A 569,189-nucleotide genomic window follows, 5' to 3' on the forward strand; every position below is an offset into this window, starting at 1 on the left:
TGGAAAATCTTAGAAGGGTTGCCTGGCCAGGAATGCACTTTGTTAAGATACTATCTTATAAAAGGGGCTGCTATCTCAAGTTTCAATCTGGTCTCCAGAATATTTCAGCTAAGGACTCCCAGGTCCAGAATATTATCTACAGCAGTGATTCTCAGAGTATGCTCCCTAACCAGCAGCATCAGCATCTCCAAGGAACTTACTAGAAACACAAATTCTTGAGCCCACCCTAGACCTATAGAATCAGAAATTCTAGGGGTGGGGTCCAGCAACCTGTTTTTTTAACAAGCCCTCCTGGTGATTCTGATGCAAACTAGAGTTTAAGAGTCACAGATCTCGACTCCCCTGGTGGTGCAGTGGTTAAGAATCCGCCTGCCAATGCAGGAGACACGGGTTCGAGCCCTGGTCCGGGAAGATCCCACATGCAGGGGAGCAACTAAGCCCGTGCACCACAACTGCTGAGCCTGCGCTCTAGAGCCCGCAAGCCACAACTACTGAAGCCCCATGCTCCGCAACAAGAGAAGCCATTGCAATGAAAAGCCCACGCACCGCAACAAAGAGTAGCCCCCACTCACTGCAACTAGAGAAAAGACCGCGTGCGGCACCGAAGACCCAACGCAGCCAAAAATAAATAAATAAATAAGAATCACAGATCTACAATAATGAAATTTGGTTTGTTTTTAACTTTATTCTTTCAAAAAGAGGAATGTTTTGAGAATAAGTGAACTGGTCTTTGAAGTGAACTAAACACAGAATTGTTGAATTAGTAATGTAAACAAACATATATACACACCCATAGGTGACAAGTGTGACCCAAGTTTCAGAAGCCGCATAGGGTTGAGCAGGTATTCGTCTCACATTTAATCAGAGTCCGTAGCAAAAGCCTTCCATCTGTTTCAATGGCCCTGTTATTTCATGACAACCCACCAAGCAGAAAAGCGTTCCCAAGACTGAACTTGTGGCTCCTTATGACATGGTTCTTTCTTTTCTTTCCTTTGCACCATGGCTTCCTCTTCCCAGGCAGGTGTGCCGTCCCTGGAGGAGCTGGCAGCTAAGGTAGTTAAGACCAGCTGCCCCTAGAACACTGCTTCCTTGGGACAGTCTCAAGTCCTGATGCTCAGTCCAGCTGGCTCTACTAGAAGGTCCTACTTTCTCTCCTTCTAGTCCTTTCTTCTAGGGTCACAGTCCATAGGTACAATTTCTACATGTCTGAACTGCAACTCTACTGGGTTCCACTTCTTTCCCACAGGGTTTCTAGACCGCATGTGAAATGAGGGGTATGTTTGGGTATTTATGTTAATTCATATCCCTGAGTGTGGCAAAATGGTTTAAAAGCTCTCAGAATATTCTCTAATACTCAGGAGACTGACTTGTCTAAACCTCATAGAGGTCTTGTACAGGATAGTGTTGCCTCAACTAACCTTACCTAAATGACCTGTCAGACATATCCATCTATCTGTCATCTGTCCATTTGTCCATCCATCCAAAAACACACATAGGCACATGCATATCCAGGTGCTTTAAGTCCTTTCTAGAAAAAGGCAAAATATTTTTTAATACCCATATCTCTAAGTGTGTCTAAGAATGAAAAACACATAAATACTATAAAATATGACTTTGAAAAAATATGATTTTTATATATAGAACATGACTACTCATCACTAAGGAACAGATGAAACCTTAGTTAGGTGAAGCTAATGTAAATATTTCTTCTTTCTTGGTCCAGTATGAACCCTCCACCCCATTTTTAAAAAATAAATTTGTTTATTTTTGGCTGCGTTGGGTCTTCGTTTGTGCACGGGCTTTCTCTAGTTGAGGCGAGCAGGGGCTGCTCATCGTTGCAGTGCGCAGGCTTCTCATCGTGGTGGCTTCTCTTGTCATGGAGCACGGGCTCTAGGCACACAGGCTTCAGTAGTTGTGGCACACCGGCTCAGTAGTTGTGGCTCATGGGCTTAGTTGTTCCACAGCATGTGGGATCTTCCCAGGCCAGGGCTCGAACCCGTGTCCCCTGCATTGGCAGGCGGATTCTTAACCACTGTGCCACCAGGGAAGTCCCACCACCCTATTTTCTGGCAACTAAATCTATATTTTTTGCTAATACTCTTCAGTGGCTACATCATTCTGTTTTGAAGACTTTTTTAAAAAAAATCTTTTTGGTCGTGCAGCACGTGGGATCTTAGTTCCCTGACCAGTGATCGAACCCGCAGCCCCTGCAGTGGAATCGCAGGGTCTTAACCAGTGGACCACCAGGGAAGTCCCCATTCTTTTTTGGAAGGAACAATGCGAGACTTTTATGCTCACCACTGAATATTTGGTCTCTCCGCAATAGTCTAAATGTTAGACCAAGAACAGAATTGAATGTACCTTCACAGCCCTCACTATTTTGTTATTATTTATCAGGAGCTTCCTTCACTTTCAAGGTGCTTTCTGGAATGTGTCAGCTGCAGCTGGCCCTCTCTTAAAAGGACTTCACTCTCTGTATGATTTTCGCTCTGCTTTTATATTATGGGGGTCATGGAGACTGACTTTTGGTAGGAAGAGAACAAATTCAAGGTAGTTCAAGCAACACAACACCTGGAAAATCTCCCCCAGTGTGCAGGAGACGTTGACCTCATTGTTTTTTTCTGGGTGACACCATCCAACTCCCCTTGGCAGTAGCTGCTCAACATTTTCCGTTCAATTTCAGGCCCACTATGTGTGAGCTTCACTTGGCTTAGGGATAGAAGAATATCTGTGTGCAAGTCTTGATGAATGAGCTGATTGGAGATGGACAGTTACCCATTTAGGAAGGCCTGACAATATTCCACTATTATAAAGTAAATGTCCCACAACTTTTATTTTGTAGATCAGCCACCCTGGTTTTTTATTTCTGCTATTAAAGTAGTATCGGGCAAAGAGCCTGGGGTGAAATTGTGATGTAGAACAAGCTTGACCTTAATAGCTCCTCTCATACCCTTATTATCCAGTTTCCCTGCTTCTAGAACCTACCAAGGGGATATTGTATTATCAATCTATTCAATTTACACTGCTACAGCAGGGATGCCAAAGAGGCTTCAGCTCATCTGCCACCTTTGATTAGCCTGGATAGGCTGCCAGGAGCACTGTGTTGAGGATTTAACTCCAGACTCCTTGAGAAAGCGTGCATGTCTGCCATAGACCGGAGTGTGCCAGGAGATTTGCCTAGAATTTGCCATCCCTGTGTTAAGAATTTAATATATTACCTTTCTATGGGATATTTGCACATTAAAAGAAGAATGTGAAAGAGAGAGCAGTTTATTACGATGGATAAGTGGATGTTCAGGCATTTGTAGAAGGTCAGTGGGGTATATATTTTGGGGAGTCCTTAGAAAGAGTGCTGAAGAAAGTGAAAGGAAGATCTGTCCCAAAAGAGAATCAGTTTGAAAGGGTGCAGAGAAGTTGCTAATCCTAGCCTTAAAAACTACGATTTTATGGACCTAACATTAACTCTAAATTTTGGTTAAGTGTATAAAATGTGTCCAAGGTGCTTTGATTTACTTTGCTGCTAATGTGATTTCTATTTAACAACAACTTTCTAAGATTCACATTACACCCCTTGGTCTGTTGCTTATTTTATTCTCTGTCTGTGATATGAGCCAAGGAGCCTGAGAAGGTGGCTTATAGAAGGCACAGACTGTACCATGCGTCATTTTACCGGACTGAGCACATGCTTGATTCTCAACACATAATAAACCACCCAAGTGCTGCCACCTACTTAGAGACCAACTTTTTTCCCAACAGGGTCTAAGTAAGAAACTCCTCACTCAGCAGCACTGAAAACACCAAATGCTGGGAATTCCCTGGCGGTCCAATGGTTGGTTAGGACTCTGCACTTCCATTGCAGGGGGTACGGGTTCGATCCCTGGGCAGGGATCCTGCAAGCCACGTGGTGCGGCCATAAAAAAAAAAAAGAACAAGAAAACACCAAATGCTTTTGGAGCCTTAGTTTTTTAGGTTCAGAATTGGAAAACAGTAGCCACCAAATCCACTGCAGAGAGAAGCAAAAGTGGTCTGGTGATAGGATTTCCTTAACAGAGAGAGATTTTCAGAGCACAGTGATTTAAAAAAAAAAAAAAAGAATCCCAGATTTAGAGTCAAAAGATCTGCTGTGCCCTTTGATTGACCATGACACTTAACCTGTTTCAGATTTTCTCCTAAACCATAGAATAGAAACACAACAACGCCCAACTTTCAACCAGATCATTCCTGGTTGACAATCAAAAGAGAAGCCATCATGAATTTACCCTGAATTCCTATAAGCACAATGCTGTTTCCTATCACAAAAATTATAAAATTGATCACAAAAATAGAACAAAAAGAACCCCTCCAAATATATGTGCCTTTATTAAATATGTAAAGCCACACAGCCTTCAAAACTAGGTAGTAGATGCTTCTTTTGTGAGATTCTTCTGCATAGCTTAGACTTGTTGCAACTTATCAAAATATATGGTTTAGGAGGACAAGTTTCCCTAATAAATCACCCTATGGCAAACAAAGGATTTCTTCACTCCTCCAAAGATGAACATACGACATTGCAAGTTAGGGTCATCTGTCTCACAAATATTCATTGTCGATTCCATGCGCATGGATGCCTCTGAAAGTCTTTGAGTGGCAGATGCTTCTACAGTGCCATCTTGCCCTTCCTTTTCAGAAAGGAATTCATTCCTGAGCTCCCTAACCCAGATTCTAACACTTCCATTCTGCCCACATCACACCGTTTACCCTGCAGCTTGGTCCGTGTTTCCAGGCTAATGTGATGTCCTTGGCACTTGGTTCCCAGCTTTTCATTGGTTTTTTGGTATTAGCTTTGGTCAGTATGATGGAGTCTATTTCCAATAATAAAGTTCACTAAAAAGTGGGTGTCAAAAGTCAAAGCATTTCAAATAGTGGGTGATAAACATACATGAAAGTGGTTTATAAAGTAGGAAAGACTTTGGAAACTGTAAATAGCCAAGCTAATATTGGATATTACGGATTTTCTGAATTAATGGATATGGTTACCAGGGCAGAAGTTTTAGTCAGCATGGAAGACGTTGAACCAAAGAGGGACAGGAGGCAGAAAACCTAGAGAAGAAAGGTTGGAAGCTTCTTCATAAACCTGCCCACCGCGGAAGAGCAGTCTTCTCTAAGGCCTGTCGGGCCAGAGCTTTTTGCTCAAGTCACCTAATCTTGCACCCTCCTCCTCTGGCAGCTTTTCAAATTCCACCCTTTCCAGCCACAAACTGAGAGCATTTGCCTGACCCCTACTCCAGAGGGTAAAACTGTTTATTTGTCAGCATTTCACCTAGGTCCTTGACCCCGCATGAGCTCCAACTGGACCATTCATTCGGTGTTATTCATAGAAACAGTGTCTTCAAAGAATCAAAGCAGGAGTCTTTAAAAGCAGTTTGCAAGTGAAATGTGACTCTCCCAGGCCAGTGGCCATGCACTAGAGACACATGACTGAGTTGGTTTCAGGCTGAGCTGCATGATTTGCCGGCAAGTGCCAGTTCCCAGGGAGCCGCTGCCCCCTTGTGGCTCAGCACTGGCCAGGAATTATTCCGTGACGGGGAGAACACTTGGCAAAAGTCTGTAAAAGATTATTGGAGGGGGCTTCCCTGGTGGCGCAGTGGTTGAGAGTCCGCCTGCCGATGCAGGGGTGCCCCGGTCCGGGAAGACCCCACATGCCGCGGAGGGGCTAGGCCCGTGAGCCATGGCCGCTGAGCCTGCGCGTCCGGAGCCTGTGTCCGCAACGGGAGAGGCCACAGCAGTGAGAGGCCCGCGTACCGCAAGAAAAAAAAAAAAAAAAGATTATTGGTGGGCTCTTTCTGGCCCTTAGATTTGTTGGTTCAAATAAAATTTCCTTTCATCTCATGGCTTTTTAAATTAAAATCTTTCTTCTTTCTTTAAAAAAACCAAATTTTAAAAGGAATATTTTATTACAATTATCAAAGTAGTGTATACTCCTTGAAGAAAAATTTGTGTAAAATTATTTAATTTTGTTAATGTTTTGATGTATTTCTTCCCTGACTTTTTAAATCTTTTTCCATATAAGGAAACCTAATTTTACTTCGGGACAGAAAAAAAGCCACAGAACTATGAAATCTAATTGTATCATAAATGTTATGTAAACATGACCTCTTCTCCACAGTAAGAAAATAGGCTTTTGAATATGATAGAGTACTATGAAACAGAATTGACTTTTTTTCCTACAAAATTTTAAATGTAAAGGATAGCATTTTAGATCATAGAATTTCATAAAGTTTGCTTGTAATTTCAATTCTATGGATTAAGAATACTGTAGTGAATGCAACTATTAGACACATTAAATTAAATATTATCTCATTTTCAAGACAGAAAAATAAAACTCCTTGCTCTAAAGATGGACTGTGGGAGTTATGGTAATTTAGCAGTGTAAATGATCCAGTCACTGACAAATGCTTCAGATGTTGGTCATATTTCTAAATACTGTATAGATATGTTGCTTCCCCCCAACTATGGAGAATGTAGAAACAAAGGCATTATAAGAAGAGCTGAGGGGCTTCCCTGGTGGCACAGTGGTTAAGAATCCGTCTGCCAATGCAGGGGGCACGGGTTCGAGCCCTGGTCCGGGAAGATCCCATATGCGGTGGAGCAACTAAGCCCGTGCACCACAACTATTGAGCCTGCACTCTAGAGCCATCGAGCCACAACTACTGAAGCCCGCGCCTCGAGCCCGTGCCCTGCAACAAGAGAAGCTACTGCAAAGAGAAGCTTGCATACCGCAGCTAGAGAAAGCCCGCGTGCAGCAACAAAGAACCAACGCGGCCAAAAATAAATAAATTAAAAAAAAAAAAGAGCTGAGAATGAGTCATTTGTGTCTCCAAGTACCTTTCCTTCTATATCTCGTTTGCTGTATGTGTCATCTAGATGTGTATATAACACAATATAAATATGGGTGATGGTGTCAAAGGGAGTCTGTGGACAAGTCCTAGAATGGGCTGGGAGGAAATTGACCATATCTTTAGCTGCTTTATCTGATCCTTTATTTTCTCAAGAGTTCTCAATCTTTTTGATCCGCAGATCATTTTAATTCTACAGGAAAAATGTCCACAGTCCACCTACTTCTTGTGTATCGCTTTTATAAAAACGTATATGAACATTTTATCACTTTCAACATAGAAAAATGAAACTTCCTAAAAAAAAAAAACTTCCTTCTGTAAAGAAAGCCAATGGGAATTATGTAATTTGGTCATTTAAATGACCCAGTTATTGGCGACTGCAAATGGCTATTACTATGCATACATACAAAATAATGCTGTATAAGTTTAAACAATTTTACCAAAAAGTCTATTGAATATTAAGCTATTAATTATAATACCTCAAAGTCTCTTATTGTTATTACACATTTCTACATGTTAACATCCTTGTAATCCATGCCCTATTTTTGGTGCTCTTCTTTTTATTTATTTATATTAATTTATTATTTATTTTTGGCTGCATTGGGTCTTTGTTTCTTCACCCCTTGGAGGGAGGGGGGCTGGGGGGACTACTTTACATTGCGGTTGCGCGGGCTTCTCATTGCGGTGGCTTCTCTTGTTGCAGAGCACGGGCTCTAGGCGCGCAAGCTTCAGTAGTTGTGGCTCCCGGGCTCTAGAGTACAGGCTCAGTAGTTGTGGCTCACGGGCTTAGTTGCTCCACCGCATGTGGGATCTTCCCGGACCAGGGCTTGAACCCGTGTCCCCTGCACTGGCAGGCGGATTCTTAACCACTGCGCCACCAGGGAAGCCCTTATTTATTTATTTATTTATTTATTTTTTCTACCTAATTTGACTTATAATGAGGCCAAAAAATGATACAATGGAGAGTTAACAAGAGAGTGAGGAAATGGGCACTCTTGCTCACGTTCAAGGTCACAAAGCTGGGAAGAGGGCAAAACAAAATCAAAGCCAAAGTCTTATCAGAGTCCCAAACAAAAAGATGTGTTCTCTCTCCACCAGTACTCACTGCCTCCTGGGCTTGGAATCCTGTCTCTTGAGTAGAACCAAGGATGATGTTATTCACCTTCAGATTGTAGGGGAATTAATTAATGTAACCTCCAGTGAGTGTCAATCGATGTCCTTCCTGGTGAACACACTGCTGTAGCCTCTTCTTATCCTCTGAAACTTCACAAAGTAGCTTGAATAAAGCGTTTTCAATGGGCGATGACTGGATTAGACCAATGTCATGTGGATCGTGCAGGGTCTGGCCGTGTGATCCGGTTGTTTTTATTCTCACTCCAACTGCTGGTCCAGCAGCAGAGCCTTCAGCTCGGCACTTTTGTGGTCGCGCTGACTTTCTGAGGCTCAGCTGGCATCACATGCAGATTCCCCAAGTCACGTGCATCTCTGATATTAACCTAAGCTCCAAGCTTCTCTTCTCTCTTCGGGGGAGGCTTCGGAAGTCTGTATGTAAAGCAACTCCTCCCGCAAGACTGGCCAGGGCCGGCTCACTTCCAAGCTTCTAGAGGATGCTCCGCCCCCTCCCTCTGATGGGGAAAGCAGGAGGTCCTTCCCTCCTTTAGAAGGAGGACAATCTCCAAGTTGAACGAAATACAGTTAAAGGAAAGAAATGTTCATTTTAAAGAACTTTAACATGTAATGGAAACATATGTCTGTTCAATTTTCTTTTAAACCCCGAAGGGTGGTGCTCTTCTTTTTTAAAAAAAAAATTATTTATTTTTGGCTGCGTTGGGTCTTCTTTACTGTGCGTGGGCTTTCTCTAGTTGCGGTGAGCAGGGGCTACTCTTCGTTGTGGTGCGTGGGCTCCTTCTCATTGCTGTGGCTTCTCGTTGCAGAGCACCGGCTCTAGGCATGCACGCGGGCTCAGTAGTTGTGGTGCACAGGCTTAGTTGCTCTGCGGCATGTGGGATCTTCCCGGACCAGGGCTCGAACCCATGTCCCCTGCATTGGCAAGTGGATGCCACCAGGGAAACCCTGGTGCTCTTCTTTTTTTGTTGTTTTTTTTTGCAGTACGCGGGCCTCTCACTGTTGTGGCCTCTCCCGTTGCGGAGCACAGGCTCCGGACGCGCAGGCTCAGCAGCCATGGCTCACAGGCCCAGCCGCTCCGCGGCATGTGGGATCTTCCCAGACCGGGGCACGAACCCGTGTCCCCTGCATCGGCAGGCGGACTCACAACCACTGCACCACCAGGGAAGCCCCGGTGCTCTTCTTTTTAAATTCATTTTTATTCTTTGAAATATATGAGCTTCAAATCTAGATCAAGATGGTGGAAAATATATATCCCGCATATTTTAGTGGGATTTGCATTTTAGACTACTCTAAGGAGATAATCTGAAGGGTCCAGAGAGATCTGCTTGACCAGCACTGGTGGAGTAGAGTGCTCTACTCTAGGGCATGCGAGGGCAGAGTAAAAGATGGGGCACACACTTCTCGAGATGCATGTATGGTCAGGCCACTCAAGATGGCTCTTCTATTCCTCTGTGCATCCCCTGCTCGACCGGTCCCTGCTTCACTCACAGGACTATCCAATCCTCTTAATTACAGGACTTAATCAGTAACTAATTGTGCGCTTGCCCCTGCGGCAACCGCTGGTTTCCCTGGTAACTGACGAGCCAAACCGACGTCACTTCCCCCTATTAATGGTAGCCTCCTTCTCCCGCCATGTCCCGCCTGCAGTCAGCCGTCCACCGTAGGGTGTCACTCCAGGACCCTTTTGCTTCTGACACGTAAGCTCCCCTGTCTGATAAACGGGATAAACGGTTGATGGCTCTGTCACTGTCTCCCGGGTCTTTATTCAGTCTCGAGGCTGGGCAACTACAAGGGTGCAGGCCTGCGGGGTGCAGCCCAGCAACGCAGCTCATCAGAGCTGAGGATACAGAAAGCCAACCAAGGCCACAAGTAACTGTATCAGGTTCATGGCTCTAATCCTAATCTAATCTAATTCTGTCTTGTGGTTTCTCTTGCCGTCTCAGTTGAGCGTTTCACTCTGATAGAGACTATTAGAAAGAATCCCTCATGCCCCAAGGAATTTTGCAATTGTACTTCCCAACTATCATCTCTAGCTCTCTGCTATCCTTGCCTGCTCCTAAAGCGGGGGAAGGGGAAATTACAAAACTGAAAGCTAATGCCAAGCCAGTGATTAGCGGTAATTACCAACTTGATGTCTACTGATCAGATCCAGAGAGACAATGCCATTTTGGGCAACTCTCAACCCAGTTGCTCCTCGGTTTACTCATCTGTAAATGACATTGGTCCAGTTATACTTCAGTCTGTACTAATTCAAACTCTAGGAATATGTATTTAATACTTGGGCTTCACAGGCAGAAAGTGTTTGGTTTAGCCAAGAAACAACAAGTGTGTCAAAATAACTTTATATTGGCCACCCCAATACCTTAAAAACCCAAATGAAACCAAGTACTGGGCTTCCCTGGTGGTGCAGTGGTTGAGAGTCCGCCTGCCGATGCAGGGGACAAGGGTTCGTGCCCCGGTCCGGGAAAATCCCACATGCCGCGGAGCGGCTGGGCCCCTGAGCCATGGCCGCTGAGCCTGCGCGTCTGGAGCCTGTGCTCCGCAACGGGAGAGGCCACAACAGTGAGAGGCCCGTGTACCACAAAAAAAAAAAAAAACAAAAAAAACAAGTACTTACTTAAAAATAAATATTGTTGATCGAATATTCCAATAAACTAGGACGTAGATCACTTATGTCAAGGCTCATGGCCTTGGTGCACGTCCTGCACCTGGTGAGGAAGTGGCTGTCCCTGGAGGTTGAATATGAGTGATTTCTTTCTGACTGTTGCAACCTGCTTTACTGCCTGATTTTCAGACTCTCCTGCTGTTCAAAATACTCTTACCTTCCTAAATCTGGCCATAGAATATTGAAGCCAACAGAATGGAACTGACTTAAGGTAGCCAGCCCACAAATAGGTATTAAACACCTACTGTACGTCAAGCTAGGAATATAGTAGAGAAGATGACAGGTAAGTGTTCTAGCCTCATGGAATTTATAGTTTATAGCAGACATCGGGTTTTTAGTTTCCAGAAGTGAGAGTTGTTTGCTTTTCAGAGGAACTTAAGAATGTGATCCTATAGGCTCTGCATGAACAGGGCTACATTTCGTTCATCACTGTAGACCCAGTGCTCGGTACATGATATCCACAAATGTTCATGGCATAATTAAGGGAATAATCAGATATAAACTGGATACTTAACAAAAGACCTAAACCAAGTTTGAGGTACACTCCAAGAATCGTTCAAGATCACCTGGACATTCAGTCCCTTTTTCAGAATAATGAAGGAAAAAATTGCAATTCACTGTTGGCCAAGAGTCAAAACCTTGTTTCCTTTGTGGTGTGTGGGTTGTATATTTGCCTGTTTTCAAGGAAGAAGGGAATTCAGGGAGGTTAGTGGTTTTGTTGTCATTATTTTGTGAAGCCTCCTGGGCTATTTTTTTCTTCCTTTAATCAACAAATATGCACTGTGCTAGGCATTGTCCCAGGCACTGAAGATACCATGATGAGCAGGACTGGCGAGAACTCTGTCCTCTAGGAGCTTCTATTTCAGAACTCTCCATGGACTGGTGGGCTATTCTTTTCTCCACTTACTTTGGATGACTCTAATGATTACATATCACTTTCATAATGAGAACCTTTTTAAGAGGGTAAAAAAAGAGACTTCTTCAACAAAGGATGGATACAAATCTGAGTTTTCAGTACAACTCTGAGTGAGCATATTTGGGCAGCACTGCTTCCATTGCACAAAAAGAAAAGAAGACCAGGCACTAGTTTACCACAGAGAATATGTAAATAGGCACAACCTTTTCAGAAAGAAATTTTGAAACTTTAAACTTTCTTTAAACTTTGAAACTTTCTTTAAAAAGAAACATTTTAAATTTATTTGTCTTCCAACCAAGTGATTCCAGTCTTACGAATTTATCCTACACATTGCTTGCAAAAATAAAGAAGGATATATGTGAAACATTATTTGTGATGGTGGAAAATGAAAAATAACCTAACTGTCCATCACAGGGGAACTGCATAAATAGATCATTGTATGTCTGTATAATAGAATACAATAACGTTCTTCTTAAAATGAAGTAGTAACATATACACACTAGTATATATAAAATAGATAACCAACAAGGACTTACGTTATAGCACAGGGAACTATACTCAACCAAGAGAATTCTCATAAACAATTCAAATACAGAACAGAGACTGAATAAATTATGACACAATAATATAATGGAACACTATGTAGCTTTTACAAAGAGGAAACTGTACATTAATATGAAAACCTAATATAAGGGAGAAAAGCAAGTTTACAGGATGTATATGTATAGGTGTTTTATAATAATAGAAGGTTGTACAGAAAAGCACAGAAGTATTGATAGTTCAGTGTCATAAAAACAATACTGCAGGGACTTCCTTGGTGGTACAGTGGATAAGACTGTGCTCCCAATGCAGGGGGCCCTGGTTCAATCCCTGGTCAGGGAACTAGATCCCACATGAATGCCACAACTATGAGTTTGCATGCCACAACTAAGGAGCCCTGGAGCTGCAACTAAGGAGCACACGTGCTGCAACTAAGGAGCCTGCCTGCCACAAAGAAGACCCCATGCAACCTAATAAATAAATAAATATTTTAAAAAAACACTGCAACAAAATCCTTATAACACATGTTTACACATTTGAGTTTCTTTTTGAAATACCATTATTATCAGTTTTTTTCCTGAATATAAAAGTCTTCCATGCTCACTGTAGTGGGCAATAATTGTTTTATCACCTCACACACTTAAGAATTGCTTGAATTTATTAGTAGATGAGTTTCTTTTAACAACCCAACTCAAACTGCTACAAGCAAACAAGAAGAAGGAGAGGAGGAGGACGAAGAGGACAAAGTGGAAGAAGAAGGAGAAGAAAAATAAAAAGGAAGGTGTGGGGGGGATCCTGAATGGGCAGCGGGCCAGCTCACAGATTCAAAGGAAAAGTTGACCAACTAAGAATGAGCCATGGCAAGGTAGAAAACAAGGGTGCTCCAGGAACCCTAATGCCTGGAACCAGACTTTTTAAAATTTTATTGAAGTGTACTTGATTTACAGTGTTGTGTTAATTTCTGCTGTACAGCAAAGTTATTCAGTTATACATATATGTATATATATTCTTTTTCATCCTCTTTTCCATTATGGTTTATCACAGGATATTAAATACAGTTCCCTGTGCTATACAGTAGGTCCTTGTTGGTTATCCATCCTATATATAATAATTTGCATCTGCTAATCCCAAACTCCCAATCCTTCCCTCCCCACTTCCCCTTCCCCTTGGCAACCACAAGTCTGTTCTCTATGTCTGAGTCTGTTTCTGTTTCATAGATATATTCATTTGTGTTGTATTTCAGATGCCACATATAAGTGTTATCCTATGGTATTTGTATTTCTCTTTCTGACTTACTTCACTTGATATGATAATCTCTAGGTCCATCCATGTTGCTGCAAATGGCATCGTTTCATTCTTTTTTATGGCTGAGTAATATTCCATTCTATATATGTGCCACGTCTTCTTTATCCATTCATCTGTTGATGGACATTTAGGTTGTTTCCATGTCTTGGCTATTGTGAATAGTGCTGCTATGAATATAATGGTGCATGTAACTTTTTGAATTAGAGTTTTGTCTGGTTATATGCCCAGGAGTGGGATTGCTGGATCACATGGCAACTCTATTGTTAGTTTTCTGAGGAACCTCCATACTGTTCTCCATAGTGGCTGCACCAATTTACATTCCCACCAACAGTGTAAGAGGATTCCCTTTTTTTCACACCCTCTCCAGCATTTATTATTTGAAGACTTTTTAAATATTTATTTATTATATTATTTATTTTTGGCTGCATTGGGTCTTTGTTGCTGCACGTGGACTTTCCCTAGTTGCGGCGAGTGGGGGCTACTCTTCATTGCAGAGTGTGGGCTTCTCATTGTGGTGGCTTCTCTTGTCGTGGAGCACGGGCTCTAGGTGTGTGGGCTTCAGTAGTTGTGGCACGTGGGCTCAGTAGTTGTGGCTCCCAGGCTCTAGAGCACAGGCTCAGTAGTTGTGGTGTATGGGCTTAGCTGCTCCACATCATGTGGGATCTTCCTGGACCAGGGATCGAACCCATGTCCCCTGCATTGGTAGGTGGATTCTTAACCACTGTGCCACCAGGGAAATCCGTTTGCTGACTGTTTAATGATGGACATTCTGATTGGTGTGAGGTGGTACCTCATTGTAGTTTTGATTTGCGTTTCTCTAATAATTAGCAATGATGAGCATCTTTTCATGTGCCTCTTGGCCATCTGTATGTCTTCTTTGGAGAAAAGTCTATTTAGGATTTCTGCTCATTTTTCGATTGGGTTGTTTGGTTTTTGTTATTGAATTGTATGTGCTGTTTGTATATTTTGGAAATTAAGCCCTTGTTGGTTGCATTATTCGCAAATATTGTCTTCCAGTCCATAGTTTGGCTTTTCATTTTGTTTATGGTTTCCTTTGCTGTGCAAAAGCTTATAAGTTTGATTAGGTCCCATTTGCTTATTTTTGCTTTTATTTCTATTGCCTTGGGAGACTGACCAAAGAAAACATTGATACAATTTATGTCATCGAATATTTTGCCTATGTTCTCTTCTAGGAGTTTTACAGTGTCATGTCTTATATTTAAGTGTTTAATCCATTTTGAGTTTATGTTTGTGTATGGTGTGAGGGTATGTTCTAACTTTATTGATTTACATGTGGCTGTCCAGCTTTCCCAGCACCATTTGCTGAAGAGACCATCTTTTCCCCATCATATATTCTTGCATCCTTTGTCAAAGATTAACCGACCCTAAGTTTGTGGATTTATTTCTGGGATCTCTATTCTGTTCCATTGATCCATATGTCTCTTTTCGAGCTGATACCATGATGTTTTGATTACTTTAGCTTTGTAGTATTGTCTGAAGCCTAGGAGGGTTATGCCTCCTGCTTTGTTCTTTTTCCTCAGTATTAGTTTGGCAATTCTGAGTCTTTTATGTTGGAACCAGAATGTTGAGCTCCACCAAGACTCTCTGGGTCTCGGGTCTCTGCTCTCCATGGCATGTTGGCCTCATGCTGTCCTACCGCAGTCTTTCTCTGTAGTGAGGGATCATGGCTTCCAGCAGCTTTCACTGACAAAGACTCTCAATCCCACCACCTAAAAGGAAAAGGGCTCTTCTCTGAGGAAGGACTCTGAATGGTCAGAAACCCACTGCAGACCAACCTCTGTGACCAGGGTAGGGGGAATTATTACTGGTCATGACTGGTCTAATTTGGACCAGGTGCTCACCCTTCAGCCTATCACCAGGGTCAGGGATACAGGATCTTGTAAGAAGGCGGCAGCTCCATTCGGCCAGAAGTCTGGAGTGGAGTGGAGAAGGAGAGTGGGAAGCAGAAACAGTGCTTTTTTGGAGCAGAAGAAGGAAGAGCTGCTGGGCAAAACAGGTGATTAGTGTATGCTACATGAGCATAATTTTATTCTAAATATTTTTAAGTTATTTTCATCATGTGTATATATACATATATACATTCAAGTGCCAAGAATGTATTTATAAGGATATTCTCTGAAACAGTTTTATAATCATTAAAAACTGTAAGCAGCCTATAGTTAACATCTACTGATATTTTGTCTTCTTGAATTTTTCCCTCTGGGAACATTGCACCCAAGTGCTCATCTCAGCTGAACCAATCACATATCACCGTACTTCCTGTGACTACAGCAATTGGCCTGAAGGGTGGGTGTGTGATCCAGCATGAACCGATTTGTCTTGGCCCAGAAAAGGGTCATTTTCTTTTCAGGTAGTGAGGCGGTGGGGCTGTGACTCAGGCAGACTTTTTCACCTGGAGCTGTTACAAAAGAGTCATCTCCTGTCAGGTCAGGAAGCTGCTGGGATACGATCTGGAGCCGCCAATTCTGCCTCCCACACAGGGGGTAAAGCTAGTCTATAAAGGAAGCTGTTTATGCTGAAATAAACAGAGATGAGACACGAAGAGACAGGGAATCCTGATGGGTTAGAGGCCCTGGTCCCAGGCACCCTCTGAGGCTAACGCGCCCCCGCCCCATCCCCCCACTCTTCTGCAAATATGACTAAATGGGCCAATTTCCTCCTTACCTAAGGCTAGTTTGAATTGGGATTCTTCCAGTTTCAGCCACGAGACTCCTAATATCTGACTACAGATCAATAGAGCTGGGTAACTTATGGCACAATAAAATACTTTTAAGTGTAGCTTTTAAAAAGAACAAACTACATATATTGACGTAAAAAACAAATATAAGGAGAGAAGCAAGTTTATAGGGCAGGGGTGTGTTTCTGTGTGTGATTTTATATACACCACATACTTACGGAGACTGTGTTCCGAAAGGTTAATATTGGTTACCTCTGGAGGCTAGTATGGGAAAGACTTTCAATTTTTAAATATATTTCTGTGGGTTTTTTTAAATAAATTTATTTATTTATTTTTGGCTGCGTTGGGTCTTCCGTTGCTGCACGTGGGCTTTCTCTGGTTGAGGCGAGTGGGGGCTATTCTTCATTGCAGTGTGCTGGCTTCTCATTGCGGTGGCTTTTCTTGTTGCGGAGCACGGGCTCTAGACTCACAGGTTTCAATAGCTGTGGCACGCTGGCTTAGCTGCTCCACAGCATGTGGGATCTTCCCAGACCAGGGCTCGAACCCGTGTCCCCTGCATTGGCAGGCGGAGTCTTAACCACTCTACCACCAGGGAAGCCCTCTGTGTACTTTTTTAACTTTCTGAAAATCATACATCACTTTTATAAAACTTTTAAGCCAAAAATAACTACAGGACATAATGTAATTGTGGCACATTTATGTTATACAACTTCCCACTTCATTGCCTCTATTTCTTTTAAGAACAGAGGTCTGGGAATTCAGAGACCAGGCTTCTAGTCCAGACTGTTTTGCATGTATTCTATAACCTTGGACAAGTTGGTTTGCCTCTGCAGGCCTCAGTTTCTTCCTCCCTAAGAGGGGTACTTAAGTAACAGTGCCTATTTCAGTGGTTTCCATGTGCCAAGTGCTGTGCTGAGCAGTTTCCTCACAGCAGCTCCATGGGTTGAGCATTATCCCCCTTTTCCAGATAAGAAAACAGAAGCTCAAGTAAGTGTTGGAATCAGAATTCAAATTCACGTTTAGCCCACCCCCCAAAGCCATGTTCTGTTCACTACACACTCTCCCAGCCACCTCTTGCCTCACGGTCTCACAGTTTCCTGGCCCTGGAATGCACTTAAACCCAGGACTTGACTCAAAATCCTCTATCTGGAAAACACTATCTTTCTAAATTAACCTTTGGTCACTTTTGTTATTACTATGTCTGTTCTTTATGTTGCATCAAACTCTAAGACAGGATGTCTCAACCTCAGCACTACTGACATTTTGGACTGAAAATTTCCTGGTTGTTGGGAGCTGGATGTCTTTGGCAGCATCCCTGGCTTCTACCCGCTATATGTCAGGAGCACCCACCCTTCAAGTTGTGACACCAAAAATGCTTCCAGATATAGTCGCAAATGTCCCCTGGGGGATAATCGCCCAGGCTTGAGAATCAGTGTCCTAAAAAAAGGGAAAAGGCAAATTCCTGCATTAACCCTGAAGGAACACTGTTTTGAAAGGAGTTATGGAATCTTATAAGTATTTTTACCTGCATGATTCTTAGACTCTACCAGCTCAGAGTAAAGTCTCATCTCACATTATTTGCTCTGTGCAGAACACTGTACCAGTTACACATACATTACCTATCCAAGATTTAGGGAAATGGGGAAGGAGAATAAACTTTGCCCTCTAAAAAAATGACTCCACTTCTCCCTTAGTGAAATTCACTTTTGCCTCAGAGGGAAAGAGCCACATGAGGCTGCTGAGTGAGAATGGATATTCAACAGGGAATAGTGGTAATTGAATATGATGCTGATTTTATTCCAGCTAAATAAAGCAGCACGTAAGTCATCTGGGCAATAATCTTAACTCAAGGGGCAAAAGCCAAGAAACAAGTATTTTTGTTTGTTTGTTTTAATTATTAGCCACAGTCCATGGCTCTCTTCCATACCTCATCTCAGAAAATGTGGGTTAACGTATTTCACGCAAAGTAACATAGGAAAAGAGAAAAAGGGAAGATGAAATGCATTTAGTGTGCAGTTAAAGGTGGTTTCTCCAATTTCTCTTCTGTGAACTGTTCCATTAGCATGGTCCACTTTGGATTATTTTAATATCATGACCATCTTCCCTGCAAAATGAACAACCATAAAAACACATTTATTACCTACCATATTGAAACTGTCCGCCTCTTTGTATTAAAAAGAGCCATGTCATTATACATTAGATTCTTTCCAGGGTGACACTTAATTAGTCATTTTTAAAGCTAAATCTAGGAAATTATGAGGGCGAAAGCCCAACTCTGCCATTTTTTTCCTAACCCAGTGGCACAAGGAACTATCCCCAAAGAATCACTCTGAGAAGACCTAGTAATTTCCTGAAGACTGAGTTCAGAGAATGGACCCCTGAAATACAAAGCAGCATACCTGGAGGGGGAGTCATGATCACCTGAGCTGGTCAGGTATGTTACATGAAGGGCATCAGGTATAATATCAATACACTTATTACTGAGCATTCTAACAGATCTGTTTTCTGACCAGTAGTGCAGGCTGTGTAGGTCGCCTGTACATGCCCTCTGAATTTCATAGAACATTTACTACTCCACAGAGTTTGACTACTACATATATTCTTAATTTTGGGAAACTACCCATCCCTGGATAGTAACATCACTTCATTATTTGGTCTATAATTGATTAATCACTCACCTCGTTCTCTAACCTTGACTTAGAAAATGTACTGAAGGAGTCTGTGTCTTTTTAAATGTCAGTCTTAAAATAGAACTACTTATGTCTCATTTGATTCTTATCTCCAAGAGTCACAACTTCCTAAGTAATAAAAATGCAAGATAAGAACTAAAGAAAACTTGGCTAGTTTATACTGTAAAATTGTTACCTGATTTTCATGCACAGAGTACACTCATTGGGATACGTGGACATGTCGCTTCCACACACGGGGTTAAAGTCCCTGGGACATCCTGGTAATTTATACTGATCGCAGTTTGGCTAGAAAAGGGAAGGGAAGACAGAAATTGGAGAATAACTTGAGACGTTCTCATCACAAAATAGCTGAGGGGAGGACAAAGTCCCAAGTTTCCCTAGATTTCCTAGAAACGGCCTACAGAAAGATTTCTATTTTCCACACACAAAAAAAGTTTTTCTAATGCAAAAATCAGATGCAGTATTGAAGCAATGGGTCAAAACCTGCTATGTAAGAAAAGGACCTCAGAGGAAGGTTCTGTCTGGCTGATTTTTAAATGAAAGTCCAAGACATGTCACCAAACCTACTTTACTATCCTCCAGCTTCATAATTTGCTCTTCACTACCACCTCCATGAGAATGTCCTGTTACATTCCACCTAGTCCCTGGGCATAATGCCCAGACACACTTGGGAATCCTGTCTGGACTTTTAAGATACTGGCATTTAAGCAACAGCATTAAAGAAAGCAGTACGTTCAGAATCAGATCTCAGGGGTGGTTATAGGTTTAATTGTGTCCACCCAGAAAGATAGGTTAAAGTCCTAACCCCCAGTACCTCAGAATGTGACCATATATGGAAATAGGGTCTTTATATAGGTAATCAACTTAAGGTGAGTAGAATTGGCCTTAATCCAGTATGACTGGTGTCCCTATAAAAAGGGAAAATTTGGACACAGAGTCACACACAGAGGGAAGATTGTGTGAAGACATGGAGAGAATGTCATTTACAAGCCAAGGAATGCCTGAGGCTACCAGATACTAGGCGAGAGGAAGAGAACTTCCTCTCTCGGAAGGAAGCAACCCTGCCAACACCTTGAGTTTGGACTTCTAGCCTTGAGAACTGTGAGACAATCCATTTCTGTTGTGTAAGATACTCGGTTTGTGGCTTTATTATGGCAGCCCTAAGAAACCGATATGGGGTCATGGAACTCAACCCTCAGATTTCATGGAATTGAGGCCAGATAGGTAACATGTCTTGTGCACAGCCACTAGTCTCTAGCAGGGCCAGGACTAGAAATGGTCACAATGGTCACACCATGGTGTGCAGAGTCCCACTTTAATAACAGGTTAAATATATGGCCTGCTGTATTTCTGTTTTGTGTGTGCGTGTATGTTTTAGTAAATAGTGATTACCTTTCCTCACTTCAGAGTAAGTCACACTGTTTAGCACTCTTAATAAATGAATTACACACTTCTACTGACATTATCTGGATTTATAAGGTGCTAAGCAGGGCTGGCCTTGGGCCAAACTCGGAAGTAAAGAAATTTTTTGACCCTTTCCATCCTCTGTTCAGCCCTCTATCTCCATTTTGGAGCCTGATGTGTTTCTTGCAGCTCCAGGCTCACTAAGATGATGCCTTCCAGGGCTTCCACAGGAGAGTAGATGCCCTCTTATCCAATGAGATTGGGACAAGTGGTTCTTGGTCATTTAACTGAAAAAGTCAATTAAAGCACATAAACAGTAACAAAAAATATAACATACCCTAAATATTTTATCTTAAAACATATAAATGAAAATAAAATTGCCACTCTTTTGATGTAAGGCAAAGACAGGGCACATGGCCAGCTGTAATGCTACCTACACTAAGATAACCTCCCTTGCAGCTAGGTATGACCACATGATCAAGGTCAGGCTGATGGGATACCAGTGGAATTATTGTGTAGTAGTGTCTGGGAACCTCCTTTAAAAGAAAGTTGGTACCTGTCCTCTGCTTCTGCCAACTTTTATTCTCCTTTGTCCATTCCTCCATCCTGCTCCTGGGTGCATGGAGCTCTACTTTTTATCTTACAGACCAGGAAGACAAAAGCCACATCCTAAGATGGCAGCTCTGTGAGCTGTTATTTTGAGTCGTTGTTTCTTGCAGCTGAATCTAATCCTACCTGACACAAGACATAAGACTTTTCCTATGAATGTTTCAACTAGAGTTTTGTGTAGTAAGACTGCAAAAATCATACCCACAATAAATCACCTATGATTTCTTGTTTTGATTTCTTTAAAATGGAATTTCTCAACCCCATTCATATTTTGGACCAGATAATTCTTTGCTGTGTGAGGCTGTGCGCTGTAGGATATTTAGTAGCATCTCTGTTCTCTATCCACTAGATGCCAGTGACAACTCCCTGGTCATGACAATCAAAATGTCTGCTGGGGGGTAAAACTGCCCCTTTTTAAATATGGTGAGACTTTATAGACACTGGCACAGCAAGGCAATATACAATTTTAAAAATTAATTCCCCAATTATTTTCAGTTGTTTTACCTACACCTAATTCAATTTTTTAGCATTTTGTCTTTCAGCAAGTCTTTCAAAATCATTTGACTCATTTCTCATATAAACAGCTTTATTTCTCTACACTCATGTTTATGCTGTCTTTACACTTTTAATTAAAATAGGACTGGCAACTGGCATAATAGGCTTGTGAACACACACACCTGAGTCTTGGTCAGCACATAACACCACTGATGGAAAATAAGCTTTACTGGAATACAGGAGAGTAGTTAAGCAAGAAGGTAACCTGTCTATAACCAGTGAGTAATCGATCTGCTGTGGGAATCGTTCAGAGAGAAAGGAGAGGGTCATATGTGAGTCTGCTTAAATGCAGGATGCCTGATTGAGTTTCTACTGTTATTATCCCCCATTTTCTGAAAGAAAATGAAACCCAAGAAAACTGAGTCATCTGAGCAAAAGTAATATTGGGCACCCATTAAGTGCTGAAGACTGGGTATCAAATAACAAATAAGACATCATCCATGACCACAGGAGTATACCGCCTACTAGGGGAAGACAGGCTATTACAATTCAGTGCTATGATGGGCTAGTGAAGAGCACCAATCTGGAGTCAGAATGCCTGGGTTGGACCCATAGTTGCACCATTTCCATGTGACCTTGCAAGGGGATAATAATGGTACCTACTTCATAGTGCTGTGAAAAGTTAAATGAGGGAATTCCCTGGTTGTCCAGTGGTTAGGACTCCACACTTTCAGTTCCAAGGGCCTGGGTTCAATCCCTGGTTGGGGAACTAAGATCCCATAAGCCTTGCTGCGTGGCCAAAAAAAAAAAAAATGACTTATTCTATATAAAGAATTTAGAACAGTGCTTGGCACATAGTAAATGGTATCTAAACATTTAGTGTTGAAGAAAATCAGAATGTCACCCCCAAAATATGGCTCTATGACATAAAAATTACTTTGAGCTAAAGGCAGTTAATATGCAGCTCTCTCTCTCTTCCCCTTTTCTGCCTAAAGGCAGGATATAAATTCTCCTTTAGTGGAGATGACTCTGGACTCTTATCAGCCCAGAAATGGCACCTGAGGAATCTGCAAACAAACCTTACTTCATTAGTTCCCTCCCACTATTTTTCTTCCCACTGTTTGCCACCCTTGGAAGCCTAAAACCATTTTCCTTTGTCCTGTCATTTATCTACAAACTTATTGCTCTCTGGTAAAGATGCTATATAAGGCAGATTTCAAAGCCACCTCTTTGAGTTACTCATCTCTTGAGTGCTCCCATGTGTATGCACAATGCACTTGTTAATAAACGTTTGTTTATTTTTCTCTTGTTAACCTGTCCTTTGTTATAGGTGCCCCAGCTGAGAACTTAGAAGGGTAGAGGAAAGATTTTTTTCCTCCCTACACTAGCATGGTGATGATGATGATGCAGTATAGTTTGAATGGAAGCATGGAGAAAGTGCATTTATATCTGCTTTGGAGGAAAAAAAACAGAGTGGGAAGATTTCCTGGGAAAGGTCTACACTGAATTGAATACTCAAAGTTACCTAACCCACGGAGGTCAATATCCCCATATGTAAAATAATAATATCTATCTATCTTACAAGGTCATTGTGAGAACTGAGAGACTGCATATACAAATGGACAGTGTCAGACCACATATTAAAATAGAACTCTGACCCATAACCTGTAGCAACTTGCCTAGGAAACCAACCCATTACTTAGAATAACCAACCCAAGAAGCCAACCTGCTATAAATTAGACTCGTCAGAAGTCAGATGGTTATCTCTAGTGACAGTCCAATAAGCCAAAGAGTAAGCTCTGTAACGATTGGCCAAAATGGCCAGGCCTTGATTAATAACTGATAGTTTCCCTAAATTTTTGTTCCTGCTTCCAACTTAGGACCAATCAGAGAAAGCCAATATGCCCTCCTAACCAATCACATAGGATTCCTGCCTTTAGTTACCCACCTACAGCCTCCCCATGCCAACAGCCTTGATCAGGGCACACCTGATGCCTTCCCTTTTTCCCACTTTAAAGCTTTCCCACTCCTCTGCCTTTGAGTCTCTGCCAAAATGCAGGTGATATGCCTGATTCACTTGCTTCAACAAGCTCTGAATAACTAGCTTTTGCTTCTTCTCATTTGCTCGACCTTCGCTTGCTTACACAGAATTTAATTTGATAATATACATTAAATGTCTAGTACAAGGTGTAACTATTAGGGAAACAAAGCCCTGAGGCCTTCAAGGCCTGAGCTATTGTCAACCAAATTTTACATCGTGATCCGTCAAAAAGCCTGCCTGAGAATCTGGTTTCTAAAGAAGCAGTCCACTGTTTCGAAAGTGGCAGGTCAGACCTGAAAACCAGCCCCCAACCCAAACTCTTGAGGGCTTCGCTGTATCAGTAGAAACAATACAAGTGGTTTCCTACTTACTGTTCTGTATTCTGAAGGGTGAGCAAACTGAGTGTTCAAAGAGGCTGCAAGAAGGAAACAGACACTTTAAAGCATGGGGTTAATAAAGGTCAATTCTTGTTCATAAGGGTTTTTTAAAATTCACCTTGTGATTTATACGGGCCATGTGTCTCCCTTTCCCTCCGATGCCTAGCTTCTTTGAACCCCCCCTAAGAAGTATGTTCAGCTGTGTTCTGGCACCTCTCCTAGCAGGCACACAGAGAACATTTGGTACTGGTTCCATAACTGACCACGCTAATAGAATTGCTTGAGAAACTTTGGAGCTACCGAATAAAAGTTAGAGAAGAAACTCAATAATTCACGATGTTCTTTTCCTCTGTGGCTCAAGGTAATAAATGCAAAATTTGACATTAGGTGTTACCACTTTAACTCCATTTTTTTTGTTTTCTGGTATGCGGGCCTCTCACTGTTGTGGCCTCTCTCATTGCGGAGCACAGGCTCCGGACGTGCAGGCTCAGCGGCCATGGCTCACGGGCCCAGCCGCTCTGCGGCATGTGGGATCTTCCCGGACCAGGGCACGAACCCGTGTCCCCTGCATCGGCAGGCGGACTCTCAACCACTGCGCCACCAGGGAAGCCCTTAACTACATTTTAAATGGGCATCATGTCTGGCTGGACTAAGTAAGGCCCCTTTCTCATGAGCCCCAGAGTGCCCGGTGCCCTTGGCGTTCACAATTCCTGATTCCTGTACATCTCCCGCTGAGGCTCTGTAGGGCCCCTGGTACATAAAAACCCAACTCCCGATCTTGGGCTCCAGGAAATCTGCTTTAAAAGAGAAAGAGCAGACAGCAGGGTCACTAAGAAGATGCTGGGACTAAAGAGGGTTGCTGGCTTCACAACGCCAGCCCCGCACACCCCCAAGTTCGTGTCCCTAGGCAACCGCGGGGCGGGCCTGGAACCGCCAGTAACGGCTGCGCGGAGGGACGCCAAGGCCGCCCGGACCCGGGCAGGGGCAGTTGCCAGCGAGACCCCCTCTCGGTCACTCCTCGGCCGGTCCTCCGCGGGGCAGGCCCACAGGTGAGCGTTACCTGCCGAGTCCCAGCAGACCAGGAGCAACAGCCCCAAGCGCAGTGCCTCGAGCGCCATCCTCCCTCCGCGGCCCGCGGTCGGGTCCCTGCGCTCCAGCGCCCGTGCCCTCGGGTCAGACACGCGACAGGGTGGGGTGAAGGAGAGGCGGGTAAGAGGAGGAAGAACAGAGCAGGTAGGAGGAGGGGGGAGGGGAAGGAGGAGGGGGGAGGGGAAGGCAGAGGAGGGGTGGTGGCTAGCCCCCCATCTCCTCACCCCGCTGAGGGTGAGAGTAAGCAGTTAGAGGGCCACCTCTCCCTGCAGCAAACCAGAACCTTGTAAGAGCCCTGGATAAGCTTGTGGGCTCTCAGTCAACCTCAGTTTCTTCAGCATCTGCTCTGTACCAAGCAGTGTTTGTGGCTGAACTTAAAAGCGTCCCTGCTGTCTGGAAGCTTTCCAGTGTAGGTGTTGGGGGAGAGGTAACAGAGGGAACTCCAAAACAAGTGAATACAATAATTTCGAAAATTAAGTGCTAGAGAGTTGAGAGTGGGGAGACGACTTTCCATTGGGAGGTCAGGAAAGGCCTTTCAGAGGTAGTTGAGCTGAAAGCTGAAGGATGAGAAAGAAGCCTGGTGAAGACCCTGGGGACAAGTATTCCAGGCTCAAGGAAAAGCGAGTGTGGAAAACTAGAGGCAGGAACCAACTCAGTGTGTTCAGCTGGAGCCCTAGGTGAGGGAGGGGGAACGGGGAGGGAGATGGAACCACAAGGTCATGAACATGTGTGGTCATGTAGGCCATGATAAGGGGTTTGGATTTGTTCCTGTTGCAGTGGGAAGCCAGTGGAGGCTTTTAAGCAGGGGCATGGCCCTGGTACTTACGTCTTAAGAGATTGGATGAAGAATGGAGGAGATAGGTAAGAGTGGAGGTGGGGTGGGGGAGAAATTCGGTGGCTTTTACAGTAATCCAGGCAAGGGATGGTGGCAGCTTGAACTGGTGGCTAACAGGGAACTGGTGAGATGTGGTCAGATTCAGGATGTCTTTTGGAGGCAGAACCAATTGGAGTGAAGAGAAGAATCAAGGATGCTTCCTGGGATTTTGTCCTGAACAGATGGGTGTGTGGTGATGCCATTTCTGATGATGAAGAACGTTTGGAGAGGGTGCCTATTAGACCTCCAAGTGGACATGTAGACAAGGCAGTTGGAATTACAAATTTGGAGCTAGAGATATAAATGCAGAAGTCATCAGCATATCAATGGTATGCTGACCCAAAGCCCAGGGGAAGAGTACCGCGTGGGTCAGAGGTCAGAGCCCTGGGGCACTACTATGTGCAGAACTCTGACAGATATGGAGAACAAGGAACAAGCCAGTGAAGGAGGAAGAAAACCAAACTAGAGTCTGGGGTTGCTGAACTGTGGAGCAGCAGTGCAACCATGTGGGTTGCCGCTGCAAGGTTGGGAATTAGGAGGACTGAGCATCATCATGAGCTTTGGCGAGATTGTAGTCACTGACGACCCTGATAAGATCTTTTTAAGAGAAGTGATGGGTTCCAGAGCCCAAATGGCCTGGTTGAAGGGATGAGGTGAGAAAGTGGTGACAGAGAGTGTAGACAGTCCTTGTGAATTTTGCTATGAAAGGGGAGCCAGAGGTGGGCAGTGAGTAGCCTATGAAACTTCCGAGTCTTCTGGGGATCATGTCAAAAACCCTCAAGTATCTTCCCACCTCCGTTGTCTTAGGAGGAAACCAAAGTTCTTACTATAGCCGCCAAGGCCTCTGCTGGTCTCTTACTGCTCTCCCCTGACTCACTCTTCCCCAGCCCCACCCTGTTCCCACCCTAGTGCCTTTGCACTTGCCTTTCCCTCTGCTTACATATCTATGGAGCTCCCTCCTTCCCTTCCTTCTGTTGCAGCTCACATGTCCCCATATCATAAGTGCCTTCCCTGACCATTCTATAAAACCATAGTGCCCCACCTTTCTATTCTCCTTAGCCTGCCTTATTTTCCCTCCCCCATAGGGTTTATCTCAACTTGACTTTAAAAATAATTTTATTTATGACATCCTCATGTCAGTTCCTAAAGGGGAGTGATTCTTTTTTGGTTCATGGCATATTTCCAGCACCTAGAAGAGTACTGCTCAACAAATATTTGTTAAATGAATAAATGGATTCCTACCGAGTCGGGACCTTAGCTTACCTAAAAGTATGGTCCACAGAAAAAAAAAAAACAACAAACCACCAGCATGCATAAACAAAATGGCTCTTTGGTTAAGAAGGAATTAAACCTTGATTTCTGGTTTTGCATGCATTCATTTCTTAGTATAACATGGCTATAAAGAGTTTTGCAGTCAGATACTTGCTCTGCAAGTTACTTTACAAGCTCTTAATCTCAGAGCTTCCACTTTTGCCTTCCCCCTACAAAGTGGGTATTATAATAATAGAATCTTGGGAGTATTAAATGAGAACATGTACATAAAGAACTTAGGACACAGTGGACTCAATAAATTTTTGTCTCTTGCCATCTTCTCCATGATGGCATCTGTAACAAAGACAGTTATTCAGTTTGTAAGTGATTATGCACCTGCCCTGAACTCACATAACATTGGCCACTGTGTTGTTACAGAGCTGGACATCACGAGCCTATAGGCAGTGACATTTTCTATTTCTCTTACTTCTCTAACCTAGTGACTAGCACTGTGCCTGACACAAGCTCAAAAAATATTTGGTGAATAAGTAAATCTTTGAAATATTAAACTGACATCACAACGGGAAAGTAGACCAAAAAGAGGAAGACATAGGACCCAGGAAACAGGAATTCCAACCCAAGAGAGAAGCAAAGGAATTAGTAGGCAGCAGTATAGCAGTCCTAGAGTTCAGCCAATCCAGAATGGAACAAGCAAGAGGCCCCTGGAGGCAGGTTCTAGAGGAGGAAGTAGATAGAATAAGAAATGCGTCTTACAGTAATTGAGATGAGATTGACATCAAAGGGGTAAAGTTTAGGGATTGATGTGCAACAAGTACATAGAAAACTAAGCAAATAAAAAAGACAGTAATTGGCTTCAGGAAAAACAAAGTTGTTCAAAGTTGTTCAGTCATTGATTTATCCAAAAGTATGATTCACTATTTTGGGAGAATGGGAGGCGAAGAAGTGTGTATGTGGGTAATGCGAGTGATGGGAGGTATGACAGAGTTACGTCTTTCATGGTAAAAATCAAGGGATGAAATCTAAACCTGAAAAACCAAGAAGAAGCATTATATACATATTATTTAGAGATGGGAAGTTAACTGCTCAAATAATTAGTTAAAAGAGTACAAATTGGAGGGGCTTCCCTGGTGGCGCAGTGGTTGAGAGTCCGCCTGCTGATGCAGGGGACGCGGGTTCGTGCCCCGGTCCAGGAGGATCCCACATGTGGCGGAGTGGCTGGGCCCGTGAGCCATGGCCGCTGAGCCTGCGCGTCCGGGGCCTGTGCTCCGCAACAGGAGAGGCCACGGCAGTGAGAGGCCCGCATACCGCAAAAAAAAAAAAAAAAAAAGAGTACAAATTGGTTTCTTCCAGGAATTGGAAAATGAGGCAGGAGGGATGGAGTACAAGCAGCCCACTGCTACTTTCTTAACAAACAGTGCATGTGTCATGAGCTGAACTGGGTCTCTGCCCCAAAGTTACATTGAAGTCCTAACACCAAGTACCTCAGAATGTGACCATATTTGGGGATTTAATTAAGTTAAAATGGGGTCATTAGAGTGGACCCTAATCCAATATGACTGGTGCCCTTATAAAAAGATATTAGGACACAGACAACACAGAAGGATGAGCATGTGAGGACACAGAGAGAAGATGGCCATCTGAAAGACAAGGACGGAGGCATCGGAAGGAAACAAACCTTGATCTTTGACATCTAGCCTCCAGAACTGTAAGATAATACATTTTTGTTGTTTAAGCTACCTGGTCTGTGATATTTTGCTAGGACAGCCCTAGCAAACTAATACAACATGTACAGTGTTTAAAAAATTAAAAGTATCATTTTGTATTACAAGAATAATATTTTAAGAAATTAGCAAAAAAAAGAAAGGTTATTCTGAGACTCATTCATCAATGACCTCTAAAAGTAACTAGTATAGTATGAGAACATTTATTTACTGATTATTTTTTTTTCCCTTGAGAAACTCCCTTTGACATATTGACTGATTCTACAATACATACAAATTTTTGTGGCTATTCAGCAAACCTTAATGAGAGGTTTAGAGATGAGAAATAATTTGCCCAAAGAGGTACAACAAGTTAGTACATTGGCAGATCTGTTTCTTTTCTGCCTCCTATATCTGTGTGTCAGTGTTGATCTGTGACATACTCCCTGGTTCAGTCCAGGTCTAGTCTGGAAAATACAGTCTACATCAAACAAAAAGATTCCTAAGCCCAAGCAGGTAGTTCACTCATTTGAAATAACATATGCCCTTCATCCACATTTCCGCATAATCACGGAAGTGGGACTAGGCCAAGTAAGTAACTCTATGAAAACTATCCTGTATTTCCTCCCTCAGCTCTTTGTTTAGTTGGGCTCAGCTCTATTTTGTGATGTCTAGTGCCATCTAGTGGAAATGAATTGACATTTTAACTAGTGCCTCATTTTTAGGGTACTTTAGTTTTCGAAGAGCTCTCATTTTATCTTCACAATAACCTATGAAGTAGACATTGTTATTCCATTTTGCTTTACCTTTTTAGAAACACTTAATATTATTGAGCTTATTGTGCTTCAGACACTATACATGAATGATCTTATTTATTCCCCGTATCAATTTTTTTTTAATTTATTTATTTTAGGTTGCATTGGGTCTTCCTCGCTGTGCGCAGGCTTTCTTTAGTTGCAGCGAGCGGGGGCTACTCTTCGTTGTGGTGTGCGGGCTTCTCATTGCAGTGGCTTCTCTTGTTGCGGAGCACAGGCTCTAGGTGTGCGAGCTTCAGTAGTTGTGGCACGCGGGCTCAGTTGTTGTGGCTCACAGGCTCTAGAGCGCAGGCTCAGTAGTTGTGGCGCAAGGGATTAGTTGCTCTGTGGCATGTGGGATCTTCCCGGACCAGGGCTCGGACCCGTGTCCCCTGCATTGGCAGGTGGATTCTTAACCACTGCGCCACCAGGGAACCCACCCCCCTTATCAATTTTGTGTGATCTGTGCATATTGCCTATGTTGTTATCCCATTTACAGATGAGCAATCTAAGGCTTAGAGAATTTAAGCCTTAGATTTAAACCTCAGTAGGAATCAGGATTCAAACCCAGGAGAGGCACACATCACTAATACAAACCTTCTCCCCCTCCTTCTCCTTCTCCTCTTCCCTTTCCTCCTCCTCCATTTTCTTCTCCTCTCTCCTTCCCCTTCTTCATCTTCATCTTCATTATTGCAAACATTGTGATTATGTGCCAGGCATTTTCCTAAGTCCTGTACAGGTATTATATAACTTAATCCTCACAACAACTCTTATGAATTAAGTATAATTATTATTCCCATTTCATAGATGAGGAAATCAAGGCACAGAGCAGTTAAGCAAGTTAACTGAGGTCACCAGCTAGTGGAAGCGTAGCCAGAATTGGAACCCAGAGAATTTTGGGTTTTATTTTTATTTATTTATTTATTTATTTTTGGCCACGCCGGCACAGCTTGTGAGATCTTAGTTCCCCGACCAGGGATTTAACCTGGGCTCTGGCAGTGAAAGTACCAAGTCCTAACCACTGGACCACCAGGGAATTCCCTGTTTTAATATTTTGTTTTCTAGCTTTATTGAGCTATCACTGACATATAAATTGTGCAAGTTTAAGTATACAGTGTGATGATTTGATACACATAATATATGTGAAATGATTACCACAAAATAGTTAACACATCCATCACCTCACATAATCACAAATTGCGTGTGTGTGTGTGTGAGATGAGAACATTTAAAATCTATAATCTCAGCAATTTTCAAGTATATGATACAGTATTGTTAATCGTAGTCACCATGCTGTACGTTAGATCCCCAGAGCTTTCTCATCTTATAACTGGAAGTTTGTACCCTTTGACCAACATCTCCCCATTTCCCCACCCATACAGCCCCTGGCAACCACCATTCTTATTCTCTATTTCTATGAGTTTGGGTTTCTTTTATATTCCATGTGTAAGTGAGGTCATATGGTGTTTGTCTTTCTCTGTCTGAATTGCTTCACTCACAACACCACAGGGCCCTCAGGGGAACCCCAGGGAGCATTATATTATTCCAGACCCCATGCTCTCAACAGTAAGCAGTTTCAGAAATAAAGTTAATTTGTCTCCTCATTACAAAATTAATACATATTTAGAAAACCAGAAAGAAAAAAATCACTCAAAATTCTGTCTCCCGGGACTTCCCTGGTGGTCCAATGGTTGAGACTCTGTGCTCGTTCCCAATGCAGGGGGCCCGGGTTCGATCCCTGGTCAGGGAACTAGATCCCACATGCGTGCTGCAACAAAGATCCCGCATGCCGCAACTAAGACCCGGCACAGTCAAATAAACAAATATTTAAAAAATAGGGCTTCCCTTGGTGGCGCAGTGGTTGAGAGTCCACCTGCCGATGCAGGGGACACAGGTTCGTGCCCCAGTCTGGGAAGATCCCATGTGCCGCAGAGCGGCTGGGCCCGTGAGCCATGGCCGCTAAGCCTGCACGTCTGGAGCCTGTGCTCCGCAACGGGAGAGGCCACAACAGTGAGAGGCCCACGTACCGCAAAAAATAAATAAATAAATAAATAAATAAAATAAAAAATTCTGTCTCCCAAACACAATCAAAATTAATATTTGGTGTCTTACTCCTAGCCATAATTCTAAGCTACTTTGATTTTAATATAGCTGTGATGGTACTATAAAAACCATTTTGGGCTGTTTCTTTTATTTAACGTTTTAACTTAGGCATTTCCAATATCCCCAAACTCTTCATAATTGTTACTGTGAATAGGTCCTTTATTAAGATTATAACTTGTGTAATGCCTTCTATGGGTCAGGTACTGGTGTAAGGAATTTCTATGTATTTATTCCTTTAATCTTCACAACAAACCCCTTAAGATAGAGAGTATTTTTAGCCCTATTTAGATGGGGAACCTGAGACACAGCTGGTAAGTGACGCAGCTTGGATATGAACCGCCACAGTCTATGCCATCATCTAACTGAGGAAGCAAGGATTTAAATTGTTTATATTTTGAATCAGTTACTAAAAAGCACATGGAGAAGCACTAACAGTTTTACCATTAAATTGTAAGAAACATTTATGCAAAAAATAATGATGGTGATTAATGTGTCGCTTATTAAAGAGGCAAAATTTGCATATAATTAGATAAAGCCCAGAAAATAGAGGAGAGTATTAATAGTCACCATTTATCAAGTAATAGCTATGTACTTTTACATATGTTATCCCTAATCTTCACTGTGACCCTGTGAAATAGTTAATATTATTTCCTGTTCATATGATGAGGAAAGGAAACCAGAGAGGAGTAATTTGCTCAAAATCACAAAGCTAATACGTGCTGAAGCTGGGTTCACTCACAGATTTTTTTACTTTAACCTTAAGTTCCCATCTGCAAGCTAAACTCTAGAGCTGCATTTTCTAATACTGTAGGAATTAGCCATGTGGCTGTTGAACACTTGAAATGTGGCTGGTGTGAAGTGAGATGTGGTGTAAGGTTAAAATACACACTGAATTTAAAAAACTTAACAGAAAAAGGAGTGTAAAATATTTCAATGATTTTATATGGATTACACGTTGAAATTATAACCGTTTGTATTTACTGAGTTCAATAAACTATGATGACAATTAATTTCACATGTTTCTTTTCATTTTTAAATGTGGCTGCTAGAAATTTCAGATTACACACGTGGCACACATATTGCTATTGCTTAGTGCTGCCATAGACCAGCCCCTCTTAAACTTTAATGTGCAGATGAATCACTTGGGGATCTGAATTAAAAGACAGATTCTGGGCTTCCCTGGTGGCGCAGTGGTTAAGAATCCACCTGCCAATGCAGGGGACACGGGTTCGAGCCCTGGTCCGAGAAGATCCCACATGCCGCGGAGCATCTAAGCCCGTGTGCCACAACTACTGAAGCCCGCATGTCTAGAGCCCATGCTCTGCAGCAAGAGAAGCCCGCGCATGGCAATGAAGCGTAGCCCGGGCTCACTGCAACTAGAAAAAGCCCGTGTGCAGCAACTGAAGACCCAAAGCAGCCAAAAAAATAAAAAACAATAAATCAATAAATTAAAAAATAAATAAAATAAAATACAGATTCTGATGCAGGAAGTCCAGGGTAGGACCTAAGATTCTGCGTTTCTAACGCACTCTCAATGAAACCAGTGCTGCTGGTCCAGGTGGAACACATTGAGGAGCAAGGCTCTAGATGGGAGGGAGGCGGGGGAGATCAGCATTAGAACCCTTAGCAACACCTGTGTTTGGGGGACTAAAGGGAGGCTCCGACGCGGGGAAGGGGAGAGGTGGCCTGAGAAGGTCCTTGCAGAGCCAGGACGGTGTGTTGTTGGGGAGGCCAGGGTGGCAGCATGTCAAGGCGAAATAATCAACAGCAACGCCTGTGGAGAGACTAATCGGGGCCTTGCTGGTTTGTCGACGAAGAGGCCACTGATGAATGCAGCGAGGACAGTTTCCGTGAGTAATGAAAACGGGAAGCAGATGTCAGAATGTTGGGAAATAGGACAAGTGGACCTGGTCGCTCTCTTTTTTCCTAGAATGACAGGGAAAAAACAGTAGCTAAGGCTGATGTCAGGGGTAAGTGAGAGAAAGTGGGATGAGGAGTGTAATGGATTATGGGGACACTTGTTTGGTTTGATTTTGCAGGGGGGAGACCTGAGTCTATGACTTATGCAGAAAGGGAAGGGTGTGAGGGAGAAGTTGGCCCAGAGAACATGGGCAACTTCTCTCCTAAGTAAAGGAACGGCCTCTCTGAATGTCAGCTGTGAGGCCGTGCCGGGAATAAATATGACACAGCCTCTAGCTTCGAGGATCTCACAGTCTTGAGTACTAAGAGACCTGTGTGCCCCTTCCGTGAAGCCCTGAGAAGGCAGTAAAGCTGGCATGGATTAGTGATGAGCTGTTTTCTAAATGAAGCCCAATTCAAAAAAAAATATGGTCCCCAATTTTCCTCACAGTTACATTTAAGCATTCTATATTTCTTGTATGGTCAGGCCACCCAAGATGGCTGTTCTCTTGCTCTCTGTACATCCCCTGCTGACCAGTACCTGCTTCACCTATACCCTACTCACCTGACCGACCTTCATAGGTTCTTGCCGGGGCCCCAGCTGGTGATTGTTCTTATCAAAGGGGCAGTGAGGGGTGGGCCTCTCTGCTGGTTTCCCTGCTGATGAGCCAGCCTGACTTAATTCCCCCTGTAACTGGTAACCTCCCTTCCCCCTCCCCACGCAGTCTGTCACCGCGTCCTGCCCGCCATAGGACACACAAGGTGGGGGGGGGGGTCACTCCAGGACCTTGCTTCAGATGCATAAGCTCCCCCCATCCATTAAATCATTGATGTCTGTCGCTGACTCCGGGCTTTTTCTTTGGTCTAGAAGCTGGGCAAGTACAGGCCTTGTAGACCTGAGGGGTACAGCCCAACATTCTCCATCACATCAAAATGAAGGGTTTTATGTTTTAGGCTAAAATTTCACAAACAACTTCACTAGTAACACCCACTGCAGTGACCTTGGTGACAATGAAACTGTGCACCTCAGATTGGGACTTGAACCCATGTGGCCGGTACTCGAACCCAGCCAAAACCCACGGTCTTCCAAGTGAGATCACACACCTGTTTTCAGGACTTAATGAAGCTCAGATTCCTGATGTCTCATCACAGAAAGAATTCAGTGAAAGACAAAGTGATAGGTAAGAGGTGGATTTATTTAGAGAGAAACACACTCCACAGATGGAGTGTGGGCCATCTCAGAAGGTGAGAAAGGCATGGGGAGAAACACACTCCATAGACAGATGTGAGCCATCTCAGAAGGTGAGAAAAATACCAGGGTATGGGGTTGTCAGTTTTTAGAGGGGTGGGTAATTTCATAGGCTAATGAGTGGGAGGAGTATTCCAGCTATTTCGGGAAGGAGTGGGGATTTCCAGGAATTGGGCCACCGCCCACTTTTTGATCCTTATGGTCGGTCTTGGAACTGTCATGGCGCCTGTGGTGTGTCATTTAGCTTGCTGATGTGTTACAGTGAACATATACTGAGGCTCAAGGCCTATTGGAAGTCAACTTGTCCGCCATCTTGGACCCATTTGGTTCTAATCAGTTTGTCTTGTCCTCCCGCTATGTCATTCTTTCAAAGGTTGTGCCCTGCCCCCTTCCCTCCTGTTTCAACAACACCAAGTCTTTGAAGAAATGTTGAGTGAGGTGACACCACGTGGGGTTGGTGAGGTTATGACATAGAGGCAGGGAAGAGATTTGGCGTCAGGATACCGTCACAGACCAGGAACGACCAAAAACCTCTGGCCCCTCGGAAAAGGCTACTTTTGGTGGCAACTGGAGGAGGCGGGGGTCTTGTCCTTTTAGTGGGAGCACATGGCGGGTATGGAGTGAAGTGGCAGTGTGCCAGGCCAGAGTGAGGGGGAGGGGATGCTGGTGCAGGCGCAAAAGAGAGATTTCTCCCTCCCTTATCTCCTTGTCAGCCACCTAAAAACAGTTAAAAGAGAAATCCATATCAGGCCCCACCCAGCCCATCTTCTGAATAAGCTCTGCAGTCCATTCAGTTGCTGTAGAGATTCCTAGAAGGGTTAAAGGTCAATCCTCCAATTCTGTCCGGAAACCAGCCCACCTGGTGGTTTGTGTAACTATTGTCCCATTGTGTCACATTCTTATGCAAATATTCTGAAGCACAGCAATCAAAGAACCAGCCACAGGGAGTAAACAAACTTTAAACACACAATGAAGATGCTCATCCCTCTTCAGGATTTTGTTTTTTTAAATTTTTATCGGAGTATAGTTGCTTTACAATGTTGTGTTAGTTTCTACTGTACAGCAAAGTAAATCAGCTATACGTATACATATATGCCCTCTTTTTTGGATTTCCTTCCCATTTAGGTCACCACAGAGCACTGAGTAGAGTTCCCTGTGCTATACAGTGGCTTCTCATTAGTTATCTATTTTATACATAGTATCAATAGTGTTTATATGTCAATCCCAATCTTTCAATTCATCCCACTGCCCCTTCCCCCTTGGTATCCATAAATTTGTTCTCTACATCTGTCTCTATTTCTGCTTAGTAAATAAGATCGTCTATACCAATTTTTTCAGATTCCACATATATGCATTAATATACGATATTTGTTTTTCTGACAAGAGCACAGAATCATGGAGCTCTTTGGAGATTCACCTCCAGCATCTTGGCTTCCTGGGGGCTCAACTGCCTCCTAGCCCTGGGCCAACCCTTCTCTGCCAGCTCTCTGGGTCCTTCTTCCTCCCTGAGACAGTCTGAGCCTTTTTTTTTTTTTTTTTTTTCCGGTACACAGGCCTCTCACTGCTGTGGCCTCTCCCATTGCAGAGCACAGGCTCCGGACGCGCAGGCTCAGCAGACATGGCTCACGGGCCCAGCCGCCCCGCGGCATGTGGGATCTTCCCAGACCGGGGCACGAACCCGCGTCCCCTGCATCCGCAGGCGGACTCTCAACCACTGCGCCACCAGGGAAGCCCCAGTCTGAGCCATTTTAAAGCAGCCTGGCTCAAATAAAGGAAGAGCCATTCCTGTTCTTTCCCTCAAGGATGAGTGTTTACACAGGCAGACATGGAGCGTTTAGAAGTGGTTCTTTTAACATGTCTGTGGAGAATGACCTACTTCTGTAATGACCTGTCCAACACACCAAAGAAGCCCAGCCACTTATGCACCTTCAACAGTTTTCTGACACCTTAATAATTAAGGCCCATGCACCTCACCAAGGTGGTTTTAAAAAACCTTTGTTTCCTTGAAACTTTCCTGCTTAAAGCCACTGTCTCACCCTGGTTAAGCTTCCTCCCCTCAGCCTCCTCCCCAGCCTCCTAAGTGCACCTTCATCTCCAAAAACCAGGCTCCAGTTTGCCAGCGTGTAAAAGCCCTGCCAAGCCCTGGCCCTTCCCTGAAGCGTGTCTGAAATTTCAACATTCTCCAAAAGGCACACCTAGCCCTCATGAATGACTTCTTTCTCTTCACTCCTATGGTTATTTTGTAAAACGTCCACACTCACAGTGGCTAATTCAGAAAATATTTATGAAGGCTTACTGCATGCTTGGAGATTTTTACGGTGCACGAACAATTCCAAGATGTATAAAGTGGTCAGTCCTATTCCCACAGAGCTTGAAGATCACTGAGGGAAAATGACATGTAAACATATTACTGTATGGTAGGTGCTATGTTTGGGATATTCCCCAAGTACCATGAAAATCCATCCCAGCCTTGAGGGCCCTAAAAAGGCTTTCTGGAAAGGGAATGGGGAAGGGCATCCCAGGCAGGAAGTAGACAGGCAAAGGCCTAGAGAGGGGTCTTAGCCTAGTTAAGAACACCATTGGGTCAGCTAGGCTGGAGGGCAAGGGGAGGGTGGGATGAGGCTGGAGTGGAACTCAGGGTCCAAAGGGTGAAGGATCTTTTCAGCCACGTTCAGGAGTTTGGTCTTGATCCCTCAGGCATGTGGGCCATTTAAGAAAATTCCTCTGTGGTGGGCTGAATGCATTGGTTGGGGTGAGGGGACTGCAAGAATGAAGGTGCATCACATGGGATCTGACACAAATAGGAACCAGGCGAGTATTTCTTCCACGAGGAGACAGCTAGAAGCCTTTGAGGTTACCCAGATGAGAGATGACTGAGGCCTAAGCTCAACAGATCTGTCTTCAGAGTATTTGTTTCTTCACTTGAGTATGCGTGTGTGTATGTTTCTCCTTCATTGGAATGGAAGCCCTGAGATGGCATTTCTGTCTTGTTTACTGCTTATTATAAGCCCAGGACTTACAGTGGCGCCTTGACCCTAAGAGGCACTCAATAAATAGGTGAATGAAGGAATGAGAGCAGCTGACAGTTGATTTGACAGGTGACTGATTGGGGTGGGGGGAGAGGTAGAGGGAGGCAGGACTGCCTGCGGTCCCTGCCCCAATGCCATGACCCCTGAAATGAGGCCCCCTCAGCGTTGGTGACTTTTAGTTTCCTATTGCTACTGTAACAAATGACCACATGCTTAAAACAACACACATTTGTTCTCTTCCACTTCTGGAAGTCAAATGTCCAAAATCAATTTGACTGAGCCAACACAAGGTATTAGCAGGTCTGGCTCTTTCTAGGGATGTAGGGGAGAATCTAACTTTTCTAATTTCTGGAGGCTGCCTGCATTCCTTGACTCCTGGCTCCCTCCTCAAATCGATCCAACCCCTTGTTTCCATCCTCAGGTCTCCTACTTGCTATTTTGTACTCAAATCCTCTTCTGCCCGCCTCTTGTAGGGACACCTGACTATGTTCAGACCCATCTGGATAATGCAGGATAGTGTCTGCCTTTCAAAGTCTTCTATTTAGTCACATCTGCAAAGTCCCTTTTGCCATATAAGGTGACATTCACAGGTTCTGGACATTAGGACGGGGATATCATTGGGGGCCATTATATCAGCCTATGACAGTGACCAGCACGTGAGGTGGTTACTGGGTGCTTGAGTTGAGCCCCCGTTGAGGTTGGTAGGACTGAACCTCTTCACCTGAGAGTGTTTAGGAGCACAGCCTGGAGCCAGACTGCCCAGATTCAAAGCTCTGCTATTCATTAGCTGTGTGACCTTGGGTAAGTTACTTAACCTCTCTGTGCCTCACTTTCCTCATCTGTAAAATAGAGACTAGCTGCCACACAAGGTTGCCGGGATGAGTTAATACAAAAAAAAGGCATGCAGGTAGACTAATGCTAGTCACACAGTAAGCCCTCAGGAAGTGTTGGCTACTTGGGATAGACCAAGGGAAAACCTGCGGATGCCCTGATCCCACTTCTCAGCGTGAGGTGTGTCAGCAACTGAACCCTGAAGAAGCAAACTACCCTGGGCATCTGAAGCCTCTCCTATGCTGGGGAGATTGAATGACTTGGAGGTGGTGAAGCAGGACATTGCTACTCAGAACTCCTCCATTGAATCTCCCCATTTCAGATAATCTTTCTATAATAAAAGTCAACACAAATGTATGCCACGTGCTAACTTAAGTACTTTTAATATTTTGAATCCATGTAATTCTCACAACAACCATATGTTATAGGAACTGTGATTATGTCCATTTTACAGTTAGGAAGATTGAGGACCAGAGACCAAGATTCACTGCGGGAACAGTCTGGCCAAAAAGCTGCCTTTAGCTCCCTCTACTGTGGGATACTCAGAGCAGCCACTGTGAAGAATCATTTCTCAACGATCGATCCCTACATCTTTAGGTCACTAAATCCCAGGCTGTTTCTGAATAGGCTGAGCCCACACGTGCCCATATTCTCGAGGAACTGAGGGCAGGTCATGTCTGGCTCTTTTCCATAGCCTTAATGGAGGCTGAGCCACGCCTTCAACCAAAGCTCAGATAATTGGTGAATTGCCCCTGGATTAGTTCCCTTTTCTGTGTAACAAATTACCCTAAATCATAGCAAGTCAAAACAACAAAACAAACATCATTTCAGCTTCTGTGGGTCAGGAACCTGGATCCGGTGTCGTTGGGTCTTTTGGCTCAGGATCTCTCACAAGGAAGCAACTATATTGTCAGGAATATAGTCATCTCAAGTCTTGACTAGGTGAGGATCCACTTCTAAGCTCACTCGTGGCTGTTGTTAGGCTTCTGGTCTTTGCTGACTGTCAGCCAAGTCAATAGTTCCTTGTCATGCAAGTGTTTCCATAGAGCTGCTTACACCATGGCAGCTGGCTTCCCCCAGAGTAAAGGCTGAGAGAGAGGAACGTGAACACCTCCTCAGTACAATATTTAGGAGGAGAGTAGGGAAGAGCAGACAGAAGGAATTAAGGTAGGAGGCGAGGACAACCCAAAGGACTGGTGAGATGGCTTGATCCTCAACATTTTTCTTTGTATAGTTTAGGCAGACTCAATATGAAAAAACGATATAACTTTAAAGGAAAAATAGCACAAAGTTCAGGAATCCACCATGTAGCAAGAAATGAACAGATTCTCAATATGAAAAACATGCAAGCATAATTTTTAAATGGATAAAACTGAAGAAGTCTAGGGGCTGCCGTGAAATACAAGACCATTGGAACAGATGGAAATCGTCAATGACATTATGCAGCAGGTGGAGAAAGGAAAGTTAACCCCTGGAAAATATGAGTCAGAATTTGAAGGCTGTAAGGCTGTGGTATACATTTTAATGGAGAAAAGTTGTACCTTCCTGTTTTGGTGTTAGGGTTCACAATTAAAGATACTCTCGGGAGTCATTTGTGTGTACCGAATTACATTCCATGTACCCTGAGTCCTGTGCACTAGTGGCTTTCAGACACTTTTGAAGTGGACAAAGAGTTAGAAATACATTTTACACAGCAACTGAGGTGCACACACTCACACATGTAACAGGGAAGAGCCAATCAGACTACATGTTGGATCTGTTTCTTTTACTTTAACCTTTGCTTTCTGTGCTTTTGTTCACTAAAAGGATACTGTCTCTACATAATGGCCTGCCTCGGGGAACCCTGCCCCTCTGCCTGAATGTTAAACCAAAGTGCCTTTGTGCAGGGAAACATCCAGACCCTGTCCACCTGTGGGTGGCTGCAAGAAAGAAGAAATTAACACATCCCCTCCCCGAGGCTGGCCATTCCAGGGCATAGTTGCAAAACTTAGTGCCTTTTTACTTTACTTCCTCACCTGTTCCCCCTCTCTGAGCTGTAAAAGAAACTGGCATCCAAACCCCGATAAGATGGTTATTTTGAGACATTAGTCTGCCATCTTCTCGGTCTGCTGGCTTTCCGAATAAAGTCGTATTCCTTGCCCCAGCACCTCGTCTCCGATTTCTTGGCCTGTTGTGTGGCGAGCAGAGTGAGCTTAGACTTGGTGACACACACACAACAGAAGTACAAGTTTTATGAAAACGATATTTACCCTTATTATGTGCTCAGATTTTTATATTCTATTTTAAAATTCTGGTCAAGATCCACTACACAGATTTCATGAACATTTAATAGATTGTAAACATGCAGGTTGAAGAATACTACTCTTGGGAGAATTTTAGCCAGTTTCATCCTGAATTATAGAGAATGGTCAGGATAAAGCCACAAAGCCCATTTACATTAACTGACTTCCCCATAGGGAAAAGGAAGAAAATCAGGTGTGAAATAAACATTTTATCTTAAAGATTATTTTTTCATTTTTATTCTCTTTTTTTTTTACCATTTTTAATTGAAATATGGTTACTTTACAATGTTATTTTAGCTTCAGGTGTACAGCAAAGTGATTCAATTATATATACATTATATATATTATATAATATATATATAATTCAGAGTCTTTTCCATTATAGGTTGTTACAAGACATTGAATATAGTTCCCTGTGCTATACAGTAGGTCCTTGTTGTTTATTTTATACATAATATTGTGTATATGTTAATCACAAACTCCTAATTTACTTCCCCCCCACCCCCTGCTATCTCCTCTGGTAACCATAAGTTTGTTTTCTACATCTGAATCTATTTCGGTTTTGTAAATAAGTTCATTTATATTATTTTTGTAGATTCCACATATAAGTGATATGCTATAATATTTGTCTTTGTCTGACTTACTTCACTTAATATGACAATCTCTAGGTACATCCACGTTGCTCCAAATGGAATTATTTCATTCTTTTTCATGACTGAGTAATATCTTTTAATAATGCATAAAGTTGAACCAAGTACTTAAAAATGTTTTTCTATATCTGTGCTTATTTCCCCATTCTAATTTTTTATTTTGTGTATCATTTTGTTTTCTTTTTTCTTTGGTTAGCAGTTTATTGCTTTTCAAAGAATTCAGTTCTTGGGTTTATTTATTAGTTCTATAATTTTTCAGTTCTCTAATATGTTAATATTTGTATTCATCCTTTATTTTTGCTTTCCTTAGGTTTATTCTGTTTTTCTGTTAAATTTGAAAAATTCAATGCCTAATTTATTTAATTTTTCTTGTGTGAGTTATCTATTGCTAATTATTGCTAATAAATTACCCTAAAACTTGGTGACTTAAAATAACATACATCTATTATCTCACAGTTTCTGTGGGTCAGAAATCCAGGTTTCACCTGCCCTCTGCTCCAGGGTCTATTGTGAGGCTGCAATAAAAGTGTCAGCCAAGGACACAGTCATCTCCAAGTTCAGCTGGGACAGAACTTCCAAGCTCACCCAGTGGTTGTTGGTAGGAATCAGTTCCTCTCCGGCTGTTGGTCCAATGTTGCCCTTAGTTCCTTGACAGGAAGCCTTCTCCATCAGGGTAGGCATGGGAGAAAAGCCAGGGACAAAAACACAGTAAGATGAAAGTCAGTCCTTTGTAATGAAGAAAGCAAGAATTTGTCATCCCAAAATATTGCCTCTTTGATATAAAAATCATTTTGAGCTCAAGGCAATTGAGAAGAAGCAAATACAGGAAAAGCTCTCTGCCCTTCCCTTATTTTCCTAAAAGCAGGACATAAATTTTCAAAGGTGTCCCTCTCCTCTCTCTACCAGGAAAGATAAAAATGATCAGAGACAGCTTTAGGCTCATATCAGCCTGGAGCTGGCACCAGAGGAATCTACATAACCAACTTTACTAACTAGCCTTTATCTGCCATTGGTTCCTCATATATTTACCTTTCCTTGGAAGTCTAAAGCAATTTTCCTTTGTCCTGTCATTTCTCTACAAATTTATTGTTCTTTGTTGAAGATGCTGTGTAAGCTAGATTTCTAAGCCACCTCTTGGAGTTACTCTTTCCCTGAGTCTCTCCCAGGTATATATGAGATATACATGTTAGTAACTTCAGTTTTTCTCTTGTTAATCTGTCTTTTGGTACAGAGGTCCCAGCTAGAATTTAGAAGGGTAGAAGGAAAAGATTTTTTTTCCTCCCCTACAGAAACCTAATGACAAAAGGAAGCTTCAATCCACCTCTGTCACCATGTTCTATTCATTAAAAGGGAATCATTATGTGCAGCCCACACTCCAGGGGAAAAGATTACACAAGGGTGTGAATTCCGGGAGCCAGGGACCACTAGGATTCATGTCAGAACTCCCTACTTCACTTATATACAATTGATCCTCAGGCACTTTTGCCTGAGGCTGTACAAGAAGGCTGTACATCATTCACAGACATGCAGAGCAGCAAAAAATTTGAGTCAGCTGATATGTTTGTTCCCAGATGGGGTTGAACAAGGTGAAACTCTGCCTTCTTGCTTTAGCTCTCATACTATAAAGTGTCCCTTCCACAGTCTATTTAGTGCCACATTTTTGTGTTTTTTGGTGGTGATTTCCATATTTATGCCCCCCCCCATGTTAAGTACTGAGCTATTGCCTAGTATTCCCAAGTACAAGAAACTTGTGATGAGCCTTAAGGAGAAAACACATGTGATAGATGAGCTCTACTCAGGCATGATTTATAGTGCTGTTGAACATGAGTTCAATGTTAATCAATCAAAAATGTATACGTGGGCTTCCCTGGTGGCGCAGTGGTTGGGAGTCCGCCTGCCGATGCGGGGGACGCGGGTTCGTGCCCCGGTCTGGGAGGATCCCACATGCCACGGAGCGGCTGGGCTCGTGAGCCATGGCCACTGAGCCTGTGCGTCCGGAGCCTGTGCTCCGCAACGGGAGAGGCCACGGCAGTGAGAGGCCCGCATACCGCAAAAAAGGAAGAAAAAAAAAATGTATACGTTAGGGGACTTCCTAGCCGTCCAGTGGTTAAGACTCCGAGCTTCCACTGCAGGGGGTGCAGGTTCGATCCCTGGTCAGGGAACTAAGATCCCACATGCTGCACAGCCCCACCCCCGCAAAAAAAGTGTATGTTAAAAAAGGTGTCTTTAAACATAAACACCCATAAAACTAGTTTATGTATTAATTGTTTGACAGAAATGTTGTGACCAGAGGCTCATAGGAAACTAACCCTGTATTTTCCCTAGAGCAATGGTTCAGTATTCACTAATGCAGCGTTTGTGGCCACTTTATAGAACATAACTACTATAAATAATGTGAATAGGCTCTATGAGTGTTTGTATTTAAGACTATGATTTTCTTCTGAGGTGGGCTTTTTATGCATCTCAGAATTCTGATATGTGGAGTGTGCCTGTTACTAAGCTTTTATCAAACCCAGAAAGAATTGCTTTCCAACTAGCTTGAATCCTATATGTTAGTGGTTTTGAAACCTCTGTGCTGGGCTTTGTGATGGCGGGACTAGAACTCTACAGCTTACATTCATTCTTTGTCAGCTGGCTGCTGTTAGGTTCTGCCAATAGGGGGCACTATAGGGAGACTTGAAGGCAGGAGGAGGAAGCAGGAACTTTGGTCCACAATGCTCCTTTACCCTGGCAGAAGCAGCAGCTAGTTTCAGCCTCCAGACATTTTTCCAGGCTCCCTGAACCACTGTAGCCCTCAGAGCCCTGAGTCTCAGCTCTGTGGAGCCCTTCCTAGAACATGGCAGATGCTACCTGCAGGCCTTACCTCAGAGTTACCTCAGTGTCCCTTTCCTTTTTTTCAGACCTTTAAGGTCTGTATAACTAATTTAATTTCCAAGTTAAATTCTCTCTGTTGAGCTACCTACTATGGTTTCAATTTTCTTGGAACTTAATTGATACATAGAGGTTTCTTTAACTTTTTACTTTAAAATAATTTTATACTTACAGAAAAGTTGCAGAATAGTACAGAAAAATTCTGTATACCCTTTATACCCTTTACTCAAATCCATCATTTTGTTTCATTGAGGTGAAACTCACATAATATAAAAGTAACCATTTTAAAGTGAACAAGTCAGTAGCAATCAGTACAATAAAATGAATCGATCAACTTTTATCATTTTTCCACGTTTGTTTTATAATTCACTATCTATCTCTATAAAGCACATATGTATGGATGCATAATTTTGCATAATATTATTTCTCCTGAAACATTCGTAAGTTGCATACATCACACTCCTTTATCTCTTACTACAATTACATGTACTTTTTTAGAATATATTTGTATATAACCATTGGTACATTACTTGAATCTATAATCCATATTACAATTTTGCAAAATATCCCAGCAATATCCTTTACAATATTATTTTTCCCCATTAGTTCAGGACACAGTCCAGGATGACACATTGAATTTAGTTGTTATGTCTCTTTTATTTTATTTATTTATTTATTTTGAAGGTTCATGTCTTTATTTAAGTACACATACACCTTTTGTAGGGTTGCAAAATTCAGTTTTTGATGCACGCAATTTTTGCTCCCTTTTTACCATTACTGCGGTTGTGATTTGTAACCCGTTATGTCCATTAATAACTGTGACTTTTTCTTTGATTTTTTTTAACATCTGTATTGGAGTATGATTGCTTTACAAATGGTGTGTTAGTTTCTGCTGTATAACAAAGTGATCAGCTATACATACACGTATGTTCTCATATCTCCTCCCTCTTGCGTCTCCCTCCCACCCTCCCCATCCCACCCCTCTAGGTGGTCACAAAGCACCGAGCTGATCTCCCTGTGCTATGCGGCTGCTTCCCACTAGCTATCTATTTTACGTTTGGTAGTGTATATATGTCCATGCAACTCTCTCACTTCATCCCAGCTTACCCTTCCCCCTCCCCGTATCCTCAAGTCCATACTCTATGTCTGTGTCCTTATTCCTGTCCTGCCCCTAGGTTCATCAGAATCAGTTTTCTTTTAGATTCCATATATATGTGTTAGCATACGGCATTTGTTTTTCTCTTTCTGACTTACTTCACTCTGTATGACAGACTCTAGGTCCATCCACCTCACTGCAGATGACTCAATTTCATTTCTTTTTATGGCTGAGTAATATTCCATTGTATATATGTGCCACATCTTCTTTATCCATTCATCTGTCAATGGACACTTAGGTTGCTTCCATGTCCTGGCTATTGTAAATAGAGCTTCAGTGAACATTGTGGTACATGACTCTTTTTGAATTATGGTTTTCTCAGTGTGCATGCCCAGTAGTGGGATTACTGGGTTCTATGGTAGTTCTATTTTTAGTTTTTTAAGGAACCTCCATACTGTTCTCCATAGTGGCTGTATCAATTTACACACCCATCAACAGTGCAAGAGGGTTCCCTTTTCTCCACACCCTCACCAGTGTTTATTGTTTGTAGATTTTCTGATGATGCCCATTCTAACTAGTGTGAGGTGATACCTCATTGTAGTTTTGATTTGCATTTCTCTAATGATTAGTGATGTTGAGCATCCTTTCATGTTTTGTTGGCAATCTGTATATCTTCTTTGGAGAAATGTCTATTTAGGTCTTCTGCCCATTTTTGGATTGGGTTGTTTGTTTTTTTGATATTGAGCTGCATGAGCTGCTTGTATATTTTGGAGGTCAATCCTTTGTCAGTTGCTTTGTTTGCAAATATTTTCTCCCATTCTGAGGGTTGTCTTTCTGTCTTGTTTATGGTTTCCTTTGCTGTGAAAAAGCTTTTAAGTTTCATTAGGTCCCATTTGTTTATTTTTGTTTTTATTTCCATTTCTCTAGGAGGTGGGTCAAAAGGATCTTGCTGTGATTTATGTCATAGAGTGTTCTGCTTATGTTTTCCTCTAAGAGTTTTATAGTGTCTGGCCTTACATTTAGGTCTTTAATCCATTTTGAGTTTGGTGTTAGGGAGGGTTCTAATTTCATTCTTTTACATGTAGCTGTCCAGTTTTCCCAGCACCACTTATTAAAGAGGCTGTCTTTTCTCCATTGTATACTATTGCCTCCTTTACAAAAGATAACATGACCATTTGTGTGTGGGTTTATCTCTGGGCTTTCTATCCTGTTCCATTGATCTATATTTCTGCTTTTGTGCCAGTACCATACTCTCTTGATTACTGTAGCTTTGTAGTATAGTCTGAAGTTTGGGAGCCTGATTCCTCCAGCTCCGTTTTTTGTTCTCAAGATTGCTTTGGCTATTCGGGGTCTTTTGTGTTTCCATACAAATTGTGAAATTTTTGTTCTAGTTCTGTGAAAAATGCCATTGGTAGTTAGATAGGGATTGCACTGAATCTGTAGATTGCTTTAGCTAGGTTTCACAATGTTGGTTCTTCCAATCCAAGAACATGGTATATCTCTCTATCTATTTGTATCATTTTAATTTCTTTCATCAGTGTCTTATAGTTTTCTACCTACAGGTCTTTTGTCTCCTTAGGTAAGTTTATTCCTAGGTATTTTATTTTTCTTGTTGCAATGGTAAATGAGAATGTTTCCTTAATTTCTCTTTCAGATTTTTCATCATTAGTGTATAGGAATGCACGAGATTTCTGTGCATTAATTTTCTATCCTGCTACTAAATTTACCAAATTCACTGATTAACTCTAGTAGTTTTCTGGTAACATCTTTAGGATTCTGTATGTATAGTATCATGTCACCTGTAAACAGTGACAGTGTTCCTTCTTTTCTGACTTGGATTCCTTTTATTTCTTCTTCTTCTCTAATTGCTGTGGCTACAACTTCCAAAACTATGTTGATTAGTAGTGGTGAGAGTGGGCAACCTTGTCTTGTTCCTGACCTTAGTGGAAATGGTTTCAGTTTTTCGCCATTGAGAACGATGTTGGCTGTGGGTTTGTCATATATGCCTTTATTATGTTGAGGTGAGTTCCCTCTATGCCTACTTTCTGGAAGGATTTTAACATAAATGGGTGTTGAATTTTGTCAAAACCTTTTTCTGCATCTATTGAGATGATCATATGGTTTATCGTATTGATTGGTCTGTGTATACGGAAGAATCTTTGCATTCCTGGGATAAACCCCACTTGATCATAGTATATGATCCTTTTAATGTGCTGTTGGATTCTGTTTGCTAGTATTTTGTTGAGGATTTTTTTTTTTATTATCATTTATTTTTGGATGTGTTGGGTCTTCCTTGTTGCCTGCAGGCTTTCTCTAGTTGTGGAGAGCAGGGACTACTTTTTGTTGGGGTGTGCGTGCTTCTCATTGTGGTGGCTTCTCTTGTTGTGGGGCATGGGCTCTAGACACGTGGGCTTCAGTAGTTGTGGCTTGTGGGCTCTAGAGCACAGAGTCAGTAGTTGTGGCACACGGGCTTAGTTGCTCCGTGGCATGTGGGATCTTCCCAGACCAGGGTTCGAACCCATGTCCCCTGCATTGGCAGGAAGATTCTTAACCACTCTGCCACCAGGGAAGCCCTTGTTGAGGATTTTTGCATCTATGTTCATCAGTGATATTGGCCTGTAGTTTTCTTTGTGACATCTTTGTCTTGTTTTGGTATCAGGGTAATGGTGGCCTCATAGAATGATTTTGGCCTCCCTCTGCTATATTTTGGAAGAGTTTGAGAAGGATAGGTGTTAGCTCTTTTCTGAATGTTTGATAGAATTTGCCTGTGAAGCCATGTGTTCCTGGGCTTTTGTTTGTTGGAAAATTTTTGATCACAGTTTCAGTTTCAGTGCTTGTGGTTGGCCTGTTTATATTTTCTATTTCTTCCTTGTTCAGTCTCGGAAGATTGTGCTTTTCTAAGAATTTGTCCATTTCTTCCAGGTTGTCCATTATATTGGCATATAGTTGCTTGTAGTCACCTCTCATGATCCTTTGTATTTCTGCAGTGTCAGTTGTTACTTCTTTTTCATTTCTAATTCTACTGATTTGAGTCTTCTCTGTTTTTTTTTTTTTTTTTGATGAGTCTGGATAATGGTTTATAAATTTTGTTTATCTTGTCAAAGAAACAGCTTTTAGTTTTATTGATCTTTGCTGTCTTTTCCTTCATTTCTTTTCCCTTTGTTTCTGATCTGATCTTTATGATTTCTTTACTTCTGCTACCTTTGGGGGTTTTTTTGTTCTTCTTTCTCTAATTGATTTAGGTGTAAGATTAGATTGCTTATTTGAGATGTTTCTTGTTTCTTGAGGTAGGATTGTATTGCTATAAACTTCCCCTCTTGGAACTGCTTTTGCTGCATCCCACAGGTTTTGGGTCGTCGTCTTTTCATTGTCATTTGTTTCTGGGTATTTTTTGATTTCCTCTTTGATTTCTTCAGTGATCTCTTGGCTATTTAGTAGAGTATTGTTTAGCCTCCATGAGTTTGTATTTTTTACGATTTTTTTCCTGTAAATGATATCTAGTCTCATAGCGTTGTGGTTGGAAAAGATACTTGATATGATTTCAATTTTCTTAAATTTACCGAGGCTTGATTTGTGACCCAAGATATGATCTATCCTGGAGAATGTTCCATGAGCACTTGAGAAAAATCTGTATTCTGTTGTTTTTGGATGGAATGTCCTATAAATATCAATTAAGTTCATCTTGTTTAATGTATCATTTAAAGCTTGTGTTTCCTTATTTATTTTCATTTTGGATGATCTGTCCATTGGTGAAAGTGGGGTGTTAAAGTCCCCTACTATGAATGTGTTACTGTCGATTTCCCCTTTTATGGCTGTTAGTATTTGCTCCTATGTTGGGTGCATAAATATTTACAATTGTTATATCTTCTTCTTGGATCAATCCCTTGATCATTAAGTAGTGTCCTTCTTTGTCTCTTGTAATAGTCTTTATTTTAAAGTCTGTTTTGTCTGATATGAGAATTGCTACTCTGGCTTTCTTTTGATTTCCATTTGCATGGAATATCTTTTTCCATCCCCTCGCTTTCAGTCTGTATGTGTCTCTAGGTCTGAAGTGGGTCTCTTGTAGACTGAATATATACAGGTCTTGTTTTTGTATCCATTCAGCCAGTCTATGTCTTTGGGTTGGAGCATTTAATCCATTTACATTTAAGGTAGCTATCAATATGTATGTTCCTATTACCATTTCCTTAATTGTTTTGGGTTTGTTATTGTAAGTCTTTTCCTTCTCTTGTGTTTCCTGCCTAGAGAAGTTCCTTTAGCAGTTGTTGTAAAGATGGTTTGGTGGTGCTGAATTCTCTTAGCTTTTGCTTGTCTGTAAAGGTTTTAATTTCTCCACTGAATCTGAATGAGATCTTTGCTGGATAGAGTAATCTTAGTTCTAGGTTTTCCCTTTCATCACTTTAAATATGTCCTGCCACTCCCTTCTGGCTTGCAGATTTTCTGCTGAAAGATCAGCTGTTAACCTTATGGGGATTCCCTTGTATGTTATTTGTTGCTTTTCCCTTGCTGCTTTTAATATTTTTTCTTTGTATTTAATTTTTGATAGTTTGATTAATATGTGTCTTGGCCTGGTTCTCCTTGAATTTATCCTGTATGGGACTCTCTGCACTTCCTGGACTTGGTTGACTATTTCCTTACCCATATTAGGGATGTTTTCAACTATAATCTCTTCAAATATTTTCTCAGTCCCTTTTTTTTCTCTTCTTCTTCTGGGACCCCTATAATTCGAATGCTGATGTGTTTAATGTTGTCCCAGAGATCTCTGTGATAGTCCTTAATTCCTTTCATTCTTTTTTCTTTATTCAGCTCTGTGGTAGTTATTTCCACTATTTTATCTTCCAGGTCACTTATCCATTCTTCTGCCTCAGTTATTCTGCTATTGATTCCTTCTAGAGAATTTTTAATTTCATTTATTTTGTTGTTCATCATTGTTTGTTTGCTCTTTGACATAGTTCTTCTAGGTCCTTGTTAAACGTTTCTTGTATTTTCTCCATTCTATTTCCAAGATTTTGGATCATCTTTACTGTCATTACTCTGAATTCTTTTTCAGGTAGACTTCCTATTTCCTCTTCATTTGTTTGGTCTGGTGGGTTTTTACCTTGCTCCTTCATCTGCTGTGTATTTCTCTGTCTTCTCATTTTGCTTAACTTACTGTCTTTGGGGTCTCCTTTCGCAGGCTGCAGGTTCATAGTTTCCATTGTTTTTGGTGTCTGCTCCCAGTGGGTAAGGTTAGTTCAGTGGGTTGTGTAGGCTTCCTGGTGGAGGGGACTGGTGCCTGTGTTCTGGTGGATGAGGCTGGATCTTGTCTTTCTGGTGGGCAGGACCATGTCCAGTGGTGTGTTTTGGTGTTTGTGAACTTAAGATTTTAGGCAGCCTCTCTGCTAATGGGTGGGTTGTGTTCCTTTCTTGCTAGTTGTTTGGCATAGGGTGTCCAGCACTGTAGCTTGCTGGTTGTAGAATGGAGCTGGGTCTTATCGTTGAGATGGAGACCTCTGGGAGAGCTTTCGCTGTTTGATATTACGTGGGGCCGGGAGATCTCTGGTGGACCAATGTCCTGAACTCGGCTCTCCCACCTCAGAGGCTCAGGCCTGACACCTGGCCAGAACACCAAGATCCTGTCAGCCACACGACTCAGAAGAAAAGGGAGGAAGAAAAAGAAAGAAAGAAAACAAATAAATAAAATAAAGTTATTAAATTTTTAAAATTATTAAAAATTAAAAAGTAATAAAAAAAAGAGAAAGAAAGAAGAGAGCAACCAAACCAAAAAACAAATCCACCAATGATAACAAGCAATAAAACCTATACTAAAAACAAAACAAGGCCGCACTGCTGGAGGGACCCAGCCTATCCCAAGTGCGCTGTTAGCCAGGGGTAGCCGGAAGAGACCGGGCAGTGGGGGAGAGCTGCAGAGGGTGGTGGAGTCCGCCCCGCACGCCCAGGGAGGGAAGGGGGAGAGAGGGAGGCAGAGTTAAGCAAGGAGCGCGAGTAAGTGAGCTTGGGTCCGACTTGAGCTCGGGCTCAAGACTGAGCCTGGTGGGCCAGGCCCCCAAGCCAGCGTCACACCCCATCTGAAGAAGACAGGCAGTCACATGGCTTCGCCATTCCTGCCTGCGGGAGCCACCGCGGGTGACAGCAGTGGAAAGCTGAGCTCGGGGGACGACTCTGGGGATATGGAATCCCTCCAAAGCCCGGAGACCGAGGCCTCCAAAAGCCTGACAGAGCTGTTTGAGAAGGCTGCCACGCACTTCCGAGGCCTGGTTCAAGGGGCCAGCAGGGAGCAGCTCTTGTACCTGTATGCCCGGTACAAGCAGGGAAGCATGGAAAGCACTTGGTGATTCAAGCCCCAGCCGAACAATGCAGGAGTATACTGCCGTAGTTAACAAATTAGATCCAAGTTGGAATCCTCAGCTTCTTGAAATGGAAACTTAAATTACTATGTTCTTTTGAGAATTAAAAATCACTCAAGGACTTCCCTGGTGGCGCAGTGGTTAAGAATCTGCCTGCCAATGCAGGGGACATGGGTTTGAGCCCTCATCTGAAAAGATCCCACATGCCTCAGAGCAACTAAGCCCGTGCGCCACAACTATTGAGCCCAAGCTCTAGAGCCCGTGAGCCGCAACTGATGAAGCCCGCGTGTCACAACTACTGAAGCTCGCACTCCTAGAGCCTGTGCTGTACAACAAGAGAAACCACCGCAATGAGAAGCCCACGCACCACAATGAGGAGTAGCCCCCACTTGCCACAATTAGAGAAAGCCCGCACGCAGCAACGAAGACCAAACACAGCCAAAAAAAAAAAAAAAAAAACTACTCAAGAAGAAACTTACTGAGGATAAATATCCAGATATATTCTTAGCTTTTACTGGATTCTGTGGCTTTTCACTTGAACAAAAAGGAGGAATTTGTTCTTGTTTCATCAAACAGGATGTTGATGAATAGAAAGAAAGGGCTCAAAATAAAAATTTCCTTGCCTATGTAAGGCTAATCTTATTTAAGTATAAGCTAAAAACAGACCGACAGACGGTTTATCTCAGGACTGCAATACATGGGGCATAGAAAGGTAAATAAAGTAACATTTCCCCAGGGAGTATATTTTAGACCCCCGACAATAATCAAAAGTATCTTAAGTAACTGTCTCTGACCCATGCAGATATTGCAGAATAACGTTAAGGAGGAATGAATAGGAATTGTTTCTTTCAGTTAACTGAGTAGTTCACTCCTTTACCAATTTAAAGTCCTTGTTCACTAAACTTGTCTTGCCTTATCAGTCTCTGCACCTCTTTTTCATGAAATCATCCATTTTATTAAGATAGTTGGTTGAATGGAGGCAAAAGTAATGGAAAAGAGAATGGAATGGAAACAGTTTAGCAATACTAATCTATTCATTTGTGTATTCCCATTCAGGGAAGCATGGAAAGCTTGGTCTCTTGCCAAGTAATGGTCTCTTGCCTCTTCGGCAGGTCCAGGTCAAAAATCATTCAGAGTTATTGGAATTCGGGCATGATGATAGTGGTTGTAGCATAGTTTTTGAATTTTCCCGAATCCTTAACAGAATAACTAGGATAGCGTAACCAAAAGCACTTGGGCAATATCTGTAACAAAACCTAGTTGATCAGAGAAACTAGGGACAAACTATCAACAGCTCCAAGATTTGTGTAGCATTGGCATCTCTGTGGGAGGAAGCAGAGGAAACAGTAGGGAGTCTAATTGACCTGAGAATGGCAGAAGCCTAAAATTGTCCACAGGTGAAGAGTACAGGGGGTTCATGGTAAGGTTTTCTAGAGCTGTCTGGAGCTCTAGAGTTCCAAAATTAAGCAGCCAAAACTTCCCTTCCAGTACACAGCCTCACACTGAGAGGAATCTGCAGGACAAGTCAAGCAGGACAAGGACAAGGAAGACAAAAGGAAAAAGAAACCAGATAAGCGTGGGAGAGGGGACCAGAGCCAAGTGATCTTGAAAGTATCCTAGGGGCCAGATTTTTAATTACTTCATGAAAATAACAGAAAAGGGACTTATATACCTAAAACTATATCCTGATTCACATTTCTATATTAAAAATTCAAAAACATTAATTTCACATAAAGATGATCAACAGAAAAAGAATTACGGTTGAAATCTGTACAAAGTTACTATAATTCAGAATTGTATCTTTTTTCTTATAATATCCAGAAGCTGTATTAATGGTTAAAATAATGAAAGTGTGCTAATATTTTTATGGGTCTTGGTAGGATTGCAATATTGCTTTCCAAAAGAGTAATACCATTCTACAAGAGCATTAGGGCCATTAACTTAGTATAGTGCCTGTTTCATTACAGTTTTACCAATTTGGATAATTTTGTTACCCTAATGGAATTAGTTTAAAATCTGTTGCTCGTTGTTGTTTTAATTTGCATTTTCTTAAATGATTATGGATGTTGAACTTTTTTCCAAGTAGTGATATAACATTATTGATATTTTTGTATGTACGTGAATAAAATCCTAAACCTCTGTGTCACTTCAAAAAAAAGGAAAGACAGAACCCTAGGACAAATGGCAAAAGCAAATCTATAGAGACAAAATCACACAAAGAAGCATACACATACACACTCACAAAAAGAGAAAAAGGAAAAAATATATATATATAAAAAGGAAGAGAGCAACCAAATCAATAAATACAAAGATAATAAGCTCTAAATAATAAACTAAGGTAAACATAAAACCAGAAACAAATCAGATGCAGAAAGCAAACCCCAAGTCTGCAGTTACTCTCAAAGTCCACCGTCTCAATTTTGGGATGATTCATTGTCTAGTCAGTTATTCCACAGATGCAGGGTACATCAAGTTGATTGTGGAGATTTGATCCGCTGCTCCTGAGGCTGCTGGGAGAGATTTCCCTTTCTCTTCTTTGTTCGCACAGCTCCAGGGGTTCAGCTTTGGATTTGGCCCCGCCTCTGCATGTAGGTCGCCTGAGGACGTCTGTTCCCCACCCAGACAGGCCGGGGTTAAAGTATCAGCTGATTAGGGGGCTCTGGCTCAGGCCGGGTGGAGGGAAGGGTACGGAATGCGGGGCGAGCCTGCGGCGGCAGAGGCCAGCTTGACGTTGCACCAGCCTGAGGCGAACCGTGTGTTCTCCCCGGGAAGTTGTCCCTGGATCACGGGACCCTGGCAGTGGTGCGATGCACAGTCTCCCGGGAGGGGAGGTGTGGATAGTGACCTGTGCTTGCACACAGGCTTCTTGGTGGCTTCAGCAGCCTTAGCATTTCATGCCTGTCTCTGGTGTCCGCGCTGATAGCCATAGCTCACACCTGTCTCTGGAGCTCGTTTAGGCCGTGCTCTGAATCCCCTCTCCTTGTGCACCCTGAAACAATGGTCTCTTGCCTCTTAGGCAGGTCCAGACTTTTTCCCGGACTCCCTCCCGGCTAGCTGTGGCGCACTAGTCCCCTCAGGCTGTGTTCACGCAGCCAACCCCAGTCTTCTCCCTGGGATCTGATCTCCAAAGCCTGAGCCTCAGCTCCCAGCCCCCACCCGTCCCGGTGGGTGAGCAGACAAGCCTCTCGGGCTGGTGAGTCCTGGTCGGCGCAGATCCTCTGTGTGGGAATCTCTCCGCTTTGTCCTCTGCACCCTGTTGCTGCGCTCTCCTCCGTGGCTCCGAAGCTTCTCCCCTGCCCATCCCCCCATCTCCGCCCGCGAAGGGGCTTCCTAGTGTGTGGAAACTTTTCCTCCTTCACAGCTCCCTCCAGGAGGTGCAGGTCCCATCTCTATTCTCTTGTCTCTGTTTTTCCTTTTTTCTTTTGCCCTACCCAGGTACGTGGGGAGTTTCTTGCCTTTTGGGAAGTCTGAGATCTTCTGCCAGCATACAGTAGGTGTTCTGTAGGATTTGTTCCACATGTAGATATATTTTTGATATATTTTCATTTTGTGGGGAGGAAGGTGATCTCCACATCTTACTCCTCCACCATCTTGAAGGCACCTCTAGTTTCTTTTAATGTGGAACAGTTGTTAGCTTTTCTTTGTCTTTCATAACTTTGAAATTTTTTAAAGAATACAAGTCACTTATTAGAAAATGTTCTTCAGTTTGGGTTGCCTCATGATTAGATTCTGGGTTTACATTCCCACAAGTGATTTGTGTCCTTTTCATGGTGTCACAATATGTCTGTCTGCCTCTCATTGGTAATTTTAATTTTGATCATTCAGTCAAGGTGTTGCTTAGTTTCACCACTTGATATTATACTTTTACTCCTTGGCAACAGATCAACAATCCATGCAACGTCACTTTGAGGCCATGTAAATATCTAGAAATTTTATATTTATGTTCTGTACATTTTTCAGTTTGGTGTTAGATTTCTCTTTGAATCAAAGTTGTTGTAAAGATAGCTTTAAAATGTCCAGGTGTTAGGGTAAAATGTATAACTCCACAATTCTTGCTTATTATTTCCTTAAAGGAAAATATAAATCATATTATTAAGGAAACTGTTGGTTATGCCTATTTTGTTATGTGTTAAAATTCTCAATAGTTTCAATTTTCACAAATCCTTTAAAATTGTTGACATAGGGACTTCCCTGGTGGTGCAGTGGTTACGAATACGCCTGCCAGTGCAGGGGACACGGGTTCAAGCCCTGGTCTGGGAAGATCCCATGTGCCGCGGAGCAATTAAGCCCGTGCACCACAACTACTGAGCCTGTGCTCTAGAGCCTGCAAGTCACAACTACGGAAGCCCGCATGCCTAGGGCCTGTGCTCTGCAACAAGAGAAGCCACCGCAATGAGAAACCCACACACCGCAACAAAGAGTAGCCCCAACTTGCCACAACTAGAGAAAGCCTGCAGCCAAGACCCAATGCAGCCAAAAATAAATAAATAAGTTGAAAATTGTTAATATAGTTGAAAACTCAAAAGATAAAAAGAGCATACACTGAGAAGTCTCCTCACCAGCTACTCAGTTCTCTGAAGTAACCAACATTGTAATTTTCTCTGTGTCCTTCTAGAGATAGTTTCTGCATATAAAGCAAAATCATATATATCCCCACCGCCACTACCCCATACAAGTTGACTTTTGTCTATACTTTCCACACTGTTCTGCATTTGGCTTTTTTCATTTAACTATATATCCTGGAGATCATTAATATCAGTACATTATATATTAGCTTCCTTATTCCAATGGCTGCTTATGATTCCATTGTATACATATACTGTGATTTATTAAGTTAGTCCTCTATAGATACTTAGGTTGTTTCCATTCTTTTGCCTTTATATAAACTATGGTGCAGAATAACCATGTACATATATCAGTACATGTGCAAGTATGTCTATAATATAAATTCCTGAATATGAAATTTGAGTCAAAAAGTTTGTAGTTTTGTATTATAACTTTGATAAATGTTTCCAGTGTATCCTTCATCAAGATTTCACAGAGACTGTACCAATTTACAGGGAATACATTTTAGCACAGTTGTTTCTTTTTTTTTTTTTAATTATTTATTTGCGCCAGGTCTTAGTGTCCTAGCTGAGAGAACTCAACTAAGTGTCTTAGTGTCTTAGTTGCGGCACGTGGGATCTTCGTTGAGGCATGTGGACTCTTAGTTGCGGCATGCTGGATCTAGTTTCCTGACCAGGGATGGAACCCAGGCCCCCTGCTTTGGGAGTGAGTACAGAGTCTTAACCACTGGACCACCAGGGAAGTCCCTAGCACAGCTGTTTCTTTATCTTTTTTTTACTCTACGTAATGGCTGTAAGAAAGGTAATTTGAACATAGTGTTAACACAAGTAGATTCAGAAGGTGTGGCTTTTCCAAAAATGATACCTTCAGTATTGCAAAATATAATTCTTAGGGTTCAAAAAACTTACCTTATAGTTGAGGTTGGAATTTTAGTTTAATTCTTATACTTGTAAAGTACAAGTATTTCCTTGTTTCTCTCACTCTGAAGTCTTGCTATTGGCTTAATTTTTAACTTTATGATGCATATTTCCAGGTCTGCTGTAAACAGCTGAGCAAAAACTCAGGAAGGTAACAAATAGTTCATCTGTTTTACAGACATGAACCCTGGCAGAGGGAAAGAGGAAAAAGGGCTCTCAGCTGGATTCTTCTGCAGACTTTTACTGTCCTTGAGGCATTTTCCCTGCCCAAATATGAAGGAAAATTGTTTTCCAGTCTTAAGTTGAATGCCAAAATTATTCTTGGAATTGCTCCCTTAATCTGTCAGTTTCTCTTTTTCCCATGGAGGTGTGATCAGGGCGGCCAAACCTTCCCAGTCAGAATCTGAGTTAGAACTTGATTGTCCCCACAGACAACTGGTTTGGAAAAACTCCCTGCAAGGTGATTTCAATTAGTGACCAGAAATATCAGAGAGCTGGTACTAGGATCTGAAGTTCTAACCTTACATGTGACTTCAGTCTTTCTACAGAGCTAGTGACTAACAGAGATACAAAGGAATTAATCACCTCCAGGGATTTCTTAGGAAAGAAAAGACTGAGGAATCAAATTCCAAAGCTCCTTAGTATTGGTCTCTAGCCCATTTCCCAAGTTCTTCATTTTCATTCTTTTTCCCACTCTGCTCTAGTCAAGAGTGTGGGCTTTGGTGGCGGATACACCTCAGCTCACATCCAAGCTTTGTCCTTTGCTGGCTTGGGACCACAGGTGAGCTAGTTAGCCTCCCAGAGACAAAGGGTCCTCACCGATAAAACTGGGATCACACTACCTTCCTTGCAGTGTTGATGTGAGGATTAAAGGAAGTCAAGTGTATGGGCACAGTGCCTAGCTCAGTCCTGAAAAATTAGCCTCAGTAAATGTTAGTTTTTTCCTAGTATCATCTTTCTTCCCCTCTCACCAATGGATTAAAACTCATTCTTCTGGAGCTCATAGTCTTAACCAGTATTAAATTATTAGAAAAGAAACATTATTGGGAACTCCACTTTGCTGTACAGTAGAAACTAACACAACATTGTAAAACAACTATATCCTAATAATAAAAAAAAAAAGAAAGAAAAGAAAAACGTTATGGTAAGACAATCTGAGTGAAAACTCCAGGCTTTATCTGGGTCTACCTTAGAATTTAGAAATTTTTTAGATATCCATTCTTTTCTAGGTGGTAAGTTTCAAACCCTCAGAAATGCGTTTTGCAGCATTGACAGCCACACTGTTAGAAAATCCACACCTTTGGGGGCAACTCTGGCAGGTTTTGTAATCAAGTCAAACTATAGTTTATATGTAAACATTTCACAATCTTGTAAAGCAATTTAGATACAAATGGAATTTTTACAAAAATCATATTCAAGTTTCTCTTTTCTTTCCTCTCCCCAGAGAATATAGAAGGCAGATCTTAAGAATAGGGAATGGTTTTATCATAGATGGAGACTTTGGAACTGCTCTGAAATAAATGGTTTCCAGATTTTATAAACACAAATATACAGTAGTGAATGATTTTACTCTGAACTATTTATTTATAGATATCTAACAGGGACCGACTTATTTAACCACAGTGGCAAAGATCAGCTAGCTGTTTACTAAACCCTCTTCCTTCTCCACCTAGATACACACCTGAACTATATTTCCAACGTCCCTTGCCCTTAGGTATGCCAAGTGGCATGTGGTCAAAAGTGATATGTAGCACCTCCAGGCCTGGCCCATTAAAACTTCCATGTGTTATCCTCTATGCCCTTGAACCCTCCCAGGTGATGGGAAGGGAGATGACTCCCAGGGCAACCTTGGGAACCACATTTTGGAATGTGGAAGGAGCCACATATGGAAGGAGACTGAGTCCCTGAATCGATACTTGGAGGAAAACTGCCCAACCAGGAACATCTGCATTAGACTATTTTGCGAGTGAGAAATAAGTTCTTTGTGCCAAGCTACTGAGATTTTGGGAGGTTTATCTCTTATAGCAGCTAGTATTACCGATACAGTCTGAAACACAAAATACCATCTCAAAATCCTCAAATGTCTTTATACCAGTCCCTTTTTTATGTAGTGTTGAGCTAGAGACCAACATTAAGGAGCTTTGGAATTTGATTCCTTCCACCTCTCCTTTCCTGCCTCCCTCCCTCCTTCCCATCCCACCCTCCCTTCCTTCCTCCCTTCCCTAGTACTAATTGAGCAACTAGTACATTCCTTCCAGGCACTATTCTAGGCACTGGGGATTTGGGTGAACAAAGCAGATAAACCTTTGCCCTTGAGAAGCTCACATTATAATGGGTGAAACAGGCAATAAATAAGTAAGTAATATGGTTTCAAGTGTTGAAAATTGCTTAGAAGAAAACTAAGAAAGAATTAAAAAAAAAAAAAAACGTGAGAGTGACAAGGAGGATCTTTTAGACAAGGTGGTTAGGAAAGGGCTTTCTGAGGAGGTAGCATTTGACCAGAGACCTAAATAATACAAAGAAACCAGTCATACAAAGATCTAAAAGGAGAAAGAACTGAATCATTTCTGTAAACTCAGTGACCTGTAGGAGAAAAACAAACATAATAATACAAAAGGAAAAACTGAAATGACATAACTTAGTCAAAGATGAGTCAAAGAGAGGTGAAACTCAAACTCCAGATTTATGTATTCCTAACCTAACTTTGCCTTGGGCCAAGAAACTTAGCAGTGTCAGTAAACTCTTTCATTCTTGGCTGACTAGTTCCATATCTCCCAGTCTTCAATATGATGTTTTCTCATGTATTCAGGGAACTCAAAAAATACAGTAAAATGTCAGGCTCCATCCTTAGATATTTATAAACACTGAGAACTCCAGCAGGTTATTTAACTTCTCCAGTTCTTAATTCCCTCCTCTTTAAAAATGGAAAGAGTCCTAGTAACTAAGTTACTTCATAGGTTTGTTCTGATGTTAGATGAGGTTGTACACATAAAATGCTAGCACAACATAGGTACTAAAGAAATGTTTTTATTAATTTTAACTTAACCTGTTGCATGTCTATCAAATACTTGATTCCATATTTTTAAAACACCGAGATATTTCTGCCTTCTTTAGGGTCACACTCCAATTCAATCCTGATCTAAAGGGAAAGGATAGTCTTCCCCAGAGCCTTGGTCAGTGGAGGCAGCCAACAGTTGGCTCTGCAGGAGCCAAATTAAAAAGAAAAAAGACAAATAGCCAGAAGAATACAAAAAAAATGTGTCGAACTCAATAAATTTTTACAGAATGGACACACCCGTGTAGCCAACTTGATGTGAAAAAACAGAATATTGCTAGCATTTCAGAAACCCTCTATGCTCTATGCAGGAACCTTTATCTTAGGGATGCTTATTCACAAGCAGCTGATCTGAGATACCCATCTGGCTGTCTGAGGCAAGATCACCACCAGCCACTGCCTTATACAACCCCATTGGGCACCATTCACATAGAATTGTGAGTTGTAATCTGTTTGTAGGTTGGGAAATCAATTTGTGGATCATGGCTGGCATCTTTTAAAGTGTTGTTGAAGTATAACCTAAAAGCAGAAAAGTGAACACATCAAAAAGTGTCGAATTCCATGCACCCCAATGTTCATTGCAGCACTATTTACAATAACCAGGTCATGGAAGCAACCTAAATGCCCATCGACAGACGAATGGATAAAGAAGTTGTGGTACATATATACAATGGAATATTACTCAACCATAAAAAGGAATGAAATTGGGTCATTTGTAGAGATTGGATGGATCTAGAGACTGTCATACAGAGTGAAGTAAGTCAGAAAGAGAGAAACAAATATCGTATATTAACACATATATGTGGAACCTAGAAAAATGGTACAGATGAACTGGTTTGCAGGGCAGAAATAGAGACACAGATGTAGAGAATAAATGTATGGACACCAAGGGCGGAAAGTGGTGGTGGGGGGTGGTGGTGTGATGAATTGGGAGATTGGGATTGACATGTATACACTGATGTGTATAAAATGGATAACTAGGGCTTCCCTGGTGGCGCAGTGGTTGAGAGTCCGCCTGCCGATGCAGAGGACACGAGTTCATGCCCGAGTCTGGGAGGATCCCACATGCCACAGAGTGGCTGGGCCTGTGAGCCATGGCCGCTGAGCCTGCGCGTCCGGAGCCTGTGCTCTGCGACGGTAGAGGCCACAACAGTGAGAGGCCCGCGTAATGCAAAAAACAAACGAACAAACAAACAAAACAAAAAATGGATAACTAATAAGAACCTTCTGTATAAAAAAATAAAATAAAATTCAAAAATTCAAAAAAAAATCCTATGATAAACCATAATGGAAAAGAATATGAAAAAGAATATATATATGTGTATAACTGAATCACTGCTCTACAGCAGAAATTAACACAACATTATAAGTCAACTATACGTCAATAAAAAAAAAAAGACAAATAGCCAGAAGAATACAAAAACAAAAAAGTGTCAAACTCAATAAATTTGTATAGAATGGACACACCCGTGTAGCCAACTGGACGTGAAAAAACAGAACATTGCTAGCATTTCAGAAACTCTCTTCACGTGCCCTGCCAGTCACTGCCTCCCTCCAAAGCTAACCACTGGGCTGATTTCTAGCACTAAACATATGTTTTGTCTTCTTGGAATTTCATATAAATAAAACCTTATGGTATATATTCTCTTTATTTGGCTACTTTTACTCAGCATTGTATTTGTGAAACTCATCCATGTTGTTGTGTGTATCAGTAGTTCTCATTGCCATAGTAGTCCATTATAAGAATATTGCAATAGTAGTCCATTATAAGAATATACTGCAACTATCTGTTCTACTATTAATGAACATTTGCGTTGTTTTCAGTTTGGGACCATTACAGATAGTGGTGTAAAAGAAGGACCATCTTATCATGTTTGCAGATTCTATGAATCAGGAGTTTGGAAAGGGCACTCTGAGGATGGTTTATCTCTGCTCCAGTGAGGTCTGGGGCCTTGGCTGTAAAGGCTCAATGGTTGGGGGTGAGTTGACGGTGGCACCAGCACACATCTGGCACCTGGGCTAAGAGGACTCTAAGACTGAGTACTGTCAACTGGGTCACCTATGTGTGGACTCTCCTCGTAGTTTGGCTCCACACAGCATGGTAGCCTCAGAGCAGCTGGACTTCTTACACAATGGCTCAGAATTCCAAGCATGACCATCCCCAGGAACAAGGAGGAAGCTGCGTGGCTTTTTCTAATGTAGGGGAGGAAAAACTGTTTTGCCTCTACCCATCTTAGGTTCATTGGCTGGAACCTTGTAAATTAGGTTAACAAAAAACAGATTAAGAGAGAAAAACAAAAGTTTTTTATCATGTGCATCGCACATACACATGAGAACACTCCGTGAAGAGCAACTTAAAGGGCAGTTGGAACTTGGGTTATATAGCGTCTTAACAAAAGAACAATAAATTTTTAGAGAAGTGACAAGAGAAATGAAAAGGACTTCAGGTTTTTAGGACAGCAAATTGTGGGAACGTAAATATATGGGGGAACTAATGGGAGATAAGGGCTGGACTGATAGGTCTACCATTGTCTCTGGTGATTATTAACTTCTGTTCTTCCTGGTAGAGAGGAGAGAGAGGACATCATTACAAATTTATGTCCTGGGCTTCCCTGGTGACACAGTGGTTAAGAATCAGCCTGCTAATGCAGGGGACACGGGTTCGAGCCCTGGTCCAGGAAGATCCCACATGCCACAGAGCAACCAAGCCTGTGCACCACAACTACTGAGCCTGTGCTCTAGAGCCCGCGAGCCACAGCTACTGAAGCCCGCACGCCTAGAGCCCGTGCTCTGCAGCAAGAGAAGCCACTGCAATGAGAAGCCAATGCACCACAACTAGAGAAAGCCCATGCGCAGCAACAAAGACCCAATTCAGCCAAAAATAAATAAATTTATAAAATAAACAAAAACAAAAACAAATTTGTGTCCTATGAAAGTAAAAGGCAGAGAGATTTTCTTATATTTGCTTTTTTCTCAATTACTTTCAGCTCAAAGAATCCTAATGTCCAGTGGCACATTGTTAGGTGGCATATTCTTCTACCCTCCATTCACTTAACTTTAGAAGTCACATGGTATCACCTACACACCACTCTATTGTTCCAGATGAGTCACAAGCCTGCCTAGGTTCAAAGGGAGGAGGCAGAGACCCTACCTCTCCTAGGGAAGAGTCTCCAGGTCACATATAGGAACGCATATGCAACAGGAGAGATTTTTACAGCCGTCTTCGGAAAATAAGATCTGCCTCAGCTGCTATGAGCATTCTGGGATATTTTTCTTAGCCCTATGTACACTTCTGTTGGGTATGTACCTCGGAGCTCAATTGCTGAGTCAAAGTGTGTATGTGTACTAAGCTTTAGTAGATAATGCTAGTTGTTTTTGGCTTGTGCCAATTTATACTCCCATAATGTATGAAAATTCCAGTTGCTCCATCTTTGCTAACAATTGGTATTGTTTTTGTTTTTTTAAATAAATTTATTTACTTATTTTTATTTTTGGTTGCATTGGGTCTTTGTTACTGTGCGCGGGCTTTCTCTAGTTGCGGAGAGCAGGGGCTACTCTTTGTTGTGGTGCGCGGGCTTCAGCAGTTGTGACACGTGGGCTCAGTAGTTGTGTCTCACGGGCTCTGGAGCGCAGGCTCAGTAGTTGTGGTGCACAGGCTTAGTTGCTCTGCAGCATGTGGAATCTTCCCGGACCAGGGCTAGAACCCGTGTCCCCTGCATTGGCAGATGGATTTTCAACCACTGCGCCACCAGGAAAGCCCAATTAGCATTGTTTTTCTCAGTTTAGCCATTTGGTTGGGTATACAGTGGTATTTTGCATTGTGGTTTAAATTTGCATTTCTCTGATAACTAATGAAGTTGAGGTACTTTTCATATGTTTATTGGCTATTTGAATATCTTCTTTTGCGAAATGCCTGTTCAGAGGTCCAGTATATTTTTTTAATAGAATAGAATAGAAAATATCAGAATATATCACACATAGCAAGAGTAGATATATTTTCCTGAAACATAGTTTTAGTTTCATATATCGTAGTAGATGCTGTAGTGTTCTCCCCAGATTTTTCCATCTGTGATTAAACACACACTCCCCAGTTCCCAGGAATGTTGTCTGCTGCTGACTCACTGCTTAGAATTGCGTCCTTCCCCAGAAATTTCCCTTGGTCTGAGGAAGCTGAGTTACCCAGGGTTAAGGTCCCTCCCCAAGGAAAGCCCACACCCAATGACTGGTCAATTTGGGAGGTAGGTACAGAGGTCCAGCCTTCTAGATGTATTCTGGCTTGCCTGGGGATTTTGAAACTGAAGGTCCTGTGTCCTGGGAGACCTCTCAATACTGGACAAACTAGAATGGTTGGTCACCCTACTCTTGCCACAATGTGGGACACCACTGACAAGCCAACTTCAGAACTCTGTGTAATCAACTGAAGCTTCACTTAGGTTGCAGGAGCATCACAGTTCAATTTCTCCCTCTGCCCAATCCTGTGTCCCTTGTTCTTTCACAGGTACTGCTTCTAGAGCACTCCCCAATAAACAAGCTGCATGCAATTCTCGATCCAGAATCTGCTTCCCAGGGAACCCAAAGTACTATATACATGTAGTGTTTCCTAATGATAAAATGCCTTTTCTTGCTGGCTCAAAAAGGTAATGGAAGCCACTGATAGAGTAGATATTACTGTTTTGCCCACCCAGTACTCCTCTCTTCCTTTTTTGACAGCATCCTGCTTCTTTGGGGGAAGTAGTACACCTCTCACTCAAGTCAGGGGTTCTTGTAGGCACATCCAATTTAAGTACCCCCATCCTCTGCCACCATCACAGGAGTGGGTCTGTGACTTAAGCCAGGCCAATCAGAATCCCTTCCCAGAATTTTTCTATTCAGCATTAGAGAAAAAGTCCTTTCCTGGGTCAGCCTCCGCACTACAATACTGAACCAGAGGCTGTGTAGACCACATAAAGAGAGAAGAGCAGGAGAAACATGGAGAAAGGGATTCCTGTGACATTACAGTTTGGTTCCAAGGCAGCCCTGAGACACATTTGCACCTCTACCCTTCCCTGATTCTCCTCCACTTTGGCTTGTGCCATTTGCAACCAAAAGCGTCCTGATTAGTGCACAGGCTTTTAAGAAGGGCAGATTATGATAATTCATCGGGCAAATAATCAATAGCTGTGCTGCTGCTTCTACCTAATGTTTTTTTCTGTCTTCTATTTATCTGTCTTCCTTATTTTGTCTTCTTTTCTCTACTTAAATCAAACCCCTCGTTCAAGATTTGTTTGAATGCCCCCTGCCCAATGAAGTCAAACTTTCCTGACACTCCCAATTTACATGAATGCAGCCCACAAACATTATTGAGCTCTTGCTACTCTTCTACCTTAAGCACCGTCATGCTAGCACTGAGGCCCAAAGACAGAACAGGGCATAGCTCAGGCCTCCAGATGCTTTAGTATCATAGTGGGGGAAGCTGACTCATAAACAGATAGTTACCATATGAGGTGGCAAGTGCAATGACAGTTATTAGAGAGTCCCTAGGAGGGGAAGTACGTGGCAGCTAGCCTCCAGGATGGTCCCCAATGATCCCTGCCTCCTCTTATTCATACTCTGTATAGTCCTCTCCCACACTGTATCAGGGTTTATCTCTGTAACCAGTAGAATACCATGGAAGTAATTGTGCATGACTTCCAAGACTAGGTCAAAAGTTGACAAACGTTTTTGTAAAGGTAGTAAATGTAGTAAATATTTTAAGCTTTACAAGCTATAGGGTTTCTATTGTAACTACTCACCTCTGTCACTTTAGCATGAAAGCAACCAATAAGTAAATGATGACTGCAGCTGTGATCCAATAAAACTTTATTTCCAAAAATGTAGCAGGGTGGCTTTATCCATCACTTGTCGTTTGCCAGCTCCTGGTCTAGGTCATAAAACACATTGCAGCTTTTGACTTGCTCTCTTGGATCACTTGCTCTGGGGGAAGTCAATTGCCATGTCATAAGGACGTTTGAGTAGGTGAGGAACCAGTGCATCTGCCAACAGCCAGTACCAAGTGGGCCACTCATATGAGTGGGCCATCTTCTAAGTGGATCCTCCAGCTCCATCAAGCCTTCAGATGAGATTGCAGCCCCAGCTGACATTTGACCACAACTTCATGAGAGACCCCAAGCCAAAAGCACCCAGGTAGAGCTCTCCCAAATTCCTGAAATTGTCTGAGCTAGTTTGTATTTATTGTTGTTTTAAGGCACTAAGTTTTGACTTTGTGCAGAAATAGAGAACTAATACCAAAGATTTGTCCTCCTACTGACTCCTGAGATAACCATTAAGAGACAGTAGGCTGGGCTTCCCTGGTGGCGCAGTGGTTAAGCATCTGCCTGCCAATGAAGGGGACATGGGTTCAAGCCCTGGTCTGGGAAGATCCCACATGCTGCGGAGCAAATAAACCCATGCGCCACAATTACTGAACCTGAGTTCTAGAGCCCGCGAGCCACAACTACTGAGCCCGTGTGCCTAGAGCCCGTGCTCCACAACAAAGAGAAGCCACTGCAATGAGAAGTCTGCGCACCACACAAAGAGTAGCCCCCACTCGCCGCAACTAGAGAAAGTCCGCGCTCAGCAACGAAGACCCAATGCAGCCAAAAAATAAGAATAAATTTATTAAAAAGAAAAAAAAAAAGAAACAGTAGGCTGTTGGCACAACATTGTAAATCAACTATACTTCAATGAAAAGAAAGGAAAAGGAACAGGCCGGCTGTAGCCTTTAGTTAAGTCATTTATTTGAATTACAAATACATAAATACACACTCATGGTAAAAGATTCAAATAATACAGAAGTACAGAGACCAAACAAGTAAAGCCTTCTGTATCAACTCCCAACTGTGAATGAAGAATTTCACTTGTCATATCAGTAAACAAAGGATGTTGGGGCCATCAAGCCATCAGCCACTTCAGCCATCCCCCCACTGTGGACCCTGAGGGAATTCAGGATGGAGAAAAGCAGGATCCAGGCCCTAGATAGCTAAGGTTCATATCAAAGGAATGATTTCAGTGAGCCCAGACTCTTGCATCCTCCCATACATAGAAAAGCACCATATTCATTAACTTGAGTTGTCAGGTTTTCTTTAATTAACAGTAATCTTTTGATGTTCCAACTACCTGGGGTTTTTTGTTTGGTTGGTCGGTTGGTTTTTGTTTTTTTTGCAGAAACTCCTATATATCCTGGCTTCTCCCTTACCTCTTCGGAACAGTCCCTCTGAGCTATATGACAGGCTGTCTCCTGGGCCTAAGTCCTCAGCAAATTTACCGAATAAAACATAATTCTCAACTTTTTGGTTGCGCATTTTTTTCATTTGACACTGCCCTCCTCAGCCCCACATCCGCTGCCCTTAGAGGATGTACTGGCATTTTTGTGTATAATCTTTCAGCCTGTTTTCTGTAGCATGGCTGCCTAATGGCTTATTCCCTTCTTATTTCCTCAGCACCTTGTGCATTTCTCAAGAGTTTATTTCATTCTATTTTGTCTTAATGATTTGTTGTTTTCTTCAGGGACAGCTTCATGGTTGTGTGACCGGTGCAATCACATGGGGCCCCGCAATTAGAAGAGCCTAAGCTTGATTTTATGCTCTGTTGTCACTAATTTGAAATTCTTAAAAATGTTGTAACAAGGGGCCGCACATTTTCCTTTCGTATGTGCCTGGTTTTCAGATTTATCTTCCCCAAGATTACAAAGACAGGGGCCCAGGGCAGCAATATTGTCATGGACATCTTTGAATTCCTCACAGCACCTTGAGAATACCCACAGTAAATATTTGTTAATATGAAGGGAAATTTTCTTATCTCTGAAGGGCTTTTTTTTTTTTTTTGCTTTTTGTTTTGTTTTGTGCAGCCATACACAGATATCTTTAATGATGATCAACAAGCACAGAAGAATCCAAAGTTCTTATTCTTGAGGTGGAGTCCCATTTTCTCTCTGATTTTTGCATGCTACTCTGAACTTCATTTGTTCCAGGCAAAGAACAAAGAAGAATGCTGTTCTCTGTTTCTCATTTAGAGAGATCTATAAACACATTCTCAAGAAGAAAGAACTTCAGCCCCTTGCAGCCTATAAGTTCCATGTTTCCACAATATCTGTACTCAAAGAAGGATTGTGAGTCAGGCATAATGAAGTTCATGTTTGCAGGCAAGCAGACAGCAGGAATGAGTGAATATGTAATGGAGCTTAGAACTAAGATGTTCAAATTTTTTCATCTGTCCATACATCAGTCGGTGATTCTTCTGGTCATTTCACGTGTTGGATGGTCCTTGAATTTCAGTCATTGGGAAGATTTACCATAATTTCCTGAAAAAAATAAAAGTTAGATTTCAGGTTGTTCTGGTTAACTTTTTAGAATAGCTTATATAAAATCAAATTCTCTACTTTTCCAAATATATATTTGGAGATCATTCGGGTCTTTCTCTAATCCATGTCCCCTACATGCGAAAATAATATTTTTCTCCAATTTTTATTACTCAAATATTTTATGCTTTTGAGAGTGTATTTTTTTTGGCTGCATTGGGTCTTCATTGCTGCACTTGGGCTTTCTCTAGCTGCGGCAAGCAGGGGCTACTCTTCATTGTGGTGCACGGGCTTTACATTGTGGTGGCTTCTCTTGTTGAGGAGCACAGGTTCTACGTGTGCAGGCTTCAGTAGTTGTAGAACGCAGGCTCAATAGTTGCAGCATGCAGGCCTTAGAGCACGTAGGCTTCAGTAGTTGTGGCGGGGAGGCTCAGTAGTTGTGGCACACGGGCTTAGTTGCTCCGAGGCATGTGGGATCTTCCTGGACCAGTGATCAAATCTGTGTCCCCTGCATTGGCAGGCAGATTCTTAACCACCATGCCATCAGGCAAGTCCCAAGAGTGTATCTTCTATATTATTTTATTTATTTTTTTGGCCACACAGCGTGGCCTGCAGGATCTTAGTTCCATGGCCAGGGATTGAACCCATGCCCCTGCAGTGGAAACGCAGAGTCCTAACCACTGGACGGCAGGGAATTCCCCTATTTTATTTAATTAATTAATTAATTAATTTTATTTTTTAATACATCTTTATTGGAGTATAATTGCTTCACAATACCGTGTTAGTTTCTGTTGCACAACAAAGTGAATCAGCCATATGCATACACATGTCTCCATATCCCCTCCCTATCCCACGCCTCTAGGTCATCACAGAGCACCAAGCCGATCTCCCTGTGCTATGCTGTTTCCCACCAGACAACTATTTTACATTCAGTAATGTATATATGTCGATGCTATTCTCATGTCGCCCTCCCACCCCGTGTCTTCAAGTCCATTCTCTATGCCTACCTCTTTATTCCTGTCCCGCAACTAGGTTCATCAGTACCTTTTTTTTTTTTTAGCTTCCATATATATGTGTTAGCATACAGTATTTGTTTTTCTCTTTCTGACTTACTTCACTCTGTATGACAGACTCTAGGTCCATCCACCTCACTACAAATAACTCAATTTTGTTTCTTTTTGTGGCCGAGTAATATTCCATTGTATATATGTGCCACATCTTCTTTATCCATTCATCTGCCGATGGACATTTAGGTTGCTTCCATGTCCTGGCTATTGTAAATAGTGCCACAATGAACATTGTGGTGCATGTCTCTTTTTGAATTATGGTTTTCTCAGGGTATATGCCCAGTAGTGGGATTGCTGGGTCAAATGGTAGTACTATTTTTAGTTTTTTAAGGAACCTCCATACTGTTTTCCATAGTGGTTGTATCAATTTACATTCCCACCAGCAATGTAGGAGGGTTCGCTTTTCACCACACCCTCTCTAGCATTTATTGTTTCCAGCTTTTTTGATAATGACAATTCTGACCAGTGTGAGGTGATATCTCATTGTAGTTTTTTTTTTTAATTAATTAATTTATTTTTTATTTTTATTTTTTTTGCGGTACACGGGCCTCTCACTGTTGTGGCCTCTCCCGTTGCGGAGCACAGGCTCCGGACGCGCAGGCTCAGCGGCCATGGCTCACGGGCCCAGCTGCTCCGTGGCATGTGGGATCTTCTCAGACCGGGGCATGAACCCGTGTCCCCTGCATCGGCAGGCAGACTCTCAACCACCGCGCCACCAGGGAAGCCCCTCATTGTAGTTTTGATTTGAATTTCTCTAACAATTAGTGATGTTGAGCATCTTTTCATGTGCCTCTTGGCCATGTGTATGTCTTCCTTTGTGAAATGTCTATTTAGGTCTTCCACCCATTTTTTAACTGGATAGTTGGTTTTTTTGATATTGAGCTCCATTAGCCGTTTGTATATTTTGGAGATTAATCCTTTGTCTTTTGTTTCATTTGCAAATATTTTCTCCCATTCTGAGGGTTGTCTTTTTGTCTTGTTTATGGTTTCCATTGCTGTGCAAAAGCTTTTAAGTTTAATTAAGTCCCATTTGTTTATTTTTGTTTTTATTTCCAGTTACTCAAGGTCAAAAAAGATCTTGCTGTGGTTTATGTCAAAGAGTGTTTTTCCTATAGAAGTTTTATAGTGTTTCGTCTTACATTTAAGTCTTTAATCCATTTGGAGTTTATTTTTGTGTATGGTGTTAGGTAGTGTTCTAATTTCCTTCTTTTACATGTAGCTGTCCAGTTTTCCCAGAACCACTCATGGAAGAGGGTGTCTTTTTTCCATTGTATGTTCCTGCCTCCTTTGTCATAAATTAGGTGCCCATATATGTGTGGTTTATCTCTGGGCATTCTAACCCGTACCATTGGTCTACATTTCTGTTTTTGTGCCAGTACCATACTGTCTTGATTACTGTAGCTTTGTGGTATAGTTTGAAGTTAGGGAGCCTGATTCCTCCAGATCCATTTTTCTTTCTCAAGATTGCTTTTGCTATTCGGAGTCTTTTGTGTTTCCATACGAATTGTAAGATTTTTTTCTTCTAATTCTGTGAAGATTGTCATTGGTAGTTTGATAGGGCTTGCACTGAATCTGTAGATTGCTTTGGGTAGTATAGTCATTTTCACAATATTGATTCCTCCAGTCCAAGAACATGGTATATTTCTCCATCTGTTTATGTCATCTTTGATTTCTTTCATCAGTGTTTTATAGTTTTCTGAGTAAAAGTCTTTCGCCTCCTTAGGCAGGTTTATTCCTAGGTATTTTATTCTTTTTGTTGCAGTGGTAAATGGGAGTGTTTCCTTAATTTCTGTTTCTGAATTTTCATTGTTAGTGTATAGGAATGCCAGAGATTTCTGTGCATTAATTTTGTATCCTGCAACTTTACCAAATTCATTGATTAGTTCTAGTAGTTTTCTGGTGGCATCTTTAGGATTTTCTATGTACAGTATCATGTCATTGGCAAATAGTGACAGTTTTACTTCTTCTTTCCCAATTTCTATTCTTTTTATTTCTTTTTCTTCTCTGACTGCTGTGGCTAGGACTTCCCAAACTATGCTGAATAAGAGTGGAGAGAGTGGATATACTTGTCTTGTTCCTGATCCTAGTGTAAATGCTTTCACTTTTTCACCACTGAGTATGATGCTTGCTGTGGGTTTGTCATATATAGCCTTTATTATGTTGAGGTAGTTTCCCTCTGTGCCCATTTTCTGGAGAGTTTTTCTCATAAATGGGTGTTGAATTTTGTCAAAAGCTTTTTCTGCATCTATTGAGATGATCACATGGTTTTTATTCCTTAATTTGTTAATGTGGTGTATCACATTGATTCATTTGCATATATTGAAGAATCCTTGCATCCCTGAGATAAATCCCACTTGATCATGGTGTATGATCCTTTTAATGTGCTGTTGGATTCTGTTTCCTAGTATTTTGTTGAGGATTTTTGCATCTATGTTCATCAGTGATATTGGTCTATAATTTTCTTTTTTTGTGATATCATTTTCTGGTTTTGGTATCAGGGTGATGGTGGCCTCGTAGAATGAATTTGAGATTGTTTCTCCCTCAGCAATATTTTGGAAGAGTTTGAGAAGGATTGGTGTTAGCTCTTCTCTAAATGTTTGATAGAATTCGCCTGTGAAGCCATCTGGTCCTGGACTTTTGTTTGTTGGAAAATTTTTAATTATGGTTTCAATTTCAGTGCTTTTGGTTGGTCTGTTTATATTTTCTAGTTCTTCCTGGTTCAGTCTTGGAAAATTGTACCTTTCCAAGAATTTGTCTATTTCTTTGTGGTGGTCCATTTTATTGGCATATAGTTGTTTGTAATAGTCTCTTATAATCCTTTGTATTTCTCCAGTGTCAGTTGTGATTTCTCCTTTTTAATTTCTAATTTTATTGATTTGATGAGTCTGGCTTTTTTCTTGATGAGTCTGGCTAAGGGTCTATCAATTTTGTTTATCTTCTCAAATAACAAGCTTTTAGTTTTATTGATCTTTGCTGTTCTTTTCTGCATTTCTCTTTCATTTATTTCTGCTCTGATCTTTATGATTTCTTTCCTTCTACTGACTTTGGGTTTTCTTTGTTCTTCTTTTTCTACTTGTTTTAAGTGTAGCGTTAGATTGTTTATTTGAGATTTTTCTTGTTTCTTGAAGTGAGATTGAATTCCTATAAACTTCCCTCTTAGAACTGCTTTTGCCTCATTCCATATGTTTTGGATTGTCTGTGTTTTCATTGTCATTTGTTTCTATGTATTTTTTAATTTCTTCTTTGATTTCTTCAGTGATCTCTTGGTTATTTAGTAGTGCACTCTTTAGCCTCCATGTATTTGTGATTTTTACAGGTTTTTTTTCTGTAATTGATTTCCAATCTCATAGCTTTGTGGTCAGAAAAAATGCTTGATATGATTTCAATTTTCTTAAATTTTCCAAGGCTTGATTTGTGACCCAAGATGTGATCTATCCTGAAGAATGTTCCATGTGCACTTGAGAAGAAAGTGTATTCTGCCACTTTTGGGTGGGATGTTCTATAAATATCAATTAGATCTATCTGCTCTATTGTGTAATTTAAAGCTTGTGTTTCTTTGTTTTCTGTTTGGATGATCTGTCCATTGGTGTAAGTGGGGTGTTAAAGTCCCCTGCTATTATTGTGTTACTGTCGATTTTCCCTTTCATGGTTGTTAACATTTGCCTTATGTATTGAGGTGCTCCTGTGTTGGGTGCATAAACATTTATAATTGTTATATCTTCTTCTTGGATTGATCCTTTGATCATTATGTAGTGTCCCTCCTTATCTCTTGTAACAGTCTTTATTTTAAAGTTTATTTTATCTGATACGAATATTGCTACTCCAGCTTTCTTTTGCTTTCCCTTTGCATGGAATATCTTTTTCCATTCCTTCACTTTCAGTCTATATGTGTCCCTAGGTCTGAAGTGGGTCTCTTGTAGACAGCATATATATGGGTCTTGTTTTTGTATCCATTCAGCCAGTCTGTGTCTTTTGGTTGGGGTATTTAATCTATTTACATTCAAGGTTATTATCGATATGTATGTTCCTATTACCATTTTCTTTTTTTTTTAAATAAATTTATTTATTTATTTATTTTTGGTGGTGTTTGTTCTTCATTGTTGAGTCTTCATTGCTGTGCATGGGCTTTCTCTAGTTGTGGTGAGCGGGGGTTTCTCTTCGTTGTGGTGCACGGGCTTCTCATTGCTGTAGCTTCTCTTGTTTCGGAGCTTGGGCTCCAGGCATGTGGGCTTCAGTAGTTGTGGCACATGGGCTCAGTAGTTGTGGCTCACAGGCTTAGTTGCTCTGTGCCATGTGGGATCTTCCCAGACCAGGGCTTGAACCTGTGTCCCATGCATTGGCAGGCAGATTCTTAACCACTGTGCCACCAGGGATGTCCCCATTTTCTTAATTGTTTTGGGTTTGTTTTTGTGTGTCTTTTTCTTCTCTTGTATTTCCCACTTAGAGAAGTTTCTTTAGCATTTGTTGTAAAGCTTGTTTGGTGGTGCTGCATTCTCTTTGCTTCTTTTTGTCTGAAAAGCTTTTGACTTCTCCACCGAATCTGAATGAAATCCTTGCTGGTTAGAGTAATCTTGGTTGCAGGTTTTTCTCTTTCATCACTTTAAGTATATCCTGCCACTCCCTTCTGGCCTGCAGAGTTTCCACTGACAAATCAGCTGATAACCTTATGGAGATTCCTTTGTATGTTATTTTTTGTTTTTCCCTTGCAGCTTTTAATATTTTTTCTTTGAATGTAATTTTTGTTAGTTTGATTAATATGTGTCTTGGTGTGTTTTTCCTAGAGTTTATCCTATTTGGGACTCTCTGTGCTTCCTGGACTTGGGTGACTATTTCCATTCCCATGTTAGGGAATTTTTCCCCCATAATCTCTTTGAATATTTTCTCAGACCCTTTCTTTTTCTCTTCTTCTTCTGGGACCCCTATAATTCGAATGTTGGTGTGTTTATTGTTGTCCCAGAGGTCTCTGAGGTCGTCTTCAATTCTTTTCATTCTTTTTTCTTTATTCTGCTCCTTGGCAATTATTTCCACCATTTTGTCCTCCAGCTCACTTATTCGTTCTTCTGCCTCAGTTATTCTGTTATTGATTCCTTCTAGTGTATTTTTCGTTTTGGTTACTGTGTTGTTCATCTCTGTTTGTACTTTAGTTCTTCTAGATGTTTGTTAAACATTTCTTGTATTTTCTCAATCCGTGCTTCCATTCTATTTCCAAGATTCTGGATCATCCTTACTCTGAATTCTTTTTCAGGTAGATTGCCTGTTTCCTCTTCATTTATTTGGTTTTGTAGGTTTTTACCTTGCTCCTTCATCTGTGATCTATTTTTTTGCTGTCTCATTTTTTGTTTTTTTATGAGTGGGATTGTGTTCCTGTCTTACTGGTTGTTTGGCCTGAGGCTTCCAACACTGGAGTTTTAGGCTGTTGGGTAGAGCTGGGTCTTGGTGCTGAGATCAGGAACTCTGTGAGACCTCACTCCAATGAATATTTTCTGGGGTCTGAGGTTCTCTGTTAGTCCAGTGGTTTGGACTCAGAGCTCCCATCGCAGGAGTTTCCACCCAGCCCCAGGCTCACAAATCAAGATCCCGCAGGCCGTACGGGGTGGCAAAAAAACAAACAAACAAAAACAATAACAAAGTAAAAAATAAAATTATACTAGGAAACTAACAGATATGTTAGAAAGAATGTAAAAATAAAAATGAATCAACAACTGGAAGGTACATCAGTACCAGAATAGTAAAAAAGAGGAGGAGGGAAAGGAAAAAAAAAGGGGGGGGGACTTGGCTGTGGAGAGCGGGGCCTAAGCATGGGCGAGGTTTGGACGGTGGGCAGGGCCAGTGCTCAGGACCCACAGGGCTGGAAAAGGCCCTGGGGCTCTGTGGGGTGGGGCTTAGGCTCAAGGATCAGACGGGGCCCAGGCGTGCCTCCACCCCAGGTCTCAGAGGGCAGGGGACCTCACCTGGTAGCCCAGCAGGTTTCCTGGGCTCGAGTGGGTGGGACAAACTCCCTCCTCTCCTCTCCTGCTCCTCTGGCCTGGGGTCTGGAAGGGCCCTCCCACTTGCCTCTCCGGATCTCCCCAGCCTCCCTCCTATGCCTCCAGGACCAATGTTGGTGGGGAAGGGGAAGGGGGAGCCTTGGAGGGCAGGGTACTGGCCTGGGAGCTCAGCAGGCTCCCCACGCCCAGGTGGGCGGGGCAATCGCCCTCCGCTCCTCTCCTGCTCCTCCCCGACGGCCCCTCCCACCTGCCTCTCCTGATCTCCCCCAGCCTCCCTCCTATGCCCCCAAGGACCCACGCAGTCTGGAGGGGGCTTGGAGGGCAGGAGATCGGCCTGGGAGCTCTGTAGGCTCCCTGGGCCCCTAGAGGGTGGGGCAATTGCCCTTCGCTCCTCCCCGAGGATCCCTCCAGCCTGCCTCTCCTGATCTCCCCAGCCTCCCTCTTATGCTCCCAGGGCCAACGCAGCCTGGGTGGGGCTTTGGATGGGGGGTACCGGCTTGGGAGCTCAGCAGGCTCCCCAGCCCGAGTGAGCCAGGTGATCGCCTGCCGCTCCTTTCCTGCTCTTCCCGGAGAGTCCCTCCCACCTGCCTCTCCTGATCCCCTGTCTGGCCTCCACTTCTCCTCCCTGCTCTGTCTCCCTACATCCTACCAGTTCACTCTGGGGTTCCTCCCATTTTCTTGAGGGTCAGAGTCCCACACTAGCGTCCAGCAGGTGCCCTAGTTGTGGGGAGAGCTAACTCTGCATCTCTGCACACCACTATCTTGACTCCTCCTTTATTTTTTTAATTTATTATTATTTTTTTGGCTGCGTTGGGTTTTTGTTGCTGTGCACGGGTTTTCTCTAGTTGCGGCAGAGTGGGGGTTACACTTACTTGTGGTGCACGGGCTTCTCGTTGCAGTGGCTGCTCTTGTTGAGGAGGACAGGCTCTAGGTGCGGGCTTCAGTAGTTGTGGCTCATGGGCTCTAGCGCATAGGCTCAGTAGTTGTGGTGCAGGGGCTTAGTTGCTCCGCGGCATGTAGTATCTTCCCGGACCAGGGATCGAACCTGTGTCCCCAGCATTGGCAGGTAGATTCTTAACCACTGTGCCACCAGGGAAGCCCCTCCCCTATGTTATTTATTTTTATTTATTATATATTTTTTGCATGGGTACATGGGCCTCTCACCGCTGTGGCCTCTCCCGTTGTGGAGCACAGGCTCCGGACGCGCAGGCTCAGCGGCCATGGCTCACGGGTCCAGCTGCTCCGCGGCATGCGGGATCCTCCCGGACCGGGGCACGAACCCGTGTCCCCTGCATCGGCAGGTGGACTCTCAACCACTGCGCCACCAGGGAAGCCCCCCTATGTTATTTTAAAATGGAGTAATCCACAAGTTCAGAAAAGTAAAATAATAAAAATTTAAATAAAGTAGTTATATCTTAACTTTTTTAAAATTAATTTTTATTAATTTTTATTGGAGTATAGTTGCTTTACAGTGTTGTGTATACCTTAACATTTAAAGTGAATTTTTTGTTATTCATTCAATCATTAATTTAACAAATATCTATGAAGTTCCTACTATTTGCCAGGCAGGGTTTCAGACCTGGGGAGCAACCGACAAGTTCTCTGCTTGCATTATGGTGAGAGAACATGACAGTCAAGAGAAATAGGGAGAGGATGGATAAGCAACATAATAGAATGTTTCATTTTAGCTAGTGATATGTAGGATGAAGAAAAAATACAAATTTGGATATTTATTGATTTGAAAAGATCTTTAGAGTATAGTTGACCCTTGAACAACACAGGTTTAAACAACACGTGTCCACTTAGGTGTGGATTTTTCAGTGAACATGTACTACAGTACTGCCCAATTCGTGGTTAGTTGAATCTATGGATATGGAACCGTAGATACAGAGAGCTGCCTTCAAGTTATGCACAGATTTTGACTGCACAGAGGGTCGGTATCACTAACCTGAGAAGTGTTCAAGGGTCAACTGTATACTGTTAAATGAAAAATGGGAGTTGCAAAATAATGAGGTTTTTGGGATCTCAGTTTTAGGGATCTCAGTTTTAGGCATATGTAGGTGTCTTACCAAAAAAAGTTGAGAAGTATATACACTAATATATAAGTATATAAGATACTGAAAAAAAAAAAAGAGAGACCATTTGAATTAGGGATCTATTTCCCAATATTAGGAACAAAGAAAATAGGAGGAGCTGAGTTCTCTGGGACCTTCAAAACATCTATCAGATTTTATGGCCACCTAGGGAGAAATTTTTCCTAATGGTCTGGAGCCATACTGACAAAAATTATTGACAGGGTGATAATTAATTTAAGATCTCTTGTTTGCATTAATGTGTTCCCCTGCCCACTTCTATGGTCAATTTTTTTTCTTTTTAGCAGTGCTGTGCAGCTTGTGGGATCTTAGTTCTCCCACCAGGGATTGAACCCGTGCCCCTGCAGTGGAAGCACAGAGCCCTAGCCACCGGACCACCAGGGAATTCCCTATGGTCAAATTTTCATATTACCTGAAGAAATGCTTTGCAGGTAGTAGGTGCTTCATAGCTATTTGCTGCAAATTGGCAGGAAGGAATGTATGAACTTACTATGGAATGAAAAACAGATGTCACTATTTTGGAAATGTAATCAAACAGCTTTTGAGGTACCAGGAAGGAGCATATTTGCAAATCAGGAAATACTCAACCCCAGGAAGCATGTGCTAGTATGCTTTTGGTCAAAACATCTTCATAGAAAGCCCTGGGTCACATTTTTACTTTGGTGACTATTAAAATTTTTAATCTGTCCAGGGAATTTATTTCCAAAATGACATTCTGAGTGACCCCTTCCATTCACAGCAAGCTGGGTTTCGTGATAATTGCCTTTGATGTCTGTTCTGTGGCCTTCCTCCCTCTCCTAAACTGTGTAGCTGTCAATTACGGTGGGATGCTGCGCATAACAGTGGAGACTATTGCCTCAGTAAAGGCGGTATCCATGGTGCCAGAGGCTGCAGGCACTGCTGAAGGCTATACTGAGCGCAAAGGGAACTTCCAAGTGTTTGCTTACACTGAAATATATGATTTTCCTTTCTAAAACCTATGCCCATCGTCACATGGTTTTGGGTAGCAGTTTCATCTCAACTCTTCACAAGCTGTGGGCAAAGTGATTCTTAATATTGCAAGGCTGCATCTGGAGAATTCAGAGGGCAGGTAGAGAAAAAAGATCATCCCTAGGGTGTTAACAGTGCCCCAGGGGCTGTTTTTCATAAACCATTTCCGCCTTCCACAACCAGCATCTTTCTTGAAGGATTAAGATGTTTTACCACTACCAGAGAAAGGAACTAATATTTACTGAGTAATGATTATGGGCTGTTGGCTGTATGGATCAGTTTTAATTCTACCTTATTTAAGAGGTATTATCAATCCACTTTACAAATGAGAAAAATGAGTCTCCTTTAGGGTGTATACTCAGATTTCTTGACTCTAAAAATCATGTTCATTCTACTTACAAGGAGCTTTGAGAGAGTAGGGGACGGGAGTCAAGATTACTGGGTTGTTTGGGGCAGTATGCTCAGTAAATGACACCAGGACAGTGCTTCACAAGGATGAGCATAAAGTAGTCTAATCCAACATATTAGTTTAATTATATTCGAATAAAACACTCACCTTGAATGCATCCTGATTTGGGGGAAATAACTGAAATTTTAAGACAATTGAAAGTGCCTCTTTATGAACTTTTAAACAGCTTAATAGGTGTCCTGATCCCCAGCCCATCACACCTCTACAATTAGTCAAGGATCAAGGACTCCCTTTTCAGATCCTAATGCTCCAGGTTTCCACTCTTGGCCATTTCCCAGTAAGATAAAGGAAGATGCCAGCCATACTGGGATAAAGTTGTACTTTGGGCTCCCGCTGACTTCCATAATTCATCACTTTTCAAATACGCCCATGTTGGTGTAAGCTACGCTCATCATCATGAACTTCTCAATGTCTTTCTGAGCCTACCACTAACATTATTTAAAATTGACAAAATGTTTCCTAGACATGAAATTAAAATGTACTCACGGGTTTCCCTGGTGGCACAGTGGTTAAGAATCCACCTGCCAATGCAGGGGACACGGGTTCGAGCCCTGGTCCGGGAAGGTCCCACATGCTGTGGAGCAGCTAAGCCTGTGCACCACAACTACAGAGTTTGCACTCTAGAGTTGTGATCCGCAACTACTGAGCCCCTGTGCCACAATTACTGAAGCCTGCGCGCCTAGAGCCTGTGCTCTGTAACAAGAGAAGCCACCGCAATGAGAAGCCCTCGCACTGCAACGAAGGGTAGCCCCTGCTTTCTGCAAATAGAGAAAGCCTGCGCACAGCAACGGAAGACCCAATTTAGCCAATAAATAAATAAATAAATAAAATCTATAAAAAAAGAAAAAAAAATGTACTTGCAAACCTGACAAATAGAGTTGCAGGTAGAAGTGGATACAAATAATTCCTTGAAACCCAGAAGTTCATAGAAAGGAAATTTAAAAGTTATCAAACTCTTGGGACTTCCCTGGTGGTCCAGTGGTTAAGACTCCCGCATTTCCACTGCAGGGGGCGCAGGTTCAATCCCTGGTCGGGGAACTAAGATCCCCATACTGCACAGCCAAAAAACCAAAACCAAACAAACAAAATTATCAAACTCTTGATTGTGTGGAATAGTATAAGAACAAATTGTCATAGAGAATGCTAGGTTGTCTACAAGCAGTGAAAGATGAGTTCTTTAGAAATAGAAAATGTTTTTAAAAGTAGATACCATTGATTCTGGAAGGAAAAAAAGAAGATATGGCAAGAGAAGCCATTTCAAATCTTCTACTTGAATCGTGTTCTTGGAGATGACTTTTTCCCAGGGCTGAGTCTAAAATAAAGAATGTGTCTTTTCCATTGTCATTATTTAAGTCCTACTTATCAATATGAAAGTCCAGCTCTCTGAAAAAAGTTGAATACTTTAAAAGGAGCTTCAGCTCTTTAGCAAGTCACTGGTATGAGTATATCACATGTCACAAATTCTATTTTGAACTTAAAATCTGATTTTGGAAAAATTTCAATGGTAGATTTAGTTTTAATTTGCCCTGCTTTAAGAGATTTTGCACAGAAAAATTCGCCTGAAGTTTTTCTAAGTTCCTTTTACCTCTTTTATAACAGTGCCTCTTAAATTTTAATGTGCATGGACAGCTTGTCAAAATGCAACTTCTGATTCAGTAGGTGTGGGTTGAGTTTCAGATTTCGCATTTTTAACAAGCTCTCAGGTGATAACAGTGTCGCTGGCCCATGAAATACATTCTGTGTGAGACTTTAGATCACAGAATTCTTAAAACTTGGTGGGACCAGTTCTCAAAAGCAGGGACTAAATGGAAGACTTTTTTTCATAAGGGGACATTTAAGAATGAAAAGAATATGAATAGAAACTATCTTAAACCAGGACTCAGTGAGGGCTTTACTGTGGAGAAACAATGATAGGTTTTAAACAAGGAGGAACTTGGTTAGATTGGTTTACTATCACTCCTTTCTTGCTAAGTAGGAGTCTACATTAACAACACACAAGCCCCCACTGGGGGAAGTAGCCAGAAAACTGCAAAAGGGCCCTAGCAAAGTTTTTCTTTCTCCCTCCCTCATGGCAGTTATATGCAAGTTGAGAAATTTCATCAAGCATAGGATAATAAACTTTGCTCAAGATACATATGATCTCAAAGTTACAAACTCCCAGGGCTTTACAGTTTTGTAAAATACAAGAAAAATTATTTAAGGAAGCTTTCTGGATTCCATAACAAACTGCAACATCTTTCCTCTGATTCTTTTTAAGCCTTGATATCTTTGCAGTATATTCTCATAGGGTCATCATGAGACAAAACCATATAGTCCTTGGGAATTCCCTGGTGGTCCAGTGGTTAGGACTCTGTGCTTCCACTTCAGGGGTCACAGGTTTGATCCCAGTTCAGAAAACTAAGATCCTGCAAGCCCAATGCCTGCTTTCATCATGACACTTAATACCTTGTATTTATAAATCTCTTTATATAAATCTCCTTACTTAAACTGTCTCCTTGGAAAAGATAATAATAAAGGTAACCTTTATTCATCACTTACTATGTGAAGGCATATTCTAAATACTTTTTATCATTACAACAGGCTAATGAAGTAGATGCTGTTATCCACGCCCACTTACAGATGAAGAAACTGAGACAGAGTTGTAGTAATTGCCAAAGTCATTGAGCTAGTTAGTGAAAGGGCTGAGATTTGAGCCCAGGCAGTCAGGGTCTAGAACCCACATTCCACTTCAGTAGAAGCTTCCTCAAGTATTGCTCTCAAGAATTCTATAACATAGCACAGTGTGGTGTGTACCAGGCATCTAATCTTGTTGGATTTCACTTTGATGAGATCATCAAGATCCTGCTAGGAACGTAATTATTGTTTGTAGAGTCTAAATCTCTTCCAGAAGTCTCAGGTACATCTGTAGTATAAGTTTTCTACTTGTACTGTCTCCACATCTTCAGCTTCCATTTACCCTTTAACCCATTCACATCCAGCCAGGCATCTGTCCTCATCACTCCACACTAAGCGACCTTTTTAAAGTCCTGGCTGTCTTCCTTGTTGCCATATCTAATATATGCGTTCTACTCCTTATCTGACACAGCCTCTCAGCAGCATTTGACCCAGCCCTCTATTTTCTCTGACACTAGACTGTTTTGTTTTCTGATGTCTCTGTTCCCTCTCCAGTCTCCTTTGCTACCTCTTCATCCTCTGTGGGTCTCTAAATATTGGAGTTCCAATTTGATATTGTATCACGTCAACTACTCTGTGTCAGTCTTTATTCCTTCTCTCATTCTTTTCCCCACTCCTTCATCCCTCTCTGTTTATCCTCATGACTGTAAATACCTTATTAAAAAAAATTATTAGTTTTATTTATTTATTTTTGGCTGCGTTGGGTCTTCATTGCTGTGCGCGGGCTTTCTCTAGTTGCGGTGAGCGGGGCTACTCTTCGTTGAGGTGCACGGGCTTCCATTGCAGTGGCTTCTCTTGTCACACAGCATGGGCTCTAGGTGCCCGGGTTTCAGGAGTTGTGGCTCCTGGGCTCTGGAACACAGGCTCAGTAGTTGTGGCACATGGGCTTAGTTGTTCCACAGCATGTAGGATCTCCCTGGAGCAGGGCTCGAACCCGTGTCCCCTGCATTGGCAGGTGGATTCTTAACCATCTGCACCACCAGGGAAACCCTGTAAATACCTTCTTGATGATGCAAATGACTCTCAAACTTACATTGTCAGCTCAGGCCTCTTCCCTGAACTCTAAGCTTAGAACTTCCTTAACATCTCCACTGGCGTGTTTCATGGGCATCTTAAACCTCGCATGTTCAAAACTAAACCTGATTGTATCGTATAAGCAGAAAAAATAAGCACCATAAGCTGTGGAGACTGGGCAAATCTTGTGCCAAAGAAAAGGTTTTTTCTCACATGACATTGACTACAAAGAGGAAACCAAGGGGTAAGGAAAATGATGTTTATTAGCTACTTGCCCAAATTTAAAATATGACTCCCAGAGGGGTGTGTGTGTGTGTGTGTGTGTGTGTGTGTGTGTGTGTGTGTGAGAGAGAGAGAGAGAGAGAGAGAGAGAGAGAGAGAGAGAAAGAGAGAGAGAGAGAGATTTGTTTAACTTATCAGCAAGGGAACTGGCAGACAATAAAGCTGTTTCAAAGACCATTTGAAGAATACAGATTTGTAAAGTCACCCAGGAAAGACATGCTAAATAAATTTGCTAGATGACAGACACAACTAGTTAATGTCCTACAGGGCACTAAAATTGTAGCCATTTGGAGGTATTGTTTCAGCTGGAGAGGAATCATTTGCCCCTCTATCAGGCAAAAGTCTTCACATTAACATGTAATTACCCAGAGCCTGGGCCTAATCAAAATGAAATAGCATGACAAAAATTGGCCATTTCCCTAGAGAATTAAATCATCCTTGGGTGGGCCTGTTAAGATAGACCTGAAGTGTGACATTGGAATCATACACAACCTTCTTTTTGCCTTATTTCCATGTTTTGGATAATTTTTCTTAACAAGTATCAGAATCTTTACACACTTTTTTCTTTTTTTTTTTTTTTTTGCGGTACGCGGGCCTCTCACTGTTGTGGCCTCTCCCGTCGCGGAGCACAGGCTCCGGACGCGCAGGCTCAGCGGCCATGGCTCACGGGCCCAGCCGCTCCGCGGCATGTGGGATCTTCCCGGACCGGGGCACGAACCCACGTCCCCTGCATCGGCAGGCGGACTCTCAACCACTGCGCCACCAGGGAAGCCCAACACACACTTTTTTCTTGAGCACACAGTTTATAATAAATGGACAGAACTGGGATTTTTATTCCAAAGCTCGTATTTCTTCTACCATATACCATTGACACATACCTTTTATTTAGGTTGCTTTATTTATCTTATGACAGGAGGTCCTGGTAAGGAATGCGGAACTAACAAGCTACCATCAACCAGGAGAATTTGGGAAAGGTCAAAAGGAGACAGGAGACGCCAGTCCATATGTCCTACCAACCTCCCAGAACCCTTCTGGCTGGAATCCATCTTGGCTGAGCGATATGCGCGCCACCAAGAAGGATCCTGAGTCAGAGTGATTGGCCAGAGACAACCGGGAAACTAACCCCAATACCATAAAACCCAAGACTGCGAGCCACGTGGCAGAGCAGTTCTCCTAGCTTCCCTTACTCTGCTGCTCTCCGCCCGGGTGCCCCTTCCCGATAAAGTCTCTTGCTTCGTCAGCACATGTGTCTCCTCGGACAATTCATTTCTGAGTATTAAACAATAACCCACTCCTGGGCCCTAGAAGGGGTCCCCCTTCCTGCAACAAAATGACAAAAATAATACAATTTAGTAATGAGTTCGATGAACTGTATTCAAGGGAAAACCATCCCTGGATTGGGGAGTACACTGCCTCACAGACAGTGGAGCACTTTTCCCAAGGAATTTTGGGCTACAGTGAGTTTTACAGAGCTTAGAAGAGGCAACAGGAAACAAAGCTAGATTGCCTAGGAGGTCAGCGATTTTTTTATAAGTCTAGAGGGTCCTATTTTCCAGGGTAAGGTGAGCAAGCTAAAGCTCAGCTAGAGGACTGTGATCTGTGTGTGTTAGGTTTCCTTGAGTGTGTGGCGTTTCCTGGAAGTGCAGGCTGACTCAGGTTTAGATTTGTGACCTGGGCCGGGCTGCTGGGGTGGCTTCCATTTTCTGGGTCCCCATACATGAATTATCTTTATCCATACTTTTTATACAGGGGATATCGTGAGAACAAAGTGAGTCTGTGTTGGTCCCACATTCCCTAATCACTGAACGTCATTTTTTCTTAACTGTTCCTTGACGTTGAGTAATCAATGTCACCACAGCTGTCTGCATAAACCACCAAGAGTGACCACATAGTTGTCTCTTTTTGAGTTATATTACATGTTAAAAATAAACTTGAAGAAGTTCCGGGTTTGTTTTATTTAAGCTGGGGACTGTTCCTCATTTAATAGCTTCTGAATATAGAAAGCAAAGATAGCAGTTTATATTCACTAAAACAATTATATGGAAGGTGAGTGAGTGGTGAGGTAATTCGATTGACTTTCAGTCTGAAACCTCTGGATCTTGGAGGGTGGTGGCTGACAGTTAAAGGAATTAGCTTTAGCTTTCAGTTTCTTTTCGGAAGAAGCTGGTGTGGCAGGTGTTCCTTAGGATTGTGATCAAGGAACTCTTCAAATAGCACCCTCTATTTTATCTTCTACCCTGTCTTTCTGCACCCTGTAGATTCCTTGGTACCCACAAAACATTCAGTTAGTCATCTCCTTATTTTCTCTCCTTTTACAAATTATTTTTTCATCCCAATCTTAGATTGGTGAGAGAAGATTCAAAAGAGTAAAACCTGACACACTGTAAGTACCGAATAATTGTTAAGTGAATGAGGCAATTTATAAGCAAATTTGAACCCTATAATTTGAATATAACATTATAAGCTGCATAATATAGAAATGCATATTGTTGAAAGTACCCTCCCATAAGCCCATTTCACAAAATAATCCTGGTTAATATTTTGACCACTAGTTTTACTAAAAACACTGAACTGAGCATTCTTATTTATCTCTTTGCACCGTAGGAGGTTATGTTGGGTGAAAAGGTTTCTCGCTCTGTGTGTGTGTGTGTGTGTGTGTGTGTGTGTGTGTGTGTGTGTGTGTGTATTCTGGTAGTGCCAACTTATTTGCCAAAAAGTTGTAACAATTTTGACTTCCCTAAACAAAGTGTTGTAAAATGTTCCATGATGAATTTATTTTACTTGAAAAATTCTTATTTTCTAAATTATAAAAGTACACACATCCTTTAGGAAGAGTTGAATAATTTGGGAGCATAGAAAGTAGAAAATTAAAGTATTTCCCACCCTCTATCCAATTTTTGAGATAATTTTACAATGAGATGACAATATGGTCAATGTAGTAACCTCCCAAAGTCAATTATAGTTTTTTTTTTCTTCTTTTTCCTCCAGCACATGTAAACAACTTATGTCACTCCTAAGGAATTCTGGGAAAGAGCAGCCTAGACCTCTGAGGTCTCAGGCACTCTTGCATTTTGAAAAGGAAAACCCTACCTTACATCCTACCAATCATCTTCAAATGCACCCACATCAAATATATATAATACAAAAGAGTAATAATTTAACATTTTTTCTCTGAAAATTACTTGACTATAAGTAACTTATTTATCAGCTATGATTTTTCAATAATTATTCAGCATACTCAGGGTTTTTTGGAAAGTAAGAAAATCTAGCCTATAAATTTTTTAAAAGATATAATGACATTTAATAAATGCTAAATTTATGCATTAAGTTGACATAATGTATTTATAGTCTTTTCATTCAACCATTGTCAATTTGTCTTAGAATTCATTTTTCTTTTTTTTCTTTTTTTTTTTTTTTTTGCGGTACGCGGGCCTCTCACTGTTGTGGCCTCTCCCGTTGCGGAGCACAGGCTCGGGACGCGCAGGCTCAGCGGCCATGGCTCACGGGCCCAGCTGCTCCGCGGCATGTGGGATCTTCCCGGACCAGGGCACGAACCCGTGTCCTCTGCATTGGCAGGCGGACTCTCAACCACTGCGCCACCAGGAAAGCCCTAGAATTCATTTTTCAAAGCTTGGAGCATAAACCTTTGTACTGTTGGTTGATCTGGCTTAGAATTGAAGAGAAATTTATTCTCTCACAGTTCTTGAGGCTGGAAGTCCAAAACCAAGGTGTCAGCAGAGCCATGCTGCCTCTGAATGGCCTCTAGGGGAGGATCCATTCCATGCCTCTCCTAAATTCTGGTGGTTGCCAGCTTCCTTGGCTTGTGGCCACATCACTCCAATTTCTGCTTCAGTCTTCACATTGCCTTCTCTGTTTTCCCCTCTGTGTGTGCTTTATAAAGACACCTGTCATTGGATTTAGGACACAACCAGATAATCCAGAATGATCTCCTCATTTCAAGATCCTTCATTTAAGTACACCTGCAAAGGCCTTAAGACAGCACTATGCAAGGCACGTGTGGCTGGAGCCCAGTGAGTGAGGGTAAGAAAAGGAAGAGATACAGTAAGAGACGTTAGGGGGAGAGTAGGAGGAGGAGATGCAAAAATGAGAATACTAGTTGTTAAATGACATCATTGTCGCTTGAAATCAAAGTATGGACGGTATCTGTTATTAGCTATTAAGTGACTTTGTGAGTATGGACTTAATGTCAGGAGAGATAATCTTCACATCTATTCTGAGCCAAAAAAACCAAGTGAACTTGAGCTTGTCCTAAACCTGGATGATGCACCTCTATCTGCCAGATTCAGTATCTCAATGCTCTGTGGACTGTGTTAGGTAAACAGTGCCAGTTTCCCCCCCTTTGTTTTCCTCTTTTCTAGGTTACATGCAGACTGGCTTCTTATGGAAACAGTCTATCTTCTGATAGAATCTATCTATCTTCCACAACACAGGAATTTAGATTTCATTTTTGTCCAAATCAGTATACTGAATTCGGATAAGGTTTCATGGTGTGACAACCACAGCTGTGATTGGACTGTAGTGGTCTGGTTTTGTTTTCCAAAGAGACTTCATCACTGCTTATTTAAGACTTCCTTGGAGCAAGCCAAGCCTATGCTTAAAATGGTATCTGTTCTAGACTGATGCCATACACTTTATCTTCAGTCCTGATTTGCTCCAACCCCAGGTGCTTTGCCATTCTGGTTTACTTGAGTTTCCTGCATCCCTTCTCCTGCCTCTTCATCTTTCAGCAGAGGACCAGGCTCCCCTCCTCTCGGATGACACATTAAGAATGACCTTAAGGGGACTTCCCTGGTGGCACAGTGGTTAAGAATCCGCCTGCCAGTGCAGGGGACATGGGTTCGAGCCCTGGTCTGGGAAGATCCCGCATGCCTCAGAGCAATGAAGCCTGTGCGCCACAACTACTGAGCCTGTGCTCTAAAGCCCGCGAGCCACAACTACTGAAGCCCACGAGCCACAACTACTGAAGCCCGCGCGCCTAGAGCCCATGCGCCGCAACAAGAGAAACCACCGCAATGAGAAGCCCGTGCACTGCAGCGAAGAGTAGCCCCCGCTTGCCGCAACTAGAGAAAGCCCGTGCACAGCAACAAAGACCCAATGCAGCCAAAAATAAATGTAAAAAATAAAAATTAATAAATTTATTTAAAAAAAAAGACCTTAAGGTAACGGATCTCTAGACTTTGGAGTTTTTGCTTATAAACTGCCCATGAGTTGCTTACTTTCCTGAAATAAATACTCCTCTGAAGCTTTGCCTAGCTAGAAGCCATTTCTCCTCCAAACTCTAAAAACTCTTACTGTTTGTGCTTTTACTAAAGCAGGGTATGTTTTATTTCCCAAACTAGATCATAAGTTTGGTGAAGGTCAAAACCTATTCTATACTTCTTTACTTGCCCTCCACCCCCATACCACTTTTTACCTTAAACAGAGAAGATGCTTTATAAATACCTGTTGAATAAAGCAACTTTAAGGATAAGTAACTTTATAGTATAAATTAGTAGAGACTCTATCAGGAGGAAAATCAACATCCTTGGATACAATATTTTGTGAAAAGATTTGGAACACTTACCAAAATAATGCAAATAACTAAAACACCCCAATAAATCAAGTCTCCATTGTTTATAGTTACATTTTTTCAAGTTAGGTTTATTGAGGTATAATTTGCATTTAGCAAAATTTACCCTTTTAAGTTATTCATGTCTATGAATTTTGAGTAATTTTTACAGTTAGGTATCCATTACTACAGCCAAGATATAGATCATTTACATCACCCCCCCAAATTGCCTCGTGCCTTTTTATAGTCAATCCATTTCCCTCACCACCAGCTCCTGGCAATTACTAATCTCATTTGTATCTCTAGAGCCTTTCCCAGAATGCTGTATAAATGAAATCATAAGGTAAGTAGCCTTTTGTATCTGGCTTCTTTCACTTAGCATAATGCTTTTGAGATTCATCTGTGTAGTTGCCTCTATTAATAGCTAGCTCCTTTTTATTGATATTTAAAGGGTCAGTAATACCCACTCACTGTGGCATATAAAAATTACTTTTAGCAGAAGGCATTTGAGTTCCTGAAATTACTTATCTTCCTAAAAACAGAACTAAGATGAACTCAAATCCCCTCCACTAGAGGCCATCCCTGGGATCCGCCAGGGATGATTGACTCTTATCAAGAGCCATGAGAAGTCTCCACACCACATGTAAACAGACATTGTCACAAAACTATCCTATCTCCCATCTGTTCTCCTGAGGCCCATTTATCTTTCCAGAAATTCATTTGTTTTCCCATGAGTTCCCTTTCTCCCTCCCTTTCGCTTATTGAGAACTCATTTGTTTGCCCATAATTGTCTTTCTCTCCCTCCCCTTCCCCTATTAAGATGGTATATAAGCCCCAAATTCTAACTACCCCTTGAGTCACCCTTTTCTCTGCACCCTCTACATACCTTAACAAAAATACGATGATTGAATGTTATCTTTTGCTAATCTGTCTTTTATCAGTTGAATTTGAAAGATCCCAATCACTAAAGAGAGTACAGGAAAAGTTTTAATTCCCTGAGACTTTATTCCATTGTGTGAGTGTATTAAAGTTGTTTTATCCATTCACCAGTTGGACTTTTGGGCTGTTCCCAGTTTTTGGACACTTCCCTACCAGGTCTTTGCATAGCATGAAATTTCAGTTCTGTTCTGAAATGGGATATCTAGATTATATGCTACATGTCTCTATAGGAAACTTCAAGACTGTTTTCCATAATGGTTGTATTGCAGGAAAGAGAGTAGGGCAAGAGAGGATAGTCATGTTCCAGGTTGCAGGCGAGTCCCTGGGATGGCCACCAAGTGTGGGTTCTTGGCTTTGTGCAGGAAAGAATTCAAGAGCGAGCCATAGTAAAGAGAAAGAAGGTTATTCAGGGAGATACACACTCCACAGACAGAGTGTTGGCCATCTCAGAAGGGGAGAGCGGTTGTCAGTTTTTACAGGAGTGGATAATCTCATAGGCTAATGAGTGGGAGGAGTTTCCAGCTATTTGGGGGAAGGGGTGGGGATTTCCAGGAATTGGACTTGTCTGCCATCTTGCACCTAGCTGGTTCTAACCAGTTTCTGTCGTGTTCTCAGGGTATGTCATTCTTTTAAAGGTTGTGCCCTGTCCCCTTCCTGTCTCATTTGTAACAGTTTGCATTGTCATCATTAATATATGAAGTTCCAGTTGCTTAGCATCCTCGTCAGCACTTTATATTGCCCGCTGTTTTACTTTCAGCCATTCTGGAAGGTTAAGTGATAATTTGAAGACAAATAAGGAAAACATACAGGTTCACTCATCAAAGAAACATTTATTGATAAAACCAGTTAACTTTGGCTGGGTTGCTACACTTTGTCAGATGTTTGATTTTCTTGACTGTCAGGAATAAGATCATGTGGAGAACGGATAACACAGTTCTTTATCTCAAGGTCCTCATGGTCATGTCAGAAAGACATGGGAAAGAAAGTATGTGCACAAGTACATTTCCCATGGCACTTTGGGAGCACATTTTGCCTGTTTCTCAATGTAAGAGAAAGGCTGAGAGAAGTTGTATTTTGAGTCAAGTCCCCTTTCCCCTAAACTGATGATGAGCTTTGTACATTAAAATGTCAATCCTGGCTCTTCAGTATTTTAAAAGCAATAGAAGACAATAAGGCCTCTCCTAGCCAGAAGATAATTAATTTTAACATAAAACTATACTTAAAAGTTAAGAAAATGTGGTCTGAAGAGACTTCTTACCTCAAATACCCTGTCTGTACAGCCATTGAACAAAGTAGCTCAACAGGCCCAGAGGAGTTTTCAGAAAGGAGTGCTGCTGGGGTCAGGAAAGAACAGAGGAAGCCTGGAGAGTTTGAGAGAGGTAGAAAGGTCAGCAGACTGGTTGGAAATCTGTGTCCCTGGATCCAAGTTCCAGCGGTGCTCTAACTAGTTGTGCAAACTTGGACAAGCCAAATGCTTGCAGGCCTGTTTCTTTTCATCTACAAAACAATTTGGACCTCTAAGGTCTCTTTCAGTTGTGACATTTTCTGGTCTGCATACCATATGGAGGGAGAATCCTAGGAAGAAGGATAATAGGGAAGGCAAGAGCAAATAGATGGAATGCAGGGGAGGGGCAGGGCTGTGCAGGGAGAGGGTTATGGCTTGTATTTAAACAGGGGCAAATGGAGGGACCCTGGAGGCCCAAACGGACTCTTAAATTTCACCAAGGATAATCCAAGGAAAGACTGGTGTGTGGAACTAGGAGTGTGCTAGGAATACAATATGCAGAAGAGCCGGAAGGGAGATTTTCGACAGGAAGGCAGCGCACAGGGACCGGTGATCTGAGAGCATTTATTTGTCCATTCAACAAACAGCTATTGAAAAGGGGATATTTTAGGGGCCATTCAAAGAAGCAGGCCAGCATTTAGCATGAGGGAAGTCTGTGATGGGCATTGAGCTGGGGGTACCAATGGGGATATGAGGGGCCCCATTTTGAGAGACTGTGACACCAAGCTAGGATCCTGTAAACTTAACGAACACATGTTGAGTAACTACCATGTTACAGGCACTGGAGATAAAGACTAATTTCTCTGCCCTTCTGCACCTTGGTTCTAGTAAGGAAAGATAAACAATAAAATGGTAAATAAAATGAATAAATAAAATACATGGCATGTTTGTTAGCGATAAATGCTAATAAGAAAAACAAAGCAGGGAAGGACAGTAGGATTGGGTGTAAAGGGAATGGGGCTGTAATTCTAAAGAGTGCGACCACTGAGAAGATAACATTGGACCCAGGAGGGGAGGGAGTGAGCGGGATGGACAGAGAGGTACTGGATAGTCTTTCAGAAAAAGAACAGCAAGTTGGGAGAGTAGCCAGGGTTCAACAAGGCCAGTGAGGTGAAGGGAAGAGGAACGAGGGGAGAGTAGTTCAAAATGTGGTCTGGGCTCCATGAGGAGGCAGGAAGGATCCCGGCTCATTCTGGAGCTCCCTTGCTCACCTCCTTCCCGTCCCTCAGCATTTAGGGAACACCTCTGTGGCTCAAGCTGCAGATACTGTCATGGATAAGACACTGTGTTCCAGTTACCAGAACCAGAACAGAAGGTCGAGGCCCAACTGGCAGCGAGGGGAGATGAAGCTGCCATCAACAGCACTAGATCAGGCTGTAAATCCCTGTCTTCAGACACCATCATTCTTGAAGCCAGTGTGGCTCAAGACCTACTGGTGGGTCTCCCCACAGAGGGCAAAAGAAGCTACAGAGAAGAAACTAGGGTATATTGAACTAAAATATATATATAATTTTTCTAGAAAACACCTGCAGGAGATTCAAAATTTAACAGAATAAAAAGCACCTCAGATTTCTAAGCTGCTGAGAATTTTAGTCATCACTAGTACAACCTCTTCATTTTTTGGACAAAACTCAAGAGATGTTCTTTCTTTTTTTTTTTTTAATTTTATAGAAGTATAGGTGATTTACAAAGTTGTGTTTAATTTCTGCTGTACAGCAAAGTGACTCATTTATACATATATTCTTTTTCATATTCTTTTCCATTATGATTTATCACAGGATATTGAATATAGTTGCCTGTGCTATACAGTAGGACCTTGTCATTTATCCATTCTAAGAGAAGTGATTTCTCAAAGCAACAGAGGAAAGGAGAAACAGTTCTCTAGCCTACATGGCCAGTACAGTGTCTAATTTATCACCACTTTTTAAACTTCACCAAAAGTTTCAGAATAAGGTTGTAGAGAGCACAAGCAATATTCTAAATTATGTTGTAAGTTCACTGTGACCTAAATGAGAAATAGAAATTGTGCTGACTCAGAGGACAAAAATTTCAGAGCCAGAGTTCAATTCCTATATGATCAGTTATATCAGGAGGAGATTCCTGGAGGGACAAGCATTGACAGGTACTATTGGAAATGTAGGGAAAATGGGAGAAAGGCACCATGCATAAGTCCCTAACAGACCAAAGCCAGCTCTGGCTGGTGACAGCAAGAATAGACCTGAAACCCAACAACATCAGGATGGAGATGTTGTACTCTTATTTTTAAATAGCACTAACTTTATGTAATATGTAACATTTAAAGCAGATTGTTGTAATTCAGTGTAACATTAACATAAGTTCAGTCAAGATAAGCTTTTTTCTAAAGGAAAAAATGAAACATGGTAAGGAATAAAAAGTACATGGAAGCTCAAAAACAATATTAAACCGAACTTATGAAATAAATCTCTAGAGAAAAATATTACTAAGAGCATATGATAATTAATTTTTTTGTGTGTGTGTGGTACGCGAGCCTCTCACTGTTGTGGCCTCTCCCGTTGCGGAGCACAGGCTCCGGACACGCAGGCTCAGCGGCCATGGCTCACAGGCCTAGCCGCTCCGCGGCATGTGGGGTCTTCCCGGACCGGGGCACGAACCTGTGTCACCTGCATCGGCAGGCGGACTCTCAACCACTGCGCCACCAGGGAAGCCCTAAATTTTTTTTAATGATGAATTAAATATATGGGAAAAAATCCATATTCTCAAAATAAGAAAACCAGAATTCATTGACATTTTAAAGTCTTTATTTTGAAGAAGATCTTAAATTTTGCTTGAAGCAAAGTAAAATACAACCTCTTGAAAAACAATTAAGAATTCAAGTTTATAACACTAGTTTCCCCCAAGGAGAGTTCCTATTGATTTGTAACTTGGCCTTGAATTTGACCTGTGGCCCCTTCATGTCAGGATAATTTGGGTCACTCTGAATATGCCATCTCTTGAACAAGGGCCTCTACTAATTTTAAATGAATGCAGCTGCCGATTTGCCATTCATTTATTTGCATCACAATATGTGGGAATAAATTTGCAATTAATAAAACATTTCCAGTAACAGTCAGACTGAGGAAATGAACATTTATCTAGTAAGTTTAAAAAGATGTTTCAAAAAAAAAAAAGATGTTACATTTTTGCCTTTCTGGACATGAAAAAAGGAAAGAAAGTATATATCTTTGAGGTATTGATTGAGGCCAGAATTGTTCCCTGGGCTACAGCATCTAAAAAAGCCATGCAACCTCAAATTAGATTTTAGTTTAAAAAAAAAAGAATACATTTTTTAAAAAAGAATAAATGTTGAAAATTTTGTACCAGTTCTACAAAAGTTTTTTTCTCCCTTTTTTCCCTCCTTCTTTCCTTGTTTCCTTCCTTCCTCTCTTTCATTTTTCTTTCTTTTTCTTTCTTTTTTCCTTCCTTTCTGCATTTCTTTTTCTCTTTGGTTCAATGAAAATGAATAGTTCTCAAGTTTGATTTATGGAGAGGGCTTGCATTTGATATTAAGAATCAAAACCTTTGGTAAACACATTGGGGCCTTCATTCCATCTTGCATCTGACACTGCAAAATTAATAATATATTGTCTAGATTTAGGGAAACAGTTCTACTGAGGAGTAGACCAGGGGAGTAAGGAGTTTGGAAGCTCTCGAAAAAGCCAGACAAATGAAGGAACTTGAAAAGAGAAGGAACTGGGGGAGCTCCAGAAAGAGTTAGGGAAGCCTCAGCGGATGGGTTTTGAGGCTTGCTGCTTTCACCGTGTGAAATGTTCCTTCCTCTATTTTCCACCTGTTGAAATTCTAATTCTCCAGGACCAGACTGGATAATCACCTACGGTGAGAAGTTTCTAGATCCTCTTGGTTAGAAACTATCTTCCTACTCTGAAGCCTCCTAGTACTTGCTGCTACCTTTACAGCATATTACTATGTACCAGGTAACATGCATGGTTACCCCACTTTATAAACGTGGAAGCAGGTTACTATGGGACACTTGCTCATGAAGCAGCCGCCATGTGTTTAACACCCTTTTTACCCTCTATAATCTGAGGGTAATTGCTACACTGAAATAGTGCTTCGAAGGTTCAGCAATGACCTGCTACTTTCTGTGTCTAGGGACTTGTCCCCTCTGTCCTCATTCGTGAATTTTGGGTCCACGATCTTCCCGAAACATTTTCTTCTTACAACTCACTGATTGAGGTTTTTTTTCTTACATATATACATATATATGCCTTCTAAATTTTAAACAGTAAGAAAAAAACCTGAATCAGTTCATATATATATATAATTTTTTTGTTTTTTTCTAAAGAAGCTTAAAACAAAGCTTAATTGGTTAAGGGTGGCTATGGATGGAGACTTGAAGAGATTCTGAAAGGTATTTTTGAGCGCTTTAGACTTGAAAGGGCGGGTGACAGTCCTTCTAAAGAGAATGGTCAAAGTCTGTAGATTTTTCTTTTAACAGCGCCTTTCTCCTGCATGCACTCCAGGGCTGGGGGATAACTTTTCTGTTGTTAGTTTATGAAGGAAATCAAGAATGGGAGCAGAGCGCTCTTCTCTTTAGACCTAAGGGTCAGAGTTGGGGGTCTGGGGAGATTACGGACCTCCACCTCTTGGCGCGCCCCCAGCACAGCCGGGGCCCAGAGCAACCTCTTTCGTCCAGGGGCGGGGCGCGCCAGGCGGCCACGCGCGGGGGCGGTGGAGGGGGCGTGTCCCGCGGGCGCGCGCGGGAGGCGGAGGGGGCGTGTCCCGGGAGTGGCGGCGGCGGCGGCGGCGCGGGCCGGGTGCGCGTTGCAGCCTTCTGTGTTGGAATGTGCGGCTCCCGAGAGCTCACGGCGCAGGAGCAGAGCAAGCGCCGCCGAGGCCCGGGGCCCCAGGCGGCGGCGGCGGCCGGGACGGCAGGGCGAGAGCCGGAGGCCTGAACACTCTCTGCAGCCCCTCTCCCGGGTCTTCGCGGGCCTCGACTGCCCCAGCGTCCAACTTTTCCGCCCTCTCCCTCCCCTCCCCCGAAACTCCAGCAACAAAGAAAAGTAGTCCGAGAAGGAGCGGCGACGCGGGTCTTCGCCCCTCCTCGCCCAGGAAGGACGGTAAGCGTGGCGCGGTCTGGGAGACGGTTGGGTGGGGGCGGCGGGCCGGCCGGGCGGTCGTGGCGGCGGTTGCCGCGGGAGGGGGAGGGCGCGGAAGGACGCGGAGCGAGGCGCTGTCCAGGGCTGATTTGCAGATACTGTGGCTCCGGCGGTGGCGGCCGCGTCGGGCGGGGACTGGCGGCTGAACGGGATCGGGTTACACCGTCGCGGTCCGGGGGCTGGGCCGGGGGCGTTGGTGGGGAGCGGCGCGGCGCCGGGACCCCCTCCCCAGTTGAGGCCGGGCCGCCGCCTCCGCGCGGGCCCGGGCGTCCCTGGGAGTCTTGTCCTGAGGCCAGGAGCGGAGCTGCTTGGGGCCCTAGTTCTGAAACTTCCTCTCGTGCTCCTGCTCCAGGTCCCGCCGCAGCTCCTTGCTTGCCGGCGGTCCTCCCGCCCCCTCCCTCTGCGGCCTCTCCCTTTCGCCGGAAGGCGCCGTTGAGTGCGGCCGGGAGGGTTGAGTCAGCCTGGGGCTCGGGTGGTTCTGCCAATGGGGCTGGACAGCGATTTCTGCGATCGGGCCGCCCCGCCGCCGGGGCCCTCTGCGTGGGGCCACCTAGCCGCCGCCGTCGGCGGGGCCGGGGCGCGCGTCCCGCGGGGCGCCGTGGGGGAGTGAACCCGCAAACTTCCGGGGCGCGGGGTGCCCCCTCCGGCGCTCGGGGCCCGGCGCCTCGGGAGGGCGCTCGCGGCGGCTCCTCGGCCCCCTGCGGAGGGCGAGGCTGGGGCCGGCGAGCAGCCGGGACGGCGGCGACGCGGTAACTTTCCTCCCTCTTCCCGGACTCCGGCGCGCGGGCCAGGAGGGGGCAGCCTGAACTGGGGAAGACTTGACCTGGCCCAGCGGCACCCCGAGTTTGCCCGTCTTGCAGTCTTTAGTGTTGGGGAGCCCAGGGAAAGGTTCAGGACGAGTGTGGCGGCAACTGGTGTGTCAGTGGTGCAGTGAGCGGGCCGAGCCGAGAGGAAGCGAGAGCTCCCGAGTTTGCAAAGAGCTGCTTTGTGTTTGGTACGTATTTTGAGAAAATGGCCGAATGCCTATTTGAGTTAGGAATGCCGCCGCCGAGGCAGGCTCTGGTGGCAGCAGCACGTAGGAATTCGCGTAGCACGTTGGGCTTTCGGACTGTGCTTGGACAGTCTTCCTGACCAACGTTAAAATCCCTTTGGGGATGGTAGTTAGGGTTTGGGAAGAATTAGAAATTACCGAGTAGTCTGGGCTGTTAAACCCGTGGACAGCGTTTGCTTTGTGTGATGGCATTTGATTCCAACTTTTGTTGGTACCTGTGACTCAACCGGTTTGTGTTTATGCACTTGGGTGAGACAGGATTACTTTTTGTATTTTGGGTTTAACATTTTTTTTTAGCCTTTGCCACCTATTTTGCAGGAGAACACCTAATTTGTGAATAACACCTTTTAGATTGGAAAGTAAAGTGTGAAGACGGTTTATAAAAAGCTCAATATGTTTTCAAGGTGATCTTGTAATGGCTCCGGTAGGCAAGTGAGCCAAGTCAAGCGCAATGCAAGAAAGTTGCTGATTGCGGAGATGACTTGATCGGCTGTTTTATATGGGGATTTGAAAGTTTCTTTACTTTGATTTGTGATCTCTTAAATACACCAAACTTCTCTTTTCACAGGAGGAAAGGTCCGTAATTTTTTTTTACTTTTTAATAGGTCGTCATCCCAAAAAAAATAAAGAGAAAGGGAAAGAAACTAAGTGGTACTTTTATAATATAGTTGATCCTTGAACAATACATGATTGAACTCTGAGGGTCCACTTATACGTGGCTTTTTTTCAAGAAATATATTGTAATTTTTTGGAGATTTGCAATATTTTGAAAAAATTAACAGATGAACCATGCACCCTATTAATATAAAAAATTAGGAAATAGATGTTATTAATATGTAAAATATATGTAGATACTAGTCTCTTATCATTTACTGCCATAAAATAACAAAAATCTAATAAAAGGTAAAATTTATCAAGACTTAATGCACACAAACTCATAACCAACCACACGAGTGCCATTCACAGAAATGCAAACATAAAGATTCATTATTAAATCATAATTGCTTAAAATTAACTGTAGTACATAGTGTACTAATGTAATAATTTTGTGGCCACCTCTTGTTAATTTTGGTGAGCTCAGGTGTTGCAAGTATCTGCTTAAAATGCCAGGTGAGGTAATCATCTCCACGTGAGCAGTCTCTCCAGTAAATTGTGTGGCAATAAAAAGTCACCACTCACGGTTCTCGCATATTTTTCATCCTGTTCAGTGCAATACCAGAAACCTTGAATAACATCATGGACCCCATAGTGCCACTTGTGATGCTGGAAGTGCTCCCCAGAAGCAGAGTAGAGTCAAGACTTTACAAGAAAAAGTTGAATTGTTTGATGTGTACTGGGGTAGATTGATATCCGCACTTGAGGTTGCCCACCATTTCAAGATAAATGAATTGACCCTAAGGACCAATGGTTAAAAAAGAAAAAAAAGGAAATTTGTGAGGTCATCACTGCATCTACGCCAGCAGGCCTGAAAACCTTGCATGTTTTGGGAAATACCTTTTTATCTCGAATTAAGAATTCAGTTTTTACGTTGGTGCAGGATTGCTATAATAAGTAAGGCATACCTATGGACTCTAAATATGATTTGAGAAAAAGCAAAGTCATTATATGATGACTTAAAGCAAAAGGAAGGTGAAAGATCTAAAGCTGGAGAATTTTATGCCAGCAAAGGTTGTTTTGATAATTTTAGGAAGAGATTTAGCTTAAAACATGTCAAGATAACAGAAGTAGTGTCTGCCAATCAAGACGCAGCAGACAAGTTCCCAATCCACTGGTGGCACAGTGGATAAGATCAGTGCATGGGGCCCAAGTTCGATCCCTGGTCAGGGAACTAGATCCCACATGAATGCTGCAACTAAGAGTTTGTATGCCACAACTAAGGAGCTGGAGAGCTGAAACTAAGACCTGGTGCAACCAAATAAATAAATATTAAAAGAAAGTCGTTGATCACAACATTGTAAATCAACTATACTTCAGTTAAAAAAAAAAAACCTGTTCAGGCTGCTATTCTTTTTCCTCAATGACTTTTTTTTAAATTGAAGTATAGTTGATTTACAATGTTGTATTAATTTCTGCTGTACAGCAAAGTGATTGTTATACATATATATAAATTCTTTTTTTAATATTCTTTTTTATGGTTTATCGTAGGATATTGAATGTAGTTCTTTGTGCTATACAGTAGGACTTTGTTTATCCATTCTATATATAATAGCTTACATCTGCTAACCCCAACTTCCTACTCTGTCCCTCTCCCAACCCCCCCCCTCCCCCTTGGCAACCACAAGTCTCAAGGTTTTTAATGCAGACAAAAGTGCCCTATTATGGAAAAAAATGAGAGGACATTTATTAGGAAGAGGAATGAGCACCAGGATTTAAGACAGGAGGGGTTAGGCTAACTCTTCTGTTTTGTGCAAATGCAGTGGGGTTTAGGATCAGGACTGCCCTTATAAAGCTGCTAACCCCCGAGCCTTGAGGGGAAAGCATAAACACCAGCCACCAGTCTTTTTTTTTTAAATTTATTTATTTTATATATATTTTGACTGCGTTGGGTCTTCGTTGCTGCGTGTGGGCTATCTCTAGTTACAGTGAGTGGGGGCTACTCTTCGTTGCGGTGTGCGGGCTCTAGGTCGCAGGCTCAGTAGTTGTGGCGCACGGGCTTAGTTGCTCTGCGGCATGTGGGATCTTCCCAGACCAGGGATCGAACCCGTGTCCCCTGTATTGGCAGGTGGATTCTTAACCACTGTGCCACCAGGGAAGTCCCCAGCTGCCAGTCTTTTGGTTGTACAACAAGAAGGCCTGGACAATGAGAACCCTTTTTCTGCATTGATTCCATTGATACTTTGTCTCTGAAGTCAGGAAATACATTGCCAGTAAGGGACTGCCTTTTAAAGTAGTTTTGATTTGGATAATACCCCTGGCCACCCAGAACCCCATGAGTTCAACATTAATGATGTTGAAGTGGTCTGCTTTCCCCCAGACAGAACTGTCTCTAATTCAGCCTCTAGATTAGGGAGTCTTTAAAGCTCATTACACATGGTAGTCTATGGAAAGATTGTTAGTGCTGTGGAAGGGGAACCCTGATAGAACATCATGAAAGTCTGGAAGGATTACATGATTGAAGTTGGCTGTTGTTATAGGAAAAGCTGTGAAGACTGTCAAGCCCCAAACAGTAAATTCCTGCTGGAGAAAACTGTGTCCAGATGTTGTGCATGACTTACAGGATTTACAACAGAGCCAATCAAGGAAATCATGAGATTCTGGATATGGCAAAAAGAAAAAGAAAAAAGGTGGAGGGTGAAGGGTGTCAAGATAGGGATCTTGGAGAAATTCAAGAGCTAATAAACACATCAGAGGCATTAAGATGACTTGATGGAGATGAGTGCTTTGGAACCAGCGCCAGGTGATGAGGAATAAGATGCAGAAGAAGCAGTGTCAGAAACAAATTGACAATCTGACCGAAGCGTTCTGATTATTCAAGACTGTTTTTGACTCCTTTCACAGCATGGACCTTCTGTGATACAGGCACTAAAACTAAAGCAAAGCGTGGAAGGATTGGTACCACATGGAAACATTTTAGGAGAAATAAAAAAGCAAAAAAGTCAGACAGAAAAATTAGGATGTATTTCCATCAAGTTACATGAGTGTGCCTGGCTCTCCTGCCTTACCCTTCATCTCCTTCACTTCTTCCACCCCTTAGACAGCAAGGCCAACCCCTCCTCTTCCTCCCCTCAACCTACTCAGTGTGAATGACAACTATTAGGATGAAGACCTTTGTGATGATCCACTTCCACTTAATGAATAGTAAATAATCATCAATCTGTACAGTTAATGAACTAATCTGTTGTGTGTGAGTGTCTTGTGAAAATCTAGTAACTTTATGGCAAGAACCCTGAGACGTTATTGTGTCATCATCTTTATCGCCTACAGGTTCATTGTGTAGAACATGGTGTGCAAAACCTGTATTGACGTGGATAGCCTATCCTTACATTGGTATGAGGTGACTGATATTTAATATAAAATTAATTATGTGTTAGTTTTCCTACTGTTTTGTAACTTTGCTTTCAAAAGTTATAGTACCATACAGTATGCCTTTCTCTCTCCTACTTGGTCAAATTATGTATCAGCCTGTCATCTCAGGTAAGTGGCTTTTTAAAAAAAATGTGACATTTCCAATGCTGTATGATGAATATAACTGTAATACTATATGCCATAAATTTTAATAAAGATTCATTTGCATGTACACTAGACTACCGGGATGCAATCGTGTTGATGGTATTAGGTTACCATAAAGCAATCATATTGCTGCTTCTTTGTTGTCAATGCATAAATGTTATACCTGTAAATAAGTATGAATTTCTTTTTCATATTTTTGATGTCTAGTGTTAGTAATATGTTTAACATCAACAGTATTTTGTATCGTATAATACAAGATGGATGTCTTATACACATGTTGTACACAAACTTATGGTATCAATAAATACAGTACTTTAAATATATTTTCACTTATGATTTTCTTTTTTTTAGTGCTGAAAAATTTTAATATTTCTGTCATTTCACAAAACATCTTTTTTTTTTTTCCAATTTATATTTTGGCCACGCTGCACAGCATGTGGGATCTCAGTTCCTCGAGCAGGGATTGAACCCATGCGCCTCCGCACCCCGCCATTGGAAGCGCGGAGTCCTAACCGCTGGACTGCCAGGGAAGTCCCCATTTCACAGAGCATCTTTTGTTGACATTCTACAAATGATACCATCCAATAATGTCCCAATACTTTCTTCCTGTGAAGATAGTTCATATATCTTTTTGACTTCTGTAATATGTGTTATTTCTGGGAGATTTTTCAGAGAAACTTTTGACCTTCTATCAGAGATATTAGGTCTTCTTGATTTATTTGTTTTTCCCCCTCTTCAGTGTAAGCAGTTAGAATTGATGTGTCATTTGCCGAGGTACCAAATTTTTTCAAGGCCTCTGAAGTATTGTTATTTGGGGAAAGATTGAAAATAATTTCAGTAGATAGAGTTCTTGTCTTCATTTTTCCCAGTCTGTAGAGGTGAACTGCTTTGTTTGCTGCCACAAGTATCTGAAATGGATCGACAGTCACTGTAGGGTTTATTAACGAGCCATCAATGTCGCCTTCCATGGCCTTTATTCTCAAGCATTTTTTACATCATTAAATAACAGAAGGGTCACCCTGTGTTTGGGAAATAGGTCCAGCTGATGTGTTAACTGCATTTCATAGATAAGCAGGATTCAGCGGGCCCAGAACCCCAGGACTAGCTCCCTATTCTGCAGGCTACTTTGTCACAACTTTGGTGAGTCAATAGGCTTATCAGGATGATGTATCGCTGCTATGCTGTCAGCCCTCAAAGGGAGAGACTGAGCTGATTATTGCCAGGCTGCATCCCAGGGCCAGGCCTCGGAAGGTGTTGGATAAATGAAGGCGTCAAGAATCACAGGCATCACCTGGAAAATCACGGTCATGGGTGCTGGGGTTGAGTCTCCTATTCCCGCTCAGCCCAGCCCGGCCCGGCCCCTCTTTTGATTTTCTTTCTTTTTTTTTTTTTTGCGGTACGCAGGCTTCTCACCATTGCGGCCCCTCCCGCCGCGGAGCACGGGCTCTGGACGTGCAGGCCCAGCGGCCATGGCTCATGGGCCCAGCCGCTCCGCGGCACGCGGGATCTTGCCGGACCGGGGCACGAACCCGCGTCCCCTGCATCGGCAGGCGGACTCTCAACCACTGTGCCACCAGGGAGGCCCCTGATTTTCTTAATAACATTTTCTTTTCTCAGCTCACTTAATTGTAAGAATACAGTACGTAAGAATACAGTATATATAATACATGTAACATGCACAGTATGTGTTAATCTACTCTTTATGTTATCGGTAGACTTCTGGTCAACAGTAGGCTGTTGATAGTTAAGTTTTTGTGGAGTCAAAAGTTATACTCAGATTTAAGACTACACCAGGGAGTTAGTGCCCCTAGCCCCTTGCTCAAGGGTCAACTGTAGTTTATTCTTTTGGAGGTAGTTGAGTTCATATGAGATTTAATCCACTGGCCAATTATTACAGGCTTCTACTTTCCAGACTATACTTAATAAGTGCACAGTTGGCTTTTGAATTTTTCCCCTTTCTGATTCAGACCAGTAAGCTGTTGAAGCAGGAGATGGGAGGACAGCATGTTTGGAATTTATGTATGGAATTCATGTATGGAATATAAAATATAATTTTAATTAACACTAAAAATGAAGGTTACTTATATTTTTCTACCAGAGAAATTAAAAGTGCTTGAGGGAAGGCACACTAGTGGTAAACCTAGTTGATGGATGAGTTGTGTCAAATGCTTGATAGAATTTTTTGTAGGGGGTCATAGAAATTTTTTTGATGACTGCAGTAAAGAGAATTTGGAATTACAAAAATATTGTAAAGGCTTATTTTCAGTAGTTAATGAGGCTGATTGAGTTTAAAGATTATATGGGAAAATGTATTTTTTTTAAATTACGAAGAATTACAGTGATGTTGTGGTTTTAGACCAGTAAAAGTTGTGTTTAAAGTGGTGCTTTCGTGTTATTTGTTTTGTTTTGAATGCAGAACACCGTTATGGCCACCCAGGTAATGGGGCAGTCTTCCGGAGGAGGAGGTCTGTTCACCGGCAGTGGCACCATGGGCATGGCCTTGCCTAACGACATGTATGACTTGCCTGATCTCTCCAGAGCTGAACTGGCTGCGCCTCAGCTCATCATGTTGGCAAATGTGGCCTTAACTGGGGAAGTAAACGGCGGCTGCTGTGATTACCTGGTTGGCGAAGAAAGACAGATGGCAGAATTGATGCCTGTTGGGGATAACAACTTTTCAGATAGTGACGGAGAAGGACTTGAGGAGTCTCCTGAGGTAAAAGGCGAGCCCAGTGGGCTGGAAAACATGGAACTGGAGAGTTTGGAACTCAGTGTTGTGCAACCGCGGCCTGTGTTTGAGGTGTCAGCTGCCTCAGAACCGTACAGCGCAAATAAAGATCTTCCTCGGGAAACACCTGTAGCAGAGGACAAATGCAAGAACTTGAAGACCAAGCCCTTTCGCTGTAAACCATGCCAGTATGAAGCAGAATCTGAAGAACAGTTTGTGCATCACATCCGAGTTCATAGTGCCAAGAAATTTTTTGTGGAGGAAAGTGCAGAGAAGCAAGCGAAAGCCAGGGAATGTGGCTCTTCCACCGGGGAAGAGGGAGATTTCTCCAAGGGCCCCATTCGCTGTGACCGCTGCGGCTACAATACCAATCGCTATGATCACTATACTGCTCACCTGAAACACCACACCCGAGCCGGGGACAATGAGCGAGTCTACAAGTGCATCATTTGCACGTACACCACAGTAAGCGAATATCACTGGAGGAAACACTTGAGAAACCATTTTCCAAGGAAAGTATACACATGTGGAAAATGCAACTATTTTTCAGACAGAAAAAACAATTATGTTCAGCATGTTCGAACTCATACAGGTAAGAGGACCTTTCTTGTTTATAAGTGTATGCTACCCCCCAAATAAAACACTTTAAAAATGAAAAATTTCAGGGCTTCCCTGATGTCATAGTGGTTGAGAGTCCGTCTGCCGATGCAGGGGTCACAGGTTCATGCCCCGGTCCGGAAAGATCCCACATGCTGTGGAGCGGCTGGGCCCGTGAGCCATGGCCGCTGAGCCTTCGCGTCCTGTGCTCCGCAACGGGAGAGGCCACAACAGTGAGAGGCCCGCGTACCGCAAAAAAAAAAAAAAAGAAAGAAAAATTTCAAACATCTCAGAAGTAAAGAGAATGCCCCACTGCACCCATGGGTCCCCATCACCTATACTCAAGGGTTATTAATATTCTGTCATATTTGGCAATTCAGTTTTTTAAATAACAGCTTTATTGAGATGTACTCCAATGTAATGTAATGTAAGATATTTTTAGATGTAAGATATTTTTAGATTCTAAAAATGTAAGACTTTTTAGAATTGTAAGACATTTTTAGAATTAAAAAAAAGGAAAATGGAGAGAACTGGAAAAATTTCGGTTTTGTTGTATATTTCCAATTTTTTATGTATACTTTATGTATAGTTTTTTTTTTTAAATAGGATCTCTACTTTTTGCCATTTAATGTTTTTTCTTATAGTGGTTTATTTTCACTTACTTACAGTCCAGGTGACTAATTTTAATAGCTGTATTTTATATACTTCATCATTCATTACTTTTTCTCCACATTAAAGTTGATATTTCCACAATAAGGTTATGACTTACATAGCTAACATTGGTTGTACATATCTCATTTCACATTTTAGTGTTAAACTTACTTGGACTTAATACATTTTTTTAAAAAATTATTTATTTATCTTATTTTTGGCTGTGTTGGGTCTTAGTTGCGGCATGTGGGATCTTTCGTTGCCATGCGTGGGCTTCTCTCTAGTTGTGGTGCAGGGGTCCAGAGCACGTGGGCTCTGCATTTGTGGTACACGGGCTCATTAGTTGGTGGAGCTCAGGCTCAGTTGCCCAGTGGTATGTGGGATCTTAGTTCCCGGACCAGGGATCGAACCCATGTCCCCTGCATTGGAAGGTGGATTCTTAACAACTGGACCACCAGGGAAGTCCCTGTCTTAATACTTTTTAAAAGCTTTTCCCCCCGGTATTACCTAATTTGTGGTTTTTTTAAAAGAAAAAAATTTCAAAACAAGTTGTTGGTGTATACACAGAAGGATAGTATTTTGATTATGTAAATTCTGAGAGTATCAGTGGTATTAAATGCATGGTTCTGAAGTTGTATTTATTGAAAAATTCAGCTAGTGCTGAAGAGCAGAGATAAGAAATGATCGTCAACAGGAATTGCTTGTTTCTTATTTCTTACTTAGGTAGCCTGCTTTTCAAGTTCACTTAGTGGGTCTCTTATGTTCCTGTATTGAGGGCTCAGTGTTAGGTGCTTTCTTCTACTCTCTGCTAATCTTCAGAACAATTTACTGAGGAAAACAGGGTAAGTGTTTACTGAAAGCCTAAAGTGATGTGCTCAGGGTCACATACAACTAAGATTCAAAGTTCCAAATCTCATTTCTATAGGTAGTTATCATGGTAGGGGGCTGAGGATTTTCATTTGAGTCTTCAGTCAAAAGATTTTTCAGTTTGTAGTCTCGATATTTAACCAGTTCACAAATTCTACTTTTTTTAAAATCAGTTTTTATTGGAGTACACAAATTCTACTTTAAAAGATGACATTAAAAAAAAAAAGACATTTTTGCCTATATGTATGACTGAAAAATTACTAGTGTTTCTAGAGTATTTATGCCTTTTTTGGTGAGTTGCACAGATAGAAGCAATCTATTTTGTTATGAAGAATTTTAAAGTAAATTGTCCTTAGTGGATTCTTCATGTTAATCTGTAAGGGTATTAAATTTTTCTTCCATTAACTTATTTATTTATTTACTGGCTGCATTGGGTCTTTGTTGCTGCATGTGGGCTTTCTCTAGTTGCGGTGAGTGGGGGCTACTCTGTTGCAGTGTGCAGGCTTCTCATTGCGGTGGCTTCTCTTCTGGAGCACGGTCTCTAGGCACCTGGGCTTCAGTAGTTGCAGCATGTGGGCTCAGTAGTTGTGGCATGCAGGCTCTAGGGTGCACGGGCTTCAGTAGTTGTGGCATGTGGGCTGTAGAGCGCAGGCTCAGTAATTGTGGTACAGGGGCGTAGTTAGTTGCTCTGCGGCACGTGAGATCTTCCTGGACCAGGGATTGAACCCGTGTCCCCTGCATTGGCAGGCGGATTCTTAACCACTGTGCCACCAGGGAAGTCCGTATGTATCTTCTTTACAGAAATACATTCAACAATTTTTAAGCTGTTTTAAAATTATTCTAGGTCAAAGTAGGCATTTTGTTGCTATAATGTATTTACAGCTAATCTATAGCTGCTGGCTAATAACAGCTGAATAGTTACTAGGAACACATTTCACAGTCATCAACACATTCTGTTTGTTTATTTATTTATGGTTGTATTGGTTCTTTGTTGCTGCTCGCTATCTTTCTCTAGTTGCAATGAATGGGGCTACTCTTCATTGCGGTGTGCAGGCTTCTCATTGCAGTGGCTTCTCTTATTGCGGAGCACGGGCTCTAGGCGCGCGAGCTTCAGTAGTTGTGGCTTGCGGGCTCTAGAGCACAGGCTCAGTAGTTGTGGCTCACGGGCTTCGTTGCTTCGCGGCATGTGGAATCTTCCCGGACCAGGGCTTGAACCCATGTCCCCTGCGTTGGCAGGCGGATTCTTAACCACTGCGCCACCAGGGAAGTCCCATCATCAACACATTCTCTTTTTTCTTTCTTTTTTTTTTTGTACTCGTCTTTTCCTTATCCCATTTTTTAGACACATCTATTACTGTAACTTACAGTGTAGACAAAATAATAACTGATGGTTATTGAGGGCTTTTATGTGCCAGGCACTACGTTAAATGCTCTGGATATATTATCTTGATTTAAATTCTCACAATTCTAGGAAGTGAAGGTACTATTACTTTTACAGATGAGGAAGCTTGCCTGAGGTCATAATTATTACCTTGTGGTTAAAGAATATACGAAAACAAATTAGCAAGCTGGTTTTTTGATATGTTTTGTGGTTGACACGTGTTTCCAAAAAATACACGTTTCCTGCCTTTGAGTCTTAAATTCTTTATTAAATCACTGGCCTCTCATCTTCAGTTGCTCTCAGTCCCTGTGGCCTTACGATTATAATTTGTTTTAACACTGAGCTGACTATTTTATAAAAGTTTTATCTACCACTTGAAATTTTTAGCTTACAACAACAGCTTCCCCACTCAAAAATGTTATTGCTTTAAGCTAACAATTTCAAATGGTAGATTTATCATTTATAAGGATCAAAAAAATTACCTGGGCTTCCCTGGTGGCGCAGTGTTTGGGAGTCCGCCTGCTGATGCAGGGGACATGGGTTTGTGCCCCGGTCCAGGAAGATCCCACATGCCGCGGAGCAGCTAGGCCCGTGAGCTATGGCCGCTGAGCCTGCGCTCCGCAACAGGAGAGGCCACAATAGTGAGAGGCCCGCGTACCGCAAAAAAAAAAAAAAAGTTACCTAAGTCATAGCATCAGAAAATTTGGGTAGTTTTTCTTTTTTAATTTTATTGAAGTATTGTTGATTTACAATGTTGTGGATTTTTTTAAAAGGATAATTCTAATTTTATACCTGATCTAAGATACTTTTTCAGTTCTTAATATTTAATGTAATAACATGTAGCATTACTGTGAAAATTAAAAGGGCTGTGAGAATTCAGAAAGCCAATGGTATTTTTTGTCAGCAAAGCTAAAATAATGTAGTTAGTTGTATTCTGAATAATCTTTCTAATACATGATAAAAATCGATCATTTTGCCAGGGACAGGAAAAAAGAAATCCTTGTTAAAAATGCTCAATACTGAATGATGTGTATATTGTTAGTGAGAATCGTAATTGCATTATTTTATCATATTTGAACATTAATCATTATATTTTTGTAGGAGAACGTCCGTATAAATGTGAACTTTGTCCTTACTCAAGTTCTCAGAAGACTCATTTAACCAGACATATGCGTACTCATTCAGGTTGGTAAGAAATGGGAACGTTTCTATCATTGGTAAACTACCATTATAAGAAAGTTCTTCTAGACTTGGAACTGGTTCCTTATTTATAGTTCATTTATAATATAATTTTGAAATTAGAGTTAAAAATTAGTGGTCTACTAGTGTGAAGCTGTATTTAAATGGAGATTCCTAACCAGGGAGTCTGTAGGTGGAATGTCCAAAACTAAATGTAAATGTATGTGTGTACTTTTTCTGGGAGGAGTGTCCTTAATTTTCATCAGACCTTCATCAAGTTCCATGATGTAATAAAAGTTGAACTGCTATCATAGACCAAGCCTGGTTTATCCTTTTTAGAGCAACCTCTGCCTTCTTATACTCCTTCCCGACTCTCCCTCCACATCCCCAACAAAGTATAACACCAAGTTTCATAGTGTGTGGTTGCCAGGTTCCAGGGGTTCCTTATTAGCTACCTGCTCAGGTCCTGAAATTTGGCTTTATTCTCTTGACAATTGATAGGGCATCTGAGGACTGATTTATAAAAGCCAAACTTTAAAGAATGATAAATAATCCAGGATCCCATTTTATTAACCTATAATAGATAAAATGCAGGGCTATAACAAGTGGGAGATTTATATCCTCTCTAGTGACTGAAATTATCATGATCACCACCAGAATTGGTCCCCGTTATCAAAATATGTAGGTAAATGGCAAAGTTAAAAAGTCGAAATATGTAGGTAGATGGCAAAGTTAAAAAGCATAGTGGTCTTGAATGGATAATTATTTCATTTTGGCCACACTGACCCTGGGTGAACAGTCACATCTGATCAGAGTACTCTCTTCCTAAATTTAGAATATATACCCCTGTGGGGGAGGTATGCTAAAATCTTGCTGTTTACCAAAGTGTATGTAGACCCAACTCCCTTAAGTTAACAATTACCAATTACCTTAACAGTTTGTGCTGTCTAATTGGATAGCCACTAGCCACATGTGAAATGTGGCCGGTTTGAATTGAGATGTATAAAATAACACACCTGAATTTAAACAGTATGAAGAAAATTATGTAAAATATCTATTTTTTAATATTACACGTTGGCATGATACTGAATATATTGGGTTAAATAAGTAGTAAAGTTAATGTTAACCTCTTTTTTACTTTTGTAATGTGACTGCTAGACAATTTAAAGTTACCTATGTTGCTTGCATTTTATTTCTATTGGGTATTGCTGTTTTAAGTCAGTGATTGAGTAAGACTTGATTATAGTATGAATTCTAATTTGAGCAGCTATGAGGGCTCACAGCATGCTTACTGGCTCAACTTGACCTTACATGCTTGTCAAGTTTTATACTTTGAATGTTCCTTCTCAATCTCCTAAACTATTGAGTCACTTAACCAGAAACCTGTTTTTAGTATTACTTTTGGGTGCTTCCTGGTTTCATTTTCTGTGGGTAATATGGTTGCTTTATTGAGGGTAGGCCATCATATCCTACTGATACTTGTGCTCTAACCCTTAAATAAAATATTTAAGAGCTTTTCATGAGTTGGATCATTTCCGTTTTCATAACTGTCTCATGATGAGTAAGTTCTGTTATTGTCCCCATTTTACAAATGGGGAAACTAAGGCCTTGGAGAAATATGGCCATTTTTCCTCTGGAATGTCCCCTCTTCTGGATTTGTGTTAATTTGCTTTCTCATGGTATCATTTAGTTTTTCCTCTGTCCCTGTGCCTTGTATAACTTGTACACTGGAAATTAAATCTAAATGCTTGAATTGTAGATAATAATGTGTCTCACTTGAAGTCATATCTGGTTGACCTAATATTAGTGTCACTGGATCAGAATGACAACACACTTGTATTTTTTTCATTGAATCGATAATACTTTTGTCACTGTATAAATTTTTATCTATGGTGTTTTACACCAGACAATAATGATTGCCTGAATGATTTTGCATTGGTTACTGTTATCTTTTGTCTGCTATATTTTAAAGGTGATTTTTAGTAGTTGCTGTTATAGTACAGCAAGTATTTAAAAAGTGTCATAATAATGAGTAGCAGTTACTATTTATTGTATGCATGCTGGGTACTGAAAAATTGGAATTTGTTATCTATAATCTTAGTACCTCTAGAATACTTAAATCCCAGTTTATAGATTAGGACACTGGCTTAGAGAAGATAAGTGTTTTATCTAAGGTTAATTGTCATTCTTCCAATTTAGAAGAGCTCGAGTTTGGCCTCGACTCCCCCACCCTCATTTTCAGTCATCAGCAGTGTTTAAAGAATATTATGGCTCAGAAAATGGCTCAAGAAACTACAGCATAGCACAGAGTATGGAGAGAGCAGAGCCATTGTCTTTTATCGTATGCCAATAATTTGTGAGTCACAAACAGGAAACAAACATGGTTAGTTTGTTTTGTGTATAAGTGTGCTGAATTATTTCGAGCCGGATCCTATGTTTTAGTACTTCTCTTAGAAGTTGCTGATAACACTTGCAAATTAAGTGAGGCTAAGTGTGGTCAAATTGGGTAGGTAGTCTTTCTGACTGGGTTGCATGGAGTGAATATCTTGGATGCTTTCTCTGTGGTCTTGAGTCTGAGCTTTATAGGTCATCTTGTGCATTCACTTCCTTGTTCATGTGAATGTATTTTAGGGAAGAGAAGTGTATGCTCAGTCTCTTATTTCTGGAAGAGACTAGGCTCTGCTGAGTTGGTACATTTTAGCTAAAATGACAAATTGGTTTATAAAGCAAAACCACATTGGTTATTTCCTTGGAGCACTTCCATTAGGGTAGGTCTTCTGAGGCTAAAGTAAGAAGGGATCAGAGTATTGGTTTGGTGAAATATACAGACACACTAACCTAATCTGGTGTTATTCTGCGTTTTATTGGTGTTTGTAACTAATGGTTTTCAAGTATCCTCACTTGGGTAGTCTAGAGATACTGACATAATCCACAGCTCTCCATTTCCTATTCTGAGTGGATATGCTACCATTTCATCCTGGAGGAAATACATCCAGTTTATGATGTTTTTGTAGATATGGCACTGGATAGTTCTCCCGTCCTGCCAGCATAGGAGTTCATTTTGATTATTTTCCCATTATGAGTATAATGGATGTTTGTTAAAGGAAACTAACAACTTGCCAAGTTCCACCTCCATCAACTACTCTTTAAGATGGAAAAATATTTTTTTCAGCAAAAATTATTTTCCTTTCACCAAGTATTTGAAACATGTTATGGTTTGAGGGTCTTTTTGTGAATTTTAGAATAATTTAAAAAATAGTATTAAGGTTTAATTAATACACATGAAAATGCACACATCTTAGGTATACAGGTCAGTGACCTTATGTATGTTTTCTCTTGTTTGACTACCATCTAGGTGAAGACATGAAATGTTTTACCACCTTCAGAAAAGTTCCCTCCTTACCCTTTCTAGTCAATACTCCCATAGTCTCCCCTCAACTGATACTCTGACTTAAATGTAACATCCTTCTGTAAAGTATTTTTGAGATTCATTCCATGCTGCATTATCAGAACTTTGTGTTTATTGCTGAGTAATATCCCCCTATTACTCTTTAATTAAAAGTTCCCTTGTTACTCTTTCTGGGCTCTTCTTGATAAGAATGTGTAAAGCTTGTAAAACTCCCTTTTTGAATTTCCCTTATCTCTGTAAATTAATTTAGGAAGAATAAAATAGACATCTGACACATTTATAAAGATCAAAAACAGGTAAATATTACTGTTGGTTCAAGGCAAAAGAATTTTCATTCAGCTAGGTATTAATAAACTAAACTTGATGAAAAGATCTTTCAATACAAGAAAGGTTAACGGCAACAAAGCAAAAATGTGGGTAGGGTGAATGAAGCAACTAAATGATGCCATCACTGTTTAAAGAGAGTCCTACGAACTCCCATTCCCTGACCATTTCACAGATGGAGGTTTGCACCTTGCTTGATGCTGGCTGTGTAAATACCCTCATTCATTAGGACTTAAAAATGACCATTTTCATTTTAATTACTTTATGAGCACAAATACTTTCCTAAAGAGATCAGCTCCATTCATCAGCTCTTTGTTTACTGAGAGGTAGGGTTTATATGGTAAGGCAGGATAAACACGTGAAATCTTCCCTTTTGTTTACCCATTCTAAAACTTACCAGCCATTCCAAAAGTGATGCATTACAGGTAATGTGTATTGACTGCTTGGCTATCTATCCTTTGCTAAGAGCTCTATGTGGATTAGATTATTTATAGTTCACAACACTTAAGAATATTTTACAGATGAGGAAATTGAGCCTTACAGAGTTTTCAGTACCTTGCTCAAGACTTCACAGTAATTTGCAGAGCCCATATTTGATCCCCCCAGGTATTCTTACTGTAGAATAAATTCCTAACTGTTATGTCACATATCTTTTCCCCATTCTGTGTCTATATATGTTAAGTAAATGTTTGTCTCCTTTGAAGTCATTCAATGGAGAGGACAAGATAGGGCCAGGTGTAGACTAATGCAGCATGTTGTTAGAAACCTCCATTTATGAATCTATTAGTGGACTAATGTGGAGAAGAGTTGTCCAGTTAGCTACGTTTACAATCTGACATACGTGGTTAAGTTTTTGTTTTTGTGATCGAGTATTCTATCATCAGACATTTTTTAATCATGTAAAGCTTACCATCTATATGGTTTTACTTCATGTCTGAGTAGTTTTGCTTTATGAAAAAAATTAAATAAGATTTGATGTTAATTTGAGAATGTTTGAGAGATGAATTTTCATAAATGTCAATTTCCATTTTTCTGCTATGCATTCCATTGGACCAGTGGGGTATGGATACCATTTGGTAATATTTGCTAGAGTGTGATCTAGATGGGTATGTATTCAGGTAGAATGAGTTAATCTTAATGCCTTTAATTTGGGGGTTGGGGGTGGGCTTCTGGTCTTGTATGTATCTGTGATTATGACTTTTTGTGCTTATTTTATATACCATATATATTTGTATGCCCCTTTTCGTTTACCTAGTTTCTTTGCCCATTCTTTAGAAGAAGGTGAGAGAAAATCAAGAAAAGATTTCTCACTTGTTTTATTTTTGCTGTGGAATAGCAACTCTGGCAGTGGAAAAGTTTGCTGAGTGAAACTTGACTCAGCTCTTGCCACGATGGACAAAAGGGTTAAATTTAAAGAAAAAGCCTTTTGTTCCCTGAGGCCAAGAATTGTTTTAAAACTTTCACATGGAAGGTCTGGGAGTGTAGCCTATAGTGTATAATATTTCTTTTGAAGTCTCAAGGTTTATCTGAAATGTATGGGAGTTTTATGTTCTACTCCATTATACATTTGTTTTATCTAAACATGAAAACTTTAAAATTACCTTCTTTTTTAGTGCCCTTGTCCCAAAATTAACATCAAGAGCGCAAGTCACTTTGCCAGTAATTGTTGTGTACTTCTTTTTTTTTTTTTTTTGTGGCCACGCCACTCAGCATGCAGGATCTTCCCCGACCAGGGATCGAACCCGTGCCCCCTGCATTGGGAGCGCAGAGTCTTAACCACTGGAATGGTAGGGAAGTCCTGTTGTGTACTTCTTGATGAATCTGTATTTGATGAACTTTTTAGAAGATGATGATTAACTGAGATAATTATTCCTCCATTTGATATGAGAATCTATGTCAAGGGATAGAGAAAAGATATACAAATAAATATGGTAAATATGAGTTGCATGATAAAGTCTTCAAGAAATAGTTTCTGTCAGTTTTTTTTGTTTTTTGTTTTTCAATATATATCCAATTCCTTTTAAGTATGCTTGAGTAAATCTTGAATTCATTTCTTAATGTATGCCTTCTGCAACATCTTTTGTTTACCTTCAGGTGAGAAGCCATTTAAGTGTGACCAGTGCAGTTATGTGGCCTCTAATCAACATGAAGTAACCCGTCACGCAAGACAGGTTCATAATGGGCCTAAACCTCTTAACTGCCCACACTGTGACTACAAAACAGCAGATAGAAGTAACTTCAAAAAACACGTGGAGCTACATGTTAATCCACGGCAGTTCAACTGCCCTGTATGCGAGTACGCAGCTTCCAAGAAGTGTAATCTGCAGTATCATTTCAAATCTAAGCATCCTACTTGTCCTAATAAGACCATGGATGTCTCAAAAGTGAAGCTAAAGAAAACCAAAAAGCGAGAGGCCGACTTGCCTGATAACAAAATCACCAATGAGAAAACAGAAACAGAGCAAACAAAAATGAAGGGGGATGTGACTGGGAAGAAAAACGAGAGGTCTGTAAAAGTGGAGAAAAAAGATAATGTTTCAAAAGAGAAAAAGCCTTGTAGTAATGCCTCAAGCCAAGTGACTACGAGAACTCGCAAATCGGCACTGGAAGCTAAAGAGATGGATGTGCACCCAGGAAATAATGCAGAAAAAAGCTGTAAAAGCAAGAAAAGCAAAAGGAAGACAGAAGCTGAAGCCCGTTCCTTACAAGAACGTGTGAATGATGAGGAACCTGTGACAAAAAAGAAAAAGAAGGCAGAAAGCAAATCCAGAAATAGTCAGGAAGTGCCGAAGGGTGACAGCAAAGTAGAGGAGAATAAAAAGCAAAGTAGTTGCATGAAAAACAGTGCAAAGAAGAAAACTCTGAGAAGTAAATCATGTAAAAAAAGCGGCAAGCCTGCTCAGAGGAGGCCCACTCAGATAGAGCCTCCTCCTACCATGGAGTCTGCTGAGGGGGGGCCTGTTCAGACGGAGCCTCCTCCCGCCGCCCCCCCATCTCCTCCTCCTCCCCTTGCCCCCGAGCGGCATGCTGAGGTCGAGGTTGTTCAGACGGAGCCGCCGCCTCCTCCTCCCCCTCCCCCCCCATCCCCTCCTCCACCTCTTCCCCCCGGGGGGCATGCTGAGGTCGAGGTTGTTCAGAAGGGGCCTGTTCATGCGGAGCCTCCTCCTCCCGTGGAGCCGATCCCCAAAAGGTCTCCTCACAAAGATAATGGCAAGGAAAAGACCAACATGCACAGTGAAATGGCGCAGAAGGAGCAAGTCCTTATTGAAGTTGGCTTAGTGCCTGTTAAAGACAGGCAGGTTCTAAAGGAAAGTGCCGGTGCACAGGATCTCTTACCACCATCACCACCTCTGCCAAAGGAAGACTTAAAAGAGGAAGAGTCAGTAGACCAAAAATTAGTCCCTGTAGGGGAAGGACATAAAGAAGCTCCTCTTCAAAAAGTGGAAGCAGAAGAGGCAGATAAGAGTCTAGCTGGTCTTGCTGCTGTTACCAAGGCATCTGCCAGTATTTCATCCTCTGAACAAAACTTGAATATGCCAGAGGGTGAAACTTCAGATGGTAAACGTCAGGCTGACGCTATGCTTTGTGAAATGAAGATGGACGCTGATGAGAAGAAAACAGAGAATCCCCCCGGCAGAGACTCGGCGGTTGAAGAACCAGCTTCACCACCACTTCTTCCTCTACCGCTAGAAAAATGTGAAGCAGTGTCCACAGCTACTGTGGCATCACCTCCTGTCACCGTGGCAGTAAATGAGTCTCAGGAAATGGATGAAGACGAAGGCATCCACAGTCATGATGGAAGTGACCTAAGTGACAACATGTCAGAGGATAGTGATGACTCTGGATTGAATGGGGCTCGGCCAGTTCCACAAGAGACTAGTAGAAAAAATGGAAAGGAAGCCTTGGCAGTCAAAGTGGCCGAGGGAGATTTTGTTTGTATCTTCTGTGATCGTTCTTTTAGAAAGGAAAAAGATTACAGCAAACACCTCAATCGCCATTTGGTTAATGTATACTTCCTTGAAGAGGCAGCTCAAGGGCAGGAGTAAATAAACTTTGGGCAAGGCTTCAGTTCTTAGTTTGTAAGGTCTGTGACATTTTGTATTCATTTGTAGTAGTAGACAGCCTTTTGTTTTTAAAAAATTGCTTTAATTAGTATCCAATCTTGATTTTTAAGTGGCATTCTTTTCCTTAGGAATCCATGTACCTAATGATGTACAAATTTTAGCAAATCCAAGGGAGTTAGTGTAATAAACCAGCTAAATCTATTAGCTTTTGCTTTTAATTGAACCAAGAGGGCCAAGGTGGTATTAGAGCATTCTGTCGATTTGTTCAACTATAACTATTGAGTTTTTTCCCCATGTCTACTCCTGTTTCACTTTAGTTTATTCTTAGTTCCTTGTTTAGTTCTGTAAAAATTGGCATACTTAAATAGCAAATTACTTGAAGAATTTGCCTGCTTTATATAAAGTTAGCACTTTAAAATTGTTTTAGAAATGAAAAGAGACATTTAAATTGAAGAGAAGTTCTGCCAACAATGGACAGTGTATCAGCCCAGGTATTTACTTCCTGAGTTTTGATCAATACATATTTCTTATTTGTGTATATGTTAATTGTCATAAAAACATTGATTTTGGTGTGTTTTTTTATTTCGGTGCTTTAATAGCTTAAGATGTTGCACATTGTTTTTTAATCTATGCAGTTACATTTTTTTCTAGAACTAGCATTTTTGTTGAACAGTAACACTTTATACATATATTTGCATTTTATTTTTTCCTCTTTGGAGGGATGCTTTTAATCTTGTTTGCAAAAGGGCAGTTTTCTTTTTTCCTTTGCTGCAATTGTCGTTTTTGCAGAATATTAATGTGTGCAAATTTCTGAGCAAATGAAACATGCAGGTTAAATTCATTGATTTTGATATTCATATCTATGCCAGAATCTGCATTTCATAAGTTATTTATTTTAAATGCGTATAATGAATTCATAGCTCTCAGTTTGAACTTTACAATAAATAAGCCACTAGGTCTATACTGAATGGATTTTTTTTTTTTCTGAATGGATTTTTATCTCAAATACCAACCATAAGTAAACTTTTGGCCTGTCTTAGTACATCTACTTCCTAAATGTACAGTGTTAAACCGTATTTTAGAGGGAAACCTCTTTCATAGATGGTTGGTGTTTTTATGTCTACTCCGCTGAATAAAGAACTGTAATTTTTATTTGGAAACTGCAAATCTGGAATTAGGAGGCATAATTTACTCCTTCAAGTTATACAGAATATCAGTTTGTGAGATTCCAAAGCCATAGCGATTTTACAGAAAACCTATGATGAGAAAGGTAGTATGAGTGCCGGTAGACCAGCTGCTACTTCCTGTGAATACAGTGAAAAAGGCTGGTGAAAGTTAAATTCAGTCCAGATTAAAAAAATCACACTTTCTCAGGGATCTCCACCAACTAGTGGGTGTCCTAGCTGTTCCTGTGACTGCCTTTTTCTACAGGCGAGGACTCAAATGAGCTGCAGCTATTCTCGTGTTCCTGTGGGGCACTTTGTATGGAAGAGTATGTACTTCCAAACTTTGTTGGTAGGTTCTTTGGCCAGTCACCAAAGAATATGAAAGAATCCAGTAAAGGATTTTTCTTGTTGACAGCAGTTATTCATTGTAGTCCAATAAAGTATGATCCCCATAGGGAACTCTGAACAATTCCAGTTCTCCCATGTTCTATTCTGAAATAACCACTTTATATTTCATTGATTTTCTTCTGTCTGATGACCTCTGAAGCAGGTTTCAGAGTTTGGCAATGCAACAGGAAAGATTAGGAAAAGTATTGAAGTATGGGTGGAAAACTTGTTAAAATTCTGAGAAGTCCAAGTTAAAAGACATTTGAACTTGGAATTGACTGGGAGGCCAAAGATTTAAAGAAGCGGAAGATTCTCTCAAGACATGAGGAGTAAGTTGTGTTACTGGTGTGTGTTTTGTGTGCACGTTGGGGATTTGTAAATGATGTTGAATTCTAAGCTCCGACAATCATTGTCAATGGAAGATTAAGCTGCAAATATTTATGTTTTAAAACTTAAATTATAAGGCTAGTTAAATCTTTCTAACAACTATTTTTTAATATTCATGGGTACATTTTATATAAGTTACCTTTTACAGTATACATGAAAAGATTCATGTTAAGTACAAATTACAGATTGGGAATCAGTTTTGGGAAGAGGTTTTGTGGATTCTTTTGATACTTCAAAAGAAAAAAATCTGACTTCTGGGGAATTGGACTAATTTTCTTGTCTAGATTTTAAGACTAGAATGCCAAAAACAAAAATGTGAAGGAAATTAAAACTCCTTATTATGAAAATGATCTGTGAAAACATTGTTACTGGAAATTGAATGAACTTGAGGCCTTTCTTCCAGAAAACAAGGACTTGATTGTCAGGCCTATATTAGGTTCTGAACCTTAATGCCATGTATTTGTTCTTATTAAAAATTGTTTCAATGAAAAGTGCATTAGTAATAAGAACTTCTGGTCTAGTTGGGAGTTCTTCCATTTGAAAAATGTGATATTTGCATGGAACTGTTTGAATCTTTTTATTTTCTCAGTATACCCTCCACTGGATAGGATTGAAGCTAGAATTTTCCCTTTTGATAAAGGAATGAAAAGTGAACATGTTATTTGTAGATTGATGTTTAGTACTAGAGCAAAAGTTGAAATATTAGAATATAAGCCTAATCCTTGGTAGTCTTATAAAAATATATCTTTTAACTATCTTCTGAACCTATATTCACATTGGTTTTCAAGGTATTTTAAGTTATATTTTCTTCCTCTTTTCAGAGCTGCTTCTATGGGGCTGCCTTTTTTTCTTTTTTAAAGTTAAATTGAGGTGTCATTCGCAAAGGGCTGCATTTTTTGTTAAGGTTTCTTATGACTATGGCTGGGTGTTTTACTCTGGTCTCCCAAGAAGGGCCATTTTATCTTTGTCATGACTTTAGATTCCCTCTAGAGTCACTTCTAAAGTCATGTGGTCTTTAACTTTGGGAACTATTTCTCATCTGAGTGCTAATTCAGATTTAAGCTTGAGTCATCGCCTATCACCCCATGAATGTTGACAGTGGAAGGAATACCTTTCCTGTAGTTTCAGTTCTAGACTGAAAACCTGGGGGAAGAAACTTCATTTTCTTTTTTGCACAAATCAGAAAAACAGCTACTGTGCAGTTTCCTTGTTGACCTCAGCAGATGAACTGGACTGGTAGTGTTAATTCAGATTTAAGAAATTATCTGAATCTTGATTTGAGTAAACTTGTGATCTACATGCAATATTAACTAGATTGGATTGCTTTTATATTTTCACACGTACACATAGGCTCTCCCCACCCTCATCAACATCCATTAGTTATCGAACTTTGTGAACTGGCATTGAAACATTACAACAATGTTTTGTTGCACCAATTTTATAAACTTTTACAGTGCAATACGTGTTATTTTTCAGAGACAAACCAAAGTTTAATTTCTCAAGGTTCATGCTGTTTGCTTTAGCAGCATTTGATGGTGGATCTTTTATATACATTTGTAATAGATGGAAAAATAAACCAGATTGCAAATGCTTTTTCTTTCTTTTTTAAAGCAAACCATGTACCAAGTTTTTTGGTCCAAATTGTGTAGGATAAGTTAAATTGCGTTCTAATAACCAATATGAGTGTATTTCTGTAAGTATAGTTATGTTGAAATAAAGTTTTAAAAAGCATTTTATGCCTTTGTTTATTATTGGTACATCAAGTATCAAGGAAGTCAATTTATTTGGCTGGAATTGCAAGTGTATTAATTTTCAAAATCTTTTACCCCAGATAACCCATGGTAGGTAGAAAGGTTGTGGCAGATGTTTTTGTTTGAGTTAACAATCCCAGTGGGTAGTAGTCTAAAGCCCATCTTTCTATAATTTGCTTTTTGGGAGGCAGAGGTGAAGGTTGGGAAAAAACAACCTGCAGACAGTTTATAGGAGATTTTACGTAGTAATTCCTTCCCAACTACAGGTCCCTTTAACAGTTTTAATGTACACATCCGTTCTCAGTTGCAGGCCTGGTATTAGTAAATTTTGACTCATAATTGGAAAAAGATGCACTGAAGAGAAAATAAAATGAGTTACATTGAATGTTCACAGAAAGCCCGGGCACTATTTTAAGGATTTTACTGTATTCAGTGGAAGTCTGAGAAGAATATGAAACCCATGAAAAAGTGATAAGCCACATTCTAGTAAGGTTCTCTTTCCTTTGTTAGTTCACATAAACAGTGGTGCTGTATGGTGAAGGCTTAGGTGTTTTTGTGGACTTTAGGGAAAAGGGAAAGCGATGCAAAGCATCAAAACAACTGGATTGCATCCTGTCCTGATGCAGCAAGTGACCTGGAAGCTGTCAGGAAAAGATAGATGTTTCTTGTTGAACCGATGAGTGTGATTCACTCTCTTCCCCCTCTTGCTTCCGCCTCTTGCAAGAGTCCTTATCGTGAACAAAGCAAAATGAGTTTCCAAGCATTTGTTTTATTGGCATGGTAGAATCAGTGATGAGGAGCTGTAAGTTTCTGCCTAATGCAAGGATATATGGGAAATTTATCATGAATATATAAATGTTACTGATGTGTGACTTGGTTTGTTATTTTAAGGAATGAAAGAATTGTTATTAGTGTGTTTCTCCAGTCCCTTGCTACTCCTTTCTCAGAGGCTCACCCTGTTATGATTTTTATATGTATCATCCGTTTACGCTTAACTTTTGGCCATCCTTTCTTTGTATTCTGCCCATGGTCTCAGTCAGGGCTTAACACTAGTTTGTAGGTAGAGTTAACGGTACAGTAGTATGATCTCTAGGGTACGTTACAGCTCTCATCCTCAGCTCCAAAAAGGCAGGTTGGTGAAGCTGCTAAAACAATGTGCTAATGTTTGGTAATCAGGGAAGGTTTGTGGTACGAAATTTCCTTTTTAAAGGATTTCGATGTTTGCTGTATGAGGTGCTCTGTGGCCCTTGCAATTAGAGCTGGGTTCACAATGGGCCTCTCTTCCTTACTACTGTAACTGGGCAAATCATTTTTAACTTTATTAAACCTCTTTCTTCATCTAGAAAATGGGGGCATATGGTACTTCTGTCCATAGAGTGGCTTTGAGTGTTAAATGCTTATTGAGCACTTAGCCTAGTGCTTGGCATGTAGTTTTAATATTAAGATATTTACCACTAGATAACAGAGTAAGTATCCTTAAATATATAGTGTGCTTCCTGTATTTGACATTATTAAATTGTATAATCCACCTGCTTGTCTTCATGTCTTGCAAAATAGTGGAGTTTTAATGTTATATGTGGGCTTTTGTGTCCGCTCCTTTACTCAACTATATTGTAATCTCCATTAACAGTCAGAATGCTTTTGTGTGCACTGCTTTCCTCAAGCACCTAAAACAGTATCTGGCCCGTGGAAAGGCAAATAGTTTTTAATTGCCCAGGCCAAGAATAATTATGTGTGTGGTGTCTTGGTGTGTGTGTGTTTCCTTGATTTCAACTAATAATACAATGGTAGTGGTAATTTTAAGATTTTGATAATGCAGAAATCTCTGTTCATAGAGTAGGATTTTTTTTTCTGGGTGCATTAACAAGTCAAGGAGAGTTCACCCAAGTAGCAGGAAATAGTAAGTTTTGAGAAAGAGACTTAGTGAAGAAACTTTATTTTGGGACTTCCCTGGTGGTCCAGTGGTTAAGACTCTGTGCTCCCAATGCAGGGGGCCCGGATTTGATCCCTGGTCAGGGCAGTAGATCCCACATGCTGCTATGAAGATCCCATGTGCTGCAGCTAAGACCCAGCGCAGCCAGATAAATAAGTTAAAAAAAGAAACTTTATTTTGAGAAAGGTTCAGACTTACAGAGAAGTTACAGAAATGGTACCCTGAATTCTTGTGTACCTCTTATTATTTTTTAAAATTTTAATTTAATTTTATTTATTTGGTAGTGCCAGGTCTTAGTTGCAGCATGTGTGCTCCTTAGTTGCGGCTCGCCGGCTCCTTAGTTGTGGCATGCCAACTCTTAGTTGCAGCATGCATGTGGGATCTAGTTCCCTGACCAGGGATCGAACCCGGGCCTCCTGCATTGGGAGCTTGGAGTCTTAACCACTGCATCACCAAGGAAGTCCCTTGTGTACCCCTTATTGTGATCCACTACTCACATTTGCTTTCTATTATGTACGTATTATGTGGTGGACCCCCAGAAATTAAGTTGCAAGCATACCTGTTCATCTCTGAATACTTCAGTTTATCTCTTAAGGATTAGGGCATTCTCTTACAATGGTGAAATTCAGGACTTTAAAGATGGGTGTAGTCTTTAATACACAGTCTATATTCAGAGTGTGCCAAATGTCTTAATATTAACCTTCAACAATCTCCCTGTTCCTAATCCCTCCTCGCATTTAGTTGTCACATCTCTTCAGTTTCCTTTAATTTGGAACAACTCTATGCTTTTGTCCTTTACAACATTAAGAGTTTGAAGAACGTATGCCAGCTGTTTAAAGAATGTTCCTTAATTTGGGTTATTCTAATTGTTTTCCTCATGCTTCATTTCAGGTTACGCATCTTCACAGGAATAGTAAGTACTGGTGCATTACATCAGAAGGCATATGATGCCATTATTGGTTGTGTTAACTTTTATTATTTGGTTAAGGTGTTGTCCACCACATTTCTCAACCGGAAAGTTTTTTTTTCCATTTATAATTAATATTCTGTAGGATGATATAGTGAAACGATCTTATTCTTCAACACAGCCATTGATTTTAGCATCTACTGATTTTTGTTTAATTCAATTATATATCTTCTATGGTAACTGGTATTCTCTATCAAAAACAGCTTTCTCTTTTCCCCATAGACCTAGGTTCTTGTTTCATGTGCTGAGTTATTCACTTTACCCCAGTTCGGGGGGGGGGGGGTGCCCTTTTAAGCTAAACGAGACTATTACAGTTTGAGTATCACACTGAACGACTGAAACTCAGAAATACTACATTACTCTGTGCTGAAGTCGTAACAGTCAATTAAAGTTATGAAAGCTTGATGGAATGCCTTAAGGAATAAACTGCAAGTAGAAATTTGCCAGTGGTAGAGATTCTACCACCAGAAGGCAATTTTACAGAATGATGTTTTAATTCTTTTATTGATTTTAAAATACCACACCTTTCATTTCTTTTTTGGTGTGCTCTAATTTTTAAAAGACATAATGCAAGTACAACTACATACTCAAAATTCAAGCAAGTTAAAATTCATCCCGACTAGCTCTCTTCCTACTAATCCTCTTACTTTCATTTGTTTCTCCTCTAGAATTAACTACTGTTAATGATCTGCTGTTAACTCTTAACCTCCATATGTGTATGCATATTGAAATGCTTGATTTCTATGCTTTTTACATAATTCAGGTTATTGATATTCTGCAGTGAGTAGAATTTGAGGATCTTTGTCCTAGTTAAGGACCTTCCTTATTCTTTACAACTGTTGCATAATATTTCATAGTATCATGGTTTAATCACTGATTATAGTGAAAATTGACCATCTGGAAGTATTTTGAGAGTGGACACCAAGTGGAGTGAGTGGTTCAGGGGATCCAAAGGATCTTACAACCTTGCAAGTTATGTTTTTTGTTTGTTTGTTTGTTTGTTTTTTGTGGTACGCGGGCCTCTCACTGTTGTGGCCTCTCCTGTTGCGGAGCCTGTGCTCCGGACGCGCAGGCTCAGCAGCCATGGCTCACGGGCCTAGCCGTTCCGCGGCATGTGGGATCTTCCCAGACCGGGGCATGAACCTGTGTCCCCTGCATCAGCAGGCGGACTCTCAACCACTGCGCCACCAGGGAAGCCCATAAGTTATGTTTATGCTTATGTTCTTAAAGTAGAACAACTTTTAGATTTGCTAATAGTAATCAAGTCTTGTACTCTATTTCAAGGTGGTTTTTTGGTTTTTTTTTTAAATACAGAAGATGGATGTTTAATTTAGTGTTGCTTAAAGTAACAGAATGATGAGTAACATTTTCATTTAACATTCACCTTTGATGTGATAGGGGAATAGCACCTTGGTACTCAGCTAATTTTACTGGGGGGAAATGAATTCTCCATATGATGGTATATTAAGGAATTGCAAGTTAATAAGACAGAGGTCCCTGCTTGAGCACGAGCTACAATGGTAGCTGGAATTTTGCCATGTCTAGTGGACCAGTGTGGGGATCCCGGCAGGAGTTTTATCTGCATGGCAGGACAAAGATTTTTTTTTCTTTTTTTCCCTTTCAATTCGTTTAAGACCAAAGATTTTTCTGATGATATACAGCACATCTTACAGATACTGAGAATAAGGTAGGCAAGTTTGCCTAGTAGCAAGCATGAGGCCTTGCAGTTAACAGTAGCAGAGGTAGCTGTAGTGATTGCAGTACCCAGGGACCAGAGAGAGGCAAGGGCAGGAATCTGCACTAGTGTGTCAGAAGTGCTGAGATAGCCTCTTTGGTAGGGACACTAATGAACATGATTTTTCTGTAGGTTAGTAGCAGCAGCAGTGGAGTGGTGAGACTTGAATGTTTCTGCTCTGTGTCCTGTGTGCACAAGTATGAATTTCCACTGAAGGGAGCTGTTGTTGGGGAGGAAGGAAATGGCTGACTTCACGTAAGAGCAGGCTGGCCTTATTCACGACCCACGGGAGCCAACCCTGGGGACACCGGAAATAATTGGGAAACATTTTGCACAGAACTGGAGATCCCACATTAGCATCTAGGAGTAGTCCTTTTCTAAGTACCAGGCACTCTTCTAAGCACATCCCATTAACTCTGAATCGTCTCAACATCCCTAAAAAGTAGATTGTTATTCCCACTTTGCTTCCTACAGACAAGCCAATTGCCTGAAGTCACACAAGTAGGAAGTGGCAGGTCTGTGTTACATTGCTTTTCTGATTAAGTGAAGAATTTTATGTGGGGAAATTAGGAGTGGTGGTGAAAAGGATTTCAGCCTGATCTGAATGTTCTCAATTTATGATAATGTATTAATTATATTAACATGATATAGAGGTCACTCTTTAAGCAGCCTTTCTCTATCATAACATCTAACCAATTTATATTTACTGACGATCATGAGTAGTTTACTAGCAGTAGTGAGATGAACTTCACCTTTTTGAGATGAAAGTGAAGTAGGGTAATACACTTGTTCCCTGATTCTACTTATGCCCGGTTCTGAGATAGCATAAGCTGGCATTTTTAGGTAAGCGACTATATTATGTGGGTAGTTATTTTTTAAAAAATAATTAGTATTTTAAAAATTTTTTATTGGAGTGTAGTTGATTTCCAATGTTGTGCTAGTTTCTGTTGTAGAGCAAAGTGAATCAATTATACATATTTCCACTCTTTTAGATTCTTTTCCCATATATGTCATTACAGAGTATTGAGTAGAGTTCCCTGTGCTATACAGTAGGTCCTTATTAGTTACCTATTTTATATAGTGTGTATATGTCAATCCCAATCTCACAATTTATCCCTTCCCCTCTTCCCTTTCCCCTTGGTAACCATAAGTTTTTCTACTGTGTGACTCTGTTTTGTAAATAAGTTCATTTGTATCATTTTTCAAGATTCCACATATAAGCGATATCATATGATATTTATCTTTCTCTGTCTGACTTACTTTACTTACTATGATAATCTCTAGGTCCATCCTTGTTGCTGCCAATGGCATTGTTTCATTCTTTTTTATGGCTGAGTAATAATTCCATTGTATATATATATACCACATTTTCTTTATCCATTCCTCTGTCGATGAACATTTAGGTTGCTTCCATGTCTTGGCTGTTGTAAATAGTGCTGCTGTGAACATTGGGGTGCATGTACCTTTTCGAATTAGAGTTTTCTCTGGGTATATGCCCAGCAGTGGTATTGCTGGATCATACGGTAGTTCTATATTTAGTTGTTTTTTTTTTTAAAGGAACCTCCACACTGTCCTCCATAGCGGCTGTACCAATTTACATTCCCACCAACAGTGTAGGAGGGTTCCCTTTTCTCCACGCCCTCTCCAGCATTTAATGTTTGTAGTTTTTTTTTAAATTAATTATTAATTATTTTTGGCTGTGTTGGGTCTTTGTTGCTGCGTGTGGGTTTTTCTCTAGCTGCGGTGAGTGGGGGCTACTCTTTGTGGTGCACGGGCTTCTCATTGCGGTGGCTTCTCTTGTTGCGGAGCACGGGCTCTAGGCGCGTGGGTGTTTCAGTAGTTGTGGCTCGCAGGCTCTAGAACGCAGGCTCCTGTAGTTGTGGTGCGCAGGCTTAGTTGCTCCATGGCATGTGGGATCTTCCTGGACAGGGCTTAAACCCATGTGCCCTGCATTGGCAGGCGGATTCTTAACCAGTGTGCCACCAGGGAAGTCCCGTTTGTGGAGTTTTCAACGATGGCCATTCTGACCGGTGTGAGGTGATATTTCATTGTAGTTTTGATTTGTGGGTAACTATTTGAAAACAGAAGAACATATAATTTAAAGAGAAGAGCGGCATTTATTTTTAAATGTCCTTGGTTCTTGGACCCTGTGAGCCTGCTATATTGTAGGCCCAGATATTTGTCCCATTTGATCCATTTATTAGAATATCACTTGAGTTGCAGGCACTTGGCATCAGGTGCCTGTCTCCTGGTCTCTCAGAATCCATAGGGAGTGGTGGAGACATACAGCAACAAATGTCTCCACGTGGGTTTCTGTCTCCTTGTTTGGCGTCAGAGATGGAGAAATGCTGGTAGGTGGCCAATGCTAAGAGCAGGATTCTGAAATCACTTTCAACCCCATGTCACTCTACTCCTCTCCCTGGTTGTAGAGCCAGGAAAAGAAAGGAAGAGTTTCTAGGGCCTCAGGATCCTAAGCTTGGATTCTGCCTAAAACCTCCTTTCTCCTTCTTGGAGAGTAATAGGGTACTACTTTGAGATACTAAGTTCCTTCATTTCTGTGTCCTCATTACCTCCCCTAACAGAGACTATGCAGATAGCTGACTTCCTGATTTAGCTTTCTGATAGTGTAAGTGCTCCATGAGGGTGGGTCAGGATGGGAGTAGAGATTGCCTAGGTTTGCACCTGAACGGATTTGTTTTTTCACTTTAAATTTATGAAAGTAATACATGCACAGTTAAAACACTATTCCTAAAAGATTCATGATGAAATCAAAATCCCACAGCCTTGTGTTCCTTCCTTTCCTCAGTCATGAGCTGTTCTATGTATCTGACTCCTGAGGTAAATTTAAGTCAGCATCAAATTCCTTATTTGATAAATTTACAGTGGATTTTCTTCACATAAGTCAGAATATATAGCATGTTATACTGCCTTTTCCTCAAGGGGATGAATATGCTGAAACCTTGTGGTGGATGAAAGTGGCTACAGATTCTTTGCAGCCCTTCCAGTCAGCTTGAGTCTGTCCTGCCATTGCGACTTGCTTTGACCAGTAGAATGCAGCAGAGTGACATTGCGTGATCTCTGAGCTTCAGAGGCATTGCAGCTTCTACTCTCATGCTTTTTCTGAACACGATGACCTTGTGAACAAACCTGAACTGGCCTACTTTGGGACGATATTCTAGGTAGAGAGAGGGACCCATGGAAGAATGCCCAGGTTTCCAAGTTATTACAGCCATCCCAGCTGAAGCTCCCGACATGGAGTGAGATCTGCAAATACATATCCCCACAGAGTGGGAGAACCATTGAGCTGAGCCCAGATTAAACTGCCAAACTAAAGAGCAAATAGAAGCTTGTTTGAAGTCACTAAGTTTTGGGGTGGTTAGTTATTCAGCAACAGATGTGGGTAGAAACCTAATTATGCCTTCAGTCTAGTTAAAAAAGAAGCATTTCCTATTGACAAATGAGCAAGTGTACCTAGAACTGATAGAAGCCAGGCTGAATGGGGGAGTTAGTGGGTAAGTGGGACTGTTAAGCATTGTTTTCTTTTGTTGAATAGTTTCATCCAAGTTCCCATGCTGTACATTTTCAGTACATTTCATGGAATTAACCTTTACATAATAGCTTTTTCATCCAGTGAAAAAGACATTTTCCTTAGCAAGTGTTTCAGTAAAATATATATCTAGTATTTAAGGGAAAGAGGTCACCATATCTAATTTTTCTTCCAGTTGAATATTTAACCATAAAGTTTAAAGTGAACAGTGGAAAATGAGAAATCTCTTTAGGCTACATGTTAAATGTTGAGAAAACTGGAGATAATAGAAAGCTTTTAGTTGAGCAACTAAGATCCCCTTTTAGTGAAAATCAGTTAAGATGTGAAAAGGAACAGGAAACAGGATGAATGCTCAAGCAGAAAGGCAAGGCCATTTAAACACGTTCAGAACCAAATTAATTTGGTTTTTGAAGGTATTTGATTTGCGAATAAATAGGGACTACTAGTTCTATGTCACTTATAGGATCAGGACTTTATATATATTTTTAACATTACATTAGTTTACTTAAAATACAACTACAGAAATTTTTAAAATTAATCATCTCCGTTTCATTGATAAGAAACTTAATGAACTTCCTTTTTTCTCCTTTACCATCAATGGTTTTTCTTTTTTTTTTTTTTTTTGGTAGGTTCTTATTAGTCATCAATTTTATACACATCAGTGTATACATGTCAATCTCAATCGCCCAATTCAGCACACCACCATCCCTACACCCCCGCGGCTTTCCCCCTTTGTTGTCTATACGTTTGTTCTCTACATCTGGGTCTCAACTTCTGCCCTGCAAACCGGTTCATCTGTACCATTTTTCCAGCTTCCACAAACATGCATTAATATACGATATTTGTTTTTCTCTTTCTGACTTACTTGACTCTGTATGACAGTCTCTAGATCCATCCACGTCTCAAGAAATGACTCAATTTCATTCCTTTTTATGGCTGGGTAATATTCCATTGTATATATGTACCACATGTTCTTTATCCATTCGTCTGTCGATGGGCATTTAGGTTGCTTCCATGACCTGGCTATTGTAAATAGTGCTGCAATGAACATTGGGGTTCATGCATCTTTTTGAATTACAGTTTTCTCTGGGTATATGCCCAGTAGTGGGATTGCTGGGTCATAGGGTAATTCTATTTTTAGTTTTTTAAGGAACCTCCATATTGTTCTTCATAGTGGCTGTATAAATTTACATACCCACCAACAGTGCAAGAAGGTTCCCTTTTCTCCACACCCTCTCCAGGATTTGTTGTTTGTAGATTTTCTGATGATGCCCATTCTAACTGGTGTGAGGTGATACCTCATTGTAGTTTTGATTTGCATTTCTCTAATAATTAGTGATGTTGAGCAGCTTTTCATGTGCCTCTTGGCCATCTGTATGCCTTCTTTGGAGAAATGTCTACTTAGGTCTTCTGCCCATTTTTGGATTGGGTTGTTTGTTTCTTTAATATTGAGCTGCATGGGCTGTTTATATATTTTGGAGATTACTCCTTTTCCGTTGATTCATTTGCAAATATTTTCTCCCATTCTGAGGGTTCTCTTTTGGTCTTGTTTATGGTTTCCTTTGCTGTGCAAAAGCTTTAAAGTTTCATTAGGTCCCATTTGTTTATTTTTGTTTTTATTTCCATTACTTCAGGAGGTAGATCAAAAAAGATCTTTTTGTGATTTATGTCAAAGAGTGTTCTTCCTATGTTTTCCTCTAAGAGTTTTATGGGGTCCGGTCTTACATTTAGGTCTCGAATCCATTTTGAGTTTATTTTTGTGTATGGTGTTAACGAGGGTTCTAATTTCATTCTTTTGCATGTTGCTGTCCAGTTTTCCCAGCACCACTTATTGAAGAGACTGCCTTTTCTCCATTGTATATCCTTGCCTCCTTTGTCATAGATTAGTTGACCATAAGTGCGTGGGTTTACCTCTGGGCTTTCTATCTTGTTCCATTGATCTATGTTTCTGTTTTTGTTCCAGTACCATATTGTCTTGATTACTGTAGCTTTGTAGTGTAGTCTGAAGTCAGGGAGTCTGATTCCTCCAGCTCCATCTTTTTCCCTCAAGACTGCTTTGGCTATTCGGGGTCTTTTGTGTCTCCATACAAATTTTACAATTTTTTGTTCTAGTTTCGTAAAAAATGCCATTGGTAATTTGATAGGGATTGCATTGAATCTGTAGATTGCTCTGGGTAGTATAGTCATTTTCACAGTATTGATTCTTCCAATCCAAGAACATGGTATATCTCTCCATCTGTTAGTATCATCTTTAATTTCTTTCATCAGTGCCTTATAGTTTTCTGCATACAGGTCTTTAGTATCCCTAGGTAGGTTTATTCCTAGGTATTTTATTCTTTTCGTTGCAGTGGTAAATGGGAGGGTTTCCTTAATTTCTCTTTCTGATCTTTCATTGTTATTGTATAGTAATGCAAGAGATTTCTGTGCATTAATTTTATATCCTGCAACTTTACCAAATTCATTGATTAGCTCTAGTAGTTTTCTGGTGGCATCTTTAGGATTCTCTATGTATAGTATCATGTCATCTGCAAACAGTGACAGTTTTACTTCTTCTTTTCCAATTTGTATTCCGTTTATTTCTTTTTCTTCTTTGATTGTTGTGGCTAGGACTTCCAAAACTATGTTGAATAATAGAGGTGAGAGTGGACATCCTTGTCTTGTCCCTGATCTTAGAGGAAATGCTTTCAGTTTTTCACCATTGAGAATGATGTTTGCTGTGGGTTTGTCGTATATGGCCTTTATTATGTTGAGGTAGGTTCCCTCTATGCCCACATTCTGGAGAGTTTTTATCATAAATCAGTGTTGAATTTTGTCAGAAGCTTTTTCTGCATCTATTGAGATGATCATATGGTTTTTATTCTTCAGTTTGTTAATATGGTGTATCACATTGATTTGCATATATTGAAGAATCCTTGCATCCCTGGGATAAATCCCACCTGATGATGGTGTATGATCCTTTTAATGTGTCGTTGGATTCTGTTTGCTAGTATTTTGTTGAGGAGTTTTGCATCTATATTCATCAGTGATATTGGTCTGTAATTTTCTTTTTTGGTAGTATCTTTGTCTGGTTTTGGTATCAGGGTGATGGTGGCCTCATAGAATGAGTTTGGGAGCGTTCCTTCCTCTGCAATTTTTTGGAAGAGTTTGAGAAGGATGGCTGTTAGCTCTTCTCTAAATGTTTGATAGAATTCACCTGTGAAGCCATCTGGTCCTGGACTTTTGTTTGTTGGAAGATTTTTAATCACAGTTTCAATTTCATTACTTGTGATTGGTCTGTTCATATTTTCTATTTCTTCCTGGTTCAGTCTTGGAAGGCTATACCTTTCTAAGAATTTGTCCATTTCTTCCAGGTTGTCCATTTTATTGGCACAGAGTTGCTTGTAGTAGTCTCTTAGGATGCTTTGTATTTCTGCGGTGTCTGTTGTAACTTCTTTTTCATTTCTAATTTTATTGATTCGAGTCCTCTCGCTCTTTTTCTTGATGAGTCTGGCTAATGGTTTGTCAATTTTGTTTATCTTCTCAAAGAACCAGCTTTTTAGTTTTATTGATCTTTGCTATTGTTTTCTTTGTTTCATTTATTTCTGCTCTGATCTTTATGATTTCTTTCCTTCTGCTAACTTTGGATTTGTTTGTTCTTCTTTCTCTAGTTCCTTTAGGTGTAAGGTTAGATTTTTTATTTGAGATTTTTCTTGTTTCTTGAGGTAGGCTTGTATAGCTATAAACTTCTCTCTTAGAACTGCTTTTGCTGCATCCCATAGTTTTGGATTGTTGTGTTTTCACTGTCATTTGTCTCTAGGTATTTTTTGATTTCCTGTTTGATTTCTTCAGTGACCTCTTGGTTATTTAGTACCGTATTGTTTAGCCTCCGTATGTTTGTGTTTTTTATGTTTTTTTCCCTGTAATTGATTTCTAATGTCATAGCGTTGTGGTCAGAAAAGATGCTTGATATGATTTCAATTTTCTTAAATTTACCGAGGCTTGATTTGTGACCCAAGATGTGATCTATCCTAGAGAATGTTCCATGCGCACTTGATAAGAAAGTGTAGTCAGCTGTTTTTGGATGGAATGTCCTATAAATATCAATTAAATCTATCTGGTCTATTGTGTCTATTTAAAGCTTGTGTTTCCATATTAATTTTCTGTTTGAATGATCTGTCCATTGGTGTAAGTGAGGTGTTAAAGTCCCCCACTATTACTGTGTTAGTGTCGATTTCCTCTTTTACAGCTGTTAGCTATAAATACAAAAAGCAGTTGCCTTTTGTATTGAGGTGCTCCTATGTTGGGTGCATATATATTTATATTTGTTATATCTTCTTCTTGGATTGATCCCTTGATCACTATGTCGTGTCTTTCTTTGTCTTTTGTAACATTCTTTATTTTAAAGTCTATTTTATCTGAGTATTGCTACTCCAGCTTTCTTTTGATTTCCATTTGCATGGAATATGTTTTTCCATCTCCTCACTTTCAGTCTGTATGTGTCCCTAGGTCTGAAGTGGGTCTCTTGTAGACAGCATATAGATGGGTCTTGCTTTTGTATCCATTCAGCAAGCCTGTGTCTTTTGGTTGGAGCATTTAGTCCATTTACTTTTAAGGTAATTATCAATATGTATGTTCCTGTTATCATTTTCTTAATTGTTTTGGGTTTGTTTTTGTAGGTCCTTTTCTTCTGTGTTTCCCACTTAGAGAAGTTCCTTTAGCCTTTGTCGTAGAGCTGGTTTGGTGGTGCTGAATTCTCTTAGCTTTTGCTTGTGTGTAAAGCTTTTGATTTCTCCATCGAATCTGAATGAGATCCTTGCCAGGTAGAGTAATCTTGGTTTTAGGTTCTTCCCTTTTATCACTTTAAGTATATCATGCCACTCCCTTCTGGCTTGTAGAGTTTCTGCTGAGAAATCAGCTGTTCACCGTATTGGAGTTCCCTTGTATGTTATTTGTCATTTTTCCCTTGCTGCTTTCAGTAATTTTTCTTTGTTTTTAATTTTTGCCAATTTGAGTACTATGTGTCTCGGCATGTTTCTCCTTGGGATTATCCTGTATGGGACTCGCTGCGCTTCCTGGACTGGGTGGCTATTTCCTTTCCCATGTTTGGGAAGTTTTCAGCTATTATCTCTTCCAATATTTTTTCTGGTCCTTTCTCTCTCTCTTCTCCTTCTGGGACCAGTGTAATGTGAATGTTGTTGCATTTAATGTTGTTCCAGAGGTCTCTTAGGCTGTCTTCATTTCTTTTCATTGTTTTTTTATTTATTCTGTTCCGCAGCAGTGAATTCCACCATTCTGTGTTCCAGGTCACTTATCCGTTCTTCTGTCTCAGTTATTCTGCTATTGATTCCTTCTAGTGTAGTTTTCATTTCAGTTATTGTATTGTTCATCTCTGTTTGTTCTTTAATTCTTCTAGGTGTTTGTTAAACATTTCTTGCATCTTCTCAATTTTTGCCACCATTCTTTTTCCGAGGTCCTGGATCATCTTCACTATCATTATTTTGAATTCTTTTTCGGGCAGGTTGCCTATCTCCACTTCATTTAGTTTTTGTGGGGTTTTATCTTGTTCCTTCATCTGGTACATAGCCCTCTGCCTTTTCATCTTGTCTATCTTTCTGTGAATGTGGTTTTTGTTCCACAGGCTGCAGGATTGTAGTTCTTCTTGTTTCTGCTGTCTGCCCTTTGGTGGATGAGGCTATCCAAGAGGCTTGTGTAGGTTTCCTGATGGGAGGGACTGGTGGTGGGTAGAGCTGCATCGATGGTTTTGTTCTCAGATCAAGTACAGACCTTCATGAGAAGTGGTAAATTCTGAGTAGAACATATTTTCCAGCACAGTTATAGGCACAAATGTAGAAGTCAAGCTGCTGCCTGCTGACCTCTCTTCTGGCTCTGTAACTGCAGATGACTCCACTTTTTAAAGCATCAGGATCAGGACTTTATATCAGTTTTTGTTTTTTAGGATACTTTACTGGTGTGTTTCTTTGGATGTTTGCATTCCAAATTTCCTGTATATGTAATTTCCTATTTTCTTCATCAGAATTGTGGGTCAGGATCTCCACTCATGCTGTGATCTGTCCGTGGTACTTGACAAAGCTCACTAGCAATGTGAAAAGATTCCCAGCCAGCCATGAAAGCACTTTCAATTTAAAACTACCTGAGATGGTAAGACAGCATGGAAATCACAGTGAGACACTTTAGGATTGGGCAGCAGTTGCTGAAGTCAGACAGCAAGGGTGCAGCACATCACACCCCCTAGCTCTGAGGAATGTTCTCAGGCTGGGGTTGTATATGGGAGGGTTCAAAGGAAGATAGAAAGAGAACTAAGTGGCAGTAACACAGGGTTTCCAAGGAAATTGTGTCATAACCTTTGAGGTCTTCAACGTGGGTTGCTTTTCTTTTCTAAGATAACACGTTTACCTCTTAAGGTTGAAAAGTTCTTGCCTTCTCGCCTTTAGCCTTGTAATGGGTTCTAGTATATAGAGGAAGTATTATGTGGTGGTTAAAACCTGGGTGCTGGTGGAACTGTTTTGTATCCTGATTATGGTGGTTGTTAATTAACTTGTACATATATTAAAACTCCATAGAACTGTACATCGAAAGGGGAAAAAAAAAGTCAGTTTTACTGTATAATTAAACAAACCCACAGGGTGCTGTGGCTAGGCTGCTGGGGTTTGTTTGAATCAGAGATCCATCACTCCTTCATTGTGTGACCCTGGGCTGGTTACATGTTCCCTAGCTTCCTCATCTCCAAATGCAGGTAATAACAGTACCACCTGCATGGGATTGTTGTAAGGATTCAGTTAATCATGTAAAGTGCTTAAAAGCGCCAGGCTCATTGTGCTTGCTTAAATAAGAGTTAGCTATTATTACTATTATAAGAATGTAAAGGAATAAAAAGAAGCTATATGGGCTATCATGATCATAGCAGCTGCGAAGTCTCACATACAACTGTCCTGAGGTACTGTCTTTAGGCAGTACAGGAAGAAACCCTAGAAAAATGTCAAGTTACTAAGCAAATTTAAGTCTGCTCTATTGCTATTTTTCAGGGAAGGCAAAAACCAGCTCCCAAAACAAAAAAGTCCCCTCTTCCTCCTAATTCATTCATTCATGCATTGAATGCTGGCTATTTTTGAGGGACTTACTGAAAAATTAGAAAGGATCTTGGCAGTCTCTCATGTCCAAAATCATCTGATGATGTGTTCTCTAGCATCTGTGTCTTCGTGTGTGTGTGTGTGTGTGTGTGGCCTCAGTTTTCTCAGATTTACCACAGTTACTGGCCAGAGGTACTGACTGACTGTGATTAAGCATCATACCTAGTGCACCTACCAGTGAGAATATTATGACCAAATTCTTCCACTAGGTTGATTAGCCAGAAGGTAAATTCTGACAATTGTTTGAGAAGCAAAAGGAAGCTTCTGCAAAACTGTTTTAAGGATGGTCTAGACTTAATAATCAGATCATGAAACTCCTGTATTAAATGAGAGAATATCGATGGTCTTTGACATGAAGGGGAAAAGTGAGGCATCATTCCTACATGATGTTAAAATGTTAATCTTTAGCCATTCCCACCCACTACAGGGCATCAGTGGGGCAGACAACATGACAGAGACATTAAGAGCAGGCAGAGGTGCTATCTATTGGATTCACGTGAGTCTGAAGTTTTGTTTTTATTGTTTAAGCACTACTCTTTGACTGTTGAGAGAAAACAATCCCCCGGGGAGGAGGAGAGCAGCCAAGAGAAAATGGAACATTCTGAGAAAGAATGGAAATGATTCTATTGCTCCACAAGACAGAGCCAAGCGGGAGGGATGCCAGGGTAAATGGTCAGAGGCCATCGACAAAACAGCTCGCCTCAGCTTCAGTGCTGGGTTCCTACTCAGTGATTAACAGCTCTGCCATGTCTGGCACAGGTGGAGCTCCAAGTTAGTCATCTGCAGGAAACTAGCCTTGATTTCCATTTTGCAAAAAGCGTCTGAGTGATCAAGAAACACAAGCACACAGGATTGCATCTGTGCTCCACTTTTCCTTGGTTGTCATGGGAATTGTTGCAAGTAACATAAACAAATTTAGACTCTGCGGAACTACACAGTAAAGACCTAATGATTAGTAGGGCTTGCTGTTTATGGTGATTAAAAATGCAAAATGTTTAAACTTCACTTTGTCTCAGTAAGTTTGAAGGAAATGCTCCTGTTTTAAAGAGGGGAAGAAAGATATGGAACTTTAAAAAATAAAAATGCATATTTAATATCACATTGAAGTCAAAAAACTCTTCGATGGCACATATTTTCTTCCTTTTAAGGTGTCATGAATACAAAAGGGGTGACATGCTGAACACAACAAGGCTGCAGAACCAACTGGTATAAAGTTACTAAATCATTTTCTAGCCCCTCAAAACAACTTCTGTTCTGTGGACATGGGGGGGCTGTACTGACACCTTGCCATTAATTTCTACTCTTTACTAATTCCTGCATGCTGTCATAGTGTAAATGATTAATGATGGGAGGGCACTCTTCACACTAAGATCGATGGATTAAGGAGTATCAGTAAGCTGACGTATGCTAAGAAAACAACACAGTAAGAGAACTTTCTTAAAGCAAAATCCATTGTGGGTCAGTTGGATAGAACAGCAGTGATCCTGGGCTGCATTAGGTTGGCAGAATGTGGTGTAAATTAATAGCAGATCCTAGCACCAGTTCTCAACTGTCTAGGCACAGTTGTCTGAGGTCTGAGGGCCTTTTCTGTCTGAGGTATTGTAAACACCGTTTCCTGGCTTTCCTGCCTGTTTTTGCTGAGAATCATAAAATGTTAGGACTGAAATATCTGCTGTCATTCCCCCCATTTTACAAATGAGAAAATGATGACCCAAAGAGACTAAATACAACCAGGGAGACTGAAACTTACTTAGTAAATTGCACTGTTTGAAATTGCTAGCAAAGTACCTTGGAACATTTTTAGATATGCCTCAGTCAAAACATAACCATTGAATTTTACAGGTAAGAAAAACCTGAGAATATAAGTTATGAACATTTAAAAATGGAATCTTTGCTGGTTGAGAGGTCTAAAAGCCTAGAGAGAAGATAAGGAGGGAGAAATATTCTGCTCTCTAAAATACATTATAAGTTTTCAGGGTGAATACAGTATCAGTTTTTGGATTCTGTATTTTTCCACAGATGCTAAGTTTACCATATTTTCTTCATTTTATCTAAAGATTCAGGCCTAGCTCCAAACTATAAACAGTAGATAGAAATATAATGGTCACAATTTTAACTTGTAAAATTAACTATTTCACTCTCTCCAAAATAAACTAGAAATCGACTACCAATCATTTTCTCAACTTGGGAAGCTACCGCCCTCTAGAGGGTGGGTCTGGAAACGTCAGGGGTACTTCTCAACTATCACAATGAGGGATGGGGCTGGGAAGTTGCTCCTGGCCTTTCATATCTGGGAATGAAGGATGCACATAAAGAACTACCTTTCCCAAGATGTCAATAGTATTCACTTTGAAACCCAATGAAAGTGAAATCTACAAAGTTTTGACAAGTTGCATTTTAAAACACTGACCGTTTATCCTTACTTAGTGAGAAGGGAGCTAGAGTGTACTCGTTGACAGAGAACATGGGACTATTAAGAAGTTCATGCTAGGGCTTCCCTGGTGTCTCAGTGGTTAAAAATACGCCTGCCAGTGCAGGGAACCCGGGTTCGAGCCCTGGTCCAGGAAGATCCCACATGCCACGGAGCAACTAAGCCCATGCACCACAACTACTGAGCCTGCGCTCTAGAGCCTGCGAGCTACAACTACTGAGCCCACGTGCCACAACTACTGAAGCCCGTGCGCCTAGAGCCCGTGCTCCGCAACAAGAGAAGCCACCGCAATGAGAAGCCTGTGCACCGCGATGAAGAGTAGCCCCCGCTCGCCCCAACTAGAGAAAGCCCACACGCAGCAACGAAGACCCAGTGCAGCCAAAGATAAATAAAATAAATTTATTTTTTAAAAAAGTTCATGCTAAACCTGAGTCTATAGGAAGCTCATGGATCTGCGTTTCAGGCCAGCTTACTCCACGAGCTTTTATCTCAACATTGGGATCTGGGACTTGACTGGCCAGTGCATTGTCCACAGCTCTAGTGCCACTTACTCATTTAGGAATACATAAAGGTAAAGACTTCTGAGTGATGTAATGTTATACAGTGTTTACAGGCAAATGTTGATAAAATGGTTAAAGTGCTCTGATCCTTGCAGAAGAAACTGAATGCCAGAAAAACATAACATGAATTCTTTTCTAAGATTTTCAGGCCCTTTTAGATTATGTAAGGGAAACTTCTACTTGTTTTCCAGTTTCTATTCTCCCCTTCTTCCCTTAAGTAATACAAGTCCGAAATCCCCATTTCCCTCTACATCCTCCAGCTTCCCCATGGGGGGTGTGGCCATGTAAGTGTTGACCAATGGGCGCTATGATGTGGGCAACTTCCAGCACTTCCCCCTTCTTTTCAGTAGGGGAGCTGCACGCTCTTCACTCTCTTCTCTTTTTGCCATTGCGAAAGGATGACAACTTGAGCAACCACCTTAGACCCAGAGATGGAAGCTGCGGCATGTTCCCCCGGTGGGGTCCCTGGATGACTCTGTGGAGCAAAGCCACTTACTCGCTTCTATCTCATTTCAGCCCATGTATTTTGGAGACATTGATTTTCTGCCATTTTTTCATATGCCAACTGCTAAGCTGCTCTCTCAACTAGACTCCAAATTAGAAATGCCATCTGGTTTCATTAAAAATATAGTGGGAGAAACCTGAATTCAACAGAACTCCTTTTTAGGTATATCTGAATCACAGATATACACATATATGTACCCAGCAAAAAATAACTTCTGTTTACAAGCTCAATTCATTAAAAACTGGCACGGTCCTTGGTAGCTTAAAAAGGGTGGCGGAAGGTTTTATTATAGCAATATTTAATGCAATGTAATGTATACAGTATGTTGTATATCGTTAATCTTCAATGTGAACAGGTCAGCTTCATATATTTATCTTTTTTTCTTTTTCTGCAGATTGTACACAAGGGCAGGAGGCTTTTTGGTTTTATAGGCCACGCTTCTCCGGATGCGCTCTCCTTTGATGTTAACTACATGTGGCAAGAGTGGGCGCCGGACCGTCAGGACTGTTCCTTGAGGTGTGTAGCCTCGGAGGTGCAGTTTGTCCTTAAACTGCGGCGTTACTGCTACCCAGCCTATGCAAGAACGTGGCAGAACACAGGTGGTGTTAGCAACTATCTTATTAAAAACACCAAACACAGCTCAAAATGGAAACCCAAGGGAGGCTACTGCTGTCTTTCACTCTATTTTTTAAAAGCATACAATGCATTTGTGAAAAGGTACAGATTTATTTTCAGAGTAGGTTACATCTTATGAATAATCTAGTATGTATTTCTTAAAATATTCAGCTTATGTCAGTTAAGGCACATCTGTATAAAAATATACTAAAGGTCAGTAAGGCTACTTTATTCACCTTTTAAAAAGTGCTTGGTGTAGGGACCTCCCTGGTGGTCCAGTCGATAAGACTCCGTGCTTCTATTACAGGGGGTGCGGGTTCGATCCCTGGTCAGGGAGCTAAGATCCCACATGCCGCGTGGTGCGGCCAAATTAAAAAAGAAAAAAAAAGTGCTTGGTGTAAAATTACCTGCAGAGGAGAACTTGATGTCAGCCACTGCTTCAGGTTCCCCAAGTCCTTCATCTAATGTGATGTCTTCAGCAACAAGAGGAGGAAATCCTGCCATTCTTTCTTCTCCACCCATTGGAACCTTCCATTGGAAGGAGATGAAGATATTTGGAGGTTCAAATTAAACCCCTTATAACTCTAATATTAAGTAAGGCACTGATAAGATAATACTGTACAGGTATCAAGAATAAAATCCTTTTAAACATTCAACTGTTGAAAAAACCTCAAATCACTTCTAGATCAAATGAAAAACCTGGGAGCTCTGTGATGGGATGAAGCCTATAGATCCCAGTGACAAGGGCCCCATGTGGGCATCCAACTGGTGGTAACCTCCAGACAGCAGAATCTTGCTTTATTAACTTACAGTTTTTACAGTCCTCCATAAAGCTTTAGACACAATAATTTTGGGCAATTAAAGCAACATCCTTCCAAATACCTTAGTTCTTACAGGCCTGGCTGGACACAGAGATTAATCCCTGCCTCATCACCTCTCAAGGGTACATGGATAACGGGTAAGATTCAGCTTCTATGTTTCCATGAATTGGAAGTAACTGGATAATAATTTACCTGTTTATTAACAGATCTCTCCGTGTTTAGCACTAAGGACACAAAGATAGCTATTACAATATGTTCTATATGGTCCCTACCCCCGAGGAGATCAGAAGGTGGAAACAGCAAGTAAATAAATTACAAGGTAAGAAACGTGATGAGAGGCATTTACTAAGTACTGTGATTGTGAAGGAAGTAATGAACGTGGTTTGGTCAAGGAAAACATTAATGAAGAGCAGAATTTGAAAAATAGATTAAAGTTATTCAGTGGGAAGGTATCCTGGGTTAGTATCATGTACACAGAAATTGGAAAAAGGATAATGAGTTCAGAGAACTGTAGTTTAACTGTGCAGAGTATGTTATGTGTGTCTGTGCATTACTGATGAGGCTATCAGTTTAGACTTCTCTCAGTAATGTGGAACTACCAAGGAATTATAAGCAGGAAAGAGAAAAGAATCAAAAAAGAATACTGTGGCCTGCTTTGTATTTTGGAAAAATCTGCGTAGTGCAGGGTTTCTCAACCTCAGCACTATTGACCTTTTGGGCCAAATAATTCTTTGTCTCGGGAGGCTGTCCTGTGCATTGCACAATTTTTAGCAGCCTCTACTCAGCATCCACCAAGTTGTGAAAACCAAAAATGCCTCCAGTCTTTGTCAAATGTTCCCTTGGGGTAAGAGTCAGCCCTGGTTGAGAACTACAGCTGTGATGGGGTGAGGGTGGGCAGAAGGCAGTAAAACTGGGAGCTGGGAAAATACCTCAAAACAGGATCTCAAAACAGCCTAAAGAAAGTAGATTACAGTTTGGACTATGAGGCTGGACTCAGTGATAATTAGGAGGCAGGATTGACTTTGACTTGGGAGGTGAGTAAGAAAACCAGAAGGCAAGGATGAGCCACAGAGCAGCCCAAGAAACCATTTGTATTACACCGGGAGAGAAGCCTCAGTGTTGTTTTGTGAATTATCAGTGAGTCCACTCTGAAGACTACACAGATGCATGGGGGTGGAGCCCTACCCTGAAAATCCCACATGTCTCTGGAATATTAACTTTAGGGCAGTTATTTCGATGGAGTTTTAATTTCACTCTGGCTTTCTTAGGAAATCCAGAGAGAAAGAAGCATTTACTTCCCAAGTCAGGTTGGTTTTATCCTTGTTGAAGGGCGGGTGTGTATTTTGTGTTTTGACTTATTTTCAGTTGTATGAGCATTAATTAATGGTAAATCACCTCTGCATTGGACGTACCTGCTATTTTTGCAGTAGGTATGTCCCATAATCTTCATCACCACAAATACTTACGTAGCAGTGACAACAGTCGCCTTGCACTTGATCTTCTCCACAACCTCGTGGTGTAGGTACAACAGAGAGAGGTAAAGGAAACTTACCTAAAGTCACACAGCTTTGTTAAGTGGTGGAGCAGAGCAGGATTTGGACCCAGCTTGGCTCCAGAGATCTTAACTATCATACACTACACACCAGCCAACAGTGTATACCCATGTCTGGTTAAAGATCTGTAAACAGGCCCCATTCAGTCTCTGGTGAACTTGGAACAATTTCAGTGGCATAGAAAGGGCACAACAGGGACTGCAGAGCATGGGACGTGAGGAGTAAGCTTGATTGTAAAGAGGTGGAACGAGTGGGACACTGAGTTTTGTTTTGTTTTTTAAAGGTCAGAGAAATTTTAACACACTCCTTAACAGGTGAAAGGAAGGAGCAGGTAAAGCAGGAGAGAAGAGGTACGATAACCTCTAAGTGCCTGGGATTAAGAACCTCGGAGGAGAGCTTTTCCACTCATAAAAGGGCTTCTCAACTCAGCACTACTCATATTTTGGACCAGATAATTCTGTGTTGTGAGGTACTGTCTTGTGCATTGCATTATGTTTAGCATCGTCTCTGGCTTCCACCCACTAGATGCCAGTAGCATCACCCAGTTGTGAGAAAATCTGTAACTTAGAGCTCTTCACTCACATTATCCAGTACAACTTTCTGCAATGATGTGACCGTTGGGCAGTTGAAAAGTGGCTAGTGCAAGGGAAGGACTAAATTTTAAAGTTTATTTCATTTTAATTAACTTATTTAAATAGGTGCATGGCGCTACAATATTGGACAGTGTCACCTAGAGAAAACCCAGCTCTGTCACTATTCTAGGATCAGTCCAATCCAACATCACTTTTCTATAAGAGCCCACCTCAATTTATAGCCAAAATCCTCAAGGTGAACAAGGTCGGGGAGAGCTAGCTGATGGTGTAACAAAGTTGGTTCTGTCCAACAAAGTCTTTTTTAGCAGGGTGTGTTAACCTAACTATACAACCATCAAAGCATGTTGCCTCACCTTGAGTAACGTATGACCCCCGTGCTTCTGATATACAGTGTCCACCTTGTCCAATGAAGTAATGTGAACGGGAAGGAAGTTGGAAGCCACAACTGTAAGCACCGTTCACTGATTTTCCTTAAGAAAGGAAGAAGTAACTTATTTTATACAATGAAAAACTACCAACCAGTATAAAACTGCTGTGTGTATAAGTCAACTAAAGTTCTCTACAGAGAAAAACAGCTTTTCAAAGTTAAATACTGGTTTCAAAGGAACAAATGAAGTATTTAGTTTTGCCTTCTATGGCAAACAGGGCCATAGAAGCACCCATTCTGCAGTTACCACAGACGTTTCTTAAAGCCACATATTTGACATTTGACATTCTTCTCAGCGAAGCCACACATCATATTGCATTAGTGAATTATTCAAATGTTAAATCTGTATAGTAATCTCATGAGTAAACTCAAGATATGAAGAGAAAGTGAGGGGTGAAGCTAGGTGTAGAAAGTGAAAGAAGGATTTTCCGGAGAAATATACAGAGAACTAAAGCTACGAGGGAAACCTCCAAGATAACAGAAACTACTTTGTCATCTGGTTCACATACAGTGCCTAGAAGAGGGACTGGTACATAGAAGTACTATAATTATTTATGTTGGAAAGTTACTACAACATATACTGAATTTCCAAGCACTAAACTGACACAGAAGAGAAATGTGACCAAAGTAGGTAGATAATTTTTAAAGTGAAGGCTCCAGCCAGTCCCTGGTGGACATTAATGAAAGATATAGGATTAGGTGCCTGAACCACGATCAGACTCCCAGCGTCTCAGAAAACGATGGGGACTGGCGCCCTAAGGCTCACCATCTGGTCTATAGCTTCGGCGCCCTTGGCGATGCAGTAATCGGACTCCAGAAGCGTGTAGAAGAGAGTGCACTTGCCAGCGTTGGTGGCGCCAACCACGTAGACGTCGCCGCGGTAGCGTCAGGAACGCTGGAGCGCGGAGATCAAACTCTTCGACTCCATAGCCAGTCTTGAAGCTGATGAGCCGCACGTCTCTGAGCACCGTGCGGGACCTGGGCGAAAGATTCGCATTCTCCCCGTCCCGTGGCCGGTCCCCGCTGGGGTGTTGTGGCCTTCGGTAGCCAGGGGGCGGCAGGAGCCCGGCGCGGGCACAGTCGTTCCACTGTCGCTCCTGGAGCCGCTGTCGGTAGCCGGGAGTATCCAGGGGCAGCAGGTTCACCTTGTTTCCCAGCAAGATCAGCTGCTTGGGGCCCACCGGCGCGGGCAGGTGCGGTAGCAGGGCGTCGGGCAGATCAAGCAGGTCCATCATGTACAGCACCAGGGCGAGCTTGGGCCTCCGCAGCGCGGCGGTCACCAGCTCCAGGTACTACTGCTCGCGGCTCACCTGCAGGTGCAGGGCGCGCCGGTGAAACACCAGCAGTCAGCAGCGCTGGCACACGGTCTGGGTGCATCTGCCGGGAGTTCCGTAGTTCCTGCTGCCACCGCTCCTCCCGCCGCTGCAGCACCGTCGCTCCTCCTCTTCCTGCCGCTGCTGCAGCTCCCGCAGCTGGTCCTGGAGGGTCACTGCGGGCTCCGAATCCGGGACGTACTCGGGGAACACAAAACTCTCCTCCATGTCAGCCCTTCCTTGGTTATCCCCAGTCGCTGTCGCGCCACGGGGAAGCCCACATCCCAGGCCGGATGGGTACAGGGAGGAGGAGTTGGCCGCACATCTCCTCTCGAGGAGCGTCTCCCGGAGGCCATGGCGCGCTATCGTGGGAGTGGATCCCCGCAGGAAGCTGCATAGCAGCCTATGAGTGAGGCCCGTGGGCAGCATGAGAAACGCGGGCGTGGGCAAAAGGGGCTGAGCCACCTTTTCTCACGTGCTCTGTGGCCCCAGATGTGCGCAAAACAGTAGAGACTACCTGAGAGCTGTCATTTGTCAGCGTCGCACTTCGGCTCCTCCTCTCGCGTCTAATCTCGTAAGTTCTCGCGAGGAAGGCTCTGTGGCCTGAGAGCCCAGTTGAAACCGAGATAAAGGCACCGGGGGCTTAAGACTACGGTTGAATAGGCTAGCGAGTGAGGGTTTGTTCACTTTCAGGCTTCTTCAACGCGCCGCCGCTGGCACCATCTGCTGGTAAGAAATCACATTTTTAAAATCTTCGTGTTTTTTTTGTCTTTGGAACTGGAAAAAAATAGAAAATCGAATGCCGCAGACATATGGCCACAATAAAAACTTTTTAAAACATCTTTATATTAGAGTATAATTGCTTTACAATGGTAAAAACCTTTTATTAATACATCTTCTTGGCTTTTTTTCCATGTGTCATTTGTGCAACAGCATTAAAAAGCAAAAACTTTCATTGGCTAGATCCAAAGCTTGAGAGTGTAGAAGCAGCCCCTGCTTCAACCGCTTGAAGCTTCAGCCCACAACTTGCGCATGTGCAGTTCAAGCCGTCAGCAAAGCTTAACCTACACTTTGCGCAGGCGCAGAATTAATATTGGGCTTTTTTTTTTTTTTTCCGCTCCCCCTGCCCCTCCCGCGCCGTGAGACGCAGAGTATTCTGGGAACGTCCGACACGGAAATGTTTTCTTTCGACGCTGCGTAGGTCTGTGGGCGCTTGGCTTTTCTCTCTGTGGTTTTGAGAGTTAGCTTCTCGTGAACCGTTTGTCAATATGTGTGACGCACACGAGGGTAGGTGACCACTCAGAACACTCCGCGGCGACCCATCTAAGGGGGGAAACGTGGGTAGCTGGACTAATTGAGGATTTGCGGCCTCCTCCCCGGCCCGCCGCACCATGGCCCCAGTCGTTTCCCCACACTCCCGAGGCCGGGAACGAATCCGGGATTTTGAGAGGTGGAGGGTGCAGGGAACGTAGCCTTTATCATCTCGGTCAGGGTGACTCTTGTTCTCTCCTCTGTCTGCCCCTGGGTGAGTCTGACACTCCCTTCCCGTGTTGAAAATAGTGCGCAGAACCATGCGACAGGTTCCGTTGTTCCGACTTTGAAGCAAAGGACTCCTTTCTTGATTTTCCTTAAGGCCAGAGTTAATGAATTTATGAATAGTTGAATTTTTGAGCGTCAGCCTGTGCCAGGCATTGTGCTAGGCTCTGGAAATACTCCGGGGACAAAGAGTATTGAGAGGAGGGGAGCAGGGATTAGTCTGTTTTGGCGTTCCTTCATGCTGTCACGTGCCTAAGTAAATTATCTTAAAAGATGACTTTTCCATTTCCTCTTTCCACAAGATGACACAGTTCTAGGTGGCGTGTGTTTCACTGAACAGGACCAATATATCTTTTTTTTTTCTTTCTATATGTAGAATTCTTAGTCATGTCTAGTGTATTTTCATTATGTATTTTTAAAGCTCCCAATTCCATTCTCTACAGCTTCTATTTCTACGTCGTTTTCTTCTAGCTCCTTATACCGTGTTCACCCCTCACATTTATCCTTATTTTCTCAGCTGCTTCGTGGAGAAAATAGAAGCAGAAGCTTAAACTCTACTGTTTAAACGTCTGTCACTTTTAATCTTGAGTCTATTAGCATCATTATTATATTCTCTCTTTTTTTTTTTACATTCTCTTAACTTCTGTGTTGGAAAAAGTGAAAGTTTTTTTAGCTTTATTTTTGAGTAGGTAATATATTCTCATGGCTCACAAGCCATGAAAATGTAAAGTGTAAGGTCTTATTCTTGTCCGCCATCTCTCCTGTGTGAGCCCTCTCCATCATAAGTAACCACTGTTCTTTAGAGTCATAAGTAACCACTGTTCTTAGATTCTTAGCTCTCCAGATGCTTTATTTATATTCAAGGAAATACAAGTATAGTATTCTTTTTTTTTTTTTTACAAGTTTATTTATTTATTTTTGGGTGCATTGCACATGCTTTGTCTAGTTGTGGCGAGCAGGGGCTACTCTTCGTTGAGGTGTGTGGGCTTCTCATTGCGTTGGCTTCTGTTGTTGAGGAGCACGAGCTCTAGGCGCACGGGCTTTGTTGCTCCACGGCATGTGGGATCTTCCCAGACCATGGATCGAACCCGTGTCTCCTGCATTGGCAGGTGGATTCTTAACCACTGTGCCACCATGGAAGTCCCTACGAATATAGTATTCTGTTTTCCCCCTTTTTACAGACAAAAAGTAACTTCACATTTTTCTGCACTTTTATTTTTTGCTTTATCTACTATATCCAGGAGATTTTCATATCAGTACATAGAGAACATTCTAATTTTTTTTCACAGCTACTTAGTTTGTCTGGATATACCATAACTAAAGTTGTGTCTTGATGGATAGTTGGGTTATTTCCAGTCTTTTTCTGCTTCAAACAATGCTGTAATGAGTAATCTTGTACGTATCATTTTGTCCAATACAAATATATCTGTAGGATAAATTTTTAGGTGTAGAATTGTCAGGTCAGATAATGTATACATGTTACACAAAATATTAACATTTTGCTAAATGGTGCCAAGTGACCACTGTAGTGATTATGCTAATTAGTATTCTCTTAACAATGTATAATAATCCTGTGGGGAAACAGTTAACGTTATCTCAGTTATCAAGTTTGCTCCAGCGTTGAGTCTCAATTCCAGTCCTGCTTGTGTCCTTTGATCATTATTTGATATGCCCTCATCAGTTTTTAGACACTCTTTCTTCAGCTGGCTTCTTTCTGTGTGAAATACTAGATCTCTCTTGTCCTCAAGAAAGCAAGTTGAATGGTTTATTTCCTTTTTCTTCCAATATTTTGAGAAAATGAGTGACTTCTCAATTGATAAATCAGATGGACATTTTTTAAACCTTATCTAAACCCTGTGGCAATCAACACTGTTGATGACTTTCTCATGGAAAGTCATTCCTTCTATCTGCAACATCACTCTCACTTAATTCTTCTTACCTTTGTGGCTTTTTTTCTCTTTCTCTTCTGCTATTCACATTATCCCTGGATGATTTCATCCCTTCTCCATGGCTTCAGTTTCCATACGTGGATGACTTCTGAGTACAGTCAGCCCTCCATATCAATAGGTTCTGCATCTGGGAATTTAACCTCAGATGGAAAATATTTGGGAATACAGTGCCAGGAAGGAAAACTTGAATTTTCCTTGAGCTGACAACTATTTATAGGTGTGCCTTGTTTTATTTTGCACCTCTTTTTGTGCTTCACATTACTGTTCTTTACAAATTTAGGTTTATGGCAACCCTGGATTGAGCAAGTCTGTTGATGCCATTTTTAAACAGCATTTGTTCACTTCATGTCTCTATATCAGATTTTGCTAATTCTTGCAATATTTAAGACTTTTTCATTATTATATTTGTTATGGTGACCTGTGATCAGTGATCTTTGATTTTACTACAGTGAGTCTCTGAAAGATCAGATGATGGTTAGCAATTTTTCACAAAAAGTATTTTTTAATCAAGGTATGTACATAATTTTTTAGACATAGTGCTATTGCATAATTAATAGACTATGGTGTAGTATAAACATAACTTTTATATGCCCAACAGGCTTTCTGTCTTGTTCAATTGATCTGTATTTGTTTTTGTGCCAGTACCATACTGTTTTGATTACTGTAGCTTTCTAGCATAGTCTGAAGTCAGGGAGCCTGACTCCTCCAGTGGCATTTTTCTTTCTGAGAATTCCTTTGGCTATTCGGGATCTTCGTTGTTACCATACAAATTTAAAAATATTTTGTTCTAATTTTGTGAAAAATGTGTAAAAATGTGTAATTTGATAGGGATTGCACTGAATCTGTAAATTTCCTTGGATAGTATACTCATTTTGACAATATTGATTCTTCCAATCCAAGAACAGGATATATCTTTACATCTGTTTGTGTCATCTTCCATTTCTTTCATTAGTGTCTTAAAGTTTTTGGAGTACAGATCTTTTGCTTCCTTAGGTAGGTTTATTCCTAGTTATTTTATTCTTTGGATGTGATGGTAAATGGGATTGTTTCCTTAGCTTTTCTTTCTGATCTTTCATTGTTAGTGTATAGAAATGCAAGAGATTTCTATGTATAAATTTTGTATTCTGCAACTTTAGCAGAATTCTTTTTTTAAATTTTTCAATTTTATTTTTATACAGCAGGTTCTTATTAGTTATTTGTTTTATACATATTAGTGTATATATGTCAGTCCAGTCTCCCAATTCATCAGACCACCACCACCTCCCCCCCACCACTTTTTCCCCTTGGTGTCCATACGTTTGTTCTCTACATCTGGGTCTCAACTTCTGCCCTGCAAACCGGTTCATCTGTAGCATTTTTCTAGGTTCTACATATATGCATTAATATACAATATTTGTTTTTCTCTTTTTGACTTACTTCACTCTGTATGACAGTCTCTAGATCCATCCACGTCTCTACAAATAACCCAATTTCATTCCTTTTTATGGTTGAGTAATATTCCATTGTATATATGCACCACATCTTCTTTATCCATTCATCTGTTGATGGGCATTTAGGTTGCTTACATGTCCTGGCTATTGTAAATAGTGCTACAGTGAACATTGGGGTGCATGTGTCTTTTTGAATTATGATTTTCTCTGGGTATAGGCCCAGTAGTGGGGTTGCTGGGTCATAGGGTAATTCTATTTTTAGTTTTTTAAGGAACCTCCATACTGTTCTCCATAGTGGCTGTATCAATTTACATTCCCACCAACAGTGCAAGAGGGTTCCTTTTCCTCCACACCCTCTTCAGCATTTCTTGTTTGTAGATTTTCTGATGATGCCCCATTCTAACTGATGTGAGGTGATATCTCATTGTAGTTTTGATTTGCATTTCTCTAATAATTAGTGATGTTGAGCAGCTTTTCATGTGCTTATTGGCCATCTGTATGTCTTCTTTGGAGAAATGTCTATTTAGGTCTTCTGCCCATTTTTGGATTGGGTTGTTTGGGTTTTTGTTTTTTTTTTTGGGTTGTTTTTTAATACTGAGCTGCATGAGCTGTTTATATATTTTGGAGATTACTCCTTTGTTGATTCGTTTGCAAATATTTTCTCCCATTCTGAGGGTTGTCTTTTCATCTTGTTTGTAGTTTCCTTTGCTGTGCAAAAGCTTTTAACTTTCATTAGATCCCATTTGTTTATTTTTGTTTTTATTTTCATTACTCTAGGAAGTGGATCAAAAAAGATCTTTGTGTGATTTATGTCAAAGAGTGTTCTTCCTGTGTTTTGCTCTAAGAGTTTTATAGTGTCCGGTCTTACATTTAGGTCTCTAATCCATTTTGAGTTTATTTTTGTGTATGGTGTTAGGGAGGGTTCTAATTTCATTCTTTTACATGTAGCTGTCCAGTTTTCCCAGCACCACTTATTGAAGAGACTGTCTTTTCTCCATTGTATAACCTTGCCTCCTTTGTCATAGATTAGTTGACCACAGGTGCATGGGTTTATGTCTGGACTTTCTATCCTGTTCCATTGATCTATATTTCTGTTTTTCTGCCAGTGCCATATTGTCTTGGTTACTATAGCTTTGTAGTATAGTTTGAAGTCAGGGAGTCCGATCCCTCCAGCTCCGTTTTCTTCCCTCAAGGCCTCATTGGCTATTCAGGGTCTTTTGTGTCTCCATACAAATTTTAAGATTTTTTGTTTTAGTTCTGTAAAAAATGTCATTGGTAATTTGATAGGGATTGCATTGACTCTGTAGATTGCTTTGGGTAGTATAGTCATTTTCACAGTATTGATTCTTCCAATCCAAGAACATGGTATATCTCTCCATCTGTTTGTATCATCTTTAATTTCTTTTATCAGTGTCTTATAGATTTCTGCCTACAGATCTTTTGTCTCCCTAGGTAGGTTTATTCCTAGGTATTTTATCCTTTTTGTTGCAATGGTAAATGGGAGTGTTTCCTTAATTTCTCTTTTAGATTTGTCATCATTAGTGTATAGGAATGCAAGAGATTTCTGTGCATTAATTTTATATCCTGTAACTTTACCAGATTCATTGATTAGCTCTAGTAGTTTTCTGGTGGCATCTTTAGGATTCTCTATGTATAGTATCATGTCATCTGCAAACAGTGACAGTTTTAGTTCTTCTTTTCCAATATGGATTCATTTTATTTCTTTTTCTACCCTGATTATGGTGGCTAGGACTTCCAAAACTATGTTGAATAAAAGTGGCGAGAGTGGACATCCTTGTCTTGTTCCTGATCTTAGAGGAAATGCTTTCAGGTTTTCACCATTGAGTGTGATGTTAGCTGTGGGTTTGTTATATATGGCTTTATTATTTTGAGGTAGGTTCCCTCTATGCCCACTTTCTGAAGGTTTTTGTCAAAAATGTGTGTTGAATTTTGTTAGAAGCTTTTTCTTCATCTATTGAGATGATTGTATGGTTTTTATTCTACAATTTGTAATGTGGCGTATCACACTGATTGATTTGTGGACATTGAAAAATCCTTACATCCCTGGGATAAATCCCACTTGATCATGGTGTATGATCCTTTTAATGTATTGTTGGATTCGGTTTGCTGAGATTTTTGCATCCATGTTCATCAGTGATATTGGCCTGTAAGTTTCTTTTTTTGTGATATCTTTGTCCAGTTTTGGTATCAGGTGATGGTGGTCTTATAGAAGGAGTTTGGGAGTGTTCCTTCCTCTGCAGTTTTTTGGAATAGTCTCAGAAGGATGGGTGTGATTGAGGTGCTCGTATGTTGGGTGCATATATATTTACAATTGCAATATCTCCTTCTTGTATTGATCCCTTGATCATTATGTAGTGTTCTTCTTTGTTTCTTCTAACAGTCTTTATTTTAAAGTCTGTTTTGTCTGATATGAGTATTGCTACTCCAGCTTTTTTTTTACTTTCCATTTGCATGGAATACCTTTTTCCATCCCCTCACTTTCAGTCTGTATGTGTCCTTAGATCTGAAGTGAGCCTCTTGTAGACAGCATATATGTAGGTCTCGTATTTGTATTCATTCAGCCAGTCGGTGTCTTTTGGTTGGAGCATTTAATCCAATTACATTTAAGGTAATTATTGATATGTATGTTCTTATTACCATTTTGTTAATTGTTTTGGATTTGTTTTTGTAGGTCTTTTTTCTTCCCATTTTCTTTTGTTCTTTTCTCTTGTGATTTGATGACTACGTGTTTTTTTTTAATATATAAATTTATTTATTTATGTATTTATTTTTGGCTGCATTGGGTCTTTGTTGGTGCACGCGGGCTTTGTCTAGTTGTGGCACACTGGGGCTGCTCTTCGTTGTGGTGCACAGGCTTCTCATTGCGGTGGCTTCTCTTGTGGTGGAGCACGGGCTGTAGGTGTGCAGGCTTCAGTAGTTGTGGCTTGCAGGCTCTGTAGTTGTGTCTTGTGGGCTCTAGAGCACAGGCTTAGTAGTTGTGGCGCATGGGCTTAGTTGCTCCACAGCATGTGGGATCTTCCCGGACCAGGGCTCAAACTCGTTTCCCCTGCACTGGCAGGCGGATTCTTAACCACTGCGCCACCAGGGAAGTCCCATGACTATGTTTAGAGTTGTGTTTTATAGCTTTTTCTTTTTTGTATGTGTATCTATTGTAGATTTTTGGTTTGTGGTTATCGTGAGGTTTTTATATAGCAGTCTCTCTCTATATTTTTATATGTGTGATTGCTTTAAGTTGCTGGTCTCTTAATTGCAAATGCATTTCCGATATCTTGCATTTGTACTCTTCTCTTCTCATGATTGCTGGTTTTGACTTCATATTTGTGTGTAGATGATTTCCTACCTTTACTGTTTATCTTTACTGGTGAGCTTTGTCATTGGTAATTTTCTTTTTTCTAGTTGTGGCCTTTTCTTTCCCATCTAGAGAAGTTCCTTTAGCATTTGTTGTAAAGTTGGTTTGGTGGTGCTGAATTCTCTTAGCTTTTGCTTGTCTGTAAAGCTTTTGACTGAACAAGAGCCTTGCTAGGTAGAGCATTCTTGGTTGTAGGTTTTCCCCTTTGATCACTTTAAATATATCATGGCACTCCGTTCTGGCCTGCAGAGTTTCTGGGGGAAAAAACAGCTGATAGCCTTATGGGGATTCCCTTGTATGTTATTTGTTGCTTTTCCCTTGTTGCTTTTAACATTTTCTCTTTGTTTTTAATTTTTATCAGTTTGATTAATATGTGTCTCAGAATGTTCCTCCTTGGGTTTATCCTGTATGGAACTCTCTGTACTTCCTGGACTTGAGTGATTGTTTCCTTTCCTGTGTTAGGGAAATTTTCAGCTATTATCTCTTCAAATATTTTCTCAGGCCCTTTTTCTCTCTCTTCTCCTTCTGGGACCCCTATAATGCGAATGTTGGTGCATTTAATGTGTCCCAGAGGTTTCTTAGATTGTCCTCATTTCTTTCCATTCTTCTTTCTTTATTCTGTTCCTCAACAGTGATTTCCACCATCCGTCTTCCAGTCTCGTTTATTCTGCAATTGATTCCTTCTGGTGTATTTTTAATTTCAGCTATTGTATTGTTCATCTCTATGTCTTTGTTTCTTAAATTTTCTAGCTCTTTTTTTTTTTTTTTTTTGCGGTACGCGGGCCTCTCACTGTTGTGGCCTCTCCCATTGTGGAGCACAGGCTCCGGACGCGCAGGCTCAGCGGCCATGGCTCACGGGCCCAGCTGCTCCGCGGCATGTGGGATCTTCCCGGACCAGGGCACGAACCCGTGTCCCCTGCATCAGCAGGCGGACTCTCAACCACTGCGCCACCAGGGAAGCCCTAAATCTTCCAGCTCTTTATTAAACATTTCTTGTATCCTCTCGGTCTGTGCCTCCATTCTTTTTCTGAGATTTTGGATCATCTTTACTATCATCACTCTGAAATCTTTTTCGGGTAGATTGACTATCTCCACTTCACTTAGTTCTTTTTGGGTTTTGTCTGGTTTCTTTGTCTGGAACATATTTCTCTGCCATCTCATTTTGTCTAACTTTCTGTGTTTGTGGTCTCTGTTCCTCAGGCTGCAGGATTGTAGTTCCTTTTGCTTCTGGCGTGTGCCCCCGGTGGGTGAGGTTGGTTCAGGGGCTTGTGCAGGCTTCCTGGTGGGAGGGACTGGTGCCTGCCCACTGGTGTGTGGAGCTGGGTCTTATCCTTCTGGTGGGCAGTGGTGTGTTTATAAGCAGCTGTTGGTTCAGGACAACTTCAGGCAGCCTGTCTGCTGATGGGTAGGGCTGTGTTCCCACCCTGTTGGTTGTTTGGCCTGAGACGTCCCAACACTGGAGCCTGCAGGCTTTCGGGTGGGGCAGGTCTTGGTGCCAAAGTGGCAACCTCAGGACCTCTGGGACCTCTACCACCAGTGGCCTTGCCCCTGGTGTGAGCCCCAGCTAACCCCCTCCTCCCCGGGAGACACCCCAAGACCTGCAGGTACATCTGGCCCAGACTCCTATGGAGTCACTGCTTTGCCCTGGGTCCCAGTGCATGTGAAAACTTGTGTGCTCCCTCCAAGAGTGGAGTCTGTATTTCCCCCAGTCCTCTGGAGCTCCTGTACTCAATCCCTGCTGACCTTCAAAGTCAAATGCTCTGGGGGCTCCTCCTCCTGTTGCCAGTCCCCCGCTGGGGAGCCTGACGTGGGGCTCAGAACTCTCACTCCTATGGGAGAACCTCTGTGATATAATTATTTTCCAGTTTGTGGGTTGCCCGCCTGGCAGGTATGGGATTGATTATATCGTGAAAGCGCCCCTCCTACCATCTCATTGTGGCTTCTTTTTCTTTGGATGTAGAATATCTTTTTTGGTAGGTTTCCATCTTTTTTGTTAGTGGTTGCTCAGTTAGTTGTGATTTTGGTGTTTTCATGAGAGGAGTTGAGCTCAAGTCCTTCTACTCCCCCATCTCGTCCTTATCTCCACAACACACTTATTCTTTTACATAAGAAGATGAGACTAATATTAGGACCAGTGCACACTAATTTTTACAATGCCCTGTTGTTTAAGTACCTATTATTGCATAACTACCCCAAAATGTGGCTGTGTAAAAATTAATTTAATATGCTCATGGATTCAGTGGGTCAGGAATTTGGACAGCATAGTAGGAATGGCTCGTCTGCTGCCTGATGTCAGTGGTTGAACTGAGAAGTCTCAAAGACTAAGTGTTGACAGCTGGGGGTTGGGTGATCCTAGAGTATTTACTCACATGTCTGGCATCCAGCCTAGGAAAACTCAAAGACTAGGATTGCTGACTAGAGCATCTGTAAGTGGCCTCTCCGTATGGTTTGGGCTTCCTCACCCAAGTATACCAGCCTTAGAGTAGTAGAACTTCTTAATGGCAGCTCAGGGCTCCAGAAGAAAGTGTCTCAGCAAACAAGGTGGAACCACATTGTCTTTCCTGACCTAGCATCTAAAGTTATGTAGCATTGTTTTAGCTGTATTCTCTTGGTTATACGAGAGTCAAAAATCCACTCACATTCAAGGGAAGAAAAGATAGACTCTCATATCTTCGTAGTAGGAGTGTCAGTACGACTTTTATTATTATAAAGGAGCATGTGAAATGGACGATATGGATGTGATCATCTTTGGAAAATACAGCCTGTTATCCCTGTCCATGTATGAAATGTTGCTGTAATAGACAGCCCACCTTAAGGTATTGCCTAGCTATTGGAGTCCTTTGCTGGCTGTACCCTCTTACCCAAATGTCTCCAAGGAGCCTGTTGGTCAGAGGACTATGACCTTGTTCCTAGTTATCAATAGTTAGCTATTAATGAGAATTACATGGACTTTCTGGAGAAGATGGAATACTTAAAATTCACACAGTTTACACTGAACCTTTGTCATGAAGCCTCTTAGTGTTTTGGGAGAATACCTGTGTGACACAGACATATGTATACATAGACCTATGAATATTATTTCATTACAATTTAGTTAATGTAGTTGAAATTTTAGAAAAGTGGGGTAAAAGGATTGTTTTTTACTTAGGAGATAGTTATGTGTTTCTGCTACATCATATCATAGGAGCAAGATGTTAACTGGTTGCATTTTACTGAAAGTGAGAATATTTTTGTTTTTTGTAGGTATGCAGTATGAGGAGGAGGAGGATGAAATCCCCCAGATTTGTGGCAAGAGGCATGCTAGATTGTAATCAGGTAACTTTTTAGACCAAACTGAATCAACTTGAAAAGCACTATAACCTATACAGGGATTTCCTGCTAATTCTGTTTTTGAAAATTAAATGTTCTATATGAATATGCTACATGAGAGCTGGTTTCTCATTTTATTTATTTATTTAAATATTTAACTTTAACTTTTGAAGTATTTCCGACCTACACAAAAGTTACACAAAGAAATCATGTTTGTACTTCACCCAGATTCCATAAATGTTAACCTTATATTACATTTTCTTTGTCTTTTCCTTTTTCTCTCGCTCTACGTATATTTTTTTTCTGAAACATTTGAGAGTAATTTGGTTACATAAGAACATTCTTTTACATACTCATAATAGAACTCATCAAAATCAGGAAATTAAATATGAATACAGTTATCTTATTTAATTTAGAAACCATATCCAAATTCTGCCAGTTGTCCTACTAACGTTGTTTATAACAAAATAAAAAAAATTTTTTTGATCCTGGATCCAACATAAGAGCACATAGTGCAGTTAGTTTCCATGCCTTATTTTTTTGTCTCCCATAATCTACAACAGTTTCTCACTCTTTTTCTGTTTTTCCTTACCTTGACATTTTTGAAGAATACAGACCAGTTACTTTTTAGAATGCCCCTCAGTTTGGGTTTCCTCATAATTGGATTCAGATGATTACTTTTGGAAACAGTGAATTTTCTGCTCTTAGTGCATTATATCAGGAGGCACATGATGCCTATTAGGTGCTGTTAATTTGATTCCTTTGTTTTCTCATTATTTTAAATGGATGAAGTTACAGTAGGTGGTAGTATTTCAACACAAATTCCCATTCAATTCTGAGTATAATTAACTGTAGTAAAAGTCAGTAAGAAGCCTTACGTATAGGTAAGAAGAGTAACTTTTAACTAAATAAAGTAACATCCTGCTACAGGATGTAAAATGTAAAAACTCTCCTCTCTTACCAAACTCACAGTTGCTTTGTATATAGTAACATTATGATGCCTCTTTGACCCTTGCCATCTCCAAGATGCACATCCTCTCAGTTGACCCTTTCTCCTTTTTCAAAGAACACATGCTTCTGACATTCTACTAGTTGTATTTGGAGGATAAGTGAACCTGTCTTGAACATTGTTTTGTTAAAAATCTATTGAGTTTTTGGTGTGTAAATACATATCTATTTTCCCTATTAAACATGACTATAAAAACTTCTTACTGAGATATTTTGTATTTTCTATGATGTTTGAGTATTAAACACCAAGAGACATTTTATTAGTAAATGCCTATATTCTGTAGGCTATGCCTAAATTCTGTAATCTCTAGGGAGAAAGAATATTTTGATCTTAGCCAAAAGAGAATTGTTTTCAATGTATGTGACAGGTTGCTCAAGGATAAAATACTCTATTTGACCAGTCATTGCATTTAACATTTGTTACAAAATAAATTATTAGATGCTTATACTTGAATTGATTATAGGTGCTTTGGCTATTGTGAGATGACATTTTGTTTTTTCACTATTTAACATCAAGTGATCTGTCCCAAGCATTGTGAATGTGATATTACTTAATATAACCAATGCTTTCAATAAGATGATTTCTTGTACAATTATGATGGTAGATGGCATAAATATGAACTATTCATAGAGTTTAGGTGTTTAAAGAATAGCATTTGAATGAAGTACTACTGTTCTAATGATTTGGGGGAAACTAACTATGGTTCAGCTCCGTGGGGGACTGAAACTTGTTCATAGTTTTGTAAAGATTTTTCATTGTAAATTGTCCATAAAAACCATTGCTATTTATCTTACGGACAGTGCCTTCTAGGTGCTTCTTACATATCAATGGCTAACCCAGATCATTGTGAGAAATTTTTCTTTCCTGTCAGCTCACAGTCTCTACTGAAGGAAATTGCCCCCACCATTCTCGAGGCCATACCTTGTACAGGGATGATTGTGTACAGGGATGATTGTGTACTGTGTTCTCTACCATAGCATCTGACTTCTAATAGTGGTGGCCATGGTGGATTGAATCAGGGTGGGACTTTGACCCAAAGCCAGCCAATCTGTAGGCTGGCCAGTAACCTGTGTGGTAATCTGATGATGTCAAAATGGGAGGCTGATGATTAGTTGGGCTACACATGTTGTTTCAGAAAATTAATCTGAGGATGGGGGAGTTAAGTTACTAAGGAGAGGAGGCTAGAAGCTGAGTCCAGCTATGCAGCTCTTCCTGTGTGGTGGTGAGGGGAGAGATTCCTCTTGCACTTATATCTACTTGTATCTTCATTGTATAGCTCCTTCCCCATCCCTGACATGAACAAGTGTCTATTCCTTATAAACAGTACATCTACTCTTTTAGATTCTTTGTTCTTCTTTAAGGCATCATTCTGTGATTTCTCTCTATCTACACTACTAATTCTGATCTCTCACTCTTGCTCCATTTGTTATCATCAGTCATTTGCTGAATATTTTCACTTCAGTGACTTATTCTCATCTTACCTTTAACATATTCAAAATAGAATAATTTTAACCTAAAGTTGAAATTCTTACCCATTCCATATTTTAGTCATTGATATCATCATCTTCACGGTCATTCAAATAGAGGGTTTTTCTGTTTTTTGTGTTTTTTTTTATAAGAAACGCTGTTTAACTTTTGAGGTGATAAAAAAGTAAAATAACAACGAAATATTTTGTTTTTACATGTCATGTTGAATCAGACAACAACTTAAACAAAATCGTTTGTTCTTAGAGTATATGGAAATGAGCAATCCTCCATACTCATAGCAGAAATATTAAGTGGCACAAATCTCTGAACAGCATTTGGGCAATTTAAATATTAAACGTTAATTCCAATGAATCATACATTTTCTGAAGAAAATAATTATATACATCAGCTTTTAAGAATTTGCAAAGGGTGTTTATCTCCAAGTTGTTTATGATAGAGGAAAAAAAAGGGAGGAAACAATCTAGCAACCTATATGTTTATCAAGAGGAAATTGTTATATTATGGTACAAACATTAAAGGAAAGCTAAAAGTCATTAAAATTATAGTGCAAATAATTATTTGTGGTCATGGAAGTTGACTATGGCATATTGTCAAATTAAGAAAGCAGTTTCAAGCAAGGTTTATAGCATGATTCCATTTTTGTTAAATCATGTGTATAAATATAGAGAAATTTGGGAGGAGATGCAAGAAATGTTAACAGAAGATCTGTCTGCATAATAGGATTATGTGTTGCCGTAATTTTTTCATTGTCCATAATTTTTTCATTGTCTAAAGAGATTTTAAATTTAGAAAATGTACAGTGAATATACATATAGTTCATACAAAAAAAACAAACAGATTTTCTCATTCTTTCATAGCTAAAGTATTGCCACGGAAATATTTTAATATTTCTTTTGTACTGGTAATATATGAAACAGAAGACTTGAATATATGGTTACAGGAAACAACAAAGCAGAGTAAAAAAAAATAAAACAACAACAACAAAACTATTTTTAGACACCTTTGGTATGAGAGAATCAGAATTTTAAAAGTAATTACTTAGGGCTTCCCTGGTGGCACAGTGGTTGAGAGTCCACCTGCCGATGCAGGGGACACGGGTTCGTGCCCTGGTCCGGGAAGATCCCACATACCGCAGAGCGGCTGGGCCCATGAGCCGTGGCCGCTGGGCCAGCATGTCGGAGCCTGTGCTCCGCAACGAGAGAGGCCACGACAGTGAGAGGCCCACATAACGCAAAAAAAAAAAAAAAAAAAAAAGTAATTACTTAAATAAATAACTCTTGCATCTATTTCCGAAGTGGATTTCAAACAGCACACAGTAAAAGTCAGTATAATAAAACCCTTTTTAAAAAGTATAGAGGAGCTGAGTAATATAGAGGAAAGGCAGAAGAGAATAAAAGATCTGGGAATGGGACTGAAATAAAAATCATGCTGGAAAGCAGCCTAAGTGATACAACTTCCATTTATCAGAAAATCAATTAGCGAACTTCTGATCAATCAAGGCTAAAAGTGAGCCTTCATAGGTTACATAGCTCTTAAGGTCTAATAAAGGAGACGTGGAGTTCATAAACTTTTACTGTTTTGAACCCTGAGACAATATCACTACATGTTACAACATATAACAGAGATTAGAAAACACAGTTGTTAAAGAGAATGTCTGTGTTTTCTATATATGACTTTTGTAATGTTGGTACCTGGTTCAAAACTTAAAGCATAATTTTATGCTGTATATGTATGAAGAGAATTAAGAGTAGGCCAACTTTTTTTTTTTAGCAGTACGCGGGCCTCTCACTGTTGTGGCCCCTCCCATCGCGGAGCACAGGCTCCGGGACGTGCAGGCCCAGCGGCCATGGCTCACGGGCCCAGCTGCTCTGCGGCATGTGGGATCCTCCCGGACCGGGGCACGAACCCGTGTCCCCTGCATCGGCAGGCAGACTCTCAACCACTGCGCCACCAGGGAAGCCCCTAGGCCAACTTTTTGACCTGAAATGATACAGGCTTATAACTTAAGAAATGTGGAAGTTAAGGTTTTACTATTCAAGTCACAATTTTGATAACCAGCAAGCACCTGGATTATGTCAACCAATGGAAAGAACAGTAAAATATCCTATAAAGCAGGTTTGTAGGCAACATTAAAAAACTCCATCATTAATTTCAGCCATCAGAAAAACACCATTTCAGGATATAAATTGAAAGGAAATTCAACTATTTCCTAGTATTTTAAACATTAATTCAAAATGAAATTAGATATTGAGTTTGTAGTAGCAATTTTTAAACTTTGGTTTCTTTAAAAAAAAATAGGTGAGAAATTAGAAGATTTCTGTTTGTAACAATAAATTACTTTGCAATCCTTGGGTATAAGAACTACTTTGGGCATATTTTCATGGAAGAAATTGAAGCTAGCAATATTATTAAAATAAGAAGAAGTATGCAATAAATGCAAATAATTACCACACTTCAGTTGGTTCAAAATGCAGTAAAAATATATCTAATTATACTTATTGCTATTAGCACTACATCAAAATCAGAAAAATATACCATATTATAATTAGATGGTGTGCCTCTATAAAAAGAACCGAGGTTCTAAGATTCACTTATTTTTCCTCCAAAGAAAAATAAATAGCTTTGTATACAAAACCTTCGATCCTAATGTTTACTAAACTAAGCACCCATCAGTTGGGATTTGAAATTTACTGAGGAGGATTCAGGCAGAGATCACTAACATCCCCCAAGCTGCTACAAACACTGGCTGGTGCATTAAGTTTTCCTCTCCTACAGCCTCTGGGCCAGGGCGATGTTGAGCGGCTTGGAGCCCAAGATGCGGCCATTCATCTCAGTCATTGCTTTAGTGGCCTCCTCAGGAGAGGAGAAGCAGATCAAGCCAAACCCTTTGTTTCGCCCTTCTTCCTGCATTACCTTAACTCTGCTAATTGATCCAAATGAAGAAAATTCCCTCCGTAGCTTTTCATCATCAGTGGTCTCATCCAGGTTCTTAATATAGAGTTTTGCCCCCCAGCACTGCCGAAATCTTTCCTGTTTCAGCTGTTCAGACATTTGCTTTAACTCAGCCTGTCACTCTGCTTTCTTTTGTGCCCGGCCTACAAAAAGCAGTTGTCCATTTATGTCCTTTCCATTCATTTCTTCAGCAGCCTTTTTGGCAGCCTCATGGCTATCAAAACTCACAAAGCCAAAAAGCCTTTGGATTTCCCACTGGAATCTGTCATCACCTTAACACTCAGGGTTTTCCCATATTTGCTGAAAACTTCCCTCAGTCTCTCATCATCCATGTCATCTCCGAAGTTTTTGATGTAAACATTGGTGAACTCACTGGCTTTGTTTTGGAGCTCAGCTTCCCGATCTTTGCGGCTTTTGAATCTGCCAACAAACAGCCTGCAGTCCTTAAGCAGTGCCCCATTCATCTCCTGGATGGCCCTGTCGGTGGCAATCTGGTTCTGAAAGTGTACGAACGCATAGCACCTGGAGCTGTGATCATCACTCATCATCTTGGAGGACAGGATCTTCCCAAAAGATGAAAAGTGTTCATAAAGGGTTTTGTTATCAATGGATTTGTCCAGATTCTTGATGAACACGTTCCCAATTCCAGATTTCCTCAAGTAGGCGTCACGCTGAGACCACATGAGACGGATGGATTTGGCCTTTATAGGGTCAAAGTTCGTGGTGTCCGGGGCCTTCTAGGCATCTGCCAGCTGCAGAAAGTTCACGTAGGCATAGCCCAGAGAGCGGCAGGTGACCAGGTCCCTGCAGATGCGGATAGACAGCACGGGCCTCACAGCGCTGAACTTCTTAAACAGCAGGTCCTCGGTGACATCCGCGTGGAGGTCACCCACATACAGGGAGGCCTGGCGGTACTTGGCACCTACATGCATCTCCTGGCTCCTCACCACCACAAGCCGGTCCCTAAGGAGCTCCTGTTGTGACTTCTGCAGGAGGGTGGCCCGGGCTCATGCGTGGTGGCCTCAGAGTCAGCGCTCTGAGGCCAGGCGATGCGGTTCATTCATGTACAGCTCCCCAGGCTCGGGCAGCACCCTCAGTCAAAAGCCCCTCAGCAACCAGTCCGGCCAACCCTGGAAGGGGGCGACAGAACCTTGAAATCTCAAAGAAGGATTCCTAGGTCAAGCCGGTCCTTCCCGGCCACTTGGTGAGGAATCTTCAAGTGGCGGGCTGGCCCTCCATCTCAGCGTTCTCCACAGCCATTCTCCGGTGGCTGGCTTCTGACTAAAAATAGGCCTCGCTCAGGCCGGTTTAAAGTTACAGCCGCCGGGGGAAAGAATTCCACAAGTGGCAAAGAATTCCACAAGTGGCGTCTGAGGCGGCGGCCGGGGACGCGGCGCGCGGCCGGCGGGCGCGGGGCGCCGGAGCCCCGAACCAACCGGGACCGGGTCGTGCAGGCGCCACCGGCCGCATGCGCCCTGACCAACCCCGGCCGCTCTCCTCCCTGCAGACCCCGCCTAGAGTTCTTATTTTATCTTTTTTTAATCCTTTTTAAAAATTATATAAGTTTCAGGAATACAGCATTATAGTTCAACATCTGTATATACAACAGAGTGATCACCACCGTAGTCTAGTTACCATCCATCATCGTACAGTTGATCCCATTCACCCATTTCAACTACCCCTCAACTCCCTTCCCCTCTGGTAACCATTAATCTGTCCTATATCTGTAAGTTTGTTTTTCTGTTCTTTTGTTTGTTGGTTGGTTTGGTTTGGGGTTTTTTTTTTGGATTCCACATATGAGTGAAATCATATGGTATTTGTCCTCCATCTGACTTAGCATAATTATCTAAAGGTCCATTCATGTTGTCATACTTGTTTTTATCTTTGTGCATTTTCTTTAGTTTTTATCTTCAGACGCATTTTTCAAGAAATGTTTCAAACATATTGGATGAAATTGATATATAAAGGACATTTGTAAATTAGGGCTTTCTTATAGTTCTTAAGTTCTGTTTGAATTATTTTACCAATATGTCTCTTTCCCCCAAATTTAACTAAGTTCTACAGAGAAAGCGTTCTTAGACTTATTCCTTTTTTGGATACCACATAGTATTTTTTGTAATGATTTATATAGAGTGGTTGGTATTTAATGATTAGTATTTACTGAATTTAATAATAATGGAAATGGGGAAATATGCTGGAAAACATCACTGAGTTGTAACTGATTATGAACTCAACTGTTTTTCCAGTTCCCATTTTGACAAGAAAGGCTTGGTCAGACAACAGCTGGATGCTTTTGATGAGTTTATTCAGATGTCTATTCAAAGAATTGTGGAAGATGCTCCACCTATAGACCTATAAGCGGAAACAGCATGCTAGTAGAGAAGTTGAAGAACCAGTAAAATGGTTATTCTAATAAAGTAACATAAATAAGAGTATTGATTTGAAATTTCAGTCCTTAACTCACCTGGCCTAACAGTTAAAAAAAAAAAAAGAAGAGGGTCTGTAGGTGTTTTTAGTAGTGTTCTTCTAGTATCATCAATCAGCTCCTGATTTATTCTTACTAATGAAGATATACATTTTTGCAAGTAATGTAAAACCCTAATCCTTATTCAGATAGTAAGTATTTAATAGCCAGTAAGACAGAACTCAGAGATATGATAGACTACTAAGAGAAGCAAGCCAGAAATAGTTATATTGCTTCTGAAAAACCTCACTTTTTTTCTTTTACAGTGTAAGGAATCATAAAAGAAAAAGTATGTGCAGGACTTTTTCCCTTGATTATTTGTTGCATGAAATACATTATCATAACAATAGAAGATATAATAAAGGAAAACCATGAATCATATTAGCTGTTTTAATTTTTCTAAGTTCATTGTAGTCTCTGTTTTCATATGCATGTTTTTTTAGCATTGTTAAAATCATAGCAAGGCTATAACTTTATTTAACTTATTTTTTATATAACTTTATTTATTTTTGGCTGCATTGGGTCTTTGTTGCTGCGCGGGGGCTTTCTCTAGTTGCAGTCAGCAGGGGCTACTCTTCGTTACGGTGCACGGGCTTCTCATTCAGGTGGTTTCTCTTGTTGCAGAGCACAGGCTCTAGGCATGCGGGCTTCTGTAGTTGTGGCACGTGGGCTCAGTAGTTGTGGCTCACAGGCTCTAGAGCACAGGCTCAGTAGTTGTGGCACATGGGCTTCGTTGCTCCACAGCATGTGGGATCTTCCCGGACCAGGGATCAAACCCATGTCCCCTGCATTGGCAGGCAGATTCTTAACCACTGCACCAACAGGGAAGTCCCAAGGCTATAATTTTAGAATCTAGTTTTACATGAATAATAATGACTGACCCTAGTTTTTGAGTAGAGAGGCAGCATGATGGGCCTTGAGGGACAGGGAAAACTGAAAAACAAGGGGAAGTAGGGAGAGCCCCAGAAATAGAATTAGACAGAAAGAGAGAATATTACTTCCGGCCAGTTCAGTCCCTCTTTTCTGTAGCTTATCTTGTAAGGGCTGATGTATTATTCTCATTCTGGCTGGAGGTGCTGCACAGACTTCTGCTGTTAAGAACAAAAATAATTGGCACTTCTGGCACTGTGTTGGAAAATGGGCATAAAATGCCTTTTTTATACTTAGAGCATTTTCTCTTCATGGTCTTTGCAAAACAAGAGAGACAACAATATTATAATGTAGCATTTTCAAAGTGCCAGTGTCATAAGTACTTATGGAGGAAGAGATGTCTCAAGCTGGTATATCAGAGCCTACAGGAAGAGATGGGAGGGACTTTAACTCTGAAGGGCAGGGTAGGACTTGTCTTAGTAGAGAAAAGATACTTAATCATTTCAGCAAATAAATACTTGGTATATCAATATTTGGCTTGGGGATAGATTTTAGGGTCTATAACAGTATATGATTTTTGGTTTGATTTGTTTTTGATAGATATTAGTAGAAGATAAGATGAAACCAGATTGTCACAGCCTTTGGATGTCATTGGATGTCAAGGGGAATTGTGGAAAGATTGTCAAAGAATGTGCATGAAGCATTATTTTAGAAAGGTTACTTTGGAGATCATGTTTACTTGGCGTGGAGAGGCTGGAGTCAGATTAAAATCTTGGTATAGCTTGGGTTTCAGATAATAATGTCCTATACTAGAGTGATAGTAGAAATGAGTAGTTGGATGGCTGGCTTCCATTTGACTCATTATCACCACCAGTTCTCTATGCTTTTTTCCTACTCCAGTTTGGGAAGCTTGGGTGTCAACAATTTACCTTTAATGGTCTGCTTACTCTCATCTTCTCCTCCTCTGAGAATTGATCTAGAGAGAAATACACTATCCATTTATAATTGGAAAGTTTTCGTGGGTCTTGTTTTATTGGGCAACAAATAGATATGTTACTGAAAACTTTTTTTTTCTGCTAAGGGCTGAGCTATAGTCAGCCAGGGCTAGAAGTATTCAGTCCTTTATGTAGAGTAGTAATTAGGATTTTCTTTATGTTTAATTGAAGAGTTAGGTTTAGTTTTTCTATGTTCTATTGATGAGATTAGAGTATAGTTCTAATTGTCCAAATTTATCTTTTCTTTTTTTCCTGGTAACTGTACTTCTGACCTGAATGAAGGAGAGGGCACATGAAACGGCTGTGTAGATCATTAGTGCAAATCCATTTTAATTGTTTCATATAAATTCAGAGCGTATGATACGTGTATAGTCTTACTTACTTGCGATATATTAACTCTTGATAAATGTTGCTTTTTGTCTTACACCTTAAGAAAGTGATGAAGTATAAAACTTTATGTCTGTGAAATATGGCTGTTGACTTTGGAGAGTACCCATATTAAAGTGGATTGATTTAGTCGGTTTATAGAGTTTTTTCTACTCAAAATGTTAATGGTGGTTTAAATGGAATCATCAAAAGTTTTATGGAAAAAAGTTATTCACCCTCTTCATGTTTTTTGGTTTCATTTTAGCCAAGATATTTGCTGAAGTTTGAACAGCTTTACCTCTCCAAGCCCATAAGAGATGGTGCTGCTTCACCAGTGTTGCCACGTGAAGCCAGATTAAGAAATCTCACGTAAGAAAGAGTTATTCCAGCAGCTGATATTGAAATACAGTTTAGAAAATGCAGTTTTAACCAGTTGAGGGTTTTAACAATTACCTTACTATTAACTTGTGATCTGCTTTTATTTTCTGCTCCACTTTATAACAGAAACAGTCATTGAAGAAGGTGAAGAACAACTTCAGATGCAGCATCAGAAAACCTTTATTGGTAAAGTTCCAGTTATGTTGCATTCAATTTACTGTCTACTAAATGGCTTAGCAGATCATGATCTTTGTGAGTTACATGGATGCCTCTTGGATCCTGATGGCTACTTCATTATTAATGGATCAGAAAAGGTATAGTAGCGTTATTTTTATAAATTTATTTTATTTGTTTATTATTTTTGGCTGTGTTGGGTCTTCGTTGCTGTGCACAGGCTTTCTCTAGGTGCGGCGAGCGGGGGCTACTCTTCGTTGCGGTGCGCGGGCTTCTCATTGCAGTGGCTTCTCTTATTGCGGAGCACAGGCTCTGAAGTGCGCGGGCTTCAGTAGATGTGGCGTGTGGGCTCATTAGTTGTGGCTCGTGGGCTCTAGAGTGCAGGGTCAGTAGTTGTGGCGCACGGGCTTAGTTGCTCCGCGGCATGTGGGATCTTCCCGGGCCAGGGCTCGATCCCATGTCCCCTGCATTGGCAGGTGGATTCTTAACCACTGCACCACCAGGAAAGCCCTAGTAGCATTATTTTTTTAAAATTACACACTTATCATTAAGATTTAAATTATGAAAGTTGAAATTAAAAAGTAAGCTTTTCTATAGAATAATCTGAAAGTGGTAGTTGAATTATTTAGGGGGGTGACAGCTGAATTTATATAAACCAAAGTTTTATTTAGCTGTATATAATACGCACTAGAAATTTGGTCAGTTGTTCAAACTTGTATGTTTCTGTGGAGCATTTTTGCAAAATGGAGTTTGTAAAGTTCAAGAATTGATGTTTCAGTGAGCCTGTATGATGAGATTAAATTAAGATGCAGATTTCACGCTTCTTTCTACTTCAAGGACCTTGTGGGTTTTATGGCTGTAACTTTTATTGTCCATGTAGGTTCTGATTGGTCAAGAGAAAATGGCAACAAACACAACCTTTGTGTTTGCCAAAAAGGATTCTAAATATGCCTACACAGGAGAGTGTAGATCATGTCTGGAGAATTCTTTTGACCCACTATCTGGGTTAGCATGCTGGCAAGAGGAGGACAGGTATGGACTATTACATGATATTGTTTGGGTTTATTCCTGTTGGTCTAGTTTTGTAAGTTACCAGACTGCATGTTTAGTCAAAAAGTTTTTCTGGAGCATATTATCAGTGTTATATGCTAGGTATTTTATTATTTACTTACTACTGTGTAATAAATCACTCCAGTAGCAACATTTATCATCTTACAGTTTCTGGATGTGGCTTAATTGGGTCCTTTAGCTAAGTATGTCTCACAAGGCTTCAGTCAAGTTATTTGTCTGGGCTGCAGTCATCATCTTAAGGCTCGTTTGCATGGTTGTTGGCAGGAATCAGTTCCTTGCCGCTTGGCTCCCCTCCATACAGCAACTGATAACATGGCAGCTCACTTTGGCAGAGAGAGTAATTAAGAAAATTTGTAGAGCATAAGGGCAGGATGGTAGTCACCTTTTTCTTGTTTTTCTTTTTTTTGGCTGCGCCTCGAGACTTGCAGGGTCTTAGTTCCCCAACCAAGGATTGAGCCCAGGCCCTGGCAGTGAAAGCGCCGAGTCCTAACCACTGGATTGCCAGGGAATTCCTAGAAATCACCATCTTTTTATACCTTAATCTTGGAAGCAACATCCTATCATTTTTACCAAGTTCTATTTATTAGATGCAAGTCAGCACATCCAGTCCATACTCAAGGGAGGGGATTATACAAGGCAGTAATAGTAGGCAGGGATCATCGAGCACTATCTTAGTAGCTGCCTACCCTGGGCATGTTGCTTATAATAATGTAATATAATAACAGCTAGCATTTCTTGAATATTTGCTATGTGCCAATTATGTTACTCAGTTTGCTTGATTTAATCTTTACAACTGTATTGGAAATTTGTTGTAATCAACTCTTATTTAATTTCATGTACATTTTTTATTAAATTGTTTTGAATAAGGCACATGTGCACATTAAAATAGTTCAAAAAATTACAAAAAAGGGTACACTATAAAAAGTAGTCTTCCTTTGATCCCCAGATTTCTTCCCCAGCGGTAGCTGTTTGTTTATTTATGGCTGCGTTGGGTCTTCGTTGCTGTGCGCAGGGTTTCTCTAGTTGCGGTGAACTGGGGCTACTCTTGGTTGCAATGCGTGGGCCTCTCATTGCTGTGGCTTCTTTTGTTGCAGAGCACAGGCTTCTAGGTGCGCAGGCTTAAGTAGTTGTGGCTTGCGAGCTTTAGACCACAGGCTCAGTAGCTGTGGCTCATGGGCTTAGTTGCTTTGCAGCATGTGGGATCTTCCCAGACCAGGGCTCGAACCCGTGTCCCCTGCATTGGCAGGCAGATTCTTAACCACTGCGCCACCAAGGAAGTCCTGTGGTAGCTGTTTTTGATAATTTCTCATGAATCCATCCAGAAATAGTCTTAACACAAAATTATAAATGGGAGCATAACATATGCACTGTTTGAAGGTTGCTGGTATCCTTTAAAAATATATTTAGATCAGCAGTTGATCATTGTTTTTGAGCTGTGATATTCCATGTGTAGATGTAGCATAATTTTTTGAACCATTTCTTTTTTGATAGACATTTAGGTTTCCAGTCTTGTGCTCTTACAAACAGTTCTGCAGAGTCTAATATCACTTTTATAAGTTTTATAAAGAAGGAGTCTTGAACATCAGAGATGTTTAAGTGCCTGAAGTTAAAATCCCGTGTAGAATAGGTGTTTTAAAGAATTAAAATGGTTTTTACTTGTGAATGGGGGTAGAACGGGGCCCAACCACAAGGGTTTGGAAAAGATCCCCAGGTGACTGTGATGTGCATTTTTTGTTGATAAGCATTGGCCTGGATTATGGAGGGCAAAAGTAAGAACCCAGTATGTTAGACAGATTATCATGGCAGCTATGGGCAAAATGAATTAATTAGTGGCAGAGAAAGGAAAATCATCCAGATATAGTGATAAATTTGATATAATATGAGAATGAGTCGATTAAGATTGTATGGTTCTTACTCTGAGGTCCTAGATAAAATAGAGAACTCCCAAGAATTGGTTTTTAGAGTGAACCTAGTGAGTTCATTTTTAGACAAAAGATTTTGGGTGGTGCATGATGTAGGCATTCTGCTTTAATGTTTTGCTTATTCAGAAAATTTTTTTTGATGAAACAAATAATAGACTGAATGGAATAATTGGTATCTAAGTCGAAAGAATGAAATAGCAATTGGAGACATGAGGGTTGACGGTACAGGAAAAAGATCAAGATGAAGATTTGCATATCCTTTATGTAAAGTTGTTACTGAACATCCGTGAGATGGGATAAGGTTTCTAAGGAAGAAGGCCTGAAGTAGGAGGAGGAAGACAACAGAAACTTTTATTAGATGGACCATGATAATGTAGGGTTATGAGGCCAAGAGAAGATAGAATTTGATATTGAAGGAAAGAAATTTGATTAAAACTGAGAAACCAGGTGTTGTGTAATGCAGTGTAAGCTAGTAACTTTTATTTCATTTCTGTCTGTGTTGCAATTAAAGGGGGAAAAATTGGAAAAGAGACGCTTATATGAGAGAGGCTGTTTGTTAATTTTGAAACATTGTTCGTATGTGGAGATACCTCACAGACCAAATAAGAGTTAATATTTATTTTTCATTTTGTGCTTAGCTTTTCCCACATTTGTCTATCCATATTCTCTCTTATTTTGCCCTCATTTCTTTCTTTCTTCCAAAGTTTTTAATTTTTTTGGTTGGGGGAAAGGACTGGGGGTCTGTGTTTTGCAGCCAAAGGTCATTTCCAAATCCAGCCTTGGGGAATTCTAGAGGATCTTGGCAGACAGAGAGAGTAGATAATGCAAGTTCTCTCAGGTCCAAATGACCAGTCTGTCCATCAAATGAGTAAACCTGTTCCATTGGTTTGAAAAGCAGCCATAGGACGTTCCTTAAAATATGAGAGGCATGCTTCTTTTGAAATACATATAATGAACATGTATATGAAATGGTTCTTATGATGTTTATATATGGCTACGATCTCTGTGTCCTCATATTCTAATGATGTTTTTTTTCCTAGGGTGCAAAAAGAGTGCTATTGGTCAGCACATTGTGGCAACCCTACCATATATTAACCCAGACATTTTCATCATTAATTTTTTTAGAGCGTTAGATTTTGTGTCTGACAGAGATATTTCAGAGCATATTATTTATGATTTTGAAGATCCAGAGATGATGGAAATGGTATTGCACAAGCAAAATGTATTCATAGTATTTTCATGAGATTTAAAGTTATTGACTGTTGCTAATCCTAAAACACAGTACAAAGCTGCTCTGAAGATCATTTTAGCTGTTGCAAACCCCATGCTGTTTACTGTGTAGTGCAAGCCTTCAGCCCTGCCTTGCCTTCTCTCCTGACAATTCTCTGTAAAATAGACATGAAACCTAGAGGCAGCCAGAGTTCATTGACATCAACAAGAAGAAAGAGTAGTAAGGAAAACCATAAAAGCATACTAGTCTGGCGCTATTTAGTATAAAGGGAAAAAGAGTAGTTGATACCGTTTTTTTTTTAAAACCTTTTACTTTGGAATCATTTCTAATTTGTAGGAAAGTTGCAGATAACCCTCCTATACTCTGCACCCAGAATCACCAGTTGTTACCTTTGCCTCATTTACTTTAGGATTCTATTATCTATATATACGTTTTATTTTTTTCTGGACCGCTTGAGAGTAAGTTTCAGGCATTCATGCCCCTTTAATCCTAAATACTTCAGTGTATATTTCCTAAGAACCAGGACATTCACTTACCCAGTTGTAGTATAATTATCCAAATCAGGACATTTAACTTTGATACAACACTGTTAGCTTTGCCATCTTATTCAGGTTTTTGCCTGTTGTGCTGATCATGTCCTTAATGGCATTTTTTTTTCTGGTTCAGAAATCTAGTCCACGATCATGTATTGCATGTTGTTTTTATGTCTCTTTAGTCTCTTTTTATCTTCCCTTGTCTTTATTTATTTATTTATTTTTGGCTGCTTTGGGTCTTTGTTGCTGCACGCGGGCTTTCTCTAGTTGCAGCGAGCGGGGGCTACTCTTCGTTACGGTGCCTGGGCTTCTTGTTGCGATGGCTTCTCTTGTTGCAGAGCACGGGCTCTAGGGGCGTGAGCTTCAGTAGTTGTGGCATGCAGCCTCAGTAGTTGTGGCTCACGGGCTCTAGAGTGCAGGCTCAGTAGTTGTGGTGCACGGGCTTAGTTGCTCCGCGGCATGTGGAATCTTCCCAGGCCAGGGCTCAAACCCGTGTCCCCTGCATTGGCAGGCAGATTCTTAACCACTGCGCCACCAGGTAAGTCCCTGTCTTCCCTTGTATTTATCCTCAGTGTTTCAGAACACTGAAATTTTTGAAAAGGATAGGCCATTTATGTTGTAGAATATCCTCAATTTGGGCTTTTCCGTATTTCCTTATGATTAGATTCAATTTATGCATTTTTTGGCAGGACAAATACAGAGATCATATTGTGTACTTCCCAGGGCATCACATCAGGAGTCACAGGGTGTCATTTTGTCCCATTATTGGTAATATTAACTTCACAGTGGCATCTGTTAGGTTCTTCCACTGTGAAGTTACTATTTTTGTGGAAAGGTTTGTTGAGTCTAGATAAATATGCATTTCCTTATCAATTTTTTCCATTGATGATCCTTGTCTCAGGAGTAATTGATATTCTTAAAGTTGTCCTGAATTGTCCAGAGTCTTTAAGACTGCAGAGAAGTAAGGTAATGTAGACCAAACACTAGTCACAGAGTTAGAAAGTGGAGTATATTTTAGTTATTAGAGTATTTATTGATATGGTTACATGACCCAAATGGATTCTTTAAATCCAACAGAGAATGAAACAAACAAATAAAATTCCCCACCCTTGTGGAACTAACATCCTAGTGCTTGGAGATAGACCATAAACAAAACATTTACGTGGTATGTTAGAACTATATGTCATGTATTTGCCATCCCTGCTATAGGGTCAGTTAAGTTACAGGGGTGAATAAGATTATCCAGGGCAGGATGGAGAAAGGAGGGATGGGGACAGTTGAACACTGAGTGGATTATATGTAAAAATATGACTTTGCTTCATTCTAGTATTTGCCAAAAACACGATAGTGTGAGTAACAGAAATGCCCAAACTTTAAAGATTTGCTATTGTTTTCTAGGTATTTAAACTGCCTGACTTTTGCATCTACTCTTTCTCACCTGTGTTGTTTAAATCCTTCCATTGGTAGAGATGGCAAGCTAGCAAAACCAAGACAGTTGCATAATACATTGTGGGGAATGGTGTGTCCTGCTGAGACTCCAGAGGTAATGCATTAGAATTTATGTTCAGGATAAAAAGTCTGACAGTAATTATGTAGGGTATAATTATTTTTAGAAGCAAATTTTTATTTAATTGTGTAGTGTAGTTTAGAACTAAGATATTATTTATAATTTTGTTCTTAAGAAGTAAGAGTACATCCTGAGGTCAAATTGAAGGAAAAATATTTTTGGAAAAGAATTTGGATAGGCATGTTAAATCAGTATGAGTAATACGTACTTTATTTATTCCAAGGGCCATGCTGTAGGACTTGTGAAGAATTTAGCTCTGATGGCTTATATTTCAGTTGGATCTCAACCATCTTCAATTCTGGTATTTTTAGAAGAATGGAGTATGGAAGTTTAGAAGAAATTTCTCCTGCAGCTGTTGCTGAGTGTGTATAGATGCAAAAAACTATTGTTAATCTTTAGTTATAGCTTATTATAGGGTTACTAAGTACAGAATGCTTTTGGTGTTGCATTTTAGTGCAACCAATATTTTTGTTAATGGCTGCTGGGTTGGAATACATAAAGATCCTGAACAACTTATGAACACTCTATGGAAATTGTGGCATCAGGTAGACATCACTGTGTCTGAAATAAGAGTCTTTAATTAACTAAGACCATGTGATCTGTGAGATTTCCAAATGAGGTATAAGACTAGTGAAAGTTATCTTTGCATTGGTATCTTTCTTGAACTGGTTTCCTTTGAATTGTAAAGTATATTGTCAAAATTATCGTTGATGTTTTGAGCTAAATTTAATTATAAGGTATTCCTTGCTTTAATGCCTTAGATATATACATCTATATGCATTGAGAATCTTTTTGTAAAGCTGACAACAGTACTTTTTTTTTTTTTTTTTGCCGTACACGGGCCTCTCACTGCTGTGGCCTCTCCCGTTGTGGAGCACAGGCTCCAGACGGGCAGGCTTAGCGGCCATGGCTCACGGGCCCAGCCGCTCTGTGGCATGTGGGATCTTCCCGGCCCCGGGCACGAACCCGTGTCCCCTGCATCGGCAGGAGGACTCTCAACCGCTGCGCCACCAGGGAAGCCCCTGACAACAGTACTTTTAAAAAGGGAATGAGCATCTCTGATTTCTCCTTTGTCTGATTCCAGAGATTCATTCATGAAATGTGATACACCTCTATTAGATCTTCTTATGTTTAGAGGCTGTTGAAGGACTCTGGGATTAGGACGAATTTTTTTTAATCATTAAAATAGAGTATGAGTTCTAATACTCCCTGAAAATAGGGCTTTTGCTTTTAGTGTACTGTATTGAGGGATAGGGCTCAGGCTTTTGATTCTCTCAGATATACACCTTGGGGTCTGTCTAGGTGAAAGTAGGTTTGGAGAGAAACTGTAACACACTTCACCCAGAGCTGGCCTCCTGTCTACGTAGCAAAGCAGAGAATCGAGGTTTGGCTGCTCCAAAGCAGGCAGACCCTGGGTTTTGATTCGGGTGTATTCCTACCTTGAAGTCAGGAACAGCATGCTTCACCTGAGGGCAGGCAGGGCTAAGAGAAAGCCTAAGAACCAACACTGGCTGTGTTTTTTATGATTGAGAACTCATTGTTAATGCCATGTGTTTCTGCTGAGAGCTGCCTTCAGCTTTTCTGTGTTCTCTAGGGTAAAATTGAGTTCTTTATGCTGTTTTAGGCCTCTTTGCCTTTCCATGGGCCCATTCCCTCAACCTGGAATGCCCTGTCACCCATGCCTCCTCAAAAATGGGTAATAGGGAAAAGGGTGCTTATTACTTTTTTCAGGTAAATCTCACTTATTCTGCAAAACTTATATTAACTCTCATCTCCTTCAGGATACCTTACCTGACCTCTCAATTTGATTTAGACCAGAGGTTGGCAAACATTTTCTGTGAAGGGTCAGATATTAAATATTTTAGTCTTTGTTTACCTTACCTGTTGTGTGTTGAACTCTGTTGTGTAGTGAAAAGCAGCCATAGACAATACGTAAACCAATAAAACTTTATTTACAAAAGCAGATGGCAGATGAGGGCAGATTTGGCCTGCAGGCTGTTCGCTGAGCCCCTGATTTAGATCTATCCTTGTGACTATATATGGCATATTTTCCTTAAATAACTTCTGACAGAATGTGTATACCAGATAGTAACTGTTGATTTATATGCCTGCCTCACTCACTACACTATTCAGTTTTCAGAGGCAGGGAACATGTCTTAATATGACTTTGTATTTTCAGCTCTGAGAATGGTGCCTGACATGCAGTGTCTGACACTGAGTGTGTGTTTGTTGAACCTATAAGTGGATCCTGTGTCCTTGGACTAGGCTCTTTAATCTTCTGTTGGGGAGTGTTGTTGGGATTTTATGAGTGGGAAAATTGTATTTTTCAGGAGTCTAGTAGTTTTCTTTTACTTCATATTTTCTGATAACCAGAGGTCCTCATTTTGCCTGTTTCTGGTAGGGTTTCCTGTCAGTAGTCCTCTCTAGACCTACTAAAGAACCCCTGTTTCCTTTGGAACACAAGATACTATTTGGCCTTTGAGGAGACACAGCTCAGTTTATGTCTTCCTGTTAAGACAATAGAGCTATATTCTATTAGCTATATTGTAATATAATATTCTATATTCTATTAGGAATTCTCTAAGGATTGAAGGCAAGCATTTGAAAATGTCACTCATGCTGTTTTTGCTCACAAACAGTGTTTCATCTTAGATTGTTTTCTAAGGACAGGAAGTGGGCTAAGAATGTGGGGCATTTTCTGTTTCTTGACTTCTGACTCTTTGGGAGAACTTGATGTTTCTGATCAACCTTTTATGATTTACTGTTGTTTTTAAACTGAGTAATAAGCCAAAGCTTTTCCTTTCTTAAATAAACCTGATCTTTTTAAAAATAGAAGTGTCCAGATGTGATTTTACTTTTTTAAAGTACTTTTGTGGAGAAATACCAATCTATTTTTCCATTTCCCAACTAACTGGCAATTCACTTCTTAGTTGACTTCCACGATTATACATTAGATATAGATAATTCACTGGAAATTCTTAATTTACTTTTTGACTTATACCTTTATATATAGGCACCTCAAAACCTGAAATGCTTTTAATAATTATTATGTCCTATATTGCATATTTTCCCAAAATATTTTTGATATTTTCACGGAATATATTTTCTAGTGCTATCCAGTAGAAATATAATGTGAATTACATATGCAGTTAAAAATTTTCTAGACACCATATTAAGGTAAAAAGGAAATAGATGGGACTTCCCTTGTGGTGCAGTTGTTAAGAATCCGCCTGCCAATGCAGGGGACACAGGTTCAATCCCTGGCCCAGGAAGATCCCACATGCCGCAGAGCAACTAAGCCCATGAGCCACAACTACTGAGCCTGCGCTCTAGAGCCCATGTGACACAACTGTTGAAGCCCGTGTGCCTAGAGCCTGTGGTCTGCAACAAGAGAAGCCACTGCAGTGGTAAGCCCTTGCACCACAACTAGAGAAAGCCTGCACGCAGCAACGAAAACCCAATGCAGCCAAAAATAAATAAATAAATTTATATTTAAAAAAAGGAAATAGATGAAAGTAATTTTAATAATATTTTTATTTGACCTGATACATCCAAAATGTTATTTCAACATATAATCAACGTAAAAATTATTAATGAGAATTTTATATTTTTGTGTGTGTGAGATATTGTCTTTGAAGTCCAGTGTGTAGTTTATACTAACAACATATCTCATTTCAGAATGGCCATATTTCAGGTGCTCAGTAGTGACATGTGGCTAGTTACTGCTGTATTAGACAGCTAGGCTAGAAGCCATTTGTCTGATAGGCAATTGTGAGAAGTCAGGCTTATAACTGGGAAAGCCTGATCAAGGCAGAGTGATATAGGACTGGATACTGAAAGGTTACAGAGTGAAGTATGTATAATTATCAGAGAGGCAAAATAAGAAATTATCAGATACAACTGACCCTTAAACAACACAGGTTTGAACTGCATAGTTCCACTTATATGTGGATTATTTTCAGTAAACATTTTGGAAAATTATTTGGAGATTTGCAACAATTTGAAAAATTCACAGACTAACCATGTAGCCTAGAAATATTGAAAAAAATAATAAAAAGATATGTCATGAATGTATAAAATATGTATAGATACTAGTCTAATTGATCATTTTCTACCATAAAATATACACAAATCTATTACCAAGAGTTAAAATTTATCAAAACTTGTGCAAAGACTTATAGATAGTACATGGCCCTTTTGCAGTTGAGAGAAATATAAACAAGCATAAATATGCAGTATTGAATCATAAACTGCATAAAATTAACTATAGTACATATTGTACTATTATAATAGTTAACCTCCTTTTAATATTGTGGTGAGCTCAAGTTTTGTGGGTATCCACTTAAAATCCCATGTGACACTAATCGTCTCCACGTGAGCACTTCATCTTTCCACTAAACTGCTTATCACAGTAAAAAGTGATGTCTTACAGTTCTTGCATATTTTTCTTCGTGTTTAGTGCAATACTGTAAACCTTGAATAACCCCATGGGACTCATTAGAAGTGCCACTAGTGTTGCTGGAAGTGCTCCCAGGAAGCAGAGAAAAGTCTTAACATTTCAAAAAAAAGCTGAATTGCTTGATGTATACTGTAGACTGAGATCTGTAGCTGCGGTTGCCAGACATTTCAGGATAAATGAATCCAGCATAAAGACCATTGTAAAAAAGAAAAGAAAAGGAAATACGTGAAAGCATCACTACACCTATGCCAGTATACATGAAAATGTACTTTTTGTGAAATAACTTTTTATTTTATATTGAAAATGTAGCTTTTTTGTAGGTATAGGATTGCTATAAGAAAGGCATACCTACTAATATGATTTGAGAAAAAGCAGTCATTATATGATGACTTCAAGCAAAAGGAAGGTGAAGGATCTAAAGCTGGAGAATTTAATGCCAGCAAAGGTTGGTTTGATAATTTTAGAAAGAGTTTTGGCTTTAAAACAAATGTCAAGGTAACAGGAGGATGACCAAGAGAGAGCAGACCAGTTCCTAGGCACAATTAAAAAAATCATTGAGGAGAAACAATAGCAGGCTGAACAGGTTTTTAATGTAGAAAAGAGTGCCCTATTCTGGAAAAAAAAAATGCCACCAAGGACATTTACTAGTAAGGAAGGGAAGCGAATACTAGGATTTAAGACAGAAAGGGATAGGCTAACTCTCCTGTTACGCACAAATGCAGCGGGGTTTAGGATCAGGACTGCCCTTGTCTATAAAGCTGCTAACCCCCGAGCCTTGAGGGGAAAGATAAACAGCAGATGCCAGTCTTTTGGTTGTACTACAGCAAGGAAGCCTGGACATTGAGAACCCTTTTTCTAGATTGGTTCCGTCCATGCTTTGTCCTTGAAGTCAGGAATTACATTGCCAGTAAAGGCCTGCCTTTTAAAATTTATTTGATTTGGACAGTACTTCCCTGGCCACCCAGAACCCCATGAGTTCAACACTGAAGGCACTGAAGTGGTCTTCTTGCCTCCAAACACATCTAATTCATTCTGTAGATCAGGGGATCTTAGGGACCTTGATGGCTCATTACACATGGTACTCCATGGAAAAAATTGTCAGTGCTATGGTAGAGAAAGATCATGGAAGTCTGGAAGGATTATACCACTGAAGATGCTGTGTTATTATAGGAAAAGCTGTGAAGACCATCAAGCCCCAAACAATAAATTGCTGCTGGAGAAAACTGTCCAGATGTGCGCGACTTCACAGGATTTAGGACAGAACCAATCAAGGAAGTCATGAAAGAGATTGCAGATATGGCAAAAAAGGTTGGCTGTGAAGGGTTTCAAGATAGGGATCTTAGAGAAATTCAAGAGCTAATAGACAGGACTTCCCTGGTGGTCCAGTGGTAAAGAATCCGCCTTACAATGCAGGGTTCAATCCCTGGTCAGGGAACTAAGATCCCACATGCAGCGGGGCAACTAAGCCCGCGTGCCACAACTAATGAGGTCACGTGCCTCAGCTAGAGCCCGCGTGCCACGAACTACTGAAGCCCATGCACCTGGATCTCGTGCTCCGCAACAAGAGAAGCCCACGCACTCTGGAACCCCCGCGACACAACTACAGAGCCCACGTGCCCTGGAGCCTGTGCGCCACAACTAGAGAAGAGAAAACCCGCACACCACAACTAGAGAGAAGCCCACACACCACAACAAAGAGCCCACGTGCCGCAATAAAGAGCCGGCATGCCACAACTAAGACCCAGTGCGGCCAAAAATAAATAAAATAAATAAATAATAAATAAATCTTAAAAAAAAAAAAAAAGAGCTAATAGACACCATACCAGAGGATTTAACAAGAGATGACTTGGACAGGAGTGCTTCTGAACCAGTGCCAGACAATGAGGAAAAAGACATGGGAGAAGTAGTGCCAGAAAACAGATTGACATTAGACACTCTGGCAGAAGGGTTCTGATAATTAAAAACTGCTTTTGACTTCTTTTACAACATGGACCATTCTATGATACTGGTGCTGAAACTAAAGCACACAGTGGCCGAAGGATTAATACTTTATAGAAACATTTTTAAAAAAATATAAAAGCAAAAAAGTCAGATAGAAATGAGGATGTAAGGACTTCCCTGGTGGCACAGTGGTTAAGAATCCGCCTGCCAATGCAGGGGACACGGGTTTCAGCCCTGGTCTGGGAAGATCCCACATGCCGCGGAGCAACTAAGCCTGTGTGCCACAACTACTGAGCCTGTGCTCTAGAGCCTGCAAGCCACAACTACTAAGCCCACGTGCCACAACTACTGAAGCCCATGCACCTGGATCTCGTGCTCCGCAACAAGAGAAGCCACTACAGTGAGAAGCCCACGCACCGCAACGGAGTAGCTCCTGCTCGCCGCAACTAGAGAAAGCCTGCGCACAGCAACGAAGACCCAACGCAGCCAAAAATAAATAAATAAAATAAATAAATAAATAGCTCCTCTATACTACATTAAAAAAAAAGAAATTAGGATGTATTTTTGCCAAGTTACACCCTGTGTGTGTACCTCTCCTGCCTCCCCTCCAACCTCCTCCACCTCTTCCACACCTGAGACAGCAAGACCAACCCTTCCTCTTTCTCTTCCTCCTCAGCCTACTCAATGTGAATCAAGACTACTAGGATGGGGCTTCCCTGGTGGCGCAGTGGTTGAGAGTCCGGCCTGCCGATGCAGGGGACGTGGGTTCGTACCCCGGTCTGGGAAGATCCCACATGCTGCGGAGCGGCTGGGCCCGTGAGCCATGCCTGCTGAGCCTGCGTGTCCGGAGCCTGTGCTCCGCAACGGGAGAGACCACAGCAGTGAGAGGCCCATGTACCGCAAAAAAAAAAAAAAAAAGCAAAAAGACTACTAGGATGAAGACCTTTGTGATGATCCACTTCTACTTAATGAATAGTAGGCAGTCATCATGTGCTACAGTTAATAAACTTATTTGTTATGTATGTGTGTGTCTTTCTATGAAAATCTAATAACTACTGCAAGAACCATGAGACATTGTGTCATCACCACCATCATCATCATTGCCTAAATGTCATCATGTAGAAAATCATGTTCAAGACTTGTATTGAAGTGGCTAGCCTACCTTATATAGGAATAAGGTGATACTTAATATAAAATTAATAATGTATTAGTTTTCCTACTGTTCTATAACTTTGCTTTCAAAGTTATATACATTACCATACAGTATGCCTCTGTCTTCCCTTCTAATTGGAGAAACTGCGTATCACGATGTCACCATAGGTAAGTGGATTTTTAAAAATGTAAGTGTTTCCAACACTGTATTATGAATATGACTGTATGCCATAACATTTTTATAAGGATTCATTCAGTGTATAAGCTAAGCTACTGTGAAGCAATTGTATCAATTACACTAAGCTTACCATGAAGTAATCATATTGCTGCTTCTGTATTATTATATTATATATGTATATAAATATATCTGTATATAAATATGAATTTGTTTTTACACATTATCTTTTCATTTGTGATGTCTAGAGTTAGTAATTCACATAGTATCTACAGTGTTTCATATCATATACAATAATATGGATGTTAGGTACTGACAGATAATCTCATAAACAGATGACATTAACTTGTATTGATACAGTCTCTAGTTTATTGTAAGAGTACAATAATATTATATATAGTATCATGTATTTTGTATAACGGTACTATTATCATATAGTAGTACTATTGTATAATAGTGTATGTGTAGCATATAATATTGATACAAGTAACATAAAATATGTGTTAATTGACTATATTATCGGTAAGGTGGTCAGCAGTAGGCTATTGGTTGTTAAGGTGCGGGGGAGTCAAAAATTATATATGGATGTTTGACTGCACTGGTGTTGGCACCCCTAACCCCCATGTTGTTCGAGGGCCACCTGTACAAGCATCCTTGAAAAGATAGCCTGGATCAAAGGCAGTCATTGCCTCTGCTTACAACATGTGCAAAACCATGAGCGATCCATGGAGAATTGTCTCCCAACGTTTAGTAGACATTTGTAACAAGTAATATGCATAAACTGAAAGAAAAATATTTTACTTTAAACAACTGCAGTCACTTGGTGATGGAATGTATATACCTATGGGGCACTGCACAACTCCTCAAACCTTGGAATCAGATTGGACACCACTACCCCATTCCCTGTTCCACACTGATTTTCTTAGAGGACTTGCTTTTTATCACAGCAACCACCAAAAACCTAGATTCAGAAATATCTCATGTCATCAAAAAGTAGTGCTATCTCATGTTGAAACTGAACTACCTCAAATTAGTAGTTTATGTGGTATATATCAGATGTTGAGGATTACTGTGTTTTTCTCAAAAATTTGACACATCCCATGGTGCTCTTGTGAGCTCACTGAGGCACTTTGGGACAACTTGGGAACTATAGCCCTAAGCAGTGGTGGAAGAAGCACTGATTCTGAATGACCTCACAGAGTAGCGCTGTTTCGGTAGCCTAGACTAAATGGTTGTTGTTATACCAGAGAGAAATAAACTTCTATCCTCTTCCAGTCAGATCTGTGGATGTTTTTGTTGCAGTAGCATAGTCTCTATCCTAACTAGTACAATCTCCTAATAAATTCGGCTGCGTCTCATAATGTAGTATTTGATGACATGTTCTTGTATTGTGAAAACAGTATTCACTATGTGTTTCTTTTGTCTTTCCAACTTCAGTCATCACCTCAGTCCACATTTATTGAGCCCCTGCTATGTCCTGGCAGTGGGTTAAATCAAATCCAAGTCCACTTCTATGTTCCTCAGTCCCCTCAGCTGCAGGCCAGCTGCTCTTGAGCATTTAGCCACGTCTAAGCAAATCCCCTCCCCATTTAGCAAGTAGGGTCTGGAAGTTGCATTGACGCTTTACTCCCAGGAGTAGCTGGTGTGCCTTTGTTGCTGACTGGGCTTGGACCTGGAACTCAGTAAGAAGAACTTGGGTGATTTGAACTGAAATGCGTGCATCAGTCCTTTTTGGCCAGTCTGGTTAGGACTAAGAACCTTCAGGCAAAAAGCCAATCTGACACATCCAGCAAGACACAGAGTGTGTTCAGAAAGAAGCAAGCACACAGGCAGCAAGATAGAAGGTACTTGTTGTCACTGCCAGTGCTGAGCTGGCTTAGACTACTGCTGGGGTGGTGAGCACTGTGTGTGTCTGTGCAAAAGGGAAGCAGGAAGGAGAACAGACTCTGGCCTGTCAGTGATTGAAGGAAGAGGAGAGACAAAGGATGGCTGGGCTGGCCTTGGGTAGTGTTGGGAGAAGCAGACCCTGTGTCCATTCACTATTTTGCAACCTGGGGCTCGCGCGCGCACAAACACACACAGCTAGGAATGGGCCCTGACACCTTCCAGTTCTTCAGCATGGAGAGAAGAGAATGCTGAAAGAGTTTCAGTCTTCCCACACCCAAAATGAGTGACATTTTAACGTACATTAATTGCTAGTAAACTTGACCCAATAAGAGTCCTAGAATCTGAACAATCCATGCCAACTTTCTTCTTGATGGCAGCACAGGGAAGAGGAGAAGGATGATGGAGGGGGCGCTTTGCTTCTCTTAAAGCATATTCTGTGTAATACTCATGGACTTCTTATAGCAGGAAGAGTTTATTTACCTAAGGATCTCAGAAGGGTTGAAATAAAGCAAGATTTTAGGTAAATTTTGAATAAATGAGAAAATTTGTCTTGATTTGAAACCAGGTTTCTGGTTTCAGAATCTATTGTTATATGTTATTTTTAACATGTAGGTTTGCTTAAAGTATTTTATTGACAGAGAAATATAGATGCAGTAAAAAAAATCAAGCAGTACAACTCTTAGCCAACGTGATGGGTGAAAAAGTGATACTTTGGTTTTATTTGCACTTCTTTAATGATGGATGAATTTGAGCATGTCTTCCCATGTTTAAAAGCTTTTTCTGTGAACTGCCTAATCATAGCCTTCATCCATTTTGTTTCTTTTTCTGTTGGTATTTTTCTTATCGTTTTGTAAGAGTTCTTATGTGAAGAAAATTAGCATTTTGTCTGTCACAATTGTTTTAAGTATTTTTCTAGGGTCTTTTAGTGTATTAAAGGTATTTTTCCATGTAGGAATTTTTAATCAGCTTGGTGTCTCATCCCAGGATCCCCATATATTCATGTGTGAGTGCTGGGAGCAACAACTAAAAGAGCTTTCAGTTAAAGAACACTCACTCAATTAAAACAAAAACCTCTGTCAGACAGTGAGAGAATATAAGCAACACTATTTGTATTCATTTCCTGAGGCTGCTGTAAAAAATTACCATTACTGGGTAGATGAACACGACAGAAATTTATTGTGGCACAATTCTGGAGTCCAGAAATCAGAAATCAAGATGTCAGCAGGACTGTACTCTCACTGGAGGCCCTAGGGAACAATCCATTCCTGCCTCTTCCATCTTCTGATGTGCCTTAGCATTTCTGGGCTTGTGGCCTCATCATTCCAAATCTCTCTTCATGTTACCTTCTCCTCTGTATGTCTGGCTCTTCTCTGTGTATTTATCTTATAAGGATACAGATGGTTGCATTTAGGGCCCACTAGGATAAGCACCTCCTCTCAAGACTGGTAATTTAATCACATTGGCAAAGACCTTAACAGATTCCAGGGATTTGACGTGGATATCTTTTGGGGGCTATTTTTTGGCTTACTACGTGACTCTTAAATACCCTAATAACAGTAAAATTTAAAATGGGGAATGAGGTGCTCTCCCCCTGCTTTGCCCTGCACCTCAGTAGTGCAGGGGGACAGTGCAGGATGCTGGCAGCAGAGTCCAGGGACATAACATTGTAACTCAGCTGATTTAATCCTAAGGACCCAAGAGAAGGTCCCTGTGGGCATCCAGAATTATTTAAAATGAGGAGTGGGGAGAACTTTGCAGGGGGCTGGGATCCTGCATTAGCAGGAGAGGCAAGAACACCCCAAGACTTTACTATTTGAACAGTTTGTAACAAGACCAGTACACAAAACCTGTGGCTGGCTTGGAGGAGGTCCAGAAGAGGCTCCCTGCACCCCCTAGTTTGCAGCTGTTAATCCGACAGGTCAGCCTGTTCCAAGGGACTCAACTCCTGGCCTCTAGGGCTGCAGTGTGCTCTGCCTCTGGGAGAATAGCCAGCTTGGTGCTTGTCAAGGCTTCACTGCCCAACCCCAGGCAGCTTGGTCCTTCAGGCTGATTCTGGGTCTGGATGGTGTGTTCCAGGCCCAGCCTGGGCCAGTTTCAAAGGTCACCCCTGTGCCATCTCAAACCACCTTGGGCTCTGGGAGATGTAAGATGGAAATGGCCAAAGATCCAGGGTGTACACCAGGCCAGAGGCAAAATGCTGGCAGTCTGTGGGCTTATGCAGTGGGAAAATACTCAGACATAGTGCAGTGGGGTCCTCCATACCCAGACCTTGCAGGCAGCACCAGCGTATCAAACAATCTGAGAGCTACGGGCAGCTAGGGTATGCTGGTAGGGCTGGATGGGCTTGACATTGTTAAACACTTTATTTATTTGGTTGCACTGGGTCTTAGTTGCAGCTTGCGGGCTCCTTAGTTGTGGCTTGCAGCCTCCTTAGTTGTGGCTCACCAGCTCCTTAATTGAAGCATGTGGGCTTCTTAGTTGAAGCAGGCAGCCTCCTTAGTTGAGGCAGGCGGGCTCCTTAGTTGTGGCTGGCGGGCTCCTTGGTTGTGGCATGCGAACTCTTACTTGCGGCATGCATGTGGGATCTAGTTTCCTGACCAGGGATCGAACCTTGGTCCCCTGCATTGGTAGTGCAGAGTCTTATCCACTGTGCCACCAGGGAAGTCCCTTTTGTTTTTCTTTTAAGAAAGTACAAGTACAAATTATGTTATTGTCTTTTTCCCGCTGGCCTGCCTACTGATCTGTTGCTTGAGAGAATCCAGTGCATCTCCCACAAATACTCAAGTAGCTGGGGAGTGTCCTGGCACCCAACCTTCTGTTCTGTCAAGGGGGAGGGACACAGGATGAAATCTGGCATCTCTGGAGCCTTGGGTTTGGCACTGAATTAGGAAAGACTGTTGCAGTGGAAAGCTTGGGATGGGGGTTCAAGGGCTAACTGCCAGGATTTGACTTTCAGTGATAAGATGTGGAGGTGGGTGAGTTTAGTGCAAAGAACTGGGTTTTACTTCCTGGGAGTCTGTTCATTCTGCTCTGGCTGAACCTAGGTGCTCTTTTTTTTTCTCCTATATGGTTGTTTGTTTTCGGCTTTAGCTTACTGCAGTATCAATTTTTGTCAGAGTTTGTTAAAAAGGCACTTTGAATAACCAAAGGCCAGGATGAAAGTAAAATAGGGAGACTTTAAAATGTTGTTTGTTTTTACATAACTTTAATTCCCACCCAGGGTTAAACAAAGTTCTGGTCAGTATAAAGAATGCCCATTGGCTTGGGCAAAGTTTTAGAGCTGGGGGAGAAGCAGTGATAGCCCTGGAGTTGGAGACCCACCCTGTGGTACTGGAGGTATTTGGTTGCACCTACGGGCTCCAAAACACCAAGAAAAAAAAAAAAAAAGAATTGTAACTTCTGTTATAAACTAGCTATATTCCTGAAAAGTTATATGAAAAATTTCTAAACCAATTCCTAGTCACAATGCAATAGGTAAGCTCTCCAAAGAAACTTCACCAGAAAGTTTCATAAAGCAAGGCCCTTGCAGGGCCAGGATTAGAGTGAGGCAAGTAAGTGGTGGCCAAAAAACTCAGCAATCAAGATGAATAATACGTTACTAATCTAACAAATCAGAATTAATGCAAAAAATTCATGATGAACAAATTATTAAAATTTTACATGAAGACAGGATCTTTGCATTTCTGAGGACAGGATCTTTTCCAGTCTGAGATTTCAAGCACCAGCAATTGCTTCAAGGGGGGGTAAGTCCACTTCTTCATGATGCAGGGATGGAGAGAAATTTGTAGGTAACAGGCCTCATATGCCCTTATTCACCACTTTGCTCAAAGTGATGCCATTTCTTTTGTCTGCACTATAGGTAAACACCTTAATCATGGCTTGTGTATTCAGTGACTGGGTGGGAGTGTTCACCACCTTTTCTTAAGATCTTTATCAGTGTTGCCTGGGTTAACTTGAAAGCTTCCCCGAGATAGACTTTCAGCTGAAATCTAAAATGGCCCTCACAATTAGACATATGGGCTGGGCAACGGTGATGATGATCAGTGGCACCCTAGTAGCCCCCAGAAATAGAATAGAATTGTTTTGTGAAACCTGCATGCACGACTACTATGTGATGAACAGTGCTGGGACCCAGGGGGGTTCAGAGGCAGAAAAGAAAATAGGTTAAATCCACTTTGACCGTATGTGGGAGCCTGGGTTGGCATTCTCAAGAGGTACCACTGGTACTTAATTTTTTCTTTGTTTCCTTTCGCCCAGTGGGTAGAAAGTCCCCTCCTTGGGCAGACACCAGTTGTGCAATGATGAATGAAAGGGTTGTGTGCTGGGTATTTTCCATTTTTTCCCACCAGATCCACTTTCTCAACAAGGATCCCTGGTGCTCTCTCTTTGAGTTGGGTTAGGAAAATGGGAGGCAACAGCAGAAGATAGAGGAGGGAGAAGAGAAGGGTTGGGGTATTTAGTGCCCTGGCTCCCTTCCAGCTGGGCTTCAGATTGGCTGCATTCCTCCACTGAAGGACCCAGCTGTTCAGTGCCTCTTCTCAGTTGTTGTCTCTGAGCTTTGTAACTACTCCCTCCCCCTGTCTCTTTAGACCTGGGGTAGGGGGTGTTCTAGCCCTGAGGGGTCTCAGCATTCCTCATTTGTTTCCTTAACCCTACCCACACCTTGTAAATAGCCTTATATTAAACCCTCTTCCTCCATGGACCTCTGTTGGTGTGGCATCTGTCTGTGGCAGGACCCTGACTGATGTCAGTCGTAGGTGCCTATCACCCAGCAAAGGTGGGGCACAGTCCCGGCCTCAGGACCCTTGACTCTGGCAGTTACCTTTCCCCTTAGAGAATAAAGCAGCCCTGCCTGGCATTTCCTGGCTATAGATCCTGTGCACAGTCAGGTGCACCTGTGAATGAGTGAGCTGCAGGAACTTTAAAGAATGGAGGATTCTCATTAGCATCATTTCTGCCCCTTTGGATTTAAAATATTCAAGAATGAGAAGCTTAGTTAGCTTAGATGCAAACTATTACATATAGAACGGATAAACAACAAGGTCCTACTGTACAGCACAGGGAACTATATTCAGTATCCTGAGGTAAATCATACTGGAAAAGAATATTTAAAAAAGTGTGTGTATGTGTGTGTGTGTGTGTGTGTATGTATGTAACTGAATCACTTTGCTGTACGGCAGAAATTAACAACATTGTAAATCAACTATACTTCAATTAAATAAAATAAAAAAAACAATGAGTGGAAAGCCCCTAGTTAGCTCAAATAAATACAGCCCCAGCAATTATGTTACTATTAAGCTTTCTTCCTTGTTCCAAAGTACTGGGAAGAGCAGACATTTCAGGCCCCAGACAAGATGCTCTGTATCTCTGCAGCTGTGAAGATGACAGGCGATATCAAAAGATCAAGGGACTTTGCTGCGCTCACTAAGGTACCATCTGCATCCTCCTGTACCTTTAACTTGGTGTCTCATACCTAATGGCTTCCAGGACATCCCCAACCCCCTTTTGTACCACCTCTGTCTCCAGGTATGCCTCAACAAGGAAGCACTGTAGCCCTGGTAACTTGGGCAGGTAACTTACAACTCTAAGGAAAATCGACCTTAGGTGAAGCTAAGGACAATGGAGTGGAGGAGTGGAAAGAGCCTGAGTTCTTGAGGACGTCATTGAGAAGCTGATCAACGCTGTTACTGGAGCCCATCCTAATTCTGGACTTATCCTACAGTGACACAGTGAGAGGAAGCTGTACAATCAGCCTTTTACACTGGTGCATTAAAAAAAAAAAAAAGCTGAGTGGTAAATTTAATGTGGCATAGACATAGTGGTCACCAGCCAGCAATGGAAAGCAGTGGAATCAAATACTGCATGTGAAAGCCTGGTGCGCAGGGCTTGGGCCATCAGAGCTGCTTCACTGTTCACTCAGCCTCACTGAAAGCAGGTCTTCCGTAGCAAGAAGACCTGATTCCTTTTAGAAAGAGTGCCACTGCTTAGGTTGATTTCTTTCTTGCTTTGAGAGTTCTCACAAGCAGCAATATTAATAGAGTTGTTTTCTTTTTCTTTCCCAAGCTAGCACTGAAAGTGCTGATGAATATAAATAAAAATGAACCAGTCAACAAAATCTAAGTGATAGCAGTTAGAATGATGAATACCTTCAGGTGGTAAAGAAGATGGGTGTGTGTGTGTGTGCGCGCGTGTATGTGTGTAAATTCAAGCTCTACACTAGATTTTGCATGTATAGATTGCATTTCAATTTCATTTTTAAAAATGAGTCATATGAGATAGGCTAGCTGATAAGTGATACTGTGTATAAAAAAACTTTCTTCCGGGCTTCCCTGGTGGCGCAGTGGTTGAGAGTTCGCCTGCCGATGCAGGGGACACAGGTTTGTGCCCCGGTCCGGGAAGATCCCACATGCCGTGGAGCGGCTGGACCTGTGAGCCATGGCCGCTGGGCCTGCGCGTCCGGAGCCCGTGCTCCACAATGGGAGAGGCCACAACTGTGAGAGGCCCGCGTACCGAAAAACAAAACAAAAAACTTTCTTCCTACTCCTAGCTCTGCCATGGATCTGTCTTCCATACTGCTGATCACAGCTTGAAACTCTAATATGTAACCCACTTGATAGAATTTTAAATAGATTCACAGAAAGTTGCAGCTAAGGCTAAAGAAGGCCTGGAATCTTCTGTGTTTGAACTTTTGGAAGCCCTGAGTCACCACATAAGTCAGGCTACCCTACTGAAGAGACCACATGGAGGGAGAGGTCATGTACCAACAGATGGAGATCCCAGTCTTCCCGTCATCTCTGCCAAGGCAGAGATGAATGATACCTTCTCGAAGGTCAAAAAATTCCAATTATATGTATATTAAGTATGTAAAGCAACACAGCCCTAAAAACTATGTAACACATGCTTCTTTTGTGATATTCTTCTCCATGGCCTAGATGTTGCAACTTATGATTTATTTTCCTAATAAATCAACCTTATGACAAACAAATGATTTCTTCACTCCTCCAAAGACTAACATATGACATTGCAAGTTAGGGTCATCTGTCTCACAACTATTCATTGTCAATTTCACGTGCATGGATGCCTGTGAAAGTCTTTGAGTGGCAAATGTTTCTACAGTGCCACCTTGCCCTTCCTTTTCAGAAAGGAATGCGTTCCTGAGCTCCATACCCCAGAATCTAACACTTCCATTCTGCCCACATCACACTGTTTACCCTGCAGCTTGGTCTGTGTTGCCAGGCCAATTCAATGTCCTTAGCACTTGGTCCCCAACCTTTCACTGGTTTTTTTATATTTGGTCAGTATATGGACTCTATTTCCAGTTAAAAAAAAAGTTAATTTGGGCTTCCCTGGTGGTGCAGTGGTTGAGAGTCCGCCTGCCGATGTAGGGGACATGGGTTCGTGCCCTGGTCCAGGAAGATCCCACATGCTGCGGAGTGGCTGGGCCCGTGAGCCGTGGCTGCTGAGCCTGCGCATCCGGAGCCTGTGCTCCGCAACGGGAGAGGCCACAACAGTGAGAGGCCCACGTACCGCAAAAAAAAAAAAAAAAGTTAATTTAAGTCAGGGTCAAAAGTCAAAGCATTTCAAATAGTGGGTGATAAACATACATGAAAGTGGTTTATAAAGTAGGAAAGACTTTGGAAACTGTAAATAGCCAAGCTAATATTGGATATTATGGATTTTCTGAATTAATGGATATGGTTACTAGGGCAGAAGTTTTTGTCAGCATGAAAGACGTTGAACCAGAGAGGGACAGGAGGCAGAAAACCTAGAGAAGAAAGGTTGGAAGCTTCTTCATAAACCTGCCCACCACGGAAGAACAGTCTTCTCTTAGGCCTGTCGGGTCAGAGCTTTTTGCTCAGGTCACCTAAGCTTGCACCATCCTCCTCTGGCAGCTTTTCAAATTCCACCCTTTCCAGCCACAATCTGAGAGCATTTGCCTGACCCCTACTCCAGAGGGTAAAACTGTTTGTCAGCATTTCACCTAGGTCCTTGACCCCGCATGAGCTCCAACTGGACCATTCATTCGGTGTTATTCATAGAAACAGTGTCTTCAAAGAATCAAAGCAGGAGTCTTTAAAAGCAGTTTGCAAGTGAAATGTGACTCTCCCAGGCCAGTGGCCATGCACTAGAGACACATGACTGAGCTGGTTTCAGGCTGAGCTGCATGATTTGCTGGCAAGTGCCAGTTCCCAGGGAGCCGCTGCCCCCTTGTGGCTCAGCACTGGCCAGGAATTATTCCGTGACGGGGAGAACACTTGGCAAAAGTCTGTAAAAGATTATTGGTGGACTCTTTCTGGCCCTTAGATTTGTTGGTTCAAATAAAATTTCCTTTCACCTCATGGCTTTTTAATATGTAATATTTCTTCCTTCTTTTAAGAAAACGAATTTTTAAAAGGCATATTTTATCATAATTATAAAAGTAGTGTATACTCCTTGAAGAAAAATTTGTGTAAAATTATTTAATTTTGTTAATTTTTGATGTATTTCCTCCTTAATTTTTTTATTTCTCCATATAAGGAAACCTGATTTTACTTGGAGACAGAAAAAAAAGCCACAGAACTATGGAATCTAATTTTATCATAAATGTATAAACATGATCTCTACAATAAGAAAATCAACTTTTGAATATGCTAGAGTACTAAGAAACAGTTGCCTTTTTTTTTCACAAAATTTAAAATGTAAAGGGTGGCATTTTAGATCATAGAACTTCATAAACTTTGCCTGTAATTTCAGTTCTATGGATTAAGATTACTATAGTGAATGCAATTATTAGACACATTAAATTGAATATTATCTCAATTTCAAGACAGAAGAATGAAACTCCTTGCTCTAAAGATAGCCTGTGAGAGTTATGGTAATTTAGCAGTGTAAATGATCCAGTCATTGGCAAATGCTTCAGATGTGATTTCAGATGTGCTTTCAGATGTGATTGGTCATATTTCTAAATGTCATGTAGATATGTTGCTTCCCCCAACTATGGAGAATGTAGAAACAAAGGCTTGGATCTGGGCATTATAGGAGGAGATAAGAATGAGTCGTTTGTGTCTCTAAATTACTTTCCTTCTATATCTTGTCTGTGTCATCTAGTTGTGTATACAATATAATATAAATATGGGGGATGGTGTCAGAGACAGTCTGTGGACAAGAACAGGAATGAGCTGGGAGGAAGTGAAACATATCTTTAGCTTCTTTATCTGATCCTTTATTTTCCTTTGAGACCCTGTGACTAAGAGAATATTTCAGTGTGGGTCAGGATCAATCCCGATTGGGGGTTTGGGGAGCAACAGGGGAAAGGAGCCCTGTAACAAGAGTTCTCAATCTTTTTGATCCACAGATCACTTTAACTTTTTTCTATAGGAAGAAATTCCACAGTCCACCTACTTCTTGTGTATCACTTTAAAAAAATGTATATTAACATATTACCACTTTCAACACAGAAAAAAACAGAACTTCCTTATGTAAAGACAGCCTTTACAGAATTATGGGGAATTATGTACTTTGGTCATTTAAATGATCCAGTTATTGGTGATTGCAAATGGCCATTACTATGCATACATACAAATTAATACTGTATAAACTTAATTTCACAAAAAAGTCTGCTGAATATTAAATAAGTATAATACTTCAAGGCCTCTGATCACTGTTATTATACATTTCTATATGTTAACATGATTAATCGGTGCCCTATTTTTGGTGCTCTACGTTTTAAATCTACTTTTATTCTTTGAAATATGTAATATTCAAATCTAATTCATGGTGGAAAATATTTATCCCATATATTTTAGTGGGATTTGCATTTTAGACTCATCTATGGAGATGATCTGAAGGGTCCAGAGAGATCTACTTCACCAGCTTTTTATAAAAGTAGTAACATAGGGTGCTCTACTCTAGGGCATGTGAAGGCAGAGCAAAAGATGGGGCCCACGTTTCTCAAGCTGCAGTTCATCAGAGCTGAGGATGCAGAAAGCCAACCAAGGCCACAAGTACCTGTGTCAGGTTCACAGCTCTAATCCTCCTGGCCTGTGGTTTCTCTTACCATCTCAGTTGAACACCTTCACTGTGATAGAGACTATTTGAAAGAATTCCTCATGCTCCAAGGAAATTTGTTAGTTTTACCTCTCATCTATCTACTCCAGCTTTCTGCCATCCTTGCCAATTTCTAAAGGGAGAAGAGGAAATTACAAAACTGAAAGCTAATGCCGAACCAGTGATTAGCGGTAATTACCAACTTGATGTCTACTGATCAGATCCAGAGAGACAATGCCATTTTGGGCAACTCTCAACCCAGTTGCTCCTCAGTTTACACATCTGTAAAGGACATTGGTCCAGTTATACTTCAGTCTGTACTAGTTCAAACTCTAGGAATATGTATTTCATACTTGGGCTTCACAGACAGAAAAAGTGTTTGGTTTAGCCAAGAAAAACAAAACAAAACCCAGTGTATCAAAATAACTTTATACCTTAAAAAAAAAGGTAAATAAATAGTGCTTTCTTAAAAATAAATACTGTTGATCAAATATTCCAATAAACTAGGATGTAGATCACTTAATGTCAAGACTCATGGCCAGGTGAGCCACGTCCCGCACCTGGTGAGGAAGTGGCTGTCCCTGGAGGTTGAATGAGAGTGATTTCTTTCTGACTGTTGCAACCTGCTTTACCGCCTGAATTTCAGACTCTCCTGCTGTTCAGAATACTCTTACCTTCCTAAATCTGGCCATAGAATACAGAAGCCAACAGAACTGACTTAAGCTAGCCAGCCCACAAATAGATATTAAACACCTGCTGTACGTCAAGCTAGGAATATAGTAGAGAAGATGACAGGTAAGTGTTCTAGCCTCATGGAATTTATAGTCTATAGCAGACATCAGGTTTTTAGTTTCCAGAAGTGAGAGTTGTTTGCTTTTCAGAGAAACTTAAGAGTATGATCCTATAGGCTCTGCATGAACAGGGCTATGTTTCATTCCTCACTGTAGACCCAGTGCTCAGTACATAATAGATATCCACAAATGTTCATGGCATAATTGAGGGAATAATCAGATATAAACTGGATACTTAACAAAAGACCTAAACCAAGTTTGAGATATGCTCCAAGAGTTTGTTCAAGATCATCTGGACATTCAGTCTCATTCGCTTTTTCAGAGTAATGAAGGAAAAAATTGCAGTTCACTGTTGGCCGAGAGTCAGAACCTTGTTTCCTTTGTGGTGTGTGGGTTGTGTATTTGTTTGCCAGTTTGCGGGGGAAGGAAGGATTTCAGGGAGGTTAGTGGTTTTGTTATTATTTTGTGAAGCCTCCTGGGCTATTTTTTTCTTCCTTTAATCAACAAATATGCACTGTGCTAGGCATTGTCCCAGGCACTGAAGAAACCATGATGAGCAGGACTGGCGAGAACTCTGTCCTCTGGGATCTTCTATTTCAGAACTCTCCATGGACTGGTGGGCTATTCTTTTCTCCACTTACTTTGGATGACTCTAATGATTACATACCACTTTTATAATGAGAACCTTTTTAAGAGGGTAAAAAAAGAGACTTCTTCAACAAAGGATGGATACAAATCTGAGTTTTCAGTACAACTCTGAGTGAGCATATTTGGGCAGCACGGCTTCCATTGCACAAAATGAAAAGACTAGGCACTAGTTCACCACAGGGAGTATGTAATTAGGCACAACCTTTTCAGAAAGAAATTTTGCAGTTTCTTTCAATATTTTAAATTTTTTTATCTTCTAACTAAGTGATTCCAGTCTTTTGAATTTATCCTACAGAGTGCTTGCACAAATAAAAAAGGATATATATATATATATATATATATATACACACACACATATATGTGCAACATTATCTGTGATGGTGGAAAATGAAAAGTAACTGAAATGTCCATCACTAGAGTATTGCATAATAGGTAATTGTATGTCCATATAATAGAATACAATACTGTTCTCTTTAAAATGAAGTACAGGGCCTCCCTGGTGGCGCAGTGGTTGAGAGTCTGCCTGCCGATGCAGGGTACACAGGTTCGTGTCCTGGTCCGGCAAGATCCCACATCCCGCAGAGCGGCTGGGCCCGTGAGCCATGGCCGCTGAGCCTGCGCATCCGGAGCCTGTGCTCCGCAACGGGAGAGGCCACAACAGTAAGAGGCCCGCGTACTGCAAATAAATAAATAAATAAATAAAAATAAAATGAAGTACAGACTTGGGAAAATATCATGATATATTGCTATAGGATCAGGGATAAAGCCAAAAAACAGCGGGGTTTTTTCTTAAAAGTATAGTTTTGTATAATATAGCCAACATTTCAGGTGTTCTGAGCTCCTTACATATATCTTATTTACATCTCACAACAACCCTATGAAATAACTACTATTATCATCCTCACTTTCCAGGTGAGGAAACTGGGTCAAATTGTAACTTGCTTAATGAACACAGATACCTGACTTTGAGCTCACGTACTTAGTCACTCTGCTATATCCAGGATCCAATTACACAATTCTCTCTTTAGCTTAGACTAGTTTCAGTTGGGATTTTCAACTTTCAACCAAGGGAGTTCTCATAAACAATCCAAATATAGATCAATAAAAACTAGATAAATTATGACACAATGATATAATGAAATGCTATGTAGCTCTTAAAAGGAGGAAGCTACATATATTAGCATGAAAACAAACAAGGGAGAACAAGTTTACAGAATATATATGTGTATATATATATATATTTTTTTTTACATCTTTATTGGAGTATAATTGCTTTACAATGGTGTGTGGGTTTCTGCTTTATAACAAAGTGAATCAGTTATACATATACATATGTTCCCATATCTCTTCTCTCTTGCGTCTCCCTCCCTCCCACCCTCCCTATCCCACCCCTCCAGGCGGTCACAAAGCACCGAGCTGATCTCCCTGTGCTATGCGGCTGCTTCCCACTAGCTATCTACCTTACATTTGGTAGTGTATTTATGTCCATGACTCTCTCTCGCTTTGTCACAGCTTACCCTTCCCCCTCCCCATATCCTCAAGTCCATTCTCTAGTAGGTCTGTGTCTTTATTCCTGTCTTACCCCAAGGTTCTTCATGACATTTTTTTTTCTTAAATTCCATATATATGTGTTAGCTTATGGTATTTGTCTTTCTCTTTCTGACTTACTTCACTCTGTATGACAGACTCTAGGTCTACCCACCTCATTACAAATAGCTCAATTTTGTTTCTTTTTATGGCTGAGTAATATTCCATTGTATATATGTGCCACATCTTCTTTATCCATTCATCCAATGATGGACACTTAGGTTGTTTCCATCTCCGGCTATTGTAAATACAGCTTCAATGAATATTTTGGTACATGACTCTTTTTGAATTATGGTTTTCTCAGGGTATAGGCCCAGTAGTGGGATTGCTGGCTCATATGGTAGTTCTATTTGTAGATTTTTAAGGAACCTCCATACTGTTCTCCATAGTGGCTGTACCAATTCACATTCCCACCAGCAGTGCAAGAGGGTTCCCTTTTCTCCACACCCTCTCCAGCATTTATTCTTTCTAGATTTTTTGATGATGGCCATTCTGACTGGTGTGAGATGATATCTCATTGTAGTTTTGATTTGCATTTCTCTAATGATTAATGATGTTGAGCATTCTTTCATATGTTTGTTGTCAGTCTGTATATCTTCTTTGGAGAAATGTCTATTTAGGTCTTCTGCCCATTTTTGGATTGGGTTGTTTGTTTCTTTGTTGTTGAGCTGTATGAGCTGCTTATAAATTTTGGAGATTAATCCTTTGTCAATTGCTTCATTTACAAATATTTTCTCCCATTCTGAGGGTTGTCTTTTGGTCTTGTTTATGGTTTCCTTTGCTGTGCAAAAGCTTTCAAGTTTCATTAGGTCCCATTTGTTTATTTTTGTTTTTATTTCCATTTCTCTAGGAGGTGGGTCAAAAAGGATCTTGCTGTGATTTATGTCATAGAGTGTTCTGCCTATGTTTTCCTCTAAGAGTTTGATAGTTTCTGGTCTTACATTTAGGTCTTTCATCCATTTTGAGCTTATTTTTGTGTATGGTATTAGGGAGTGATCTAATTTCATACTTTTACATGTACCTGTCCAGTTTTCCCAGCACCACTTATTGAAGAGGCTGTCCTTTCTCCCCTGTACACTCCTGCCTCCTTTATCAAAGATAAGGTGACCATATGTGCGTGGGTTAATCTCTGGGCTTTCTATCCTATTCCATTGATCTATATTTCTGTTTTTGTGCCAGTACCATACTGTCTTGATTACTGTAGCTTTGTAGTATAGTCTGAAGTCAGGGAGCCTGATTCCTCCAGCTCTGTTTTTTGTTCTGAAGATTGCTTTGGCTATTCAGGGTCTTTTGTGTTTCCATACAGATTGTGAAACTTTTTGTTCTAGTTCTGTGAAAAATGCCAGTGGTAGTTTGATAGGGATTGCATTGAATCTGTAGATTGTGTATATGTTTTATAATAGAAGTTTGTACAGAAAACACAGAAGTATTGATAGTTCAGTGTCATAAAAGCAGTACTGCAATAAAATCCTTATAATACAAGTTTACACAAATGAGTTTCTTTTTGAAATACCATTTTATCAGTTTTTTCCTGAGCATAAAAGTCTTCCAAGCTCACTGTAGTAGGCAATGATTGTTTACTTAGGAGAGGAGAATGGGACTAGAACAGGGAAACTTTTTCACCTCACACATTTCTGAATTGCTTGAATTTATTAGTAGCCGAGTTTATGTGATGAAAACCCAACTTAAACTGCTAAAAACAAACAAAAAATGTGTTGTGGGGAATATTGAATGGACAGCATGCCAGTTCACAGAATCAAAGGAAAAGCTGACCAACTAAGCATAAACCGTGGCAGGGTAGACAACTGGGGCGCCCCAGGGACCCTACGGCCTGGAACCGGAATGCTGAGCTCCACCAAGACTCTCTGGGTCTCGGGTTTCTGCTCCCCATGGCATATTGGCCTCATGCTCTCCTACTGCAGTCTTTCTTTGTAGTGAGGGATCATGGCTTCCAGCAGCTTTCAGTGACAAAGATTCTCAATCCCACCACCTAAAAGGAAAAGGGCTCTTCTCTGAGGGAGGACTCTGAATGGTCAGAAACCCACTGCAGACCAACCTCTGTGACCAGGGTAGGGGGAATTATTACTGGTCATGACTGGTCTAATTTGGACCAGGTGCTCACCCTTCAACCTATCACCAGGGTCAGGGATACAGGATCTTGTAAGAAGGCGGCAGCTCCATTCAGCCAGAAGTCTGGAGTGGAGTGGAGAAGGAGAGTGGGAAGCAGAAACAGTGCTTTTTTGGAGCAAAAGAAGGAAGAGCTGCTGGGCAAAACAGGTGATTAGTGTATGCTACATGAGCATAATTTTATTCTAAATATTTTTAAGTTATTTTCATCATGTGTATATATACATATATACATTCAAGTGCCAAGAATGTATTTATAAGGATATTCTCTGAAATAGTTTTATAATCATTAAAAACTGTAAGCAGCCTATAGTTAACATCTACTGATATTTTGTCTTCTTGAATTTTTCCCTCTGGGAACATTGCACCCAAGTGCTCATCTCAGCTGAACCAATCACATATCACCGTACTTCCTGTGACTACAGCAATTGGCCTGAAGGGTGGGTGTGTGATCCAGGTGAACCGATTTGTCTTGGCCCAGAAAAGGGTCATTTTCTTTTCAGGTAGTGAGGCGGTGGGGCTGTGACTCAGGCAGACTTTTTCACCTGGAGCTGTTACAAAAGAGTCATCTCCTGTCAGGTCAGGAAGCTGCTAAGATACGATCTGGAGCCGCCAATTCTGCCTCCCACACAGGGGGTAAAGCTAGTCTATAAAGGAAGCTGTTTATGCTGAAATAAACAGAGATGAGACACGAAGAGACAGGGAGTCCTGATGGGTTAGAGGCCCTGGTCCCAGGCACCCTCTGAGGCTAACGCGCCCCAGCCCCGTCCCCCCACTCTTCTGCAAATATGACTAAATGGGCCAATTTCCTCCTTACCTAAGGCTAGTTTGAATTGGGATTCTTCCAGTTTCAGCCACGAGACTCCTAATATCTGACTACAGATCAATAGAGCTGGGTAACTTATGGCACAATAAAATACTTTTAAGTGTAGCTTTTAAAAAGAACAAACTACATATATTGACGTAAAAAACAAATATAAGGAGAGAAGCAAGTTTATAGGGCAGGGGTGTGTTTCTGTGTGTGATTTTATATACACCACATACTTACGGAGACTGTGTTCCAAAAGGTTAATATTGGTTACCTCTGGAGGCTAGTATGGGAAAGACTTTCATTTTTTAAATATATTTCTGTATATATTTTTTAAAATAAATTTATTTATTTATTTTTGGCTGCGTTGGGTCTTCGTTGCTGCGCATGGGCTTTCTCTGGTTGAGGCGAGTGGGGGCTATTCTTCATTGCAGTGCACAGGCTTCTCATTGCGGTGGCTTTTCTTGTTGCGGAGCATGGGCTCTAGACTCGCAGGGTTGAGAAGCTGTGGCACGCGGGCTTAGCTGCTCCACAGTATGTGGGATCTTCCCAGACCAGGGCTCAAACCCGTGTCCCCTGCATTGGCAGGCGGAGTCTTAACCACTGCACCACCAGGGAAGCCCTCTGTGTAGTTTTTTTAACTTTCTGAAAATCATATACCACTTTTATAAAACTTTTAAGCCAAAAATAACTACAGGACATAATGTAATTGTGGCACATTTATGTTATACAACTTCCCACTTCATTGCCTCTATTCCATTTAAGAACAGAGGTCTGGGAATTTGGAGACCAGGCTTCTAGTCCAGACTCTTTTGCATGTATTCTATAACCTTGGGCAAGTTGGTTTGCCTCTGCAGGCCTCAGTTTCTTCCTCCTTAAGAGGGGTACTTAAGTAACAGTAGCTACTATTTCAGTGGTTTCCATGTGCCAAGTGCTGTGCTGAGCAGTTTCCTCACAGCAGCTCCATGGGTTGAGCATTATCCCCCTTTTCCAGATAAGAAAACAGAAGCTCAAGTAAGTCTTGGAATCAGAATTCAAATTCACATTTAGCCCATCCCCCAAAGCCATGTTCTTTTCACTACACACTCTCCCAGCCGCCTCTTGCCTCACGGTCTCACAGTTTCCTAGCCCTGGAATGCACTTAAATCCAGGACTTGACTCAAAATCCTCTATCTGGAAAACACTATCTTTCTAAATTAAACTTAGGTCACTTTTGTTATTGCTATGTCTGTTCTTTTTTTTTTTTAATATTTTATTTATTTATTTGGCTGAGCCAGGTCTTAGTTGTGGCATGCAGGATCTTTAGTTGCAGCATGCGGGATCTTTCAGTTGCAGCATGTGGGATCTCGTTCCCTGACCAGGAATCAAATCTGGGCCCCCTGCGTTGGGAGCACAGAGTCTTAGCCACTAGACCACTAGGGAAGTCCCTCTGTGTATTCTTTATGTTACATCAAATTCTAAGACAGAATGTCTCAACCTCAGCGCTACTGACATTTTGGACTGAAAATTTCTTGGTTGTTGGGAGCTGGATGTCTTTGGCAGCATCCCTGGCTTCTACCCGCTATATGTCAGGAGCACCCACCTTTCAACTTGTGACACCAAAGATGTTTCCAGACATAGTCGCAAATGTCCCCTGGGGGAAAATCACCCAGGGTTGAGAATCAGTGTTCTAAAAGAAGGGAAAAGGCAAATTTCTGCATTAACCCTGGAGTAAAATTGTATTGAAAAGAGACATGGAATCTTGTATTTTTACCTGCATGATTCTTGGACTCTACCAGCTCTGGCTAAAGTCAGCTCCAGTGTCTCACATTATTTGCTCTGTGCAGAACACTGTACCAGTTACACATACATTATATATCCAAGATTTAAGGAAATGGGGAAGGAGAATAAACCTTGCCCTCTCAAAAATAACTCTACTTCCTTAGTGAAATTCACATTTGCCTGAGAAGAAAAGAGCCACATGAGGCTGCTGAGTGAGAATGGATATTCGACAGGGAACAGTGGTAATTGAATACAATGCTGATTTTATTCCAACCAAATAAAGCAATACATAGGTCACCTGGGCAATAAGCTTAACTCAAGGGACAAAAGCCAAAAAACAAGGATTTTGTTGTTGTTTTATCAGTCATTGCCCACTTACACAACTCATCTCAGAAAATATGGGTTAAAAAATCTCATGCATAGAAACATAGGAAAAGAGGAAAAGGGAAAAATGAAGTTCATCTAGTGTGCAGTTGAAGGTGGTTTCTCCAATTTCCTTTCTGGTCCATCAGCATGGTCCACTTCGGATTACCTTAATATCATGACCATCGTCCCTGCAAATCGAACAACCATAAAAACATTTATTATTAAATTTCCCCCTGTACCCGTCTTGAGTTCTTGTGGCTGGACTAAAAATAAAATGGACACAAGGCAGATTAACAGGAGAAAAAGAAATTTTCATTCTTGTGCACGGAGTTCTCATAGAAATGGGACCTAATAAGTGACCAAAGTAGGCAGATTTTATACATTTTAGACAAAGAAACAATAAATTTGTGAGGAATTGACAAAGAAACTTAGGCTCTGGGAGCTTAATTAGTAAAGAATCTAAAGAGAGCTTTGGCTTGGGGTAGTAAATTAAAGAAGTAACAAGGTTTGTTTATACAGGCTTTTCAGCTCTGAATTCCCTATGTTTGGTGATAAGAGTGTCCTTCTACCTCAAGAAGCAGGGAATGCATCTTTCATATGATTTATTTCCTCCTCTCAGGGAGACAGAGAGAAGGGTCAAAGTGTAACTCTTGCATCAGCTCTTTCTTAAGTAAATTTAATTCAAAATAATTAATATGGCATTGAGGCATATTTTGGGGTGGCTTGCCCTGGGCCTCAACAGTTCCCTCTTCTAAAACTTCCTTGGCAATCTCACATATTAAAAGTCAAGCTGATAGAGTGTTCCATCCCACTAAACCAGTCTCTTAGACTTGACAGTAAGTCAGATGAGTTAAGCTCATTTCAGGTGATGCAGGTGGCATCCCAAAGTTAGGCCTATGCTGCAAGCAATCAGGCATTTAATAAGAGGCATGTCGGAACTTCCCTGGTGGTGCAGTAGTTAAGAATCTGCCTGCCAATGCAGGGGACACAGGTTCGAGCCCTGGTCTGGGAAGATTCCACATGCTGCAGAGCAACTGAGCCCATGCGCAACAACTACTGAGCCTGCACTCTGAAGCCCACAAGCCACAACTACTGAGCCCTCGTGCCACAACTACTGAAGCCTGTGCACCTAGAGACCATGATCCCCAACAAGAGAAGCCACTGCAGTGAGAAGCCCATGCACTGCAATGAAGAGTAGCCCCCGCTTGCTGCAACTAGAGAAAAGCCCCCAAATAAATAAATAAATAATTTAATTTAAAAAAATAAATAAGAGGCATGTCTATGGAAACAAAGGAAAAACAGAGGTTAATGATTGGAGCAGATTATAAACCAGTTTCTGAGCCCAGGGGTCAGTCAGTTATGATTTCTAGATGTCAGGGTCACAGCATCTTTTGCAATTTGAAATGTCTCTGATGATGTCATCAGGTGTTCAGGTAAACTTTCTGAGTTGCTTATACAGCAACAGGCACAAAGATTGTTTAAATATGAGCTTTTGAAGTTTATTTCAAATTGTCTAGCTTCAGTTTGTAGGGCTTCATAAAAAAAGGGCAGTTTTAGTTTTCAGTGATTTCAGATAAAAAAATAATAGGACAAATTTGGAAAGGATAGTTTGGAGAGTAATAGCCTGATATAGGAGGAAACTTGAAGAATTCAGGATATAGTCTAGTTTACAGGTGAATAACAAAACCCTCAAAGACAATGAACAGAACTAGAATTTGGTGTCTACAAGTGTGTATTATAGTTTCTGCTGAAACATAATTTTCTCTCTGCAATTACCCCCAGTTTTTACCAAAAATAGCCAAATTAGACTAATTTGTTTGCAGAATAAGTCTAGATTCAATAACCTTGGCCTGGTTGTTTACATAAGTACAGCAAGAATAGTGATTGAGCATATGGACTATTTTAAATCTGCTTTGCTGGAACTTTTTATGAGGAATCTCAGATTGAATTTTTTTTTTTTTAAAGATTTTTTTGATGTGGACAATTTTTAAAGTCTTTATTGAATTTGTTACAATATTGCTTCTGTTTTTGTTTTTTGTTTTTGGCCGTGCAGCATGTGGGATCTTAGCTCCCTGACCAGGGATCAAACCCACACCCCTTGCATTGGAAGGCAAAGCCTTAACCACTGGACCACCAAGGAAGTCCCTCAGATTGAATTTTTAATAGCCTCTCAAGGCTAAGAAGCCAAGCCAAACATTCGCCAACAGACTTTGCCTGCAATAGGTATAGATTTGGGTGAATTCCTTTCTTCACGAGGTCCTCAAAATAAACTATTTCCTGGGTCTGCCAGGAAATGACCCTTCCTATTCACCTGGTAAGACTGCTGGGAACCCTGAAAGTAAGGTACTAGGCTGTTTTTCCAAGAGGCTTTATTGGCTACATAAAGTCAACCTTAGTTTCTCAAAGCTGTCTGGTCATATCTGAGTCTATGCATGTCTCTCTCCAATATGACATTCCAGTCAAAGCGTTGATAATATTATATAATCAATGTTTCCAATTGTGTTTTGTTGTAAGAAAAACAGATTCTTACTGAACTTATGCAAATAACTATATTGCCAAGAAAATAAGAGTACTCACTGAGAGTTTCTGAATTCTGGAGGGATCCAATAGAGAGAAAAAGATAAATGTTCCAATGCTGCTTAGAAACCTATAATGGACCAAATTGTTCTAAGTCACAGCTTAAGAGAAAAGAGAAAAAAGTCTCCTTAAATCTGGAGAAACAAAAAAATTTTTAAATCATCGATGTTTCAAATTTTAATAAATCATAAAAAATTATAATTATCTTCCTCAGTTTATTTGGTCCCATAGTTAATTCTTGCTCCACTTGATCTTTTGTTAGAAATTTTTTGAAGCCATCAGTTTCTCCATTAGGGTTCTGTAAATTCTTACCCAGGTATGATTTGAAAGTCATCAGAAACTTATATTCTAGAATAGTTGTTAGATTGCTTTCCATGAATTCCCCTCAAGATAAAACACATTTGCAGAAAGCTTCTGTAAAAGCATGTGAGTAAAACAGTAACTGTGTGTAGATGATAAGACTTTAAAATGTCCATTATTGAAGATCTGATTCATTATAATGGAACTGATAAAGAAATTTAGTTATCTCTGAGACACATATTATTTTAAGATAACAACTAGAATTATGGCTAACATACTAGGACATATCCAAAGCTTAGGATTTTCAGTTATTTTCTAGAACATTTATGTTAATAACATTTACCCATACAATATGACCTAAGAAGGTTTATCATCATTTACTTGACAATGCTTCCTATGTAATTTAACATACAAAATAAGCCTAATTAATTTAGTATCTCTTTTATAAGGAGAGAAAATAAATTTTTGAGGTGTTCCAGGGGCCCTCTGGAAAACCCCAAAATTATTTCTAGTTCAATAAGACTTCATTTAGAATTTGTTTTTTTGTGCAGTTTGTCAAAAATATCAAATGTTTTTAAAACACTTGGTCAAATAGGATCATAGGTCACTGTGAAAGAATACTGAGCTGCCCATTTAATCAAAGTGACAAAGACATCCCTGGCATATACAGAAAGTTAAATAGTTGTAAAAAGCCTTAGTTCTTTTAATATTGAAAAGACTTAGATTTGTGTGTGTGTGTGTCTTCTAAGTGATCAAAAATCTGATAAAGACAAAACATAGAATCTGTTTTTCTAGACAGATTAAAGGTAAAGAAAACTTTTTCTTACAATTTCTTATTAAGACTAGACCAATAATCTGAGAAAACTTTGTCCTTTTAACAGAGATACATACCAAATTTTAATTTTGCACCAGTTTACTTTTGATATTAAAACTCATTTACTTAATTAAATTCATTTCAGTCTTAGCCAGTCCTGATCACACATAAAATTCCTAAAGATTCTTTTTTTCATAAACCTTTTATAATTTTCTATGTTCATTTTATTTGTCCCTTGTTTTCTTTCCCATTTAGAAATAGCCAGCTTTAGGAAAAAATCGCTTTCTCTTTCCTTAACAAAAGCACCTCTTTACCTTTTTTTTAGCCCAAAACACATAATACTTCTTTTTTTATTTCTGGTACCTTTAACTATGTATATTAATTAGAATTCTTAATCCTTTGAAATCTTAATTTCGGGGGGAAATAAAGAAGTAAATTGTGAACTGTATTAACATTTTGTGGCTTGGCAAACGTAAATACATTTCATAATTTCTAGAAATATATGCCACTTCATAGCACAGTATTTCAATAAAGCACAAGCTATATCTACTAACAGACCCAAACATAACACATCAAAAGTAGGTAAACTTAAACTTGTTTAGCAATTAATGTTTCAGTATTTTATCTTATTTGGAAATGATATAGACACCCAATGAATTCCCATCATTTAATTTAACTTAGCAAAACTCTAAGGTTGTAAATTAAATTACCAAAGAATTTAGAAAAATAGACACATAATAAAACAATTATCATTAAAAGCCTCAGCTAAAAATTCTTATCTAATCTACATCTATTTAATTCATTTGTTTTTAACAATCACACTTAGTTTACTTATGAAAATTTAATGAGTCATTAAAGCAGCTATTCATTAAGGTTTTCTTTCATTTTTTTCTGCTGGCAGAATTTGCAACAGAGACAACATAAGCCCATTTGACTAGCAAAACTAGGTAGAACAAAATTTTTTATATGCATTATATTCAATGCTTGTAACTCTGAAGCCATACCTATATTAATTAAACCAAAAAGCCTAAAATTAGCTTTTATTTATCAAAGATTATCCTAGAACTTGAAAAAATTTGGGGTTCTTATTATATTTTTGAGAATTTTAATGTAAGTGCTTGTTTGTTTAGGCCAATTAAGTGGAGCTCTTCTACAAATTAATTTTGGCAATACCATCTAGAGGTAGAAAAATATCTATAATGTACCCATATAGACATATACACAACCAGAGATCTCGTAGTTTTCATTTTAAAACTTTAGTCATGAGCAGGTACAATAGAAAAGTCACTAGTTTATAAATAAAGTTGAAATAAATTAAGTTTACTTGCTCAGATGGCTAACATCTTTTATTATTTGTGGAGAAGACTTAAGATCTGTATTTGCCCTTGACAAATAATTGCAGAAGGGATGTGATTTACTAGAGTTTGGGCAAGAGATCCTTTTAGCAGTTTGTGTTTTAAAAGGCCTCTTTCCCTTTTTTTTTTTGGTTTCAGGTTTTACCAATTCAGCTAATCCAGGCTCAGTCTCAGGCAATGTGGGCTGTGTTTACATTTCAAAGACATGATAAGATTTATAGCTTTTAGGGCCAAAGAAAATGTTAGGTTTTCTCCTAGGAGTTCTGGAGTATATTTATCTATTATTTTTATATATATATATATATATATATATATATATATATATATATTATAAGTCTTAGGGTAATTATTATTTTAAAATAATTTTTAAAGTACAGGACAGTTTTGCTCCAATATCCTGATCTTTTATAATATCTAGAAAGCATTTTGAGAGGAATAGGTAAGGACTGGGAATTGGTAAAGGCAAGTGGAACTTGACTTGTTTCTACAGTTGCATTTCTCATTTTGTAGAGTTTTGCAAGACAAAGAAAGTTGTTTCTATTAAACCCTTGAATATTGGCTTCCAGCTGATTTACTTCCTGATTATTTGCAGGAGGCACTGGGGAATTATAGAGGAGATGGGCAATTTTTTTTAGAAGGGGAATTTATGTTGCATCTTACTTTTAGGTCTAATTTCTGTTTTTTCATCTTTATAAGGGCCTACCTAAAGCTCACCATTATACTTTTTTTTCCTTTCAATTTGATCCTCCCATAAGTATCAATATAAGTTATTTATGATGAGAGCTTTCAAAATTTTTTTCCTCTTAAATATAGCCAACTTAAAGGATCCTTTTTCTGGCCATTGATGAGTAGGATCTTGTATTAATTTCAAATACAGACTCAAACCAATAAGCCTTTTTTATGGCTTAACCAAAGATGAAAGAAGTATCTCACAAGAGTATATAGCCCTCACATGATCAAGAAAGTTCACTCCCATAGTTAGTCTAAGAAAGTAAGGCAATGAAGGTTGAGACAACAGCCCATTAAGACAAACTCTCCTGAGAGCTGGTATGGCCAGAGTGCTGACTTTCTGTTTCAAAACCCAAGTCTATTCAACTGACCACCAGATGCACCTTCCAAATGGCCGGGACCAGAGAGAATATTCTCACTGGACACAAAACTGAGATCTCAGGACATAAAGCAAGGTGGAAGGACAAACTTTATCTGGGTTTATATGGAAGATCCACAGCAAAGTTTGTTTAAGTAGATGCAGGTCTGGTGAGAAACATTAACTCACCAGTCTATGAGGGTGGCTCAAACAGCAGGCTTATAGGAAGGACCTATGCCTGCATTCTGCCCTATGGTTCTTCCTCCTTATGGCAAACAATACAACAGACAGAGACGAAGAAAAACAGTGACCATCTCTGGGAAGAAAAGAATTCCCAAGAGTTGCTAAGTACAAGGAACTAGCTCAAAAATATTTTCTCCTGCTAATCTAAATTTAGAGAGGGAGTAAGGAACTCTCGCCACTTTCCCTTCCACCAGACCTTGCAGACAGAGATCCAGGAAGCTGAGGTGGTAAGAAATCTTACCTTCTGCTGGTCTTTATCAGATGTCTCAGGATCTCTCATCTGCAGTAGCCTCAGGGCGGGAAGCAGGTTCCAGCCAGGCTCCTGCCTGACTCACCAACTGTCAGGTTGAATAAATTTCCCCCTCTACCCTCTTGAGTTCTTGTGGCTGGACTAATAATAAAATGGGCACAAGACAGATTAACAGGAGAAAAAGAAAAACTTTTATTTATGTGCACAGAGGTCTCATAGAAATGGGACCTAATAAGTAACCAAAGCAGGCAGCTTTTATTCTTTTTAGACAAAGAAACAATACATTTGTGAGGAATTGACAAGACAAAGAAATTTAGACTTTGGGTAGTTAATTAGTGAAGAATCTATACAGAGTTTTGGCTTAGGGAAGTAAATTAAAGACGTAACAAGGTTTGTTTTTACAGGCTTTTCAGCTCTGAATTCCCTATCTCTGGCGAGTAAGGGTGTCCCTTCTACCTTTCAGATGAAGGGAGTGCATCTTTCATATGAGATTATTTTCCTGCTTTCAGGGAGACAGAGAGGAGGGTCAAAGTGTCTCTCTTGCTGGCTCTTTCTTAAGCAACTTTAATTCACAATAATTAACATGCCATTGAGGCACATTTTGGGGTGACCTGCCCTGGGCCGCCATATTGAAACACTACCTGCCGTATTGAAACTGCCCCACTATTTGTATTAAAAAGACCCATGTCATTATACATTAGATTCTTTACAGGGTGACAATTAATCATTTTTAAAGCTAAATCGAGGGTGAAAGCCCAACTCAGCTATTTTTTTTCCCTAACCCTAGGGCACAGGGAACTATCCCCAAAGAATCACTCTGAGAAGAAAGACCTAGGTAACTCACTTAAGACTGAGGTCAGAGAATGGACCCCTGAAATACAAAGCAGCATACCTGGAGTAGAAGTCATGGTCACATGAGCTGGTTAGGTGTTTTACACTAAGGGCATCAGGTGTAATACACTTATTACTGAGCATTCTACCAGATGGAGTTATTAAGACCTCTTTTCCAACTAATAGTGCAGGGTGCGTAGGTTACCTGAACGTGCCCTCTGACTTTAAAAGAACACTTAATATTCCACACTTAATATTCCACAGAGTTTAACTACTAAATATATTCTTTTTTGTTTAATTTTTATTTTATATTGGTGTATAGTTGATTTACAATGTTCTGTTAGTCTCAGGTGTACAGCAAAATGATTCAATTATACATTACATATATCCATTCTTTTTCAGATTCTTTTCCCATATAGTTTATTACAGAATATTGAATAGAGTTCCCTGTGCTATACAGTAGGTCCTTGTTGATTACCCATTTTATATATAGTAGTGCATATATGTTAATCCCAAACTCCTAATTTATCCCTCTCCCACCTTTCCCCTTTGGTAACCATAAGTTTGGGTTTTTTTTTTTTTTTTAATTTATTTATTTTTGGCTGTGTTGGGTCTTCGTTTCTGTGCGAGAGCTTTCTCTAGTTGTGGCAAGCGGGGGCCACTCTTCATCGCGGTGCGTGGGCCTCTCACTGTCGCAGCCTCTCTTGTTGCGGAGCACAGGCTCCAGATGCGCAGGCTCAGTAGTTGTGGCTCACGGGCCCAGTCGTTCCACGGCATGTGGGATCTTCCCAGACCAGGGCTCGAACCCGTATCCCCTGCATTGGCAGGCAGATTCTCAACCACTGCACCACCAGGGAAGCCCCATAAGTTTGTTTTTGAAGTCTGTGCGTCTGTTTCTGTTTTGTAAATAAGTTCACTTGTATCATTTGTTTTAGATTCCACATATAATATCATATGATATTTGTCTCTCTCTGTCTTACTTATTTCACTTAGTATGATAATCTCTAGGTCCATCCATGTTGCTGCAGATGGCATTATTTTGTTCTTTTCTATGGCTGAGTAATATTCCATTGTATATATGTACCACATCTTCTTTATCCATTCTTCTGTCGGTGGACACTTAGGTTGCTTCCATGTCTTGGCTATTATAAATAGTGCTCTAATGAACACTGGGGTGCATGTATCTTTTCAAATTATGGTTTTCTCCAGATATATGTCCAAGAGTGGGATTGCTGGATCATGTGGTAATTCTTTTTTTAAGGCATCTCCATACTGTTCTCCATATTAGTTGTACCAATTTACATTCCCACCAATAGTGTAGGAGGGTTCCCTTTTCTCCACACCCTCTCCAGCATTTTTTTTTTTTTTGCGGTACACGGGCCTCTCACTGCTGTGGCCTCTCCCATTGCGGAGCACAGGCTCTGGACGCACAGGCTCAGCGGCCATGGCTCACGGGCCCAGCCATTCCGCGGCATGTGGGATCCTCCCGGACCAGGGCACGAACCTGTGTCCCCTGCATCGGCAGGCAGACTCTCAACCACTGCGCCACCAGGGAAGCCCCCTCTCCAGCATTTATTGTTTATAGACTTTTTTAAAAAAAATTATTTATTTATTTATTTACTTGGCTGAGCCAGGTCTTAGCTGTGACACACGGGATCTTTGTTGTGACATGATGGATCTTTAGTTGAGACATGCGGGATCTAGTTCCCTGACCAAGGATAGAACCCAGGCCCCCTGCATTGGGAGCACAGAGTCTTAACCACTGGACCACCAGGGAAGTCCCTATAGATGTTTTGATGATGGCCATTCTAACTGGTGTGAGGTGATACCTCATTGAGGTTTTGATTTGCATTTCTCTTAATAATTAGTGATGTTGAGCACCTTTCCATGGGCTTTTTGGCCATCTGTATATCTTCTTTGGAGAAATGTCTATTTAGATATTCTGCCCATTTTGGATTGGGTTGTTTGTTTTTTTGATATTGAGCTGCATGATCTGTTTGTGTATTTTGGAGATTAATCCCCAGTTGGTCGCTTCGTTTGCAAATATTTTCTCCCATTCTGTGGGTTGTTTTTTTGTTTTGTTTATGGCTTCCTCTGCTGTGCAAAAGCTTTTAAGATTAATTAGGTCCCATTTTAAAATTTTAGTTTTTATTTTCATTACTCTAGGAGTTGGATCCAAAAAGATATTGTTGTATTTCATGTCAAAGAGTGTTCTGCCTATGTTTTCCTCTAAGAGTTTTATAGTATCCAGTCTTACATTTAGGTCTTTAATCCATTTTGAGGTTATTTTTGTTTATGGTGTTAGAGAATGTTCTAATTTCATTCTTTTTCATGTAACTGTCCAGTTTTCCCAGCACCATTATTGAAGAGACTGTCTTTTCTCCATTGTATATTCTTGCCTCCTCTGTCATAGATTAATTGACCATAGGTGCATGGGTTTATTTCTGGGCTTTCTATCCTGTTCTATTAGTCTATATTTCTATTTTTGTGCCAATACCATACTGTTTTAATTACTGTAACTTTGTAGTATAGTTTGAGGCCATGGAGCCTGATTTCTCCAGCTCCATTTTTCTTTCTCAGGATTGCTTTGGCTATTCGGGGTCTTTTGTGTTTCCATACAAATTGTAAAATTTTTTGCTCTAGTCCTGTGAAAAATGCCATTGGTAATTTGATAGGGAGTGCATTGAATCTGGAGATTGCCTTGGATAGCATAGTCATTTTGACAATACTGATTCTTCCAATTCAAGAACATGGTACATCCTTCCATCTGTTTGTGTTGCCTTCACTTTCTTTCATCAGCATCTTATAGCTTTCAGAGTACAGGTCTTTTGCCTCCTTAGGCAGGTTTATTCCTAGGTATTTTATTCTTTTGATGCAATGGTAAATGGGATTGTTTCCTTAATTTCTGTTTCTGATCCTTCGTTGTTAGTGTATAGAAATGCAAGAGATTTCTGTGTATTAACTTTGTATTCTGCAACTTTAGCGAATTCATTCATGAGCTCTAGTAGTTTTCTGGTAGCATCTTTTTTTTTTTCAAGACAGGAGTTGAAGTTTATTCTTGGGAAGAACAAAGTCCCCCCAACCCTCCACATCCAGGAAGGCTTCCCCAGGAGGCCCTGCCCCTCCAAATGGTCGTCTCTCTTTTCTGAACCCCTGCTTCCACCAACACCCATTATGATACTGCTACTTGGGTGAGAGGCTCCTTCAGGTACTGCACCAAGGCCTGGGCCTTGGCCTTGAGCATTCCGAAGCCAACAGTCTCCTTGGCATACATGCACAGTGGAAGGTTGGCCACTCGAGTGATGGCTACCCGGCCCTCCATGCAGTCCATGAGGATGAATTTGAGATTGTCTTCATTAAAGGCTTGGTTCCCATTCCGGTCGTAGGCCGCCCAGATGTTACTGGTGATGGCAGCGGTGACCCGGGCGTCTGTATCCCCGTAACCGGAGCAGGCCAACAGAGATCCCTTGTTATTCAGCAGCAGGGTGCTCTGGATGCCTCCAGTGTTGGCCTGGCTTAGCACCTGGGTCAAAGCCTTGGGACGCAGCATGCCTGCGGCTCCTATCCCTGGGCTTTTGCATCCAGATCCCCGAGTTTCCTACTGCTGCCCTCTGACTGCCGCTTCCCATAGTCCAGCTGCCCTGCTCCGGAACGCCCTTAGCATCTTTATGATCTTCTATGTATAGTATCATGTCATCTATAAAGAGTGACAGTTTTACTTCTTGTTTTCCAATTGGGATTCATTTTATTTCTTTTTATTCTCTGATTGCCATGGCTAGGACTTCCAAAACTATGTCGAATAAAAGTGATGAGAGTGGACACCTTGTCTTGTTCCTGATCTTAGAGGAAATGCTTTCAGCTTTTCACTATTGAGTATGATGTGAGCTGTGGGTTTAGCATATATGGCCTGTATTATGTTGAGATAGGTTCCCTCTATGCCCACTTTCTAGAGAGTTTTTATCATAAATGTGTGTTGAATTTTGTCAAAAGCTTTTTCTGTATCTATTGAGATGATCGTATGGTTTTTATTCTTCAATTTGTTAATGTGGTGTATCACACTGATTTGCAGATATTGAAAAATCCTTGCATTCCTGAGATAAATCCCACTTGATCATGGTGTATGATCCTTTTCGTTTTTTTTTTTTTTTTTTTTGGTGTATTATCCTTTTAATGTATTCTTGGATTTGGTTTTCTAGTATTTTGTTGAGAATTTGTGCTTCTATGTTCATCAGTGATATTGGCCTGTAATTTTCTTTTTTTGTGGTATTTTTCTCTGGGTTTGGTATCAGGGTGATGGTGGACTCATAGAATGAGTTTAGGAGTACTCCTTCCTCTTCAATTTTTTGGAATACAGTAAGTCCCCTACATATGAATGAGTTCTGTTCCAAGAGTGCATTCATAAGTCCAATTCATTCGTAAGTCCAACAAAGTTAGACTAGGTACCCAATTAACACAATTGGCTATATAGTACTGTACTGTAATAGGTTTATAATACTTTTCACACAAATAATGCATAAAAGACAAACAAACAAAAAATAAAGAATACATTTTTTTTTTGGCTGTGTTGAGTCTTTGTTGCTGCACGCAGGGTTTCTCTAGTTACGGTGAGTGGAGGCTGGTCTTCGTCGCAGTGCATGGGCTTCTCATTGCAGTGGCTTCTCTTGTTGCAGAGCACAGGCTCTAGGTGCGCAGGCTTCAGTGGTTGCAGCACATGGGCTCGGTAGTTGTGTCCCTCAGACCCTAGAGCGTGCGGGCTTCAGTAGTTGCGGAGCATGGGCTCAGTAGTTGTGGTGCGCAGGCTCAGTAGTTGTGGCGCACAGGCTTAGTTGCTCCATGGCATGTGGGTTCTTCCCAGACCAGGGATCAAATCCATGTCCCCTGCATTGGCAGGCATATTCTTAACCTCCGCAGTGGAAGGGAAGTCCCAAGAAAACAATTTTAATCTTACAGTACAGTACCTCAAAAAGTACAGTACAATACCAGCTACATCATTGCTGCTTTTACGCTTGCTTCTGGACATCCTGGGCTTGAAATAAAGATACTGTACTACTGTACTCTATACAGTACTGTACAGTAAAGTACACAAAAGCACACCACTTGTAGAGGATGCACACGTGACAATGTACGCCAGATACGTGAACTAACTCATGTGATTGGACATGCGAACGCATGTTCACATCTTTGAAAGTTTGCAACTTGAAGGTTTATATGTAGGGGACTTACTGTAGTTTCAGAAGGATAGGAGTTAACTCTCCTCTGAATGTTTGAGAGAATTCGTCTATGGAGCCATATAGTCCTGGACTTTTTTTTTGGGGGGGTGCTGCATTGGGTCTTTGTTGCTGCACACAGCCTTTCCCTAGTTGCAGCTAGAGATTTGGGCTGCTCTTTGTTGCAGTGTGTGGGCTTCTCATTGCAGTGGCTTCTCTTGTTGCACAACACGGGCTCTAGGCATGTGGGCTTCAGTAGTTGGAGCATGCAGGCTCAGTAGTTGCAGCACGCAGGCTCAGTAGTTGCAGCACACAGGCCCTAGAGTACGTGGGCTTCAGTAGTTGTGGTGCATGGGCTCAGTAGTTGTGGTTCACAGCCTCTAGGGCACGTGGGCTTCAGTAGTTATGTCACACGGGCTTAGTTGCTCCATGGCATGTGGGATCTTCCCAGACCAGGGATTGAACCTGTGTCTCCTACATTGGCAGGCGGATTCTTAACCGCTGCACCACCAGGGAGGTCCCTGGACTTTTGTTTGTTGGAAGTTTTTAAATCACAGTTTCAATTTCAGTACTTGTGATTGGTCTGTTCATATTTTCTATTTCTTCCTGGTTCAGTCTTGGAAGATTATACCTTTCTAAGAAATTGTCCATGTCTTCTAGGTTGCCAATTTTATTGGCTTGTAGTTGCTTGTAGTAGTCTCTTATGATCCTTTGTATTTATGTGGTGTTACTTGTAACTTCTCCTTTTTCATTTCTAATTTTATTGAGCCCTCTCCCTTTTTTTCTTGATGAGTCTGGCTAAAGGCTTATCAATTTTGTTTATCTTTTCAAAGAAACAACTTTTAGTTTTATTGATCTTTGCTATTGTTTTCTTCATCTCTATTTCATTTATTTCTGCTCTGATCTTTATGATTTCTTTCCTTCTACTGTCTTTGGGTTTTGTTTGTTCTTTCTTTAGTTGCTTTAGGTGTAAGTTTAGGTTGTTTGAGATTTTTTTGTTTCCTGAGGTAACATTGTGTTGGTATAAATTTCCCTCTTAGAACTTCTTTTGCTGCGCCCCACAGGTTTTGGATCTTTGTGTTTTTGTTTTATCTGTAGGTATTTTTTGATTTCCTCTGATTTCTTCAGTGATCCATTGGTTGTTTAGTAATATATGGTTTAGCTTCCCTGAGTTTGTGTTTTTTACAGTTTCTTTTTATTGTAGTTGATTTCTGATCTCATAGCACTGTGTTCAGAAAAGATGCTTGATATGATTTCAGTTTTCTTAAATTTACTTAGGCTTCCTTTGTGGACCAGCATGTGCTCTATCCTGGGGAATGTTCCATGTGCACTTGAGAAGAATGTGTATTCTGCTGCTTTCAGATGGAATGCTCTATAAATTTTAATTAAGTCCATCTGGTCTAATGTGTCATTTAAGGCCTGTGTTTCCTTATTGATTTTTTGTCTGGATGATCTGCCCATTGATGTAAGTGGGATGTTAAAGTCTCCACTATTATTGTGTTACTGTCAATTTCTCCTTTTATGGCTGTTAGCATTTGCTTTATATATTGAGGTGCTCCTATGTTGGGTGCATATATATTTGCAATTGTTATATCTTCTTCTTGGATTGATTCCTTGATCATTTTGTAGTGCCCTTCTGTCTCTTGTAACAGTTTTTATTTTAAAGTCTATTTTCTCTGACATGAGTATTGCTACTCCAGCTTTCTTTTGCTTTCCATTTGTATGGAATACTTTTTTCCATCCCCTCACTTTCAGTCTGTATGTGTCCCTAGATCTGAAGTGGGTCTCTTGTAGGCAGGGTATATATGGGTCTTGTTTTTGTATCCATTCAGCCAGTCAGTGTCTTTTGGTTGGAGCATTTAATCCATTTACATTTAAGGTAATTATTGATATGTATGTTCTTATTACCATTTTGTTAATTGTTTTGGATTTGTTTTTGTAGGTCTTTTTTTTCCCCTCTCTTTTGTTCTTTTCTCTTGTGATTTGATGACTATGTTTAGAGTTGTGTTTGGATTGCTTTTTCTTTTTTGTATGTGTATCTATTGTAGATTTTTGGTCTGTGGTTATCTTGAGGTTTTTATATAGCAGTCTATATATGTATTTATATATACGATTGCTTTAAGTTGCTGGTCTCTTAATTGCAAATGCATTTCCAATATCCTGCATTCGTACTCTTCTCTCCTCATGATTCCTGGTTTTGACTTCATATTTGTGTATGGATGATTTCCTACCTTTACTATATGTTTGTCTTTACTGGTGAGCTTTGTCATTGGTAATTTTCTTGGTTCTGGTTGTGGCCTTTTCTTTTTCATCTAGAGAAGTTCCTTTAGCATTTGTTGTAAAGCTGGTTTGGTGGTGCTGGATTCTCTTAGCTTTTGCTTGTCTGTAAAGCTTTTTTTTTTTTTTTTAATTTGGCTGTGTTGGGTCTTAATTGTGGCGTGCGGGATCTTGGTTGCGGCATGCGGGATCTTTCGTTGCAGCATGTGGGCTCTTCATTGTGGTGTGTGGGCTTCTCTCTAGTTGTCGCACATGGGCTCTAGAGTGCACAGGCTCAGTGGTTGCAGCACACGGTCTCTCTAGCCGTGTAGAGCTTTTGATTTCTCTGTCAAATCTGAACAAGAGCCTTGCTGGGTAGAGCATTCTTGGTTGTAGGTTTTTCCCTTTCATCACTTTAAATGTATCATGCCACTCCCTTCTGGCCTGCAGAATTTCGGGTGAAAAAAACAGCTGATAACCTTATGGGGATTCCCTTGTATGTTATTTGTTGCTTTTCCCTTGTTGCTTTTAACATTTTCTCTTTGTCTTTAATTTTTGTCAGTTTGATTAATATGTATCTCAGAGTGTTCCTCCTTGGGTTTATCCTGTATGTAACTCTCAGGGCTTCCTGGACTTGAGTGAGTTTTTCCTTTCCCACGTTAGGGAAATTTTCAATTATTATCTCTTCAAATATTTTCTCAGGCCTTTTGTCTCTCTCTTCTCCTTCTGGGACCCCTAATGTGAATGTTGGTGCACTTAATATTGTCCCAGATGTCTCTTAGACTATCCTCATTTCTTTTCATTCTTCTTTCTTTATTCTGTTCTCTAGCAGTGTTTTCTACCATTCTGTGTTCCAGCTCACTTATTTTTTCTTCTGCCTCATTTATTCTGCTATTGATTCCTTCTAGTGTATTCTTAATTTCAGTTATTGTATTGTTCACCTCTGTTTGTTCTTTATTGACTTATTTTAAAATTTTATTTATTTATTGGCTGCGTTGGGTCTTTGTTGCTGCGTGTGGGCTTTCTCTAGTTGCAGTGAGTGGGGTCTATTCTTTGTTGCAGTGCACCAGCTTCTCATTGTGGCTTCTCTTGTTGCAGAGCATGGACTCTAGGCATGCAGGCTTCAGTAGTTGCAGCACGTGTTCTCAGTAGTTACAGCATGCAGGCCCTAGTGTGTACGGGCTTCAGTAGTTGCAGTGCATGGGCTCAGTAGTTGCGGTGCACAGACTCTATGGCTCGCAGGCTTCAGTAGTTGTGGTACACAGGCTCAGTATTTGTGGCTCACAAGCTCTAGAGTGCAGGCTCAGTAGTTGTGGCACGCAGGCTTAGTTGCTCTGAAGCATGTGGGATCTTCCCAGGCCAGGGATTGAACCCATGTTGCCTGCATTGGCAGGCAGATTCTTAACCACTTTGCCATGAAGGAAGTTCCTCTGTTTGTTCTTTAAATCTTCCAACTCTTCGTTAAACATTTCTTATATCTTTTGGTCTGTGCCTCCATTCTTTTTCTGAGATCTTGGATCATCTTTACTATCATTATTCTGAATTCTTTTTCAGGCAGATTGCCTATCTCCACTTCACTTAGCTGTTCTTCTGGGGTTTTGTCTGGTTCCTTTGTCTGGAACATATTTCTCTGCCATCTCATTTTGCCTGACTTTCTGTGTTTGTGGTCTCCGTTCCTCAGGCTGCAGAATTGTAGTCCTTGGTTCTGGTGTCTGTCCCCTGGTCGGTGAGGTTGGTTCAGGGGCTTGTGCAGGCTTCCTGGTGGGAGGGACTGGTGCCTGCCCACTGGTGTATGGAGCTGGGTCTTGTCCTTCTGGTGGGCAGGGCCATGTCAAGGGGTCTGTTTATAGGCAGCCGTTGGCTCAGGACAACTTTAGACAACTTTGCTGATGGGTGGGGCTGTGTTCCCACCCCGTTGGTTGTTTGGCCTGAGTCGTCCCAGCACTGGAGCCTGCAAGCTGTTGGGTGGGGCCAGGTTTTGGTGCTGAGATGGCGACCTCCAGGAGAGCACACGCCCGATGAATATTCCCTGGGGCCTCCGCCACCAGTGTCCTTGCCCCCCACAGTGAACCACAGCCGACCCCTGCCTCCCCAGGAGTCCTTCCAAGACCTGTAGTTACATCTGGCTCAGGCTCCTGTGGAGTCACTGCTTTGCCTGGGACCCAGTGCACATGAAACCTTGTGTGCTCCCTCCAAGAGTGGAGTCTCTATTTCCCTCAGTCCTGTGGAGCTCCAGCACTCAAGCCCTGCTGGCCTTCAAAGCCAAATGCTCTGGGGACTTCTCCCAGTGCCAGAACCCCAGGCTGGGGAGCCTGACATGGGGCTCAGAACTCTCACTCCTGTGGGAGAACCTCTGTGATATAATTATTTTCCAGTTTGAGGGTTGCCCAACCAGCAGGTATAGCATTTGATTATATCGCGAAAGCACCCCTCCTACCATCTGGTTTTGGCTTCCTCTTTGTCTTTCAATATAGAATATCTTTTTTGGTAGGTTCCCATCTTTTTTGTCGATGGTTGTTCAGCAGTTGGTTGTGATTTTGGTGTTTTCGTGAGAGGAGGTGAGCTCAAGTCCTTCTACTCCCCCATCTTGTCTCCTGAGGGACAATGCATTCTGAGGGAACTTGATGCTCTGGGACATCCCTGTTCCCCTTCAAGTTGTGCCAGGATGGGTAGGGTTGTTTATGGGCTGGGGTCTACATGGCAGGGCCTCATCTCCATGACCTGCCTCAAAACCCAGAAATATCTACCATTCCCTTCCTTGTTTTCTTTCATTCCTCTGAAGACACACTGATTCATTACTCTGGAACTGTCCCTAGACACTGGGTGGCAGACCCAGGTCTTCTTTCTCAGTGCCCAGCACAGGCTCGACCAACGGGGCTGCAAAGTACACTGCAGCTACAATCCTAAATATATTCTTAATTTTTGGAAACTACCCATCCCTGATAGTACATCACTTAATTATCCGGTCTATAATTGATTAATCACACACCTTATTGTCTAACTTTGGCCTGGAAAATGCACTGGAGGATTCTGTGTTTTTTAAAATATCAGTCTTAAAACAGAACTACTTATGTCACATTTGATTCTTGTGTCCAAGAAAAGAGTCACAACTTCCTAAGTAATCAAAATTCATGAGAAGAACTAAAGAAAACTTGGCTAGTTTATACTGTAAAATTGTTACCTGATTTTCACACACAGAGTACACTCATTGGGATAAGTGGACATGTCGCTTCCACACACAGGGCTAAAGTCCCTGGGACATCCTGGTAATTCATACTGATTGCAATCTGGCTGGAAAAGAGAAAGGAAGACAGCAATTGGAGAATACCGTGAGACTTTCTCATCACAAAACAGCTGAGAGGAGGCCAAACACCCACATTTTCCTAGATTTCCTAGAAACAGCCTACAGAAAGATTTCTATTTTCCACAAAAAAAAAAAAAAAGCTTTTTCTAATGCAAAAATCAGATGCCGTGTTGAAGCAATGGGTCAGTACCTGCTATGTAAGAAAAGGACCTCAGAGGAAGGTTCTGTCTGGCTGATTTTTAAATGAAAGTCCAAGATATGTCACCAAACCTACTTTTCTATCCTCCAGCTTCATAATTTGCTCTTCACTCCCACCTCCATGAGAATGTCCTGTTACATTCCACCTAATCCCTGTGCATAATGCCCAGATACACTCGGGAATCCTGTCTGGACTTTTAAGATACTGGCATTTAAGCAACAGCATTAAAGAAAGCAGTAGGTTCAGAATTAGATCTCAGGGGTTGTTATGGGTTTAATTGTGTCCACCCAGAAAGATATGTTAAAGTCCTAACCCCCAGTACCTCAGAATGTGACCATATATGGAAATAGGGTCTTTATATAGGTAATCAACTTAAGGTTAGTAGAATTGGCCCTAATCCAATATGACTGGTGTCCTTATCAAAAGGGAAATATGGACACAGAGTCACACACAGAGGGAAGATCATGTGAAGACACCAAGAGAATGCCATTAACTAGCCAAGGAATGCCTGAGGCTACCAGATACTAGGGCAGAGGAATAGAACAGATTCTCCCTCTGAAGGAAGCAACCCTGCCAACACCTTGAGTTTGGACTTCTAGCCTTGAGAACTGTGAGACAGTGCATTTCCATTGTGTAAGATATCCAGTTTGTGGCTTTATTACGGCAGCCCTAAGAAACCGATATGGGGTCATGGAACTCAACCCTCAGATTCAATGGAATCGAGGCCAGAGACATAACATGTCTTATGCATAGCCACTAGTCTCTAGCAGGGCCAGGACTAGAAATGGTCACAATGGTCACACTATGACGTGCAGAGTCCCACTTTAATAACAGGTTAAATGTATGGCCTGCTGTATTTCTGTTTGTGTGTGTATGTTTTAGTAGTGATTACCATTCCTCACTTCAGAGTAAGTCACCCTGTTTAGCTTAATAAATGAACTACACATTTCTACTGATATCTGGATTTATAAAGAGCTAAGCAGGGCTGGCCATGGGCCAAACTCTAAAGTAAAGAACTTTTTTGACCCTTTCCATCCTCCATTCAGCCCTCTATCTCCATTTAGGAGCCTGATGTGTTCTTGCTGCCCCAGCTTCATTAAGATGTTGCCTTCCAGGGCTTCCACAGGAGAGTAGATGCCCTCTTATCCAATGAGATTGGGACAAGTGGTAATTGCTCACTTAATTGAAAAAGTCAATTAACAGGGAAACAATAACAGAATCTCTTAAAACATAAAAGAAAACAGATGCCAATCTTTTGATGTAAGACAATGACAAGGCACATGGCCAGCTGTAATGCTACCTACACTAAGATAACCTCCCTTGCAGCTAGGTATGACCATTTGATCAAGGTCAGGCTGATGGGATACAAGTGGAATTATTGTGTAGTAGCTTCTGGGATCCTCCTTTAAAAGAAAGTTGGTACCTGTCCTCTGCTTCCCCCAATTCTTATTCTCCTTTGTCCATTCCTCCATCCTGCTCCTGGGTGCATGGAGCGCTACTTTTTATCTTACAGACCAGGAGGCCAAAGGCCACGTCCTAAGATGGCAGCTCTGCGAGCTGTTATTTTGAGTCGTTGTTTCTTGCAGCTGAATCTAATCCTACCTGACATAAGACATAAGACTTTTCCTATGAATGTTTCAACTAATTAGAGTTCTGTGCACTATCACTGCAAAAATCATACACATAATAAATCACCTATGATTTCCTGTTTTGGTTTCTTTAAAAATGGGATTTCTCAACCCCATTCATATTTTGGACCAGATAATTCTTTGTTGGTGAGGCTGCCCTGTGCATTGTAGGAAGTTTAGTAGCATCTCTGTTCTCTATCCACTAGATGCCAGTAACAACTCCCCAGTTAGACAATCAAAATGACTGTCTAAATGTCTCCTGGCGGGTAAAACTACCCATTTTAAATATTGTGAGAATTTAAAGACACTGTTACAACAAGGTAATATACAATTAAAACATAATTCCCCAATTATTTACCATTGTTTTACCTACACCTAATTCAAGAGCAATTTTTTTGTTTTTAGCGTTTTGTCTTTTAACAAGTCTTTCAAAAGCATTTGACACAGTTCTCATATAAATGGCTTATCTCTTTACACTCAGGTTTATGCTGTTTTTACATTTTTAATTAAAATAAGACTGGAGACTCACATAACAGGCCTGTGAACACACATACTTGAGTCTTAGTGAGAATACAACTCCACTGATGGAAATATTCGACTTTACAAGAGAGTAGTCATACAAGACAGTGGTATATCTACAACCAGTGAGTGAGTGATCTGCTGTGGAAACTGTTCAGAGAGAAAGGAGAGGGTCGTATGTGAGTTGCTTAAATGGAAGATGCCAGAGTGAGTTTTTGCTGTTATTATCCCCATTTTTCTGAAAGAAAATCAAACCCAAGAAAACTGAGTCATCTGAGTAAAAGTATTATTGGGCACCCATTAAGTGCTGAAGACTGGGCACCAAATAACAAGACATCATCCTTGACCACAAAATATACAGTTTACTGGAGGGAGACAGACAATTACAATTCAGTGCTCTGGTGGGCTAGTGAAGAGCACTGGATCTGGAGTCAGAATGCCTGGGTTGGAACCACAGTTCCACCATTTCCATGTGAACTTGACCAGGGGGATAATATTGGTACCTACTTTTACTGCTATAAAGGATTAAGTGAGTTATTCTATACAAAGAATTTAGAACACTGTCTGGTATCTAAGCATTCACTGTTGAAGGAAACCAGGCTATGTCACCCCCAAAATATGGCTCTTTGATATAAAAATTACTTTGAGCTAAAGGCAGTTAATATGCAGCTCTCTCTCTCTTCCCCTTTTCTGCCTAAGGGCAGGATATAAATTCTTCTTTACTGGAGATGACTCTGGATTCTTATCAGTCCAGAGGTGGGACCTGAGGAATCTGCAAACAAACCGTACCCCATTAGTTCCCTCCCACTATTTATCTTCCCACTGTTTGCCACCCTTGGAAGCCTAAAACCATTTTCCTTTGTCCTGTCATTTATCTACAAACTTATTGCTCTCTGGTAAAGATGCTATATAAGGCAGATTTCAAAGCCACCTCTTTGAGTTACTCATCTCTTGAGTGCTCCCATGTGTATGCACAATGCACTTGTTAATAAACGTTTGTTTATTTTTCTCTTGTTAACCTGTCCTTTGTTATAGGGGCCCCAGCTGAGAACTTAGAAGGGTAGAGGAAAGATTTTTTTCCTCCCTACACTAGCATGGTGGTGATGATAATGCAATGTAGTTTGAATGGAGGCACAGAGAAAGTACATGTATGTCTGCTTTGGAGGAAGAAAACAGGGTGGGAAAGTTTCCGGGAAAAGGTCTGTACTAAATTGAATACTCAAAGTTACCTAACCCACTGAGGTCAGTATCCCCATATGTAAATAATAATATCTATCTATCTTACAAGGTCATTGTGAGAAATGAGAGACTGCGTATACAAATGGACCGTGTCAGACCAGATATTAAGAACTCTGACCCACAACCTTAGCAAGCTGCCCAGGAAACCAACACATTATTTACAATAACCAGTCCAGGGAGTCAGTCTGCTAGAGTCAGACTGGTAAAAAATCAGATAGCTATCTGTAGTGACATCCAGGGAGCCAAACAGTAAGCTCTGTAACAATTGGCCCCAAATGGCCAGGACTTGATTAGGGAAGCTGATAGTTTCCTAAATTTTGTCCCTGCTTCCAACTTAGGGCCAGTCAGAGAAAGCCAAATATGTCCTTCTAACAATTCACATAGGATGCCTGCTTCTAGTTACCCACCTACAGCTTCGCCATGCCAATAGCCTCAATCGGCATACCTGATGCTTTCCCATTTTCCCACTTTAAAGCCTTCCCACTCTCTGCCTTTTAGTCTCAGCCAAAATGACACAAGTGACATGGCTAACTCACTTGCTACATCAAGCTCTGAATAACTAGCTTTTTATTATTATTGACCTTTTAAAAAAATTGAAGTATAGTTATTTACAATGTTGTGTTAGTTTCAGGTGTACAGCAAAGTGATTCAGATATATACATACATATATATATATATTCTTTTTCAGATTCTTTTCCATTATAGGTCACTACAAGACATTGAATATAGTTCCGCATGCTACACAGCAGGTCCTTGTTGTTTATCTATTTTATATATAGTATTGTGCATATGTTAATCCCAAACTCCTAATTTTTCCTTCCCTCCCCCTCCCCATTGGCAACCATAAGTCTGTCCTCTGTCTGAGTCTGTTTCTGTTTCATAGGTAGGTTCATTTGTGTCATATTTTAGGTTTAAGTTATATATGATTATTTGTCTTTCTCTGTCTTACTTCAGTTAGTAAGATAATCTCTAGGTCCGTCCATGTTGCTGCAAATGGCATTATTTTGTTCTTTTTTATAGCTGAGTAGTAGTATTCCGTTGTATATAAGTACCACATCTTCTTTATCCATTTGTCTGTCGATGGACACTTAGGCTGCTTCCATGTCTTGGCTACTGTAAATAGTGCTGCTGCTGCTATGAGTACTGGGGTGCATGTTGAATAACTAGCTTTTGCTAGTTATTTGGTTGGTCTTCCTTTACTTCCACAGAATTTAATTTGTTAATATACATAAAATGCCTAGTATAAGGTGTAACTGTTAGGCTTAGGATCTTCTAAATCATCAAAGGGAACATTAAAGGAAACAAAGCCCTGAGGTATCCAAGGCCTGAGCTATTTTCAACCAACCTGTACATTGTGATCCGTATCAAAAAGCCTGCCTGAGAATCTGGTTTCTAAAGAAGCAGTCCACTGTTTCGAAAGTGGCAGGTCAGACCTGAAAACCAGCCCCCAACCCAAACTGTTGTCAGCTTCACATATCAGTAGAAATGATACAAGTGGTTTCTTACTTACTGTTCTATATTCTGAATGTTGACCAAATTGAGCATTCAAAGAGGCTGCAAGAAGAAAACAGACATTTTAAAGGATGTAATTAAGGTCAGTTCTTCTTCATAAGGGGTTTTTTAAATCCAGCTTGTGATTTTTTTTTTTTTTTTTTTTTTTTTTTTGCGGTACGCGGGCACTGACTCAGCCTCTCCCGTTGCGGAGCACAGGCTCCGGACGCGCAGGCTCAGTGGCCATGGCTCACGGGCCCAGCCGCTCCGCGGCATGTGGGATCCTCCTGGACCGGGGCACGAACCTGTGCCGTTTCTCCTGCATCGGCAGGCGGACTCTCAACCCCTGCGCCACCAGGGAAGCCCCAGCTTGTGATTTATACAGGCCACACCTTCTCCTTTTCTCTCCCACGTCCAGCTGTTGAAGAACTCCTAAGAAGTATGTTCATTTGTGTTCTGGCACCTCTCCTAGCAGGCACACAGAGAACATTTGGTACCAGCTCTGTAACTGACCACCCTAATAAGTTTGCTTGAGAAAGGAATTTGGAGCTACATAACAAAAATGAGAGAAGAGGCCCTGATTCCATCCTCAGATATGTTTGCAGGGTTGGTCATACCCACCCCGCCCCTTGCCCCAGCTGATTCCTGAGGAGCCAGTGGAAGTTCAGGGATCAGAAAGAACTTCCCCTGAGCCTCAGCTGGAGAATGCTTACCCAGCCCTTGGAACAACAGCAGAAGAGGCCGTGTCCCAAGGTCCACCTGCTGCTCCTTGAGGGGGGCTCCCGAGACAAGCATGATGGAGCTTCAGCTGAGACAGAACTTTGGGCAGCTGCAGTCCCCCCAGAATGGGTCCCTATTATCCAGCAGGACATTCAGAGCCAGCGGAAAGTGAACCCACAGCCCCCACTGAGCGACATCTACCTCAGTGATAGTCTTGCCAAGAGATGCAAGCTCCGGGCTGATATACAAAAGCCGCTGCAGGAAGACCCTAACTACGGCACCCCGCGCTTCCCTAATGCCCACAGGACCTCTGCTGATGATCCCTACTCTTTGCTCCATGGCCCTCCATCATCAGGGGACCATTTTGCCCCTCTTCCTTCACAGTATTTAAGAAATAAAAAGTCAGATTTTCCTGGCTAAAAAACCCCAAAAGTCAGAGAAGTAATTCAGTAACTCACGGTATTGTTTTCCTCTGTGGCTCACGGTAATAAACACAAAACTTAACACTAGCGGTTACCATTTTAACTCCATTTTAAATGGGCATCAAGTCTGGCTGGACTAAGGCCCCTTTCTCATGAGCCCCAGAGTGCCCGACGCCCTTGTCATTCACAATTCCTGATTCCTGTACATCTCCTGCTGAGGCTCTGTAGGGCCCCTGGTACATAAAAACCCAACTCCCGATCTTGGGCTCCAGGAAATCTGCTTTAAGGGAGAAAGAGCAGACAGCAGGGTCACTAAGAAGATGCTGGGAACGAAGCCCAAGCAAGAACTAAAGAGGGTTGCTGGCTTCACAACGCCAGCCCCGCACATCCCCAAGTTCGTGTCCCTAGACAACCGCGGGGCGGGCCTGGAACCGCCAGTAACGGCTGCGCGGAAGGACGCCAAGGCCGCCCGGACCCGGGCAGGGGCAGTCGCCAGCGAGACCCCCTCTCGGTAACTCCTCGGCTGGCCCTCCGCGGAGCAGGCCCACAGGTGAGCGTTACCTGCCGAGTCCCAGCAGACCAGGAGCAACAGCCCCAAGCGCAGTGCCTCGAGCGCCATCCTCCCTCCGCGGCCGGCGGTCGGGTCCCTGCGCTCCAGCGCCCGTGCGACACGGAGAGTGCCCTCGGGTCGGACACGCGACAGGGTGGGGTGAAGGAGAGGCGGTTAAGAGGAGGAAGAACGGAACAGGTAGGAGGGGCAGGAAAGGGTGCGAGGAGGGGGTATGGAGGAAGTGGGGAGAAAAAGGTAGAGGAGGGTGGTTACTAGCCTCCAACCTCCCTACCCTTGACCCAGTCCCACCCCTACTCCACTGAGAATGGGAGCAAGCAATTAAGGGGACCATGTCCCCTGCAGCAGACAAAAACCTTGTAAGAGCCCTGGATAAGCTTGTGGACTCTGTCAATCAACCCCAGTTTATTCAGCATCTTCTCTATCCCAGGAACTGTTTTGGGGATGAACTTAACAAAGGCGTCCCTGCTGTCTGGAAGCTTTCCAGTGTAGGTGTTGGGGGAGAGGTAACAGAGGGAACTCCAAAACAAGTGAATACAATAATTTCTAAAATTAGGTGCTAGAGAGTTGGGAGCGGGGAGGAGAAGACTTTCCATTGGGAGGTCAGGAAAGGCCTTTCAGAGGTGGCATTTAAGCTGAAAGCTAAAGGATGAGAAGGAAGCCTGGTGAAGACCTTGAGGACAGATATTCCAGGCTCAAGAAAAAGCAAGTGCAGAGATCTGGACAAGGTCATGAACATGTGTGGTCATGTAGGGCATGATAAGGGGTTTGGATTTGTTCCTGTTGCAGTGGGAAGCCAGTGGAGGATTTTAAGCAGGGGCATGGCCCTGATATGACTTACATCTTAAGAGATTGGATGAAGAATGGAGGAGATAGGTAAGAGCGGAGGCAGGGGGACAAATTAGGTGGCTTTTACAGTAAGGGATGATGGCAGCTGGAATTAATGGATAATAGGGGACTGGTGAGAAATAGATTCAGGATGTCTTTTGGAGGTGGAACCAACTGGAGTGAGAAGAACCAAGGATGCTTCCTGGGATTTTGTCCTGAGCCGGTGGATGTGTGGTGATGCCATTTCAGTGATGAAGAACATTTGGAGAGGACGCTATTAGACCTCCAAGTTGGAATCACAAATTTGGAGCTGGATATATACCTCAATAAAAAAATTAAATTATATGCATGTATCATTAAAAATATTTTAATTGAGGTATAGTTGATGTACAATGTTATATAAGTTTCAGGTATACAGCATAGTGATTCACAGTTTTTAAAGGTTACACTCCATTTATAGTTATTATAAAATATTGGCTATATTACTTGTGTGGTGTGATATATCCTTATAGCTTATTTATTTATTTATTAAAAATATTTTTTTGGCTGTGTTGTGTCTTTGTCGCTGCATGCAGGCTTTCTCTAGTGGCAAGCAGGGGCTACTCTTCGTTGCGGTGAGTGGGCTTCTCACTGCAGTGGCTCCTCTTGTTGCGGAGCATGGGCTCTAGGAGCACAGGCTTTAGTAGTTGTGGCACACAGGCTCAGTAATTGTGGCTCACAGGCTCTAGAGTGCAGGCTCAGTAGTTGTGGCACACGGGCTTAGTTGCTCCACGACATGTGGGATCTTCCCGGACCAGGGCTTGAACCTGTGTCCCCTGCATTGGCAGGCGGATTCTTAACCACTGTGCTACCAGGGAAGTCCCACTTATTCATTTTATATGTAGTAGTTTGTACCTCTTAATCCCCTAACCCTGTCTTGCCTCTTCCCTCCTCCTTCTCTCCACTGGTAACCACTAGTTTGTTCTCCATATCTGTGAGTCTGTTTCTTTTTTGTTATATTTACTAGTTTGTTTTATCTTTTAGATTCCACATTTAAGTGATATCATACAGTATTCATCTTTCTCTGACTTATTTCACTTAGCATAATATCCTACAAGTCCATTCATGTTTTCGCAAATGGCAAATTTTTATTCTTTTTTATCGCTGAGTAGTATTCCATTTTATATATGTACCACTTCTTCTTTATCCATTCATCTGTTGATGGACATTTAAGTTGCTTCCATATCTTGGCAATTGCAAATAATGCTGCTATGGGGCTTCCCTGGTGGTGCAGTGGTTAAGAATCCACCTGCCGATGCAGGGGACACAGGTTCGAGCCCTGGTCCGGGAATATCCCATATGCCGTGGAGCAACTAAGCCCGTGCACCACAACTACTGAGCCTGCGCTCTAGAGCCATGAGCCACAACTACTGAGCCCACGAACCACAACTACTGAAGCCTGTGCTCCTAGAGCCCATGCTCTGCAGCAAGAGAAGCCACCGCAGTGAGAAGCCCGTGCACCGCAATGAAGAGTAGCCCCTGTTCGCCACAACTAGAGAAAGCCCTCGGGCAGCAACGAAGACCCAACACAGCCAAAAATAAATGAATAAAGTAAGTAAATTAAAAAAGAAATAATAATGCTGCTATGAACATTGGGGTGCATGTACCTTTTTGAATTAGTGTTTTCATTTTTTTTGTATAAATACCTAGGAGTGGAATTGCTGGATCATATGGTAGTTCTGTTTTTAGTTTTTTGGAAACCTCCATACTATTTTCCACAGTGGTTGCACCAATAGTGTATGAAGGTTTCCTTTTCTCCACAACCTCCCCAGCATTTGTTATTTGTAGTGTTTTTGATGATAGCCCTTCTGGCATGTATCATTTTTTATTAAAATAATTAAAATTTAAGAAATTTAACAGGGGACTTCCCTGGTGGCGCAGTGGATAAGACTCTGTGCTCCCAATGCAGGGCACCCAGGTTCAATCCCTGGTCAGGGAACTAGATCCCACATGCATGCCACAACTAAGAGTTCACATGCCACAACTAAGGAGCCCGCATGCTGCAACTAAAGAGCCTACTTGCCACGACTAAGGAGCCTGTGAGCCACAACTAAGGAGCCCACCTGCCACAACTAAGACCCAGCGCAACCAAATTAATTAATTAAGTTTAAAAAAAAAGAAATTTAACAAATAATGAAAGGTTATTCTGAGACACATACATCAATGCCCTCCAACAGGACCTCATATAGTATTTCAGAATATTTATTTACCGATCTTTTTCCCTTGAGAAGGTCCCATTGACATATTTACTTATTCTAAATACAGACTTTGGTAGTTATTCAGCGAATATTAATAAGTTTAGGGAAGAGAAATAATTTGGCCAAAGAGGCACAACAAGTTAGTGCATAGATCTGTTTCTTTTCCAACCCTTATGCATATGTGTCAATGTTGATCTGTGACATACTTCCTGGTTCAGTCAGGGTCTAGTCTGGAAAACACAAGCCTCACTAGGTATTTCATCAGAGAGAATTTAATATGAGAACTTGGCCAGGCTAGAATTGGAGAACTGAAAAAAGCAGAAAGGGAACCATGAGGTAACACACAGAGATAGTAACTTCAGAATATGGGCATCATCCCTAAGTCTGGGGGAACAAAGGGAAGAAATTTGGGATTTGCAGAACCTAGCAATTTGGAGGAGAGGCCCTGGAAAGCTGGAACTCAGACCTCTGAGCGGGGGTGCTACCTGGCTGGTGCTGGTGGGTGTAAGGGCCATGATGAGACATTTTGTTTGTTTTTTTAAATTTCTTTATTTTTGGCTACATTGGGCCTTTGTGGCGGCGAGCAGGGGCTACTCTTTGTTGTGGTGTGCGGGCTTCTCACTGTGGTGGCTTCTCTTGTTGTAGAGCATGGGTTCTAGGCATGTGGGCTTCAGTAGTTGTGGTGCACGGGCTCAGTAGTTGCAGCGCATGGGCTTAGTTGCTCCACAGCATATGGGAGCTTCCCGGACCAGGGCTTGAACCTGTGTCCCCTGCATTGACAGGTGGATTCTTAACCACTGCTCCACCAGAGATGTCCAGTGAGGCAGTTTTGAGAATGTGTGACAAAGCTGGAGACTGGAACCAGCTGCTATTGCCAATGGCCATAGCTGGGGCACCACTGAAGGAAACAGCAAGTCCCTCCTCCATCCCCTTGACTTGCAGTCACCCCCTGACACATCCCTATTGGCAGAAGAAGCCAGCTAGCAAAGCAGATGGGAGGTCTGCAGAAATCTATCATCACAGAGTCTGGAAGGCTGGTTTTAGAGCTGACATACTACAACCTAATGACTGGCACTGTCACATGCCCTACCCCTTGACTTTAGCAACCTCAGGTACAGGGACAAGAAGACAATGTGCAGTTTTGTTTTTGTTTTTGTTTTTGTTTTTGCGGTACACGGGCCTCTCACTGTTGTGGCCTCTCCCGTTGCGGAGCACAGGCTCCGGGCGTGCAGGCTCAGCGGCCATGGCTCCCGGGCCTAGCCGCTCTGCAGCATGTGGGATCTTCCCGGACTGGGGCACGAACCCGTGTCCCCTGCATCAGCAGGCGGACTCTCAACCACTGCGCCACCAGGGAAGCCTGACAATGTGCAGTTTTAAACTCTACCTGGAACTGTGCATAGCTAAAGTTCTGGCTAGTGTCCTATTGAGGTCAGAGCGTAAATTTGAAATGGATGTTAATACTTTTCTGAGATACGTAATGTAAATTCTTTGAACAATGGTCATAAAATGGAGATGACTTATTTTGCTGACTTTCATACAAAAATATTTTCTTAAATTTGTGGGATTTCTATTACCAAATAACATAGACACTTGCTTATAAACACCTTCACATTTGATGTTCAGGAACACAAACTGAAATCTGAGCACAGACTCAGGAACAGCACTTAGAGTTGTGTTAGCAGGAATTTCAGCTTCAAAAAGAAAGCCATGTACCCCTCAAGGTAGATTTCTTATAAATTGATGTGGGTGGACGCTGCTGCCTTTATGTTATTTTGTTCCAAACAGTTGATATCACACCTTAGAAATATTTTATACCAGGGTGCTTTTCACATAGTTGTGTCAGCATTTGTCAGCTAAGAATAAGAGTTGACAAAAAATTTTCTGTAAAGGGCCTGAGAGTAAGTACTTTAGACTTTCTGGATAATGCAGTCTGTCACAACTCATCACTTCTGCCATTCTAGTGCAAAAGCAGGCAGATTATGTATGAGTCAGCAAATGGACGTGGCTGCATTCCAGCAAAACTTTGCAGAAACAGGCATCAGGCCATATTTAGACTGTGGACCATAGTTTACTGACCCCTGAACAAATATGCTGAACAAAAATGGCCAATGCAACCATTGTCATGTTAGTAACACAAAGAGCAAGGTAGGAGATTTGTTCTGCAGTTCTGTGGTTAATGCTTGTTGCTTTGTTTTTAGTCCTTCTTTAGGTATTCACTACTGCTTAGGTCTCCACAGCTCCAAATGAATGAACATTCGATAAATTACCTAGGCAATGTTGGCAAAATAAAAATTTTTTTCAGCCCTATATATGGTCCCTTCATTCAAAATCATTTTTCTTCTATCCTGAATCATCTGGTCGATTGTGCCTCTAGGAAGTGTGACATTTAACTTTAGTGTCTGTCACTTGCTGCTCTTCTGCCTCTGATTACAGGTGCTGGTGAATCTTCTGAAATTATGCAATCTGAAGGTGCTTTTACTGTTTCTAATGCTACAACCAAATAAGAAATCTTACATACAAACCCCACCATAGGATATCATCCAGTCCATATTTAATTATTGATACTAGGCTTTTAAAAGGCATCCATAAGCATAAAAAGGAAGTCTTGTTACACTAAAATTAACTCAAAATGGAATGTGGATTTAAATGTAAAACGTGAAACTTTAAAATTTTAGAGAAGGGCTTCCCTGGTGGTGCAGTGGTTGAGAATCCACCTGCCAATGGAGGGGACATGGGTTCGAGCCCTGGTCCGGGAAGATTCCACGTGCCACGGAGCACCTAAGCCCATGTGCCACAACTACTGAGCCTGCGTTCTACAGCCCTTGAGCCACAACTACTGAAGCCAGCGCGCCTAGAGCCCGTGCTCTGCAACAAGAGAAGCCATCGCCATGAGAAGCCTGCACACCACAACGAAGAGTAGCCCCCGCTCACCGCAACTAGAGACAGCCCGCGCACAGTAACGAAGACCCAATGCAGCCAAAAATAAATAAATAAGATTTTAGAGAAAAACATAGGAGAAAAATTTCAGAACCTAGGCAAGGAGTTCTTAGACTTGACATAAAAGCATGGTTCATAAAAAGACAAATTGATAAATTGGACTTCATCAAAATTAAAAACTTCTGTTCTGCAAAAAAAACCCTGTAAAGAGAATGAAAAGACAAACTACAGATTGGGAGAAAATATTTGCAAACCACATATCCAACAATGGACTTATATCTAGAATATGTAAAGAGATCTCAAAACTCCAGAGCAAAACAACAATCTGATTAGAAAATGGGCAAAAGATATGAACAGACATTTCACTGGAAAGGATATACAGATGGCAAATAAACACATGAAAAGAGGTCCAACATCATTAATCATTAGGAGAATGCAACTTAAAATCACAGTGAGTTGTCATTATATATCTATCAGAATAGCTAAAATAAAAAATATTAGGCACATGAAATGCTGTCAAGGATGTGGAGAAGCCAGATCACTCGTTGGTGGGAAAGTAAACTGGTACAGCTACTCTGAAATATAGTTTGGCAGTTTTTAAAAAAATGAAGCATACAAGTACAATACAATCCAGCAATAGCGCTCTTTGGCATTTATCCCACAGAAGTGAAAACTTATTTTTACACAAAAATCTATACATGAATGTTTATAGCAGCTTTATTGCTAATAGCCAAAAACTGGAAACAACCTAAATATCCTTCAGCAAGTTAATAGTTAAACAAACTGTGGTACATTCATACCATGGAATACTACTCAACAAAAGGAATTGACAACTGATATAGGTAACAATTTGGATGGATCTCAAGGGCTTTATGCTGAATTTTAAAAATCCAGCTTCAAAAAGTTACTTACTGTAGAATATTTACATTTGACCCTTGAACAGCTCAGGGGTGCTGACATCCCATACAGTTGAAATATAACTTTACCCACCTTTGTATCCATGGTTCTGCATCCATAGATTCAACCAACCACAGATTGTGTAGTACTGTAGTACTTGTTTGAAAAAAATTTGTGTATAAGCGGACCAATGTAGTTCAAACCCATGTTATCAAAGGGTCAACTATATATAACATTCTTGAAATGATGAAACTAAAGAGATGATAAACAGATTAGTGATTGGCAAGAGCTGAGGTTGGGGGTAGGGGTAGGAAAAATGGCTGTGGCTCTTTCAAAAGTATCATGAGAGATCCATGTGATGGAATTGTTCTGTAGATTCAGTGGGTCACAGGAATCTAAAGATGTTATACAATTGCATAGAATTCAATGCACACATGCAAATGGGTATGGATAAAACTGGTGAAATCTGAATAAAGTTGGTGGATTGTATTAGTGTCAGTTTCAGGTTTTGAAGTTGTACCAAAATCATGCAAGATGTTACTACTGGGGCAACCTGCACAAAAGGTATATGAGAGCTCTCTGTATTATTTTTTACAACTGCATACACATCTATAATTATCTTAAGTTATAAAGCATAAAAAGAAGTGAAGCTCTAAAAATTGTGTGAGGAATCTGAATAGTAAAGGAACATCATCATTAGTTAAATTAACCTGAATAATTAATGTTGATCTAGCAAATTGTGGTGGCTTTAACTCTGTGTTGAGGATATGTAATTTTATTATTCTCCATAAGGAAGGGCAGTTTGTTAAGCATAAAGTAATATGATATAATGTTTAATGTGACTTAATATTTAGACTTTTCTAAGACTTTCAACTAAACAGATTCATAAATGCATATGAAAACAATCTTTTGTCAAAGTGTATCCTGATTATTTTACAGAACACAATCACCACAAACAAAATGACTGTGTGACTTAGAAATAAATAATGCTAAAATACCTTAACTTTTTCCCCGCTTTACACAGAGTATTGTGACATTATGTGTTCTGATGTTTTTAAGTTAGTTTCTGGTTAGCTATATATGCTTCTAGTTAGCTGGAAAACAGAGAAATATAGCAGTCAAAACTGAGAATTTATCAAAAACATTTTTGCTAGCTTATTACATACATGGTTCTCAGAATTTTTAAAAAACTGATCATCAGGGACTTCCCTGGTGGTGCAGTGGTTAAGAATCTGCCTGCCAATGCAGGGGACACAGGTTTGAGCTCTGGTCCCGAAAGATCCCACATGCCGCAGAGCAACTAAGCCTGTGTGCCACAGCTACTGAGCCCACGTGCCACGGCTACTGAAGCCTATGCGCCTAGAGCCCGTGCTCCCCAACAAGAGACACCACTGCAATGAGAAGCCCGTGCACCGCGACGAGGAGTAACCCCTGATCGCTGCAGCTAGAGAAAGCCTGTGTGCCGCAACAGAGACCCAAAGCAGCCAAAAAAAGAAAAAAATAAAAAACAACAAAAAAACTAATCATCAGTAAAGTTAAATTGTATATCTTTGGAAAGAATTCTCAAATATTTATGACTTTTACCATGACTTTTTTTTATGACTTTTGAGAGTCCCTTCCTCCACTTTAAAAAAAAAATAAATGTATTTTATTTTTGGCTGTGTTGGGTCTTCATTTCTGCATGCAAGCTTTCTCTAGTTGCGGCGAGTAGGGGCTACTCCTCGTTGTAGTGAGCAGGCTTCTCATTGCGGTGGCTTCTCTTGTTGCTGAGCACAGGCTCTAGGTGCACAGGCTTCAGTAGTTGTGGTGCGTGGGCTCAGTAGTTGTGGCCCGCAGGCTCTGGAGCGCAGGCTCAGTAGTTGTGGTGCAGGGGCTTAGTTGCTCTGCGGCATGTGGGTTCTTCCTGGACCAGGGATTGAAGCTGTGTCCCCTGCATTGGCAGGCAGATTCTTAACCACCACACCACCAGGGAAGCCCCTCCAACTTTTTTTTAAAGTGGGCACTCTGCATGATCACAATTTGCAAATTACAGAAAAAGAATTTTTTTAAGATAAGTAATTACTTTTGAATGAAACCATCCCTACTATCCAGAAGGATAAATGATCCTAGAAACGTCACACTCATTTCATACATTCATCCATTCCACAAATATTTACAAATTATTTATATATGCAGTCCTAAGAATCAGATTTAGCAGTGAATAAAACATACATCAGAATCAAAATCTCTGCCCTCTAGGAGCTTACATTCTAGTGATATTACTGTGATAAAAAACCCAGTTAAAACAACAACAAAAGACTCTTCAAATATAGTCACAATCAATGTATAACCTACTCCTAATTGATTATACAAGAGCTATGGATCAGAGAATTTTTTTAAAAATTTAATCAGTGTAGTAAATCAGGCCGTATAAATACCAAAAAATGTATGTTGTCGCTCCTAAGCCCATCTTGGACCAGCATGTTATCAAATCTCACCTAAACAGAAGTTATGGAAGCACCAAAGTCACTGTGGAAAACTTTAACTGGCTCCGCTGAATCAAATCCAAACCTTTGTGGGGTTTTGGAATATACAATTACTTTTCACAAAAATTTTGTTATTTATGTTAACAAGTAATGAATTGTTTATTATTTTAAATGACTTAATATTTTCTAAATTTCTTAGTTTTAATTTCTAATAGTATTAAATATTGATAGACACAACAGGAAACACTCTTCAGGATCTTCAATAATTTTTAAAAATATAAAAATTTGATTTTGGAGACCAAAATATTAGAGATCAATTGCCAAATGAAATAAATGCTATCCCCATTTTATAGTTAGAGTAAATAGGCCCAAAAAGATCAGGAAGATGTAAAAGACAAGGCTAATTCAATCTTGTTTTCCTTTCTATTCAGCTCTGTGATGGAGATATTCACTTCATCCTCTGAAACTAACATAAGTAGAATTCTACTATATTAAGTCAGCTTTGGCAACCTGACATGCGTACTTCTATTGCCTCTGTCATCAAATTTAAATTTTTAAGAAAAATTATCCAAAATGTGGAAATAAAGCAAAATATTACTATGTGCTTTTGCAAAGTCATACTAGAGCATTGTCTAAGAATCCTGCAAGGAGATCGTGAGATTCTAGGAGCTATGATCTTATATGGCTTATTATTTACTACTGATAGGGTCTAGAGTCTATAAAGTTAGATCTTAATTTGTAGCTGTTATACATGACTTTGTCAGGTAGAAAAGATTATGCCAAAGGTTACTGTTTTATTGATCTCTCGACAAAAAGCAGTGTTCCATTTAATTTTCATTCTTATTCCAACATTCTTTTTTCCATAGACTGTATATTTACCAGTCTCCTCTCTTCTCCTTGAACTGGGTTTACCATCCTGCTGGTTCCCTCACTAATGAGTTAAATAAGAGGAGTAAATAAGAGGCCAGTTTGCCTAGCATATGGGGAAGGGAGTGTTTCCAATTTGGGAAGACCAGCATGTGCAAAAGCTTCATGACTCCTTTAGAGAATTCCAAGAGGTTCAATGTGGCTAAAACTGTGCTTCTCAGACTTTGATATGCATGTGAATCACTTAGATTCAATAAGTCTGGGATAAGGCCCAAGGTTCTATATTTCTACAAGTTCCCAGGTGAAGCTGATGCCATGAACCACACTTTAAGTAACAAGGGGCTAGACCAGAGCATAGGTGTATGTGAGAATGTCCAGAGCTGAAGAGGGAAACTGACCATCTGCATCAAACAAAAGATTCCTAACTAAGCCCAAGCTGGTAGTTCATTCATTTGAAATAATATATCCCTCCGGCCCCATTTCAGTATAATTACGGAAGTGGGACTAGGCCTAGTAAGTAACTGCATGAAAACTGGCCTGGTTTTTTTGTTTTTGTTTTTGCCCCATGGCTTATGGGGTCTTAGTTCCCCGACCAGGGATCAAACCTGGGCCCACGGCAGTGAAAGCATCCTAGCCATTGGCCCGCCAAGGAATTCCCATTAGTCCTGTATTCGTGTTCTCCCTCAGCTCTTTGTTTAGTTGAGCTCAGCTGTATTTGGTGATGCCTACTGCCATCTAGTGGAAATGAATTGACATTTTAACTAGTGCTTGATTTCTATGGTACTTTAGTTTTCAAAGTGCTCATTTTATCTTAACGGTAACCTGTGAAGTAGACATTGTTTTCCAGTTTGTTTTAACTTTTTAGAACTAGTTAATATTAATGAGCTTACTGTGACCCAGGCCCTGTACATGAATGATCTTACTTATTCCCTGTATCAATATCGTGCGATCCATGGATATTGCCTGGGTTGTTATTCCATTTACAGATGAGAAAGCTAAGACAGAGAATTTAAGAAACATGCCCAAACTCCAACAGCTAATCAGGATTCAAACCCAGGGGAGGCACACATCACTAACATAAACCTTCTCCTCCTTCTCTTCCTCCCCACCCCTCCTCCTCCCTCATCTGCATCTTCATCATCTTCATTATCACAAACCGTTGTGATTATGTGCCAGGCATTTTCCTAAGCCCTTTACAGGTATTATATAATTTAATTCTCACAACCACTCTTATGAGTTGAGTATAATTATTATTCCCACTTCATAGATGAGGAAATCAAGGCACAGAGGAGTTAAGCAAGTTATCCAAGGTCACCAGCTAGGAAAAGCATGGCCAGAATTGGAACCCAGAGAATCTTGGGTTTTGTTTTAATATTTTAAAAAATTTAAATAAAATTAAAATTTGATTCTCTGAAGTCTATGAAATGAATCTTTTCTTCCTCATTTCTTGTTTTCCAGATTTATTGAGATATCATTGACATATAGCATTGTGCAAGTTTAAGTATACAATATGATGATTTGATACACGTAATGTATGTGAAATGATTACCACAAAAAAGTTAATTAACATATCCATCACCTCAATCACAAATTTTATGTATGTGTGATGAGAACATTTAAAAATCTACTCTCAGCAACTTTCCAGTATATAATACAACATTATTAATTCTGCAGTCACCATGCTGTTCCCCAGAACTTGTTCATCTTATAACTGGAAGTTTGTACCCTTTGGCCAACATCTCCCCATTATCACTACCCATACAGCGCCTGTAAATCACCATTCTATTCTCTGTTTCTTTGAGTTTGACTTCTTTTTAGATTCCACATGTAAGTGAGATCATACAGTACTTGTCTTTCTTTGACTGACTTATTTCACTTACCATAATGCCCTCAAGGGAACCCCAGGGAGTATTATTCCAGAGCCCCATACTCTCAACCAGTAATCGATTTAAGAAATAAAGTTAATTTGCTCCTCCCACTTACAAAATTAATACATATTTAGAAAAGCAGAAAGAAAAAAATCACTCAAAGTTCTGTCTCCCAAACACAATCAAAATTAATATTTGGTGTCTTACTCCTAGCCATAATTCTAAGCTACTTTGATTTTAATATAGTTGTAATCATACTATAAAAACCATTTTGTGTTCTGCTTCTTTTATTTAACATTTTAACTTAGGCATTTCCAATATCCCCAAACTCTTCATAATTGTTACCGTGAATAGGTCCTTTATTAACATTATAACTTGTGTAATGCCTTCTGTGGGTCAGGTACTGGTGCAAGGAATTTCTGTGTATTTACTCCTTTAATCTTTACAACAAACCCCATAGGATAGAGAGTATTTTTAGCCCTATTTTAGATGAGGAAACAGAGGCACAGCTGGTAAGTGACATAGCTCGGATATGAACCTCCACAGCGTGTATGCCATCATCTAACTGTGGAAGCAAGGATTTAAATTGTTTATATATATATATATATTTAAATATTTTATTTATTTATTTATTTATTGGGTTGTGCCAGGTCTTAGTTGTGGCTCGCCAGCTCCTTAGTTGTGGCATGCGAACTCTTAGTTGCAGCATGCATGTGGGACCTAGTTCTCTGACCAGGGATCGAACCCGGGCCCCCTGCATTGGAAGCTCAGAGTCTTAACCACTGTGCCGCCAGGGAAGTCCCTAAATTGTTTATATTTTTAATCAGTTACTGAAAACCACATGAAGAAGCACTAAGATGGTCTTTAACCATTAAATTATAAGAAACCTTTATGCAAAAAAATACTAATAATGATGATAATTAATGTGTTGCTTATTAAACAGACAAATTTTGCATACAATTAGATAAAGCCCAGAAAATAGAGGAGAGTACTAATAGTCACCATTTAGCAAGTGAAAGCTGTATACTTTTACATACTTTAATCTTCACTGCGACCCTGAGAAATAGTTAATATTGTTCCCTGTTCACATGATGAGGAAAGGAAGCCAGAGAGGGGTAATTTGCTGAAGATCACAAATCTAATACTTGCTGAATTGAGGTTCATACAGTGATTTTTTTCACTTTAAAAAGATTCCTTAAGTTCTCACCTGCATGCTAAACTCTAGAGCTGCATTGTCCAATACTGTAGCCACTAGCCATGTAGCTATTAAACACTTGAAATGTGGCTGGTGTGAAGTGAGATGTGCTGCAAGGGTAAAATACACACTGAATTTCAAAAATTTACTACAAAAAAAGGAGTGTAAAACATTTCAGTAATTTTTATATGGGTTACACGTTGAAATTATAACACTTTGGATATATTGAGTTAAATGAATGATACGATGACAATGAATTTCACTTGTTTCTTTTCACTTTTTAAAGTGTGGCTGCTAGAAATTTCAAATTACACTTGTGGTACACATTATATTTCTGTTGCTTAGTGCTGCTATAGACCGGCACCTCTTAAACTTTAGTGTGCAGATGAGTCACTTGGGAATCTGAATTAAAATGCAGATTCTTTTTTTAAAATTTATTTTATTGAAGTTTAGTTGATTTACAATGTTGCATTAATTTCTACTGTACAGCAAAGTGAATCAGTTGTACCTATACATACATTCTTTTTCGTATCCTTTTTCATTATGATTTATCACAGGATATTGAATATAGTACCCTACGCTATACAGTAGGACCTTATTGTTTAGCCATTATATATAATAGTTTGCATCTGCTAATCCCAAACTCCCAATCCATCCCCACTTGGCAACCACAAGTCTGTTCTCTATGTCTGTGAGCCTGTTTCTGTTTCATAGTTAAGTTTATCTTTGTCATATTTTAGATTCCACATTTATGCGGTATGGTATTTGTATTTCTCTTTCTGACTTACTTCACTTAGTATGCTAATCTCTAGGTCCGTCCATGTTGTTGCAAATGACATTATTTTGTTCTTTTTTATGGCTGAGTGGTAGTATTCCATTGTATATAGGTACCGCATTTTCTTTATCCATTCATCTTTTGATGGACATTTAGCTTGTTTCCATGTCTTGCCTATTGTAAATAGTGCTGCAATGAAGAGGGTGCATGGACCTTTTCAAATTATGGTTTTCTCCGGATATATGCCCAGGAGTGGGTTTGCAGGATCATATGGCAACTCTGTTTCTAGTTTTTCGTGGAACCTCATACTGTTTTCCATAGTGGCTGAACAAATTTACATTCCCACCAACAGTGTAGGAGGGTTCCCTTTTCTCCACACCCTTTCCAGCATTTGTTAATCTGCAGACTTTTTAATGATGGCCATTCTGACTGGTGTAAGGTGGTACCTCATTGCAGTTTTGATTTGCATTTCTCTAATAATTAGTGATGTTGAGAATCTTTTCATGTGCCTTTTGGCCATCTGTATGTCTTCTTTGGAGAGATGTGTATTTAGGTCTTCTGCCCAAAAAATACAGATTCTGATGCAGGAAGTCCAGGGTAGGACCTAAGATTCTGCGTTTCTAACGCACTCTCAATGAAACCAATGCTGCTGGTCCAGGTGGAACACGTTGAGGAGCAAGGCTCTAGATGGGAGGGAGGCGGGGGAGATCAGCATTAGAACCCTTAGCAACACCTGTGTTTAGGGGACTAAAAGGAAGCTGCAACGCGGGGAAGGGGAGAGGTGGCCTGAGAAGGTCCTTGCAGAGCCAGGACGGTGTGTTGTTGGGGAGGCCAGGGTGGCAGCATGTCAAGGCGAAATAATCAACAGCAACGCCTGTGCAGAGACTAATCGGGGCCTTGCTGGTTTGTCGACGAAGACGCTACTGATGAATGCAGCGAGGACAGTTTCCGTGAGTAATGAAAACGGGAAGCAGATGTCAGAATGTTGGGGAATAGGACAAGTGGACCTGGTCGCTCTCTTTTTTCCTAGAACGACAGGGAAAAAACAGTAGCTAAGGCTGATGTCAGGGGCAAGTGAGAGAAAGTGGGATGAGGAGTGTAATGGATTATGGGGACACTTGTTTGGTTTGCTTTTGCAGGGGGGAGACCTGAGTCTATGACTTATGCAGAAAGGGAAGGGTGTGAGGGAGAAGTTGGCCCAGAGAACATGGGCAACTTCTCTCCTAAGTAAAGGAACGGCCTCACTGAATGTCAGCTGTGAGGCCGTGCCAGGAATAAATATGACACAGCCTCTAGCTTCGAGGATCTCACAGTCTTGAGTACTAAGAGACCTGTGTGCCCCTTCTGTGAAGCCCTGAGAAGGCAGTAAAGCTGGCATGGATTAGTGATGAGCTATGTTTTCTAAATGAAGCCCAATTCAAAAAAAAAAATATGGTCCCCAATTTTCCTTACACTTACATTTAAGCATTTCTTATTTCTCCATCACTGGAGGGTTTCATTTTCAGGCTAAAATTTCACAAACATCACTAGTAGCACCCACTGCAGTGACCTTGGTAACTTGTATTTGTATTGTATTTGGTGACAATATCAAGTCTTTGAACAAATGTTGAGTGAGGTGACACCATGTGGGGTTGGTGAAGAGATTAAGACACAGAGGCAGGGAAGAGATTTGGCAACAGAATACAGTCACAGACCAGGGACAACCACAAAAACTCTGGCTCCTTGAAAATTGTACACTTGGTGGCAGCTAGAGGAGGCAGGCTGCCCTTTCAGTGGAAGCAGGTGGGAGTTGTGGACTAACGTGGCAATGTGCAGGGCCAGAGTGAGGGGAAGAGAGAGGCCGATGCTGTTGAACAATAATCAATATCAAGGCTTCATAAAACAAAGAGCTTTATTTGGGGTTTTAGGAATTGCGATTCAGGAGGCACATATTTGGGTAAAAACAAAAGAGTGTTGCAAGGAAGAGAAAGAGGGGCTTATAAAGTGAAAAACCACTACCTTTTTAAAGTTGTCCGGCAGAAATTATGATTGACTTTGATGTGTGAAGGAAATATTTGTCCTTAGGGATAGGGTGACATGCGCTATTTTAGGGTAAGGGAACAATGAGTATCTTGAGTTTCTGGAATATTGGGCAGATGTTCTGGATGCCTGCATTAATATTCCATCTGAGCTGAAATGTGCATAAGTCTTACTTTCTGAATGGTTTCCTGGCTCCATTTTTAATTTTAATTTTTAAAATATTTATTTATTTGGCTGCACCTGGTCTTTGTTGTGGCACGTGGGATCTTCCTTGCCACGTGCAAATCTTGTTGCCATGTGTGGGATCTTCGTTGCGGCATGCGGGATCTTTAGTTGTGGCATGTGGGATCTAATTCCCTGACCAGGGATCAAACCTGGGCCCCCTGCATTGGGAGTGTGGAATCTTAGCCACTGGGCCACCAGTGAAGTCCCTCCTGGCTACGTTTTAGAGAACTCTCTTAGCAGTACCCACTCCATTTGTTTTTCCTTTCATATTTCCCCCCTTTTGATGAAGATATTCCTTTTGGAAAGCATCAGTATTCAAACATTTGGTTATTTGGCATCAGCATCTGTTCCTTCTCACTGGGAAGACTCATTCCCAGAGAGTCATGTCCCACAGAGGAGGGAAAGAGGTAGTTGTGTGAGAGGTGTGCTTTTAGAGAGTTTATGCCCACCTTTGAGCAACAAGGGGCCATCTGGGAAGTGAGTCTTAGGCAGTGATCAAAACAGGAGAAATTCACAGACCTTCATTAGGAGGAATCGCATAGGAGTGATTAATTATCTCCAGACATCAAGCTATCATTATTCTTTTTAGTATTACTCCAAGACTGGTATTGGGTCATTCACAGCATTTGCTTTTTTCATGTAACTTATTAAGTGGATGACAGTAGATGATTTATCTGATATAAAACACAACATTCAGTTTGTATTATAGCACAGGTACTGCCTTGAGAGGCTATAGTAATGTCAAGAGTCATCCAGTTTTATAAGATTGCCTTTCCTATGAAATATACTTCAGAATTTAAAAGATTGATATCTTGTTGGCTGTCATTTAGGGCTTGCTGGGTAAATCTGGTTAAAACTTCTATATCAGTAATGACATCTTCAAGTCTCAGTGAGGGAACAAAATTAGCTGCCACATGATCATACCAGTGAAAGACTGACCTAGCCCATCTTGCTTTTAATAAGGAGTAGTTTGCAGGGGCCGTGTTGAGGGTTATGCAAATATGCCCTTGAGACCAAGGAAATTCTAAAGTACAATGTCCACTTGGGAGGGAGCCAAGGCCAGGGTTTAGTTCCACAAAGCCATTGGGTTCCATTTGGGGCTACCCAATAAATATTGGACAGTCTATTCCAGTCAGTTCCAATACCAATCACTAGCTTTTTAAGTGATAGTCACGGTACAAGAATCATGTGATGCCCATAATAGGTGTTGGGTATTATTAGGTAAGTTCATCTTTGTATGGTTAAGCTATTCCCCACATACAGGGGCTTTGGTACCTAGATGTTCATAATCCTGTGTTAAGCATATAAATCTGTCCCATAATTGAGGAACAGTACCCCCTAAAAAATGAAAGGTGACGTTCTTCAATTCTGGTCTAGTTCTTTCCCATGTTTGGGCCTTGGTAACATTAACAGAAAACAAATTCCTATGCCTAGAGTCATTTAAGGTTTCATTGATGGCCATTCATGTGTGTTCCAATTAGTGATATCTGTGGTTTCTAGAGTACTACTGGTGTTTCTGTCTTTTAAAATGAAACTTATTAAAGCCAACAAGTCAGAACCTTGTAGTCAATTAACTAATATTTGCCAGTTAACCCAGCAGTGCTGGATGAGGGCAGGTGTCCACAAATCCAACAATTGGATTCACTTTTTTTTAAATAGATCTTTATTGGAGTATAATTGCTTCACAATACTGTGTTAGTTTCCGTTGTACACCAAAGTGAATCAGCCATATGCATACATCTGTCCCCATATCCCCTCCCTCTTGAGCCTCCCTCCCACCCTCCCTATCCCACTGCTCTAGGTCATCACAAAGCACTGAGCTGATCTCCCTGTGCTATGCGGCTGCTTCCCACAAGCTATCTGTTTTACATGTGGTAGTGTATATATGTCGATGCTTCTCTCACTTTGCCCCAGCTTCCTCCCCAACCCCGTGTCCTTAAGTCCATTCTCTATGTCTACATTTTTATTCCTACCCTGCAACTAGGTTCATCAGTACCATTTTTTTTTTAGATTCCATATATATGCATTAGAATACGGTATTTGGTTTTCTCTTTCTGACTTATTTCACTCTATATGACAGACTCTAGGTCCATCCACCTCACTACAAATAACTCAATTTCATTTCTTTTTATGGCTGAGTAATATTCCATTGTATATATGTGCCACATCTTCTTTATGCATTCATCTGTTGATGGGCACTTAGGTTGCTTCCATGTCCTGGCTATTGTAAATAGAGCTGCAGTGAACACTGTGATACATGACTCTTTTTGAAATATTGTTTTCTCAGGGTATGTGCCCAGTAGTGAGATTGGGTCATATGGTAGTTCTATTTTTAGTTTTTTAAGGAACCTCCATACTGTTTGCCATAGTGGTTGTATCAATTTACATTCCCACCAGCAGTGCAGGAGGGTTCCCTTTTCACCACACCCTTTCCAGCATTTATTGTTTCTAGATTTTTTGATAATAGCCATTCTGACTGGCAGGAGGAGATACCTCATTGTAGTCTTGATTTGCATTTTCCTAATAATTAGTGATGTTGAGCATCTTTTCATGTGCCTCTTGGCCATCTGTATGTCTTCCTTGGTGAACTATTTAGGTCTTCCGCCCATTTTTTAATTGGATTGTTTGTCTTTTTGATATTGAGCTCCATGAGCTGTTTGTATATTTTGGAGATTAATCCTTTGTTGTTTCATTTGCAAATATTTTCTCCCATTGTGAGGGATGTCTTTTTGTCTTGTTTATGGTTTCCTTTGCTGTGCAAAAGCTTTTAAGTTTAATTAAGTCCCATTTGTTTATTTTTGTTTTTATTTCTGTTACTCTAGGAGGTGGGTCAAAAACTACCTGCTGTAGTTTATGTCAGAGAGTGTTTTTCCTATGTTTTCCTCTAACAGTTTTATAGTGTCTGGTCTTACATTTAGGTCTTTAATCCATTTGGAGCTCATTTTTGAGTATGGTGTTAGGTAGTGTTCTAATTTCATTCTTTTACATGTAGCTGTCCAGTTTCCCAGCACCACTTATTGGAGAGGCTGTCCTTTCTCCATTGTATGTTCTTGCCTCCCTTGTCATAAATTAGGTGACCACATGTGCATGGGTTTATCTCTGGGCTTTCTATCCTGTACCATTGATCTATATTTCTGTTTTTGAGCCAGTACCATACTGTCTTGATTACTGTAGCTTTGTGGTATAGTTTGAAGTTGGGGCACCTGATTCCTCCAGCTCCATTTTTCTTTCTCAAGATTGGTTTGGCTATTCGGGGTCTTTTGTGTTTCCATACGAATTGTAAAATTTTTTGTTTCAATTCTGTGAAGAATGCCATTCGTAGTTTGATAGGGATTGTATTGAATCTGTAGATTGCTTTAGGTAGTATAGTCATTTTTCACAATATTGATTCTTCCCATCCAAGAACGTGGTATATTTCTCCACCTGTTTATGTCATCTTTGATTTCTTTCATCAGTGTTTTATAGTTTTCTGAGTACAAGTCTTTTGCCTCCTTAGGCAGGTTTATTCCTTGGTATTTTATTCTTTTTGTTGTGATGGTAAATGGGATTGTTTCCTTAATTTCTCTTTCTGATTTTTCGTTGTTGGTGTATAGGAATGCCAGAGATTTCTGTGCATTAATTTTGTATCCTGCAACCTTACCGAATTCATTGATTAGTTCTAATAGTTTTCTGGTGGCATCTTTAGGATTTTCTATGTATACTATCATCTCATCTGCATACAGTGACAGTTTTACTTCTTCTTTTCCAGTTTGTATTGCTTTTATTTCTTTTTCTTCTCTGATGGCTGTGGCTAGGACTTCCAAAACTATGTTGAATAAGAGTGGCAAGAGTGGACATCCTTGTCTTGTTCCTGACCTTAGTGGAAATGCTTTCAGTTTTTCACCATTGAGTATGATGCTTGCTGTGGGTTTGTCATATATGGCTTTATTATGTTGAGGTATGTTCTCTCTATGCCCATTTTCTGGAGAGTTTTTGTCAAAAGCTTTTTTTGCATCTATTGAGATGATCATATGGTTTTTATTCCTTAATTTGTTAAGGTGGTGTATCACATTGATTGATTTGCTTATATTGAAGAATTCTTGCATACTTGGGATAATTCCCACTTGATCATGGTATATGATCCTTTTAATGTGTTGTTGGATTCTGTTTGCTAGTATTTTGTTCAGGATTTTTGCATCTATGTTCATCAGTGATATTGGTCTATAATTGTGTGTGTGTGTGTGTGTGTGTGTGTGTGTGATATCTTTTTCTGGTTTTGGTATCAGGGTGATGGTGACCTCGTAGAATGAATTTGGGAGTGTTTCTCCCTCTGCAATTTTTGGAAGAGTTTGAGAAAGATCAGTGTTAGCTCTTCTCTAAATGTTTGATAGAATTCGCCTGTGAAGCCATCTGGTCCTGGGCTTTTGTTTGTTGGAAGATTTTTAATTATGGTTTTAATTTCATTACTTGTGATAGGTCTGTTTATATTTTCTAATTCTTCCTGGTTCAGTCTTGGAAAATTGTACCTTTCCAAAAATTTGTCCATTTCTTTGTGGTTGTCCATTTTATTCTCATACAGTTGTTTGTAGCAGTCTCTTATAATCCTTTGTATTTCTGTGGTGTCAGTTGTGATTTTTCCTTTTTAATTTCTAATTTTATTGATTTGCATCCTCTCCCTTTTTTGTTGATGAGTCTGGCTAAGGGCTTATCAATTTTGTTTATCTTCTCAAAGAACCAGGTTTTAGTTTTATTGAACTTTGCGCTTGTTTTCTATTTCATTTATTTCTGCTCTGATCTTTATGATTTCTTTCCTTCTACTGACTTTGGGTTTTCTTTGTTCTTCTTTCTCTAGTTGTTTTAACTATAAGGTTAGATTGTTTATTTGAGATTTTTCTTGTTTCTTGAGATGAGATTGAATTGCTCTAAACTTCCCTCTTAGAACTGCTTTTGCTGCATCCATAGGTTTTGTATCATCATGTTTTCGTTGTCATTTGTTTCTATGTATTTTTTAAAATTTCTTCTGTGATCTTCAGTGATTTCTGGGTTATTTAGTAGTGCACTGTTTAGCCTCCATGTATTTCTGTTTTTTACAGTTTTTTTCCTATAATTGATTTCCCATCTCATAGTGTTGTGGTCAGAAAAGATGCTTTGTATGATTTAAATTTTCTGAGGCTTGATTTGTGACCCAAGATGTGATCTATCCTGGAGAATGTTCCGTGTGCACTTGAGAAGAAAGTGCATTCTGCCACTTTTGGGTGGAATGTTCTGTAAATATCAATTAAATCTATCTGGTCTAGTGTGTCATTTAAAGCTTGTGTTTCCTTATTAATTTTCTGTTTGGATGATCTGTCCCTTGGTGTAAGTGGCGTGTTAAAGTCCTCTACTATTATTGTGTTACTGTCGATTTCTCCTTTCATGGTTGTTAGCATTTGCCTTATGTATTGAGGTGCTCCTATGTTGGGTGCATAAACATTTATAATTGTTATATCTTCTTCTTGGATTGATCCTTTGATCATTATGTAGTGTCCTTCTTTGTCTCTTGTAATAGTCTTTATTTTAAAGTCTATTTTATCTGATACGAGTATTGCTACTCCAGCTTTCTTTTGATTTCCATTTGCATGCAATACCTTTTTCCATCCCTTCACCTTCAGTCTGTATGTGTCCCTAGGTCTAAAGTGGGTCTCTTGTAGACACAGTATATATGGGTCTTATTTTTGTATCCATTCAGCCAGCCTGTGTGTTTTGGTTGGGGCATTTAATCCATTTACATTCAAGGTTATTATTGATATGTATGTTCCTATTCCCATTTTCTTAATTGTTTTGGCTTTGTTTTTGTGGGTCTTTTTCTTTTCTTGTGTTTCCCACCTAGAGAAGTTTCTTTAGCGTTTGTTGTAAAGCTGGTTTGGTGATGCTGAATTCTCTTAGCTTTTGCTTATCTGGAAAGCTTTTGATTTCTTTGTTGAATCTGAATGAGATCCTTGCTGGGTAGAGTAATCTTGGTTGCAGGTTTTTCTCTTTCATCACTTTAAGTATATCATGCCACTCCCTTCTGGCCTGCAGAGTTTCTGCTGAAAAATCAGCTGATTACCTTATGGGGATTCCTTTATATGTTATTTTTTGTTTTTCCCTTGCTGCTTTTAATATTTTTTCTTTGAATATAATTTTTGTTAGTTTGATTAATATGTGTCTTGGTGTGTTTTTCCTAGGGTTTATCCTGTATGGGACTCTCTGTACTTCCTGGACTTGGGTGACTGTTTCCTTTCCCATGTTAGGGAAGTTTTCAACTATAATCTCTTCAAATATTTTCTCAGATGCTTTCTTTTTCTCTTCTTCTGGGACCCCTGTAATTCGAATGTTGTTGCGTTTAGTGTTATTCCAGAGGTCTCTGAGGTTGTCTTCAATTCTTTTCATTCTTTTTTCTTTATTCTGCTCCTCAGCAGTTATTTCCACCATTTTGTCTTCCAGCTCACTTATTCGTTCTTCTGCCTCAGTTATTCTGTTATTGATTCCTTCTAGTGTATTTTTTATTTCAGTTATTGTGGTGTTCACCTCTGTTTGTTTGTTCTTTAGTTCTTCTAGATCTTTGTTAAACATTTCTTGTATTTTCTCAATCCATGCCTCCATTCTATTTCCCAGATTCTGGATCATCTTTACTATCATTACTCTGAATTCTTTTTCAGTTAAGTTGCCTATTTCCTCTTCATTTATTTAGTCTTGTAGGTTTTTACCTTGCTCCTTCATCTGTGACATATTTTTTTGCTGTCTCATTTTTTTTTCTTTTTTTTTTAATGAGTGGGATTGTGTTCCTGTCTTACTGGTTGTTTGGCCTGAGGCTTCCAGCACTGGAGTTAGTAGACTTTTAGGTAGATCTAGGTCTTGGTGCTGAGACGAGGACCTCCATGAGACCTCACTCTGATGAATCCCGGAATGTGAGTTTCTCAGCTCTCACGGAGCTCCCACTGCAGGAGCTTCGGCCCGACCCCCTGGGTCATGAACCAAGATCCCACAAGCTGTGTGGGGTGGTGAAAAAAAAAAAAAAGAGAGAGAGAGAGAACAATAACAAAATAAAAAATAAAATTAGACTAGGAAGCTAACAGATATGTTAGAAAGAATATAAAAATAAAAATATAGGTGAAACAACTGGAAGGTACAACAGTACCACCACAGTAAAAAAAGAGGAGAGAAAAGAGGGGAAAAAAAGGAAAAGCCCTTGCCTCTGGAGGGCAAGGCCTAAGCAAGGGTGACGTTTGGGAGGTGGGCGGGGCCTATGCTCAGGACCCCCAGGGCTGGAAAAGGCCCAGGGGTCTGTGTGGGGTGGGGCTTAGGTTAAAGGAACAGAAGGGGCCCAGGCATGTCCCCCATCCCTGGTCTCAGAGGGCAGGGGACCTCACCTGGGAGCCCAGCAGGCTTCCTGGGCTTTAGTGGGTGGGGCAAATGCCCTCCTCTCCTCTCCTGCTCCTCCTGTCCCGGAGGGCCCCTCCCACCTGCCTCTCCTGTTCTCCCCTTGGCCTCCTTCCTATGCCCCCAGGGCCAGTGTGGCTGGTGGGGTGGGCCTTGGAGAGCAGAGGACTGGCCTGGGTGCTCAGCAGTCTCCCTGGCCTGAGCCAGTGAGTAAACACCCTCCACTTCTACAGGAGGGCCCCTCCTGCCTGCCTCTCCTGATATCCCTGACCTCCCTCCTATGCCCCCAGGACCCACATGGCCTGGAGGGGTCTTTGGAGGTGGGGTACTGGCCTGGAAGCTCAGCAGGCTCCCCGGGGCCGAGTGGACCCGGAGATCTCCCTCTGTTCCTCTGTTGCTCCTCCCGGAGGGCCCCTCCTGCCTACCTCTCCTGATCTCCCCAGACTCAGGGGTGCTGATCCTGTCTGGCCTCCACTTCTCCTCCCCCCTCTGTACCCCCACGTTCTACTGGTTCACTTGGGGGTTCCTCCTGTCTCCTTGGGCATCACCATCCCCCACCAGCAGCCGGCAAGAGCCCTAGTTGTGGGAAGACGCTAACTCGGTGTCTTCCCACACTGCCATCTTGACTCCTGGATTCACTTTTTAAATTAGCATAGAATTGTACCCATAGGAGAAAAAACGTTTGAATCAAAAGCATTGATATGTGGAAAAAGGCATATAAAAAGGAAGATTATAGAGGCCTGGTCCTGAATCTTGGGGAAGCTGTCCACAACAGATGTCATCTGTTTCATTATCCCAGCCTTTTTCTGGTTAATTTTAGTTTCAGTTCTCTAGCCAGTTAAGTCTAGGTGTCTTCTTTAAATGAGAAACATGAATCCATGAGTCAATGTCCTTAAGTTTAGTGGCACAAAGGTTAGTTAACAATGCCTGGCAAGGTCACTTCCAGTGAGGTTGGAGGGCATCTTTGTGAAGATATCATTTCCAGTAGATATAGTCACTAAGTTGAAGGTCATGATGTTGTAGGTCTTCATCTCCTGGGAATGCACTGTGAAAAGACTGCTCTATGAGCTTTGCATGTATTTCAAGGGCTTTAGTTAATTCTCGGCAGTAGGTGAGAAGGTCTTCTTTAATCAGAGTAGGTTCATATATTCCTTCATCTAGTTGCATGGGCCTGCCAGTAACAATTTCAAATGGTAAAAGTATATTTTTCCTGAGGAAGTGGATATGAGATTAAGCAAAACCAAAGCCAATGCTTTGAGCCGAGGAAGCATAAATGATTCAACTAATTTTGCTGAGTTCTAATTATTCCAACAGCATGTTCTACCCATGCAGAAGCCTGAGGATGCTTAGCACAGTGAAAATATTGCATTACTGGCCAAATATTACAGACAGACTGTAAAATTTGTCCTGAAAGTAGGAGCCTCTGTCACTATGTATTTCAGAAGGAATTCCCCAAGGTGGGCTGCTGTGGCTATAGCTCTGTGACAAGGAAATGCTTCTACCCAGTGAGAAAACATGAAAATCATTACCAGTACATATTTTTACCCTTGAGAGGGAGACAATTGGATGAAGTCCATTTGCCATATCTCAAAGGGTCCCCAGGGGAGAGGAAAATGTCCCAAAGATGCATGAATAGGTTTTCCTGGGTTATGTTTAAGACAGATTTGCCATCTCTGAACTTAGGAAGCCATCAGTAATTCAATGAGTTAATTCATGTATGTAATTCAAGACTATTCTTGTATTAAAATCTGATTCATTATAATGGAATTGACAAGAAAATTTGGTTATCTCTGTGACACACATCATTTTAAGATCACTAGAATTATGGTGATAACATTATACTAGGACATATATATCTAAATTTTAGGAATTTCATATATTTTCTAATATATTTATATTAATAACATTTACCCATACAATATAACTTTAAAAGGTTTATTACTGCTTATTTGACAGTGCTTCCCATGTAATTTAATTTACCAAATAAGCTTAATTACTTTAATATCTCTCTTTCATAAGGAGAAAAAATAAATCTTTTGAGGTGTTAGAGGGGCCCTTTGGGAACCCCAAAGTTATTTCCAGGGCAATAAGGCTTCATTTAGAATTTGATTTGGGTGAAGTTGGTCAAAAATATCAAAAGTTGTTAAAGCATTTGATCTAATTGGATCATAGGTCATTGTGAAACAGTATTTTAATCAAAGTGACAAAGACTACATGGGTGAATACAGAAAGTTAAATAGTTGTAAAAACCCTTAGCTACAAAATATAGAATCTTTGTTTTTGTAGGTAGATTATATTAAAGGTAAAGAAATTGTAACCATTGTTTACAATAATCTAAGAAAATTTTGTCCGTTTAGCAGAGAGATAAACCAAATTTTAATTTTGCACCAGTTTATTTTTGATATTAAAACTCATTTACTTAATTCATTCTAATCTTAGTCCTGGCCACAAATAAACTTCCTTTCTAAAGATTCCTTTTTTCACAAACCTTTTACAACTTTCTGTGTCCATTCTACTTGTCCCTTGTTTTCTTTCCCATTTAGAAATAACCAACTTTAGAACAAAATCACTTTCTTTTTCCTTAAATGTATGTCCATTCCTTATGCCCTTTTAAAAATTTTCTTGTGTACAAAGATGTTTTCCGTATTAATTTTAGTAGTTTTAATTACATGTATTAATTTGAATTCTTAACCCTGAGAAACCTTAATTTCTAGTGAAAACTAAGAAGTAAGCAATTGTGAACTGTTCGTTATACCAGTATTTTTTTTTTTTGGATTGGCAAACTTATGAATACATTTCATAATTTTTAGAAACATACATTTCCTCATAGCATTCTTTTTCTTAATGTGGTACAAGACATGCTTCTAATAAACCCAAACATCTTTAGTTTTTCTATAATAAGACAAAACTAGGTAAACTTAGACCTGTTTAGCAATTAATGTTTCAGTATTTTATCTTATTTGGAAATGATTTATGCATTCAATGAATTCCTGTCATTTAACTTAACTTAGCAAAGCTCTAAAGAATCATGTTAGCAGAAATATTTAAGAAACTAATTTTAAGTAGACATACCATAAAACATAATTATTCTTAAAGAGTTTATCTAAAAACTCATCTCATTTACATTTAACTTACTTATGGAAATTTCATCCTAACAAGTTATTTTTCTTGCTGAAAAATTTTGTAACAGATAAAATAAATTTATTTGGCTTTTAGTAAAGCTAGGTACAATAAAAGTATCATACTTAATGTTGATAACTCTAAAGATATGTCCATATTAATTAAAACAACAAACAAGCTAGCTTTAATACCAAATATTTTCCCGGATCACGTGAACCTGAAATTCTTTGGGTTAGTTTCTGTTATATTTCTGAGACTCTTATATAAGTAGTTGTTGTTTATGCCAATTAAATAGAGCTCTTTTACAAATTAATTTTGACAATATCATCCAAAGGTAGAAAAATAGCATTACTATAGCATACTTAGATAGACACAGAGAGCTCATAATTTTCACTTTACTTTAGTCATAAATTAGCTACAATACAAAACTCACTAGTTTATAAATAACAGAATAAATTAAATCTACTCACTCAGTTGGCTAAAGTTTTTTATTATTTGTGAAAAAGATTTTTATGATCTGTATTTGCCCTTGACAAGAAATTTTAAGGAAGCTGTTTGGGCAAAATTGTCCTTTTAACAGTTTGTGTTTAAAAGGGCCTCTTTTCTCTTTTCTTTTCTCAGTCTTAGGAATTGGAGATGGTCTAGAGTTCCATTAAGAGTTCCCAGAGAGATTACAAGCCTTTTGAGATAAATAGGGGGGGCTTGGCGGTTGATGATGAGGAATGGGTGGAATTTGAACTGTCTATAGGACTGCATTTCCAGTTTTGCCAAGATTTTTAAGATTTAACTTAAATGATAGGTTGATCCACCCATCCAACTACATTATACCTGGTTTTAAAAGGAGCTGTCACTACAGAGTGGGGTGTGTGTGTGTGCAGTATGGCTAGCCATCTGTGGGGCATCAATCTTATTGTTATGAAAAAAAGAGTTCAGAGATATAAAGGAAGAGAGCACTGCAGTAGACATTCAGAAGAATGGGGAGGAGCAGAGAGAGCCAGAGGGAGAGAGTTCTCAGAAGACTTGGAAGATTTTTCCAACTTGGAAATCCTTTGAGATAATTGTGTTAGTTTCTCTGAGGAAAGCAATTATGGATTTAGTAGTATATTTGGAGGCTGAAAATGACAATCGAAATGTGCTTCCTATTCCTGTTGTCTTATTCTATAGCTTTTCCCCAATTGAGTGTGCAAATAAACTAATTTAGGACTCTCAAATAAGCCCCATGTGGGCCAACAGAGTTTCAAGTAGTCATGGTTGATTTTAGTCCAACACAACAGAAAGAGGAGGGCCCATCAGTTTTAAACATGAGCCGAGGTCCAATGGCAGCTGCCTGTCAGCACTGCCCTTAGAAACCAAACTCCCCATAACTGAATACTCACCAAGATGAAGGATTCCCTTCCTAGATGAAGACAGCAACAGAGGACACACAAATAAAGGCTCAGAACCTCTAACAAACCGGTAGGTTTGGAATCAGGAGGAGTTACCCCCATGACCCAAGGCCACCAAGGAGAACATCGGAGTACAAGGGAGTCCCATTAACACCTTACTCACCTTCACAGCAGTGCTGGAGGTAGAGGTGAGTCACTTTGGATCCCACTTCTGACACCATGTAATGTCAAACAATAATCAATATCAAGGCTGCAAAGAACAGAGAACTTTATTTGGGGTCTTAGGAATTTTAATTAAGGAGATACAGATTCGGGGAAAACTGAATAAGTGATTCAGGGAAGAGAGAGTTGGGAACTTATAAGGCAAAATCCACAAGGTTGTTAAAGTTGTCTGTCAAGAATTAGTATTGACTCTGATGCAGGAAAGGAAATATTTGTTCTTAAGGAATAGGCTGTCATGAGTTGTTTTAGGGTAAGCGTTTAATAACTATCTTGAGATTCTAGAATATTGAGCAGATGTTTCAGATGCCTGCATTAAGATTCCATCCATGCTGAGACATGCATAGGTCACACTTCCTCACTGGCCTCCCAGCTCCATTTCAGAGAACTTCCTTAGAACTCCATTTTTATTTTCCTTTAGTAGTGAGAAAGAGAAATGGCATCCTCCCCTATCCCCTCTCAGCCCAAAAATAGTTAAAAGAGAATACTAATATTCAGGTCTCACCCAGTCTCTCTTCTGAATAAGCTCTGTAGTCCATTAAATTGCTGTAGAGATTCCCAGAAGAGTTGAAGGTCAGTCCTCCTCCAGTTTTGGTCCAGAATTTACACCAGCCCACCTGGGGTTCTGTGTAAATACTGTCCCATTGTATCTCATTTTTAAGCAAATATTCTGAAGCACAGCAATCAAAGAACCAGCCCCAGGGAGTAAACAAGCTTTAGGCACACAGTGAAGATGCTCATCCCCCTTCAGAATTTAAGAGGGCCTACAGGAGCACAGAATCATGGAGCTCTTTGTTTATTCACCTCCAGCATCTTGGCTTTCTGGGGGCTCAACTGCCTCCTAGCCCTAGGCCAACCCTTCTCTGCCAGCTCTCTGGGTCCTTCTTCCTCCCCTGGGCAGCCTGAACCATTTTAAAGCAATCTGGTTCAAATAAAGGAAGAGCCATTGTATTTAGAAGTGTCTCTTTTAACATGTCTCTGGACAATGATCTTCTACTTCTGTAATAACCTGTCCAGTACACCAAAGAAGCCCAGCCAGTTACGTACCTTCAACAGTTTTCTGACACCTTAATAATTAAGGCCCATGCACCTCAACAAGGTGGTTTTAAAAAACCTTTGTTTCCTTGAAACTTTCCTGCTTAAAGCCACTGTCTCACCCTGGTTAAGCTTCCTCCCCTCAGCCTCCTCCCCAGCCTCCTAAGTGCACCTTCATCTCCAAAAACCAGGCTCCAGTTTGCCAGCGTGTAAAGGCCCTGCCAAGCCCTGGCCCTTCCCTGAAGCGTGTCTGAAATTTCAACATTCTCCAAAAGGCACACCTAGCCCTCATGAATGACTTCTTTCTCTTCACTCCTATGGTTATTTTGTAAAACATCCACACTCACAGTGGCTAATTCAGAAAATATTTATGAAGGCTTACTGCATGCTTGGAGATTTTTACGGTGCACGAACAATTCCAAGATGTATAAAGTGGTCAGTCCTATTCCCACAGAGCTTGAAGATCACTGAGGGAAAATGACATGTAAACATATTACTGTATGGTAGGTGTTATGTTTGGGATATTCCCCAAGTACCATGAAAAACCATCCCAGGCACCTATGTAGATTTTTATTACCTTATATTAAAAAAATGAATAAAAATATTTTGCCCACCTAAAAGCTTACAGGTGAAACAAGATGATTTTTTGATTATGATTGTTGATATATTGAACTCAAGTGTCATTTTAGAGTACTTTATTCAAGTATTGGTCTGTTGGAATTCATTCTAGTGCACTCTTCTTGTTGAATTTTTCAATCCACTCTTAAAATTTTTTTCCTCTCACCTATACGTAATGTAAGAATCTATATATTTTAAAAATAAGCCAGTGGTTTCCAAATTTATATTTTCAGAGTCTAAACATTTCTTCTGAGCTCGAGGATTACTTATCTATCTAATTGAGCTCCATACTTAAATATCTAATAAACACCTAAAATTTAAAAAACAAAAAAAACCCATCCCAGACTTGGGGGCCCTAAAAAGGCTTTCTGGAAAGGGAATGGGGAAGGGCATCCCAGGCAGGAAGTAGACAGGCAAAGGCCTAGAGAGGTGTCTTAGCCTAGCTAAGAACACCATTGGGTCAGCTAGGCTGGAGGGCAAGGGGAGGGTGGGATGAGGCTGGAGTGGAACTCAGGGTCCAAAGGGTGAAGGATCTTTTCAGCCACGTTCAGGAGTTTGGTCTTGATCCCTCAGGCATGTGGGCCATTTAAGAAAATTCCTCTGTGGTGGGCTGAATGCATTGGTTGGGGTGAGGGGACTGCAAGAATGAAGGTGCATCACGTGGGATCTGACACAAATAGGAACCAGACGAGTATTTCTTCCACGAGGAGACAGCTAGAAGCCTTTGAGGTTACCCAGATGAGAGATAACTGAGGCCTAAGCTCAACAGATGACTGTCTTCAGAGTATTTGTTTCTTCACTTGTGTATGCGTGTGTGTATGTTTCTCCTTCATTGGAATGGAAGCCTTGAGATGGCATTTCTGTCTTGTTTACTGCTTATTGTAAGCCCAGGACTTACAGTGGCGCCTCGACCCTAAGAGGCACTCAATAAATAGGTGAATGAAGGAATGAGAGCAGCTGACAGTTGATTTGACAGGTGACTGGTTGGGGTTGGGGGAGAGGTAGAGGGAGGCAGGACTGCCTGCGGTCCCTGCCCCAATGCGATGACCCCTGAAATGAGGCCCCCTCAGAGTTGGCGACTATTAGTTTCCTATTGCTACTGTAACAAATGACCACATGCTTAAAACAACACACATTTGTTCTCTTCCACTTCTGGAAGTCAAATGTCCAAAATCAATTTGACTGAGCCAACACAAGGTATTAGCAGGTCTGGCTCTTTCTAGGGATGTAGGGGAGAATCTAACTTTTCTAATTTCTGGAGGCTGCCTGCATTCCTTGACTCCTGGCTCCCTCCTCAAATCGATCCAACCCCTTGTTTCCATCCTCAGGTCTCCTACTTGCTATTTTGTACTCAAATCCCCTTCTGCCCGCCTCTTATAGAGACACCTGACTATGTTCAGACCCATCTGGATAATGCAGGATAGTGTCTGCCTTTCAAAGTCTTCTATTTAGTCACATCTGCAAAGTCCCTTTTGCCATATAAGGTGACATTCACAGGTTCTGGACATTAGGACGTGGATATTATTGGGGGCCATTATATCAGCCTATGACAGTGACCAGCACGTGAGGTGGTTACTGGGTGCTTGAGTTGAGCCCCCGTTGAGGTTGGTAGGACTGAACCTCTTCACCTGAGAGTGTTTAAGAGCACAGCCTGGAGCCAGACTGCCCAGATTCAAAGCTCTGCTACTCATTAGCTGTGTGACCTTGGGTAAATTACTTGACCTCTCTGTGCCTCAGTTTCCTTATCTGTAAAACAGAGATAATAATAGCCACCCCAAAGGGTTTCTGGGATGAGCTAATGCATAAAAAATGTGTGGGTAGATAAGTGCCAGTGACATAATAAGCCCTCAGGGAGTGTTGGCTTCTTGGGATAGCCCACAGGGAAGACCTGGGGATGCCCTGATCCCACTTCTCACCATGAGGTGTGTCAGTGGCTCAACCCTGAAGAAGCGAACTACTCTGGGCATCTGAAGCCTTTCCAGTGTAGGGGAGATTGAATGACTTAGAGGTGGCAAAGCAAGATGTTGCTACTCAGAACCCCTCCATTGAATCTCTGTCTTCAATATCACCATCTCCCCATTTCTGATTATCTTTCTTCAAGTTTCCTAAGGGCAAAGGTGAAAATGAGTCCCCTTTTGCATATACCCCTTTCCCAGTTTTTAATAAGAGTTCCAATGCTGGCAAATTACTTCTCTGGCTCATCATTTTCTCATGAATAAAATAATAAAAGTCAACACTAAAATAGCACTTGCTGGATCCTGGTAGAAAATAGCAGGCAGCTGAGGCCTGGGTTTCTGGGCCACAGCTGAGGTGGCCTATGTCAAGTGGTACCCATGACTGGGAGGGCTCTCTGAGGTGGGAGTGAGCATGTTGACGGCCTTCCTGAAGCCACACCATGGAGATCATGGAAGACCCAAGTTTGTTGCCTATACCCAAGTCCGTATCATGTCCAAGCCCACCCAAGTCCGTATCAGGTCCAAGCCCTTTCCTGGGGGAAATGGTATCCATACTGTATTCCATTACTCTCATGTGAATCCACTTCTGACCCACTATGAAGATGAATAAAGAGAAACTGGGCCACTTCCCAGTGGGGACCACAGCACTGGTTTGGACCATTATTCTGCATATGGACCAGAAAAGTTTAGAAGACCTCAAGCTCAGCTTAGGCAAGCATGCCTCATCACCCTGGTGGCAGCAGCAGCAGCAGCAGCAGCAGATGGGTTTCAGCCTCCAGGTTCTTTTCCAGGCTCCCTGAAGCAGCCCCACTCTACCCCTCAGAGGCCTGAGTCTCAGCTCTGTGGAGCCCTTCCTAGAACATGGCAGATGCTACCTGCAGACTTTACCTTGGAATTACCTCAGTGTCCCTTTGCTTTTTTCAGTCCTTTAATATCTCTTTAACCGATTTAATTTCCAAATTAAATTCTCTACGTTGAACCACGACTATGGTTTCCATTTTCCTAAGACTAACTGCATAGAGGTTTCATTTAACTCTTTCTTTGAAATAACTTCAAACTTATAGAAAAGTTGCAAGAATAGTACAGAGAAATCTTGGATACACTTTTATATCCTTTACTCAATCCATCAGTTTTTTCATTGAGGTGAAATTCACAAAATACAAAATTAACCATCTTGGGACTGCCCTGGTGGTCCAGTGGCTAAGACTCTGCGCTCCCAATGCAGGAGGCCTGGGTTCAATCCCTGGTCAGGGAACTACATCCCACATGTCGCAACTAAGACGCGGTACAGCCAAATAAATAAATAAATAAAATATTTAAAAAAAATTAACCATCTTAATGTGAACAAATCAGTGGCAATCAGTACATTCACAATGAATCCATCAACTTTTAACATTTTGCCATATTTGCTTTATAATTCACTATTTATAGCTATACACACATGATTATGCATAATATTTTTATGAACCATTCATAAGTTGCACACACCACACTCTTTTACTATAATTACAGGTACTTCTTTAGAATATACTTCTATATAACCATTGGTACATTACTTTTTTTTTTTTTTTTTTTTTTTTTTTTTTGGCGGTACGCGGGCCTCTCACTGTTGTGGCCTCTTCCGTTGTGGAGCACAGGCTCCGGACGCGTAGTCTCAGCAGCCATGGCTCACGGGCCTAGCCGCTCCGCGGCATGTGGGATCTTCCCGGATCGGGGCATGAACCCGTGTCCCCTGCACCGGCAGGCGGACTCTCAGCCACTGCGCCACCAGGGAAGCCCGGTACATTACTTTTATCCAGTCTATAATCCATATACCAATTTTGTGAAATGTCCCAATAATATCCTTTACAATATTATTTTTCCCATTAGTGCAGGTCCTGGTCTAGTATGACACATTGAATTTAGTTATGTCTGTTTAGTCTCTTTTAATGTGGAACAGTCCTTAGCTTTTCTTTGTCTTTCATAACATTGCCTTTTTTTTTGGCCGTGCCATGGGCCTTGTGGGATTTTAGTTCCCCAACCAAAGACTGAACCTGGGCCCCTGGCAGTGAAAGCATGGAGTCCTAATCACTGGACCACCAGGGAATTCCCACTTTGACATTTTTTAAGGAATACAGGTCAGTTATTAGAATGTTCTTCAGTTTGGGTTGCCTCATGATTAGATTCTGGTTTTACATTCCCATAAGTGATCTGTGTCTTTTTCATGGTGTCACAAGGTCTGTCTGCCTCTGATTGGTGATATTAATTTTGATCACGCAGTCAAGGTGTTATCTAGTTTCTCCACTGAATAGTTACACTTTTGCTCCTTGGAATCAAACAAGAAATCTGGGGAGAGTCACTTTGACACCATGTAAATATCTAGAAATTTTATTATATTTATCTTCTGTACATTTTGAAGTTTGGGCTTGGATTTTTCTTTGATTCTAAGTTATTATAAAGAGAGCTTTAAAATGTCCAGATGTTAGGGTGTGATGTATAACTTCACAAATCTTTTTATTTTTTTCTTTAAAGGAAAAAAAACCATACTACTAAAGAAACTGTTGGTTATGCTTATTTTGTTATGGTGGTTTTGTTTTTTGTTTTTTGTTTTGCGGTACGCGGGCCTCTCACCGCAGCGGTGAGAGGCCCGCGTACCGCAAAACAAAACAAAACAAAAAATTATCCCGTTAAATTGCTAATATAGTTCAAAACGCAAAGGTACAAAGAGCGTACAGTGAGAAGTCTCCTCACCAGCTACCAGTTCTCTGAAGTAACTTTTACAGATTTCTCTTTATCTTTCTAGAGATAGTTCCTCCATATAAAGCAAAAACGTATATATCCCCCTATCCCCATACAAATTGACTTTTGTCTATACTTACCACACTGTTCTGCATTTGGCTTTTTTTGTTTAATAATATATCCTGGATCTCATTAAATGTCAGCACATTAAATGTTAGTTTCCTTATTCATTCCAGTGGCTGCTTAGTATTCCATTGTATACATGTACTGTGATTTATTTAGTTAGTCCTCTACTGAAACTTAGGTTGTTTCCATTCTTTTGCCTTTATATAAACTATGATGCAGAATAACCATGTTCATATATCAGTACCTATGCAAGTATTTCTACAATATAAATTCCTGGATGTGAAATTTCTGAGTCAAAAAGTTTGTAATTTTGATAAATGTTGTCAATGTATCCTTCACCAAGATTCCACAGAGACTGTATCAATTTACAGGGAATATATTTTAGCATAGTTGTTCCTTTATCTCCTTTGTACTCTATGCAATGGCTGTGAAAAAGGTAATTTGAAAATAGTGTTAACCCAAGTAGATTCGAAAAGTGTGCTTTTGCAAAAATGATACATTCAATATTGTAAAATGTAATTCTTAGGGTTCAAAAAACTTACCTTATAGTTGAAGTTGGAATTTTAGTTTAATTCATGTGTTTGTAAAGACTACTATTTCTCCCACTCTGAAATCTTGCTATTTGGCTTCATTTTTTACTTTGATGATGCACATATTGCCAGGTCTGCTATAAACAACTGAGTAAAAACCCAGGAAGGTAGCAAATAGTTCATCTGTTTTACAGACATGAGCCTTGGCAGAGGGGAAGAGAAAAAAGGGCTCTCAGCTGGCTTCTCCTGCAGGCTTTTACTGTCCTTGAGGCATTTTCCCTGCCCAAATAAAAAGGAAAATTGTTTTTCAGTCTTGAGTGCCAAAATTATTCTTGGAATTGCCCCCTTAGTCTGTCAGTTTCATTTTTCCCATGGAGGTGTGATCAGGGTGGCCAAACCTTCCCAGTCAGAATCTGGGTTAGAACTTGATTGCTTCCGCAGACAACTGGTTTGGAAAAACTCCCTGCAAGGTGATTTCAGTGAGTGACCAGAAATATCAGAGAGCTGGTACTAGGATCTGAAGTTCTAACCTTGCATGTGCCTTCAGTCTTTCTGCAGAGCTAGTGGCTAACAGAAATACAAAGGAATTAATCACCTCCAGGGATTTCTTAGGAAAGTAAAGACTGAGGAATCAAATTCCAAAGCTCCTTAGTGTTGGTCTCTAGCCCATTTCCCAAGTTCTTCATTTTCATTCTTTTTCCCACTCTGCTCTAGTCAAGAGTGTGGGCTTTGGTGGTGGATACACCTCAGCTCACATCCAAGCTTTGTCCTTTGCTGGCTTGGGACCACAGGTGAGCTAGTTAGCCTCCCAGAGACAAAGGGTCCTCACCGATAAAACTGGGATCACACTACCTTCCTTGCAGTGTTGATGTGAGGATTAAAGGAAGTCAAGTGTATGGGCACAGTGCCTAGCTCAGTCCTGAAAAATTAGCCTCAGTAAATGTTAGTTTTTTCCTAGTATCACCTTTCTACCCCTCTCACCAATGGATTAAAACTCATTCTTCTGGAGCTCATAGTCTTAACCAGTATTAAATTAGAAAACAAACATTATGGTAAGACAATCTGAGTGGAAACACCAGGCTTCATCTAGGCCTATCTTAGAATTTGGAAATTTTGAAAAATTCATTCCTTTCTACGTAGTAAGATTTCAGTACCTCAGAAATGCATTTTGCAGTGTTGACAGCCATGCTGTTTGGAAATCCACACCTTTGGGGGCAACTCTGGCAGGTTTTGTAATCAAGTCAAAACTACAGCTTTTGTGCAAACATTTTATTAGTTGTGTGTCTAGGAGAAGAAAGAAGTGGGTTTGGTAAAATTGCAAAGCAGTTTAAATACAAATGGATTTTTATAAAAATCAAGTTTAAGTTTTTCCTTTCTTTCCTTGGAGAAATAAAAGGCAGCTCACAAGAATAGGGAATGGTTTTGTCATAGTTGGAGACTTCGGAAATTCTCTGAAACAAATAGTTGCCAGATTTTATAAACACAAATATACAGGAGTGAACGATTTTACTCTGAACTCTTTATTTATAGATATCTAACAGGGACCGACTTATTTAACTACAGTGGCAGAGATTGGCTAGTTGTTTACCAAACCCGCTTTCTTCTCCTCCTAGACACACACCTGAACTATATTTCCACACCTCCCTTACACTTAGGTATGCCAAGTGGCATGTGGTCAAAAGTGATATGTAGCACTTCCAGGCCTGGCCCATTAAAACTTCCTTGCATTATCCTCTAAGCCCTTGAACCCTCCCAGCTGACAGGAAGGGAGATGACTCTCCCAGGGCAACCTTGGGAGCCACATTTTTAATACAGGAGGAGCCTGGATCCCTGAATCACTACTTGGAAGAAAACTGCCCGAACAGGAAGATTCCTTGAATTTCAGTCATGGGAAGATTTACCATGACTTCTTTTTTAATTTAAAAAATTTTAAATTTTTACTGTTTTGATTTTAATTATGTTTTATTGAACAGAATATTTTAAAAGATTCGAATTTTGAATACAATTTATAAACCTTACGCTTGTACTTAATTTTCAGTTGATTGAACTATACTCATAATAAAAGCAAAAAGGTTAAACATAGCTAAGTGATCATACGTATATCATCTATTCTTCTCAAAACTTAACATAAATGTCAATAAAGACGTGGATTTTATAAAAATTTTGTTATTTTTTATTGAAGTATAATTGACCTACAACACTATAAGTTCCAGTGTACAACATAGTGATTTGATATTTCTATACGCTGCAAAATGAATAACATGACAAGTCTGGTTAGCATCTGTCACCATACAAAGTTATTTTAATATTATTGACTATATTCCTCATGCTTTTCATTTCATCCCCATAACTCATTTATTTTGTAATTGGAAGTTTGTACCGCTTAATCTCTCTCACCCATTTCATTGAACCACCTACATACATGCCCCTGGAAACTACTGGTTTGTTCTCTGTATCTATGAATCTGTTTCTGTTTTGGTATTTTTATTCATTTGTTTTGTTTTATAGATTCCAATATAAGTGAAAACGTAGAATATGTCTTTGTCTGATTTATTTCACTAAGCATAATACCCTCTAGGTCCATCCATGTTGTTACAAATAGCAGAATTTCATGCTTTTTTATTGTTGAGTAATTTACATTTTGTTATACCACATCTTCTTTATCAGTTCATCTATTGATGGAAACTTAGGTTACTTCCATGTCTTGGCTATTGCAAGTAGTGCTGCAATGACCATAAGGGTACATATATCTTTTTGGATTAGTGTTTTTGTTTTACTTGGAAACATACACAAAAGTAGAATTGCTGGGTTGTGGGGTAGATCTATTTTTAATTTTTTTTTTTGGGAATTCCCCATACCATTTTCCATAGTGGCTGTACGGATTTACTATCCTACCAGCAGTGGATCAGGGTTCCCTTTCCTCCTCATCCTAGTAAACACTTATTTGTTGTCTTTTTGATAATAGACATTCTGACAGATATGAGGTGATATCTCATTGTGGTTTTGATGTGCATTTCTCTGATGATTAGTGATGTTGAGCATGTTTTCATGTATCTGTTGGCAATCTGTATGTCTTTGGAGAAATATCTAGTTAGGTCCTCTGCCAATTTTTAATCAGGTTGTTTGCTTTTTTGATGTTGAGTTTTATGGGTTCTTCATATATTTTGCATATTAACCCCTTATCAGGTATATTGTTTGGAAATATCATCTCCCATTCAGTACACAGCCTTTCTGTTTTGTTGATCGTTTCCTTTGCTGTGTAAAGCTTTTTAGATGAATGTAGTTCCATTTGTTTGTTTTTGCTTTTGATTCCCTTGCCTGAGGAGACACAGCAAAAAATTATTGCTGAGACCAATGTCAAAGAGTGAACTGCCTGTGTTTTCTTCTAGGAGTTTTATGGTTTGGGGTCTTACATTTAAGTCTTTAATCCATTTTGAGTTTATTTTTGTATTTGGTATGAGAAAGTAGTCCACTGTGATTCTTTTGAATGTAGCTGTCTAGTTTTCACACCACCATTTATTGAGGAGGCTGTCTTTTCCCCATTGTATATTCTTGGCTCCTTTGTCATAGGTTAATTGACCATATAAGTGTGGGTTCATTTCTGGGCTCTGTATTCTCTTCCATTTATCTATGTGTCTGTTTTCATGCTAGTACCATACTTTTTGATTGCTAAGCTTTGTAGTATAGTTCGAATTCAGGGAGTGTAATACTTCCAGCTTTGTTCTTTTTTCTCAAGATTGTTTTCACTATTTGGAGTCTTTGGTATTTCCATACAAATTTTAGAATTAGTTGTTCTATCTAGCTCTGGAAAAATGCCATTAGTATTTTCATCGGGATTGCATTGAATCTGTAGATTGCCTTGGGTAGTACGGTCATTTTAACAATATTAATTCTTCCAATCCATGAGGATGGTATATCTTTTCATTTGTTTGTGTCATCTTCAGTTTCCTTTTTTTAATTTTTATTTTGGAGGAGAGAAAGGCTTATTGCAGGGCCAAGCAAGGAGAATGGGTGGCTCATGCTCAAAAACCCTGAACTCCCCAATGGTTTTCAAGGAGAAGTTTTTAATAGGCAAAATTTGGGATGAGAGCTTCAGAGTGTATGACTTTCGTCTGATTGGTTGGTGGTGAGGTAAAAGGGTAGTGTTCCAGGAATCTTGTGCTCAGCCTGAAGTTGCCATCCTCCACCTGGGTGGGGGCCTTAGTTCGATTTTAGGTGCTATCCCTTCCAAGGTAGTCTCCCAGCCAGGTGTTAGTGCCCAAAACGTTGTCACAAAGAAATACTGCAGAAGGTGTCTCCCACAGTGTTAATGATGAGCAGGAGTTGGTCTAGCTTATTGCTGTCCCTTTGTGGCTCACCAGCTGGTCTCAGGGACTAATGAAGCTCAGCTTCTTTATGTCTCAGTACAGAAGGAAGTCAGTGAGGGGCAAAGTGATAGGTAAGAAGTGATTTATTTAGAGAGGCACATATTTCATAGACAGAATACAGTCCATCTCAAGAGGCAGGAGTGGCACTGGGAGAAACACACTTCACAGACAGAGTGTAGGCCATATCAGAAGGTGAGAGTCCTTCAGTTTCTTACATCAATGTTTTATAGTTTTCCAAATATAGGTCTTTACCTGCTTGGGTAGATTTATTCCTAGGTACTTTTTTCCTTATGATGCAATAGTAAATGGGATTGTTTTCTTAATTTCTATTTCTGATAGCTTGTTGTTAGTATATAGAGATGCAACAAGTTTCTATATATTAATTTTGTATTCTGCAGCTTTACTGAATTCATTGATGAATTCTGATAGTTTTTTGACAATTCAAATGATATGTTTACTTTTTTGTATTTTAAAAAAAGGTGATAATCCTAAAATTTATATCAGACCATAAAAGACCCAGAATTGCCAAAGAAATCCTGAGGAAACAGAAAAACCTGGAGGCATAACCCTCCCAGACTTCAGACAATACTACAAAGCTACAGTAATCATAACAGTGCGGTATTGGCCCCAAAACAGATATATGGATCAATAGAAGAGAATACAGAGCCCAGAAATAAACCCACACACCTATGGTCAATTGCTCTTCGACAAAGGAGCAAGCATATACAATGGAGAAAAGATGGTCTTGTCAGCAAGTGGTGTTGGGAAAGCTGAACAGCTGCATGTAAATCAATGAAGTTAGAAGAAATCCTCAAACTGTACAAAAAATAAACTCAAAATGGCTTAAACACTTAAATATAAGCCATGACATCATAAGACTCCTAGAAGAGAATATAGGCAAAACACTCTCTGCGATAAATCGTACCAATGTAGGAATGAGAAAGACAAATACCATATGCTGTCACTTATATGTGGAATCTAAAATATGACACAAATGAAATTATTTACAAAACAGAACCAGGCTCACAGACATTGAAAACAAACTTATGGTAACCAAATGGGAAAGGAGGTGGTGGAGGGATAAATGAGGAGTTTGGGATTAGCAGATACAAACTACTATATATAAAATAGATAAACAAGGTCCTACTCTATAGCACAGGGAACTATATTCAATACCCTGTAATAAACCATAATGGAAAAGAATATGAAAAAGAATGTGTGTGTGTGTGTGTGTATATATATATATATGTGTGTGTGTGTGTGTGTGTGTGTGTCTATATATATATGTGTATATATATATATATGTATGTGTATATATATATATGTATATAACTGAATTGCTTTGCTGTACACCAGAAACTAACACAACATTGTAAATCAACTATAATTTAAAAAAACATGTTCTGTGATCCTTTTCATGTATTATTGAATTCAGTTTGCTAATATTTTGTTGAGGATTTTTGCATTTATATTCATTGGTGATATTAGCCGGTAATTTTCTTTTTTTGTGTTCTCTGGATCCATCCACGTCTCTACAAATGACCCAGTTTCATTCCTTTTTATGGCTGAGTAATATTCCATTGTATATATGTACCACATCTTCTTTATCCATTCGTCTGTCGATGGGCATTTAAGTTGTTTCCATGACCTGGCTATTGTAAATAGTGCTGCAATGAACATTGGGGTGCATGTGTCTTTTTGAATTATGGTTTTCTCTGAGTATATGCCCAGTACTGGGATTGCTGGGTCATATGGTAATTCTATTTTTAGCTCTTTAAGGAACCTCCATACTGTTCTCCATAGTGGCTGTATCAATTTACATACCCACCAACAATGCAAGAGGGTTCCCTTTTCTCCACACCCTCTCCAGGATTTGTTGTTTGTAGATTTTCTGATGATGCCCATTCTGACTGGTGTAAGGAGATACTGCATTGTAGTTTTGATTTGCATTTTTCTAATAATTAATGATGTTGAGCTGCTTTTCATGTGCTGCTTGGCCATCTGTATGTCTTCTTTGGAGAAATGTCTATTTAGGTCTTCTGCCCATTTTGGGATTGGGTTGTTTGTTTTTTTAATAGTCAGCTGCATGAGCTGTTTATATATTTTGGAGATTAATCCTTTGTCCAATGATTCATTGCAAATATTTTCTCCCTTTGGAGGGTTGTCTTTTCATCTTGTTTATGGTTTCCTTTGCTGTTCAGAAGCTTTTAAGTTACATTAGGTCCCATTTGTTTATTTTTGTTTTTATTTCCATTACTCTAGGAGGTGGATCAAAAAAGATCTTGCTGTGATTTATGTCAAAGAGTGTTCTTCCTATGTTTTCCTCTAAGAGTATTATAGTGACCGGTCTTACATTTAGGTCTCGAATCCATTTTGGGTTTATTTTTGTGTATGGTGTTAGGGAGTGTTCTAATTTCATTCTTTTGCATGAGCTGTCCGGTTTTCCCAGCACCACTTATTGAAGAGGCTGTCTTTTCTCGAATGTGTATCCTTGCCTCCTTTGTCATAGATTAGTTGACCAAAGGTGCGTGGGTTTATCTCTGGCCTTTCTATCCTGTTCCATTGGTCTATATTTCTGTTTTTGTGCCAGTACCATATTGTCTTGATTATTGTAGCTTTGTAGTATAGTCTGAAGTCAGAGAGTCTGATCCTTCCAGCTCTGTTTTTTTCCCTCAAGACTGCTTTGGCTATTTGGGGTCATGGTGCCTCCATACAAATTTTAAGACTTTTTGTTCTAGTTCTGTAAAAAATGCCATTGGTAATTTGATAGGGATTGCATTGAATCTGTAGATTGCTTTGGGTAGTATAGTCATTTTCACAGTATTGATTCTTCCAATCCAAGAACATGGTATATCTCTCCATCTGTTGGTATCATCTTAATTTCTTTCATCAGTGTCTTATAGTTTTCTGCATACAGGTCTTTTGTCTCCCTAGTTAGGTTTATTCCTAGGTATTTTATTCTTTTTGTTGCAATGGTAAATGGGAGTGTTTCCTTAATTTCTCTTTCAGATTTTTCATCATTAGTGCATAGGAATGCAAGGGATTTCTGTACATTAATTTTGTATCCTGCAAGAATATCAAATTCATTGATTAGCTCTAGTAGTTTGCTAGTGGCATCTGTAGGATTCTCTATGTTTAGTATCATATCATCTGCAAACAGTGACAGCTTTACTTCTTCTTTTCCAACTTGTATTCCTTTGTTTCTTTTTCTTCTCTGATTGCCGTGGCTAGGACTTCCAAAACTATGTTGAATAATAGTGGTGAGAGTGGACATCCTTGTCTTGTTCCTGATCTTAAAGGAAATGCTTTCAGTTTTTTGCCATTGAGAATGATGTTTGCTGTGGGTTTTTTCTTATGTTGAAGTAGTTTCCCTCTATGACCACCTTCTGGAGAGTTTTTATCATAAATGGGTGTTGAATTTTGTCAAACACTTTTTCTGCATCTATTGAGATAATCATATGGTTTTTCTCCTTCAATTTGTTAATATGGTGTATCACATTGATTGATTTCCGTATATTGAAGAATCCTTGCATCTCTTGGATAAATCCCACTTGATCATGTGTATGATCCTTTTAATGTGTTGTTGGATTCTGTTTGCTAGTATTTTGTTGAGGATTTTTGCATGTATATTCATCAGTGATATTGGTCTGTAATTTTCTTTTTTTGTAATATGTTTGTCTGATTTTGCTGTCAGGGTGATGGTGACCTCATAGAATGAGTTTGGGAGTGTTCCTTCCTCTACAACTTTTTGGAAGAGTTTGAGAAGGATAGGTGTTAGCTCTTCTCTAAATGTTTGATAGAATTCACCTGTGAAGCCATCTGGACCTGGACTTTTGTTTGTTGGAAGATTTTTTCTTTCTTTTTTTTTTTCTTCTGCGGTACACAGGCTTCTCACTGCCGTGGCCTCCCCTGTCGTGGAGCACAGGCTCCGGATGCGCAGCCCCAACGGCCATGGCCCATGGGCCCAGCCACTCCGCGGCACGTGGGATCCTCCCAGACCAGGGCACAGACCTGTGTCCCCTGCACCGGCAGGCGGACTCCCAACCACTGCACCACCAGGAAAGCCCTGTTGGAACATTTTTAATCAAAGTTTCAATTTCATTAGTTGTGATTGGTCTGTTCATGTTTTCAATTTCTTCCTGGTTCAGTCTTGTAAGGTTATACCTTTCTAAGAATTTGTCCATTTCTTCCAGGATGTCCATTTTACTGGCATAGAGTTGCTTGTAGTAGTATCTTAGGATGCTTTGTATTTCTGTGGTGTCTGTTGTAACTTTTCCTTTTTCATTTCTAATTTTATTGATTTGAGTCCTCTCCCTCTTTTTCTTGATGAGTCTGGCTAATGGTTTATCAGTTTTGTTTATCTTCTCAAAGAACCAGCTTTTAGTTTTATTGATCTTTGCTATTGTTTTCTTTGTTTCTATTTCATTTATTTCTGCTCTGATCTTTCTGATTTCTTTCCTTTTACTAACTTTGGGTTTTGTTTGTTCTTCTTTCTCTAGTGCCTGTAGGTGTAAGGTTACATTGTTTATTTGAGATTTTTCTTGTTTCTTGAGGTAGGCTTGTATAGCTGTAAACTTCCCTCTTACAACTGCTTTTGCTGCATCCCATAGTTTTGGATCGTCGTGTTTTCATTGTCATTTGTGTCTAGATATTTTTTGATTTCCTCTTTGATTTCTTCAATGATCTCTTGGTTATTTAGTAATGTATTGTTTAGCTTCCATGTGTTTGTGTATTTTACGTTTTTTTCCCTGTAATTGATTTCTAATCTCATAGCGTTGTGGTCAGAAATGATGCTTGATATGATTTCAATTTTCTTAAGTTTACTGAGGCTTGATTTGTGACCCAAGATGTAATCTATCCTGGAGAATCTTCTGTGCACACTTGAGAAGAAAGTGTAATCTGCTGTTTTGGGATGGAATGTCCTATAAATATCAATTAAATCTATGTGGTCTATTGTGTCATTTGAAGATTGTGTTTCCTTATTAATTTTCTATTTGGCTGATCTGTCCATTGGTGTAAGTGAGGTGCTAAAGTCCCCCACTATTATTGTATTACTGTCAATTTCCTCTTTTATAGCTGTTAGCATTTGCCTTATGTATTGAGGTACTCCTATGTTGGGTGCATATATATTTATAATTGTTATATCTTCTTGTTGAATTGATCCCTTGATCATTATGTAGTGTCCTTCCTTGCCTCTTGTAACATTCTTTATTTTAAAGTCTATTTTATCTGGTATGAGTATTGCTACTCCAGCTTTCTCTTGATTTCCATTTGCATGGAATATCTTTTTCCATCCCCTCACTTTCAGTCTGTATGTGTCCCTAGGTCTCAGATGGATCTCTTGTAGACAGCACATATACGGGTCTTGTTTTTGTATCCATTCAGCGAGCCTGTGTCTTTTGGTTGGAGCATTTAATCCATTGACTCTTAAGGTACTTATTGATATGTATGTTCCTATTCCCATTTTCTTAATTGTTTTGGGTTTGTTTTTGTAGGTCCTTTTCTTCTCTTTCGTTTCCTACTTAGAGAAGTTCCTTTAGCATTTGTTGTAGAGCTGGTTTGGTGGTGCTGAATTCTCTTAGCTTTTGCTTGTGTGTAAAGCTTTTGATTTCTCTATCGAAGCTGAATGAGATCCTTGCCGGGTAGAGTAATCTTGGGTGTAGGTTCTTCCCTTTCATCACTTTAAGTATATCATGCCACTCCCTTCTGGCTTGTAGAGTTTCTGCTGAGAAATCAGCTGTTAACCTTATGGGAGTTCCCTTGTATGTTATTTGTCATTTTTCCCTTGCTGCTTTCCATAATTTTTCTTTGTCTTTAATTTTTGCCAGTTTGATTACTATGTGTCTCGGCATGTTTCTCCTTGGGTTTATCCTGTATGGGACTCTCTGCACTTCCTGGACTTGGGTGGCTATTTCCTTTCCCATGTTAGGGAAGTTTTTGATTATAATCTCTTCAAATATTTTCTTGGATCCTTTCTCTCTCTCTTCTCCTTCTGGGACCCCTATAATGCGAATGTTGTTGCATTTAATGTTGTCCCAGAGGTCTCTTAGGCTGTCTTCATTTCTTTTCATTCTTTTTTCTTTATTCTGTTCCACGGCAGTGAATTCCACCATTCTGTCTTCCAGGTCACTTATCCATTCTTCTGCCTCAGTTATTCTGCTATTGATTCCTTCTAGCGTATTATTCATTTCAGTTATTGTATCATTCATCTCTGTTTGTTCTTTAATTCTTCTAGATCTTTCTTAAACATTTCTTTCATCTTCTAGATCTTTGCCTCCATTCTTTTTCTGAGGTCCTGGATCATCTTCACTGTCATTATTCTGAATTCTTTTTCTGGAAGATTGCCTATCTCCATTTCATTTAGTTGTTTTTGTGGGGTTTTATCTTGTTCCTTCATCTGGTACATAGCCCTCTGCCTTTTCATCTTGTCTTTCTTTCTGTGAATGTGGTTTCATTCCACAGCCTGCAAGATTGTAGTTATTCTTGCTTCTGCTGTCTGCCCTGTGGTGGATGAGGCTATCTAAGAGGCTTGTGCAAGTTTCCTGATGGGAGGGACTGGTGGTGAGTAGAGCTGGCTGTTGCTCTGGTGGGCAGAGCTCAGTAAAACTTTAATGTGCTTTTCTGCTGGTGGGTGGGGCTGGGTTCCCTCCCTGTTGGTTGTTTGGCCTGAGGCAACCCAACACTGGACCCTACCCGGGCTCTTTGGTGGGGCTAATGGCAGACTCTGGGAGGGCTCACACCAAGGAGTACTTCCCAGAACTTCTGCTGCCAGTGTCCTTGTCCCTTGGTGAGCCACAGCTGCCCCCCACCTCTGCAGGAGACCCTCCAACACTAGCAGGTAGGTCTGGTTCCGTCTCCTATGGGGTCACTGCTCCTTTCTCTGTGTTCCGATGCGCACACTACTTTGTGTGTGCCCTCCAAGAGTGGAGTCTCTGTTTCCCCCAGTGCTGCTGAAGTCCTGCTATCAAATCCTGCTAGCCTTCAACGTCTGATTCTCTAGGAATTCCTCCTCCCGTTGCCAGATCCCCAGGTTGCGAAGCCTGATGTGTAGCTCAGAACCTTCACTCCAGTGGGTGGACTTCTGTAGTGTAAGTGTTTTTCAGTTTGTGAGTCACCCACCCAGCAGTTATGGGATTTGATTTTATTGTGATAGAGCCCCTCCTACCATCTCATTGCAGCTTCACCTTTGTCTTTGAATGTGGGGTTATCTTTCTTGGTGAGTTCCAGTGTCTTCCTGTCGATGATTGTTCAGCAGTTAGTTGTGGTTCTGGTGTTCTCGAAAGAGGGAGTGAGAGCATGTCCTTCTACTTTGCCATCTTGAACCAATCTTCCTGTTTTATCCCTCTTCTTTTGCTCTCTTCTCTTATGTTTTGACGACTATCTTTAGTGTTATTTTGGATTCCTTTATTTTTTTGTGTGTATCTATTATAAATTTTTGGTTTGTGGTAATATTATATTTTAAATATACATATATTTAAAGTTGATGATCTCTGGAATTCCCTGGCAGTCCAGTGGTTAGGACTTGGTGCTCTCACTGCCAGGGCCCTGGGTTTGATCCCCGGTTGGGGAAATAAGAAATAAGATCCCGCAAGCTGCATGGTGGGCAAAAAATAAATAAGTAAATAAAAATTGATGATCTCTTATGTTCAGATGCATTCTAACAATGCTGCATTTTTACTCCCCCCACAACACACATTTGATAGTTTTGCCTTCGTATTTTACCTCTTTTTGTTTTGTGTATCCCTTAACTAGTTATTGGGGATATGGATGACTTTACTATTTTTGTCTTTTAACCTTCCTACTAACTTTGTAGGTGGTTGATCTACTACCTTTACTGTGTATTTGCCTTTTCCCTTTCATAGTTTTAATTTTTATAGCTGTGGTCTTTTCTTTTCCACTTAGAAAAGTCCCTTTAACATTTCATGTAAGGCCCGTTTAGTGGCGCTGAACTCTTTTAGCTTTTGCTTGTCTATAATTACTTTTTTTAATCTTTATTAGAGTATAATTGCTTCACAATGGTGTGTTAGTTTCTGCTTTATAACAAAGTGAATCAGTTATATATATACATATGTTCCCATATTTCTTCCCTCTTGCGTCTCGCTCCCTATCCCACCCCTCCAGGCGGTCACAAAGCACTGAGCTGATCTCCCTGTGCTACGCAGCTGCTTCCCACTAGCTATCTACCTTACGTTTGGTAGTGTATATATGTCCATGCCTCTCTCTCGCTTTGTCACAGCTTACCCTTCCCCCTCCCCATATCCTCAAGTCCATTCTCTAGTAGGTCTGTGTCTTTATTCCTGTCTTACCCCTAGGTTCTTCATGACATTTTTTTCCCTTAAATTCCATATATATGTGTTAGCATATGGTATTTGTCTTTCTCTTTCTGACTTACTTCACTCTGTATGACAGACGCTAGGTCTATCCACCTCATTACAAATAGCTCAATTTCGTTTCTTTTTATGGCTGAGTAATATTCCATTGTATATATGTGCCACATCTTCTTTATCCATTCATCCGATGATGGACACTTAGGTTGTTTCCATCTCTGGGCTATTGTAAATAGAGCTACAATGAACATTTTGGTACACGACTCTTTTTGAATTATGGTTTTCTTAGGGTATAGGCCCAGTAGTGGGATTGCTGGGTCATATGGTAGTTCTATTTGTAGTTTTTTAAGGAACCTCCACACTGTTCTGCATAGTGGCTGTACTAATTCACATTCCCATCAGCAGTGCAAGAGGGTTCCCTTTTCTCCACACCCTTTCCAGCATTTATTGTTTCTAAATTTTTTGATGATGGCCATTCTGACTGGTGTGAGATGATATCTCATTGTAGTTCTGATTTGCATTTCTCTGATGATTAATGATGTTGAGCATTCTTTCATGTGTTTGTTGTCAGTCTGTATATCTTCTTTGGAGAAATGTCTATTTAGGTCTTCTGCCCATTTTTGGATTGCGTTGTTTGTTTTTTTGTTATTGAGCTGCATGAGCTGCTTATAAATTTTGGAGATTAATCCTTTGTCAGTTGCTTCATTTGCAAATATTTTCTCCCATTCTGAGGGTTGTCTTTTGGTCTTGTTTATGGTTTCCTTTGCTGTGCAAAAGCTTTCAAGTTTCATTAGGTCCCATTTGTTTATTTTTGTTTTTATTTCCATTTCCCTAGGAGGTGGGTCAAAAAGGATCTTGCTGTGATTTATGTCATAGAGTGTTCTGCCTATGTTTTCCTCTAAGAATTTGATAGTTTCTGGCCTTACATTTAGATCTTTAATCCATTTTGAGCTTATTTTTGTGTATGGTGTTAGGGAGTGTTCTAATCTCATACTTTTACATGTACCTGTCCAGTTTTCCCAGCACCACTTATTGAAGAGGCTGTCCTTTCTCCACTGTACATTCCTGCCTCCTTTTCAAAGATAAAGTGACCATATGTGCGGGGGTTTATCTCTGAGCTTTCTATCCTGTTGCATTGATCTATCTTTCTGTTTTTATGCCAGTACCATACTGTCTTGATTAGAGTAGCTTTGTAGTATAGTCTGAAGTCAGGGAGCCTGATTCCTCCAGCTGTGTTTTTCTTTCTCAAGATTGCTTTGGCTATTCGGGGTCTTTTGTGTTTCCATACAAATTGTGAAATTCTTTGTTCTAGTTCTGTGAAAAATGCCAGTGGTAGTTTGATAGGGATTGCATTGAATCTGTAGATTGCTTTGGGTAGTAGAGTCGTTTTCACAATGTTGATTCTTCCAATCCAAGAACATGGTATATCTCTCCATCTATTTGTATCATCTTTAATTTCTTTCACCAGTGTCTTATAATTTTCTGCATACAGGTCTTTTGTCTCCTTAGGTAGGTTTATTCCTAGATATTTCATTCTTTTTGCTGCAATGGTAAATGGGAGTGTTTTCTTGATTTCACTTTCAGATTTTTCATCATTAGTGTATAGGAATGCCAGAGATTTCTGTGCATTAATTTTGTATCCTGCTACTTTACCAAATTCATTGATTAGCTCTAGTAGTTTTCTGGTAGCATCTTTAGGATTCTCTATGTATAGTATCATGTCATCTGCAAACAGTGACATCTTTACTTCTTCTTTTCCGATTTGGATTCCTTTTATTTCCTTTTCTTCTCTGATTGCTGTGGCTAAAACTTCCAAAACTATGTTGAATAAGAGTGGTGAGGGCTTCCCTGGTGGCGCAGTGGTTGAGAGTCCACCTGCCGATGCAGGGGACATGGGTTCGTGCCCGGTCCGGGAAGATCCCACATGCCGCGGAGAAACTGGGCCTGTGAGCCATGGCTGCTGAGCCTGCCCGTCTGGAGCCTGTGCTCCGGGATGGGAGAGGCCGCAACAGTGAGAGGCCCGCGTACCGCAAAAAAAAAAAAAAAAGAGTGGTGAGAGTGTGCAACCTTATCTTGTTCCTGTTCTTAGTGGAAATGCTTTCAGTTTTTCACCATTGAGGACGATGTTGGCTGTGGGTTTGTCATATATGGCCTTTATTATGTTGAGGAAAGTTCCCTCTGTGCCTACTTTCTGCAGGGTTTTTATCATAAATGGGTGTTGAATTTTGTCATAAGCTTTCTCTGCATCTATTGAGATGATCATATGGTTTTTCTCCTTCAGTTTGTTAATATGGTTTATCACATTGATTGATTTGGGTATATTGAAGAATCCTTGCATTCCTGGGATAAACCCCACTTGATCATGGTGTATGATCCTTTTAATGTGCTGTTGGATTCTGTTTGCTAGTATTTTGTTGAGGATTTTTGCATCTATGTTCATCAGTGATATTTGCCTGTAGTTTTCTTTCTTTGTGACATCCATGTCTGGTTTTGGTATCAAGGTGATGGTGGCCTCGTAGAATGAGTCTGAGAGTGTTCCTCCCTCTGCTATATTTTGGAAGAGTTTGAGAAGGATAGGTGTTAGCTCTTCTCTAAATGTTTGATAGAATTCACCTGTGAAGCCATCTGGTCCTGAGCTTTTGTTTGTTGGAAGATTTTTAATCACAGTTTCAATTTCAGTGCTTGTGATTGGTCTGTTCATATTTTCTGTTTCTTCCTGATTCAGTCTTGACAGGTTGTGCATTTCTAAGAATTTGTCCATTTCTTCCAGGTTGTCCATTTTATTGGCATAGAGTTGCTTGTAGTAATCTCTCATGATCTTTTGTATTTCCGCAGTGTCAGCTGTTACTTCTCCTTTTTCATTTCTAATTCTATTGATTTGAGTCTTCTCCCTTTTTTCTTGATGAGTCTGGTTTATCAATTTTGTTTATCTTCTCAAAAAACCAGCTTTTAGTTTTATTGATCTTTGCTATTGTGTCCTTCATTTATTTCTGATCTGATTTGTATGATTTCTTTCCTTCTGCTAACTTTGGGTTTTTTTTGTTCTTTCTCTAATTGCTTTAGGTGCAAGTTTAGGTTGTTTATTCGAGATGTTTCCTGTTTCTTAAGGTAGGATTGTATTGCTATAAACTTCCCTCTTAGAACTGCTTTTGCTGCATCCCATAGGTTTTGGGTGGTGGTGTCTCCGTTGTCATTTGTTTCTAGGTATTTTTTAACTTCCTCTTTGATTTCTTCAGTGATCACTTCATTATTAAGTAGTGTATTGTTTCATCTTTATTTCTTCTAGGTCCTTGTTAAATGTTTCTTGCATTTTGTCTATTCTATTTCCAAGATTTTGGATCATCTTTACTATCATTATTCTGAATTCTTTTTCAGGCAGACTGCCTATTTCCTCTTCATTTGTTAGGTCTGGTGGGTTTTTATCTTGCTCTTTCATCTGCTGTGTGTTTTTCTGTCTTCTCATTTTTTTTTATCTTACTGTGTTTGGGGTCTCCTTTTTGCAGGCTGCAGGTTCGTAGTTCCCGTTGTTTTTGGTGTCTTTCCCCAGTGGCTAATGTTGGTTCAGTGGGTTGTGTAGGCTTCCTGGTGGAGGGGACTAGTGCCTGTGTTCTGGTGGATGAGGCTGGATCTTGTCTTTCTGGTGGGCGGGTCCACGTCTGGTGGTGTGTTTTGGGGTGTCTGTGGACTTATTATGATTTTAGGCAGCCTCTCTGCTAATGAGTGGGGTTGTGTTCCTGTCTTGCTAGTTGTTTGGCATAGGATGTCCAGCACTGTAGCTTGCTGGTCGTTGAGTGAAGCTGGGTGCTGGTGTTGAGATGGAGATCTCTGGGAGATTTTCGCTGTTTGATATTATGTGGAGCTGGGAGGTCTTTTGTGGACCAGTGTCCTGAAGTTGGCTCTCTCACGTCAGAGGCACAGCACTGACTCCTGGCTGCAGCACCAAGAGCCTTTCATCCACACGGCTCAGAATAAAAGGGAGAAAAAGTAGAAAGAAAGAATTAGTAGAAGAGGAAAGAAAGAAAGAAAGAAAGAAAGAAAGCAAGGAGGGAGGGAGGGAGGGAGGGAGGAAAAAAAGAAAGAAAGAGGGCTTCCCTGGTGGCGCAATGGTTGGGAGTCCGCCTGCCGATGCGGGGACGCAAGTTCGTGCCCGGTGACTGGTGAGTGCCGGTTGGCACCAATCCTCTGTGCGGGAATCTCTCCGCTTTGCCCTCCGCACCCCTGTGGCTGCGCTTTCCTCCGCGGCTCCGAAGCTTTCCCCGTCCGCCACCTGCAGTCTCCGCCCAGAAAGGGGCTTCCTAGTGTGTGGAAACCTTTCCTCCTTGACAGCTCCCTCTCACTGGTGCAGGTCCCGTCCCTATTCTTTTGTCTCTGTTTGTTCTTTTTTCTTTTGCCCTACCCAGGTACGTGGGGGAGTTTCTTGCCTTTTGGGAGGTCTGAGGTCTTCTGCCAGCGTTCAGTAGGTGTTCTGTAGGAGTTGTTCCACATGTAGATGTATTTCTGGAGTATCTGTGGTGAGGAAGGTGATCTCTGCGTCTTACTCTTCCGCCATCTTATCTCTCCATCTATAATTCTTTATAGCTCCTTCAGATCTGAATTATAGCCTTTGTGAGTTGAATATTCTTGGTTGTGGGTTTTTTTCCTTTCACTACTTTGAATATGTATGGCTAGCTGTGAGGGCTTCAAAGCCAGGTATTCTGGGGGCTCATCTTCTGGTATAGGACACTTAGACTGGGGTCCTGTAACACAGGACCCTGGTCTGATCCCCACATTGGGAGCCCAGTGTGGGAATCAGACCCTTTACTACTTGCGGAGAACTTCTGCAGTTGTGATTATTATCATGTTTGTGTATATCTTCTTTTTTTTAATTTATTTATTTTATTTATTTATTTTTGGTTGTGTTGGTTTTTGTTGCTGCACACGGGCTTCCTCTAGTTGCGGTGAGCGGGGGCTACTCTTTCTTGCGGTGCACGGGCTTCTCGTTTTGGTGGCTTCTCTTGTTGCAGCATGGGCTGTAGGCATACGGGCTTCAGTAGTTGTGGCATGAGGACTCTAGAGCACAGTTTCAGTAGTTGTGGCGCATGGGCTTAGTTGCTCCGTGGCATGTGGGATCTTCCCAGACCAGGGCTCGAACCTGTATCGCCTGCATTGGCAGGTGGATTCTTAACCACTGCACCACCAGGGAAGGCCCTGTGTATATCTTCTTTGGAAAAATATCTATTTAGGTCTTCTGCCCATTTTTGATCAGGTTTTTTTTTTTTAAAATTAAGTTATATGAGCTGTTTATATATTTTGGATATTAATCTCTTATTGGTCATGTCATTTGCAAATATTTCTCTCATTCAGTAGGTTGTCTTTTCATTGTTTTCAATGGTTTCTCTTCTACGGTTATTATTTTTTTAAGGGGTTGTTTTGTTTGGTTTTTTTTTTTTTGGCTTTGCAGGGTCTCTGTTGCGGCGCGCAGGCTTCTCTAGTTGTGGCATGTGGGCTCTAGAGCACGTGGGCTCAGTAGTTGCAGCGCGAGGGCTCTCTAGCTGTGGTGTGCAGGCTTAGCTGCAGTATTTGGGATCTGAGTTCCCCAACCAGGAATCGAACCTGGGCCCCCTGAATTGGGAGTGTGGAGTCTTAACCACTGGACCACCAGGGAAGTCCCTACATTTATTTTAAAATTGAGTAAACCACAGGTTCAGGAAAGTAAAATAGTACTTATGTGTTTTTTTAAAAAATAAATAAATATATTTATGTATTTATTTTTGGCCACACTGGGTCTTTGTTTCTGTGCATGGGCTTTCTCTAGTTGCAGTGAGTGAGGGCTTCTCTTGTTGAAGAACACGGGCTCTAGGCACACAGGATTCATTAGTTGTGGCACACAGGCTTAGTAGTTGTGGCTTGGCAGGCTCTAGAGTGCAGCCTCAGTTGTGAGCCTTAGTTGTGGTGCACGGGCTTAGTTGCTCCACAGCATGTGGAATCTTCCTGGACCAGGCCTCGAACCCGTGTCTCCTGCATTGGCAGGCAGATTCTTAACCACTGCACCACCAAGGAAGTCCCAAAATAGTAGTTATATCTTAAAGTAAGATATTTTTGTTATTTATTCAATCATTCATTTAGCAACAACTGTGAAGTTCAGACTATGTGCCAGGCATCGTTTCAGACATGGAGAACACAGAAAACAAATTCTCTGCATTCCAGAGCTTAAATTATGGTGGGAGAACATGACAATCAATAGAAATAAGGAGAGGATAGATATAAATATAACAGTAAGCTTAATTTTAGCTAGTGACGTGATATAAAGAAAAAATACAAATTTTATTGATATGAAAAGATATTTAGAATATGTTGTTAAATAAAAAATGGGAGTTGCAAAAGAATAAGGTGTAGGGGTCTCAATTTTCAGCATATGTAGGAGTACTACTAAAAAAAGGAAGTTGAGAAGTATATACACTAAAATATAAGCATATAAAATACTAAAAACAAGACCATTTGAATTTCGGATCTATTTCCCAATATTAAGAGCAAGGAAAATAAGGGGAGCTGAATTCTCTGGGACCTTCAAAACATCAGATCTATCAGATTTTATGTCTACCTGAAGAAGAATTTTTCCTAGTGGCCTGGAGCCATTACTGACAAAAATAATTGACAGGGTGATGATTTGTGTAAGATCCCTGGTTTGAATTAATGTGCTCCCCTGCCCACCTCTATCAAATTTTCAAATTACCTTGAAGCAAAGCTTTGCTCGTAGTAGGTACTGCAGGACTATTTACTGCAAGCTGGCAGGAAGGAATGTATGAACTTACTGTGGAATGGAAAACAGATGTCAGTACTTTGGAAATATAATAAAACAGCTTTTTAGGTACCAGGAAGGAGTGTATTTGCAAATCAGGAAACACTCAACCCCAGGAAGCAGATGCTAGTGTGCTTTTTGTCAAAACTCTGGGGTAACATTTTTACTTTGGTGACTATCAAATTTTTAATCTATCCAAGGAATTTATTTCCAAAATGACATTCTTGGTGACTGCTTCCATTCACAACAAGCTGGGTTTTGCGATAATTGCCTTTGATGTTTGTTCTGTGGCCTTCCTCCTTCTCCTAACCCCTGCCACTGCCAATTACTCTGGGAGGCTGCCCACAACAATGGAGACTATTGCCTCAGTAAAGGCGGTATCCATGGTGCCAGAGGCTGCAGGCACTGCTGAAGGCTATACTGAGAGCAAAGGGAACTTCCAAGGGTTTGCTTATATAATGTTCCTTTCTAAAATGTATGACCATCGTCACATGGCTTGGGGCAGCATTTTCATCTCAGATCTCCACTGGATTCACAAGCTGCCTCTGCTGTGGGCAAAGTGATTCTTAACATTGCAAGGCTGTAGCTGGGGAATTCCAAGGGCAGGTAGAGAAAAGAGGAGATCCTTGCTAGGGTGATAACAGTGCCCTAGGGGCTGTCTTCCATAAACCATTTCTGCCTTCTACACCCAGCAATATTTCTTGAAGGATTAAGACATTTTAGACAGTGCCAGAGAAAGGAACTAACATTTATTGGTTCATGATTACGGGGCACAAGTTGTACAAATCCATCTTAATCCTAGAACATTTAAGAGTCCCAGTTTATAGATGAGAAAAAAAATGAAGCTCTCTTGGGATCTAAACTCAGATCTCTAGACTCTAAAATCATGTTCTTTCTACTACAAGGAGCTTTGAGAGAATGGGGAAATGGCATTCAAGATTACTGGCTTATTTGGGGCAGTATGCTCAGTAAATGATACCAGGACAGTGGTATTCACAGGGATGGGCATAAAATAGTCTAATCCAATATATTACTTTAGTTACATTGGAACAAAACGATCACTTTTAATACATCCTCATTTGGGGGAAATAACTGAAATTTTAAGACTATTGAAAGTACCTAATTATAAAATTTTTAACAGTTTAATAGGTGTCCTGACCCCCAGCCCATCACACCTCAACAATCAGTCAAGGACCAGGGGCTTCTTGTTCAGATCCTAACTCTCCAGGTTTCCACTCTTGGCCATTTCCTGTAAGATAAAGGAAGATGCCAGCCATACTGGCTAAAGCTGTACTTTGGGCTCCCAATGCCTTCCATAATTAATCACATTTCAAATAGGTCCAAGTAGTATATGCTATGCTCATCATAATGAACTTATTAATATCTTTTTGCGCCCACTCCTAACTATTTAAAACTGACAAGCTGTTTCCGATAAATGATATAAAATGTACATGCAAACCTGATGAATAGAGTTGTAGGTAGATGTTGTTACAAAAAATTCCTTGAAACCAAGAAGTTCACAGAAAGGGCATTTAAAAATTATCAAATTCTTGTGTGGAACAATACAAGAACAAATTGTCATAGAGAATGCTAAGTTGTCTACAAGCAGTGGAACATGAGTTCTTTAGAAACAGGAAAAGAAGATTTTAAAAAGTGGCTACCATTGATTCTGGAAGGAAAAAAAGAAAATATGGCAAAAGAAACCATTTGACCTCTTCTATCTGACACATGTTCTTGGAGATGACTTTGTCCCAGGGCTGAGTCTAAAAATAAAGAATGTGTCCTTTCCATTGTCATTATTTAAGTCCTACTTATCAGTATGAAAGGCCAGCTCTCTGAAAAAGTTGAATACTTAAAAAACAGTTTAAATATTCAGCTGTAGCAAGTCACTTTAATGAGTATACAAAATGTCACAAATTTTATTTTGAACTTGTACATCTGATTTTGGAAAACATTTCCATGGTAGATTTAGTTTTAATTTGTCCTACTTCAGTGCAAAAATTCTTGGATCCCTGAAGTCTTCCCAAGTTCCTTTTACCTCTTTTGTAACAGTGACTCTTAAATTTTAATATGCATGAACAACTTGTCAAAATGCAATTTCTGATTAGTAGATTTGGGTCGGGCCTCAGATTCTGCAGTTTTACTAAGCTCTCAGGTGATGACAGTGCTGCTGATTGATGGACTTACACTCTGTGAAGCAAGACTTTAGATTATAGAATTCTTAAAACTCAGTGGAATGAGATCTCAAAAGCAGGGACTAAATGGATTAATAGAGGAAAACTTTTTATAAGGGGACATTTAAGAATAAAAAGAATATGAATAAAAACTATCTTAAAACAGGACTTGAGGGCTTTACTGTGGAGAAACACTGACAGGTTTAAAACAAGGAGGAAGTTGGTCAGATTGGTTTACTATCACTCCTTTCTTGCTAAGAACAACACACAAGGCACCACTGGCGAAAGTGCCTAGATAGCTACAACAATTCCCTAGCCAAGTCTTTTTTTCTTTTTTTTTTTTGGCCATGAGGCATAGGGGATCTTAGTTCTCCAACCGGCGCCCCCTGAAGTGGAGGCGCAGAGTCTTAACCCCCGGACCACCAGGGCCCTAGCCAAGTCTTTGTCTCTGTCTCGACCTCCCTCTCTCCCTCATGGCAGTTAAGTGCAAGCTGAGAAATTTCAAGCATAGATGACAGACACAGTCTTTTTTTTTTTTTGGCTGTGTTAGGTCTTGTTGCGGCACACAGGCTCTTCGCTGTGGCATGGGGGCTTCTCTCTAGTTGTGGTGTGTGGGTTTCCTCACTCTAGTTGTGGTGTGCGGGCTCCAGAGCGTGTGGGCTCTGTAGTTTGTGGCACGCGGGCTCTCTAGTTGTGGCGGGCAAGCTCAGTAGTTGTGGCATGCGGGCTTAGTTGCCCTGCGGCATGTGGGATCTTAGTTCCCTGACCAGGGATCAAACCCACATCCCCTGCACTGGAAGACAGATTTTCTACCACTGGACCACTCAGGGAAGTCCCACAAACACAGTCTTTATTTGAGATATTATCTCTACAGCCGACTTATGAAGCAGGTGCTACTAACTATCCCTATTTTACAGAGGAAGAAACTGAGATTCAGAGTTGTAGTAATTGCCAAGGTCATTGAGCTAGTTAATGAGACAGCTGGGATTTGAGCCCAGGCAGTCAGGGTCTAGAACCCACATTCCACTTCAGCAGAAGCTTCCTCAAGTATTGCTCTCAAGAATTCTATAACATAGCACAGTGTGGTGTGTACCAGGCATCTAATCTTGTTGGATTTCACTTTGGTGCGATCATCAGGATCCTGCTAGGAACGTAATTATTGTTTGTAGAGTCTAAATCTCTTGCAGAAGTCTCAGGTACATCTGTAGTATAAGTTTTCTACTTGTACTGTCTCCACATCTTTTTTTTTAAAATAAATTTATTTATTTTATTTATTTATTTTTGGCTGCATTGGGTCTTTGTTGCTGTGCGCGTGCTTTCTCTAGTTGTGGTGAGCAGGGGCTACTCTTCGTTGCAGTGCGTGGGCTCTAGGCATGTGGGCTGCAGTAGTTGTGGCTCGTGGGCTCTAGAGCACAGGCTCAGTAGTTGTGGCGCACAGGTTTAGTTGCTCTGCGGCATATGGGATCTTCCTGGACCAGGGCTCGAACCTGTGTCCCCTGCCTCGGCAGGTGGATTCTTAACCACTGTGCCACCAGGGAAGCCCTTTCTCCACATCTTCAGCTTCCATTTACCCTTCAACCCATTCACATCCAGCCGGGCATCTGTCCTCATCACTCCACACTAAGTGACCTTTTTAAAGTCCTGGCTGTCTTCCTTGTTGCCATATCTAATATATGCGTTCTACTCCTTATCTGACACAGCCTCTCAGCAGCATTTGACCCAGCCCTCTAGTTTTTCTAACACTATACTGTTTTATTCTCTGGTGTGTCTGTTCCCTCTCCAGTCTCCTTTGCTACCGCTTCATCCTCTGTGGGTCTCTAAATGTTGTAGTTCCAATTTGGTATTGTATCATGTTAACAATTCTGTGTCAGTCTTTATTTCTTCTCTCATTCTTTTCCCCACTCCTTCATCCCTCTCTGTTTATACTCATGACTGTAAATACCTTCTTGATGATGTAAATGACTCTCAAACTTATATTGTCAGCCCAGGCCTCTTCCCTGAACTCTAAGTTTAGAACTTCCTTGACGTCTCCACCGGCATATTTTATGGGCATCTTAAACCTCTCATGTTCAAAACTAAATTTGCTTGTAAGGTATAAGCAGGAAAACTAAGCCCTGTAACCTGTGGAGACTGGGCAGATCTTTTGCCAAAGAAAAGGTCTTTTCCCATACAACACTGAACACAAAGAGGATATTTATTAGTTACTTGTCCAAAGTTAAAATATGGCTCTCAGAGAAATATGTGTGTGTTTGTGTGTGTGTGTGTGTGTGTGTGTGTGTGAAAGATTTGTTTAACTTATCAGTAAGGGAACAGACAGATGGTAAAGCTCACCATTTGAAAACAGAGACTTACAAAGTCTGCCAGGAAAGACATGCTAAAAAATATTTGCTAGATGAGAGACACAACTAGTTAATGTCCTATAGGGCAATAAAACTATAGCCTTTGGGGATATCTTTTCTGATGGAGAGAAATCATTTTCCTCTCTATCAGACAAAAATCTACAAGTTAACATTAACTTCACAAAGTCTGTGCCTGATTGATAGTAAATAACATAGCAAAAGTGGTCATTTCCCTAGAGATTTAAATCATCCTTGAGCAGACCTGTTAAGATAGAACTCAGACATGACATTGAAAAGGTACACATGCTTCTTTTTGCCTTATTTCCATGTTTTGGATGATTTTTTTAAAGATGTATCAGAATCTTTACACACTATTTCTTAAGCACACAGTTTATAATGGACAGAGCTGGAATTTTGATTCTAAAGCTTGTATTCCTTCTACCATATTCCTTTGACACATACCTTTTATTTAGATGCTATAAAGATTTTCAGGTTCTAGGGCTGACAACTGAATATCCATTACCAGAACCAAGTGCTCTCAGAAAGCTGAGCATTGTTTATGGATTTTTTTCAAGCCTACTCTCTTGGGTCCCATTGAGTTTTCTGTTCCCAGAGACCTAGTAAGTATTTCAGGTTTATATCATTCATTTCCAAGGTTACCCAATGTTTCATTTTTTGATATTTATTTCTATGTACATATCTAGTCTTCTCAAGGAGACTGTAAGCCTCTCAGAAGGAATTTTTCCTTCTAAATACATTGCTGTAATTACAGCTCCTTGGATATGCTCTACAACATTCAGTAAGGATTAGCTATAATGAACCCATATATACATGAAAATGAACGCTAAAGAAGTTGAGTTAAAGGAGACATATTGTAAAGTAAAATAATATGAAAAACGCAATGGACAGAAGGAATCTGAATTTAAACTAGAAGAGAGAATGGATTTGTACTGATATACTAAGAAAGATTTGTAATGATATACTAAGAAGGCCATACTTAGCCCTGAGGAGAATTCCTAAGAGTAGGAATTTCCAATGATACCTCCTGGAGGAATGTTGTTTCATGAGCAATAATTTATTCATTTAGCAATTTATATTGAGTGTCTGCTATGTATTAGCCACTGGGATACAGCTGTGAGTAAGTCAGACATGGCCCAACTTCATGGAGATTATAGTGTACTGGGAAAAACTAGTACTAATTTTTCAAAGAGAATTAAATTACTATTAAGAAATTATTCTTAAATAAACAGTTTCCTTAAAAAAATAACATCCGACAATGTACCTGACCAGTACTCCTCAAACTGTGAAGGTCATCAAAAATAAAGAAAGTCTGGGACTTCCCTGGTGGTCCAGTGGTTAAGACTCCGTGCTTCCAATGCAGGGGGGCTGGATTCGATCCCTGGTCAGGGAACTAGATCCCACATGCTGCAACTAAGAGCCCACATGCCACAACTAAGACCCGGTGCAGCCAAATAAATAAATAAATAAATAAATATTAAACACACACACACACACACACACACACACACACACACACACAAATAAGGAAAGTCTGAGAAACTGTCATAGCCTATGGAGACATGACAATGAATAAACATAATATGGTATCCTGGATGGGATTCTGGAACAGAAAAAGGACATTAGGTAAAAACTAAGGAAATCTGAATAACTGTGGACTTTACTTAATACTAATAATGTGTTGAAAGAAATGAACACATACTGGTTCATTAACTATAACAAATGTGCCATTTTAAAAGTAAGATAATAGGGCAAACTATGTTGGGAGTGGAAGTGTATGGGAATTCTGTACTATCTGCTGTATTCTTCTATAAATCTAAAACTATTCTAAAAAAATAGTCTAGAAATTTTCAAAATGCTTTTTCTATAGATAAAAAGAAAAATTATTTATGATAAACACTAAGAAGGCAAAAAACTGGTGTTTGTTGTTAAGAGTCTCTAAAAGTGGCAAGAAAAGGCTTCCTGGGAAATCACATAAAAGCTGAAACTTGAAGTTTGAAAAGGAGTTGGACAAGAAAAGAGGACATTAAGATCCTTCTAGGCAGGGAATTCTAAGCCTGAGAAAGTTAAAGCAAGTGAGTGTGACCCCAGCAAGAGCCCTGGGCAAAGATGATAAGATGAGGCTGTGACTGCCCCAGATAGGCCTTGGATACCAGGTTAAGAATTTTTAAATTTATCCCCAAATGAAAGAACCATTTACTCATGAACCAGTATTATCAGCATGCCTATGTGAAGCTCTGCTAAGCACTGGCCCTATAGCAGTGAACAAAACAATAAAACTCCTGCCCTAGGAAGCTCCTTGCTTGGTCAGGCCATTCAAGATGGCTGTTCTCTTGCTCTCTGTACATACCCTACTCACATGACTGACCTTCCTACCTACTTGCCCCAGGCCCAAGCTAGTGATTGGGTGAGGGGCGGGCCCCTCTGCTAGTTTCCCTGGTAGTCCATGAACCAACATGATGTCTATTCCCCCTGTAACTGGCAATCTTCCCCTCCCCCCAGGAGAAAAGACTGCTCCCACATCCCACCCGCTGTCTGCAGCAAACAGTGGGGTGTCGCTTCAGGACATTGCTTCAGACATGTTAAATTCACCCCCATCCATTAAACCATTGATGTCTCTGTTGCTGACTCCAGGCTCTTTCTTAACATCTTGAAGCTGGGCAAGTATAGGCTTTGTAGGCCGGCTGGGTGCAGCCCAACACCCCCAAAATTGGTGGCGGGTGCTGGAGAGATTGAGCACTGAAGGGCTTTTGGTTTTACTATGAGATGAAGGCTTTTGAGCCAAGGAATGACTTAAACTTCGTGCGTTATTTATAAAACCTCAGTGAGGCTGCTACTTTTCCCTATAATCCATTCCCTCGCATTAGCCAAAGTGACCTTTTGCAAACAGACCTGGTCATTCTCCTCCCCTGTTGTTTCTCCTTGCAGAGAGACAAGAATCCAAACTCCTAAAATACTTAAAGAAACTAAACTCTAAAAAAATTTCAGCAAAATATGTCAATCTGAAAAGAAAATCTGATTATTTTCTAACAGGTTTTTACAGTATTTAATACTATTCTATAGTATTTAAAGCAGGGGTCCGGGGTAGAGTTCCTCTCCAGACTAAACCAATTCCAGAGGAATGTTGGAGGTCACTCTGAAGTGATCTGCATATGCAAACCAATGTCCTTTAGTTTATCTATTCTATCAAAACCTTGTCTTCAGTTAAAGACCTCACTCCTATAAATGGGAAAATAATTTTCTTTGTATTCCTGAAACTGCATGTCACAAATGCACCAAATAAACATGTATGTGAAACATCCTCTTTATTTCTCTATACTGACTTTATCTATCCTCCTACAACTCTACTTTGGGGAGATTCCTCCAAGAAATTCAATTTGATCTTTTTATATATAACTGGATTTGGTGGGTTTTAGGTCTGAGCACACTTTACTGGAATATTTCTAGGAGACACACCCAGTAAAAACGATGAATAAATGAATTTCATTTGTGCAACATAAAGAAAATTTCAGTATACAAATATTTAATTTTGTTCTTGGAATGCTCTAAAATTTTAATACATGGGATTCTGGGGATTTATTAAAAAGAACTAGACAAATCTACATATAATGACAGGTTCAAGATCTATTATTAAAGGAAAAAAGTTCAGGACAGTATGTAATAATTTTAGTTTGAATATGTATTTTATATGTATGTCATATATGGTTAGAAAAAAGCCTTAACCATGTAACTATTGACACTACTTATTCTTGAGTATGAGTGATATATAAAATTTTAGTTTTCAAATCGTACACTTCTGGAATGTTTGATATTTTTTACAAGTTTGTTTCTAATTAGTTGTGAATCACAAAAAATTCCAGAATCTAATACTTATAAAGTATATAATACTTCAGTGTTTAAATTCATATTTATAGAAACTAACAAAATAGAACTAAATTATGACTATTGTAAAATAATGATAGTCAATGATTGGACTAAAACTTCTCTCTAGGTGTAAATGACCCATTTTATTTGGACTTCCAGATTAAGATGATCTATACTTGCTGACAAATTATCAGTGATTATTCTAAAAAAAAAAAAAGTTATGCTTCAGTTTTGCGGCTATATTAAGGAAAAGTCTACCTCCTTACTATAATTCCCACTTCCGTCTTTAAAAAAAAGGGGGGGGGCTTACCCAGTTCCTGCTGATTTACTAACCAGCCCATCTTGGTACTGACCAGTAGTTGCTCTGCTCACTGTGAATGGGAAAAGATGGATGGTACCTCACCACAGGCTAAGTTAGTTTGGCAGAATATCAAGCAGGAATGTCAGTAACTGAATATTCCTGAAAGATCACTGAAAGAGTTCCCCTCCCTCAGTGAACCACTAACCACATATAAGAATAAGACTATTGGAGCCTTGTTGGATGGATTTCCTCCACAAAGTTGTTACCCGAAAACTGGGTTTGCTTCTTGGTGGGTGTCAGGGCAAAAGATACAACCAAGCCAAAGACTGGAAGAAGTAATGATTTGTGAAATAAAAGTCATATTTTTATGTCAAGACAAGAGAAGTTTAAACAAAAAATCTTCTCAGCCCTTTGGACTCCTCTCTCCCCACACTGTGCATTGCATATCTGCATTATGCATCACCAACCTTCCCCTGGGAGGGGGAGGAATACCTGCTCAACCTTAAAGAGGAACTTCTAGCATCAACAAGACAACTCCTTAAAAGATAGCATTACTTCTTGATCTTGTAAGAGGTCACATGATCTACCACAATGACTCATTTGATGTCCAGCCCTCTGTCTCAAAAAAGCTTATATAACAGTGCCTTGACTTCTAAAGGGTGGAACAGTTCTCAGAGCTTTCTGACATGCTCTTCCTGGGTTATAATCCTCAAATTTGTCTCGAATAAAATTTTCCATTTCTTTCTTAGATCGACTGATTAATTTTTCATCAACAGATTTATTACTTGCAGCAAGTAAGGAGAACACCAGAGATCTTTCCCAAAGCGGTGTCTCTCCAAACAGCAAAATGTGGAATTTTTAAGCTAAGGGTACATGCATATTTATGAAGGGGCTTGGGTGGTATATGCATATTCATGAAGGGGCTTGAGCAAGGGAGAATTCAGGCTAGAATTGGTGCAAAAGTTGACAGAGTCCAAGCTTTAGTTGATGGAAGTCAGAAAAGGTCAACATCATCATTCAGTCCTCCACCTGAGTGGGACCCTCAGTTCCTGCACAACTCAGAATATCAGATTGTGATGTATACCCCTTGAGGGGGAACTAGGACTCTGTTTTATTGCTGAACTATTGCTTCCTGACTGCTTTTCTTTTGTTCCTCCATTCCCTCACTTCCCTTAAGATCATTAATTACTGAGACCCATTCAAGGGCAATCATTGTGGCCAGGCTTAGATCACAAAATGGCTTAGGCCCAAAATGGCTTCTCTTATGTCAAGAAAGCCATGCCTGGTTCTCTTTCTCTGGGAACCCCCTACCCTACCTGCTTACGAAGTCAGTGTCTCCTCCAGTAAACCTGTCCTGGCCCACACTGGGTTAGGTGCATGGATTGGCTGCCATGCATAATTAAATAAATCGTGTTTAGGGCCACGACATCCAAGTACCAGGTACTAACAGAGCACATAGAGGCTTAGCAGGACTTGATGTAGTTCAGGTGGAGGCTTCCTGGAAGATGTGACATTTAAGCAGATTCCTGAAATGAGAACAAGCTGCCCAAGCAGAGTGGGTCTGTGTTGCAATGGGGGTAAGTACTGAGGCCCAGAAGAACCATTTAGGTAGTTGGAACAGCACGTGGAGATAGTCTGAGACTGGAAATGGCCAATGTGGTGGAGCTGGTGAAAGGAGAGGTAGCAGCCCAGGTCAGGCAGCTTCTTATTGGACTTGTTAAGCAGTTCAAACATTGCCCTAAAAGAAATGTGAAGGCACTGAGGGGATTTTATCCCAGGAATGATGTGATCAGATGATCTGATTTGCATTTTTAAAAGTTGACTTTTTAAGGCCTCTAGATGAAGAATGGAATGTCAAGGAGCAGGAATGGGCAAAGGGACATTAATTAAGGCAAGAGATAATGGTGGCTTAATACTTGTAGATAGAGTGAATGACAGAACTTTTGAATAAAAGTATAGGATATAAGGTCTGAAAAGTCCCCACAAATCCCTGCCAGGTTCCAGGTTTTATGTCTCAGTTAACAAGGCACCATGAATTATCCAATGCTACATAGCTTATTCATAGTAGAGATAGACTACAAACCAATTCATAGTAGAGATAGACTACAAACCAATTGCATTTTTCTCTTGCTACCTTTTTTTATGGACCTCCTCATATGACTCAGCAAGTTTTTGAATTTTAAAAAATACAGTGCTTTACTAAATGATGGATATGTGAACTTCATTACACTAGTCTCTCTGCTTTATGTTTGAAAATGTTATAATAAACAGTTCTATATAAAGCAGTGCTTTAAAACTGTTGGGGCATAGGTACAAATTCAAGGCCTTTGGGTCAGTTTAGCAATGGAAACAATTCCAGAGTTTCCTGGGGCTCCCATACTCACATGGTACCCTCTGGGCCCCAGCCTGGTAGACTCAGCTGGCTAGTATTTGGACTGATTGCCATAGTCATAGATAATGCCAGATTGCTGGACTCCATGGCACTTCCCTGGGGCAAGACATGGAACCTCTCTTTGAATCTTCTGTAAAATGGGAGTCCATACTATTAAATGACAAAGATAATACAATTTAGTAACGCGTTCAATGAACTGTATTGAAGGGAAAACCATCCATGAATTGGGGATGCTGCTCACAGAGAGTGGATCCCTCTTTCCGAGGGGTTTTAGGCCAGATTGAGTTTTATAGCACTTAGAAGAGGCAACAGGAAACAGGGCGTGATTTCCTTATAAGCCTAGTAGGTCCTATTTTCCAGGGTAAGGCGAGCTAGCTAAAGCTCAGCTAGAGGACTGTGATCTGTGTGTGTTAGGTTTCCTTGAGAGTGCGGCGTTTCCTGGAAGTGCAGGCTGACTCAGGTTTAGATTTGTGACCTGGGCTGGGCTGCTGGGGCGGCCTCCATTTTCTGGGTCCCCATACATGAATTATCTTTATCCATACTTCCTATACAGGGGATATTGTGAGAACAAAGTGAGTCTGTGTTGGTCCCACATTCCCTAATCACTGAACGTCATTTTTTCTTAACTGTTCCTTGACGTTGAGTAATCAATGTCACCACAGCTGTCTGCATAAACCACCAAGAGTGACCACATAGTTGTCTCTTTTTGAGTTATATTACATGTTAAAAATAAACTTGAAGAAGTTCCGGGTTTGTTTATTTAAGCTGGGGACTGTTACTCATTTAATAGCTTCCGAATATAGAAAGCAAAGATAACAGTTTATATTCACTAAAACAATTATATGGAAGGTGAGTGAGTGGTGAGGTAATTCGATTGACTTTCAGTCTGAAACCTCTGGATCTTGGAGGGTGGTGGTTGACAGTTAAAGGAATTAGCTTTAGCTATTAATTTCTTTTCCAAATGGCTGGTGTGGCAGGTGTTCCTTAGGATTGTGATCAAGGAACTCTTCAAATAGCACCCTCTATTTTTTTTTTAATTTAAAAAAATTTGTTTGTTTATTTTTGGCTGCATTGGGTCTTCGTTGCTGCTCATGGGTTTTCTCTAGTTGCGGCGAGCAGGGGCCACCCCTCGTTGCAGTGCGTGGACTTCTTACCGCGGTGGCCTCTCTTGTTGCGGAGCATGGACTCTAGGCACGCGGGCTCAGTAGCTGTGGCTCGCAGACTCCAGAGCACAGGCTCAACAGTTGTGGCACAAGGGCCCAGTTGCTCTGCAGCATGTGAGATCCTCCCGGACCAGGGCCTGAACCCATGTACCCTGCATTGGCAGGCGGATTCCTAACTACTGCATCACCAGGGAAGCCCCAGCACCCTCTATTTTATCTTCTACCCGGTCTTTCTGCACCATGTAGATTCCTTGGTACCCAGAAAACATTCAATTAGTCATCTCCTTATTTGCATTGGTGAGGGAAGATTCAAAAGAGTAAACCTGACACATTGTAAGTACTGAATGATTGTTGAATGAATGAAACAATTTATAAGCAAATTTGAGGCCTATAATTTAAATATAACATTATAAGCTGCATAATATAGAAATGCATATTGTAGAAAGTGAAAGTACCTTCCCATAAGCCCATTCCACAAAATAAACCTGGTTAATATTTTAACCACTAATTTTATTGAAAACACTGGACTGAATATACTTGTATATCTATATACACTAGAAGATTTTGTTGGGTCAAAAGCCTTGTGTGTTTATGTGTGTGTGTGTGTTTACTTTGGCAGTGCCAAGTTATTCTCCAAAAAAGTTGTAACATTTTTCACTTCCCCAAACATACTCTTATAAGATGTTCCAAGATTATTTTATTTTACTTTAAAAATTCTTATTTTCTATATTATAAAAGTACACATTCTTTTGAGAAAAATTAGAACAATTTGGGAACATACAAATTAGAAAATCATAGTATTTCCTACCCTCCATCCAATTTTGGGGGTTATTTTAGAATTAGACGATGATATGGTCAATATATTAACCTCTCAAAATCAATTTTAGTTTATTATTTTTTTCTTTTTCTCCCCAGCATATGTAAACAACCTATGTCACTCCTAAGAAATTCTGGGAGAGACCTGCCTAGGCCTCCGAGACCTCAGGCACTCTTGCTTTTCAAGGCCCTACCTTACATCCTACCAATCAACTTCAAATGCAGCCACATCAAATATTATACATATATATATATACCCATACAAAATGGTAATAATCGAATATTTTTCTCTTAAAAATACTTGGGTGTAAGTAACTTATTTAATTTGTCAGTTATGATTTCTCAATAACTGTTCTGCATACTCAGGATTTCTTGAGAAGTGAGAAAATATAGTCTGTAAGTTTTTAAAAATATATAATGACATTTAGTAAATGCTAAATTTATGAATTAAGTTGACATAATGTATTTGTAATCTTTCATTAAACCTTTGTCAACTTGTCTTACAATTCCTTTTTCAAAGCTTAGAGCATAGGCCTTGTAGAGGTGGCTGATCTAGCTTAGAAAGAATCATACCAGAGCAGAAGGACAGGATTTATTCTTTCTACACAAAACTATCTGGCCCAGCAATTCTTCAGAAAAATACTGTGGAGCTTAGTCTGAATGAGGGAATTTTCTGGAGGATACTATTGATTGTTTGGTGGCAGACAGTGCAAGAGATGTAACAGGAAAATGACTTGGCTTTTTGCAGACTTCCAATCAGCCTACAGCCCATGGCTATATCATGGTGCAGAGAGGGACAAAGAAGCGGAGTTTTCTGTATCAAGACTGATCTTCAGAAAAGTCAAGGCAACAAAGCAGTGTAACACCTAAGGCCAGTGGGTCTCAACCAGAACAACTAGTGTCCCAGGTAAGTTGCCAGATTTAGCAAATAAAATTATAGGATGCAACAGAGAAATATTACATGTGACAACCTTATAAAAATTATTTGCTATTTATATGAAATTCAAATTTAACTGGGTTGCTATGTAAGGCAACCATGTCACTAGGAGACATTTCCAATGTCTGGAGTCACAACTGGGCAGGAAGGTGTGCTACTGGCACCCAGAATGTAGAGGCCAGAATGCTGGTAACATCCTAGACTGCAAGGACAGTGACCCTAAATGAAGAATTATCCAGCCCAAGATGTCAGTGCTGAAGTTGAGAAACTCTGACCTAGGCTAACTGGTACATAAGGCATTTGCTGGATTGGCCATATATTTACATTTCAGTTTTTGAAAGAATAATTCTTGTTATAATAAAAAATTCAAATAGCAAGAAAATTATTATTTGAAAGCAGAAATCTCCTGTCATCCTACTTCCCAAATCACCACAAATAGTTTGAAACATTATTCCAGATATTTTTTCAGACCAATGTATACCCTTTTTATTTTTTGGCCACACCATGCAGCTTGCAGGATCCTAGTTCCCTGACTAGAGATTGAACCCAGGCCCATGGCAGTGAAAGTGCAGAGTCCTAACCACTGGACTGCCAGGGAATTCCCATATACTCTTTTTAAAAAATTAAAAACTGGTGCATACTATATGATCTGTTCTGAAATCTGCTTTTTAAAAATTGTACAATGTTAGATATCTTTTTATACCAATATACAGTACTATTTAAGCCGTATTTATCTATATGAAACATTTATTTTTAAAAAAGTTTTTATTGGAGTATAGTTGATTTACAGTGTTGTGTTACTTTCTGCTGTACAGCGCAGTGAATCAGTTGTACATACACATATATCCATTCTTTTTTAAATTCATTTACCATATAGGTTATTACAGAGTATTGAGTGGAGTTCCCTGTGCTATATAGTAGGTCCTTGTTAGTTATTTTATATATAGTGGTGTGTATATGTCAATCCCAATCTCCCAATTTATCCCTCCCCCCATTTTTTCCCTTTTAGAAACTATATGTCTATGATTACATCCAAAACCAACTCCTGCTGATGAGCATTTGGACTGTTTCCAGTTTTTTGCGATTGCAAATAGTGCCACAATAACCATCTCTCTCTCTCTCTCTCTCTCTGTGTGTGTGTGTGTGTGTGTGTGTGTATATATATATATATATATATATATATATATACACACATACACACATATATATGTATATATATATTTTTCCCCCAAATATTTCTGTAGGGTAAATTCTTAGAAATGGAGTTGCTAGGACAAAGTGTGTGCACAATGAAGTCTTCAAGAGTCTACCCTCCCAAGCCGAATTACCCTCCCAAGAGGTGATACCAGTTTACATGGCAACTTAACCATGTATGAGCCTGCTTAGAGATTTCTTTATGAGGGTTACTAATTTATTTACTTTACATTTTTACCCCACTGGAACTGAAAAAGCAATGTAAACACCAGCAAATAAATATGTTATTTATTTTAAATTTATTTATTTATTTATTTTTGGCTGCACTGGGTCTTCATTGCTGTGCGCGGGCTTTCTCTAGTTACAGCAAGCAGGGGCTACTCTTCATTAACGTGCATGGGCTTCTTGCAGTGGCTTCTTTTGTTGTGGACCACGGGCTCTAGGCGTGCGGGCTTCAGTATTTGCGGCACGTGGGCTCAGTAGTTGCGGCATGTGGGCTCAGTAGTTGTGGCATGCAGGCTCCAGAGCGCGGGCTCAGTAGCTGTGGTGCACAGGCTTAGTTGCTCCACAGCATGTGGGATACTCCTGGACCAGGGATCGAACCTGTGTCCCCTGTATCCGCAGGCGTATTCTTAACCACTGGAACACCAGGGAAGTGGACTTACCAAAATTACTTATCAAAATTAACAAGTTGCTCATTAATACTTGTTTCAAGACCGTCACCTTGCTATGCTCACCAATGCTATACTATTATATTATAAAGTCTGCCCATTCCCGACCAGTTCCCTGCCTTACCAGAGCAGCTTAAAGTCATCTGACCTGGGCCTGAAACCCTATAAATATCCTCCTCTTATTATTAAGAGTCTGTCAAGGTGCTGTTCCTTCTTTCTGCAGTATTAAACTTAGCTTTGCTTAGTCAACAAGTTTTTTGGTGGTTTTATGGGAGGTTAATGATTGACAGCAATAATCTACATCACAGGATTGTCATGAGCAGTGAATGAAATCAAGTCCTGAAAGCATCTCTAAACAGTAATGTACTTTCCATTGCACAGCAGACAGTGCCTAAGATGGTGCCCAATTATCACTTCCCTCCTCTTCCTCTTTCTTGAACTGTGCAGGCCTAATGTGGCCTGAGAAACTTAGAAGAGCATGGCAAAGAACTGACATTTACTGAGCACTTGACACAACACTGTGCCAGGCACTCTGGTAGGAGTTCTCCATTTATGACCTCACTTTGTTCTCACATTAGACTTGGCAAGATGTCATTATTATTCTGATTTTCCAGACTAAGAGATGGAGACTGAGAGAGGTTAAAGGATTTGCCTGAGGTCTAAGTAGCAAAGCCAGGATTCCATCCAGCTCTCTCTGACTCAGCTTGTACTTTCCCTCCTATTACTACTTTACTTCCCAGGCTTGTAGAGTTTTCACTGCAATTGTGGAAGGTCAGCCTGAGATTTCAGGGCAGGAGGCCACTCAGCTCCTTATATAAGAACCCCAAAGGAGAACATCACATTCTAGGGCAGCACTGATGAAATTGAAATATAATGCAAGCCACATATGTAATTGAAAATTTTCTAGCAGTCATAACTGAAAATAGTGAAAAGAAACAAGTGAAATTAATTCTTTAAATTTTTCAATTTAAAGTAATTATAGATTCACAGAAGTTGCAAAAATAGTACAGAGGGATTTGATGTCCTCCTTCGTCCACTTTCCTCCAATTATAACATCTTATATGATTATGGTATAATATCAAAACAGGAAAATTGATATAGGTACAATCCACAGACCCTATTCGGATTTATCACATTTACATGCATATAGAGCTATTCCATCACCACAACAATCTCCTTTGTGGTGTCCCTGTATAATCAATCACAAGCCACCACCCCATCCCCCCAACCCCACAAACACACCCCCCTCTCCATTCTTAATACCTGGTCACATCTAACCTATTCTGCATATCTATAATTTTGTCAGTTTGAGACCATTACATAGACGGTATCATGCACTGTATTAGTTTCCTAGGGCTGCTGTAACAAATTGCCACAAACTGGGGCTTTAAAAAGAGAAATTTATTCTCTCACAGTTCTGGAGGCGGGAAGTCCAAAATCAAGGTCAGCAGAGCCATGCTGCCTCTGAATGGCCTCTAGGGTAGGATCCATTCCATGCCTCTTCTAAATTCTGATGGTTGCCAGCTTCCTTGGCTTGTGGCCACATCACTCCAATCTCTGCTTCAGTCTTCACACTGCCTTCTCTGTTTTCTTCTCTGTGTATCTCTTATAAGGACACCTGTCTTTGGATTTAGGACACACCCAGATAATCCGGGATGATCTCCTTATTTCAAGATCCTTCATTTAAGTACATGTGCAAAGGTTTTATGACAGCACTATGCTAGGCATGTGTAGCTAGAGCCCAGTGAGTGAGAGTGAAAAAAAGGAAAGAAATATAGTAGGAGATGTTAGGGAGAGAATAGCAGGAGGAGATGCAAAAATTAGAATACTAGTTGTTTAATGACTTAATTGTTGCTTGAAATCAAAGTATGGACGGTATATGTTATTAGCTATTAACTGACTTTGTGAGCATGGACTTAATATCAGGAGAGATAATCTTCACATCTATTCTGAGCCAAAAAATCCAAGTGAACTATGCTTGTCCTAAACCTAGATTATGCATCTCTGTCAGATTCAGTGTCTCAGTGCTCTGCGGACAGTGTTAGGTAAACAGTGCCAATATTTCCCCCTTCATTTTCCTCTTTTCTAGATTACATGCAGACTATCTTCTTATGGAAACATTCTATCTTCTGAGCACAACATCGGAATTTAGATTTCATTTTCATCCAAATCGATACACTTGATTCAGTTAAGGTTTCACGGTGTTGATGCCGAAAGCTCCGCCGCTGTGCACCGGTGCTGAATTGAATCTTGGAGACAGAGTTTTGGGTAAAGTAGAAAAGAAGAGCTTTATTGCTTTGCCAGGCAAAGGGGGACACAGCAGGATTCTGCCCTTGAAAACTATGTGTCCCCTGGGCTTCCCTGGTGGCGCAGTGTTTAAGAATCCGCCTGCCAATGCAGGGGACATGGGTTCGAGCCCTGCTCTGGGAAGATCCCACATGCCGTGGAGCAACTAAGCCCGTGTGCCACAACTACTGAGCCTGCACTCTACAGCCCATGAGCCACAACCGCTGAGCCCACGTGCCACAACTACTGAAGCCCACGTGCCTAGAGCTTGTGCTCCGCAAAAAGAGAAACCATCGCAATGAGAAGCCCGTGCACCGCAATGAACAGTAGCCCCCACTCACCGCAACTAGAGAAAGCCTGTGCACAGTAACGAAGACCCAATGCAGTCAAAATAAATAAATAATAAATATATTAAAAAAAAAAAAGAAAACTATGTGTCCCAACCCAGGAGGATTTAGTGAGATGTTTTATAGCAGTAGTTCAAGGGTGGAGTTGTGCTGACAAAATTAGGGTGTGTGCAGGGCCTGCACTCCTCTAATCTGGTCTCAGGTAATCTTCTTTTTTTAAAAATAATTAAATAAATAATTAATTAAAAAATATTTATTTTTATTTATTATTTTTGTCTGTGTTGGGTCTTCGTTGCTGCACACCGGCTTTCTCTTAGTTGTGGCATGCGGGCTTCTCATTGCGGTGGCTTCTCCTGTTGCAGAGCACGGGCTCTAGGCACACGGGCTTCCATAGTTGTGGCATGCGGGCTCAGTAGTTATGGCTCGCGGGCTCTAGAGTGCAGGCTCAGTAGTTGTGGTGCACGGGCTTAGTTGCTCCACGGCATGTGGGATCTTCCCAGACCAGGGCTCGAACCCGTGTCCCCTGCATTGGCAGGTGGATTCTTAACCACAGCACCACCAGGGAAGCCCTAATTTATTTATTTTATTTATTTATTTTGGCTGCATTGGGTCTATGTTGCTCCGTGCAGGCTTTCTCTAGTTGGGGCGAGCAGGAGCTACTCTTTGTTTTGGTGCGCTGGCTTCTCACCATGATGCCTTCTCTTGTTATGGAGTATGGACTCTAGGAGCGTGGGCTGCAGTTGTGACTGCAGTTGTGAGTATGGGCTCTAAAGTGCAGGCTCAGTTGTTGTGGCACATGGGCTTAGTTGCTCCACGGTGTGTGGGATCTTCCCGGACCAGGGCTTGAACCCATGTCCCCTAGCATTGGCAGGTGGATTCTTTACAACTGTGCCACCAGGGAGGCCCCTCAGGTAATCTTGATGAGCCTCTCTGCTTCCTTTAATCTGACTTCAGGTAGTCTTCTGTGGTATGAGGAATGCTGACATAATCCATTTTGGGGTTTTTAATTCTATAAAGAGCTTAAAGACATTGTTATGCGTATTCCTTGAGAGGGAACCAGGACCCTGCTCCAAGGCTGCACTACTGTTTCTTGGTTGCTCCTCCTTTGTCTCTGCATCCCATCCCCTCCCTGATTAGCAACTGTTTGAACCTGCCCTTTGGAACTCAGCGAAAGTCATGGAGGCTGAAACCTATTCCCTACAAACAAGAATCAAGGGACACGGAAAGGCTTCCGTGCCCAGAAGCCCCACAGGGTCCTGCTTGGTTTCACTATTGAAAGGGTCAGTAATACCCACTCACTGTGGCATAGAAATTATTTTATCAGAAGGCATTTGAGTTTGTGAAATCTCTTATCTTCCTAAAAGTAGAATTAAGAACTCAATTGTCATAAATCCCCTACCCTAGAGGCCATCCCTGGGATCCACCAGGGATGATTGACTCTTATCAGGAGCCATGAGAAGTCTCCACACCACATGTAAACAGACATTGTTACAAAACTATCCTATCTCCCATCTGTTCTCCTGAGGCCAATTTATCTTTCCAGAAAGTCATTTGTTTCCCCATGAATGCCCTTTCTCCCTCCCTTTCCCTTATTGAGAACTCATTTGTTTCCCCATAAGTGTCTTTCTCTCCCTCCCCTTCCCCATTAAGGTGGTATATAATAAGCCCTAAATTCTAACTGCCCCTTGAGTCACATTTTTCTGTGCACCCTCTACATACCTTAAGGAAAATATGGTGATTGAATGTTATCCTTTGTTAATCTGTCTTTTGTCAGTTGAATTCAAAAGACCTGAATCAAGAAAGAATGAGTACAGGAAAAGTTTTTGTTGTTGTTCTTTTTTTCTTTTTTATTAAAGTATAGTTGATATACAATGTTGTGTTAATTTTTGTTGTACAGCAAAATGATTCACTTATATATACATTCTTTTTTTTTTTTTTTCTTTTTTTTTTTTGCGGTACGCGGGCCTCTCACTGTCGTGGCCTCTCCCGTTGCGGAGCACAGGCTCCGGATGCGCAGGCTCAGCGGCCATGGCTCACGGGCCCAGCCGCTCCGCGGCATGTGGGATCTTCCCGGACTGGGCACGAACCCGCGTCCCCTGCATCGGCAGGCGGACTCTCAACCACTGCCCCACCAGGGAAGCCCTACATTCTTTTTTTAATATTCTTTTCCGTTATGGTTTATCTTAGGATATTGAATAAAGTTCCCTGTGCTATACAGTAGAAATTTGTTGTCTATCAATACTATATATAATAACTTACATCTGCTAACTCCAACCTCCCACTCCATCCCTCCACCAACCCCCGCCCACCCTTGGCAACCACAAGTCTTTTCTCTATGTCCATGAGTCTGTTACTCTTTCTTAAATAGGTTCATTTGTGTCATATTTTATGTTACTTTTTTTAAGAAATTTATTTATTTATTTTTGGCTGTGTTGGGTCTTCGTTGATGCACGCGGGCTTTCTCTGGTTGCAGCGAGCGGGGACTACTCTTCATTTTGGTGTGAGGGCTTCTCATTGTGGAGCAAGGGCTCTAGGTGCGTGGACTTCAGTAGTTGTGGCTCGCGGGCTCTAGGGTGCAGGCTCAGTAGTTGTGGTGCATGGACTTAGTTGCTCCATGGCATGTGGGATCTTCCTGGACCAGGGATCGAACCCATGTCCCCTGCATTGGCAGGCAGATTCTTAACCACTGTGCCACCAGGGAAGTCCCTGTGTCATATTTTAGATTCCACATATAAGGGATATCATATGATATTTTTCTTTCTGACTTACTTCATTTACTATGATAATCTCTGTCTCCATCCAAATTGCTGCAATGGCATTATTTCATTCTTTTTTAGGGCTGAGTGGTATTCCATTGTATATATGTACCATATCTTCTTTTCTTTTTTTTTTTTTTTTTTTTTGCGGTACATGGGCCTCTCACTGCCATGGCCTCTCCCCTTGTGGAGCACAGGCTCCGGACGCGCAGGCTCAGCGGCCATGACTCATGGGCCCAGCCGCTCCGCGGCACGTGGGATCCTCCCGGACCAGGGCACGAACCTGCGTCCCCTGCATCGGCAGGCGGACTTTCAACCACTGCGCCACCAGGGAAGCCCCTGTACCATATCTTCTTTATCCATTCATCTGTCAGTGGACATTTAGGTTGCTTCCCTGTCTTGGCTATTGTGAATAGTGCTGCTATGAACATAGGGGTGCATGTATCTTTTTGAGTTATAGTTTTGTTGGTATATATGCCCAGGAGTGGGATTGCTGGATCATATGGTAATTTTATTCTTAGTTTTCTGAGGAACCTCTATACTGTTTTCCATAGTGTTTGCACCAACTAACATGCTCACCAATAGTGTAGGAGAGTTCTATGGGAAAAGTTTTAACTCCTAGACACTTTTGTATGAGTATATTAAAATTTTATTCATTCGCTAGCTGGGCTTTAGGCTTGTTTCTGTTCTTGGACACTAATCTGTAGGGTTTTTTGCATGGCGTAAGTTTTCAATTCTCCTCAGTTGATACCTGGAATGGCATATCTAGATTGTGTTCTACGTGTCTCTATAAGAAACTTTAAGACTATTTTCCAGAATGGTTCTTTTGGGGGATGTTGAACCAAAAGACAGAAGCAAGCCGAAGATTGGGAGAAGTGAGGATTTATTACTTGCAGCAAATAAGGAGAACACTTGGGACGTTTCCCAAAGCAGTGTCTCCCAAACAGCAAAATTGGGGAACTTAATTTTAAGCTAAGGGTACATACATATTCTTGAAGGAGCTAGAGCAGAGAATTCAACACAGAACTGGGACATAGGTTGACAGAGTCCAAGCTTTAGTTGATAGAAGTCAGAAAAGGTCAATATCATCATTGCATCCTCCACCTGGGTAGGGGCCTTGGTTCCTGCAGAACTCAAAGATATGTAACAGATTGTTATTTATATCCCTTGAGGAGAAACTAAACTCGTCTTATCTCTGAACTATTGTTTCCTGACTGTTTTTCCTTTGTTCCTTTCTTTCCTAATTTCCCTTAAGATCTTTAATTACTGAGGCAAGCATGGTGCCAGTCTTAGATGCAGAAAACTTAGGCCAAATTAGTTTCTCTTATATGTCGGGAAAGCCATGCCTGGTTCTCTTTCTCTGGGGACCCCCTACCCTATCAGTTGTACCAGTTTTCATTTCCATTATCAATAGATGAGAGCTCTAGTTGCTCAGCTTCCCCATCAGCACCTTATATGGATAGCTATGTTACTTTTAGCCATTCTGGTAGGTTAAGTGATTATTTGAAGACAAATAAGGAAATGTCCATTGAAGAAACATTTATTTATAAAACCACCACCTGGTTTTAGCTTTGGCTGGGTTGATATAAATACTTTGTTTGATTTTATTGACTGTGTCAGAAATAAGATCATGTGGAGAACACACAACACAATTCTTTATCTCTTCAGGTCCTCATGGTCAGGTCAGAAAGGGTATAAAAACTATGTACAATAGTATACCTCTCATGGTACTCTGGAAGATTTTGCCTCTTTTCGGAAGGAAGGGAAAGACAGCCAGAAGTCGTCTTTTGAATCAAGTCCCATTTCCCCTAAATTGACAATGAGCTTTGTAGGTTAAAAGGTCAATGCTGGGGCATGAGTGTTTTAAAAGCAATGCAGGACAATAAGGGTTTCCCGTGCCAGAAGGTAATCTTAACCTTAAAATAGGCTTAAGAGTTAAGGAAATGTGGATCTGAAGAGACTTCTTACCTCAGATATATGCTATCTGTATAGCCATTGAACAAAATAATTCACCAGGCCCAAAAGAGTAAAAGATATTTTAGGTAAGGGCAGACTGCTGCCAGTGAAGAGAATTTAAGGCACGTGGGAAGGGCACTGGACCGGTTGGGAATCTGTGTCCCTGGATCCAAGTTCTGGCCGTGGCCTAACTAGTTGTGCAAATCTGGACAAGACAAATGCTTGCAGGCCTGTCTCTTTTCATCTATAAAACAAGAGCTTGGACCCCTAAGATCTCTTCCAGTTGCAACATTTTGTGGTCAGCATATGACATGGAGGAAGGATTCTGGGAAGAAGGACAATAGAGGAGGCCACAACAAAGAGATGGAATGCAGGGGAGGGGCAGGGCTGTGCAGGGAGAGGGGTGTGGCTTGTATTTAAACAGGGGCAGGCAATTCCCTGGCAGTCCAGTGGTTAAGACTCCTTGCTTTCACTGTGGAGGGCCTGGGTTCAATCCCTTGTCGGGGAACTAAGGTCCCACAAGCTGCATGGTAGTGGTGGCGTGGCCAAAAACAAAAAACAAGGGGCTTCCCTGGCGGTCCAGTGAGTAAGACTCTGCCCTTGCCCTGCAGGGGGCACGGGTTCGATCCCTGGTCAGGGAAAGTCCCACATGCCATGTGGTATGGCCAAAAAATATAGAGGCAAAAACCAAAAAAACAGGGGCAAATGGAAGGACCGTTGAGGCCCAAACGGACTCTTAAATTTCACCAAGGATAATCCAAGGAAAGACTGGTGTGTGGAACTAGGAGTGTGCTAGGAATACAATATGCAGAAGAGCCGGAAGGGAGATTTTCGACAGGAAGGCAGCGCACAGGGACCGGTGATCTGAGAGCATTTATTTGTCCATTCAACAAACAGCTATTGAAAAGGGGATATTTTAGGGGCCATTCAAAGAGGCAGGCCAGCATTTAGCATGAGGGAAGTCTGTGATGGGTATTGAGCTGGGGGTACCAATGGGGATATGAGGGGCCCCATTTTGAGACTGTGACACCAAACTAGGATCCTGTAAATTTAACAAACACTTGTTGAGCAACTACCATGTTATAGGCACTGGAGATAAAGACTAATTTCTCTGCCCTTCTGCACCTTGGTTCTAGTAAGGAAAGATAAACAATAAAATGGTAAATAAAATGAATAAATAAAATACATGGCATGTTTGTTAGTGATAAATGCTAATAAGAAAAACAAAGCAGGGAAGGACAGTAGGATTGGGTGTAAAGGGAATGGGGCTGTAATTCTAAAGAGTGTGGCCACTGAGAAGATAACATCGGACCCAGGAGGGGAGGAAGTGAGCGGGATGGACACAGAGGTACTGGATAGTCTTTCAGAAAAAGAACAGCAAGTCGGGAGAGTAGCCAGGGTTCAACAAGGCCAGTGAGGTGAAGGGAAGAGGAACGAGGGGAGAGTAGTTCAAAATGTGGTCTGGGTTCCATGAGGAGGCAGGAAGGATCCCGGCTCATTCTGGACCTCCCTTGCTCACCTCCTTCCCGTCCCTCAGCATTTAGGGAACACCTCTGTGGCTCAAGCTGCAGATACTGTCATGGATAAGACACTGTGTTCCAGTTACCAGAACCAGAACAGAAGGTCGGGGCCCAACTGGCAGCGAGGGGAGATGAAGCTGCTATCAACAGCACTAGATCAGGCCGTAAATCCCTGTCTTCAGACACCATCATTCTTGAAGCCAGTGTGGCTCAAGACCTACTGGTGGGTCTCCCCACAGAGGGCAAAAGAAGCTACAGAGAAGAAACTAGGACTGCCAGGTATACTGAACTAATATATATATATATATATATATATATATATATATATATATATATATATATAGTATATATATAGTATATATATATAGTATATATATATATACTATATATAGTATATACATATAGTATATATAGTATATATATAGTATATATATATTAGTAATATATATATACTATATATAGTATATATATAGTATATATATATTACTAATATATATAGTATATATATTAGTATATATATATTATATATAATATATATGTTCTAGGAAATACCTGCACAATATTCAATTTTTTAAAAATAAATTCATTTATTTATTTATGGCTGCGTTGGGTCTTCGTTGCTGCGTGCGGGCTTTCTCTAGCTGCAGCGAGCGGGGCTGTTCTTCCTTGCGGTGCGCCGGCTTCTCGTTGCGGTGGCTTCTGTTGTTGCGGAGCACAGGCTGTAGGCGGGTGGGCTTCAGTAGTTGTGGTGCGTGGGCTCAGTCGTTGTGGCTCGCGGGCTCTAGAGCACAGGCGCAGTAGTTGTGGTGCCTGGGCTTAGTTGCTCCGCGGCATGTGGGATCTTCCCGGACCAGGGCTTGAACCCGTGTCCCCTGCATTGGCAGGCGGATTCTTAACCACTGTGCCACCAGGGAAGCCCAAGATTCAAATTTTAACAGAATAAAAAGCACCTTATTGCTGTACAGCAGAAACTAACACAACACTGTAAATCAACTATATTCCAATAAAAACTAATTGAAAAAAAAAAGCACCTTAGACTACTAAGCTGCTGAGAATTTTAGCCATCAATAGTACAACCTCTTCATTTTACAGAAGAAAGTCAAGAGCAGTGATTTCTCAAAGCAACATAGGGAAGGAGAAACCATTCTCTAGCCTATCTGGCCAGTGCACTGTCTAATCTGTTGCCGGAAAAATGGGGCAGGAGAGGATGGTCATGTCTCAGGTCTCCGGTGAGTTCCTGGGATGGGCGCCAAGTGAGGGTCCTTGGCTTCTCTCAGGGAAGAATTCAAGAGCTAGTAAAGTGAAAGCAAATTTGTTTAGAGAGATACACATTCCATAGACGGATTGGGGGCTGTCTCAGAAGGCTAGAGGCCCTGGGGTGTGCAGGTGTTTACTTTTTATGGACTGGGTAATTTCAAAGGCTAACAAGTGGGAGGAATATTCTAACTACCTTGGAGAAGGGGCAGGGATTTCCAGGAATTGGGGCACCACCCACTTTTGGGCCTTTTATGGTCAGCCTTGGAACTGTGATGGCACCTGTGTGTGTTTCATTTAGAATGCTAATGTATTACAATGAGCATATAATGAGGCTCAAAGTCTACTGGAAATCTAATCTTCTGCCATCTTTGGCCTAGTAGGTTCTAACCCGTTTCTGTCATGTCCTGATCTTCTTAATGGTTATATCATTCTTTTATTTGTTGTGCCCTGAACCCTTCCTTTTCTGTCTCAAATCTATCACAACTTTTGTTACCATCACCAAAAGTTTCAGAATAAGATTGTAGAGAGCACAAAGCAATATTTTAAGTTACTGTAAGTTATTGTTATTATAAGTTATTAAAAGTTATTGTTAAGTTATTGTAAGTCATTGTGAACTAAATGAGAAATGGAAATTGTGCTGACTCAGAGAACACAAATTTCAGAGCCAGATTTTAATCCTTTCAGGATCAGTTATCTCTGGAGGAGACTCCTGGAGGTGCAAAGTGGAAATGTAGGGAAAATGGGAGAAAGGCCCCAGGTGTTCGTCCAATGTTACCTCTTTGGCTGGTGATAGTGGAACCATAACGTTTCAACATCAGGATGGAGATGTTGTACCCTAATTTTTTTTTTTTTTTGCGGTACGCGGGCCTCTCGCTGCCGTGGCATCTCCCATTGTGGAGCACAGGCTCCGGACGCGCAGGCTCAGCGGCCATGGCTCACGGGCCCAGCCACTCCACGGCATGTGGGATCTTCCTGGACAGGGGCACGAACCCATGTCCCTTGCATCGGCAGGCGGACTCTCAACCACTGCGCCACCAGGGAAGACCAAGATGTAACATTTAAAGTGGATTATTGAACTTCTTAAAAAGAGCTCAGTCAAATTGAGCTTTTCCTGAAGAAAAAGCGAATCATGGTCAGGAATAAAAAGCATAGAAGCTCAAAAACAATATTTAACCAAACTTATGAAGTGAATCTCTAGAGAAAAATATTACTAAGAACATATGACAATTAAAAATTTTTAAATGATGAATTAAATTTCTGGGAAAGAATCCATGGGCTCAGATTTTAAAAACCAGAAATCAGTGACAGTTTAAAGTCTTTATTTTGTAGAAGATCTTAAATTTTGGATGCAGCAAAGTAACACAGAGCTTCTTGAAAACAATTAATAATTAGTTTATAGAACCAGCTTTTCCATGGAAAGTTTCTATTGATTTGTAACTTGGCTTTGAATTTGACCTGTGGCCTTCATGTCATGATAATTTGGGTCACTCTGAATATGCCATCTCTTGAACAAGGGCCTCCGCTAATTTTAAATGAATGCAGCTGCTGATTTGCCATTCATCTATTTGCATCACAATATGTGGGAATAAATTCCCAATTAATAAAACATTTCCAGTAAGCAGTCAGACTGAGGAATGAAGGACATTTATCTAGTAAGTTTAAAAAGAGATGTTGCCTTTTTGGACATGAAAAAGGGAAAGAATGTTAACATTTTTGAGGGCTTTGTAGAGGACAGAATTGTTCCCTGGGCTACAGCATCTAAAAAACCCATGCAACCTCAAATTAGATTTTAGTTAAAAAAAATTTTTTTTAACTGAATAAATGCAGAAACATTTGGGGGATTCCCTGGTGGTGCAGTGTTTAGGACCTGGCGTTTTCACTGCCAGGGGCCCAGGTTCCATCCCTGGTCAGGGAACTCTTGATTCATGCAAGCCATGTGGTGTGGCCAAAAAAACAAAAAAGTTTGTTACCAGGCCTACAAAGGTTTTCTTCCTTCTTTCCTTTCTTCCTTCCTTTCATTCCTTCTACACTCCCCCCACCCCCCATTCTCTCTTTTTTTTTTTTACCGTTCCCTTCTGCATTTTTCTTTTTCTTTTGGGATCAATGAAGGTGAATACTTCTTGATTCATGGGGAGAGTTTGAATTTGATATTAAGTATCAAAACCTTTTGTGGTTAAGCACCATAGGACCTTCATTCCATTTTGCATCTGACATTGCATTAATTAATAACATTGTCAACAGTTAGGAAAAGAAGTCTACTGAGGAGTAGACCAGAGAGTCTGAAAGCTCTCTCATAAGAGAAAAAAGTGAAGGAACTTTAAAGAGAAGGAACTGGGGGAGCCTGAGAAGGAGGTAGGGAAGTCTCAGGTAGGTTTTTGAGCTTGCTGTTTTCACTGTGTATAATGTTCCTTCCCTTATTTTCTACCTGTTGAAATTCTCCCAGTGCTCAAGGCCAGATCAGATAATCATCTACTGTGACGTTTCTAGATCCTCTTAGTTAGAAACTATCTCCCTCCTCTAAACCCCCAAAGCACTTGCTGCTACCTCTTTTATAAAACTGATAGTCCAACTTATCTAGATCTGGGTAGTCAGGATCTCGAATGCCACACTAAGGGGTTTAAGGGAGCCATTCAATTTCTGAGGACAGCTGTTATTTAAGACATCTAAGGCATTTCTGGTACAAAAAGAAGGGAAGGGGGCATGAAACTACTCTCTCTCTCTCTCTCTCTCCCTCTCTCTCTAGCATACTGTGTACCAGGTAGCATGCATGGGTTACCCCACTTTATCAACGTGGAAGCAGGTTACTCTCCAAAACTTGCTCAGGAAGCAGCCTCCACGTCCTCACCACCCTCTATACCCTCTGTAATCTGAGGGTAATTGCTACACTGAAATAGTGCTTTGAAGGCTCAGCAATGACCTTCCACGTCTAGGGACTTGTCCCCTCTGTCCTCATTCTCACAATTTTGAATCCACAACCTTCCTGTAACATTTTCTTTTCACAACTCACTAACTGATTGCGTTTTTTTGGCTTACATTTTAAAATTTGGAAGGCATTTTTTACGTAGAAGCTTAAAATGAAGCTTAATTAGTTAAGGGTGGCGACTTGAAGAGATTCTTAAAGGTATTTTCAAGCACTTTAGACTTGAAAGGGAGGGTGACAAAGCTTATACATTTTTCTTTTAACAGTGCTGTTCTCATGCATGCACGCCAGGGCTGGGAGTTAACTTTTCTGTTTATGATGGAAATCAAGAAAGGGAGGCGGCCTCGCTTCTCTTTAGACCTAAGGTCAGAGTTGGGGATCTGAGGAGGTCAGGGTCAGCTATCCGTCGGGGCGCCCCTAGCACGGCTGGGGCCCAGAGCAACCTCCTTCATCCAGGGGCGGGGCGCGCCAGGCGGCCACGCGCGGGGGCGGTGGAGAGGGCGTGTCCCGCGGGCGCGCGCGGGAGGCGGAGGGGGCGTGTCCCGGGAGTGGCGGCGGCGGCTGCGGCGGCGGCGGCGCCGCGGGCCGGGTGCGCGGCGCAGCCTTCTGTGCTGGAATGTGCGGCTCCCGAGAGCTCACGGCGCAGGAGCAGAGCAAGCGCCGCCGAGGTCCGGGGCCCCAGGTGGCGGCGGCGGCGGCGGCGGCGGCGGCGGCCGGGACGGTAGGGCGAGAGCCGGAGGCCTGAATACTCTCTGCAGCCCCTCTCCTGGGTCTTCGCGGGCCTCGACTGCCCCAGCGTCCAACTTTTCCGCCCTCTCCCTCCCCTCCCCCGAAACTCCAGCAACAAAGAAAAGTAGTCCGAGAAGGAGCGGCGACGCGGGTCTTCGCCCCTCCTCGCCCAGGAAGGCCGGTAAGCGTGGCGCGGTCTGGGTGACGGTTGGGTGGGGGCGGCGGGCCGGCCGGGCGGTCGTGGCGGCGGTTGCCGCGGGAGGGGGAGGGCGCGGAAGGACGCGGAGCGAGGCGCTGTCCAGGGCTGATTTGCAGATACTGTGGCTCCGGCGGTGGCGGCCGCGTCGGGCGGGGACTGGCGGCTGAACGGGATCGGGTTACACCGTCGCGGTCCGGGGGCTGGGCCGGGGGCGTTGGTGGGGAGCGGCGCGGCGCCGGGACCCCCTCCCCAGTTGAGGCCGGGCCGCCGCCTCCGCGCGGGCCCGGGCGTCCCTGGGAGTCTTGTCCTGAGGCCAGGAGCGGAGCTGCTTGGGGCCCTAGTTCTGAAACTTCCTCTCGTGCTCCTGCTCCAGGTCCCGCCGCAGCTCCTTGCTTGCCGGCGGTCCTCCCGCCCCCTCCCTCTGCGGCCTCTCCCTTTCGCCGGAAGGCGCCGTTGAGTGCGGCCGGGAGGGTTGAGTCAGCCTGGGGCTCGGGTGGTTCTGCCAATGGGGCTGGACAGCGATTTCTGCGATCGGGCCGCCCCGCCGCCGGGGCCCTCTGCGTGGGGCCACCTAGCCGCCGCCGTCGGCGGGGTCGGGGCGCGCGTCCCGCGGGGCGCCGTGGGGGAGTGAACCCGCAAACTTCCGGGGCGCGGGGTGCCCCCTCCGGCGCTCGGGGCCCGGCGCCTCGGGAGGGCGCTCGCGGCGGCTCCTCGGCCCCCTGCGGAGGGCGAGGCTGGGGCCGGCGAGCAGCCGGGACGGCGGCGACGCGGTAACTTTCCTCCCTCTTCCCGGACTCCGGCGCGCGAGCCAGGAGGGGGCAGCCTGAACTGGGGAAGACTTGACCTGGCCCAGCGGCACCCCGAGTTTGCCCGTCTTGCAGTCTTTAGTGTTGGGGAGCCCAGGGAAAGGTTCAGGACGAGTGTGGCGGCAACTGGTGTGTCAGTGGTGCAGTGAGCGGGCCGAGCCGAGAGGAAGCGAGAGCTCCCGAGTTTGCAAAGAGCTGCTTTGTGTTTGGTACGTATTTTGAGAAAATGGCCGAATGCCTATTTGAGTTAGGAATGCCGCCGCCGAGGCAGGCGGTGGTGGCAGCAGCACGTAGGAATTCGCGTAGCACGTTGGGCTTTCGGACTGTGCTTGGACAGTCTTCCCGACCAACGTTAAAATCCCTTTGGGGATGGTAGTTAGAGTTTGGGAAGAATTAGAAATTACCGAGTAGTCTGGGCTGTTAAACCCTTGGACAGCGTTTGCTTTGTGTGATGGCATTTGATTCCAACTTTTGTTGGTACCTATGACTCAACCGGATTGTGTTTATGCACTTGGGTGAGACAGGATTACTTTTTGTATTTTGGGTTTAACATTTTTTTTTAGCCTTTGCCACCTATTTTGCTTTTTCTAATTCGCAGGAGAACACCTAATTTGAGAATTACACCTTTTAGATTGGAAAGTAGCATGGTTAAGACAGTTTATAAAAAAGCCCAACATGTTTTCAAGGTGATCTTGTTATGGCTCCGCCAGGCAAGTGGGCCAAGTCAAGCGCAGTGCAAGAAAGTTGCTGATTTGGAGCTGAGTTGTCCAGTTATTTTATTAGGGGGTTTGAAAGTTTCTGTATTTTCATTTGTGTATTTTTGAATACACCAAACTTCCCTTTTTACAGGAAGAAAGGTCCATAACTTTTGTTTACTTTGAAACAGGTCATCAAAAAAAGAAACTAAGTGGTACTTTAATGGTACTAAGTACGTTTTCAGAGTACATTGGACCCTTGAAACAACAGGAGTTTGAGCTGTATGGGTCCACTTATATGTGGATTTTGTTTTCCAAGAAATATATTGGAAAGTTTCTTAGAGATTTGCAACATTTTGAAAAAATTTACAGATGATACACATAGCCTAGAAATATCGAAAAAATTTAGAAGGTACCTCATGAGTGCCTAAAATATATGTAGATAATAGTGTATTTTATCATTTGCTACCATAAAATATATACAAATCTAATAAAAAGTTTAAATTTATCAAAAATTAAACAAACACAGACCACCCATGGCACCATTCCAGTCCAGAGAAATGTAAACAAATGTAAAGATGCAGTAGTAACTCATTACTGCCTAATATTAACTGTAGTCCATACTGTAGTACTGTAATAATTTCATAGCTACCTCTTTTTGCTGTTTTGGTGAGTGCAAGTGTTGCAGGTATCCACTCAAAACGTCTTGTGAGTCTAATCATTTCCAGGTGAGCAGTTGGTCTCTCCAGTAAACTGTGTTTGCAGTAAAAAAAAAAAAAGTCACCTCTCGTAGTTCCTGAGCGTTTTTTATCGTGTTTAGTGTGATACCAGAAACCTTGAATAACACCGTGGGACCCATATGAAGTGTTCTAGTGATGCTGGAAATGCTCCCAAGAAGTAAAGTCATGGCATTAGAAGAAAAAGTTGAATTGCTTGATATGTACCATAAACTGAGTTCTGTAGTTTCTGTTACCCGCCATTTCAAGATCAATGAGTCCAGTGTAAGGATTGTTGTAAAAAAAGAAAAGGAAGTTTGGAAACTGTCTCTGCATTTTTGCCAGCAGACATGAAAGACTTACACTTTTTGTGAAATGCCTTTCTATCTCATTGAAAATGCATCTTTTACGTGGTTATAGCATTACTATAAGAAAGGCATACCTATAGAGTCTAATATGATTCGAGGAAAAGAGAAGTTATATGACGACTTAAAGCAAAAGGAAGGTGCAGTTTCTAAATCTGGAGAATTTAATGCCAGCAGAGGATAGTTTGGTAATTTTAGAAAAAAATATCAAGATACCAGAACCGGCTTTGAGTTCCCAGATGCCGTGAACACAGTTATTGAAGAGAAAGGCTGTCTGCCTAAACCAGGTTTTTAACACAGAGAAATGTGCCCTACTCTGGAAAAAATTGCCAAAAAGGTCATTCATTAGTAAGAAAGAGAAGTGAGCATCAGGATTTAAGGCTTATTGAAGACTAACATGTTTTGTGCGAATTGATTTTTTGATCAGGACTGCTCTTATCTATAAAGCTGCTAAGCCCACTATCCTTTTTTTTTTTTTTTTTTTGGCCACGCCATATGGTTTGCGTGATCTCAGTTCCCTGACTAGGGATTAAACCTGCGCCACGGCAGAAGCCTGGAATCCTAACCGCTAGGCCGCCAGGGAGCTCCTGAAGCCCACTATACTTAAAGGGAAAAAAGATAAATACCAGTTGCTATTCTTTTGGTTGTACAACAAGAAGGCCTCGGCAATGAGAACACTTTTCTGGATTGGTTCCATCAGTGCTTTGTCCCTGATCACGAAGTACCTTGCAGTAAGGGACTGCATTTTAAAGTTTTTTGGTATTGGACAATGCCCCTGGCCACCTAGAACCATGAGCAACATTGAAGGTGTCAAAGTGGTATACTTGTCCCCCAACACAACGTCTTTGAATGAAGCCTGTATCGAGGTGTTGTAAGGATCTTGAAGGCTCATTACTTGTGGTACTCTATGAAAGGATTGTCAATGCTATGAAAGACAACCCCGATAGAACATCATGAAAGTCTGGAAGGATCACATCATTGTGATAGAAAAAGCTGTGAAAGCCAGCAAGCCTAAAACAATAAATTCCTGCTGGAGAAAACTGTGTCCAGATGTGCAAGACTTCACAGGATTTACGACAGCCAATCAAGGAAGTCATGAAAGAGATTGTGGGTATGGCAAAAAGGTGGGGGGGGGGCGGTGAAGGGCTTCAAGATACAGATCTTGGGAATATTCAAGAGCTAATAGACACCATACCAGAGGAATTAACGGGAGTCGATTTGGAGTTAAGTGTTTCTGAGCCGGTGCCAGATGATGAGGAAAAAGACATGGAAGTAGCAGTACCAGAAAACAAATTGACATTGGACAGTCTGGCAGCAGGGTTCCTTTTGTTGAAGACTACTTTTGACTTCTTTTATGACTTGGACCCTTGTGTGATACAGACACTAAAACTAAAGCCAGTGGTTGAAGAAGGATTAGTACCCTATAGAAACATTTTTAGAGAAGTGGAAAAGCAAAAAAGTCAGACAGAAATTAAGATGTATTTCCCTCAAGTTACACAGAGTGCCTCCCTCCTTCCACTTCCTCCACCTCTTCTGCCTCTGCACCTCTTTCTTCCTTCCCTTCCACTTCCTCTACCTCTTTCCACTCTGCCACTCCTGACTCAGCAAGACCAACCCCTCCTCTTCCCCGCCCTCCTCACCCTACTCAACTGAAGACAGAAAGATGAAGACCTTTATGATGATCCACTTCCACTTAATGAATAGTAAATAATCATGCCATTCAGTTAATAAACTTATCTGTTGGATATGTGTGTGTGTGTCTTGTGAAAATCTAGTAATCGTATAACAAGAGCTGGGAGACATTGTGTCATCATCGTCATTACCTAAGTATTCATTGTGTGCAAGACTTGTACAAAGGTATAAGATGATATTTAATATGAAATTAATAATGTATTAGTTTTTCTACTGCTGTATAACTTTGCTTTTAAATACTTACATTAAAATACAGTATGCCTCTTACAATTTGAGAAAGCGTATCAGCCTATCATCACATGTATGTAGTTTCTTAAAACAAAACAGTATTTCCAATACTATATTATGAATATGCCTTATACTATATGCTTAAAAATTTTGTGATTAATTCATTTGCATATAGGCTAGGCTACTGTGAAGCAGTCCTATTGATCACAATAGACTACCATAAAGCAATCATTGTTGCTGCTTCTTTATCAGTGCATTAATCGTTATACCTGTAAATAAGTATGAATTTCTTTTTCACATTATCTTTTCTCTTTTGATGCCTAATGTTAGTAATACGTGTAACATCTACAGTATTTTGCATCGTATAATACAATATTGATAAAGATACTGTCAAGCACAATTCATCTTGTACACTATTATATAATGCACATAACATGCAAAATATGTTTAACTGATTGTTAATGTTATCCATAAGGCTTCCGGTCAGCAGTAGGCTATTGGTAGTCTAGTTTTTATGGAACCCAAAGTTACATGCAGATTTTTAACTGCACTGGGGATTGGTGCCCCTAACCCTCTTGTTCAAGGGTCAACTGTAGTTTATTCTTTTGGAGCTAGTTGAGTTCATATGAACTTCAATTCACTAACTATAGGCTTCTGCTTTTCAGGCTGTTTGTACTTAATAAATGCACAGGTAGCTTTTGGATTTTTCCCCTTTCTGATTCAGACCAGTAAACTTTTGAAGGGGGAGTTGAGAGGACAGCAGTTTACTGTTCATATATGGAATTTAAAATAAAATTTTAATTAGCACTAAAAATGAGGGTTACTTATATTTTTCCACTAGAAAAAGTAAAAGTGCTTGAGGGAAGGCAAGCCGGTGGTAGACCTAGTTGATGGATGAGTTGTGTCAAACGCTTGATAGAATTTTTTGTAGGGGCTCATAGAAATTTTTTTGATGACTGCAGTAAAGAGAATTTGGAATTACAAAAATATTGTAAAGGCTTATTTTCAGTAGTTAATGAAGCTGATTGAGTTTAAAGATTATATTGGAAAATGTATCTTTTTAAGTTATGAAGAATTACAGTGATGTTGTGGTTTTAGACCAGTAAAAGTTGTGTTTAAAGTGGTGCTTTTGTGTTATTTGTTTTGTTTTGAATGCAGAACACCGTTATGGCCACCCAGGTAATGGGGCAGTCTTCCGGAGGAGGAGGTCTGTTCACCGGCAGTGGCACCATGGGCATGGCCTTGCCTAACGACATGTATGACTTGCCTGATCTCTCCAGAGCTGAACTGGCTGCGCCTCAGCTCATCATGTTGGCAAATGTGGCCTTAACTGGGGAAGTAAACGGCGGCTGCTGTGATTACCTGGTTGGCGAAGAAAGACAGATGGCAGAATTGATGCCTGTTGGGGAGAACAACTTTTCAGATAGTGACGGAGAAGGACTTGAGGAGTCTCCTGAGGTAAAAGGCGAGCCCAGTGGGCTGGAAAACATGGAACTGGAGAGTTTGGAACTCAGTGTTGTGCAGCCGCGGCCTGTGTTTGAGGTGTCAGCTGCCTCAGAACCGTACAGCGCAAATAAAGATCTTCCTCGGGAAACACCTGTAGCAGAGGACAAATGCAAGAACTTGAAGACCAAGCCCTTTCGCTGTAAACCATGCCAGTATGAAGCAGAATCTGAAGAACAGTTTGTGCATCACATCCGAGTTCATAGTGCCAAGAAATTTTTTGTGGAGGAAAGTGCAGAGAAGCAAGCCAAAGCCAGGGAATGTGGCTCTTCCACTGGGGAAGAGGGAGATTTCTCCAAGGGCCCCATTCGCTGTGACCGCTGCGGCTACAATACCAATCGCTATGATCACTATACTGCTCACCTGAAACACCACACCCGAGCCGGGGACAATGAGCGAGTCTACAAGTGCATCATTTGCACGTACACCACAGTAAGCGAATATCACTGGAGGAAACACTTGAGAAACCATTTTCCAAGGAAAGTATACACATGTGGAAAATGCAACTATTTTTCAGACAGAAAAAACAATTATGTTCAGCATGTTCGAACTCATACAGGTAAGAGGACCTTTCTTGTTTATAAGTGTACGCTACCCCCCAAATGAAACACTTTAAAAATGAAAAATTTCAAACATCTCAGAAGAGAATGCCCCACTGCACCCATGGGTCCCCATCAGCTATACTCAAGAGTTATTAATATTTTGTCATATTTGGCAATTCAGTTTTTTAAATAACAGCTTTATTGAGATGTACTCCACTCCCACACAATTCATCCATTGAAAGTTAGAATGCATTGGTTTTACTGTGTTCACAGAATTGTGCAGCCAACACCACAGTCAATTTTGGGACATCTTCACCCCAAAAGGAAACCCCTCTCAGTGGTTGCTCCCCATTTCTCCCCAACACCCCTTAATTATTCACTTTTAAATTGACTTTCATTAAGGGGTCTCATTTTTTTTTTTTTTTTTTTTGAGGTCCATGGGCCTCTCACCGCTGTGGCCTCTCCCACTGCGGAGCACAGGCTCTGGACGCGCAGGCTCAGCGGCCATGGCTCACGGGCCCAGCCGCTCCGCGGCATGTGGGATCCTCCCGTACCGGGGCACGAACCCACGTCCCCTGCATTGGCAGGCAGACTCCCAGCCACTGCACCACCAGGGAAGCCCAAGGGGTCTCATTTTTTAAAAGCAGTGTTTGTAACTACTGATAGTTATGTTAACATTTTCCTGATGTGAATTGGTACCTTTGAGGACTGATTACTGGTCTGAACAAAATGGTTAGGGTAACCTAGTACTCTACTCTGTATCAGAAGTGAAAAGGGGCTCTGGAATGCTGTTTGCATCAGATCCCTTTTGCAGTAGTTGTCACTCTGCAGGACTGAACCCCATGCTGAAATGAGTCATACTGAGGAGAGGAATTGATGTTGCTTTGCTTAAGTGGTAGACATAAACAAGAAAACTTGCAGATGAAATTCTATTATAAGAAAGACCATGTGTAGCAAGATTCCTAAGCTCTAGTAGATGGCTTCTGTGTAATTTAAAGCTTTAAAATCTAGTTATGTAAAAGAATTTGCAATCTCTTTGGAATTTGTTATAATCTGTGATTGTCTCCAGACTTCAAAACCATTTTATTACAAAAGTAAAAAAGTACACACACTTCACAATTACATGGCATAGGAAATGAGAGTTACTTGGGAATTCTACACCATTAATCACTTAACAGTTTTAATTAAACAAACTGTTAGACTAAACTAACCTCACCTGCAATATCATAAAACAAATCCCAGATACCATATATTCTTTCGCCCTAAGTACTTTATGTCCTTTCACAGTTTTGTGAAAACCTTGGGGCCTAATTTAGAATTGGCCATAATCTGTAGAGCTTTCAGGTAGTAACTGTGACATATGGTAAAAGTGCATGACTTTTATGTGTACACCTTTATGAATTTTTTTAAATTGAGGTATTATTGACAATGATGAAGTTTTACAAATATATATACTCATAGCCACCATGCAAGTCAGCATAAGGAATATTACCAGTGTTGGGACTTCCCTGGTGGTTCAGTGGTTAAAACTCTGTGCTCCCAATGCAGGGGGCCTGAGTTCGATCCCTGGTCAGGGAACTGGATCCTGCATGCCGTAGCTAAAAGATTCCCGCATGCCGCAACTAAGATCCAGCGCAGCCAACTGAATAAATAAATATATTTTTAAAAAGTATTAAAAAAAAGAATATGACCAGTGTCTTTGTCATATTAAATTTTGATTTTTTGGTGTCAGTTATATTTTGATACTTTCAAAATTGTTGAGTCACTGAACAGTTTAAAAATTTTCCCCAAAATCTAAAAATGTTTTCAACAATAAGTCTAAATTAGTTGATTTAAGAAATTTTTAGAATTAAAAAAAAGGAAAATGGAGAGAACTGGGAAAATTTCAGTTTTGTTGTATATTTTCAATTTTTTATGTATACTTTTTTAAAAATAGGATCTCTACTTTTTGCCATTTCTTAATTTTACAGTGGTTTCTTTTCACTTAATTACTGTCTAGGTGACTAATTTTAATGGCTGTATTTTATATACGTCATCATTCATTACTTAACTTTTTCTCCACATTAAAGTTGCTATTTCCACAATAAGGTTATGACTTACATAGCTAACATTGGTTGTACATATCTCATTTCATTTTAGTGTTAAACTTATTTGGTCTTAATACATTTTTTATTAAAAAATTATTTTATTTATGTGTTTTTTAAATTAATTAAATTTTTTGGCTGCGTTGGGTCTTGGTTGCTGCACACGGGCTTTCTTTAGTCGCGGTGAGCGGGGGCTACTCTTCACTGCGGTGCGCGGGCTTCTCATTGCGGTGGCTTATCTTGTTGTGGAGCACAGGCTCTAGGCGCGCGGACTTCAGTGGTTGCAGCACGTGGGCTCAGTAGTTGTGGCTCGCGGGCTCTAGAGCGCAGACTCGGTATTTGTGGCACACGGGCTCAGTTGCTCCGTGGCATGTGGGATCTTCCTGGACCAGGGATCGAACCTGTATCCCCTGCATTGGCAGCTGGATTCTTAACCACTGCACCACCAGGGGAGTCCTGGTCTTAATACATTTTTTAACAAAATATTTGTTTTATTTTTGGCTGTGTTGGGTCTTAGTTGTGGCATGTGGGATCTTTCGTTGGGGTGTGTGGGCTTCTCTCTAGTTGTGGTGCAGGGGCTCCAGAGCGTGTGGTCTCTGCAGTTGTGGTACATGGACTCATTAGTTGGTGGAGCTCAGATTGCGTGGGCTCTGCAGTTGTGGTACACGGGCTCATTAGTTGGTGGAGCTCAGGCTCAGTTGCCCTGTGGTATGTGGGATCTTAGTTCCTGGACCAGGGATCGAACCCACGTCCCCTGCATTGGAAGGTGGATTCTTAACCACTGGAGCAGGAGGGAAGCCCCTGTCTTAATACTTTTAAAAAGCTTTTTCCCCCAGTATTACCTAATTTGTGGTTTTTTAAAAGAAAAAAATTTCAAAACAGTTTGTTGGTGTATAAATAGAAGGATAGTATTTATTATGTAAATTCTGAGAGTATCAGTGGTATTAAATGCATGGTTCTGAAAATGGTATTTATGGAAAAATTAATTCATCTAGTGCTGAAGAGCAGAGGAGATAAGAAGCGATCATCAGCAGGAATCACTTGTTTCTTATTTCTCCCTTAGGTAGCCTACTTTTCAGGTTCACTTAGTGGGTGTCTTATGTTCCTGTATTGAGTGCTCAGTGTTAGGTGCTTTCTTCTACTCTCTCCTAATCTTCAGAACAATTTACTGAGGAAGACAGTGTTTACTGAGGGAGAACTTCAGGCTTGATAGCCTAAAGTGATGTGCCCATGGTCATATACAACTAAGATTCAAACTTCTGAATCTCATTTTATAGGTAATCATCATGGTAGGGGGCTGAGGATTTCCATTTGAGTCTTCAATCAAAAGAGTTTTCATTTTGTGGTTTTGATATCTAACCAGTTCACAAATTTTACTTTAGTGCATTCATTTTTTTTTTAATGTATTTATTTATTTATATTTTGGCTGCATTGGGTGTTCGTTGCTGTGTGCTGGCTTTCTTTAGTTGCAGCGAGTGGGGGCTACTGTTTGTTGTGGTGTGTGGGCTTCTCATTGTGGTGGCTTCTCGTTGTGGAGCACGGGCTCTAGTCGCACGGGCTTCAGTAGTTGTGGCGTGCAGGCTCAGTAGTTGTGGTTCTCGGGCTCTAGAGCGCAGGCTCAGCAGTTGTGCACGGGCTTAGTTGCTCCGCTGCATGTGGGATCTTCCTGGACCAGGGCTCAAACCCGTGTCCCCTGCATTGGCAGGTGGATTCTTAACCACTGCGCCACCAGGGAAGTCCTCACAAATTCTACTTTAAAAGATGGTGTTTTTGCCTATATGTGTGACTGAAAAATTACTAGCACTTCTAGAGTATTTATGCCTATTTTGGTGAGTTGCACAGGCAGAAGCAACTTGTTTCGTTACGAAGAATTTAAAAGTAGATTATCCTTAGTTGATCCTTCACGTTAATCTGTAAGGGTATCAAATTTTTCTTCCGTTAACTTTTTTTGGTAACAGCTTGACTGATACACAATTGATGTACCATATAATTCACTGTAGATTGGCCTGTTCTGAACATTTCATATCAATGGAATCATATAATATGTGGCCCTCAGTGGCTACCTTCTTTCACTTAGTATAATGTCTTCAAGGTTCATCCATGTCCTATGTACAGTACTTGTTTTCCTTTTACTGCCAAATAATACTCTCTTGTATGGATAAGCAACATTTTGTTTATCTGTTTATCAGTTAATGGATTTTTGGATTATTTCCACTTTTTGGATATTATGAGTAATGTTGCTGTGACCATTCTTATACAAGTTTTTGTGTAGACATACGTTTTTATTTCTCTTGGGTAAATATACACCTAGGAGTGGAATTGCTAGGCCATATGGTAATTATGTTTAATCATTTGAGGGACCGGCAAACTGTTTTCCAGAGTGGCTGCACTGTTTTACAGTCTCACAAGCACTGTATCAGGGTTCCAAATTCTCCACAACCTAACAAATAAATGTTAACATCTGTTATTTTTGATTATAGCCATGTTGGTGCGTGTGAAATCTTCATCTCACTGCGGTTTTGTTTTAATTTCTCTTTTGGCTAATGATACTATGCATCTTTTCATGTGATTATTGGCCAATTATGTATCTTTTTTTACAAAAATACATTCAACATTTTTTTTTTTTTTTTGCGGTATGAGGGCCTCTCCCGTTGCGGAGCACAGGCTCCGGACACGCAGGCTCAGCGGCCATGGCTCACAGGCCCAGCCGCTTCGCGGCATGTGGGATCTTCCCAGACCAGGGCATGAACCCGTGTCCCCTGCATCAGCAGGCGGACTCTCAACCACTGCGCCACCAGGGAAAGCCCACATTCAACATTTTTTAAGCTATCTTAAAATTCATCCAGGCTAAAGTAGGCATTCTGTTACCATGAGCTATTTATGTCTAATCTATAGTACCAGCTAATAACAGCTGAACAGTTATTAGGAACACATTTCACACTTATCACCACATTCTCTTTTTATTTTTCACTCTGTCTATTCCTTTCCTTGTCCCATGTTATTAAATACATCTATTACTGTAATGTATAATATAGACAAAATAATAACTGTTGTTTATGTGCCAGGCACAGGGGTTGAATGCTCTACAGGTATTATCTTAAATTCTCACAATTCTAGAAAATGAAGGTAGTGTTACTGTTATAGATGAGGAGGCTTGCCTGAAGTCATACTTATTATCTTGTGGCCAAAAAATAGACAAAAACAAATTGTCAAGGTGTTTTTTTCAGTATATTTTGTGGTTGACAACGCCTGTCCAAAAAACACACATGTTCTGCCTTTGAATCTTAAATTCTTTAGTAGTAAATCACTGGTCTGTTATTGTCAGCTGGTCGCTGTCCCTGTGGCTTTATGAGTATAATTTAAAACTGACCTGAGTCTGGGACTTCCCTGGTGGCGCAGTGCTTAAGAATCCACCTGCCAATACAAAGTACATGAATATGAGCCCTGGTCCGGGAAGATCCCACATGCCGCAGAGCATCTAAGCCCGTGCGCCACAACTACTGAGCCTGTGTGCTAGAGCCCGTGAGCCACAACTACTGAAGCCCGCGTGCCTAGAGCCAGTGCTCCGCAACAAGAGAAGCCACCGTAATGAGAAGCCTGTGCACCACAACAAAGAGTAGTAAGTAGCTCCTGCTCGCCGCAACTAGAGAAAGCCCGCACGCAGCAACGAAGACCCAACGCAGCCAAAAAATACATAAATTTAAAAAAGCAAAAGAAAACTGACCTGAGTCTTCTATAAAACTTCTAATTATCACTTGAAATTTTTAGCTTAAAACAATAGCCTCCCCACTCAAAAATGTTATTGCTTTAAGCTAACAATTTAAAATGGTAGATTTATCATTTATAAGGATCCAAAAAATTACCCAAGCCATAGCATCAGAAAATTTGGGTACATGGTTTTGTTAAGGATAATTCTGATTTTCAGAAGTTGATTGATACCTGATCAAGATAATTTTTCAGTTCTTAATATTTGCTATTACACATGTAGCATTACTGTGAAAATTAAAAGGGCTGTAATTCAGAAAGCCAATGATACTTTTTCTTCAGCAAAGCAGAAATAATGTAGTTATGTGTATTCTGAATTAAGTCATTTACTGTTTCAATAAATGATAAAAACTGGCCATTTTGCCAATAATAGGGAGAAAAAATTCTTGGTAAAAAATTTTTGCTCAGTATTGAATAATGTATGTATTGTTAGTGAGAATTGTATTTGCCTTATTTTATTATTTGAACATTAATCATTATATTTTTGTAGGAGAACGTCCGTATAAATGTGAGCTTTGTCCTTATTCAAGTTCTCAGAAAACTCATCTAACCAGACATATGCGTACTCATTCAGGTTGGTAAGAAATCGGAATTTTTCTATCATTTTTAGTAAACTACCATTATAAGGAAGTTCTTCTAGACCTGGAACTGGGTCATTATTTATGATTTATTTTTAATATAATTTGGATATTTATATACTTTTAATAATTTCAGTGTGTGGCTGCTGGGTTCCAGGGATTCCTACTTAGCTGCTTTCCTGAAATTTGGATTTGTGCTCTTGAGAGTTGATAAGGTTTCTGAGGATTGATTAACAAAAGCCAAACTTTAAGGAATGATTGATAATCCAGGATCCCAGTTTATTAACCTATAATAAATAAAATACAGGACTATAACAAGTGAGAGATTTATCCACTCTAGAACTGAAATAATCATTGTCACCATCCAGAATTGGTCCCCGTTATGAAGGTATATAGATGGCAAAGTTAAAAAGCCAATATTAGCATAGGTGGTCTTGAATGGATAATTATTTCATTTTGGCCACACTGACCCTTGGGTGGTCCTAGAGATATTGACATGGTCCACAACTTCCTTTCCTTTTCTCAATAGATGTGTTACCATTTCATCTTGCATGAAATATTTCGTACTGGAGGAAATACATCCAGTTTGTATTTGCCTTTGTAATATTTTTGTAGGTATCACACTGGATAGTTCCCCCATCCTGCTAACATAGGAATTCGTTTCCCATTGTGAGCACAGTGAATGTTTGTTAAAGGGAATTGACATCTTACTAAGTTTTTTCACGGACTACTCTTTTTTTTTTAACATCTTTATTGGAGTGTAATTGCTCTACAACAGTGTGTTAGTTTTTGCTTTATAACAAAGTGAGTCAGCCATACATATACATATATCCCCATATCTCCTCCGTCTTGTTTCTCCCTCCCACCCTCCCTATCCCACCCCTCTAGGTGGTCACAAAGCACTGAGCTGATTTCCCTATGCTATGTGGCTGCTTCCCACTAGCTATTGATTTTACATTTGGTAGTCTATATATGAACATGCCACTCTCTCACTTTGTCTCAGCTTACCCTTCCTCCTCCCCATGTCCTCAGGTCCATTCTCTATGTCTGCGTCTTTATTCCTGTCCTGCCCCTAGGTTCTTCAGAACTTTTTTTTTTTTTTAGATTCCATATATATATGTTAGCATACGGTATTTGTTATTCTCTTTCTGACTTATTTCACTCTGTATGACAGACTGTAGGTCCATCCACCTCACTACAAATAACTCCATTTCATTTCTTTCTATGGCTGAGTAATATTCCATTGTATGTATGTGCCACATCTTCTTTATCCATTCATCTGTCGATAGACACTTAGGTTGCTTCCATGTCCTGTCTGTTGTAAATAGAGCTGCAATGAACATTATGGTACATGACTCTTTTTGAATTATGGTTTCTCATGGTATATGGTAGTGGGATTGCTGGGTCAGATGGTAGTTTTATTTTTAGTTTTTTTTCTTTAACTTTTTTAAAAATTTATTTGTTTTATTTATTTTTGGCTGCATTGGGTCTTTGTTGCTGCGTGTGGGCTTTCTCTAGTTGCGGTGAGCGGGGGTTACTCTTCGTTGCAGTGAGCAGGCTTCTCATTGCAGTGGCTTCTCTTGTTGTGGAGCATGGGCTCTAGGCACACGGGCTTCAGTAGTTGTGGCTTGCGGGCTTTAGAGCGCAGGCTCAGTAGTTCTGGAGCACACATTTAGTTGCTCTGCGGCATGTGGGCTCTTCACGGACCAGGACTCGAACCCTTGTCCTCTGCATTGGCAGGCGGATTCTTAACCACTGCACCACCAGGGAAGCCCTATTTTTAGTTTTTTAAGGAATCTCCATACTGTTCTCCGTAGTGGCTGTATCAATTTACATTCCCACCAACAGTGCAAGAGGGTTCCATTTTCTCCACACCCTCTCCAGCATTTATTGTTTGTAGATTTTTTGATGATGGCCATTCTGTGAGGTGATACCTCATTGTGGTTTTGATTTGCATTTCTCTAATGATTAGTGATGTTGAGCATCCTTTCATATGTTTGTTGGTGATCTGTATATCTTCTTTGGAGAAATGTCTGTTTAGGTCTTCTGTCCATTTTTGGTTTGGGGTGTTTGTTTTTTTGATGTTGAGCTGCATGAGCTGCTTGTAAATTTTGGAGATTAATCCTTTGTCAGCTGCTTTGTTTGCAAATATTTTCTCCCATTCTGAGGGTTGTATTTTCATCTTGTTTATGGTTTCCTTTGCTGTGCAAAAGCTTTTAAGTTTCATTAGGTCCCATTTGTTTATTTTTGTTTTTATTTCCATTTCTCTAGGAGGTGGGTCAAAAAGGATCTTGCTGTGCTTTATGTCATAGGGCGTTCTGCCTGTTTTCCTATAAGAGTTTTATAGTGTCTGGTCTTACATTTAGGTCTTTAATCCATTTTGAGTTTATTTTTGAGTATGGTGTTAGGGAGTGTTCTAATTTCATTCTTTTACATGTAGCTGTCAGTTTTCCCAGCACCTCTTATTGAAGAGACTGTCTTTTCTTCATTGTATATTCTTGCCTCCTTTATCAAAAATAAGGTAACCACATGTTCTTGGGTTTATCTCTGGGCTTTCTATCCTGTTGCATTGATCTATATTTCTGGTTTTGTGCCAGTACCATACTATCTTGATTAGAGTAGCTTTGTAGTATAGTCTGAAGTCAGGGAGCCTGATTCCTCCAGCTGTGTTTTTCTTTCTCAAGATTGCTTTGGCTATTCGGGGTCTTTTGTGTTTCCATACAAATTGTGAAATTTTTTGTTCTAGTTCTGTGAAAAATGCCAGTGGTAGTTTGATAGGGATTGCATTGAATCTGTAGATTGCTTTGGGTAGTATAGTCATTTTCAAAGTGTTGATTCTTACAATCCAAGAACATTGTATATCTCTCCATCTGTTTGTATCCTCTTTAATTTCTTTCATCAGTGTCTTATAGTTTTCTGCATACAGGTCTTTTGTCTCCTTAGGCAGGTTTATTCCTAGGTATTATTTTTTTGTTGTTGTAATGGTAAATGGAATGTTTCCTTCATTTCTCTTTCAGATTTTTCATCATTAGTGTATAGGAATGCCAGAGATTTCTGTGCATTAATTTTGTATCCTGCTACTTTACTAAATTCATTGATTAGCTCTAGTAGTTTTCTGGTAGCATCTTTAGGATTCTCTATGTATAGTATCATGTCATCTGCAAACAATGACAGCTTTACTTCTTCTTTTCCAATTTGGATTCCTTTTATTTCTTTTTCTTCTCTGATTGCTGTGGCTGAAACTTCCAAAATTATGTTGAATAATACTGGTGAGAGTGGAGAACCTTGTCTTGTTCCTGATGTTAGAGGAAATGGTTTCATTTTTTCACCATTGAGAATTATGTTGGCTGTGGGTTTGTCATATATAGCCTTTATTATGTTGAGGTAAGTTCCCCCTGTGCCTACTTTCTGGAGGGTTTTTATCATAAATGGGTGTTGAATTTTGTCGAAAGGTTTTTCTGCATCTATTGAGATGATGATACGGTTTTTCTCCTTCAATTTGTTAATATAGTGTATCACATTGATTAATTTGGGTATATTGAAGAATCCTTGCATTCCTGGGATAAACTCCACTTGATCATGGTGTATGATCCTTTTAATATGCTGTTGGATTCTGTTTGCTAGTATTTTGTTGAGGATTTTTGCAACTCTGTTCATCAGTGCTATTGTCATGTAGTTTTCTTTCTTTTTGACATCTTTGTCTGGTTTTGGTATCAGGGTGATGGTGCCCTTGTAGAATGAGTTTGGGAGTGTTCTTCCCTCTGCTATATTTTGGAAGGGTTTGAGAAGGATAGGTGTTAGCTCTTCTCTAAATGTTTGACAGAATTTGCCTGTGAAGCCATCTGGTCTTGGGCTCTTGTTTGTTGGAAGATTTTTAATCCCAGTCTCAATTTCAGTGCTTGTGATTGGTCTGTTTATATTTTTTATTTCTTCCTGGTTCAGTCTGGGAAGGTTGTGCTTTTCTAACAATTTGTCAGTTTCTTCCAGATGGTCCATTTTATTGGCATATAGTTGCTTGTAGTAATCTCTCGTGATACTTCATATTTCTGCAGTGTCAGTTGTTACTTCTCCTTTTTCATTTCTAATTCTATTGATTTGATTCTTTTCCCTTTTTTTCTTGATGAGTCTGGCTAATGGTTTATCATTTTTCTTCTCAGGACTACTCCTTTTAAGATTAAAAAAATATTTTCTTAAGCAAAAATTATTTTCCTCTCGCCAAATACTTGATGGTTACTATGGAGGCACTTTTTTTTTTTTGGCTGCACATCCTTCAGGATCTTAGTTCCCCCACCAGGGATTGAACCTGTACCCCCTGCAGTGGAAGCGCAGAGTCCTAACTGCTGGACCACCAGGGAATTCTGTGGAAGCGCTGTTTAATAGCTGGGTCATTTGACACATTTTATGGTTTGAGAGTCTTTTTATGAATTTTAGATTTTTTTTTTTTGGCCACTCCAGGCAGTATGTAAGATCTTAGTTCCTCCACCAGTGATCGAACCCGTGCCCCTTGCATTGGGAGCTCAGAGTCTTAACCACTGGACTGCCAGGGAAGTCCCTAGAATAATTTTTTAATAATTTTTATTAAGGTTTAATTTACACATACCAAAATGCACGCATCTTAGGTATATGGGGCAGTGACTTTATGTTTTCTCTTGTTTGACTACACCATCTAGGTGGAGACATGAAATGTTTTACCACCTTCAGAAAAGTTCCCTCCTTACCCTTTCTAGTCAGTACTCCCATAGTCCCCCCTCAACTGATACTCTGACTTACGCTAAGAAATGTAACATCTTTCTGTAAAATATTTTTGAGATAGATTTCATGCTGCATTTTCAGAACTCTAAATTTATTGCTGAGTAGTATGCCCCTGTTACTCACTAATTAAAATTTCCCTTGTTACTCTTTCTGGGCTCTTCTTGATAAGCATGTGTAAAGCTTGTAAAACTCCCTTTTTGAATTTGCCTTACATCTATAAATTCATTTGGGAAGAATTAAACAGACATCTGACATTTATAAAGATGAAAAGCAGGTAAATTTTACCAGAACTGGAAAAGGGAATTAAGTTAAAACTGTTGGTACAGGGCAAAAGAATTTTCATTTAGCTAGGTATTAATAAGCTAAACTTGATGAATTGATTTTCCAATACAAGAAGGATTTGATGGCAATAAAGCAAAAATGGGGGTGGGGTGAATGAATCAAATAAATGATGTCACAGTTTTATACAGACTCCTAGGAACTCCCATTCTCTGACCGTTTCACAGGTGGGGGCTTGCATCTTGTTTGATTCTGGCTGTGAAAATACTCTCATTCATTAGGGCTTATAAAATGATGACATTTTCTTTATAATTCTTTTAAGAGCACAACTATTTTCCTGAAGAGATAAACTCCATTTATCAGCTGTTTGTTTACTCAAAAGTAGGATTTATGTACTAAGGCAGGATAGGCACATGAAATCTTCCCTTTTGTTTACCTATTCTAAAACTTACCAGTTCATTCCAAAAGTGATGCATTACAGGTAATGTGTATTGACTGCTTGGCTATCTATCCTTTGCTAAGAGCTCTATGTGGATTAGATTATTTATAGTTCACAACACTTAAGAATATTTTACAGATGAGGAAGTTGAGCCTTAGAGAGTTTTCAGTACCTTGCTCAAGACTTCACAGTAAGTTGCAGAGCCCATATTTGATCTCCGCACGTATTTTTACTGTAGGACAAGTTTTTAACCGTTATGTCACATACCTTTTCCCCATTCTGTATCTATATATGTTAAGTAAATGTCTCCATTCAAGTCATTCAATGGAGAGGACAAGATAGGGCGAAGTATAGAGTGATGTAGCATATTGTTAGAAACCTCTATTTATGAATCTGTTAGTGGATTAATAATGGAAAAGAGTTGTCCAGTTAGCTGCGTTTACAATCTGACATGGGCAGATAAGTTTTTGTTTTGTGATCGAGTATTCTATCATCAGACATTTTTTAATCATGTAAAGCTCACCATCTACATGGTTTTACTTCATGTCTGAGTAGTTTTGCTTTATGAAAACATTAAATAAGATTTGATGTGAATTTGAGAATGTTTGAGAGATGAATTTTCATAAATGTCAATTTCCATTTTTCTGCTATGCATTCCATTGGACCAGTGGGGTATGGATACCATTTGGTAATATTTGCTAGAGTGTGATCTAGATGGGTATGTATTCAGGTAGAATGAGTTAATCTTAATGCCTTTAATTTGGGGGTTGGGGGTGGGCTTCTAGTCTTGTATGTACGTGTGATTACTTTCTTTGCTAATTTTATATACCATATATATTTGTATGCCCCTTTTCATTTACCTAGTTTCTTTGCCCATTCTTTAGAAGAAGGTGGGAGAAAATCAAGAAAAGATTTCTGACTTGTTATATTTTTGCTGCAGAATAGAAACTCCAGCAGTGAAAAAGTTTGCTAAGTAAAACTTGACTCAGCTCTTGCCACGATGCACAAAAGGGTTAAATTTAAAGGAAAATCCTTTTTGCTCCCTGAAGACAAAGCATTCTTTTAAAACTTTCACACAGAAGGTCTGGGAGTGTAGCCTAGAGTGTATAATATTTCTTTTGAAGTCTCAAGGTTTATCTGAACTGTATGGGATTTTTCTGTTCTATTCCATTATACATTTGTTTTAACTAAACATAAAAACTTTAAAATTATCTTATCTCTTTGAGTGCCTTTGCCCCAAAATTAACATCAAGAGCCCAAGTCACTTTTCCAGTAATTGTGTATTTCTTGATGAATCTGTGTCCTTTATTAGTGCTGGAGAGCCCTAGCTTGATGAACTTTTTTGAAGATGGTGATTAACTGATATAATTATTCTCCCATTTGTTATGAGAATCAATGTCAAGAGATAGAGGAAGGATATACAAATAAATATGGTAAATGTAATTTGCATGATAAAGTCTTCAAGAAATAGTTTTGGTGGTTTTTTGTTTGTTTGCTTTTTTACATATATCCAATTCCTTACAAGTATGCTTGAGTAAATCTTGAATTCATTTCTTAATGTATGCCTTCTGCAACGTCTCTCGTTTACCTTCAGGTGAGAAGCCATTTAAGTGTGACCAGTGCAGTTATGTGGCCTCTAATCAACATGAAGTAACCCGTCACGCAAGACAGGTTCATAATGGGCCTAAACCTCTTAACTGCCCACACTGTGACTACAAAACAGCAGATAGAAGTAACTTCAAAAAACACGTGGAGCTACATGTTAATCCACGGCAGTTCAACTGCCCTGTATGCGAGTACGCAGCTTCCAAGAAGTGTAATCTGCAGTATCATTTCAAATCTAAGCATCCTACTTGTCCTAATAAGACCATGGATGTCTCAAAAGTGAAGCTAAAGAAAACCAAAAAGCGAGAGGCTGACTTGCCTGATAACAAAATCACCAATGAGAAAACAGAAACAGAGCAGACAAAAATGAAGGGGGATGTGACTGGGAAGAAAAACGAGAGGTCTGTAAAAGTGGAGAAAAAAGATAATGTTTCAAAAGAGAAAAAGCCTTGTAGTAATGCCTCAAGCCAAGTGACTACGAGAACTCGCAAATCGGCACTGGAAGCTAAAGAGATGGATGTGCACCCAGGAAATAATGCAGAAAAAAGCTGTAAAAGCAAGAAAAGCAAAAGGAAGACAGAAGCTGAAGCCCGTTCCTTACAAGAACGTGTGAATGATGAGGAACCTGTGACAAAAAAGAAAAAGAAGGCAGAAAGCAAATCCAGAAATAGTCAGGAAGTGCCGAAGGGTGACAGCAAAGTAGAGGAGAATAAAAAGCAAAGTAGTTGCATGAAAAACAGTGCAAAGAAGAAAACTCTGAGAAGTAAATCATGTAAAAAAAGCGGCAAGCCTGCTCAGAGGAGGCCCACTCAGATAGAGCCTCCTCCTCCCATGGAGTCTGCTGAGGGGGGGCCTGTTCAGACGGAGCCTCCTCCCGCCGCCCCCCCATCTCCTCCTCCTCCCCTTGCCCCCGAGCGGCATGCTGAGGTCGAGGTTGTTCAGACGGAGCAGCCGCCTCCTCCCCCTCCACCCCCATCTCCTCCTCCACCTCTTTCCCCCGGGGGGCATGCTGAGGTCGAGGTTGTTCAGAAGGGGCCTGTTCATGCGGAGCCTCCTCCTCCCGTGGAGCCGATCCCCAAAAGGTCTCCTCACAAAGATAATGGCAAGGAAAAGTCCAACATGCAGAGTGAAATGGCGCAGAAGGAGCAAGTCCTTATTGAAGTTGGCTTAGTGCCTGTTAAAGACAGGCAGGTTCTAAAGGAAAGTGCCGGTGCACAGGATCTCTTACCACCATCACCACCTCTGCCAAAGGAAGACTTAAAAGAGGAAGAGTCAGTAGACCAAAAATTAGTCCCTGCAGGCGAAGGACATAAAGAAGCTCCTCTTCAAAAAGTGGAAGCAGAAGAGGCAGATAAGAGTCTAGCTGGTCTTGCTGCTGTTACCAAGGCATCTGCCAGTATTTCATCCTCTGAACAAAACTTGAATATGCCAGAGGGTGAAACTTCAGATGGTAAACGTCAGGCTGACGCTATGCTTTGTGAAATGAAGATGGACGCTGATGAGAAGAAAACAGAGAATCCCCCCGGCAGAGACTCGGCGGTTGAAGAACCAGCTTCACCACCACTTCTTCCTCTACCGCTAGAAAAATGTGAAGCAGTGTCCACAGCTACTGTGGCATCACCTCCTGTCACCGTGGCAGTAAATGAGTCTCAGGAAATGGATGAAGACGAAGGCATCCACAGTCATGATGGAAGTGACCTAAGTGACAACATGTCAGAGGATAGTGATGACTCTGGATTGAATGGGGCTCGACCAGTTCCACAAGAGACTAGTAGAAAAAATGGAAAGGAAGCCTTGGCAGTCAAAGTGGCCGAGGGAGATTTTGTTTGTATCTTCTGTGATCGTTCTTTTAGAAAGGAAAAAGATTACAGCAAACACCTCAATCGCCATTTGGTTAATGTATACTTCCTTGAAGAGGCAGCTCAAGGGCAGGAGTAAATAAACTTTGGGCAAGGCTTCAGTTCTTAGTTTGTAAGGTCTGTGACATTTTGTATTCATTTGTAGTAATAGACAACCTTTTGTTTTTAAAATTGCTTTAATTAGTATCCAATCTTGATTTTTAAGTGGCATTCTTTTCCTTAGGAATCCGTGTACCTATTGATGTACACATTTTAGCAAAGCCAAGGGAGTTAGTGTAATAAACCAGCAGACATCTAAATCTATTAGCTTTTGCTTTTAATTGAACCCAGAAGGCCAAGGTGGTATTAGAGCATTCTATCGATTTGTTCAGCTATAATTTGTGAGTTTTTTCCTCATGTCTATCTTCCTGTTTCACGTTAGTTTATTCTTAGTTCCTTGTTTAGCTCTGTAAAAATTAGCATACTTAAATAGCAAATTACTTGAAGAATTTGCCTGCTTTATATAAAGTTAGCACTTTAAAATTGTTTTAGAAATGAGAAGAGACATTTAAATTGAAGAGAAATTCTCCCAACAATGGATGTTATATCAGTCCAGGTATTTACTTCCTGAGTTTTGATCAGTATATGTGTTTTGTGTATGTCAATCGTCATAAAAAGTGGTTTTGGTGGGTTTTTTTTTTTTTCGGTGCTTTAATGCCTTAAGATGTTGCACATTGTTGTTTTTAACCTATGCAGTTAAATTTTTTCTAGAAATAGCATTTGTGTTGTAACACTTTATATCTATATATGCATGTTTATTTTGACCTCTTTGGAGGGATGCTTAAGTCTTGTTTGCAAAAGAGCAGTTTTCTTTTCCCCTGCTGCAATTGTCTTTTTTGCAGAATATTAGTCTGTTCAAATTTGTGAGCAAATGAAAGATGCCGGTTCAGTCCATTGATTTTGATTTTAACATCTTATATCTATGCCAGAATCTGTATTTCATATAAGTTATTTATTTTAAATTGATGTGGTGAATCACAGCTCTCAGTTTGAACTTTACAATAAATAAACCACTAGGCTCCATACTGAATGGATTTTTATCTCAAGTACCAACCGTAAGTAAACTTTTGGCCTGTTTTAGTAGATTTGCTTCCTAAATGTATGGTGTTAAATCGTATCTTAGAGGAAAACCTCTTCTCATAGATGGTTGGTGTATTTATGGCTACTCCGCTGAATAAAGAACTGTAATTTTTATCTGGAAGCTGCAAATCTGGAATTAGGAGGCATAGTTACTCCTTCAAGTTATACAGGATTATCAGTTTGTGAGATTCCAAAGCCATAGCAATTATGTGGAAAACCTAGGATGAGAAAGGGTAGTATGAGTGCTGGTAGACCAGCTGCTACTTCCTGTGAATTCAATGAAAAAGGCCTGGTGAAAGTTAAGTTCAGTCCAGATTAAAAAATCATACTTTCTCAGGGATGTCCTGGCTGTTCCCGGGACAGCCTTTTTCTACAGGTGAGGCCTCAAATGAATAGAAGCTATTCTGGTGTTCCTACAGGACCACTTTGTATGGAAAAGAGTATGTACCCCATATTTGTTAGTTGGTTCTTTGGCCAGTCACCAAAGAATATGAAAGACTCTAACATAGGTTTTTTTCCTTGCTGATAAGTTATTCATTACAGTAAAATAAAATATGATCCCAGTAGGGAACTTTGATTCCGATCCTCCCATGTTCTATTCTGAAGTAACCACTTTATATTTCATTTATTTTCTTTTGTCTGGTGATCTCTGAGGCAGGTTTCAGAGTTTGGCAATGCAACATGAAAGATTAGGAAAAGTATTAAAGTGTGGGTAGAAAACTTATTAACCTGAGAGTGAAATTTAAGGTAAAAGACATTTGAACCTTGGAATTGGCTGGGAGGCCAAAGATTTAAAGAAGCAGAAGATTTTCTCAAGACATGAGTAAGTTGTTTGTTACTGGTGTGTGTTTTGTTGAATTGTAGGTGAATTCTCAGCTCTGACAATCATTGTCATACAGATCAATCTGCAAATATTTATGTTTTAAAACTTAAATTATAAAGCTAGTTAAACCTTTCTAACAACTAGATTTAATATTCATGGATACATTTTATGTTAAAAAGTTACCTTTTACAGTACATATGAAAATATTTGTGTTAAGTTCAAATTGGAGATTGGGAATCAGTTTGGGGAAGAGGTTTTGTGGATTCTTTGACACTTCAAAAGAAAAAAATATGACTTCTGGGGAATTGGACTAATTTTCTTATTTAGATTTAAAACTAGAATTCCAAAAACAAAAATGTGAAGGAAATTAAAACCCCTTATTATTAAAGTGATCTGTGAAAACATTGTTACTGGAAATTGAATGAACTTGAGGCCTTTCCTCCAGAAAACAAGGACTTGATTGTCAGGCCTATATTAGGTTCTGAACCTTAATGCCATGTATTTGTTCTTATTAAAAATTGTTTCATTGAAAAGTATATTAGTAATATGAACTTCTGGTCTAGTTGGGAGTTCTTCCATTTGAAAAATGTGCTATTTGCATGAGACTGTTTGAATCTTTTTGTTTTCTCAGTTTCCCCTCCACTGGATAGGATTGAAGCTAGACTTTTCCCTTTTGATAACAGAATAAAAAGTGAACATCTTGTTTATAAATTGATGTTTAGTATTAGAGTGAAAGTTGAAATACTTAGAATACATTATAAGCCTAATGCTAGGTAGCCTTGTAAAAATAGATCTCTTTTAACTATCTTCTGCACCTATATTCACATTGCTTTTCAAGATATTTTAAGTTATATTTTTTTCCTCTTTTCAGAGCTGCTTCTTTGGGGCTCTTTTTTTTTTTTTAAATTGAGGTGTAATTCACAAAGGGCTACATTTTATTGATAAGGCTTCTTATAACTTGCTAGATGTTTTGCTCTAGTCTTCCAGGAAGGGCCATTTTATTTTTTAGAGTCATTTCTAAAGTCATGTGGTCCTTAACTTTGGGGACTCTTGCATCTGAGTGCTAATTCAGATTTAAGCCTAAGTAACCTCATTGCCTCTCACCCCATGAATGTTGACAATGGATGAAATACTTTGCTGTAGTTCTGGACTAAAATGCTGGGGAAGAAACTTAATTTTCTTTTTTGCACAAATCAGGAAAACAGCTACTGTGCAGAGTTTCCTTTTGACCTCAGCAGATGAACTGGACTGATAGTGTTAATTCAGATTTAAGAAATTATCTGAATCTTGGTTTGAGTTGATTCGGGATCTACATGCAATATTAACTAGATCGGATACCTTTTATATTTTCACATGTATGCATAGGCTTTCCTCACCCTCATCAACATCCATTAGTTATTGAACTTTGTGAACTGGCATTGAAACATTACAACAATGTTTTGTTGCACCAGTTTTGTAAAGTTTTACAGTGCAATACCTGTTACTTTTCAGAGACAAACCAAAGGTTAATTTCTCAAGGATCTTGCTGTTTGCTTTAGCAGCATTTGATGGAGTATCTTTTTTATATATATATACATTTGTAATAGATGAAAAATAAACCAGATTGCAAATCCTTTTTTTTTTTGAAGCAAACCATGTACCAGGTTTTTGGTCCAAATTGTGTAGGATAAGTTAAATTGCATTCTATTAACCCATATGAGTGTATTTCTGTATGCATAGTTATGATGAAATAAAGCTTTAAAAAGCATTTTATGCCTTTGTTTATTTTTGGTACATCAAATGTCAAGGAAGCCAAATTTATTTGACCGGAGCTGCAAGTGTATTAATAATTCTCAAAATATTTTCCCCCTGATAACCTAGAAGTAGAAAGGTTGTGGAAGTCTTTATTTGGGGTAAACAATCCAGTGGGTAGTAGTCCAAATCCTCTCTTCCTATAATCTGCATTCTGGGAAGTGGATGTGGAGGTAGGGGAGAAACAACCTGAAGACAATTTTATAGGAAGTTTTATGCGGTAATATTTTCCAAACCACAGGTCCCCTTAACAGTTGTAATATACACGTCCATTCTCAGTAGCAGGCCTGGTATCAGTAAATTTTCACGCACAATTGGAAAAAGATGCATTGAAGGGAAAATAAGATTAAGTTACATTGAGTGTTCACTGAATGCTAGGGCAGTATTTTAAGGATTTTACTCTACTAGTGGAAGTCTGAGATGAAAGTGAAATCCAAGGGAAAGTGATAAGCCATACTGTAGTAAGGTTCTGCTTCCTTTGTTAATGGAAATAAACAGTTGTGCTTTATGTTGAAGGCTTAGGTATTTTTGGACTTGAGAGAAAAGGGAGAGTGAGTTGGAGAAACATCAGAACAACTGGATTGCATTCTGTCCTGATGTAGCAGGTGACCTAGAAGATCGTGAGTCAGGAAAGAATGCATATTTTTTGTTGAATTGATGAGTGATTCACCCTCTTTCCCCTCCTGCAAGACTTTATCAGCGAAAAGCAAAATGAATTTCCACCATTTATTTTATTGGCATGGTGGAATCGATAACAAGTATGAAAATTTCTGCCTAACTAAGGATATATGGGGAGTTTATCACGAATATATAAATGTTATTGATGTGTGACTTGGTTTGTTACCCTCAAGTTACAAGTGTGTTTGGTTACAAGTGTGTTTCTCCAGTCCTTTGCTACTCCTTTCTCAGTCATCCATTTTACGTTTACCCTTTGGCCATGCTTGTATTCTGCTCATGTCTCACTAAGGGCTTGACCCTAGTTTGTAGGCAGAGTTAACGGTACGGTAGTATGAGCTCCCCTCCAAGAGTACTTCAGAGGTCTTGTCTTCAGCTCCATAAGGGCAGGTTGGTGAAGATGCTAAGGATAATGTACTGATCTCTGGTAATCGGGAAGTTTCAGTGTCACAAAATGCCTTTTTAAAGGATTTTGATGCTTGCTGTACTAAGTGCTTGGTTGGCCTTGCAATTAGAGCTGGTTCACGATGGGCCTCTTACTACTGTAATTGGGCAAATCATTTTTAACTTTACTGAACCTGTTTCTTCATCCAGAAAATGGGGGCATATGGTACTTCTATCCATAGAGTGGCTTTTGAGTGTTAAATGCTTTTGTTGGTTTTTTAAATATTTTTTTTGTCTCTGCTGCATGGCTTATGGGATCTTAGTTCCCCGATCAGAGATTGAACCTGGGCAATGGCATTGGAAGCACCGAGTGCGAACCACTGGACCGCCAGGGAATTCCCGAGTGTTAAGTGCTTATTAAGCACTTAGCCTAGTGCTTGGCATGTAGTTTTAGTATTAAGACCTTTTCCACTAGATAACAAAGCAAGTAAGTATCCTTAAATATATAAAGTGCTTCCTCTGTTTGGCATTGATTAAGTTGTATAAGCCACCTGCTTCTCTTCCATGTCTTGCAAAATAGCTTTTAATGTTAAAGTAGTATGTGGGTTTTTGTGTCAGATGATATTGTAATCTCCACTAGAGTCAGAATGCTTTTGTATTCACTGCTTTACTCAAGTACCTAAAACAATATCTGGCCCTTAGAAGGGCAAATAGTTGATTGCCCAGGCCAAGGATTGTGTTTGTGGTGTTTTTCTGTGTGTGTGCTTCTCCTTAATTTCAACTAATTAATATACAATGGTCGTTTTACTGTAACTTAAAAATTCTGGTAATACAGAAATCTTGGTTCATAGACGTCGGTATTGTCTGGATGCATTAGCAAGGCAAGGAGGAGAGTTCACTCAAGTAGCAGGAAATAGCAAGTCTTGAGAAAGCGACTTTAAGAAACAAATGTTTAAACTTACAGAGAAGTTGGAGCAGTGGTACCCTGAAATCTTGTGTACCCATTATTTGGATCCACCACTCACATTTTGCCTTCTGTATATTATGTGTGTCTTATGTGGTGGACCCCCAGAAATTAAGTTGTAGGCATACCCCTTCATCTCTGAATACATCAGTTTGTATCTCCTAAGGATAAGGGCATTCTCTTGTACAATCGTACTGTAAAAATCAAATTCAGGACTTTAAAGATTGGTGTAGTTCAGACTGTGCCAAATCGCTTAATACTAATCTTAAACAGTCTCCCTGTTCCTAATCCCTCATTGTATTTAGTTGTCACATCTCTTCAGTTTCCTTTAATTTGGAATAACTCCTTAGCATTCGTCCTTCACAGCATGAAGAGTTGGAAGCTGTTTAAAGAATGCTCCTTAATTTGGATTATTCTGATTGCTTCTTCATGCCTCAATTCAGGTTATGCATCTTGGCAGGAATAGTAAGTACTGGTGCATTACGTCAGAAGACACATGATGCCGTTATTGGTTGTGTTAATTTTTACTATTTGGTTAATGTGTTGTCTACCAGATTTCTCCACTAAGTTATTATTTATTTCCCTTTGTAATTAACATTCTGTGGGATGATATAGCGAAATTATCTTCAACAAACCCAGTGATTTTAGCGTATATTGATTTTTTGCTTGAGTCAATTATATCTTTTATGGTAACTGATATTCTCTATCAAAAAGAGCTTTCTTTCCCCTTTCCCCATAGACCCAGGTTCTTGTTTCTGTGTTATCTCACAGTCATTTGTTTACCCCCATTCATCCTGTGGGGTTGGGGGAGGGTGCCCTTTCAGGCTTCCTAAATGAGACTCTCGTGAGACTATTACACTGAACGACTGAAACTCAGATTTATCACATTTCTCTCTGCTTATCTTGTAACAGTGCTATAAAATTTATGAAAGCTTGATGGAATGCCTTAAGGATTAAGTTGTGGAAATTTACCAGTGGTCAAGATTCTACCACCAGAAGGGGCAATTTTAGAGAACAGAATCCTAATTCTTATATTGATTTTGAAATACCACACCTTTCATTTCATTTTTTTTTTGTGCTCTAATTACTTTTTAAAGATCACATAATGCACGTACAACTGCATACTTATAAAACTCAAACACGTTAAAATCTATCTTGACTAGCTCTCTTCCTATTAGTCTTCTTACTCTCATTTGTTTCTTAAGAATTAAATACTGTTAATGGTTAATATTAACTCTTTACCTCCATATGTGTATGCATGTTAAATGCTTGATTTCTATGCATTTTACATAACTGAGATTATTGATACTCTGCAATGAGTAGAATTTGGAGATCTTTAGTCAGTATTTAGGACTATTTTCATTCTCTACAACTATCGCATCATGTTTTATTGTATGGATATATCTGGTTTTATCACTTTAATTATTGCCAAAATTGGTTGACACTTTGGAAGTACTTTGAGAGTGGACGCCATGTGAAGTGAGTGATTCAGGGAACCCATAATATCTTACAGCCTTACAAGTTATGTTTATGCTTGTGTTCTTAAGATAGAACTTCTTTCAGGGCTTCCCTGGTGGAGCAGTGGTTAAGAATCCGCCTGCCAATGCGGGGGAGACGGGTTTGAGCCCTGGTCCAGCAAGATCCTACATGCCGCGGAGCAACTAAGCCCGTGTGCCACAAGCTAGAGCCCGTGAGCCACAACTACTGAAACCCACAGGCCTAGAGCCCATGTTCCGCAACAAGAGAAGCCACTGCAATGAGAGGCCTGCGCACTGCAAAGAAGAATAACGCCCACTTGCTGCAACTAAAAAGCCTGCGTGCAAGCAACGAAGAACCAACGCAGCCAAAAATAAATTTCAAAAAAAAGGTAGAACTTTCAGATTTGCTAATAGTAATCATGTCTTGCACTCTTTATGTTCAAGTTTTTTTTTGTTTGTTTTAACACAAGATGTATATATTCGGGATGTTTAATTTAGTGTTGCTTATAATAACAAAATGATGGATAACGTGTTCATTTAACATTCATCATTTATGTGGTAAGGGAGTGGAGATAGCTTAGATTTGCATCTGAATGGAGTTTTTGGTCATCTTAAATTTAGGAAAGTAATACACCCACAGTTAAAAAAAACCAAACTATTCCTAAAAGATTTATGATGAAATCAAAATCCTACAGCCTTGTGTTCCCTCCTTTTCTCAGTCACGTAGCTGCTCTATGTATCTGACTCCTGAGGTAAATTTAAGTCAGCATCAGATTTCTTATTTGATAAATTTACAATGGATTCTCTTCACATAGGTTAGAATATATAGCATGTTATACTGCATTTTCCTCAAGGTGATGAACATGCTGAAACCTTGTGGTGGATGAAAGTGGCCACAGATTCTTTGCAGCCCTTCCAGTCAGCTTGAGTCTGTGCTGCCATTGCGACTTGCTTTGACCAATAGAATGCAGCAGAGTGACATTGCGTGATTTCTGAGCTTCAGCCTCCAGAGGCCTTGCAGCTTCTACTCTCATGCTTTTTCTGAACATGATGACCTTGTGAACAAGCCTGAACTAGCCTACTATAGGATGATATTCTAGGTAGAGAGAGGGACCCATGGAAAAAGGTCCAGGTTTCTCACCTATTACAGCCATCGCAGCTGAAGCTTCTGACATGGACTGAGGTCTGTAAATGCATGTCCCTATAGAGCAGAAGAAACACTGAGCAGAGCCCAGATTAAACTGCCCAACTAAAGAGCCAAATAGAAGCTGTTTCAAGTCACTAAATTTTGGGGTGGTTAGCTGCTCAGCAACATATGTGGATACAAACCTAATTATGCCCTCAATCTGGTTAAAAAAGAAGCGTTTCCAATTGACAAATGAGTAACTGTACCTAGAAGTTACTGAAGCCACGCTGAATGGTAGAGTTGGTGGGTTAGTGGGACTGCTAAGCATTGTTATCTTTTATTGAACAGTATTAGCCAACTCCCTGTGCTGCAAATCTTCAACACATTCCTCAGAATTACTTTATGTAATAGCCTTAGTTGTCCAGTGAAAAACAAATTTTTTTAGCTAGTGCTTCAATAAAATACATCTTTCATCCGATATTTTAAGGGACAGTCGTCCCCATTTTTCTAATTTTCCTTCCTGTTGAATATTTAACCATAGTTTAAAGTCAAAGACAGGAAAAAAATCTTTTTAGGCCAGATGTTAAATGCTGAGGAAAACTGGAGATTAATAAAAAGCCTTTAAGTGGGCAACCAGGATCCCCTTTTAGTGAAAGTAAGATGTGAAAAGGAACAGGAAACAGGATGAGTGCTACACAAGTACAAAAGACAAGGCCACTTAAGTTCAGGGCCAAATTTTGTTTTTGAAGCTATTGGTTTTGTGAATAAATACGGACCACCAGTTCTCCTATGTCACTAATAGGATCAGGATTTTAAATAGGTTTCTATTTTAGGATAGTTCAGTGATCTAATTCTTTGGATGTTTGCATTCCAAATTTCCTGTGTATGTAATTTCCTATTTTCTTTTCTTTTCTTTTTTTTTTTTGTGGTACGCGGGCCTCTCACTGTTGTGGCCTCTCCCGTTGCGGAGCACAGGCTCCAGACGCACAGGCTCAGCGGCCATGGCTCACGGGCCCAGCCGCTCTGTGGCATGTGGGATCTTCCCGGACCGGAGCACGAACTCGTATCCCCTGCATCGGCAGGCGGACTCTTAACCACTGCACCACCAGGGAAGCCCTCCTATTTTCTTAATCAGGATTGTGGGTTAGGATCTCCACTCATGCTGTGATCTGTCCGTGGTACTTGGCAAAGCTCACTAGCAATGTGAAAAGATTCCCAGCCAGCTATGAAAGCACTTTCGTTTTAAAGCTGCCTGAGATGGTAAGACAGCATGGAAATCACAGTGGGACACTTGTTTAGGTTTGGGCAGCATTGCTGAAGTAAGACAGCAAGGGTGCAGCACACCGTGCGTGCACACACACGCACACACACGCACACACACACACACCAGCTCTGAGGAATTGTTTTTAGGAATATTCTTCTCAGGCTGGAATTGTATATGGGAGGATTCAAAGGAAATTAGGAAGGGTCAGTAACACAGAGTTTACAAGAAAATTGTGTCATTACCTTCTTTGGAGGCCTTCAAAGTGGTTTTCTTTTCTAAGATAACACATTTCCCTCCTAAGGTTGAAAAGTTCTCGCTTTTAGATTTGTAATGGATTCTAGTAAATACAGGAAGTATTGTTGGGTGGTTAAAAACCTGGGTGTTGTTGGAACTTTTCTGTCCTGATTATGATGGTTGTTAAACGAACCTATATGTATATTAAAAATCCATAGAACTGTACATTGAAAGGGGGAAAAAAAAGTCATTTTTACTGTATAATTAAACAAACCCACAGGGTACTGGAGCTTGTGTTTGAATCACGGCTCTGTCACTCATTAGTTGTGTGACCCTGGGCAATTACTTTTACCTCAGCTTCATCTCTAAATACAGGTAATAATAGTATATACCTCCTACATGGGGTTGTTCTAAGGATACAGTTAACCTATATAAAATGCTTAAAACAGTGCCTGGCTCATTGTATGTGCTAAATAAGGGCTAGCCACTAGTATTATTATAAGAATGTAAGGAATTAAAAGAAGCTATATGGGCTATCATGTGATCATAGCAGCTAGGAATAGTCTCAAATACAACTATCTTAAGGTATTGCATTTAGGCAGGACGGGAAGAAACCCTAGAAATGTGTCAGTGCTACTAAGCAAATTTAAGTCTGCTCTATTGCTATTTTTCAGGGAAGGCAAAAAACAACACCCCAAATAGAAAAGTTCTCTCGTTCTAATTCATTCATTCCTGTACTGAATGCTGGCTGTTTTCCAGGGAATTACTGAAAAGTTAGAAAGGATCTTGGCAGTCTCTCATGTCCAAAATTACCTGATGATGTGTTCTCTAGCACATGTATCTCTGTGTGGCCTCAGTTTTCTCAGATTTACCAATACTCCTGGCCAGATGTACTGACTGTGATTAAGCATCATACCTGTTGCACCTACCAGTGAGAATATTATGACCAAATTCTTCCACTAGGTTGATTAGGCAGAAGGTAAATTCTGAGAATTGTTTGAGAAGCAAAAGCAAGCTTCTGCAAAACAGGAACCTGGGGCTCTAAGCCATGGGTATATTAAGTATGCTCTTAGGTATATTCAGATCATGAAACTCCTGTACTAAATGAGAGAATATCGATGGTCTTTGACATGAAGGGGAAAAGTGAGGCATCATTCCTATATGATGTTAAAACGTTAATTTTCTTTCTTTTTTTTTTTTTTTGCAGTATGCGGGCCCCTCATGCTGCGGCCTCTCCCATTGTGGAGCACAGGCTCCGGACGCGCAGGCTCAGCGGCCATGGCTCATGGGCCCGGCCGCTCTGCGGCATGTGGGATCCTCCCAGACCGGGGCACGAACCCACATCCCCTGCATTGGCAGGCGGACTCCCAACCACTGCGCCACCAGGGAAGCCCCTAAAATGTTAATCTTTAGCCATTCCCACCCACTACAGGGCATCAGTGGGGCAGACAACATGACAGAGACATTAAGAGCAGGCAGAGGTGCTATCTATTGGATTCACGTGAGTCTGAAGTTTTGTTTTTATTGTTTAAGCACTACTCTTTGACAGTTGAAAGAAAACAATCCCCCGGGGAGGAGGAGAGCCGCCAAGAGAAAATGGAACATTCTGAGAAAGAATGGAAATGATTCTATTGCTCCACAAGACAGAGCCAAGTGGGAGGGAAGCCAGGGTAAATGGTCAGAGGCCATCGACAAAACAGCTCGCCTCAGCTTCAGTGCTGGGTTCCTACTCAGTGATTAACAGCTCTGCCATGTCTGGCACAGCTGGAGCTCCAAGTTAGTCATCTGCAGGAAACTAGCCTTGATTTCCATTTTGCAAAAAGCGTCTGAGTGATCAAGAAACACAAGCACACAGGATTGCATCTTGTGCTCCACTTCTTGGTTGTCATGGGAAGTGTCCCAAGTATCATAAACACATTTGGACTCTGGGGAACTACACAGTAAAGCCCTGATGATTGGTAGGGCTTGCTGTTTATGGTAATTAAAAATACAAAATGTGTTAAGCTTCACTTTGTAACTTTGAAGAAAATGCTGCTGTTTTAAAGGTGACGGCAGGGGTGGTGGGAAGAGAGATGGGGGTACTTCAGCCTCTGTCCTGTGGACAGGAGGGGGCTGTCCTGACACCTTGCCATTAATTTCTACTCTTTACTAATTCTTGCATGCTGCCACAGTGTAAATGATTAGTGATGGAAGGGCAGTCTTCGCACTTAGTTCAATGGATTAATAAGTGTCAGTAAGCTGGGCTTCCCTGGTGGCGCAGTGGTTGAGAGTCCGCCTGCCGATGCAGGGGACACGGGTTCGTGCCCCGGTCCGGGAAGAGTTCACATGCCGCGGAGCGGCTGGGCCCGTGTGCCATGGCCACTGAGCCTGCGCGTCCGGAGCCTGTGCTCCGCAACGGAAGAGGCCACAACGGTGAGAGGCCTGCGTACCGCAAAAAAAAAAAAAAAATAATAAAGTATCAGTAAGCTGACTTAGAAACCAACACAGTAAGAGAACTTTCTTATAGCAAATCCGCTGTGGATCAGTTGGATAGACCGGCAGTGATCCTTGGCTGCATTAGGTTGGCAGAATGTAAATTAATAGCAGATTCTAGCAGCAGTTAATTGCCTTATGCTCAGAGGGCCTTTTCTTTTTTCTGTCTGAGGTATTGTAACCACTCTTTCCTGGCTTTCCTGCCTGTTTTTGCTGAGAATCATAAAAGGTTAGGACTGAGAAATATATAGTGTAACTCCCTCATTTTATAGATGAGAAAATGATGACCCAAAGAGACTGATATAACCAGAGAAACTGAAACTTACTTAGTAAATTGCACTGGTACATTGCAAGGTACATTGGAACATTTTTTAGATACTCCTTGGTCAAAACGTAACCATTGAATTTTAGAGGTAAGAGAAACCTGAGAATATAAGTTATGAACATTTAAAAATGGAATCTTTGCTAGTAGAGAGGTGTAAAAGCCTAGAGAGAAGATAAGGAGGGAGAAATGTTCTGCTCTCTAAAATACATTATAAGTTTTCAGGGTAAATACAGCATCAGTTTTGGGGTTCTGTATTTTTCCACAAATGCCAAGTTTACCATATTTTCTTCATTTAATCTAAAGATTCAGGCCTAAGCTCCAATCTATGAACAGTACATAGAAATATAATGGTCACAATTTTAACTTGTAAAATTAACAGTATTTCATTCTCTCCAAAATCATCTAAAAATCGACTACCAATCATTTTCTCAATTTGGGAAGCTACCGCCCTCTAGAGGGTGGGTCTGGAAACGTCAGGGGTACTTCTCAACTATCACAATGAGGGATGGGGCTGGGAAGTTGCTCCTGGCCTTTCATATCTGGGAAGGATGCACATAAAGAACTACCTTCCCCAAGATGTCAATAGTATTCACTTTGAAACTCAATGAAAGTGAGATCTACAGAGTTTTGACAAGTTGCATTTTAAAACATTGACCGTTTATCCTACAATGACTTACTTAGTGAGAAGGGAGCTAGAGTGTACACGTTGACAGAGACCATGGGACTATTGAGAAGTTCATGCTAAACCTGAGTCCATAGGAAGCTCATGGATCTGCGTTTCAGTCCACCTTACTCCACGAGCGTTTATCTCAACATTGGGATCTGGGACTTGACTGGCCAGTTCATTGTCCACAGCTCTAGTGCCACTTACTCTATTAGGAATACAGAAAGGTAAAGACTTCTGACTGATGTAATGTTATACAGTTTACAGGCAAATGTTGATAAAATGGTTAAAGTGCTCTGATCCTTGCAGAAGAAACTCTGAATGCCAGAAAAACATAACATGAATTCTTTTCTAAGATTTTCAGGCCCTTTTAGATTATGTAAGAGAAACTTCTACTTGTTTTCCCGTTTCCATTCTCCCTTTCTTCCCTTAAGTAATACAAGTCCGAAATCCCCATTTCCCTCTACATCCTCCAGCTTCCCCATGGCGGGTGCGGCCATGTAAGTGTTGACCAGTGGGCGCTGTGATGTGGGCAACTTCCAGCACTTCCCCCTTCTTTTCAGTAGGGGAGCTGCACGCTCTTCACTCTCTTCTCTTTTTGCCATTGCGAAAGGATGACAACTTGAGCAACCACCTTAGACCCAGAGATGGAAGCTGCGGCATGGTCCCCCGGTTGGGTCCCTGGATGACTCTGTGGAGCAAAGCCAGTTACTCGCTTTTATCTCATTTCAGCCCATGTATTTTGGAGACATTGATTTTCTGCCATTTTTTCATATGCCAACGGCTAAGCTGCTCTCTCAACTAGACTCCAAATTAGAAATGCCATCTGGTTTCAAAAAATAGTAGTGGGAGAAACCTGAGTGTAACAGATCTCCATTTTAGGTATATTTGAACCATAGATACACACATATACATACCCTACCAAACAATAACTTGTGTTTACAAACTAAATTCATTAAAAAGAGGCACGGTCCTTGGTAGCTTAAAAAGGGTGGCAGAAGGTTTTATTATAGCAATATTTAATGCAATGCAATGTATACAGTATGTTCTATATCGTTAATCTTCAGTGTGAACAGGTTAGCTTCATATATTTATCTTTTTTTCTTTTTCTGCAGATTGTACACAAGGGCAGGAGGCTTTTTGGTTTTATAGGCCACGCTTCTCCGGATGCGCTCTCCTTTGATGTTAACTACATGTGGCAAGAGTGGGCGCCGGACCGTCAGGACTGTTCCTTGAGGTGTGTAGCCTCGGAGGTGCAGTTTGTCCTTAAACTGTGGCGTTACTGCTACCCAGCCTATGCAAGAACATGGCAGAACACAGGTGGTGTTAGCAACTATCTTATTAAAAACACCAAACACAGCTCAAAATGGAAACCCAAGGGAGGCTACTGCTGTCTTTCACTCTATTTTTTTAAAAGCATACAATGCATTTGTGAAAAGGTACAGATTTATTTTCAGAGTAGGTTACATCTTATGAATAATCTAGTATGTATTTCTTAAAATATTCAGCTTATGTCAGTTAAGGCACATCTGTATAAAAATATACTAAAGGTCAGTAAGGCTACTTTATTCACCTTTTAAAAAGTGCTTGGTGTAGGGACCTCCCTGGTGGTCCAGTCGATAAGACTCCGTGCTTCTATTACAGGGGGTGCGGGTTCGATCCCTGGTCAGGGAGCTAAGATCCCACATGCCGCGTGGTGCGGCCAAATTAAAAAAGATAAAAAAGTGCTTGGTGTAAAATTACCTGCAGAGGAGAACTTGATGTCAGCCACTGCTTCAGGTTCCCCAAGTCCTTCATCTAATGTGATGTCTTCAGCAACAAGAGGAGGAAATCCTGCCATTCTTTCTTCTCCACCCATTGGAACCTTCCATTGGGAGGAGATGAAGATATTTGGAGGTTCAAATTAAACCCCTGATAACTCTAATATTAAGTAAGGCACTGATAAGATAATACTGTACAGGTATCAAGAATAAAATCCTTTTAAACCATTTAACTGTTGAAAAAAACCCAAATCACACTTCTAGGTCAAATGAAAAGCCCGGGAGCTCTATGATGGATGAAGCCTATAGATCCCAGTGACAAGGGCCCCATGTGGGCATCCAACTGGTGGTAACGTCCAGACAGCAGAATCTTGCTTTATTAGCTTACAGTTTTTACAGTCCTCCATAAAGCTTTAGACACAATAATTTTGGGCAATTAAAGCAACATCCTTCCAAATACCTTATTTCTTACAGGCCTGGCTGGACACACAGATTAATCCCTGCCTCATCACCTCTCAAGGGTACATGGATAACGGGTAAGATTCAGCTTCTATGTTTACAGGTGTTTCCATGAATTGGAAGTAACTGGATAATAATTTACCTGTTTATTAACAGATCTCTCCGTGTTTAGCACTAAGACACAAAGATAGCTATTACAATATGTTCTATATGGTCCCTACCCCCGAGGAGATCAGAAGGTGGAAACAGCAAGTAAATAAATTACAAGGTAAGAAACGTGATGAGAGGCATCTACTAAGTACTGTGATTGTGAAGGAAGTAATGAACGTGGTTTGGTCAAGGAAAACATTAATGAAGAGCAGAATTTGAAAAATAGATTAAAGTTATTCAGTGGGAAGGTATCCTGGGTTAGTATCATGTACACAGAAATTGGAAAAAGGATAATGAGTTCAGAGAACTGTAGTTTAACTGTGCAGAGTATGTTATGTGTGTCTGTACATTACTGATGAGGCTATCAGTTTAGACTTCTCTCAGTAATGTGGAACTACCAAGGAATTATAAGCAGGAAAGAGAAAAGAATCAAGAAAGAATACTGTGGCCTGCTTTGTATTTTGGAAAAATCTGCGTAGTGCAGGGTTTCTCAACCTCAGCACTATTGACCTTTTGGGCCAAATAATTCTTTGTCTCGGGAGGCTGTCCTGTGCATTGCACAATTTTTAGCAGCCTCTACTCAGCATCCACCAAGTTGTGAAAACGAAAAATGCCTCCAGTCTTTGTCAAATGTTCCCTTGGGGTAAGAGTCAGCCCTGGTTGAGAACTACAGCTGTGATGGGGTGAGGGTGGGCAGAAGGCAGTAAAACTGGGAGCTGGGAAAATACCTAAGGATATCAAAACAGCCTAAAGAAAGTAGATTACAGTTTGGACTATGAGGCTGGACTCAGTGATAATTAGGAGGCAGGATTGCCTTTGACTTGGGAGGTGAGTAAGAAAACCAGAAGGCAAGGATGAGCCACAGAGCAGCCCAAGAAACCATTTGTATTACACCGGGAGAGAAGCCTCAGTGTTGTTTTGTGAATTATCAGTGAGTCCACTCTGAAGACTACACAGATGCATGGGGGTGGAGCCCTACCCTGAAAATCCCACATGTCTCTGGAGTATTAACTTTAGGGCAGTTATTTCGATGGAGTTTTAATTTCACTCTGGCTTTCTTAGGAAATCCAGAGAGAAAGAAGCATTTACTTCCCAAGTCAGGTTGGTTTTATCCTTGTTGAAGGGCGGGTGTGTATTTTGTGTTTTGACTTATTTTCAGTTGTATGAGCATTAATTAATGGTAAATCACCTCTGCATTGGATGTACCCGCTATTTTTGCAGTAGGTATGTCCCATAATCTTCATCACCACAAATATGGAGCAGTGACAACAGTCCCCTTGCACTTGATCTTCTCCACAACCTCGTGGTGTAGGTACAACAGAGAGAGGTAAAGGAAACTTACCTAAAGTCACACAGCTTCGTTAAGTGGTGGAGCAGAGCAGGATTTGGACCCAGCCTGGCTCCAGAGATCTTAACTGTCATACATTACACACCAGCCAACAGTGTGTACCCATGTCTGGTTAAAGATCTGTAAACAGGCCCCATTCAGTCTCTGGTGAACTTGGAACAATTTCAGTGGCATAGAAAGGGCACAACAGGGACTGCAGAGCATGGGACGTGAGGAGTAAACTTGATTGTAAAGAGGAGGAATGAGCGGGACACTGAGTTTTGTTTTTTAAAGATTAGAGAGAGGGACTTCCCTGGTGGTCCAATGGTTAAGACTCTGTGCTCCCAATGCAGGGGGCCCAAGTTTGATCCCTGGTCAGGGGACTAGATCCCACATGCATGCCGCAATGAAGATCCCAAGTGCCACAACTAAGACCCAGCACAGCCAAATAAATAAATATTAAAAAAAAATAAAGATCAGAGAAATTTTAACACACTGCTTAACAGGTCAAAGGAAGGAGCAAGTAAAGCAGGAGAGAAGAGGTACAATAACCTCTAAGTGCCTGGGATTAAGAACCTGGGAGGAGAGCTTTTCCACTCATACAAGGGCTTCTCAACTCAGCACTATGCACGTTTTGGACCTGATAACTCTGTGTTGTGAGGTGCTGTCTTGTGCATTGCATTATGTTTAGCATCATCTCTGGCTTCCACCCACTAGATGACAGTAGCATCACCCAGTTGTGAGAAAATCTGTAACTTGGAGCTCTTCACTCACAGTATACAGCACAACTTTCTGCAATAATGTGACCGCTGGGCAGTTGAAAAGTGGCTAGTACAAGTGAAGAACTAAATTTTAAAGTTTATTTCATTTTAATTAATTTATTTAAATAGGCACACGGGCCTACCGTATTGGACAGTATGACCTAGAGAAAACCCAGCTCTGTCACTATTCTAGGATCAGTCCAATCCAACGTCCCTTTTCTATAGGAGCCCACCTCACAAATATAGTCAAAATCCTCAAGGTGAACAAGGTCAGGGGAGAGCTAGCTGAGAGTGTAACAAAGATGGTTCTGTCCAACAAAGGCATTTTTAGCAGGGCCCTGGGACTATCACAGGGTGTGTTAACCTAACTATGCAACCATCAAAGCGTGTTGTCTTACCTTGAGTAACGTATGACCCCCGTGTTTCTGATATATAGTGTCTGCCTTGTCCAACGAAGTAATGTGAACGGGAAGGAAGTTGGAAGCCACAACTGTAAACCAAGCTGACTGATTTCCCTTAAGAAAGGAAGAAGGAACTTATTTTATATAATGAAAAACTTGCAAAACCAGCACATAACAAGGTATGATTAAAAAAAAAAAATGGAATTCCCTGGTGGTCCCCTGGTTAGGGCTCTGCACTTCTACTGCATGGCGCACAGGTTCGATCCCTGGTTGGGGAACTAAGACCCTGCATGCTGTGCAGTGCAGCCAAAAAAAACAAGGTGGGGGGGTGCAAAATATGGCAGAATACTGCATTTCACCCATTTACATAAAACTATGATTCCTTCCATAGGTTTGTTGATACTTACAAAAAAAACAAACAAACGTCTATTATAAAAAACAAAAAATACTGTCTGCTTTAAGCGTCCCTGTGTAAAGTTTGGTTTAAAATGTTAACATTCTATGGTCTCTATGGAAATACATAAGGTTTTAAGTGTGTAAGGCTAAATTTCCAACAAATTATGAACAAACACAAAACCAAGAAGTGTGCTAAGGCAATGGCTTGCAGGTTGCATTTAGTGTTGTTGGACATATCCATGTTTCATTTTCCATTTTTCTCCTCACTTTGGTAAAACGGGGATCAATTCTATAGATGCTCTAAAATCTCTGAGTGATGCTATGTAAATGAATACCAAACCCAAAAACACATCTATAAAAGTATACACATCATGGAATATAAAGAGCATGGAATTTATTTAATGCATATTAACCCTGCACTTAAAGGTACGACCTCTGATTTCCATGTAAGACAATACCACAGGAGAGGGAAAGTATCTTTGCTTAATGCCAAGCTGTATGGGGCACTCGACTGCCTACTGAAGATACAGTTTTTTAAGACCTATTACTTTTTTTCCCCCCATTTCATTATCCCAGGTTTTTACTATAGACATTTTCAAACACACACAAAGGAATAGTATACCAACCCCCACATAGTCATGACCTGGTTATCAACATTTTGCTAGTTTTGATTGTATATCTGCTTCCTTAAAGTAAATCCCAATACTAAAGTCATTTTTCAATGGTACGGACTTTCCTTACCTTCAGAAAATCTATGCGGCCTATGGCACCCAAAAATAGAACCATTCCTGGTTTAAGCACGAAAGTTCTTGGAACAATGGAATGTGTTGGCAAAACAATATTTACTTCTTTTTCTGTTAGAAGACTTAAAATCTGTAAAGCAGAGGGCAGATTTTTTAGAGAATTACTTTCAATGAACGTCTGATATATCATGCTTTACCTGTAGGATAAAAAGTTATTATATATTCCAGGCTTCACAAGAAATCAAAGTATGTATTTTAGAATTTTCTGCACATAAAATTCATATATTCTTTCTAAATGAATCAATTTATAGATGGCTTTACTCTTGTTTTACAACTTAATCTTGAGTAATGGCAAAATAACTTTACAGGAATATGAAACAGCAGCATCCTCTGAATTCTGTCAGATTTGCTGTGAACTGAAAACACTGATGATTCAATCCCAGGAGAAAAAATATGTTCTCTCGTCAAGCCTTCTAGGGAGCAGTAGTTTTCAGATAAAGGTAAGGTAAGGTAACGTGCTATATTCTGTCCTAGTGGCAGCTATGCATGCATTAAATGAAAATGATCACCCCGTTCTTGGAGCAGGCAAAGAGCTTGAAGAAGCTTTTCTAAATTCCAGTCTTTGGTTTCCTTATTTCCTCCAAATACTCAGCAAAAAAATGAGAGAAAGTTATGAATCCTGTGGCTTCTAAGGATGAAGAGTTCCTAAATAGACTAGAGAGAATGGAAAAGAAAAGCCAGGCGGTACAAGATTCTTGTAAGACTTAGGGAATCAAAATCTGATTTAAAAATTTTTGAGAAAGTAAAAAAATGGCCAGAAGTCTTTTGTGAACTTGCTTCTTAAGAAAAATAACAAGGAGATAACAAAATATGTGATATCTAGGGAGACTCACAAGAGAATATGTAAGGGGGCTGTGAGTATTTGTGCTTGAAAAAGCACATTAAAAGCCACGTGCAGTAAAGAAATATTTTAACCCTTTTAGCAGAGACCCTAATACTTCACAATAGAGTTCGTTGGTTCAGTTTGGGAAACACTGGTTCAAGGCATTAAATAAATATATCAATAAACGGACAGAAAATCAAACTGCCTGAGAGAACTCTTATATCTAAAAACTTGAGGGTCTCACTGCAAATTAGCAAATCTGAATTTGCGAGTTAGCAAAGTCTTGCCTTTCTGACTAATTGACAAGAGGATATACATGACTGAAGTAACTGCTATCTCTGACCTAACTGAGCCTAAAACTGAAGAATGAGTTGGTGAAGTTAAAGTTAAAGAACAGTTAAGGTTAAAGTTGAAGTTAAAGTTAAAGAACATTACTAGGAAGCACTACAGTTACTCTGAAGTTCTGGATTGCTAAGGAAGTAAAAACTGGACACAATTATTCTAGGAGAGAGAAAAAAAAAGTTAAAAGGTACATCAAATTCTGAGAAGGAAACAAGTGATTCTGATGAGGCAAAGGAAGGAAAAGTATCTAAGAATCTAATGTTGTTTCATAGGGATATACGGAGATAACTAGGTGAATTAGAACCTGGTCACTAACCATATTCAAAGGAAGCTGATTGGTGGATCTGCTGAAAGGCAGTATCCTGGATACACACTTGATTCAGTCAGTGACTTGGATAATGATCAAAACTGCAAATGAGGGCTTCTCTGGTGGCACAGTGGTTAAGAATCCACCTGCCAACGCAGGGGACACAGGTTCAAGCCCTGGTCCGGGAAGATCCCACCTGCTGTGGAGCAACTAAGCCCGTGTGCCACAACTACTGAAGCCCGCGTGCCTAGAGCCCGTGCTCCGCAGCAAGAGAAGCCACCGCAATGAGAAGCCCACACACCACAACGAAGAGTAGCCCCTGCTTGCCACAACTAGAGAAAGCCCACATGCAGCAATGAGGACCCAGCCCAGCCAAAAATAAATTAAGTAAATAAATTTAAAAAACAAAAAAACCCAAAAAAACTGCAAATGAATAAAAGGTTCTGAGATATAACAAATAGGTAGGATATAGGCTGAATTTAAGATAAAATAAAAGTTGCCCGGGAGATCCTGCAACTGGACTAAAAAGATATACAAGGGCAAGATAGGTAGAGTTGATCCTATTCTAAATTAGGTTCATCTGAGGGCACTTACATAAGAAAGTTAGTTCTTTGTGTCATACTTTCAGGAACAAAAACAAATTAGAATTCGTTCTGGAAAGGGTCCTTTGTTCATAGCCTGTTCTCAGAATAGCTATAGGAAATGAAGACAAACCATCTCGATTACGTCAGCACAGTAAGTGCTCCATGTTTGTTGGCTGAACTAATGAAAGAGAAGAAAAGGGTAGAGTGAGGAAGAGAGAGGATATTACACTCTAAAACATTTCAATGTCTGGCAAGGGGAACTAGACATTATATTTGTTCTATACACCTTTGGGGAACAATAGGTACAAATTACAGGGACACTGCTCGGCTCAATATAAAGAGCAGGGTTACCTTGGGAGGTGAGGTGACACTGCTTCAGCTGATGGTGAGTCACTCCTTACTTCAATTCAAGGTGGATGCACCTTCTGGTGAACATGTTATAGAGGGAACTCAAGCATGGAACAGGTGGCTGGACTGCAGTGATATTTATGATTTCTTCCAACCTCAAAATCTAGGATTCTGTAAATGTCTTCCTAACTAAGGTAACAACCACAAGGATAGAAGTAGGTTGTTAGCAGTGACGTCTACCAAATGGCATACAGTACTTGATGGCATATAGATTCATCCCTGAAACGCTTCTATGCATGAATCAGAACTGAGTCTAAAATGAAAGGATACCTCTTTTTCTGCCAATTAACACACTACTCTTGCAATTGAAAGTTAATGTTTCTAAAAGACATTAAATACCTACACAATTTTCTTTTGTAATTCCAGGGGTGTCATAAAACCAGTGGGCATCTTTCACATCTTGTGGGGTCAATTCTACTCGTTTGGTGGATTTATCTGCAACCATAACAGGTTCATTTCCCATGTCAAAGGCAAGTGAATCGGCATCAAACTCAAAGGCAGCTTTACTCTTCTGTTCTTCTGAATACAAGAATGTTCTTCCAACTCTTCCTAGAACAAGTTATACTGAAGTTAGTAGTCACTCCTTTAAAGCTTTTGACTTGAGACAGGTAGTTCTTAAGTTTGCCTCGTAGAAGTTACTAGGACTAACAATGGTGTTTGGAAGGAAGTGAGACCACAATGATACTTTTGCTTTATTTCTAAATGCAGTGGGAGTCGGACTCTTGCATTGATCAAGTATGTGTGGCTGGCTGTGCACACTGGGCAAAGGGGGAGAGTTTTGGGAATCAAACTGTTTTTAGTAAAGAAAGGTTGTAAAGAGATACCAAGGAAAGGGGGACAATCCAGTTTAAACCTGCTGCAGGTCAACAACTTGTACAGGGGGCTGGTATCTTAGTGAAAATGCTTTTTGCTGACAATGGCCAGAGAGGCAGTTATTTGCATTTCCTTTCCTGGATTTCTCCAAGTATCTACTGTCTCAATTTTCCCAACACAATGAATTCTGGGTTTCCAAACAGTAGCCTTGCCTCTAAAAGGCCTCTATGTTCCAGAAAGAGGAAGTGTCTCTCCCCACAAAAACTGGCTAGCTCCAGAGAGCTCTATTTCAGGTTGTTCTACAGAAAATTTTAGCATAGACCTAAGGAAGAGTTTTCCTACAGAAGATGCTTACCTACTACGTAACCATGCTTTTTCAAGAGATTAAGTTTATTTTGTTCTTGCTGACTAAGATCTTCTTCTGCTTCCGTTGCATCTTTTTTAAGCCTTTTTTGCCTTTGAAACATTCTGTAAGGAGTTGGGTTACAAATAGGAAACTTCAGAAGGTTTAATGTAGTACCTGAAATACCAAAGAAGACATATATTCTCATAAACGTTGTACAAGAAAATGGAATAAAACATGTATGAGGATCTACACTGTCTTGGATACTGTGATTATTTCTCTTAACTTTCATGACAACCCTCCACAAAATTATTCTTACTTTACAGATGAGGCAATAGGTTCAGAGATTGGCCCACAAGCTCAACCAGGATTTGAATGCCAAATCTACAGGCCTGATCTTTTACATCTTCTGCATACTCCTAACCGGTATAAAAGCACTTCTGTGTATAAGTCAACCAGTGTCCCTGACAGAGAAGTACAGCTTATCAAGCAAAGTTCAACACTGGTTTCAAAGAATCATATGAAGTAGTTCACTTTGCCAACTATTAGATACAAACAGGTCACAGAAGGACCCAGTTTGCAATTACTACAGACGTTTCTTAAAGTCACAAAGTTGATATTTCTTTGCAACAAAGCCACATATATTGCATTAGTGAATTATTCAAATGTTAAATCTGTATAGTACTCTCCTGACTAAACTCAAGATATGAAGAGTGAGACTGAAGGGTGGAGGGAGGTTTAGAAAGTAAAAGGACTTTCTGGAGAAATATACAAAGAACTAAAGTTACAAGGGAAACCTCCAAGAGAGCAGACACTGCTTTGTCCCCTGGTTCATCTACAGTGCCTAGAACAGTGACTGGTACCTAGAAGTACTCTAATTATTTCTATTGGAAAGTTACTAAAACATGTACTGAATTTCCAAGCATTAAACTGACACAAAAGAGAAATGTGACCGAAGTAGGTAGAGAATTTTTAAAGGAAGCCTCCAGCCGGCCCCTGGTATACATTAAGGAGGGATATAGGACTAGGTGCCTGAACTACGATCAGACTTCCAGCTTCTCAGAAAACGAAGGAGGGTACTTCCCTGGTGGTGCAGTGGGTAAGACTCCACGCTCCCAATGCAGGAGGCCTGGGTTCGATCCCTGGTCAGGGAACTAGATCCCACATGCATGCCACAACTAAGAAGCCAGGCTGCCGCAACTAAGGAGCCCAAGTGCTGCAACTAAGGAGCCTGCCTACCTCAAGACCAGGCACAACCAAATAAATATTTTAAAAAAATACGAAGGGGACGGGCATCCTAAGGCTCACCAGGCCAAGAGGAGATGGTGGCTCTGTCGATAGCCTCAGCGCCCTTGGCGATGCAGTAATCGGACTCCAGGAGCGTGTTGAAGAGAGTGGACTTGCCAGCGTTGGTGGCGCCAACCAGGTAGACGTCGCCGCGGTAGCGCCAGGAACGCTGGAGCGCGGAGATCAACTCTTCGACTCCATAGCCAGTCTTGGCGCTGATGAGCCGCACGTCTCTGAGCACCGTGCGGGACCTGGGCGAAAGATTCGCATTCTCCCCGTCCCGTGGCCGGTCCCCGCTGGGGTGTTGTGGCCTTCGGTAGCCAGGGGGCGGCAGGAGCCCGGCGCGGGTACAGTCGTCCCACAGTCGCTCCCGGAGCCGCTGTCGGTAGCCGGGAGTATCCTGGGGCAGCAGGTCCACCTTGTTTCCCAGCACGATCAGCTGCTTGGGGCCCACCAGCGCGGGCAGGTGGGGCAGCAGGGCGTCGGGCAGATCAAGCAGGTCCACCATGTACAGCACCAGGGCGGGCTCGGGCCGCCGCAGCGCGGCAGTCACCAGCTCCAGGTACTGCTCGCGACTCACCTGCACGTGCAGGGCGCGCCGGTGATGCACCAGCAGCCAGCAGCGCTGGCACACGGTCTGCGTCAGTCCGCCGTCCTCCTGCGCCGCCGCGCTGAGGAACTTCTCGCTGGGCAGGTAACCGGGCAGTCCCGGGTCCTGGCAGTGCAGCTCCGCCCCGCAACCCGAACAGTTTAGGCCGCTGGACGGCACCGTCGCGTCCGGGTGCCCCACGACCGGGTGCACCCGCCGGCCGGTGTGTAGTTTCTGCTGCCGCCGCTCCTCCTGCCGCTGCAGCACCCGTCGCTCCTCCTCCTGACGCTGCTGCAGCTCCCGCAGCTGGTCTTGGAGGGTCACTGCGGGCTCCGAATCCGGGACGTACTCGGGGAACACAAAACTCTCCTCCATGTCAGCCCTTCCTTGGTTATCCCCAGTCGCTGTCGCGCCACGGGGAAGCCCACATCCCAGGCCGGATGAGTGCCGGGAGGTGGAGTTGGTCGCACATCTCCTCTCGAGGAGCGTCTCCCGGAGGCCATGGCGCGCTAACGTGGGAGTGGATCCCCGCAGGAAGCTGCACAGAAGCCTACGAGTGAGGCCCGCGGGCAGCATGAGAAACGCGGGCGTGGGCAAAGGGGCTGAGCCACCTTTTCTCACGTGCTCTGTAGCCCCAGATGTGCGTAAAACGGTAGCGACAGCCCGGGACTACCTGAGAGCTGTCATTTTTCAGCGTCGCACTTCAGCTCCTCCCGCGTCTAATCTCGTGAGTTCTCGCGATGAAGGCTCTGTGGTCAGAGAGCCCACTTAAAGCGGAGATAAATGCCCCGGGCACCTTAACTGGGGTGGGTTGGCTCAATAGGCTAGTGAGTGAGGGTTTATCAACTTTCAGGCTTCTTCAACGCGCCGCCGCTGGCACTACCTGCCGTTAAGAAATCACATTTTTTAAAGCTTCGTATTGTTTTGTCTTTCGGATTGGAAAATAGAAAATCTAATGCCGCAGACTTATGGCCACAATTAAAACCTTTTATTAATACATCTTCCTGGCTTTATTATTTTTTTGCGGGTGTCAGTATTTGTGCAACAACATTAAAATATTTCTTAAACATTTTAAAAAATTGACAATGGTTTATGTACACAGAAATCTTTTTTTTTTTTTTTTTTTTTTTTTTTGCGGTACGCGGACTCACTGTTGTGGCCTCTCCCGTTGCGGAGCACAGGCTCCGGAGCACAGAAATCATTTTTTAAATCTTCGTATTTTTAAGTCTTTGGAACCGAAAAAAATAAAGCACGGCTACAACTAAACCCTTTATTATTAAATCTTTTTGACTTTTTTTTTTTTAGGTGCCATTATTTGTGCAACAACACTGAAAAACAAAGTTTCATTGGCTGGATCCGACTCAAACTGTAAGGAACAGTTCTCATTCTCAGGCACGGGGAAACTTCAGCCCACAAATCGCGCATGCACAATACTAACCCTTAACACAGCTTAACGTACTCTTCGCGCAGGCGCAGACCTTAATTGGCGTCTTTGTGGGCGGAGCTTCGTGTGGGACGCAGCGTATCCTGGGAACGCCGGAGACGGAAATTACTTCGCCTCACGCTGCGGACGTCGGAGTCGTTGCGCGCCTTTCCGTGTGTGATTTCTAGAGTTAGGAGCTCCGGAACCGTTTGCCAATATGTATGACGCGGACGAGGGTAGGTGACCACCCAGAACACTCCGTGGCGACCCGTCTAAGGGGGGAAACGTGGGTAGCTGGACGAGTTGAGGATTTGCGGTCTCCTCCTCGGCCCGCCGCACCATGGCCCCAGTCGTTTCCCCACACTCCCGAGGCCGGGAACGAATCCGGGATTTTGAGAGGTGGAGGGTGCAGGGAACGTAGCCTTTATCATCTCGGTCAGGGTGACTCTTGTTCTCTCCTCAGTCTGCCCCTGGGTGAGTCTTGACACTCCCTTCCCGTCTTGAAAACAGCGCGCAGAACCATGCGACAGGTTCCGTTGTTCCGACTTTGAAGTAAAGGACTCCTTTTTTGATTTCCCTTAAGGCGAGAGTTAATGAATTTATGAATAGTTGAATTTTTGAGCATCACCCTGTGCCAGGCATTGTGTTAGGCTCTGGAAGAACTCTGGGGACAAGGAATATAGTTTCTGTGTGTGTGCGGCGCGGGGGCAGGGTTTGGTTTAGTTTGGCGTTCCTTCATGCTGTCATATGCCTAAGTAAATTATTTTAAAAGATGACCTTTACATTTCCTCTATCCGCGAGATGACACAGTTCTAGATGGTATGTATTTTAACGAACAGGGACAGTATGTCTTTTTCTTTTTACATGTAGAGTTCGTAGTCACGTGTAGTGTATTTTCATTGTATATTTTTAATGCTCCCTCTTCCGTTCTCCAAAGCTGCTATTTCAAAGTTCGTTTTCTTCTAGCTCCCAATCTCCTGGCCACCGCTTACATTTCTCTTTATTCCCTCAGCTACTTCATGGAGAAAATAGAAGCAAAAACTTAAACTCTACTGTTTAAACTTGTCTCATTTTTATCTTGCGTCTAGAAATTTATTAGCATCATTGTATTCTTTTTCTTAACTCCTGAGAAAAAAATTCAAAAAAAGTTTTTTCAGCTTAATTTTTTGAGTAGGTAATATAGTCTCATTTCTCAGAGGCTAGAAAACAAAAATGTTAAAAAGGATAAATGATGTACAAGTATAACTAAAACTGACTTCATTATTATCTCTCCTTTTCCAACCTTCCTACTTCTCCTGGGTGGCTGTGATAATAACATCTAGTGTGCCATCAAAGCTAGAAATCTCCAAGCCATTTTAGATACCTTTGTCTATTTTACCTCGCCCCCCGTGTGTAGGAGTCAGTAATTCCAGACCATTCAAGAAGCACTTATTAATAATTTATTTTGGATATGTATCAAATTTTGAATCAAAGTTGTTAAGTTTTACAGACTATGTATATAGGTCAGAATAGAAAAACAAAAATAGAGCACATTTATTCTTTTGCATAAGAAGATGAGACTAATATTAGCACCAGTGCACACTGATTTTTCAAATGCCCCATTTTATAAATTACTGTTGCTGCACAAATTCCCCAAAGTTTTGCTGCTTAAAAATTATTTAATATGTTCATGGATTAAATGAGTCAGGAATTTGGACAGGCATAGTAGGAATGACTTGTCTGTTGCCTGATGTCTGTCAGTGGTTGAACTGGGAAGACGCAAAAGCTGAGTGTTGACTGCTGGGGGCTGGGTGATGTGGAGTGTTTACTCATGTGTCTGGCATCTAGCCTAGGAAAACACAAGGACTAGGATTGCTGATTGCAGCATCTCGTAAGTGGGCCCACCGTTTAGATTTTCTCACCTAAGTAGTAGGAGTTCTTAACGGCAGCTCAGGGCTCCAGAAGTAAGTGTTTCAATAAAGAAGGTGGAATTGCATTGTTATTCCTGACCTAGCTTCTAAAATCATGTAGCATTGCTTTAGCTGTATTCTCTTAGTTATGGGAGAGTCAAAAACCCACCCAGATTCAAGGGGAGGAAGCATAGACCCTCTATATTTTGATGGTAGGAGTGTCAAGATCACTTTATAAAAGAGCATGTGAAATGGAAGATAGTTGTGTCCATCTTTGGAAAATACAGCCTGTCATCCCTGTCCATGTGTGAAATGTTGCTGTTATAGACAGTTCACCTTAAGGTATTGCCCAGCTATTGGAGTCCTTTGCTGACTCCTCCCTCTTAACCTGATCTCTGACTGCAGTCTCTGAGGAGCCTATTGATCAGAGGATTATGAGCTTGCTCCTAGTTATCATTATAGGTAGTTATTAATGAGAATTATATGGGCTTCTTGGAGATGATGGAACAATCACAGATTCACACGACTTGCACTGAAACTTTCTCACGAGGCCTCTTTGTGTATTGGGAGAATACTGTGACGTAGACCTATGTATGTGTACATATATACCTATGTATATTGTTTCATTACAGTTCAAGTAATGTGATGACTGAAATTTTAAAGAAGTGGGGTAAAGCGATTGTTTTTTATTTAGTAAAGAGTAAATGTGTTTTTGCTACTTCACATCATAGTAAGATGTGAGCTAGTAGTATTTATTGCAAGTGAGAATGATTTTTTTTGTTTTTGCAGATATGCAATATGATGAGGATGATGATGAAATCACACCAGATTTGTGGCAAGAGGCATGCTGGATTGTAATTAGGTAACTTTTTAGACCAAACTGAATAAATTTTAAAAGGCACTGTAAACTGTACAGGGATTTCCTGCTTATTCTGTGTTTGAAAATTAGATGTTCTGTGTGAATATGCTGCATGAGAGCTGGTTTGTCATTTTATTTATTTTTTTAACTTTTAAAGTATTCTGATATACAGAAAAGTTACACAAAGAATTCATGTACACTTCACCCAGATTCCCTAAATGTTAACCTTATGCTGTGTTTTCTTTGCCTTATTCTTTCTCTGTCTACGTATTTTTTTCTGAAATATTTGAGTCAGTTGTTTACCTAGGAATATTCTTTTACAGAATCATAATCTTATTAAAATAAGGAAATTAATACAGTAATCTTATTTAATCTAGAGACCTTACGCAGATTTTGCCAGTGTCCCAGTAATGTTCATAGCAAAATAAAAATTTTCTTATCCTGGATCCAACATAAGATCATATATTACATCTTGTTTTCATGACTTATTCTTTTGTCTTCTATAATCTAGAACAGTTCCTCAATCTTCCTTTCTTTTTTTTTGTTTCTCAAACTCACCATCTCTCTACAGCTTCCCATGACCTCACCTTTTTTTTTTTGACCTTGACATTTTTGAAGAATATAGGCAAATTATTTTTTAGACTGCCCCTCAGTTTGGGTTTGTCTGATGTTTCCTCATGATTAGTTTCAGATGATTACTTTTGGCAACAGTGATGTTCTGCTCTCAGTGCATTGTATCAGGAGGCACATGGTGCCTATTTGTTACATTACTGGTGCTGTTAATTTGATTCCTCTTGGTTTTCTCCTTGTTTTAAATGGATAAAGTTACAACAGGTGGTATTTCGACCCACATTCCCATCCAATTCTAAGTGTAATTAAACTGTAATAAAACTCAGCAGGAAGCCTTACATATAGGTAAGAGAAGTAACTTTTAAGTAATAAAGTAACATCCTGCTATGTTAGGATATAAAATGCTGCAAGTCTCCTCACTTACCAAACTGACAGGTGCTTTGTATATAGTAACATTTTGATGCCTGTTTGAGCCCCACCATCTCCAAGATGCACATCCTCTCAGTTGACACTCCTTTTTCAAAGAGCACAAGCTTCTGACATTCTACCAGTTGTGTATGGAATAAAACTGAACCTTTGCTGAACGTTGTTTTAAAAATATGAGTTTTGGGGATGTAAGTATGTGTTTTTTTTTCCTATTAAACATGGGCTATAAACACTTCGTATTGAGACACTTGAATCTTCTATGATTTTGAGTATTAAACACAAAGAGACATTTTTAGCCAGATATTTGGAGTATGCCTATATTTTGTGATTGCCAGGGAGAAAGAATATTTTGATCTTAGCCAAAAAAAACAAATTGTTTTCAACTTATGTGACAAATTGCTCAAGGATTATATATGCTATTTGACAAGTCCTTGCATTTAACATTTGTTACAGAATAAAATGCCGTTTGATCTTTATATTTTAATTGATTATAGGTGCTTTAGTTTTTTGTGATATGACATTTTGTTTTTTCACTATTTAATATCAAGTGATCTTTCCCAAGCATTGTGAATGTGATATTACTTAATATATAGTGACTTCAGTAAGATGTCTCTTGGACAATAATCATGGTAGTAGATACCATAAATAAGAACTATTCAAATAGTTTAGGTGTTTAAGGGATGGCATTCTAATGAAGTACTGTCCTAATGATTTTGGGGAGAGTAACTATGGTTCAGCTTCCTGGGAGGATGAAACTTGTCCATAGTTTTTTAAAGATTTTTCATTGTAAATTGTCCATAAAAACCATTGCTGTTTACCTTACAGATTGTGCTTTCCATGTGCTTATGTACCAATGGCTGACCTAAATGGTTGTGAGAAATTTCTTTCCTGTCAGCTCACAGTCTCTACTGAAGGAAGTTGCCTCCACTCTTCTTGAGTCTGTGCCTTATACAGGGATGAATGTGTACTGTGTTCTCTGCCATAGAGAGCTTCTAATATTGGTGGCCATGGTTGATTGAATCAGGGTGGAACCTTGACCCAAAGCCAGCCAATCTGTAGGCTGGCCAGTTACGTGTGAGGTGATCTGATGATGCCAAAATGGAAGGCTGATAATTAGTTGGGCTACGAATGTTGTCTCAGAAAATTGATGTGAGGATGGGGGGAGTTAGTTACTAGGCAGAGAGGGCAAGGAGCTAAGTCCAGCTATGCAGCTTTTCCTGTGTGGTGGTGAGGGGAGAGATTCCTCTTGCAAACGGTGTGTCTACTCTTCTCGAGTCTCTGTCCTTCTTTAGGGCTTCAGTATTTGATTTCTGTGTCTATACTAATAGCTTTGATCTCTCACCCTTGCTCCATTTTTAATCAGTCATTTGCTGAGTATTTTCACTTGAATGACTTAGTCCCATCTTACCTTTAACATATTCAAAGTAGAATAATCTTTAACCTAAAATCGAAGTTCTTACACATGCTATATTTTAGTCATTGATATCATTTTCTTCCCTCTTATTCAAATTAAAGTTCTTATTTTTATCTTTTTTTCCATGCTTTTTTTTTGTTATATAAGTTTTAGGTGGACAGCATTATAGTTCAACATCTGAATACACTACAGAGGGATCACCACCACAGTCTAGTTACCATCCATCACCATACCTTTGACCCCCTTCACCCATTTCACCCACACACACTAACCCCCTCCTCTCTGGTAACCACTAGTCTGTTCTCTGTGTTTGTGAGCTTTTGTTATCTTTTGTTTGTCGGTTGGTTTTGGTTTGGGTTTTTTTTTTTTTAAGATTCCACATATGAGTGAAATCATGTGGTATTTGTTTTTCTCTGACTTTTTTCACTTAGCATAATATTCTCTTTGTCCATGTTGTCATTTATTTTTCTGTTTGACTATGCATTTCATTAGTTTTGAGAAATGTTTCAAGAGGTTGGATGAAATTTATCTATAAAGGACATTTATAAATTAGGACTTCCTTATAGTTCTTATGTTGTGCTTTAATAATTTTACCCACAAGTATGTCTCATTTCCCCAAACTTAACAATAAGTCCTACAAAGAAAGTGTTCCTAATCTTACCTCTTTTTTGGACACCTCATAGTATTTTATGTAGTGATGAGTGCAGAGTGTTGGTATTTAATGATTAGTATTTGTCAAATTTGATGATAATGAAAATGGGGAAATATGCTAGAAAACATCACTAGGTGTAACTGATTATGAACTCAAATATTTTCCCAGTTCCTATTTTGATGAGAAAGGCTTGGTCAGACAACAGCTGGATTCTTTTGATGAGTTTATTCAGATGTCTGTTCAAAGAATTGTGGAAGATGCTCCACCTATAGACCTACAAGCCGAAGCTCAGCATGCTAGTGGAGAAGTTGAAGAACCGGTAAGATGGTTCAATAAAGTAATATAAATAAGGGTATTGATTTGAAATTTCAGTCCTTCTGTCACCTGGCTTAAAGGTTAAAAAAATAAAAAGTTAGGAGGTGTTTTTATTAGTGTACTTAAAACGTTTCAGTCAGCTCCTGATTTATTCTTACTAATGGAGAGATGCATTTTTGCAAGTAATGCAGAAGCCTAATTCTTTTTCAGATAGTATGTGTTTAATAGCCAGGAAGAGGAAACTCAGAGGTATGATGAACTACAAAGAGAAGCAAGCCAGAAATAGTCGTGTTGCCTCAGAAAATCCCACTTTTTTCTTTCACAGAGTAAGGAATCAAAAGAAAAATAGGTGAAGGACCTTTTTCCCTTGATTATTTGTTGCATGAAATACATTATTATATCAATATAAGAGCTAATAAGGGAAAAGCACCCAAATATATTAGCTCTTTTAACTTTTCTAAGTTCATTGTAGTCTTTTTTTTTTTTACACATATGCATGTTTTCAGCATTGTTAAATCATAGCAAGGCTATCATTTTAGAATCTAGTTTTACATGAGTGATTGTAAATAACTGTGTAGTCCAAAAAATGACTGTCCCTAGTTTTTTTTTTTTTTTTTTTAACATTATTTATTTATTTATTGGCCGCGCTGCCTGGCTTGCGGGACCTCAGTTCCCTGACCAGGGATTGAACCTGAACCACGGCAGTGAAAGCCCAGAGTCCTAACCACTAGGCCACCAGGGAACTCCCATGTCCTTAGTTTCTGAGTAGAGAGGCAGCATGATGGGCCTTGAGGGACAGGGAAAGCTAAAAAAAAAAATGAGGTAGAGAAGAAGTAGAATTAGACAGAGGGAGAGATTATTATTTCCTGCCAGTTCAGTCCCTCTTTTCTGTAGCTTATCTCGTAAGGGCTAATGTATTATTCTCAGTCTGGTTGGAGGTGCTGCACAGACTTTTGCTGTTAAGAACAAAAATAATTGGCTCTTCTGGCACTGTGTTGGAAAAATGGGTGTAAAATGCTTTTCCTATACTTACGGCGTTTTCTCTTCATGGTCTTTTCAAAACAAGAGAGATAACAATATAACATAGCAGCTTCATAGTGCCAGAATAAGTACTACCAAAGAGCTCTCTCAAGCTTGGCTATCAGAGCTTAGTGGAAAAGATGGGAGGGACTTAAGCTGACTGTGAAGGGCGTTAGTCTTAGTAGGGAAAAGATATTTAATCATTTCAGCAAAAATACTTTGTGTTTTTGGCTTATGGCTGGAATAGAGGGACCACAGTAGTCAGTAGATTGTTTTTGGTTTGATCTGTTTTTGATAGGTGTTTGTGGAAGATAAGATGGAACCAGATTGTCACATGCTTTGGATGTCATGGGGCATTGTGGAAAGATTGTCAAAGAATGTACATGAAGCATTATTTTTAAAAGGTTACTTTGGAAATGGTGTTTACTTGGAGTGGGAAGAGGCTGGAGTCAGATTAAAATCTTGGAATAGCTGAAGTTTCAGATAATAATGTCCTAGATTAGGGTAATAGTGGAAATGAGTAGTTGGATGGCTGAATTCCTTTTGGTTCATTATCACCACTAGTTCTCTTTGCTCTTTACCTACTCCAGTTTGGGAAACTTGGGTATTAATAATTTTCCTTTAGTGGTCTGCTTAGTCCCATCTTTTCCTTTTCTGATATTTGATTTAGAGAGAAATCCACTATCCATTTAGCTCTGGAAAGTTCTCATGGATCTTGTTTTATTGGGTAGCAGATAGATATTTAATTGAAAACTTTTCTTTCTCCTTTCTTCCTTTCTTTCTTTCTTAACTATGGACTGAGCTAAAGTCAGCCAGGGTTGGAAATTCTCATTCCTTTATGTAGAATAGTAATTAGGATTTTCTGTGTGTTTTTAAATTCCTCTTTGCACAGAGCGGTATATGAAGGTGGCTGTCATCCTGACTCTATACATCCCTTACACAAAAATGCCCCCCAAGGATGCCCAGTTATCCACCCCACTTCAGTTTTGGAGAATTGGCAGGTGGGGCAAAACACTAAGTCTCAGGAGGGTTTCTTGAGACATTTTTGTGGGAAGTTTTGGGTCAAGGGGAGAGATGAGACCCAACAGTGGGTGTGCCATCCTCTGCCTTCCTGGGGAAATCCAAATCCCAAAAGTTTTCTGAAGAGAGGCACCTCTCTGCGTGACCTAGGGAGGGGAGGTGACCAGATGACCAGACCTACTGCCTGGATGTAAGGCTGAGGCAGAGAGAGGACAGGGTCAAGCAGATATCTCAGACCCAAGACAGAAGAATGAAATGCAAGAGAGGGGGAGAAGGGGACTGAGAGATCCCAGAGGCCCAAGTCATCAATTCCACCCTGTCTCCAGTTCTGAGCAGAAACTCTTCTTCCCAAGACTACAGTGGAGTTTTAGTTCAGGGACTGGCTTTGCTCCAGGGCACAGAGAGGACAAGCCAGGCAGAGATCCCACAGGTAGTGAAGGTGGAGAGTTAAGGTATCGGACAAAAAGATGGACGCTCCCACAGTGGGTACGCACAGACCACAGCAGTTTTGAAACTGTAAGCCAGGATCAGGGTAAAACATGCAGCTGTGGCTGAAATACAGAATGTTATAGGCCCTCTCCAGTAAAATTTAAATCACTGCTTATTCCACTCTGTTCCCTGCCTATGAGCTGTTCCCAAGGTTTTTTCCAAGGCTGGAGTCCTGGACAGTAAGAAGGAATGGGAGAAAATACTGAGGTCAGCATGTAGGGCTGCGGCTGAGACTTGATATGCCTCTCCCCACCCCCACTCATTCTGTAGAAAAGAATTTGCTCTCCCTCCCCTTGATGGGCTGTTGGGATGAAGGCAGGGTAAAGACAAAGGGAGGAAAACACTCAGCACATTCTTTCTCCTGCTTTGATCTGAAGTGTAGCTGCAGCCAAAGGGCACAGAAGTGGGGGAGAAAATATGGGGGATAGGAAAGCATGGGAGCATAATCCAGTTGAGAAAGGAAGAGGGTTCTTCCACTGCCCTGTGTCCAAAAATCTGCTGAGAGCTTTAGTCCCGGAACTGCAAAAAAGAGTGCGAAGGAATGGGAAGCGTATATGGGTTTGTGGGGGAGGCAGCCACAGACAGGATGGAGATCTAAGGATCCCTGGGATCCCCGAGCTGACTCTGAGAGCATTAGTTGGGGGACTGGATGAGAAGTCACAGCAGACATGTGGATTTTTTGAGGGGGTATGGAGCCAGGAACAGTGAGGTCTTCACCAAAGGAGTGACCACTTGATCTGTTCTTTGGCTGACTGCAGCACCTGAGACTCAGTCTTCTCTGTAAGGGGGACATCTCCCCTTAGTGCCACCCGCTGTACCACTTGCTGGGGATTGCTCTCTAGGATCACCCCTCAATCTACGATTTCATCCACAACCAAGAAGAACCCCTCCATGTTCTTCAGCAGAGCTCACTTTTCTACATTTTTCCTCAGCATCTGGCTCAGTGAGTCGAAGAAGAGGCAGTTCAGAATAGCCATGAGCATCATCTCATTTTCGTATGAGCTGCCAATCGTATAGAAATAGAGATCGATAACTGCTTTTGCATACCACTGTCAGGACTCCCAAGAGGGCAGTTTCAGTGTCAGACTGACAGGTCTTGTTGAAAGTGTTCTTCTCAAAGGCCTTTTGCTCCTTGACACAGAGGTAGCTGTCATCACAGTACTTGGCAAAAAATCTATCTCCATCATTGTCCAGAGTCAGAATGGCTTTGACAGTGTACAAGGAGGGGTCCGAAATCAGTGCATCTATCTTGCCCCATAGCTGGCACCGATGTCTTCTGTACATTTAATTGAAGAGTTAGGTTTTCTTTTTTTCTATCTTCTGTTGATTAGTTTAGAACACACTTCTAATTGTATGAATTTATCTTTTCTTTGTTTTCTGATAACTTTGTTAACCTGACCTAAACTAAGGAGAGGGCACATGAAACAGATATATAGCTATACAGATCATTAATGCAAATCCATTTCAGTTGTTTGATATGAACTCAGAGCTTAGTCTTTATTTACTTGTGATACATTAAATCTCCTTTTGTCTTCCACCTTAAGAAAGTGATGAAGTATAAAACTTGACGTTTGTGGAGTATGAATGTTGCCCTGGGAGAGTCACCATTTTAGTAAAGTGGATTGACTTTGGCATTTTCTAGAGCTGTTTCTACTCAAAATGTTAATGTTGATTAAAATGGATCATTAAATCGTTTATGGAAAAAAATTATTTACCCTTTTCCATTGTTTTTGTTTTCATTTTAGCCAAGATACTTGCTGAAGTTCGAACAAATTTACCTCTCCAAGCCTACCCATTGGGAAAGAGATGGTGCTCCATCACCGATGATGCCAAATGAGGCCAGATTAAGAAATCTCACGTAAGAAAGATATTTCTTTTCCAGCAGCTGATATTGAAATAAGATTCAGAAAATAAAATTTTAGCCAGTTGAGAGTTTTAGTAATCACCTTAGTATTCACTTGTGATCTATTTTTATTTTCAAAGGTACTCTGCTCCACTTTATGTTGATATAACAAAAACAGTCATTAAAGAAGGCGAAGAACAACTTCAGACACAGCATCAGAAAACTTTTATAGGGAAAATTCCAATTATGTTGCGTTCAACTTACTGCCTATTGAATGGCTTAACAGATCGTGATCTTTGTGAGTTAAATGAATGCCCCTTGGATCCTGGTGGCTACTTCATTATTAATGGATCCGAAAAGGTATAGTAGCATTATTTTTTTTTAATTACCAAATGATGATTAAGACTTAAATCATGAAAGTTGAAATCAAAAAGTAAACTTTTGTATAATCTGGAAGTAGCAGTTGAATTATTAAGGAGGTGACAGCCGAATTTATATTAAACCAAAACTTTGTTTAGTTATATATATTGGGTTGGTCAACCCAATAATATACACTAGAAATTTGGTCAGTTTGAGCTTATATGTTTTGGTGAAGTGTTTATGCCAAATGGAGTTTGTAAAGTTCAAGAATTGATGTTTCAGTGAGCCTATACAGTCAGACTAAATAAAGATGTAGCTTGAACTGTTGTTTCTAATTCAAAGATCTTGTTGGTTTTATGGCTGTAATTTTATTGTCCATATAGGTTCTGATTGCTCAAGAGAAAATGGCAACAAACACAGTCTATGTGTTTGCCAAAAAGGATTCTAAATATGCCTACACAGGAGAGTGTAGATCATGTCTGGAGAATTCTTCTCGACCCACCAGTACTATCTGGGTTAGCATGCTGGCAAGAGGAGGACAGGTATGGACTATTATATGCTATTTGGGTTTATTCCTTTTGGTCTAGTTTTGTAAGTTACCAGGCTGCATGTTTAGTCAGAAAGTTTTTCTGGAGCATATTATCAGTGTTGTATGGTAGGCATTTTATTATTTACTTACTACTGTGTAATAAATCACTCCAGTAGCAACATTTATCATCTCACAGTGTCTGGATGTGGATTAGCTGGGTCCTCTGGTCACAGGGCTGCAAACAAAGTGCTTGGGCTGCAGTCATCATCATAAGGCTTATTTGCATGGCTGTCGGCAAGATCCAGTTCCTTGCTGCACGGCTCCCCTCCATACAGACCCTGACAATATGGCAGCCTGCTTGTCAGAGAGAGTAATTGAGCAGAGCCGTAGAGCATATGAGCAAGGTGGAAATCACCATCTTTTACACCTTAATCTTGGAAGCAACATCCTATCATTTTTGCCATGTTCTTTTTGTTAGATACAAGTCAGTAGTACATCTAGTCTGTACTCGGGGCGGGGGGGGGGACTACACAAGGCAGTAGTAGTAGGCAGGGATCATTAGTCACCATCTTAGAAGCCACCTACCATAGGCTTGTTACTTACAATAATGTAATCTAATAATAGCATTTCTTGACTGTTTGCTATGTGCCAATTATGTTACTCAGATTGCTTGATTTAATCTTTGCAACTATACTGGAAATTTGTTGTAATTAACTATTTAATTTCATGTACATTTTTATTTGTAAAATTTTAAAAAATAAGTCATATACACATTAAATAGTTCAAAAAAGTACAAAAAAGCGTACACTATAAAAATTAGTCTTCCTTTGACCCCCAGATCTCTTCTCTAAGAAGCAGCTGATTTGATAATTTCTCATGAATCCATCCAGAAATAGTCTTAATTAAAAAATGCAAATGGGGGCTTTCCTGGTTTTACAGTGGTTAAGATTTCGCCTGCCAGTGCAGGGGACACGGGTTCGATCCCTGGCCTGGGAAGATCCCACATGCCGCAGAGCAATTAAGCCCATATGCCACAACTGCTGAGCCCATGTGCCGCAACTACTGAGCCTGCATGCTACAAGTACTGAACCCTGCATGCCTAGAGCCCGTGCTCTGCCACAAGAGAAGGCACTGCAATGAGAAGCCCATGCACCGCAACAGAGTAGCCCCCGCTCACAACTAGGGAAAGCCCACTTGAAGCAACGAGGACCCAATGCATCCAAAAATAAATTTAAAAATTAAAATAAAAAAACCAAATGGGAGCATACCATGCACACTGTTTGAACATTGCTGATACCTTTTAAAAACAGATATAGATCAGCAGTTGATCATTGTTTGTAAGTTGATATTCCATGCGTAGATATAGCATAATTTATTGAGCCATTTCCCTTGTGATGGATGTTTAGGTTTCTAGTTTTGTGCTCTATTATAAACAGTTCTGCAGAGTCTAATGTCACTTTAATAAGTTTTATAAAGAAGAACTTGAACATTAGAGAGGTTTAAGTGCCTGAAGTTAAAATCCTGTGTGGAATAGGTGTTTTAAAGAATTAAAATGGTTTTTACTTGTGAATGGGGGTAGAATGGGGCCCAAGTACAAGTGTTTGGAAAAGATCCCCAGGTGATTGTGATGTGCATTCTTTGTTGATAAGCATTGGCCTGGATTATGAAGGGCAAAAGAAAGGAAAATCATCTAGATTTAGTGATAAGTTTGATATGAGGATGAATCAGTTAAGATTCTTTGGTTCTTTCCAGAATTTTCATTTAATCAGTTTAGGAATCGGGCCTAAATTGCTGTTGGTGCCCATGTTGCTGTTGTTTTTAATTCCCCAGAGTAGTCTAATGCGAAGCCAGAGTTGAAAATCACTGAGCAAAAACACAAGGTCTTTGTCTTATAATCATGGGAAATAAAATTAAAAGGATAATATTTTAAAGGGAATGAAGTGAACAATCAAGGTGTATGGTCTTTATTTTGTTGAAATTCAGTATACATGTATATTTCTGTGTAGGTTTTTTGTTTGTTTTTTTGTTTTGACCTTGCCACTCGGCTTGCGGGATCTTAGTTCCACGACCAGGGATTGAAACCAGGCCTCGGCAGTGAAAGTGTTGAGTCCTAACCACTGTACCACCAGGGAACTCCCTCTGTGTAGTCTTTTTAATTTTTTTTAATTCACAAACAGTTGTTCATAGTGATTCTGTCGACTTGGACGTTGTGGCTAAAAGATGTAGCCAACTGCCCATTCCCATACTCTGTGTGCTTTCGGAGTGCTTTGTAGTCAACCCTGGCTAAGTATGGGACAGTTGGTATCTCACAACTCCTTGTATCCACCAGGCTTTGTGTAATCATTGCCAAGGGCTTCATTGTCATGTCCATTAGTGCCCACAGTAGCTATTTTAAAACAATCTGAAACCTTCCCTCACCTTTCCAACTTTACAAATTACTTGCCTTGGGCCTTGAGGCTTGCTGGCAATGGAGTGAAATTAGGATTCTCAGCCACTGAATTTCCTGTATTTATTAGGCTCCTAAAGTGTGTGCACCCAAAAAGTTGACTAGTCTGCCTGAGCTGCCAACATTGTGATTATAAGTATCAGCAGCATGTGGGCAGCCGCAAAAAAAAAAATTCTATCGTTCTCTCCTGAGGTTCTAGATAAAATAGAGAACGTCCAAGAATTGATTTTTAGAAAGAACCTAGTGAGTTCATTTTTAGACAAAAGGTTTGGAGGTGGCATGGTGCATGGTGTAGGCATTCTTTTTTAATGTTTTGTGTATTCTGAAAAAGGTCTATGATGAAACAAATGGAATAATTGAAAACTAAGTTGAAACAGCCAAATGGCAGTTGGGATGGGAGGGTTGAGAGTACAGGAAAAAGGTCAAGATGAAGATTCACCTGTCCTTTATGTAAAGTTGTTACTGAACATCCGTGAGATAGGTTAAGGTTTCTAAGGAAGGAGGCCTGAAGTAGGAGGAGGAAGACAACAGAAACTTATTAGATGGACCATGATAATGTAGGGTTATGAAGCCAAGAGAAGATAGACTTTGATATTGAAGGAAAGAAATTTGATTAAAATTGAGAAACTAGGTGTTTGTATGCCAGTGTAGTAACTTTTATTTCACTTCTGTGTTGCAATTAAAGAGGGAGAAATTGGAAGAGAATCTTATGTGAGAGAGGCTGTTTGTTGATTTTGAAATGTTATTCATATTTGGAGATATGTCACAGACCAACTCTGAGTTAGTATTTATTTTTCATTCTGTGCTTAGCTTTTTTCCATATTTGTCTAGCTATATTCTCTCTTATTTTCCCCTCATCTATTTCTTTCTTCCAAAATTTTTAATTGTTTTGGTTGGGGGAAAGGACGAGGGGGGGGTCTGTGTTCATACCTGCAGCCAAAGGTCATTTCCAAATACAGTCTGGGGCAGTTCTAGAGGATCCTGGCAGACAGAGAGTAGAGAATGGAAGTCCTCTCAGGTTCAGATGACCAGTCTATCCATCAAATAAGTAAACCTCTTGCAGTGGTTTTTGAAAAGCAGCCATAGGATGTTCCTTAGAATATGAAAGGCATGCCTCTTTTGAAATACCTACAATGAACATGTATGTAAAATGGTTCTTTTGATGTTTATATATGGCTATAACGTCTGTATTCTCATATTCTAATGATTTTTTATTTTTCTAGGGTGCAAAAAAGAGTGCTATTGGTCAGCGCATTGTGGCAACCCTACCATATATCAAGCAGGAAGTTCCCATCATTATTGTGTTCAGAGCATTAGGTTTTGTGTCTGACAGAGATATTTTAGAGCATATTATTTATGACTTTGAAGATCCAGAGATGATGGAAATGGTAATGTGCAAGCAAAATGTATTCATAGTATTTTTCAAGAGGTTTAAAGTTACTGTTGCTAATCCAAAAACATAGTAGAAAGCTGCTCTGAAGATCAGTTTAGCTGTTGCAAACCCCATGCTGTTTACTGTGTAGTGAAAGCCTTCAGCCCTGCCTTGGCTTCTTTCTTATTTTTTTTTAAAGGCATATAAATACCAGAATTTAGTGAATTAATTTTCTGTTTTACCTTTTTTTTTTAACACCTTTATTGGAGTATAATTGCTTTACAGTGGTGTGTTAGTTTCTGCTTTATAACAAAGTGAATCAGTTATACATATACATACATCCCCATATCTCTTCCCTCTTGCATCTCCCTCCCTCCGACCCTCCCCATCCCACCCCTCTAGGTGGTCACCAAGCAACAAGCTGATTTCTCTGTGGTATGCGGCTGCTTCCCACTAGCTCTGTGTTTTACATTTGGTAGTGTATATATGTCCATTTGGCTTCTTTCTTGACAATTCTCTGTAAAATCGACATGAAAACTAGAGGCAGTCAGAGTTCATTGACAGCAGCAAGAAGAAACAGTAGTAAGGAAAATCGTAAAAGCATACTAGTCTGATGCAGTGTAGTAAAAAGGGAAAATGTAGTTGATATCTTCTTTTTTTAAACAACTTTTTATTTTGAAATCATTTCAAACTTACAGAAAAGTTGCAAACAGCTCCTGTATACTCTACACCTATTTTCAGCAGTTGTTACCTTTGCTGCATTTGCTTTAGGATGCTCTTTATCTATATATACACATTGTTTTTTTCGGGATCATTTGAGAGTAAGTTTTAGGCATCATGCCCTTTTACTCCTAAATACTTCAGTGTATATTTCCTAAGAATCAGGATATTTACTCACATAATCATAGTATTACAATTTTTAAAATTGGTACTTCAGTGCAGTACATACTGTTAACTTGGAGATCTTATTTACGTTTATGTCAGTGGTCCTGATCATGTCCTAATGGCATTTCTTTTTTTTCCTGGTTCAAAATCCAATCTAGGATAATGTATTACATGTTGTTTTTATGTCTCTTTAGTCTCTTTTAATCTTCCCTTGTCTTTTTCCTCAGTGTTTCATGACACTGAAGTTTTTGGATAGGATAGGCCATTTATTTTGTAGAATATCCTTCAATTTGGGTTTTTCTGATATTTCCTCATGATTAGATTCAATTTATGCATTTTCTGGCAGGACAAATACAGAGATCATATTGTGTGCTTTCCAGGGCATCACATCAGGAGTCACATGATTTTATTGTGTCCCATTATTGGTAATGTTAATTTCACAGTGCCGTCTGTTAGGTTCCGCCACTGTAAAGTTATTATTTTTGTGGGAAGGATTGTTGAGTCTAGAGAAATATGCATTTTCTTATCAATCTTTTCCATTGATGATCCTTGGCTAAGGAGTAGTTGATAGTCTTAAAGTTGTCCTGAATCATCCAGAGTCTTTAAGACTACAGAGAAATAAGGTAAAATACAGGCTAAACATCGGTCACAAAGAAGCTGGAGTATATTTTAGTTATTAGAGTATTTATTGCTATGGTTACATGACAAAAATGGATTCTGGTTAGATTTTTGGCAATAGTCATGTGCTTTTTTTTTTTTAAACTTAAAGATAATAAGTATTTAGATACTTAAAAGATAACCTTTTAAACCAAGGCTGAAAACAGTATGACACATTTATTCATTTGAGACTTAGTAAATTTTAATTTGAGTGTTAAACTTCTCTAAATTGATTTTAGATATTTGAAAGGAACTTTTTAAAGCTACTGTTCATTAAAATGTAAAAAACAAACAAAACATCCCCAAGACTCACTGTGCTCTGTTATAATGGAATTATTTGTATTTTTCTGGAAAGTATAATTGTGCTGATGAGTGGATTTTTTTCAGAGGTCCCTAGATGTCTAAGGTGTCTTCAAGTTCTAAGATTTTGTGATTCCTTGAATTTCTAAAAATATTTGCATATTCAGTTAGGTTCATAGGGATATTTAACATAAATTAAGTGACAGTTGCCTTATTTTAAAGTAAAGATGTGAATTTGAAAATAATTTTTATTTAAATTAACTGCTAGGTTAAACCTTCTCTCGATGAAGCTTTTGTCATCCAAGAACAGAATGTTGCACTAAATTTCATTGGTTCAAGAGGGGCAAAGCCTGGTGTCACCAAAGAGAAAAGGATTAAATATGCAAAGGAAGTATTACAGAAAGAAATGCTCCCTCATGTTGGCGTCAGTGATTTTTGTGAGACCAAGAAAGCTTATTTCTTGGGGTATGTCAAATTTCATTGTTTTAAGTTCTTTGCCAAGCTGTGGTTGAGATAAAATTTTTCTTAAAGCTAAAAATGTCAAAATTGATGTTTTTAATGTATAAGTTTAAAAAAAATCCCAAACCATGTCCTTTCTTTTTTACTTCTTTCTTTTCTTTTTTTAAAGGTACATGGTTCATAGGTTGCTGCTAGCAGCTTTGGGTAGAAGAGAATTAGATGACAGAGATCATTATGGAAACAAAAGATTGGACCTTGCTGGACCACTACTTGCATTCTTATTTAGAGGGTAAGGAATTACAGAATGATATTGTTAAAAGTAGAGAGATTTCACTTTAGATTGGTTATTGCACTTGAGATGCTAAACTATCTTGGCATCCATATTGGGTACACATGAAGTTAGCTACATTCTTTGCCACTTGCCCAGTTTAGTTCTATTGATACTTCAAATTTGAGAATTTCAAGATTGTGAGGAAATTTATAACTTGTTTACGTTTTCTCTACCTTTACAAAGCATTTGAGAAAGCTGAATTATTGCCTTGATTTTCTAAGTGCTGATACTGGAATTTTTATTAGTTCTGCTTTGCAGTTTATAAAAACAAAAGCTGGAAGGAAGTCTATCAAGATATTAGCAGTGGTTGTCTCAGTATTGGGGTTATATGTGATTTTTGTCTTATTCTTGATATATTTTTATATTTTTCGTATTTTCTATAATGAACATATAATACTTCTATAATTAGAAAAACTTATTTGTAAAAATAGGTAAAAATAATGTAGGTAATAATATAGGTAAAAATAATGTAGGTAATTTAATACAGAAATAATATTATTGTATGTGTTCTGTTATTTATTATATTGTATATTAGTGTTTTTCAACCTCGTTTTGTTATTGCCCCACTAAGGGGCCTCTTTTGAGTACTTTTCTATAATTGCTTTGCTTGTATATGTTTATGTACCATATGTACGTCTTTGCTTTTTATATAAAAAGTAATAACACTTCCCTCCCTCTACCTCAACCACTTTTCGCCCCCTTGTGGGCAATATTGTCCTTGTTAAGGATGCATATTGTAGACCTTTACATGTTTAAAACATTTTATTGGGCAGAATGTTTAAGAATTTGCTTAAAGAAGTACGGATCTATGCCCAGAAGTTCATTGATCGAGGAAAGGATTTTAACTTGGAGTTGGCAATTAAAACAAGGATTATATCTGATGGCCTAAAATATTCTTTAGCTACTGGGAACTGGGGTGACCAAAAGAAAGCTCATCAAGCCAGAGCTGGAGTATCTCAGGTAAGGATGTTAACTGTGACTACAGGTTTGATAAGAAAATGTTATGGGACTAATAGAATCTTTCATTCACTAAATGTAAATTGTTTTGCCTTTTTTTTTTTCTTGGTCAGATATAAAAGTACTTGGGGGCTTTTGAATTATGAAAGTGAAATTTTTCTTAAATTAGCTGTTAGCATTACTAAGAGATTTAAAAGTTTTGACTTGCATCAAGATATTTAATGAATTCGAGTAGCTTCTTGGGAGGTGAAACAGTCCATGTTTGTGAAATTTTTGGTTTTTTTTAATGCCTTAAATATTCTTCTTTAATTAATTAATTAATTTATTTATTTTTGGCTACATTGGGTTTTCGTTGCTGTGCACGGGCTTTTCTCTTTAGTTGCTGTGAGCGGGGGCTACTCTTCGTGCGGCGCGTGGGCTTCTCGTTGCATTGGCTTCTCTTGTTGCGGAGCACAGGCTCTAGGTGCGTGGGCTTCAGTAGTTGTGGCACGCAGGCTCAGTAGTTGTGGCTCACAAGCTCTAGAGCGCAGGCTCAGTAGTTGTGGTGCACAGGCTTAGTTGCTCCGTGGCATGTGGGATCCTCCCGGACCAGGGATTGAACCCATGTCCCCTGCATTGGCAGGTGGACTCCCAACCACTGTGCCACCAAGGAAGTCCCAGTTTTTCTGTCTTAAAAGCTCTGTATTAGAAGCTGATACCCAGAGAATAAATGGGCATCTGCTTCCTTTTTTGCAAAATGTAATACCTCTAACAGTGATTTCTCTATGTTGGCCTGTTGTTATGTACAGTGATTGCAATAGCTACTCTCAGGAGGAGTAATGGGGGAAACCTTTTACAAAAATGTCTCACTAGGTATTTTTTATTTATTTTTTGTATTTTCATATAAGATTGAAAATTTATAGTGTATATGTCTAGCTTTATGGAGGGGATCTCCCCCTCTTTTTTTTTTTTTTTTTTTAAACTAGCCTATACCAGCGTCACCTTATTAATTTGGCATTCAGACACCAACTTTAAGCTCCTGATTCCTAGAAACCTAGATGCCTTAAGAAATTCTGGAAGAATGCTTAGAGTCCAGTTAAATTTCTAGTTCCTTTTAGTTTAGTAAGGATTTGTTGAGTCTACTTGGTGTTTGTGATGCTGGGTTCACAGAGTTGAATGAGACGCTCTTCCAGCCCTCGAGCTTACCATCTATTAGAGGAAACATTCGTCCATGTACAGCTCATTCTGCCTTGAGCTGAATTACGATAAACGCCATCCTGCCAATTCAGTTCAGTGTGTGTACTGGGACTTAAGATGTGCCAGGCACTCTGTCACACATTGGAGATACAGAAATGAATAAAACATGATCCTTGATCTTCAGTAGTTCACAGTCTATACTCATAGATGTAAACAGATATTACAACATGATACAGTGAGTATTAAATGAGAGCTGTGCACACCTGCTCTGTGGGAATGCTGGAGAAAGGCATTTAGCACTGGCTGAAAGGGTGAAAAGAAGTGTTTTCTTTAGGAGGTGACAGTTGAGCTGATTCCTGAAGGGTTGTTGGGAAATAGCCCAAGTCTTGGAGGAGGGTAGAACCAGTAGCTCACAGGAAAACTGGAGAAAACTTAATATCCTGAACAAAGGGACAGGGAGAAAAGAGCATGTGTATGTGGAAGGAGCTAGAGCATTCTTGGGTTTTCAAATCAAAGCGAGAGAGTTAGGAAGATGGGGTTGGAGTGGAGAGCTGGAACACCTCATAGAGGGGAGTGACATGTTCATTTTTGCTTTTTAGGTAGATTCACAGTAATTGGCAGTGTGGAGAAAGATTTGAGAAGGGCAGAGTTGGTGGCAGAAAGATTGTTGCAACAGCCTTAGTGAGAAATAATTAGGGCCTGCACTAGAGCAGTTTTGTAGAGGTGGAGAGTGGAGTCAAATTTGAGAAATATTTACGAAATAAGTTTTGTAAGACTTTGTGACTGCTTAGTTGAATGATGGAAAACTCCACAGAGTAGAGAGAAGAGAACAGTTCTTCCTGGAGGTGGGTCGTATGTCTTCTATGGAAGTGGTAACATTTCACCAGACAGAGCAGAATGGGGTAGTACATTCCATTCTGTGGCAGTAGCGTGGTCAGAGTTGTGGAGGTGAGAAGGTGTTTGGCAATGTGAATGGAGTACAGGAGTTCTGGAGACTGCTGGTAGGGGAAGGTCATCTGGGGCTTCATTGAGAAGAGCTTCAGAGTCATGCTGCTCTAGTTGGCGGGGAACTGTATAATATTTTTTAATTCAGTGAATGATGTGAACTTATCTATATCTGTGTTTTAATAATTCTGGTAACTGAGGAGAGTAGATTGGAGAGGACATTACAGGAACTTATGAGCTGATGGCGATAGTATAGGTAAGAGGTAAGGGGCTGGTTTATTGCTGTGACATTGGGAATGGTTTTTTGAGAAAGTTTGAAAATAGAGTTGACAGGATATGTTTATTGTTTACTATATGTGAAAGGAGGAAGTCAGAGACAAAAATATCTTGAGATTTCTAGATTGGGAGATAAAGGGAAGGGTGATGCCATTAACAATGACAGGAGACTTAGGAAGAAGAAGGAGGATGGGTTGTTGTAGGGCTGGGGAATGTGGTGATTTTGTTATTAGGTACATTGAGTTTGTGTTGCTTGCTTTATATCCCTCTAAATATTATCTTACTTACAAGTATTACCTTGCTTAGTGTTCTGTAAGTGTTGAATCTCTGTGTTGGATTCAGAGGCCTCAGCCTGGGAAAAGTTCTCGGATGGATTAGTGATGTCTGCTATGATCAAAGGAATGTGAGTTGGTAGCGTATAAGACTTACTGAGTGCCTAATGTATGCCAAGTGTACTGTTCTAGGTACAGGGATACAACAGAGAACAAAACAAACAAATAAAAATTCCCCACCCTTGTGGAACTAACATCCTAGTGGTTGGAGATAGACCGTAAACAAAACATTTATGTGGTATGTTAGAACTGTATGTCATATATTTGCCATTGCTGCTGTAAGGGTCAGTTAAGTTACAGGGGTGAATAAGATTATCCAGGGCAGGATGGAGAAAGGAGGGAGGGATGCGTACAGTTGGACACTGAGTGGATTATATGTAAAAATATGACTTTGCCTGATTCTAGTATTTGCCAAAAATGTGATAGTGTGAGTAACCGAAATGCCCAAAATTTAAAGATTTGCTATTGTTTTCTAGGTATTAAACCGCCTAACTTTTGCATCTACTCTTTCTCACCTGCGTCGTTTAAATTCTCCCATTGGTAGAGATGGCAAGCTAGCAAAACCAAGACAGTTGCATAATACGTTGTGGGGAATGGTGTGTCCTGCTGAGACTCCAGAGGTAATGCATTAGAATTTATGTTCAAGACAGAAAGTCCAACAGTAATCATGTAGGGTATAATTACTTTTATAAGAAATTTTTTGTTACTTATAATTACTTATAATTTTATTTAACTATGTAGTATAGTTTAGAACTAAGATATTATAATTTTGTTCTTAGGAAGTAAGAGTACATTCTGAAATCAAATTGGAGGAAAATGTTTGTGGAAAAGAATTTGGATAGGCATGTTAAATCAGTATGAGTAATATGTACTTTATTTATTCCAAGGGCCATGCTGTAGGACTTGTGAAGAATTTAGCTCTGATGGCTTATATTTCAGTTGGATCTCAGCCTTCTCCAATTCTGGAATTTTTAGAAGAATGGAGTATGGAAAATTTAGAAGAAATTTCTCCTGCAGCTATTGCTGAGTGTGTATAAATACAATTTAAAAAAAAAACTTGTTGATCTTCGGTTATAACTTATTAGAGGGTTACTAAGTGCAGAATGCTTTTGGTTTTGCATTTTAGTGCAACGAAGATTTTTGTTAATGGCTGCTGGGTTGGAATACATAAAGATCCTGAACAACTTATGAACACTCTACGGAAATTGAGGCGTCAGATGGACATCATTGTGTCTGAAGTAAGAGTCCTTAATTAATTAAGAGGACATGATCTCTGGGATTTCCAAACTAGGCATAAAGACTAGTGAAAGTTATCTTTGCATTGGTATCTTTCTTGAACTGGTTTCCTTTGAATTGTAAAGTACATTTTCAAAATTCTAGATGATGTTTTGAGCTAGATTTAATTATAAGGTATTGTTTGCTTTAATGCCTTAGATATACGCATCTAAAATTTTGACATGTAATTTGTTATTAAATTATATTTTGGAATTCAAATTACATTTTGAAGTAAAAAATTCTTTTGAGAATCTTTTTGTAAAGCTGACTACAGTGCTTTTAAAAAGCGAGTGAATATCTCTGATTTCTCCTTTGTCGGAATCCAGAGATTCATTCATGAAATGTGATACACCTCTATTAGATTCCTTTATGTTTAGGTGGATGTTGAAGAGCTCTGGGATTAGGATGGATTTTTTTTTTTTAGTCATCAAAATACTGTATGAGCTTTATTCCTCCCCAAAATAGGGCTTTTGCTTTTAGTGTACTGTATTGAGGGCTGGGCTCAGGCTTTTGATTTCCCCAAATCTACACCTTTGGGTCTGTCTCGGTGAAAGTGGATTTGGAGAGAAACTGTAACACACTTAAGCTGACCTCCTGTCTATGTAGCAAAGCAGAGAATCGAGGTTTGGCTGCTCCAGGCCTTCCTCTAGTAGGCAAACCTGGATTTTGACCCAGGCGTATTCATGGCTTGAAGAAATCAGGAACAGCATGCTTCACTTGAGTGTGGCGGGCAAGGCTAAGAGAAAGCCTAAGAACCAAAATTGGTTGTGTTTTTTGTGATTGAGAACTTTGTTAATGCCAGGTGTTTCTGCTGAGAGCTGCCTTTAGGTTTTCTGTCTTCTCTAGGATAAAATTAAATTCTTCATGCTGTTTTAGGCCTCTTTACCTTTCCATGGGCCCATTCCCTCAACCTGGAATGCTTGTGCTCCTTGTCATCCATGCGTCCTCAAAAATGGGTAATAGGGAAAAGGGTGCTTATTACTTTTTTTTTAGGTAAATCTCACCAATTCTGCAAAACTCTAGTGTTAACTCTCGTCTCCTTCAGGATATTTCACCTGACCACCCAGTTTGATTTAGATCAGAGGTTGGCAAACATTTTCTTTAAAGGACCAGGTATTAAATATTTTAGTCTTGGTTTACCTTACAGTGTCTGGTGTGTATTCAACGCTGCTGTTGTAGTAAAAAGTAGCCATAGACAATACATAAATCAGTAAAACTTTATTTAAAAAAAATAGATGGCAGGTGAGGGCAGATTTGGCCTGCAGGCTGTTCGCTGATCCCCTGATTTAGATCTGTCTCTGTGACTATATGTGGCATACTTTCCTTAAATAACTTCTGACAGAATGCTTATACCAGATAGTAACTGTTGATTTATTTGCCTACCTCACTTTCTAAACTATTAACTTCTCAGAGGCAGGGAACATGTCTTAATATGACTTTGTATTTTCAGTTCTGAGTATGGTGCCTGACATGTAGTGTCTGACACTGAGTGAGTGTTTGTTGAAACTATGAATGGACCCTATGTCCTTGGACTAGGCTCTTTAATCTCCTATTGGAGAGTGTTGTTGGGAGCTTCTTAGTGGGAAAATTGTGTATATTGTTCAGGAGTCTAGTATTTTTTCTTTTCCTTCATACTTTCTGATAATCAGAGGTCCTCATTTTACCCATTTCTAACTTTAGCCTTGTGTTGGACCTGTTAGGCTTTCCTGTCAATAGTCCTCTCAAGAACACCTGTTTCCTTTGGAACACAAGATACTGTTTGGCCTTTGAGGAGACGCAGCTCAGTTTATGTCTTCCTGTTAAGACAAGAGCTATATTCTATTAACTGTATTGTAATATTCTATATTCTATTAGGAATTCTCTAAGGATTCAAGGTAAGCATTTGAGAATGCCACGCATGGTGTTTTTGCTCATAAACACAGTGTTTCAGATTGTTTTCTAAGGACAGGAAGTGGGCTAGGAATGTGGGACTTATCTTCTTCTTGGCTTTTGACTCTTTACTTTGGGAGAACTTGGTGTTTTTGATCAAGCTTTTATGATTTACTATCATTTTAAAACTGAGTAATCCAAACCTTTCCTTTCTTAAATAAACTCAATCTTTAATTTCTTTCTTTTTTTTGGCTGCATTGAGTTGCTTGCGTGGTTTTAGTTCCCCCACCAGGGATCGAACCTGGGCCCCGGCAGTGAAATCGCAGAGTCCTAACCACTGGACCACCAAGGAATTCCCCACCCAATCTTTTCTTTAATAAAAGTATCCAGATGCTGATTTCACTTTTTAAAAGTACTTTTGTGTAGAAATACCAATCTGTTTTTCCATTTCCCAACTCATTGGCAATTCATTGCTTAGTTGACTTTTAAGATTATATATTAGATCTAGATAATTTACTGAAGATTCTTATTTGTTTACTTCTTGACTTATTTCTTTTTATATTGGCACTTCAGATTCTGTAGTGCTTTTAATATTACGTTCTTTATCATAAGTTTTCCCAAAATATTTTTGATGTTTTCCAGGAATATATTTTCTAGCACTATCCAGTAGAAATATAATGCAAGTTACATATGCAATTTATGTTTTTCTACTAGTCAGGTTAAAAAAGTAAAAAAAAGGGAATTCCCTGGTGGTCCAGTGGTTAGGACTCTGCGCTTTCACTGCCGAGGACGTGGGTTCAATTCCTCGTTGGGGAACTAAGATCCTGTGAGCCATGTGGCATGGCCCCCCCCCAAAAAAGAAATAGATGAAAATAATTTCATTATGTTTTATTTGACCGGATACATCAAAAATATTAAAATTTCAACATATAATCAATGGAAAATTATTAATGATAAATTTTATTTTTTTGTACTATCTTTGAAATCCAGTGAGTAGTTTATACTTACAGCATATCTCCTTTCAGAATGGCCACATTTCAAGTGCTCAGTAGTGACATGTGGCTAGTGACTGCTGTATTAGAGAGCTAGACTATAAACCATTTGTCTTATAGGTGATTGTGAGAAGTCAGGCTTATTACTGGGAAAGCCTGATCAAGGCAGAGTGATATAGGGCTGGATATTGAAAGGTTACACACATGAAGTACATGCAATTACCAAAGAGGGAAAACAAGAAAATAAGAAATATACTCGTATTTGTCATATCAAACATATATTTTCTTCATTTTAATTTATTTTGCATGACATTATTACCAGATATTGTTCAGCTTTATAATTACCAAGGTTAGATATTTATCCTATATAAAATTTTAAATTATACCTAGGTTTTTAGTATATTGAACAATGATAAACTAAAATCTATTAATTTTATTTGATAATCTATTAATCCTGTTGTATTTTTAGCTAAGCCTTAATGATACAGAGAAAATAAAAGTTCATGAGACTGTTTTGTCTTTTTATGTATAGGTTTCTATGATCAGAGATATTCGAGAGAGGGAGATTCGGATCTATACAGATGCAGGCCGTATTTGTAGACCACTTCTGATTGTGGAAAAACAAAAGCTCCTTTTGAAGAAGAGACACATTGATCAATTGAAAGAGAGAGAATATAACAACTACAGGTAAGAACATGCAGTTAGAAAAAAAGTTAGATATAATTCACATGCCCTAAAATTAAGCATTTTAAACTATGTAGTTCGGTGGGTTTTAGTATAGTCACAAGATTGTGCAACCATTACCACTATCTAATTCCAGAATATTTTCATTGACCCGGAAAGAAACTCTGTACTCATTAGCAGTCACATTTGCTTTTTCTTAATTTTTGTTATCAAGTAAGAGACTTTTAGGGTTTTATTTAAGCGTAAAAGTCTTTGTGACATGGTAAAGACTACCTCTACTACTAATAAGAAATAACTTCTGTGCTTTCACTGCATGGGGAATGGGTTCGATCCCTGGTTGGGGAGTTAGGATCCTGCATACCGTGTGGTGCGGCCAAAAAAAAGAAAAATAACCGATGTGATATAGATAATGTATAACATAAACAATATAATAATAAATTTAATAAAAAGAATCTTTTACAATTTATTATTAGTGATATATGAATGTGTATATTTTTATTGTTAAAAATTCAAAAAATAGGTGTAATAAAAAAATATAAAAGCCCCCAATTCACACTCTCCTTTTCAGAAGTAAATACTGTTACCATTTGGGGTATTTGTTCTTCCAGACCTTATTTTTTGTTTTTATATACTCACCCTAGCCCCACAAGTAGGTTCTTTACATCAGAGCAGAGCAAAACAAACTAACAGTAGTTACAGAGCCATACTTTATGTGTATTGTTCAGTAACTTGTTTCTTTCACTGTTAACAATGGTATGCTTATTTTGGGACTCTTTCTATGTGAATGCATACAGATATAGGAATACTCTTTATTAAGTAGGAAGCCTAGTTAATTAAAATAGTTCAGGAAGTAAGGAAATTAAATGAATTCTTTTTTAGTTGGCAGGATCTTGTGGCCAGTGGGGTAGTAGAATATATTGATACTCTAGAAGAAGAAACAGTGATGCTCGCAATGACCCCAGATGATTTACAAGAGAAAGAAGTAGCTTATTGTTCCACATATACGCACTGTGAGATTCATCCATCAATGATTCTTGGTGTCTGTGCATCTATTATTCCTTTTCCTGATCATAACCAGGTTGGTAGCAGTTTTTGACTATGCTTTGTAAGGAATTGGGGGAAGCAGAATAAAAATTAGAGATTAGTCTGTAGTTTTTTCTGGAAGAAAAGCCTTTTAGTGTAAAGATGATGAACTACAGCATTTAATATGCTTATTCTTGTGTTTGACTCTTAAGAGCCATAATTGATTATTCCAAATGGTTATCACTTATCTTTCGGAAAGAATAGGAACTTTACCAACCATATTTCTGATTTATGAAGTACCCTGTAAAGTCTGTTTATTTAGAAGTAATTAAATTTTCACTGATTCCGCTTTTCATTTCTACCTTTAGTCCCCTAGAAACACATACCAGTCTGCTATGGGTAAGCAGGCTATGGGGGTTTATATTACCAACTTTCATGTTCGTATGGATACATTGGCCCATGTTCTCTATTATCCTCAAAAACCACTTGTGACTACACGGTCAATGGAATACCTACGATTTAGAGAGCTGCCAGCAGGTATGTTCAGTTTTGTTCTACATTTTTTAAGATCCTGCCATGCTTAAGACACTTTTGTGGGTTCTTTGGAGGGTTAATAAATGCATATGACACAGTCTCTATTCTCTTAGAATTTATAATGTGGTGGGAAAACATGAGCACAATTCAATAAAAAGGTAGATATATGTAAAGTGTTATGATGGAGGTATATATTCCTTTGGAAGCACAGAGTGAAAGAAATGATTGATTCCTGTTGGAGTCTAGAGCCAATTTCATAGGGGAGGTAGCATTTTGGACTAGAGTAAAGTTGATGAAAGGGTATTTGAATTTGAGAGATGGTTTGAACAAGGTCCTGGGTGCATGAAGGCAACTGTCAGTATTTATGTCAGTTTAGTATGGCCTGAGTGGAAATGCATGGAAGTGATACTTGGTCTCATAGTGTGGAGACAGCAGGTTGAATTTTATTTGGAGAATGAAGAACTATCCAGCCTTTTTTTTTTTTTTTTTTTTTTTGCGGTACGCGGGCCCCTCACTGTTGCGGCCTCTCCCGTTGCAGAGCACAGGCTCCGGACGCGCAGGCTCAGTGGCCATGGCTCACGGGCCTAGCCGCTCCACAGCATGTGGGATCCTCCTGCACCAGGGCACAAACCCGTGTCCCCTGCACCGGCAGGTGGACTCTCAACCACTGTGCCACCAGGGAAACCCTATCCAGCCTTTTTGAACAAGGAAGTAATACAGTTACAAATTTATTTTACAGTATAATTCTGGCAGTCACGTAAAGGATCGATTAGAGTCATATACGGTATTAAGTAGGGAGGTAACTTAGAGGTTCTTGTAGTGGTCTAAGTGAGAAATGGTAAGGTCCTTATTGAGACATGAAAAAGCGTAAGGGCGTGAAACACCTGTTGGAATACACTTGTTAAGATTAACACTTGATTACTTATTGGATGTAGAATGATGAAGAGAGGGGAGAAAGGAATTGGAAATATTGTTGGTGTTCTTGGCTTGGGTGATCAAGAGAGAGATACTATTAATAACATTGGGAGCATGTTAGAAGAAAGAAGAGGTTTTATTTATTTATTTTTTTAAATCAATTTTTATTGGAGTATAGTTGATTTACAATGTTGTGTTAGTTTCTGCTGTACAGCAAAGTGAGTCAGTTATACATATATCCACTCTTTTTTAGATTGAAAGAAGAGGTTTTAGACGTAAGATAATAAGTTCAGTTTTCAACATGCTGATTTTGAGTTGCTGCCAAAGCATCTCAGGAATGATCCTCCAACAGTGAGTTGCAAATGTGGTTAGAAAGAAGGTCAAATCAAGAGCTGTGAAGTTTTTGATATATTAATGATAATTATAGATTACTGTGAAATTGCTGAGGGAAAATTCAGAGTGAGAATAAAGCCAGAAAAAATAAAGTCAGGCACCAGGAAGAGAAATCCAGAGAGGAGATTTGAGATGTAGATGATAAGGAGAAGAATCAGGAAGTTGCAGGAAGAGGTTCTCAAGGAGACTGGACAACGGGTAAAATGGTGCAGAGAAGACTGAAGGGTATCAGTATTGAATATAAAGGAGACAGCATAGTTCTTTGGCAGAGTTGTTGTCTTACCGTATTATTAGCGGAATTTTGGCTTTGACCCTGGATAACATTATTTAGTAAAGTTTGCCTTGTAAATAGTGACTTAAAATTATTTAATAGGGGATCTGACATTTTGATAGCAAATTCTCACAGGTTAGAATGATTTATTTTCAAAGTCTTCCACAAGGGGTTACTATTGTCTAGAAAAACAAAATCTGTTACGTTGTCTACAGTATGCTGGTATCTTTGGGCTATACTTGCAGTGCTGCGTTTTTCTTCAGCATTTAGATAATTTCTTTATGGCTAGAGAAGAAAAGAAACAGGTGAAGGATTGGATTTGAAATAGAATGTTCCTTTGGCACTGATACGAAGTGGTGAGGGCATGGCTGGTAGGGACTACAAGCCTTTCAGCTCTGTTATTGCTTCATGCCTTAATCTTGTTATCTATCTATATTTTAAAAAACTTTATTTTGAGATAATTTCAAGCTTACAGAAAAGTTGTAAGACTGTTACAAAGAACTCCTATATAATATTCATCCAGATTTCCTAGTTCACATTTTACCACACTTGCCTTATTCTTTCCCTTTCTCTTTCTTCTTGAACCATTTAAAAGTTAAGTTACAGACCTGAAGCTACATGACTAATTAATTAATTAATTTATTTATTTTTGGCTGCGTTGGGTCTTTGTTACTGTGCGTGGGCTTTCTATAGTTGTGGTGTGTGGGCTTCTCGTTGCGGTGGCTTCCCTTGTTGCGGAGCACGGGCTCTAGACACGCAGGCTTCAGTAGTTGTGGCACGCAGGCTCAGTAGTTGTGGCATGTGGGCTCTAGAGTGCAGGCTCAGTAATTGTGGCGCACGGGCTTAGCTGCTCCGTGGCATGTGGGATCTTCCCGGACCAGGGCTTGAACCCGTGACCCCTGCATTGGCAGGTGGATTCTTAACCACTGTGCCACCAGGGAAGTCCCACATCACTCTTTTTTTTTTTTTTTTTTTGCGGTACGCGGGCCTCTCACTGTCGTGGCCTCCCCCGTTGCGGAGCACAGGCTCCAGACGCGCAGGCTCAGTGGCCATGGCTCACGGGCCCAGCTGCTCCGCAGCACGCGGGATCTTCCCAGACCGGGGCACGAACCCGTGTCCCCTGCATCGGCAGGCAGACTCTCAACCACTGCGCCACCAGGGAAGCCCCCACATCACTCTTTAATTCTTCAGTGTATGTTTCCTAAAAAAGACATTCTCCACAGTACAACCATCAACATCAGGGGGTTAACATTGATACCCATCTAGTCAGCAGTCCCCAATTCAGACTTTGCCAGTTGTCCTCATAATATCCATTATTGGTCTAGGATCTAATCCAGGATAGTGCATGTCTCTTTAGTCTCTTTAATGTGGAACAGTTCTTTCGTTTTTCCTTGTCTCTATGACCTCCACATTTTTGAAGAGTCCAGTCAAGTTACTTTATACATTGTCTCTCAATTTGGGTTTGACTGTTGTTTCCCCATGGAAACAATATTCAGGTTATGAATTTTTGGCAGTACTAGCATAGAAGCAGTGCTATATTCTCAGGGCATGATATCAGGAAGCACATGCTGTCTCTGTCCCATTATTAGTGATTTTAACTTTTATCATGTAATTAAGATATTGTTTGTCAGGTTTCTCCACTTTTTATTAATTATTATTTTGTACTTATTAGGTAAGTAATAAGTCTTTGTGAGAAGATACTTTGAGATGATGTGAATAGCTATTCCTTGTCACACTTTCAGTCATTAATTTAGCAGGTGATTATTGCCAAATGGTGATTTTCTAATCTTATCATTCCTCCCTGTTTGATGCTGAAATTGTCCCAGATTTTCCAATGGGAGTATCTTCAAGATGACTCCTGATAGGTCCTCATTGTTCTTCAAGCACTTCCTTACATTTTGCCTCATGTTGTGCTTTTCTTCCCCTAAACTTGGACTTGGTCATTTCTCCTTTTAGGATAAAAGAATAGTGTGTAGAAACCAAAATCTGGGTGCTAGGTGTGCTCCTTGCTATTATAATGTCATCATTTCTAGGTCCTCTCGGCTGTTGGAACTAGGAAAATACATGTATGCATATACCCCTCCCCACCTTTATCTATTTTTTTATCTCTATATACTAAAGAACCATGAATTCATATAAATACCATATCTCCCATCCCAGTACAACACCATAGTGTTTATTTTAGAATTCCATTCTCTGACAGTGACAAACCTGGCTCCCATTGTCCTCAGTATATTTAGTTATTTGCTCAATCTATTGATGTAACCAATCTCCTGACCATCGTGGCTGAATTATTAGCTCTGGCCCTGCCTAACCTGCCAGCTGCATTGGCCAAATTCTAAGGGGCTTAGGAGCCCTAAGGAGAAGGGGCTAATAGGGTTATCTTAAGGAATGTCTTTGGATTAGTATCATTCCTATTTCTATAGAGTGCTGTTTCTTTGGTTGACATCTTCTGGGAGCAAAGATCCTTGTGACAAAAGTTCACCTTGACTTAAAGTGAGTCAAGATACTTAGAGCCTCCTTACTGCTGAGCTGAGGTTTGAAGTAGGTGGGGACAGAATGGCTGAAAGGGTTTGAGCCTGGCTGACAGGTGGGTTGTAATCCTAGATTTCACATGTTTATAGTCTTTGAGATCACAGATACTTTTTTGAAGTTACTAATATTTATTGAGCAGTTCGTGTGAACCACCAGCCAAGGCACCTTACACGTTATTTCTAAGCATCATAAAAGCTTTGTGATGTTTTTTCACCTAAAAAGTGAGAATAATAATAGTACCTGCCTCATAAAGCTTTTCTGATGATTAGATGGTTAAATCCACTTAAAACTCAAGGTTTAGTGCCTAGCAGTTAATAAGGGAGAAATAAATGTTAGCTGATTAGTGATAGTGGTGGTTGTATCATCTCTGTTTTACAGATGTGGCGACAGGATCAGAAAGGTTATTTGCCCAAAGTTTATACAACTTAATTTGAAAATCCAGAATGTAAACTCTGGTCCTTTTTTTTCCCTTTTAGACCAGATGTACACCTTCCCCCCATTTCACTTTCTTGTGCTGTTTCCTCTTCACTACATTGTTTCTTGATTTGGGGCTTTTAAGCTAAGAAGAAAATATTAGACATATAATTCAGAAGTTTACTGTTTTTAGCTAAATTTAGCTGATCTTTCAGACTTGCCCAGATACCTTGGATAAAGGTTGTAGGATGGAGGGGGTTGCCTCCTGGGCTGTAGTTGATACAGCAAGTGTGGGCGATCCAGGGATTGTCACATGAGAGGAGGAAAGCCCCACAAGGGCCAAGACAGTTGAGCACCTATAGGCTGTCACCTGGAGAAGAGGGAGGGCATAGGTAGCGCTGCATAAAAACATGAGGACGTGCTAGGGAAGTCTTGCCCATTCGATGTATCACAGATGTCACGTATGTCCTGCTCCTGGCTCCTTAGTAGTAGGATCATATTACATCTCCCAAGACCCTGGAATTTCTGCCAATTCCCGACTCCTTTCAGATCACCCCCCTGCCGTCAGGATCCTGCATCTTTATGTACTTTTTCTGTGTTATGCAGCTTGACTGTGCGTGAAAATTAAAATTCTTCTAGTTTTCTCAGACAGTCCACACAAAAGAGTGGTGACTAGTGTGGATATTACTAAAGATTCCTTAGAGGAAATCATTTAGATTTCAGGAGTTTTCATTGCACGCCTGAGGAGAGACTATTTGACTTTTCTGATCTCTGAAAACTCTTCTTGGCTCCCTGCTATTGGGTGCTTTATCTCTGGTCCTTCCCAGGAAGGACTCAGCTTCCTTGACACTGCCTTTCCCTTGGAGGATTTTTTACTCCCCTTCCTGTCCCAGCAGAGCATTTTAGTTTTTCCTGCTCCAAATACAGGTACACAAACCCATCAGGGTGCCCAGAACAACAGATGCCCTCTTGTTACTATGATCCTTCTTTAGAGAGCAATCAAGGTTATATTTAGCATAAAGTGTTTCATGTTATCTGTTCAACAGAGCTTGCAGTCTCAGATTCCTACAGGCTTAGGCAAGATTGGTTGAGTAGGTGGAGTTGAAGAGAGGTTTGCCTTTTTGCTGGGGTTAGCCCTATTCAGCTTCAGCTGTGGTTGTGATGTGTACGTGCAGACTCAGTGATGCCAGATCTGACTTTTCAAGAAAAGCTTGAAATCTAAGCTTTAGTGTGAATTTATTTTTTAAAATGTTATGGTCAGTGCATTTAAAATAGCTAGTGGAAAGCTTTCTGTGGCACAGTGGGCCATAGAAATGTAGTTGTTAAGGAGGAGCAAATGTGGTAGTTGAGGAGGAGGGCCTGCTTTTTGTGTGTATCTCTTTCTACAAATCTATTCCTACCTTGGGTTGGGAATTACTGAGAATCAGAGACTTGGAGGAGTGTGTCTTTAGTGACCCAGACTCAGACCAGCAGTGCTGCCACCCCTTACCTGCACTCTGCTTATGAAAACTTTTGCATCCCTGCTGTACACATAAAAGTGTGAATGAATGGTGTGTCTCCTCTTGAAGGGTGGGTTGTGTTTTGTTTTGTTTTGTTTTTTGCGGTACGCGGGCCTCTCACCGTTGTGGCCTCTCCTGTTGCGGAGCACAGGCTCCGGATGCGCAGGCTCAGTGGCCATGGCTCACGGGCCCAGCCGCTCCGCGGCATGTGGGATCCTCCCAGACCGGGGCACGAACCCGTGTACCCTGCATCGGCAGGCGGACTCTCAACCACTGCGCCACCAGGGAAGCCCGGTGGGTTGTGTTTTGAAAGTTGAATTTAGCTTTAAGGAAGCAAATATAAACAGTTTATTCAGAACTTAGATAACCAAAACATTCAGTCATCCAGATTTTGGTTCCTTTGTATTCTGTAGTCATAGTTTTTACTCCACATTTGAAATATTTAGGTCAAGGTACTATGTTACTGTAGCTTTAGAGTTGAGTGTGTTTCAGTTTTTGGAAAATCTGATGATTCACGTATATATGAATTATGTTCATTGAAACCCCACTCAGGGACTTCCCTGGAGGTCCAGTGGTAAAGAAACCACCCTGCAATGCAGGGGACTCGGGGTCGATCCCTGGTCAGGGAACTAAGATCCCAAATGCTGCGGGGCAGCTGAGCCTGCATGCCATATCTGCTGAGCTCGCACGCCTCAACTAGAGCCCACGTGCTGCAAAACTACAGAGCCCACGCGTTCTGGAGCCCATGCGCCACAACTACAGAGCCCACGTGCCCTGGAGCCTGTGCACCACAACTAGAGAAGAGAAAACCACGCCACAACTAGAGAAGCCCCCGCGCCGCAACGGAAGATCCCGCATGCCGCAACTAAGACCTGATGTAGCCAAAAATAAAATAAAAAAATAATAAATAAATCTTAAAAAAAAAAGAAACCCCACTCACATTCAACAATCATTTCTTATATTGCAATCTACTAGTTTATAGAGTTTTCAGCTTTTTTTCTTCTTTAATACTTGTTACTTTATTTAAATATAATTTTAATTTTATATTGTAGTTGATTTACAATATTGTGTTATTTTTAGGGGGTACAGCAAAGTGATTCAGTTATACATATATACATATCCGTTCTTTTTCAGATTCTTTTCCCATATAGGTTATTACAGAATATTGAGTAGAGTTCCCTGTGCTATACAGTAGATCCTTGTTGATCCCAAACTCCTAATTTATCCCTCCCCCCCACCCTTCCCCTTTGGTAACCATAAGTTTATTTTCGAAGTCTGTGAATCTGTTTCTGATTTGCAAAAAAGTTCATTTGTATCATTTTTTTAGATTCCACATATATTCCAAATATCATATGTGTCTTTCTCTTTCTTACTTCACTTAGTATGATAATCTCTAGGTCCATCCATGTTGCTGCAAATGGCATTATTTCATTCTTTTTTATGGCCAAGTAATATTCCATTGTATATATGTACCACATCTTCTTTATCCATTCCTCTATCGATGGACATTTAGGTTGCTTCCATGCCTGGCTATTGTAAATAGTGCTGCAGTGAACGTTGGGGTGCATGTGTCTTTTTGAATTATGGTTTTCTCTGGGTATATGCCCAGTAGTGGGATTGCTGGGTCTTATGGTAGTTCTGTTTTTCATTTTTTAAGGAATCTCCATACTGTTCTCCACAGTGGCTGTATCAATTTACATTCCCACCTACAATGCATGAGGGTTCCCTTTTCTCCATGCCCTCTTCAGCATTTATTGTTTGTAGGTTTTTTGAAGATGGCCATTCTGATCGGTGTGAGGTGATACCTCATTGTAGTTTTAATTTGTATTTCTCTGATAATTAGTGATATTGAGCATCTTTTCATGTGTTTGTTGGCCATCTGTATGTCCTCTTTGGAGAAATGTCTGTTTAGATCTTCTGCCCATTTTTTGATTGGGTTGTTTCTTTTTTGATGTTGAGCTGCATGAGCTGTTTGTATATTTTGGAAATTTATCCCTTGTCAGTCACTTGGTTTGCAAACATTTTCTCCCATTCTGTGGATTGTATTTTCATTTTGCTTATGGTTTCCTTTTCTGTGCAAAAGCTTTTAAGTTTAATTAGATCCCATTTATTTGTTTTTATTTCCATTATTCTAGGAGGTGGATCCAAAAAGATATTGCTTCGATTTATGTCAGAGTGTCTGCCTATGTTTTCCTCTAAGAGTTTTATAGTGTCCAGTCTTACGTTTAGGTCTTTAATTCATTTGGAGTTTACTTTTGTGTATGGTGTTAGAGAATGTTCTAATTTCATTGTTTTACATATAGCTGTCCAGTTTTCCCAGCACCACTTATTGAAGAGACTGTCTTTTCTCCACTGTATATTCTTGCCTCCTTCCTAGATTAATTGACCATAAGTGTGTGGGTTTATTTCTGGGCTTTCTATCCTGTTCCATTAATCTATATTTCTGTTTTTGTGCCAGTACCATACTGTTTTTATGACTGTAGCTTTGTAGTATAGTCTGAAGCCAGGGAGCCTGATTCTTCCAGCTCTGTTTTTCTCTCTCAGGATTGCTTTGGGGTCTTTTGAATATCCATTACAAATTTAAAAATTTTTCGTTCTAGTTCTGTGAAAAATGCCATTGGTAATTTGATAGGGATTGCATTGAATCTGTAGATTGCCTTGGGTGGTATAGTCATTTTGACAGTATTGATTCTTCCAATCTAAGAACTTGGTATATCTTTCCATCTGTTTGTGTCATTTTTGATTTCTTTCATCAGTGTCATATAGTTTTCAAACTACAGGTCTTTTGCCTCCTTAGGTAGGCTTATTCCTAGGTATTTTATTCTTTTTGATGTGATTGTTATTGGGATTGTTTCCTTAATTTCTCTTTCTGATCTTTTGTTGTTAGTGTATAGAAAAGCAAGAGATTTCTGTGTATTAATTTTGTATCCTGCAGCTATACTGAATTCATTCATGAGCTCTAGTAAGTTTTCTGGTAGCATCTTCAGGATTTTCTGTGTATAGTATCATGTCATCTGCAAACAGTGACAGCTTTACTTCTTTTCCGATTTGGATTCCTTTTCTTTCTTTCTCTTCTCTGAGTACCAATGGCTAGGACTTCCAGAACTATGTTGAGTGAAAGTGGTGAGAGTGGACATCCTTGTCTTGTTCCTGATCTTAGAGGAAATGCTTTCAGCTTTTTACTGTTGAGTACGATGCGAACTGTGGGTTTGTCATATATGACCTTTATTATGTTGAGGTAGGTTCCCTCTATGCCCACTTTCTGGAGATTTTTTGTCATAAATGGGTGTTGAATTTTGTCAAAAGCTTTTTCTGCATTTATTGAGTTGACCATATGGTTTTTATCTTCAGTTTGTTAATGTGGTATATCACACTGATTTGCAGATACTGAAAAATCCTTGTATCCCTGGGATAAATACCATTTGATCATGGTGTGTGATCCTTTTTTTTGTGGTATCTTTGTCTGGTTTTGGTATCAGGGTGATGGTGGCCTCATAGAATGAGTTTAGGAATGTTCCTTCCTCTGCAATTTTTTGGAATAGTTTTAGAAGGATAGGTGTTAATTCTCTCAATGTTTGATAGAATTTGCCTGTGAAGCCATCTGGTCCTGGACTTTTGTTGGAAGTTTTTAAATCACAGTTTCAATTTCAGTACTTGTGATTGGTCTGTTCGTATTTTCTATTCCTTCCTGGTTCAGTCTTAGGAGATTGTACTTTTCCAAGAATTTGTCCATTTCTTCTAGGTTGTCCATTTTATTGGCATATAGTGGTTTGTAGTCTCTTACGATCCTTTGTATTTCTGTGGTGTCAGTTGTAACTTCTATTTCATTTCTGATTTTGTTTTTTCTTTTTTTCTTCATGAGTGTAGCTAAAGGTTTATCAATTTTGTTTATCAATACTTGATACTTTAAATCTTTATGGTCTCATCAAAAATAGTTTTGGCAGCAGCAACTAAATAAGATTTTTTATATTAAAAACTTGCTTATATCAAACATTTAGCTATCAGAGTAGTTGTCTCACAGATTGCTATTCCAGGAGGAGTAGACTTTGACAGTTACCATGGTGAAAACATTTGAGGCAAATATGATTAAATAAAATTGATTTAAAAGAAAGGGGTAATTTTTCTTTGTTTCTCATATGGTGCTTTAATGCTTTCTCTTAAATGCACTGCAGGTATCAACTCAATTGTGGCCATTGCATCATACACTGGATATAATCAAGAAGACTCTGTTATCATGAATCGTTCAGCTGTAGACCGAGGCTTTTTCAGGTCAGCTATTTATAAAAGTTGTCAAAATACATATATGGTGGAAATATTAATATTTTATTTTTAAAAAGTTCTTTAAAAATAGGTGCGAATTGTGTGTTTCCAAACTTTTGGGGGTTTTAAATGTCAGTCCGGAAGAAATTTTGATCTGACAGCAGAGAAATTTTTCTGTTAGGATATTTAATCTTCTGCCTCCATTCATGAAACGTTGTGGATATCTGCCAGGCACATGTTGTTACATGGTTTCCTATATAGGGGTTAGTGTGGTAAAATCAGTGCCCTACTCCAGAAAGCAGAAGGCTTGGGTGATGGTCACGAACAACTGAAGACACTGCTGCTTGTTTTTTTTTTTTTTTTTTTTTTTTGAGGTACGCGGGCCTCTCACTGTTGCGGCCTCCCCCGTTGCGGAGCACAGGCTCCGGACGCGCAGGCTCAGCGGCCATGGCTCACGGGCCCATCCGCTCCGCAGCATGTGGGATCCTCCCGGACCGGGGCACGAACCCGTGTCCCCCGCAGTGGCAGGCAGACTCTCAACCACTGCGCCACCAGGGAAGCCCCGACACTGCTTCTTGTATCTGAGGATTTTCAGTTGCTAATATTTTGAGCCCCCCTTTATTTGTAAGCAAATAAATGTTTGTGTTTAGATAATATAGAAATATCTAAAGTAAAAATAAACCTAGAGTTTCAGGACCCGTGAATATTGGGTTAGCTAAAAAGTTCGTTTGGGTTTTTTTGTAAGATGTTATGGAAAAACCCGAATGAACTTTTTGGCCAACCCAATAACTACTATTAAAATTATAGTATATTTTCTTTTTCAATCTTCTATTCTTCAGTTTATTTTATTGTCAAACATTAATCTCAAATCCATGGTATGTGAAAGTTGGTTAAAAAACTGGAAGAGAGGATGGATTTTTTTCTGTATAGTTTTAAGAGGATAGGCACTAAGACCAGAGGTGGACGTTATAGCTTAATATCATAAACTTCTCACTAGAAATATTGGGACAGATCCTGGGTGACCATCTCTGAGGGTTATTATGGGAGGGATTCTTATTTTGGGTAGGAGGTTGGACTCAGTGACATTAGTCCTTCCTGGTCTCACATATAATTCCAGCTGTGTTAAGGTTATGGGTCAAATGCTACATGTGTGGCCTGTACAGCTCTTATGACTTAACTTTGACCCTTAATACAGTTAACTCTTGTCCCAGATTCATGGTTTAAATTGCCACGGTTTAAATTACCACATATCAATTAAGTAAAATTTATTGGTATGTTCTAAGCCCTATTATTAAAGGAAAATAAAAGTTAACTTTAGAACCATGTGTTTTTAGGTCTGTTTTCTATCGATCATACAAAGAACAGGAGTCTAAAAAAGGGTTTGATCAAGAAGAAGTTTTTGAGAAGCCTACACGTGAAACTTGCCAGGGTAAGCAATACTGACATTGAAATTATGGAATTCAAAGTTAGCTTACCATGGTTTTCCTGATTAATTTTTTGGGTTTTGCCCGCCCCCCTTTCTTTTTGCCATGTGGGAGTATGTTTTCTTATTATTCTTAGAGCTTATATTAAGGAAATAGGTATATTTGCCAGAAGTCTTTGCACCTAGGAGTGGGCTTGCTATAGTCCTTCCATTCCGCTAAGTCTTGCATTGAGGAGGGGATTTAGGATATCAGAGAGGTCATGTAATTTCATGGGACACACCTCAGCCCCATTCTCACTTGTACTGTGTCCTGTCCCTCAGTTTATCTATTTGCATGGGAACTTCCTCTCCTCTTCACATTGTGGTGTGACCATAGTGTTTGTCTAGCCACACTATTTGTATGTATTTAACAAATAACTAATGAGAGGACGCCTAGAACTTTCTGTTTCTTCTGGAAAACTCAAAACTTATTTTCTAGTTATTATTTTTACAGTCACTTAAAAGCTGTATAAAGTGGGATGGATAGGATATCCCAGGGAAAAGGTTATCTCTCCTATAGTTTTGGCTTTTTTTTTTTTTTTTTTTGCGGTACGCAGGCCTCTCACTGTTGTGGCCTCTCCCGTTGCGGAGCACAGGCTCCGGACGCGCAGGCTCAGCGGCCATGGCTCGCGGGCCTAGCCGCTCTGCAGCATGTGGCATCTTCCCGGACCGGGGCACGAACCTGTGTCCCCTGCATCGGCAGGCGGACTCTCAATCACTGTGCCACCAGGGAAGCCCAGTTTTGGCTTTTAATAGTATTGCATGAAGTAAAATGTTTTTTTTTTTCCTTAGGTATCTTCCTATTACTCCATTTCCTGTGGGTGGTTCTCTGTGGTAGTGAATTGATGTTCAGTGGAGTTAAGATTATAGAAGATTAAATTCAAACTTTCTGTTGGAGTTTATATGTAGAGGACATAGATACTCTTCCTTATGCAATATAGAGATCAGAAGATGGCAACACACTTACCCAAAGTCACTTAGCAAATGGAGAGTCTGAATCAGCCCAATGCTTTTCTACCGAGTTCAGAATAGTTTGTAGTATTTGGAATAAGGGCACATTACTACACATGTTAGAGATTCCTATGAACTTCTCTCTGACTTGGAACTGATTTATATATTTGGTTTTTAATCTTTTGGGGAGGGGGATTATGGGACATTTTAAATACTTTTCTTTATGGTATTACCATTTCAGAAAATTCTCTTTCTTCTCAGGTATGAGGCATGCTATTTATGACAAGCTGGATGACGATGGTTTGATAGCTCCTGGGGTTCGTGTATCAGGAGATGATGTTATTATAGGCAAAACAGTCACGTTGCCTGAAAATGAAGATGAATTGGAGGGCACTAATAGACGCTATACTAAGAGAGACTGTAGCACTTTTCTCAGGACTAGTGAGACGGGCATTGTGGATCAGGTTATGGTAACTCTCAACCAAGAAGGATATAAATTTTGTAAAATAAGGGTGAGTATAGCTTTGTCATATTGCTATTTATAGAAAGTAAATCAGAATGACTTAACTAACCTATTTTTTGTGTGAATTCAGGTACGCTCTGTTAGAATTCCACAGATTGGAGACAAATTTGCTAGTCGACATGGTCAAAAGGGTACTTGTGGTATTCAGTATAGACAAGAGGTAGGTATCTTTTATCACCTCTAACCCAAAGTTTTGTTGAACATTTTATTAAATCAAAATGTTCTTTAACTTGAGAGCCCAGAGGCAGTAAAGGCTTGACTTTAATTTTAGTGTTTTTTTTTTTTTTTAGATTTTATTTATTTATGGCTGCATTGGGTCTTCATTGCTGTGTGTGGGCTTTCTCTAGTTGTGGTGAGCGGGGGCTGCTCTTCGTTGTGGTGCATGGGCTCTAGGCACACAGGCTTCAGTAGTTGTGGCTCGTGGGCTCAGTAATTGTGGCTCATGGGCTCTAGAGTGCAGGCTCAGTAGTTGTGGTGCATGGGCTTAGTTGCTCCACGGCATGTGGGATCTTCCCGGACCAGGGCTCGAACCCGTGTCCCCTGCATTGACAGGCGGATTCTTAACCACTGCGCCACCAGGGAAGCCCTAATTTTAGTGTTGAATAAGTAGGTGAACACACTACGTTGAACAGAATTTAGGACATAGAAAAGTTTAGATGAGTGGGAGCTAGTTCTAGTTCTCTAGCTAAGAGATTTAAGTTTTTTTAAGTGTCTTTAAAAAAAATTCCTTTATAGGATATGCCTTTCACCTGCGAAGGTATCACCCCCGATATCATCATAAATCCCCATGCCATTCCCTCTCGTATGACTATTGGTCACTTGATCGAATGTCTTCAAGGGAAGGTAAGAGATTTTCTTTAAAAATATAGGTTCCAAATTGATGTTTCTTCTGAAATGTTAGGTCATTTCTTTCATTTGAGCCAGGGTACTTTGGAAAAAGCCAATATGACACTTAACTTTCCTGCTTTTAAATTGGTTTGATTATGTCTCTGTTTTTTGCCAAACTTTGCAAAGTTATGACTGAGAAGTTTTGCAAAATTTACTACATCCAGTCTTTACTTGTATATATGGTTATTCTTTTGACTGGTTCTTTTCTATAAATGGTGGTTAGTTCAGTGTGAACCTAATGGTTTTATAGCTATACTATTAGCTATGCATGCATCTTTCAGTGGAGGTTTTTCTATTTTTGAGTATCTTATTAAGGCAGAGAGGCTACAGCTTAACACATGGATGGCTTGGTTTTAGGGCATTAAAATGTCATTTTCCTTGAGTCGTAGGAAGTACTTGGGAGTCTCATTCTTTTTGTATCTGGCCTCACAGTTTCCTACTTGAAGGCTTATAATTGAGTTGCTTTTATTTTTTAGGTAAATTAGTTTGTTATATTTTATGTAAAATGCTAATAAAATGAACCTTACTATATTACAGCTTTCCATAACATAGATATTTAAGTTAATCCTTAATCTTAAGTTCAAAATCTTCCTTTCCAGAAAGGATTTTTTTTTTAATATATTTATATTGACATAGACTTCTAAAGGGTGACAGAAGGAAGCAGGCTTTTAGAGATGACTTTTCTTTTTAAAGGTATCAGCTAACAAGGGTGAAATTGGTGATGCCACTCCATTCAATGATGCTGTTAATGTACAGAAGATTTCTAATCTTTTATCTGATTATGGTTACCATCTCAGAGGAAATGAGGTATGTTTGCTCTTACATTGGTAATTTGTTATGAGTATTCTTTTTTGTATGTGTGTGATTTCATTTTTTAAAAAATTAAATTTTTCATTAAAGTATACCACATACTTCAAATTACATACAAAATCGTAAATTTACAGGTTGATGAATTTTCACAAAGTGAACACAGCTGTGTGACTGGCACCCAGATCTTGAAAATTAGCAGAACGCTTTTATGCTTAGATGCCCCCCTTGTGTCCCCTTCCAGTCACTACCATCATACCCCCCCCCCGTGACTACTCTCTTTACACTATAGTTTTCTGTTTTGATTTTTATAGAAATGGAATTATACAGTATATGCACATATATTCTTTGAGCTTGTTTAATACTTTTAAGTCTGCTTCAAAATCTGTCTGTTTCAGGTCCTATACAATGGATTCACTGGTCGAAAAATCACATCACAAATTTTTATTGGCCCCACTTACTACCAGCGTTTGAAACACATGGTGGATGATAAGATTCATTCTCGTGCTCGGGGACCTATTCAGATCCTTAATAGGCAGCCCATGGAGGGTAGATCTCGGTAAGAGAGCTGCATCATCATCATTTTTATATAAAGGAATGGTTCTCAAATTTCTTGATTCCAGGACCCCAAAGGCTTTTGTCTGGGAGTTGTATCTTTTTTTGTTGTTGCACTGGGTCTTAGTTGCAGTAGGCAGGCTCCTTAGTTTAAATATTTTCCAAGTAAATTTAGTGATGAGTGACATTGGTTTACCTTTTTGCAAATCTTTTTAAATGAACTGGTTTGTGAGAAGACAGCTGGATTATTGTGTCTGCTTCTGCATTCATCCCATTGCAGGATTTTATTTTTTATAATTAAGTATTGCTATATGAGGAAAATCTGACCTCACACAGATTTGTGGTTGGAAAGGGAAGAATATTTTAATAATTTTCAGGTGATTGTGGATTTTTTTTTTTGATGCTACACCAAAACAAGTTGTCCTTTTTTTAAAAATAAATTTATTTACTTTTGGCTGCGTTGGGTCTTCGTCACTTCGTGCAGGCTTTCTCTAGTTGCTCCGAGCGGGGACTACTCTTTGTTGTGGTGTGCGGGCTTCTCGTTGCGGTGGCTTCTCTTTATTGTGTAGCACGGGCTCTAGGCATGCGAGCTCAGTAGTTGTGGCGCACAGGTTTAGTTGGTCCACGGCATGTGGGATCTTCCCAGACCAGGGTTCGAACTCGTGTCCCCTGCATTGGCAGGTGGATTCTTAACTACTGTGCCACCAGGGAAGTCCAAGTTGTCCTTTCTTAAAGGTTACTTGTGATGTAGAATTTGAAACCACTTAAGTGAATCTTTTATGTTTATTATATTAAAATCCATTGGGCTTACACTTTGTATCTTTTATACTTATGTAATTTTATAGTATCATATTTGGTCATTTGGAAAATATTTTCACTCAGCAGTGAAAGTGCTGAGTCCTAACCACTGGACTGCCAAGGAATTCCCTCTCACAGTCTGGATTTTTGTTGATTGCATTCCTGGGCTCTGTGTTCCTATTTTTCTTGTAAATAGCTAATCGGATCTAGAGCCTTGATGAGGTGAAGGGTTTGTGTTCTTTCACAGTAATACTTCAAAGGCAGTGCTGTATACTTTCAATATCTGGTTGTCTCTTTTATGACTTTAGCAGCTATTAATGATCATTACGTAAAACCTTTAATTATTGGGCTTCCCTGGTGGCGCAGTGGTTGAGAGTCCGCCTGCCGATGCAGGGGACACGGGTTCGTGCCCTGGTCCGGGAAGATCCCACATGCCGCAGAGCGGCTGGGCCCGTGAGCCATGGCCGCTGAGCCTGCGCATCCAGAGCCTGTGCTCTGCAACAGGAGAGGCCACAACAGTGAGAGGCCCGCGTACTGCAAAACAAAAAACAAAAAAAAGGTTTGCAAACTGATGAGATTCTAATTTATCATTTCTTTATTTATTAGCTGGAATACTTTCATAGAGAGAAATGTTGTTTCCTCAGCTGCTAACCTGGTGACATGGTTCATATACTAAAAGGCAAAATAAATGCTTAATTCTTTCCTTTTATTTACCAATTTTCAAAATGACGCGGTAGTTGCCTAGAATCCTCCAAAGCTGACCAAATGTTTTGTTTTTGGTAATATCATTAGAAGCTCATTGATCTTATGTATTTTGTACATTAAGAATGTTAAGGAAGCCATCATCCACTTGCCTGGCCATCAGAACAATGCATTTCACTTACATGCTGGGGAAACCTGTGATTAGTCACCTGTTCTTTCCATCACTTTTGCCAACATGCATTTATCATTTTAGGTTTGATTGCCTGGGAGTCTCATTCATGGAGAAGCTGCTTTATTTAGATTGACTTTTTTATTATTCATTTTTTAGTATAGAGGTGAATTCTAGTAAGTTAAATAGTCTGATGAGATTTTATTTTGTACTTCATTGTATTTTATTTGGAAAAGTATATGCTATACTTGAGAATCTTATGTGTTTACTCTGGGGACCTTCTAATGCACACCAAATAGTTGGTAGACTTCTCACCCTCCCCACCATATAGAGAGAATGCAAGAGTAGAAAAATCGGAGTCTAGTTCTCTTTCTTTCTAATATTCTTTATGATAATAGAAAATCAGTACAAAATAGTCTGTTGTTTTTTTCCATGACAGTGATGGTGGCCTGCGTTTTGGAGAAATGGAACGAGATTGTCAGATTGCCCACGGAGCAGCCCAGTTTTTAAGGGAAAGACTGTTTGAGGCATCAGATCCATATCAGGTTCATGTTTGCAATCTTTGTGGAATAATGGCGATCGCTAACACCAGGACCCATACGTATGAATGCAGGGGCTGCCGAAATAAAACCCAGGTATGTACATACCTTACTGACAGTTGATATCTGTTTAGGATATAACCACGTTGGCCTAATCATCCAGGCAGATTTAGTGTGGTGGAACAGATTGGCATTTTCACAATTTTGATAGCATGCTTCTATAAGATAAGAGTCCTAGTTTTAAATGAGGAAAAAGGTAACAATTCTGTTTTTCTAAAAACTAATTAAGTTTCAGTGTGGTAATTTCTCTAAGCTAAGCTGTTCATCTTTTGGAAATAATAAGACCTTGTACAAGGAATTTTAAACAATGAGTTTTGTTAAACCTTTTAATTGAGAAGGGTGAATATAAATTATATCTGGCAGAAAGGGCAGAATACCAAAGCCTTTTAGGAGAAGAGCCCCAAAGGCCAAGGTAGGATGAGTGTTATCAGCCTCATTTGTTCATCACCTCCAGTACCAAGTCTTCAGCTTTTTCTGGGGTAGGGACGTGGGGTCCCTTCAATACAGCTTTGCTAATTACCTTTTTTTTTTCTCTCCCCCAGATCTCTTTGGTGCGAATGCCTTATGCATGCAAACTGTTGTTTCAGGAACTCATGTCTATGAGTATTGCACCTCGAATGATGAGTGTTTAGCTCTTTTAAAAATCTTTGTGTCTTGTTTGTTTCTATGATATAGCTTTTAAAAAATTTTTAAAACAACAAAAATGTACTTGCACTAGGAGAAAAAGCATTTTATTTGTTTTGTTTAATGATATGCATGCTTTTCTTCTGTAAATAGACAAATTTTTGTAGACAGTCTTGATGTGTTATCTTTATTTTGTATTTCATGGTGTAAAACCAGTGAATATAACTAAAGTGTTAGTGGACTGGATGAAAAGAAACTGGTTATTAGGCAAGAACAGGGGTTGTAGTTACCCATGACTACTTTTAGCTATGCAGATTAATATATTCTGCAGGTTTACAGCTCAGCACCTTCACCTGTTTAAAAAGAAAAGATAAAAATAAGTTACATATATGGACATGGTTGACTTTCTAATTTTGAGGTAGTTTAGTGTTTGTTTCCAAATAAATGAAGATGTTAAAATGTGGGGATAAAGGATGTGTGAGTAACTATAAATGATATGGTGGAATTTGAGCCATATGGTTTTAGATGTGGAAGGTGATTTTGTTGTACTTGTCTATCTGTAAGTGACAGACCTTACTATAGAACTGGGAGAAGCATGTTTCACAGATGAGCAAGGTGAGATCCAGAGAGGCCAAGGAACTTTCCTTTGTCATCCAGTTCTCATTCAGAATTTAAAACGGAATAATTAGTGGCAGAGCTGAGACTCAAACACATGACTCTTAGCTACTGCTCTGTTTCATCACTTGACTTTACACATCTTGGCTGAAGAGAATCTGACCAAACACATCTTTACTTGATATTTCTTCCTTTCGTACCGCAGCTGAGTGATCCACACAGTGGAATGGTTTTGACAAATGCTGACAGTAAATTTCGTTATTTTTGGCTTAAGGAAAAACCAAGTCAGACATCAGTCTAATAGATCTATATAAATGTAAAGTAGCATTACTCTCATACCGCCAGGATGGATGCTTAAGAGGAAGCTTTTGACAGTGAAGTGGATAGAGGCAGAACAGAATTGAGTACTTGCCAATATACTCTTTCTGGGTTTTTTCTTATAAAAGCTCAAAGTGAAGGACCAGAATTGTCTACAATCATTTCCTTTTAAATGGGAATTTAATATAATAGTCACAACACCAAGGAAAATGCTGTGACGATAGATAGAAAGTTATGGGAAATATAAACCATTCCAATCAGGTTTGACTCTTATGTGTAAGATAAAGTGAAAGCATCTGAGTCATAATAATAGCATTCCATCAACCACTGAATGTTCTTTTGGAGCCATGCACTCTACATTTTGATTACATACTTAATGTCCTTCCCTTGTGGATTCCTAACATCACAGAATTTCATTAAGAGCTATGTCTGATACTTTCATACTTGGTTCTGTGCTTTATTAAACAAAAGCACTAGTCATTTTTAAATGGTTATGAGATTTATTACCTACCTTTTTTCACTGGTATTTCATGTAAGGCATCAACCACTGTAATTTTTGCTGATGCCGAAGCCTGTCCTTGGGAATTGGATGCATGGCACTCATATTCTCCGGCATCTTCCTTACTAAGAGGAGATACCTGTGAAAGAAAAAGGATCTTTAGTTTCTCTATGGCAGTGAACTTTTTTCTTGTGACTTCAATTAGGTCATTATTTCATAAGTTTCCTAACATGACCAGGCGTTTCATAGCAAAGTATTTCTACTGCTAGAAACAGTGCAAGTCTTGTGTTAGGAGTAATTATATAGCTATCGAATTTGGTCTGCCAGGAGGATTCCTACTATGAGGTAAAGCTGTCATGGACAACTTTAGGTCACGTTGCATAGGTTAAAAACAGGCTAGGTGCACATATCCTCATTTGAGGGAGACGTTGGTGTAGGGTATGTGATCTAAGTACTATCCATGCGTGTCCATGGCTATCAGAGGTCAAGTAAAATAATCAATAATTGATTAAAATAATGCTTGGGTCATTAGTTCCCTTTGAGGATTTTGCTTTGAACTCTTAGGGGAAAAAAAAAGTTGGTTCTGATTTATTTTTTGGTGATTTCCAAAACATCCTAATAAAGCCCAGTTTTTTTTTTTTTTTTTTTTAAGTTTCCTTTGAAAGAGAAACAGCAGCTCGTGGTAAGGCTGTTCTAAAGAGATGTGGAAGGGCAGACGAATACTTTGAGCCTGGTAGTACATCAGGCACCTTTGGTTTGCTCTGTCTATTCCTAAGAGTGAAATCCTTGCTAGCTCTTGGTACTCACCAGCACCCAGCCAGTTACTTCATGCTTTTCTGGGCCACCCCGGGTCTGAATGGCCAGGTTGTCTCGGTCGCCAGGCAAGAGTTCTGTTCTTTGAACTCCATAATGACCCCTTTTAACCTGCAAAAAAAAAAAAAAGGCGGGGGTGGGGGATATAGTCTGAGTTCTCTGCACTGGATCATCAGCTTGGAAGTGGTCAACATTCCTAGAATTGCACAGGGTATGCATCAGACTTTCTAACTGGATTAAACCCAGCAATTTCCATATTACCCTTTCCTGAATACTTATGTAAAATATACATTCTTTTTTTTACTTCTTCCTGTCAGTTTCCCTCTAAGCTTGTATATTTTGAATTAATGTATTTTTCTGCATGTTTGGGGAATACAGACTCACACTTTCCTGCCACTGGCTACCATCATTAACGCATGCCCTTGTAAATTCTGCTTCTCAATGTTGGGTCTTGTTTGCCATATGCCATTTTGATAAACTGTCACCGAGTCCTAGGTTTGGGACCTTGTGTAAGAGCTCAACTCTTGGGACTCTTCCTGCAACAGCTTCATCAATGGAAAATAACAGTTTGAGTCCAAAGCCAATACCATTACTCTATTCTGAGGGCTAAGGGTTCATCACATGATTTACTAAAGACCTGAGAACAAAAACGCCTGTCCAATACGAGCTGCTGTCGTTGTTCTCTTATGACAAAACTTGCTATCCCTGTGCATGTCATGATGAGATTCAGAAAGATGAAGAAAGAAGAAACTGGGTTTCCTTGGCTTGAGGCCACTAGAGAATACTGTCCTACTTCCCCCCCTCATCTAAAAAGGTAAACTGTGCTCATTATGTAAACTTTGGAAAATGTATAAAAATTCACAGAAGAATAAAATTTACCTGTAACCCCTCCATACATATACATTTAGCATAAATTTCTAGAAGTGGAATTGCTGAGTCACAGTATAAATATTTTAAGGCTTGTGATAATGATGGGTTTAAAAATATATATCGAAGAATACATGAAGCAATGTTTGTTTATTCCATCCCAGCCTTCAAGAGTTAGGTTGATGTTTATTGATATTACCTTTGTAATTAGAAAAAAGGATTTACAGTCTCAAATAGGTAGTTTTCATTTTCTTTTATAATTAAGCAAATCTTGAGTTAGATCATAGTATCTAATTTTTTTTTTGACACTTTACATCAGAGTTGCTTCTCCTACTTGTGAGCCCACTGCCACCACATGCTGTTACTAAGCTGTTGTCTCAGCATCAAACCCACCCTTTATTTTTTCTGCTTCATGACACCAGGATTGGCACTCGGCAAACCATGTGGAATCTAGGCCAACTCCTACTCTAAAAAATACCTAGCATTACTTATTTGGAATGCCTGGTTTTCGCCTGTTTGCTTTTCTTTTTTTCCCTGACACTTCCCCATATTGCCACTATTAGTGAGAGAAAACCAGGTATCTCAGTGTTTTTCTCATATGAATGTTATAAAGACAAAACAGATAAACTCAATAGGCATCTTTTTCCTTCAGTTTCCAAGTTGCAAACTGGAAGAAATGGTTTATACTAGTGCAGATCTTGAAACATTTATTTAAAAATGGTTTTAAATAATGGTTTTGGTATTTCTCTCTTTTTTTTTAAATAATGGTGTTAAGTATTAATTTGATTCAGTGGCTAAAGTAATATATCTCTGGTCTTTATATATTGAATTTCAGAATTCTTTAAGGGTTTTGTATGTGACCAAAGCAGAAAAACACTACCGTGTTGAAATAGTGAATCTTAGCAACTGAGCTGTTGCTCCTCAGCTCATGTAGCTCTCAGTAAAGAGCATTCTGTACCAATTAACCCGACCCACTGTGTGCCAAGAAACTGTTCTTGTTAAGTATTTGATTGGAAAATGAATGCTTATATTCAACAGAACTCATATCTTAATTAACATATTGTAAAAAGTTTTATATCATGTAGAAAACATACAGAAGTGCAAAGAATTTTTACGTGGCAAATTTTTATATGGCAAACTACTGCCTTACTTATGTAAGGGGAGTGGGTTGATAAATACATTTTTGGTTTGAGAAAAAAAAGATGCAGGCTGAGCTGAGAAAAGTGATTTCTAATACAATTCTACAGATGTGCAATGGGCTGGAAGTTTGTAGGGTGGAAAAAACTGCCTAGAAGTCACTGCTCACCATAGAGCCTCAACTAGGTGAAGAATCAGAGGGAGACCCAGGAATTCACCTCAGCCCTCTGTGGTTGTGTTTTAGCTGCAACAAGCAATAACTAAGAAAAAGGTGCCAGTGACTACAGAAACAGGATGCATTAGTCTGATTGCTACAGGTTGATAAACCTCAAGCATTCATTGAATTGCAGGGATCATTTATGCAGCTTAGAACATATTTGCTGTGCCTTTTTGGTGAAATTTCAGAATTCTATGATGAAATAGAATACACAACTGTTAAAATTTTAAGCTCCTCAGCCACTGTAAACAAATAAAAGAATGGTTGGCTAGGAAGAAATATTTGTAATACATGATAAAGGGTCAGTATCTCTAATGTACAAAAAGCCACAAACTGATAATAACAAGAATCAACCGAATAGAAAAATGACTAAGGCTATGAACAGGTAATTCATATAAAAGAAAATTCAAATATAAAAATATTCTGAATGTAGTCAAGGAAATTAAAGCATTAATGAGATGATACTTGTACCCATCATTAACAAAAACTAAAAAGAGTGGTAATATTCATTGCTGGTGAGGATGCAGGGAAATGACATCCAAACATTGCTGGGGAGAGTGTGAACTGCTACAATCCATTTAGAAAATGATCTGACACCACAGCAATCAGACAGGAAAAAGAAATAAAAGGTATCCAAATTGAAAGGGAAGAGGTAAAACTGCCATTATACTCAGATGACATGATTCTGTGTATAGAAAACCCTAACTGTCCACACAAAAACTACTAGAACTGATAAACAAATTCAGCAAGACAGCAGGGTACAAGAATACCATACAGAAGTCAGTTGCATTTCTTTACACTAACAAGTATAAGAAAGGGAATGTAAAAAAAAAAAAACCTTTCAAAATTGCACACCCAAAAATAAAATATTTAGATATAAACCTGACCAGGAAGGTGGAAGACATATGCTGAGAACTATAAACCATTAATAAAGGAAACTGAAGATGATTCAAAGAAATGGAAAGATATCCCATGCTCTTGGATTGGAAGAATTAATACTGTTAAAATGGCCATATGACCCAAAGCAATCTGCAGATTTAATGGGATCCCTATCAAATTACCCATGACATTTTTCACAGAACTAGAAAAAATAATCCTCAGGTCTATATGGAACCATAAAAGACCCAGAATTGCCAAAGCAATCCTGAAGAAAAAGAACAAAACAGGAGGCATAACCCTCCCAGACTTCAGACAATACTGCAAAGCTATAGTAATCAAAACAGCGTGGTACTGGCATGAAAAGAGACATATGGATCAGTGGAACAGAATAGAGAGCCCAGAAATAGACCCAAACACCTACGGTCAATTTTCAACAAAGGCAAGAATATACAATGGGAAAAAGACAGTCTCTTCAGCAAGTGGTGTTGGGAAAATTGGACAGCCGCATGTAAATCAATGAAGTTAGAACACACCCTCTCACCATACACGAAAATAAACTCAAAATGGCTTAAAGACTTAAGCATAAAACAAACCATAAAACTCCTAGAAGAGATTGTAGGCAAAACATTCTCTGACATAAATCGTACCAATGTTTTCTTAGGTCAGTCTCCCAAGGCAATAGAAATAAAAATAAACAAATGGGACCTAGTCAAACTTACAGGCTTTTGCACAGCAAGGGAAACTATACAAAACCTGAAAAGACACCCTACAGAATGGAAGAAAATATTTGCAAACAATGTGACCCACAAGGGCTTAATTTCCAAAATATACAAACAGCTCATACAACCCAGCAACAAAAAAAATGACTCAATCGAAAAATGGTCAGAAGTCCTAAATAAATATTTCTCTGAAGAAGAAATACGAATGTCCAATAAGCACATGAAAAAATGCTCAACGTTGCTAATTATTAGAGAAATGCAAATCAAAACTACAATGAGGTGCCACCTCACACCAGTCAGAATGGCCATCATTAAAAAGTCTACAAATAACATGCTGGAGAGGGTGTGGAGAAAAGGGAACCCTCCTACACTGTTGGTGGGAATGTAAATTGATACAGCCACTATGGAAAACAGTATGGAGGTTCCTTTAAAAATAGAATTACCATATGATCCAGCAGTCCCACTACTGGGCATATAGCCAGAGAAAACTGTAATTCAAAGATACGTGCACCCCTGTGTTCATAGCAGCACTATTCACAATAGTCAAGACATGGAAACAACCTAAATGTCCATCAACAGATGAATGGAAACAGTAGATCTGGTTCATATATACAATGGAATACTACTCAGCCATAAAAAGAACAAAACAATGCCATTTGCAGCAACACGGATCTAGAGATTATCATACTAAATGAAGTAAGTCAGAAAGAGAAGACAAATACCGTATAATATCACTTATATGTGGAATCTAAAATATGACACAAATGAACCTATCTACAAAACAGGAACAGACTCACGGACATAGAAGACAGACTTGTGGTTGCCAAGGGGGAGGGGGTTGGTGGAGGGATGGAGTGGGAGGTTGGGATTAGCAGATGTGGGCTATACTCAGACATATAGCTGAATCACTTTGCTGCATAGCAGAAATTAATACATTATAAATCAACTATAGTTCAATTAAAAAAAAAGACACCAGACAGAATTCCTTGAAAACAGGAACAAATGAGATTAGCAGAGTGCATAACACACTGTAGATAAGAAATAAATGTTTACTGTATTGAGGGTACTAAGGAGTGCTCTAAGAGGTACACTGCCTCCAACTTGTCAGATTTTTTAACATTTTCATAATTATTAAATGAAGTGGTAAAGAATTTTAAAAAAAAGTAATCTGACAATGTCTATTAAGACTAAAATTAAATCTTTTGACTTAGTCATGTATCTTTTGGGGGAATCTATCCTATAGGGGCAAAAAAGGTGGTTGCATGTAGGATATGTATACTCAGATATTTAAGGCAGCATTATCTAAGGTGATGAAAAGTTGGAAACACAGGAACTGTGTTTATTATGGTATATCCACACTTGGAATATTATGTAGTTCTTGAGAAGCAGACCTGGAGGGATGCCCATGAAATATTTCTTGAGAAACGCAATTTCAGAGTACTTGCACACTACATCCCCACCTCACCCCGCACACTGGGAATATGTGTTTGTATACATTTGGGCATGAATAAGGGTATAGAAAGATAAAAACCTGGGAAGTTCACATTGGTTATTTCAAGGAGTGGAAGGAGGTGGGAGGATGTTATGACCTCTTTCTTTATACATCTTTGGATAGTTTCTCCTTTTTACCACAATCACACACATATACATATATATATATTTTTTTTTACTAAAAAAAAGAATATTCTTAGAGGTCATGAAAGTCCTAATCTGAAGAAATGTTCAGGTAGGAAAAGAATAGAAAGCCTCAATCTCAGAAACATCTAAATGTTTGGAAGGAATTCTGGTGTTTCACGTTCCTTGTAAGCATCCCTCTGACTTACCAGGGTTAAGGTAAATTCAGCTATTTCAGTTCATTTCCCCATTTCAAAATATTTCCCTTGGAATCTTTATAGCCTAGGGGTTTTCTGAAAAAAACTATGGGACTTGTTAAGGTCACATGATAAGTCCTGGTCAGGATAGCACAGACCACTCACTAGGCTGCCATAGAACTGTCGCTGTAGCCTGAAGTGTCTTGGAGAGAAGGCTTATCCTGTCAGTTCTGCTGTTGCTAAGAAGCCTTGAGCAAGAAAGACATGCTACCTTCTTTGAACCTTGGTTTAACAAGTCAGGATTCTAAGATTCATTTATGTCCAAAAAGCAGTTCTGCGCTTAAATTGGCTTTGACAGGTGATCTTAAATATAAATCTGCATTCTTAACAGTTTGGTTACAAGGAGAGTGGGGCAGAAAACAAATGGCCTGTTTTAATTCTTTAGGTCAGTGACTCTACAAGTGCTTTGACATGGTCCATAGTAAGAAATATATTTTGCATTGCGATCTGGAATATACAAAGGAAACGTTTTATGAAATACCTTTACTAAATGTACCTTTACCTAAGACATTTTATATTTTATTTTTTAAGAAAATTCTTGTTGTGATCCCTACATTAAATTCAAGACTCACTGATGGGTCATGGTCTGCAGTTTGAAAAACACTGCTTTAGGTCATGCATGTGGCAAAGTACATTATGAAGGTGGAAGAAAATCAGCAGAGCCTGGCAGTTGGGTTTTTGTTTGTTTTGGCAAGTCTGTAGACATTTTTTTTTTCTGTTTCTCTCTCCACTCCCACCTCCATCCATTCCCACCGCCCCCCCCCCGAACTCCCCCAGTTGACAAGCCCTCAGGGAAGTCCATGGAATCTGCCCCCATAGGATCCTAAAGTTTAAAGGAAAGGATTCCTGAGGTTAATTTATTCCCTGGTATGTGCGTACGTTAGCTGGAGCGATAGGCAGAGCAAGGACTGAAGAAATTACTCTCTGTCAAGATCGGTCATGAAGGTCACATGCCCTGGGACGCCTGGGTCACCCTGGCTTCTCATTGTGTATCCCTAGAGAACTGCACAGAGCTTTTTATGGATATCCTTTGGAAAAGTTGTTCCTCACCTCTCCACCCCCTGGATCAAACCAGCAACCTCCAAATAAGCAATGAGGAGCATAAGCAGCTTTTGCTGAAGGCCAGGAGGAACACATCCACCGGCTGCATTTTTGCTTTTCACTGCTCCTGCCTCCCCTTTTAAAAAATATAGTTTACGGAGGTAAAATTTCATCCCTCCCTTTAACAGACGTTCTGGCTGTAAAGGGCAGTAATAGCACAGCTGGTGTCATCTCTGCCCACCCCCCAGCCCCAGAGAGGTTCCAGAGTCCCCCTGACACCGCTCCTGCCAGACGGCCACATGGGGGACCCGGAGGTTAGCAGGTGACCCAGCCTGGGTCAGAGCCCTTCAGTGGGAATTCTACAAAGCAGCAGAGAGAGGAGGCGCTTTCTCTCCTCTGGGGTCTTGAAACATTATAATGTGACCTTGGAGCTGCCAGTGACACTATGGCCTATAGCATGGAGGAATCTTTCTGAAGTAGAAGGAAAAAATGATGTAAGCGTACATTGAGAGCAAAGAGTCAAGAGTTAGGGTTCTGACCCAACTGTGAACCTGGATCCAGCTGCCCTTGAGGCTAGAAATGTCCCCCCCCCCTTTTTTTTTTCTCTTTTGCCTAAAGTAGTGTGAAGTGAGTTTCTACAACTTGCAACACAAAAAGTTCTGACAATGGGAGCCAAAATCCCTCCTGGAGTTCTAGAAGTTGTTTCCCTGGTCAGACACCAAGGAAACAAGATAATCAGGAGAGCCCATCATCCACCGTAGAGCTTGCTGGAGAAGAAAAGCAGCTGAAAAGGGGCTTCTTGTCATGCCTTTTAAAGGAAACTAGATTTCCCTTTTGTTAGCATGAGTTCGATGATATTTACCCCACAGACTGTTGTGAGACTTAAGTCAAAAGGTATAAGGGCAATAATGTAAAATAATGTACAGTATGACTGTGAAGTATTACTTGAGCTGGCAAACGAGTGTTTTCTCTTCCCTTCTACAGACACACTAAGAATATGTTGTCTTTCAAATATAAAGATAGCTATACAAGATAACCGCTCCTCAAAGGGAAACATGTTCAGGAACAAGAGCTAACATCTCCTGAGTGCTAATTATGTATCTGACAACGGGCCAAGTGATGTAGCTGGGTTACTTTATGTAATCTTTACAAGAATGCTATGCCATGTTCATGTGGAGGAAAAACAGAGCATTGTTTTTCAATCTAGGGTGGCTTTTCCCCCAGGGAACATCTGATAATGTCTGCTGGCATTTTTAACCTTCACAGTGGTGTGTGTATGTGCGCACACGCGCACCTGCTACTGGCATCAGGTGGGTAGAAGCCAGGGACGCTGCAAAACTACTTACTGTGCACAGGGCAGCTGCCACAACAAAGAACCATCTGGATCAAAATGTCAACAGTGCTGACGCTGAGAAATCCTGGCTCAGAGACAACCCAGCCAACCCGCCCAAGGAGCTCACAATCTTAACTTGTAACAATGTTACACTGCAACACACACACACACGCTCACACTCACATATGCACACACACACACACACACACAGAGGGTGGGATGGGTGTTTAGCATCATAGTTCTTCTAGCTCCTAAGGCTCCCTGCTCAGGGACTGCTAACAAAAGCAGGGCAGGGACTATTCTGGAGGTCAGTAAAATTGTTTGATAGATCCAGGACAGGTGTCTGGAAGACTGTCAGAAGGCCTTGAGTTTAAGGAGCCGCAGGCACTGGACTGGCTGAGGACTTCAGGCTATTACTACCCTGTGCAGCATAAGAGGAGCCAGTCAATCTAGGGTATCTTCTGAAATCTGGGCCACTGACCTTGTTCCAGATGAGGACAGGGGTTGGGATTCCGATGACCTCACAGCTCAAGTACACCTGGGCGCCAGTGACATTCCAGATATCCTTGGGGGGCGTCACGATGGAGGGACCTATAAGAGAGGGCACAAAGTCAAACCATCCTTTTAAGCAGTCTTTAACATCCCTCAGCGTGCTAGTAATCTGTTAAGTATTACTAGGAAGTAAATACCTCATTATATTTAGGAGGCTATCCCCTCTGTTGATTACCTGAAGCCAATTTCAAAGACCAGACTAGCTTACCCCAGCCACCAGCGGGAGTTTAAGCTATTCTCTGGTGATGCATACATCTTGACAGTCAAAAGACAATTAGGAAGAAAAACATATTGCTTACAAAATTTTCTTCTCCCACGAATCATGCTTAAATGAGTTTTAATTTACCAGCTGTTTTGCTTATCTGCGACTTTCCAATTAATATAGTGAAACTTTACTCCCAAAATAGCGAATGTTTCTCTTTTTTATATACCCGTATTTCTGTCTGGGGGGAAGGGGCAACAAACAACCACTCCTTGGTTAATGTGCTGGACACTCAGCACATCCACTGCTAATTCGCAGTGCCCGGTTTCAGGCACCAGGGGCCTTCAGAGAGTCCACATTAGAGGGAAGGAGAGCCAGGAGCCTGGGGTGACAGCACATTACTTCCGGAACCGAACCTGGCCTGAACCCAAAGCTCGACGCCATTTCTTCAAAGAATGAGTTAATTATTCCCTCTGAATGTCAGCTCTCCACTGCCTTGGGTCTTCCAGCTGAATAAAATATCTAACTTTAGGGTCATCTTGCATCACAGTCCTGGGAAAGGGACAACCTCCCCTTGGGGCCTGGAAAGTTTTCTGGCATAAGCAGCATTCAAAGGGCATGAAGTCTCCCCTTTTGCAACAGGCTATTTCCAGCCCACGATTAACTTCTTGAAACAGAAAGGAAGTAACAGCATGTAAGATTTTTCCCACTCATCTAAAGTATTAGAAGCTGATTTTTTAAAAATCCCTCAGGGTAGTTTTATTTTTCCCCTTTGTAAGAATGTGCCAAACAAAGTTTTGAAAGCTCTAAATATATTTCGTGTTTCCTTCCCGCTAAACCCTAGGTCTGAAAGGAAGCATCTATTTTGGCCAGGGGTCTTGGCTTTTCTGTGGCAAACATGGACGTGGTTAGCACAGCGGTGCTGTGTTTATGTGTGTTGCTGGCTCGGTCTCTGATGTTTCCTCATCTGTCCTCACCAACACAAGGCCCCACAAAGGGCAGGGCTGGGCCTCACTGCATCCCAGCCTTCCTCCAGGGCCCTGGGACCCCAAGAGCTTGGACACCACAGAACCGGATCTGGCTCACCTCTGAGGGCCCCAAGAGACTGTCCTCCTTCCCACACACGGACTTGGTGGGATGACCTCAAGGCTCGGGGGTTCTCAAGGGAGTGTTCTGAGAAGAATACACCAGTGTTCAGAGACTGGAGGGGCTCGGGAACAAAGCTGCCTCTCACGTAGCAAAACCACATGAGGAATGCAAGATTCCTGTGAGATCTGAGTGCCTCAGCCTTGTGACAAACCATTTATTTCAACTCACAGCCATCTCTCTATAGGCAGAGCAGGGAGCAGAGTTATCCATCGTTGCCAGGGGCAGATTCTGGAGAGCACGTGGAAGAACTCCAGCCTAATTTTCTGTCACACGTCTTGAAGACACGCTATGGATTCCTCTGACAGCCTAATTTTAAAACTAAGATATTCTTTTTTTTTAAATTTTATTTATTTATTTATATTTATTTATTTAGCTGTGCCAGGTCTTAGTTGCGGCACACGGGCTTCTCTCTAGTTGTGGTGCACTGGCTCCAGAGCGTGCGGGCTTAGTTGCCCCACGGCATGTGGGATCTTAATTCCCCAGCCAGGGATCGAACTGGCGTCCCTTGCATTGGAAGATGGATGCTTAACCACTGGACCACCAAGGAAATCCCAAACGAAGATATTCTTTATTTTACTTATTTATTTTTGGCCACACTGCGTGGCTTTCAGGATCTTCCCTGACCAGGGATTGAACCTGGGCCACCACAGTGAAAGCCTGGAATCCTAACCACTAGGCCACCAGGGAAGTCCAAAACTAAGATATTCATAGTTTTAATATAGTCTGATATATCAAAATTTTCTTTTATGATTAGTGCTTTTTGTGTCCTATTAAATTTATTTTGTGTAGCCCATGGCCCTAAAGATCTCCTGTTTTCTTCTACAAGCTTTATGGTTTTACCTTTCACATTTCGGTTTGTGGTCCATCTTGAATTAATTTTTGTGTATGCTATGAAGTAGAGGTCAAAGTTCATCACTCTCTCCCCAAAGGATAACCAATTGTTTTGGCATCATTTGTTGAAAAGACCATCCTTTTCCTACTGAAAGTGGTGCCTTTGTGGTAGATCCATTGATCATATATGTGTGAGTCTTCTTCTGGATTCGCTATTCTGTTCCATTGGTCTATGTGTCTATCCTTGTACCAACAAACATGGTATGATTTAGAATTAAATGTAATAAAACTGAAGCACTGAATGGAGAACAGATCTGTTTTATCTCCCTGCAAGTCTCTCCTTATTCCATGAAGCAGAACATTTCAGGAGGAGCAAACATTCTTTAAAAACATCTGAACCTACCCAGGAATACTCTGAGAGCCATCACCAGGGCATTCAAATTAGGACGAATCATGCTGTGAGTTCCTCTTTCTCTCTCCCAACTCTTGAAATACATATAAAACCTTGGGTGGATGGGCTGAGTCAATATTTGGACCATCCCAAGAACATAAATAATTTTGTCAATTCTGCTACCAGGCAATGCCTAGAATTCAACAAGAGTTGCATACCACAAAAATCTGTATTATTCACTGACCCCTGTTGAGTTGATGGGGTGGAGAGGCAAAGGAAGGGCCATCAGGACCAGTTTGCTGCACAACATTTACAAAACCCCTTGCTACTTCAGATGTCCCTGAACAAATGTTGACCCACAGAGACACCAAGTGGACACGTTCTGTATGGAAGTGAAGGATGGTGAAAATATGTGGGGCTGATATGATGGCAGATCCAACAGCACTGCACCCTGTCCCCACTCTGAAGAACCACCGTCCCACATACTCCATTGACAAGCAATTTCACTGCCAAAATCACCTCAAATTGCAATTCCTGAAGGTTCTGTTCTACCTCAGGAGAGCAGTTGAAAAAATAACTCTTTACCAAAATAATTTCTAAATCTTTCCACGTTGCCTTTTTTCCAAGAAGGCCAAAGCAGACCCAGAATTATTTCTGTTTTTAAGGATAAAATAACTTTTTAGTTCATTCTGAGCTCATTTTTGGGCAGAAAGCTCAAAACCAGCCCTTGAGGCCAAGCCAAGGGTAACAACATTGCCATCTAAATCATGCACAGTGTTTGGATTCCACTTAAAACAAGTCACAGAATATTTAAATGTATAGGGACAAACACCAGAATAGGTTCAATTATTTATTTATCCTTGCCTTTGTTCCAGTAAGGACTTCAGGCTGCACAAACATCTGTCTAGCAGACATCCTGTACAGATTAACTGCCCACTGCCTCTCTCCTCTCCTTCCCCACTGTGGACAACTCCAGGCAGCAACCAAGCTGTCACAGCGATGCCTGGTGGCTGATGTGGGGAGAGTCCATCCCAAGACTTTCCCCACCTCCAACTCACCCTATTTTTCTATTTCACATGAATGTCCCCAAACCAGGCTACTCCATGTTCCATTCTTACCTTTCTCAACTCAATTCTCATTCAATTTCATTCGATCTTTCTCAGATCTCTAAGTTTGTTTTCTTGCTCCCCCCCTTTTTTTTTTTTTTTGCGGTACGCTGGCCTCTCACTGCTGTGGCCTCTCCCGTTGCGGAGCACAGGCTCCGGACGCGCAGGCTCAGTGGCCGTGGCTCACGGACCCAGCCGCTCCGTGGCATGTGGGATCTTCCAGGACCGGGGCACGAGCCCGTGTCCCCTGCATCGGCAGGCGAACTCTCAACCACTGCGCCACCAGGGAAGCTCGCTCCCTTATAAGTCTTGCCTGGTAAACTTAGGTGGTCTCTTCCTTTTAATCAATCCTTGAAGAGAAAGAGGAAGAAAAAGAAGGGAGGGAGGGAGGAAGTAAAGGAGAAGGAGAAGAAAGAGAAAGTGAAATAAAGAGAACCAGGTCCTGAATGAAACTGTGTAAGGAAGAAGAAAGTTTTAAGTTTGGAAGAAAACTAAAATTAAATTTAAGGAACCAGTGTCACCTTAAAACTACCTGGAAGGAGTCAGATTCTCCTATGGAATGTCCACCTAAGTCTACATCGTCCCCCTCAGACACTCTTAATTAAATTCTAGACAAATGGCCCACAGACCACAGATTGCTTATTCAATTATAACCTAAAATTAGCTATGGTCTGAAAAATCACTAGAGATACAGAAAAGGAAGAATTTTCAATGGATTTAAATTTGTAATATTTCAATTTGATTCTGAAGAGGTAAAGAAGGGCAGTTCTCACAAAACACACAAATGTCATGAGAAAAAGACCCTGAAATAGAATTAATTTTGAACTTGACAAGAAATTGATTCAACCTGATCTTACATAAAATTGTAGGAGAGGACAGAGTTAAAATTTGTTACCTATAAAAAGCATGGGAATAATATAAAAGAAATATGGGAACAATTTCCTAGTCTCTTACAGAGCACAAAACACTCCCCAGACATGACCTGAGATGCCTTCACCATGTTACCATTAAAACAAACAAACAAACAAAAATACCCAAAGCACTTTTGGGAAGAGAACACTTGGCTCTGGATCCTTGTCTACTGCTTATAGCCAAGAGACCTTGGACAAGTCACTTACCCATTTATACAGAAGAAACCAGGGCAGGTCTAAGAATTTTCTTTTTGGGCTGGAAGTGAATGTACCCATCATGAATGTGTCCTAGAGCACAGTCATATGGCATCTTTGACAACCATGAAGTTTTGAGGCTCCACTGCCTGCCTGGTTCTGGGAGCTCTCATTCCCTACAAATCAGTCCAATGCACCACCTCATCTACCTAAATGCACTGTACATGACTCATAACAAAGTTCATTCTCCCAGTGATGGAAAAAACAGAGCTTTATTAGAAAGGTATCAGTGGTTACCTAGTTAGCCAATATTTTCATCTGGAAAAGCTGCACAGAAGATGTTAGGAGAGGTCATGTTTTGGAGCTAAATATACATACTCGATTGAACCTGGGAAATGGTCAAAAGTCAAATTCTCCTTAACAGTCAGTTTTTGTTCAATTTTGTTGATATCCTATTCAACCGCATTTTTTTTCATTGCTGCCTTCATTTCCCCCATGATCTCTCCCATGTTTACCCTACAAATTCACTCTTCTTTCTTATTTCTACCAAATTCTCTGCTCCTAGCATCCATGCTCACTCTCTCATTACATGCTTATTACCACTTCTAGAACCTTTGCTTATGCTGATGCACTTGCCTACTTGGGATGTCCTCCTTCCTCTCATCTATTATCTATGCCCTACCCTTTTATTTGGAGCTCTAAGGCTGAAGTTTCATCTCCTTTTTGACTTTTTTTTTTTTTTTTTTTTTTTTTTACAGCTCCAGTTTGCACTTATTTCTTCTCTGAAATCTTGTTGAGTTCAGAGTTAGTGCCACACAACTTAGTGCATCATTATTCTCTAGCGCTTTCCTTAGCAGGGCTAATTGAAGATGCCAGTGTCCTGATAGAGTCATAACTGAGCCAGAAACTCTGGAATCAGATGTACTTCGTGTTCATTGGGAGGAGGGACAGACCAGATTCTATGTAGTGGAAAAAGGGCAGCAGTAAATTCAGAACATAACATGACTAGTCATACGGAACTAAGAAGATAGCCACGATCTTGAAAATATACCAGTGTACACATTTGCCAAGGTACCTAACCAAAGTGGTGCTATAGTCACTTCTTATTTATCAACTGGAAGATTATTCACTGCGACTTTCTTTAATCTTCCACTTGACTTCCTCTTGCCATAAACAAGGTTTCTTGGCTACTGCCCACTCAACAACCAATTTGTATACAATCTGGGATGCAAAATAATTTAAATATATATTAGCTAAGAAAGTTCCAATGAGAAGGGTAGATCTGCTGTGGGGAAACGATCATCAATCAACCATACATCAAAAACAGGGTTTCTGCAATATGCTGGTTTATATTATTCACATTATAGCTCTCACTAAGTACTTATTAACATGGCTAAGAGAGTCGAGTATAAAGACTTCTCCAAGTTATGGTAATTTGCAAACCACACTCATCTCGTCTCTTAATGATGCTGGGTCCTAAAATAGCTCACAGAGTATGTGCATTCATACCAAAAAAGGAGGGTTTAAGAACGAAGTGAGACACCACATATGGAGATAAAGAGTTCAGACAACTTGGCAAAAATCCCCAGATTGGATTCCGATAACACGTTGAAGGGAAAAGCACCAAACAAAAGTACAAAATGGGAAAAGAATAGTAGGAAGGCACTATGGCCAAGAGGGGGAAGGGGATGAACGATGTGGAAACTTCCTGATATTAAATCAGGGGAAGCAGGAACTGTATGGCTAATTAAAGGGCAGAGCCACCTGCCAAGGCAAGTCATTTCGGGAACTTCTAGAGGTGCGGTGATACAGCAGCTGACCCTAGGTATGAGAATCTGGCACGCAGTCTCATGGGTATCAGCTGAGGACAGTAAGGGCAGGAGAAAAAAGGACTAAATCTTAAGCACCATAGGCCAGATTTAACTTCCGAGTTTTTGTTTAAGGCAAAGTCATCTCGTTATGGTTGCTCCTGTTGGTCATTTACATTTTAGTGTGAGTGAAGGCCCAAAAGTTTATAATGATGGGGTTCTCCCAAACACTGCTGGGGGGAAATGTATGTAAGAAATGCTTCCTCTTTTTCGGATACAATATATTGAGGTGGGATGGGGAGGTTGAACAGATATAGACAGATTAAAATGCTAGGAAGGTAATAGACTGCTCTACCACTTCTGAGTTATGTGACACTGAACAAGTTATTTAACTTTTCTCAGTTTATTCATCTGTGAAATGGGATAATACCTAAGTCATTAGATTTTCAGAAAGATCAAACAAGATACAGCAATTAGCACAGTACCTGGCATGGGGTAAACACTCAGTAAGTATTAGTTACTGCTTTTATTTCAAAGTAAATCCTTATGACTGGAGCTAATACAAATTGCTTCTTCAGAGAATGGAGATGACACATCGTTTGGAGCTGGGGTGGCTGGCGAAAGGAGCTGGTATCTGAGCAGGCCCTGAAGTTCAGAAGTAAACTTTCTCTCAAGGAAGGTTTTCAACTTCAGAGACCTGCCTGAGCAGAGGTGTGGAGGCAGGAAAACAACAGCTGGCTGGTGGAACAGCAAGCACCCCAGTCCGCTCGGGGAGAGCATAGCTGAGATTCGGGTGTGGAGCACAGTGGAAGGAGGAGGGGGGGACACTTTGTGGTCCACTGCGTCTCTGAATGTTGGAGAGATGTGATTCAAGTGGCATTTCAGGAGATGACTTTGGAGGCCTTTGCAGCAGGACTGGGACAGGGTGGGGATTAGAAGCCTAAATCAAGGTGGTAGGAATGGGAACAGAAAGGAAAGAGGCAGATTTGAGAGATTATTCAGGAAGAACCAACACTACCTGGGAACTGACTGGATGTGGGCATGAGGGAATGAGTCAAAAGTTGTGGGCTGGGTAAGAGGAGGCTGCGACACCATGGACAGAAAAGCCAGGGTGTCTGTCTGAGGAAGGCCTTGGATTGGAGAAGGGGGAAAGGATGAGTTTGGGCTTAGATTTGCGGATTTGGGCAATGAGGAGGTGCCGAACCCCACAGAGAGAAAGGAAACAGACTGGGGGACCAGTGGTACCAAGGTAAACACTGTCAAGTTTACACTTTAGCCCTAGCAGGCTGGGTGGGTTCCTGGGTATGGAAGGAAGACAGCTTTGGCTCGCTTTCCCAGGGACAGCTTCTCTGGAGGGAATTCCAGCAGCTCGCTGCTGACACCCAGCCCATTCTCACCCCACCCCATCCCAGGTAAAGCAGGGGAGTAGACAGCTAAGACACTGCTTAGCAACCAGCCACTTATCTGCAGGAGCAGTTCATCTGAAAGTAGACTGTCCAGTATGATGCAACCCTGGTAACGGCATACACAGATCCTGTGAATTACATTTCTCGGCTGACAGCTAGTTATCTCTGGGTTAATGAGACACCCCATTTTGGCTCCAATCTTTGATGCTGAAAATCTTCCTAGAGTGTATTAATCTTTTTTTTTTCTGTAGTAGATATCATAGTATTCAGATGTCTTTCTAGGATTATGACTCTTGCAATGTCTCAGAAGTATCATAAGTTTGAACGGACCATGGAACATAAAAAGAAAGTTGCTGTTTCTTGTAATTTGTTGCTTGCAAACCAATCTCTTATTTCATGACGTCTTCTTATTCTTTTCCCCTAACAAGTATGGACCCAGCACAAAATGATAGAATAATAACCAAGGGTCTGACTCCAGGCTGAGGTTCCCACCCACAGGTGATTCTGGTACATGTGGTCTGGGGTCATCCTTGCAGCAACGCTGCACTAGGTAAAATAAATCCATGAGGGATTTAAAGCCAAGTTCAGATGTGTAAGGGGGAGAGATCACTCTGGTGGCCGTGTGGTGGCTGAGCTAACCTGGGGCTGTGTCAGCAACATTGCCAAGGGATGAGCTCATGTATCCGGCAAAGCTCCCACGGAGCTGGAATAGCTGAACTACCATCACAACACTGGCATGACTGACATCCACACATGTTAAGTTAGCGGGCTACATTTTTATGTGGTTTGAGCATATGGAAGAACTGACTTCACACAGGGTACCTTTATGAAGGGAAACTCCCTAGTTATGTGGGTGTATCTTGTTCATGCTAACGGAGCCTTGGAAATACTTTTTTCCCCCACATTTCATGGGCCTGTCCTCTCTGGACTGTGACTCACCTTAATTCCAACACGTGAAAATTTAGGGTCACTTTTTCCTATTCTGCAAGCACAGAACTGGGTGGGGAAGTTTCCACAGGAGGGCACTTATGCCACCTGATTCTGAGCTTCCTAGAAACCCAGAGTGCAAGTTCCCCCAGGACACTTCGTCTTTGAGTCCTTGCCTTCCCTACACACCCCCAAGTGCCTGGCATCGTCAGGCATCAGAACTGTTTCCTGAGCCGAGCTGTGAGCTGTAAGGGGAACTCCTCCAGAACCTGGAGGCTCACCCACCCTCAAAGCTTAGTCTCTGTCCATAGGCCCCGAGCTGACTAACAAGGGATGTAGTCCAAAGAAAGAGATGCTCTTGAACCCTGCCCCTAGGGGGAAGGATATGCGGGACTGCCAAGTGGCCTTCAACTTCAGGAGCGTTGGACTTGCTAAGCCTAGTACCTAGAATATTTTGGAAAGCTGAAGAAGGCTGAGGCCTGAGCTCCCAGGAGGACCTGGGAGGATGCTACCATGGGGACACTTCTGCAGTTCCCTGTCCACTAGACAGCCTGGGCTCCAGGGAGCTTCCCACCTGGGGTCTTAAGTAGAAGACTAAAGTTCTTCAGCTCCCTGAGAACTAGATAAGTCCTCAATTCCACTTCATCCAAGGAAGAGATTTACATTGTAGGAGGCCCAGTAAATCCCTCAGGCCAGGCTGACCACTCTGGAAGCAGACTGTGGGGATGGGCAGTGCAGTACCGGGTCACTCTTTTAGATTAGGAATTATCAAAAAGAGGAGATTTGTTCAGTCTCTGGAAGGTTATGCAGGTTGGAAGAGATCTTGCAGAGGGGCATCTGCAGGAATAACAGACACCAGACACACAGCCAACAGGGCAAGCTCCAACCACCCGGGAACCAGCCTCTAAGAAGGATGCTGTCTTGCAGTGGCTGCCAATCCTGGCTGCACACTGGGCTCCTCTGGGAGCGGTTAACTAGTACGCAGGCCTGGGCTGCACTCCCAGAGTTTCGCGTTGGTCTGGGCGTTGGTCTGGGTGTGGGGTCTGGCACTGGAATTATTTTTTTTCAACTCCCCAGGTAGAACCACTCACTTAAAACACGGCTTCAGAGCAGGAGATGCTCAGATGACAAAGACAACACCAATGTGGAAAGTAAGAGAGGAGAAGAGGAGGACAGATTTGGAGAAACATTGCTCCCAAGTCTTTTCAGGGGAGAGGCCGAGGACACTGGGAGGTGCAAACATTTAAGGAGAAGAGAGGAAAGTTCCAGGAGCTGGAGTGAAGGGTATAGATACCCGATAACCTTCTTATTGTCACTATTATCGCTCTAGCTCCATGGGGGGTATGGTGGGCCATGTCTGACCTCCCCGCGTTTGTCACAAGCTTTGAGTTGCCTGCTCTCAGAGTCTCAGTAGTTCTCCTTCTATGCTGTTTTCCATTTTCCTAAAATAAAGCACTTGGTTCACATCCCCAGCCCCGCCCCTGCCCCTCTCCTGCCCTCAGAATTCCTACCCTTCATGACAGTGCCAGAGATGGGGCTCTGCGTCCGTCTGGAGTCTGTGGGTCTCATTTAAGAGCCCACTAAATCCGGACCCTTTGCCTTTGCTCATTTAGAGTCAGATCGCCTCCCTGCTAAGACGCGTTCAGCTCGGCTTTGCGAGGGCCTGGAGCCGCATTAAACACAAGGGATCTGTGTGAGGCACGGCCCCCTCCGTCCCCCCCAACCATGAACACAGTGCGGGGCATGCCGTGCCTGTGCCTGGCTGGCATTTTTACCCAGTGATGTCTTTGCCCGTCAGGCCCCAGTCTCTACAGCTCTCATGGTTACAGTTGCCTCCTTGGCCCAAAACCCCAGACATTAATCAGCCGCGCATAACGGCTCCCCCTGTTCTCTCTCAGTGTTTTCCCCTCCTTCACTTGTGCCCTCTGGTTATTTTCTGTACTCCTCTGTGACCTCCACAGACTTGAAAGCTCTCAGCTATTTACCCCAAGTCTCATCCTTTGTTTATCTCTGCTTTGCTGAGTGTTCTCAGATTTCCTCCCCACTTCCTAGTAGGATTTAGGTTCCTTCTCCCATGTTCTGCACTTCTCTAGCACTGCCCTCCAGGCTCAAACTGGAACAGAACATTCCTCTTACCCGTGGGCTAATTCTTTTCATGTGCGTCCTGAGTACTTACTACATTTGCTACTGTGTACTTGCTTTGTGGACATACTGTGTGTTCCCAGTATAACAAGACATTCTTTCTGAGTGCTGAGAGGAAATTCACATTACACAACGTGCTAGATGTGGGTGCAGTGGACCACCTGAGCTTGGAAGAGCTGGATTGTTCAAAGACGCTCAGAAGTGCCAAGTAACACTGCTCTGAAAATCAGGGAAATGGGCAGGTCTCTGATCACGGGGGAGGAAGACCTCTCTAAGAGGGACTGGGGGACTTTGAATAAGGGTTTTGTATTTTTCATTAGTGAGGCAAGTCTTGCTTGCTCTTGTTGGGTGGAGGTTGACCTGGAGCCCACCCTGCTGGGCGTGAGCTATGAAAGTGGGAACCAGACTTCCCTGGTGACGCAGTCGTTAAGAACCCGCCTGCCAATGCAGGGGACACGGGTTCAATCCCTGGTCCGGGAAGATCCCACATGCCGCAGAGCAACTAAGCCCCTGCGCCACAACTACTGAGCCTGCGCTCTAGAGCCCGTGCGCCACAACTACTGAAGCCTGCACGCTTACAGCCCATGCTCCACAACAAGAGAAACCACCGCAATGAGAAGCCTGCACACCGCAATGAAGAGTAGCCCCTGCTCGCCGCAACCAGAGAAGGCCCGCACGCAGCAACGAAGACCCATTGCAGTCAAAAATAAATAAATAAATAATAAATCAATTAAAAACAAAAAAAAAAGAAAAGTGGGAACCAGGTGAAGGAAAGCTATGCTACCTCATGGGCGAGTAGTTACCCCAGAAGGAGGGTCTCTGGGGGCATAAAAATGCTCTTTGCTGCTCTTACTGGTATTTATAGGACCAGACAACTTTACTTTGGCATCTTGATTATTTTCAGAGAGTGATTATTTTTCTATAATTAGTGGTTCTTTTTCTTTTCTTCTTTTTTTTGAGTTTTTTTTTTTTTTTTTTTTTTTGCGGTACGCGGGCCTCTCACTGTCGTGTCCTCTCCCGTTGCGGAGCACAGGCTCCGGACGCGCAGGCTCAGCGGCCATGGCTCACGGGCCCAGCTGCTCCGCGGCATGTGGGATCCTCCCGAACCGGGGCACGAACCCATGTCCCCTGCATCAGCAGGCGGACTCTCAACCACTGCGCCACCAGGGAAGTCCCCGCCCCTGTTTTTTTTTGAGTTTTGTTTTCCTTGAGTTGTTAATTCCTTTTACAGTGCAGGAAAAAAAGGGGCTCTCATGGTTTCAATAGTAAACTGGGTTTGAAAGGTTAAGATACCGCATCTTTACAAGGACTTGGAGCAACTGCCTGTGAAGTGTGCTATGGGGCCTGTCATCGAAACATCCTTTCCCTCTGCAGGTGTTTCTTCTAGGGCAGCCACCAGCTCCAGCCTTGGAGATTCTATTCTTCTGTTTAAGTAAAGGAAAGTAATTTCCTTTCAGAGCAGTAGCTGGGATTTCAGACTGGGCACCTCTTTAGAGCAGCCATGCATAAAAGCAGGAAACTCGTTCTTTACAAACTTGGGGAAGAAAATGTGCACGATTTTCCCGAAATTGACATAGAACCTGCGCTTTATGCCTCCTTAGTCCTTGCCTTTTGGGTACATTCTCAGGGGATCTCTCTAGCAAACGTGTGACCCCTTTAGCAAGCTGGGGGCTCAAGGGGATGATGCCTGCTCTGCCTATGAACAAGGGGTGGAAAGCAGCCCAGACTTATCTAGTCCATGGGAAAGGATTATGGTCTCTGAGCCTGTAAATCAGTTAAACTGACACTTGAAGAGAAGAAAGTAGACTCAAACAGGTAAACTGAGACAAGACCCCCAGGACAAGCATGACGCTGGTAATCACGAAACCTGCTTCCGCCCACACATCCACGGGAGCTTGGCCTCCGTGAAAACACAGTCATGATCTCTGCAGCTGAGAGAGCTTAACCTCACTCACAGACGGTTCTGAATAACGCTTTGGAAAACAAGCAAGCAGCATTTTAACCTACACAGCAATAATGAGGAATAACAGATCCACACATACTCCAGTGTCAGCACTAGATAGCTTTCCCAATGTCATAACATGCTCAGACGATTAAAGAACAGATATTTTTGGAACATATTGATCGACAGATGTAAAACTGGGTTGGCCAGGGACTTACTTCCCTGGTGGTCCGGTGGTTAAGACTCTGCACTCACTCCCAATGCAGGGGCCCCGGGTTCCATCCCTGGTCAAGGAACTAGATCCCACGCCGCAACTAAGAGCCCACATGCCGCAACTAAGAGCCCACATGCCGCAACTAAGAGCCCACATGCCACAACTAAAGATCCGACATGCCGCAACTAAGACCCGGCACAGCCAAACAAACGAATAAATAAATAAATAATTAAAAGAAAAAAAAAAAGAAACTGGACTGGCCAGTGGTTTAATTCCTATTAGTTAGGGGTTATCAAAAGAAAAATGTCATCAATTCATCATTAATATTCATTTCCTGTAATGAGAGCACTAACTTCTACTGTTGCCTAGATGAAGTTACTCCTTAAGGGAAAATCCCTATGGAAAAAGGTATAAAAGTTGAGAAAGACTCACAATGAAACTAAATCGAATTTCAGCATTGTATGGCACTAAGCAGGTAAAAACAAGGAGTGGATTAATTCATTCAGGTCCTCCACAGACTAAGTGCTGTGCTGGGTGACAGGAGGAATGGAAAGATGATGGGGTTGGACTCCTATCTGACATGGATTTAGAATCCACAAAGTGTAGACTAGAATACAAGTATAGAATCAATTATAATATGGAAGGAGTATGACTGGTCCTATGATATAAATATAAAAAGCATTCTGACTGAGTAGGTCAGAACTGAATTCATGGAACAGGAAAAGGGCTTTCAAAGTTAAAGGCAGTGGGTGGGGTTGGTAAGGAAATTCCAAGCGAGGGGGTCAGCCTGCTCGAAGAGGTGAGATGTCGCTGTATATTGGCGTTGGGGTTTACAGCCCACGTAGAGTTTTTATAACTATTACTTCATTTTCACTTTCCCAACAATCAGCTAAGCGAGTCATTTTACAGATAAAGATATTGAGGTTCACTAACGTTGAGCGTCTTGTGCAAAGTCCCCAAGCCTGGGAGTGGTGTGTCCAGGACATGAATCTACGTTTTCTGAGTCCAAACCCAGAGCTTTCCCTAGGCTCCTGTGGTGCCTCTCTACACAACCCAGTATTGCTGAAGTGTCCCTTTCTTGCTTTGTTTTGTTGGAGCGTGAGGGGTTTGGAGAGAAGGAAAAGAAGTCTTGAGAACTGGAGGCCAGACTAGATTGCAGCGGTTTTCAGTGTCAAGGCAAGGAGATTAGGTATGTCTATAAGTTACCATGAAGAAAAGAAAAACAAGATAATGAAAACATTAATGTCTTTTGGAGAAAAGATTACACAATCGTGAGAATCCTAAACAGAGGTCACGGCTCACCATGACCTGACTCAGAGGTCACGGCTCACATGACTCCGGCCTGAAATGTTTCAGGGGTATTTTCTGAGCGGCTCTGGGTAAGCAGTTTGGACTTGTAACCCCAAACAGGTCAGAATTATCCTGCTCATGCTGAATGCTCAGCAGATGTTAACTCTACCGCGACCACGTAGAGTCCTACCACATCTTAGAATAAAACAGTCTGAGAACGCCAGGCCTTTTCATTAGATTTGAATGGTTTCAATGAATGTTTAATGGGAAAATCAGTATTTGAAAATAGGCTTCATGTTTTGCTTTGCAAATCATTAAGAAGATGCCATCTTCTTAGAAAGTACCTTATATAGGCAGGAATCCTATGAAAACTTTTTTTAATTTTATAAATTTATTTATTTTTGGCTGTGTTGGGTCTTTGTTGCTGCACGCGGGCTTTCTCTAGTTGCAGCGAGCAGGGGCTACTCTTCATTGTGGTGTGTGGGCTTCTCATTGTGGTGGCTTCTCTTGTTGCAGAGCACGGGCTCTAGGCATGCGGGCTTCGGTAGTTGTGCTGTGTGGGCTCAGTAGTTGTGGCTCGCGGGCTCTAGAGTGCAGGCTCAGTAGTTGTGGTGCATGGGCTTATTTGTTCCACGGCGCATGGAATCTTCCCAGACCAGGGCTCGAACCCGTGTCCCCTGTATTGGCAGGCGGATTCTTAACCACTGTGCCACCACGGAAGCCCTTTTTTTTTTTTTTAATAGAAAACTTTAAAAGTCAATGTTAACAGTTAGTAAACATTCCTGGGCAGAGCCAAGCAATCCTTCTATTAGTGAAAATGTCTCCTCTTTGGGCTTAGATATGTTTCAGATTTACATCTTCATCTTGAGAAAAAATTTAACTGCCAGTAAGGGGAGAAGGGTTCGAAATGACTACATTTATTTAAACTATAAAATCCAGAATAAATAAGATCTGGCCCTGAGTATGTTCCCAGCCTCCTTTCTTGCCTCGTCCCTCCTGAACTCTGAGCTCCAGCCATAATGAACTTCAGTGTTCCTCAAATGTGTCCTGCTCTCCCTGGCCCCTAGCCTTTGGGCATGCCATTCCTTTTCCTGGAACATTCTCCCCATTTCCCATTCCTTCCCATCTTTGCCTAGTTAACCCCTAGATATCCTTTAGATCTCAGTTATCTTTTTGTTTGACACACCTCCCTTGACGTCTTTCCTCATCCCCCTTCCCCGTATTTAGAATGGAGGCCTTCTCAAGAATATACAATGGGGAGGACAGTCTCTTCAGCAAGTGGTGTTGGGTAAGCTGGACAGCCACATGTAAATCAATGAAGTTATAAGAAACCCTCACATCATACACAATAATAAACTCAAAATGGCTTAAAGACTTAAACATAAGACATGATACCATAAAACTCCTAAAAGAGAACATAGGCAAAACATTCTCTGATCTAAATCGTACCAATGTTTTCTTAGGTCAGTATCCCAAGGCAATAGAAATAAAAGCAAAAGTAAACAAATGGGACCTAATCAAACTTACAAGCTTTTGCACAGCAAAGGAAACCATAAACAAAACAAAAAGACAACCTATGAACTGGGAGAAAATATTTGCAAATGATGCAACTAACAAAGGCTTAATTTCCAAAATATATGAACAGCTCATACAACTCAATAACAAAAAAACAAATAACCCGGGCTCCCCCGGTGGCGCAGTGGTTGAGAACCTGCCTGCCAATGCAGGGCAACTAGGCCTATGAGCCACAACTACTGAGCCTGCGCGTCTGGAGCTTGTGCTCTGCAACAAGAGAGGCCGCGACAGTGAGAGGCCCGCGCACCGCGATGAAGAGTGGCCCCCGCTCGCCGCAACTAGAGAAAGCCCACGCACAGAAATGAAGACCCAACACAACCATAAATAAATAAAAATTAAAAAAAAAAACCCAATTGAAAAATGTGCAGAAGACCTAAATAGACATTTCTCCAAAGAAGACATACAAATGGCCAAAAGGCACATGAAAAGATGTTCAACGTTGCTAATTATTAGAGAAATGCAAATCAAAACTACAATAAGGTACCACTTCACACTGGTCAGAAGGGCCATCATTAAAAAAAGTCTATAAATAACAAATGCTGGAGAGGGTGTGGAGAAAAGGGAACCCTCCTACACTGCTGGTGGGAATGTAAATTGGTGCAGCCACTATGGAGAATAGTATGGAGGTTCCGCAAAAGACTAAAAATAGAGTTGCCATATGATCCAGCAATCCTACTGCTGGGCATGTATCTGGAGAAAACTATAATTCGAAAAGATACATGCACCCCAATGTTCACTGCAGCACTATTTACCACAGCCACAACATGGAAACAATCTAAATGTCCATCAACATATGAATAGATAAAGAAGATGTGGTGTATAAATATATACATATACACACACACACAGTGGAATATTACTCAGCCATAAAAGAGAATGAAATAATGCCATTTGCAGCTACATGAATGGACCCAGAGATTATCATGCTAAGCAAAGTCAGAAAGAGAAAGACAAATACTATATGATACCACCTACATGTGGAATCTAAAATATGACACAAATGAACCTATCTATGAAACAGACTCACAGACATAGAGAACAGACTTGTGGTTGCCAAGGTTAGGGGAGGGGAGGGATGGACCGGGAGTTTGGGGTTAGTTGATGCAAACTATTACATATAGAATGGATAAACAACAAGGTCCTACTCTATAGCACAGGGAACTATATTCAATCAATATCCTGAGATAAACCATAATGGAAAAGAATATAAAAAAGAATGTATATATATGTATAACTGAGTCACTTTGCTGTACAGCAGAAATTAACCAACACTGTAAATCAACTATATTTCAATAAATAGAATGAGGGCCTCCTTCCTCGTTCTTGTATGGCTCTATTTACCCTCATCACAGCAATTTCTCAGGGCTTTCACTGTGTCTTCGCACCCCATTAGACTGTGGGCTCAATGCTGGTAAGGACAGGCCAGCTTCTCTCAAGTTCTATTCTGTATCCCAGTGCCTGGCACTGAGTAAATGATCAACAAACCTGAGTAGCTGAGTGTACTGATGCTGTTACCAAAATATACACCAGGTTTTGTGCTTTCATGTAAAGGTTTAAGTAGCAAGACTTTAGGAACCATTCCAAGAGCTTCCTTTGTTGTTATTAAAAAGATTTGGGGGGGCTAGCTAGTTATAACTACTTTTATTCCAGAGTTTGTACAAGGGCATGTTTTACCATTTGGGCAGAAATTTTGATTACTGTGGCTTTTTTTTTTTTTTTCGCGGTATGCGGGCCTCTCACTGTTGTGGCCTCTCCCGTTGCGGAGCACAGGCTCTGGACGCGCAGGCTCAGCGGCCATGGCTCACGGGCCCAGCCGCTCCGCGACATGTGGGATCTTTTCGGACCGGGGCACGAACCCATGTGCCCTGCATCGGCAGGCGGACTCTCAACCACTGCGCCACCAGGGAAGCCCCTACTGTGGCTTTTTAAAAATTGGTCCTCAGCTGTTCATACGTACAAACAGGCCAATGTTTAGGGATGCTCTGTTTATGTTCCTGACCCAGCTACTCAACTAGAGCAATAAAGTGGCCAGAGTTGCTGATGCTGTATTCTTATGCTTACATTAACATAGAGCATATGTTAAAAATCTATACAAAAGTAGCAATTTCATTAAAAAATTTAGATAAAACCCAGGAGACAAAAGATAAAGGATGACTCTATAGCAAAATGCTGCCTTATTAGTCAGTTTATAAGATTTAAAAATTGGGATTATTTTTTAAAAAACAAACAGCTGGACTTCCGGGAAGATGGCAGAAGAGTAAGACGCGGAGATCACCTTCCTCTCCACAGATACACCAGAAATACATCTACGCGTGGAACAACTCCTACAGAACACCTACTGAACGCTGGCAGAAGACCTCAGACCTCCCAAAAGGCAAGGAACCCCCCACGTACCTGGTTAGGGCAAAAGAAAAAACTAAACAGAGACAAAAGGATAGGGACGGGTCCTGCACCAGCGGGAGAGAGCTGTGAAGGAGGAAAAGTGTCCCCACACTAGGAAGCCCCTTCGCGGGTGGAGACTTCGGGAGGCGGAGTGGGGGAGCTTGGGAGCCGCGGAGGAGAGCACAGCAACAGGGGTGCGGAGGGCAAAGCGGACAGATTCCAGCGCAGAGGATCGGGCCGACCGGCACTCACCAGCCGGGAGGCTTGTCTGCTCGCCCGCCGGGGCGGGCGGGACTGGGAGCTGGGGCTCCGGCTTTTGTCGGAGCGCCGGGAGAGGACTGAGGTTGGCGGCGTGAACACAGCCTGCAGGGCGTTGGTGCGCCGCGGCTGGCCGGGAGAGAGTCCGGGGGGGGGGGGGTCTGGACCTGCCGAAGAGGCAAGAGACTTTTACGTCTCTCTTTGTTTCCTGGTGCACGAGGGGAGGGGATTAAGAGCGCTGCTTGGGGGAGCTCCGGGGACGGGCGCGAGCCGCGGCTGGGAGTGCGGAGCCCAGGGACGGACATGGGACGCTGGGGCCGCTGCTGCTGCCGCCGCCGGGAGGCCTGTGTGCGAACACAGGTCACTGGCCACACGCCCTTCCGGGGAGCCTGTGCGGCCCGCCGCTGCCGGGGTCCCGGGATCCAGGGACGGCTCCCCGGGAGAGCGCACGGCGCGCCTCAGGCTGCAGCGTCACGCCGGCCTCTGCCGCTGCAGGCCCGCCCCGCACTCCGTGACCCTCCCTACCCCCCGGCCTGGGTGAGCCAGAGCCTCCGAATCAGCGGCTCCTTTAACCTCGTCCTGTCTGAGCAAAGAACACACGCCCTCCGGCTACCTACACGCACAGGCGGGGCCAAATCCAAAGCTGAGCCCCTGGGAACTGTCAGAACAAAGAAGAGAAAGGGAAATCTCTCCCAGCAGCCTCAGAAGCAGCGGATTAAAGCTCCACAATCAACTTGATATACCCTGCATCTGTGGAATACCTGAATAGACAACGAATCATCCCAAATTAAGGAGCCCTGTGGGTGAAAGGCTCTTGGTGCTGCAGCCAGGACTCAGTGCTGTGCCTCTGAGGTGGGAGAGCCAACTTCAGGACACTGGTCCACAAGAGGCCTCCCAGCTGCACATAATATCAAACAGCAAAAATCTCCGAGAGATCTCCATCTCAACGCCAGCACCCAGCTTCACTCAACGACCAGCAAGCTACAGTGCTGGACATCCTATGCCAAACAACTAGCAAGACAGGAACACAACCCCACCCATTAGCAGAGAGGCTGCCCAAAATCATAGTAAGTCTACAGACACCCCAAAACACACCACCAGACGTGGACCTGCCCACCAGAAAGACAAGATCCAGCCTCATACACCAGAACACAGGCACTAGTACCCTCCACCAGGAAGCCTACACAACCCACTGAACCAACCTTAGCCACTGGGGACAGACACAAAAAACAACAGGAACTACGAACCTTCAGCCTGCAAAAAAGGAGACCCCAAACACAGTAAGATAAGCAAAATGAAAAGACAGAAAAACACACAGCAGATGAAGGAGCAAGATAAAAACGCACCAGACCTAAAAAATGAAGAGGAAATAGGCAGTCTACCTGAAAAAGAATTCAGAATAATGATAGTAAGGTTGATCCGAAATCTTGGAGATAGAATGGACAATAGAATGGACAAATTGCAAGAATCAGTTAACAAGGACCTAGAAGAACTAAAGATGAAGCAAGCAACGATGAACAACACAATAAATGAAATTAAAAGTACTCTAGATGGGATCAATAGCAGAATAACTGAGGCAGAAGAACGGATAAGTGACCTGGAAGATAAAATAGTGGAAATAACTACTGCAGAGCAGAATGAAGAAAAAAGAATGAAAAGAACTGAGGACAGTCTCAGAGACCTCTGGGACAACATTAAACGCACCAACATTCGAATTATAGGGGTTCCAGAAGAAGAAGAGAAAAAGAAAGGGACTGAGAAAATATTTGAAGAGATTATAGTTGAAAACTTCCCTAATATGGGAAAAGAAATCGTTAATCAAGTCCAGGAAGCACAGAGAGTCCCATACAGGATAAATCCAAGGAGAAATACGCCAAGACACATATTAATCAAATTGTCAAAAATTAAATACAAAGAAAACATATTAAAAGCAGCAAGGGAAAAACAACAAATAACACACAAGGGAATCCCCATAAGGTTAACAGCTGATCTTTCAGCAGAAACTCTGCAAGCCAGAAGGGAGTGGCAGGATATATTGAAAGTGTTGAAGGAGAAAAACCTGCAACCAAGATTACTCTACCCAGCAAGGATCTCATTCAGATTTGATGGAGAAATTAAAACCTTTACAGACAAGCAAAAGCTGAGAGAGTTCAGCACCACCAAACCAGCTCTACAACAACTGCTAAAGGAACTTCTCTAGGCAAGAAACACAAAAGAAGGAAAGGACCTATAATAACGAACCCAAAACAATTAAGAAAATGGGAATAGGAACACACATATCGATAATTACCTTAAATGTAAATGGACTAAATGCTCCCACCAAAAGACACAGATTGGCTGAATGGATACAAAAACAAGACCCATATATTTGCTGTCTACAAGAGACCCACTTCAGACCTAGAGACACATACAGACTGAAAGTAAGGGGATGGAAAAAGGTATTTCATGCAAATGGAAACCAAAAGAAAGCTGGAGTAGCAATTCTCATATCAGACAAAATAGACTTTAAAACAAAGACTATTAGAAGAGACAAAGAAGGACACTACATAATGATCAAGGGATCGATCCAAGAGGAAGATATAACAATTGTAAATATTTATGCACCCAACATAGGTGCACCTCAATACATAAGGCAAATACTGACAACCATAAAAGGGGAAATCGACAGTAACACATTCATAGTAGGGGACTTTAACACCCCACTTTCACCAATGGACAGATCATCCAAAATGAAAATAAATAAGGAAACACAAGCTTTAAATGATACATTAAACGAGATGGAGTTAATTGATATTTATAGGACATTCCATCCAAAAACAACAGAATACACATTTTTCTCAAGTGCTCATGGAACATTCTCCAGGATAGATCATATCTTGGGTCACAAATCAAGCCTTGGTAAATTTAAGAAAATTGAAATTGTATCAAGTATCTTTTCTGACCACAACGCCATGAGACTAGATATCAATTACAGGAAAAGATCTGTAAAAAATACAAACACATGGAGGCTAAACAATACACTACTTAATAATGAAGTGATCACTGAAGAAATCAAAGAGGAAATCAAAAAATACCTAGAAACAAATGACAATGGAGACACAACGACCCAAAACCTGTGGGAGGCAGCAAAAGCAGTTCTAAGGGGGAAGTTTATAGCAACACAAGCCCACCTTAAGAAGCAGGAAACATCTCGAATAAACAACCTAACCTTGCACCTCAAGCAATTAGAGAAAGAAGAACAAGAAAACCCCAAAGCTAGCAGAAGGAAAGAAATCATAAAAATCAGATCAGAAATAAATGAAAAAGAAATGAAGGAAACAATAGCAAAGATCAATAAAACTAAAAGCTGGTTCTTTGAGAAGATAAACAAAATAGATAAACCACTAGCCAGACTCATTAAGAAAAAAAGGGAGAAGACTCAAATCAATAGAATTAGAAATGAAAAAGGAGAGGTAACAACTGACACTGCAGAAATAAAAGAGATCATGAGAGATTACTACAAGCAACTCTATGCCAATAAAATGGACAATCTGGAAGAAATGGACAAATTCTTAGAAATGCACAACCTGCCAAGACTGAATCAGGAAGAAATAGAAAATATGAACAGACCAATCACAAGCACTGAAATTGAAACTGTGATTAAAAATCTTCCAACAAAGAAAAGCCCAGGACCAGATGGCTTCACAGGCGAATTCTATCAAACATTTAGAGAAGAGCTAACACCTATCCTTCTCAAACTCTTCCAAAATATAGCAGAGGGAGGAACACTCCCAAACTCCTTCTACGAGGCCACCATCACCTTGATACCAAAACCAGACAAGGATGTCACAAAGAAAGAAAACTACAGGCCAATATCACTGATGAACATAGATGCAAAAATCCTCAACAAAATACTAGCAAACAGAATCCAAAAGCACATTAAAAGGATCATACACCATGATCAAGTGGGGTTTATTCCAGGAATGCAAGGATTCTTCAATATACGCAAATCTATCAATGTGATAAACCATATTAACAACTTGAAGGAGAAAAACCATATGATCATCTCAATAGATGCAGAGAAAGCTTTTGACAAAATTCAACACCCATTTATGATAAAAACCCTGCAGAAAGTAGGCATAGAGGGAACTTTCCTCAACATAATAAAGGCCATATATGACAAGCCCACAGCAAACATCATCCTCAATGATGAAAAACTGAAAGCATTTCCACTAAGATCAGGAACAAGACAAGGTTGCCCACTCTCACCACTCTTATTCAACATAGTTTTGGAAGTTTTAGCCACAGCAATCAGAGAAGAAAAGGAAATAAAAGGAATCCAAATCGGAAAAGAAGAAGTAAAGCTGTCACTGTTTGCAGATGACATGATCCTATACATAGAGAACCCTAAAGATGCTACCAGAAAACTACTAGAGCTAATCAATGAATTTGGTAAAGTGGCAGGATACAAAATTAATGCACAGAAATCTCTGGCATTCCTATATACTAATGATGAAAAATCTGAAAGTGAAATCAAGAAAACACTCCCATTTACCATTGCAACAAAAAGAATAAAATATCTAGGAATAAACCTACCTAAGGAGACAAAAGATCTGTATGCAGAAAATTATAAGACACTGATGAAAGAAATTAAAGATGATACAAATAGATGGAGAGATATACCATGTTCTTGGATTGGAAGAATCAACATTGTGAAAATGAATCTACTACCGAAAGCAATCTATAGATTCAATGCAATCCCTATCAAACTACCACTGGCATTTTTCACAGAACTAGAACAAAAAATTTTGCAATTTGTATGGAAACACAAAAGACCCCAAATAGCCAAAGCAATCTTGAGAACGAAAGAAGGAACTGGAGGAATCAGGCTCCCAGACTTCAGACTATACTACAAAGCTACAGTTATCAAAACGGTATGGTACTGGCACAAAAACAGAAAGATAGATCAATGGAACAGGATAGAAAGCTCAGAGATAAACCCACGCACATATGGTCACCTTATCTTTGACAAAGGAGGCAGAAATGTACCGTGGAGAAAGGACAGCCTATTCAATAAGTGGTGCTGGGAAAACTGGACAGCTACATGTAAAAGTATGAAGTTAGATCACTCCCTAACACCATACACAAAAATAAGCTCAAAATGGATTAAAGACCTAAATGTAAGGCCAGAAACTATCAAACTCTTAGAGGAAAACATAGGCAGAACACTCTATGACATAAATCACAGCAAGATTCTTTCTGACCCACCTCCTAGAGTAATGGAAATAAAAACAAGAGTAAACAAATGGGACCTAATGAAACTTAAAAGCTTTTGCGCAGCAAAGGAAACCATAAAGAAGACCAAAAGACAACCCTCAGAATGGGAGAAAATATTTGCAAATGAAGCAACTGACAAAGGATTGATCTCCAAAATTTATAAGCAGCTCATGCAGCTTAATAACAAAAAAACAAACAACCCAATCCAAAAATGGGCAGAAGACCTAAATAGACATTTCTCCAAAGAAGATATACAGAGTGCCAACAAACACATGAAAGAATGCTCAACATCACTAATCATGAGAGAAATGCAAATCAAAACTACAATGAGATATCATCTCACACCAGTCAGAATGGCTATCATCAAAAAATCTAGAAACAATAAATGCTGGAGAGGGTGTGGAGAAAAGGGAACCCTCTTACACTGTTGGTGGGAATGTAAATTGATACAGCCACTGTGGAGAACAGTATGGAGGTTCCTTAAAAAGCTACAAATAGAACTACCATATGACCCAGCAATCCCACTACTGGGCATATACCCTGAGAAAACCATAATTCAAAAAGAGTCATGTACCAAAATGTTCATTGCAGCTCTATTTACAATAGCCCAGAGATGGAAACAACCTAAGTGTCCATCATCGGATGAATGGATAAAGAAGATGTGGCACATATATACAATGGAATATTACTCAGCCATAAAGAGACGAAATTGAGCTATTTGTAATGAGGTGGATAGACCTAGAGTCTGTCATACAGAGTGAAGTAAGTCAGAAAGAGAGAGACAAATACCGTATGCTAACACATATATATGGAATTTAAAAAAAAAAAATGTCATGAAAAACCTAGGGGTGAAACAGGAATAAAGACACAGACTTACTAGAGAATGGACTTGAGGCTATGGGGAGGGGGAAGTGTAAACGGTGACAAAGCGATAAAGAGGCATGGACATATATACACTACCAAACGTAAGGTAGATAGCTAGTGGGAAGCAGCCGCATAGCACAGGGAGATCAGCTCGGTGCTTTGTGACCGCCTGGAGGGGTGGGATAGGGAGGGTGGGAGGGAGGGAGACGCAAGCGGGAAGAGATATGGGAATATATGTATATATATAACTGATTCATTTTGTTGTGAAGCTGAAACTAACATACCATTGTAAAGCAATTATACTCCAATAAAGATGTTAAAAAAAAAAAACAAAACAAAATAAAAATTGGGGGTCACTGGTCAGACTTTTAGTGGGAGAAACCAGAGTGAAGTTTGGGGCAACTATTTAAAAGTGCAAAAGGGCAAGTCTATGTTGACAAGCAATAATGTTATATTAGAAAAGATGGATTTAAAAGAAACAATCAGCAAAGCATAAACCCCAGTTCCCTAAAACACGTTAAAAACATTTATGTGAGGTTTTAAGTGAAAAAGGTCCACTTTAAAGTCTGTTTCCAAACGTGAAAGAAGAATTGCTGATTCCACGTGCAGAGGAAAAGCACCGGCTGACAGACAGGCCCTTTCCGGTGGGATGGTTGACAGGAGACAGTACTGAGATTCTCCTCTTGTGGTAAATAAATCCTACCCTATTAATACTTCCATGTTCTTAAATTATCACATAGCCAGTGACCTTTAGATGTAGAAGGACCCTAAGATCCATTTTGTCCAAATTCTCATTTTATAGATGAGGTTTGGGAGGGGCGCTGGTTCGACATTTGCCTACACTCATTCCAGGATGCTGGCAGAAGCAGAACTAGAACGGTATGAATTCATTTCCTTGTACTTTATTAATAATCAGAAAAAACACTGTCTGTTCTCAATCAGCCGGCTGCCATCTGAACAGTGTAAAGCTGAGAGATTAGAAAGGCGCGGAGCAAAAGCATTAAGCACGAACAGCTGCATTTCCCAGGCAGAAGGGCGGCACACAGTTTAGTTGTGGGAGTATTTCCAATTTGCATGAATGGAACATGGACAAATAAGATAAAGCTGGCTCCAGAAAAGTAATTCCCCCAATTTCCATGAGCCTGGGATTTGGGAAACTGCAGTCTGCTCTGGAATTCGGGGACATGACAAACGATACTGGGAAGAACTCCCTAGGTGACCTCAACCTATGCACACACAGAGGCTTGTCAAGGTCCCAGGTGCTGGGCTCGCCCACGGGTTGTGGCTGAGACAGAAAAACAAAGGAAAACAAAAATGCTCCCCAAACACGCACATAAGCAAAAACGATCTTCCTGTGTTCTCTGCCAAGAGAACTGGAGCCACAAAGGATGAGTTCAAGAATCTGATTCATCCATCAAGACAAGTCAACTCAGTCTAAGGAGGCTAGAAGGGCAATTGAGGTAAACAAAAGTTCAGTTTCAGAAAGAGGCTTTGGAGAAAACACAGAGGCCATCCCTGGAATCCAACTCCATAGTGAAAACAGAAAAGGGCTCACTCTTAAGGCATGGAGTTCTGAACATGCCAACAGGTGGACATGTTCCAAGGGGCAGCTCCAGAGGCAAACAGCACCAAGATGTTAGCCCTCCTCCCATGTGGAGTCTGGGTTCTGAGCCAGCTCCTTGCTGAGCTGAAGAAGCATCTCTAGTGAAGAAGGCCTGAGAGCACTGTTCAAGTTCAGCAACAGCTAAGGAAAGTCATATCGGCGAAAAGTACTTCCCCTCCAGGAGTGCCAAGCTCCTGGGCTGGCCTGGAGCATCGACCCTTGCTCATGGTCAAAGCCACTACTTTTACCTGTATCATTTCTCTGGTTTGGCTGGCCAGTTGTTTCCCCAGTTCCCTCCCCCACTGCTAGCCCCCATGCCAGCCACAGATTGGAGTTTGTGTCCACATTCTCTTTCTCTTTGTCTCCAGGTATCACTAGAGTATCTGGTCCAGATCCTGTTCATCCCTTCTGCGTCATGGGTCTCCCATCCCCTTATCAAATCCTCCCTTTTTAGGTGGAGCCGAATTCTGCTGCCCTTGAATGTGGGCTAGATTTAATGACTCCATTCTAATGAAAAGAATGTGGTGGAAGTGACAATATGTGAATTCCGAGACTACGTCGTTAAGGGCATTGCAGCTTCCTTCTTGCTTTTTCTCAGATCACTTGGTCTGGAAGAAGCCAGTTGCCATGTTGTTAGGATGCTCAAGCAGTGCAATGGAGATGTCCACGTGATGAGGAACTAAGTCCTCAGGACAATAGGCATGTGAGTGAGCCAACTTGGAAACAGATTCTCCAACTTCAAACTTTCAGATGACTAGCCCCCACTGACATCTTGACTGCAACCTCATGAGAGACCCCCAAGCCAAAGACTATTTAGATAAGCCAGTCCCAAATTTCTGACCCACGGAAACTGTATGAGATAATAGATATTCATTGTTGTTTTATTTAGGCTGCAAATTTTGGACTAATTTATTGTGTAGCAGTAAATAACTAATACAACATCTTTGAGCTTTCTCTACCGTCAACTAGAGTTGTCCCTTAATTAATCATAATCTCTTTTTGGAGAAGGAGGGTTTTTTGTTTTTGTCATACAGTTCTTTCCTCAAGGGTTACAACAAAACCTCCCACATTTGTACAGTCCTCATGGATGGACATTTATTGATTTGGGGTCATTATGGCTAAGTCTCAAGGAGGTCACTGCAATAATGATAATATGCATTTTCAAGGACTGTTCTTTGTACATGCTCTCCTAGAATCTTTTATGTTACTTCATCGTTATATAAAAAATAATTGGACCTTGTATCCCCCCAGGATCCCCCAAACATAAGCCTTAACTGTGAGCATTTGTAACCTTAAACAGCCCATAGAAACTACAAAAGACTTTTTTTTTTCCTTAAGGGTCTTATATTCACACTTTAGGAAACAGTGAGATTAATCTGCCATATACTACAACATGGATAAACCTTGAGAACACTAACCTAAGTGAAATAAGCCAGTCATAGAAAAACAAATGTTGCATGATTTCACTCACACGAAGGATCTAAAGTTGTCAAACTCATAAAAGCAGAAAGTAGAATGGTGGTTGCCAGGGGCTAGAGGTGGGGGAGATGCAGAGTTGCTGTTCAATGTGTCTGCAAGATGAGAAAGTTCTAGAAATTTGCTGTATACCAATGTGCCTATATTTAATAATACTGTATGTACACTTAATTTGTTAACAGGGTAGATTTCACGTTATGCATTTTCTACCTCAATTTAAAAAAAAAGGAAATAGTGAGTGAGATTAAAATGACCTTATTCCAAGATTCACAGCAGTGATTCCTTTTTTGCAATGCCTTTTCCAATACACCACTGAGTGTCATGTCATCCCCAAGCCCCCTCAAAACTAAAAAATTTTTTACTTGTTTTTACATTAAAAAACAAAAAATGTTGCTCTCTTCTTCCTGGAGGATTGATAGGGTGAAAAGGGAGGTAGGATCTCATACAAACCAAACGTAAGGATAGGTTGTTAAAATTCCCAGAAGTTTGGGAATCATTGATCTGGAGATATGTTGAGGTTTCAGAAGAAGTATGCTTGAGAAAACATCTGACATGTGCCTAGAGCCCGTGCTCTGCAGCAAGAGAAGCCACCGCAATGAGAAGCCTGTGCACCTCAACGAAGAGTAGCCCCAGCTCGCCACAACTAGAGAAAGCCTGCGCGCAGCAATGAAGACCCAATGCAGCCAAAAATAAATAATTAAAAAAAAAACTTTCAGGCAAAGAATCAGAAAAATGTTAGCCATAAAAAAGTACAAATAAGTAATAAAAATCATCTGAGCATTTGAAAAAGCTAAGCTCCAATCAAAGGACTGCTGTCGCCAGTTTACTATCTAATTCTCCATAGAGACAAGACCTATAGACATCATGCCCAAGAGATCAAGGCAAAACAGAAGCCAGTGAAGACTCAGATAAGAAATGAGCTAATGCCCAGATAAGAGGAGCCTAGTAATGCATCAGCAATGACAGAGAAAAATAAGGAGACTGAAATACTTTCTATCCGTTAATACATGACTGGGGTCAAAAGTGAAGAACAGGGCTTCCCTGGTGGCGCAGTGGTTGAGAATCCACCTGCCAATGCAGGGGACGTAGGTTCGAGCCCTGGTCTGGGAAGATCTCACAGGCCACGCAGCAACTAAGCCCGTGTGCCACAACTACTGAGCCTGCGTGCCACAATTACTGAGCCCACATGCCACAACTACTGAAGCCCGCGCACCTAGAGCCCATGCTCCGCAACAAGAGAAGCCACCGCAATGAGAAGCCCGCGCTCCGGGGAGGAGCCGGAGGAGCGAGTGGGCCCGCGAGGCAGAGAGGCAGGCAGGAGGCCAGAGCTTATTTAATGAAAAGTGCCACAGACTGAAAAACCAAACACGAGGGTAGCAGGTGCTGCAAAGTTGGTGGTGTGGTAGCCGTGGCAGTATTTTTACTGACATTCTATGTTATTTCTCAAGCATTTGAAATAAAAATGGATGTGAGTTTAGGAAATCTATTTGCAAGGTCAGCAATGTACGCAGTTGCACGTTCCACAAAACCTCCCAGGTATAAATGTGGGATCTCAAAAGCTTGCCCTGAGAAGCATTTGCTTTTAAAATGGCAAGTGGAGCAGCCAGTGTGGTAGGACCCAAAATCTGCCTGGAGAAGAATGTTTTAATGAGTGGTGTTAAGAATAATGTTGGAAGAGGAATCAATGTTGCCTAGGTAAATGGAAAAACAGGAGATCTAATAGACACCAGATATTTTGACATGTGGGGAGGAAATGTGGCCTCATTTATTGAGTTTCTGAAGGCCATACAAGATGGAACAATAGTCTTAATGGGAACATATGATGATGGAGCAACCAAACTCAATGATGAGGCCCGGCAGCTCATTGCTGAACTGGGGAGTACATCTACTACTCATCTTGGTTTTAGAGACAACTGGGTCTTCTGTGGTGGAAAAGGCATTAAGAAAAAAAGGCCTTTTGAACAGCACATAAAGAACAATAAGGACACAAACAAATATGAAGGATGGCCCGAAGTTGTAGAAATGGAAGGATGCATTCCCCAGAAGCAAGACTGATGTGGAGAAAATTGAAGAGACCTCACTTTCACTTGCTAATGGGAAAGCCCTGACGGAAAAACTACATGTAAATATTTTAAGAGCACGCAGCCATCTCGGTGTGTGCATGACCATTATCTCTTTTGGTATCAGGATTATTTATTGCTAAGGTAAATAGACATCTTTGTAAATAGTCATAATGAGCAAATCACTGAACCATTTCTAAGCACATCTCCCTAATGGTACAATGTTCAGACTGCGATGATAATGGCATCTTTTAATTCTAAAACCATTACCCAATGGATAACTGAACAGATTTGAAAACTATGTCGATATAGGGCTTCCCTGGTGGCGCAGTGGTTGAGAGTCCGCCTGCCGATGCAGGGGACACGGGTTCGTGCCCCGGTCCGGGAAGATCCCACCTGCCGCGGAGCGGCTGGGCCCGTGAGCCATGGCCGCTGAGCCTGCGCGTCCGGAGCCTGTGCTCCACAACGGGAGAGGCCACAACAATGAGAGGCCTGCGTACCGCAAAAAAAAAACAAACAAAAAAAACCTATATCGATATATATATACTAGTCACTGTGAAAATCTATCATGGGATAATATGGATTTTAGGGAGGAGACTTTTCTTTTATAAATATATATATAAATAAATATATAAATATATATATATAAATATATATAACCTTTTGATGATAGTATCTTTTAAATTAAAAAGATATTGGGCCAGTTGTGTGTGTAATGTTACTTTACAGTCTGACTCCCCTGTTCTATTTCTTTTTTCTTAGTCTTTCTCTTCCCTTCCCAAGGAACCTAGAAATAAAATATGAAGACTTATATCCAATATGTGAAAAGCACAACAGAATTCTTTGTTTAATGTACACAGTAAAAAGTAAATATATAAATGTAGGTGGCATCAGGGCTGTAGCTTGCTGGATTTTGTGTTAACAGTGTGCATAAGTTGATTTTGTATAAGCTGTTTAGAGTAAGACAGGAGGGGGCAACTTCACAGAGCTGAGGAACCAGGCCAGGTCCCTTCCCCAGCCTTGGTAGGTCATTCAGGACAGCGTGTCAGTATAGTTAGAGAAATACTGGCCTAAGTTTTCCTTATTTAAGTGTCATCAGCATTGACCAAATGGTTTGGAAAGAGGCATGCTTTAATGTCACAATAATAATTTTGGATTGTAAACCAAGAAATTCTGTATTTACTTTCATCTAACTTCATAATAGTAATTTTTGCCTGAAAAGATGACGACATATTTAAAAAAGTCCTAATTACTGATTGGGACTGATAACATTTAAAAATAATTTGACACACAATGACTTTATACCCAACTCTACATAAAAATATAAGAGATCTAACTTCAGATGTTCACAAAATGACTCAAGTTTTTAAAATATTTTTAGGGCATTAAATATCTGTTGTGTGTGAAGTGTCAAACTGGAACATAAAAAATGTTAACAATCAAACTGCTATTCACAGTAAAAGGCAGCACTTCAATTTTGGATTTAATTTTAGATGACTTATATAAGAAAAATTAAAAGCGGTATTTTTTATTTTGTTATAAACCAAGGCGAAAGTTATTCAGCTATTTCTTAAATATCAGGGCGTCTGGGGGCACCGTTTCTTCCCTCAAACTGAATGTAATTCATGTATGCACCTTACACATCTAAACAATTTTTGTAGACTTTTCAGATTTTTGGTGCTGATACACTAAATCACATTCAGCATGTGTGTTTTGACATTTAAAATACTTCCCTCAATTCTGTAAATTAAAAGAATGGCTATTTTACAGGTCCAGGGATTGTGAAATAAGTGTTGCTTTTTTCTTTTTAAATAATGAGAATAACTACTCTTGGTTTTACACTGTGAATTTTTTGGTATTATCTGGCAAAGTAATATGCCTATAGAACTTCACACAGATTTGTCAAGCGTGTACTGTACTGCTTAACATGCAAAATTAAAGTCATTCCTATGGGTAAACACACTAATATCCTCAGGCTATATCTTAACATGGATAGAATTTAAGTATCTAAATGGCAGGACATCCCTTTCAAGATAAGGACTATCACGTGATAGCTTTGTAGAGCTGTATAAAATGCCAAAAGAAGGGATAAAGATTGGTTATGTAACTGTTTTCATGCAGTATGCTATTGGTTCAATTCTGCCTTGTATAGATTATGTCAACATAACTTTGGGAAGCAATAATTTTACTATATTTTATTTTCAGATAGCTTTTAAAAATCAGCATTGTAAATGCAGCAATGCTCCTTTAATGTTCAGAATTTTCATTAAAATCAGAAATTTGGCATTGACACTTTGGTTTCTTTTAATGGTGTTGAAGGACTTATGGATGCGTATTTTTTTATTTGTAATCATAGAGGCTGTCCCAGACTGTTAAAATTCAGCAAAGACAGTAGGAAAATAAGTGATATGTGGGAAATTAAAGAAAAATTGAGGTAGAATCTTTATATTCCTGACTTTAATTTGATTAAAGTTTATCACTGTTCTTTCAAAACAAGAAGCCTGCTCAACGCAACTAAGAGTAGCCCCCGCTCACCACAACTAGAGAAAGCCCGTGTGCAGCAACGAAGACCGAACGCAGCCAAAAATAAATAAATAAATTTTTTTTTTTTTTTTTTTGCGGTACGCGGGCCTCTCGCTGTTGTGGCCCCTCCCGCTGCTGAGCACAGGCTCCGGACGCGCAGGCTCAGCGGCCATGGCTCACGGGCCCAGCCGCTCCGTGGCATGTGGGATCCTCCCGTACCGGGTCACGAACCTGTGTCCCCTGCATCGGCAGGCGGACTCTCAACCACTGTGCCACCAGGGAAGCCCAATAAATTTATTTTTTTTAAAAAAAGTGAAGAACATGCAGATAGCAAGTTTCTGTTATATCATTTTCCACAAAAAAGGAAAAAATATCGAAGGAGAGGAAATGGCACATGAAGGGTTAAATTTTCAGGATGCATATACATAATTATCATCGCCATGTAGTAAACCAGGAATGGGGTTAGTGGAAGGCAGGGAGGGAAGTGAAAGGAAACTTCGGGTGTTATATGGATAAGGAGAAAGGGACAAATTATGTTTAAATTTAGAACATCCACTAATGCTCTCCAAGTTGTCTGACAGCTGGAATGTGCTTTCGCTTCCATCATTCCTCAACTTGCTTTTTTTCTTTTGTTTTTAACATTAAAAGCTAATTCTGTGAAGCTTTTCAATTTGCCATTCTGGTGTGCAGAATCCATCTGAAGGACATGAGAGAAAAGCCAAAGCTCTAAGGAAGCCTTTCTAGCCAAGACTAGAGAATGTTCTGAGCCTCTTGCCCAGACATACAGTAGGGTCCAGGGCGGGGGGCTTCCTCCAGGCCACCACTCTCAGGCTTTCCTCCAGGAGTGACAGAGACTGTCATATCCTCTCCTTGTATGGTTTCAGGACAGAATGTTACCATGAGACACACTGACTTGACTCAAATTGGTGTAGAAGCCTGAAGGCCCCTCTGAGCCTCTTGGACCATCTGTGGGGCTGGACGGAGCAGAAGAGAAGAATAAAGATGGCAAATGAGCGGAAGCTGGGCAGGAAGCAGAGGCGGGGGGAACTTCCAGTTACTGGGATCTCTCTCTCTCTCTCTGGGTTGTTTATGGTCCCTCACCACAAAACACAGATGGGAGGTCCGCCACCAGGAGTTCTCTTTAGATTTCCTGCAGGAATCTTAGGTGAGTCTTTCTTTCTTCTAGAAGTCCTTCCACAGTAAGATGTTTTCTCTTCAAAATGCCAATCATACTCACTGTACAATGTTGTCTTATTAAGAAATAAATTTTATAAAGAGGAGGCTGGTTTAAATAAAAATGAAAATCACGTAGATACTCATTTCATGTTTGTTTTTTAACATCTTTATTGGAGGTTAATTGCTTTACAATGTTGTGTTAGTTTCTGCTTTATAACAGACTGAATCAGCTATACATATACGTATGCCCCCACATCTATTCCCTCTTGCATCTCCCTCCCACCCTCCCTAACCCACCCCTCTAGGTGGTCACAAAGCACTGAGCTGATCTCCCTGTGCTATGTGGCTGCTTCCCACTAGCTATCTATTTTACATTTGGTAGTGTATATATGTCCATGCCACTCTCTCACTTCGTCCCAGCTCACCCTTCCCCCTCCCCGTGTCTTCAAGTCCATTCTCTACGTCTGCGTCTTTATTCCTGTCCTGCCCCTCATTTCATGTTTGACAGAGCTTTTTCTATCTTTGTTTCCCCTATCCTGTCTCCCACTCCCAAATCTGACTATATTCACACAGATTCTGTTTATCTATGCATTTCCATTATGGCTAACAGATAAAAAAAGCGCATTTCCCGCTGAAAATCACATTTAACAAATCCCTTTGGGGGACAGAAAGAAGTGCACACCATTGAAAAAGATTAGTTTGTAGGAGGCAGAAGTCAGGCTCCAATCACTCCTTTGCGTTAAGCTCTAGTTAAAATGAGGTGGGCGCCACAGGCCACATTTATAATGATGGAAGTTTCTCAATCTCTGACTGTGGGCCTGAACCTCTGTGAGACCATAATCGGCCTCAAAAACATGCAAAATGAACCACCAAAAGTTTAAATAAGAATGCTTCTCTTCTGAATGCCTCAGACCCCTTGAGCCGGCTCACAGATTTGGGGGAGGAGTAATGAGCAACGAACACAGGGGGGCCTCAGTGCATTTTTCTATTTGGTTAAGATTGATTCCTCCTGAAAAACAAATGTGATCGATCTTGAAGATCAATGCTGAACAGTACAACACAATGTATTCAAGAATGTACTGAAACAAAACTGCTCATTAAAAAGGCCAATTTTTCTGCAGATGGGCTCTCCCTGCACGTGTTCGTTTTTCACTACATGCTATTTCTTCTGCTCTAAACACACCAGGCTCACCTAGTTAAGGAAGCCCCTCGGTCCTTGTGCATGTGGCAGTGGTGAAACCTAGCTGGAGGAAGTGTGTGAATCAGTACAAGCTGCAGCAGGAGTACATTTTGGCCAAAACTGATGCTGATCAAGGCACAACTCTAGGTCCTACTGAAGGCACCGTTTCTTATATCTCCGGGGTACGAAACACTAGCTTGCAACTTATAAAGAATGTTCCTCTTTCTTGCTCTAGCCTTTGGAAAGCCTCTTCTAGTCAAACACTATGTTCCATGCTGCTATTGAGTACATACATGTCTCATCAAATCAGGCGAGTTCTGCGTGGGTAAGAGAAGGACCAGTCAGTAGGAGGCCTACTGGGGCTGTTACATTTAGCAGGCCTATTTCCTTCCTCTGTCTGTGCTGACAAACAAATGTTCGCTTTCAGTCTGGCACTGTCCCCGGTTCTTGATCATTCAGGCTTAGACTAAGCGACTCCAGATTCCAACGCTGGCGGGTTCCAACACACACGAGGTAAGATAGCTTCCCTTGGTTTTTCCTGGGTGGTCCCTCAGTGGGCAGGATCCTCTAACAGCACACGCTGGGCCATCCCCCCCGCTGCCCACAGTCCTGGCTCCCAGCCCAGCAGAGGGGGCTGGGCTGGGTCAATATCATGACAGGTCTAAGGGAGCCACACTGGTGTTGTGCATACTGTCTTCCCTCAATATCTGCAGGGGTTTGGATCCAGGAGTACTCATGGATACCAAAATCCACAGATGCTCAAGTTCCTTACATAGAATGGCGCCGTGCGATGAATACAGTTGGCTGTGGGTATACTGAGGATGAAAAGCCCATGGATTTGGAGGGCCGACTGTACTTGGCATGGGGGAATATCTGGGGACTCAGGAAGGCAGGTCCACAGTGGCTTTCAAAACTCTGAGCCTGCTTGAGAGGTCTTGTCTTGAACAGCTTTTCTCTGCGGATTGTGAACCCTTGCTGCGGGAAGGGAGGTGGTTATAAAGAAAGCCAGAACTGCCTGAGAACTAGGGTCTCTGGATCAGAAGGGGCAATAAGATGGGCCTTCTGAGTAGCCCCATGAGCTTGCACGGCTGCGAAGGAACTGGCCAGGCTTGGAGTCAGTCAGGATGAGACATCAGAGTCATCATCACCACCTCCAGCTTGCCCCACCATCACTGCCCATTTGTGGAGAACTTTCTAAACTGTGTTATCTTACCCGACCCACAGCACAGAGCTGTGGAGTTGGTTGAGAGCCTCTGTGACCCCTAATGCACAGAGATGAGGAAACACAGTGTGCGTGTGTACGGGTACTCAGTAACCTGCCTGAGGCCAGCGACTCACACAGCGGGTCCTGGTCTGAGCACACAGATCTCCAAACTGCATTTTCTTTGGAAAATGCACCTCTAACATGGAACTAAACCATTTATTGTTTCTGCCCGTCCCTCCCTCTCTCCTACCTGCCTTGGAAGGTATGAAAAGGTAAAAGTGAGCCATCATTGGCAACTGGGTTCTGCTTGTCAATCAGGCAAGCCGAAAAGCACTACGTGATTCTTTCATTTATGTCTGTCACTATGCAGGATGCTCCAGTTTCCTCTCAAACCTTACTTCAGCGGCTTAATGTCACTCTTGCCAAAATGCTCCATTCCTTTTCCTTTATCTCTCGATAAAGGAGGAGGCCCTCCTTTCATACGACCATTTGCTTGCTGCCCTATTTATACCATTCTAATAACTGAGCCCTCTTTTTTGTTTTTTGCTTTTTTAAAAACACCTTTTCAGGGTTTCCCTGGTGGCGCAGTGGTTGAGAGTCCGCCTGCCGATGCAGGGGACACGGGTTCGTGCCCCGGTCCGGGAAGATCCCACATGCCGCGGAGCGGCTGGGCCCGTAAGCCATGGCTGCTGAGCCTGCGCGTCCAGAGCCTGTGCTCCGCAATGGGAGAGGCCACAACAGTGAGAGGCCCGCGTATCATGCAAAAAAAAAAAAAAAACACCTTTTCAGACAGCTTGCTTCAAGTCTTTCAATTAAAAGAAAACAGATACAGCTCCTTAAAAAAAAAAAGTCACCAGCACGCAAGTATTGCCCTGCTTCAGGAACTTGTACTTCATTTGGTATACTCTGTGTTGAAACAATATAGCATTATCTACTTTGAATACACTAGAAGCCCTCCCGGTAGCTTTTTTGTATGAGAGACATTAAATCTGGTTGGAACTCAACAAGAAACAGTGTCATGTGGGAAATCCTTGCCTGTTGGACCCTTGACTGATCACATTTCAAAGCCCAGTGCTGTGCTAAAGGGCATCTTTCTTTAAAAATAAAGCAATCCTATTAGTCAGATCCTTCTCTGCACACCATAGCTTTGAAGGAATTTGAGAGTTTGCAAATTCAAAGTTGAAAATTAAAAACCCACGAATAAGACTTGAATCCATTTATTCATGGTAAAATGAATATAGCTTTGAAAAGTCTACCCTCATTAGGATCATTTCAATGTGATCTGTGATCTGGAGTGAGTCTGTTTAACTAGGCTCTTGCCACAGAAAGAGACCCATTTTCTAAAGTAAGTCCTATCATCAAAGGACTCAGGAGATACCACAGAATAATATTAAATAAAGTGCAATTCTTTTTTGAGAATGTTTCATTGTTTTCTTAATCAGTGTTATTTTTATTTTGCCAGATTTAGAGTACCTCTTCCCCTTCCCCCTCAAATGCATTAAAATAAACCCTGGCCCCTGCTGGAGTGATCAAAGCTTCCCAATTCACAGAGGAATGTCCGTTCCTCCAAGCCTGGGGAGGTTTCCTAACTAATGAACTAGAACACTGTCAGATGTCTGGTTGCCAAGTAATATATTAAAGTGCTTTTCTAATGAGATTTCTGCAAGGTAACTATAAAACCATGAAAAGCACATTAACCTTCAGTAAAGCAAAAACATTTTAAAAAATAACCAAATGCCTTTAAGGAAAAGAAGAGTTCAACACAGCAGCTAAAAAGCTGAAGAGAATTTGACAAGTGGAAAAATAAAGCCCAACAATTTCACATCTGAGAAAAAAGGGTGGACACAAAGCAGAGCAATGTAGGAGTTAGATCAAAGGGAGCCACCTGATGATCTCAATATGTGACTTTAAACGTCTCCCTCTCCATGCACCCCTGTCTATTTGTAACATGGATCTGTGATAAACATAGCTACAAATGCCCCCTCTTATGAAAAGAAGGAACAGCTTTTCACTTTTAGAACTTGTGCCTGAGAATTGAGCAACAGTCCACACAAATCTTGAATGTCAAGGATCCTTTTGTTAGAACCCACATGAGGAACTCTCACGTGAAATACAAACGATAGCAATGACTCGAAGTCTCTATCACGGACCACTCAGAAACAGTTTGGGGAAATCCTTCTAGTTGGCTTCTGCTTATCACCCTTTCTTTATTATTTAACCATGGAGTCTATCATGACATCAGTGAGGCTAGGAGGCTGGAGGCCATCTGTCTGGGTCTGCATTTGTGTGACCCTGTGGCTGCAGTGTGTTCTGTATTGATCCGGTCAGTCCTGCAGCCCTGGATCTTGTTCAAACTCTTAACCACCCGTTAAAGACTGGTGTGGGGTCTGAAAACCAACACAGAAGGTGATGTGGGTGTTTAGCTTAAAGAAGAGATGCCTGGGGTGGGGGACTACCTGTTAAATATCTTCTACCATCTGAAGGGATGCCATGTCAGGGAATGAGGAGTCTTGATGTTACTTACTCCCAAAGGAAGCACTAAGATCAAAGATGCATCGCATATTTAAAGTCAGGGTAACACAGCGTTTGTCAGCAGTTAAGGATCTCTAACAATTTCAAATGCATCCATGCATGGATGAGCAAAGGCTGAGAGTTGTCAGGGATGGATTCTTCATTTTATTCACAATTTCAATCAGATCCAATCAAACGATGGATTGATTCCAAAGGAAAATTTTTTATTACTTAATATTATCGTTTCTTTTAAATAGCTAACCAAGAACTGGGAAATGATTTACTCCAGATTAATAGAATTAAAGTATTTTTCAAAATATGGTGCCTGGATTTATACAGAACAAAACAAAATAAGGCATGTATTCATGGGGATGAAATATTTGCTTCAATGGGACCACAGAACACAATAAATCAGTCCTCTCTTTGCAGAGGTTCTCCAAGGAAAGCATACTTTAAAAAGTCAAATAGGGACATCCCTGGTGGCGCAGTGGTTAAGAATCCGCCTGCCAATGCAGGGGATACGGGTTCGAGCCCCGGTCCAGGAAGATCCCACATGCCGCGGAGCAACTAAGCCCGTGCGCCACAACTACTGAGCCTGTGCTCTAGAGACCGCAAGACACAACTACTGAGCCTGTGCTCTAGAGCCCACAAGCCACAACTACTGAGCCTATGTGCCACAACTACTGGAAAGCCCGCGTGCCTAGAGCCTGCGCTCCGCAACAAGAGAAGCCACTGCAATGAGAAGCCTGCACACTGCAACCAAGAGTAGCCCCCGCTCGCCGCAACTAGAGAAAGCCAGCGTGCAGCAACGAAGACCCAATACAACCAAAAATAAAGTAATAAATAAATTTATTAAAAAAAAAGTCAAATAATTGACAGAACAATGACCCTGGCACTCCAGGTCCAATGCACGTGCTGGGATGCAGCCTTCAGTTGAAATCTGTCCTGACAGTTGAAATCTGTCCTAAAGCTTTAGTCTTCAGGAATGTGATAGAAAATGGAAAGCAAAGGGAACAGAACTGCTGTGTTGTGAACATAATCTCTGGATTCAGACAGATCTAGGTGATGTTGGGTAAGTTACCTAACATTTTGAGCCTCAGTTTTCTCATTGATAAAAATGGTGTAATAATAAGTACCAGGGCCCACGGGATTGTTAGGATGTGTGCACAGGGCTTCCCATGCTGTCTGGCACACAGTGAGTACTCCATAAACGGTCACTGTTATTTATGATTTCAAATTAATTATTTTAAAGTGGACTAGGATTTGTTTTCCTGGTTAAGGAGGAAGCTGGACCCAGTGACTTTCCTAGTTTCTAACCACCATATACTCTGTTATCCTATTTCATGCTAATTGTTTCCCCTCAACTCAGTCCTGCCCCCCACCTCCCCACCAATGGCCACTCACACCAACAGCTACGCCTATTCATTGACTGCTCACCGTGGGCATTCAGGTGTGTAACTAATCTAACCCTGTCAACCACTCTGTGAGGTTGGGGCTGCCTCCCATGTCACAAGAGGAGACACCGGAGGCACAGGAAAGCTGAGTGATTTGCCTAGAGTCGCGAGGCTTATAAATGGTAGAGGTGGGATTCCAAACCAGGCAATTTGGTTCTAGAGCCCAGGCTCCTAACCACTGTCCCATATGACCTTCCAGGCAACCTAAAATTCTGCCTCGACATATCAGCTAACCCATGTGCAGTCAACTACTTGCTGCAGCTGATGAAAACGTGGTACAAGATCCAGTGTTTGCCTTCAGTCTCCTCTCCTCCGTCTTCGCCACAGATCTTCTAGCTTTACATTCCAGAGTTCATTCCTAATCACCAATTTCTCTCCCTCCCCACAAAACACCCTGACCTTTGACGGCCCAGTGATATAAATGTGCATTTCCATTCACTTGTGGGTTTAGGGTTGTTTTTTTCCTTCAAAAAATGGCTCTACCAAGTTCCTCTGATCTTTGCTAGTGATGCAGACCAGGTCCCTGGAGGGCTGGCTAATCCTGAGCTTACAGAGCCCTGAGCACCGTCAGGCATTTCAGAAATGCACTTAGATGATGCGGAGGTGGTTTCTCTAACAACAGAAAGTTCCCACCATCGCCTGCTGCCCCGGGAGCTGCCACATGGGTGCAGCTGGCTCCCGCCCACAGGGTCCCCAACCCTCCTGGGCTCAACTCAGGCCTCCTGCTGCAGTTGCTCGTTCCTTCCTGTTCCACGTTTCCTCTAGCACCGATGGTTAACGCCCTCTCTTTAGGGTAAGAAAAATGACCTTGCTCTCCATGCAAGTAGGGACCACTCATTCCATCTACAACAGATGCACACAGCTACTCGGTTCAACTCAAGAGTATCCTCTCTGCTGTCTTGTCACTTTTTCAAGCAAGGTATTACATTGCCTTGTAATTTCCTTTTTTCTCTTAAAACCAAAACAAATTGCAGGTGATTCCTTGCAATTCGTGTTGCAAAAATTCACATTCTGCTGTACTTCATGAGTAAAAGCTCTTTCATTCCCACCTTTCAACACTGCCCTATGAGATGCAAATAGAACCATTTCAGTTTTCCAGTTGAACAGCCAGGAAAAAAGAAAAAAGAAATAAAATGTAGCAGCACCCTGCTTATCTCCATGTTACACATTAACATGGTCCTCCTTTGCAGAGGTTCTTCAAGGTAAGCACACTTTAAAAAGTCAAATAATTGACAGAATAATTACCTTAAGCACTCTAAGGTCAATGCAAATGCTGGGATGTAGCCTCCAGCTGAATGCTGTACCAAAGCTTCGGTTTTCAGGAATGTAATAGAAAATGGAAGGCAAAGGGAAAGGAATTTCCAAATTTCTCCACTAAGATGTCATTGAAAACACTAATAGAGCTCAAGGGAAAGAAAGCCCACAAGTCCTCTCCTGTCTAGCAATCTCTCGCCTGCTGAAACCTATCACTTTTGCTTTGCTCTCTCACTCTTGTGCTCTTGGTCTCATTAATAGTAGTAATCGCTAATAACAGAAATTACTACTATCCTTACCATAACCTCTAATACTGCCTCTACCACCACGTACTGAGCTTATTATATTCCAGGAACGGCGCAGGTTCTCTCATGTTATTTCAGGTAACTCTCACAGGAATCCAATGAGGTGTTTATGCTTATTAGTCCCATTTTCAGGTGAGAAATCAGAGGCTCTGAGAGGTTAAATACCTTGCACAGAGCGTATCCGTAGCAGGGCCAGGATTCTATGGTACGTTTAACTCTAGAACTTTCATCCTGAGTAATGGCCCATTGACATGGCCCATTCCATCCCCCCAGAGCCCACCATAGGGCTTGGAGGGCACTTGAATGTATGAATTAATGAATGACTACATGAAGAAACAAATCAACAAACAAGTGGATGTGCTTTCTGAAGACTAGCTTTTTAAAGTAAAGTTCTCTCTCATGTCTAAAATGGAGTATGGGAATACTCCATGAGTCCACAGTCATGACTTCAAAATGAGATCTCCACCTGCTTAAAACTCAACAGTAAGTGGGCTTCCCCGGTGGCGCAGTGGTTGAGAGTCCACCTGCCGATGCAGGGGACGCGGGTTCGTGCTCCGATCCGGGAAGATCCCACATGTGGCGGAGTGGCTGGGCCCGTGAGCCATGGCTGCTGAGCCTGCGCGTCCGGAGCCTGTGCTCCGCAACGGGAGAGGCCACAACAGCGAGAGGCCCGAGTACCGCAAAAACAAACAAACAAACTCAACAGTGAGTAACTGACACAATTGCATTCTACCTACATTGGTCCTCAGTGCTCCCGGCCACAGAGGTAATGGCTGAAATAACTGAAGCTGACATATTCAAAAGAACTTTGATTTCAGATACATGAAGGGTTTCACTAAAGTTGACATCAACGTCTCTTCTTCCAATACTGAATCTCCCTCCTCCCATTGAGAGGGAGCTTGCTGACTGACATTTATTCTTCTTGCTTTTTATTTAGTACAGGGGAGACAGAATGCCAGTCTTTACCTACATCTCCTTCCCTCAACACACACGCATCCAGGAAATGTAAGGAGACAAACCAAACAGCCCATGGGCAGGGAAGTGCTCAAGACACTGTATCTGCACTACCAGTGAAAGCCCTTTGGGTCACAGAAACTATGCTGCTTTCTTTTCCCCTGTGAAGGGGACATCTATGCTGGCTCTCTGCTCTTCAATCTCTGCTCCCTGTCCTGGGCCAACGCCCCAGAATTCCTCGGGTGGGCTGAGGATGCTGAGAAGTCCCATCTGGACCAACTCACCTTTCCTCCCCCAGAAGTCAACGCCCATTTCCTCTACAGAGCTTCCCCCTTTTGTCAGCAAAGGAAGGGAGCATCCCAACCGGGTACTTAAATTGTGCCTTGAGGGCATACGTTTCAGGGCACTCGTGGTCTGAGGGTGGGAAACAGGGAAACCGGCCCTAATTGCCCTGCGTAGCTCCAAACTTGCTTGGTAATCACTTTGGAATTGCTGGATCTTCACCTTTTCCATCTCTCTCCTCTTCTGGCAAGCACCCATCTATGGGTCCTAAGTAGGAAAGCCTGTCAGAGTATTAAAAATGGTTGCTGCTAAAATGCTTAAGAATTATGGAAGGAGGAAGCTGATGTTTAGATTTATTCCCCTCTGCTCCCTCCCACTCACACCATAGACTGCATAGTTTCCCCTCAGAAAGGAAAACATTCTTGACCTCTGTTTAAATGTTTATCAGAAGTTGTCTGGACGTGCAGAGTCTGAAGTCACATTCAGTATTAGTCACATCCTTCTGTGTGTGTGGTGTAACCCTCCTATCAGGCCAGGAGGAATGCCTGGACTTTGTACAGAAACCATTTGGTGCTAGAAGCATCCACTACCACCCAGGGATTTTCACTAAGCCCAGACACAGGCAGAAGCTGAGCAAAGAACTTGAGCTTCCTGATGGCTGTAGGGCTTCAGTTTTGAATAGGTACGGAAAAAAAAAAAAATCCTCTTAGCTCTGTGGGTCCTGTGGGGTCTTGATTTTAAAACAAAGCTCTAGCATGGAGCCTGGAACCAGTGGAGGTTCTAGGTCCTCAGCACAAAATGAGGGTCATTCAGAGTTTTATCTTTGCTCCGAAACACTCCTACTTTGGAGTAGGAAAAATCGCTTTCCCTTCTTGGGCCTTTGATATTGATAAATTAGTTTATGCTTCAGAAGTTCTGTAAGTAGTACGTATCTAACAGACCTTGTATCAATGCGTGAAAGGCACTGTATGTAGACTCAACTAGGTGATGCAGGTGTGTGTCTGAGAGGAAGGTATGACTAAGGCAATAGAAAGTGTGTGGTCTGGCAGGTAGGATAAGTGGGTTTTGGTACCACTCTCACCACAGGCAGGTTACACATTCCACTCGTCCTCAGCTTTTTCATCTTTAAAATGGGAAGTTTGAAGCAATCATCTAGGAGGTCCTTTGGGGGCCAACGATAATTTCTGATATTTTTGTCTCTAATATCTGAAGCTGAGGCAATAGGCATAAGCTTCAGCCCAAAGGACATGAGTCACAATAAGAAAGACTTTCCTGAGAGTAACCCTGAGTTTGCAAAGGACACTCTGGAACTTTCCGTTCTAGACCAGTGTGGGTCTTAAACTGTGGTCCAAGAAAACTCTTCCAGGACTGGTGTTTTGGAGCTGTCAAATTTGAAATCTCATAGACTGGGATGATACAGGATGTGGGCATTGGATGGTTATGGTGAACTAAAATATCACTTGAGAATCATTCTAGATCTATGAGTCTACACTCAAAATCTAATTAAGTTTTTTGGTAATTAAAAGAAGGGAAAGAAAATTTCCCTTCACAAATTTAGCAGCTTTTATCATGTTACACAGGGATCACCAATGCTGTAATGGTACAGTATTTTTTTTTTAAATTTTGTTGGTATTTTAAAAAAATACAAAAGTGCATGCTCATCAACATCATTTATGATAAAAAACCTCAACAAAGTGGGTATAGAGGGAACATACCTCAACATAATAAAGGCCATATATGATAAGCCCACAGCTAACATACTCAACAGTGAAAAGCTGAAAGCTTTTCCTCTAAGATGATAAACCAGATGAAAATGCCCACTCTTGCCACTTTTACTCAACATAGTATTCGTAGTCCTAGCCAGAGCAATTAGGCAAGCATCCAAATCAGAAAGGAGGAAGGAAGGCTGTCATTATTTGCAGGTGACATAATGTTATATATAGAAAACCTAAAGACTCCACCGAAAAACTGTTAGAACTAATAGACAAATTCAGTAAAGTTGCAGGATACAAAATAAATATACCCAAATCAGTTGCATTTCTATATACCAACAGTGAACTATCAGAAAGAGAAACTAAGAAAAGCAGTCCCATTTACAACAGCATCGAAAAGAACAAAATTCTTGGGAATATATTTAACCAAGGAGGTGAAAGATCTGTACACTAAAAACTATAAGACACTGGGCTTCCCTGGTGGCGTAGTGGTTGAGAATCTGCCTGCTAATGCAGGGGACACGGGTTCGAGTCCTGGTCTGGGAGGATCCCACATGCTGCGGAGCAACTAGGCCCGTGAGCCACAACTACTGAGCCTGCGTGTCTGGAGCCTGTGCTCCGCAACAAGAGAGGCCGCGATAGTGAGGCCCGCGCACCGCGATGAAGAGTGGCCCCCGCTTGCCACAACGAGAGAAAGCCCTCGCACAGAAACGAAGACCCAACACAGCAAAAATAAATAAGTAAATTAATAAACTCCTACCCCCAACGTCTTCTTTTAAAAAAACAAACAAAAAAAACTATAAGACACTGATGAAAGGAACTGAAGAAAATACAAATAAATAGAAAGATATCCCTTGCTCATGGATTGGAAGAATATTGTTAAAATGTCCATACTACCTGAAACAATGTACAGATTCAATGTAATCCCTATCAAAATAGTGTTTCTCATAGAAATAGAGAAAACAATCCTAAAAGTTGTATGGAACCAAAAAAGAGCCTGGATAGCCAAAGCAATCTTGACAAAGAAGAAGAAAGCTGGAGGCATGATATGTCCTGATTTCAAACTATATTACAAAGCTGTAGTAATCCAAATGGGATGGTTTTGGCATAAAAACAGACACATAGATCAATGGAAGAGAATAGAGAGTCCAGAAATAAACTCACACATTTATGACCAATTAATTTACAACAAAGGAGCCAAGAACATACAATGGGAGGAGAATAGTCGCTTCAACAGATGTGTTTGTAAAACTGGACAGCCACATGCAAAAGAATGAATGAATCTGGACCACCATCTTACACCATAAACAAAAATTAACTCAAAATGAATTAAAGACTTGAATGTAAGACCTGAAACCATAAAACTCCTAGAACAAAACATAGGGGGTAAGCTCCTTGACACTGGTCTTGGCAATACTTTTTCAAATGTGACACCAAAATGAAAAATAAACAAGTGGAGCCACCTCAAATCAAAAAGCTTCTGCACAGCAAAGGAAACCATCAACAAAATGAAAAGGTAACCAACCAGTGGGAGAAAATATTTGCAAATCATATTATCTGATAAGGGGTTAATATCCAAAACATATAAAGAATTCATACAATTCAACAGCCAAAAACCAAACAATCTGATTGAAAAATAGGCAGAGGATCTGGATGGACACTTTTTCCAGAGAAGACATACTGATGGCCAACAGGTACATGAAAAGGTGCTCAATGTCACTAATCATCAGGGAAGTGCAAATCAAAATCGCAATAACACTTCACATCTGTTAGAATGACTACTATCAAAAGAGAAGGAATAACAAGTGATGGGGAGGATGTGGAGAAAAGGGAAACCCTTGTGCACTGCTGGTGGGAATGTAAATTGGTGCAGCCACTATGGAAAAAAGTATGAAGGCTCCTCAAAAAATTAAAAATAGAACTACCATTATGATTCAGCAATTCCACTTTTGGGTATTTATCTGAAAGAAACAAAAACACTAACCCGAAAATATATGCACCCCTGTGTTCACTGCAGCATTATTTTTACTAACCAAGACATGCAAGTAACCTAAGTGTCCATTGATGGATGAATAGATAAAGATGTGCTGTATATATATACAATGGAATAATATTCAGCCATAAAAAAGGAAATCTTGTCATTTGCAACAACATGGATGGACCTTGAAGGCATTATGAAAAGTGAAATAAGTCAGACAAAGAAAGACAAATACCATTATGATCTCATATGTAGAATCTAAAACAAACCAACAATGGAACTCATAGATACAGAGAACTATACTTATAGATACCGTGGTTGCCAGAGGTAGGGGATTGGCGAAGGGGGCAAAAGGTACAAATTTCTAGTTATAAAATAAGTCATAGGGATGTAATGTACAGCATGGTGACTACAGTTAATAATACTATATTTGAAAGTTGCTAAGAGAGTATACCTTAAAAGTTCTCGTCACAAGAAAAAAATTATAACTGTGTGATGATGAATGTTAACTAGACTTATTGCGGTAGCCATTTCACAATAAAGTATACAAATATTGAATCATTATGTTGCACACCTGAAACGAATATAATGTTGTATGTCCATTATATCTCAATGAAAAAACCTTTAATAAAAAATAATCACAAGTCTCACTGTATAACATTAAGCTATTATAAAACTATTGGGGTTGGAAAGAACCTTAAGAGTCATCTAGTCCAACCCTCAAACTGGACACAAAAGTCTGCTCTCCAACAGCTTATGGTTCTCTGTCTGAATACTTCCAGAAACCCTCAACCAAGGTTCCCAAATCCATTGCTGAATCACTGTTGTTGTCATAAGGTTCTTCCTTAGGTGAACTAAAATCAGCCTTCCTGCAACTTCCACCTTTGATTATAGTTCCACCCTCCAAAACATCATTGAATAAGTTAAATTGTTTTTCAAGATGATTAAAAAAAAAGTACATGCTCATTGTAACAATTAAAACAATATACAAGTATATAGACAGTAAATTGTCTACTTTTAATCTCATGATAATCCTAACCTCCCAATAACCTGTTAACAGTTTATACATCCATATACTTTTTCATTTTATTTTTTAAATTAGAAAGTTTATACCTATCACCCTACAAATTGCCTGTTATCAGTGATCAATATATCATATATTGATTTATTAAGTCAATACACATAAATCAACTTCATTCTTTTCAATAACAGCAAAATGTTCCATAACACGGGTGTACCTCTTTAATAATATTCAGGGTGTTTCAACTTTTTTCTATATGCAAACTATGATACAACAAATATTCTTACACATATTCTTAGTGCTTTTGTTTCTGTGGGATAGGTTCCAAGAAATGTGCTTTCTGGGTCAAGGGTATGAGAATGTGTAATTTTAATAGACATTCTTAGATCACTTTCAAAAAGTTAGGAATTCTTGCACCTAGTGATAGTGTATGAGGGTGCTCATTTCCTCACACATTTCCCAGCAATGGGAGTTAGGAATTTTAAAAAATTAGCCCCAGTTGAAGGGGGAAACGCTGTATGTCATTGCTGTTCTAATTGCATTTTCAGGACTGCTTGTGTGGTTGAGCAACTTTTCAGAGCAACTCTTCACATGTTTATTGGCCATTTGCATTTGTTCTCACTTTAATTCACTATAATTTCTGTTTATTTGCCTTTGGGTCATTTATCAATTTATATGAGCTCTTGTTTATTACAGATATTTACTCTTTATATTTTGCGAATAATTTCTCCATGCTATGACTGTCTTTCAAGTTCGTTTGTTTTTGTTTTTTTTACAGACATTTATTTGTGGTACTGGTTGCCATATAGCATGTAAGCTCCTTGAGAGCAGCGATGCTGGCTCTTTAGCACACTGCTGTATCTTCAGCATCAAGAACAGTGCCTGGGGCTTCCCTGGTGGCGCAGTGGTTGATAGTCCACCTGCCGATGCAGGAGACGCGGGTTCGTGCCCCGGTCCGGGAAGAGTTCACATGCCGCGCAGCGGCTGGGCCCGTGAGCCATGGCCACTGAGCCTGTGCTCCACAACGGGAGAGGCCACAACAGTGAGAGGCCCGCGTACCGCAAAAAAAAGAACAGTGCCTGGCACATACTTCGCTCCCAATAAAAATAATGCCTGACTAACTGAATACAAGCTTAAAACTTGTATGTAGCTGTTAACCTTTTCCTTTATGATTTCTGGGTTATCAGAATAGCTCTATTTTATTACTTTTACTTTTCTGCATTTAATCCTTTAATCCATCTTGAATTTTTTGTTAAAAAAATTTTTTTTTCCTATTTGGAGTGCTAATCCATCTTGAATTTGTTTTGCATGCAGTAGGAAGCGGGGTAAACTGTTTGACCCTGCTTTGGCCACTACTTTGTATAAAAGGCATTATATTAAAGTAAGTTCTAAAAAGAACTTGCATTTTATGTGTTCTATACATTAAAATAGAAGTACACCCTACCAACCATTTTATGTGCTATTAAAATATCTAAAATTAGTTATTCAAAAATAAAGATGGTAACTTGCTCTTTGAGATTTCCTTGTTCTGTTTCCCTCCCCAGTTTTTTGTTTTTTTTACCTCCCCACTGGAAAATTTTTAAAATTTTTATGTAATTGGTGCTGAGCTGCTCCCTAGGAGAATTACTTGATAAGAGACCCAGGTGCTGCTTGAGACTTATTCTGCTTAGACAATAAAATTATGTCACAGGCTTGAATGTGGTTGATTATACCTTATATTATAGTCTAGGAACCTTAAAGATAGAAATCATACCTTATTCATTCTACATCCTGCCATAATTCAAAGATTATTTTGATATATTAGGTAGTCAATAATACTTATTTAAATTAATACTGTGGTAGTAGAGCATGTATTTAACTTACCCAAGAGAATTGAGGATATTTTGAAAAAGGCTCAAACAACTGCATATGTCACCCTTGAAGACTCATTTTGCATGTGTTATAACATATCTACCAACTGCAATTAACAGAAGAATTCCCATAGACTTGGTGTGACTGCACTATTGGAAGATCAGAGGCATAATTGGGCATGATGGCAAGATAGAAGATAGCACATTGTTGCAAATACTGTTGATTATATACCCAGTAGGCAGGCCCCTTCTTCCTTGATGGCAAACCAGGCTTTTGTTTGGGTCTTCAGTCTCTCATGCGACAGAAGCAGCTTAATTCTTAAGTGGTGAATTACGACTGGTGTCAGCCCATCATGGTGTCTCATTCCCCTTGGCAGTGATTGGTGCAGGCATGGGTGTGTGCTCCAATTCTGGCTGATGAGACTCACGAATAAATCTACAGGAGCATTTCTTGGAAAGGTTTTCTCTGATAGCAATGTGGAATGCATGAGAAGATAGGATCCTCTTTTCTCCGGTTGTTGTTGAGCTGTCTCGCAATCACAAGGACCTAAATCCCTCCCCAACTGCCTTTGTCTTTCCTTCATCTCTGTTGTCTCTCTCCTGCTCAATTTTGATTCTACTTCTAGAAGTTTCTCCTTGGTGAAGGACCCTGTCCTGGAAGGGAATCCTAGTCAGCTGTGAGAATTCACAGGGCTCAGGATGCTCCAGCTCCATAGACCCTCCCATGGGTGCTTGCACTCACCCACTAATGGACTGGGTGCACGACACTTTCCAGTGAGTGAACACCTGTTGGCTATGTTGGAATTTTCCTATTATCAGATCTGTCTTCACCTCATTACTTCCCTCTGCTTCCTTCCACAGAGCTGCTGACATCATGCAGGCCTCCCAGCACAGGGGGCTTGTTTAAAGCCACTTATATTTTGGGATTCACAGGGCTAGCTTGTCACTTTTGTGTGGTAAATGCTGTCCATGGGGTTTTGATTTTGGTATCTAGTGGCTTTATTTTTTACTTTTTAAAAAACTGTAGTAAAATATGCAACATAAAATTTACCATCTTAGCAATTTTTAAGTGTATAGTTCAGTAGTGTTAAGCATATTCACATTGTTGAGCAACAGAGCTCCAGAATTCTTTTCATCTTGCAAAACTGAAACTCTATAGCCACTCAAAAACTCCCTACTCTTCCTTTCCCCCAGGTCCTGGCAACCATCCTTCCAGTGGCTCTGTTTTTATGAGGGGATTGAATTCAGGGAGATCAACAAACTCTGCTGTTGCCACGGTCCCGTTATTAAACTGTAACTCCTGGAGACTGGAGCCTGTTCCATGGCCACAGTGCCAGTGTAGCACCTGACACATAGAAAACATGCACATAGTTAACTGACGAAGGAGTCATTCTTAATTCCTGTTGTTTATGGCAGGGTGATAAGGATGCTTTCTTGTACTCATTAAAGTGATTGATGGTTAACATAAAAGTGGCCATCGTTACCTGGACTGATACCTTTCCGGGTCAATATGCAACACGAGCTTCTAGATGGGAGAGCACTGCCAACTCTTGATTACTCAACAAATGGAGGGCAGGAGAAGAAAAGACTAACTCAAATGGATGCTGATTTTAAACTACTTTATATTTTTGCTGTGTATGAATTTGTTGGGGCAGATTTCCTTACTAATTATGTTTGGTTCAGGCTAACATTATAACATAAGCAGTTCCTGGGCACTCTTTGCTGGTAGTGATTTGAAGGGAAGGCGTACATGGGGGTGGCCTATTAAAAAGTAAACATTTGACACAGGTGTACACAAGGTAGATAACTAATTGGGCATATTTGAGAGTTGTTGCTATAACAACGGGTGAAATGAAAGGGAATCAAATCTTGCATTCATACAGGGCTTTACAGTTACAAAGAGCCTTCAAATCCATTACCTCATTTCTTTCCCATAACCTTAACCCTTTAATACAGGTCTTGGTAGCTCCATTTTACAGGTGAGGAAATAGACAGGACTGGGAGATTAAGTAATGTGCTCACAATCACACATTTGGTCAATGTATAATCAGGACTCTGACTCTTCTAAGATTAGTGGTTTTAAAATTTTTTTATAATTTTATAAAATTTTATTGTATTTATAGGTTATACCCACCCTTTTCATTCCTAATACCATATGTTCATACCCTTTATTTTAATTTTTATTTTATTATTATTTTTAACTGCAGTCTAATTGACCTACACCACCATGTTAATTCCAGGTATACAACATAGTGATTGGATACAAGATTAGTATTTTTAGAACACTATTGTTATACCTGAAGAGTGTGATGATATAGACTACCTCATATTCCATTTTGGAAGAAGGCAGGGTACCAATTATAAATATATAAAGACAAAGAGGTTCTGGACTAGTTTGGGCGAGAATAGCCTTCATTTTCTCCATACAGTCCCCCCAAATTACTCCTACCATTCAGTTGCCACCTCCATCCTTGATTAACACATCTCTAGGCATCCTTGCAGAAAAAGGCAGAAAAAGCAGGAAGAAGGGTAAAAGTACCAGGACGACATTTGGGGGCTGTTCCAGAAGCATTGGCACTACAACTAATATGAGGGTAATGACCAGACTGTGAGCCCCTACTGTGTGTGCTGAGTACCACGCTTGAAGACAACCATGAAAAGTAGGCAATATCGTCCCCACTTTACAGATGACAAAACCGAGGCTCAGAGAAGTAACTTGCCCAAGATCATGCATTTAGTAAGTGGGGGAGTGGGAATTTGAACCTCATGCTCTCAAGCGTTTATCTCTGCAATACATACGATTTAAATAAGCATAAAAACATTACAGCAATTAGAAATTCACCATACTTAGACCGGAGGATGAACTGAAGTTCATCTTTATACAATTTATGAAAAATCAAAGTATGCTTGTTTTCTAAGCATTTTTACAGCTCTTACCCACAAACAATTAAAAACCCCACTTTCCTTGTTTGAGTTAATTTCAAATGATCCCTTTCCACGTATTTAAAGCAAATAAGGCATGAACCCTCAAATCTGTCAGCCATCATTTCTGTTAAGGAAACTGTTAAGGAGTGAAATATCGTTTCTTTCAAAGTGGTCTCTATGAAGATCTTTGGCACCTTTTACATAGGACTTCTTCCCTCTTCCCACTGAATTTTGGGAATGACATATTTTTCTAGAAAGCTCTTTTTTTTTCCCCAGCCATGATCTATTTCATCACCTGCTTCTCAAAAGTAACTGATTACTGTTCAGTGAAATCTGAGGGGGTCTGTGGACTCTCAAACACTGAGCTTCCAGTCATCCTTTAAATTTGCCTCCAGCAACTGTTTCTGAAGTGTAAAACTAATAACTGCTGCCCAGCTATAGCAGACATTGTAGGTAGGCAGACTCTGCCCTAATCTCCACCCTCCTTCTCAGTCTTTCTTGCAGCTAGAGGTAGCCAAGTGACCCATTTTTGGCCAATGAGATAGACGTTTGCTGAGAGTGTACGGGAAACTTTTGCTCACCTGATAAAATGGGACATGCGACAGGCACTGCCCTTTTCCTTGTTCCTTCTAATTGCCTTGAAATTAGGACTCAATGATCTGAAGTACTGCAGCCTCCTTGTGACCATTAGGCATGAAGTCAAAAGCCAACACACAAGGGACAGCAGAGCACAAAGAACAAACCTGGGTCCTCCAAGCTGTTACTGTTGAACTGTTAAACCCACACCAATAGCTGTCTACACCTGGACTCTGTTCTGCAAGCAACTAACCCCCTTCTAAGGGAGCCACTGTAGCCAGGTTTTTTATTACTTGCAGCTGAACATGTGCCTTACTGAGAGACCAGCTGTTGTGCTTTTGGGTGATCATTCTTCTTTTCCCCTTCCCCAAATCTAAACATCCCCTTATATGTTGAAGGAACTGGTATAAGAATGGCACTTTCACATCAGGTACAAGCTCACATAACCTAAAAGGTATTTGCAAACTAAAATATAATGCACACTAAATTACACGACTGATTCAGAAAATTGCTGAGAAATGTTCCTTCACCTCTGACTAAGAATTTCTTCAGTCTGAGATAAATGTCACAATTTCATGAGAAACCTACTATTTCCTGCTTTCTTTGGCAGTATCTGAGGTCAAGGCCTTCTAGTTCTTATGATACACTGTTAGTTTTAAGGACCTCTCAGTGGGTCACATTCTCATTCCACAAAGATGAAGCACACGCACATGAATTCATGTGACACAAGGAAAAAAAATCCCGAAATCTCCCTGAGACTCAATTTTATTCAAATTGATTAAAAATTTAATTTGTTCTTCACAAAGTTCTCCTTAGGCTCTTCAATGATATAGGTTTTATTTGTTGGAAAACATGTGAAAGCAGCGATTTATCTCATTACCTTTTCTAACTTATTTTGCACTTCCCTCAGAACACTGAATGTCACACTGGTTATTTCACCGAGCAAAGCTTACAGATCCTGGCAGTGTGCTTGCTTTGGGAGTTGGACTACCTTAATTAACCAAGTTAATCACAAGCACTTGGGGAATTATTATTTCATGCTATATTAGACAACTGCCACTGCCAAAACCTTGAATTTAGGTTATTTGCTGAAACAACAGCTTCGGATTCTCTTTCTTTGAAGAAGGATTTTCCATCTTTCTTCAAAAACACATACATGGTTTAACAAAACAAGCACAAGTATATGCATTTCCATACTTTAGTAATAATCAGAGTAACTTAACAATACAGGCGGGACTTCCCTGGTGGCGCAGTGGTTAAGAATCCGCCTGCCAATGCAGGGGACACAGGTTCGAGCCCTGGTCCAGGAAGATCCCACATGCCACGATGCAACTAAGCCCATGTGCCACAACTACTCAGCTTGCGCTCCAGAGCCCGTGAGCCACAACTGCTGAAGCCCACGTGCCACAACTACTGAAGCCCGCATGCCTAGAGCCGGTGCTCCGCAAGAGAAGCCACCACACTGCAACAAAGAGTAGCCTCCGCTCGCCACAACTAGAGAGACTGCGCGCAGCAACCAAGACCCAACGCAGCCCCCCCCCCAAAACAAAACAAAACAAAACACAATACAGGCAATTTAATGGAGACACAAGTTTAGGAATGGCAACTGAAATGCACAGATCAAGAACTGGAATGAAGCATTTATGTTTAACTGGCTCTGCAACTCAATTTTAGCTTCCTGTGGCTTTAAATGTGGGCACACGGGTATGTGTGTGTGCGCCCATCTACACAACAGCTCACCCAAAATCCTTGCTCCAGCTTCACTGGATTCCCCCTTAATTAGGGCTCTGTTTGGGCATTCAAACTGAATCATGGTTGCCTAATTTATAACGTAGGGATAACACACCACAGGGTTCTGGTGGGGATTAAAAAGGTGATATATGTGTGCATGTAGGTGAAAATGCTTATAAACTGTACTGTGCTATGTTGATTTAAGGTCTTGTTAGTATTCCTCTCTCGCAGTCAAATATGGGAAAAATTCCACCCGAACAATCACATACAGAGTCTCCATTTTATAAATATATTCTCAGCACTGTTTAGTTACTGTCTTAGCTGGAATAACTGCCTTACAAAAGACTTTTGTTGCTGAATGTGCTGGAGATTAAAGGACTTAAGGAAAAAAGAAACAAGGCTTTGCCAGTCTCTTTAAGGACCCAAGGAAAGCCCCAAGGACACGTGCAGTAAAATGTTGTAAGTAGATTCTTTTCCAGTTTTATGAAGTGGAGCAGGCCACAGGCTCTCACTGAAAAGTGGAGAGTAACAGTGCATCTCACAAACTGAGATGAAACAGGGGTCAAACCATGGTCTTGGTATTATGCACACAACTCATATTTAAAGAGATGCTGAGAATCAATTGTACGTATATTTGGCTGTAGTCAAATAAAGCTGTGAAGGCTATTTATTTTCTTCTGTGAAAAAAATACCAAAGACAAACCTTCCAAATTTCACAAAGTTTTTACTGTTTACGTCTCATATAGGTGGCTGCCACTGCAACAGACATTTTCAAGCTACTCTAGCAGGGATGCACGTGCTTTGTATAAACCCCAATTCAATGATGTAAGCAGAGTTCTAGCTGATCTGAACTATTCCCGATGCCTGGCAGTCTTGGACGCAAACTAGATGAGTGGCAGGGCCCTCGGTTTTTTGGCCAGTTGTTACAAATTTCATAAATGGGAACTGGGCTGAAGGAACAACTCTCAATGGTCTCTATGCCATCAGAGTGGGGCAGTCACGAGAATAACCCAAGTCTGAAGATAATTAAAAAGTAATTCCAATGGCATATTGAAATGCTTTGCTTTTGGCCTTTTGTTTAAATTATTTTGGAAAGGCTAATTTTTAACCTGGAATCTACCAATGTCAACATGTATCAAAAAATGTTTAAATGTTCACACCTTTGAATCAGTAATTCTAATTTGCAATCTATTCTAAAGAAATAATGCAGAAGAAAGAAGATCTATATGTCCAAAGATGTGAATTTAAAGCTTGTTTTTGACAGAGGAAAACTGGGGTAAACTATGGCTCATTCAAATGCCTATGCAACATTGTAAATATTTATAAAATCTTTTAAACACATGGAAAATAGTTACAAATGAAAAACAAGATGTAAAAAATATATGGATAGCACTATCAAAAATGGCTGTATAATACATGCCTAGAAAAACACTAGAATAAAATATAATAAAATATGAACTGGGTAGAATAAAAATATTAATGATTGATTTCAATGTATTCTACAGATTTCTTTAACATTTTTCTTCAATAACAAAGATCTTTATTGAAAATGAAATTAATTCTGGGAATTAACATTCCCAGAACACACAGCTGAAATTAAATGAACAAGGATATGTAAGTCCAGAATTTAAAACCCACTGTGGTTTGTCCGACAAGCTAAACATCTGATGGCTGTTTAGCAGCTGCAAAATATATCCTCCTGGTCTCAGTAGGTCACTGCCTCTGTTTAAAATTTTGCTTTTACACATTGCCAGGGAATTAGGTAGAGCAAAGTGAATTTACTGAGTTTTTTTCTTAGTGTTACCAAAGTATTTAAACACAATCTTAAAGATTCTTTTGGATCAATATTCTATACTTAGTTCAATTCTGAGCAAACAAAAATAAAATTCACTCGTCTCCTCTCCGGAATGGCACTTTGGGCAAAGTAATAGCTAATTCATTTATCTACTACACACCTAGCCATAGTTACATTCTTTATAAGCTCTTAAGTCTATAATTAAATTATGATGTATTCATAGGCCACAAACATGAATGTACTTTTGTTCATCTTTTCCCTTCCAGTATAAACTGCACAGAAAATAAATGCTTCCAACGATAAAGAGTTGAGTACACATGTGTGTGTATTCTTTGCTCCTATGCATTCTTATTAACCTGACTTAAAAGGGCTCTTTTATTTTAGTGTAAATGCCACTTCTGCCTTCCCACACATTACCAACCACCAGATGGACCACAGGTTTGTAGGCTTCTTAGAGAAGGGGCATTATCGTCCTCACCACTGCAAATTTCCTTATTATGGCACCTTGCACAGCATTTACAGAAAGCAGGCACTTGACTGACAGGGAAGTCATTATCATTTTCCACTTCTAATGACAGCGAGGACCAGGTAACCGTTGTTTCCCGAGTTACGTGATGCGTGAACTCATAGGAGCCAGGAGAGAGCCTGACTGCTAAGCGTAAACCTGGAGAGGGATGAGAGGCCCGGCTGCGGGCAAGGTGAGGGATGGCACCATGAGCCTGGCTCTGCGTGAGGGAAGGAAGGGCACCCAGGAGACCAGCTGGTGGTAAGGCTGGAGAGAGAAACGGGAGGACCTTCCTGCCACCCTACAAAGACTTAGTAAAATCTACACTTCTCATGAACGCCTTTGGGATGGGAGTCCTGCTTGCAGGTGGGTGCAGGGCAAAAATAAAGACTGATCACGGGGACAGTCAACACAGGGATAGCACATGTGTTTGTTAAACTGGGTCACGGGTCCAAGAATAATCTTCTAAGCACCTGCTTAGCGCGCACCTCCAAGCACCAGAACTATGCAAAGGAGGCATAACCCATACGTGTGCTCTGCTTTCAGAAACCCTGGTAGTTCCCTATTGCTTGTCACTGATCTGACCCTTTCTAACAGTGTTGATCATCATTATTTGTGGGTTCCGTATTTGCGAATCCACCTACTTGCTAAAATTGATTGGTAACCCCCAAATCAAATCATCCTTGGACATGCACAGAGTGGCAAAAAACGTGAGGCCCAGCTGAGGTCGAACAAGGCGACACCCCCCTTCTCGTTCCTGGTCTCACACTGTAACCTTGCGGTCTATTTAGTGCCACTGAGAATTCAACAGTGAACAAAAAGGATAAAAAGCACTGGGCTCACGGGACTTATGTTCTAGTGACGCGACTGAAAGGTTGGATTGTGCGCGTTTAGGTGCGGTACTCAAACTTTTATTAATACCAACAAGACCGATGGATGTAGAAATACTTTCATTGCGTCCGATTCAGATTACAGCACTGAAACAGTCAAGGAAGCAGTTAAGCCACCACGCTGCTTGTGTTGTATCGAGTGATCGTGTTTTCTAGGGCTTCCGCTTCCTGTGGTGTACTAGATAGCCTGAAAAGTCATCCTGCTGTAAAACACGAGAAGTTGGATGAACGGAGCAAAAATTGGCCCATCATTACTATAATTATCCCGAGGAAACGATGCACCCCCTAGGTCACATGAAGTCTTTTAAGAACAATGGTTCCGAACCTCGCCTGGACATTAAATCATCTGGGGAGCTTTTAAAAGTCCTGCTGCCCAGATCACAAGCAAACTAATTAAACCAGCATCCTGGAGCGGCACTCAGGCATCAGCAATTTTATAAAACTCCCTAGGTGATCTGGTGTCCAGCCAAGGTCAAGAACTACTGCTTTAGAAGGTGATAGGGTATATAGTGCATGGAGAGGCAGTAGTCCCAATGTTCTGTCAACTTCACTCAAAATTACCGACGCTGGGGAATCTGCAAAGTTATCCAGCTTCTTAAATCTCTTCTCCACAACCTCATTTCTTCTGCTTTCCCCCCTTATACTGGGAAGTGGATGCTATCACTTTTCAGATGGATGCAAAGAACCAACCTAAGTGGGTACCTTCCTGAGTCTAAATATGCCCGTTTATAGTTAAACATTTGAGTTTTTAAAATGAGTTCCCGCTAAGCTAAGGCTACATATGAAAGCCAAAGAAGAGACACGTGAATTGCAAACAAAAGACTTTATTATTTCCATCAATAAGTCTCTAAAAGTCAAGGATAATACCCAATATGGACTTAATGGATACTAATCATACTCTTCCTCTGCCAATCTCTGTGTTTTTGGTTCACATTCCTCTTTGGAGACAATAACTCCATTTTTTTTTTTTTAAATGAACCAACCAGCATTTCCTATACATGTAGGGAAGAAATAGACCAGTAATTACTGAATTTGAGTGTCCTGAAAATCCAAAATGTCCTCTATACATAAAAGGTGTTATTAGAAAATACTGTGTGTGACCTGCGCTCGAAGATGGAAATATTCCATGCTGTAAAAGCAAAGTGAATCCTCCGGCAGGTATCCTGCGGGGTTCCCATGTGATTGTGCATTTGGACTCTGGGATCTCTCCCCGATGGAGTAGGACTCCCTGTCCCGGAATCCTTGAAGCGCAAGAACAAGAGCTAGGTGGAAGTTTCCAGGGATTTGTTTATAAGAACATTACACTGCTATTTTGTTTGCATAGATCTAAACACAGGTTTCAGATCTAACCTGGAGATAGTTTGGATTGGTCAAAGTTAAGACATCAAGACGTCACAGTCAAGGCACTTATAAACTAACTCATACCAGGGTTTATGATGCGAATAACAATAAAAACTGAAGTGAAAACAGCATTTAATGAGACTTTACTATATGCCAGGTACCAGTGCTTTTCACGTATCTCACTTAAGCTCCCAACAACCCTAAGTGGCAGACAGTATTATTATACTTGATTTGCAAGTAAGAAAACTATGAATCAAGGAGGTTAGAGTCACACAAACAGTTAAGTGGCGGAGAGGAATTTGACTCAGGTGGTCCGAGTCCGAAGTTCACCCACTCACCCCTCTGCTGTATTTTCCCATGCATACCAGGCACATTTTGGTTTCTGGTGACCAGCATAGTCACAAGAGTTGAAGACAAGAGTCAGGCCTGGGGTCAGCCTTGGGGACCTGTTAAGCCCATGGTCACCATGGGATGTGGCCATCTCCCCAACCCTCTGGACTGGACCTGAGAGGGGTCACAGGGTTTGGGGCTGATTACACAGAATGGGTTAGGCTCCTAAGACATCTGAAAAACTGCATCCCAAAGGAGTATCAAGAAGAGAAGGGACAGCCAACTCCTGGCTGACGTGGACCGAGCTGGCTGCGTTATAGGGGTGGCACACCAAGTGTCCGCGTCTTCATTGTCTTGTGGGGGAAGCCAGGAGATGGCTCATGAGTCTGGGGATGGAGTTGAGGAAGCAGATTGAGCAGAGCTCACCATTTATAAAGTTGCCGGCCAGGCTCTGTAGCTAAGAAAGGGGTGGGAGGTGGAGAAAGAACACCACATTTGCACTCAGTCAGACAGGAAAAAGGGGCAGCGTGTAATGACAGGCCAGGCAGAGCGGGTGAAAAGAAAGAGGCTTCAGATGAGGCGGGGCTGACAACCTGCCCACATCACGACTGGGTCCTGAACAGGCCTGCCCTGGACCTGACAGTTATCTTCTAGTGCATCAAAGGCTCGGTGGTATAGAGAGAGCCAAGCTGGATCAGCTTCTGTCTTCTGCTCTGCAGCTCTGATCTGAGACACAGCTGAGCAGAGAGCGGCCTCTGGCTCCACAGTCCTGACCTGTCAAAACTCAGGCAGCATCTTCATCTCTGCCCCAGCCTGCCCTCTCCAGCTGGGCTGAGCATCTCTAATAAGCGGCCTCGCTGCACGGATCCCTGGCCTCACCTCCTCTAATTCAGAGCTGCGCCGCCGCCTGGGCACTTCATTCTGGATCACGCGCTCTACGGCTTCCTGAGCGGTGTCCCCCGGAAGCCAGGGCTGCGGTGTAATTGCTGCAGCTTCTATTGAAATTCACTTTTGGATTTCCGTTCCCTGAGCAGAAAGTTCTGAAAGCTCCCAGGGAGAAGGGAGCAGGCTTTGCATCCTGCAGGCTTGGGCTATCCTGAAAATTCCTAAAGCCTCATTTCTGTGTGGTCTCTTTCAAAACCTTCTGAAAGTTCCAGGAGATATATTTCTTGATAACTTTTTCTCCCTTGCTTGAGGTCGGGCCAGAAGAGAGCTGAACAGATGTCAGGTCTGAAGCTTTCCCAATTCAACCAGTTGACCGCCGGCCTGCTAATCTGCCCTAATGTAAATGAAATGTCTTTGAGCTTTTCTCACTCAGAGAAAAAGACAAGATTCCAAAAAAGCTGGAGACGTCCCTTCTTCAAGAAAAACAACATGAAAGAACAGGGTGACTGGAGTCAGCTGCATTTCTGCCTGTTAGAATATTAAAGTGTGCTTGTTTTCCTCTTTCTCAGAAAGTCACAATGGATTATCTTGAGTTCTCAAACTCCTACATGGATTTTTCCTTCTTCTGCAAGTTGTCACTTGACTGACAAAAGATATGCTTCAGTCCCTAAAAATGCAAATTCCCTGAAGAGAGTACTGACCTACAATGAACTACAGCTGAGATGTGGAGTAAATGTTATTATCCCAACTAGGAATATTGATGGCTCCATGCTGGGGGCAGGCCTCAGTCAGCACTCAGGGCTAAAACCTCAGGTGAAAGCACATACTTGAGCGTGTTGACAGTTATCTTAGTGATTTTCCCCTATATCCTGCTTGGAGTTACCAGAAAGGCCTGGCCAGTGATCAAACACCACACACAAACGTTATACCCCAAGAGGTCCTGCTTGGGAAAATATCCAGGCCAGCTGCCCCCAGCATACTGGATCTTTAAGAGCCTCTTGGTTGCAATTAAAGACACTGGCTCTCCGACTTCCAATCTGGCCCTGGAATGGCTGACTCTAGACTGGGCTCAGGGATCTGTACAAAGGTGCCCCAGAGACACTCATTCATTGAAGACATACCATCTTTTGCTGAATATATTATGACATTTATTACAAGGTGTACCACATTACCACAAAAAGCCAATTAAACTATGATATCAACTCTGTTATCATATAGAATTTCTCTTTTATGCTATTGAAAGAGCTCTTTTAGAGCAGTTTAGACGGGAATGTATCACATACCCCCCTTGTCGATTCATCAAAAGGCAAACAGAAGCAAGATAAATTCATTAAGCTCTTCCTAATGCTTTTTCATACCCAAGAGTTTGACTTTGTGAATCACTTTTGTTTTAAGCTGTTAATTTTGAAATAATTTTAGGTTTACAGAAGAGAAAGACAGTATGTACACAGAGCCGATGCCACTGGGTCTACATGCCACACTGTGAACAGCAAGGCTGTAGCAGAATTCCTAGATTTATGTACCAGGACTGCTAGTTACTGGCTGTGTGATGGCTGACCTTCAGTTCCTTATTTGGAAACTGGGATAATCATTCCCCTTATCTTCCCAAGGCTGTTGTGAGGTTTTGGAGGAAACATCCACAGAAACCCTAAGTGCTGCACAAACATCAGTTATCATTAACACACCCTACAAGGCACTATGTAGGGTTCTGGTCCCAAAGGAGTTTACAGTCCAGTCAATAACGGTTCTTTGCATTTATTTGGTGCCGCGCAGTTTTACAGTGACTTCATATCCATTCTATAATCTGACCTTCGCAATGATCCTGTGAAGTAGGTAGACTATACTGTGCCTTCATTTGTAATATATGTTATCCTGAGGTTTGGAGGGGGTTCCTTTCTCATAGTGGTAAACTCTACTTTGAGCACGTTGGCTTGTCCTTGGCCTTGCCAACACTCTGTAAGTAACTTCAGACCATGTGAACGGGGCTTTGTCAACAGTGGGTTACTAGGACTGTCTAACCTGGTCTGAACCTTTCTTACTTTTCAGACACCAAACTTTGCCACCTGGACCTGCTTTGGGGCCCAGGCGATTTCATGGATGCCTCCTCTCTCTGGGAACCCACTGCTTGGTGGAGGCCCTGAGCGGGTGGGGCTCTTGCTAGCTCCAGCTCTTTCTAATTAACCTCACCCTGCTTTCCTCCTAGGATGGTTAAGTCAATTCAACAGATAAGCATTTTCAAAGGCACCGGATCACTTGCCATTAAACCAGCTTGGGATAAAACAGAATTCAACCATTTTACACATTAATTTTCAGTCAAGAATAAAACACCCCTCCCTCCATTATCAACCTGTTTTTTTTTTTTTTTTCTCCTGACCTCCTCACTTTCTCTTGGAGACTTCATGGGGGTAGTGGGATACTGGTGGGGTGATGGTCTATGATCAACCTGAAAAATCCACACAAGTCAGGCTTGGCAAAGCTTTCCTTAGAGATTTCTATAGTCCCTCCCACTCTCCTACCCCCCTCATAAAGAGTAAAGGACTCACTGGGAAATCTTTAAAATTTCCTAAAGTAACTAGACTCATTCATTTACATATTCCTAAGTCTGCTTCCATCTCAAAGCTTTTTAACGGTGCCACTCCCAGATCTAAACTACAAAAAACGTTAGTCATATGTTCCCTGGCTTAAAAACTCTTTTGACAGTAATTCACCTTTTTTTTGTTTTTTTTCAAACAGTTGCTAAAAACAAGATGTTATTTATCTTACAATTAAAAACACAGATGAGGTGAGATCATTTGTGGGGTAGCTTGAGGTAAAGGAAGCACCATAATCTTATCCACTGTGGGGAGGAATTTAGAATGAGGGAAGGCTGGCTGGCCTTGGACCCTATCCAAGGGAGTTCTGTCACTAAACTACCCAAAAGAGAGCCTTATAAGGCAGTTTCTTCTAGAAGGCAAGTCTGTAATAAACCCTGAGGGCAGGCTCTAGAGAAAGATGGAAATCGTATCTAAGGGCATCAAATAAATGCCTTCTCAGCTCAATCACTCCGTAGCGTAGGTCTAGAGTGCAAAAGATCTTAAAAGTTATAACATCCTCTCCCAGACACTTCCCCTCCTCCCTTACGAAGCTGAGAGATAACCTAAAAGGGAATCTTGGAAACAGAATTCTCCTGACTCCCACATAGCACTTACAGTATCCAACAGCTTTTATTGCAAGTTCTTCCTGGTGTGCAATTTAAATGTGCCTTGTGGCTATTTAATTCCAGCCTGTTAATTCCTCTCCCGAAGAGCTGTAGAATGGTAGGTCAGGCACCTTCCATTTAATTCCCAAACCACAAAGAAACATTAACTTGTTCTTTCGATTACATTCCTTTAAAAGAATCTTGTGTGCGTGTGTGTGTGTGTGTGTGTGTGTGTGTGTGTGTGTTTGAAACTCTTGTATTTTATTTTTTTAACATCTTTATTGGAGTATAATTGCTTCACAATGGTGTGTTAGTTTCTGCTGTATAACAAAGTGAATCAGCTATACATATACCTATATCCCCGTATCTCTTCCTTCTTGCATCTCCCTCCCTCCTACCCTCCCCATCCCACCGCTCTAGGTGGTCACAAAGCACCCAAGCTGATCTCCCTGTGCTATGCGGCTGCTTCCCACTAGCTATCTATTTTACGTTTGGTAGTGTGTATATGTCCATGCCACTGTCTCACTTTGTCCCAGCTTACCCTTCCCCCTCCCCGTATCCTCAAGTCCATTCTCTAGACTTTTAAAAGAATCTTAAGGCAACCTATGGAATAGGAGAAAATATTTGCAAATGATGCAACCAACAAGGGCTTAATTTCCAAAATATACAAACACCTTACACAACTCAAACACAAAAACCCAAACAACTCAGTCGAAAAATGGGCAGAAGACCTAAATAGACATTTCTCCAAAGAAGCCATACAGATGGCCAAGAGGCACATGAAAAGATGCTCAACATCACTAATTATTAGAGAAATGCAAATCAAAACTACAATGAGGTATCACCTCACACCAGTCAGAATGGCCATCGTTAAAAAGTCTATAAATAAAAAATGCTGGAGAGGGTGTGGAGAAAAGGAAACCCTCTTGCACTGTTGGTGGGAATGTAAATTGATACAGCCACTATGGAGAACAGTACAGAGGTTCCTCAGAAAACTAAAAATAGAATTACCGTATGACCCAGCAATCCTACTCCTGGCCATTCATCCAGACAAAACTCTAATCCAAAAAGATACAAGCACCACTATGTTCATAGCAGCACCATTCACGATAGCCAAGACATGGAAACAACCTAAACGTCCATCAACAAATGAATGGATGAAGAAGATGTGGTACATATATACAATGGAATACTACTTGGCCATAAAAAAGAACAAAATAATGCCATTTGCAGCAACATGGATGCAACTAGAGATTATCATACTAAGTGAAGTCAGAAACAGAAAGACAAATACCCTATGATATCCACTTATATGTGGTATCTAAAATATGACACAAATGAACCTATCTACAAAACAGACTCACAGACATAGAGAACAGACTGTGGTTGCCAAGGTGGGGGGAGGGGGGGGATGGACCGGGAGTTTGGGGTTAGTTGATGCAAACTATTACGTATAGAATGGATAAACCACAAGGTCCTACTGCATAGCACAGGGAACTATATTCAACATCATGACATAAACCATAATGGAAAAGAATACAAAAAAGAATGTATATATATGTGTAACTGAGTCACTTTGCCATACAGCAGAAATTAACACATTGTAGATCAACTGTACTTCAATAAAAAAATAATTAAAAAAAAAGAATCTTAAGTCCTTTAAGACCTTCTTCAAGGCTGCCTATTTTATTTTCTAAAGCTTCTTCAGGTTTTCAATTCTTTCCTAAGATGCAGTGATTAAAACTGGGTAAAGGGATAAGAACGAACCAACAACTCACTCAACTTTCTGGAACTTTCTGTCTGAAAAAGGGCAACTGAAGCCAGAAGAATATTTTAAAGCATTTCTATTGGGCTGGGGTAGACTCTTTGAGATGTGACTTTTTCTGATTCTGATCTAAAAGCGAGGTGAGTCAATGTCAGATGTATTCCCTGGTCTACACATCAGACAGGCAGAAGATGCAAGGCGAAAAGAGGGCAGACATGCAGCAGAGCCAATTGCCTGCATTTCCAATGAGAAGGCATTTTGAGAGGAGTCCTGTGTTTAATCAACAAATATTTAGGAAGTGTCCAACCATTAGCCAGCCACTGTGTTTATGAAGAATAATCAAGATGGAGTCCCTCTTCTAGGATGCTCCCAGTCTAGTGGGGAAGACAGACATTCAAAGAGCTCTTTGGAGTCAGTGGAAGATGCTGTACTAACTAGAAGAGTTCTTTCTCTCCTCAGGAGCTCTGTTCCCTTTGCTGAAATCCTCACGAGGGTCCTCGGCATGGCTTGGCCCACCTCACTTAATACTGCTCAACCATCCCTAAGTCTCTATCCTTTGCTCTGGTGTACATTCTTTACAGCACATACTACTACATGAAAATATCTGTTTACTTGTTTCTGCCTAAGCTTATGGTAAACGCCACAAGAGAGGGATCTTGTCTATCTTATTCAAGTCTGCTTACCCCGACAACAGAAGAGTACCTGGCAAATTCATATATTCATTCATTCATTCAACATATATTCAAAGCATCTACTAGTGCCAGGCACTGATCTCGGCCCTTGAGGATAGAACAGGGAGCAAGAATTCCCTTCCCTCCTGGAGCTTACTTTCAAGTTGAATAATGACAACAGTAAACATTCATTGAGTGCTTTCTATGGATTATCTTATTGAATCCTCACAATTCTATGAGATAGGTATGATTATAATCGTTATATTATAGGTGAGTAACCAAGGCCCAGAGAGGTCAAGGAACATGCTCAAAGCTCAGTAAGTGGCCGGGTTAAGATTTACACTCAGGGAGTCTGGTTCTAGAGTTCTGCATCTTAACTATTCTGCTAGAATGTCTCTTGTTCACATATACATAGTACATGTGCAATGAATATTGTTTAAAAAATTGCTAGAGGGCAGAGGAGCTGAATAGGTATTTTTCCAAAGAAGACATACAGATGGCCAATAGGCACATGAAAAGATGTTCAACATCACTAATTATTAGGGAAATTCAAATCAAAACCACAATGAGCTATCACCTCAAACCTGTGTCAGAATGGCTATTATCAGAAGAGGATGTGGAGAAAAGGCAACCTTTGTACACTGTTGGTGGGAATGTATATTGGTGCAACCACTATGGAAAACAGTATGGATATTCCTCAAAAAATTAAGAATAGAACTACCATACAATTCTACTATCCCACTTCTGGCTATTTACCTAAAGAATAAGAAAACACTAATTTGAAAAGAAATACACACCTTATGTTCATCACAGCATTATTTACAACAGCCAAGATATGGAAACAATGTTAAGTGCCCATCCATGCATGAATGGATAAAGATGTGGTACATATACACAATGGAATACCACTCAGCCATAAAAAAGGTGAAATCTTGTCATTGGCAACAACATGGATGGACCTGGAGGGTATTGTGCTAAGTAAAGTAAGTCAGACGGAGAAGGATAAATATTGTATGATTTCACTCATATGTGGAAATCTAAAAAAAATAAAACCCTAAAATAAATAAACAAAGCAAACAAAAATAAACATGTAGATATAGAGAACATAGCAGTGGTTACCAGAGGGGGTAGGGTGGGGGAGATGGCAAAATGGGTAATGGGGGTCAACTGTATGGTGACAGATGGAAATGAAATTTTTGGTGGTGAGCACCCTGTTGGGTATACAGAAGTAGAAACATAATATTGTATACGTGAAACTTATCTAATGTTATAAATTAACGTTACGCCAATAAAAAATTTTAAAAAGTAACACCCTCCACCCCCACCCCCCCCCCCACAAAATGTATAAACAGAATCAGAACATAAAAAAAAAGTCTGGGGTCTTCCCTGGTGGCGCAGTGGTTGAGAGTCCGCCTGCCGATGCAGGGGACACGGGTTCGTGCCCCGGTGCGGGAAGATCCCACATGCCGCGGAGTGGCTGGGCCCGTGAGCCATGGCCGCTGAGCCTGCGCGTCCGGAGCCTGTGCTCCGCAATGGGAGAGGCCACAACAGTGAGAGGCCCGCGTACCGCAAAAAAAAAAAAAAAGTCTGGAAGCCTACACAGAGCTGCAAAAGGACAAAGACATCATTATGGGGGGTGGGGAGGGGAAAGACAAGGGGTTTCACAAAGAAAGTGACACCAGCTGATCCTTGAAGGCTAAGAGTTCAAAGGGTGGAAAGATAAGTGAGGGTGTGATTATAAACAACAGCAAAGAGCAAACAATTACGGTGGCCGGACCACAAAGGGGGTTGGACAGAAGAGGCCAAAATAAGAGTTATTGCTAGGTAGTTTTTTAACTTGCTACTAAAGGTACTAGCAAGCAAGACCCTTAAGAGTGAATTCTGATTCCACAAATAAAAATTAATTCTAAGGAAGAAGAGGGGATGGGACCCAAAGGAAACAAGGGATTGCCAAGGAGCTCAGCTATAACGGCCCATGAACAAAAGGAGTAACCAAGAACCGGAATAAGGGAGCACCATGTTCTCTTCTAACTGTGAGATTTTATTACACATCTTGGTGTCTCTATTAACTTTTTATTAAACTGAATTTTCAAATCTCCTCTTCCAGTTTCGCATGACTTCAGGGACCTGAATAAGATCTAATGGCACTAAATTAATGATAACAGTTTTAGATTTGAGATTATTACGTCACTACCTTTTAGATAGATTTATTTTTAGAAAGATGGCTTTGCCTCTTATCACAGAGGCACAGAAAACAAGCAGACCAAGGTCTCTCCACAGAAGGTGGGTAAGTGTTGACCTCAGAAAAGAAGGGACTGGGAAAAGATTCAGAGTGGCTCCAGGGCAAGCACTCTGGGAGGTAGGTTTGTAACTTGCATGGATACTTTGTTAATCAAAGTATCCTGTTTTGTGCATCCTCAGCTGTAAAGCATCTTAGCACAGTGCTGACACCTGACAGATGCTCAATAAATGCGGGTTAAATGAGACCAATCACCAGAAGGAATGATGCCCCCTCCCTCTCAATACTTGAGGAAGCATAAAGTTTCTTCCGCGGGTAGAAGAAGAACCCTTTCTAGGCTGGAAGAACCTAGAAAATGCATTTCCTATTCTTTGCAAAGCCCCAATACTAAATGGCACAGAAGTTAATGGCACTCTGATGGGTTTGCTTCTATAATTGTTAAAACACTTCCAGGAGTCAGGAGAAATATATTAGGAGATCTGGCTTTAGCCCCATTTATCTCTGCTGTGGAAAAGTACTCTGGTGGACCTCACATTCTTTTCTGCTCTCCCTGGCATTCTTCTATAAATGGCCCGAGGCACTAGACCCCTTATCTCTAAATTTAGGTTGGGAAGAAAGGTTAATATATGACAAGGTTTCCAGTTTTAGATGCTATTTCTCTTAACATTTTCCCCAAACATAAAGAAAAACTAGGTCTGTACCCTCCTGAGGTTTGCACTCTAGAGATGCTGAGGATCTGGTTTTCATGATAATGAGGTTATATGACTAGTTCTATATGACTATCAGTCTCAATATTTTATAATTGCACTGTGTGAGGGTTTAGAGATGTAAATAGCACGAGAGAAGATGGATAAAACTAGCTACAGGCTAGAATTGACAATAATACTTAAATAATCACCAAGCTATCCTTCTGCTCTGATAAGGCAAGTTCCAGTGATTTGGAAAGACTAGGGAAAAATTCCCCTTGGAACGTGTAAGAAAAATGTCAATATTTGGAATGAATTCTTAAGCTATGCTCATTTCTCTTTTCATGGTGTGACTGATAAATTAGACCCAAAGGGCTGTTTCTGTGGGGAAAGTGTGTGATTATTTTGGATTGTGATTTAAGTTTAAGGTGATGATAATATAGTTAACAGTAAGCTGGTTACACTATTTAAGGCTTTCAATAGTGAACTCTGAAATCAGTGGCAGATGACCTATTAGCCATGTGGACTTCTGGGAAAAACTAAAAAAAAAAAAGAATTACTTGGAAAGCTCGGAGAAAGTCTGAACTGTGTTAAAGAAGCAACTGCTTCTGTCATTTCAGGAGAACTGCCTCTTCTCTCCCTTTTTCCTACCTTGGCTGGGACCAGGAGAGAAACTGCCAAGGTTGCATTTCTAACCTTCCCTTGAAACTACTGCCTAAGCAGACATTAGAATTAAAAGCTCTTTTTTTTTTTCTTTTTTGCAAGTCCAGACTCTATGTTCCCCTTTCATTTATGGCAAGCTTGGACTTGTTTGGAATAAAATAAACGATCAAACATAACCTCAAAGGCATTCCTGCTGAACAGTGCATCCTGGGGACAAATTACACAAGAAAGGAAAAAGAAAAACAAAATGGTCATAAGGTTCACAACACAAACGACATCATAAAAACATCCTTCAAAGAGTTTGTATTTTTTTGCCCACAAATAATTAGCTAGTTAGATTACTGTTTGAGAATCTGTAACTTCCAGTAAGTGAATTATTTTCCTTAATATTAAGAAACCATGAAATCCAATTTTTAAAATTCTTACAATCTAACCAATCAAACATGGGACAAACAACTTCTCTCTGAAAGTCCTTATACTGTATTTCATCGTCAAACGCCTTTCTCCTATCTCTTGACTTCATCTCTATACACTCAAGCCAAGAAAGAATGGAGAGAAAATGACATTTTTGGGTTCCTAGAAGAGTGGGGGCAGCTTTTGCGAATCAACTTGCCAGCTGTTCGCATGAGCTGGGTGAGCTTTGGGGACGGGAGAATCTGTAGTATCTGGAAATCTTTTCTATACATACACTCGCCCTGCAAGTCCTCACTTTCTTGGCGCACGCATCCATCTCTCAAAACCACCAAAAAAAGAGAAGGGGAGGCGTCGCCCATCCCTCCCGGCATCACGCGGCTGCCAACTCCCCCCTCCCCGAGTCTGCCCGGATGCCCACGGGAGAAGCCGCGGGAACCAGCCAGGTGCGCCGGCCGCGGACGCCCTGTCGGCTCTTCCCCGCAAGGGGGCGCCTGGTTCTCCCCGCCCGGCGGGACGGGGTCGGAGTCGGAGGGGAAAGCGCACATGCCCACCTTGCTCGCAGGTGCCCTTGCTGACCTGGGTGATAGCCTTCTCCCCGCGGCTCTCGGCCTTCAGGCTGGCGGCGCGCAGCTGGCAGCCGCTGGGGTAGGTGATGCCGTTGCTGCCGCACACCGGGTAGCGGCTCTTGCACACGCACACGCCGCTCACCTCCGGGCCGCCGGCTGCTGCCCCGGCTTTACCCTTCCGCCTCTTGCGGCTCTTCACGCACTCCATCCCCGGCGCGCAGTGCCCCCTGCCGGCGCCGCTGCCCCCGCACGGCTCGCCCTCGCCGCGGGCGCACACCGGGCAGCAGCCGCACGCGTCGCGGGTCTCGCCCAGCTGGCAGCCCCGCGGGGGCAGGGGCGGGCAGGCGGCCGGCTCGCAGGGGCCGCAGGCGTCCGAAGAGGAGGAAGAGGAGAGGGGCAGAAGCAGGAGCAGCAGCCCGGCTGCACCGAGGAGCAGGGCGGACAGCGGCGGCCGCTCCATGGCGGGGAGCGTTGGCGGCGGCGGGAGCGCGAGTGAGGCGCGTCCTGCCGGCCAGCGCTTTAAATCCGGCGCCCCGCCCGGCCGGGCCGCGGGAACCACACCCCCCGGGCGGCTAGAGCTTGGCCGCCTCGTCCGCACCGCCCCTCCCGGGACCGCGGGGCTCGAGCGCGCCCCTGCTGGCGGGGCATCCGCTGGGCCCGGGGACGCTCCGTCTCACGCCTCTTCGCTTTTGGTTTTGGCTCTGAGCGCACCCCGCCGGCTGCTGCTCAGGCCCCTGCTCCCGAGGGCTGCACCCCGTCCTTTGGGGCTCTCCCGCAGTGAAGACAGTTCCCTCCCCTCTGGTCCCTCTACTCTCGCAGTCCGGGCATTCATACTTATTAACAACAGCTTTGAGATGACCCCATGTGTAATCCATTATATTCTCCGTGAGTCTGGGAGACCTGAGTGTTGATTGCTCTGCGGTTTGGGAAGCTCTTTTAAGAACAATTAGTTTTTCAAACCCCGCTTGGGGATTTTGTGTCCCCGTTGGCCACAGGCCCGGTGTGGTCTTGGGTGCCAAGCTAAAAGGACAAACCGTTGCCAACCACGCCTGTTCTCAGCACCTCATAACTGCTTCCTTATGCCAAGTTTTAAGTCTGAGTACTGGAACCCATGCGAGAACAAGTCATGTCTTCAGTTTATAACATGTGGTGCTGGACCTCCATCAAACCTCTCCGGAGAACTGAGCACAGCTGGGGGTGCCACTGAGGCCCCTAAAGCACCCCAGTTTTCACCAGTCATTCCGTGAGGTTTTTGATATAAACGACTGACAATTCCTCCTCAGTCTTTCTCAAAAGTGCTCTGCAAGCTCAACTTCAAAGCTTTTTTTTTCCAAGAAAAAGGGCTCTTCAAATCCCTCTTACCCAGACTTTTGTTTCCATGTTTATTAGATACGCAACACTGCAGTGTGCGTCATTCTGCACGTCACATCTGAGTTCTTTTTTCTTAGCACAAATCCAAGGATGTATAGGATTGCTAACTCAAAGTGTGCGGTTCACTATGCCACCAGCAATGTATAGATGTCACTCTCACCAGTCTTCCTGGGATAATCATTGTAAACTTTTCTGAAAATTAGATAGTCACAAAACTCAGAGAATAAAAAACCAAGCACCCTCCTAACCAGAAAACCTAGCACCTATTCTTTGGCCTCTCCTTAGCATATTCTAGAAAAGTGGCACTTTTTTTTTTAAAGGTCATGTGTTGTCATGACAATTGTTTATAAAACAATGAAAAGTCTTTGGAGCAGACTTTTTCTAAGTATTCTTGCCTTTGTCCCTCAGTAATAGAGTTTACATGACCCAGTCTACAGTCCCAAACTAAAACAAATGCAGAGAGGGCACTCTGATATTGCCTGTTCTATCTCAATTTTATTAATTCACTGGTCAAGGTCCACTAAGTTGGTTTCATGACCTGTTATAACTGTTGTAGTTTTAGGATCTCCAGAACCTGAGACAAGGATTCCAGTGCAAGTAGTTTACCTGAGAGGCCATGTCAGGACATACCAACTCTGGGGGGCGGGGGGGCGGGGCAGAGGCGGTAGGGAGTGAGCCGGAGGGGAAGACAGCCAATAAAGATGCTTATCAAGTCAGCTCTGGGCAGGGTGGGCTCTGTAGCCAGATGAAGCCCCCTCAGGCTCTGCAAAGTTTTGTGTATGGGGGGGTTGGGGGAGTAGGGGGCAGGCACTGCACCACTCAGGGCTGTATACCACCGTGTTTTTCAAACCCTGCGTTGGAGCCAGCAGTAAGAAGGCAAATACGAGGCACAGTAGAATCCCTTTGGCGGCGTGGGGAGACCCTTATTGCCCAGCAAGCAGAAGAGCAAGTAGGGTTTTTAATCACTGGAGGGGGTGCCTGGGCTTTGTGTGATGACACCAATCTGGAGGACTTGAAAATAAGAAGAGATGTGCTTATTCAGAAGAAGGAGAAAAGGCAGGAAAATGGGGCCTTTACAAAGAAACTTGACAACCCCTGCCTTCCAAGAAAGAAGATATTGTCACCCATTCAGCTTCAGTTCTGGTGAGACGAAGAGCCTAGATCTGGAGACAGGATATGTTATCTGCAAATAGAGAGCATTTTACTTCTTCCTGTTTAAGCTAGATGACCTATATTTCTTTTTCTTGCCTAATTGCCCTGGTTAGAACCTCTAGTATAACGTGGAATAGATTGGTGAGAGTGAGCTTCCTTGCCTTATTACTGACCTTAGAGGGAAAGCTTTCAGTCTTTCACCATTAAGATGTTAGCTGTGGGTTTTCCATAGATGGTCTTATTACACTGAGGAAATTGCTTTCTATTTCCAGTTTGTTGAGTGCTTTCATCATGAAGAGGTATCGCATTTTGTCAAATGTCTTTTTTTGCATCTACTGAGATGATCAATAAAGTTGTATTTTATTTTATTGATTTTTGAATGTTAAACCAAGCTAGCATTCCTGGATTAAATCCCACTTGTTATATAGTGATGTATAATCCTTTTAAATATGTTTCTGTATGTGATTTGCTAATATTTTGCTGAGGATTTTTGCATCTATATTCATAAGAGATATTGGATTGTAATTTTCTTGTGATGTCTTTGATTTTGATATCAGGGTAATAGTGGGTTCATAGGATGAGTTAGAAGTGTTTTCTTATCTCCTGCTTTTTTGGAAGAGTTTGTGAAGAATTGGTATAATTCTTCTTTAAATGTTTAGTAAATTCAGTGAAGCCATCTGGACCTGGGTTTTTCTTCATGGGAAGTGTTTGGCTATTAACTCAATCTCTTTACTTATTATAGGTCTGTATTAGTTTGCTAGGGCTACCATAACAAAATACCACAGACTGTGTGGTTTAAACAACAGAAATTTATTTTCTCACAGTTCTGGAGGCTGGAAGTCCAAGATCAAGGTGCCAGCAGGGTTGTTTTCCTCTGAGAGTCATAAGGGCAAGATCCTCCCCACAAGGTGCCACCCACAAAATACCAAGAACCCTCCTCCCTTCACTAAATAAGACCTGCTGCTTTACCAGTTGTAGCTTTACATTGCTCAAGTCTGCCTTTCTTATAGATAAGATTTATTGAGATACTCAGTCACAGAATTCTCCCCATCTAGAGCAAGCTCCTGCTTCCTTAGACCTTTGCCAAAATTACTCAACCAAAGCCCAAATCCCATGATAATTTCATAACTTCCTCTTACTGAGACCCCCAACAGTTCCATATGGAGTCCATTCTCTCTTGCTAAGATGGGTAATAAACCCAACTTATTTGACTACGGGTATGTTCCTGGAGGTCTTTACATGAAGGGCAATGACACATGAGAGATTTCCTTTCAGCTCCTTCTCTTCTATCCTACTTCAGCTCAAAATTCTCCTGCCCGAACCCATAGTACACTCCAATAACCTTCGCTGATGGGTCCTTGTACCTGGCAAGCATCTTTCTTTGTGGGGCATCTTTAAGACTTCTCTGGCAAGCAAACTTCAGTGGCATTTGTAGGAAACCCATGGTGCCGTGCAGTCTACACTGCTGTGTCCCTCTGTGCCCATCCTTCCCAGCAGTTAGATGGCTACCTGGAAAATGGAATGTTTGTCTCCCTTTATTGCAATCGTCACAAATATTTTGGCTTCTCCCCCTTTACTTGGCTTCTTTGGGTAGGGGGGACAGGCATGGAAGGGGAGGAGAAACCTCATGCATCCTCCACTAGGCTCTTATCCCCAACCTCCTTATATAGAGAGGGGGTTAGTGTGCCTGGTGGGGTTGATTGAGGTAGGGCCATTTAGGAAAATTTGAGGAACATTCTGCTCCAGTTCTTGGTGGCTCTTTTTCAGAATGTGGGGACACATAGCACCTGTACTTTTGGGTTATGGATGCTAGTGCCGTTTTCAGGCAAGGGAAAAGTTGTTCTATTCAATAGTCCGTTACAGTAATTATCTATCATCTTTATCATCATCTCATCTTTTCCCCTCTCCCTCCTCCTTCATCATCACCAGTAGGTAGGTTGTCAGGTGGTGGGATGGGATGTGGATGACCCTCCCAGCCTAGATAAACAGCATGTAAAAAGGAATGAAGCCAGCGGAAATCATTTGGGCACATTCCAGCAACCAGAAAAAGTCCAGCACAGCTGAAGCAAGGTGTGTATGGGGGGAAATGGGGGGAAATGAGTCTGGAGAGAGGGCAGATGTCAGATAACCAAGGGCTTTGCAGATCATGCCCAGGACTTTGGACTGGAACATATAGGTGACAGTGAGCTGTTGAAGGATGCTGGGGAAAAGGAAGATCAGGTTTTCAATGTAGGAAGGTCAATACAGAGGAGAGAAATGCATTCAGATGGAAATGGACTTAAGAAGTAATGTAATTTTCACAGTGCAGAGGCGACCTGAAGCCTATGCAGCGCCTTCATATGAGAAACTATCAAACTCTTAGAGGAAAACATAGGCAGAACACTCTATGACATAAATCACAGCAAGATCCTTTTTGACCCACCTCCTAGAGAAATGGAAATAAAAACAAAAATAAACAAATGGGACCTAATGAAACTTAAAAACTTTTGCACAGCAAAGGAAACCATAAATAAGACCAAAAGACAACCCTCAGAATGGGAGAAAATATTTGCAAATGAAACAACAGACAAAGGATTAATCTCCAAAATTTACAAACAGCTCATGCAGCTCAATAACAAACAAACAAACAAACAAACCCAATCCAAAAATCGGCAGAGGACCTAAATAGACATTTCTCCAAAGAAGATATACAGATTGCCAACAAACACATGAAAGGATGCTCAACATCACTAATCATTAGAGAAATGCAAATCAAAACTACAATGAGATATCATCTCACACCAGTCAGAATGGCCATCATCAAAAAATCTAGAAACAATAAATGCTGGAGAAGGTGTGGAGAAAAGGAACACTCTTGCACTGCCGATGGGAATGTAAATTGATACAGTCACTATGGAGAACAGTATGGAGGTTCCTTAAAAAACTACAAATAGAACTACCATACGACCCAGCAATCCCACTACTGGGCATATACCCTGAGAAAACCATAATTCAAAAAGAGTCATGCACCACAATGTTCATTGCAGCTCTATTTACAATAGCCAGGAGATGGAAACAACCTAAGTGTCCATCAACAGATGAATGGATAAAGAAGATGTGGCACATATATACAATGGAATTTTACTCAGCCATAAAAAGAAACAAAATTGAGTTATTTGTAGTGAGGTGGGTGGACCTAGAGTCTGTCATACAGAGTGAAGTAAGTCAGAAAGAGAAAAACAAATACTGTATGCTAACACATATATATGGAATCTAAGAAAAAAAAAAAAAAGGTCATGAAGAACCTAGGGGTAAGATGGGAATAAAGACACAGACCTACTAGAGAATGGACTTGAGGTTATGGGGAGGGGGAAGGGTAAGTTGTGACAAAGTGAGAGAGTGGCATGGACATATATACCCTACCAAACGTGAAATAGATAGCTAGGGGGAAGCAGCCGCATAGCACAAGGAGATCAGCTCGGTGCTTTGTGACCACCTAGAGGGGTGGGATAGGGATGGGGGGAGGGAGGGAGACGCAAGAGGGAAGTGATGTGGGAACATATGTATATGTATAACTGATTCACTTTGTTATAAAGCAGAAACTAACACACCATTGTAAAGCAATTATACGCCAATAAAGATGTTAAAAAAAAAAGTGACAACTTAAATGATATATGGAATATTTTGCTGACTTACAAGAGCATGCAGAATATGACAGAGTTGAAAAAAAAAGAAAAAGAAAAAAAGCACTGTAGGCAGATGCGTCACTGAGGGTACAAGACTTGGCAAGAAGCTGGCGCCTTTGTGCCAAGAAAAAGGAACCTCTTTCTCCTGAGAAGAGGACCTGCACCCCACCGAGGTGCATGGCTTGGCAGGTGGAGGAAGGGCTGAACTTTGGCCTCACTTGCTCCCTGGGCTGGGCACCCTTGCACAGTGTGCAAACTGCACAGACTTACAGGGAAACCCAATCTGGTGCCAACACTGTGTGTGGTTCAGAATTAGCACTCAATTAAAAAGTTTGAAAGGTAGATGGATGAAAGGGAAGATCAGTTGGGCAGCTACTACCACCCACTACTGTCAACTACTACTACCATCCAGGCAGGAATCAATGAGAGCTTGGAGTAATTCGTGGCCATGTGGCTGGAGGGAATGGACTGTATCATTTCTGGTCCTTCCTGGATAAGTTTGTGAGCAAAAGGGGGCACTGTTCACAATTACACTGGACAATAGGCATAAATTAAGATTGCCTTGGACAATAGGGACATATGGTCACCCTAAATAGAGGGGAAGGGATGGTTGAGAGATCTTTAAGAGGTAGAATATATCAGGCCTCAGGAAGCAACTGACTTGTGAGAGGAAGTCAAGAAAAACCTTGACATTTCTTGCATGGGAGACGGGGTGAAAACTGCTGCAGGTTTGTGTTGGGGGAAGGAAACCAGCTTGATTTTGGACATGCTGATTCTTTACAAAACCAGGTCTATCCTATTTGGACAGTTCTAGAAAGGGAAACAGGGGAAACTAGTAATCATATGACATTGCTGTAGAGACACTGCAGGGCTCTGACTTAGAGTAAGCCCTTGATGTTTGTTCTCTCTATATGTGAAGTCCCTCAGTGATTAAATCTTATTGTTTAATAAAGGACAGAAACTGATTTCTTATCAGCATTCTGTATCTGATCTCTTAAAAGAGCTACGGCTATGCAGGGAAATAGCTAATGATATAATTGAAAAGGCATTAATAGCCTATAAAATTCAATATTACAGACAGAACTTGAAGGACTCTCTAGAGGTCATTTAAAGCTAGCTGACACTGGAGTGTGCCATTAGCCCTGATTGTAAGTCATCAGGGGCACAAAGATAACTGAGAACTCTTAGAGATCATCGAGGAAGATGGTCTTGTTTGTATTCTGCTCTATTATTTGACAGTCTTTCAAGATTTCAGAAAGTCACTGAATAATCAGCCAACTTCCAAATATATACAGCTGCAAAGAAAATGTAGGTTTCAGCTCTAGTCCTTACCATAGCAGATATGTCATGAGAGGCTTTTAAACCTCTAGGAGCTTCACTTCCTGACTTAAAATTCATTATTTTATACCTTAACTTTGAATTAACATAGACTTTTACATTTACATTCCTCTATAAAATAAATTAGAGAGCATTGCTTCTTATGACAAAAAGTTGGAAGAAATCTCTTTGGGTTATTCCATAATTAGGCTTCATCCTTTTTTGTTATGGGGGAAATGATATGATCATTTGGTGGTAAATGATGCAGTGCCCCTATATTAATCTTCCAGTTGCCTGATTCCATAATTCACCTTGGCAAAGTAGAAAAATAAAAAAATTAAAAATGGCTCCTCATCGTAAGAAGCCTGGGAGAACATCAAACCAGGAGGGAAAAGAATATTTTCAGGGAATAAGCGGTTCAGTCACAAACTTAACTGTGAGTGAAACTTTGTGCTCATGAAGAGGTTACATGAGTGTCTTTGATCAGCGGTCCCCAACCTTTTTGGCACCAGGGACCAGTTTTGTGGAAGACAATTTTTCCTCTGATGGGGGTGTGGGGGTGCGGGTTGGGGAATAGTCCGGGCGGTAATGCGAGCGATGGGGAGCAATGGGGAGCGGCAGATGACGCTTCGCTCACTCGCCCGCCTCTCACCTCCTAATGGGCAGCCCGGTTCCTAACAGACCACGGACCACTAAGGGGGTTGAGGACCTCTGTCTTTGATAGTTTGTGAGGATGTTTATCCTGAGAGCCTCGATTCCTTCCCTTCTGAACGGATGATCAGCTACAATGTTAAGAAGTTGAGGAACAAATTTTCTTTCACTGATGCTGTTTTATTCATTCATTTTAAGCTTGTTAAGGGATTAGAATAACACTAATAATAATGTTATTAGAATAACATTCCTTTCAATGCTGCTAAAAATTCACTTTTTAAAAACCTGATACCTGAAGGACATGATTGTTCCTTTATTCCTGCAATGGAGCTACCTAGCTGGGATGTCAGCCTCTTAGGGGAATAACAAGCTAATTCCAGTATTGTCAAAATCCATATCTTATCAAGCTTCAAATTCAAATCCCTTCATGCCAAGCCACTTCCCTCATTAGTGCCTCCTCATATCATTCATGTTTAATAAAATATGCTTGCTTTTTTTTTTTTTTTTAATGCTTGCTTTTTAAGATAAATGGTGATGTGCCAGAACTGAGGGAATACCGGAAAAGTGTAAGTCCCTCTTCTTTTTATTTTTTATTTTATTATTATTATTTTTTAATTGTTTTTTGTGGTACGCGGGCCTCTCACTGCTGTGGCCTCTCCCGTTGCGGAGCACAGGCTCCAGACGCGCAAGCTCAGCGGCCATGGCTCACGGGCCCAGCCGCTCCGCGGCATGTGGGATCTTCCCGGATCGGGACACGAACCCGTGTCCCCTGCATCGGCAGGCGGACTCTCAACCACTGCGCCACCAGGGAAGCCCCCTTATTCTTTTTAATTCTTGCTGAGTGGAATTCTCTCAGGTCATTTGAGTATATTCCTATGCCTTCTTGAGAAGTAACATTTTTAGGTTTTCCTCAAGGTTCAAAGGTGAAAATTTTGTCCTCAAAAATGTCCTGAAAGCCCATGAGATGCACTGGTTGTTGGCTTGAAAGTCAAGGCCTTCAGGGGCAGGGGAGGTTCCCCAGTGACTTTCTTACTGCAGAAAAACTGATTTGGGAATGAGGTAGTCAAGAAAGGGGAGAGAGGATACAACTTTAAGAGAAAGGAACTAACGCCTCCTTGGTCCTGTGCAGTCCCAGGTCTCAGGAATCCACAGGGCAGGCTAACACACAGCAGGGGACCCTAGCGGGGGCTTGAACAGCCTTCAGGGTGGGAAGCAGACCCACTGAGTTGTCCTGGTAGGTGCACAGTGAGTGGCAGGAGGGCCTTTGTGGTGGCAATGACGCAGGTGTGGAAAAACCTTCCACCTCTTTAACCATGGCAGTCAGGTGATGCACATTCCAGAGTCCAGGAAATTCACTTACTGTGGGAAAGTGACACATTACAGCTTCACGTGCCTCTCAGAAACCATCTTGCTAAATCTTTTTGGGTCACATTCTTAGTGTAATTGTCTACCACTAGCATTCACAAGAAGAGCTCACTGGGGACCGAATTAGAGCTATTCTCAGGTATAACTGCATCAAACCATTCAGAACATATAAAATTCTTCATCTGGGCCTCTCGAGGCAGGTCTGGTCAGTCAAGGGTTTGTGTTCAAATAAATACTATTGATTTATCACCCCCAGTTAATAAGAAGAATGCCATACTTCTTACAATTTTCTTTTTCTTTCTCTTTTCTTTTCCCAGGCAGGGATTGAACCTGCACCCTTTGCAGTGGAAGCATGGAGTCCTAACCACTGGACTGCCAGGGAAGTCCCTTATAGTTTTCTTTATAAGGCACTTTAAAACCTGTCCTCCAGCTGCATCGCTGCACCCTTTTCCTTTGACCTCTCTGATCCACCAAACTGAAAGGCTTCCAGTTTCCTGGATGTGTTAACTTTTCTAGACTTCTCATGAGCTGTTTCTGCTTTCTGGAATTCCCTGGAGAAATTGAGCATTCATCTTCTTCCCAAGACCCAGTTTTGTCTGTGATGGAACCGTGCCTCCTTTGCCTGTTTCCATTCTGGGAGCTGTGCTTCTGAACCCCACCCACGTCTGGACTCCCGCAGTTTGTTGCCAGGTCTGTCTGATGCCCATCTGCCCATGTAGACCTCTGTGTCATCTGCTCCAGAAGTTCAGCTCCTTCTTGCTGGGCTGTCCTGGGCGGGCGCTTACCTGGACTACCTTCGCCCTGCATATGTCGTATCGTCCACGTACACATCCACACACCAGGCTGCGTTCCCCCACAGCGTCTGTAGCTTGGCTTGCCCCCCAGGGGTTCCTTCCTTTCAGTAAGCACATCATGTCCCAGCTTCCAGCCTTTCCCAACACATCCATCCTGCCTTTACCAAGCCCTGTCTCTTTCCCTAGGGTAGGAGGAAACATAAACTCTGATGGAAGTCGTTTGGGATTTGGCTGTCAGAATCTTCTCTTCTTTGGGGGTCTATTTTTAAAACATTCAGGGCTCAGGAGGAATGAAAACTTTTCCCCAAGACTAAGGCATTCTGCTCTGACCCCCAGAGCATCCTGGCTCCTCCTTCAAGTCTCGGCTCAGACATTGATCTCCATGGGAAGATCATTCTCTAACCCTCAGGTCTGGCGGAGGGGCCCCTCCTGGGCACGTTCTCCCTCTTAGCTTCATTGCACTCTATCCAACCAACAGAATGTGCAATCTCAAGGATGATGAATGGCTTTAGAAACTGATTGACTACTAATGTTGTATCTCTAGCACTCAGCCCAGTAGGAGTATGCATGCATGAATGAATGCATGAATGAATGTCTTCTCTCTATATCTTCCACTAGTTAGCTCTCTGTTGTCTAAGACATCTCAGTTACCATACATTCCTCAGACTCTTTTTTTGCAGTTATTCCAGTTTCTTATTCCAGAAACTTATTCCAGTTTCCAGCAGTTTCTAGCGTGTGACCCTGAGTAAGTAACTTAACCTCTCTGTGCCTCAGTTTTCTCATCTATAATGTGAGGAAAAGAGTAGTACCTACCTCACAATGTTGTAAGAGCATCAAATGAGCTAATACACATTGAGCACTTAGAATAGTGCTTGGGACCTAATTAACCCTCAATAAATGTTATTCTTCTATCATTTCCTGTGCATCCTTTGGTGTTTTCACAGGATTACTAAACCAACAATTTTGTCAAAATTGATAGAATAAAATATTGTTGGACATTTTCCTCTCACTAGGTTGGCGGGAGTTATGTAACATAGCTTTATTTTCCCTTCACTTTGCTTCTGCATTTGACTCCTCCTGTCTTTTTTGGAGAGACTCAGGGTACTGAAGGGGGGGGGGGTGGGTAGCTCTGTTGGTGGCCCTTGGGACTAAATGACTTTGCAGGCCACACTTCGGATATTAGTGATACCTAAGGTTTGAGACTTAAGTTTGAAGATGTTTCAACAGTTTTACAAGGACATCCGTATTTAAAAAAAAAAAAAAGCCCTATGTGAACACTGATAAAGTTAAAATGGTGCCTGGGACAAAATGAAAACTTGTTTGTGTAGGGCTAGTCTTTCTAGCCTAACTTGCAAGACTTACAAGCTGGGTCTCTGAGCCATGTGCTGATGGGAAGGTCTCTAGGAGAATAGTCCATACTTCTTGAAAAGCACCGCCTCCTCTGCACCCGTGGAGTTCTTCAGTCTCATGGCTGTTGCCTTAGGACCTACAGAAGTGTGTGGATTCTCCTTCCTCATTCTTTTCAAATAAGCAATAAGGCAGAGGTTCCAAGGCATCAAAGGGTTTTCTTATTGCTCTTTAATTCAATATCTCAAAGAATTGGAAATGACATTTAAATATTCCCCACACTGGTTTCAGCTCCCTGCTGGTCAGATACACTTTTTTCCGAAGGCTAAATATTTCTAGTCCTTCACTTTTTTTTTTTTTTTTTGCGGTATGCAGGCCTCTCACTGTTGTGGCCTCTCCCGTCGCGGAGCATAGGCTCCGGACGCGCAGGCTCAGCGGCCATGGCTCACGGGCCCAGCTGCTCCGCGGCATGTGGGATCTTCCTGGACTGGGGCACGAACCCGTGTCCCCTGCATCGGCAGGCAGACTCTCAACCACTGCAACACCAGGGACACCCCTCTAGTCCTTCACTTTTAAGGGCAAAGTGAACACAGAGGGTTCAGCTCACAAACAGGGGCTGATTCAGAGGGGTTGGGGTAGGGCTGTTTTTATCTCTTTTTATTATCTCCCATGTAGCAGAAATGATGATCAGTGTCAATATCCAATCTGAATTTAATCACCCCATTTGAAGCAGGTTCATAGTTAAGTCCACCTCTGCTCCGTAGCAGCAGCATTGAACAGTGAACTGGCACAACTTTTAGGGACAGGTGTCTCCCAGGAATTGCACAAGCATTACATGTTCCACCTGTTGCAGTATTTGTCTTTTTGGAAAACGTGCTTGCAGAGCTCAGTGTAACTTGTTTAATATTCATAGATTCTCAATTCCATCCTCTTTTCCAGAGAGAGGAAATATTATGAATTTTATGGTGAGTGTTAGGGGGTGGTGTCTTACATATTTGATGAAGCAGAGCCTCCATAAGAAAAGCCAGTAGATGCTTTGGAAATGTCCTGTCATTCTGGCCTGAATAATGGAGGGGGTGGTGGCTGTGTTAGTTTTCTATTGCTGCTTAACAAATTAACACAAGTTTAGCAGCTTGTAGGACTGACTGGGTCCTCTGTCTAGGCTGAAATGAAAGTGTGCGTTGGTTTGGGTTCGTATGGAATCCATACGAGGGTCTGGGGGAAGAATCCACTTCCAAGATCATTCAGGTTGTTGGCAAAACCCAGTTCCTGTGGTTGTAGGACTGAAGTCCCCACTTCCTTGCTGGTTGTTGGCTGGTCAGCTCTCTGGTCCTTGCCTGTGGCCCCCTCCATCTTCAAAGCCAGTAATAGCATAGTCAGATCCTTCTAGTGATTCAAGTCTCTCTGACTTCCTCTTCTGCCACAGAACACTCTCTGCCTTTAAAGGGCTCATGTGATTGGACTAGGCTCATCTGGACAATCTCCCTTTTGATTAACTCAAAGTCAATTGATCAGTAATAATTTAATTATATTTTCAAAATCTCTTTTGCCAGGTAATATAACGTAATCAGGGGCATGATATCTCATCATATTTACAGTCCTGGAGATTAGGGTGGGAAATCTTGGATGGTCAGTTTGGAATTCTGTCTATCACAGTTGTCAAGTGTTGTTTTCTGAAATTAGCTCTTCACTGAAGCCAAGCTTCTGTGACTTTCCTTTCTTTCTTTTATGTGTCTGTGAACCTTGCCGTTTGTTGCCTGTTCCCTGTCTTATCGATGTGGTTCAAAGAGGGTGCCAACCTTCCAGGGCACTGATTCCTGGGGCTCTCTGTTGGTTTTGGACTTTGAGGTTTGGTGTTCCAAGCACCCATCTTTGCTTGGACCACCCAAGGAGAGCTATGAGAAGCAGATAGCAGTCAACAGAACCAGGGCCAGCCTCCAAACCTGGGTGTTTTTAGTTTTACAAGGAAATAAGAAATTTCTGCTGTATTCACAGACCAACAATTATCTCATTAAATAACTTCTCAGACCTTGATTTAGCCATTATGAAAGATGTTTTGGTAAAGAACATCTGGTGTTGTTTTCAATTAAATATTGTACCACTAAACTTTGATTAAAAACTGATTTAAAATTTTAATTGCCCCTTCTTTAGAAGATGGCTAAATGCAAAAAAGAAAAATGTCACTTATTTAAATTGTTCCCTCCCCCGCCCTTTGTTGCTCTATTTTATCCGGATTCCTATTAACGACTGTTTAAAACCCACGCAATTTTGGATGCAGTAAATCTAGATGCATAAATAAGATTACCATACCAATACTGCTGTTCTCACTCTTTTACTATTGGTACCTCATTTTATTTTTATGCTTTAATTAAATTGAGTATATTTTATGTTTCCGTTTGCTTTGAAACAACTGCAGTGCCTATAATTGACACTATTTCATCCTTGTTAGAAAGTGCTGAGTTGAATTAAACACATCAGTTCCATTTCCTTTTACATTTACTCTGTGGAAAAGCCAAGACAGAAATAATATGAACTGTATTTCTTTTCCAAGTTGCACTGATAGGTGAAAATAACTAACTGCTTAGTAGTTACTAATAAAGACTGAAATGAAATCTTTACTGTTAGCATACTCTTACCTATGTAAAAATATTTAGTGGTATAAGGTAATTTTACTTAGTAATTTTTCCCAGATGATATGTAACAAACAACAAATACATTATTGCTCTTCCATGTACTCCATATAAAGCATAAATCTTCAAGCACATATTTTAATATAGTTTTACTTAAGATATCATGTCTAGTTTAAGTATTTTTGGTGGGGAAATAACATTACGCCATGTTTCAGAAGAGCAGCCTTGGCAAGATTTTTTTGGTTAAGGGCCACATAGGAAATATTTTCAACTTTACGGGCAATATGATCTCGAAACTATATAACTCTGCTGTTGTAGCATGAAAGCAGCCAGAGATGATAGTTAAACAAATGAATGTGGCTGTGTTCCAATAAAACTTTATTGACAAAAACAGGTGGTGGGCCCCGGCTTTGACCCATGGGCTATTGTTTGCTGCCCCTGACTATCGAGGATAATGACCAAGCATTGGCTAATGTAAACAGCTGAGAATAATCGATAGGTCAATTCATGGATTAGGGTCCTGATTAGGGTCCAAATTTTTGTTATCATAGATTTTTTTTGCTTGTCTTGCAATAGTTTGTCTTAATTTAATCTGTTGATTCCCATGTTGGAATTCCCCCCCACCCACATCTTGTATTTAAAGTGGGAACCTAGGCTCATCGACATTTCCACAAGTCTAAATTAAGTCAATGAATAATTATCCTGATTAAAAATTTCTCTTCTCTGTTGGTTCAGACTATAATGACAGCATATTTATTTTACACACAAACTTGGCTTAAGTCAGGCCAGACTTTGCAAGTCTCAGTTCATATGATTGTAGATTGTAGATTTTAGATTTAGTGCCAGTTTTGGGTGGGAAGAGGGTCAAGCAGAGAGAAGAAGCCAGGAAGCATTTCTTGAATGGAATTTGGGAACTGGATACTGTTATTTTGCTAATAACAAACAGGAAAGATATTTCTCCTTGCCTCTTGTTCGTGATGATGGATTTCCCCTCACATACAAATGTGCCTGTAAAATGTGATATGTGCCTGGCCCGTGCTCATGTGATGTTCCCATAGTGCTTTTGCTGGGCTTCCCTGGTGGTGCAGTGGTTGAGAGTCTGCCTGCCGATATAGGCGACACGGGTTCGTGCCCCAGTCTGGGAAGATCCCACATGCCGCGGAGCGGCGGGGCCTGTGAGCCATGGCCGCTGAGCCTGCGCGTCCGGAGCCTGTGCTCTGCAACCTGAGAGGCCATAACAGTGAGAGGCCCGCCTACCGCAAAAAAAAACAAAACAAAATAGTGCTTTTGCTGCCCGTCGCTTTCTGTGGGCACAGCATTCTTATTCAAGAGCAGCTACTGACTTCTATGTCAATTGCTTTGTGGCAGAATAGCTGCCTCCTGGTCTGTAGTTGCTGACACAAATGTTATTTAATAAGGGCATATTGCCTCAATGAAAAGTCAGATTCTGGACGATGTTAATTTTCAGAGAAGCATGCATCTGGCCTGACAAACAACTTTCCTGTATGACTGGACTGAGGTAGCCTACACAGAAACAAAGCAACCCGTAAAGCACTAATATTTTTTCACGCAGGTAACATTGTCTTACATGTTTAAACCATACAGTGTTAAATATCAATCTGCAACAGGTTGGGGGAAGGCATTAATAATACTTATACCCACCATTTCATTGAGGGTCCACTATGCTCTAGGAATCGTGAACATGTTTTCTCTAATACTTACAATCATCATACGAGGTAGGAATCATTAGCACTATCTCACCTGCATGGAGGCTCAGAGATTTTAAGTGACTCGTGGAAGATGGCAAAGCTGGTAAATGGTGGAGTTGGAATTCATGCTCAGCCTGCTTTGGAACCAAAGTCCTTGTCTCTCTCTTATGATAGGTGTTTTGATACAGCTTCAGGCCAGTAGTTTTCCATGACCACACCCTACCTCAGAGCAGTTAAGTCACAATCACTAGATTGGGGTCTGGACTTCGGTAGTTTTCAAAAGTACTCCAGGTGATGTTAATCGTTGGTCCAGGGGTACAATCTAGAGACACCTGTATTTGGGTAAAGGCTGGGCTTATCCTGGTTGTTAAATGGGCACAATGTTATCCCTGGCTGCCTCTTTCCATGTCAGTTTGTGCTGCCACAGCATTCTCCAGTGGCCTCCTACAGGAAGGAGGCCACCTGGCATGGATGTCACACTTTATCTCCATCTTACTGTGAATAAGTCTTTGGGTTACCACTGCTTGGGTTCTCTGTGTGGCATTTTATTACCTGATTCTCGCCTTTCTCTTAGAAAGAAGCCTGGAATAAGTTCCTAATAGAAGTGAAAACAAGGTGGCCCCAGGGCTTCCCTGGTGGCGTAGTGGTTGAGAGTCCGCCTGCTGATGCAGGGGACACGGGTTCGTGCCCCGGTCTGGGAGAATCCCACATGCCGCGGAGCGGCTAGGCCCGTGAGCCATGGCCGCTGAGCCTGCGCGTCCGGAGCCTGTGCTCCGCAACGGGAGAGGCCACAACGGTGAGAAGCCTGTGTACCGCAAAAACAAAAAAACAAAAAAACAAAAAAAACCAAGGTGGCCCCTTGGGAGAAAGGAGTGACTAATTTAGAATTACAGAATCTGGAAAAGGAGTAAAATCTGAGTTGAATTCTGAAGTGAGGCTATAACATCTATAGACTGGTAGTGGGGCTGGGCTAGTTGGGGCAGGCTTTTCTGGCAGAGAGGGAAGAGCTTGAGGCAATATCTGGAAGCAGGGGATACAGGGTGACCTAACAAAAATTTTGGAGTGTCTAATTTGAACCAGGTGTCTGCATGGTGAGTGGCCCATGGGAATGGGATAGAGAATGGGTTGCACACACACTTGTTCACACATGTGTGTAATGAGAGGTAACTCTGCAAAGTGGCCAGCTCTCTCTGAGACAGGTTTCAGTATCTTCTTCATCCATAGAGCCCTCTAGAGACCCAGCACCTCCCATTCTCTTGGAAAGGGCTGTCTGCGACTCCTCCCCTGTGACCTGGCTGATTGGACCAAGGACAGATGCCATAACTACAGGCACAAGTCCATTGGTTGGCCAGAGCACCAACCGGATGATCTCTCTTGGGAATTTGAACCAATGCTCACAGAGATTTTCACAGCAGAGGGCACTGGGTGTGAATGATCATGCATCTACAGAGTGTCACCCGCCTCCTGCTGTTTTAGGGCCCAAGACAACAGTGGTGCACATGAGAAAGTCCTCTTCTCATCGAGCTCATGTCAAAGTGGGGAAACGGCCAAAGGAAATTTTAGTGTTCATTGTCCTAGTCAGTTTGGGCTGCTATAAAAAAGTACCATAGATTGAGTGGCTTATAAACAACAGAAATTTATTTTTCTCAGTTCTAGAGGCTGGAAGTCTGAGATTAGAGTGCCAGAGTGGTCACATTCTGGTGAGGACCTGCTTCTTGGTTTGCAGACAGCTGTCTTTTAGTTGTATTCTCACATGGTGGAAAGAGGGCTAGGTAGCTCTTTGGCCTCCTCTTATAAGGGCACTAATCTCACTCATGAGGGATCCACCTTCATGGCCTAATTACCTACCAAAGGCCCCACTTCTAAATAACATCACATGGGGGGGTTCAGTTTCAACAAACGAATTGTGAGTGCGACACAAACATTTGATACATTGCAGTGATAAAGGCAATGGAATGATAAAACAGGGTCATCTGATAGAGTATAACTGGGTGAGACAGATAGCACCATATAGAGGGGGTCAAGGAAGGCCTTTCCAAGAAGGTGACGACGTTGTTGGGCCGGGAGGCCATGGCCACAAACAGGAAAATAGTTGACAGGTGGAGAAGTCCATGAAGGAACCAGAGATGGGAGGGACAATGAGGTCCCTGAGGGATTTAGGGAGGTCACAGGTGATTCCTGGTGGACCCCTGGTTGTTTTGAGCCTCTTTGCATTCCTTCAATAATATCTATACACACACACACACACACACACACACACACACACACACACACCCTCTTTTGAGCTAGCTTGAATGGGTCTCCCATCTTGCAAGCCAAAGTGCTTCAACTAAGAACAGGGATAAATGGAGGAAGATTCTGAGTGGCCGTCTGCAGTTTTGGACTTTGTCTCTGAAAGGGCTTTTGAGCAGTGAAGAGCGTTGTCTTCATGCTTTGGTGTCAGGGAAAACATTCCTTTTTCAAAAGTGGAAAGCTTCTGATTATACTGAAGCATGCATTCCTCTGCCAACTGCTGGAACAAGAAAAACCACCACCACCGTCCTGACTGCCAGCAGTCTGCCCAGCTAACACATGTTCTCAATGTCTGTGTGTTGTGTTTAGCTTAGCTAGGCAGCTCCAACAGCACCTGGGCTGCAAAAACATCCTGAATTTCTCCAAACACCACAGCGGGGCTGCTTAAACAGCACGATATTCAGGAAATAGTCATTATCTCCACACCTCCTGATTCCAGTGGGTGGATTATTGGATGAGTTTCAGAGGGCAGCTCCAACGAGTGCCAAGTCCTACCCACCTATATCTCCCATCCACGTGGATATGCTGCCAGTGGGGAGGTGGGAGCAATGGAACCAGGCTGCTCCTCAGGATGTTGGAGAAGAATTTGGGCTGGATTCTTTCCTCCTGTGTGGGGTCCTCTCTGCACATCAAATGAACAGTCTGCCTCAGCACAAAAAATGGGTGCAGTTGTGCGAGGGAAGGGGAAGTGACTGTTGTTTTTGCACATCTTTTCCACAGGGGCTACTTTGGCCAATTACAAGTGGGGAAAGGTGGAGGTAGGCGGAAGAGTCTCGTTTCTCTTCACTTCCTCGGAAAAGAAAGAGGATACACTGTCAGCCATCACCTGGTGTCATCTTCCCTTCATTTCCTCTTTCCTTTCCATATCTGGCAGCTATCAAAGCTGACCTCAGAGGGAAAGCAATTGTTATGAGTTTGGGCTGGATGAGGTTCTCATCAGGGAAACATAGGTGGGTAGTCAATAACCATGTGAGACTTTAAAAATACTCTTCATTTTACCACTGTGTATTGTCACCCTCTGGTGTACCTGATGTGCACGCCTATGCTTTTGTGGTTTTTAAACTTTACTTAAAAGTCAAACCCTTTATTCATGTGAATTTTATAAAGCTGGATTAGGAAGCAGGTCAGCTGAGCTACTTCCTAGGGAGGCAACTATAAGGGATGCTGGAATAAATCAGAAATATGGTACTTTTAAACTCAGGTTTCCACCTGCTATTATTATCTTCAAAAGCGTCAAAATGTACATTGTTCCTAATCCTAGTGAAGCAGAAGCCTTCGTGTGGAAACAAAAGCAAAAACACAAAACGCTCTTTGAAGGTGGCGGCCAATTTTGTCTGAATGTTTTGGTGACTCCGTGAAGTTCAGTCGGCCCCAATCAAGCCTAGCCAGCCAGCCAGCAACCAGCCAAAATTCTGAAACTCAACAGCACTCGCTTCGTCCCACTTACTGAGAACAAATGATTTATTTTATCACATAAATTTTAAGCCCTTTAATGTCCCCTAAAATATATCTGGTTTGGCTACACCCAGGTTTACAGCCTAAATAAGATCAAACATTTCAGGAAACAGAACGTTCTGTTAACAAGAACAACAAAACGAAACAGGATAAAAGCACATGGAAAAAAGCCACGTAGGCTCCTTCTATCCCAGTGAGTCTGAAGAGCCGGGTATGAGTGCACAGTGCTTAGCGGTTAAGAATAATGGGAAAATCAGTGAAATGAAAGACAACTGCAAATAAGTGCAAGTATTATGTTAATGATAAGTATATGGAATCGCCTGTTGTTCTGAACACAGAAACGTATATAATTTTTATCAACAAAAGTCAGTTCATTTCTTTCTCTTCTCACCATATAGGCTCACTCGATATTTAAAGAATTGGCACGAACCATTAGCCAGGCCAGAGAACCTACGTGCTCCTGACTAGCCTGATTAGGTGGAATCCTAATATATGTTGAATGAGGGTAAGGCCTCTCTGGTTGAAGTGGGAGCCAGGAGACCCACAGCCGACCTTCTCCTCCTCCCCTGCAGCTACTCTGTTCAATCGTTGTCTGATGGTTCCTAATCTTCATCTCTTTCTCTACATTCACTAGTCCACACTGACTCCATTCTTGTATTTTCCGCCACCTCTCAGCTGGTAGTCCCCAAATGCCAGTGCTCAGAGCAGCCCTGGCCTCTGACAAAGTTCATACTATACACGGCGAGTGGTGAAAGAAAACATAAGCACCCTGTAGGGAGTTTTTGCAAAGCCAAGTTAATCAATATAAAACATTTTCTTTCATCATGGGATAATGTCTGCCATACCTGTATGTCTGTTAAAAAGTTCTTTCTTTGGGCTTCCCTGGTGGCGCGGTGCTTGAGAGTCCGCCTGCCGATGCAGGGGACACGGGTTCGTGCCCTGGTCCAAGAAGATCCCCCATGCCGCGGAGCGGCTGGGCCTGTGAGCCATGAGCCATGAGCCATGAGACGCTGAGCCTGCGCGTCCTGAGCCTGTGCTCTGCAACGGGAGAGGCCGCAACAGTGAGAGGCCCGCGTACCGAAAAAAAAAAAAAAATTTTTTCTTTTATGAAATAATGAGGATAGCAGATTAAATAAATAATCATTTGGGAGGCTAAATATAAAATTATTAGCCCTGTGTTAGTTCTCAGAATTTTTATTAAAGTTGTACTTGTCTGTAAAATTCTAAAATCTGGGCACCACTGTCTTAAGGTGCATTTTAAAGATGCTCTATATTTTATTGGAAAAAAAGGAAATAGGTCTTTCTTTCTGATTACAGTGTTACACATGTTTATTAGAAAATTTAGAAAATAAAGATATGATAGAACTGGTGACACAAAAAGTATTAACATGTAAGTAATCTCAGCTTTCCCCACTCCCTCCTTTTCTGAGAAGGCTCGGCTCTAACATCTTGCTGTGCTAACTGAAGAAACGTGAGGCTGCAGAACTGGAAAGAAGAGAGAGACTAGACTGATTTTTAGTGGGAAGAGCCCAGAGCTACTGGGAGAGCAGAAAGGGTCTCAGAGTAAGTGGCTGGGGTGGGAGGAAGAGGAAGAAGGATGAAGTTTTGTGTGGAGCTGCCAAGGAGAAATATTAAAAAAAAAAGACAAAGACATTTTTCCAAGTGTCATGCCATCTAATACCCCTTTCCCACACTCTTCAAAAGAATTTCATAAAAATTTTAATTGCTTTTCAATGTGCTTTTTTTTTTTTTCTTTTGGATTTTGGATTCTTTTGCATGCAACACTGTGTTGAAGCTAACCATGGAATACCCAGTTTTATTTGGGTTACAAAGGGAAAAACAAGTAAGAACATTTTTAAAATGCATAATTCCACTTTTAGCATCTATTAGATTTTTTGAAAACATGGTAAAGATAGCATTTCACATTTATTACCTTTCATTCCTCTGAGGAGAGCAAACACATCAGAAAATAAGTCATGCTGTTTTCAAGTAGGTAGAAACGGACTAGCCACTGTCTTCTTTTGATAACGGGACGCTAGTGTCATCATTAACTTGGTCTCTGCTGTAATGTTTCTTTTTTTTTTTTTTTGCGGTATGCAGGCCTCTCACTGTTGTGGCCTCTCCCGTTGCGGAGCACAGGCTCCAGACGCGCAGGCTCAGCGGCCATGGCTCACGGGCCCAGCCGCTCCGCGGCATGTGGGATCTTCCTGGACCGGGGCACGAACCCGCGTCCCCTGCATCGGCAGGCAGACTCTCAACCACTGCGCCACCAGGGAAGCCCTATAATGTTTATTTTTGATAAAGGCTGCTGGATCTTGTGACCGATGATTTAGGGGCTATCCAGGGATTTCTTGGCACTTCTGAAAACCTTGGGTTCCCTCTCGCCTCCTCCCCACCATTTCTCTATGGTGTCTGATATTTAATACATTTAATACCATCTTCAGTTATCTCTGTTGCATGTTAGTTCAACAAATATCCAGTAAACAGCTTCTATCTGCCAGGTGTGCCTCTTGGGACTGGAGATAAAGACAAAGATCACTGAGATCGTGGTCCTTGCCCTTGATGGTGGGAGAGGGAAAACCTCCACATTGATCTCTATGCACAATCCCCACCATTACATAGATGTGATGGCAAGTGGGAGAGCTGGGAAGGACACCTATATCTGCCTGACCCTAAAGATCTGTCTGATAGAAAACAAACTTATGATGACCAAAGGGGAAGGGGTGGGGAAAGGGATTTTCAGTTTGGGATTAGCAGATACAACATAATATAAATAATATAGATAAACAACAAGGTCCTAGTGTATAGCACAGGGAACTATATTCAATATCCTGTAATAAACTATAATGGAAAAGAATATGGAAAAGAATATATATATATTGTATATATCTGAATCACTTTGCTATACAGCAGAAATTAACACAGCATTGTAAATCATCAACTATACTTCAATAAAAATAAAGATCTGTCTGTGCTCTTTCCAATATGCTGCACCACCCTGGGCTTGCCTGGAAGGCTGAGGAGCAAATCCCCAGTCGGGGGAAAGAGAACCACATTTGAGCATCCACGATGTGACTGGCACTCTAGAAATATAGTTTGAAGGACATAAAGTTTAGTCATTGAACATAAAGTCTAGTCTTTGCACTTTCTCCATGGAGAGAGGATTGAGATGTCTTTGAATTGGAGGAGATAGGTGCATATTTAGAGGCTGGGAGTGAGAAGGTGGAGAGATGGGAGCATTTGTGATGAGGTGCTGGATGGGGTAGATATTTCAAGATACAGCAGGAGGCAAAAATGGGTAAAACTAAGAGAAAGTTGAGGTGTTTTTTTAGGAATGGAAGTGCATTTATCCTGGGATGAGTTTGAAGGAGGGACAATGGATTATAAGTACATTCAAAGGTTGAGAGGAGAGAGTTTGGAGGATTTATCCCCAGGCGGGTTTTCTCAGAGGCCAGTGGGTCCTATGATGAAGGTTGCATTGGATAATCTCAGACTGGTCTAGTTGTCCTAAAACACAAGAGGTAAACTGCTTCAATTAGTAATAGAAACTGGAGAAGTAAAATAGATACACATGAAGTAGGTGGGATGGGAGTGCCTGTGTAGGAACCACCTCTATCTATTTATAATGGTCACACAAAACAAGCCAGAAAAGAAACTTAGTGAATTTTGGAGCTCGGGGCAATTTTAGGATCCATGTTTGTTTTGTTTTGTTTTTAAATTTTTTTGGATCCATTTAGAGTAGAAGAGTTTCAGTCAGTAGAGACCTTGCTGAAAAGAGATGGTAAAGAGGCCTTGAATACGCACACAGTCTAAGTCTCAACTGAGTGGGGGGAACCGGCTCCGTTCTTACTTGGGAAAGAGAAAGATGATTAAGTCAGAGGGAGAAACATGATTAAGTCATTAGTTAGACAAATCAAGAGCTGACAACGATAATAAAGCATTGATATAGCTAAAGAGAATTTTTTGTGAAGCTCTAACAAATATTTTACACTTTTAAAAAAGCGGGTGGGGACTTCCCTGGTGGCGCAGGGGTTAAGAATCCGCCTGCCAATGCAGGGGACACGGTTCGAGCCCTGGTCTGGGAGGATCCCACGTGCCGCGGAGCAACTAAGCCTGTGCGCCACAACTGCTGGGCCTGAGCTCTGGAGCCGGTGGGCCACGACTGCTGAGCCTGTGTGCCACAACTACTGAAGCCCACATGCCTGGATCCCGTGCTCTGCAATGGAAGAGGCCACCGCAATGAGAGGCCCGCACACTGCAGCAAAGAGTGGCCCCTGCTCGCCACAACCAGAGAAAAGCCCGTGCAGCAATGAAGACCCAACGCAGCCAAAAATAAATAAATAAATTTAAAAAAAGGTGAAGTCAACTAATTTGTCTTGCTATATAAAGCATTAAAAACTTTTTTACTGACACCCGATGATATTGAATAGTATGTTTCTCCTCTTCACATCCTCCATGCCTCAAGTCTGTCTGCCCCCCGGTCCTGTTTCCCTCATTAGGCACCTGGAAACAGCCAATGAAATGAGTTACAGAGCTGGAAAGGCATGAAAAACCTCTTCTGGGACTTAACTGAGTTTCCAGGAACGTCCTGTGGAATTTTCCTTCTGTCCATAGAGCATCTCACTGGGACTGATTTCTCTTATAAATTGGATTGGTATTTTACTTGAGCTGATCCTGGGCTAAATTGGAAAGTAGGTATCTGTGGCGTCTTTTTGCATTTCCTTTCTGTGACTCTCTTCCTGTTCCTCCTGTCTCTCCCCCATCAGGATGCTTCAAATTGTCATAAAACCTTGTGCTCAGTGCCTGCCAATTTAGAGGACATCTCTGCTAAGGAGGAGATAATATTTAGCCCTCTCAGTGGTACTAGAATTTCACAGGGACCACTGAGAGACCCTCATTTTGACTGAACTCTAATGAAACACATTTTTAATGGTGAAATTTTAGGTATAATAGGCTCCCGGGGAAGGGCTTGGGGTTAGGGAAAACCTTAGGAGCCCTTGAATTCTACCCTGTGAGAAACTTCATACTTAAAATTCCTGAGCTCGCTGGACTCTGATGTCCTGGGGTTGTGAATAGCATGAGGCTGTTGCTCAGAGAAACTGTTGTCTTCCTCTGTCGGCCAACAATGACCAACCAACTACCTTCCACAGGTTTTAATAGTATTCTGGTAGCCAAATTAGCCTTTTTTTTTTTTTTTTCCCGGTACGTGGGCCTCTCACTGTTGTGGCCTCTCCCGTGGCGGAGCACAGGCTCCGGACGCGCAGGATCAGCGGCCATGGCTCACGGGCCCAGCCACTCTGCGACATGTGGAATCTTCCCGGACAGGGGCACGAACCCGTGTCCCCTGCATCAGCAGGCGGACTCTCAACCACTGCACCAACAGGGAAGCCCGCCAGTAATTCTTAATTCATCAGAAAGTGATAAAAACAACGATTGGTGCATTTGAGCAGCAGGAATGAAGTTTGGTCTGGCCTGGGGGGAGGTGATGACACCCGGTATATGTGCTGGTTTGCATTTGGTCCCATTCTCAGTCAAGCAGAAAGTGTTTACAAACTAGAGTAGGTCAGGCCAGCAGAGATTTAAGTTGTTAAATGGTGGCCAGGCCTGCGAATATGGAGTGACTTCTGAGGAATTCAGTTCTGCAGAAGTTTAAAGAATATGAGGGTGCCTTCATCTTAGTCGAATGCAGGCAATCAATCTGCCCTTTGCATGCAATAAACCAGGACCTTAGAAGGGAAGATCAAACAATTCAGGGTGGAAAATTGGCTGGAGAGCGTCCAGCCTGACCTGGATGTAGACATGTCTCCTGCCCTTGTCTTGTCTCTCGCTGCAAATCATCCTGCAAGGAATAGGCAACAGCAACTTCAATCCACACACATTTGAAGGGTGGTGACTTCCGCATTATCCATGGTGAAATACACAGCCAACAACCATTATGTATTTTCAGGCAAAGAACCATCATTTACTTCTGTTATCGGACAATCTCAGGCAGAAATCATATCTTTTGTGACTTGAATGCACAGCATTTTCAACAGCTTTTATTACTGTGACCGAGAATAGAGCTTTGCTCTGACTGGCATTTAGTTGCCGCAGTTTTCTGAACTGCCATTTGTATTAGGTTGTCCAGGATAAGTGTGAGTTTTTGGGGAAGAGAAGGGGAAGAAAGAGAAAGAAAAAGTTGTTCTTAGGGAAAAAGCTATTGTTGTTAGCTTGCAGCAGCTTAATTTGTTATCATTGACACTGAGTGTAATGTTGATTTAACTTTTGCATTTGGGGGTATTGATTTTATGGTGAAAAGCCAGACACCTGCCGTTGTCTAACAATGAGCATCACTACTAGAACTTCAAACCCAGCATGACATAGAGGATGAATGGCGGCCCGAAGATAAAGGGTCTTGTCCTGGCTCTTTGAAGAATTAGCTTGAATGACACTAGCCAAGTCACTTTACCTCTGTGGGCTTCAGATTTTGCATCTATCAGGAGACAGATGTAGAATGCTTGACTTAAGATGCCTTCTAGCTCTGAGAGTCCTTGACCCTATAATTGGGGTTATGTTTTACTCTTCATTAACATCATAAATGCCTAAAATGAGGCAGGTTTCTGGTGAATGACAGTAGGTTGTTTCCAACTCTTTGCTGTGACAAACAATGCTTCAATGAACTTCATGATTGTACATATATATATTTCCATACTTGTGAGAGCATGTCTGAAGATTATTTTTCTGGAAGTAGAATTGCTAGGACAAGAGTTATAGCACATGAAAAAAATTTTTTATAGATATTGACAAGTTGCCTAACAAAAGCTGAAATGATTTATACTCTGTACCCATTAAAATGGTTTTTGTGTCAGGTGATAGAAAAGTCAACCCGAAGTGGAGAAGGAACATTTAATGGACCTTCTACCAAACCACTCTGAGGCATGGTTCAATACAGGCTCGGAAATGATGTCTTCTGGCTCCAGTTTCTCTCTCCTGGCCTCTCAGCTCCTCTTCCTCTTTGGTGGCTCCATCTCAGACAAGTTTCCCTTCAAGCAATTAAAACAGCTATGGAGTTCTAGGCTTCATCCTTTCAGATTCCACTCTAGTGAGAAATTTCACATGTTTATATCCCAGAAGCTTTAATCAAAGTCTATTTGGCCTTGAAGGGTCATGTGCCCATCTCTGAATCAGTTAGAGTATCCAGGGTCATGAAGGCTTTTATTGGCCAAACCTGGAGCTGGGTGTGGACTCAGCTGCACTAGAACTTCCTGGTCTGAGAGTGGGGCAGGGTGGCTCAACAGTTAGAGTAGGCAGTTATCTCTGGAAGTAGGGTCAATGGATAGAGTGTGAAATCGATAAAGGTGGATGGAGTCCTACTGTGGAGACAGACACTTTCATCTGGATTTAGGAGCTTAGATTGTGTTCCATCCTGTGAGTTGGCTTTTTTTTTTTTTTTTGCGGTACTCGGGCCTCTCACTGCTGTGGCCTCTCCCGTTGGGGAGCACAGGCTCCGGACCTGCAGGCTCAGCAACGGGCCCAGCCGCTCCGCGGCATGTGGAATCTTCCCGGACCGGGGCACGAACCCGCGTCCCCTGCATCGGCAGGTGGACTCCCAACCACTGCACCACCAGGGAAGCCCCAGATCACTTTCTTGATGATAGGATAGGAATAGGAGGCAAAGCAGAGGATGATAGAAAGGAGCACAGAAAGGGGTGCCTGGCGGCCTGCGGACCTAACCCTACAAATACATTAAGTGAATTCGATACTCCTCTCAGGACTATGTATTAATTTTTCTTCCAATTTTGGGACTGTAGTCAGTCTCAAAATTGGTCAGGTGGGAGGAGTATTTTGGGAGCAGGGGACCTTCCGAGAAGCCTTGAAATCTCATCAAATGGTGAGTCTGCAGTTTTTCTCCCACCTCTGCTCTTCCCTTAAAGGGGCTCACTCATTCCAGAATTTCTGGTGCACTTTAGGTCATCAGCAATTCATTTGGAGGGTCTTCTAATCAGCAAGCTCCTGGTGGTAGCATACACTGGTGCTGGACTGGCTGAGTTCAACCCCAGTTCTGCCACCCTGTGACCCAAGGGCAAGTTACTAAACCTCCTAGAGCCTTGGTGTCCTCAGCTGTAAAAGGGAAATTCTATATCTATCTATCTATATCATCTATATTTATATCTGTCTATATCATCTGTATCTATATATCATCTATATCTATCTATATCATCTATATCTGTCTATATCGTCTGTATCTATAGATCATCTATACCTATATATCATCTATATCTGTATCTATATGTATATCATCTATATCTACATCTATATCATCTATATCTATATCTATCTATATCCAACTCATAATAGTGCAGATGAAGAGGGGCAACGTGTTATGACATCTAGGCCACTGCAGACTGGATTTTTCAGAAGGAGATGCTGAGATGGAGTTTGGGGTGCAAGCCCTTTCTAGGGACCTGCCTCTGTGAGTAGCAAGGCGGGGAGGCATGCCTGGGCAGAGGGAGAGCTGGGCTGCAGTGCAGGCCCCCAGGCCCCCCACTGCCCATCTGCATGGTCCCACGAGGGGCTGAGATGGCCGGCCCTCTCCATCCCTGCCTCACTCAACCACCAGATGTGGCTGCCTCGGAGAAAGGCGTGCTCTTTGGTTAGGCAGCTCCTGCATCAGAGGCAAACCCTGAGCTGACATCGGGAGGCTGCCTGCTGGCCACAGTCCTGCAGCAAAGCAGCAAGGCTTCCCTGGAGACTGGGTCGGCTGGTCTACCAGGTAGGAATGCAACAAACATGCCTCCTCCCGGCCACCAGAGCCATCCTCTTTTATATATAGCTTTCCTCCATCTTCTTTCCATTCTCCATCTGTCTGCTTCTCTTGCGCCTGCTCCTTCAGGAGCTCCCATCCTTCCCATAGTCCTGAGAGCTTGCGGCTCCCCTGCAGGGGGCCTAGAAGTGTGCACGCTTCAGCTGTCTTCCGTACAGTTCTACGAAAGCAGGAAGTTTCTTAAAAATTTGTTGTCTCATTCAGATAATTTGTCAGTTACTCAGGACTCCTCTTTTACTTTGGTAGAGAGAAAAAACAGCCAGGCTTTATTCTGCTGGATAGAACAACACAGATGCTGGTGAATGCACTGTCGGTCCATGGCCTGCCAGCTGGTACTAACAATAGGGGAGAAGGCTTGGATGCCTTGCTTACAGATTTCCAAGAACACCATGGGCAGCCAAAAAAGCCATTTGGGCTGGTTTCTTTTCCCTCTGTTACCTTTCTAAAAGATAAAGAGGCTGACAGATCCTGAATGGGAACATGGATTTGATAACATTTGGGAGGAGGTTAATGTCAAGGGTGCTGGGAAGCCAATGTACAAAATAGAAAATAGGAGAAGATGATACATTCCTAATGCCTTTGACATTCAGAAGCTGCTCTTGTGGGAAATTTGAAGGTGCGTGGGCCATGGGAAACGAGATCATGGGCAGAGGGTTGGAAACAGCTGTGAGGGCCCCCAATGGGTTTGTGATTGTCTTCCTAATATGACTGATCCTGGCATCACTCCCTGGAGATGCTGGCGTTTTTGGTTTTTTTGTTTTTTGTTTTTTTACAACAACCACCGTTTTAATTACTTGTGATTCTATGCGTCAGCAAATTAGGCTGGGCTCCGGTGGGTGGTTCCCGTGTTGGTTTTGCCTGGGGTCACTTCATGCAGCTGCAGTCCTGTGGTCCACATCTCTCTGAGCTCCTGGGATAGTTCCAAAAATGGCAGAGAGAGTGAGAGCATGTGCATCATTTGGCCACATTGTAGAGAGGGCCACTGATTCTGTGTTCTGGCCGTTGGTTTGCTCTATGTGAAATCTCCTACGCCTGGGCTATAAGCCCACGCCAGGGGCTGGAAGAGACCACCAGCTCCCTCCACGGACGGCAACCATGAAGTCCACCCTACGGGGGCCCCTCATGCACTAGTTTCCTTCAGGAGTCCCACAAAGGGGAGTCCTAGGGAAGTGGAAACTCCCTTTCAGACACTATTTCAGGCCTCAGCCATTCTTTTTTTTTTTTAATTTTACTTTGCTAAAAAATACTTAACATGAGACCCCTCTCCTTAACAAATTTGAAGTGCACGTATTATTGCTGACTACAGGTACAATGTTGTTCAGCAGGTCTCTAGAGCTTATGCATCTTATTGGGCTGGCCAAAAAGTTCGTTCGGGTTTTTCCGCAAGATGTTATGGAGAAACCTGAATGAACTTTTTGGCTAAGCCAATAGTTAACTGAAACTTTATGTCAGTTGATTAACAACTCTCCATCCATCCCTGGCCCCCTGCCCCTGGCAACCACTGTTCCAGTCTTGGAGTCTATGAACGTGACTATTTTGGATACCTCATATAAGTGGAAACATGCCGTGCTTGCCTTTCTGTGTCTGGGCTTACGTCATTTAGCATAATGTCCTCAAGGTCTAGGCATACTGTCGCTTATTGCAGAATTTTCTTCTGTTTTAAGTCAAGCCTCGGATATTCCACGGGAGAGGCCAAGAGCAGGACCCTGGTTTAGTTCCATGTTTGGGGAGGTAAGCCTGGAACCCTGGAGTGCCTTGTGCAGGAAAAGAGAAGTATCAGGTTTGGCAGTGTTGACACTTGACTGTCACAGCAATGCTCCATTTCATTTGTGAGGACACCGGCACCCAGAGGGGCTGAGTGACTTGCCCCAGGTCTCATTGATTGTGAACAGGTCCTGAGTTGTGGCCCCATCTGGCTCCGTGGACTTCAGGTCCGTGGTGACCCTGCTTCTGATTTTTCTCAAATCGGAGAAGACATGGGGACATAGACATTTAATCCCGTGGACAGTCAAATCAGGCTGACTATATAACCAGGGCTTCAGAGGATGCTCTCACCCTCATTTATAAGCAGTCAGACATCTTCTGCCAGCCCCTGGATTGTGCTGGCCACCAGCACATGTGGCGGCTGAGGCCTTGAAATGTGGCTCATCCAAATTGAGACGTGCTGTGTGAATTTTAAAAGCTTAGTATCAAAGAAGAAGGTAAACTACCTCATTCATAATTACCAGATGGATTACATGCTGAAATGATATTTTGGATATATTGGGTGCAATAATTACATTTAAAAATTATACTTTGTATTTATAAGAATATAAAATATATTATTACAATTAATTTCACTTGCTGCTTCTTGCTTTTTAAAATTGTGGCTACTAGAAGATTTAAAATACCCAAGTGGTTCACCTTACATTTCTATTGGATTACTCTATATTCACCCACATCCCTGAATGCCTTTACTCTATTTTTAGCTTCTGCTTCTTCATTTGACATCACTGTTGCTAGTGGAGACCAAGTAGGTCTTCTGCTTTGGACCTTAAAACTTAAGAGGTAGTTCACAGCATGGTGTTATTTTATACTCAGGTGTGAGTTACAAGCGGGTGTTCATCAGGGTCTTGTTAGTTTCATATCAATGAAGAAGCCTCCTGGGGTCATTCACTCAACAAATATTTATGTAACATCTTCGTGATGATGAACTATTATGCCAGGTTCCGGGATTATGTCTGAGAACAAGAAAAAACAGTCACTGGGCTCAGGGAGCTTACAGTCTGGTAGGGGCAATGGACATTATGATGGTTCACTTTCTGTGTCACCTTGACTGGTCCATGGGGTGCCCAGATATTTAGTCTAACTTTATTCTGGGTATTTTAGGATGAGGGTCACATTCTAATCGGTAGGCTGAGTAAAGCAGATTGCCCTCCCCAATGTGGGTGGGCCTCATCCAATCAGTGGAAGATCTGAATAGAACCAAAAGGCCGAGTAAGAAGGAACTTCAGAGGCAACCCCTTGAGATGGACAGCAGTCTGTTCTGCCTTTGGGCTTGTACTGGCATTTACACCAGCAGCTCTCCTGCGTCTTCAGCTTGCTGACTGTGGATTTTGAGATTTTTCAGCTTCCACAGTCACATGAGCCAACTCCTTATAATAAGTTTCTTTGTCTCTCTCTCTCTCTCCCTGGAGAATCCTGACTAATACAGACATTAAACAAACAATGTACATACTAAATAATTATATAACTGCTTGGGGAGGTGGTATGTGGTGAGCTGATATGGAAATATCTAGGGGCTGAATGTATTCTACCATCTTCAGGGTTATCCTAGTCTCTGGCCTTTTTCCAAAGCACCCTGGTCCACTGGCTCACCTCCCACAATTTGACCACCTCCTTGCGCCCACAGGGCAGGACATGACTAGCCAGGTCTCTACCTTAAGTCTGGTCCAGAGTGGAAAGGCTCTTCCTGTGACTTTACCAGTCTCTACTCCAGGCAGGGGAAATCTGCTCTGTTTTTCTGTTCCCCTCATTTCCTTTTTATGATTTAAAATTCTTTTGATAAGATGAATTAATGAAAATGAACACCTTGAACACTTCTGCCACCTGGCGTTCTGCATGTTTTATGATGTTTTGACAGTGAAACAAAAAATGTCATCCTTCTTTATATACCTCAATACCATGATTGCAGCTTTAGAAGTAGTTTTGCATTCCTGGTGCAGAGCCTGGGGGTGGGTAGGCGGTGGGTACTACACTGTGGGTGGAAGCAGGTGGGTTTTGGATGTGGTGTGGTCAGATTAGCATGGATGTCAATCCCGGCTGTCTACTGCCTATGTGACCCTGAGCAAGTCATTCAGAGTTGCCAGACCTCAGCTTCCTTGTCTGTATGATGGGGCTCACACCACATACTAGGTGGGTTTCCAGAAGGATTAGTGATATAGTACAGAAAGCACCTAGCACCACTCTAGCATACAATAGATGCCCAATTAATGGTTTCTATTGCCATGGTGGATAATTTTCATAGGGAGGCTTCCATGTTCCTCTCTTATTCCTTTGTCCTAGTTGGTCAGGTTGACAGAGGGAGAGTCTGAACACTTAACGTTGGAACGATGTTCTGGTTATCTATGACAGCATTACACACTACCCCTAACTTAGGGTATAAAACAGCAGTTGTGTTGTTATGCGCGTGGGTTAGGGGTAGTGGGTTAGGGATTTGGAGGGCACATGAAGGAATAACTTGTCTGCTCCACCGTGTCTGAGTGGGAAGATTTGAATGGCTGGGGGTTGGAATCATCTACAGGCTTCTTTACACACGTCTGGCTAGGTGTGAGGTGGGTTCTCTGATGGCTAACGATGCTGAGGATCTTTTCATATGCTTATTGCCATTTGTATACCTTCTTTGGAGAAATGTCTAGTCAAATTCTTTGCCTATTTTTTTTTTTTTTTCGGTAGGCGGGCCTCTCACTGTTGTGGCCTCTCCCGTGGCAGAGCACAGGCTCCGGACGCGCAGGTTCAGTGGCCATGGCTCACGGGCCCAGTCCCTCCACAGCATGTGGGATCTTCCCGGACCGGGGCATGAACCCATGTCCCCTGCCTCGGCAGGCGGACTCTCAACCACTGTGCCACCAGGGAAGTCCTCTTTGCCCATTTTAACATGGGTTATCTTTTAAAATTATTGACATATATGAATTCTTTATATATTCTGGATACAATTTCCTTATCAGATATTCGATTTGCAAATAGTTTCTCCCATTCTGTAGGGCATCTTTTCACTTTCTTGAGGTGTCCTTTGAAGTACAAGTTTTAAATTTTAAGTCCAATTTATCTATTTTTACTTTCGTTGCTTGTGCTTTTGATGTCGTACCTAAGCAGTCTTTGCCTAATCTGAGTTCGTGAAGATTTACTCCTATATTTTCTTCTAAGAGTTTTATGTTTTTGCTCTGACTTAGGTCTATAATCCATATTGGGTTAATTTTTGTATATAGTGGAGTAAAGGGTCCAACTTCAGTCTTTTACATGTATATATCCAGTTTTCCCAGTACCATTTATGGAAAAGACTATTCCCTCCCCCCATTTAATTTTCCTGGCATCTTGGTCAAAAATCAGTTGACCAGGGCTTCCCTGGTGGCGCAGTGGTTGAGAGTCCGCCTGCCGATGCAGGGGACACGGGTTCGTGCCCCGGTCCGGGAAGATCCCACATGCCGCGGAGCGGCTGGGCCCGTGAGCCATGGCCGCTGATCCTGCGCGTCCGGAGCCTGTGCTCCGCAACGGGAGAGGCCACAACAGTGAGAGGCCCGCGTAACGCAAAAAAAAAAAAAAAAAAAAAAAAATCAGTTGACCATAATGTTCAGGTTTATTTCTGACTTCAATTTTATTCCATTTATCTATATGTCAATCCTTTTGCCCATACCAAACTTATACCATGAATATTGCAGCTTTGCAATAAGTTTTGAAATCAGGAAATGTGAGCCCTCCAACTTTGTTCTTTTTCAGTATGTGATGTTTTGGCACCAAAACCACATCCCATCAACAAAGCCAAAACTCTAGGTAAAACAGTGAAATAGACAATTTTGGGCAACCTGCCTCCCTTTCTGTATCCCTTTTCTTTTTATTCCCTGTGAGCACTCAGACTCTCTACATGCTTTCCATCCATCCTTTTATCAAAAGCTGCTCGCTGGGGGAGAATATAATAAACTTTTTCTTACGTAGGTATAGATAACTAAAAAAGCTTAAAGTTATTACCATCCTCGGGAGAATTTGCTTTTCAAAAAAGGAAAAAAATGTCTTAAACCTGAGGAATTATTGTCTAATGGTAACATTTTCTCTATAAGCAGGTATGGAAAGTGCTTTTTTTAGGCAGGGAAGTCCTCATATTACATTTGGAAAGATGTTATGGATGGCCCTGTATCCTGCCTATGCCCAAGGCTTTGTTCAAAGTTTATTGATTAATTCTCCCCCAACTGTGAATTTTATACCCATCACTTACTTGCTTTATGTCCTTGGGTAAATTAACTTCTATGAACCTCAGTTTGTCTTATGCAATATGGAGAAAATCATTCTCACTGCAAAAACGTCTAGCATTTGTTCTGTTTAGCTACAAAAAATAAGACCGACATACATTTGGACTTAACAAATACAACTCCAAAAACCTAATGACCTCATCATTATCTCTCCAGGAACAGAGACAAGCTTTCTGTTAAAGTGATTTAATTTTTCCTTACAAAATCCCTAGGGATGGTATGGGAGAACCATTCAGGAAAGTCAGGTTTTATAGAAAACAATATCTGGGAAAATGGAACAGAGATACTCAAATCCTCTCCTCCCTACCAGCAACTGCTGTATGTGCGACATCTTCAGTCACCTCTGATTTGGAAGAAAAGTTTGCATTTGATCACAGCTAGTGATGACATGTAGTTTTATACTTTCCACACTGTTCCCAAGGATCAGCATATCTGATCCCCCAAGCATTCCTGTGAGGGCAACTTTATTGCCATGTTACAGATGAAGAAACTGAGCCCAGAGAAACAAACAGACTTAAGACCCAAACCCTCTTTCCAGGCGCCTCACAGATTTGTAAGGCTGAGAATGACCTTGGACCCTAAGACTGCCACCCGCACAATTCCAGACCCCAGAGACTGATCTGCTCTTTGTTTTATACACTTATTGGAGATTTTATCTCATTTGGCCATGGGAGCGATTCTGTGCCTAGAAGCTTCTTTGTGGATGTTTTAAGATGGAAAATCCAAAACCAATGACCTCCAAACACAAAACACCTGTATATTTTCCCGAGTTGCTATGTGAGCCGGTGAGTTTGTGTGGCTAAGCCTGAAAACCGCTCGCTAAGACCAGATCCGGTGCCACTGTTGAGCGGGACGCAGCTCCCTCTGCATTGAAGTGCCGCCCCCCCCACCCCGGGGCGAGCACCGGGCAGGCCGGTAGATGGCAGCATTGCACAGCCGATGCCTCTTCTCCCTGCGCCAGCCCCACTTCTCCCCTCCCCGTCTTCCCTGTGCTTGACCACGAGGCAAAGGTAGCAGCATCTCCTGACTCCCCGACGTCCGCCGTGCTGCACCATCTACAGACGGTCTGTGCCTGGCGGGTCACAACAGGTCGGAATCCACAGCATGGATCTGACTCAGGCTCGGGTGTTTTTGTGGCTCCGGGCATAACCTTTGCTTTGGCTAATTGGCCCAGATCGGTACCCTCCCTCCCCGCCCCCCCTCCCCCCCGCCGAGAAGTGCAGGAAAGGTTGAAAAACGTACCCCATCCAAATGGTTTCTTTCCCCACTCCTTTTGTGCCATGAGCTTTATCCTTAGCGACCCCTGTGTCCCCAGCCGCTCAGGGTCCCGAGTCACTGCCTCTCGCTCGGGTTCTCCCGCCAACGGAGACTCCACGTGCCGTACGATTCCGACTACCGCCACTAGAGAGCACCGACGTCACGTGCTGCTCAGGAGCCCGGCTGGGAAGGCGGCGGTCTGGTCCCACGGTCCGCGTCCTAGGTTGACCTTGGGACCTGCAACTGCCTGAGGGGGGGGGGGGGCATTCCCTCTTCCCGTGGGCTCCTTCAGGGGTGCTGGGTCTCTTATTCTCAGAAACCTCATTCCACCCATCCTCCCCCTTCTTGCTTGTTTCTCAATCTCTCTGAATAGATTGGCTCGTTCCCATCAGCTTTTAAACACCTTCAGGTAAAACTCATGGGGGTGAGAGGGGTGGATCTCCGTGACACTGAGTTCCTCTCTGCTGTCTACCCGCGTCTCTCAAGGCGCCCTCCCCCACCACCAAGCTGGCCAACTTCCTCAATCCCCTTCCTCAATCACCACTCTTCCAGCCCCTCCCCTCCACTTCTCAGAAGCGCATTCTTACTTTTTTTCCATCTCTCTGGAATTGGCACTTTGTCCTTTCCTCCAAGATCTATGCCACCTTGGCTAGATTTTGGTTTTGAGATTTCCACCGCTCTGGCTGTTCCTTTCTCTATTCAGAAATGTGCTCCCTCGCCAACCCTTTAAATATCCATGGTCCCTGAGTTCTGTCTTTGGCCCCCTTCTCACTCTCTTCACCTTCCCTGAGAACCTGTATATGTGCCTGGAGCCAACCTACCACCACCTTCTCAACAACCACCAGCATTTGTTGATCACTAATGCTGATGACAACCATTTTTTATCTCCAGTCCAAATTTCTCTTTTGAGCTATAGACCCATTTGTTCACTTTTGCCAGGCTAGCAGGGCGTGCATGGAAATAATGTTTAGAAAGTAGTCTCCGGGCTATTACACTGAGCGTGGTGGGCAACCTTTGTCTCCTGTATAGCAATGCTTTAAATTAACAATGTTTTTACCTCCAAACAGCTGGTGCTTCTCTTTCAAGGCTTGTCCAAGATTGAAAAATGTCCTTACCCGAGCTTAACTAGAGATGCAGTCGCTGAACCTAACCATCCCTTCTTCCTCCACCCCCTGTTGAGGGAAGCACATCGGGCCACACGATCCGAACCTCCATCCCAGCCCTGCATGATTGGACCTGGGCAGGATGCCTGACCCAAAGCTACAAAACTGGGGTGGCAACGGGATGATCAGAGTCTCCTTGTGAGATTTTGGGACTGGGACACTGAAAAGAACGGTCTAGTCAGACTAGGGAGAGCTGAGCTGAAAAGTCACGTAAATTGGGGGTGGACATGTGAAAGATGAGTAAAGTGAGGCAGCTAGCTGAGTCGAAGGAAGAAGAAAGAGAGGAGGGTTAGGTAGCCCAGAAGGTCTTCATTGCGAGTTTCTCAAGAGACCCAACAGTCCTCTCTGTCCTTAGTTGCTGATGGTTTTTTCTATCCTTTCAGTAGCCTTTTCATTTTGAGCCAGTCCAGAATTATAGCTATTTCATGAAGAAGGGGAGGACAGTGAAAGCAAAGAAAGAAAAGACAGGCAGTAGAAAGGACTAGCAGCATTGAGCAGACACCCTGCTGGACTGACAGAAGCTGGGGAGGTTAGTGGCTGGTGATGAAGGAGGACAAGCAGAGACTCAAGGGCCCTCACATGGAATCTGCCACCTCTGTTACTGAGAATCTCCACACTTCACCTATCGCTGGACCTTAGTTTGGAGTTGGTCAGCCGTGGCTCCAAAAGTCTACTGCTTTTTTTTTTTTTTTTTTTGCGATATGTGGGCCTCTCACTGCTGTGGCCTCTCCTGCTGCGGAGCACAGGCTCCGGACACGCAGGCTCAGTGGCCATGGCTCATGGGCCCAGCCGCTCTGCGGCATGTGGGATCTTCCTGGACCAGGGCACGAACCCGTGTCCCCTGCATCGGCAGGCGGACTCTCAACCACTGCGCCACCAGGGAAGCCCTTTACTGCTTTTTGTAAGTGTCACGATACCTGTGGAACAGGACAATACCCAAAGACAAAGTGACATGGAGCATTTGTTAACTATCTATTCTGTGTCAGGAACTGAGGTGCTTTCTGGGGAAACAGAGGTAAGATATGGTCCCTGCCCTCAAGGAGTTCAGATTCCTTCAGAGAACACAAATACCTACATGTAATACAGGGCGAAAATTCTAAAGTAGAAGTATGTACAGAATGCTACAGGAATATAAGCGAAGGAATCTGCCTTTGATGGGAGTAGGAAGGAGACAAGGAGACCTTCCAAGGGGAGGTGACTTTTGACCTGGACCTTGAAGGATGAGTAGGAGTTTGCCAGGCAGAGTGGGAGTTTGCATTCTAGGGAGACAGAGCAAAGTCTCAAAGATACATGAGCACATGTTCTGTGGGAAGATCTGTAGTATTGCAGTGTGTTGGGGGAGGGTGTCGGGAGCAGCAGATGACAAGGAAAAGCAGACAAGGACCAGAACACGATGGACCTTGAATGTCACTATTAGGAGCTTGGACTTCAGCCTGAGGACACTGTGCAGCCACAGAGGTTATTAATCAGGGAGTCGTGTAATCAGAGCTGCCTTTGGAAGGACAGTTGGAGGCTGAATAGAGGATGCCTTGAGGCAGAAGAGGGTAGAGGAGGTCAGTCACAGCACAGCCGGATCTCAGCTGTATCTGACAAACTCTCTAGCAATATCCTGGGGCTAAGATAGAATGTGGGCAGGTCATAAATTGTAACTGATTGGGGCTTCCCTGGTGGCGCAGTGGTTGAGAGTCCGCCTGCCGATGCAGGGGACACGGGTTCGTGCCCTGGTCCAGGAAGATCCCACATGCCGCAGAGCGGCTGGGCCCATGAGCCATGGCCGCTGAGCCTGCGCGTCCGGAGCCTGTGCTCCGCAGCGGGAGAGGCCACAGCAGCGAGAGGCCCGCGTACTGAAAAAAAATAAAATAAAATAAAAAATAAATTGTAACTGATTGAAGCACTGTACTCAAGGAGGGCTGATGAATCCATGCATGCTGCCATCCACGCAAGGGGCAGGGGTTCTGTGGCTGTGCTGCGGTTGCTATTTTCATTCCTTCCTCCCTTCCTTCATTCAGCCTATGTTTATGGAATATCACTTTAGGCCAAGTACAGCATTAGGTACCATGATGAGAAAGCAGGCGTGGCCAGTGCTGTCACAGAATCTTTTGTTGAGTGGGGGAGCCTGCTATGAATCAGCTAATTTTGTGAGTGTGTGAATTTCCCACGTGGAAGGAAAAGAATGGGGTTCCATGGGTATATAGCAAAGAACTCACCCTGGCTCAGCTGGAATTGAGATGTTGAGGGACTACAGGGGGTTCACCGGGGAAGGGAGGGGGTTTCAGGTGAGGGAGCAGAATGTGGTGGTGAGGTCCTGTGGCCAAGAGAGCAGGGTGTGGCCGACCAACTGGAAGGCTGAGTGTGAGATGAGCCAGTGAGAGAGGCAGGAACCAAGCCATGTGACTCTGTCTTGTCCAGGTCAAGCTTTAGATAAAGTATTCGTTTGAGGAGAACAGGTCAGTTACATCTGAATGACACAAAGTTCGGGCAAAGTGGAAAATTTGAATTGCAGAAATAAGATCCAAGAAAATCTCACAGGTCTAAATTAAAAGTGATGGAATTCAGTAAATGTGAAGTTCTACATTTAGGTTAACATTTTAAATAGACTTTCAAAGATTTATGTACAAGGATGTTTATCACTGCACATATGTAATAGTGAAAAAATAGGAAAAATGAAATATCCAACTACTGGAAAATGATCAGATACCCTGTATATTCAAAATTGGGTTCAGAGCTTCCCTGGTGGCGCAGTGGTTGAGAGTCCGCCTGCCGATGCAGGGGACACGGGTTCGTGACTCGGTACGGGAAGATCCCACATGCCGCGGAGCGGCTGGGCCCGTGAGCCATGGCCGCTGAGCCTGCGCGTCCGGAGCCTGTGCTCCGCAACGGGAGAGGCCACAGCAGTGAGAGGCCCGCGTACCGCAAAAAAAAAAAAAAAAAAAAAAAATTGGGTTCAGATGCTAGCTTCTTCATTTACTAGCCATTATTAACAAGTTACAAAGCCTCTTTGTACCTCCATTTCCTTATTTAGAGTATAGGGTTACTAATACTATCTCACATGGTAAATGCTACATAAGCACTACATTATATGATTACCTATTAATATTACATTTCCAAATATGTTTAATGTCATTAGAAAATGCTCAGTATATGATGTTAAGTGGGGAAAAAGAGTCTACATTATGCAGCTTAATCTCATTTTGTTACACATTATGTGAGTTTGTGTTCGTCTGTAGTTTAGATCTTCTGCTTTGTCACCTTGGGGTATAAGATGAATGAAGATGTGGTCACATGTCTCCAGTGAACTGAGGAGAGGCCCCATCTCACCTAGCATGAAAATTCCCTTCTCTTTCCCAGTGGTCCCCATCTTGTGATACATTTAAGGCTCCTCTGTCCCAGTTTATTAAGGTTCAGTGATACTCTCACATGCCTTGTGGAGAGAGTCTTGGAGAATCTGGCCCACTGCAGGCTGCGTTTGCTGCTTCCAGCACTGGTGTCTGGTGGAAGCAGTTGACCACCACCTTGGGCCATACCTGCCTGTGCCATCACTGCTGGTCAGGGCATTGTTCTCATGGTTCTGAGAATAGGATATGTCTTATTGTTCTATATGAACAATGGTGTGGGCTCCCAAAGTTTCAGCTTCTTAGTTGGCCCTTGAACACATTTTCCTCAAACTTTCCCTTGGTGCCTCAGGGGTTGCTGCAGTAGAAGGCTCCTGTGTTGGCCTCATGCTCTGTGGAAACCACTTCCCTTCAACACCAACGATTCAGTAGTCAAGGCTCCTGCCTAAAACCAACTGAACTCATCAGAGATGTTTGAAAACAAGTGAACCTCAGGGGAAGTAGTTGAGGTCTTGATTCCTTTCCTCCTAGGAAGCTTCTGGGCTCTCTCAAACTGGCTCACCTACTTCCCAGTGACGTTTGGCCTTAGTAACGGAGGACGAGATGGACAGCCTTTGTCAAGGAAAACACTGTCCTGTGACTGACATTCTTGCCTCTGGAAGGTAGGTGCCTCAGCCTTATGTCTGCAAAACTGAAACTGCCCATGTGATTGTTTCCAGACACCGATGTGTCCCAAGATGACTTGTTAGACATGGAAGTGGCTGGCAACTTTTAACTTGCAGGTTTTCTTGCTAACAAAAAATTTTAAAGATTCTGTCTCATCAGGGACGCTGCTGCATATTCATGAAAAAGAAATTGACTGGAAAGAATTATACCATAGTATTAGCCATGCTTATCTCTGGGTGGTGGGATTCCAATGGACTATTTTTTTTAATATATATTTTGTTATGTTTTCCAGATTTTCAACACTGAATATACATTACTTTCACAATTAGAACCATAGATCCTGCTAATAAACTTATTAAAAAAGCCAGTCACATAGATGAATACCAGATGGTGATATCTGTATGAATTTTTGCCCCTGTCCTAGATTCACCCCAGTTATTCCAAATGACAACCCTGTTTTCCGCAGGCATATCTGGCATATTCCCCCACTACCAGTGAGAGGCCAGTGGGACTCTTATATGAGTCCCATATCATCACAAAGAGGGAGGTCTGGAATTTGTCTTTGTATTGGGTTCTACGTCTGAGTTCTAAGCCTTCCAACAAGGCTACTGGTCATAGCCACCTCCTCACAGATTCTGCTATCGGGGTATCTGCGTCTGTTCCCCAAGATTACCCTCAGGCTTGCCGATTTGCTAGATGGACTCACAGACCTCAGAGAAGCTGTTTTCTGTTTACACAGTTATGGTTTGTTATAGTGAAAGGATGCAGATTAAAATTAGCAAAAGAAAAAGGAGTGGAGTCCAGGAGAAACCAGGCACGAGCTTTCAGGTGGCTTCACCCAGTGGAGTTGCATGGACAGCATGTAATTCCCCCAGCAATGATGCCTGACAACACGCATGCAGGATTGCTAACTTGAGCCTTGGTGTGCAGGGTTTGTATGAGCAGTCAGTCGTGTAGGCATGCAGTGTTTGTGTGACTGGCCTTAGCTACTCAGTCTCCAGCCTCCCCAGAGGTCAAAACGATAAGAGTCTGGCCCAGTGTCCCAGGCAAACAAACATAGGCATTTGCCATATATCACATTATTATTAGAAACTATTTGCCCTGGCTCCGGGCCCCAGGTATACAATATTCTTCTCAGGGAGGATATTCCGATAGCTTGTAGGTGATCTCCCAGGAGCCGGTCAAGGGCCAGTTCTTCCTTTGGAAGATGCAGAGTTTGGGCCCCCATGCCTGCTGAATTAAGCCTTTCCTGCACAGAAAGTCAGGCTCTAGAAGCTTGGGCCTAGCTCCCTTCTGTTTGGATCTTGGGGTTTTCCTGTTTTTCACCCCTTTCTAGATCATGGGGCCTGAGTCAGGCAGGCAAAGCCCTGCTTTATTCTCCTTGTGGCTTTATACACTGTTTTCTGAGGCCCTGCTGGAGGCAGAATTCTGTGTAGGAACTTGGGTTGGCTTGATGTTCTCATAGTATTTTATACCCCTGAAGCTGTGTCCCTGCTCTGGTCTCCCCACAGGTCTTTCTGAGACCCCTGGAAATGGGCTGCGTTGGCTATATATCTGCTTGGATTAGGGTTTGGACAACTGATGACCTAGTCTGAGGCCACAGCTCTGCCCACACTGCCCTGTACACCTCCCAGGCTGGGCCCAGCCTCTTTCTCCCAGCATGCCTTGCAATGAATGCCACTACCTTGCAAAGTAACTTACTCCCTGCTAGGTGCAAATCCTTAGAACAGGTGAAGGTGAAGGAGGTCTGGAGATTGTAGTTGACTATAAATTCCAATGAAAGAACAGGGAGGCGGTCATTAAGAAAATATTAGGCAGTGACAGAGAGAGTGGACAGCAAACAGCATTGGAGTCAAACAGCTGAATTTGAGTCGTTGCTTAGCTATTTTCTAGTTCTGTGAACTTGAGAGAGTTATTTGTTCTCTGAGTTTCAATTTTTTTCATCTTTAAAATGGGAATCCTGGGACTTCCCAGGTGGTGCAGTAGTTAAGAATCCGCCTGCCAATGCAGGGGACACAGGTTCGAGCCCTGGTCCAGGTAGATACCACATGCCTTGGAGCAACTAAGCCCGTGCACCATAACTACTGAGCCCACGAGCCACAACTACTGAGACTGTGTGCTACAACTACTGAAGCCCGCTTGCCTAGAGCCCGTGCTCTGCAACAAGAGAAGCCACTGCAATAAGAAGCCCATGCAACGTAACGAAGAGTAGCCCCCACTTGCTGCAACTAGAGAAAGCCCATGCGCAACAACAAAGACCCAACGCAGCCAAAAAATAAATAAAATTCAAAAAAATTGGGAATCCTGGGACTTCCCTGGTGGTCCAGTGGTTAAGAATCTGCCTTCCAATGCAGGGACGTGGGATCGATCGCTGGTTGGGGAACTAAGATCTTACATGCTGCAGGGCAACTAAGCCCGCCCACCACAACTAGAAAGCCTGCATGCTGCAACTACAGGGCCTACGTGCTTTGGGGCCCATGCACCACAACTAGAGAGAAGCCCGTGCACTGCAACTAAGACCCAACACAGCCAAAAAAATAAATATTTTTTAAAATGCGAATCCTAAAACTGGCTGTAGTTCTGATTAGAAAAAATGTATGACATGTGGTGGGCTGCAATGAATAGTAGTTACTACTACTATTATTTGGCTGTATTAACAGAGTAGGTGTTTCTAGATCATAAGAGGTAGTTAACACACTCTTAGCTTCATCTGGGGACACGTTCAATTTGGGGCACTCTGTCTTTAAATATTTGCTGGGTTACCATGTAGACACATGGTGGTGTAGCTCCAAAGGACAAATTAGACCAATGGGGAAACTCTAGGGAGGCCAGACCCTGTCAGAAACAATTCCAGCTGTCTAACAATTAGAGCTGCCCAATAGCAGATTAGACTGCCCCTGAATTGTCCCGGTCCTGGAATCATGCATTGGAAGATATGTGCCAGGTGGGAACATGGAGATTTCAATTTAGGATGGGAGCCTGGCTGAGAATCAATCCAGTCTCCATGTCTTTAGTGGCTGTCTTGCCTGTTTCTCTTATTAAGATTCTACAGGAGGCACTACTCATAAAGACGCCTTGGTACCAAATACCGTTATAACTGTGAAGGAGCCGCAAACACCCACGGAATGTGAAAAGTGAAGTCCTCTTCTCCTCTACCTAGTTGTCTCCCTAGAATGAAATTTCAACTTGGTTTAGGAGAGAGTGTCCCAGCAAGTGTTTCTCTTCAGAATGATTAAAGTCTTAAGGCCCATCTGGACTCATTCATTTTAACTATTCCATTTCCCAAGAATATCATCTCATTACTTTTTCAATGACCCAATATTTTCAGCACAAGTGAATGAGTCCAGAAAGTCATTTCAGCCATTGATTATTTTTGGTAACCTTCTGATCTGTTCTGAATCCCTTTTCTTTCAATTTCCATTTATGTCCTCCTGTCTTGTCATCTGTTCTGAGCTGAAAATAGTAACTTGGTTTGACCTTATTATCTACAATTTAAGATTTTTATAGTCTTTGGTTAAATCTCATCTTAATAAGTGTAGCTAGGCTGTAGACTGTAGTTTCTTCTTCTTCTTCTTTTTTTTAAAGGCTGCTCTTTGTAGCTCATATCTGTTATCACAGGACCAACTTTACACTCCTCTAAATATGCCAAAATCTCACTTCATCTTTTCTATAAGAGCTGGCTTCAAAGCCAGTCTTATGAAGATATACCTGTTTGCTTAGAAACAAAAAATACCTCCTCTTTAGCCGTGAACTGTCTCCCAGACCTGTTGTGAATATACAAAAAAATCCTACTTATATGGGATTTCAAATGCCACTGGGCAGGGCAACATACTAAGTGGTATTAGATCTGAATGTACCTGAATGTATCAGCTTCTTTGCTAGGAGTAAATTTTGATGAGGGAGAAGAGCTAGGGCAATAGGAGAACTCTGGTCATTTATTTGAGCAAACAATATTCTTTAAGCCAACATGTATTGAATACCTGGTTATGATTTGGTAGTAGGATATGGAAACAAACATGAAAAAGACACAATAGTTGACCTCAAGGACCTGGCGTGCAGGAGTGTAGGGATGTGGGTTAAGACATGTAAGAAAACACAGACAGGGAAGTTTCAGAGCCTAGAAGACAAACTTCATATTCTGAGAAGAACAAGATCTGGGTAGCCTAAAGTAGTTTTCATATTCAGAAGTGGGGAGAAAGGAGACAGAAAGTGGTAGAAAAGAATAATTTTCTTCCAGCTCTCTGGGATGCTATTTTCATTGAAGAATAGAATTTCTTTCAATTTTAATGATCTTTCTAGTTTGTCCTGCTTGGTTGAGTATCACTAAAACCCATCCAGTTCTTTGAGGTTTGGGCAGACCTCTGATGCATGTCCTCAAGGCCTGTCTTTGGTAGCAAATCCAATTTAAGAGGAGGCAGCGAATCAACAGGAAAGGAAAAGACTCCCCTTTCTTCGTGGCTAGAGCCCTCCTCCTTCTTCTCCGTGACACCAAGTCGTCTTGGTGTTCCCAGGCCCAGCTTGCATTCCGCCTTCCCTGTGACACCTTCTCTGAACCGCAGCTGGACTTGAGCTCTGCTTAGCTGCAGTGCGTTCAACCATCATTCTCTAGAACTCTCCTGTGGTGCTTACCCTCATTGGCTGGCCTCTCGAGCTGTCCTTCCTGTTTAGGGTGGGAGGCTGGCCACAGTCATATCGCCATCATCACTTTCAAATGGTGGGAGAAGGCCTACCAGGTCAAGGACTTATAAAGGACAGCACTCAGGCCTGCCTTCTGTCAAGGGCTCACAGTCTAGTCCAGTCTTTCTCCAAATGAGGTTTGCTGGGATTATCTCAGGTACATGAATTCTGTGAGAACTTTAAAAAATTGTTTTTCTTTCAATAATAAAAAATATTTTTATCAGTTATATTTTTTTGCAACGATAATTTGCTACCGAGAGACATTTTCAAACAATAAGAGTGAAGTATGTTATTTAAATTAGGGTTTTATAGACAATCTCTGGGGTCAAGAGATTATTATTTCTCCAGAAGAGGTCCCTCATATTGCTCAAATTTGAGATATGTTGGTTTAGTTGATTTCATTCTTTATTCATTCATTCATTCACTCACTCTATAAGCATTTATTGTATGTCTACACGTCATGTGCTGGGCACTGTGTCAGGCCCGTGAGCAAGTGGTCAGACATGTTCTTGGCTCCACAATCCTAAGTGATGTTACTGACTTACCAGGGAGCACCTCCCACATGGCTCAGCTTGTCAATTTTTCTATGCTTTGCTTTCTCCATTAATAAAACAAAGGTGAGAGTGTCTTATCTATTTCTGTCATCTCAGAGGTGTAGAAAAACATACCCTGAGATTTAAAAAAAAAAAAAGCCCATGACAAATTACTAGTATCCAAATCTGGTGTTTCTAAGTCAGCCGCAGGTGGTAAATCCACATCTCTTCCTACCTTCTGCTAGTCTCAGGGAGAGGGATCCAGGACCCATGGAAAGTCTCAACCAGCTTTAGCAGAAATGGGTTCTACACTGCAGAGCAGAAGATTTTTCACAAGAGCTATTTTCAGGTTTGTTTATGCTGTCATCGACCTCCAATTTCACATTTCACAAACTCCTGTGGGGCTGAGGAGTTACTCCCTGGGAATATTCTCTGCTTAGTGGAAACTCAAGGGCAGCGTGCCAATGGGTCTGGCGTTTAAAGAACGATCTGTCACAAAGCTAAGGGGCATATTACTCATTCTAATACTGAGCACTAAATAAACACCAGACTAGATGGAGACATAACCTGGGACCTTTAACACAGAGCTAATATGAATAGCCATTAAAGTAGCACATTTGCAAACCCACCACCCACTGAAACAGCTCTTGTTAAAAATGCCTAACCATCCGGCATCTAGTTGCAGTGCAGTCAGCAAGAACTACAGCATGATACTTAAACATGTCAGAGTAAATCTCTAAGGGGGCCACTACCCTGCTATTCCACTACTACCATAGTAGTAGGTGGGATGCACTTCGTGTTAAAGGGAGAAACTCCTTTTAAACTATGCTAACAGGCAAATGGGGATCCAGGGTCCCTCAGTCTAGTTGGGCAAGTTTTTCTGATGCTGAACATCATATCCAGCAGGGCAAGCAGACCTCCATTCCGCCAACATTTACTGAGTGTCTGCTTTGTTCCAGAGACCACACTAGATGCAGAGATACAGACGTGGGTAAGACACAGTCCCTACCTTACAGATGCTTATAGTCTAAGTGGAGATACCAACAAGTAAAGAGGCAATTCTAATACAGAGCAGTCAGAGTGATGCTGACTGCTTTGACCCAGTCTTAGAGGACCGGAAAAGGCTTGCTGGAAGTTCGAACTGAGACCAGAGGGTGTATAGGATATAGCAAGTCAGTTTGAGGGAATGGTGAAGTGTATAAGTCCCAACGTGTAGGACAGCATGTCAGTTTGGAAACTACATATATTTTAGGATGGCTCGTCATAGAATGCAAGATGGTATGATGAGAAATGAGATGGGAGAAGTAGATGTCCTGGATTAAATTGCATTCAGGTTGTTTTTCCCTGCACTCCTTCCCCAAAGCAGACATGGCAGGTATACCTCTGCGTGTGTGAATTAAACAAAACAAACCCCCCCCCCAAAAAAAAAACAAAACAAAACCCAACCCTTGAGTAACATTTTCAATTGCTTGGTTGAAGGCTACTTAGAAGTAAAGTGATGGGCTCTGCTTGCTCCAAGTCATGTTGGGAAAAACACCACATGTGAGGCTAGTTATCACAAGGGCTGTGACTTGGCTATTTGCTAACCTTGCAAATATTCAACTGAAAGTTCAGTTTTTAAGAAAAAAAGTTATGCTTGGTATAGTAACAGAAGGAAATGTGCCAGAGGGATGTTAGGAGCAACTTTCACATGTGAACACAAGACATCTGAATGTCTAGTTGTGCAGCCTTTGAGACCTGCAGGAACAGAAACTGTAGTCCTGTGCATAAGATGGTGACTGTTTTGTGACAATTTGGGTTGTCAAATGAAGGCAGTAGGTGTAATTAACAATAAGAACCATATCAAGTCTTGGCATAACAGTCTATATATTCAAAGGATTTTGCAATAATTAACATATTGGTTCAATTGCTATATCAGAGAACAAAATAACAGTGGATTTAATAAAATAAAAGGACCCTTTCTTTCTCCCATAGAAATCTGAGCTGTTATATGGCCCAGGGGTGGTAGGCAGCTCTGCTTCATGATGTTGTGCAGGACCCAGACATCTTCTATTTTGCTCATCCACTATCCTCTAAGGTCAAAGATGACCCACCACCACCACGTCCAACTTTCAATGTGCAGGAAGAAGGAAAGAGGAAAGTAGGGCAAACAGCTCCTTTTTAAAGGTGTGGCCTGAGAATTGCAGGTATGGTATCCTTTCTCTTGCCTTGGCAAGCAGTAGGTTGCTTGGTCACATCTAGCTGCAATGAAGCCTGGGAACTGTAGTCTCTGGCTGGGCAGCGTGTGTTTAGCTGGAATTTGAGGTGCTATTGCTGAGGAAAGAGGCAGGAATTGATAGCGGTGGGTAATTGGCAGTCTCTGCCACAGATGTTAATCTCCATCATGTCGTTTGAACCTCTCAACAACCTTGTTAGAAAGGAGGCAGAGATTATTTATCTTCCTGTTTGTAGATGAGGAAAATGAGACAGAAAGACTAAGAGACTTGGTCAATATATGCCACATGGCATAGCAGGACAGCCACAAAAACCTTGGTCATGAGGTGCCCTGGTAGGGCACACTATTAATCACTATGTTTTCTAAAACGTATTCCTCAGCCTGGGAATAGTGTTCCCAGCGATGTAGTGCCTTTCTAGAAAAATCTTCAAGGTAAACCTGAGTTAGAAGCCCGAAGAACACAAGTCCAAGGGCATTTTGAATATGGCCCCATGTCTGGGCTGACCATGTCTCATCGTGACTCTTCTAATCCAAGCAAAGATCTGGGCAAATAGGACAATGGGGCTTAATGGAAAGAACATTGAATCAGAGGTCAGGAGACTGGGCTCTGGTTCTTGTTCTGTGACCCATGTAGTCATCTTTAACTGGCATCAACGGCCTGCCTAGGAAATCATTGTCACTGAGCCTGATACCAGCACGTCTTTTCATGCAACCTCAGAACAACATTGTGAAGGGGATATTATTATCTACATTTTACAGAAGACATCACTGAGGCCCAAAGAGCTGAGCTGGGATTCCAACCCAGGCTCTCTGACCCCAAGGCCAGAGTTCTTCCTGCTAACGCACACAGTCCTATATGGCAGGCAACTGCTGGGCGAACCGGATCTGAAGTCAAATCTGTGAACTATTGTGTGCACAACCAATAGCGCATCTTGGGGCCCATGGAGTTAGGTGATGCTCTTGTGACTCTGACTTTTTGTGAAAGAAGCCCCTATACTGGAGGGCAGATCCCCTAAACCAGCCTTCCTCACACAGACAGTCTGCTTGATGGGCTCTCCCTGGGCAACCCTTTTTCCTCTATTAATTTTCTTCTCTTTTCCAGATTACCAAAGGAATACATGCTCACGAAATTCAAATAACATGGGAGGGTCTAAGATAGATTGTGACAGTTTCCCCAGCCTCCCCACCTTCCCTTCCAGTTCCTTTTCCCGGAGGCAACCACTGCTGGCAATCTGGTAAGCACATGCAGATGTTTTTGTCTATGCATTTATTTTTTGGCTAGATTTTTAAAAAGTAAAAATGGGAATGTGTAGATTGTTCTGCAACTTGCTTTTTTCACTTAACAATACATTGCATTTATCTTTCTATCCTGGGACATTAAAATTGGACTCTTTGTTACTGATGGTCAGCTGTTGGACTGGCCACGTAGCCGACTTTGGATCCTGCTCACATTTTGGTATTATCAGATATGTTGTTAATAGTGTGGACTTTAGATCCATACCATTTCCCTTCTGAATCCCGGATCCATCACATATTAGCTGAGCAATCCTGGGAGACTTAACTGCTCTGTGCCTCAGTTTCTTTGCCTGTAAAGTGGGGTTAATAAGAGTAACCTTCCTCATAGCATACTTGGAGGACTAAATGAATTAACACATGTAACATACCTAGATCCTGGCATATATGTCATATGAGTGCCACGTGAGGATTAGCTGGTCTGTTTTTATTTTATTCTATTTTGTCTTATTTTTAGCATCTTTATTGGAGTACAATTGCTTTACAATGGTGTGTTAGTTTCCGCTTTACAACAAAGTGAATCAGCTATACATATACATATATCACCATATCTCCTCCCTCTTGCGTCTCCCTCTCACCCTCCCTATGCCACCCCTCTAGGTGGTCACAAAGCACCGAGCTGATCTCCTTGTGCTATGCAGCTGCTTCCCACTAGCTATCTATTTTACGTTTGGTAGTGTATATATGTCCATGCCACTCTCTCACTTCGTCCCAGCTTACCCTTCCCCCTCCCTGTGTCCTCAAGTCCATTTTCTACATCTGTGTCTTTATTCCTGTCCTGCCCCTAGGTTCTTCAGAACCATTTTTTTTTTTTAGATTCCATATATATGTGTTAGCATACGGTATTTGTTTTTCTCTTTCTGACTTACTTCACTCTGTATGACAGACTCTAGGTGCATCTACCTCACTACAGATAACTCAGTTTCGTTTCTTTTTATGGCTGAGTAATATTCCATTGTATATATGTGCCACATCTTCTTTATCCATTCATCTGTCGATGGCCACTTAGGTTGCTTCCATGTCCTGGCTATTGTAAATAGAGCTGCAGTGAACACTGTGGTACATGACCCTTTTTGAATTATGGTTTTCTCAGGGTATATGCCCAGAAGTGGGATTGCTGGGTCGTATGGTAGTTCTATTTTTAGTTTTCTAAGGAACCTCCATACTGTTCTCCATAGTGGCTGTATCAATTTACATTTCCACCAACAGTGCAAAAGGGTTCCCTTTCCTCCACACCCTCTAGCTCGTCTGTTTATACTTGGATAGCATTTCATATTATGTCCAGTTTCCTATTACTTGACATTTAAATTGTGATTTCTTTTTTTTTTTTTTTTTTGCTAAAAGAAATGCTGTTGTGATCAATATGCTTTTACAAATACTTTTGTGCACATGAGGAAGTATTTTTGTAGAATAAATTAGAATAAATTTCTTGGAATAGCATTAGTGAGTCAAAGGGTATGGGCATTTCCAATAGTGATATAAGCTGGTGCGCTTCGCCTGACCATGCTTCTCTTGGTTCCCTCGCATCAGCTCACCCAGTAGCAGCTACTGGGCTTTGTTCCATCATCTTGGCCTCCACAAGGCCAATGGTTGGCAGAGTTACATGGCAGCAAGCAGTCGCCTTTGTCTTCCCAGGGCCTGGCCCTTTGTGAACACACATTAGGCTGGATGGCTTCCTGGTGATCCTGGCGGGGATTCTGAATTGCCACTTTATGTTAAGTGTGGTGCACAGAGGACAGATGACCCTGGCCAAGAACCTTGATCAGATCCCACATGCCCACTGTTAGACTGAGGCTGAGATTGTCCAGGTGGTCAAGAGAATGGACGTGTGGTTTCACTCCTGAATCTGTCCAGCTTCACTAAGGGCTTGATGACATGGGACTATTTTTTGCCATCATGTCTTTGCTGAGTGACATGGGGGGAATGAATGTGGCAGGTATGGATGTGATGATTCACAGGACACAGGGACCAAGGGCACTTCCAGAAAAATAGGAAGAGAAACGAGGCAGTGCTATGCATTGCTGCTATGGTATTTCTCTTAATCTAATTAATACAACATGGGCTAAGGAATAACTGTGATAATCTGACTTGGGGAATAAAAGGTTGGTGATTTGTTTATCTAGTTAATGAACACTGATTGAGCAGATACTTTGTGTTCGGCACTATGCTTGTGATTTGCTGGGGGTACGGAAATGACTAAGACATAATTCCACCCTTTGAAGACACCACAGACATTTTAAGAGTCCTTGAAAAGACTTAAATTTTCAGGGACAATGGGAGTGAGTTCTAACACAGATCTGAGGCTTGGGGGTGGGTGTGAATGGGTGTTTTGGGGTCCCTTAGCGTAGAAATGATCAGTGGGGAGGCTTTCCTGTACAAATATTATAAATTTAAAATTACATTCTATTTTCTTTCTCTTTGATTAGAAAAGATACAGTTGTATAGACATTAAGAAAAATCTGAAGGAAGTTAAAGATCACCCATAACTTTCATCTAGAGACAGCCATTGTTAACAGTGTGTTTATGTTCGATGACATTTATAGTAGGTATATGTCCACCCCTGCACAAACAACGCCTTTAAAAATTATTGAGAAATGCACACTCACACACTCTTAGCTGATACAGGAACAATAAAGGGCACAGGGATTTCAGCCTTTGTTGATGAATGTACCCCGGGGAGGTGGCGAGGGCTCACTGGTTGATTATCATTGTCGTTTCTCCGGGACTCCTGTTTTTTGCTTTTATTATGATTATGATTTTTTTTTTAAAGATGGGAAAAAAAATCTAGAATTTTGAGTGTTGAATCCCCATCCTTTGCAAACAGTGCTTACAGGCACACAAAGCAACATGATTTCAGTGTCTACATTCGTTTTAGTATTTCAAGACCACCATTGAAAAATTCCTTCTTAGAACTTCATTCGGGCCTTACCTCCGAGCTGATTCAAAGCTCACCATCCAAACCCGCTGCCCTTCCCGTTTCCCAGTCCACTCACCTAGCGCTGTTTCTCCTTCCTTTTTCAGACACCACAGCCGCAGCTGACTCCAGAAACATTTTCCGTCTTTTAAGTCTGCTCCACACACTGCCCTGTTCCCCTCATCGTTTCTCGTTTCTCACTGTGAAAATCTCTCCTTTCTCTCTTTATGGCTTCCTGAAACCTGAAAATAGAGGTAATTTAAATTTGGCAATTATGACGACAGTGAAACATTTTGCGAAAAGCAGAGTTGAAAATTCAGGAGTTTCCTGCTGTTGAAACCTAACTCTCGGTTTGCCTTCCTTCTGTGGATGACACTGGAGGGGGGGTGCCTCTGAGTTCATTCCAGGCCTGGTTGTCCAGCCCTACAGGATGAGAAACAGTGACCACACACAGGTGACTTCTACCACCTGGAGGGGTGAGGTGGGAGCGGAGTCAGTCAAAATGATCAGGTTCAGCCCGGCCTCTTCTACCTGGAATGACCTTCCTAACCCCCACGTGGAATCTCTGCCCTCCTACCCTGCACCCTGCCCTGGGACTGTCCCACGCTCCAGCCCTGGGGTGGCATTAGGTAGCTGAAATCGCAGTGTCGGGGCTAGGGAGGGTGCGATTTCTTCTCTGCTAATGCCTAGAGGAGGCGCCTCCTGTGGGCTGCTCATGGCAACCTTTTCCTCCATCCTGGGAGCAGGGTCTTCTGAAGACTTCACCCCCTCCATTAGGAAGTGGTTTGAACTCTCCAAAAGTCAGCAGCAAATGTATTAGTGTGATTTAACATCCCACTTCCCCGGCACACATCTAGGCTACCACTTAACCAACTGGCTCCTATTCTCGGTAAAAAAGAAGATCTTCTAAAATCTGGTTTCAGAAGGAGGACACAGGAGGCATATACCTGGAGCCCATCTCCCGACGGGCGCCATCTGTTCTCATTAGAGTGATCTAGCAGCCTCAGCTTGGGAGGGAGGGGCCCCCAGGTGCCCAGAAGGAAGCCTGCTCGCCAGTTAGTTTTTCGGAGACTTTGCTTTTTTGTTTTCCTTAGTTTTGTTTTCTTCTGGCAGGCTCAAAGAGAGACTGTCCTACTTTCCAAGAGAATGATCGTTCCAACATTTTAAGAAATTAAGTCCCTAGGAAAAAAAAAAGTCTCGTTTGAGAGGGCTTGCAATGGCTCCTCGACCGCATGTTGTGCTGTCCAACTTATAAGGGAGAAATATTACAGAGGTGGGGGGTTCCTTAAAAAACTACAAATAGAACTACATATGACCCAGCAATCCCACTACTGGGCATATACCGTGAGAAAACCATAATTCAAAAAGAGTCATGTACCGAAATGTTCATTGCGGCTCTATTTACAATAGCCTGGAGATGGAAACAACCTAAGTGTCCATCATCGGATGAATGGATAAAGAAGATGTGGCACATACACACAATGGAATATTACTCAGCCATAAAAAGAAACGAAATTGAGTTATTTGTAATGAGGTGGATAGACCTAGAGTCTGTCATACAGAGTGAAGTCAGAAAGAGAAAGACAAATACCGTATGCTAACACATATATATGGAATCTAAGAAAAACAATTGGTCATGAAGAACCTAGGGGCAAGACGGGAATAAAGACACAGACCTACTAGAGAATGGACTTGAGGATATGGGGAGGGGGAAGGGTAAGTTGTGACAAAGTGAGAGAGTGGCATGGACATATATACCCTACCAAACGTGAAATAGATAGCTAGGGGGAAGCAGCCGCATAGCACAGGGAGATCAGCTCGGTGCTTTGTGACCACCTAGAGGGGTGGGATAGGGACGGTGGGAGGGAGATGCAAGAGGGAGGAGATATGGCAATATATGTATATGTATAGCTGATTCACTTTGTTATAAAGCAGAAACTAACACACCATTGTAAAGCAATTATACTCCAATAAAGATGTAAAAAAAAAAAAAAAGGGATGGATGCTTCCTGGGGACAGTGATCCTCCCACCGGACTCCCCAGCATTTATTCAATCTGGAGAGAATCTGTCTGCCAGGCTCCCCACTCCTACGTTCCAGGAAGAGCCAGGCCCATTCATTGTCCTCTGTATTTGGAAAGTGATAATAATTCCTCTGAGATGTCATAGGGCTCGGGAAGATGTGATCAAAGTCCTGCTGGTGATGGGAACTGCCTTTGGCGGGCAATTTATACATTTTGCAGGTGTCTTTTTTTTTAATTAATCAATTTATTTTTGGCTGCTTTGGGTCTTCATTGCTGCGTGAGGGCTTTCTCTAGTTGTGGCGAGCTGGGGCTGGCTACTCTTCGTTGCGGTGCACGGGCTTCTCACTGTGGTGTCTTCTCTTGTTGCGGAGCACGGGCTCTAGGCACGCGGGCTCAGTAGTTGTGGCGCATGGGCTTAGCTGCTCCGCGGCATGTGGGATCTTCCAGGACCAGGGCTTGAATCCGTGTCCCTGCATTGGCAGGCGGATTCTCAACAACTGCGCCACCAGGGGAGCCCTGCAGGTGTCTTTTTATTGCAAGCCTGCGGGCATGCCCACTGAGTCAAAAATATATTACCATGAAGATATTCCTTTTGAGGGTATCTTATGTCACATTGCAGGGAAAGGCAGATAAAATAACAAGAGCTTTTGGCCCCAACTTTAAAATGACTTTTCCTAGATTTTATATTATCGACTTTGCCTGCAAGATTAGCCCTGCCAGCCTGAGGGCTAAAATGTGACTCTCTCGGTCTCCAGCATACTAGGAATACGTCCTGTCCTGGGGTCTCCTTCCTGCCTGTCCCCCGCACCCCTTACCAAGCTGGTATTCTACCTCCTGTCAAGTGCTTCGTTTGTGTAACACGTCCTGTCAGCTGATTCCTGCTAAAATGTTAGCGGATGTTAAGATGTTAGGATATTCTCAACGGAGGATATTTGCATTTTAATAGGTGGCTTGAATATGGAAAAGCTTCAGCCTTAAGCTGTGAAGCCTCGTGAGGGAAGAGACAGGCACTTTTGGATGGGGACAAGGGTGTGTGAGATCTGAGACATTATCAAATCCTACAGGATTGATAAGAAGGAACTAGCCCTTCTTCTTTTCTTCTTTTATCTCCAAACCTCAGAGTATACAGCACTTCACACATTCTTGTGGGGCAGAAAGGAAGCCTTTTACAAGCAGGTGGGAAATAAGGCAGCAACTTTTCCAAGAGTACTGGAACTCAGTAAGTCCCAGGGTGGAAGCAGTATCATTGGGGAAAGCCCCCGGCACCTGCTCCTATATAAGGGAGCAATTTAAGCTATATTTTTTAAAAGCACTAAGTAAAATTTTGCTCTGGAATTTGAGGGGGAGATGCACTGATGTAACTGAGCAGAAGTCAAAGACTGAGTGAAAGGTGCTTCTTTCTGTTCCTGACCCTGGGAGTAGACAGGGGCTGAGGTGTCATCACAGTCAGCGCCCTCCCCAACCTCCCACCCGTGGACTGCAGGATTTAGCAAATAAAAATACAGATGCCCAGTTAAGTTTGAATTTCCAATAAACATTTGTCAGCTACAAATTGGCACTTGCCATTGGCACTTGCCGTCTACCTGTACAAGGATTAAATCATGCGCTGCTGCAGCTGCTGATTTTCAACACCCCCTGAAAGGAGTTCAGGGTGGAGAGCAGAAACAAGGCACTCTGTGCTCTGGGAGAAAACTGGCAGAACAGGCCTTCAGATAGTTAGATATTTTCAGGAGTCGATTTTATGAGCCCAGTTCTTTTATCTCCTCATATCTAGAAAACCACTAAAATCCTTCTGGTGACAACTGCTCCTTGTGACCAGCAGAAAACTTCTGCAAAAAAATATGTGCTCAATGTGAATTGGTACAGCCACTATTGAGAACAGTATGGAGGTTCCTTAAAAAACTACAAATAGAACTACCATATGACCCAGCAATCCCACTACTGGGCATATACCCTGAGAAAACCATAATTCAAAAAGAGTCATGTACCAAAATGTTCATTGCAGCTCTATTTACAATAGCCAGGAAGGACATGGAAGCAACCTAAGTGTCCATCATCGGATGAATGGATAAAGAAGATGTGGCACATATATACAATGGAATATTACTCAGCCATAAAAAGAAATGAAATTGAGCTATTTGTAATGAGGTGGATAGACCTAGAGTCTGTCATACAGAGTGAAAAGAGAAAGAGAAAGACAAATACCATATGCTAACACATATATATGGAATTTAAGAAAAAAAAAGTCATGAAGAACCTAGGGGTAAGATGGGAATAAAGACACAGACCTACTAGAGAATGGACTTGAGGATATGGGGAGGGGGAAGGGTAAGCTGTGACAAAGCGAGAGAGAGGCATGGACATATATACACTACCAAACATAGGGTAGATAGCTAGTGGGAAGCAGCCACATAGCACAGGGAGATCAGCTCGGTGCTTTGTGACCACCTAGAGGGGTGGGATAGGGAGGGTGGGAGAGAGGGAGATGCAAGAGGGAAGAGATATGGGAACATATGTATACGTATAACTGATTCACTTTGTTATAAAGCAGAAACTAACACACCATTGTAAAGCAATTATACTCCAATAAAGATGTAAAAAATATATATGTATGTGCTCGATGGCATGTAGTCCCCCTTCACCAAAGTCACATATATACTAACCTTCCCCCCTACCCCTTTAGGGCAGTTTCTCAGAGCAATCTGAAATGCTGCCTCCTGGGCTGCAGTCCTCATTTTGCCCCAAATAAAACTTAACTGCAACTCTCACGTTGTGCATTTTTTTTAAGTCGACACATTGAATTTTTTTCTTTTACTAGGAATATGTCCCGTGTGATATTTGGGACATACTTAAAAAAAAAAATTCGTGTTTATCTGAATTCAAATTTACCTGTGTGTCATGTATGTTATCTGGCAACCCACTACCACACTAGCTTTTTATGATTCCTTGTATTTGTTGTTAAAAAATAATTTTTAAAATGGTAAAGTCATGGGCTTCCCTGGTGGCGCAGTGGTTGAGAGTCTGCCTGCTGATGCAGGGGACACGGGTTCGAGCCCTGGTCTGGGAGGATCCCACATGCCGCGGAGTGGCTGGGCCCGTGAGCCACAACTGCTGAGCCTGTGCGTCTGGAGCCTGTGCTCTGCAACAAGAGAGGCCGCGATGGTGAGGGGCCCGCGCACCGCGATGAAGAATGGCCCCCACTTGCCACAACTGGAGAAAGCCCTTGCACACAAACGAAGACTCAACACAGCAAAAATAAATAAAATAAATTAATAAACTCCTACCCCCAACATCTTTTTTTTAAAAAAAAGGTAAAGTCATAACTCTTATACAAACATAAAATGAACATATGTCAAAAATTTTTTTATTCATTGATTACTGAGAAAACCAGTAAGAGGTCACAACTGGCTCAAAAGAGAATTCAGTACACATACACACACACACACACACACACACACACACACAATCAGGAAATGCTAAAATGAAATTTTTAATAGATGCAAAACTAGCCGTATTTGTAGAGCAATAATTAATTGCATTCCCTTGGGCAAAATTAGTTTGCATTTCTATGGATATTACTATCAGTTTTCTACAACTTGCAATAGTTGTAAAAGAGACCAACAATAATGAAAGGCACAGATAACCAGGAAGGGTGTGCTAGACAGAACGTCCAGTAATCATTTTTGCCTATTTTCAAGTCTTTTATAATTTCTCCTGGGAGTGTCATGCTTGCTCCCATCTCAGGGCCTTTGCATATGATGGTTCCCCCACCTCCTCAGTTATTTTGTACTTACTGTTGATATCTTCTCTCAAATATCATTACCCCTGGGGATCCCTCTCTGACCCTTAATCTGTTAGATTCATTTGTTACATGCTCTCAAAGGAGCATATTTCTTTCACTAGAGCATTTATGTCAGTTTATAATTCCTGCCCTTACTGAGGTCTCTAATTCCTTGCCCAGTCAAGCCCCTGTTCTCACCAGCTTCCCTTCGATAATTATGCTTTGGTAATACTTTTCTCCTTTCTGTTCTTCGACCATAACAAGTTCTCCCTTGCTTCAGGGACTTTGCTATTCCCTGTGCCTGGAACATTTTTGTCTCTTGGCTTTTGCATGGTTTTTCTTTCTTTCTTTTTTTTTTTTAATGTCTCAGGTCTCAGTTTGAATGTCAGAAAGGCCTCTCCAGATCGTCTTATCTAAAGATGCTCCCCTTCCCACTTTACTTTCAATCCCAGTGGTTCTTAAACCATTAAGCACAGATCAGAATCCCCTGGCAAGCTTGTTAAAACATGGATTGCTGGGGCTTATGACAAAGTTTTTGAATCAGTAGGTCTGGGGACGGGTGTGAGGATCTGTGTTTTAACAAGTTCTTGGATGATGGTGGTGCTGCTGGTTTGGGCACCACTAGTGGAGAAAAAAAACTCTGATTATTTTCTCTCAAAACTTAACATTATCTTCTTTTCCCCTTTACTAATTTGCTTTCTGTCCCCTATACAACTGAAAATTCTACGTGGGGAGGGACAACGATGCCTCTCTTCTCTGCCTTGTAGCTCCACAGTAGCAAGGGCAGTGCCTGGTTTATAAAAGATGTTCAATAAGTATTTATTGAATGAATGAATGAACCATTTTCTCTCTTCTTGTTCTGCATTGGTATAAAGGGTTTGTTCACCAAAGCACTGTTGAATTCAGGTGCTGAGACTAAGCCAGAGAGATGGGCTTTCATCACTAAAATGAGTTTGGGGGCTTCCCTGGTGGCGCAGTGGTTGAAAGTCCGCCTGCCGATGCAGGGGACGCGGGTTCATGCCCCGGTCTGGGAAGATCCCACATGCCGCAGAGCAGCTAGGCCCGTGAGCCATGGCCGCTCGGCCTGCACGTCCGGAGCCTGTGCTCCGCAACGGGAGAGGCCACAACAGTGAGAGGCCCGCGTACCGCAAAAAAAAAAAAAAAAAAAAAAAAAAAAATGAGTTTGGGAAGGAGAGGTCTTGATAAACCACACCAATATCTGTTCAATAACTTGGATAAAGACCTGTGATTGTTGGTTGGGGCCTGTGCTGTCCCATGAGTGTGCCCTCCTCCTTGGGGCCAGCGTGTCTAGCCTACAGTTAGATGTCCTCAGGGCTTTGGGTACTGTTGGCAGGTGTTGGGCTGCACCTCGCAGGCCTGCAAGGCTTGTACTTGCCCAGCTTCAAGACCAAAGAAAGAGTCCCAAGAGTTCCGAGTCAGTGACAGAGACATCAATGGTTTAATGGACGGGGGAGCTTACATTTCTGAAGCAAGATCCTGGAGCAACACCCCACCGTCTGCGGCAGACAGCAGGCAGGACCTGGCAGCAGCCTTCACTCCCAGGTGGAGGGGGAGGTTGCCACTTATGGGGGAACTGATGTCAGGTTGGCTCACTGGTTACCAGGGAAACCAGCGGAGGGGAACGCCCCTCACTGCCTCTTTGATAAGAACAATCACTAGCTGGGATCTGAAGCAAGTACGCAGGAAGGTCAGACATGTGAGTAGGATGTAAGAGAAGCAGGCACTGGTCAAGCAGAGGATGTACAGAGAGCAAGAGAACAGCCATCTTGAGTGGCCTGACCATGTCGCAGGGCACAGGCTGACCTGGGTTTTACTAAGACCAGCAGCTACAATGAGCTTGCAGAAGACATGGTCAGGTATGGGGAGGAGGGGCTTGTGCTTTGTCCTCAGGTGTGCTTCCTTGATGAGGCAGCTTGGGTAAAGAAACAGAGTCAGGAGCAGGCTATAGGTATTGCTCTTACATCTTTTGGCATCTTCTTAAATAAATGTCTTAGCATCCTTTGCCTTCTGGTCTTAACTCTTGGCCTCCTGCTGCCAATATCTTGTTCCAAAGCCCTCAGTTCAGGCCTTACGGCACACCGTCAGGACTTTCTCCCCAGCAGCCCTCCAAGTTCTAGCTCTTTTTCATCTACTCTCTTCTGTATCATCCCTCTAGGTTTTCATCTTCTGTACCATTCATCTAGGGTATGTAGTAAGCTAATGGGTCCTTGAGAAAGACGATATGACATAGTGCTTAAAAGACCACACTTTGAAGTCAGCCCTAGATTCTAGTCTTACTCCTGCTAAATACTGTGTGTCCTTGAGAAAGTTACTTAACCATTCTGTACATCAGATTATGGGGATAATGATAGCACTAAATCTTAGGGTTGTTGCTGGTATAAAAGAGATGATACTTGTAAGAAGTTTAGTTCCTGTGCCTTGTAGCTACAGGGTAATGGCCTACTCCTTTATGAAAACAGCTTTCCATTTTAACAAGGAACTTTGGTAGACACATGCTTTGCGTGCAAGAGTCTTGGTAGGTCGAATACTTGGGGTCCTTTAGATGACAGCATGTGAACAAATGCCAATTCTGTGTGTAGGTTAGAGGAACCTCTGCAGACCTCTCTGGGGAACAGAGCACTATGTTACTTGGCTATTGCCTCTCAGCCTAAGAGAGAAGCCCTGCTCAGACCCTGGCAGTTAAGGGTAAGACAATAATAGCAATGTGGTATTCAGGAGCATTGCTTTAAATAATCCTTCTCCTTAATAGCTTTGCCCCCGGCATGTGACAGGTGTTTACATTATTAAGTAAAAACATTTAAACAGTGACCTCCTTGGTTTAAGGGTGAAGGAGATTAAAATCCAAGCAGTGCTCCAGCCATTTAAATCAATGAGACTTGTCAGATCTGTAACACATGAGCCACTTACAGGGCGCAGGCACCTATTGTTTCTGAGCTTCAAGTAATATCTCAATATGCTCATTCCTTCAAAGTCTGCCCAGGCCCTGGGATGCTTGCTAAAGCCCTGGTCTGGCCATGGCCTCTCTCCCTTTGGAACCAGCATTATTTAATAAACAATAGCATTATTTAATGGCAAATGTGCACCAACTAGAGCTTGCGTTGATTCCTGTTTAGATAAATGACCTTTCAAGGAATCCCAATGGTCAAGTCCCTAAGCTAATCTTTCCTGCATTAGGGCCTGTTAAACCAGGCTGCTTGAGTTCACTCACAGTCACCCTTTCTTGAATTGTGTCCTTCTAGTCTTAGCCACAATACTGGCAACCTCATCTCCATCAGCAGCATTGAAGAACAGAGTTTTTGAGACTTAAAACTTTTTTTTTTAAAAGCTTCATGCTCCTTATTCTCTCTCCCTTAATGATCAAACCTAGATTTTCCATATGTGGCCATGGAAGGGGAAATTTCCATGGAGGGGAACTCTCCATGTAAGAATTGCAGCTGAGACTTAAAGATCCAACTCTTATTCCTTGAGATTTATCTTTCTCTTGGAGGTCTCTAGCTCATTTCTGTAGGTACCACCAAGCTGGTTTCAGGGTGCTGATTCATTATTAATGTTCTAGTTCTAAAGGGGACATTTGACCCTCCAATTCCTAGGATTCACAGTTGAATCAGGCTGGCCACAGAAGGAACCGCATGCAGGTGGGGTTACAAGGCAGAGTTTACTTTTCTTCCACTTATGGTCCTATATGCCGGCCTGCAGTGGGGAGTGGGCAAGACCTTGATCCCTGAGGGACTGCTTGGGCCCCAGCTACAGACGTGCCCTGATCCAGCAGAGGGTGAGGAAGTTCTTCTCTGGATGGTCTGAAGGGCTCATTCCCAGGAGACTGACTTGGGTGACGGTTTTCACTTCTGAGGAAAGCCCTCCTCCTACTCACAGAGGTAAGGCGAGGCATGGCCTCTAGTGTCTACAGAACTTCTTTGTCAAAGTGTAACATCAGGGGCTTTGCACTGGAAAAGAGGGAAGTGTAAATACTGGCCACCTGCACGTTCGGGACCAGCAGCATGAGCATCCCCTGGGGGCTTGTTAGAAATGCAGCATCTCAGGCCCCCAGACCTGCTGAAAGAGGATCCATATTTTAACAAACTCTCCAGTGATTTGTGTGTTTGCGGAAGCCTGAGAAGCACGGATACAGCACTAAGAGGGCTATTCTGCCCACACCATCTCCCCCCCTCCCACCCCCCCACCCCACCCCAGGAAACAACTCCGTTTAAGCCTGGCTCAGGGAAGAAAGTTCCCTGACATCCCTGTCCCTTGAAGCTGAGGCGTCAACGTGGCCTCTGTGGGGTTTTGCTGGATTATGGCAGAATGACTGGGGACTCTTGGATTTCTGAGACTCTTTGAAGGAAGAAGGAATGTTAAGGACCTTCTGCTCAGAGCAAGGGGATAAGATAGCACATCATGGGCAGGAGACCACTGCACAAGTTAATTTGTTTATTTCCATAAGCATGGTCAGTACCTCCACAGCATGTGACCAATGGTGTGCTGGTCCCCAGGGGGCCTGGAGCAAGATGGGTACCAAGGCAGCAGCCTCCGAGGAGAAAGCCCTACTCAAAGCACTGGAAAGCCCCCCAGGCAATGGAACACTCATTTAGTTCAATCAATTCTGTCAAAAGCCCATGCGATGAAAACAATAGTTCGTGGGTGTCCAACTGCTTAGTCAAGTTGAGTCTCCACAGCAACCTGGAAGCCATTGATAAATGCAGGCTTAAGGTATTGAAGGAATTCAGGTATTTATTCATAGAGGCAGTAGAGACACCTTACCCTCCACTTGTGACTGGACGCAAGTGTTTAACCTCCCCAACCTTTAGTTTCTCCATTTTATTATTTTTTAAAAATTAATTAATTATTTTTGGCTGCGTTGGGTCTTTGTTGCTGTGCACAGGCTTTCTCTAGTTGCGGCAAGTGGGGGGCCACTCTTCGTTGTGCTGCGCGGGCTTCTCATTGCGGTGGCTTCTCTTGTTGCAGAGCATGGGCTCTAGGCATGCGGGCTCAGTAGTTGCGGCACGTGGGCTTAGTTGCTCTGTGGCATGTGGGATTTCCCCGGACCAGTGATCGAACCCATGTCCCCTGCATTGGCAGGTGGATTCTTAACTACTGTGCCACCAGGGAAGTCCCTAGTTTCCCCATTTTAAAATTGCTGATCAGAATGGTACTCATCTTACGGATGTGTTCAAATACTAAGCTTAGTCCTCATCCTGTATAACACTCACTCTGTGTTACTCTGACTTAAAGTCATCTCTACGAGAGGTAAGAATTTTATTTCAGTAGTGGAAGGAATCTTGAAGTCACCTGATAGAAAAGGGATGAGAAAGGATAACTACAAAGATGAAAAAGCTTCTGTTTTCATTTTCCAGAGCCCTGGGTTCCAACTCTAGGTCTGTCTTTGTGTTACTGAGATCCAAACAAACAAACCTCCCAGTGCCTATGAGGAACTCTGGGCAAAATATGAGCTAGGAGCAGAAGTGGGGCTGTTGCAGGTCAGCTGGAGGCCATCAAGCTAGTTAACGGGGAAGCTAGATGAATCTATTTGTCGTGGCAAAATATCAGAAGATCTGAGGTATCAATAGTGTTGGAAAGGGCTTCCCTGGTGGCGCAGTGGTTGAGAGTCCACCTGCCGATGCAGGGGACACGGGTTCGTGGCCCGGTCCGGGAAGATCCCACATGCTGCGGAGTGGCTGGGCCCGTGAGCCATGGCCGCTGAGCCTGTGCGTCCGGAGCCTGTGCTCTGCAACGGGAGAGGCCAGAACAGTGAGAGGCCCGCGTACTGCAAAAAAAAAAAAAAAAAAAAAATAGTGTTGGAAAAGAACACAATGTTTTATTCCTGATGATCGATATTGCCGCGAAGGAGAAAGACACAGCCAAATACCACATCATGGGCTTAAAAGGTGCTCCTTCAGAGGAGCTCACAAGTGCCCCTGTGGGTTCTGCACCTCTCCTGATTGCCCCTGTCTCCACTCCTCATGGCTGCCAGGGTGCCAGTGGGCAGGAGGTGGTCCTAGCACAGAGAGGATTTTCTAGAGCCTTCAACAAGCTTGCAAAGCACATGTACTTTGTAAGGAATATTCACTCTTGCAGTGCGATTCCTGAAGCTCGAATAGCTTGCTGCTTTTCACCAACAAATGGTTTTGGGTAGGGAGATCTTGTGACCTTGTAAATATGGCACGTATATTTGAATTTTTTATTCTGGAAGCTAACTACTGAAAGTAAGTTAAAAAAAAATGATCTCTCTCTGTCTTATCTCTGGCAGAAGCTAAAAATACAGAGAGGGGTTTTCATTCGGCAGTGATCTGGGTGCCTTCTCACCGCCTGTTTTCCACATGAGCTCGGCTCGCACTTTCAGATTGCTGTCCTTTTGATCTTCTATTTTCTGTGTTCACGTACCCTTTTGTGCCTACCTGAACCATGTGAAACAAATCATCTTAATTGCTTCAGGTCTGGCTTCCTCCTCTGGTTCTCATTTTTTGAAATTCCTGCAGTGGTTACCAGATAAATCTGTGTGGGGCTCTAGCCCTTGGAAACAGCGCGGAGGCACCTGCAGCAGTGAGAGGAAATTCAAAGTTAGTTAAAAGGCACAGGAGGAGTGAGGGAATTGAATGAGAACCCCCCTGGTTTTCAGCCTGGAGATGTAAGTCTGACTGTACATCAAGTCCATGTTCATTGCAGGGCACAGCCCTCACCCCTTTGCCTGTAGAAGAGAGAATAATTAATGCTGTGTCTCCTTGGTGTGGTACCCAGAGCCCCGTCTCCATCAGCCGTGCCCCAGATGGGGTAGGAACATACCCTCTACGAGGAAGCCCAGGCGGGCAGAGAGGAGGAAGGAGATGGTCGTGTTTCCTCACCTGCAGGGACTCCCTGTTAGTCACTAGGAGGCCCCTAGCAAGGCCGAGGGTCTCGGGAAAGTGGGCCAACTCCCGAGACCTGTCCCTGAGCTGGAGCTGGGTTGCGTGGGGCTGCATTCTAAGTGAGCCATTCTGAATGAAGAACCACTCTGGCGGAGAGGTGCCGAGGCAGGCCAGGCTGTGATCCTGCATGCTGGGCAGTCTAAGGGGAGGTAATTAGGAGCAACGAGCTGAAACTGTGGAAAAGAAAATGTAAGCTGCGCACCATAAAAACCTTCCTGACAGCGATGTCTATGAGCCGATGGCATGCTCTCCTCAGGGAAGTTTCGAAAGACCCATTACTGGAGGCTTTAAGGGGGCCCTGGTAACATCTGGGGCGGGGGTGGGTGGGGTAGGGGCCTGCTGGGAATTGCATTGCTGCTTCTCAGCAACCAGTGCTACCAGCACCGGCTTGAGGCCAATTGCTTGGACACCTGCCCCTGCAGTGCTGTTGGAAGGGCCACTTAACACGTTCCTCCAGCAGGATTATTTCCCTTTGGAGTGATTTCTGCCCCTGCAAAAGGGAGGTGCTACATAGGCCCGTCTATAAATACAGGCAGCACACTCCACTCCACAGCCCCTCAGGGGTGGGAGGGACCATTAGGTTCCATAAGAGAAATTTTGAAAACAAAATTTTCACTGGTTGGGTGATGGTTTCCAAAATAATTTTGAGGGAGTCTTTTCAGAGCTGGATAAGGTTTACTCATCAAGCATGCTTAGTTTGTTTGTTTTTTTAATTTTTCTTTTTTTTTTTTTGCGGTACGCGGGCCTCTCACTGTCTGGCTTCTCCCATTGCGGAGCACAGGCTCCGGAAGCGCAGGCTCAGCGGCCATGGCTCATGGGCCCAGCCGCTCCGCGGCATGTGGGATCTTCCCGGACCAGGGCACGAACCCACGTCCCCTGCATCGGCAGGCGGACTCTCAACCACTGCGCCACCAGGGAAGCCCAAGCATGCTTAGTTTTTAAAACCTAGTGATGAATCAGGTTAGAGTCTGCCAAATAGAAATGTCACTCCTCTACCCCCTCTCCCCGATGGCCCCAGTGTCCTGGGGGACTTTGAAGGTCACCCAAGTAACCAGGAAGTGGCTTCTCCTGAGATAACCATCACTGTCCTCTCTTTCCTTGGTTCTGTTCACAAAACAGCAGTGTGTTTGGCACCCTAGGGAGACAAAATGAATTAGATTTGGGCCCCACCAGGGTTTTGCACTCTCTTCCCTCATTCCCTTCCTTCAAAGGGGCTTTTGGTGATTACTGGCAGCCATTTAGGATGCAAAGCTGGACTAAGTCAACAGCTTGAACTTGTAGTTGCTTTGGGCTCCAGCTCACCCTTGATTTTCCTAGGCCATTAGTCCTGTAGCCCTGTTGATAGCTTTTCATAATATTGCTCATGTTCACCAGCTCCATCTCATGTTAGATGATCAAGGGCTCATTCCTGGATAATTGCATGACCTCCCTTTCTTTATATTTGTTCCTTCTAACCCATCCTTCCACCCTAGCCAGGTCCATCTCTGGAAACCACCTTTTCATCATGACTTGCACTTTTGCAAAATTTTTCAATGGCTCCCCAGGGCTTCTAGGACAGAGGACTGGGCTGGAATGAAGGTCCTTTTCTACCTATAAAAATGGTTGGTTCTGGTAATATTCTGAGAGATTCAGACCTATTCATTTCAGGAATTGACTAGGATTGACATTAAGGACTGGTGGTCTTCATGACTTATGATTTTAAAATATATCTAAATATTGACATTGATAATCAAGTTACATTCTGAATCGTTTACCTTTTAAGCTCAGCCTCCTCAGTAAGATGATGAGGTTGTAATAGGAAAGTGGTTCTCAGCCCTGGCTGCATGTCGGAGTCATTTGAGAAATATTTCAAATTATGGATGCCTGGATCAGAATCTTTGGAAGTGGGGTCGGGGTGTTAGAATTTTTAAAGAGTTCCCCAGGTGATTCAAATGTGCAGCCACGGCTGGGATTAATATATTAGGATTAGCTCTAAGATATATCATTTCAGATGTTTTTTGGTTCCCATAATTCTTGAACCGTTCTAGTTCAGCTCAATACTTCTTAGGTAGCATGAAGTAGGATCCTTTTAGTTAGGTACAATGTTAGATCCAAATTGACAGTGCTCTTTTGTGGCCACTATAATCCCAAACAAGATTCTATTTTCCTCCTATTCAAAACACAGTCATCCCCTGGTTCATCCCCCCTGCCAATTCACCCATTCTAAAAATGTTTACTGAGCACCTATTAATTGCCAGAAACCCCATTCTAGTCATTAGGAAAAGATACAATGGTGAGCAGGGCAGACAAGGAGCCTGTTCCCATGGAATTTATATTCTAGAATCAGGTCCAGATTAATATGAATCTCATACTGGTGTTGTCTGAATCACTTTCCTAAGCTTTCAACCATATTCTTCTGGTTACTCATTCCTGCTTTGTCCCAGGGCATCAACATAAAGTCCACATCTATACTTGATTATCTTTCATCTACAGAAAAGCACTAAATCAGATAAGAGATAACAATTGTGAAGAACAGTATCCAAAGGGTATTATGGTGCCTCCATAGCAGGTGGGATTAATATTCTTTCATAACTAAAATGGTTAAGGAATCTAACCATTTGGATGCGTATATTTTCCTCTCCATATTTAAGAGTGAGTGTTTCTTTTGGTAGTGGACATCTCTTGTTGCTATCACCATTCATTCACTCTCTTGTTAAATATTGGGAGGAGACATTTACTCCCCATTCCTCCATTGTTGTGTGTAGCGACTTCTTCATAGTAACAATCCAAGCTTCTCTACCCCCTGTATCCCCCTTCTCCCTTTGCCCCGAAGGAGGAAGAGTGACTTGCCTGATTGGTGAATTTTGGTGCAGTGACCAAACAGATTGAACTCAGCCCCTTTTTCTCTATTTTTCTTCATCATCCACAGTTTGCAGAGTGTTCTCTGCTTCTCTGTGCCATAAAGCTGACAGGGGCAGGCCTCGGTGGGAGACTGCATGTCTGTGGTGGGGCAGGTCCATCGAATTCAGGAGTTAGTAAGCCCCCTCGGTTAACAGACCTAAAGACATATCATAAAGGTGACATTTTTGTATCTGTCTACCTGGCTCCCGGGTCCTTCAACTTGTTCCAAGCGTGGGGCGTTGAGCCTCCTCCAATAGTATCTATACCCCAATTCCCCTCTATAGAGCCCCCTTCTCCAACCCATAGTTTGGATTAAGTGAAACTGATTCCATACATGAGACCCACAATTAGTTCCCCCTGGCTACAATGATTAGTTTAAGGGTGAATATATGACCCAATCAGATCCAATGAGCCACAGCGATGTTTTCCTTGTTGAGGAACTCATGATCTTATCTGCTGGACCTAAAGAGGGTATAAGGGTTGCAACCATTGCTGCCATTCCATTCCAACATGAAGCTGAGAGATGGAGAGAAACAGTCCTGATGATATTGGTTGAGCTCAGGATTCAATCGTGACTGAAGCTAAGTATGCTTCTGGACTTTTCATCCTAAGGGAAACAATAAATTCTCTTTTTGCTTAAGTTAGTTTAGGTTCAATTTTATGCTACTTGCAGTGGTAAATGAGCCACTCTTAATTTTATTTTCACAGTTTTTATTTAGTTTTAATTGATTTTAGAAGCTCACAGGTCACCTCTCTAACTCACTCTAGATTCCAGGAGTAGAGATGACTTCAGAAATTATTAGTTCACCACAAGGAGTATAGTTAGGTTACAGTGTTGCAATATTAATTGCTTTAGGCACTTTTCACTGCTTTTTTTCCTTTGTCTATTCGTTATTTTTTGGAAAGATAATTTTTTTTTCTTTTTGCGCTACACGGGCCTCTCACTGTTGTGGCCTCTCCCGTTGCGGAGCACAGGCTCTGGATGTGCAGGCTCAGCGGCCATGGCTCATGGGCCCAGCCGCTCCGCGGCATGTGGGATCTTCCCGGACCGGGGCACGAACCCGTGTCCCCTGCATCGACAGGCGGACTTTCAACCACTGCGCCACCAGGGAAGCCCTTTTGGAAAGATAATTTGATGTGATACTTGACTCAAGTCTTTAATCAAAAACATTCAAAATGCAAACAGCTTATATTTTCCTTCTGATTAACTGGAGAAGAATGAACACTGTTCTTTAAATTTATAATGATCATAATAAATATCCTCAAGGAAAAAACAAACTCTTTGGGGAAAGTTACTTTATCTCCTTACCAAGATAAAGGACTGGAATTTTTTTTACTGGGAATTCTGATGGAGATGAAATATAACCAGAAGGGTGTTGAGGTTTGGATGGACAACAAGAAGGGGGAAGAGCCTTCTGGTAATGGGGAAGGAAGTTATCAGAAGAAGAGCAAGCCATATTCATGGCTGCTGCAGTGGAGATGTCCACAAAAAAGTGTGGTCTCCCTTCCAGTTTGTAGAATTAGGAAGTGGTTGTCCTGCCAGGGACTATATTTCCCAGCACCCTTTGCATCTAGATATGGCCATGTGATTAGTTTTCACCAATTAGATGTGAGTGGAAGTGATATGCAACACTTCTATGCCAAAGCTTTTAAAAAGTGGTTCGATTTCTGGATATCTTTCCCCTTCTATCTGCATATATGGTCCTAGTGGTTAGTAGAGATGTAAGCTCAACGTAGCTTGGGTCCCTGAATCACTGAATGAAGGAAAACTTGCTTTGGATCGTTTTATGAAAGGTAAATAAACTTCTATTGTGTTTGGCCACTATACATTTACAGATATATTTGATACAGTGAGAACTCGGTGATGCTCCAAGTATGGTCACCAGACCAGGAGCATCTGCATCACTGGGACTTATTAGAAATGCAGATTCTCACACACCATCCTAGACATACTGAATCAGAAACTCAGATCCATAAATCTGTTTTAACAGGCTTTCCAGGTGATTCTAATTCATGCTCAAGTTTGAGGATCACTGCCTTCTTTATCAACTTCACTGTCACCCTAACTGATCAGTAGACGTGAGTTGTTTCCTCAGTTTTTTCTTAGTTAAATGCTCTAAGCATTGTAAATTGCTGGCTTTAGTTAGGAATGGTGACTGAAAGTTAAGAATAAATTTAGAAAAACTGGTGCAGTTGGAAAGACATTTGGTGAGTTTGAAGTTCCGTTGAATTTTGAGGACAAACACATTCTCTTAGAAACAACTTTCGTTTAGTTCTAAATATTTTCATTGTTTAAAGGGCTTATATCCCAGAACAGGGGTCACAACCCTAACGCCTACCAGGTAGTCTAATCAAGGGAAGTGAGCTGAGTGGAGGGAAGCAACCTGTACTCAGCTACAGCTGATGGTTGAGAATGTGGGCCCAGTGTTTTCAAGCCTAAGTGTTTTTGAAGGGAACTGGAAATTTGGATTTTCACATCAAAATTTCTGGTTTGTACATCTTGGCTTACATTAAAACAACAACAAAAAACCCAAAACTAAACAACAACAACAACAAAAAAAACAAAGCCAAAAAACTTTGTGTGGGCAAACATGCTGTAATGTTGAATTTGGCCCCTGGGCTGCCAGTTTTATAACCTTTATCTGGAAGAACCAGGGAACCAGTCAGGCTGGCTAATGTCTCCTCTTAGTCATTAGAAGGCAAAATAACTTTTACATACATGATAAGCTTCAAAAGAGGGAGGAATAAGAACTGTACAAAGTAGTTGCCAAGGTAACATCTTGCTGATCAGAAAGGGGCAGTGATTAGGTTTTATGTAGACTCAGTGGGAGAATGAAACATAATCTTTCTCGGTATTCTTTCCGTTTAAGATCAGTGAGGAAATGGATGTGGACGCAGTGTGGTTGCCTGAGATTATCAGGAAGCAATTCTTTGGAGAGACCCCTGGGAGACCTGATCACCAACTAGCAACGTAGGGAAGTCACACCTTAAATCTTCCAATTTGCTAGCAGCAAATCAATGAACTCCAAGAGCTGCTGCCCTAAGCTGGCATCCAGGGAACTATGGACAAGCTGTTTGATACCTGAATTTTAGTGAAGGAAAGTTAAAGCTTTTTCTTAAAGCAGGGGAAAAAACTTCTACTATGCAATGAGAGAAGAGTTGAAGTTTTGTGAAAGAGAGTCAGTTGTTTTAAACTATCTTAACTAAAATATATTGGAAAACTATTGGTAATTAGTGTTTTGCTGTTTATTTATACTAACAAATTAATAAAGGCTTTTATATTTTATTTCATTTAACTGATACTTATCTTTATTTTTAATTATGGAAATCAGGCATTGTTCTAGGGCATGCCAAACTTAGGCAGTCTCTTCTCTCTGGGCAAAATCAGACTTTGGTATATTTTCAACACAATAAGATGGAAACTTTAGGACAGCAAGAGACAGATACTTGCCTGAGGAGTTTTACTTGCTCTTTGATCCTTATCAAATATCCAGATATTACCTGTACTGCCTTGACATGCTGCCTGAAGGTAGGATTCTTTGATTGTATGAAAGAGTTCTAGGCCCAAGAGGTAGTCTAACTTTGTACTGGGGGCAAATAACAGGGTGTTGCCTGTGACATAATCAAGCCTCTTTTTCACTTAACAACCTACTTTGGACATCTTTTGGTAGAGATCTGCCTCATCCCTTTTAATAGCTGTGTAGAATCTTGGACATTTGGAGGTCTCCAAATATTGATTGTCATTTGTGGTGTATTCTGTTTTTTTTATTATGATAATATTGTAATAAGTATCCTAGCAACCCATTTTTGCTTTCATGTAATATAGCTTTTTTTTTTTTTTTTTTCCCGGTACGCGGGCCTCTCACTGCTGTGGCCTCTCCCGTTGCGGAGCACAGGCTCCGGACGCGCAGGCTCAGCGGCCATGGCTCATGGCCCCAGCCGGTCCGCGGCATGTGGGATCTTCCCGGACCGGGGCACGAACCTGCGTCCCCTGCATCGGCAGGCGGACTCTCAACTACTGCGCCACCAGGGAAGCCCAAGGATAAATTCTTAAATGTGAAAATAAAGGGTTAAAGTATATATGGATTTGAAATTTCAATAGTTATTACCTAATTGCCCTACAATGGGATTATAACAATTATATTTCCATCAATAGTTCACGAACTGCTGGCTTCCCCTCTGCCTTACTATATATTATAAAATTTCTAATATTATCCTATCTGGTATGAAAAAAAGTGTTTCATTGTTCTAACTTATATTTCCTTCATTATGAGAGAGTTCGAACACCCCTTCATGTTTTAAAGATACTTGCATTTCTTTCTCGGTTGAATACGTCTTCATATGTTTGCTTTTCCAAAAATTGTTGGGATTTTATGAACTATAAAAGCTCTTTATATGTTAAGCAATTTAGCCTTTTAGGTAGGTTTTAAAAAAAAAAGTTCTAAGTATTTATATTCTCAGCCTAAGACACCTGGGGAAAGTCTAGACCATGGCTACACCTAGCTAATTGCCCAGCGAAAATTGCATGATCTCAGAGCGGATAACCTAGAAAGACTTAACCTGCACATGCATATCTATAAAGGAAGACAAAGTCTTAAGACCATCTGGAGACAGTTTACTGAGTACTTAGTTCAATGTCGTGGGCACAGGTGATGGTTGGAGGTGCCGGGATGAATGCGTGGTGGGAGGGGAAGTCAGGGCTAGGTCTGAGGTGGGATTAATAAGAATGATGTGTATGTGAGCATCTCAGAGCTACGAGTCTCATGGCAGAGGTGCTTTTCATTCGTATTCAAGGAGAGCCATTTTGCCTCACTGTTTCTTACTTGTGCATGGAGGACATTTAGTTTCCTGTGGATTCTTTTTTGCTGTCAAATGCCTTTCCAGGCTAGGACTTTGCTCGCACTCAGCAGGATGCTTGTTTAGGCCAGCACCAGCCTATCTTGGGGATAATAGACATATTTTCTTTTGAGTATCTTGTGTGGTTCCCACATGACACTTTCCCTCATTTTGGGTCCCAGGCTGGCCCAAATCTCTCCACGAAAGCTAGTGGAAAAACCACAATTAGAGTTAACCCAATTTTCCTTCTTTGGTATTTATAAAAAGCAGCACGTAAAAACCTTGAAATTTACTTAACTAACAAAAAAAACCCCATTGCTCTATTAATTCCTTCTTTAATTCCTTAATTAATTCTATTAATGTGGGAGATGGTTCATTCTTCTCAAATAGGCCACTTTGCAGACTAGAAATCACCCCAAATCTTCAAATAGCCCCATGTTTTTCAAGTGTGATTCCAGCAAATTGCTGTTTGCATGATGCCGTGGGGACTCACTTAAGAGCTTGATTTGTTACTGTATTTACTGACATTTTAACATGACATTTTTAGCTGCCTAAATAATTGTAATATTTACGAGAAAAAAAGAAATCAAAGTAATGAAATATACTAAAATTATTCATATCTCAACATTACAAGCCTTAATTTCCTGCCTGAAGCATGGTGAATGACTCATTTTTAAAGTCATCTCTAGCTACTGGGAGTCTATGGTGATGTATATAGATGGTTTATAGATTGGGAAAATCATTGAATATCACAGATTGTCAGGATAGGCAGTGTAATTATAGAATAATAAGATCAGCTAAAAACATTGGATCTCAGACACCCAAATTGTAAGGAGAAAATGAGGACTAGGGAAGTAACTTGCTCAAAGTTTTGTGGGTACCAAACAATACAGCAGCATCTCCCCCCATCCCCCGCTCCGTGTTTGCCCTTACTATAGGCTTAGGTGGGCTGGGAGATGACTTTGCAGGAGCAGAAAACTGTGATCTAGGCTTTGGGGGATAGGCTTTCTGGTTTTACATGACTATGCCCATGCTGGGAGAGACCTGTGACAGTATCTAGGTTAGCCAACCTGTGGACAGCATGGGAAGCCCTCATAATTTGAATAAACAAAAATAATGCTTACTTGATCAAAAAATACTTTTTTTCTCCTGATAGAAACTACTATCAGTAGAGTCGTTCCTTAAAGGCTCATGAGTTTAAAGGTGCATTTTAATAGGCCAAGTGCTCTTCTAACTGGGAGGGATAATGCATTCCTAGGAAAATAAACATGTAAGTGTTATATCCTCCCTTCCCTTAAATCTGGTCTTATAAACCTATGTGCATCTTTATGCCTGTAAGCCTTTTCTCTTGGCCTAGAAAGATCTTCTCAGACTGGATAACTGTCATAATTTTCCAAGGCTCAGATCAAGTATCACTTCTTTCTATGGTTTTCTTGATCCTTCTTCCTAAGTAAAAATGGTACCATACATAAACCTGTACAATTCATTTGTAAGTAACATAAACCTCCTCGGTCTGCAGATAATTTGAGATAGCTTACCAACATACCTACAAAAGGATAAAGGAGAATTTGGGGTCAAGGGTAAGCAAGAGCAGCAAAATAAATACCTGCCACCCACTCTGGTACAGTTGCTCGAGAGGACTACAGATTTGGACCTAAGCTTCTGGCAGCTAAAGCAAAAATGGAAACACAATGAATTATAAGATTTTGCTGCATCTGTAAGACAAAAACAGATGAGATGTTCTGAAAAAACTCTTCCTGAATCTGAGATCTAAGAAGAACTCGTCCATGGAGTCCTTAGAAAATGAGCACAGTGTGATGTAGGGGAGGACAATCTCAACATTCCTACACTGGGTGCATATTTTATTCCATTCAGGAGTTTAAAAATGTTATTCATTCTAGGCAGACGATGAGACATCAAAGTACAGCCAAAGCAAAAGCAGTTCTATTGAGGTGTGAAAACAAGGCTGTGGCTCATATTGTTTTAGTTCTTCATAGATTTTTTTTCAACCTGAATTATGCTTCTATGTACATAAATAGTAAATTTTAGGATATCTGAAGTAATAGGTGGGCTGTTTGTCTTTTAGGTAAACCGCCATAAATTATTTATTGTAAATATATTTGATAAGGATTTTATGACTGAGTGTTCAAGGTTGCATTTTTTTTCCCCAGCAAGAACCAAGAGTGCACATAACCTGCAGCCAGTCGAGGACAGATCTGTATGGTCTGTCAATCAATCTGTCAGAATGTACCTGTAGTGTAGCACTTATCACTTTGTTTTATAGACATCTGTGTCCCTGGCATAACTGCATACTCTTCAAGGGCAGGAACTATTTCTTTTTTGTCTCTGCATCTCTAGCCCCTAGCATGCTTGAAACATAGCATCTCTATAATAGACTTTGTTGAATTGAATCACCTTAAAAACTTCCCACTATCATCGAGTGCTACGTGGCAAAAATGAGAGTTCTGAGGAGACAAGGACAGGGAACATAGGATAGCTAAGCTTTGAAGACAGGGAAAAGGCAAAGGAGGCAAGACATGACTGGAACCAACCTTTTCCTATTGTGCCAGCTATTGTCTGTTGTTGGTCCTATTCCCATCCTTATTTCCTCTCCTCTGAGTTGCAAGCTGCTGGAAACTTTTCTAGACTCCCTCGGTAGCTGGACTCTAGGTAGGGTTTGTCAATGGAAGCACTTGTGGGAGATTGGAAAGTGATAGGAACGGAAGACCATTCATTTGGCTGTGAAGGTGGTAGCAGAGGATGGTGGCATGGGTGACTGGAGCTCCAATAGCATTGGGGGGTGGTTCCAGCATCATCAGTAGGAGCTGGGGCTCCTGGGTTCCTCCTAAGCAGCCGGGAACAATAGCCTCCAAAATGGCCTTCGATGATCCTTGCTTCTTGATATTCATGGCCTTGTATAATCTTCTCCTCTAAAGTAACTTGCTGCTGACAAATAAAATATTGCATTGTTGAGGGATACCACTTCTGTGATTTGTTACAAAAGATTTTGACTACTGTCTTGCTAGAAGACTCTCTCTGTTGCCTTCTCAGCTTGCATGATTTTTTGGTTTTTTTTTGCCACACCACACAGCATGAGGAATTTTAGTTCCCCGATGACCAGGCATTGAACCTGTGCCCCCTTTAGTGGAAGCGTGGATTCCTAACCACTGGACCACCAGGGAAGTCCCTCAGCTTGCATGCTTTGATGAAGCAAGGCACCCTCTTCATGAGACCCTCATGACAAGGAACTGAGGGTGAACTCTGGCCAACAGCCAGAAAGGAACTGAGGTCCACCAGCCTACAAGGAACTGAATCCTGCCAACATCCACATGAGCCTGAATGTGTATCCTTCCCCATTTGAGCCTTCAGATGAGTATAGCCTAACTGACACCTTGACAGCTTCCTGAAGAGACCCTGGAGCAGAGAAAGGACTCAGTTAAGCCATGCCAGATTCCTGACCCACAGAAACTGTGAGGTAGTAAATGTGTGTTTTTTCAAGCCATTACGTTTTGAGGTAACTTGCTACACAATAGCAACAGAGAACTAATATAATGGCAGAGCCATCAGTTGCAACCTCAGCAGGGAGTATGTGCCAGTGGACTCTGGGTAACATTGCATTCTCCCCTTCACTCCTCCAGCTATGGGAGGACTGACGACTTTCTGCAGTTGCCAGTCTCTAGGTAATGCCGCCTTCCCCTTAGCCAGCATTTCTATTACTGTTGTCACTTTTTTTTTTTGTACTAAATTCCCCCTGTCTGAACTATCTAAGTGGTGACTGATAAATCTACATAACTGTTTTTCCTGGGAAGGAGATGAAGGGGAGCATCACATTATTCTAAATGCAGTCATGTCTCTTTAGACATGTTAAAAAATGTGATGCAACTTTTGGTTTGCTTTTTAAAAAGCAAATAGAGGTTTGCTTTTCTGCAGGTCTTGGCTTCCGGGGAAGGTCAACTTCAAAAGGTGGAGTCATCTGTACCTTCTTTCCTGAGTATAGTAGGTATATATCTCTGCCCACCTGCAGGCAGCAAAGGCAATGCATAAGGGATTCTGAAGCCCACACAGTGGCTTCCTCTCCATTTTCATGTGGGAGTACATGGAAATACAATCACTGCATGCTCTCTGTAACTAGAATAAAATAATATGGCATGTATTGAGGGCAAACTCTTAACTCAGCAGGTGAACAACCATATCGACTCCATTTCCCCTGGAGACTGTGAAACTAGAAAGAAATCTATGTATCAGGCCAGAGCAGCCCTTGATGAGGCTCAAGAGAGAGGTGGCAAACTCACAACTACACAGCAAAATACGTCAGAGGTAGCAAAAGAACAGAGGGAGAGAAAATGACTAGTCAAAGAGGTCATATCCATCCAGCCATAGAACACCCAGTGAAGAAATTGACCTACACTTCTCCCACTAGAAGGCTTGCGGGGAGGGAGATATTAAGAAAAACCACAGGGGTAGAAAATTAGATAGTTTATCTGAAAGAGAAGAAATGAACTTAAGTGTGCTTTTGATATATAGCTGAAAGTAAGGACAAAGGCAAAGCACCAACGTATACTTGGCATCAGAAGAATGCCTTTTATCCAAAGATCTCAAAGCAGTTTGAGTCTATTAATTGACTTGTGAGGCATTTAAATTATTATTCGTTCATTTTGTGCAGCATTTTATTCTAAAATTTGCTAAACGTTTTACAACCCAAGTCAATTTGTTATTCCCCAAATAACCTGTTAACATACAGTGTGACCATTCCTGTTTGGCATATGTAGAAACCAACCCTCAGAGAAGTTTGGGTAACATATTGAGGATCAGGGCATGGTAGAGGATCAGAAACGAATGTATAAACTTTGACTAAGGAGTGGGGAACTCTGCGGAGACAACTCAGTGTTTTCTATGGTTAGTCCTTCATGGCATCTGTGGTAAGTAGAATAATGGTCCTTCAAAGGTGTCCAAATCCTAATCCCTGGAACCTGTGTATATGTTAACTTGTATGGCAAAGGGGGTTTTGTGATTAAGTTAAGGATCTTGAGTTGGGGAGATTATCCTGAATTATCTGGGTGGGCCCAATGTAATCTCAAAGGTCTTTGTAAGGGAAAGAGGAAGGTAGGAGAGCCAGGAAGGAGATGGAAGCAGAGACTGGAGTGATGTGAGGCCATGAGTCAAGGAATGTGGGCAGCCTCTAGAAGCTGGAAAGGGCAAGAAACACATTTACCTCTAGAGCCTCCTGACAACCCATTTTAGTCTTCTGACTTCTAGAACTGAAAGATAATAACTTTGTGTTTTTCTAAGCCATTACATTTGTGGTCATTATAGCAATAGGAGACCAATACAGCATCTTTGAGCAGTGGAGATCTGGGTGATTCTCTGACACTACAAACCTAGAATTGTATTTTCTGTGTTATTTGGGTAGCACAATTAAATAAGATTTTGGGAGGGGGGTGAGGATTACTTGGGTATTTATTCATGACAATAACGAATTTAATGGTTTGAAGGAAACGAATAATGGCAGTAACCACAGTGATAGTAATGAGTAATAGTTACTGAGGCTTAGTAGGTGCCGAGTGCTGGGTCAGCCTCTTGATGTGCCTGCCTTCTGTCTCATATCTTACAACAGCTCTATGTGGTAAGAATTATGCTCATTTTACAGAGGAGGAAACTGAGTCTGAGAGAGACATTCAGGTGGTGGGGGAGTTGGCATTTGCACACCAGTATATCTGACTCTTAACCACTACTTGAACTAGCTTTTCTAGAGACTCCTTAAATCACTAAAGGGAAAGAACAAGTCCTGTGTGAAGGCAGCCTGTGACAGATAACCGAGGACAGGGCTCTCTGTGGCTCCGAGGAGGTGTGATGACTCTGCTTCTCCAAGAGGAGGTGAGGGACAACTTCTCCTTTCCTTCTTGTCTTTCTGGCACTCTAGCCAACCACTTTATAGAGTACCCACCATCAGAGGGCAACACCTTTCCCCCACTCTTCTTTGCCAAGAGACACCTCTATTGAAAGAAAGCAAGCAATTTCGCATTGCATAGTGAATGTCTTTTCTACTAGAAGCAACTACAAGAGTGCCGAGGTCCTGGGACTTCAGCTTACATAAGTGGCGAGGGGGTTTCAGTGCGCGGGGTCAGGAAGAGTTGAGTAAAAGGGACCACAGTCTTACTGAGATCCCGTTGGAACTAGCGTAATCAAGTTTGGTATCAGTTAGAACTGAATACTTCAAAATGTTATAGGCGCTATTGTAAAATGGACACTTATAATAATCCCTACTTCATAGGGTAGTTGTGTGAATTGAATTAATAAATGTAAAGTGCTTTGAATAGTCCTGTAAAAATGTAGCTGTTACTCTATGGCACTCACTCCTGCTGCTACCAATACTGCCATGGTTATCACCACTGCTACAATGACTACGACTCCATTGCTACTACCGCCACTATGATTACTACACCATTGCTACTATTACTACCACTATCACAGTTACTTTTATTTCTATTACCATTGAATACCCCTGCTACCATTACTATTATTTCAAATACTACTATTACTACAATAATTATTACTATCACTATCACTACCACTATTGTCAACATCCAGGCATGGCAAATGCTTCCATCATGATAAATATGCAACACAGACTTCCATACCTTCAAAAAGGGGCGGCTAGAGAAAATCCTCAGGTCATCCTCGCTTTGCCTGCCAATACTTCCTTGTCTGGTTCATTTTTGGGGGCTGTTGTCATCCTTTTGCTACTGTTCAGGCTTGGACAAAGTGGCTGTCATTGCCCTGAGCTCTCTGAGGTAGCAACCCTGCTTGCTTCACTAATCCTTGTCAGTGACAAATGCTCCTCAAATCCATTCCCAATGGCCCTTTGAAGTGGACAAACAACTCCACAGCCATGAAATATCATGTTTTAAATAGAAGGCACTGTGTCAAATGTCATCAGCAGCTCAGCCAGAGGGCTGCTGATCTCAGACTCATTCAGATAGTTTGCAGATAATAATAAGAACTAAACTATATTGAGCGCTTATCAGATTTTATCAAGTGCTTTTTGAGGCACTAAACATAGACTGACTTATTTAGCCCTCCACAAAACCTTATGAGGTAGTTCCTGCTATTAATCACAAATAAGAACAAATGAGAGCACTGAGACACAGGGAAGTTGAAGCACTTGTCCAAGATAACACAGTAAGTGGGAGAGCTGGGATTTGAACTCAGGCAGTTTAACTCCAGAGAAGACAGCTGCTGGCCCCAGCAAACCAACACACTGGCTTTACATACACAGCATTCTAGTCAAAGGCGATGAAGACCTGGTAAAGACAGCTGCCCACAGTAGGTACTCAATAAGTGCTAGACCAGTGAATGAATGAATAAACAATGAGAGGAAGAATGAAAGTAACCTAACATGCCATTTGTGTGAGTGAAGGACGGAGGAGGCATTATGAGTGTTCTAAACCAAAGGGGCAACTCAGTTATCTGCAGGAACAAATTGGAAAGGGAGTCACAGAGGTCAAGAAGAAATTGATGAGGAGGTACTACCTTGAGATCTACCTTGCCAGAGATCTAGGGAATTTGTCACTAGGTTCTCAGCCTGTAAGGATTTTCCTGGGCTTCCTGGGTCTGCTGGTAGCTACAAGTGGAAGGCAGTTCAGTGGTGGAAGGACTTCTGGTCAGTCGACCTTGGCTTGGACTCACAAAGTACGGTACACGATATGATTCCATCCTCTACAAGTCGGCACCTTTCTCTCATGTGGAGAGTGATTTGTTTGCTTCTCTTAGGTATTAAAATTGTGTGCCATAGAATTTGTGTTGAAAAACTCCTTGAAGGTCAACCCCTCTCATTTTCCTCATTAGGCACCTGAGTCCCAAAGGCATCAAGTGACTTGATGAAGCCACAACACTAGCAAGGAGCAAGTTCCCCTGATTTTCCAGGCACTAAACCACACCTTTAATTATGGTTTATTCATTTGTCTGCTCTGATCTGGTGACAGTCCCTTGTGCTGATCTGAATGCCTTGGTGTTTCAGATAAAATGGTTGGCTTGAGCCAGGGCCTCAGGTACTCTTTGCCTTCCATGGCACTGGATACAACAAAGACCGAATTAGCTAATTAATCTATATTGCATTCCCTTGACACAAGGTCATTCAACTTTCATCTTTAAGATGGACAAACTAAGGTAGTTAGCATTTGCTTTCATTTAATATTTAAAACCTCTTTGTAAGAGGAAGCAGCCCCAAAGAATTCTATTTGCACTTATATTAATATCACTTAATTTAAAACATTTTTCAGCATTATAACACATAGAGCAACTACCTTTGCTATATGTTCTTCCAGCAGCAAAATTTTGTCTCTTTACCTAGTTAACAAATATGACTATCATAAGACTGTAATAAATTATTTAGAGGGTATTTACTTTTAATTATTATTTCCTCCATAAATTCCAAAATTCAATTCCAAAGAAACTAAGATGACTTAGTTACATACAAATGTTTCACACAGGACTCATTTTGGCTTTCTGGAAGTGACTACATTATTTTATTAAAAGTTTCTTTTGTCTTTAATAAGGGAGAGACCACTGTGTCATTTAATTGCTCACTCTGTCCTGCTTAGCATGTTAACTTCTCTATAATTGTGCTTTTCCATAGTTCTTCCTCCTGAATAGAAAATACTAAATCTCCTAATTAGTTCTCCTACATGACATAAAAGGGTGATTAAAGTAACTCATGTCTAGAACCAATTTGATATATGATAATAAAAATTTCTTGTCAAATTCCAGTGTGATCTGGGTGATTTAGGTGTATACACATAGCCTGTTATTGATTTTCCCTGCTTTGATAATCCAGCATTACATGTCTTTGGATTTTCTCTAGCTCAAAAGGAAAAAAAAAATTCCATTTTTATCCTTACTCTCACCAAACATTTTTATTTATAAGGGACCATCTGGTAGTAGTCACATATATTCTGCAGTATTATAATTCAGGTGAGTAATCTAGCCCTAATACCTTTCAGCTATGGATGGGCACACATTTTTCTTGGTTCAATGATGTACACTTCAACCTGAACCCAAGATATTCCCTAGTTCCCTTCCCTCTTTTATTTCTCTCTTCCATTATTCCATTATTTGAGTCTTGTGGGATTAATATGAATTAGCACACAAAATGGAACTCAAGTGTCTGGTTTGAAGCCCCTTTCTTCCTTTGTAGAGCTCACAGCAGAGAAAAATGTAGCTCCAGGAATCTCTTCGTTTTATTTGTGACCTCGCCAAGGAGCCACTGTTACTTTTCCATTTTATAGATGGAGATATTAAGACAGAATCAGCTTGGGGACTTGCTTCAGGTTATATAGTGAATCAAGGTTGCAATCAAGAGGAATAAAACATAGGAATAAAAGTCAGTTAAATAAAGAAAGTCATTGCCCCATGCACAGTATTAGCTGAAAATGCTAGTATAAAACTCAAGTAGGGTTTAAGTAAAGTTGTGGATGATAGAGCCTTAATAGGGATTTAAGGACATTTAGGAGTTGCTGCTAAGCTTGTGAGATCATGATTATGGAGGAAATTACCACTCTTTCCTACAAAATACCTCTTGGTGCTATTGTCAGACAGTTGGTTTAAGCCAGTATGGCAATTCTTATTTGTTATGTTTCCCAAAACCCCTTTTGGTGTTTTACCTACTGGAGCGTTCATTTGAGACAAACAGCTTATGTACTCTTTCTAGCCAAGCAGAAATCACAATGAATGAGAAAATCGCCTAAGAAAATCTGTCCTCCTGATTTCCCACATGAAGCTGG

The 569,189-nt window shown here is 41.3% G+C and overlaps 8 protein-coding genes, 2 long non-coding RNA genes and 4 pseudogenes across 32 annotated transcripts; 7 read left to right on the forward strand and 7 right to left on the reverse strand.

Annotated features, from left to right (window-relative positions):
- Positions 1–9,641: 9,641 nt before the first annotated feature.
- Positions 9,642–18,825, forward strand: LOC307185234. Its single transcript, XR_013827921.1, has 3 exons — positions 9,642–9,700; positions 15,310–15,446; positions 18,426–18,825. It is a non-coding gene; the product is annotated as an uncharacterized lncRNA (long non-coding RNA).
- A 32,746-nt stretch (positions 18,826–51,571) lies between these two features.
- LOC307185493 (acyl-CoA-binding domain-containing protein 6-like) lies at positions 51,572–51,911 on the forward strand (annotated as a pseudogene). Its single transcript has one exon. The product of its transcript is annotated as an acyl-CoA-binding domain-containing protein 6-like (transcript).
- A 44,107-nt stretch (positions 51,912–96,018) lies between these two features.
- On the forward strand, positions 96,019–120,246 carry REST (RE1 silencing transcription factor). 3 transcript variants are annotated; one of them, XM_079919135.1, is made up of 4 exons: positions 96,019–96,148; positions 103,825–104,728; positions 108,734–108,817; positions 114,639–120,246. In XM_079919135.1, exons 2-4 carry the CDS (start codon positions 103,834–103,836, stop codon positions 116,588–116,590), a joined length of 2,931 nt encoding a protein of 976 aa, XP_079775261.1. In that variant the 5' UTR covers positions 96,019–96,148; positions 103,825–103,833; the 3' UTR covers positions 116,591–120,246. The 3 variants fall into 3 exon arrangements, with proteins under 3 accessions (XP_079775261.1, XP_079775262.1, XP_079775260.1); XM_079919136.1 differs by lacking the exon at positions 96,019–96,148 and adding an exon at positions 96,361–97,181; XM_079919134.1 differs by lacking the exon at positions 96,019–96,148 and having other exon boundaries at positions 102,278–104,728.
- On the reverse strand, positions 101,691–102,475 carry LOC307185229 (EKC/KEOPS complex subunit TPRKB-like; annotated as a pseudogene). Its single transcript has one exon. The product of its transcript is annotated as an EKC/KEOPS complex subunit TPRKB-like (transcript).
- Positions 108,780–337,418, forward strand: LOC307185222 (RE1-silencing transcription factor-like). Of its 15 annotated transcripts, none has more exons than XM_079919141.1 (11): positions 139,543–139,620; positions 140,607–140,859; positions 142,377–142,443; positions 155,955–156,026; positions 166,430–166,533; positions 166,669–166,856; positions 167,597–167,748; positions 294,465–294,623; positions 316,149–317,052; positions 323,375–323,458; positions 330,527–337,418. In XM_079919141.1, exons 9-11 carry the CDS (start codon positions 316,158–316,160, stop codon positions 332,473–332,475), a joined length of 2,928 nt encoding a protein of 975 aa, XP_079775267.1. In that variant the 5' UTR covers positions 139,543–139,620; positions 140,607–140,859; positions 142,377–142,443; positions 155,955–156,026; positions 166,430–166,533; positions 166,669–166,856; positions 167,597–167,748; positions 294,465–294,623; positions 316,149–316,157; the 3' UTR covers positions 332,476–337,418. The 15 variants fall into 15 exon arrangements, 11 of the variants coding, with proteins under 11 accessions (XP_079775265.1, XP_079775267.1, XP_079775270.1 ...); XM_079919144.1 differs by lacking the exon at positions 139,543–139,620 and having other exon boundaries at positions 140,053–140,677; positions 140,763–140,859; XM_079919140.1 differs by lacking the exons at positions 139,543–139,620; positions 142,377–142,443 and having other exon boundaries at positions 140,053–140,859.
- NOA1 (nitric oxide associated 1) lies at positions 139,108–144,855 on the reverse strand (the record flags this gene model as incomplete). The annotated part of the gene is given in 9 exon segments (XM_079919162.1): positions 139,108–139,677; positions 140,127–140,247; positions 143,880–143,999; positions 144,003–144,026; positions 144,028–144,405; positions 144,409–144,459; positions 144,463–144,481; positions 144,483–144,544; positions 144,547–144,855. Coding segments are annotated over 9 exon segments (1,287 nt in total). The 3' UTR covers positions 139,108–139,474.
- Positions 161,126–163,173, reverse strand: LOC307185228 (polyadenylate-binding protein 4-like). The gene is given in 3 exon segments (XM_079919163.1): positions 161,126–161,586; positions 161,590–161,706; positions 161,709–163,173. Coding segments are annotated over 3 exon segments (861 nt in total). The 5' UTR covers positions 162,153–163,173; the 3' UTR covers positions 161,126–161,286.
- LOC307185230 (ragulator complex protein LAMTOR2-like) lies at positions 210,105–211,775 on the reverse strand (the record flags this gene model as incomplete). The annotated part of the gene is made up of 1 exon (XM_079919164.1): positions 210,105–211,775. The coding sequence occupies one exon, from the start codon at positions 211,773–211,775 to the stop codon at positions 211,398–211,400; it is 378 nt and encodes a 125-aa protein (XP_079775290.1). The 3' UTR covers positions 210,105–211,397.
- Positions 337,419–346,689: 9,271 nt separating the features above from the next.
- LOC307185224 (nitric oxide-associated protein 1) lies at positions 346,690–358,107 on the reverse strand. The gene is made up of 7 exons (XM_079919156.1): positions 356,701–358,107; positions 355,405–355,569; positions 354,580–354,785; positions 351,711–351,842; positions 350,571–350,687; positions 347,459–347,579; positions 346,690–347,009 (listed from the first exon to the last, which is right to left on the reverse strand). Exons 1-7 carry the CDS (start codon positions 357,842–357,844, stop codon positions 346,807–346,809), a joined length of 2,088 nt encoding a protein of 695 aa, XP_079775282.1. The 5' UTR covers positions 357,845–358,107; the 3' UTR covers positions 346,690–346,806.
- Positions 347,490–354,641, forward strand: LOC307185233. 2 transcript variants are annotated; one of them, XR_013827920.1, is made up of 5 exons: positions 347,490–348,011; positions 348,091–348,202; positions 350,609–350,752; positions 352,081–352,212; positions 354,603–354,641. It is a non-coding gene; the product is annotated as an uncharacterized lncRNA (long non-coding RNA). The 2 variants fall into 2 exon arrangements; XR_013827919.1 differs by having other exon boundaries at positions 347,490–348,202.
- Positions 358,108–358,804: 697 nt separating the features above from the next.
- Positions 358,805–405,008, forward strand: POLR2B (RNA polymerase II subunit B). 2 transcript variants are annotated; one of them, XM_079919584.1, is made up of 25 exons: positions 358,805–358,927; positions 361,370–361,442; positions 364,670–364,820; positions 369,091–369,203; positions 369,329–369,548; positions 369,932–370,090; positions 373,747–373,911; positions 376,006–376,202; positions 376,366–376,485; positions 377,301–377,487; positions 380,690–380,833; positions 381,101–381,240; positions 381,340–381,451; positions 384,882–385,036; positions 385,913–386,111; positions 386,425–386,593; positions 396,790–396,886; positions 398,212–398,306; positions 399,552–399,802; positions 399,884–399,973; positions 400,549–400,656; positions 401,395–401,508; positions 401,907–402,067; positions 404,172–404,367; positions 404,874–405,008. In XM_079919584.1, the coding sequence occupies exons 1-25, from the start codon at positions 358,909–358,911 to the stop codon at positions 404,961–404,963; spliced, it is 3,525 nt and encodes a 1,174-aa protein (XP_079775710.1). In that variant the 5' UTR covers positions 358,805–358,908; the 3' UTR covers positions 404,964–405,008. The 2 variants fall into 2 exon arrangements, with proteins under 2 accessions (XP_079775710.1, XP_079775711.1); XM_079919585.1 differs by lacking the exon at positions 364,670–364,820 and having other exon boundaries at positions 358,871–358,927.
- LOC307185386 (coatomer subunit zeta-1-like) lies at positions 367,267–369,084 on the reverse strand (annotated as a pseudogene). Its single transcript has one exon. The product of its transcript is annotated as a coatomer subunit zeta-1-like (transcript).
- Positions 405,009–405,046: 38 nt separating the features above from the next.
- Positions 405,047–486,899, reverse strand: IGFBP7 (insulin like growth factor binding protein 7). The gene is made up of 5 exons (XM_079919586.1): positions 486,354–486,899; positions 415,746–415,855; positions 407,195–407,311; positions 406,400–406,526; positions 405,047–405,308 (listed from the first exon to the last, which is right to left on the reverse strand). The coding sequence occupies exons 1-5, from the start codon at positions 486,826–486,828 to the stop codon at positions 405,289–405,291; spliced, it is 849 nt and encodes a 282-aa protein (XP_079775712.1). The 5' UTR covers positions 486,829–486,899; the 3' UTR covers positions 405,047–405,288.
- LOC307186050 (protein FAM3C-like) lies at positions 428,730–446,959 on the forward strand (annotated as a pseudogene). The gene is made up of 2 exons: positions 428,730–428,738; positions 445,097–446,959. The product of its transcript is annotated as a protein FAM3C-like (transcript).
- Positions 486,900–569,189: the final 82,290 nt, after the last annotated feature.

The sequence above is a fragment of the Stenella coeruleoalba genome, assembly GCF_951394435.1.
Source record: "Stenella coeruleoalba genome assembly, chromosome: 4".
In the NCBI taxonomy this organism is placed as follows: Eukaryota; Metazoa; Chordata; class Mammalia; order Artiodactyla; family Delphinidae; genus Stenella; species Stenella coeruleoalba.

Coding starts and splice junctions, on each gene's coding strand:
- REST (XM_079919134.1), top strand. CDS start 103,819: ATGCAGAACACCGTTATGGCCACCCAGGTAATGGGGCAGTCTTCCGGA. Junction 104,729..108,733: donor GCATGTTCGAACTCATACAG/GTAAGAGGACCT, acceptor ATATTTTTGTAG/GAGAACGTCCGTATAAATGT. Junction 108,818..114,638: donor ACATATGCGTACTCATTCAG/GTTGGTAAGAAA, acceptor GTTTACCTTCAG/GTGAGAAGCCATTTAAGTGT.
- LOC307185222 (XM_079919139.1), top strand. CDS start 316,158: ATGGCCACCCAGGTAATGGGGCAGTCTTCCGGAGGAGGAGGTCTGTTC. Junction 317,053..323,374: donor GCATGTTCGAACTCATACAG/GTAAGAGGACCT, acceptor ATATTTTTGTAG/GAGAACGTCCGTATAAATGT. Junction 323,459..330,526: donor ACATATGCGTACTCATTCAG/GTTGGTAAGAAA, acceptor GTTTACCTTCAG/GTGAGAAGCCATTTAAGTGT.
- LOC307185224 (XM_079919156.1), bottom strand. CDS start 357,844: ATGCTGCCCGCGGGCCTCACTCGTAGGCTTCTGTGCAGCTTCCTGCGG. Junction 354,786..355,404: donor AAAGCATGGTTACGTAGTAG/GTAAGCATCTTC, acceptor AACTTGTTCTAG/GAAGAGTTGGAAGAACATTC. Junction 351,843..354,579: donor GAATTACAAAAGAAAATTGT/GTAGGTATTTAA, acceptor TCTGCTTTACAG/ATTTTAAGTCTTCTAACAGA.
- POLR2B (XM_079919584.1), top strand. Junction 373,912..376,005: donor ATCCAGAGATGATGGAAATG/GTAATGTGCAAG, acceptor ATTAACTGCTAG/GTTAAACCTTCTCTCGATGA. Junction 402,068..404,171: donor CCCATGGAGGGTAGATCTCG/GTAAGAGAGCTG, acceptor TTTCCATGACAG/TGATGGTGGCCTGCGTTTTG.
- IGFBP7 (XM_079919586.1), bottom strand. CDS start 486,828: ATGGAGCGGCCGCCGCTGTCCGCCCTGCTCCTCGGTGCAGCCGGGCTG. Junction 415,856..486,353: donor CAAGGGCACCTGCGAGCAAG/GTGGGCATGTGC, acceptor CCTCTCTTATAG/GTCCCTCCATCGTGACGCCC. Junction 405,309..406,399: donor TGAAATACCAGTGAAAAAAG/GTAGGTAATAAA, acceptor CTTTTTAAACAG/GTGAAGGTGCTGAGCTGTAA.